General features: G+C 43.6%; 2 protein-coding genes across 2 annotated transcripts; one reads left to right on the forward strand and one right to left on the reverse strand.

Annotated features, from left to right (window-relative positions):
- The first annotated feature begins 47,358 nt into the window (after positions 1-47,358).
- Positions 47,359-473,597, forward strand: ANO4 (anoctamin 4). The gene is made up of 28 exons (XM_044277391.1): positions 47,359-47,587; positions 117,314-117,394; positions 119,406-119,660; positions 273,515-273,715; positions 281,226-281,362; positions 286,195-286,359; positions 291,885-291,985; positions 308,012-308,056; positions 309,879-310,010; positions 315,300-315,406; positions 353,629-353,684; positions 358,101-358,222; positions 367,721-367,855; positions 371,178-371,274; positions 385,147-385,207; positions 385,326-385,408; positions 389,727-389,867; positions 393,341-393,505; positions 422,476-422,512; positions 425,317-425,428; positions 428,427-428,484; positions 452,898-452,995; positions 453,338-453,480; positions 455,120-455,272; positions 456,437-456,584; positions 469,599-469,718; positions 469,965-470,070; positions 473,406-473,597. Exons 1-28 carry the CDS (start codon positions 47,359-47,361, stop codon positions 473,595-473,597), a joined length of 3,480 nt encoding a protein of 1,159 aa, XP_044133326.1.
- Positions 473,598-518,340: 44,743 nt separating this feature from the next.
- LOC122925998 (sodium-coupled monocarboxylate transporter 1-like) lies at positions 518,341-567,721 on the reverse strand. The gene is made up of 15 exons (XM_044277393.1): positions 567,338-567,721; positions 563,464-563,529; positions 561,798-561,849; positions 555,429-555,496; positions 554,035-554,189; positions 548,005-548,145; positions 542,148-542,277; positions 537,990-538,078; positions 536,011-536,120; positions 534,066-534,133; positions 525,026-525,112; positions 523,289-523,497; positions 523,025-523,128; positions 520,014-520,105; positions 518,341-518,907 (listed from the first exon to the last, which is right to left on the reverse strand). The coding sequence occupies exons 1-15, from the start codon at positions 567,683-567,685 to the stop codon at positions 518,806-518,808; spliced, it is 1,821 nt and encodes a 606-aa protein (XP_044133328.1). The 5' UTR covers positions 567,686-567,721; the 3' UTR covers positions 518,341-518,805.
- Between the last annotated feature and the right edge of the window lie 516 nt (positions 567,722-568,237).

Here is a 568,237-nt window from a genome sequence, read left to right on the forward strand (position 1 = left end):
TTTCATATTGCAAATTCTCAGCCGGAAGTGCCTATTTTCTCATAGACAGTGACGTACCGGGTCCCTTGCTATAGAGCGAAGCCTCTTCTTCCGCTTCGCAGGGAGCCCGGTGATGTCACCAACAGCCTCAGTAATTATTCAGATCGCAGGGAGGGACGGTAAACTAGGCTGGAAGATATTGCGCTAAGCCACGCCCCTCCAGCCCGGTGACATCACAATCAGCCTCAGTAATTATGCAGATCGCAGGGAGGGGCGATGACTAGGCTGGAAGACATTGCGCTAAGCCACGCCCCTCCGGTCATCACTGGGCATGGCACTTTTTAATGAATGAAGGAGGCGGGCAGAGTTACGGCGGAGATGATAGTCAGCTGTAACCACGTGATGCCGCTCTGCGCTGGGACCCACAGAGCAGTGCGGCAGGAAGTTAGGCAAAGATAAACATAGATGTAAACAATGTGTGGGGGACGGCCGGAGCCCTGTAGAAGTGGCGAAAATACCTAAAAACATATAGGGGGAACTTAAATCAGCTGTTAATAATGAGTACACTTTAAAAAAAAAAAAAAATTGATCCCGGACAACCCCTTTAAATAGTATAATGCAAAGAGAGAGAGATTCTTTGTAGCTGTTCTGGTTATTTTTTATTTTATTTTTCTTTATTTAATTTTTTTGGTTTATTGTATTTTATTGTATTTATTTATTTTTTGCAGGTTTTAGTTTAGTAATGAATAGCTATGAGAATAGTTATAATAATGCATTTCTTATGTAAAATATAAGAAAGTGAAACTGGATCGCACATCCTCAATACTATGCTTTTATTTAATAACTGCTTCTCGGCATAATTAACATCGGTTCTCAGCACAATTTGTCGTATACCTACCCCTATGTTGCATGCTGTACATGAGGCATTAGTATACAATTTGATCAAAAAGCATAGGCCCACTCACCACAACAAGGTTGCCTCCTTGAGTTGGAACCTACTCTAAATTTGGCACGGCGCTGTGCGGCGACCACCGGCGCTGCAGCACCAGCAGGCAGCAGGACCCAGCAAGAGTCTGCATAAGGCCTCCTGCACACGACTGAAGGTGTCCCGTTGCCGTATTGTGGACCACATTTGCGGATCCTGAATACACGGGTACTGTTCCGTGTGCATTCCGCATCACGGATGTGGACCCATTCACTTGAATGGGTCCGCAAATCCGGAGATGTGGAATGGTATGGAACGGGAGCACGGAACGGAACCCTACGGAAGCATTACGGAGTGTTTCCATGGGGGTTTCATCCCGTACTTCTGTTCCGCAAAAAGATAGAACATGTCCTATCTTTTTGCGGAACGGGCAGATCGCAGACCCATTAAAGTGAATAGGTCCACGATCCGCTGCGGCTGCCCCACGGTCGGTGTTCGTGCAATGCGGGCCGCAATTTGCGGGCCGCAGCACGGCCACAGAGCGCACACGTTCGTGTGCAGGAGGCCTAAGGGTGTATTAATTCCTACCTCCTCTCAGTTAGAGTTCCTGAGAGTATGTGACAAGGTGAGTTTCACACCTGTTCACATATTGCAGTGCTGCGTGGTGGCCATTGCTGCTTTGGTGCTGTGCTGGTGGGTTGGTGTGGCCCAGTGCCAGGGTAGCTTTGGCACTGGGCCACCCTGCTGGTGCAGTGCCGCGGCGCCGGTGGTCGCCGCGCAGCGCTGTGCCAATGTTAGAGTAGGTTCCCATTCAAAGAAGCAACCTTGTCGTGGTGAGTGGGCCTATGCTTTTTGATCAAATTGTATACTAATGCCTTATGTACAGCATGCAACATAGGGGTAAGTATACGTTAAATTGCGCTGAGAAGCATTCATTTCAATGGGTCCGCAAATCCGGAGATGCGGAACGAAAGAATGGAACGGAACACTACGGAAGCACTACGGAGTGCTTTCTGGGGTTCCGTTCCATGCTTCCACACCGCAAAAAGATAGAACTTGCTCCAGTGAATGGGTCTGCGATCCCCATGCGCCTGCCCCACGGACAGTGCCCGTGCATTGCGGACCGCAATTTGCGGTCGACAGCAGGGGCATTGGCTTCACACATTTGTATGAACGAGCCCTAAGTTGGAGTTCCTGAGAGTATGTAATAAGGTGAGTTTCGCACCTGTTCACATAGTGCAGTGCTACGTGGCGGCCATTTCTGCTTTGGTGCTGTGCTGGTGGGTTGATGTGGCCCAGTGCCAGGGTGGCTTTGCCAGACAGTCAGGGCGTTGTTTGCATGCTGGGTCCTGCAGCCTGCTGGTGCGGTGCTGCGGCGCTGTTGGTCGCCACGCAGCGCTGTGCCAAATTTAGAGTAGGTGCCCATTCAAAGAGGCAACCTTGTCGTGGTGAGTGGGCCTATGCTTTTTGATCAAATTGTATACTAATGCCTCATGTACAGCATGCAACATAGGGGTAGGAAGCGATGTTAATTATGCTGAGAAGCAGTTTTCGATAAAAGCATCGTATTGAAGATGTGCGATCCAGTTTTACTCTTGTATACATCTCTTACCTCATAATACATCTCTTACCTCATTAACACTGTATCCTTGTGTTACTGACATCTCTACAGATAGACGTCCATTTGCAGTCTTTGCCCTTGTGCCCTCTTTATTCATGTTCTTCTCCTCTATAAAATATATAGTATAATGAGTCATATTTACTGACCTAGTAATTACACTCTGCACTGAGGTTCAGGCTATTAGCAAAGCAGAGCGAGGGCAGGAGTTCACATAAGACCGCTCTCCTGCTTGTGCCCACTCTTATAAAGCCTGGCATAGCACATCTGTGCCAGGCTGTATCAGAGCAGATCTGGTACAAGCAGGAGGGCCATGTGCTATGGAGCCCCTGGCTGTACAGCGCTCAGAGCGGCCGTACATACAGAGTATGGATTGTGAAGTGCAATAGGAACCTGAACTTCTGTGCCTACAGTATTTCGCTAGGATTTTTTCGCAAATTATTTTCAACATATTTAGAACAGGTTTAATAAAGGTATTATGAATATTTAGGTACACTTTAAGGGAAAGGACAGCACCATACAATATTGAAGGTGTTACCTACAGTCTAAACCAGGGGTGCACAACCTGCGGCCCGGGGGCCACATATGGCCCTTGATACCATTCTCTGCGGCCCCCAACCATCTGGTAACAGACATGTATGTCTGTGTCTTGTGGCTGCTCACATGCATTTTTCATGTATTCTCCCATTAGATGGGAGTCCTGGAGGTATAACTAGACATTTCTCGTACATTCCATTGGGGGACACAGACCATGGGTATAGCTTAGAGGTATTACTAGGAGGGACACTATGCAAAAACGAAGCTCCTCCTCCTCGGGCTATACCCCCAGACACCTCCAGGAGGACTTCAGTCTTTGTTTAGTGTCTGTCCAAGGAGGTGACGCTTACTCTTCTCCTGTTTGTTATTTTTTTCTGTTTTCAGATGGGGACGCAGGTCAGCATTGCGCTTTCCTGGCCCCCGTGGAGTGTCTGCCACCGTCTTTCGACGTGTCCTGGCTACCTCCCATCCCCCCACAGAAGAAAAGTGGATCCAGGCTCAACATGTCAGCTCTGGCATCCCACCAGCTGCTGGGACGCCTGCTGCCTACCCTCCTCCAGAGCACTGTTCTCCTGGATTGGAGTCAGAAGTCTGAAGAGGCGCATCCCTGCTGGTCTGGACATCGAGGGAGCATGCTGAGCAGATAAGTATTGCCCAGTCCCTCCCCCTCCCTCTGTGTCTGTTTGTCTGTGGCTACCTGGGTGAGCTTGAGGAAGGATCCTGAACTGGAGTACTGGCATCTCTCCCCCCTTAAACTGTTCTCTCGTCGGGCCTTGGCTGCTGCGCTCTCTCAGCGCCCGCCGGCAGGCCGCTCCTCCATGGCCTCGTTAACCCCTGCTGCACCACGTGTTTGTTTAAATCGCGCGCGCGCATATTTTGCGCGCGCGCTTATTTCCGCGCATATTTTCGCGTGCGCGCTTATTTTCGCGCATATTTTCGCGCGCGCGCATATTTTCGCGCGCGCGCTTATTTTCGCGCGCGCGCTTGCTTCGCGCGCTTTTTTCGCGCCATAGTGACGTGTTCGGGGGGCGGAGCCTCGGCATGCCGTTCTGACTCTCCTTACACCGGAGACTCTGTTTGCTCACGGCCGTGCAGCTCCTCATCTCTCTACACCGGAGACTTCTGCTAGCGTTGCCTGGGTGGTAGGAGAACAGCTTGCTCTGCTCCTGATCTTTGCAGCAACTGGTAGGAGATCTTTTACTGTGGGGTTCCATCATGCCAAAGCCTGGGGCACTTAAATCTGCCAAGGCCTCCTCTCAGGCTCTTTTGGGGTCATGCAAGGTGTGCCTTCTGCCTTTTTCTGCCTCTGGCACCTGTGACTCGTGCCCTGCTCCTGGACAGGATCAGCCTCCTTCTCTTGCTCAGCCCAGTCCTCCCTCTGCCCCTGCGGAACCGGCGGTACCCGCCTGGGCTTCCGCCATGTCTAGTGCGGCAGCGGATCTGGCCCTAGTTGCCAAGGCAGCCATGTCCTTCATGGAGCGTATGGCAGCTACTACTCCAGTGGCGTCCACCGCTCCATCTCCTCTCAGTGATTCTCACAGGGGGCGTCTGACGTCTAAGAGGCAGCGTGAGCGGCAGCATTCCTCATCGGATGACTCCGCTTCTCCCCCACGCCTTGAGGCATGCCCGGTTGACTCTCCCTCTCGTGGGGAGCGCAAATCCGAAGGGGAATTGTCCGGATCGGACGAGGCCACGGAGCGGGAACCCCTGCCTAAGCTTTCCACCATGGTATCCGAATTGGTGGAGGCTGTCCGTGACACTTTTAATATCCATGGAGATTCCACTCCCTCCACTAGTCGGGAGTTCTCCCTCTTTCCGCCCAAAAGGCCCGAATCCGCGGTGTTCCCCGTTCATGAGGAATTCACAGCGGTCATATCAAAGGCTTGGGACCGACCCAATCAGAAATTTTCGGCCACCAAGCGCATGGATACGCTTTACCCTTTCCCCTCTGACTCGGTGGAAAAGTGGACTTCTTCCCCTAAGGTAGATCCTCCGGTGGCCAGGTTGGCCAAGAACACGGCCCTTCCTGTCCTAGACGGTTCCTCCCTGCAGGATGCGGTGGACAGACGCCGGGATTCACTTTCCAAGTCCATCTTCTCTCTGGCGGGCACTTCCCTGCGACCGGCTTTTGCGTCGGCTTGGGTTGCCAGAGCCCTTACGGCGTGGTTGCGGCGCCACCACCAGGATCTGACGGAACAGGGCGCCCCTGCAGACACTTTGGAATTTATTCTCCAAATGTCTCAGGCTTCTAAATATCTCTGTGAGGCTTCAATGGATATCGGTTCCCTATTTGCCCGTATTTCGGCCCTCTCGGTCATTCAGCGTAGAGAGGTTTGGTTGAAGGTGTGGGATGCTGATGCTTCTTCCAAGCGTTCCCTCGCTAACCTTCCCTTTGAAGGATCTAGACTCTTTGGAGCCCAGTTGGACGAATTCATTTCTGCCGCAACAGGGGGCAAGAGTACTCATCTGCCTCAACCCAGATCCAAACGGCCCTTTCGATCTCGGGCTTCAGGGTTCCGGGGCCAGTCCTTTCGTCGCTTCTCCACAGCCAGGACATCTTCGTCCTCGTCGGCTGGGGGATCCCAGGAATCCCGCAAGAAGCCTTTCTTCAAACCCCAGCCCTCTTGGCGACCACGGGCACAGTCAACCCGTCCCCCTGCTCCCAAGCAGCCCTCCGCATGAAGGGGTGCCCCCACCCCTCGTGGTGGGGGGCCGTTTGCTCTCCTTTCAGCAGGTCTGGAGGGCTCACGTTCAGGACGACTGGGCTCTGGAGATTGTGACGTCCGGTTACAAATTGGAGTTCGCGTCCAGCCCGCCGGAACGCTTTTTCCCGTCTCGCGTTCCGGGGGATCCAGTCAGGGCCTCGGACCTCCTTTTGGCGGTCTCCTCTCTTCTGGACCGGGGTGTCATTTTTCCCGTTCCCCCGGAGGAACAGGGAACAGGTTTTTACTCAAACCTGTTCGTCGTTCCGAAGAAGGAGGGGTCGGTGCGCCCGATACTGGATCTGAAGCTTCTGAACAAGTTTCTAAGGGTGCGGAAGTTTCGCATGGAGTCCCTTCGCTCCGTTATTGCTTCTCTGCTTCCGGGGGAATTTCTCGCGTCTGTGGACATTCAAGACGCCTACTTACACGTCCCGATTGCGAAGTCTCACCATCGCTTTCTGCGTTTTGCCATCTGGGGTCGTCATTACCAGTTTGTCGCCCTGCCTTTTGGGTTGGCGACCGCCCCTCGCGTTTTCACCAAGGTTTTGGCGCCTCTCATGGCGCTTCTTCGCACCAGGGGCATCTCGTTGTTGCCCTACCTGGACGACATCTTGATAAAAGCCCCGTCTCTTCCACAGGCCGAGGACAGCGTCCGAATTACCGTTCAATCTCTAGAACGGTTCGGGTGGCTGATCAATTTACCAAAATCCTCTCTGCACCCTTCCCAGAGACTCTCCTTCCTGGGGATGATTTTGGACACCTCGAGTTCTCGGGTGTTTCTTCCGGATTCCAAGTCCTCTCAGATTCGGAGGGCGGTGTCGCTCCTTCTACAAGCTCCTCGTCCCACCATTCGGGAGTGCATGCGGGTTCTGGGCCTTATGGTCGCCTCCTTCGAGGCGATTCCGTATGCCCAGTTCCACACTCGACCGTTACAACAGTGGATTCTTGCCCTATGGGACAAGACCTCTCGTGGTCTGGACGCTCCCGTCCGCCTGTCCCGGCACGTTCGGTTGTCTCTCCCCTGGTGGCAGGCCTTCCCGAATCTCTCATCAGGGAGGTCCTTCCTTCCGTTCTCCTGGACGATAGTCACCACCGATGCCAGCCTCATCGGTTGGGGAGGCGTTCTCCGGAACCTCACAGTTCAGGGGGTCTGGTCGACGGAGGAATCCCGTCTTCCGATAAACGTTTTGGAACTAAGGGCGATCTTCAACTCCCTCTCCCACTGGACTTCCCTCCTTGCGGCTCGGCCGGTGCGTGTTCAGTCGGACAATGCCACGGCTGTGGCCTACGTCAATCATCAGGGCGGAACGCGCAGTCGGGCAGTGATGCAGGAGGTGGCGAGGATCCTCCTATGGGCGGAGTCTCATGTTCCAGTGTTGTCGGCGGTGTACATTCCGGGCGTCGACAACTGGACGGCAGATTTTCTGAGCCGCACCAAGGTGGATCCGGGAGAGTGGTCCCTACATCCGGAGGTGTTCGAGGACATCTGCCGCCGATGGGGCCGTCCGGACGTGGATTTAATGGCATCCCGGCTAAACAACAAGGTGCCGGTGTTCCTGGCCCGCGCTCGGGACCCAAGGGCGTGCGGAGTGGATGCGCTGGTGTCTCCTTGGCAGCAATTCGACCTCCTCTATGTCTTCCCTCCACTTCCTCTGTTGCCGAAGGTGCTGCGCAAGATCGAGGCGGAGGGGATACTAACCATTCTTATCGCTCCGGATTGGCCTCGCCGCGCCTGGTTCTCCAACGTCGTCCGAATGTTAGCGGACGTTCCGTGGCCTCTTCCCGACAGAGAGGATCTTCTATCTCAGGGACCGCTCTTCCACCAGAATTCACGTCAGTTGCGTTTAACGGCGTGGCTATTGAGACCTACATCCTGAGGAAGAGAGGCTTCTCTGATGCAGTGGTGAGAACCATGATCAGAGCTCGAAAGCCGGCTTCTTCGCGGATCTATTATCGCACCTGGAGGGCCTATCTGACCTTTTGTGAGAAGTCGGGTTTTCCGCCGCTTCGTTTCTCTGTTCCGGTGGTGCTGGCCTTTCTACAGTCCGGCGTTGAGGTGGGGCTGTCGCTCAGTTCTTTGAAGGGTCAGGTTTCGGCCTTGGCGGTCTTTTTTCAACGGTCTATTGCCTTTTTGGGGCCGGTGAGGACCTTCCTGCAGGGGGTGGCGCATTCGGTTCCTCCGTATGTTCCTCCCTTACCCCCCTGGGATCTTAACCTGGTCCTGCGCGCCCTTCAGGGTGCGCCTTTTGAGCCTCTGAGGGAGGTCTCCCTAGTCTTCCTCACCTGGAAGGTGGTTTTTCTGGTGGCCATTACCTCCATCAGGAGGGTTTCGGAGCTGGCCGCGCTTTCCTGTCGGGAGCCTTTTCTGGTCTTCCACCAGGATAAGGTGGTGCTACGGCCGGTTCCTTCTTTTTTGCCCAAGGTGGTTTCCCCGTTCCACCTTAACGAGGATCTTGTCCTGCCCTCTTTTTGTCCTTCTCCGGCGAACCCCAAGGAACGTGCTCTCCACTCCCTGGACGTCGTCAGGGCCCTGAAAATGTATCTGGGGGCCACCGCCTCCTTTCGTCGTTCGGACTCCCTCTTTGTGGTTCCCGAGGGGTCTCGTAAGGGTCTGGCGGCTTCCAAGGTTACTGTGGCGCGGTGGATCCGTTCCGCTATTGCTGCGGCCTATCGCGCTCGTGGTCAGGTTCCCCCGTCGCGGATTACCGCTCACTCCACAAGGGCTGTGGGAGCTTCCTGGGCCAGACGCAATCGCGCCTCCGCCTCCCAGTTGTGTAAGGCTGCCACTTGGTCGTCCTTGCATACGTTCACAAAGTTTTATCAGTTGCACTCACTGGCTTCGGCTGATGCTGTCCTCGGGCGCAGGGTATTGCAGGCCGTGGTGCCCGTTTAACGGTTGGACGTTTTTTCTCCTGGCGGTGTTGGTTTTTCCCACCCCATGGACTGCTTTTGGACGTCCCATGGTCTGTGTCCCCCAATGGAATGTACGAGAAAAGGAGATTTTTGTGAAACTCACCTGTAAAATCTTTTTCTCGTCTTTTCCATTGGGGGACACAGCTCCCGCCCGCTTTTTTTGTTTAGTTGGTGTGTTGGTTTCCATTGTGGTTTTTTCAGTTCTCCTTCTCCTACTGCTTTTGCAACGACTGAAGTCCTCCTGGAGGTGTCTGGGGGTATAGCCCGAGGAGGAGGAGCTTCGTTTTTGCATAGTGTCCCTCCTAGTAATACCTCTAAGCTATACCCATGGTCTGTGTCCCCCAATGGAAAAGACGAGAAAAAGATTTTACAGGTGAGTTTCACAAAAATCTCCTTTTATGATATACAGTATACTGTGTGTACAATACGCCATAAATACAGTATTTCACTTGTTAATACCCCTTTAACTTTTATTTTCGGCCCTTGGGATTCCTTCAGTCTGACAATGTGGCCCCCACCCAGAAAACTTTGTGCACCCCTGGTCTAAACAATACAGGGTATACCTCTGCTTCACCAGGGTACCCCAGGGTGCCCAGCTAACATTTGTACCAGTGTCAAAATATTATAGCATTTGATGTGGCCTCTACTAAAGCATATGCAAAAAGTCTTATCAAAAAAGTCTCACACGTGGCAGAATTTTCCACAACAAAATCCGCAGGTGCGGTTTTTTTTTGTGGCTTATTCTGCAGATTTGGTTGCAGATTTTTCTGCAACGGATTAGGATGAGTATTTTTTTTGTGAATTATTTAGCAGATTTCTGTGCAAATCACATCCCCATTTAAATGAATAGAGACATGCAGTTATAGAGTTTTTTTTGCAAATTTTATTTGCGTCCTTGTTCTGCGGCGGAATATTAATTTCACAGCTATTGACACTTTTCATTCCTATAGGCTTTCATGGGGAACGTCTTTATGCTGCAGATTTTGTTGTGGAAAATTCCACCACGTTTGGTTGTATCCTAACATGACAGAAATCAGGGGCTGTCACTCTACAGAAAGGAATGACACAACATGAGAACAGTCCACACAGAGGTAAAATTCAAAACACAACTTTACTAATACCCGGAAGAGGTGCAGATCTTGGTGGTTACAGTAGAAGACTCACACTCCTTACGGTAATAGTGTCTCGATGGGAGTGTCACTCACAAAGAGGCCCGCATGGTTGGCAGTAACAAGTAGTAATTATATAAGTCTGTATGCCGCAATACACACACTTGGCTGTGCTGCACATGTTGGATCTTTTTGACTGGTCAGCGTAAGGCTACTTTCGAACCAGCGTTTTTGCTGGATCCGTTGTGAATCAGCAAAAACGCTTCCGTCATGATATAACAACCGTCTGCATGGATCTGGTTGTAGTATCTTTAACATAGCCATGACGGAGCTGTCTCTAAAACCATTTTAAGTCAATGAGGGGGGCGGATCCGTTTTCTTTTGTGTCAGAGAAAACAGATCTGTCTCCATTGACTTACATTGTGAGTCATGACGAATCCGTCTTGCTCCTCCTCGTACTCAAAAATGCTGCTTTTGTGTGCATCATGGGAACGCAATGCATTCTGGCGCACTCCGTTCCCTTCAGTTCAGTTTTGTCCCCATTGACAATGATTGGCGACAAAACTGAAGCTCTTTCCTCCGCTATTGAGACCCTATGAAGGATCTCAATAGCAGAAAGGGAAAACTCTGGTGTGAAAGTAGCCTAATACGCACAGATGGCCTTTCTTGAACTTTGTCTTCTCAGGCTCTCCAGCATCCTTTATCAGAGGAAGAATCTTCTCTCTACCCACCAATCTGTCCAGTTGGCTGCAGTCTCTGCCTACTCCTTGAGCACCATCAACATTCAGCATTCAGTCAGCCCCTACTTCTGGGCCAATGCACTGGTATTTATACAAGCATAATGCAGGTAGCACAACTATAATCCTTTACAACTTAAAAGCCCTCTAATGCCCCCCAACAGTAATTTTCAAAACTTTTGCCAACATAAAATAGACAAATGGAAAATGTAAAAAATCCATGTAAAAAAAAAAAATACATTTGGGATTTTGTTTAGACAAAAGCACAAAACATGGCGACCCAAATTTGCTACTAACATAAAGTACAATAGTCACAAAGAAACAATGTCCGAATACTTTAGATATGAAGAAGCGATCCAAAGTTATTACCACATAAAGTGACCAGTGTCAGATTTGCAAAATGGGGGTGCATCTTTAAGGCCAAATATAGGCTTTGTCCTTAAAGGGAACCTGTCACTGGGATTTTGGGTAAAGAGCTGAGGACATGGGCTGCTAGATGGCCGCTAGCACATCCACAATACCCAGTCCCCATAGCTCTGTGTGCTTTTATTGTGTAAAAAAAACAATTTGATACATATGCAAATTAACCTGAGATGAGTCCTGTATGTGAGATGAGTCAGGGACAGGACTCATCTCAGGTTAATTTGCATATGTATCAATTTGGGGTTTTTTACACAATAAAAGCACAGAGAGCTATGGGGACTGGGTATTGCGGACGTGCTAGCGGCCATCTAGCAACCCATGTCCTCAGCTCTATACACAAAATCTCGGTGACAGGTTCCCTTTAAGGAGTTAAGATTTAATTAATATTACTGAAGGAGGCATGTGTGAGCCTGCCTGGGTCTAAAAATCACCTAGTGGTTCTTTTTTTTCCCCCCCTAAAAGTGGGATTTCATTTCCATCTTGTTGACAAACATTCACGTGTCGCTTAGCAGCCTTGTGTATGGGAATGTAATACGAATTCACTAGGAGGATTAGCGTCTTACGCGCCCCACAAGCGCTCATTACAATAACACAAACAACAATCAGACCTTAAAGTGTTTGAAACATTCAATTCGGTACTTGGCCGGTCTTTCAACCAAGACAATAGTTTCCTGTAATACGATCGAACAATTAATAAGTAACAGCCTAGGTCACAACGCTGAAGTTAAGAATACTCTGTATGAGAAAAGTGCTGAACATCAAAACTGTGGAATAATCTATCTATCAAGGCCAAGGATAAATAATGAATTCATATTATATCTCAGTATAGTTCAACTCAATATATTCTCTTAGCCTATTTGAAAGTACTATAAGGCTGTCTATCCACGTTCAGGTCCGCCTTTCCCCGTGCTGCCGGAGAACCTGCTGAATTTACGATAAGGTGTACACCTCGTCATAAATTAAGCTACTTTCACATCTGCAGGAATCATCAAAAACACTTTTACAGTTAGTATAATACAACTGTCTGCATCCATTATGAACGGATCCGGTTGTATTATCTCTAAAATGACAAAGATGGAACCGGCACTAAAATCATTGTAAGTCAATGGGCACTGGATCTGTTTTCTTTTGTGTCTGAGAAAAGGGATTCGTCATCATTGACTTACATTGTGTTTCATGCTTGATCTATATTGATCAGCATCCCATGATGTACCGAAAAACTCAGCTTGCACCACTTTTGTGTCCGGCATTGGATCGCAAGCAAACCGAATGGAATGCATTCTAGTGCATTGCGTTCCGTTCATTTTTGTCCCTATTGACAATGAATGGGGACAAAACTGAAGCATTTTCTTCCGGTTTTGAGATCCTATGACAGATCTCAATACCGGAAGTAAAACGCTGATGTGAAAGTAGCCTTGGGTGCATCCTCCAGCAGTTTGTGAGCGCGGAGTGAAAACTATTCCAGTCCATGACTGAAGTAGTTTTTGGCCAGCATTTACACCTGTTTTCAGGCATAAATGTTAGTGAATTTGTTGGGGCTGATGGCCACAGTACCGACACATGCCACCCCTGCCACTCTCCAGTGGCAAGGATGGTGTAAAAACGCCATGGGCAACAAAATATTGTCACACAGACATTAAAAAGTTGCATAAAGGGATCTGGCGGTAGTAAATGACCTCCATTGTTTTGACAGTGCACAAAAAATATCTGCATGTTGTATCCTTTTTATTATAATTGTAATTTCATTGTAGAAGGGAACAGGAGGAAATGTATGGCCCACAAAGAATGAGTAGGCAAGCAAAAATACAAAAGACAGAGATAAAGAAAACACTGGAGGAGATTTAAGCCAACAAGGAAGCTGGCTTATATTTAGACCGGTGGTGGATACACCAAAGTTATGTAGAGACCGGCGCCTCTATATAACTTCGGCAGATCCACCGCCAATATACGGGGTTATTAAGACAGGCATCTAAGACTCTGTTCTTAATAAATGACTCCCATAGTTTGCAACTTTTTATAGCTACTTTTCAGGCATGAGGAAGATTATAAATTTTGCCCTCTTAAGGCTTGTTCTTTCTCTTTTCTTTTTTTTTGTTGCTTGGAGTAAATAGAAATATACAGTACATACGTGTAGTCTAGAATAGTTTACAAAGCCTTAAGAGGGCAAAATCCCGACATGTTAGGGTGCTTTAATTCATACAGATATCTGACCAACCTCTGTCTAATCAAACCAATATCATTCTAAGAGGATGTTCACACGATTGATTTTACAGTGGAATTTTAGCCCTAAGGACCTAGGGGTACGGCCACATGGTCAGGTTTCTGCATGCAGTTTTGGAGGCCAAAACCAGTATCAAAATAAAAAAAGAGAAGTTATATGTCCTTTCTCTCCTTTCATGATCCACTCCTGATTTGGCTTCCAAAACTGCATGCAGAAACCTAACCGTGTGGCAGTACCCTTAGGGCCTTTTATACAGTCCAATTGAGCAGGCGATCATCAGGAACCAATTTTTATAGGGAGTTCATTCTCCATCAATGCCTGCTCATGAGTTGTGCTTAGATATAGCAATCATTCCTGCTGTATGGATTATGGATGGCTCATCCACACAACTGTATCCGTTTTGTGGTCCGAAAACCACAGATCCACAAAATGCTGTCACTGTCCATATGCATGCCACAATTTCCCTAGAAAATGGATATTCTTATTCGCAAAATGGATAAAGCCTGTATTACACTTGCCGATTTTTCTACAGGAGCTTTACACCCCATCCTAAGTCTATTAGCGTTAATATGGAGTTGGTCCCCTTTTGCAGATTAATCAGTCTTCTTCAAGCGCCCCTTGAAGAAGCTGAGCGAAACGCGCGTCAGGGTGTGCTCGCCAGAGGTCCAAGGTTTTGTCCCCCCCACATTTTATCAGGTATTGACTTGCTAGTTGTTGCTACTGGGCTCCATATAGGTCGTTTGATGCATATGGCTTTCCCATGCAAAAAAATTTTTTTTACCCCTTGTGGCTGCCACAACTTTTGTGATTTTTGCCTGCAATTGTTTACCTGTATTATCGTACCACACTTTCTCCTTTGGCTTGCTGAGGAGGTTTTTGTATCTCCTCATGAATGTTGCTGCTAAGCCATAAGGAGCGGTGCTTGTGGGGGGACAGGCATCTTGTGTAGCTTTGGTGAGCTGCTGATTCGCAGCGTTACTGCATTACTGCTATTTATCATCCATACTAATTATTAATTATTTATATGTTGTCTTTCATGATGTCATCTAATAAAATGTATCATTATCATATATGTGTTTCTGTTTTTTGGTAATATTGAGTATATTCTCACACATAGACTTGTTTCGGTTATAAGAACTCAATACAAACCAGATTGGTATGCATTTTACCTCAGAGGGCCACAGCCATTTCAAATCACCGAACAAGGCTGGACAGAAAACCCATAGGTACCTTTAGATGTGGCACATGTATAGCTTGCCAATATATATACGTCAAACAAAGACCTTTACCAACCACACAACCCAAAAAACATATACCATCAGAGATTTTACAAATTGCAAAACAACCGGAATCGTGTACATGTACATGTTTGCTTTAATATGTAGGAAAAACAAAAAGAGAGCTTAAAGGGAACCTGTCAATTTATTTTTTGGGTACAGGTTCCCTGAGATGAGTCCGGTCCCTGACTCATCTCACATTGAGGACTCATCTCAGGTTAATTTGCATATGTATAAAATAGTTTTTTTTTTGCACAATAAAAGCACACAGAGCTATGGGGACTAGGTATTGTGGATGTGCTAGCGGCCATCTAGCAACCCATGTCCTCAGCTCTATACACAAAATCCCAGTGACAGGTTCTCTTTAAAGGAAGAATAGGGGACCATCTGGGAGACATCAGACACAAAAGGGATACAACAATTTCCAGGCACATACAGGAATTTCATGACAGAGATAGTAAATCGCTAAATTTCTGTGTGATAGAGTTTGTTCGCCTCTCACCACAGGGGGTGACCTGAACAGAAAGATATTACAAAAAGAGGCCGAATGGATTCACAGACTTAAAACGGTTAATCCATTCGGCCTAAATGAGATGCTGTCCATTGCTTGCTTTATTTGATCCTTTAATCTATATATATATATATATATGCCACAGAATATTTAATTGTATACCTCAGACAAATATACAGTATAAGAATAATGATATTATTATGTTAGACAAGTCAGGAATAAGTGTATTAGACCAAAAAAGGTTGAACACTATTATACATCAATAGATGGTGAGGCAATTCATCCAGGGTCTGTTCCGATTCTCTTTTGAACGAACATAAGTTTCATTCCCTCATTATGTCCCCAATTCTTTTGCCTTTTGATCCTAATGTAAAGTACCCAAAAAATAAATTTTCTACAAACAGATATATATCCACAAATATTCTAATAATATTAGCTTCACCCCTTTACCCAAATATGTTATTTAATTATGCCATTCCTGCACATTTGTGGATAAACAAAAACGTAATTACCTAAATATAGGGGACAGTTACAAGATAGAATGATAGACTCTGCACTTGTGCATCAGTTACAAAACAGATTGACAGTTTCTGTGCGTTCGCACAATACCCCCACCCTTTTATCCATCCGTGGGTTGTTTCTTTTAGTAGAGTCGCAATATTTGGGAAGTACTTTGCGTTTGCGCATGGGGACGCTTTTGTCTCTAATGCGCATGCGCAGAGTATCCCCTAGTATTCTGACCCAGGATCTCTATTGCACAGGATCTCTATTTCACAGGAGTGCGCCTGTGCAGGAGTGCGATCCTAGTACGGGAGCGCATATGACGTGGGTGCATCCCTACGTAGGAGTGCATATATTACTGATGTTTTGCGTTCCAATGGGGATGCCAGTGCTTCCTATACAGACAAGATACCTGGCGCAGGCACAGTGGGCTGGAACACACACCATGGATGCATGCAATGAGCAGGTGTCATTTCAAATGATTATTTTGGGTATATTAGGCAGCAGTCTGGATATATCACAAGGACTGCTATACATCCAGTCGGCATATCTTTGCAGCTATCTAGCTTTACTCTATCATCTATATCCCCTGATGAATCTGTCCTCTACCTTGACAGAGTAAACGCATCGGGATGGTATGCTTGGAAAATACTATTGATATTGTTTGGGAGTAACACACCTAGGAAGGGAAAGTTATTGCCAGGGTTAGCCACCAATAAGTGGGGCCGCATCCTTCTGGGGCGATTCCTCCGCTTTTAGGCGGGAGATTCCTCCGCTTTTAGGCAGGGTGTGATAGGGATTTACAGTTGCAAGAAAAAGTATGTGAACCCTTTGGAATGATCTGGATTTCTGCACAAATTGGTCATAAAATGTGATCTGATCTTCATCTAAGTCACAACAATAAACAATCACAGTCTGCTTAAACTAATAACACACAAATAATTAAATGTTACCATGTTTTTATTGAACACACCATGTAAACATTCACAGTGCAGGTGTAAAAAGTATGTGAACCCTTGGATTTAATAACTGGTTCAACGTCCTTTGGCAGCAATAACTTCGACCAAACGTTTCCTGTAGTTGCAGATCAGATGTGCACAACGATCAGGAGTAATTCTTGACCATTCCTATTTACAGTACTGTTTCAGTTCAGCAATATTGGGATGTCTGGTGTGAATCGCTTTCTTGAGGTCATGCCACAGCATCTCAATCGGGTTGAGGTCAGGACTCTGACTGGGCCACTCCAGAAGGCGTATTTTATTCTGTTTAAGCCATTCTGTTGTTGATTTACTTCTATGCTTTGGGTCATTGTCCTGTTGCAACATCCATCTTCTGTTGAGCTTCAGCTGGTGGACAGATGGCCTTAAGTTCTCCTGCAAAATGTCTTGATAAACCTGGGAATTCATTTTTACTTCGATGATAGAAATCTGTCCAGGCCCTGACGTAGCAAAGCAGCCCCAACCCATGATGACCCCACCACCATATTTCACAGTTGGGATGAGGTTTTGATGTTGGTGTGCTGTGCCTCTTTTTCTCCACACATAGTGTTGTGTGTTTCTTCCAAACAACTCAACTTTGGTTTCATCTGTCCACAGAATATTTTGCCAGTACTTCTGTGGAACATCCAGGTGATCTTGTGCAAACTGTAAATGTGCAGCAATATTTTTTTTGGACAGCAGTGGCTTCCTCTGTGGCATCCTCCCATGAAATCTATTTTTGTTTAGTGTTTTACGTATCTTAGATTCGCTAACAGGGATGTTAGCATATGCCAGAGACTTTTGTAAGTCTTTAGCTGACACTCTAGGATTCTTTTTTACCTCATTGAGCAGTCTGCGCTGTGCTCTTGCAGTCATCTTTACATGACGGCCACTCCTAGGGAGAGTAGCAGCAGTGCTGAACTTTCTCCATTTATAGACAATTTGTCTTACCGTGGACTGATGAACAGCAAGGCTTTTGGAGATACTTTTATAACTCTTTCCAGATTTATGCAAGTCAACAATTCTTAATCATAGGTCTTCTGAGAGCTCTTTTGTGCGAGGCATCATTCACATCAGGCAATGCTTCTTGTGAAAAGCAAACCAAGAACTGGTGTGTATTTTTTATAGGGCAGGGCAGCTGTAACCAACACCTCCAATCTCATCTTATCGATTGGACTCCAGTTGGCTGACACCTCACTCGAATTAGCTCTTGGAGATGTCAATAGTCTAGGGGTTTACATACTTTTTTCACCTACACTGTGAGTGTTTACATGGTGTGTTCAATAAAAACATGGTAACATTTAATTCTTTGTGTGTTATTAGTTTAAGCAGACTGTGATTGTCTATTGTTGTGACTTAGATGAAGATCAGATCACATTTTATGACTAATTTGTGCAGAAATTCATATCATTCCAAAGGGTTCACATACTTTTTCTTGCAACTGTATCTCCCACTACCCAGCCAAAAGCTTACATCCCACAAGACAGGAAAGTGACATGTAAAACGTGGAATACCAAGGGGAAAATATCGCTGTACTCTAAAACCGTTGGAACTACCATATTCCACAGCGTTTGATCCAACAATCAAGTGAAGAAAGACAAGGTGAAAACCAGAAATGGGTGATCCACAAAGACGCCTTTTCCCTCCAACTCTAAAGCCCAGAGCCACCACACTATCCTGGATTCAACCAGCATCAAAACCGTGAGTGTCTACAAACGTAGCGTTAATATTGGAATTTGTAATTCATTTAATGCAGTTCTCCCTCCCAATATGATATTCCAGACTACTCTTGTAGTATATTTTTATCAATTAATTTTGTGGGATTTATTTTAAGAAGTAAATATAAAAGTTACGTTTTAAGTAGGTTCATTTTTTCAGTGATTAGAATTGGATACATACCTACATATATATGTATTTAACCGTACCTGTGAAATACTCATCCCTAAGGTGTTCAATCGGGTTGAGGTCAGGGCTTGTACAGGCCTGTCAAGTTCTTCTGCACCAAACTCACCCAACCATGTCTTTATGGACGTTGCTTTGTGCATAGGGGCACAGTCCTGCTGGAACAGAAAATGGCCTCCTCCAAACTATACTCACAAAGTTTGAAGCATGCCATTGTTCAAAATGTCTTGCATGGTGAAGCATTAAGATTTCCCGTCACTGTAAAAAGGGGCTTAGGCAAACCACTGAAAAACAATCCCATAAGATTATCCCTCCCCCTCCAAATTTTACAGCTGTCACTCCACAAAACATGTTTCCAGTGCTCCATAGTCCAGTGACAATGGACTTTACATTACTCCATGTGACACTTGGTGATTTAAGGCTTGAATGCACCAGCGTGGCCTTTTAAAACCATATAATGAAGCTCTCGGTGCAGTTTCTGATTTTAATGCCAAAGGAGGTTTGGAACTGGGCAGTTACTGAGCATTTGTGACTTTTATGAACTATGCACCTCGACGTTCGGCGACCCAGCTCTGTAACTTTACATGGTTTACAAAGTGCAATAACACCACATTTGATCATGAAATATCTAGGAGGGAAGAAATGTTATTACATGAGCTATCTTGTTGCAATAATAGCATATTGATACAGAATCATGCTCTTTTTATAGTTCCATTCTCCTTCTAAAGGCTAAGTGCATCACCAGGTGCTTCATTTTATATATACATACTACAATGGTGCTGGATGAAACACCAGAATTCAGTGATTAAAAGGTGTGTCCCAATATATTTGCCTACATAATATATACCAGGTCATTCAGATGAGTCTTCTCCTGAGAAGTTTAATGCATGCCCATGTACAGTTCTAAACCAAGTACTGTTAAGGTACCCATTAATTTAGGAAACAAGTTTGTCTTGTTGGAAGTCTAGAAATGAAACTTTGATCCTAACCTCCTTGTGAACTAGGAGATATACATCCAAGAGTGCTGAAGAGTCGTTCACGGCAATTTCATAGAGTATTCCAACCAACCAGTTTCCATCCCATTCCACCATACTCTTTTTCTGTTTATGTTGTTTAGTAGAGCTGTGATCTTTCTCAAATGCTTTGTTGATTGATGTGTTATTGTAGTAATAGGAATACTAATGTATTCTGGAATGTGATCTACAGTATAGGAACCCCTGTACTAAATTTTGCGCCATATGGTTATGAAATGAAGAAAATGATTTGTTGTATATATTGCATAATGGCCTATGCTGTGTTACTGACCCATTTGCCCAGATTTACTAATTTGTCTTCACCTAGAATCTGTCAAAACACTTGCACAATTTGGAGAAATTCGGCTCAGGGTTTCTACGCTTTTTTCTTTCCTGTTCAACAAAAGTTGGGACTTGGTGAAAGGGACGGAACTTCAGAGAAATAAGCATGGCCTATGATGTTGCAATTTGCACCAAAATTGTGCCACAATTATAGCGTAAAATTCTGTCTGCAAGTAAGTCAACCAATAGTTGATATAGAGCTCGACAAAAGTGCCTATCCCTGCACCACATTTATCATCCAGTCTAAGCCACTGGTGCGGGGCTAGACAGCATAAGTTTCCACCATCCATAGGATTAATAAATTTAACAAAAAAGAAAAAATGTAGCAGCACTACAAGAATGATGGTTGTTCCTTACTGTGGTGGTGCTCGCTGTGTCAGAAGCCAGTCTTGTGCTTCCCCAAATCCAGATGCAATTGTAATAGAAAACTGCAGCACTCTCCAGCCTTGAACTTTCAAACTTTATTTCGCCAATACAAATGCAACGTTTCGATCTGTGTGATCTTTCTCAAGCAATTTAACTATGTGAACTAAGAACCGGATACATATACCCTACTAAGTTGGTCACATGACCTAATCAATTATGTTAATACACCATTAAAAAAGGACTGTCGGTACCGCCCCTTTCTCTATTTGTCCTACGGCGGGGTTAACTTAATGTGTCATTCTCAAACATCATATACTGTGCATACATATACATAGATACAACTCCATCAACTTACTGCGATGCAAAATGTGAACCGGGGGAAACCGTCACTGAGGTAGACTTCAATGGCATGTGCGGCCGATCGCATCACTTCCCTCGGCGTTCCTCCATATCGAATGCGCCTGCGTGTCTACCTCATGACGTCAGCCTCAGGACGCTCAACTGGTGCCATGGAGACCGGGCGCCTCCCATCCACGTCACCACTGAAACAAAGCACAGCATGCGCACCCAGCCTCAGCGGCGATAGGATCCAGCGCCGAGCCTCCTGTCACTGTATAACGCCCCTATGGCTGCTGCCATGGTAACCTTACATATAGTGTCCTCTTCTGTACAAAGCTTGCAAACAAGGTTTCTATGTTATTATATATATCCTCTATATTCCACCCATAATAAGGGGCAAATCGGTCCATGATCATTGTTAATAGGGGTTGGTTGAACATAGATGTTCACTTAAGAGACCTTTTAACAAGGAGAACATGAATGGCTACGTGAACCAGGTGTCCACTACTCGTCCATATCTTAGGATTAGAGTACCCAGTCACTAGGTTGAGTTTAACCTCATGATAATTAATTCGGGGTCCATAAACTCATATACACAGGGCGGCACTATTCAGTCCAGAGCACAAGAGGTGATCACCACTCCTGTTCTAGAGTGAACCAGCGCCCACCCCCATCTAACAATCGTGATAGTCACAATGGCAACACGTCCCCCCCTATCATGGGGTTGACACATATAGCCTTGGACCACCCCATGCAGTTTTAGGGGGGCATACCCTCCAACCAGGAGGGACGTCGATATGGAGGAACGCCGAGGGAAGTGATGCGATCGGCCGCACATGCCATTGAAGTCTACCTCAATGACGGTTTCCCCCGGTTCACATTTTGCATCGCAGTAAGTTGATGGAGTTGTATCTATGTATATGTATGCACAGTATATGATGTTTGAGAATGACACATTAAGTTAACCCCGCCGTAGGACGAATAGAGAAAGGGGCGGTACTCACAGTCCTTTTTTTATTGGTGTATTAACATTGATTAGGTCATGTGACCAACTTAGTAGGGTATGTATCCGGTTCTTAGTTCACATAGTTAAATTGCTTGAGAAAGATCACACAGATCGAAACGTCGCATTTGTATTGGTTAAATAAAGTTTGGAAAGTTCAAGGCTGGAGAGTGCTGCAGTTTTCTATTACAATTGCATTAATAAATTTGAGGCATTGTATGTAGAAATTTCAAACAATAAATCCAGCTCACCTGCTTCTGTATCCTAGAATTGTTTCTCCTTCATGCACGGAAACCGCAGGTAAGACCTCGATACTTGTAGCAAAAAAAAAATATTGGATCCAGCACCGGAGTATTTTAGAGTTGTTTGTTTCTTTTTTTTTTTTCAGTGAAAAGGTACATGCAGCATCAAAACCATCCTCTGATGTCAACCAAAGTCTACGCGTTTCGAACTGTGCGGTTTTTACTCATGACTTGTAGAACTTTGTATTTCAAGTGTGACTTCAGTAAATCTGGTCTTAAGCAACTCTACCAAGAGCATAAAAGAACAATTTGAAATTTACTATCTTACCACTCATGGCTAGAACAACCATAGATCTCCATTACACTGTTCCCATATAGCAGCAACTCCAGAGTGGCAGAGTACAGTGGCTTTCTGTCACGACCATGGTCATGGTCGTGACTCCTTGAGACCCGCATGCATTTGCCCGCGGTCTGGTATTGTTGTCAACCACAGGTGAGGGCTAGTATCTTGCCTCACGTGTGGTTGCCGCTGGCAACTTGTGGTTGTTAGGCAGTGGAGCAGCCTGAGCTGGTTGCTGGGCGACTCGCTGTCCATGCATGCAGTTGTCTTTGGCAACGTGTGTTTATGTGTGCACTTTCCTTGTCTGGTGTGCACGGGGTTTATTGTGTGTATTCCCCTTTTAGTTGCTGTCTTCCCTTCCCTGGTGTGTGAAGGGTTAATTCCCTTCCTAGTCTGTGAGCACTGGGTGTGTATGCGTGGGTGTGGCTACATGGGCTATTTAATCTCAGTTGAGACCTGAGTTCTGAGGGGTACTCCAGCCTTGTAGTAAGCTGGAGGCACTCTCCTGGTCCCATATATACCATCTGCCAGTGAAGGCCACCCTTGTGGTCATAAATTGTGTTACTATATGTTTATGTGATGTTAAGTTTATGTCTATGTGGTGTCTGTTATTATTGCAGCTATGGTTCTGGGTTCCTGTGTGTTTATGTGTGCTGTGTCCTTTTATGTTTGTGTGTGGACAGCCAGCACTTGTGTCCAGGGATCCAGTCAGTGTGTCTGTGGCAGGTAGAGGTGGAAGTCTTTCACTCTCCTGCCATATCCATAGTCTGTTTATGGTTACATCCCATTGCAGCTCGGCCAGTTTTAGACTCCTGTTTCTCCGCATCCAGGAGGAACAGGTGGTCTACCCAGCTCCTAGTTCAGGGATCGGCGGAGGGTGAGTAGGGATCCGAGTTTCCTGAGCATGGGCCCTCCTACCTTCAAGGTCGGCTCATGCAGCTAGGAGTTAGGGTCGGATTAGGGATGCGTTAGGAGGTGACCTGCTCCCTAATTCTGTTGTCCTGGCCGAGCACCGACTAACATCACGTGGCATCACACGGCTGAGGGTTTTCCCCATCCTCAGCCATGACACTTTCGTAGGGCCCAAAATAGAGATAACTACTAATGTGTGGCATACTCTTTTCCTCCATGAGGAGGAAGTTGTAGGTTATCTTCCTGTAAGGTTACAAATAACTTTGGCCTGTCTGAAGCAATTAAAATTCTTGCTCCTGATAGTAGTGAAGCATGATGTTTCTGGACATTGGTTAATGGGTATCTGGTACCCCAATTGCATTGCTAAGGGACTACTGTATATAGCAAACCAAAGTCAAATATCCACGTCTTTAGTATTTTATCATTGACCTGCACCTAGGAAAAACCTGAGTATAAGGCCTCATGCACACGACCGTTGTGTACATCCGTGTCCGTTGTTCCGTTTTCCGTGATTTTCTGCGGACCCATTGACTTTCAATGGGTCCGTTGAAAACTCGGAAAATGCACCGTTTGTCATCCGTGTCTGTGATCCGTGTTTCCTGTCCGTCAAAAAAATATGACCTGTCCTATTTTTTTGACGGACAACGGCTCGCGGACCCATTCAAGTCAACGGGTCCGTGAAAAAACACGGTGGCACACAAGATTGTCATCCGCGTTCGTGATCCGTGGCCGTTTTTTTCCTATCATTTTCAAGGCAAACTTGACTTAGATTTTTTTTTCACTTTTCTGGTCTGGTGATCCTCCAAAAATCAAGGAAGACACACGGAAGAAAAAACAGGCACGGATCACGGAAAAACTGAACCCCGTTTTGCCGACCATGAAAAAATACTGTCGTGTGCATGAGGCCTAAAAAGCACTATCCTTACTCCTCTATTTTTCCTACTTCACGTCATCCTTACATTTGAATCATGCGTTCATATTTACTATTAAAGGTTTAAATATTAAAAGTTTTAAAAATGAGAAGGAAACACAATAGGATTAGTAAGGCTTAACAAGATTAATGATTCAGTACTGTGAGGACTGCTGCATTAATGTGCAAAGCAATAGTTAAAGCACAATTTGCAGACGTCTGCTTTGTCAAATGCCACACGATGTTTGATAAATTTGATTATATATATAATATTTTAGTTCTACAACCTTGCAATATAACTCATTTTTTTTGCCTTCTCAACCTAAGATTATCAAGTTACCTCACTATGTACAGGGTTAGGTTATTACTGGAGTACTTGAAGCTCCAGACTCCAATCCTATGCTGGCTGAGGGGGACCTCAGGATAGGATCCAGCCTCTACTGATTTTCTGATCCCTTCCGTTTTCTCTAGTGTAGGCTGTTTTAAAACGAATATAATGTCTTTATAGCAAGAGCAGGATCGTGGTGCTAGCAAGTGGGAGTAAGATCTGCAGGCATTACCTGCAGATCTCACTCCTGGCCAGGTTTGTAAAGGTTCTATCTGTGGCTGTGTTAGCCGCTGGCACTGAGGGGGTCAGATAATATTCATAGTCAGGAGAACGGCCAAGGTTGGTGCAGGCTACATACAAACATATCTGAGAGTCAAGTCCGAGGTCAGGGCTGGAGGGTGTGAGTCAGTTGCCAGGCAGGAGTTTGGTACACAGGTAGTCAGACTAAATAACACCTTTGCCACTAAGTAGAGACTACGGTAGGTAACCCAAAGCTCAAGCACCCTCCGACTCGGGAAGGTGCCTTAAGTAACCAGGGACTTCCAGCCATCGGGAGGCCTTAGTAACAAGATGCAGGTCATGTCCTGCAGTACTCACAGTAGATACCAGCGACCTGGATTGCCGCCAAAAAGAAGACAGAGAACAGGGCCAGGCTGCAGATTAGAAGGGGAAGCTGGCTGGGTAAGTAGTGCAGCACCTGTGCCCACCAGGAGTAGTGGGGCAGCAGCAGACATTGGATGCCAGCGCAACACGCTGTATGGTGGTTTGGTCTTGTACTAAAGCTTAAGTATTCTTAGCTTTAAAACAAGACCTGGCTCATATATCTAGCTGTCATACAGCCTGACAGAGTAGGTTGAGGCTGCCTCTTTAGCCATCTATGATCTCAGGCTGTGTTCAGGAGCAAATCAGCCCAGTTTGTGCTGACAGGCTGCATGTATAGAAGAAGAGACATAGATCCTCATCTCCCTGTATAACTGCACATGACCACAGGGGAAAAGGGAACATGAACTTTTGTGCATGCTATCAATCTCCCCATCAATTAGATTATATTAGTTGGGTGGCTCCAGAAAATGGACTGCTTCATACTCTTGGGACCCTTAATCTGACCCTGCTGATGGACCCTGGACATCTCCTGCAGTCACCAACATCAAATGTTAGTACAAGGATGTATACAAACTCTGGATTTTGTATCTGCTCTTTATCTGACTTATATCCGCTAACTACTGTACCTCACACTGAAGAGCCTATTGGGCAGAATATTTTTATACATACATTTGTATTTAGATCAGGTGCACAGAGTACACTTTGTTATCAACACTCTCTTGGGTCCTTTAACCCCTTCAGGACCCTGCCTTTTTCACCTTAAAGGGAACCTGTCATAAACTTTATGCTGACCTCACTGAGGGCAGTATAAAGTAGTGACAGAAATGCTGATTTCAGCGGTGTGTCACTCATGAGCTAAAAGTAAGTGGTTTCCGAGAACCAGCATCATAACCATTGTAGCACAGGCCATGAAAAGAGTCAAATCTACCTGAGAGGAGTCATAGTTATTCATGAAGTCCTGCTCTCCTGCCCACCTGCTGATGATTGTTAGTTCTCTCCTAGACAAAAGGAGAGAAAACTAGGTAGAAGACTGTCAGTCATCAGCAGGTGGCCAGGAGAGCAGGAATCCATGAATAACCATGACTCTTCTCAGGTGGCCGTGACTTTTCCAGGCCCAGTCTGCAATGATTGTGATGTTGGTTCTCGGCAACCACTTACTTCTAACTTATAAATGACAGACCGCTGAAATCATCTCACCTGTCTCTACTTTATTCTGCTGTTAGTATGGGCAGCATAAAGTTGATGATAGGTTCCCTTTAAGGACCAGGCCATTTTTTGCAACTCTGACATGTGTCACTTTATGTGGTAACCTGTAAACGTTTTTACTTATCCAGTCCATTCTGAGAGTGTTTTCTCATCACATATTGTACTTCATGACAGTGGTAATTGTGAGTCAAAATATTTCATTTTTATTTATAAAAAAATACCATATTTACAAAACATTTAGAAAAATTAGCAAATTAGGGCCCTTTCACACTTGCGTTGTCCGGATCCGGCGTGTACTTCACTTGCCGGAATTACACGCCGGATCCGGAAAAACGCAAGTGTACTGAAAGCATTTGAAGACGGATCCATCTTCAAAATGCTTTCAGTGTTACTATGGCACCCAGGACGCTATTAATGTCCTGGTTGCCATAGTAGGAGCGGGGAGCAGGGGAGCGCTATACTTAAAGTCCGTGTGGCTCCCGGGGCGCTCCAGAATGACGTCAGAGCGCCCCATGCGCATGGATGACGTGTTCCATGTGATCACGTGATCCATGCGCTCGGGGCGCCCTGACGTCACTCTGGAGCGCCCGGGGAGCCGCACGGACGGTAAGTATGCTGCTCCCCCGCTCCCCACTACACTTTACCATGGCTGCCAGGACTTTAGCGTCCCGGCAGCCATGGTAACCACTCTAAAAAAGCTAAACGTCGGATCCGGCAATGCGCCGAAACGACGTTTAGCTTAAGGCCGGATCCGGATCAATGCCTTTCAATGGGCATTAATTCCGGATCCGGCCTTGCGGCAAGTCTTCAGGATTTTTGGCCGGAGCAAAAAGCGCAGCATGCTGCGGTATTTTCTCCGGCCAAAAAACGTTCCGTTCCGGAACTGAAGACATCCTGATGCATCCTGAACGGATTTCTCTCCATTCAGAATGCATTAGGATAATCCTGATCAGGATTCTTCCGGCATAGAGCCCCGACGACGGAACTCTATGCCGGATCCGGACAACGCAAGTGTGAAAGGGCCCTTAGCAAATTTCTATTTCTCTACTTTTATAATATATAGTAATACCTCCAAAAATGGTTATTACTTTACATTCCCCATATGTCTACTTCATGTTTGACATTTTATTTTTTAAGAAAATCTCCAAACCCCAATTTTTTAAGGACCAGTTAAGTTATGAAGTCACTTTGTAGGGCTTACATATTAGAACATATTAGAAACCACCCATAAATCACCCCATTTTACAAACTACACACCTCAAGCTACTCACAAATGATTTTACAAACTTTGTTAACCCTTTAGGTGCGCAATGAGAATTATAGGAAAATGGGAATGAAATTTCAAAATGTAAAAAATTTTTTTGCAGATTTTAAATGTTAATCTATTTTTTCTGCAACACATCAAGGGTGAACAGCCAAACAAAACTCAAAATCTATTACCCTGAATCTGGAGTTACAGATACACCCCATATGTGCTCAAAAACTGATGTATGGGCGCACAGCAGGCTTCAGAGTGGAAGCAGCATATGGCTTTTGGAGTGCGGATTTAGCTGGAATGGTAATTGGGAGCTATGTCGCATATGAAGACACCCTGAGGTGGCCCTACAGTGGAAAACCCCAAAAAGTGACCCAATTTTGGAAACTACACCCCTCAAGTAATCTTTCAAGGTGTACTGAGCACTGTGACCTCAAAGGTATTTCCTAGAATTAGAAAACACTTGGCAGTGAAAATGAAGAAAAAAAAAAATCACAAAAGGTTGCTTTACACCCACATTTTTCACTTTCCCAAAGGGTATTAGGAGAAAATTCACCACAAGTTTTGTTCCCCATTTGCCCCCGAATACGGCAACACCCCATATGTGCTCATAAAATGATTTATGGGCGCACAGCAGGGCTCTAGCGTCAAACAGCAAAATATGGATTTTGCTGATCTGAATTGGCAGACATTGATTTTAGGTGCCATGTCACATTTAAAATATTCCTGAGGTCCCCAGAAATTAAAAATCCCAAGAAGTTACCCCATTTTGTAAAAAGAACCCCCGTACAAACATTTTAAGGGCTGGAAAGGGCACTTTTGACCTAACAGGCGTTTCACATAAATAAATAGGTACTGGTTGGTGAAAAGTGGATTTGTAAGCAATGCAGACTAAATCAGAGATATAAGGTGGTAAAACCACAGGGTACATCATGGATGAAATTAAATTAATACTTCATGGATGAGTGATAGATTTTAAAACACTCCTGCATGCACAGGCCAGGTTTTTTTTAGCTTCTTCATCTAGAAGGGTTGACAGCTTAGCCTCACAGCTTAGCCTCACATGTTTCGCAGTGATAAATAGTGTCTTTCCTTATCCCCCTTTTGGAACACACCCTGCATATTTTTGGGGTCCTTCCCTTCCTTGCTGTCTGGGGGACTTGACCTGGAAAATGTTGCTCTGGTACAACACGGGCACCATGACTTCCTGAAGTACTGGGACCCTCCCCAGCCTGGCTTTGAAAAATTAGGGCCTTGATAACCACCTCTTGGAACTGAAGGAAACTTCATGTGTGGCCTGCAGATTGAAATAGCACGTATGCATTGCACATTGCCATCTGTACAATGTGTACAGCCAGCTTTTTGTACCACACTTTTGTTTTTCGTGTGGCACTGTAGAGCTTCAGAAGTTGATCTGAAAGATCCACCCCTCCCATGTGCCTGCTGTAGTCCAGGATACAAACTGGTTTGAGGGTAGTGGTTGTGGTACCTCGTACAGGAGCAGGGGAGCTGGTGTTAGTGTGAATGGTGATCAGTACAAGTACGTCCCTCTTGTCCTTGTACTTAACCACTAGCATGTTCTCATGGAGGATAGCCCTACTTTCACCCATTTTCAGTGGTTCCCTACCAGGGATCTAAGGAGGCCACTCTGATTTTTGCCCACTGTGCCTCAAGCCACAGTACCTCTGGCAGTTAGGGACATGCATAGGGTTATGCTGGTATAATATTTATCCAAATAGAGTTGGTAACCCTTATCCAGCAGGGGGTGCAGTAAGTCCCACATGATCTTCCTACTAACTCCTAGGATGGAGGGGCATTCTGCGTGCTCTATCCATTAATCTTTCCCTTTGTAAATGTGGAACTTGTGGGTGTACCCAGAGCTACTCTCACAAAGTTTGGATATCTTTATGCCATACCTTGCCCGTTTGCTAGGCAGGTACTGGCAGAATCTAATCCTCCCTTTGAAAAGTAATAGGGACTGACATTGATCCACACTGAAATTTTTATTTGGGTTGTACACCTCAGCAAACTTGGTGTTAAAGTGGTCAATGACAGGCCTAACCTTGAACAAACGGTCAAATGTTGGGTTGTTTTGGGGTGGGCACTGTGCATTGTCATTATAGTGTAGGAATTCCCTAATTGACTCAAATCAATTCCAGGTCATTGTCTTCCTGGAAATTGGAGTCGAAAATGTCCAAACTTCAATATTGTCTAACGTTTGGTTTCTTTACAACGCCCATATGCAGCACAAGTCCCAAAAACTTCATCATCTCTGCTGCACTTACTGGGCTCCAACCATGGAGTCTAGCGTATGCCGATGTAGGGTTCTGATCAATGAATTGTTGGTTGTATAAATTGGTTTGGGCCACCATTAAATTTACAAAATCTTCAGAGAAGAAGGTTTTGAAAAAGTCTACTTCAGTGAAGCCCACTCTGTGTTCCAGAGCTGCCCTCAAAATCCGGAATTTGGGGCTGATAATCGTCAGGGGGTGGAGTCCATATGACTCACTGTGGGGGACTGCCTCAGCTGTTGTTCTGGGCCGCCTTCTAGAGAGTCCCTAATCAGCAGATGATGATGATGAGGGAGTAGAGGAAAGTGGCACCCTCTTCTCCCTCACTTGCAGACTCAGTATCGGAGGCAAGCATGGTGTATGCCTCTTCAGCTGTGTATACTCGTTGGGACGGACGGGCCATTTTTATTTTATTGGGGTGTGAAGTGTGAAATGTGTAAACCTTTATTTAGTGTGAGTGGTGTGTATGTTGTGTTTTCACACATGAAGGGGCTTGTAATAAATTTGAAATATAGAGAAAAGGAGTAGAGAAAAAAAGTTTAAAAAAAAGAAAATGGCAGGCTGCACGCATGCACAAAGAGGTTGCATGCTTGCAAAATCTACACTAACACTACCTAACTAAAATTGAATTATATATATATATATATATATATATATATATATAAGTATATTGTAGGAAAGCGCTATTGGTTTTTTAGTGTGGCTGTAAAGCCAATCCAGGCCGGCTCTTACTGGGAGCAGCCAAAGAGCAGGGTGGGTGGCTGTTCCCCATGTTCCAGGCAGGGTTTTGGTTAGGGATATAAAACCCAGCCAGCAGTCTCAGCTGGGTGTGGATTATCCTCCATTTCACAGTGGATCTGTGGAGTCTCTTTGGTTTGAGATCTGCATGATGTGTGCTGTACTAAATGGCTGGAGTCCCCTGCCTGACCTTGGAGGAGACCGGTATTCACCTCCCCATGACCCCCACCCGCTTCGCAGCTTACTTCTGCTTCCGGTGCTGCAATGTGTCGGTCTTCATTGACCGGCCAATCACAGCGCTTGGAGCTGCAGGGGGGCGGAAAGATACCATGCTGCTCTTACCCGGCATGGATGCCTGACTGTAAGAGCAGCCATGGTGCCCCGATTCCCCCGCGATCCTGCCCTAGCACCCGGCGGACCTTGCGCTGTACATGTACACGGCGCTGGTCCTTAAGTCATGTCCAGCTGTGCTGGACATGTATGGCGTGGGTCCTTAGGGGGTTAAGAAGATGGGTATGTGTTTACTGATGACCTCAGTAGGATTTAGGGTTGCCAGACGTCTGTCTTTGGGCTGGACAGTCTGATTTTCTAGCTCCTGGTTCTCCGTCCAGTGCAAGGGACAGACGCCTGGGAGTTCTCCTTATGATATGGGAACAGTAAATCACATTAGGTTACATTTAGGTAGACTGGCTATTAGGCACCAGAGTTTTGTGTAAATAAACCTTAAAGACAATTTTTCACATCCACAATTAAGACAATGTATAGTTTAAGGAAATGGTTGGAAGATCTAGCCATTTTAGCTTTCCTACTGATAATAATGCTAATAATGTGCAAAGATCTGAAAATACATTGCTAAATAAAATGTTAAATATTTAATGTAAAAATGTATAGTTAATAATTTAAGGAACAGAGCCGTTTCAAAATTTCACTGAGTACAGTGTGATAGAGATGAAGGATCTGCAGTTTTAAATCAATGCTGCTGCCCAGTCATCTTCATTCCAGTAAATGTAAGCAAGTTATGCATTTTACTAAACATTGTCGTTAATGCAGAAACACTATTAACTCTGACTTTGCCATACTTATACTGTGTGATGGAGAATCCGCTGAAAGTTCAATAACCAAGTTGAGTCTTTATCACACTTATTTGATTACAAAGTCGTTTTTTTTGAAACAAGGATTATTATATTATCTTTCTAACCTGATTTCTTTTTTTTTTTTTATTAACTATTTAAATACAGTATGGCCCTGATTTATCGTATATTAAAAATGTTGTGACTTTTCTGCACTAGCTTGCACAAAATTTTGTGACTTTTTTCATTTTTACACCTCTCACTCCAGTTTTGTAATTTTGTTGTTAAAGTGGGTGTGGTTAGTTATGTTATTGAGTTTCGCTCCAGATTTGTCATCGCAATCTCACTCCAGGAGAAGGGTAGAGTAGGATAACTGGAGTGGCTTCTGATGAAGGGGTCACTGTTATATCCCTGAAATGCGTATGGGCCGTACCTTGCACTGGCATGCTGGTAAAGAATTTTAGCTGGACATGAACTAAAATTTCTGGAAGAAAGACACAAAAAACTCTGACGACATATGCCCTCAGAGAGCGCATAAACCAACCGCGGGAGCGTAGTCTGGATAAACGCAGCTGATATCCATCATACCACGCACTTATCATGCCCGCATCCACACATCGACCAGACTAAAGGTAACAAGGATATATAGTAACTGTACCTGAGTGGGACGCCACCCGGAGAAGTTACCACATTGTACCTTCTGGTCTTCCGTGTGCTATTTGATTGTATGAGTATTAATTGCTGATTTTTCACTGCTGCGATTTTATGTCACTGGATTTTATACTGAAGTCATTTTAGATAGTGCTGTTATTTTATACATTGCTGTGTTTATTTTCATGAATTTATCTTAAATAAATAATCAAATAGTTTAATATCTCGATTCTGACTGCTTATATAGAGTGCCAGGTCTTTTTTCTTTATTTTCTGATTACCCCTCTCTGGCTGGGTGGGCCACATAGACCTAGAGCACCTGTTCCACATTGTCTAGCTGTAGTGATCCACAGATACCTTATACCTTTGTAATACAGTAGCCTGTGAAATATGCTCTATACATATATACTGTAGTAGATAGATACATACATACAAAATTGAAGTCACGTGGAGCTACAGTGTAGTGTGTGTGCTGTATGATTGTGCCCTACTATATGACTCCCAGCACAAGAATTTGAGGGTTGAATGCTAACCAGTTCTTGGAATCTAGCTGAAAAAGACAATTTGGAGGAGCATTGTGAGCTGCTCTATGCAGCAATTCTTAGTAATACTGATTTCCTGAGAGGTAATGACTAACAGGGCTCTACTTGCAATTGTTGCCTGTGGCAGGGCTCCATAGGAACATGATAAATCTTCCATAGACTGCAGTGGTAATTCACTGCAGTCTATGGGAGAATTGATCTTAGGGTCGCATGTTTAAGTACCCAAGTGGTCAGACAAAAAGTTTTCAAAAATATTAAATAAAAAATTTCAAATGACTCCCTTTCCGCAAACGGTGAAAACAGTAATAGAAGAAAAAAACAATTTTGCTCATTTTTTCGTTGCTTTGAATAATTTAAACATGGCAATGCAAATAAAAAGTACTTTTTTTCCAAGGTTTTTTTTTTTTTTTATTAAAACACATAACAAAAACTATATAAATGTAGGTTTGCTGTAATCGTACTGACCTGAAGAATAGAGTTTACAGGTCAGTTTTACTGCATAGGGCAGTGATCGCAAACCTTTTACAGACCGAGTGCCCAAACTGCAACCCAAAGCCCACTTAATTATCCAAAAGTGACAACTCGGCAATTTTATCTGAATACTAAAGTCCAGTATAGTATATCTTCCGTGTACTTTATCATTCAGCTTTAATAGCCTGCCTACTTTAAATGTGCTTCCTGTGCTGTACATAGTGCGCCCTGTGCTGGTACATAATAGACTTTTTCCAGGGTGCGGGTGCCCACAGAGAGGGCTCTGAATGCTGCCTCTGGCACCCGTGCTATAGGTTCGCCACCACTGGCATAGGGAATACTGTAAAAACAAAACCTATAAAACTGTGGTGAAATTGCAGGTTTTTTATTGTAATATTAAATTGTGCCATTAGAAGGTGCAACTTGTCCCTTAAAAACAAGCCTTAATTTAGCTATGTGAAAAAAAAAAAAATTTAGCTCTGGAAAGGCAGGTAATAAAAAACAAAAATGAAAAAAACAAAAATGGAAAAGCCCTGCTTAAGAAAGGGGTTAAAGTATTGTCACTCACATTGTAAAGAAGAGCTTGCAATCAAAATTTCACAGCAAAAACATTACTCATCCCACTTATCTTCCAGCACTGCCATTCTAGAATTTACAGAGTCTCCATTGGTCTTCACTTTGTGGCCAATCAATGGCTGAGGCAAGTCACTGCTGTTGCCATTGATGGGCTAAGAAGGCATCTTCTGCTATTTCCTGTGTGTCAAACCAGAACCAAGTAGCGAAAACCTCCAAGGACCTAATAAGCATCCGAAAGGCGGGGGGGGGGGGGGGGATTGTTTCTTTTTCTTTTTTTCTTTTTTTTTTTTTACTTATTGTAGCCCATTCACAAAAATAAAATCCAGCCGGACAACCCCTTTAAAGGGTTGCCCTGAATTTTATTTAAAATTCCTTTCCCAAACTGTCACCGTGAATAAATCTACACTTATCTGCTTCCCATTCTTCTGTTCTGGTTCAGTTTCTCCTGAGCTGCCTTCAATGTACTTTTGGTCTCTGCCTATCAACTTCTGCATGGACAGGGTCATGTGCCCTGCTGCAACCAATGACTGGCCTCAGCGTTGACATGTCCCCGAGCGGCACGTTACTGCTGGATCATGTGCCGATTGGTGAGAAATCACGGTTGAGGCCTGTCATTGGCTGAAGTGGCGTACATGACCCCATACAGTATGTGCGGAAATTGACTGGCAGAGATTGGAAGTGCAGAGAAGACTGCCCAGGAGCCACAGAGCAAGAACCGAAACAGCAGGGGTAAGGTAAGTATAGATCTCTTTATAGGTATAAAAAAATCATGAAAAATATCTTTGAGGTCTTTTTCCACGTGATTAAATAACTAATGAGAAAGTACTAATGATATGATTTAGAATTGCTGTAATTATATGGTCAAGTGTTCTTATTTATACACCACAAAGTACGGTAAGTCATTTATCAGTGGATTATTCCAGGTCTGACAGCACAATAGCTTCTGTAGGACGGGAGGTGAGTTCTTTCTCTGCATGCATCCCACACAGTCTGCTATAATAAGCTTAGCCAAGCTCAAGGGATAAAATATATTTGGTCGACTAAAACTTATTTTTACATTCTGAAATGTCTAACTTAAAGAAGTATAGAAAATTCATAGGAGACAAAGGATTTGGATAAAAGCAATGCATTTAAATACCATGAGATGTTAACCCAACAGGCTAACTGAGCACATCTCTGTCTCTTCTGCTCAGTTCCACATAGCAAGGTCCTGTGATACAGCATAGGCTTCGTGATGTAACATATTTGTATTGCATGCAGAGCTATACTGTGTGACATTGTAGATGGCATCTGTGGTGGGAGATCCTAATGGAGCCTCCAGTGCGGATGTGAACAAAACATTAGTCTGCAATACATTTCTGCAACATACCATACTAATGCAAATTGAGCCAAGTGTGAAAACCACAGCATTGCCACATTTTATCAGCATAATATAGTATGCCTTCAATTATAAGATCTCGATCATGTGTGTATGGGATCTTTTTTTTAAAGCCTATTCACTTGCCACTCATTGCTCTATAGTTTGCTGAAGATTTTCAGAGTGAATCCGTATGAAACTTCAAGTTACAAATAAGGCTACTTTCTCATTAGCGTTTTTCTTTTCCAGCATAGAGTTCCATCACAGGGGCTCTATACCGGAAAAGAACTGATCAGTTATATCCCCATGCATTCTGAATGGAGAGTAATCTGTTCAGGATGTCTTCAGTTCAGTCATTTTGACTGATCAGGCAAAAGAGAAAACCGTAGCATGCTACTGTTTTATCTCCGGCGAAAAAAACTGAAGACTTACCTGAATGCCCAATCCGGCATTTCTTTCCATAAGAATGTATTAGTGCCGGATGCAGCATTCAAAATACTGGAATGCCGGATCCGCCCTTCCAGTCTGCGCATGGGCAGAACTTTAAAAATGAGAAAAAAATTAAAATACCGGATCCGTTTTGCCTGATGACACTGGAAAAACGGATTCGGTATTGCAATGCATTTTTCTGACTGATCAGGCATTTTTCAGACTGATCAGTCAGAAAAAATGACATGCGTTTGCATACAGTTTGCCTGATCAGGCAGGCAGTTCAGGCAACGGAACTGCCTGCTGGAATCAAACAACACAAGTGTGAAAGTACCCTTAGTAGTTTAATCTTATTGTTACATTTAGGGATACTGTAAAGGTTGCATTAATCAGTATTGCCACATAGATTTGTACCACCAACCTGATGCCCATAGCCTTGAATGGGCTGTGTATGATCTTGATGTGATAGATCTCATCTTCATCTCTCTTGGTAAAATTCTCTGTCTTCTACTGTCCAGAGACTGTGTGCATTTTTCCTGGTTGCTGATAAGGAGTTGGTTCTGTCCGTCTATTATAAGGGATGTGTCATCCATGTCACCTCTGGAAAAGATGATTCTGGGCAATGACAAACAAATTTCAGCCATTACATAGAGCAATGATAGTGTTACATGGAAGACTGAGGAACAACTGAGATCAGCAGAGCACTAAGAAAACAATTAAGCAGACCTGTCAGTCTGCATAAGGTTGTATGTGAGTTGTGGTGGTAACCTGGTAGCATTGTTTAACAGTATGCTAACCCCTAAATTACCATTTTCAGGATATGTCTTGTTGCTACAGTGCAATAGTATGCTCCGGTTATTTATTAGTGATACATGGTTTCAAAATTGTACAAAATGTGCAAGCAGGGGTCAAGCAAGATATAGGTACATTTTCATTGTTCACGTTTTTAAGCTGTAGAGGATTTTCATATAAAATAAATTCTGAAAGTCTTCAGACCTTTCACTTTTTCACATTTTGTTATGTTGCAGCCTTAGGCCTCATGCACACGACCGTTGTGTGCATCCGTGGCCGTTGTGCCGTTTTCCGTTTTTTTTCGCGGACTCATTGACTTTCAATGGGTCCGTGGAAAAATCTGAAAATGCACCGTTTTGCAGCCGCATATAGAAACATAGAAACATAGAATGTGTCGGCAGATAAGAACCATTTGGCCCATCTAGTCTGCCCAATATATCTGAATCCTATGAATAGTCCCTGGCCCTATCCTATATGAAGGATAGCTTTATGCCTATCCCATGCATGCTTAAACTCCTTCACTGTATTTGCAGCTACCACTTCTGCAGGAAGGCTATTCCATGCATCCACTACTCTCTCAGTAAAGTAATACTTCCGTGATCCGTGTATCCTGTCCGTCAAAAAAATATGACCTGTCCTATTTTTTTGACAGACAACGGTTCACGGACCCATTCAAGTCAATGGGTCCGTGAAAAAACACGGATGCACACAAGATTGGCATCCATGTCCGTGATCCGTGGCCGTAGGTTACTTTCATACAGACGGATCCGAAGATACGTCTGCATAAAAGCTTTTTCAGATCTAAGTTTTCACTTCGTGAAAACTCATATCCAACAGTATATTCTAAGACAGAGGCGTTCCCATGGTGATGGGGACGCTTCGAGTTAGAATACACTACGAATTGTGTACATGACTGCCCCCTGCTGCCTGGCAGCACCAGATCTCTTACAGGGGGCTGTGATCCGTACAATTAACCCCTCAGGTGCCACACCTGAAGGGGTTAATTGTGCGTATCATAGCCCCCTATAAGCCATGAGGAGGGAATAACTGCCGGTAGAGCTGAGAGACAGTATTATGTGGCGGCACAGATCTAGAGAAAGGTACAACCAATTTGTGTTGCACTAAAATTTTACCAGTGGCTTCTATCATTCTTAGGGTACTTTCACACTAGTGTTTTTCTTTTCTGGCATAGAGTGCAGTCACAGGGGCTCTATACTGGAAAATAACTGATCAGGCATATCCCCATGCATTCTGAATGGAGAGTAATCCGTTCAGGAGGCATCAGGATGTCTTCAGTTCAGTCATTTTGACTGATCAGGCAAAAGAGAAAACCGTAGCATGCTACGGTTTTATCTCCGGCGAAAAAAACTGAAGACTTGCCTGAATACCGGATCCGGCATTTTTACCAATAGAAATATATTAGTGCCGGTAAAAAATTGAAAAAAAGATACAAGACGTGGTGAAAAACTCAGTCGCAGATCATGGGATACCATAGGGTGACCATACTTACATTAAGATAAAACTCGCCTGTAGGATGGTAAACCCCTTTGTCCTTACGAATGATGAACTGGAGGACCTCCAGAATAGACTTCAAAAGGAAACTTTAATGGTAAATTGAACCCAATCGAACATCTTTGGAGAAACCTGAAAATGGCAGTCCACCAACAGCCCCCATCCAACCTGACAAGGCTTGAGTGGGTCTGCAGAGAAGGATGGCAAAAAAATTCCCAGGTGTGCAAACCTTGTGGCATCATACGCAAGAAGACGGGATGCTGTAATTGCTGGTAAAGGTGCTCCAACTAAGTACTTAGTAAAGGGTCTGAATACTTATGTCAATGCAATATTAAACATTTTCCTTTTCAATAAATTAGCAAAGATTTAGAAAATTCTGTTTTCACTTTGTCTTTCTGGGTTATTGAATGCAGAATGATAGGGAAACCTTTCAACGCAACATAACAAAAGGTGAAAAAAAGTGAAAGGGTCCAAAGACTCTCCGAATGCACTGTATCTACCCAATGATTTATTTCACAAATTTGAATATATAGTTCAAACTTTATAATGAAAAAATCTTCCATAATTTTCTTTTATGTTTCATAGACAGTTCAGAAGGCCCAAAAATTACGATCGAACCTCCCACCTGTCATTACAAGTTGTGTTGCTTGTTTGCTTCTTTCACTCCTATATCTTGTAGTGGGGAGCAATTATATGTCCTTTAGGTTATGTTCTCATTTGTCAGATTTCACACAGATTTCTGTGCCAAAATGTGTCTCAAATCTGACCACAATCAGCCTCTTCTGAATGTGAATTAGATATGTATAACCCTATCCACATTTAGCATCATCGTTTCCACCAAAACAATTTGTAAAATTTCTGCATCAAAATGTGCGGCATCTATAAAAGGCACACACCTCTTAACATATCTGGCACTTATATAGGTTTTCCTAAAGACAGAAAATGAAATCTACACCTGTGTACATTTATACTGCTCATTTCCCCCTTTTCTGTTTTAGAATGTATATATTCAGTGGGATATTTCTGGTTACATCGCCCTTCTGAATAACCATAACAGGCTGACATGGCAGCTATGCATAATTCCCTACAGATTTTCTACTGCTTATTTTAATGCTACTGCAAATGCTTCCAGCAATGCATTGAAAGATTCATGCGCTACATTGCAGCCCCAGATAAATGAAATATTGAGAGGAAAGGGTAGGCATTATGCTTTTCTGGAAGTCTGGGTTACTCTATGACTAAATAATTGGCTTCAGAGTTTCTAAAACATGGCTGTTCTCAGCTACTTCCTAAGCACTGCTACAAGAAGAAGTTGAGGATCAGGAGCATATCTGAGTATAGCACACAGCAATAGAACTAGAAAGGTTTTCACGTTTTGGCAGTTTTTATTTTTGAGCAAAGATGTACCTATACTTCAAGTTCCCTAATTTTTCCATTGCTTATAAAATCCTATCATGGTATTGACTCCAACTCAGTCAGAAACCAACACTGTTATAAATGCATTTCATGATTTTAGAGCCAAGTTTATTATTATAGTTATGAAACACAGAGGGAAGCTTTTTAATGTACTTTATTGATCTAGCTTCCTCAGATTTGTGCGTCAGAAATAAAGAGATGTTCCAGAACTGTAGCATGAAAAATTGAAGTTCGTGTTTTTATTCAACTGACCCAAACTGAAGGGGTAACTGCTTTCAATTAGTTTTTTGGATCTGCTTGAATTTTAGTATTCACTAGCTTTTTTATGGGTTATTTTAAGTCCTATATAAGTCAGTGGGATATTTTTTCCTCAAATTGTAGCTAAATGGTAAAGCACTGGGATTCTGAATTTGAACTCCGTCTGCTTGGAGTTTGCATGTTCTACCAGCGTTTATGTGGGTTTCCTCTGGCCACTCTGGTGTCCTCCCAAACTCCTAAAAACATGATAAGCGGTTAATTAGCCGTCTATAAAAAAAAAATGACCCTAGTAGATGATGGCAGCCACTGACTCACCTGTTTCATGTAATGTACTTACCTGTCTGTGCTCTGGTGGCGAGCCCAGCCTCTCTGTTGCATTACAGCTGAGGTCGTTCCATTGCTATGGCAGCCAGCTCCTCTGACGGGCTGGTCGGCCTCTCCGGGAGCAGGGACACACATGCTTCCTGTAAGTGGGAGATTTAAACAGGCAGCTGCTGGTAACAGGTACCTGTGATTAGTTTTCTTAGCCTCACTAACCTGTATTGTAGTTGTGTATTGTCCCTGGCCTTGCTCCTGACTGCTGATTATTCCTCTTGACATTATGTTCTGGCACTGACCCATCTGGTATTTGACTCTGTGTTTGTATCTTGTGTTGGTTCTGACATCTCTCTCTGGTTTGGACTCTGGCCTGATTTTGACTTAGCTTTTGGATTCTGATCTGGTCCTGGTTTTACCTGACTGGTTTTGACCTCTTTCTGTACAACTACTCTTTTACCCAAGTAGGTGTCACCACAAGACATCTGAGAAGCTCTGACAGACGTCCTTCAGAACCTCCTCCTTGAGCTTCCTTTTGTTTTGCTTTCCTTTTCTCATCTCGTTAGCCTCTCTCAGCTGTCATGTAGTTGCACTGATTGCATCCCTTTAAATCCCTTCCCATACTGCATCACTTTGCGGTTTATACAACTTCCTGGAGTGTATGCATGCTGGATGCTACTACTGAGCCTTCTACAGATAAGTTTTGTTCATTCATTTGTGTTTTCCTGTTTCCTGGATCCCAGGTGACCCTGACTCCCTCCGTATCAAGTGTAGGGAGCCGGTGGTCGTGTCCCCTCACTATTATAGGGTGTTCAGGTGTTATACAGTCGAGGTGCGAGGATATGCGATCATCTACCATTGAGATTTTTGCATAGGCTGAGCAGTTAGGGAGAGAGCCAGGTCTGTTGCAGGGCTCTCCCTTTTGTTCCTTAGTTTTGGATCCAGTCAGTCGGATCTTCATTTTGTGTCTTCTAGTCTTCTATACACCTTCCATGACATTATAAACCGCCAAAACCGTCTCAAGCATGGATCCGGTTTCACTTTTGACTGAACACATGCAGGGTCTTTCATTGGAGGTAGCAGATCTCCGTAAGACTGTTTCTCAGTTTCAGGTGACCGGTTCAGCTTGTGTTCATGGAGTTTGTTCTGAGCCTAAGATCTCGCTCCCGGATACGTTCTCCGGGGGTAGTGAGAATTTTGTTTGTTTTAGAGAGGCTTGCAAACTCCATTTTCGCCTACTTCCCCATTCCTCTGGTGATGAGGAGCAGAGGGTGGGGATCATCATCTCGCTGCTCGGGGATAACGCTCAGTCCTGGGCCTTTTCGCTGCCGGTGGGGGCACGGCCCCTCTGTTCAGTGGATGATTTTTTTTTTAGCCCTGGGTCAGATATATGATGATCAGGATACGTCTTTTATGCCAGGGTAAACAGTCCGCAGAGATATACTGTTCAGAATTTCTGAGATGGGCAGCTGATACTAGTTGGAATGATGCTGCACTCCGAAGTCAATTTTGCCATGGTCTTTCAGAGGGATTGAAAGATGCATTTGCCTTTCATGAGAGACCTACCTCCTTGGACTCTGCCATGTCTCGGGCCGTTTGTATTGACAGGCGTCTTAGAGAGAGAGGAGAGATCACTCCTTCCTGTCATACTCAGTCCAAGGACAGTGCGGCGGTCTCATTCAGTGCACAGGGGTCTCAGTCGCTCTCAATCCCTTCTGAGCAGGGGCCCATGCAGCTGGGTTTGCTTGCCTCTGACAATAGAAGATACAGCACTCATGTGGAAGGTTTGTTTCTGTTGTGGAGGTATAAATCATTTGGCAAATGTTTGTCCCTCTAGGAGATTCAGGCAGTTTTTTGAGAGTAATAAAGAAACAAAAAGAAAAAAATCCTCTAAAGACGTTCCATCTGTTACTATTGGCAAGGTTGATGCGGAAATTGAAGGTTTTCCATTTGCTTGTAGTTCCCGTTTTGTCCTACCTGCCAGGGTGGCGCTAGAGAGCAAGAACATCTTTTGAGAGAATTTTGTAGATAGTGGAGCAGCTGTCTAAATTGATAATCAATTTGCTTGCTATAACTCATGGTTTCCAGGTATGCACTTTGGGAAAGGATATACCTGTTTTTGCTATTGATTCCGTTCCACTTTCGCAGAAATCGTTAAAGGGCATAGTTCACAATATCCGTGATTGTGAGTGATACTCATGTTGAGGATGTGTCATGTTTCGTCCTAAGCGGGTTGCCTACTCCTCTAGTGTTGGGGCTACCCTGGCTCACTAAACATAACCCCACCATTGATTGGCAAGCGAGGCAAATAAATGGTTGGAGTGACTTTTGCAGAGAGAATTGCCTCACGACATCTGTTTCAGAGGTTTCTACTAAGACTGTGCCATCTTTTCTCTCTGAATTTTCGGATGTGTTTTCTGAGAGTGGTGTTTAGGAATTGCCCCCTCACAGGGAGTACGATTGCCCTATTATTCTCACCCCAGGCGCCAAGCTGCCTAAATCTCGTTTATACAATCTCTCCCAACCTGAAAGGGTCGCTATGCATGCTTATATCTCTGAGAGTCTGAGAAAGGGACACATACGACCCTCGAAGTCACCTGTTGCCACTGGTTTTTCCTTTGTTAAGAAAAAAGATGGTTCTTTAAGACCATGTCTGGATTTCAGGGAGCTGAACAGTATCACAATTCGTGACCCTTATCCGCTTCCTCTGATCCCGGACCTGTTTAACCAGATTGTTGGGGCTAAAGTTTTTTCCAAGTTGGATCTAAGAGGGGCATACAACCTGGTCAGGGTCAGAGAAGGAGACAAATGGAAGACGGCCTTCAATACCCCTGAGGGCCATTTTGAGAATTTGGTTATGCCTTTTGGTTTGATGAATGTTCCAGCCGTCTTTCAGCATTTTGTGAACAGCATTTTTTATCATTTAATGGGGAAATTTGTATTAGTGTATCTAGATGACATTTTGATTTTTTCTCCTGATTTCAAAACTCATAAGGAACACTTACGTCAGGTCTTGCTCATCCTGCGGGAGAATAAATTGTACGCTAAACTGGAAAAATGTGTGTTTGCGGTTCCAGAAATTCAATTTCTGGGGTTTCTTCTCTCCGCTTCTGGTTTTCGCATGGACCCCGAGAAGGTCCGTGCTGTGCTTGAGTGGGAGCTTACTGAGAATCAGAAGGCGCTGATGCGTTTTTTGGGTTTTGCCAATTATTACAGGAAGTTTATTTTGAATTATTCCTCTGTTGTTAAACCACTCACTGATATGACTAGAAACGGGGTAGATTTTTTCTCCTGGTCGGTAGAGGCACGTAAGGCCTTTTCTAATATCAAGGAGAGTTTTGCTTCCGCTCCCATCTTGGTACAACCTGATATTTCTCTACCCTTCATAGTTGAGGTTGATGCTTCCGAGGTGCGTGTGGGTGCGGTCTTGTCTCAGGGTCCCTCTCCTGCCAAATGGCGACCGTGTGCCTTTTTCTCGAAGAAACTCTCCTCCGCAGAGAGAAATTACGATGTGGGAGATAGGGAGTTGTTGGCCATCAAGTTAGCTTTTGAGGAATGGCGCCATTGGCTAGAGGGAGCCAGACACCCTATTACCATGTTTACTGACCATAAGAATCTGGCCTACTTGGAGTCAGCCAAGCGTCTGAACCCGAGACAGGCCAGATGGTCTTTGTTCTTTTCAAGGTTTAATTTTGTTGTCACGTTCCGCCCTGGGGTTAAGAATGTGAAGGCGGATGCCCTGTCACGTTGTTTTCCGGGAGGTGGCAATTTTGAAGACCCGGGTCCCATTTTGGCTGAAGGTGTGGTGGTCTCTGCTCTTTATCCTGAATTGGAGGCAGAGGTTCAGGTAGCCCAGTCAGAGGCTCCTGATCTTTGTCCTCCTGGGAGGTTGTTTGTGCCTCTCGCTTTAAGACACAAGATTTTTAAGGAGCACCACGATACTGTCCTTGCTGGGCACCCGGGGGTAAGAGCCACAGTGGATCTCATCGCTCGGAGATTCCTGTGGCCGGCGCTTCGTAAGTCGGTTGAGGGTTTTGTGGCAGCCTGCGAGACCTGCGCTCGTGCCAAAGTCCCTCATTCACGGCCATCAGGTCCTCTCCTTCCGTTACCCATTCCTTCCCGTCCTTGGACACATCTGTCCATGGACTTTATTACGGACCTGCCTCGTTCCTCGGGGAAGACTGTGATTCTGGTGGTGGTGGACCGTTTTAGCAAAATGGTGCATTTAATTCCTTTTCCTGGCTTTCCAAATGCTAAGACGCTGGCGCAGGCATTTATTGATCACATTGTCAAATTGCATGGTATTCCTTTAGACATCTCTGTTAGGGGCACAAAGTTTGTTTCCAGATTCTGGAAGGCTTTCTGTTCTCGCTTGGGGGTTCGGTTGTCATTCTCTTCTGCTTTCCACCCGCAGTCGAATGGCCAGACAGAGCGCGTCAATCAGAATCTGGAGACATATCTGCGCTGTTTTGTGGCGGAGAATCAGGAGGATTGGTGTTCTTTTTTGTCCCTTGCTGAGTTTGCTTTAAATAACCGTCGTCAGGAGTCCTCTGATAAGTCACCATTTTTTGGTGCATATGGGTTTCATCCGCAGTTTGGGACATTCTCTGGAGAGGGGTCTTCTGGTTTACCTGATGAGGACAGATTCTCCTCGTCTTTGTCATCTATTTGGCAAAAGATTCAGGATAATCTAAAGAGCATGAGTGAGAGATATAAGCGTTTGGCGGATAAGAGACGTGTGCCTGGTCCGGACCTGAATGTTGGTGATCTGGTGTGGTTGTCTACTAAGAATATCAAATTGAAGGTTCCCTCCTGGAAGTTGGGTCCTAAGTTTATTGGGCCTTACAAAATCTTGTCCGTCATCAATCCTGTTGCCTACCGTCTTGATCTTCCTCAGACTTGGAAGATCCATAATGTTTTTCATAAGTCCTTATTAAAACCTTATGTCCAACCCATTGTACCCTCGTCTTTGCCTCCTCCTCCGATTGTGGTTGATGGTAATCTTGAATTTCAGGTCTCTAGGATTGTGGATTCTTGTGTTGTCCGCGGTTCTCTCCAGTACCTCGTTCATTGGGAGGGTTATGGTCCTGAGGAGAGGATGTGGGTCCCAGTGACGGACATTAAGGCCACTCGTCTCATTAGTGCTTTCCATAGGTCCCATCCTGAGAAGGTGGGCTCTGAGTGTCCGGAGTCCACTCGTAGAAGGAGGGGTACTGTCACCACCAGACATCTGAGAAGCTCTGACAGACGTCCTTCAGAACCTCCTCCTTGAGCTTCCTTTTGTTTTGCTTTCCTTTTCTCATCTCGTTAGCCTCTCTCAGCTGTCATGTAGTTGCACTGATTGCATCCCTTTAAATCCCTTCCCATACTGCATCACTTTGCGGTTTATACAACTTCCTGGAGTGTATGCATGCTGGATGCTACTACTGAGCCTTCTACAGATAAGTTTTGTTCATTCATTTGTGTTTTCCTGTTTCCTGGATCCCAGGTGACCCTGACTCCCTCCGTATCAAGTGTAGGGAGCCGGTGGTCGTGTCCCCTCACTATTATAGGGTGTTCAGGTGTTATACAGTCGAGGTACGAGGATATGCGATCATCTACTATTGAGATTTTTGCATAGGCTGAGCAGTTAGGGAGAGAGCCAGGTCTGTTGCAGGGCTCTCCCTTTTGTTCCTTAGTTTTGTATCCAGTCGGATCTTCATTTTGTCTTCTAGTTTTCTATACACCTTCCGTGACAGTAGGTTTATGCCTCTGCACTTAGCCAAGTTAGGAACCATCACCAAGTTGTGGGCCGCCATTTATATTGTGTAAGTAGGTAGGGACAGTCGTGCAGGTGGAGCACAGGACTGCACTGTTCCCTACCCTACATTAGACACCACAATTCCCCCAGTGCTTTGAGCCCTGGGGTGAAAAAAGTGAGTTACAAATTGTTACTGTTATATTAGCAGTAGGATAAAGATATATAGGAATTGTCTGTTGGATGTATCCCTATACATATGCACTGGCTACTTGATTACCCTAAAGAAACACAACAGAGTATCCCTACAATGAAACTGAGTGGAAAACCTAAAAAGAGGGCCCAATAAAAAAAGTCTTATACAGTAGGTGCACCAGCCTACTGTGAGCCCTAAACTGCCTTTCCTTATGACAGTAAACATGCATGTTTATAGTGGAGTCAGAGCAGATTTTAAAGGGATTATCACAAGAATTTAAAAAATTGAAAAAGTATGGGCCCTATTATTTTAATTATGTGAATACAAAAAAAGCCTGCTCTTCAGTGTAATTTTCATCCATTTAATCTTAATTTTCCTCTGCAGTTCTGGTCCTCATATGCAGAGGCGTAGATATAGAGGAAGCAGGGGAAGTGGCTGCTTTGGGGCCTGAACTCAGAAGGGGCAGACCCAGGAGGAGGACAAAATATTTAATTGTCAGGGCCCCTCAACAGTATTATAAAATGACATTATATACAGAGACACTGTAGGAAATGGAAGAAGAAGATGCCGGGGCGTCGTCTCAGAGTGCATTCTTGACTAGCCACAGGAGGTGGGTTGCACGGGAGGAGGGGGTTGCTGGGGGGGGGGGGTAAAAAAATTATTGTGGGGACCGATCATTTCTAATTACGCCACTGCACAGTGCATTCCCGTCAGCTCTTACTAACCCAGCCCCCCAGGTGCCAAAGCTTTGTTCTCCTGAGAGGCAGAAGGGAGCAGGACCACACTTGTGGGTCCTCCACTGAATGTACAGTAGTAGTAGGTGGACCAGAATTTAAGTGGCAGGAGAAGAGCAGGGGATGTTAATGAAGAGGAAAATCTACATAAAAAACCTAGCAGTAGTTTATTGCATGTGTATTGCAATAATACTTTATTTGAAATGACCCATTAACTGCCTAATGACACTTTTTTTCTAGTAAAACCACTTTTAAGCTACCAACTTTTGGGGGGTATGGCCACTTTGACAAGGGACAGATTTTTCTATCAGGACACCTATTTCATGGTAGCCATTCTGCAGCATTGTAGGAATAGTTTCTAAGATGTTCTAAGTGTTCTAGGGTAAAAACACGGTGTGAACTGTAGACAGACAATATAATCCAGACAAATATACAGATATCTGCATGATCACTGCTATGTTGGCAATCCCTATATAAAGTATATTTGTCTTATTGACAATATAAAGAAAAACTATTGAATCAAATAATGTGGATATGTTTTTCTTTATTTATTTCCAGTAGACGCATGAATGCTAAACCCTTCCCACATGAAGAGTGTTAGCACAGAACACCTCAGCCACGTGAAATAAACACCCTCCTTTTTTTCTCTCTCCACCCAGGACTGTGTTCACCAGCTGGAGAGACAGGGAACTGATGTAGAGTTCTCTAATTACCGCTCAGCATCAGGAATCTGGATCAAATAAGACATTATTTTATCAGAGCTTTTCTGCAGTCAAGGAATCATTAGTCATAGAGAAAAGGGACATTTTGGATGCCAAGGAGAGTCTCATTGTGGGTTTTAGACTGTGAATTTCATAGTCGAGATTAATACTGTGCAAAGGCAGTAAGTAAGCGAAACGTGATCTAGTGCAGAGGGTTTATATCCTGGCAGCGTGTCCTGGCACAAGACGATTTTAGACGGGTGAGGAAGAATAACAGTGTAGCATTCTGCGGACTGGAGGAGCACTTCTGATAACGAATCCCTGTGCCACAGGGGACTTGTCCTGGTAAAGTGTCACTAGGTCAGGCAGCATGTGGCAGTCATGCAGAGATCGTACAAGAGAAAGCTAAGAGCTAAATGCAGCCCACTACATGAGTTCGGTGGAGGGGCTTTGGAGCTCAGACAATACAAGTCCATCGATACAAAGAATGCATTAGCTGATGCCGGGGATATTAATTCCAACTCTTCCTGTCCAGAGACAGCTGTGTCAATGCCTGCCAGCCCTGCAAGGACCTACAGCAGAAGCAGGGGGTCTCCCCTCACTGGATATGGTAAATGTCATTTCATTCCTCTATTTATGATGGAAAAATTGTCTCATGTTATGTTGTGTCATTTCTGCAGCAGAAGGTTTTTAGGTCATTTTAAAGAGATTGGTATTAACATCTTGGGATAACCCTCTGAGGATATAGTACTGTATTAAAGTGACATACTGTGCATACAACTGCAGTTTGTTTTGATCACACCTATACAGCATTCTTCGTGTATGTAAATATGTGTGTTGCAAAATGAGGCAATTCCAATACAGCAATGCAATAACAAGTAAACAAGACTTCTTAAAGTTTTAACCATTTTGTAGACAAGGCTACTATAAAATCACAAACTCATTTTCTGGTATTTGACTGTTTAGTGGATTAAAGGCAGACTGACTACCCAATCATTTATCTACTTTCTGTGAAAATTAATTTGATCAAGTTCCATGTATACATCACTTTTGACTGGGAAGAGGCTTACTGTAGTGTATAGAGATGAGCGAATCGAAGTTGATGAAGTGGAATTCAATTTGAATTTCAGGAAAAATTCGATTTGTATCAAATCCTAATTTCCTAACGTTTCGCGGTAACGAATTGAATTTTTTTCAAAATGTCCGCTGCACGTTTGAGGACATTGAGCAAGGAACTCTGGGAAAGCAGGATCACCCATAATGCCATGCATGCAGCCAATCAGCAGCCAGCCACTCCTGTGATGTCACAGCCCTATAAATAGCCTCAGCCATAATGGATTCTGCCATTTTCCAGTGTACTTAGTGCAGGGAGAGATGTCAGCAGGCGCTAGGGACAGTGCTAGGAAAGACTTCATTGTGCTAAAAAAATAATTTACAAGTTCAGGGAAAGATTATTCAAGATGTAAAGAAAGGATAGGGAGGAATCATTCCACAGCATTTATGTAGAACAGGGTTCAGTAGGGGAGGTTACAGCCTGGGTATTAGGAACAATCCTATTATACCTTGCTGCACTGACTGGGGATCCAAATTGCCATTGTACAGCTCTGTAACTCTAGCAAACCATTCTTGTTATCAGGGTGCAAGTGCTGTTTGATACAGCCATTAACAGGGTTTATTACAAGGAAATAGTTATGCATCTTATTTGCCCTTGTGCGGTGCAGTTATATTTTCTAAAGGGAATCCAAAGCAACTGAAAGAGGTGACTTTTAAAAATACCTTTATTATATCAAAAGGGGTATTGGTATATATGTAGAAGAAAGAGGAAAACGGGGGAGAGGGAACCCTAACAAGGGAAAGATAACTACAAAAAAGTAGAGGGTATCAGCGGTTATCCCAAAGGAGGTGGGTGCCGCCGAGACCCTCCTGATCAACATAAAAAAGTGTCAGTGGTTATCCCAAGCATCCCAACGAGACCCCGACGTGTTTTGCCTAGAACTCGCTAGGCTACCTCCTTTGGGATAATCGCTGATACCCTCTACTTTTTTGTAGTTATCTTTCCCTTGTTAGGGTTCCCTTGATTAGGGATTAACAGGGACTGGATAGTAATAGGTTCGGGGACAGGGAACCTCCACCATCAGGGGGACGCCCTGGGCTGAGCAGTCTAGGGGGCAATTAGGGTGAGACACTCTGCCCTTGCCTGGTCCATAAGACTCTGCCCCTCTCCCCCGTTTTCCTCTTTCTTCTATCCTGTTACTGTGGGTTTCTTGTTGGGGGCAAATATTCCCCTTTAGGAAATTCAAGTACTCACATGTCTCCTTGCACTATAGTGGTACATATATACCAATACCTAATTGCTAATGTTTTCCTATATTTTCTAAAGCATTTTTTGGCTTGCATTAGCAGGAAAAAAAGGGCTTATTAGCCTTTGTGTGGTGAAGTGTGAAAATTACAGCCCTTTTTGCTGTGTATTAGTGGCACAAAAAACATTTTATTTGCCGTTCAGCGGTGCAGTTATATGTTCTAAATCCCCTTTTGTCATGTATTAGTGCAAAAGAAAAATATATTTGCCGTTCATCAGTGCAGTTATCTGTTCTAAAGCCTTTTGTGTCATGTATAAGTGGAAAAAAATAAGGGCCCTTTTTGCCGTTCAGCGGTGCCCTTATATGTTTTAAAGCCCTTTTTGTTGTTTATTAGTGGCAAAAGAAAAATATATTTGTCGTTCAGCGGTGCAGTTATATGTTTCTAAAGCCCTTTTTTGCATGTGTTAGTGGCGCAAAAAAAGTATTTGCTGTTGTGTGGTGAAATTAGAAAATTACAGCCCTTTTTGGTGTGTATTAGTGAAAAAAAAAAGGGCTTATTAGCTGTTGTGTGGTGAAATGAGAAAATTGCAGACTTTTTTGGGGTGTTTTAAATTCCTTTTTATTTATTTTTTAATTTGATCTAACAGTATGTCAGACAGAGAAGTGCCAGGCCCTGCACAGGGGAGTGGCAGAGGCCTAAATGTTTCTGGCACAGGTCGCAGCAGAGTAAGGGGGTGTAGCAGCAGGAGTTGCAGCGAGAGGCCTGAGCTCCCGGTGTCATCTAGCGTTCATGTCTTGACCAGCAACCCAGCGGTTCTTGAATGGTTGACTCGGTCATCCACTTCATCCCAAGTGACATCAGACAACCCCAGCCAAGAGTCGGTGGGTTTGTCAGACACAACCCTTAGTTGTCATGGCCCGGGAGCAGGCCCTGTGCCCTCACCTGTTCTCAACCTGCCTATGTCCTTTTCTGTTCCCTCTGCCAGAGAAGTATTATATGCTGTGGGATCCTCAGCCCCACTATACAGCGAGGACGAGCTACTAGAGGACAGTCAGTAGCTACTGGCCAGCTGAGATGTGGAGGAGACATCCACCGCTTCCTCTGCTAGGTCGGCAAGTAGTGATGAGGAGAGTGGCATGGGAGCTGGTGTTGCGAGCGGTGAGGCTCCTGACCCAGAGACCGTTGAGGAGGACATCAGTGACGTGCAGACAGTGCTCGATGATGATGATGTGGCTGATCGCTGTTGGGAGCCGGGTGAATCATCGGGAGAAGAGGGTGACAGCTTACCCGTGAGGCAGTGGAGGAGCCAGCAAGTCCCTAGGGTGGCCGGAAATTAGCAGGGGGCAGCAGTGGGAGGTTGGTAGCCAAACGTGCCCAGGGTAGACCACCCGCTTTGCAGAAGCCTACCTGACCGGAAAGTAGTTGTGCATGGGTTCGCGAAAGCAGTGGTGGTAGCAGTCAGTCAGTGCGTAGTGTTGGGGATAAAATCACTTACTTGGCGATGGCTCTGATGTGGTGGTCCAGCCTGCATCACCCAGTGGCACGCACCCGTTTCAAGCAGTTAAGGCTCCACCACCTCAGCCGAAGGGAGCTGTTTGTCCTTCCCAACATCAGCTGGTCCTGATGCTCCTGCTCCCCCTCCTTCTTGTCAAGCGATTGCCAAGAGACAACAGTATGCGTGCACTTATCCAATAGCGTGGAAGCGGAATGTGCTTCTGTCCAAATTCCTGGTGCTGCAGTCCCTCCCTTTCCAAGTGGTGGACTTGCCACCTTTCAGAGAACTGATGGCTTGTGCCGAGCCGAGGTGGAGAGTCCCAAACCTCCCAAAAAAAGTCATTTCTTTGCCAAAAAGGCAGTACCAGCTCTGCACACACATGTACAACAGAAGGTGGGCCAGTCCTTGAGCCTGTCGGTGTCTGCCAAAGTGCGCGGCAGCACTGACGTGTGGAGCTGTAACTACGGTCAGGGACAATACATGTCCTTTACGGCCCACTGGGTGACTGTGGTTCCTGCACAGCCACACCAGCAACTTGGCCAGGTGACGCCGCTTCTGCCTCCACGTTCTTAAGCTGTTGGTCCTGCGACAATGTCTGCCTCTGTCTCCTCATCCTCCACTGTGTCCTCAGCCTCCACTGCAGGGACAATTCACAGTGCCCATCCAGCATACCACATGTGCAGGGCACGGCGGTGTCACGCTGTTCTGCACCTCGTTTGCCTGGGCAAACGGAGTCACACAGGGGAGGAACTGCTCTGTGTCCTTCAGCACAAAATCAAATCCTGGCTTTCTCTGCGACAACTCAAAATCGGAAGCATGGTGACCGACAACGGGAAGAACATGGTGTCGGCGCTGCATCAAGGAGGGTTCAATCTGGCCGTCAAGTGATTCCTGAAGTCTTCCACCCATCTGCAAGACATCCTAAAAATGGGCAGGAAACTTTGCATGCACTTCAGCCACTCGTTCACCGGAAAGCACACCCTTCTTGAGCTGCAGCGGCAGAACAGCATTCCCCAACATAGGCTGATATGCAACGTTTTCACCCTTGGAATTCCACCCTCCATATGTTGGACCGACTATACGAATAGAGAAAGGCCATAAACGATTTCTGGACAGGAGTACTCCTCTATGTGACTTCGTCAGCCAGTGGCAGCTCATGGGTGACACCTGCCATTTGCTCAGGCCCTTTGAGGAGGCCACGTTATTTGTCAGTCGCCACGACTACGGGAGGAACAATGTCATTCCACTGCTTCATGTCCTGGAACAGATGCTGGTAAATCTGGTTGGTCAGGGTACTGGAGATGTGGCGCCTAGATCTCACGGCCACATGAGCCCTGTGGGGGCTAAACTGGAGGAGGAGGAGGACATTGAAGCACAAGCAAGGTGTAGCCAAATGGGTGGTTTTTACACACAGGTGACAGGAGAGGAGGAGCAGGAGCAGCCAGAGGAGCTACAAGGCAATGAGTAAGATGAGGCAGAGGACCCAGACACACTGTGGCAGTATGCAGTGAAGATGGAGGCAGGGAGTCCCTCCGAGTCACTTGCACAAATGGCCCGATGCATGCTCACTTGCTTGCGTAGTGACAGCCGAATTGTCACCATTCGGCAGAGAGATGACTTCTGGATCTCCACCTTGTTGGATCCTTGCTCCCGGTCCAAAATGGGGGCATTTTTACACCCGCTGAGAGGGAGGACAAACTGAACTACTATAGACATCCTATGTAGTCCGTTGGCTGCTGCCTATCTGCGCCATCATCCATCCTCTCGCAGGTCTGACCATGGGGGCCCTCTGCGCTCACGTTCCTCTACCATGGCTGCTGTGGCAGGGTGGGGGTGTAGGAGCAGGTCCAGCATCATCAGACAGCAACTTGAGTCTAGAGTCGCTGATGAGCATCTTTCTTCACCCGCCTAGAGCAGCAGCTAGACCTGAAGCAGGACCTAAACCAGCAGGTGGTGACATACTTGGACAGTACCCTGCCACCCCACATTGAAGATCTGCTGTACTACTGGGCAGCTAAATTGGACTAGCAGAGCTTGCCCTGGAAATGCTGTCCTGCCCGGCCAGTAGTGTGGCATCAGTGCGGGTGTTTACTGTGGCAGGGGCCATAGTTACCCCAAGAAGAACTCACCTGTCCACCCTCACTATATCACCTTGCCACTCTGTGGTCTACTGATGCTTCTGCCAGCTCCCCAATCTGTCACCAGGTCACTCTGTGGTTTCCTGATGCTGCTGCCACCTCCACACTATGTCACCTTGCCACTCTGTGGTCTCCTGATGCTTTTGTCACCTCCACACTATGTCACCTTGCTACTCTGTGGTCTCCTGATTTTGCTGTCACCTCCACACTATGTCACCTTGCCACTCTGTGGTCTCCGGATTTTGCTGTCACCTCCACACTATGTCAACTTGCTACTCTGTGGTCTCCTGATGCTGCTACCACCTCCACACTATGTTACCTTGCCCCTCTGTGGCCTCCTGATGCTGATGTCACCTCCACACTATGTCACCTTGCCACTTTGTGGTCTCCTGATTTTACTGTCACCTCCACACTGTCACCTTGCCACTCTGTGGTCTCCTGATGCTGCTGTCACCTCCACACTATGTCACCTTGCCACTCTGTGGTCTCCTGATGCTGCTGCTGCCACCTCCACACTGTCATTGTGCCACTCTGTGGCCTTCTCCTGATGCTGCTGTTGCCACCTCCACAATCTATCATTGTGCCACTCGGTAGCCTCCTGATGCTGCCGACACCTCCACACTCTGTCATTGTGCCACTCTGTGACCTGATGCTGCCACAACCTCCACACTGTCATTGTACAAAACAAAAAGGGGGGGGGGGGGGGGGGGTAGGTCAGCACATCCCAATATGCAGGTGCACGTTGCTATGGCTGAAAATACATATCAAACACATAGTGCAACAGCACTCTACAAACCAAATAAAGTACAAAGGTATATTATATTGCCAATGCTATGCTAATAACTTTGAGATGCTTTGCAAATACTTTTTGTACAAAATTATTTTAGCCCGTCTGCCACACGCCAAGGCGATCTCTAATCAGATGGGTCCTAACACTACAAAAAGTATTTACAAAGCATCTCTAAGTTACTAGCAGAACATTGGCAATATAATATACCTTTGTACTTTATTTGGTTTGTAGACCAATGTGTTTGATATGTATTTTCAGCCATAGCAACGTGCACCTGCATATTGGGATGTGCTGACTCCCCCCCCCCCCTTTTTTTTGTTTTGTAGTTTGTATGGGAGTTGTGGCTGACTCCTATTTGGTCGTGCACTCCTGTAGCCTGTGTTGCGCCTTGGGCTGATTTTAATTAGCATGAGTACTTAGTTTGCTCAGCATGCATGCTGGTATTTATAGTCCCTGGATTTAATGGAGGCCATTTTGTCACCATAATGAACCAAAAGGGGTCCAGCATGCATGTGGGACCTACCCTTCCTGAATTTCATGGTCGCTGTTATGACACACTGTCATTGTGCCACTCTGTGGCCTCCTCCTGATGCTGCCCCACCTCCACACTTTCATTGTGCCACTATGTAGCCTCCTCCTGATGCTGCCGCCACCTCCAGACACCGTCATTGGGCCACTCTGTGGTCTCCTCATGCTTCTTCCACTTTACCACTATGTCATAGGGCCACTCTGTGGACTTCTGATGCTGTTCCCACACTCCCCACTTTATGACTGGGCCACTATTTTGCCTTTCGGCATGGCTGACATCATCATTTATTTGACCCTTCTTCTGATCTGTCAGAAGGAAGGAAAAATGAGACGCACAACGGATCCTGTCTGTATAGCAGCTGTAAGGCCTGTATGGTCCCATCAGAATTGGCTTGTGATTTGGTAGCCAAAAGTAGTAGTGGGTACAAAACACAGAAGATATGCAAATATTCCTTTCACGTGTCATCTCTGTTTTTGATCCACTCCTGTTTTTTTGGCATTAGCAATACTGATGGATTACTGACCAAATGCTGATCAAGTGAAGGCGGATGCTCAACAGACAGGATCCATTTTTTGGGGGTCGACAGATCAGAGGAAGTGCAAAATAATCAGTGACGTCAACACAAACTTACTGCTGACACCCTATCCACACTGTCGGGGGGCCCTACTTGTATAAGCGTTTAACAGAACAGGTTCTGTAGACATCTATGTGGAATCAGCTGGCGACGGTGTAAAAGGAGTGCTCTTCTTCTAGGGGCTAACATTGACCTGTAAGGCTGAGTTCATACTTGGGTTATTTGGTCAGTTTTGGCCCCATGACGGCCCAAATAAGTGAAGTGTGCAGTGATTCTAAGAGTGACGCCTGTCATCTGCATGTCATACTGAACTCACAGTATTATTTCACTACCAAAGCAGACTCCCTATGCGTATTACTGCAAGGCACCGTGTCCTACACCACTATAAAGGCTCTCTGCAGCCAGGAAATCTCTAGTAGTGTACTTCAATTGGTTTTCTGTCAAAAAAGTAACAATGTTCCTCTCGTATAAATTTGTATTTGCTGTATTTATTGTTTATTATAGAGACACTATTTAAAAATAATCATATGCTGTACTTTTATAGCTCTACTTATACTATGCTTTTATACTTTACTTTTATATATTGTATTTACTGTTCAATACTAGGTCCATATGATTATATCCCCATTAGATCCCTATCGCTATCAAATACCAGACATGAGTAAACATATTCTGCTATGATTCATGGTTATATGGGTTATGTAGATCAGGACAGACATTAAAAATATACTGCAGCTTATAACAATACTTGAGCTTGAATCTGACATTGTAGTATAGTCTGTCTCTGTAACTTGCTTATTTGCAAATTTTGAAGCTCACAGGGCATTTATGATATGATAATTTTTGACAAGTCATCCTTAGGTTTCTAATATGGGATTTACAAATTACTGTTCTATAAAGGGGTTGATCTACACAGTTTTTAATATCCCTGGTAATTCTTGACAATTTACATAAAAACGTAATAATCATTATCTGCTAAGCTGGTGTCACTTTGTATGTTGATCTTTGTTTTCCTGTGTTCGGGTATCTAGCATCTGTATGTTCTGCCATTATGTTTATGAGTCTACTCATACCTCCCAACTTTTGAAAAACACAAAGAGGGACGTGCAACAATTTTTTCATACTGGGCCATGACTCTAACTTTGCCCAAAACATAACTATACACACCCAGTCCCATTAAAGGGGTTTTCTGGGATTTTGGAACTGATGACCTATTCTCGGGATAGGTCATAGGTATCTGATTGGTGGTGTTCTGACACCCAGGACCCCCGCCAATCAGCTATGCCCAGATATGCCCTCTTCACAGTAGCTTTGCTCAGATGTGCCCCATTCACAGTTGCTATGCACAGATATGCCCCCTTCACAGTAGTTATGCCCAGATGTCCCTCTTTACAGTAGTTATGCCCAGATGTCCCCCTTCACAGTAGTTATGCCCAGATGTCCCCCTTCACAGTAGTTACAGACGTGGACAAAATTGTTGGTACCCTTTGGTCAATGAAAGAAAAAGTCACAATGGTCACAGAAATAACTTTAATCTGACAAAAGTAATAATAAATTAAAATTCTATAAATGTTAACCAATGAAAGTCAGACATTGTTTTTCAACCATGCTTCAACAGAATTATGTAAAAAAATAAACTCATGAAACAGGCATGGACAAAAATGATGGTACCCCTAACTTAATATTTTGTTGCGCAACCTTTTGAGGCAATCACTGCAATCAAACGCTTCCTGTAACTGTCAATGAGACATCTGCACCTCTCAGCAGGTATTTTGGCCCACTCCTCATGAGCAAACTGCTCCAGTTGTGTCCGGTTTGAAGGGTGCCTTTTCCAGACTGCATGTTTCAGCTCCTTCCAAAGATGCTCAATAGGATTGAGGTCAGGGCTCATAGAAGGCCACTTTAGAATAGTCCAATTTTTTCCTCTTAGCCATTCTTGGGTGTTTTTAGCGGTGTGTTTTGGGTCATTGTCCTGTTGCAAGACCCATGACCTGCGACTGAGACCAAGCTTTCTGACACTGGCTAGTACATTTCTCTCTAGAATTCCTTGATAGTCTTGAGATTTCATTGTACCCTGCACAGATTCAAGACACCCTGTGCCAGACGCAGCAAAGCAGCCCCAGAACATAACAGAGCCTCCTCCATGTTTCACAGTAGGGACAGTGTTCTTTTCTTGATATGCTTCATTTTTTCGTCTGTGAACATACAGCTGATGTGCCTTGGCAAAAACTTCGATTTTTGTCTCATCTGTCCACAGGACATTCTCCCAGAAGCTTTGTGGCTTGTCAACATGTAGTTTGGCATATTCCAGTCTTGCTTTTTTATGATTCGTTTTCAACAATGGTGTCCTCCTTGGTCGTCTCCCATGTAGTCCACTTTGGCTCAAACAACGACGGATGGTGCGATCTGACACTGATGTTCCTTGAGCATGAAGTTCACCTTGAATCTCTTTAGAAGTCTTTCTAGGCTCTTTTGTTACCATTCGGATTATCCGTCTCTTAGATTTGTCATCAATTTTCCTCCTGCGGCCACGTCCAGGGAGGTTGGCTACAGTCCCATGGATCTTAAACTTATGAATAATATGTGCAACTGTACTCACAGGAACATCTAGTTGCTTGGAGATGGTCTTATAGCCTTTACCTTTAACATGCTTGTCTATAATTTTCTTTCTGATCTCTTGAGACAGCTCTTTCCTTTGCTTCCTCTGGTCCATGTCGAGTGTGGTACACACCATATCACCAAACAACACAGTGATTACCTGGAGCCATATATATAGGCCCAATGGCTGATTACAAGGTTGTAGACACCTGTGATGCTAATTAGTGGACACACCTTGAATTAACATGTCCCTTTGGTCACATTATGTTCTGTGTTTTCTAGGGGTACCATCATTTTTGTCCATGCCTGTTTCATGAGTTTATTTTTTTACATAATTCTGTTGAAGCATGGTTGAAAAACAATGTCTGACTTTCATTGGTTAACATTTATAGAATTTTAATTTATTATTACTTTTGTCAGATTAAAGTTATTTCTGTGACCATTGTGACTTTTTCTTTCATTGACCAAAGGGTACCAACAATTTTGTCCACGTCTGTATGCCCATATGTGTCCCTTCACAGTAGTTATGCCTACATTATGCTCCCTTCACAGTAATAATGCCTACATTGTGTCCCCATCATAGTAGTTATACCCACAGTGTCTCCTTCACAGTAGTTATGCACAGTTATGTGCACCCTTCACAGTAGTTATGCCCACATTGCGCACCCTTCACAGTAGTTATGTCCATATGTCCCCCCCTTCACAGTAGTCATGCCCACATGTTCCCCTCACAGTAACTATTTCCAGATGTGCCCCCTTCACAGTAGCTAAGCCAAGATGTGCCCTCTTCACAGTAACTATGCCCAGATATGCCCCCTTCACAGTAGTTATGGGCAAATATGTGCTCCTTCACAGTAGTTATTCCAGATATGTGCCCCCTCACAGTAGGTATGGACAGATATGTGCCCCCTTCAGATGAAATAAAAGAATAAATAAATTAAAAAACTGACCTAGTTCTCCGGTGATCACAGCTCGGCTGCTGGCGCTCCCCAGCAGTAGCAGGATACTGTCACACATTGCACTGCCGTTTAAGAAGAGGAGGAGCAGAAGCTGATTCCACTGCTCCTCTTACACAATCCAGCCGCGCAATGTGTGACAGTATATCGTGCTGCTGCTTGGGAGCGCCGGCAGCTACTTGATGAATTGGGGAACGGATGGCTTCCTGCTTCACTAATACAATCAGCTATCCTTGCGTCCTATGGACACAGAGACAGCTGACAGCAGGATATACTTCAGCCGTTCCGGAACCACGGGACAGACTCTGAAATCTGGGACTGTGCCCCCGAATCCGGAACGGTTGGGAGGCTTGTAACTGCACCACCAAGTGCACAGTCATAACGTTTAGTTGTCTTGCTATCACATAATTCCCATCCCATGTAGTGTATGTTTGTGTGCATATTTTGCGTATACTCAAGACAGGGGAAATATGATAGACAGAGAGAGAGAGATCTGAAAAACCTCCTGCCTCTATATAAATAACAGCTAATGAATAAATCACATCTCAGTATATTAGGTGTTATCTTACTTCAAGCTTTTGTCATTTGCTGTAAGTTGTTATTGTTTGCAATGCCCCCCACCAGTAGCCATCATTTTTCTTTAAAAGCAGCTGGTTATGCTTATGACAAAATGGGTCTGCTATTGGTTTCATGACAGCTTAAAGATATACTCCATCTATACAATGGGTATTTACTGCATTCCAAAGCTTTAAGGGGAATGATATAAAATGGCTGCCAGCAACCTGTCCTAGAATGTGAACAGGATTGGTTGCCTCCACTTGCAGACCTGGTTACGGTGATGAGGCCTCACTACACTCTACACTCTGGCACTTGCATATACTACATATTGGTGAGTTTTCCTGTCAGGCTGCTCAGCCATGATGGCTTATCATAGGCAGGATGGCATAATTACTGCGTAGTAGTGAGGCCCTGCCCCCCCCCAAGACAGCTCTGTAATGAGTAGCAACCAGTCCTGCTTACATTCTAGGACAGGGTCTCTGTCCCTAGTTCATGCTATCTTGGGATAAAGTAGCAACCTGGTAACAGCTTCTTTTTAAAGGGGTTCTGCGGGAATGATTCAAAATGGCTGCGAACAACCTGTCCTAGAATGTAAGCAGGACTGGTTACCTCCACTGCAGAGCTGCCTAGGGGGGTGAGGGGGCGGTGCCATACTACACACTGTACTGCTGTACCAGGGGCGTAGATAAAAGCTCCTGGGCCCTAGTGCAAGAGTTCAGCTTGGGCCCCCCTTCCCTCAGTGCTTGTTGGAAAGGGGCAGGGGAGCACGTAGCCTTCCTGCTGCCTGAGGCAAACATTGAAAGGGCACCCCCTCATGCCAAATTCTTGACCTAACCCCTTCCCTCCAGCTAGAGGTGTAAATTGACCAGCATGCACTTTCTATAATGCCAGTGTCTTTTATGGGTCTTTGGGCCCCTCAGGCTCCTGGGCCCGGTAGTGACTGCTACCTCTGCACCCCCTATAGCTACGCTCCTGTGCTGTACAGTAGATGATAATGATCTTGCCTATGATATGTCATCATGGCTGAGCCTGACAGGAACTCTCACAAATGTGCAGCATGTGCAAGTGCCAGAGCATAGTGTGTAGTTAGGTCTCACCACCATATCCAGCTCTGCATTCCCAGAGAACCCCTTTAAGATGGTTTTCTGTGATTTCAAAATGTTATAAGTTCAGCTCAAAATTTAGAAATAATAAACTTTGCAATACACTTTCCTTTGGCCTTTGCTGCCACTGTTTTCCCTCTGTGAGTACTAAATAGGACGTCCATAGTGATGACTTTTTAGGTTTATTTCTTATTGTCAATTGTAGAAAACTGTGCAATGCTCCTATAATGTCTGCCATGCCTACAAAACAACTTGGTATGCTTCGGACAGAACAGCTGCCACTGTAGTTTCATGAAGGCTTAAAGGAAATCTCCAGTCCACGCTATTTACACATTCCAATTCCAAAAATCAATGGAGTTTATCCATTTTAGCTCAAAAATGAAAAATAGCCATCTTTGTTGCTACTGTTATCCATCCATCCTTGCTTAGGGGACATCTGATGACAATCAAGGTTATGCAATGGCAAACTGCTGGTCACAGCACTTATGTTCTGCCAATAGTTGTTTAATCAATGTGGCCAATGACTAACTGTCATGGTCACCTGACATGTTAGTAGGAGCATCATGCTGAGGGACAACAGGAGAGGCAGGGGTTGTACAAAACAAACAGCACGGAACTAGAGAAGAATAAGTTAAAAGGGTCTTCCAGCACTTACGTATCGATGACCTACATTTAGGTCACTGATATCAGATCAGTAGCGATCAGCCGTTTTCACAAGCCCTGGCTCCATAACCAGGCATGAAAAGTATACAGCTCTGTACACTATTTAGTGGCCGTTCCTGGTTACTTTAGTGCTGCTCCCATTCAGCACCGCAGTAATCCGGCACGGCCAGTACATACTGGACAGAGCTACACTCACCTAAAGAATTATTAGGAACACCTGTTCTATTTCTCATTAATGCGATTATCTAGTCAACCAATCACATGGCAGTTGCTTCAATCCATGTAGGGTTGTGGTCCTGGTCAAAACAATCTCCTGAACTCCAAACTGAATGTCAGAATGGGAAAGAAAGGCGATTTAAGCAATTTTTAGCGTGACATGGTTGTTGGTGCCAGATGGGCCGGTCTGAGTATTTCACAATCGGCTCAGTTACTAGGATTTTTACGCACAACCATTTCTAGGGTTTACAAAGAATGGTGTGAAAAGGGAAAAACATCCAGTATGCGGCAGTCCTGTGGGCGAAAATGCCTTGTTGATGCTAGAGGTCAGAGGAGAATGGGCCGACTGATTCAAGCTGATAGAAGAGCAACGTTGACTGAAATAACCACTCGTTACAACTGAGGTATGCAGCAAAGCATTTGTGAAGCCACAACACGCACAACCTTGAGGCGGATGGGCTACAACAGCAGAAGACCCCACCGGGTACCACTCATCTCCACTACAAAAAGGAAAAAGAGGTTAAAATTTGCACGAGCTCACCAAAATTGGACTTTTGAAGACTGGAAAAATGTTGCCTGGTCTGATGAGTCTTGATTTCTGTTGAGACATTCAAATGGTAGAGTCCGAATTTGGCGTAAACAGAATGAGAACATGTATCCATCATGCCTTGTTACCACTGTGCAGGCTGGTGGTGGTGGTGTAATGGTGTGGGGGATGTTTTCTGGGCACACTTTAGGCCCCTTAGTGCCAATTGGCCATCGTTTAAATGCCACGGGCTACCTGAGCATTGTTTCTGACCATGTCCATCGCTTCATGACCACCATGTACCCATCCTCTGATGGCTACTTCCAGCAGGATAATGCACCATGTCACAAAGCTCGAATCATTTCAAATTGGTTTCTTGAACATGACAATGAGTTCACTGTACTAAAATGGCCCCCACAGTCACCAGATCTCAACCCAATACAGCATCTTTGGGATGTGGTGGAACGGGAGCTTCGTGCCCTGGATGTGCATCCCTCAAATCTCCATCAACTGCAAGATGCTATCCTATCAATATGGGCCAACATTTCTAAAGAATGCTATCAGCACCTTGTTGAATCAATGCCACGTAGAATTAAGGCAGTTCTGAAGGCAAAAGGGGGTCCAACACCATATTAGTATGGTGTTCCTAATAATTCTTTAGGTGAGTGTATATTGTTCTGGTGCCTGGTCTGGTTCCAGAACTTGTGAAAACAGCTGATCAGCAGGGGTGCCAGAAATTGGACTCCGACCGATCTAATACTAATGACCTCTCCTTAGGATAGGTCATCAATAAGTCCCAGAAATCCCCTTTATGGTAAGTTTACTAATAAACATGTTATTTTACATTTATTATTACAGTAATGTATTTTTTATTTCTCAATTTGGGTCACAAATTAATACATAAATACCTTAGGAGCACAAATGAAGTGTCCAAATACATATTCAAAAGATGTTAACAGAATATGAAGTTTCACTTGAACTCATGAATGTCTTAAACTCATTACCAGATACCATGTGGACCATCTTAAAGACCTTTTACATGGGCAGATGTTTGGGCCAATTTTTGGGAATGAGTGTTCATACAAGCCTGCATTCCCAGCCTGAGGGGCCCAAAGACCCTGCTGCCGCATAAGAAGACACCAGTATTATAGAAAGTGTATTCTGGTCAAGTTACACCTCTGGATGGAGGTAGGGGTAAGGTCAAGAATTTGGCATGGGGAGGAGGGCCATTTCAATTTTTGCCTCAGGCAACATGAAGGCTACAATATGTGCTTCCCTGTCCCTGGCAACAAAGCTCTGAGGAAAGGGGGCCCAAGCTAAACTCTTGCACCAGGGCCCATGAACCTTTAGCTATGCCCCTGGGCTGGTACGATTGTTTATGCAGCACAAAATATTGTTTGTAATAGGTATATTGGAATGGCTCACCCTCCAAATTGCAGGGAATGGGTGCTCCCCCTAAAAAAGGCAACCCCGACATTTAAAGGAATTATATTATACAGAAAGATAAGGGGGCACACCTACATCTGGGTTCACATAAAACACTAGCCAATATATTATACTAGTTTATTTAACAATTAGAACAAATAAGGTACCTGATTAATCACACTAAAATAACATAACATAAAACACAGTGGTTAAAATGATATCACACAAAGCCACACTGTGGAATTAGTTGGTGGTTGGATCGCAAGCCTCAGTCTCAAATTCAATGTCTGGATCCAAGAATTTAAGCTTCAACCAACAAAATAGCAAGTGCAGTTTTCAATGGTCTGCGGTAATCCTGCGGTTTATTCGATATAAAGAATTACTAAATAAGACAGTCTCTTGGTTTGCGGTATATAGTTCCTCACCACTTTTAACAGTTATAACCTTGCTGTGATAAATTGCAACAAGTTACTTACTGTTTGTCAGCAATGGAGTGTTCGTGCTTAACGTGGCATCCCACGTATTGTCAGCACATGTGATCTTACCTCCAATCAGCTTTAAAACTGTTTTTATGCTAGGAAATAGTCCGCTTTAACGCCGGGGTCAATATGTGATTAGACCCGCTTTAAAATCCGGTGGACCTTTGTGTCTTTTTGTGTAAGACAAAACAAGACTTTCGTTTCTTTTGCTGTAGATGTTTGGATATTGTTGCAAATCCCAAGACGGTGCGCAGAAGGTATGCTGCATTTTTTCTTCTTAGTTTAGAGACTTGTGTACACCAGACGCGTTTCAGAGTTAACAGGACTCCTTCCTCAGTGACCACAGCAAGCTTATAACTGTTAAAAGTGGTGAGGAACTATATACCGCAAACCAAGAGACTGTCTTATTCAGTAATTCTTTATATCGAATAAACCGCAGGTTTACCGCAGACCATTGAAAACTGCACTTGCTATTTTGTTGGTTGAAACTTAAATTCTTGGATCCAGACATTGAATTTGAGACTGAGGCTTGCGATCCAACCACCAACTAATTCCACAGTGTGGCTTTGTGTGATATCATTTTAACCACTGTGTTTTATGTTATGTTATTTTAGTGTGATTAATCAGGTACCTTATTTGCTCTAATTGTTAAATAAACTATTTTAATATATTGGCTAGTGTTTTATGTGAACCCAGATGTAGGTGTGCCCCCTTATCTTTCTGTATAACAAAATATTGTTTGTTGGCGGCACATTGCTGCCGACAAATGAAGGGCCCTTTTATGTGGAGAAATGTTAATTTCCAATCAGTATCCACTCATTAGCTGCAATGATCGCTACTGTATTGGGGGAATTAGTTGTGACTACAATCCTTCATTCCCATGCAGTTTCATTGTCATCAGCAAATACTTGTTTACGCAAGGCAATGTGCTGCCAACAAAAAAGGACTTTTGATTTCACATGAAAGATGTGAACACTGGACAAAAAGCGTTTGCCCATTTGTCGGGTGATTGGTCATTTCCACAGGCCAATTATCAGCCACAAATGCTTTATACCAATGAGTGTTCTGATAATTGGCCTGATATATGGCCCATGTAAAATAGTTCTGCAGGCACGCACATTCTTGGTAGCACTTTTTGCAGTATGCATTTTCAATACTGTAGACATATGCCAGGGCTGGCCAACCTGCGGCTCTCCAGCTGTTGTAAAACTACAATTCCCACCATGCCCTGCTGTAGGCTGATAGCTGTAGGCTGTCTTTGCATGCTGGGATTTGTAGTTTTGCAACAGCTGGAGAGCCGCAGGTTGGCCAGCCCTGACATATGCACTTTAGCAGCAGTTTCAAGAGATGAGTCATAATCAGTTGGTTTTAAAAACCCTCAGCATCACCACCTAGGAAAAACATTACACACTGGCCATTTAAGTTAATGGACTGCCTATGTAATGCTCATACTGTCAAGTCCTCCACAGAGAAAGAGATGCTCTTTCCTGCTGCTCTTCGTTCTGGCTAAAAGATGGTGGCCCTCTGTTTATTGATAACCTCTCCTTATGATAGACCATCAATATCAGATTGGTTGGGGTGTGACATCCGGTATCTCTTAAGATCAACTGTTGGAAGGGGCCACAGTGCTTAGTCAAGCACTGCAACCTCTTCCTTGGACTAGATTGGGACATCCATTGGTCACAAGACCTTTTCAAGTGAATGGGACTGAGCTGCAATACCAAGCAAAGCCTCTATACAATCTATGGTGTTGTGCTTGTTATCAGGGTCAGACTGGTCCATCAGAGTATTAAAGGATCCTCTTGTGGGCCCAGTCTCTGAAGCCATAGTATGCCCCAAAGGTCCAACAGAAAAATCCCATTTGGAGCTCTTTGAAGCTAAACATTTGCCGCTATGGTCTATGGGTCTGATTTATCATTTAGTTTCGCAAGTTTCAAACTATGTGTTTGCGAATTTCTAAATGACACTTGTGCAAAACATTTTCACCCAAGTAGTGTTTCAATGTCAGCTACGCCAGTGGTCCCCAACCTTTTTTTGCACCAAGGACCAGTTTCACGGACAACAATTTTCCCAGGGAGCGGGTGGGGTGGGGGTTTATGGGGCGGGGCATAGTGGGTGGGCAGGGCTTAGGGATGCTGGTCAGCCCATTATTTTTTGAGGTGCTTGGGGCCACTTACTTTAAATGTGAGGTACATGGGGGTACTAATCTAATAGCACCATGTACCTCAGATTAATAATATGTGACCTTATGGCAGGGCTTGACAAATTTTCTTGGAATCTAGGCGCCAACTAAAAAAGTTAGGAGTAATTTTTTTTTACTTTATAAAGCCTTATTTTCAGCTACAAAAATAACACGTGACACTGTGATGTCACTGTATGTCTAATCCCTGCGCTGTGACGTCACTGTATGTATAATCCCTGCGCTGTGACGTCACTGTATGTATAATCCCTGCGCTGTGACGTCACTGAGGAGAATATATCTCAGTACGGGAATGTCACGGCTGAGGATGGGGAAAACCCTCAGCCGTGCAATGCCAGAAGATGGTAATCACGACTCAGGAATACAGAATTAGGGAGCAGGTCATCTCCTAAAGCAGTGATGGTGAACCTTTTAGAGACCGAGTGCCCAAACTTCAACCCAAAGCCCACTTATTTAGCGCAAAGTGCCAACACGGTAATTTAACCTGAATTCTAGAGTCAAACATAGTGTATCTTCCATGTACTTTATCATTTAGCTATAATAGCCTGCTACAGTGCGCTGCCTGTGCTGTTCATAGCGAGCCCTGCGCTGATGAAGGGCAGGAAAAGTCTAAGTCATATTAGTGTGCCATAGACTTTTTCCAGGGTGCGGGTGCCCACAGATAGGGCTCCGAGTACCGCCTCTGGCACCCGTGCCATAGGTTCGCCAACACTGTCCTAAAGCTTCCCTAATCTGACCCTAACTCCTAGCGGCATGAGCCGACCTTGAAGGTAGGAGGACTCATGCTCCGGAACCTCGGGTCCCTACTAACCCTCCGCAGGTCCCTAAGCTAGGAGCTGGGTAGACTACCTGTTCCTCCTGGACACGGAAAAACAGGAGTCTAAAGTGGCCAAGCTACAAGGAAAAGGGAGACACGAACAACTTATGGCAATGGCAGGTAAATGCAAAGTATAGCACCTACCTGCCAAAGACACAAAGCCTGGAACCCATGCAGACGCGCTGCTGTCCAAAGAACACACACAGCACACAGCACACAAGACACGGGAAACCAGGAAACCATAAGGTGCAATAAATAAGCAAATCACATACACATCTACATAACATCATGACATGAATCTTATGACCACAAGGGTGGCCCCCACTGGCAGATGGTAAATACCAGGAGGATGTCTCTAGCAAGCATGGCTGAAGAACCCCCTCTGACTACTGCTTAAAGCAGAGACTAAATAGGCCCAAGTAGCCACACCCACACAGACACACCCAGTGTTCAGACACACAAGGAAGGAAGTTAACCCTTCCAACACAGGGAGTGTAGTGAAACCACATAAAGGGGAATACACACAAACTCTCACTGCAGCTGTTACTGTCGACAATGACATGCGTGGCAAACGTGTCCTGGGAGCCGGCCAAAAGGCCGAGACACTGCCACCACATGTACACAACACCACACGTCGCCACGGGCAGCCACAAGCGAAGGGAAGTGTCACAGTGCACACACCTAAACCTCGTGCACACCAAACACATAAAAGGCACACCTAACAAAGACAGGTTGCCAGGTGCAACTGCATGCCTATTGCAGCAAGCTGCCTAGCACCGCTCAGGCTGCTCTGCTGCCACATACACAATGTTGCCAGCGGCAACCACAGGTGAGGCAACATACTATAGCCCTCACCTGTGATTGACAACAAAACCAAGACCGCAGGCAATTGCATGCGGTTAAAAGGGGAAAGTGCACACATAACAAAACCCTGTGCACACCAAACATACAAAAGACTCACCTAACAGACATGCACATGCACATTGCAGAAAGCTGCCTAGCACCAGCTCAGACTGCTATACTGCGACAATACAAAACAACTTGTTGCCCGCGGCAACCACAAGTGAGGCAACAACTAGCGGCCCTCACCTGTGGTTGAACAACCAAACCAAACCACAGGCAACAGCATGCGGTTCAGGAGTCACGACCATGACCATGGCCGTGACAGGGAACATATAGAGAAGTCATAAGATGATTTGGCCATTCAGTAGTCTTAGTTCTTATAGGAGCTGCAACCCGGCTTTCCAAGACTCCTGAATGGGTAAATCATATGATAACGTATCTAAATGTTCCTATACTGAGATATATTCTCTTCAGGAGACCAGGAAAGCTGGGTGACAGACAGCCTGTATACCACACAGCTCTCCTAGGAGCTGCCACCCAGCTTTCTGTGTGGTATACAGGCTGTCACCCAGCTTTCCTAGAAAGGGACAGAACTAAGAAGTGGCCGAATGGTAACTGCAGGGATGGAGCACTGCAGGGATGGAGCACGGTGCAGGAATGGCCACCAATTGTGGCTAGCAGGAGCTCCGGCCTAATGATGGCAGCAGGTATGCAGCTCCCCGCTGGGTTTATGGCCTTGCTCGAGGCCAACATGGCTGCAGCAGGCAGACATTACAAACTTTGCAGAGCGCATCATTTACCGCCACAGAGCGCATCATTTACCACCGCAGAGGACCTGGCAGCACTTGGTGCCCCAGGATGTTATACTGCCCGCAGCCCCATCATGTCCCCAGCTGTGTACAGCAGGAGGATGATGGGCTGATTGTCCTCCCTCCACTTGTCAGCGAGTGCAGCGCCGCTACCTGTGCTCCCGATCTGCCTCCCCTGCACTAACTCCTCTCCCCCCGCCGAGGCTCTCTCACCGGGACACGTGCTCTGATGTCTGCTGGACAATTAGCATATAAGTACCGGCCGGGCTCTGGTAAAGACCTCCACATGTGTCGACTCGACACTATCACCATGCCGGCTGCTCGCACATATCCCCATCCCCCGTGTAATGATGGATCACAGATGTGAGGCGCGACATTGGCAGGGCAGATCACGGAACGACACTCAGTGATGCACAGGAGATAGGAACCTGTTATGTGTCACCCTCGCCGTCTGCCCCCTGTCCAACTCACCATAGTCTGACTGGTTACCTGCTGCCTGTAGCCGCCTCATACTCCCGCTGAGGGCACCAGACAGAGCTCTTTGAATTTTACCGGAACATGAGCCCTAAGTCTGCGCGCTCTCTGGTACCAGCCAGTCCACCAGGGCTACGGTCTCTAGGGCCGCCCCTGGCAACAGTGTGTCATAGAACATTAACCTATCACGGACGTCTCCGCTCCTCTGTACTGCCGCGGCCCGGAAAACAATCTTTCAGGGCCCGGTCCTGGGCCGTGGCCCGGCGGTTGGGGACCGCTGAACTACGCTACTCTCCCGAAAAGTGGGTGTGGCGAGGGTTTGGGAGTCCCAGTGAGCCTGCCACATATATCATCTTTTACACGAGTTTTATGTCATAAAAGAACACTGAAATCTACGCCAGCCAGAGCCTGGTATACCGTAGATACCAGCATAGGTGCACAGACTGGTAGGCACAGTCTATGGCAGCGCACGGGATTATCATAGACCAGCATAAGCAGCAGTCTATAATAAATCAGACCTTTGTCTTTGATTCAAAATCTCTTAGGCCTCTTTCACACGGGCGTCTTATTTTTGGCCCGGATAAGAGGCGGGTGCGTTGCGGGAAAATGCACGATTTTTCCACGCGAGTGCAAAACATTGTAATACGTTTTGCACTCGCGTGAGAGTAAAATAAGGGAAAATAATAGCATTCTGAATACAGAATGCATAGTATAATAGTGCTGGAGGGGTTAAAAAAAATTATAAAAAAAGTTAACTCACCTTCTCCTCTTGATCGCGTAGTTCCCGATCTCTTTACTTCTTGAATGATGAGCTGTGGGCTATATGACCTGTGGTGATGTCAGATCACATGCTCCAATCACATGGTCCATCACCGTGGTGATGGAGCATGTGATCTGACATCACCACAGGTCCTTTAGCCCACAGCTCATCATTCAAGAAGTAAAGAGACCGGAAACTACGCGATCAAGAGGAGAAGGTGAGTTAACTTTTTTTATTTTATTTTTACCCCTCCAGCACTATTATACTATGCATTCTGTATTCAGAATGCTATTATTTTCCCTTATAACCATGTTATAAGGGGAAATAATACAGTGAATAGACTGTCTCCTAGCAACCATGCGTGAAAATCAAACCACATCCGCACTTGCTTGCGGTTGATATGCGATTTTCACGCACCCCATTCACTTCTATGGGGCCTGCATCGCGTGAAAATCGCACAATATAGAGCATGCTGCGATTTTCACTCAACGCACAAGTGATGTGTGAAAATCACAGCTCATGTGCACAGCCCCATAGAAATGAATGGGTCAGGATTCAGTGCGGGTGCAATACGTTCACCTCACGCATTGCACCCGCACGGAAAACTTGCCCGTGTGAAAGGGGCCTTAGGCTTTCTTGATGATATAGGGGTTGGGCCCTGAGAATAACTTCCTCCGGTGGGCGCAAGGAACCTCAGTCCAGCACTGTTTAGTACAGACCACAGTGTTTTTCTGAGTGCTACAGTCCTTTCAAACAGCTGATCAACAAGCATACCAAAAGTTGATGACTTATCCTAAGGATAGATTGTCAATATTTAAGTTTCAGAAAACCCCTTTAATTTTTTCTCTAATAGGGTATTAAAAATAGGTTTTGTAAGCTAGATAATCCCTTTAACCTAAAAATGCTAACATATGATAATAATAATACATTTTAGCATACCCTAAAAAATATTTAAGTGAACCCCCTAGGGCTCCCCTTTATTGACAGGATTACTCAATGACTAAACCAGAAATCAGCTTCCAAAACAAGTTATCAAACAATGAAACTTTCCATATACATCATCACTGTCCCTACAATATCTTACCATTGCTTGTCAAAGTTGCTAGCCTTGTTGTTTTTATCATGCTTTAATATTTGACATGTTTGTTATATAAATAAATCAACCTTCATACATTAGATTTATTTTTCTGACAGTACATTATGAAAAAAATTATCTTTCCTCTTTCCAAGGCCAATAAGATAATGGATTGCATCAAAAAGGGCAAAGATGCCCGTGATGAGAACATAGTCCTGCCACTTTACAAATCACTAGTCAGACCACACATGGAGTACTGTGTACAGTTCTGGGCTCCTGTGAACAAAGCAGACATAGCAGAGCTGGAGAGGGTTCAGAGGAGGGCAACTAAGTAATAACTGGAATGAGGGAACTACAGTACCCTGAAAGATGATCAACATTAGGGTTATTCACTTTATAAAAAATACGATTGAGGGAAGATCTAATTACTATGTATAAATATATCAGGGGTCAGTACAGAGATCTCTCCCATCATCTATTCATTCCCAGGACTGTGACTGTGACGAGGGGACATCCTCTGCGCCTGGAGGAAAGAAGGTTTGTACACAAACATAGAAGAGGATTCTTTACGGTAAGAGCAGTGAGACTATGGAACTCTCTGCCTGAGGAGGTGACAATGGTGAATTCACTACTAGAGATGGGTTGTTGATCAAGGGAGTTATTCTGATTGGAGGAAAGATTTTTTCCCCCTAAAATGAGGAAAATTGGCTTCTACCTCTCAGTTGTTTTTTTACCTTCCTCTGAATCAACTTGCAGGATAACAGGCTGAACTGGATGGATAGATGTCTTTTTCCAGCCTTATGAACTATGTTACTATGCTATTGTATTTTCCTGCAAGCTGGTATGGGGTAGAGATAGGGTCTGGAAGAAGTTTTGCTTCTTTTTTTTTGTTCTCTATATAAAACTCAATGACAATTATCTGATTAAAAATATATTTTAAATTTCACTGATGGAGGAACTCTCTACCTTTCTAAATAATTTACTTACGAATACTGATGATAAGCATCAAGAGGGAGAATTCAAGTAACAATGGGCAGTAGGAGTACAAGCTGATTATAGTGAGGGCAGCAGGGGAATTCGATTTGCTGCTGCTGACTACCAATTCATAACCAAACGCTTGCATTTGTAAAGGGAGCATTTAAGGTAGATATATATTAGGGTACTGTATGCATTTCTCTGAAGATTTCAGTGCATATTCCACAACAAAGTCTGCTCTCCATTGTTTTCAAAGGGGATCTGAATTGCTATTTATATGGACAGATGAAAGCAATCATTTCTTGATGCTGATTCTGCATGGAAACCATGGCAGAATGGGACTAATCCACATGCGGACCCATGGCAGTTGTTCTTGCAGATCTGATGGTCAGCCCCCGATTTCTACAATGGATTCCAATTTTAATTGTGTCTTTTATCAGATATAAGTACTGGCTTCTGGACAAAATAATAAGGAACTATATACAGTATTATAAAGTTATATACATTATTGTATTGAGAATGACCAGTTCTACCAACAGGTTAATGGGTATGGAGGGGGAGGGTGTCCTGTCTCTTTCCTGAGAGATGATTTCACGGAACAGGAGAATTAGGCAAATTGAATATTTTTGCCTGATCCTTTTGTTCTCCCAGGAGATAAGTCACTGCTCCTCTCTTCCCATTGATTAGACATACACATTTGGCTAAACGAACATGTACTGTGTGTGTATGGAAGAGTCGAGAAACAGCTGTTGGCCAACCAGTCGATCAGCTGACAGCTATTGAAGGTGTATAGCAGAATATTTTGTGTGAAGTAGAGAGACAACAGTGACATTCTAGAATTGATTAAATGCACTTGGCATTTGTCTTTATTTAGGGTACTCACTGCTGTTTCTGTAGTGCCAGTGACAACTGTGCCTTTCATGCCCATTCTGCTGTGCATTAGTGTTAGGAGACAGTAATGTGCACTGTTTGCTCTAATTGTTTCTAAAGCCCGATCTCTGTGGATACAGTTACAGATAAGAAAGTAATTGGATCATTTGGGACGCCTCTAAAGGGCGAATCTTTATAGAGAGTTTAATGGAGAGTTTTCTAGTGATATTTTGCAGTATAAACATTTCACATGTCAGGCATGTACTGTTGGTACATTTTCATGGCATTTGTGTATACTGCACATAGTATAGAGCACGCAGCATTAATATTGTATAGATATAGTTGTACATAAACTCAGTTCTGTTACTATTTGTATATGTGGCTGGTATAATCAGGCCGCAACAGCCCCTGAACTGGAACACATTTATCTGTTTTTGAAGAAAGGGAATAGATCATTGTAGTCAATATTGCAGTGCCGGTAGCACAGTGGACTGTAGACAAGGCCATAGATGTTTATTCATCATAAACATCATCATAAACATTATACATGGTAGGATCAAAATGGTAAAAATGCATTACTTATTACAATGCTTCTAGTTTTAGATTTTTATTGTGCTTTAGATACAATACCTCAGATCACATCTCTCCTTTAACCGCTAGGAGGTTGTTGCCTTCAACAGCCACACGTTCAGATTTTTTTAAATGGTTTTACAAGTCACAATCACGCGTAGATCATAAAAGAAGAGAAAGTATTAAAGGGGTTTTCCGAGACTTTAATATTGGTGACCTATCCTCTGGATAGGTCATCAGTAGAGATGAGACAATTTAAAAAAATTAGATTTGTCTGGTTCGCCAAATTTTATATATTTTTAATTCTTTTCGATCTGAATTTATTTGCGGTGAATCGCATTAAGAAACGGCTATTTCCTGGCTGCAGAGAGCTTTTATAGGGGTGTAGAACACTGTGAAGTAACACACATAGGGAGTCTCCTGTGGTAGTGAAATAATACTGTGAGTCAGTATGACATGCATATGACAGGAGTCGCTCTTAGAATCACTGCACACTTATTTGGCCAGTCACGGGGCCAAAACTGACCAAATATTGTAACTCAAGTATGAACTCAGCCTTACAGGTAGATGTTAGCACCAAGAAGAAGCGCACTCCTTTTACACCGTCATCAGCTTATTCCACATAGATGTCTACAGAACCTGTTCTATTAAACGCTTATACAAATAGAGCCCCCCAACAGAGTGGAGAGGGTGTTAGCAGTAAGTTAGTGTTGACATCACTGATTATTTTGCCCTTCCTCTGATCCGTCAGAACAATAACCCCCAAAAAATGGATCCTGTCTGTAGAGCATCCACCTTCACTCGGTCAGCATTTCTCACTTCACCACACAACGGAAAATAAGCCCTTTTTTCCCCCCACTAATACACACAAAAAATGGCTTCAGATTATATAACTGCACCGCTGAGCGGCAAATAGGCCCTTATTTTTTTCCACTTATACATACCACAGAAGGCTTTAGAACATATAACTGCACCGCTGAACAGCAAATATATTTTACTTTTGCCACTAATACACCACAAAAAGGGCTTTAGAACATATAACTGCACTGCTGAACAGCAAATATATTTTACTTTTGCCACTAATACACAACAAAAAGGGCTTTAGAACATATAACTGCACTGCTGAACAGCAAATATATTTTTATTTTGCCACTATTACAGGACAAAAAGGGCTTTAGAACATATAACTTCACCACTGAACGGCAAATATATTTTACTTTTGACACTAATACACCACAAAAAGGGCTTTAGAACATATAACTGCACTGCTGAACGGCAAATATATTTTACTTTTGCCACTAATGCACGGCAAAATCGGCTTTAAGACATATAACTGCACCACTAAACGACAAATATATATATTTTTGCCACTTTTACAGGACAAAAAGGGCTTTAGAACATATAACTTCACCACTGAACAGCAAATATATTTTTATTTTGCCAATAATACACGCCAAAAAGGGCTTTAGAACATATAACTGCACCGCTGAACGGCAAATATATTTTACTTTTGCCACTAATACACGCCAAAAAGGGCTTTAGAACATATAACTGCACCACTAAATGACAAATATATTTTTATTTTGCCACTATTACACAACAAAAAGGGCTTTAGAACATATAACTGCACCGCTGAACAACAAATAGGCACTTATTATTTTCTACTTATACACGCCACAGGCTTTAGAACATACAACTGCAAAGCTGAACGGCAAACATATTTTACTTTTGTTACTAATACACAACAAAAAGGGTTTTAGAACATATAACTGCACCGCTGAACAGCAAATATATTTTTCTTCTGCCATTATTACACGGCAAAAAGGGCTTTAGAACATATAACTGCTCCGCTGAACGGCAAATATATTTTTATGTTGCCACTATTACATGAGAAAAAGGGCTTTAGAACATAAACCTTAACTGCTGAACGGCAAATATATTTTACTTTTGCCACTAATACACCACAAAAAGGGCTTTAGAACATATAACTTCACTGCTGAACGGCAAATATATTTTACTTTTGCCACTAATACACCACAAAAAGGGCTTTAGAACATATAACTGCACCAGTGAACAGCAAATAGGCCCTAATTTTTTTCTACTTATACATGCCACAAAAGGTTTTAGAACATATAACTGCACCGCTTAATGGCAAATATATTTTTCTTTTGCCACTAATACATGTTAAAAAGGGCTTCAGAACATAACACTGCACCGCAGAATGGCAGATATATTTTACTTTTGCCACTAATGCACAACAAAAGGGCTTTAGAACATATAACTGCACAGCTGAACGGCAAATATATTTTTCTTTTGCCACTAATACATGACAAAAAGGGCTGTAATTTTCGCATTCCACCACACAACAGCTAATAAGCCCTTTTTTCCCCACTAATACAAGCCAAAAAATGCTTAAGAACATATAAATGCACCGCACACGGGCAAATAAGACGTAGAAATATTTCCTTGTAATAAAACCTGTATCAAACAGCACTTGCACCCTAATAAGAACGGTTTTCTGGAATTACAGAGCTGTATAATGGCAATTTGGATCCCCAGTCAGTGCAGCAAGATGTAATAGGATTGTTCCTATTACCCAGGCTGTAACCTCCCCTACTGAACCCTGTTCTACATAAATGCTGTGGAAGGATTCCTCCCTATCCTTTCCCTAAACCTTGAATAATCTTTCCCTGAACTTGTTAATCGTTTTTTGAGCATAATTAAGTTTTTTCGAGCACTGTCCCTAGCGCCTGCTGTTGTCTCTCCCTGCACTAAGTACACCGGAAAATGGCAGAATCCAAGATGGCTGAGGCTATTTATAGGGCTGTGACATCACAAGGCTGGCTGGCTGCTGATTGGCTGCATGCATTGGATTATGGATGATCCCACCTTCCCAGAGTTCCTTGCTACATGTCCTTACACGTGTAGCAGCCATTATAGAAAAAAATCTGATTCGTTACCACAAAGCGTGAGGAAATTCGGATTTGGTGCAAATCGAATTTTTATGAAATTCGGATCGAATTCCACTTTGTTAACTTCGATTCGCTCATCTATAGCCATCAGTATCTGATCGGTGGGGGTAGGACACCAAGACCCCCACGATCAGTTATTTCAGAAGGCACTGATGCTCCTGTGAGCGCCACTGCCTTCTCTGTGCTCAAGCACAGTGCCGTACATTGTATTGTGGCTATGCTTGGTATCGCGTTAAGCCCATTCACTTGAACGGGGTTGAGTTGTGCCTAGGCCATTTGACCAGTGAATGTGTCGTCCCTCGGCCTGGAAAAAGCTGTAGAAAGTTGCGGTGCTACTGTGAGCGCCGCTGCCTTCTTAAACAGCTGATCGGCCGGGTGTCGGACCCCCACCAATCACATTCTGATGACCTTTCTGAAGTATAGCTCATCTGTATTAAAGTAACATATTAATTAGAAGACGATTTCTCCACCTCGGAACTCATAGGTGTTATTAAGGACCTTAAAAATGGGAAGAGTCTGGGTCCGGATGGCCTAACCCCACGTTTCTATAAACTTCTCACGGAAGAATTATCTCCTACCCTTCTCCAGACTTTTAACTCCATTTCACCTGATGTTCCATTTCCGCCTCAATCCCTACAGGCACATATAGCAGTCATACCCAAACCCGATAAAGACCTTTCCCATTGTGCCAACTATAGGCCAATATCCCTTCTGAATGTGGATTTAAAAATATATGCCAAGCTAATTGCCCTACGGTTACATCCCCATATACCGAAGTGTATCCACCAAGAACAAGTAGGTTTTGTCCCCGGTAGGGAAGCACGTGACAGTACCCTGAAGTCCATGGGCATTATAGCCAGAGAGAGGTCTACCAGGTCTCCTCTTTGTCTGCTTTCTGTGGACGCAGAGAAGGCTTTTGACAAAGTCAATTAGAGCTTTTTGGCCCAAACCCTAGAGTGTGTAGGACTGGGCTCTAGAATGATTACTCGCATCATGGCTCTGTAATCTTCTCCTTCAGCTCAGGTCCAAGTTAATGGCCTCCTTTCAACGCCTTTCACTATAAAAAATGGATTGTGCCAAGGTTGCCCCCTCTCCCCCTTCCTTTACATCCTAACCATGGAGTCCCTGGCTAATGCCCTACGGAGCAACCAATCTATAAAAGGGGTTACTGTTGGGGCCAAGGAACACAAATTATCCCTTTTTGCAGACGACCTGCTTCTATATCTCTCCTCCCCTAGAATAGGGCTCCCTTCGGTCCTTCAGGAATTTGAGAAATTCGTCCAGCTTAGCAATTTCAAAATAAATATTCAGAAATCCGAAATTTTGAATATATCACTTGCTCATCAGGAAGTTACCCACATTAAAGAAACGTTATCATTTAAAATAGCCACGGATTCGATTCGCCATTTGGGCATTAATCTCCCTGCTAACCCTAATCATCTTTTTAAACTAAACTAGAAACCATTGCTTAGAGCCATTGAATCTAACCTCCAGAAATGGTCCCCCCTTCAGATTTCTTGGTTTGGTAGAATCAACACCCTAAAGATGGACATTTTTCCCAAAATCCTCTACCTGTTCCAGACAATCCCATGCAATATCCCTAACAGATTCTTTATCCAGCTTCGGTCAATAGCCTCTCGATTTATTTGGAATGGCTCCAAAGCTAGAATAAGCTATAAAATTCTATCTAGAGTGAAAAGTCTGGGGGTAGCAGGTCTCCCTGATATTCTGGCATACTATGGAGCCTCCATTGCAAACTGTGTGTTGGACCTAATTCATTTTCATACCTCGAAACTCTGGGTAGACATAGAACATACCCTTGCCCTGCGCCTTGTGCCAGGGATCTTCTGGCTTCCCGGCGCCACACATAATAATGTCCTCCAGACTGTTCACTCTCCATTACTCCAAATACTGACAAAGTCTTGGGGAAGATTTGCCTCCAAAATTAACCTAATCTCTGCACCAGGCCCGTTGACTCATCCTGATCTACTTTCCTCTGTTAGAAACATGCCATCATTCCGGGCTTCTCCTCCTCCCCAGATCCTAATAAAAGACATATATAAAGAATCAGGTCTTCTACCCCTTAGTGATCTATCACACATCTTCCTCAACTCTCCAAGTCGTTGGTTTCATTACCTCCAACTCCACAGCTTTATAGGATCTCTGGCTCCTGGACCACAATTTTCCGCCCCTCTGACAAATTCTGAAAAACTTTGTGTAGCTAGCATGGGTCCCTGTCTTTGATTTATGGTCTGCTTGGTGGCGGGGAGATGGGGAATGGCTCATTAACTGACCAGTTAAGAAATGTTGGATTTGTCTCTGGTTGGGAGAGTGAATTGGCGGTTTCTTTGTCTACTGAGCAATGGAACCGTTCCCTCTTATTTACCCATAAACTGACTGCATCCTGTCGCTTGCAAGAATTGAATTATAAAATTCTCAAACGTTGGTATAGGACTCCGGTCAAGCTGCACCAATTCTATCCATCGGTCCCCAACACTTGCTGGCGATGCCAAGCGGCAGATGGATCTATGCTCCACATCTGGTGGGACTGTCCGGGGGTCGCCCCCCTGTGGCAGAATATCTTTTCTCTTTACAATGCTCTATACCGGACTGCTATATCACCATCCCCCCTGATAGCTTTGCTTTCTGTTTACTCGGGTAGATTTCAGCATGTCAAAAAAGGGGCTCTTAAAACGTTTGTTCAATCTATGAGGCAGATTATACTGCGCCAGTGGAAATCATCAGACAGCCATCGGAGAGTCACATGGGTACATGCTTTGGATGCCTTGGTTCGAATGGAGGAATTAGGGTCTGAAGCCCATAATTAAATGCAAATTTACACACAGACCTGGGAGCCTTGGCTACAATTTAGGAGCTCTCCACAATTTCAAATTTGGTTAGATACGGGTGGTTACACCTGGTGACATTTCTGATAACTTTTCTCATTCCCCCTTCCCCTCTCCTGTCCACCCCCCCCCCCTCTTCCCTCCCCTGGTCTATTGTCTGTCTTTTGCCTTGTTTTAGTTTTTTGTTATCTCTGAGTTATGATTTCATAAGCACAACACTTGCTTTATTATTAATATGTAAAGCAGGCATTAGACACGAGTGCTTGCTACATTATTCTTTAACATATTTGGCTCATATATTGTGCATTTTATGTCTCTTTTATATCTAATAAAAACTGATTGAACAATAAAGTAACATATTAATATAGGTTGTAAGGCTGAAAAAAGACATCTGTCCATCCAGTTCAGCCTGTTATCCTTCAAGTTGATCCAGAGGAAGGCCAAAGAACCCTGTGAGTTAGAGACCAATTTTCCTCACTTTAGGGAAAAAAAATATTTCCCGACTCCAATCAAGCATTCAGAATAACTCCCTTCTCCATAAATATAATAACTATAACCTGTAATATTATTACACCCCAGAAATACATCCAGGCCCCTCTTGAGCTCTTTTAGTGAGTTCACCATCACCATCGTCACCTGCAAAAAAAAATATTTTACTGTGCAAGCCTTCTACAAGATCATTCATAAATATATTGAAGAGAATAGGGCCCAGTACTGACCCCTGAGGTATACATAAAGAAAATTATGTGTTACAATCAAAATAGAATCATATAAAATCTAAGCCAAATATTAATATAAAACCAAAGCCAAATTGTTAGTGACTCACTTCACCCAGGAGGGTAATGTGGGATAAAGCTCAAGACACCCACACCACACCTCCTGTGCCTGGGTCGCTTGTAGAGATGTCAGAAAAGGACAGCAAACACTCAACAGTATATCTTGAACTTTTTATTTTATTTCTAATGCCAGGGTGGGGGAGAGGAGGAAGCTCAACGCATTTCGGGGCCTATTAGTGGGTCCCCTTCATCAGGAACAGATATGAGTGCAATAAACAAAAAGGTGGTATTTAAATAGACATGAAAAAAAAAAAAAGGCTTCTAGCGACGTAACTTCCGGTTTACGCATGTGCTCCGCGCTGGAATGCACTGTAAATAACGCACCACAAGTTGTCGACCCATATAGTTAAAATTGGAATAATACACAAACAGCTAACACATGGATAAGAATAAACGGACTCTGAGCCGCTGCTCTATAACAACGCAACGATCTTCAGATATCTAGTACGGTGACATGCCACCTCTGGTGCGCTCCACAGTGGAACGCACCCCGGAACTTCTGGTGCGCTCCATCGTGGAACGCATATCCGAACCGGAAGCCACACATCGCGCACACCAGAAGAATAATAAACCATATATGTCTTGTCATAATATTCGAATATGTGGGGCACTACGAGGCGGGGTCAGGTGGCAGCAGGCCCTGATAAGTATGGTCAACAGTGACTTAGACCAGGCCGTGGGTACACGTGACCTCACCAAAGATAAAGGGAGGAAAGCTACGGACTTCCGGTTTCAGGGGAACGAAAGGAATGTAGTGTTCGATGGTTAGGTCACATGATCGGGTACCGAGTCATGTGAACGGGTGCCTGTGTCACCGGTCGTCACTTGGCACGCACCGGTGAAACGCAGGGGCCCAGAGTACATATACTAGAAGGAAAGAATTATAATTATAATCGTAAACAGCCTGCCCACCCATGTTTCACTAAGAAATATATTTGTATAATATAATTTTTTCTTATTTTATTTTTTATATATTGCTTTTTTTTTTTTGCGTTCTCTTTGGCGCCCTGTTAAGTTATTCCCGGGACCCTCAGTAGTAAGATGCGGGATGTTTCGTCAAAGTGACAGGTACCACGCCCCTTTTACACGCCCCCTTTTTATATAGCTTGATATCAATTTGATATCAAACTATAGTAGCTTGATATCAATTTGATATTAAAATATTAAAATTTATAGGGCTCGCTATTAAAATTTATAGGGTTTGCTATTATTTATAGGGCTAGCAATTAAAATATTAAAATTTATAGGACTCGCTATTAAAATTTATAGGGCTCGCTATTATTTATAGGTCTAGCTATTAAAATATTAAAATTTATAGGGCTCGCTATTAAAATTCGCTATTAAAATTTATAGGGCTCGCTATTAAAATTTATAGGGCTCGCTATTATTTATAGGTCAAGCCATTAAAATATTAAAAGATTATAGGACTCGCTATTAAAATTTATAGGTCTCGCTATCGCTATTAAAATTTATAGGACTCGCTATTAAAATTTATCGTGTTTGATATTAAAATGTATAATGCATGATATTTTAATATAATAGTATTAAAATCAAAACGATGACAAATATAATTTGGTTAAAAAGCTTTATTCATTTTCCTTATTTACAACAGCCCCGTAGGGACAGACACGTTTGACTGTAATTATAGCATCGTATACATAACCGTTTCATGCGTTTTGCTACAAATGATCGCACAATACGGTCATTTTTTCTAAAATCGTTAGTGAACATTTTTAACACATTTTCAAAAGAGCTCCCTTTAGCGAGGCATTGCAAGATATAGATACAGTAATGGCCGCAGACCGTACTAACGGCGTCTTGTATTTGTCTGTTTTGGTACCTTATAGTCCTAGAATTTTTATATAAAAACTGCATAAACTCGCCCGGAAATATTTCATTTTCGGGGGATAAACCATAACTATCAAAAAAAATAGATATATCATTCGGGTATAATATAATTAAAATCCAATGCTTCCCCCGCTGATACGAATTATCCGTATTTACAATGTAGGCCGCGGGCCTGTCGATGATCTTACCCCCCGGTAATAAATCACACGGGAATACACCTTTAAATATGCGCCTGGCGTTAATATCAGCTTTAATAACACATGCAATTTCATAATTATTCATGTCTATTGAAAATCATATAATACCTCACGACGATTATTTATTTCAATAATATTTTCATGAACTGAATATACAATCATATTAATTGTGTTCGCAATCGGCTCGGCAAATCTAATTTCAGCTCTCAGATTGCCAGTTTTTACTAGAGAGAAATGACCGCCGGGCTCCTGATCCGGCGATAAATCAAAAGCGAACAAAGTGTAACCGTTCAAAAACTCGTGTCGATCGACTGATAAAGCGTTGTCGGCCTTGTGTTTCCCCGAAATATGTACTAGTGACATATATTCACGAACAGCTGACTCGTCTTGGAAGTTAGGTTGAAAAGGTTTTGCAGGTATCTGTTGACCATCCAAATATAAGGCTGCATAATTCACATTATAGTGGTTGAAGCACAAAGGGTTTCTTTGGTAACTCCCGGAAAATGATTCGTTATCCACAAACGCTAGTATTACTGTTTTTGGTAGGTTGCCGAGGAAAAGATTCTCGTGGTTACATATGCGAGTACCGGCGGGGACGCTATACACTTTAAGCGACGCCCGATCGATCGAGTACTTTGCGTTAGCGGTTAACAGAGCACGACTGTGACCGATTCTTACAGCGGGCGATACTTGTACTCTTTTGACAAACAGGGAAGCGTGCTGTATCTGTACTTTAAAATGTGCCGCCTCGGCCGACATAAGGCAGAAAGTATCTTTGTTTCTTGTCAATTTTATCTTTAGATCTAAACCGTTCAGTATTAACTTTGGTTGATTAAATATATCGGCGTAAATGGGGCCCATTAATTCAACACTCCTAGAGCGGGCTGAATACTTTGCTCTCTTGCTGAAGCCGTCATTACGCCCGTCGAGAACCCGGTCATCATGATGTCCCGCTGTGTCTTTATAGAATAAACCGGCTGTAAACTGGGACGCTAAAGTTTGTGAATTATAATTTATTAGGGACTCTATATACGCTCTATACGTATAAAGGTTGTCGCTTCTTGAAATCAACGTGTCGCCGAGCGTTATATCCAGCTGATTAAAAAGACTCGCTATAGGGTAGTTAATAAGTGCAACGCGGGATCCTTCCGGTATGGGGGTGTTGTCAGGACTAACGATTTTGCAAACGACGTGTAACAATGTGTTATTAAGGTCGTAATAATATTCACCGCTGCCCGTGATGTAGAATTCCAAAGGTGCATTGTCAGTTATTGCAGCGATTGGCTGCACCTCTACATAAAGCGATTTTTCAATGCTTGTTTGGGTAGGTGGTATTTGAAAGATATCCAACTCTGATTTGGCGTACTCGGCGGAGGCGTCATGCACGAAAGCCATAGCGTCTAACTAGAAGATGTCACTCGGTGAGCGACTTCTTGTTTTCTGGCGGCGACGTCTCTTAGGTTGTGCTACTTTATTCATAAAAGATGGTAAGACAAAGGCCGCTCGTTCACGTTTTCTTTTACGCGTTTTTTTACGTATTTGAACGACACCAGAGCCCTCCTGGTTCTGCGCCGACCTATTTACACGATCCATAAAGGCGGTCGAAGCCGTAGTAACAACGTCTTTAGCGATGTTACGGGCGGCTGTTTTCACATGTGGTTTTGCAAGCTCCAAACCTCTCTTAAATAGGGGAACGACACGGCGGAACAGACCCCGAAATAACCCGGCGAGTCCAGAACCATGCATGAATTCAGTACCGTGGAAGCCGTCCAAGCCATGACCGGCTTGCGTTATGTAATAATGCGTATAAGCGTCCGGGTCACCGTACACTCTCTGGGACAACATTTTAGTGCGTCGTCACCGCGCGCGGTCTAAAGTGTAATCGCACAATAGTCTTACCGTATTTGAATTTAACAGGTTTAGCCTGATCCGTCAGTATCGATATTGTAACTGTGTCAAAATGATGTTTACAAACAGGTATATAGTCCGGCCGGTGATACTTTTGCGTGACGATATCACCATTCTTGCCGCCTAACTCGACAGTTCTTAAAAGTTGTACGTAACTATCCCCAACAAGTTGATGTTGGACGATATCGGTACATACAAACAATGTATAAAAACCGGCTTTAATATCGGCATTCATTTTTTTCTCTTTTGATGAAACTAGAGCAAGCCCCTTTATACCACCAACATGATGTTCTAAAACAGGTAATCCGGGTCCTTTGTAGCGGAGAGTGATGTGCTCGGTGTCGACATTCTTGAGCGGCGGAGCTTTCGAATACCCCGTAAGCCCCAAAATATTCCCCAACTTCACACAAGGCATGAACTTGTATGCTGGTGAATTCAGTACATAAACGGTTCTGTCAATATCATCGTATCTTAGACGCAATTGATCGGGAGGTATTTTTATAGATTCAAGCTTGCTATTAATGGCTTTGATGAGATCTTGCATATTGGAGTAATAACCCGATTTAACAAAAAGTTCGCTGATCGTCTCGTCGCGCTGGGCGACGTAGAATACACCATCTCCGGGGCCAAAGGTTTCCCACGTATGTGGATACTGTATCTCCACTAAAGCTACTTCGTAAGGGCCGCGAAGATGCACCGCTTTTGCTAACTTAGTGGTGTACTTGGCGATGCTGTTTTCGGGATAAAGTTTGGCGGAGGCGTTGCAAGGCAGCGTGATAAAAAACGATCCGTCCTCCATAGTTTACAGGCGCATCAACTGTTTTTCAGGCACCCAAGAGTTAAACTTGTCAGGGTAACCTATCCACTTTACAAAACACAACGTTTTACCCCGAACTTTATTCTTTTTCAGTATTTTTTCTATCCTGTAAACGCGTCGCTTGTCGAGAGTTACTTTTTGGACTTCTTCCGGGTAGAACGAGCCTTCAATGAGCTCATCGGACAGGTCTTTCAGCTTATAAAGGGGTCTGAGGCCCCTAGTGTTTACAGCATGAATTTTAAATATCTCGTCCGTATAGGTTTGTTCATACCCCTTTGTAAAAACACCCTTATAACGAACAATTCTGACATGGTCACCTATTTTTAATACCTGTTTAACTTTTTTAATAGTATCGTAACACCCGTAGATATTTTTCCAAACGGTTAAAGAGTTCTCTTTTGACACATCGACGGGGCGCCGCCTTATAGTTCTGTGGTATGTGTGGTTATAACTATACACCAAGTCTTGCAACTTGTCGATGTACCTGTACGTGTTTTGTTCTCTAAGATAGCGCCACATTTTAGTTTTCAGCGTTCTATTAAAACGCTCGACCAACGCTGCCTTAACAGCGTTTGTAGTTAAAAAATGATGTATTTTATAGGTTTCACAAAGATGCCGCATAGGTTTGTTTATAAACTCACGGCCCCGATCAGTCTGTAGCTTTTGGGGGGTTCGGCCGCTTAACTTAAATATCTGCTCAAAAGCGGTAGCCACGGTCGCCCCGGACTTATTTGAAAGGCCCGACACCCAGGCATATTTAGATAGAATATCAACGACCGTCAGCAGGTATTTTACACCATTATTTTCTTTAGAAAAATCCATCATCGACACAAGATCTGCCTGCCATTGCGCATCTATGTCAGACACCATAACCTTGTTTCTTGTAAAGGTTTTTTTAACAGGTTTGTGTAATGTGTAAGTATCCTCGTTACACAACCAGTTTTTGACAGAGTCTTTTCTTATTCCAAATTTCTGTACTTCTCTGAATAAGGCGTCAACGCCCCCATAAGAGCCGACAGCTTTTGGCATGTAGTACTGTTTTCGCAATATTCTGCTTTTTGCAGGCATTTTAGCGGTGTTTTAAACAGCGTCTACTCAACAACACGTCCTAACTGTTTATACAATTTTAAATAATCAAGCTATTATATTTATTGTAAAAAGAAAAAACTGAAGACATTTTTATTTTAAACAGTTTATGTATAGTAAATAAACATTATAAGACATTACACACAAATACATTTTATACAGGCACAGTAAAAATTTCTGTAAAACAAATAAAAGTATTATAACATGTTTAATACAAACAAAATTTATATACAATCGCCAAAGTAAGAAAATTTACAACGTTAACCAAGCAGCTTGCAACAAGGGCGGTGGCCTCTTTTTAGGTAGTAATGACCCACGCGGCGATACAGTAGGAGCACTTAATAACCCCGGGGGTGTAAAAGGGCTTCGAGCCACGTCAAAGGGCTCACTCAGCGACCGCTTTTTCAAATTATCGAAAAGTTCTCTTGTTCTTGTGTTACCGATAACCGTTGACGGGGCGTTCAGCTGTGCGATAGTCTCCATAAAATAGTCCCAACCGTGAGGTTTTATATTAGGCATGCCGTGACTCTGGGTAGCCGTTCGAAGCAGGTCAATAATGTTGGATCCGGGTACCGTTTGTTCTTTGTAAATGAACTCACCCATAGCGTTCCAGCACGGCTTATTACCAGAGCGGTACAGTTTACTTAACAATAGTTCGGCATTTTTTCTATAACGTGTGTTAATACTGTCAAGTATCTCGTTATTATCTGTGCTGCTTGAGGCTGCATTTGACAATTGTTGTTGATCGGTTTGCGGCTGTGTAATCAGGGTTATACCAGACATTTCTTTACCGGACTGTTTGTTGAGCATTAAGTACCTCTGTAACACAACTGTGTAGCTCTTAATTTTTTCATCATCTGAAAGGTCATTTCTGTGTAGTATTTCGCTAATCTCAGCATCTAAGCGCCGTATGGCTGTTTGGCGTATATCTGTTGCATCTACGGAGGTATTTTTAAGCCGGTCCATTTCATTTTTGGAAACCAGGAACATTTTCTCTGCATACTGCATTATGAACCACCGGCGGTATTAGCTATCAGGCTAGTGATTAAAGGTATGGCAAAGCCGAGCAAAGCTCCTATAAAACCGCTGCTCTGGCTCACAATGCGTTTCTTTCCTTTAATGGAGTACTTTTTATCGCTTAATTTCTTTATAGCCCTACGCCATTTTTTCAATATATTTTTTTGGCGCTCTTTAAGGGGGATCTTTCCTTTAAGAATGTTGAGAGCTATCTCGCCAATAGCCGATATCAAATCATTACTGGCGTTACGTAATATTGATTTTCGGGCCTTCAGATTTGTTTTGACTAATGCTTTTAAAAGGTCCCAATTACGCCGGATCCTGATCGACATCCTTACAGCACCAGCGCATCTAACAAAAATAACCGTAAAGATGTGCGCTACCTCATTTTAGAGCTTCTGTTTGCACACATAAGCTACAGGCAGATCTGGTGGGAACAGACCGGTTCTGAGTCGCAGGTCCTCAGGCGTGTCAGATCTTAAATCTACAAGTAAATAGCCGTAAGGCTTGTGTGTAGCATCTTCAAAAGCTTCTAAAAAGAAACGTGTTTTACCGGGGTACATCTGCCGAGCCAACGTAATAACCTGTAATTTATCACGGGGGTTCTTAAAAAGGACCATGTATTTAGTGTTTAAATTTATGGTTCGGCTTTTCTTACCCTGACAAAAAACGTTTTGAACGAGGTACATAATGCTCAAATTTCTGTGGTGCACGTATTTGGTGAATGCGTTTTGTATTTCAAGATTTTCACAAGCCGCCTCCATAAGATCATCAACAACCGCCAAATTTACCTTGTCCGTTGGAAATAGATCCGCGTCTGTAAAATTTTGCGGGACCCCCTCGATAAACCTGATATTTGTAAACAAACGGGTTAGTTCATCATACAATTTCTGCCAACAGGCGTAAAACCAAATGACATTATCAGGTTTGTGCGACATTAACGTATCATTGTGCATTAATACATTTTTAACAAAAAAACTCTTCCCGGAATTTGAGGGTCCTGCTAGAATACATGAAAAAGGGTGTTGAAATTGTGCAGTCATATTTAATAGCCAAAAGGCAGCGTTGTAAAGTCAACCGTCAGCTGTCTCTTTGTGTAGACGCACTTTTGCGTTTTACGTAACGGTCTTGTCTCTATGGTCAAGCGCTTCCTATTTCTGATAATTCCGTCTTGCTCGATGCCTATTGTTTTCTGCGTCTCGGGGTCGCTGTTGTGTGAGTAATCCAACACAAGGTCTTTTAAACTGTCAAAATTAACAAGCCTTGTGTTAGCGACATTGAGTGTTATACCCTTAACCTTCAATACGGTTTTGCCGTTGTTAAGTTTGTAGCCGTAAGTCTTTGGGCCTGCGGACACAAACTCGGTAATGTGGGCATCGTCGGGTATTTCACTAGTTAGTTCACCGAGAAAATCACCCAGGGGTGGTGTCCATTCAGTCCCCTTACTCACGAATATGACTGAGTCTGTGTCATGATAAAGGCAACGTTCCTGTAGCCTGTCTAGCAGCGTGTATAATTCGAGTCTGGCATAGGCAGGTTGTAAAACAGGCTATAAAAATGTTTGTGTTTTTGTTGTGGGTGTAGCGCTCTTTTACATATCGCCAATTGACTAAGGCCGTATCGTCATCGATGAAATTAACCTCGGAGAGGTCGTAGTACGGCACAAAAGCTAATTTGAAAAGCTCGTCAGGGTCCGTGACTATGCTGGTACGTGACAAGTTAGAACGCTGGCCAAACTTACCCCACAAAGAGTTTAGGAACAGTTTTGAAATTTGTCTTTTTGCGGGGTTTACAGCTATCTTATCAGAGCGCAGGCAGACATCTTCTTTTTTTAAAAATGCCTCTATGTAAGCGGCTTTTTCAGAATCCGTTTTACACCAACTGGGATAACCGGAAGCCTCCTGTTTATCTCTGAGGTGTAATTTGATGTACGGGGCGAACAAATTGTCTGTTGTATTCGGAAAATGCCAGATCTCGTAGATCTCGGCAATCCTGTAACCTTTTTCAACAGCTAAAACTAGCTCTATGGTGCACCATGTACCGGTTAGGGACCGCTCATCGTCTGTGTGACTGCAAATGTCTTTCTGACAACCCAAGGCACATGTGTAACATAGCGGAAACATTAGTTTTTTATTTAGCTTTACAGGGAGGACCGGAAAAAATAAGTCTCTTGGCGGGTACACTTTAACTCGTGCAATGCCAAAGTATTTTTTGATGTATCCAAAATGATCATAAATGATTTTTGGGTGCCCCGCAGGGTATGTCTTAGTTTTATTAACAAAAGGGTACAGACTGGTGAAATCGTAATAATGCAATGTTTCATCGGCCTGCACCTTGTGGTAAAGTTTAATGGCATTAGTTCGCCCTCCGTAAAGCGCGTCACGAGGATCCAAAGGAGCTGGGAATTTCATTTTAATCAGAAAGTCTTTGACCCCCGAATCGTTTGCAATCATTTCCCGCCACTCGTGTTCCCACAGGACGCGGACCGTAAAGCCTTGTCGCTGTAGTCGACTTTTCCTGACTAGGTAAGATTGGTATAGCTGCCCGTAGGACGATTTAGTAAGCTCGTTGCTGTCCTGCTCGTTATAACACACAGGACACCCATGATAAAAACAGCCCTGAAATTCAAAAGCGGTGTGTTTACCGTTAACAAAAGCATACCCGTCCAAAAAATATTTATCAACCTTTTTTTCACCGCCCTTTAACGCGTGTTGTATAGAAATGCCTTCAGCATGTTCAAGGTACATGAGCCAATGTATAGCGGGTGTTGAAAAGCGTTTCTGGGTCTTGTGGTAATTATCTGCAGGGACAATCGCTATGGTATTTTTGGGTAGAAATTTAAACCGATACATGGCCATGCACACGGATGCCAATGTGATAAGCTGGAGTGGATCAATACATTTAGTGACCGTTCTGTATTTGTTTTCACTTTTAATGTATTGCAACACTTTTTGCTCCGTCATGGCCATAATCCTGTCCCTGTAACACTCACAAGCCCTTCTCAAAACCTTAACATCCTGCTTACAGTAAGCTTTTAACTCTTTTTGAAAATTGAAGGTATCATTTTTATGTTTCTCATACCAATCTATGAATTCTTTTTTATCACCGGGCATCATGTATTCGACACCATAATACATAGCGGCCGGTAGGGAGCCTATGTAGTTTTGATTTTCAGCCGTGTTGAAAAAATGCGGGAAGTGCCCCTTGGCACCTGAAAAACCCATAGCCTCGGGCATCTTGCTGAGTTTCATAGGCATGAAATTCAGAGAGTCTATGAACCTAATTTTTAAGTCCCTAAGGGTAACGCACATTAACCGACCACCTTGATTTATAATATCAATTTTAAATTTTTCATTAATCAACGCCTGTAAAACAAAATAAGCGTCGTAGCGGCCTGCATTGTGCGCTATGAACGTGTAACCCGAAAACTTACCGTCGGCAAAAAATCGCACAAAGTCAAACGTACAGGTTTTTCCGCTAAACTGCCAGGAGTCGGGTCCGTATAGTGTGGTTGCGTAAATGAAATTGGGTACATGCACGCCTGTTTCTTGCATGCATTCAAAATCGTAAAAGATGTACTTGTCAGTCATTTTTTTGGGGGTGTATGGCTGCATGTAACAAACATGGTCGTCAAATTTGTCAACCTGGCCGCCGCAGATGGGGCATTTTAAACCGTTACATTTGTGCTCATCGCCGTTGTCTATATATTTGTAACAAAATCCGCAAAAAGTTTTTTTCTTACAAAGAGCTTTATCACTAAGTGACAGGTTTCTATGTGTTTCAAAACATGCCGCTGAACGGCAATACGTCCTACATATCGGGCAACGTGTATTATAAGACTGCTCAGCACAATTCGGGCTCTGGCACGCTTTACAAAACTGCATGCACCCGTGTCGGTATTTATGACTGTATACAGTGCAACAAACATCGCAAAAATAATCGCCGCCGATAAAGGCTTTTAGATTTTTTATGCCATAATAATGCTTTTCATGGTGCAATATATAGACGGTCTTTTCTTTAGCTGTGCGGGCTGTGTGATAATAACGCCACTGACCCCTATTGTGGTACAAAATTTTAATTGTGATGTTTAATTTTTTTTCAAATTCAGCAACGTCTGTAAAAGACACCAAATACCCCTCAGGTATTTGTAAGTCTCTATGCAGTTGTCGAGCTTTCTCTAACAAAGCAACATCGCCCAAAGCAGCACCCTCCAAAATAGCGTAAACACTAGCGGCCAGACAGACGTTATTATCGTAATTATTGAAATCGTATAAATGTTGTTTTTTACGATCAATAATACGACTATACGCGACACCGCCCAAACGTCTTCGGGCCCCACCACGGCGGCACCTGACAATGATGACAACTAGTTTAAGTGTATTACCGGCTATGCACTCCGCGTTACTCTGTAAAGCGTTAGCGATATTGTTCAAAAATGTTTCGGTGCTAAATTCATCTCTAGAATACCTATTAGAAAAAATCGAATCAAACGTTTCACCGCCGTCTAAACGCAATTGTATGAAATCACCCTGCTCGGCGTCCCGTAAAATCCTATCTAGCAATGTCTGTACAGCAACGTGTATTGCATCAAGAGCGTCAACAAATGAACTAATGGCTTCGAGGTTAGCGAATCTGAAGTGTTCCGTGTACATGGTACTGTTAAAATTCACTAAGTCACGCTGTTGCTGATATACACGTTCTAGATAAACAGATCTAACATTTTGTGTTTCAGGGGGGTCGTCTGTAATAGCCGTGTTATATGGCCCGTCGCCTGAATGACGGCGCTTTGATTGTGTGTTAGAAGGTCTATTAGCGGGCTCGCTGTTTGGCCGACTGTGCTCCGCTTGCGCGGGCTGCGGTTGCCGATGTGTTTGTCCAGCGTTCAGACTAGCTGCAGCACCAGTCTTGTTACGACACTCCTGTCTTTTTTTGCTAACTTTGTTCGGACGCGCCGGCGGCCCATTGTTACGCCGGCTACGCCTTTTTTCTCTAGCTCTTTTAGAGCGTTTAACTGAAAAACTGATTTTTATAGCCTTTTTTAACTTTCTAACCCTAGCACTTACAGTTGTTTTTGTGCTTTTAAAAGGGGGTCCACCACCCCCACCAGTCATGACTAGTCAGTCTCGGCGTAGCAGCTCTTTTTCAAGAGCGTCAAGATGCGTAATCAGTCGTCTGCATTTGTCACGCGTAGCGTGTATTTGTCCCTCAGTATTTTTGCTGGGACTGTTAAACGCTAGAGACGTAGAGTCTTTAACGTAACATTTTAAATGCAACGCCACGCGTGCCATTTTGTCATTACATTTCGCGATATCCCTCAACGCGTCGTACGTCTTTCCACCCCGACAATAACAGGAATGGACAAGAGGCGCGTCTCGCTGTTGGGGTTCGCTTATCTGCTGTACGTTGCTGCATGTGTCTGGCGTATCAAATGTGATGCGCTTTTTACAAGGTACTACATCCTGTGTATTGGGTGCTGGTGTTATGTCGCATAAAGCTGTAATATCATTTATTACGCTAGTTGGCTCACCACTCTGTAGACCCGGCAGCGGCGTTGTTAGAACTCCCGCTATCGACGAATACTGCACCTGATGCTGTTTAGTGGTCGAGCGTTGTCTCTCTTTAGCGATTCGGGCTTTGTTGTTTTGTTTTCTTTTGGCTGAAAATTAAAGACAAACATTAAGATATAGTATTAAGAATTTTAAAGCGCTATAATTAAAGTGCTATTATAAAAATATTGAAAAATGCTAGAATTTACATAGTTGTGTTATTTAGATGTATAGCGACATAGCTAGATAAATGGGTATATCGATAGATAGATAGCTAGACTGATAACTATATATGTCATTATGACTTTTATTAAAAATTTAAAGACAAGCAGCCAGCTGTATGCCTTAAGAACATAAAGCGGTGTAATATTAACTTACGGGCATCAGGACAACGGATGACCGACATTGCTGTATTTTCCGCAAGCCAACTGTCGCGGGCGTTAGTGATCGCCTCTGGTGGTTCGGTAAATGAAACTGTTCTGTTGGTACGTGCGCTACTACCCGGCAGGCGTCCGTTGGTGCTCGCCTCTGGTGGTTCGGGGAATGAAACAGTTCTGTTGGTACGTGCGCTGCTACCCGGCAGCTGAAAAACTTTAAATTACAAGGTTTGATTAAACATCATTGTTTTATACCGGTTTAAAAGTTATAGACATTGTTTTTTGAGCCGCTGTAGCTGGATCATTACCCTTTGTGTTAGCTTTCTTTGTTTCCGTTTTGGAGCCGCCAGTCGTGGCCATTTTTCTTTTCAACGCTGCATTTAAAGAAAGTATTAGACTTATAGCCATTGTTTAAAATATATTACAGCCTCAATGCATTTTGCTCCTTACGCTGTTTGCCCCGCTTGCGCTGCTTTTGTAGGGCCTCCTCGGATTGTGTCGCGATGTCATCAATTGTATAGACTTTTCTTTCCAGCGCTGTGTTTTTAAAAAGTGTATTAGAAATATAGATAATGTTTAAAACAGCCAACATCAAAGAAGTCGATCGAGCCTTACGGGTTCTGGCTAGCCTGGTCGTCTGTTTCATTTCAGGGCGCCCTGGGGTTGTGAGATCGATAACTCGCGACGGATCGTTCTCCTTTAGCTCGGCAGAATTGTTGTTGCTAGTAACTTCAATGTTTGAATGTACTGTATTTTCAGTATCAACGTCTCTGGTCGCGAATCCTAAAATGTCGCGGATTTGCGTGTCTGTAATAAATGTACATGAAATATAGCGATCTCTAAAAATACATATGTAATAAAAGCATAAGCTGGTTATACTTACCGGGTAGGCAAGGTGATGTCGGATTGTAATCGGGTTCGCTTGAAATATACGTATGAACTAGCCCCATACTGGGCGAATCGTCTGAAAACAATTGCGCACCACCACCGCTAATGTACGACTCATAGTAATCATCGACCGCCATAAGCAGCTGCGCATCGGGCATGTTGTCATCCCCCCATAAATCTTGGCACGAATCCATCTAAACGAAAATGTATATTGTTAGTTAAATTACAACTATATAGCTGACACGTTCGAAAGATTAATTGTAGTTGCGATTGATAGAATTTAGATAGTTGGGGGGTCTTTGGCGGTGTGTACACATAGATAAAATGGATAGATAGATAGCTATATAGACGTTACATAGATTCAGATAACCTAAGACATATAGAATAGATAGATACATAGATAGATGTATAGATATATAGATAGATGGATTGATAGAATTTAGATAGTCGGGGGTCTTTGGCGGCATGTACACATAGCTAAAATAAGACATATTGAATAAATAGTGAAAGATATTGCTAGTTAAAATATAGTCTAGTTTGCATGTGGTAAAAGAAAAAAGACAGTTATATTTGTCTGTATGTATACATAGATGGCTAGCTAGGTACATAGCTAACAGAGAGATGTAAAGCTAGATAGTTAGCTATTTAGATAGATAGATGGATTGATAGAATTTAGATAGTTGGGGGTCTTTGGCGGTGTGTACACATAGATAAAATGGATAGATAGATAGATATATAGACGTTACATAGATTCAGATAACCTAAGACATATAGAATAGATAGATACATAGATAGATGTATAGATGTATAGATAGCTGGATTGATAGAATTTAGATAGTTGGGGGGTCTTTGGCGGCATGTACACATAGCTAAAATAAGACATATTGAATAAATAGTGAAAGATATTACTAGTTAAAATACAGTCTAATTTGTATGTGGTAAAAGAAAAAAAGCCAGTTAGTAAAGCATTACGAATATAAATAAGCAACGTTACATAGCGGCAGCTAAAATAATGCATATTCAAAATAGTGAAAGCTTTAAAAGCACAAGTGCCAATAAATCTTACCTTAAATGTATTATGACTTGCTGGTCTCTGCGTCTATGTGTCCAAGTCTCTCTGTGATAGCCATGCAGAGACTGGACCCCTGTTTATATAGGCGGTCCGTGTTGTAACACTTGTCAGGTGGTAGCGATTAGCATATTGCATAGTTGCAAAAAAATAAAAATAAAATAAAATAAAAAAATAAAAATCAAGCTATATAAAAGGATATAAAGAGATATCAATGTGTTTAGCCTTTATATCAATGTTATAAAATTACAAAAAATATTATTTATAATACCTAATTAAATTATAGTAGTTAAATTATGTTTTATAAGAATTTATATGTTTATTATAGGTCTTTTTATGCATTAATCTTAATTTTATATCAATAGCTTCTGGGAGTGCTATAAAAGGACTTGTGTTTAGCCTTTTGCTTTTATTTAAAATGAAAGTTATAAAATGTATAAAATGATATAATGTGTTTTTGATGTCCCTGACAGGGGGCTATGGCCTTGTAGAGCAACACGATGACAGGGTCTGGGGGCAATCTTGAATTGAGCAATGTGTTTGTAGATAAGCCATTTAGGCCCGTATCGATTGAAAATGTGCTTTGCAAGCGGGCGTGTCGATGACAGTGTCTGGGTCACTCATGAATTGGACAATGTGTCTTGCAAACATTTGTGATCAGCATTTTGAAGCAAAATAAACTTGATATCAACCTATTTGAAAAAATTTGTGATCAGCAGTTTCAATATTGAAAATGTGCTTTGCAAGCGGGCGTGTCGATGACAGTGTCTGGGGCACTCATGAATTGGACAATGTGTCTTGCAAACATTTGTGATCAGCATTTTGAAGCAAAATAAACTTGATATCAACCTATTTGAAAAAATTTGTGATCAGCAGTTTCAATATTATCAAATTGATATCAAGCTATATAAAAAGGGGGCGTGTAAAAGGGGCGTGGTACCTGTCACTTTGACGAAACATCCCGCATCTTACTACTACCCTCTACTTGAAGGTCCAGTGACTAACACTCTTCTTTTCTTTTCCCGCCCCTGACATACTCCACAGGTGACAGTGACCCAATCTGAGTGTGTACCATTAATAACCACCCTCTGTTTTCTATTACCGAGCCAGTTAGTTACCCACATACAGACATTTTCTCCCAGTCCAAGCATTCTCATTTTATATACTAACCTTTTATGCGGTAAAGTGTCAAATGCTTTGGAGAAGTCCAGATATACGACATCCATTGATTTGCCGCTGTCAAGTCTAGAACTTACCTCCTCATAGAAACTGATTAAATTAGTTTGACATGACCGATCCCTCATGAAGCCATGCTGATATGGCCTTATTTGCTTATTTTCATTGAGGTACTTCAAGATAGCATCTCTTAGAAGACCTTCAGTTTACACACTGCAGATTTTAAGCTTACTGGCCTATAGTTTCCAGGCTCTGTTTTTGACCCCTTTTTGAATATTAGCACTAGATTTGCTATGCTCCAATCCTGTGGAACACTCCCTGTCAATATGGAGTCCTTAAATATCAGAAATAAGGGTCTGGCTATGACATTACTTAATTCTCTTAGGATATGGGGGTGTATGCCATCAGGTCCGGGCGATTTGTCTATTTTCATCTTTTTAAGACGCTGTTGCACGTCTTCCTTGGTGAGACAGGACATTTTTAATGCAGAATTTACTTTCACACTCTTTTCCTTAGTGAATACTGTGGAGAAAAAAAGTTTGCCTTCTCTTCATCGCTCTCTACAGCTCCTCCCTCATCACTCTGTAAAGGGCCAACACCTTCAGATTTATACTTTTTTTTAACCATTTTATATAAATGAAGAACATTTTAGTGTTAGTTTTACTCTCTTTGGCAATTAATCTCTCTGTCTCTAGTTTGGCTGCTTTTATTTGTCTTTTACATATACATTTTTTTTTTACTTTATAGTTTTTCAATGCTTCCTTGCTACCCTCCTGTTTTAGTAATTTAAATGCCTTCTTTTTGTCATGTATTGCTTTCCTTGCATTTCTATTAAACCACGTTGTTTTTTTCTTGTTCCTTCACCTGTTATTCCCATAAGTTAGGTACCTCTCACAATTAGAGTTTAGGACGGTTAAAAAATATCCCATTTTGTCACTGTATTTTTATTTTTGAGGACTTTGTCCTAGTTACTTACGCCAATGGCCTCTCTTAGTTGGCTCAATTTAGCTTTTTTTAAGTTTGGTATTTTTGTGCCTCCCTGAAGAAACACTCTTTTGAATGACAATTGGAAGGGTATTATTTTATAGTCACTATTTCCCAGATGTCCCCCCAACCTGCGCATCTGTTGTTCTGTCAGGTTTATTGGTTATTACAAAGTCCAGTGTGGCCGTCCCTCTAGTCGGATCCTAAACCAGTTGGGAAAGGTAACTGTCTTTGGTTATTGCCAAGAACCTGATTCCTTTATGAGATGTACAGGTTTCAGTTTCCCAGTCTAAATCTGGGTAGTTGAAGTCCGCCATAATAATAACAACCTCATTATCATTTGTCACCTCATCTATTTAGTTTAGTAGTAGATTTTCTGTGGACTCTGGTATAAGGTGGTTTATTATAAACTCCTTTTTAGTATTTTATTATTGGTTTTGGCTCTATGCATTTCTACCCACAGTGACTCCACATGTTCTTTTCCCTCACTTATATCTTCCCGGAGTGTGGGCTTTAGACAGGACTTTACATAAAGGCAAACCCCTTCCCTCTGCGGTATTGATGATCCTTTCTAAACAGACTGTAACCCTGTACTGCCCAGTTCATCCAGTCATGTCTCAGTTATTCCCACTATGGCATAGTCCTCCTCACACATCACTAATTCCAGTTCACCAGTTTTTTTTTAGGGTTTTGCCATTGGTGTACATACAATTGAGAGGTTTATGTATATTTTTTACCCTACACCTTTTCTTATAAACTGTTCTAGTCCCTCTTTCAATTTCTTTCCACAGTTCTATTACCTGGCCCCAGGTCTCTATCTGCACTATATTCCCCTTCTTTATTGTAATTACACTCCTTCCCAGTCCCTAGTTTAAACACTCTAGCCTCAACCTTCTAGCCATCTTCTCTCCCAAAACAGCTCCACCTTCCCCATTGAGGTGCAGCCAAGTCCTACGATAGACCCTCTAACCAACAGAGAAGTCTGCCTAGTTCTTCATGAACCCCAAACCCTCCTTCCTACACAAATTCTTGGGCCACTTATTAAACTCCCTAATCTCCTGCTGCCTTTCTGGTGTGGCTTGAATGGTTTGTTTAATTTTTTCTTGTCCAGACATTTTTCTATCTCCATTATCTTCCAGCAGAATTTGTCTGTTCAATTGTCCAATTTTTTTTTTTCTCTATCAGTTTTTCTTTATCATATCCCTTGGAATTTTTTCTGCATATATTTCTCTTCTTGTTTTGTATTCTATCTGGGTACAATTCCTTCTAATGTGTAAAAACTGACTTCTTGGTATGTTTTCGAGCCATCGTGGAAGATGACAACTTTCTTTAGAAATAAAGCTATTAACGTCAGTTGGTTTATTAAACCTTTTGGTACATATTTTATCCTCCTCAACATCAATAGTTAAATATAAAAAAAATATTTCTTTAGTGCTAAAACTAGGTTTAAATTCTAGATAAAATTTTTATTTACACTTTTTAAAAACTCTAACGCTTCTTCGCCCGCTTCCCATATGAAAATCAAATTGTCAATAAAATGCCGCCAGAGGATGAGGCCTACACGGAGCTCGCCATTAGGATGTATAAAATATTCTTCCCACCATCCCACATATAAATTGGCGAACCCCGGTGCAAAGCTCATCGCGGTCCCCCATGTCTGGAGGTAAAAATCTTCTTTAACCCCTTAAGGACGCAGGGCGTATCGGTACGCCCTATTTCCCGAGTCCTTAAGGACTCAGGGCGTACCGGTACGTCCTAACTTTAAATCGGTATTCCGGCGCCGCGGGGGTTAATCGGAACGGGATGCCGGCTGAAATCATTCAGCCGGCATCCCGTAACAACGCAGGGGGGGGTCATTTGACCCCCCCGTATCGGCGATCGCAGAAAACCGCAGGTCAATTCAGCCCTGCGGTTTTCTGCGTTTCCGGTCCATTCGGGTGTCCTGTGACCCGATGAACCGGAAAAAGACTGCGATCGGTGGCGTAATTATACACCACCAATCGCAGTCCGAGGATTTGAGGAGGCGGTGCTGGCCCTGGTGCTGAACACTGCTGTCCAGGGTGCTGATTGGTGCAGGGGAGAGAGGCGCGAGATTCAAACTTCCTGCGCTCCTCTCTCCCCTCCTCTTCCTGTTCTGCACGAGCACCCGGCAGCATCGTCCAGCACCAGCTCCTGTGTCCCCCTAATCGCCATCCATCACCCTCCTGCACCCATCGCCACCCAGGTAGGTTAGGGTCAGTGAGGGAGAGGCACCGTTAGGCAGGGAAAGAAGGGAAAAGTTAGAAAAAAAAAAAAAACTTTTATTCCTAACTTTTTTGATCCATCTATCAGACCCCAGCCTCCCCCCTGCCACTTGCCCCCCCCTACCAGCCCCCCACCACCACCAGCCCCCCCACCCCCACCAGCCACCCCCCCCCCCACCAGCCCCTTCCCCCCCCCCCCCACTTCACCACCAGCCCCCTTTTTTTTTTTCTGCGTGCACTGACTGGTCGGCACTTTTTAGTGTCCGTCCACTGTTAGCGCCCGCCACCCCACTGTTAGCGCCCCACCACCCCACCGCTGATCAGCCTTGTACCGCTGATCAGCAAGTTTTAACTTTTTTTCCTAACACTTGCCCTTTTTTTCTTGCCTTTTTTAGTACGCGAACACCCGTTGCCCCCACACACACGCACATATAATAAAGTTTGCCACACACGCACACCTACACGCACACACACCCATGGCCCGCCGGGTGTTCTCGGCCGAGGAGGCATATGCCCAGATTGCCTCCGACTCTGAGAGCCCCAGTGAGGATGAGGATGACCCCACATTCCTTTTATCATCCGCATCCTCCTCATCATCATCGGATGACGATGAGCCACCAAGGCGGCGGAGACGCCGCCAGGCGGAGCCAGGGGCCCCACATGCTAGGGATCCTGTGGCCCACCCTAGTACGAGCCGCCCTGGGGTTCGTACTGGTTTCCCGGCCCACCAAATAAGTTCACCGGAGCCCCCTGCCGATGAACTTAGCTGGTGTCCCCCAGTGGACTTTGAGCCTGAGATTCCGGATTTTGCTGGCAATCCTGGAATCCAGATTCCCACAGTGGGGTTTACTGAAATAGACTATTTTAGTTTTTTTTTCAGTAACCCACTGGTGAATCTGATGGTGGAGCAGACGAATCTGTACGCCCAACAGTTCGTCGCTCAAAACCCAGGCTCATTTTTGTCTAGACCCGGTGGCTGGACGCCGGTCAGTGCAGCCGAAATGAGGACATTTTGGGGCCTCGTGCTGCATATGGGTCTAGTCCAAAAACCCAGTGTCAGGCAATACTGGAGTGGGGACGTCCTATACCAGACCCCACTGTACAGTATGGTCATGACACGTCCCCGGTTTGAGGCCATCCGGAAATGTCTGCATTATTCCGATAATGCAGCATGTCCACCCCGAGGTGATCCTGCCTATGACCGGCTGTATAAGATACGGCCGGTCATCGATCACTTTGGGGCCACATTTCAGCAGGCCTACGTACCTGGAAGGGAGGTCGCGGTTGATGAGTCTCTCGTTGCGTTCAAGGGGAGACTCAGTTTCCGCCAATATATTCCCACAAAGCGGGCGAGGTATGGCGTGAAGCTATACAAAATTTGTGAGAGTACCTCAGGGTACACTTACAAATTTCGTGTGTACGAGGGGCGAGATTCCCGTATTCAACCCCCAGAATGTCCCCCCACTCTGGGTGTTAGCGGGAAACTCGTGTGGGACCTTATGTACCCACTGCTGGATAAGGGTTACCACTTGTACGTGGATAACTTTTATACCAGCATTCCCTTGTTCAGGTCCCTTGCCGCCAGATCCACGTTCGCTTGTGGGACCGTGCGGAAAAATCAACGCGGCCTCCCTGCCTACCCCCTCCAGGTACCTATCCCCAGGGGTGAGACCCGTGCACTTACCAGTGGAAACCTGTTGCTGGTCAGGTATAAGGACAAGAGGGATGTCCTTATGCTGTCCACAATCCACGGTAACGGCACCACCCCAGTCTCTGTGCGAGGTACCACGGCAACGGTCCTCAAGCCCGATTGTATCGTCGACTACAATCGGTATATGGGAGGAGTTGATCTCTCTGATCAAGTCCTCACGCCATATAACGCCATGCGCAAAACCCGGGCATGGTACAAAAAAGTTGCGGTCTACTTGGTGCAGGTTGCCATGTACAACTCTTTTGTACTATCCCGAAGCGCTGGCAGCACAGGGACATTCCTCCAGTTCTATGAGGCAGTCCTCAAGGACCTGATCTTTTCGGACCGGGAAAGAGCAGGCCGGAGTACCTCGGGAACTGGAGGCGCCCGGATCGTCCCTGGCCAACACTTTCCAGGTGTGGTCCCCCATACTGGAAAGAAGGGACGAACCCAAAAAAAGTGCAGAGTGTGTCGCAGGAGGGGGATACGGAAGGACACCACCACTCAGTGCGACACGTGCCCCGATCATCCGGGCCTCTGCGTTATCGATTGCTTCAGGGAGTATCACACTTCCATGGAGTACTAAATTTTTATAATCCCCAACAGTCCACTAGAGAACATAAAAAACTATGGCTCTCAGCCTTTGGAGACACGAAAACATTTTTTTTTTCCCCAAAAAATATTAGTTTTAGTGCAGGCATCCTCAAACTGCGGCCCTCCAGATGTTGTAAAACTATAACTCCCAGCATGCCCAGAAAAACCTACAGCCATCAGCAGGGCATGGTGGGAATTGCAGTTTTACAACATCTGGTGGGCCGCAGTTTTAGGATGCCTGCTTAGTGTCTCCAAAGTCTGAGAGCCATACATATTGGGCATCGTCGCGTGCGTAAAAGTCGTCGCTATAAAAATAACTTTTGACCAAACGCCTCGGATGAACGGTGTTAAAAATATAAAAAAAAAACGGTGCCAAAACAACAATTTTTGGGCAAAATTTCCATTTGAATCCTTTTTGCCGGTAATAAAGCAAGGGTTAACAGCCAAACAAAACTCAATATTTATTGCCCCGATTCTGTAGTTTGCAGAAACACCCCATATGTGGTCGTAAATGGCTATATAGCCGCACGGCAGGGCATAGAACGAAGGGAACTCCATACGGTTTCTGGAAGGCAGATTTTGATGGACAGTTTTTTTTTTGACACCATGTCCCATTAGAAGCCCCCCCTGATGTAGCCTAGACTAGAAACTCCAAAAAAGTGACCCCATCTAAGAAACTACACCCCTCAAGGTATTCAAAAGTTACTTTACAAACTATGTTAACCCTTTAGGTGTTCCACAAACTAAATAGCGAATGTAGAAACAATTTTAGAATTTTTTTGTTACATTGCCTCAAAAAAGAGTAATATAGAGCAACCAAAAATCATATTTACCCCTAAAATAGTCCCAAAACAACAACCCCCTTATCCCGTAGTTTCCTAGATGGGGTCACTTTTATGGAGTTTCTACTCTAGGGGTGCATCAGGGGGCTTGAAAGGGTACATGGTGTAAGTAAACCAGTCCAGCAAAATCTGCCTTCCAAAAACCGTTCCCCTTCTTCTATGTCCTGCCGTTCGGCCAAACCGTAGTTTACGACCACATATGGGGTGTTTCTGCAAACTACAGAATCAGGGCAACTCATTTTGAGTTTTGTTTGGCTGTTAACCCATTTTTTCCAGTAATAAAGTAAGGGTTAAATTGGAAAATTTTCCAAAAAATAGAAATTTCAAAATTGTTTCTCCATCTGCCATTAACTCTTGTGGAACACCTAAAGGGTTAACAAAGTTTGTAAACCCAGTTTTGAATACCTTGAGGGGTGTACTTTCTTAGATGGAGTCACTTTTTTGAAATTTCTATTTTAGGGGTGCAACAGGGGGCTTCAAATGGGACATGGTATAAACAAAACCAGTCCTGCAAAATCTGCCTTCCAAAACCCATATGGTGTTCCCCTCCTTCTATGTGCTCCTGTTCGGCCAAACAGTAGTTTACAACCACATATGGGGTGTTTCTGCAAACTACAGAATCAGGGCAACCCATTTTGAGTTTTGTTTGGCAGTTAACCCTTGTTTTACTCCTGGAAAAAATTGATTATATTGGAAAATTTTCCAAAAAATAGACATTTCAAAATTGTTTCTCCATCTGCCATTAACTCTTGTGAAACACCTAAAGGGTTAACAAAGTTTGTAAACCCAGTTTTGAATACCTTGAGGGGTGTACTTTCTTAGATGGAGTCACTTTTTTGAAATTTCTATTCTAGGGGTGCAACAGGGGGCTTGAAATGGGACATGGTATAAACAAAACCAGTCCTGCAAAATCTGCCTTCCAAAACCCATATGGTGTTCCCCTCCTTCTATGTGCTCCTGTTCGGCCAAACAGTAGTTTACAACCACATATGGGGTGTTTCTGCAAACAACAGAATCAGGGGAACCCATTTTGAGTTTTGTTTGGCAGTTAACCCTTGTTTTACTCCTGGAAAAAATTGATTATATTGGAAAATTTTCCAAAAAATAGACATTTCAAAATTGTTTCTCCATCTGCCATTAACTCTTGTGGAACACCTAAAGGGTTAACAAAGTTTCTAAACCCAGTTTTGAATACCTTGAGGGGTGTACTTTCTTAGATGGAGTCACTTTTTTGAAATTTCTATTCTAGGGGTGCAACAGGGGGCTTGAAATGGGACATGGTATAAACAAAACCAGTCCTGCAAAATCTGCCTTCCAAAACCCATATGGTGTTCCCCTCCTTCTATGTGCTCCCGTTCGGCCAAACAGTAGTTTACGACCACATATGGGGTGTTTCTGCAAACTACAGAATCAGGGCAACCCATTTTGAGTTTTGTTTGGCAGTTAACCCTTGTTTTACTCCTGGAAAAAATTGATTATATTGGAAAATTTTCCAAAAAATAGAAATTTCGAAATTGTTTCTCCATCTGCCATTAACTCTTGTGGAACACCTAAAGGGTTAATAAAGTTTGAAAAAACAGTTTTGAATACCTTGAGGGGTGTAGTTTCTAGAATGGGGTCATTTTTGGGAGGTTGCTATTATCTAAGCCCCACAATATGACTTCAAACCTGAACTGGTCTATAAAAAGTGGGATTTTGAAGATTTCTGAAAAATTTCAAAATTTGCTTCTAAACTTCTAAGCCTTGTAACATCCCCAAAAAATAAAATATCATTCCCAAAATTCTACAAACATGAAGTAGTCATATGGGGAATGTAAAATCATCGCAATTTTTGGGGGTATTACTATGTATTACAGAAGTATAGAAACTGAAACTTTGAAATTTGCTAATTTTTCGAAATTTTTGGTAAAAATTGTATTTTTTTATGCAAAAAAATTCACTTTTTTGACCCAATTTTAGCAGTGTTATGAAGTACAATATGTGACGAAAAAACAATCTCAGAACGGCCTGGGTAAGTCAAAGCGTTTTAAAGTTATGAGCACTTAAATTGACACTGGTCAGATTTGCAAAAAATGGCCAAGTCCTTAAGGTGAAATAGGGCTGAGTCCTTAAGGGGTTAAAAATAAAATAATTCCTCTGCAAAATAAACATAATGCATTCCCCTATATATTCAATTAGCATTTTTGGCACCTCACCTTATTTAAGGTGCATCACATGTCTTTTTATTTTCAATAACTACATATAGTGATTTAACATCTAATGTACTTATTATATACCCTGCTTTCCCCCTTATATCACTCAAGATTTGCAGCACATGCTTAGTGTCTTTTAATTAAGTGGGGAGCGATTGGGCACACGGTTGCAAATGTTGATCCACATATTTAGATGGGGAGCTGGTCAAGCAATTTATTCCAGACACTATAGGCCTTCCTGGGGGTTTCTCAATATTTTTATGTATTTTAGGATTATGATTAAAGGCTGCTCTTCTAGGGTATTGATTCTCGATAAACACTGACTCTTTTTTTAAAATGTAAAATACCTAGTCTCTTCCCTTTTTGAACTAGTATTTTTAGTTCTTTTTTATAATTTTCTGTAGGGTCACTTTTTAGTCACTTATGTGTTTTCTCATCCCCTAGTATATTTTGTGCCTCTATGTCAGTCCTTTCTATTCATAATAACTGCGCCCCTCCCTTATCTGCTGGATGGATGATGATCTTTTTATTCTCTTGCATGGAGGTAATAGCTTCTCTTTCCTTTCTTGTGATATTAGTCATATATTTAGGATTTTTGGGCTTTTTTATTTTCCTTAGCTCCTTCGTTACTAAATTCATGAAGGTATTAAATGCAGGTAAATATTCCTGTAGGAGTGATATTTAGATTTCAGCATTAGGCACGTATGTTTGAAAATGTCACAAGGTTTAATACTTTCTCCTTTTTCTTTTATTATGCTTCTTTTTTTTCTTTTTTCATGAAGTATTTTTTCAAGGCCAATTTTCTCATGAACTTTCTTACTCCAAATTAGTCAGATTTATTAAGGAATGTGGTTGGGGCAAATTGTAATCCTTTCTGGAGGATCTGATATTCCTCCTTCGTTAATGTTGACTTAGATTATACATTTTTTGCCCCAAAACCCCCTCTTCACTTTCTTTTCTTATTGTTTGTTGTTGTTTCTTATTTTTGGTGAGTTTCCCCCCCTCCACATCCCATTTTATATTTCCATTTTTCAAACCTGGAAAAATCATGTTTTACTCTTTTCTTAATAGCAGGTTTCCTTTTCTTCTCGCTCGTATTTACATTTGGACTCTTTCTTTTCTATTTTAATTTCTATTATCACCTCCTGTTTTATTTTGGACATTCTTATTATTTTGTCCTATTTTTTTCCACGAGCCCCCTTCTTCTTCCTCCTGTTCAATATGTGACACAGTGAGAGGAAAACAGGTATTTTCCTCCCAGCAGGTGCTGCTGGACTGATTTACAGTCAGGTGAGGTCGAATACCGGACCGGATTTTGGCAGCAACTAGCTGTCCTTAAATAGGCAACTGGGTTTAGAAACGAGGTCTCTGTGTTGGGATCTGGGAGTCTTGTGTCTGGATGAAGGCTTACTACCTGTTTGGCATGAAAACAGGTTGGTGCTGCTATGTTCAAGGACTCTTTGAGGCAGAATTGCTGCATGGTGTGAATTACCACCAACACTACAAGGTGACTTTTTGCTTGTTTATGACTGCTTGTTTTGTCACTTGCCTAAAGTGTAAATAAAACACTGAACTGTTTGATCTAAAGAACTTGTTGTTGCCTCTATACTGCGTCCGCTAATCCTGTCTACCAGAACGAAACCCCACAAATACTATCCTGTAATAGGGGATCGTACCGATTAGACATATGGATGGTTGCACCCTAGTCTTTTCCGTAACAACAGGGGATAATGGGACATTGGAATCTGTATTTACTGTCTCTTCATCAGTGTGTGTAGTAAATACAGACGTTTGGTCCTCATAATCATTATTATCACTCACCCCGGTAGATATTCATCTACTGTCTCTAATGAATTTAAGTTTTCCAATTCTTCGTTTTCTTCATCATTAATAATATTCACCGGAATGGAGTCTCTATTGAATTAAAAAAAATAATATTCTTTATCTCCCCTTCTTTTAGATAGATTCTTCTCTTTATACTATATACTATCAACCAGTGGCTTTATGTTGGGGTGGTCTTTCCAAGGTCTTAATTTCTTAAGCAATTCCTGAATTTCTCTGTTAATATTCATTTGTCTCTGTCTCCTTTTATTAATGATAAAGCTCATTGCTTTCCTAGAGAAATCATGAGCATCGAGTCCATTCTTCAAGGATCTCTCTATTTCCTATGTCTCCCGATAATATTTTCTCTATTCTCAACCCCTTCGGTATTATGTCCCATTCTAGGTATTTTTCCAGGGATGTTATTTCCCACAAATTTTTCATCTCTATAATTAATAGGTGTTCCAACTGTTGTAATGTATTCTTAATAAAGGGGAGAACTGGCCGAACTGGATGGACAAATGTCTTTTTTCAGCCTTATATACTATGTTACTAGATGTTGATTACTCTCCTTGTCACGAGTTGGAGGTCCCAGGAGAGACCTCCGCGTCGTCAAGCAAAAAACTAACGGAACTCAGGTACAGACACACAACAGTTTATTGCACAAACAGAATCAAAGAAAAAAAACACAGGCAAATTGAGAGCTCTATGTACCGTCCGCACAGTGGGAGGAAAACCCCCACTACGCCACTGTCTAGTAATACTCCAGAGGGGCGTGACTAAGCAACTCCTGGTATTCACTAGGGCCCCAGATGGTAGGGTTAGGCTTTGCCGCAGGGAGTTGCCAGGGTCCACTCTGGAGCGTGAACTAGACAGTGACAACAGGAGCAAACGGACAACAGGTACCAGAAGGTACCGACGGTACATAGGCAAACATAACAAACAGGCAAATACAAGCAGGCAACTAAAAACACAAGCAGGAGTTCATAGCAAGGAAACAGGCGTGACAATGAGCAGAGAAGGACTTGCTCCACCAGTAGTAAACTGCATGGCCTTGCCCATGGCACTCTGCTGCAAAGAAAGGTGCAGCAAGGGCTTGCTGAACAGAGACATATGAATACAAACTAGGTGACTAAAACATAACTGGCAGAACAGATAACAAAACACAGGAAAGAGGATGGGAATGAACAAGTAGGAAACCCACAGAGCACAGACAGACAGACACGGATCCCATGGGTCAGCAGCATGGGAGAGTGAGGAGCAGGACAAGACAAACTAGGAGCAGGACAAGACAACACACACCAGGAGAGCCGACACAGAACTGAGGAAACCTCAGCCTTATATACAGATTCCATGGGTGCAGCAGAGAGGCCACACCCATGGAGCAGACAGAGAATTAACTCCTAATAGGCACACAGGGGAGTTAACCCATAAAGAACCACAAACAACTCACAGGAACGGAGACAGAAGGTCACAGCCAGAAGTAATGACTGTGACACTCCTCTTGTGTATTTATTCTATATTTTTTTTTGTGATCTGAACAATTATTTAACCCTTTGAATACATTTTTTCCTATCCCACCATAGTTCTGTCATCTTTCTTCTTTTTTGTATGATAAACCTGAGCAACTAGCTGCATTTTGTGGATTGCGGTGTAAACAATAGGATACCTTATACTAACACTATTTCACTGGCGCTTGCACTCCTTATCTGTCTCTGCTGCAGTATCACAGCAGTACCGCACTCCCTGCTGGTTAAAGAAAAAACTGCACAGTATAAATAGTATATGGGATATGGCACACCTCCTCTCCGATAAACACACTGATTCCCCCACTATAGGCAGCCACTAACACATGTCAATCCAAACCCAAGATTACCTTGCTGTTGATACTGTATCCGTGGCTAGTATTCTCTTTATCCCTCTCTGTGGGTTTTAATTCAGGGGATATCGATCAGGTATCTATAACATGGAGCGCTCCCCGGCCGGTAGCGCCATGTCATATAGTTCAAAAGCCCATGCTCACGTGGAGCAACTAGTGACGTCACTATTAGAGCTACAGATAGTCGTGGGTCAGGAGGTGGCTGATAGATCGACACACCATTCAGGGTATGCTCATTATCTTTTTTTAATCACCAAGTCTTTTTATCCTCATATTTGCCTCCATTGTAGCATTGTTTGGGGCTTATTATTCTGAGGTGTCTTGGTGTTTACCATCTTGTATTCTTTTCCCTGCTTGTTGGTGTGCTGACCTCTCAGCCCCCCCTTGGGTCCTGTTCCTCATCTTTGTGTTCCACCTTTGTGCTGCCTTTTATCATCATGTATGTATTTGTTATGTGTTAGCAATAAAGCTTATCGATTTTCACTTTGTGAGGATTATGGTTCAATTTTTTGGCGACAGATAATCGTAGGTGCCAAATTTCGCTTTCGAACAGTGTGCTGTTCTTCATTAGGGAATCAATCTGGCTCCCATAGATACCTTACTTTTATACTCCATCAGACTTCCTGTCTTAACCCTTCTCTCTCCGTCTCGAATGATCACATATTTAAAAGCAACAACAATCTTATTCTCCATTTATAACAGCTCCATTTCTACATCTTGCTGCGGTTTTCATGCTCTCACTCTAATCAAACGTAAATAGCTCTATTTCAGCATTCAAACCCATAGGTACTAATGTGTTCATATTAAAGATCCATTTTGTTTCTGCTCTTGACATACTTTTAATATAATCCCCTCCTCATTTACCCATTTTAACTATCTCCAAGCCACAAAATGTGGACTCTCCAAATTTACCCTTGTGTTTCTCTACATAGTGCCTTGATAGTGGGTGCCCCTCAAATTTTCTCTGAATGTTATAGATATGTTCTCCTATTCTTTTCTTTAGTTGCCTCTTTGTACTGCCAACATAGATTTTTCCACATGGACATGTGATCGCATATATTACCCCTCGGCTATGGCAAGTGATATGTTGTCTAATCTCATATTTATATGATCCATCTTTATTTTCTATTCTAATTATTTTTTTATTACTTTGGGATTTTTTACACCCTATGCATCTTTTATATGGAAAGAAGCCTTTTCCAGCGCATTTATTTTCCATCTTTTTACTATCCATAGCTATACATGCCCCTGTGAAAGCAGGGCCCTCTTTAATATTGAATGGACCCTGGGCAAGAATTTACTTGGGCCCCCTGGATCCTGCCCTCCCACACCCTAGCATGCAATAACACCCACCACCACAACACACAAACAAAAAAATCCACACACCTCGTAAAGTAGTAAACTTTAATAATGATGAGTGGCCACTAGAGGTTTTCCATGGCAGTAATGTAAATACTGCTTTTTTTTCTGAAAGCTTGAAGAAACATGCTATAGACACCAGAAGTACTACTTTTAGCTGTTGTGGTTCTAGTGACTATAATGTCCCTTAATATAAAGGGAAGAAAAAGAATCAGCACAAAAGGATCAAATAAAATGGCTGTATCATTATTCTAAAAAAATAAAAATAAACTTCTCACACAAATATATAGTATTTGGCAGATTACTTTTTTTTTTACAATGTGCAGATAGTACTGTACTATTAACCCCTCTATACACCCCTACATACAGGGTAATACAGCGCCACATACCTCTTACATCCTGTGACGTCTCTTTGATGTAGATGTTCTCTTTCCTCATCTACTCCTTTCAGACCTTCAGACCAGACCACCATTTTTCAGCCATTTCTCATCTCTGCAGTTTGACAAACAAAATCTTAGTTTACTACTTTCCATCATCCTCCCATCTTCTGGTCAAATCATCCTACCACCCCAATCCTGTGCCGCAGTGCTCCCCAATACTATACTGCAGAAACAGATAAACCCCCTGATAATAGTAGTACCATGCAGATAGTGCCCTTCAATAATTATTGGCACACAGTGCCCTAAAATAACTGCGCCCAGCAAATAGTGCCCCTGACACTAATAGTGTAAACATAATGTCCCCCAAAAATAATTGTGGTAAGCTGATACTGTGCCATGGTGCCCCCACAGTAATCGTGCTCCCAAAAGACCAATAGGAATAAATCTCTGCTAGAGCACACATGGTAGTAATAATTTTCCTTATAATGTGCCAGTGCAAAAAATACCCTCTTTTAATGCCCCAGTTGAGCTAATGTCCCCATAGTGCGCCCATAATGTGCCAGTATAATATACCCCTATATAGTGCTCCCAGTAAATACCCCCATAGTGCTTCTCTCCCCCCTTATTCATAGCGCCCCCCATAATGTACCAGAATAAAATGCCCCAGATATAGTGCCTCAGTAGATGCCCTCAGTGTCCCCCATAATTTGAAAATATAAAATACCCCTTCTTAGTGCCCTCCATAGATGAGCCCATAGTACTCCTCTCTCCCCTTCCACATAGTACCCACCATAATGTGCCCCAGTATAAAATTCCCCTATACAGAGACCCCCATATAAAATACCACTTCTTTGTGGCCTCAGTAGATGCACCCATAGTGCCACCCAATAATGTGCCAGTAAAAAGTGCCACCAATAATGTGCCAGTAACAAGTGCCCCCGTAGATGCCCCAATCATGTGCCAGTAACAAGTGCCCCCATAGATGCTCCCAATCATGTGCCAGTAACAAGTGCCCCCATAGATGATCCCCCAATCATGTTTCAGTAACAAGTGCCCCCATAGATGTCCCCCAATCATGTGCCAGTAACAAGTGCCCCCATAGATGCCCCCTATCATGTGCCAGTAACAGATGCCCCCATATATGCCCCCCAATCATGTGCCAGTAACAGGTGCCCTCATAGATGCCCCCCAATCATGTGCCAGTAGTAGTACCATAAAAAAAAAAAAATCAACACTTAGGCTTACCTCCATCAGGCTGGCAGCGATGCGATGCAGGTCTCTTCCGGCCTGTCTCCCGTGCTGTACGGGTCAGGCTGCACTGGTCTCTGATAGGAATGGGGAAGGGAGACGCCTCTCCCTGCCCTGCCCCGCGGCAGCACTTCCATCTGTATCCCTGTCCTGAGGACGGCGATACAGATAACTATGGAGATGAGCACTTCCGCAATGGAAGAGCTCATCTCCCTGTGCCCTGCCGCCGCCCCCCAGTGGCCAGCGGGGCTCAAGAGGCAGCTGCCTTGGGCCCCCCAGGAGCATCTGGGCCCGCGTTAAAGACGGCCCTGTGTGGATGCTATCATATTACCTATGCTTTTTGCCTTTCGATACACAAATCTCGGAGTATCTCGATTGGGACGATGTTTGCACCAGGGTTCGCCAATTTATATGTGGAATGGTGGAAAGAACATTTTATACATCCTAATGGCGAGCTGTGTGCGGGGTGCCTCATCCTCTGGTGGCATTTTATTGACGATGTGATTTTCATATGGGAAAGGGGCAAAGAAGCGTTATTAGAGTTTTTTAAAGTATAAATAAAAGTGATTTTTATCGAGAATTTACACCTAGTGTTAGCACTAAAGAAATACATTTTTTAGATTTAACTATTAATGCTGAGGGGGATAAAATATGTACCAAAACGTTTAATAAACCAACTGACCCTAATAGCTTTATTTCTAAAGAAAGTTGTCATCTTCTACAATGGCTCAAAAACATACCAAGAAGTTTTTACGCATTAGAAGGAATTTTACCCAGATAGAAGAATACAAAAACGAAGCAGAATATATGCAGAAAATTTTTTAGTCCAAGGGATATGAAAAGAAAAATTGATAGGGCAAAAAATTAAAATAGAACAATTGAACAGACAAATTCTGTTGGAAGATAAAGGAGATACAAAAATGTCTGGACAAGAAAAAATAAAAGAAACCATTCCACCTATTATTATACCCTATAATGGTCAAACAAAACATTTTATATAGATATTGGGGCACTCTGAAAGAACATAAAATAATTGGAACTTATATTCCTGATACTCCGAGATTTGTGTATCGGAAGGCAAAAAACATAGGTAATATGATAGCATCCACAGGGGCATGTGTAGCTATGGAAAGGGGTAATATATGCGATCACATGTCCATGTGGAAAAATCTATATTGGCGGTACAAAGAGGCAACTAAAGAAAAGAATAGGAGAACATATCTATAACATTCAGAGAAAATTTGAGGGGCACCCACTATCAAGGCACTATGTAGAGAAACACAAGGGTAAATTTGGAGGGTCCACATTTTGTGGCTTGGAGATAGTTAAAATGGATAAACGAGGAGGGGATTATATTAAAAGTATGTCAAGAGCAGAAACAAAATGGATCTTTAATATGAACACATTAGTACCTATGGGTTTGAATGCTGAAATAGAGCTATTTGCATTTGATTAGAGTGAGAGCATGAAAACCGCAGCAAGATGTAGAAATGGAGCTGTTATAAATGGAGAATAAGATTGTTGTTGGTTTTAAAGACATTCGAGACGGAGAGAGAAGGGTTAAGAAAGGAAGTCTGATGGAGTATAAAAGTAAGGTATCTATGGGAGCCAGATTGATTCCTTAATGAAGAACAGCACACTGTTCGAAATGCGTTGAAAATTTGGCGCCTACGACTATCTGTAGCTCCAATAGTGATGTCACTAGTTGCTCCACGTGAGCACAGGCTTTTGAACTATATGACATGGCGCTACCGGCCGGGGCGTGCTTCATGTTATAGATACCTGATCGATATGCCCTGAATTAAAACCCACAGAGAAGGATAAAGAGAATACTAGCCACGGATACAGTATCAACAGCAAGGTAATCTTGGGTTTGGATTGACATGTGTTAGTGGCTGCCTATAGTGGGGGAATCAGTGTGTTTATCGGAGAGGAAGGTGCGCGGTATCCCATATACTATTTATACTGTGAAGTCTTTTTTACATGTAGATGGACCTAATAATGTTAACAGACCAAAGGGTAATATTTTGTATGGTCCACAGGAGTATTTTTATTTTGTTTAAACAAAAGCCCCACCTTTATAGCCAGCAATGCTTTCTACTTCCCCTGTTTACTACTCTTTTCCTATAGTCACATCTCATCAGGGGTCAGGTTAGACAACTGATTGCATCACGCCAGTATTGTTACAAGTGGTGCATGGCGCTCTGATTCCCAGGGTTTAAATAGGCTAGGGGTCTGCCCATATGTTGAACGCCCACCATCCTCAGGCCAATAGGAGACAGAAACATCTCCATTACTTTGCACATACAAATGGACCCAAGGAAACCAATGAACTGGAAGGACCTTCTCTATCCCAGTTGCTAGATGCTTGCTGATGCTCCATCAGCTTTGGTGATAGGACAAGTATCAAAAGCAGTTGATACAGATAACTGTAAGTAAAGATCAAGAGGCAGGGTGCATAAACAGTATAATCAATCATTCCAAATAGTAAAGATGACCCCTAAATGGTAATGGAGAAGTCCCAGATTCTACAGTGAGTCATATAGCAGAAATAGAACAGGGGGAGGGCTCAGAGCATCTAATATAATCCGTCCAAAGCCAAAAACAATTGCTTTCCTTTCTAATTCAGCATGCAAAGAACATCCAGATATAATTATTATTTTAGCTCAATAAAACATGCAAATAGCATATGGGACATGGGATAGGAGCAAGAAAGCTATCATCCCGTATTTCCCTGACTGATTCACTCTAGCCACAGGCTCATGTTGCTGAGGAAGGTCATCTAAGACTGAAACATTCCTGTTCATGAGTGGCTACATACCATTATCATATTAAATATTCTGAACCTCACTGGATTGTTTGTAAGATAAAGCAATCCTATTGACACAAGCTTCCATTAAGTGCCATGGTCTCCTCTATTTTGAATATCAGAGGGAACTCAAGCAAATTTTTGATAAAGGCAAGGAGACTGGGGTCATTGACCTAAATTAATATAAATATATGTATTTGGAGAATACACAGTTGGAGCGTTTTCTGTTATCCTTTCCCAAAGATATTTAAAGGGGTTCTCCGGGAATTAAGAAAATAAAACTACATAAATATTACTTTATTATAAATACGGTATATTCCCAAATACCTTTCATTGGTTATAATGACTCGTTTTGTCTGTGAAGCAATTGTCAGGGGAAATAAAATGGCCGCCGTCTATTAGTACACATAGAACCTGTCCTAATCACACAGGAGGACAAGTTACTTCACAACCCTGAGCTAAAGATCTTCAGCTGAATCTCTGTAGGAATAAGGGTCATGAGGAGACATAAAGTACAGAGAGGAGGGATAGGACAGACTGTGATAATGGAGACTGCATTCAAATGCTGCTGCTCATTACCCCCCCACCCTCCATGAACTCCATTTCTACAGAGATTCAGCTGAAGATCTTATCAGCTGTATTCAGGATCATAATTCCCGACAAGCAGAGCAGAGAGGAGGATGAGGCAGCTCTTTGACTGAGTGTTGTGAAGTAAACTGTCCTGTGTCATTAGGACAGGTTTTGTGTGCACTAATAGGGCGGTGGCCATTTTATTTCTCCTGATGATTGCTTCCCTGACAAAATGAGTCATTATAACTAATGAAAAGTATTTGGGAATATATTTATAATAAAGTAATATATGTTTTTTTTTCATTTTCTTAATTCCTGGAGAACCCCTTTAAGGACTACCCACCTCTGAAAGGGCAGCTTATAGTGTCAGGAATAAATTATATGACTTAAAACGCCAGTTATTACCTGAACCAGATTCTCAAGGTATTTGTGGTGTCCCTCACTTGTGAGGGACACCATGGATCTTATGCAGAAACTGGAGGGCCTTATCCTGCAGGAGAACACATTTCTAGCTAGTCCTTTGTCCTTATCCAGTTAGCAATACCAGAAGTGGTTCCTTGTCTCCGCAAACATGGCCTTGCTTTAGTCACATGAAGAATCTTTGGACATCAGTGGTTCCATCTATGAGTGGTGTCACTCTTAGACATGAGTTCGTTTTTTTGTGTGTGTCTAATCGATGACAGCTTTTTTTCTGCAGTGGTGGGCTTATTTGAATTGCCAGGGTGGGCCATAGTGTACCACTTCCGGATATCATTACAATAACAGTAGTTGATGGATCCACATTTGTGTCTGCTCGCTCACGTTGCACCATTTTTACACTGCAGTTAAGAGGGAAGGGTGAGACCCTCCTCGGTCATCTGAAGTGTGAATCTATGTATTGGGACAATGGATGTCACGATATTGAGCTTCTGATCACCCGATAGTGGCCTGTTAGGTGACAGTTGAGCTCATTGGTGTCGCGTTGTCACCGTGAAGGCTTCCGCCGCGTCATAATACATGCCACCCTAGTTTCCTATATCACATTGTGCCTAGTATGATTGATCCTTCACCCCGAAGGAAAGAAAAGCCATTGTTTTTGGCGTTGTACCGATTAGATGGTCTGAGCCCTCCCTTTGATACAATTCTGGGCTGTTTTATACTATATGTTCTATTTCTGCTATATGACTCTGTCTAGAATCTTGGACTTCTCCATTACCATTTGTGGATCATATGTACTGTTTGGAATGAATGATCCTCCTGTTTATGTGCCATCTAGAGTCTAGCAACTGGGAAAGGGAAGATCCTCCCAGTGCAACGGTTTTCTTGGGCAAGTTCGGATGTGCAGCGTAATGGAGACACTTCTGTCTCCTATTGGGCTAAGGATGGGTGGACCCCCAGCCTATTTAAACTCTGGGAATCAGAGCATAGTGCTTTGTCTGTAACATTGCTGGCATAATGCTGTTAATCTGAAATATGAATTATAGTTGTCTAACCTGACCCCTGATGAGATTTGACTATAGAATATGCTTAGGGACATTGTAAGATGCATATACGTGTGCTAAGGAAAAGTGCAGGAGGTAGAAAATAAATGCTGTAAGTGCACTGCTGCTTGAGCAAGTGTCTCTAAACCAGTTAAAACCGATCTGGGTGCTCTGGTGCTCTACCTGCATGTTTAAGGTAGTTGGGCTGTTATATGTTATATGCTTGCTTGTATGCAGGGGCGGATTGGGAATTTAAAGTCGCCCATAGAAAAAAAAAAGTTCTATGTTGTAGGCGGGTGCTTTTGGTCCCTTAACAAGTGGGAGGCACATATGCAAACTGTTGTAATTCCTACACCGTTCACCTGATTTTAGATGTATTTAGATAATAACCTCAAATTAAAGCTGACAGTCTGCAGTTAAAGCACATCTTGTTCATTTCATTTCAAATCCATTGTAGTGGTGTATAGAGCCAAAAATGTTAGAATTGTGTTGATGTCCCAATATTTATGGACCTGATATGTAGAGATAGCGGTCAATCACTGATAGGAACCAGCTCCTTGACTTCAAAGCCCAGACTGAGGAGGAATTTAAATGAACGAAATACAAGTTATAATGAATCTTTTTCCATACTTTAAAACTATACATCAACCTGCTCAGCTCTTCCTGCTCTATAATTTGCTGCCTTCAGCTCAGACACCATATTCAACATGACAGATTCTCTTTAAGGTCCCTTTGCACAGGCCGACTGAGCAGGCTATTACTGGGAACCCAATAATTCCCAATAACTGCCTGTTAGAGGAAGTGAGGGCTGCATTACATCCCCTTTACACAGCATGATCTGCTGTCCAGGAGGTATCATTTTGGATGTCACATTAATGATGCTTCCGGCCAATGACAAGTCCTTGCTCTTTCATCAGGTGATCAGTGACACACTAACACAAGCCAAATATTGGGAAAGAGCCTTTGTATGAACATTTGTTCTCATCAATCAGTCCAATAATCGGCCACTGTAAAAGGCCTTTAGGGCTTGTTCTCATCAGTATTGTCACAAATGTAAAAAAGAAAAACAGATCCATTTTAATCCCCATTTCTTTGAATGAGTTACTTTGAGCAACAGTTGTGCCATCTGCTATATTTTTGTGTTTTCACCCCCCACAAAAAATAGCAGAAACATGACTGAAAGGAGCCTTTTTTTACCATTGAGGTCAATGAATGAAACAGAAACTGGTGTTCTATTTGTATCTGTCATTCAGTGGGGAGATTTATCAAACTGGTGTAAAGCAAAACTGGCTTAGACACCCATAGGAACCAATCAGACTCCGCCTTTCGTTTTTCACAGCAACTTTGAAAAATGAAAAGTGGAATCTAATTGGTTGCTATGGGCAACTAAATCAGTTCTACTTTAAACCAATTTGATAAATCTCCTCAAGTATCTTGAACTGATATGATTTTTTTTTTCAGTTTTCCTATTTCTCCCATGGAACAGAAATACAGAAATCAAAAAGCGATGTAAATGCCTAATAGTGTAATATTGCAGGATGTGATAGTGCAGATGTTATTTGATTAAAGGATGCCATCTATACACGAAACTTTGGAAGGCAAGATGGAAGGCAGAAGATCAGGGGTTACTGGAGAAGTGTCAAAACATATAAACGATTTCTGTGTAGCGTAAGGGAACCCCATTGCCATCCACTGGGAAACCAATTTCATTTTATATAAAACATTTCTGTTCATGATGTTGTTTGTACTCTAACAGAAAAGTACTGACCTTCCAGTTGCGAGTCATGCTGGTTGGACATGTCATGCTGATGAGATTTATGCCTGCTTTCTTGTGATGGTTTATTGTAGAGCAGATGACTCCCTGGAGATGGCAGAATCATAAAATTATTTTGCTAGCTTTATCTTTCAGTTTCTCATGATATTTTTCATATTTTTCAGAGACAGATCCGAATAGTGGCAGCTACAATAATCTGTCCAGTGGGACGAGCTACTACAGTTGTGTCAGTCAGATCACTATAGGTAAGAAACAAAGAGTCAACATAAAAAATATAAGTACATTCTTAAAGGGGCTTCCAGATCACTGTTGGCTGCACAAAACTACTTCAATTGCACACAGTACACACCTTTACCAGGTTTTCAGCATGGACTATGGATGCAATATCACTTCCACTGCGGATGGGCCAGGACTATCCGTTGTTCTAGTGCATGTGCAGATGAGGTGGATTCAGTAGTACGTGCATGTGCCAAGGAGAGGAATAGTTCTGGCCCTGTCCACAGTGGAAGTGACATCATGTCCATAGCCCAGGAAACCTGGTAAAGGATGTGACATCAGCTGAGGCTGGATTTCCAGAAGAAGAGCATAACATGACTGGGTTCTTAGGAGGCCAATCCATGCAACCTTGAACTGGTAAAGTATATTAGTCAGCATTATTTTGACACCAAAACAGCACATTGACGTGTTAGGCTAGTCAAAATAGCAGTGTCTATAACTGTACATGTGTGTACTGTGTGGTTAAGGTAGCTTTGATGGAACCGCTGGGTGTCAGAAAACCCCTTTAACAATACATTTTGAGACAATAATATATTAGGAAACTACTGAAGTTTTGCAGTAGCATATGTATGTACTTTTTTAACAGATTGGGATGCTTTTGGGCAATAAAAGACATGATTAAAATAGAAAGTTAAGAGAAGTGAAGAGCCAGTAAAATGCCATAATGTATGTATTCTATCCCTCCACCTAGGTTTTTTTCCAGAGCATGACAGTAAGTAATAGTACGGTATGCATTTAATTCCACTGTGTACTATTGGATTTTAGCTGGGGAGTTGTGTTATGTTCTCATTTTCCCACTGCAGTGGCTACTTGCTGAGATTAACTTTTGGAGCACCAAATTTTGTAAGTATTTGCTGGTCACTTTAATCCATTCATACATTGTAAAAATAAAGCTTAATCCTATTGCCATATATAACCTCTCCCACATTCACTAAGAGGTGAACAGCTGAAAGGAAATTTGTATCAGTTTCTTTACAATGTCATATCTTCTGACATGCCCAAAGACACCAAAAATATAATTGATTGGGGAAACAGAGTGCATGGACCCTCAATAAACACTACAAAGGACTGTGCACTTCTTCTAAATATAATGCTTGTTTAAAGGGGCACACTGTAGCTTTACACTCCTGGGGCCCAATGCAAACAGGAACCCATCTACCATGTGCCATTTATAATGGTAATTCACTCTTACATAAAGATGAACACAACTAACAAAGGCACAACAAGGGCAAAATTATGATGTTGATTGACTATAAGCTTCTGCATTCACACCTCTATACTTGCAAAAATGTATAGAAAATGGGGGGGGGGGACGACAAAACTTAACATCAAATTGTATATGAAGTTCTTTCACAATAATGTAAAGCACTGAGCAATAAACCAGAGAAAAGAATGAAATACAAAACTGCACATTAGTAACTGGTCCATGTAAAGGGCCAAATCATAACTGTGGTAAAAGGAAGTTCCAGCATGGACAAAGTCATGTCCTTCACAACCTCAGCCTTTAGTCAAAATTAGATTTAAAAAAAACAATATGAGAGAACATCTCGCTGAGCATGAATAGAGTTTTGTGGTCTGCTGTGCATCTATAGATATACACGTTACAATTCAAAAACTGAAAAGAAGACCACAAATAAAGGAGAAAATGATTTTAGCAGCCTAGACAGAAGCTCTTGAGCGTCATAAACCCAGCAATGTGCTGTCATACCATGTGCCAGTTTAGTGGTTAACCTGATTACAGACTTCAAAAAGCAAAAACCAACCTATAAAAAACATAAAATAATAAAATATATGACAATACATATCCATGTAATTATTGGAGTCTTTCTACAATACCAATAACATGATTCAATCCAAGTAAAATACTGCTAAGACTGTAAAATTGTTTCCTAAGGGACATAAATGATCATAATTCTGACATAGATCTCAACTGCACTTGCCAAAATGCAGAATTCTAATAATTTGCTTCCTAAATTCTAGGTTTTGAAGTTAATGGACCAGTTGCAATAGGAATCTCACATTGGAAACCTCCATATGTTCACAATGAAACATACCATCCATTTGAACAATCCCAACATGATCCCGAAGTCCCAGCAGCTCCAATGTCTTGCTCCTTTCTTACACAGATGGATTTATCAGCATCTTTGTCATGTCCAACCTCCCTGTCCATTATTCCTGCAGTCCCTTGCAGCAGCAGCCAAGATACTCTAAGTCAAGACTCAGAAGCTAATCGGGGTAAGGCTTTATATTTCTTCATAGACCTGGACTATGGTACTCTGATATGAGTAGTGTTGGTTACTCATGTATGGAACTGCTATTGAGAAAAAATGGAGGGGTTGCCCACATTTAGGTGTTACCCCTGAAGCAGTTTTCATACACTAGACCTACCATCTTTGTACTTGATTCATTTTAAAGCTAATACTAACAATTGTGACAACAACTGTATTTACATGCCGTCTCAGTCACAAACAAAATTAAACGTTTCACTGACATTAAAGGGAATGCATCATCAGAAAATGACCTATTATTTAAATCAAGCTTTTCTGTTAACCAGTTCCCGACCACTCATAGACTATATACTTCCAGGTGGTCGGACTCTGCACGGATGTTTTAAAATATCTGTACAGAGATCACAGTTACACGCTAATTGTGCAGCTGCTGGAGGGGGGAGCCCGCTGTCAGTGACAGGAAGGCTCCCCATAGAGAAGGCATACGCAGTTTTTCACCGTCCCTGACTTCCATATCCCTCTATACACAGCGCACAATAAGCACTGTGTATAGAGATAGAATGCAATGCCACTTCCTGATCTGGTCCCAGGGGCTAGAATTCTGCCACTTCCATGTGACTGCCAGGGGCCAGGAGTCTGCACAGGGAAATCAGCAATAAAAAAAAGTAATGTTAAATGCCCCCCAAAAGTCTTGTATGGGGGACACAAAGTGTAAAATAAAAAAAAGTTTTTTTAATAAAAAAATAAAAGTTTCAAGTGGAAAAAAAATCTTTCCCTTCATCTAAGCATTTATTATTAAAAAAAATTGAAAAAATGAAAATATTGAGATATTAGGTATCGCCGCTTCCATAACGACCAGCTTAATTAAAAAATCACATGATATCCCCTGTCAGGTGAACGCCATAAAAAAATAAATAAAGTTGTATGTACCCCAAAATGGTACCAATGAAAATGTCTCCTTATCCTGCAAAAAAACAAGCCCCCCCACACACAAGACAATTACCATAAAGATATGACTTTTTGAAAAAGGAGACACAAAAACATGATTTTATTTTTCAAAAATGCTTTTATTGTGTAAAAATAGCAAAACAAACAAAAAATTTAATACAATTAGCATCTTTGTAATCGCACTGACAAGCACAATAAAGATAACATGTTGTTTTTCCCCCACAGTGCACAGTGTACCCCAAAAGCAGTGCTGCCTTTTCTTTATCCTCCTTCCCAAAAAGCAAAATAAAAAAAAATCATCACATAGCTCTATCAAGAGAAAAATAAAAAACATATGCTTCAGGCAGAATTTGCCCTCCAAAAACCATTTGGAGCTCATTTCCTTCTGAGCCCTGCGGTGTGCCCACACAGCAGTTTATGGGGTATTTTTGAAACCTGGATAATCATGGTAATAAATATTGAGGTTTGTTTTGCTGTTAACCCTTGATGTGCTACATGAAAAGTAGATTAAGATGGAAAATCCTGTGGAACACCTAAAGGGTTAACAAAGTTTCTAAAATCAGTTCTAAACATAGTTTTAAGGAGTGTACTTTTTAAAATGTCATTTATCAGTGGTTTCTATTAAGTTAGCCCTCAAAGTCACTTCAAAACTAAATTGGTCCTTAAAAGTCAGTTTGGGAAATTTTCTTTAAAATTAGAAAAATAACTTTCTGAGCCTTCTAATGTCCTAATAAAATTATCTTTACAAGGTCTGACTGTCTTAAAAGAGTTGTCTCATCATAGACAATGGGGGGCATATCGCTAAGATATTGCCTCATTGTCTTATAGGTGCGGGTCCCACAGCCTATATCGAGAATGGAGCCCCACAAGTTGGTGGCTGGAGGGGCTCCGTTCTCGATATAGGTGTGGGACCCACACCAATATGACAATGGGGGCATATATTCTAGCGATATGCCCCTAGTGTCCATGATGAGACAACCCCTTTAAATTCTGAAAAATTCTAACTTAGAAAATAGGTAATTTTTGCTAATTTTCTGTATATTTTGGATTTTTTAAAATAAATAAAGGTAAAACCCAAATTTACCACTAGCATGAAGTATGATGTGTCACGAGAAAACAGTCTCAGAATCACTTGGATATGTAAAAGCATTACAAAGTTATTACTACATAAAGCAAAACATGTCAGATTTGCAAAATTGGTCAGGAAGAGGAAAACTGTCCCGATCTGGAAGTGGTGATATTATATTTAATTTTCCATGTCACAATATTTAAAGGATAACTGTCATATTTTCATCCCCCAATTATTATTTTTTTTAGCATATGTTACTGCTGCAGCAGCATTATGCATAAAGCGATCTTTAGTTTCTTGACTTACCACTGTTTTCCTTGCGTTTTCCCCTTAGTTACGGCTGTTTTGAATCCTACATTATGAGGATCTTCTCAAGATGGCTCCTCTGTCAGTTCTCTGAGGCCAAAACTGCATTCCCTCAGGTCACATACAAACTTGCTGTAGCCAGCAGCTTCCTGCCAGCCAATCAGATTGGATTACTTAGAGACACGCCTCCTCACTCTGAAGCCTAAAGCAGGCATGCAGTGTGAAGGACCGCCCCTCTGTTTTCCTAGCCAGAGACAGACAAGCCATAGCAACGGTCTTTTAAGGAAGCAGTGGAAAGGGACAGGGGACATTAATGAAATCTGTTATTATAAGGTAATTACATATCTTTTGGCAATCATTGACAGACTCAGGTATATATGCCTAGCTCTAATAAACTAGCAAATAAAAAATAAAAATGACAGTTATCCTTTAAAAAATGCTAAAATCCTGCAGTTTTCGTGCTGACCACTAAGTCTAATATAGGTGCCTCTATCATTACAGACAGGATTAGAATGAAAGAAAACACCTCCATATAGATAACACAGGATCAACCATTCAAATGTCCACAATTCAAATGTCACAGCTTACCTACTCCCTCTTGACTCTCCAATAGAAATCAATGAGGTCCCCTCCTGTTCATGGTTGCTGCTGTAAAGCATATGTCTAATTGCTGTTAACAATAGCTCAGGCTCATGTTCAGGAAATAGAATAACAACATTTCTAATCATAAAATAAAAAGAGATTATAAAAGAGGATATGTGTAACAATTTGGTTTTCACTGGCAGAAAGGGAACCTGTCAGCTCTAGTATGCTGCTGTCACTGAGGGCAGCATAGTATAGTGACAGACCCATTAATTTCAGCTGGCTGTCACTTCTGTTCTAAAATTCTGTACTGACAGGGCGAACCTCACAACTCGTGACAGCACTATGGGGGTAGATGAGTCCGATGAGACTTGTGGCCCGCCTTACCCTGTATCCTGCCAATGGCAGGTTTCTTTCATGACAGCCATGGGCAGGAGGTGGGGAGGGCAGGACCATGAGTCTCATCGGACTCATCTCCTCTCACAGCGCTGGCGCACTGCGATATTCACCCTGTCAGTGTTAATAGAGTACTGAAGTCCAAAAGTGAAAGCCCGCTGAAATCAGTGGGTCTGTCACTATGCTATGCTACCTGTTGTGAGGGGGCATCTCAGGTGCATCTCAATAGATTAGAATATCAGTGCAAAGTTCATTTATTTCAGTAATTCAGTTCAAAAAGTGAAACTCATACATTATATAGATTCACTGCACACAGTGATCTAGTATTTATTTATTTTAATGTTGATGATTATTGCTTACAGCTAATGAAAACCCAAAAGTCAGTATCTCAGAAAATTAGATTATTGTGGTGGGGATGACGTGATGGCGTAGGAGGAGCTGCGCCTCTCTCCCTACCAGCCACACAAAGCTCCGTTGTTTCCATGTGATAGAGCTGCCTGTGTTGGAGTGCCAGAGGTGTTGCTCCGGGCTGGATGGATAAACTGTCAGGGTGCCGCCATGTGGCTTGGATGGTGTTCCTTGGGCTGGAGCGGTCCTGGGCGTCTATGTGTTCCCTATGTTCCTCCTTACCCCGCTCCCTGCAAGCCCTGAAGGTCCGGACCTGAGTCTCTCCTGTCCACCCCTGCTTCCATGCTTCTCCCTGGCTTAATCCACCTTCGTTGTGACCTCCGCCCCTCTCCTTCTCCTCTCTGCTGGTAAGAGCTGTATGTATGTCAGCACTTCATTACAGCTTGCCCTGGATCTAAACCTTTATTTTTTTTCCCTGTTACCTAATTTGTGCTGGGATTGATCGAGACAAACTATTGCGGACCTTTTTGTTTACTATGAGAAGAGAGTGTAGACCTGTTTAAGCGGGTCTGGTTTGATTCTGTTGTTTTTAGACTCTTTTCTGTTGTCTCTTTCCACTCCCTAATACCAACGGAGGAGTGAGTTATATAGAGGAGAACTCTTCCGAATAATTTAATAAAAATAAATGAAAAAAAAAGAAAAGGGGGAAGGAAAGGGAAAAAGGAAAAAAAGAGAAAAGGGGAGAATAAAAAAAAAGAAAAGAAAAAGGAAAAAATATATACATACATAGGGGAAGGGAAGGAGAGAAGGAAAAGAGAAATGGTCTCTAAGCAAAACAGGCGCTCTAAGGAGCATTCATCTTCAAAAATGGTACAGAAGCCATTGGTATCGCCTAAAATCGATCCGTTTTTAAAATCTCCAAATGTAATCACAAGGGCAGGACAAAAAAGGAATGTCTGATTTAAATACCCCAAAAAATGCTGGATCCAGATTGGAAGAAGTACTGGACTACGATCGGCTTGGGATGATTCCGATAGATGTGTCCCTAATAACAGATGATTTTACTAAAATATGAGATAGAGTTATAACTATAGAAAAATCTGTTGGGGTCTTGGAGAATGAAGCTAAAACGTCTAAAACTGAAATCTCCATTGTTGAGGACAGATGTAAACACTCTTAAAAAAAGGTGGTGGATTTGGAGGACAGGTCGAGGAGATGCAATGTAAGAATTTCGGGCGTACCTGACAGTGCTGAGGGAAAACATGCAGTTGAAATGATACAGACTTTAATTATGAAGAAGTTTGGAAAATAATATTTTTCTTCACTATTTATGTTGGAAAGGGTGCACTGGGTCCCCAGGGGCAAACCAATTCCTGGAAGGCAGCCACGGATACTACTTGCGAAGATTCTTGTTTCATGAGACAGAAATATGATTCTGAGGAGGGCAAGACAGTGTCCCCCATTCTATACAATGGAATTTTTACTTGGAATGTTCAGGGCCTTGGTGATAAGATAAAAAGACTGGCGGTCCTCAAACCTGGTTCAGAGACATCTACCAGCAATTGTTTGGTGGAGACTCACTTCACTAAGGAGTCGGCTCTGCGGTTCGGTAGAGGATGGGCTGTGCAGACTTTTCACTCCACCTTTACTAGCTACTCTAGAGGAGTTACAGTTTTAATTCATAGAGGGATTGATTTTGTCTGTGAGGCATCCTCTATCGATAAGCATGGGAGATTTGTTTTTCTTTATGGAAAGCATCTTGGAAGATTATGGATTTTGGCTTTTTTTTTTACATTCCTCCCCCCTTTTCTTTATATGTACGCAATTGTTTATTAACATTTATGGATCCATAGCCTGACTGCTTCTCGTTAGTTATCGGGGACTTTAATAGCAATATTAATCCAGAGACGGAGAGGATATCTATGGGTGGAGATATACATATCCCCGCCCAAGGATCTCCTTTAGCACGCTTCTGTCAGGAATTGGGCTTTGTGGATATATAGGGATCTTTGGGAAAGGGGAAAAGAGTATATTCTTGTATAAGCAAGGTTGGAAATTCCATGTCCAGGATAGACTTGGCCCTGATATACAAAAACTATTTGAAACATATTAGACAGATGAAATATGAGGCCAGGTCTTTATTGGACCATGTACCCCTTTCTCTAGAATTGATTATGAGGACAATAACTATGGGGAAAGAGCCCTATTTAGGTTAAACCCCCATTGGATCTCTATAATGGACAATCACGAATTGTTGAAACAGGAGATGGTGTGTTTTTGGGATAATACTTACAACTATGTGAAAATCCAACTGGTATGGGATGCATTAAAGGCCTATATGAGGGGAGTATTTTTTTTTAGTAATATCAATTAATGTAAGAAAGGGATATGGTAGGAAAGAGAGAGATTTAAAAGAAGCAGCTTTAGTTTCTATGAATGAATTCTCTAGGAATAAAACAACTGTAAATAGAGACATTATGCAGAATACAAGTCAGGTGTATTCTGACTTTCTTCTGGAAAAGGCCCAGCAGAAACTTTTCTTTAAGGGAAAAAAATACTTCTCAGAATCGGATAGACTAGGGAAACTCCTGGTGAGAGTGATTTCTAACCAGTAGCAAAGAAAAGTCAGTATTTGTTCACCAGAGGGTATAATTATTGAAGATCAGGAATGTATTAAGGAAACGTTTTTGAAGCACTTTTTGGAATTATATAAGTCAGATAGGGTCATCCTAGATGAATAGATGGACTCCTATTTGGATTCTATCTCTCTCCCAACCCTAACAGAAACCCAAAGTGAATTCCTTGACTCAGATCTTTCCCTAGAGTAGTTACAGGCAGCACTGAAGGCATGTTCTGGAAACTTCTCCCCTGGGTCCAATGGATTCCTATATTAATTTTATCGTAAATATTGAGAGGTTATTTTTCCTTATCTTTTGAAGGTGTTCATCGGATCACTGGAGGAGGGTACTCTTCCAGAATCAATGAGAGAAGCTATACTAATATTAATATTGAAAAAGGGAAGGACCCCTTAGATATGGGGTCATATAGGCCAATTTCCTTACTGAACACCGATATGAAGCTCTTCTCAAGGATTTTGACGACACACTTATCCAAGGTTATTTTATCAATTATACACCTGGATCAGAATAGGTTAATTCCCAATAAAGGTATTCACTTTAACCTACATGGGTTGTATGTGAATATACAATCCTCCGTGGGCCCCCCCGCTCCATTCTGTCTTTAGACAGGGTGGAGTGAGGGTTCCTATGGAAGGTCCTAGGGAAAATGGGATTTGGCACTAGATTCATAAATATGATTAAGCTTTTGTATAAGTCCCCTATTGTGAGATTGAACATCAATGGGAGTCTGACAAGGAGTTTTTCCTTGAATAGAGGAACCCATCAAGGATGTCCATTCTCCCCATTATTTTTGATATTTATATTGAGCCTCTTGCTGCTAGGGTTAGGCAAGACACTAGGATTGAAGGGTTTGGGGCATTAGGAGTAGAGGATCGTATTTCCTTATACGCAGATGATGTCCTGTTTTTTATAAACCATACTAATATTGTTCTTCCAGAACTTATCTGAATAGTTAACTCTTTTGGTGCAGTCTCGGGTCTATACATTAACTCTTATGCCTGTAGATAGACCTAAATATTCTATTGATGGTCCTCTGAGTATGTTAAAGATTGCAGATTTATTTGAATACTTGGGCATGATGATATCTCCCAGGGTTGGAGATTTCATATCGCTCAATTTGATTCCTTTGATTAGTAAATTGAGGTTCAAAATTATGGTATGGCTTCGACTTCCTTTATCTAGAGCTGACAGAATATCCCTAGTGAAGATGGTGATACTACCCCAAGTCCTTTATGTCCTTAGGAACTCTCCAATATGGATTGAGAATAAATTCTTCAGATTAATTGAGAGAATCATTAAAGGGATTCTGTCACCTCCCCAACCCAAAATCAGATTTTAAAGCAGTCATGCAGCACAGCTTACCTTGAATAGGCTGTGCTCTTCTATCTTGTAATCCGCCCAGCAGTTTATGTGAAAATCGACTTTTATGCTTATGCAAAATAGCCCTGAAGGTGCCCAGAGGGGTGTTTTGTTCCCCTTAGTGAGCCCAGTAACGCCCCTCTTACAGTGCCCAGCCCGCCTTCCTTGCGACTGTCAAACCGCCCCCAGCCTCCCACCGCCTCTCATCCCTCTCCTCCCCCTCCCTCACGGCCGAACGAACTCTCTCACAGGCGCAGTACCCACTGAGGGCTGCGCCAGTGCTATCTGCAGGAGACTGAGGGCAGGAGTTTCATCCTCGTCACTGGGCATGCGCCGAGCCCAGTGACGTCCGATGCTTGCTCTTCCCTCAGTCGTGCAAAAAAGGTTGGGGACCACTGCTGTAGAGAATTGATATAATTTTGGAGGGCAATGAACAACTATATTGCCCAAAAACTGAAAGTAATGATTCCGTTTACAATACAATGTTGGATACTTGGTGATCTTTCCCAGGTTAATTGCCACAAGTGTAAAAAGATCCTCTTAATCAAAATAATGTTTTTGGTGAGACTCCTGATTACAAAAGTCTGGTACTCACGAAATACACCTAGTGTACATACATGGTTAAATCTGGTCGATAAGATCAAGAGATATGAAAATATTTTATATAAGCAAAGTAAAGCTGAAGAGAAATGGAATAGGATATGGGGGAGTTGGAAGTTTTAGGTTTCCTTGCTTCCTCCTAACCCGTATCCCTTCTCCGTCTGTTGATGGGGGGTTAGGAGATGCATCGCAATTGGGAGGGAGGGTTGGGGAAAGGAAGGGGGTTAGAGCAAACTGGGTGAAAAAGAAGAAAACAAATAATGTTAATGGATTTTTGTAAGGTACGGTAGTTTGCGTATTTGTATTTGTCTTTTTTTTTCGAATAAAAATTATGCCCAAAAAAAAAATGAAAGTTAGATTATTATATAAGGCCAATTAAAAATGATTTTTAATACAGAATGATGTTTAATCCGATCATTGTATGACTTAATTCCACAATAATTAAGTTACTGTAATGAGAAGAAAAGAGTGACTTGTAATTCAATACCCAGCTCTACAGGTCACACGTGCTTTGTTTCTATGCCCAGTATCAGATGTACTTTCTCTTCCGCTGTTGTCTCTCTCTCTCTCTCTGCTCAGCAATTAACAGTCTATTTACGAGCTATTCATAAACTAAAGCGGACATTTCAATGAGGAGACATGACTCGGGACTCAGTTGACCTTCTCATTTTCCTTTTGTTTCATATAATAGTTTATTTTATTAATCATGCCGGAGAGAGGTGTGCTGGTTTGTAGTTAGCAATATAGTTGACAAGCATGACATCATTTGATGACCACTGTTGCATGAAAACTCACTGATGGACATTAAAGGCTATGTGCATCCATCTAAAACCATCTAAAATAAATAAAAATAAAAAACTTTGCAAATAGTCTTAACCCCTTAAACCCCGGGCCTGTTTTCACCTTCCTGCCCAGGCCATTTTTGCAAATCTGACATGTGTCACTTTATGTGGTAATAAGTTTAAAACACTTTTACTTATACAGGCCATTCTGAGATTGTTTTCTTGTCACATATCGTACTTCATGACAGTGGTAAAATTTATTTAAAAAATAAATTTTTATTTATAAAAAAATACCAAATTTACCAAAAATTTTGAAAAAATACCAAATTTCCAAATTTTAATTTCTCTACTTTTATAATAGATAGTAATTCCTCCAAAAATATTATTTACTTTACATTCCCCATATGTCTACTTCATGTTTAGATCATTTTGAAAATTACATTTTATTTTTTGGGGACGTTAGAAGGCTTAGAAGTTTGGAAGCAAATCTTGACATTTTTCGGAAAATTTCCAAAACCCACTTTTTAAGGACCAGTTCAGGTCTGAAGTCACTTTGTGAGGCTTACATAATAGAAACCACCCAAAAATAACCACATTTTAGAAACCCCTCAAGGTATACAAAACTGAATTTACAAACTTAAGGTGTTCCACAAGAATTAATGGAAAATGGAGATGAAATTTCAGAATTTTACTTTTTAATAAATTTTTACCAGTAGCAGAGCAAGGGTTAACAGCCAAATAAAACTCAATATTGATTACCCTGATTCTGCAGTTTACAGAAACACCCCACATGTGATCGTAAAACTGCTGTACGGGCACACAGCAGGGCGCAGTAGGAAAGGAACGCCATATGGTTTTTGGAAGGCAGATTTAGCTGAATTGGTTTTTAAATGCCATGTCCCATTTGAAGCCCCCGTGATGCACCCCTACAGTGGAAACTCAAAAAAGTGACCACATTTTGGAAACTACGGGATAAGGTGCCAGTTTTATTGGTACTATTTTGGGGTACATATGATTTTTAATTGCTCTATATTGCATTTTTTGTGAGGCAAGGTAACCAAAAAATTTATGTTTTAGCATCATTTTTATTATTTTTAACAACATTCATCTGACAGATTAGATCATGCGCTATTTTTATAGAGCAGGTTGTTACAGACGCAATGATATCAAATATGTCTACTTTCGATGATGTTTGTTTCAGTTTTACATAGTAAAGCATTTTTAAAACAAAAATTAGGTTATTGTATCTCCATTTTCTGAACGCCATATTTTTTTTATTTTTCTGCCGATCGTCTTGTGCAGGGGCTCGTTTTTTTCAGGAAGAGTTGACGTTTTTATCGGTACAATTTTTGGGTACGTATTCATTATTACACTTTAGGCTACTTTCACACTAGCGTTCGTCGGTCCGCTCGTGAGCTCCGTTTGAAAGAGCTCACGAGCGGACCCGAACGCCTCCGTCCAGCCCTGATGCAGTCTGAATGGAGAGGATCCGCTCAGACTGCATCAGTCTGGTGGCGTTCAGCCTCCGCTCCGCTCGCCTCCGCACGGACAGGCGGACAGCTGAACGCTGCTTGCAGCGTTCAGCTGTCCGCCTGGCCGTGCGGAGGCGTGCGGATCCGTTCAGACTTACAATGTAAGTCAATGGGAACGGATCCGCTTGAAGATGTCACCATATGGCTCAATCTTCAAGCGGATTCGTCCCCCATTGACTTTACATTGAAAGTCTGAACGGATCCGCTCAGGCTACTTTCACACTTAGAATTTTTTCTAAGTTATTAATGCAGACCGATCCGTACTGAACTGAGTCTCCGTCTGCATTAATATGATCGGATCCGATCGAACGCTAGTGTGAAAGTAGCCTTATGGGAAAAGGTGACCCAAAAATTGGTTGTTTTGGCGCAGTTTTTATTTATTTATTTTTACAGCATTTACCTAAGAGATTAGGTCATGTGACTTTTTTTTATAGAGCAGATCGTTACAGACTTGGAAATACCTAATATGTTTACTTTTTCTTATTTATTTAAGTTTACACAATAATAGCATTTTTGAAGCTGAAATAATGATATATTAGTGTATCCATAGTCTGAGAGCCATAGCTTTTTTATTTTTAGCTAGGGTCTCATTTTTTGTGGAATGAGGTGATGGTCTGATTGGTACTATTTTGGGGGGCATACACCTTTTTGATCACTTGCTGTTGCAATTTTTGTGATGTAATGTGACAAAAAATTTTGTTTTTTTACACTGTTTTTTTTTGTTTTGTTTTTACGGTGGGTGAGGGGTTAGGTCATGTGATATTTTTATAGAGCTGGTTGTTACGGACGTGGCGATACCTAATATGTATATTTTTTATGTATTTATGCACAATAATAGCAGTTTTGAAACAAAAAAAAAAAAGTTTTAGTGTCTCCATGGTCTGAGAGCTATAGCTTTTTTTTTTTTCTTATCAATTTTTCTTAGGTAAGGTCTCATTTTTTGCAGGATAAGGTGACTGTTTTATTGATACCATAGTAGTACATCATGTGTCTATGAAACTGGCTGATCTCTTGCATATGAGCTTGGCTGGTGAGGAAAAACAAAGTTTTAAATATGCAAATGTGCCGTTAGGAGCAACGGGGCATTGCTGTTACACCTAGAAGCACTGCTCTCTGCCACTGCTTTGCCTTCTCCACTTTGATTGACAGGGACAGGTGTGATGACGTTTTCACTCCTTGACTCTGTCAATCAAAGTGCAGAGGGTGCAGCAGTTGCAGTAAGAGCTGAGCCTCTAGAAGTAATGGAAATGTCCCATTGCTCCTAGAGTCTCATATGCATATATTAAAACTTAATTTTTCTCAGTAATGCCAGCACATATGATGCCCTTTTATTAAAAGTAATTGGCCATTTTGTGTCTACTGCTCCCATGAACATCTACAATGTATTCAGAAAGTCTTAAGAACCTATCACTTTTTTCACACTTTGTTATGTTGCGCCCTTGTGCTAAATTTTAAAAAAATCAAGTCTTCCTTAATCATTCCACCCTCAATATCCCATAATGCAAAGTAAAAACAGACCGTTAGAAGGCTTTGCTAATAAAATAAAAAAATATGAAAAACTAAATTGTATTGATGTAAGTATTCAAACCCTTTTCTCAGTCCTAAGTCTAAGAACCTTTGGCAGTGATTACAACCTCCGGTCTTCTTGGTTATGATGCCACAAGGTTTGCACACATGGATTTGGGGATTTTCTTCCATCCTTCTCTGCAGATCCTCTCAAGCTTTGCTAGGTTGGATGGGGACTGTTGGTGGACAATTGTATTCAGGTTGCTCCAGAGATATTTGATTCAAGTCAGGGCTCTGGTCACTCAAGGATATTCACAGAGTTGTCCCTAAGCCACTCGTGTTGTTTTGGCTGTGTGCTTAGGGTCATTGTCTTGTTTAAAGGTGACATTTGGCCCAGTCTAAGGTCCAGAGCACTCTTTATCATGTTTTCATTAAGAATATCTCTGTACTTTGCTCCATTCATCTTTTCCTCAACCCTAAACAGCCTTCCTGTCCGAGCCACTGAAAACCATCCCCACAGGATGATGCTGCCATCACCACGCTTCATTGTAGGGATGGTATTGGGCAGGTGATATGCAGTGCCTAATTTTCTCCAGACATGAAACTTCGAATTGAGCCCAAAAAGTTCAATCTTGGTTTGATTAGACCAGAGAATCTTGTCTCTCACAGTATGAGAGTCCTTTTGGTCAGTGGTCCCCAACCTTTTTTGCACCAAGGACCAGTTTCATGCAAGTCAATTTTCCAGGGATCGGGTGGGGTGGGTAGGTTCTGGGGCGGGGATTAGGGGGTGGGCGGGGTTTATGGGGCTGCTGGTCGGCATTGACTGATTCATGCACATGACAAAACACAAGATGCATGTTAAAATATATAACACTATGTAACGATTACACTTATTATTTGAAGGTGACTCAACTCACCATAATGCAGAATCAGTGGGAGCATTGGGCTTGCTTCCGTGCAACGAGAAAGTTCCATCTAGGGGTGATGGGCGACAATGACACCTGAAGTGTGTTCCTTATGTCCAGTCTACTCCGTAATCTTGTTTTGGTTTCTGTTACTGCAGAAAACCCTGCTTCACAAAGATAGGATGTTGGAAATGGCAGAAGAGTCTTCAGTGCTTTTGTGGAGATCTCAGGATGTTCTGCCTTGACTTTAATCCAGAATGTTGCAAGATTTGACGTCTCAAACATACTTTTCAGGCCGCCATCATTTGCAATCTCAAGCAGTTGGTCTTCTTCTAGCATGGATAAGATTGCCTTACCAGACTTATTCACAAATGGGTCACGGATCCATTCCTTCCTGGTTCGAGGGTCTTGTGTGGTTGGAAAATAAAGCTCAAACTCTTAAATCTGAGATAGGTGAGCGTGCAGCAGCTGGGAGAATGAATGTACAGGCTCGGTCTCTTCCAAAATCCCTGCTAATGTTTGAAACATGTCAAATATCCCTATTTTCACTCGCCGTCCCCACAATTCCAGTTTCGCTTTGAATGCAGCCACTTCAGTTTCGCTTTGAATGCAGCCACTTTATCTGCCAACTTGAAGACAGTTGTCATTCTCCCCTGAAGTGACAGATTGAGGTTATTGAGCAAGTTGAATATGTCACACAAGTAAGCAAGTTTTAAAACCCATTCTTTACTACTGAAATGTGCAGCAAGTGGTGATACTTTTTCTAAAAGTAATCTATGAAGCGGCTCTCGTAACTCAAAAACTTTTGCCAGAGATCTACCACTAGAAAGCCACCTCACTTCTGTATGTAACAAAAGACGTTTGTGCTCAGTGTCCATCTCCTGACAGAGCTGCTCGAACAGACGAGAGTTAAGGGCATGTCCTTTGATGTAATTTATTACTTTAATCACATCTTTCAAAACGCTGTCAAGTTTGGGTGACATTTTTTCGGCTAGCCAGCATTTCTCTATGGATGACACAGTGCGTAGACTCACATTCAGGCGCAACCGCTTTGACCCGAGTAGTTAAGCCAGAAAGCCGTTCAGTCATGGCAGCGGCTCCGTCTGTGCATACACCAACACAAAATGACCAGTTTAGTTTTCCTGTTATGTAATCATCCAAAGACTTGAATAGCTGTGGTGTTGGTTGTCAACATATCCTCATGTACATCCTCCTGAAAATAATATCGCAGAAAGACAAGCATTATTGCCTTCTTGTCAACGTCAGTAGACTCATCAACTTGGATTGCGTACCACGGTGACTCATTAACCCCTTAAGGACTCAGCCCTATTTCACCTTAAGGACGACCATTTTTTGCAAATCTGACCAGTGTCACTTTAAGTGCTGATAACTTTAAAATGCTTTGACTTATCCAGGCCATTCTGAGATAGTTTTTTTTGTCACATAGTGTACTTCATGACACTGGTAAAATGAAGTGAAAAAGTCATTTTTATTTATAAAAAAATACCAAATTTACCAAAAATATGTAAAAGTTTCAATTTCTCTACTTCTATAATACATAGTAATACCTCCAAAAATAGTTATTACTTTACATTCCCCATATGTCTACTTCATGTTTGGATCATTTTGGGAATGATATTTTATTTTTTGGGGATGTTACAAGGCTTAGACGTTTAGAAGCAAATCTTGAAATATTTCAGAAATTTTCAAAAAAACTATTTTTAGGGACCAGTTCAGGTCTGAAGTCACTTTGCGAGGCTTACATAATAGAAACCACCCAAAAATTACCCCATTCTATAAACTACACCCCTCAAGGTATTCAAAACTGATTTTACAAATTTTGTGTTCAGGTGTTCCACAAGAGTTAATGGCAAATGGTGTTAAAATTTCAGAATTTAGATATTTGGGAAAATTTTCCATTCCATTCTCAGTGGCCACAACTGAGCAGACGGGGAAGGTCTGGGGGCTGCAAAGGCACAGCAGCCCCCCGATCGGAGAGGGAGGGAGCTCCCTGACCCTGACTGTTAACTTTTTCCATACAGCTGTCCGTACGGACCGCGGTATGGAAAGGGTTAAACGGCTGACATCTGCACAGATGTCAGCCGTTTATACCAGAGTGTCAGCAATGTGCTGACACTCTGGTATACCCACTGGCCACCAATGAATATTCAAGAGGAGGCGGGCGGGGGATCGCGATCCCGCCTGCCGCACCGCCCGCCTCCCGCACCGCCTGTAACACCCTCCCTGCACCACCTTGCCGGCATCAAATCATTCAGGGGTGCAGGGGGGGGGGGGGGTGAAATATCTATAGTTTCCGCACATTAAAGTTTCTGATCCCCGCGGATCAGAAACTGCAGAAAACGCAGCAAACCGCAGGTTTGAATTGACCTGCGGTTTGCGGCGATCGCTGATACGGGGGAGTCACATGAATGATTTCAGCCAGCATCCTGTTCGGATTAACCCCCGCGGTGCTGCCATCGCGATTTAAACTTAGGATGTACCGGTACGCCCTGAGTCCTTACGGATTTGGGAAATAGGGCTTACCAGTACGCCCTAAGTCCTTAAGGGGTTAATCCTCTCTAACAATTGTACCTCAGTGTCCTCTGCTATTTCATCAATTCGTCTAGTTATGGTGCTAGCCGAAAGAGGAACCTGTGCTATCTTTTTAACTGCAGCCTCTCCTAAAAGCTCACGGAAGATGTCCTTAGCGGCCGGCAGGATCAACTCTTCACCAATAGTAAAGGGCTTCTTAGCCTTGGCAATGCGGTTAGCCACTAAGAATGATGCTTTCAGTGCATACACATTTGATGATGAGGTGGTCTTCAGTGATTGCTTCTGTCCTTCATATTCATGTTTTTTTCTTTCAAAAAACTCCAAAGGCTTGTCTTTTGATGCAGGGTGCTTGGTTTCTAAGTGGCGTAGCAGTTTTGAAGGCTTCATGGCCTCCTTGGATAGTCGTTCGCCACATATTACACACAGCGGGTTTGGGGCATGTAAATCACCTGTTGCGATAAACCCATAATTTAAGTAGGATTCTTGGTATTTTCTTTTAAATGCAGGTTTCTTTTATTTTATTTTTTTGTCCATTTGTTACAGTTCCTCCCCTGAATATAACTCTGTTTCTTTTTCGCGCCTAGTATGTATTCACTTGACTTATACACAGGTTCAACTGCACTATTCTTGTTTTTCTATTTGGCGCATGGCCCTAATAAATCCTGCAATTAAGAATGAATTTTATTGGAGAACCACCACATATGGATATTCACATATTGCTGTAATGTTTTCGGCAACAGTGAATACGCCCTTTGTCAAGCTGTGATTGGCATGTAAGGTAGTATAGGTATAGGCAGCGCCGTATATTGAAAAATCTGTAATTCTAGGTTCAGGGAGGAAGAGGCTTCATCCCTTTTCAGTGGATGTTGTATTTGCTCTAGCTTGAGACGCCGTACAATTGCTGCGGACCTTTTCACAGCAAGGGAGAAGATGAGCTGTTCTTGCGAGACTAGGTCATTCTTGCAAGAACAGCTCATCCTCTCCCTGGCTTTGAAGAGGTCCGCAGCAATTGTACAGTGTCTCGGCTAGAGCGAATACAACGTCCACTGAACAGGGATGAAGTCTTCTCTAAGAGCATATGCTGTGAAGATACGAGATGTGCAGCACCTGAAACTATGGATACTGGAAGCCTGTGCTAGCATTTCTCCTGCGGTGTTGCTATCAGTGTGTGAAGAGTGGGAGAAGAGGGTTGCATTGACAATCCAACACAATGGGCAGCACATTGAACACATTTTAGAAGTGGTCAGAAACTTGTAAATAACTCATAAAAGAATAAAGTTACGTTAAAACAAGCACACCATTGTTTTTCTTGTGAAATTACCAATAACTTTGATGTGTCACAGGACCCTCTTCCTATTGAAAAAACAAAAGTTGGATTCAAAATGGCCGACTTCAAAATGGCCACCGTGGTCACCAACTATCTTGAAAAGTTTGCCCCCTCACATATACTAATGTGCCACAAACGGAAAGTTAATATCACCAACCATTCCCATTTTATTAAGGTGTATCCATATAAATGGCCCACCCTGTATATTAACCCTGTGACTGCCTTACTCCACCAGGGATGCAGACAATAAGCTTCCCTTATCCTGTTTAATGCAGTTTGGCTGGATGCTGGATGTTCTGTGGCCCTTTGTATCTATCTATTATTGGAGCACCATATATTATTATCTAGTTTCTAAGGTCCCTAACTGCTCTGTTCGCTGGCTACAAAGGCTCCCTTAGGGGCTACTTTTACACTAGCGGCACGGACCTCAAGCGGGTGAACAGCCTGCCGGATCTGTCCTGCCGCTAGTGACCGCAGGAATTTTCCCTAAGGCTACTTTCACACTAGCGGCACAGACCTCCAGCAGGCTGTTATGACAGACATGTCGTAGTTTTATTCCGGCAGCCTTATGCCGTGCGCTGCCATGCCTTGCGGGAACTCCACCCCCATTATAGTGCCTCTGGACTGCCGCTCCATCCCCATTGACTATAATGGGGGTGTTGTTCCGGCAAGGCATGGCAGCGCACGGCATAAGGCTGCCGGAATAAAACTACGACATGTCTGTCGTAACAGCCTGCCGGAGGTCCGTGCCGCTAGTGTGAAAGTAGCCTTAGTGAAAATTGCTGGCAATCAAACAACCTCAGTATCATCTTGTCACAATGTCTGCTCTGAAGGTCTCATTTGTGGAAGGTTATTTCGTCCTTTCCTAATATACCTGCAGTGCAATATTACAGCATGAAATGTGTATTTGTAGTTTTGCACATGGATTTTATTCCCTGAACGTCTCACTCAGGACACAGACAGTTTTTTTGTACTTTACATTTTAGGGAGCAGCAGTTGGCCATGATGACACCACCACCCTCACCTAACTTAGCAGGCACGCAGGACTGCACGCAGTATCTTCAGGCAGGCTCTTCTTGTTTCCTCTGCCTCCCCAGAAGGGACTACTCCTTCTCCTGTCCTGGCTCACGTCTCTGCCTCCGCTCCAGCTCCCCCACCCTATGTACAATAAACGGGCGGGGGACGGGTGCGGCCAGCGTTAGGGCAGAGAAATAGGCAAATTGCAAAACTATTCTCGTGGTATGTGGGCAACGTCAGGAGGAGGAGGCTGCCGTTCGCCGAGCACAAGCTTAGACGGTGCAGCGGTAAGCCCTCCCACGTCCCTCCTCCTACTTTAATATTAGACATATTCATTGGTGGCAGTGGTGCGGCGCCTCAGAGCCAGCTCATTGTATTGGGCTCTGCGGCGGCCGCGTCATGTGAGGGAGGTATTCCGTCCCTCCCTCCTTCTCCACTGACTTGAAAAAACAGGGGACCGCTGCTTTAGGTGTTTGTTTGCAAACTCCAGGCAGGCTTTTTATGTGTCTTTTACTGCAGAGAGTCTTATTTCTGGCCATAAAGCACAGATTGGTGGAATGCAGGGATGGTTGATGTTCTGGGAGTTTCCCCCATCTACACACAGTATCTTTGAAGCTCAGACAAAGTGACCATTGGGTTCTTGGTCACATTTCTTGAAAAGGTCCTTTTCTCCCAATTACTTAGTTTGGTGGGATGGCCAACTCTAGGAAGAGTCCTGGTTGTTGCAAACTTCTTCAATTTAAGAATTCTGGAGGCTACTGTGCTCTTGGGAACTTTTAGTGAAGCAGACATTTTTTGGCATCCTTCTCCAGATTTATGCCTGTACTCAATCCTGTCTCTGAGCTCTTCAGGAAGTTGTTTTGTCCTCATGGCTTGGGTTTTGCTTTGATATGCATTATGGTATATTGAGTGCAGATTGATAGGGGAAATCTTCAATTTTTTATTTTAGCACAAGGCCTCCACAAATATAGCAGTAGGATATAATGCATGTGTGGGACCCTATCCCGAACACCTAAATTGATAATGCCACACATTTCCAAGTATAAAATTGATCTTTATTATTCAATCCAAAACAGACATACTGTACATGACAAAAATGAATAACAATGATAAAATTACCATACAAGAAGTGCTGTGATGTAGAGAAAGCCCCCCCCCCCCCCCCGATGATAGGTCCAATAAGTAAGTTTACAGCTCCAATTCCCAGCAATAACTCAAACGAATTCAATGAGGAGGAAAAGAGCAGTAATGTGGTAAGAGTAAAAATGATCTCCAATGAGAACTCTTAATGGTACAGATACCACACTCTACAAACCCCCGCACACATGCATGTAATAGTGTTACCACAAACAAGGCACATGCGATAATAAAGCATAAAATACTGACCAAACTGGGGAGGGCAAGAGCCCGACATACGTTGCGCAGACGCGCCTCCCGAAGAATAAAATTTCAATTCAGCTCTATGGGAATGACTAAGAAGCTTTTCCAGACATAAAAAAACAAGTCTTCAGACATAAACAACAGAGCTAAACCAGATAATCAGAAGGTAAGTTTCATTTTTTTTTTCTTCCTGCTTCTTTAAAACTTAAGTAGAAAGTCATAAAGTGTATTTGTATTAGCTTGCTGTACATTAACCCTTTCCACAGTGCAATGCAAATACAGTGCAATAATACTGCAAATAAACTGGATATATTACAATAAACATATAAAATACAGTTTAACAATAAAAAACTGTATAAGTGCGCATAGCATAAATCACAGAGCAAGTTAACCCTTCAAAGTGCAATAAAGTTGTGAATTGATGGCATTGCATAGTAGCAATAGGGGCAAATGTCCACAAAAACTATACTCCAAAGTACACTTGCTCCAGTGCCCTATATTTCTCCTTGTGGAAACTATCAAGTTGCCATAGGGAGTCCTAGATGTTAGAAATGTAACTAAGCTCTTATCTAGGAGAAAGGCCAGACTTATGGGGTGGCACTCGAAAGAGAACTTTTGTCCTCTTGGATAAGGGTTTATGCACATGGTTTAAAGGGGCTTTCCAGAAAATATCTACAATGGCAACAATCAACCAATGCTCCACTCCTGACTGCAGCTAAGAAAACAAAATGCTTCGTATATTAAATTCCATAAATGTATCACAATTTTTAGCATTGCCTTACGGTCATATTTTTTTGAACTTGTGTGAGACAGATAAAAAGTCTAAGAGAGCATAAGCGAGCCAAGTTGAAAACATATTAACAAACTGCAAATTTATCAAAGTGGCTTTGCTGGCAGGTGACCAAATGCCTTATGTATCCCATTGCGTTAATTGCAAGAAATATTTTTCTGTTTATACAATTTTGGGAATCTTTAATGTTTCCAACTGTTCCTGTGTCAGTGCTTTTCAATTCTAGTCAGCAGATAGTGATGCTCTTTTCCTCAGCAGATGATAATATTGTTGCAGTCGTCATTATTTCCTTTCCTGAGCCAACAGCTAGTGAAGCCATTTTTTCCTAGTTCTAGTTACTCTGAGTCATCATTGTTGGTTATGAATACTGCACCTACATCAGTTTTCTCAAAAGCCCCGAGACAATAAAAGTGAGAAATATTTAACATAAAATTCACAATACAATGCTCTTCTCTCTGTAAAATATGCATCGCTAGCTCTTCTTTTCAATGTGAGTGACAACACTTTAACCCCTTCCTGATACAGCAATTTTCCATTTCATTTTTTTAATTACCTGCCTTCCCAAAGCCATAACTTTGTTATTTTTCCAGTCATTCCTTTCTAATGACACCATTTAATGTTGCACATAATGTAGCTGGAAAAAAAATCTTAATGGGGTGAAATAGGAAAAAATGCTAAATTCTGGGTTCCCTGTGCAGTAAAACTGATTTGTTAACTTCATTCTGTGGGTCAGTACGATTACAGCGATACCATATTTTTCATCTGTTTCACCTTTTTTTTTTAAACAAATGAAAACTTAAAACATATAGATATTTGTTCTTTGCATTGACATTGTATTCTGATAACATTTATATATTTACATCTACAGAGCTGTGTGAGGGTTCATTTTTTTGCAGAGCAATCTGTAGTTTTTATGACTTTTTTTCTGATGAAGTGACCAAAAAATGTCTGCAAAGTGACTCCCTGCAGTCACCTCTTAAGGGAGCATGGGAGTCTATTGCATACTATGTTATTAGAAGGTCAATCTATAGCGGTATGCTCCTAAGTTCCCTCTAGCTGCAGCTGCAAATAGTAAGCTTTTTTTATTAATTTTTTATTTATTTATGCCTATGTAAGGGATTTGGTGCCTTGCATTAGAAAATATGGAGTTTCAACTGCTATATAATTGTGATCTTATTTAAAATAAAAGAAATAAAAGAAAACAACATCAATAATAAATTAATATTGGCCATTCAATTTAAGCATGTTACAGTATCTTAAAAAGCAAGCGGGTGTAGGAAGACCCCTAATACAGAAGAATTTAAGGGCTGTTAATATGAATGCCATAGCTTCCTATTTTTTACAGGACTCATGATAGATATGATAGATTAGTCATAATCAGCTATGATCAGTTGTTTCCACCTCTGACTTACAATGGATTTATTAGGTTTTATTTTTTTATTAGAAAAGTGCCCCATGCAACTCTATTCCTACCATCAAAGAGCCACAAAACCTTATAGAGAAGACATTATGTAATTGTGAACAGAGTAATCAGAGTTTTACTACATAAAGTGTAGCTACACTTTCAGATAACTTTGCAGAATAAACTTCCATGTGTGTATACATGAGTGACGGCACTATATCTGGCCTTTATATTACATGTATATTGCATTTTGGCAGTTTTTAGCATTTTTCCCTCTCCACGCTCTATCTCTAATTGTGAAAAAAGCACTTGGGTGAGAAATAAAAACACATTATTTTCCTCTCCAGCCTCCTTGTCTGTGAGACTCTGCTTCTTTCTCTCTCTGCTGCTCGCTTCTCCTCCATCTTCCCTTTTCCCTATACAGTACTTCTATGAGAGCATTTAGTCTGATTCTTTAGTGAGCTGACTGTCCATCTTGTCCTCAAGACAGAAATAAAAGAAAATTATGGGAGAATAAAAAGCTAAATACTTCTGTATCTCCATTTTCTACATATTCACGTACATGAATCCTTCATACAGCAGAGGGACCAGGAGGGTCAGAGGCACTATCTGAAGAACAAGGCAGAGAAGAAGAAAGTTTATGCATGTTTAGGCCTCATGCACACGACTGTTGCAATATGCGGGTACCGGCCCTGTGCTCCCTGCATCAGGAATGCGGACCCATTCACTTGAATGGGTCCGCAATCCTGAGGTGCGGTGCGGAGCGGAGGCACGGAACCCCACGGAAGCACTACAGAGTGTTTCCGTGGTGTTTCTGTCCGTGCCTCCGCACAGCAAAAAAATACATGTTCTATTTTTCTACGGTGCAGATAGATCACGGACCCATTCAAGTTGAATGGGTCTTAATGGGTCTTGATCTGTCCCGGCCGCCACACAGATGCTGCCCGTGCATTGTGGACCGCAAATTTCGGTCCCCAATGCTGAAAATGGCCGCATAACGACCATGTGCATGAGGCCTTACATTCCGTTGAAATTGGAGGTACAGTGGAACGATTTTTGACTAGCAAATGTATATACTGTAGTAAGATTTGTTTCTCATCATTGCTTCTTATTTAGTGGCTGATCACATCTACTATCAGGCAGTAAAATGATAGTTTATCGGTAGCACATCTGCCGTGTAAACAGGAGGAGATGTGCTGCTGAAACACTGGAAATGGATGACGACACTGACAATCATGTATTATGAATGATTGTTCCTTTGTATGTTGAATCCCATCAGTTGCTTAATGTATAAGCTACTTGTAGCAAGCACTGATCAATTTGCAGTGTCATCTACCTGCGTAAAAGGACCCATAAGTTTTCCCTTTTTTTTTTATTTACTAGGTAAGGCTACATACACATCTGCATTCCTAATTCCAGTATTCTTTTCCAGCATATGAACAGGACATCAGAATTGCTGTATCTGGCCATGCCGGTCAGTCCCCTCAGGTCACATTCACTGCCAGTCCCCTCAGGTCACATTCACTATAATGCATTAGGACAGGGGTGCACAGCCTTTTCTGTTTGGGGGCCACATTTTCACACTGAAGGGATCCCAAGGGCTGAAAATTAAAGTTAAAGGGTATTACCAGCTGAAATACTGTATTTATGGTGTATTATACATACATTATATAATATATATGTCTGAATACACCTGCAGGAGTCCCATCTAATAGGGAAATACATGAAAAATGTATGAGAACAGCCACAAGACATAGATATACACAGGGGTGGGATTCAAATTTTTAACAACAGGTTCCCTACTCAGCGGTGGATACGCAGCGCGTCACGAGTCATGACACATATATACATACACCATATATATGCAACACAGTCACGACATATTTACATACACCATATATACACTACACACAAATACACTATATATACACTACACACATACCACTCAACTTTTAAAAAGCCTTAGGCCCCCTCTTTGTTATTACTGTAATGGCCCCCTCTTTATTATTATTATAATGGCCCACTCTTTATTATTAATATAATGACCCCCTCTTTTTATTAATATAATGGCCCCCTCTTTATTATTAATATAATGGCCCCCTCTTTATTATTAATATAATGGCCCCCTCTTTGTTATTACTGTAACGGCCCCCTCTTTGTTATTACTGTAACGGCCCCCTCTTTGTTATTACTGTAACGGCCCCCTCTTTATTATTATTATAATGGCCCACTCTTTATTTTTAATGTAATGGCCCCCACTTTATTATTAATATAATGGCCCCCACTTTATTATTAATATAATGGCCCCCACTTTATTATTAATATAATGGCCCCCTCTTTATTATTAATATAATGGCCCCCACTTTATTATTAATATAATGGCCCCCACTTTATTATTAATATAATGGCCCCCTCTTTATTATTAATATAATGGCCCCCTCTTTATTATTAATATAATGGCCCCCACTTTAATAACAAAGAGGGGGCCATTACATTAATAACAAAGAGGGAGCCATTACATTAATAATAAAGAGGGGGCCATTATATTAATAATAAAGAGGGGGCCATTACATTAATAACAAAGAGGGGGCCATTACATTAATAATAAAGAGGGGGCCATTATATTAATAATAAAGAGGGGGCCATTACATAGTGGAGTACCGCTTAAAAAAGCTGCTCTTACTCTGTGGGCAAAATAGATGTGTTTCCCTGTGTGTGGCCACCTTAAATATTGTCATCAACCCCATCCATAACTCTTGTTTGGCTAAAAGAATCTAAACATTGGGTCAGGATGAGGGGAAGGTGGAGTAGGCACCTGCTTAGGAGAAATAATTAATACTTACCTCTCTCTCCTTCACAGCTTGTGGCATCCTGGTACAGGCGGTCACCAATGCCTCGCTCACTGTGCCTTCCCGCGCCGCGTCATCGCGTCATCTCGCGAGATCCGCCGCAGGAGGTCACAGTGAGGTACGTGACTAAGTCCTGCGTCGCACCTCAACTGAAGCCGCTCCCCCGGCCCCTCCTCACTTCGCCTGCCCAGCTGCCCTGCACAGTGCGCGTCACACAGGGCCTCTCCTCTCGGCTTCCGCTCCGCCCCCACCCCTATAGCTACGCCACTGGTGCAGGCGCAGCTGCAGGACCGGGTCGGGATCCCTGCTTCACACCGGTCCTGCGAACCGCCTGTAATTTTAACAAACGGTTCGGCAGAACCGGAGAGAACCGGCTGGATCCCATGCCTGGATATACATGCCGACAGGAAGAAGAACGGGGCATTTCTTGAAGGTAGAAGATGCCGTGGCGAGGGGGCGGAACTGTTTGCTGGGGCTGTGGGAGGTTATTTCAGGATCAGAAGGCGTTCTTGGGCTTCAAATTAAGGGGGCGTTACTGGGCCCCAGAGAGGGAAAAAAAACGCCCCTCTGGGCACCTTGGAGCTTCATTAGCATATCAGAAAAAGATTCAAAATGACAAAACGAAATAAAGTAAGACGACCACTGCAGGAAATAAGGTACTTTATTGAACATGGCGATGTTGAAAGCTTAAAATGCTAAAAGCAGGTGACAGATTCCCTTTAAAACAGTTTCAGCAAACACCAGGGCTGTGTAAATAATCCCATATGTTAAACATGTCACTAAAGAAGACCAATGAACAGACGCTCACAGGCTTATTCACAAAAGGGTGAAGAGTTTGGAGAAGGGAACAATCTAAGACAACATAACTGAATAGGGAAGTGAGCTGAATTGGAGAATTTTTTTCAAATCAGCTATGTTGTCCTATATTGTTCACTTCTCCTGACGTCTCCAAACTCTTCACCCTTTTGTGAAATAACCCTGTGGGTGTTGTTGGTGTGTGCAACTAAGGCCTCATGCACACGACGGTTCAGTTTTTTTGCAGTCTGCAAATTGCGGATCCGCAAAACACGGAAGCCGCCCGTATGCCTTCCGCAATTTGCGGAATGGAACGGGCGGACCATTGTAGAAATGCCTATTCTTGTCTGCAAAACAGACAGGTTATATTTTTTTTTTGCGGGGCTATGTAGCGGAGCAACCGATGCGGACAGCACACGGAGTGCTGTCCGCATCTTTTGCAGCCCCATTGAAGTGAATGGGTCCGCACCCAAGCCGCAAAAACTGCGGCTCAGATGCGGACCAGAACAACGGTCGTGTGCATGAGGCCTAATACTACTTATTCTGCTTGTAACTCAGATTGCGGCAGTCAGGGGTAAGTGTAATGCAGAGTGCAGCGGTCAGGGGTGCGTGTAACTCAGGATGCGCTGGTCAGGGGTGCTTGTAACGCAACGTGCTCTAGTCAGGGATGCATGTAACTCAGGGTGCGCTAGTCAGTGGTGCATGTAACGCAGGGGGCGCTGGTCAGGAGTGCATCGCAGATAGAAAAGATACTTACAATTCTGGTGTGCTGTGTCCTTGTGCCTTCTTCCTCTAGTCGTGGTAGCAGGGGGAGGGGCGCGCAACGATGTTTCCTGATGTTAAATCCCCAAGCCACATTCTTTTCTGCCTCTGCAGGCCCTGCTAGGCTGAAATACCTAGGCAGCCAATCGCAGTGCTGCCCTCTCCCTCCCAGTCAATAGCAGCTGAGGTTGGCGGGGGAAGATTCACTTGGCTGCCGACTGCCGAAAATGCCGCAGTGAAGCAGGCAGCATGGGCAGTACTTTCAGTTTAGCAAAACTGATAGATCGCCGCTGTACTTAGGGCTGTCTTTAATATTTATTGGACCCTGGGCAAGAATTTACTTCGGCCCCCTGGATCCCGCCTTCCCACACCCTAGCGTGCAATCACGCACTCCACTACAACACACACACAAAAATCCACACACCTCGTGGAGTAGTAAACTTTAATCATGATGAGTGGCCACTAGAGGTGTTCCTTGGCAGTAATGTAAATACTGCCTTTTCTGAAAAGGCAGTGTTTACATTAAAAAGCTTGCAGAGACATGCTATAGACACCAGAACTACTACATTTAGCTGTTGTTGTTCTGGTGACTATAGTGTCTCTTAATATAGATAAAATAAAATAAAAATATCAGCACAGAAGGATCAAATAAAATGGCTGTATCATTATTCAAAAAATTAAAAAAGCACACCTACTGACACAAATATATAGTATTTTGCCGATTACTTTTTTTTTTTTTTACAATGTGCAGATAATACTGTACTACTAACGCCTCCATCCATTCCTACATACAGGGTAAGTTATACAGCGCCACATACCTCTTACATCCAGTGATGTCTCCTTTGATGTAGATGTTCTTTCCTCATCTTCTCCTTTCAGACTTTCAGACCAGACCACCATTTTTCAGCCATTTCTCGTCTCTGCAGTTTGACAAACAAAATCTTAGTTTACTACTTTTCCATCATCCTCCCATCTTCTGGACAAATCATCCTACCAGCCCCAATACTGTGCTGCTGTGTTCCCCAATACGATACTGCAGAAACATATAACCCCCCTGACCATGCAGATAGTGCCCTTCAATAATTATTGGCACACAGTGCCTTAAAATAACTGCGCCCAGCAAATAGTGCCCCTGACACTAATAGTGTAGACATAACGTCCCCCAAAAATAATTGTGGTAAGCTGATACTGTGCTAAGGTGCCCCCACAGTAATAGTGCTTGCAAAAGTCCTACCAATAGGAATAAATCTCTGCTAGAGCACACATGGTAGTAATAGTGCTCCTCAAGTGCCCCTAACATGTCCCCACTGTGCCCTAGAAGTAATAATGCTCCCATAATGCCCATACTAGTAATAATGTTCCCCACAGACCCCCAGTAGTAATAAAGCCCATCATAATGCCCCCCCAGTAGTAGTAATTCTCTTTATAATGTGCCAATGCAAAAAAATACCCTCTTTTAATGCCCCCAGTTGAGCTAATGTCCCCATAGTGCCCCCATAATGTGCCAGTATAAAATACCCCTATATAGTGCCCCCAGTAAATGCCCCATAATGCTCCTCTCCCCCCTTCTTCCTAGTGCCCCATAATGTACCAGTATAAAATGCCCTATATATAGTGCCCCAGTAGATGCCCTCAGTGTCCCCCATAATTAGCAAGTATAAAATACCTCCTCCCAGTCCCTCCCATCGCAGCCTGCCATGCTGGAGCATGGCAGGCTGCGATGTCAAAAGGTGGCGGAACGCCGTTCCGGTGCGTTCCGCCAGAAAAAAAGCCCTGTGTAGGACTACAAGTCCCATCTGTACAATGGCACTGCTGATACACACAGGATCTCCCCCCTGCCTGTTCTTGTGCAATGATCTGCAGAACTCCGCCAGTCTGTCAGCTCTGTGTCTGTAGGATGAGGAGGGAAGACCCTGTGTCTCTTCACTGCCTACAGCTACTCAGTAAAGCCTCCAGCCCTGACTGTGTGCTACAGAAGGGGTTAAAGTTTCCTGAAGAATCCATGAAGAAAAGGTAGACAGCAGCAGTCGGCAGTGCAGGGGGCCGTGGCCAGCACAGTTACATCTGGTATACAGACACATATCTGCTCCCTCAGGCTTGTGCACAAAACCTCATCAGAGCAGGGAGAGAAGCTGACATCACAAGTCACGTGAGCCTCTGTGAAATCTGAGAAAGGAGCCACTGCAGATAAATAGAGATGGCCCGAACTATTCGCCGGCGAACATTTCCGGCGAATATCGCATGTTCGCGTTCGCCGTGGCGGGCGAACATATGCGATGTTCGGTCCGCCTCCTATACGTCATCATTGAGAAAACTTTGACCCTGTACCTCACAGTCAGCAGACACATTCCAGCCAATCAGCATACCCTCCCTCCCAGACCCTCCCACCTCCTATCAAAAAGCAAGGACAGCATCCATCTTAGATTATTTCTGAAGCTGCAGTGTCACAAAGTTCTAATCGCAATGCGATTAATACAGGTTATATTAATCTATCAATAATGGTTATATTGATAGAATATAACGAAGATTGAGAATATAGTGCTATATTCGTTGTCAATTCTAGCAATACAACCATTGGGAACGCAGATCTAAGTTGTAATCGCAATGCGAATAATGCAGGTTATATTAATCGCATTGCGAATTCAAGCTAGCGAATGCAAGCTAAGTTCCTAATGGTTGTATTGTTAGAATTGACGAATATAACGAATGTAGCACTATATTCTCAATCTTCGTTATATTCTAGCAATACAACCATTAGGAACCCAGCAGCTCTAAGCTGAATTTGCAATGCGATTAATATAACCTGCATTAATCGCATTGTGATTACAACTTTCTCAAATCCTACAGTACATTCTAGCATGGAGCCGTTCCCATGGTGATGGGGACGCTCCATGAGCACGGAAGTCGGCAGAAGCTCTAAGTCGAAATCGCAATGCGATTAATTCAACAATTAATGCTGACTTCCGTGCTCATGGAGTGTCCCCATCACCATGGGAACGACTGCATGCTAGAATGTACTGTCGGATTTGAGAAAGTTGAAATCGCAATGTGATTAATTCAAGTTCTATAAATCGCATTGCGATTTCAACTTACCACACTCTGCGTCAACTACGTAATTTTCCATGGGAGTTTTGCCATGGATCCCCCTCCGGCATGCCACAGTCAAGGTGTTAGTCCCCTTGAAACAACTTTTCCATCACTATTGTGGCCACAAAGAGTACCTGTGGGTTTTCAAATTCGCCTTCCTATTGAAGTCTATTGTGGTTCGCACGTTCGCGAACATTTGCGGAACTTCGCGTTTTATGTTCGCGACATCACTGCAAATAAAGAAAGTGCATGGTAAAGCCTTTACATTTGCCTAGTTGGAAACAAAATAACTCGGTCAACCCCTTTAAAGAGGCCCTGTCAGTCAGCAAGATCAACTCCATTAAACCAGGAATAGCACCAGTAGGGTTGATCCTGCTAAATAAAATGATACCTGGATGGTGAAAATCTGTTTCAAATAAAACTGAGTTTTCTTTTATATGTAAATAAGGCCTTCAATGCAGTGAGGGCTGGGACCTAGCACCTTGGTGCATCTCAGTTCCTCCATTTTCCACACCTCATCCCCTTGACTGACAGGACCAGCCATCAATGGTCTCTCACCTGGCCCTGTACTAGCTGGCGCCACAATTGTGGTGCATGTACAGTAACTATCTGTTCAGTTAACAGATGCTTATTGCCCATGTGCAAAAATGGTGGTGCATGGTGCTGGGACGCTATTACGGGGCCAGGAAATAGGATGTGATGCCTGTCTGTGACAGTCAAAGCATGGAAAATGAACGAACTGAGGAGCCATGGCTGAAGTCCTAATTAATTTTAGAAAAAAAATGGATTTTTGCCATCCAGGTATCCTTTTAATCAGCTGGATCAGCCTTACCAAGCACTATTCCAGGATTACCAGGGTGGAGCTTGCTGACAGGGCATTTTGAATGTTTTAAAACTGACCAAAATGGAAAATGCTTACATTTCTTGTCATAATATAGTACACAGAACAAACAGTAACTAACTCCTGTGGAAAATTTTAGCAGCTCCTAAACTAAAAATATAATAAATTGCAATTAATATTGCTTCACGGACCTGTAAAACAGTGCAGTGGCAGGTGTTCTCCAATCTTTTACATTTTCTACCTGTTCTTGCTTGGAGAATCCACTAGAGGGGGCTATTGCCTAAACGAAGGGATTCAGCTGAAATTCTTTCCGCTTCAGGAAATGGTAGTTATTTGGTGATGGGCAAGTGTTAAGTGCTAGAAATATATTTTATAATTTAAGATGGATCACAAATACCCTGGTAGTGCATATAAGGCATCTATTTACTGTGCTTAAACCAGTTCTACCTTTTACTTCTGGAAATTGCTCATATCAAGCATTAATGGTGCATAGAAAGGAACACATGATAAACATCTCCAAATTTAAGTTATCAGCTTTTGAGTTTCATTTATTACCATTTTCGGGTACGTGTTACTTGATAACTTCATATTACATTTTTTGGGATGCGGGATGCACAAAAAGAGCAGTTTTTGTGTTGCATTTGATCTGCTTTTCTATGGCATTTATCATGCAGGTTAAAGGGTCACTGAGTTTGGTAAAACTTTTGATATCTCATAGAGACATATAAAAATGTTGATCATGTGCAGAGGTCCCCACCTACCCCTAGAACCAGGAGAGAGTAAGAAGCACTCACATATCATGTTATCTCTTTACTGTAGGAGACAGTCTATGGGCCCACCTTGATTCTGTCCTCTGCAGCGAGGCGAGAAAGTGTGACATGCGGGTCGGGCTCTCCTCTCATTCTAGAGATCTGTGGGAGTCTCAGTGCTCAGACCCTCACCAATGAAACATTTTCCTATGCCTTTAGATGAAGCATGCTCAACCTACAGCCCTCCAGCTGTTGTAAAACTACAACTCCCACAATGCCCTGCTGTAGGCTGATAGCTGTAGGCTGTTCGGGCATGCTGGGAGTTGTAGTTTTGCAAAAGCTGGAGGGCTGCAGGTTGAGCATGCCTGCTTTAGATGATCATTTTATAGTTTGGGTTGTTAACGATGCAGCAATGTCAATTATGTGTAGTTTTTTCTTTAGATTTTTGCTATACACTTGTCAGTGGGAAAGGCTTTTTGTGTTTTTTGTCTTTTGTATTTTTTTGAATTTTTTTTCAAAATATTTTATTAATATTATTTACAGCCTTTTTTTGAGGGTCTTCACCATGCTATTGCCTGATGCTATTGTATTGTATTATGCCTGTAAGCATAACTCAAATCATTTTAGGCCTTGGCCCTGGTGTGGTAAGATGGCAGACCTGAGGGTGATTGTTAGGCCGCCAGGTTATGACAACCTATCAGCACCCCTTGATCACATTCCATGGCAACCAGCCTTGCAGTAGAGTGTCAGGTTTATGTTACAGCTGACACATGCGGCTGCTGATGGCCAGGTCCACCGAGCCTTTCTGCTGCATGAGGTGAAAACTGAAACAACGCTCCACCTCCCCAATGCCAATTTATTAACCTAACCCCTCCCCTTCAGCCCATGGCCCTAACCTGGTGCTGCCTGAGGCGATCAACTGGCCTCATTCATGATGCACCCCTGCTGATGGCACAGGCTCCTATTAGTGATGGCCTTGCGGTTCGCCCGACGGTCGGTTCGCGTGGCGAACTTTGCGCGTTTGCAATCCGCCGAACATGCAAACAAATGCCGATGTCCACACACGGCATATTCTTTTGCATTGTGCCGAACTTTGACCCATGACACATCCATCAGGTGGGAAAGGACAGCCAATTTAGACGTTTCACACATGGACACCCCCCCAACCCTATAACAGAACCTGACAGCCTTTTTACATTATGTGTTTTGCCAGTGTAGGGAGAGGTTGCATTTTAGAGCAGGGACAGGCTGTTAGGAACTTAGGGATACCAAACTCTAGCTAATAGGGCCACAAAAGTCCTTTTAAGGACGGGTAACGTTGTGTTATCGATAGATGTGATACACAGAGGGGTGTGATATACTTATAATATACTTTCTAACATATAAAGTATATTATAGTGCATTTGCATGCTTCCAGAAAATACTGATTGAGGGCTGCCATATAGCACCTCAAAAAGTGATTGAGGTTTTCCATATACCTGCGTCCACAAAATTACTGCTTGAGGGTGATATACCAGCTTCAGCTAACAACTGATTGAGGCCTGCCATATATAAGCTTCAACAAAATAGTGATAAAGGTTTTCCATATACCTGTGTCCACAAAATGACTGCTTGAGGGTGATATACCAGCTTCAACTAACAACTGATTGAGGCCTGCCATATATCAGCTTCCACAAAATAGTGGTAGAGGTTTTCCTTTTACCTGCGTCCACAAAATGACTGCTTGAGGGTGATATACCAGCTTCAACTAACAACTGATTGAGGCCTGCCATATATAAGCTTCCACAAAATAGTGATAGAAGTTTTCCATATACCTGCGATCACAAAATTACTGCTTGAAGGCGATATACCAGCTTCAACTAACAACTGAATGAGGGCTTCCACATTTCAGCTTCCACAAAATAGTGATAGAGGTTTTCCATATACCTGCATCCACAAAATACAGATTGCGGGTTTTTATATACCTGCTTTAAATAACAACTGATTGAGGCCTGCCATATATCAGCTTCCACAAAATAATGATAGAGGTTTTCCATATACTTGCGTCCACAAAATTTCTGCTTGAGGGTGATATACCAGCTTCAACTAACAACTGATTGAGGCCTGCCATATATAAGCTTCCACAAAATAGTGATAGAGGTTTTCCATACACCTGCGTCCACACAATTACTGCTTGAGGGTGATATACCAGCTTCAACTAACAACGGATTTAGGCCTGCTATATATCAGATTCCACAAACTAGTGATAGAGGTTTTCCATATACCTGCATCCACAAAATTATGGCTTGAGGGTGATATACCAGCTTCAACAAACAACTGATTGAGGCCTTCCATATATCAGCTTCCACAAAATTGTGATAGAGGTTTTCCATATAACTGCATCCACAACATTACTGCTTGAGGGTGATATACCAGCTTCAATTTACAACTGATTGAGGCTTGCAATATATCAGCTTTCACAAATACTAATTGTGACGAACTGCGACCGCCGCGGCCACAATGCGTCACGAAACCGTCACAGCGCCCCTAGTGGTCAATCCGCAAACAGGCCCCCCAGCCACTTCCAGCACACCGACAGTCTAACTTGAGTCCGTACAGTCGATAGGCTGAAAGCGCAGGGAGTGGACCTCCGATTGACCGCAAGTAAGCGTGCGACGAACTGCGACCGGAACTACACACAGGGTAGTTTAACTGCCACCACCTTGCAATTTATGGGAGCAAGGACCCCACTATCTAGATAACACAACCGAGTAGCTTTCCCTTCGGAGAGGCTAGGGTAAGTTTTTGCAGTGTTTGAAAACAGGCATATGGCTAGAGAAATGACTTGGAGGTCATTTATTATATATCTATATACAATACAAATTATCACGATGCACAGTAATTATTAACACAATAATCAAGAAAAGTATAGTCCAATAAACAAAAGGGAGAAAAGAAAGAAAATACTTAGTTTCCGCAGAAAAGATGTCTGTTGGTGAAATCGTCCGTTGCAGGGATAAAGTCCAAGAAGCCTTTGTCCAGTGTAATATGCCTTCAGCCCACGGGTTCTCTGGCTGAGGCCCTTTCCAGGTGTTGTTAAAGTGGAGAACTCCTTTAGCAGATTCTAGATGTGTTATAAAGGGTCTCAGAATCAAGGCGGGGAATTGAGAGTCCGCCTGCTGGGGCCGGCTGTATTCCTGAGGTGAATGTCAGTTCTGAAATATGGCATGTGCCATATCGTGGGATGTCTCCGCTGTACACAAGTAACAAGCACATATTCACATTCCCTACAAAATATGGAGTTCAGGGATACCAAATATTACTATTATAACTGGTTCTATGATGGGGTAACACCATAACTTTACCTGGGCACATCTTAGAGTTATGTTTGTCCTATGTAAACGTCCAGTGAATTCTGAGTGACACGATGATGTAATTTTTACGTCCGTAAGATGCATGGTCTCTCTTGAAAAGGTAAAAATCATATCTCAGATTCATGTTGCAGTCTGGGAAACCTTGGTGCCGGCTTGTCTGCAGCAAGCCAGCTTACAGACCCTGATAGCAGCGACACCAATCGGCTCCCCCCAGGTGCCGTCTTCACACCTAGCTGTGACATCTCTTCAGGAAGAGAAGTTCTTTTGTCAACCATAGGAAGCCAGCTGTAATTGCGTTATCTGCTAGGCATCTATTGACTGACTTGAACAAAAGGACTATGTTGTTCTCTGGGTACAACAGAAGAAGACGCTCTGAATAATCAAATTGTAGGTTCTGGGGCCTAGGGAAATAATTACTGTTTAATAAGGCAGAGTAATATTGATAATATTGGGAGGACAGTTTAATATTCTCGCGGCTCATCCGTGACACTAATCTTCTCTAAGGACTTTGGCACAGGGTGATTTTGAAAATGACAGGCAGAGGAAGAGGCAGGCCATTCCGCAGGGGTGGTAGGAGTCGGGCATGTGCACCAGGCCGGACACTAAGTGGGAAGTTGGAGAAGGTGCGTGCGATTATGTCAAAGGACGCACCAGAGTTGGTTGAGTGGCTCACTCAGCCTTCCGCTTCTGCACCCTCCTCATCCTCTGTATCTGCACGCTCCTCACTCTCTGCTGTGTCCACCCCCAAAGACACCACCACCATCATAGCCCCTCCACTCGAGTCAAAGGAATTATTTTCCCATCCATTCCCAGACCTTGCTGATGCACAACATTCTTGGCATCGGATGAGGAAGAGGAGGTAGCAACGGCCGCTACCCATTGGTCTGATAACAGTACCCAGATCAGCCCAAGGAGGGTGGTCCTCGCTGTTGCTGCCTAATCCGAGATCTCTAATGTCAGTGGTGGTGAAGGGGACGATGATGACATGTTGATGGACGTCACGTGGGTGCCCACAAGAGAGGAAGAGGAGGGAAGTTCAGACGGAGAGACAGAGCAGCAGATAGGGAGGAGAAGCAGGCAGAACTCGCAGTGCACAGGAGGCAAAAAGCAGACTGCAAATGTATCTGGAGCGAGCCATCCACCATGCATAGTCACATCTTTAGCTCCCAGGACGCCGGCACATGGTTCCGCAGTGTGGGCTTTTTTAACGTGTTAGCTGCTGACAATAGTGTTGCCATCTGCAGCCTGTGCTGACAACGCATAAGTTGCGGTAAGCCCAACACTCACCTCGGGACGACCGCCTTAAGAAGGCACCTGGCCTCCCTTCACCGAGCCTAGTGGGAGCAATGCCGTCTGAACCCACAAAGCCACACTCCCGGCGCTCCACATCCTGCCTCTTCTCCTTCTCCTCTCTCCTCCCATTTGTCCTCCACTCCACTTTCCACCGTGCCGTCGTCGCGTTCATCTGGCATAAGGCAGGCTTCCGTGGCCCAAATGTTCGAGCATAAAAAAATGATGATGCCAGATAATCCTCTTGCCCAATGGTTAACCGCCAGCTTGTCGGAGCTGCTAGCCCGCCAACTACTGCCATATAAATTGGTGGACTCGGAGGCCTTTAGAAGATTTGTGGCCATAAGCACACCGCAATTGAAGGTCCCCGGAAGGAAATATTTCTCCCAGAAGGGCATCCCTGAACTATATGGCCACGTTCAGCGGCAAGTTAATATATCTCTGGCACACAGTGTTGGTGCCAAGATACATCTCACCACAGACTCGTGGTCTAGCAAACACGGGCAGGGAAGGTACATAACATTTACTGCCCACGTAACACGTGGCACCCGTGTGGAATTGATGTTACCGCCACGGATTGCATGCAGGCCGACCTCTTCTTCTCCACCGCCTACTCCTTCCTCCGTCTCCTCAGCTGACTCCTCCTTTTCCACTGCTACAGCCTCTTGCGCTGCACCACCCAAGCTCCCCAGAACCTATTGTCACAACCAGACATCTGAGAAGCTCTGACAGATGCCTTTCAGAACCTTTTCCTTGAGCTTTCTTTGTTTTGGTTTTCAGTTCCTCATCTCGTTAGCCTCTCTCAGCTGTCTTGTAGTTGGACTGATTGCATCGCTTTAAATTCCTCCCCATAATGCATTAGTGTGCGGTTTATACAACTTCCTGGAGTGTGTGTGCATGCTGATCCTATTTCCCAGTCTTCTACAAGATAAGTGTTGTACATTCATTTGTGATTTTATGTTTGCTGGATCCCAGGTGACCCTGACTCCCTCCGTGTCTAGTGTAGGGAGCCGGTGGTCGTGTCCCCTCACTATTTTATGGTGTTCAGGTGTTATATAGTCGAGGTACGAGGATATGCGATCATCCACCATTGGGGTGTTCGCATAGGCTGAGCAGAGTCAGGGAGAGTGCCAGGTCTTATGCAGGGGTCTCCCTTTTGTTCCTTAGTTTTGGATCCAGTGAGTCATATATTCATTTTGCATTGTCTTGTTTCCTGTACACCTTCCGTGACATTATAAACCGCCAAAACCGTCTCAAGCATGGATCCGGTTTCACTTTTGACTGAACCCTTCCAGGGTCTTTCATTGGAGGTAGATGATCTCCGTAAGACTTTCTCAGTTTCTAGTGACCGGTTCAGCTTGCGTTCATGGAGTTTGCTCTGAGCCTAAGATCTCGCTCCTGGATACGTTCTCCGGGGGTAGTGAGAATTTTGTGCGTTTCAGAGAGGCTTGCAAACTCAATTTTCGCCTTCTTCCCCATTCCTCTGGTGATGAGGAACGGAGGGTGGGGATCATTATATCGCTGCTCAGGGGTAACGCTCAGTCGTGGGCCTTTTCGCTGCCGGTGGGGGCACGGCCCCTCCGTTCAGTGGATGAATTCTTTCTAGCCCTGGGTCAGATATATGATGATCCGGATCGTGTTGCTTTGGCTGAGTCTAGACTACGTCTGTTATGCCAGGGTAAACAATCCACAGAGATATACTGCTCAGAATTTCGGAGATGGGCAGCTGATACTGGTTGGAATGATGCTGCACTCCGAAGTAAATTTTTGCCAGTAAATTTTGCCATGGTCTTTCAGAGGGATTGAAAGATGCATTTGCCTTTCATGAGAGGCCTATCTCCTTGGACGCTGCTATGTCTCAGGCCGTTCGTATTGACAGGCGTCTTAGAGAGGAGAGATCTCTCCTTCCTGTCATACTCAGTCCCAGGACAGTGCAGCGGTCTCATTCTGTGCGCAGGGGTCTCAGTCGCTGTCAGCCCCTTCTGAGCAGGGGCCCATGCAGCTGGGGTTGATTGCCTCTGACAATAGAAGATTCAGCCCATATGAGAAGGTTTGTTTTTGTTGTGGAGGTATAAATCAGTTGGCAAATGTTTGTCTCTCTAGGAGATTCAGGCAGTTTTCTGGGAGTAATAAAGAAACAAAAAGGAAAAAATCTTTTAAAAATGTTCCGTCTATTACTATTGGCAGGGTTGAGGCGGAAATTGAAGGTTTTCCGTTTGCTTGTAGTTCCCGTTTTGTCCTGCCTGCCAGGGTGGCGCTAGAGAGCAAGAACATTTTTTGTGAGATTTTTGTAGATAGTGGAGCAGCTGTCAATCTCATTGATAGTCATTTTGCGATAACTCATGGTTTCCAGGTATGCACTTTGGGAAAGGATATTCCTGTTTTTGCTATTGATTCCGCTCCACTTTCTCAGAAATCATTAAAGGGCATAGTTCACAATATTCGTTTAATTGTGAGTGATGCTCATGTTGAGGATGTGTCATGTTTCGTCCTTAGCGGATTACCTACTCCTCTTGTGTTGGGGCTACCCTGGCTCACTAAACATAACCCCACCATTGATTGGCAAGCGAGGCAAATAAATGGTTGGAGTGACTTTTGCAGAGAGAATTGCCTCACAACATCTGTTTCTGAGGTTTCTACTAAGACTGTACCACCTTTTCTCTCTGAATTTTCGGATGTCTTCTCTGAGAGTGGAGTTCAGGATTTGCCCCCGCACAGGGAGTACGATTGCCCTATTAATCTCATCCCAGGCGCCAAGCTGCCTAAATCTCGTTTATACAATCTTTCCCAACCTGAAAGGGTCGCTATGCGTGCTTATATCTCTGAGAGTCTGAGAAAAGGACACATACGACCCTCGAAGTCACCTGTTGCCGCTGGTTTTTTCTTTGTTAAGAAAAAAGATGGTTCTTTAAGACCTTGTCTGGATTTCAGGGAGCAGAGAAGGAGACGAATGGAAGACGGCCTTCAATACCCCTGAGGGCCATTTTGAGAATTTGGTTATGCCGTTTGGTTTGATGAATGCCCCAGCCGTTTTTCAGCATTTCGTGAACAGCATTTTTTATCATTTAATGGGAAAATTTGTATTCGTGTATTTGGATGACATTTAGATTTTTTCTCCTGATTTCAAAACTCATAAGGAACACTTACGTCAGGTCTGGCTCATCCTGCGGGAGAATAAATTATACACGAAACTGGAAAAATGTGTGTTTGCGGTTCCAGAAATTCAATTTCTGGGGTTTTTTCTCTCCGCTTCTGGTTTTCGCATGGACCCCGAGAAGGTCCGCGCTGTGCTTGAGTGGAAGCTTCCTGAGAATCAGAAGGCACTGATGCGTTTTTTGGGCTTTGCCAATTATTACAGGAAGTTTATTTTGAATTATTCCTCTATTGTTAAACCACTCACTGATATGACCAGAAAGGGGGTAGATTTTTCTTCCTGGTCGGTAGAGGCGCATAAGGCCTTTTCTAATATCAAGGAGAGTTTTGCTTCCGCTCCCATCTTGGTACCACCTGATATTTCTCTACCCTTCATAGTTGAGGTTGATGCTTCTGAGGTGGGTGTGGGTGCGGTCTTGTCTCAGGGTTCCTCTCCTGCCAAATGGCGACCGTGTGCCTTCTTCTCGAAGAAACTCTCCTCCGCAGAGAGAAATTACGATGTGGGAGATAGGGAATTGTTGGCCATCAAGTTGGCTTTTGAGGAATGGCGCCATTGGCTAGAGGGAGCCAGACACCCTATTACCGTGTTTACTGACCATAAAAATCTGGCCTACTTGGAGTCAGCCAAGCGTCTGAACCCGAGACAGGCCAGATGGTCTTTGTTCTTTTCAAGGTTTAATTTTGTTGTCACGTTCCGCCCTGGGGTTAAGAATGTGAAGGCAGATGCCCTGTCACGTTGTTTTCCTGGAGGTGGGAATTTTGAAGACCCGGGTTCCATTTTGGCTGAAGGTGTGGTAGTCTCTGCTCTTTTTCCTGAATTGGAGGCAGAGTTGCAGGCAGCCCAGTCAGAGGCTCCTGATCTTTGTCCTCCTGGGAGGTTGTTTGTGCCTCTCGCTTTAAGACACAAGATTTTTAAGGAACACCACGATACGGTCCTTGCTGGGCACCCGGGGGCAAGAGCCACAGTTGATCTCATCGCTCGGAGATTCTGGTGGCCTGCGCTTCGTAAGTCGGTTGAGGGTTTTGTGGCAGCCTGCGAGACTTGCGCTCGTGCCAAAGTCCCTTATTCACGGCCATCAGGTCCTCTCCTTCCCTTACCCATTCCTTCCCGTCCTTGGACACATCTGTCCATGGACTTTATTACGGACCTGCCTCGTTCCTCGGGGAAGACTGTGATTCTGGTGGTGGTGGACCATTTTAGCAAAATGGTGCATTTCATCCCTTTTCCTGGTTTGCCCAATGCCAAGATGCTGGCGCAGGCATTTATTGATCACATTGTCAAATTGCATGGTATTCCTTCAGACATAGTCTCTGATAGGGGCACGCAGTTTGTTTCCAGATTCTGGAAGGCTTTCTGTTCTCGCTTGGGGGTTCGGTTGTCATTCTCTTCTGCTTTCCACCCGCAGTCGAATGGCCAGACAGAACGCGTCAATCAGAATCTGGAGACCTATCTGCGCTGTTTTGTGGCGGAGAATCAGGAGGATTGGTGTTCTTTTTTTGTCCCTTGCCGAGTTTGCTTTAAATAACCGTCGTCAGGAGTCCTCTGATAAGTTACCATTTTTTGGTGCATATGGGTTTCATCCGCAGTTTGGGACATTCTCGGGAGAGCGGTCTTCTGGTTTACCTGATGAGGACAGATTCTCCTCATCTTTGTCATTGATTTGGCAAAAGATTCAGGATAATCTAAAGAGCATGAGTGAGAGATATAAGCGTGTGGCAGATAAGAGATGTGTGCCTGGTCCGGACCTGAATGTTGGTGATCTGGTGTGGTTGTCTACCAAGAATATCAAATTGAAGGTTCCATCCTGGAAGTTGGGTCCTAAGTTTATTGGGCCTTACAAAATCCTGTCTGTCATCAATCCTGTTGCCTACCGTCTTGATCTTCCTCAGACTTGGAAGATCCATAATGTTTTTCATAAGTCTTTATTGTACCCTCGCCTTTGCCTCCTCCTCCGATTATGGTTGATGGGAATCTTGAATTTCAGGTCTCTAGGATTGTGGATTCTCGTGTTGTCCGCGGTTCTCTTCAGTACCTCGTTCATTGGGAGAGTTATGGTCCTGAGGAGAGGATGTGGGTCCCAGTGACGGACATTAAGGCCACTCGTCTCATCAGGGCTTTCCATAGGTCCCATCCTGAGAAGGTGGGCTCTGAGTGTCCGGAGTCCACTCGTAGAGGGAGGGGTACTGTCACAACCAGACATCTGAGAAGCTCTGACAGATGCCTTTCAGAACCTTCTCCTTGAGCTTTCTTTGTTTTGGTTTTCAGTTCCTCATCTCGTTAGCCTCTCTCAGCTGTCTTGTAGTTGGACTGATTGCATCCCTTTAAATTCCTCCCCATAATGCATTAGTGTGCGGTTTATACAACTTCCTGGAGTGTGTGTGCATGCTGATCCTATTTCCCAGTCTTCTACAAGATAAGTGTTGTACATTCATTTGTGATTTAATGTTTGCTGGATCCCAGGTGACCCTGACTCCCTCCGTGTCTAGTGTAGGGAGCCGGTGGTCGTGTCCCCTCACTATTGTAGGGTGTTCAGGTGTTATATATTCGAGGTATGAGGATATGCGATCATCCACCATTGGGGTGTTCGCATAGGCTGAGCAGAGTCAGGGAGAGTGCCAGGTCTTATGCAGGGGTCTCCCTTTTGTTCCTTAGTTTTGGATCCAGTGAGTCATATATTCATTTTGCATTGTCTTGTTTCCTGTACACCTTCCGTGACACCTATTCGACGTGCCAGGTGAGACGTTGCCATGCTGCGGTGCGGCTGTTGTGCCTCGAAGCCAAGAGCCACATCGGTCCTGCACTGCTTTCAGCTTTGCGGTCACAGGCCAATCAGTGGCTAACCCCACTCAATTTGACAGTTGGTAAAGTGGTGTGCGACAACGGTGCTAATCTGCTGAGAGCGCAGAAACAGGGCAAAATGACACACGTGCCGTGCATGGCACATATCCTTAACTTAGTAGTGCAGAGATTCATTGCCAAATACCCAGGTCCAGGATTTCTTGCGGCAGGCCAGAAAAATTTCTGGCCATTTTAGAGACGGCCATGGCTCGCCTTGCTGACATTCAGCGGCGACACCACTTGCCCATCAGACGTCTGATTTGTGACTGCCCGATGTGCTGGAACAACACCTTGTATATGCTTGACAGGCTTCTCCAGCAGAAACGTGCCGTTAGCGACTACCTGTACGAACTCTGCGGCAGGACAGGTTCTGGGGAGCTTGGTTTCTTTTCACTGCGCCAGTTGCTGCTCATGCGCGATGCATGCAGACTTCTGCGGCCATTTAATGAGCTCACCAAACTGGTCAGTCGCAGCCAGGCTGCCATCAGTGACATCGTACCTTACGTCTTCTTTATGGAGCATGCATTGCGTTATATTATTGGTCAAGCCATCGAGGAGCAGGAGCTGGAAGATGAGGAAGTCGCAATGCTGACTGAATTTCCAGGGGAGGCTACTCCATCTGAGACAAGTCAGCAGGAGTCTGAAGATGAGTGAGAGGAGGATGGTAGCTGGGAGGAGGAGGAGCAAGAGGAGCAGGCTTTAAACTTTTCAGGGATCCCTGGTGTTGTCCGTGGCTGGGGGCTGGGGGTAGGAGACCGAGGACAACATTTTCCTGGGCGATGAGCAGGAGCCAGGGCTCTCCACCGCTTCTTATTTAGTGCAAATGGAGGCCTTCATGCTCCAGTGATTGAAGAGGGACCCACGTATAAAAAGCATAAAGGTCAAGGACCTGCACTGGGTGGTAACGTACTTTGACCCCCGTACAAACACAAAATGCAGTATGCCAGACCAACAGGGGAATTATGTGTCAGGTCACGGTGTGAGCATTAGATTAGCCGAGGTAAATACAGTTCTGGTTACTCACAGGTATATCGTCCTTGGGCAGGCCTGCACAAGTGATAAGGAGAACGGCACAGGAATTCTCTGGGGCACACTCTGGTGTAAGGGACACAGGCCAGATGGTGCTTCAAGGTGCCTTTGATGGTCTGTATTAATGTGCTTATGGCAAGGTCCCTTGTAGTCGTGACGCTAGTACCTTTTATGGTGGTACAACCATTTACTGTAGTGTTAACTGAGGAATTGGAGACTGAGACAAGGATGCTTATAACTTTTACTAAATGTTGCTCCTGGTAACAGTTAGATCCTAGTGTAAAACAGTCTCTAGTACATCCAGATATGAAATACAGTCTCTCATGCATACGAGTGTTAGGTATTGTAAGTCCTCAGATAAAACAGGCTCTTTGTTTTTTATATATATGAAAGCTACTGCTTCAGACTAGGCTTTTAAAGTATCAAAGCCTTAGGCTGGTATTAAATCTCGCCTTATTCTAACCTGAATTAAAGGTGGTTTTCCGAATCCTTGAACCTCTATTTCCAGTGCTTTTCTGACAGTTGGCCTAACTGCCCTCAGGATTTAAACTAGAGGTGTGGATGCCGGAAGCTGTGTCCTACAGCTAATTGCAAAGGTGCTTGGGAAGCCTTTGAGTATGGCCGTTTGCTATCCTTTGACTTGAATAAAATATACTAGTCCCCTTGAATACTTGCTGTTTGCAGCTTGTCAGTGGTCACCCCCGAGGAGCGAGCTATTGAAGTAGTTTTCCCACCTGTAGGCTGAATCTTGTAGGCTTTAACCCTAGACTGTGGAGCCAACAGTGAGAGAGCAGAGAGGCAGGAGGCCTCCCTCCAGCAGGCAGCTACATCATAGCTGATAACTGACTAGACTTTGCGGAGAGACTGCCTAACTAGGCCTGAGCTAAGCTATATATACCCTGTAACACTGAACTATCTAGTAGAGAAACTAGTTTAGTGCACACTAACTAAGCCTGTGTAAAGGATCTTACACATAAAGAATCTAATAGTGACATGGGAGAATATGACATGAGATGAAGTACAGCATACAGGCATAATTTATGACAATAAAACACAATCAAACTAGTTTTCGGTGCCCATGATCACTATTGGGACACTGCATACCCCTTTTGTATAACATGTGTCGCCCCCGACACATCCAGGACAGGAAGCTGGTCATCTGCAAGACACCAAAACATATGCCATATGCAATCACCTCCAAAAAGAGCAACTATAAATGTGGACTTTGCAATGTACTATAAATACATTCTAGGCAAATACATCACATATAATATATATATATATATATATATATATATATATATCTAGTCTGGGTGAATATTGGGCATTGACACTTTTCGGTGCTTGACAAGGAAACATGGGCGACGATCATAAGTAAGGGCAATAAAGTCCATGGCAAGTAATAAAGAGTGGAAATAAATAGAAGGTGAGTGAGCACTCACAACATTGGCACCATAATGGAAATATTTATTCGAAGGTTACAGATGCAATAAAATATTACACATAAAATACATACAATATAAATACACAAAAATGGCCTAAAATTGTAAAATCATTCAATTGATCCCGAGGAATGATTTGATAAAGTGTAGTATAGAACACTCTACTCCCCACAATATTTATACCGAGAGTCACTGCTATAACTGCAGATATCTCTGTAGGGAACTAACTCCCTGGCCTAGAATAGGAGGTTCGGGTTAATAAGTCAATGGTATCTCAGTCCACCAGGCTTTGTGTGTAAATGCCTCAGTATACAAAATGACTGAAAACCGATACTCTGTTTCTTTTGCAGGTCACGTTTAGCTGTTCCGCCAGTGACTATTGTGAGTACTCGGCAGTAGATGGAAATTGATATACATGGATAATTTAAAATTATCAACTGTGGCCTCTATTCCACTGCCGTAGTCGCGTCAAAAGTCAGTTCTCTGGGACAGGTGATTTCATCCTTCTGTCCACATTTGTCAGTGACTGTAAGTCATTCAATGCTAAGTTATTAACTGTGATGGTTCTCAAGTTCCTACCTGACTCTTGTTGTGACGTTCGCGGTCTTGTAACACGAGGGGCGAGCGGTGCAGGAAAACAATCAGGCGTCTCGCGTCGTACACCTCGGACTGGTAGCGTCACAGTATCGCGGGATTACGCGGTCAGGTGTTGTACCTTATCGGAGGCGGGTACTCCTTAGGCAGATTCGAATGTTCCGATGACTTGAATTACAGTTGCTTTTTCATGGCCATGCAATAATAAAACAATGATGTTAGTGGAGGTCTTGTTTGTTCGATGGGTGCTTCTCCTGTATTAATGTGCCTATGGCGAGGTCCCTTGTAGTCGTGATGCCAGTACCTTTTATGGTGGCACAACCATTTACTGTAGTGTTAACTTTTTAACTGAGGAATTGGAGACTGAGACAAGGATGGTGCAATCCAGCTTATAACTTTTACTGAATGTTGCTCCTGGTTAACGGTTACATCCGTATAAACAGTCTCTAGTACATCCAGATATGAAATACAGTCTCTCATGCATACGAGGGTAGGGTATTGTAAGTCCTCAGATAAAACAGGCTCTTTGTCTTTTATATATATGAAAGCTACTGCTTCAGACTATGCTTTTAAAGTATAGAAGCCTCAGGCTGGTATTAACTCTTGTCTTATTCTAACCTGAATTAAAGGTGGTTTTCAGAATCCTTGAACCTCTATTTCCAGTGCTTTTCTGACAGTTGGCCTAACTGCCCTCAGGATTTAAACTGGAGGTGTGGATTCCGGAAGCTGTGTCCTACATCTAATTGCAAAGGTGTCTGGGAAGCCTCTGAGTATGGCCGTTTGCTATCCTTTGACTTGAATAAAATATATTAGTCCCCTTGAATACTATCTGTTTGCAGCTTGTCAGTGGTCACCCCCGAGGAGCAAGCTATAGAAGTAGATTTCTCACCTCTAGGCTGAATCTTGTAGGCTTTAACCCTAGACTGTGGAGCCAACAGGGAGAGAGCAGAGAGGCAGGAGGCCTCCCTCCAGCAGGCAGCTACATCATGGCTGCTCACTGACTCAGGGAGAGACTGCCTAACTAGGCCTGAGCTAAGCTATATATACACTGTAACACTGCCCCATCTAGTGGAGAAACTAGTGTAGTGCACACTAACTAGGCCTGTGTAAAGGATCTTATATAGAATCATATAGTGACATGGGAGAATATGACACGAGATGAAGTACAGCATGCAGACATAATATATGACAATAAAACACAATCAAGCTAGTTTGCAGTGCCCATGATCACTAGTGGGACACTGCATACCCCTCTTGTATAACATGTGTCGCCCGACACATCCAGGACAGGAAGCTGGTCACCTGCAAGACACCAAAACATATGCCATATGCAAACCAGCATCACAGAGGGCTGTCAGAAATTTCCAGTCACAGCGAAACAGGTGTGGGTACCGATCCTACCGTGCCTGCAAAAAGAGGGTGGTTTGAAGATGTGTTGGTCACTTTGTATATGAGATAATTCTTGCAGCCAACCCATCGATAGCCGCCCTCCGGATCCAGCCTTAGGGAACGCCTAGACTGACAGGTGTCCGACTACATCGGGTTAACAGCCAATGTGGACGCTCTGAGAAGCGAGGAACCCCTTGACTACTGGGTGTTCAAGCTTGACCTGTGGCCAGAGCTGGCACAATTTCCCATGGAACTCTTGGCTTGCCCCTTGTCGAGTGTCCTGTCCGAAAGGACGTTCACCGCAGCAGGGGGATCGTGACCGATAAGCGCACTCGCCTAGCTTACGACAGCGTGGACTACCTCGCATTTTTAAAAATGAATGAGGCATGGATGTCAGAGAAATTCAACACCTTTGATGACCACGTGTAATTGAATTTCCTCATGCCAGCCCACACATATCCGCCACGACCCTGAACAAAGAATGGTCCTTGCCTTATGTATATACAGCGGCATAAAAGGCCTTTTATGTCAGGTGAATGCCTAATTTATGGTGCCTGTACTGGCCGACAGTTACATAATTATCCTGTGACCGCCTAATGTACCTCCAGTCACAGAATCCAAAGTTCTTTGCTGTCAGGTGAATGCCTATTGCCTAATTTTTGGGGCCTATACTGGCCGACAGTTACATATTTATCCTGTGACCGCCTAATGCACCTCCAGCCACAGAATCCAAAGTTCTTTGCTGTCAGGTGAATGCCTGTTGCCTAATTTTTAGGGCCTATACTGGCCGACAGTTACATTTTTTATCTCTATCCACATAATCCCACCCTGATCTCACTCCTCTGCCTCTCATTATGGTGGCGTATGAACCGCATTCACCATAAGGACCTTCTAATGTCACAGAGTCATGTGACTGTGCCCCCCACCCCGTACTGTGCCCCCCACCCCGTACTGTGCCCCTCACCCCGTACTGTGCCCCCTTATACCATGCATTGTGCCCTCTTACCACACCCTGTGCAGTGCCCCTAGTCATTCCCTGTACTGTGCCCTCTTATACCCTTTAATCTGGTCACGGTATGACGGTGTTATCTGGTCACTGTACAGAGGTGTTATCCGGGCAATGTGGTATCCAATAACTGGATGGCCATAACTGTATCCCTTTCCCTGCCCACCCCATCCTTTTTTAGATCTGGCATAAGCGGGAAAAATATGCAGATTGCGGTGCTAAGGACCTTTGCACCACAGTCTGTGTCAGGAATACGCCTAACATAGACGTATTTCTATATAATAAATGACCCCCTAATTGTATTATTATTCGGGGGTAGGGCTAATATCTTTATATTATATAGATTCTAGTGTATTATACTGTTCCCTGTATTTCCCAGTAGAAAATGATTCTTGGGAAACACAGTCCTCTTTCCTGACCACCAGGACCAGGTAGCGCTCTGTCAGTACATGGCGGCCTCCACTCTCCGCCACGCTGCTCCGCTTTGTACTGGTGCTTAGGGTCCATTCAAACATCCGTACTGCACATTGCCGGCACTAATAAAATATGCCTATTTTTGTCCGCTATTGCGGACAAGAATAGGACATGTTCTATTTTTTTCAGAATTGGAATTGTGGACAATTCCATTCCGCAAAATGCAGAGCGGAATTGCGGATGTGTGAATGGACCCTTATTCTGACACTAGGGCTGGGTTCACATCCTATTTTTGCCATCCATTTAATGCATACCAAAAATGTATGCGTTAACAGATGCCTCAGACTGATGCCGTAAAGTGGTGTCTGTTCACCGTACAGTTCCATGGTAGAAAAAAGAATTACGTTAACGTATGCATTTTTTTAATGGACTCTGCAGGATACGAAAACGTGGAGTGCTGCACATTTGTATACATCAAACCGATAGGAAATAAAAAATTTCTAGGCTCCAGCAGGGCACATTTTTTTTTTAGTTTCCCTTTAAGACGCATAAAAATGGCCCCTGAGTAAAATACATATTTTCTGTGGGAATTTTTGCCAATGATCCCCCTCTGGTATATCACTGTCCATGTTGTGGGACTGTTTGTGTACTTTTAGTAAATGTTTGCTGGCTGCAATGACGACCTGAAGGTTTTTCAGGTTCACTTGCCACTAAAGTGAATGGGGCCTGCCGCGAATCGTCCCGGCTGATGTTCGTCCATCACTAGCTCCGATCATGTGCAGCGGTTTGTGGAAAGTTCTTCCCGACAATGCAATATATATAGGGTAAAGGTCAGCAAGGGATTAAAGTAATCCCCCATGCTATTCCAGACAAGTGACCTGTAGGTAAACAGGAAGAGAACTTGTATATTTATGTTGTTCGTCATATAAAGAATACTAATAAATATGCATCTAAGTACAAATGGATTTAAATAACAGAGAATTTTCAGATTTATTTTTAACGATCCATTCACTGGGCCACCTCAGGAAGAAGCCTCATGCACACGGCCGTTGTGCGGCCGTTCTGTGCATTGGAGACCGCAATTTGCAGTCTCCAATGCATGGGCAGAGTCCGTGCGGCGGCCGGGACGGATCGAGACCCATTCAACTTGAATGGGTTCGTGATCCGTCCGCACCGCAAAAAAATAGAACATCTGAATGAGTTTTCATCCGTGATGCCGGGAGCACATGGCCGGTGCCCGCATATTGCGGACCCGCTGTTTGGCGGGCCGCTATACGGCCACTGCTCGGCAACGGCCATTTACATGAGGCGAGATTCTGGACATTTTCATTTATTTTTATAATATAGCAGCAATGTTCCAGACTATGGAAAAAGCAATCTACACAGGAGATTAAATTCATTTTATTTAAATACGGGAAAATAATGAAAATTGTAGAGCTTTGGGATGATTGAAGAAGCATATTTGACTGAGCAATCCCATTGTAAGGATTCTTTTTCCTGGTAGTGTAGAATCGATGCAGCGTCTGAAAATAGCACTTTGTGCCAGTAATGTGGGTTATTAAAAGAGAGCTGCAGTCATCTTATACCTAAGTATTATCTGGAGTTTTCTTTAGCTAATGGTCATACTGTATTCAAAATATTTTTCAGTGATCTGGGTGCTAGAGAACCACAATGTTATCCTTTCTGAGGCTCTAATAGGTTGCATGCTTTTGTTGTGGCAGTCGGCACTGATAACTGACTGTATGTTCAGGTAAAGCCCCTTTCTGTTCCATGCTGGGTCAACGATTAGTGCCCATGCTTTAAATATTCCAAGCTTAGGCTACTTTCCCACTAGCGTTTTGGCTGGATCCGGCAGGGTTCAGCAAAAACGCTTCCGTTACTGATAATACAACTATCTGCATCCGTTATGAACGGATCTGGTTGTATTATGGCTAACATACCCAAGACGGATCCGTCATAAACGCCATTGAAAGTCAATGGGGAAAGATCTGTTTTCTATTGTATTCTCTTGCTCCGCATCCCAGGACGGAAAGCAAACCGCAGCATGCTGAGGTTTGCTCTCTGGTATGAGAACAGAACGGAATGCATTTTGGGGCATTCCGTTCTGTTCAGTTACGTTTTGTCCACATTGACAATGAATGGGGACAAAACAGAAGCGTTTTTTTTCCGGTATTGAGACCCTATGACGGATCTCAATACGGGAAAATATTAACGCTAGTGTGAAAGTAGCCTTATCTTACCCCATTTTTTTAAATTGTAAGATTTCAAATAAAATCTAGTGGGGTCATTTATCAAACTGGTGTAAAGTAGAACTGGCTTAGTTGCCCATAGCAACCAATCAGATTCTACCTTTCATTTTTGACAGCTCCTTTGGAAAATGAAAGGAGGAATCTGATGCTGGTTGCTATGGGCAACTAAGTCAGTTCTACTTTACATGAGTTTGATAAATGACCCCATAGATATGCCACTGACTATACTAGCTAGTCATGCAAGCAGATATTAAAAGCTGAGGCTTTTGCCAATATATTACTGTCAGGAACATATCGGAGCCCAAGTCACGGTCTCTCAGCATGGCAAGGGTCCTACCACTACGCTAACTATAGCAGGACAACTAATGCAATGTGAACAAAGCAAGACTGTAAGCCACACCCATATCAGACCATGTGATGGAGGCTACCAGGTGCAAAAGAATGTTTAAATGCCAGGTAAAGGCACATTCAATACATATAAAAAAAATCACAGAAATATAGTGGTAAATATGGGGGAACTGCTCAAACCCCAAACACTGTAGTGTGTTTTTCATTGGGGGAGCAGTCCCACCACATGTGGACCACAGAAAACGACCATCCCCAGCAAAAAATGCGTACAATGGAGGATGCCGGTGCGGTCCACATGCACCACAAAGGCATCCTACAGAAAAAAACGGAGCATTGTGCGGATGAAAATATAATTATATAAATCACAAAAAAAAATGCACCAAACAGATATGCCACTGACTATACTAGCTAGTAGAGTTGAGCGAACACCTGGATGTTCGGGTTCGAGAAGTTCGGCCGAACATCCCGGAAATGTTCGGGTTCGGGATCCGAACCCGATCCGAACTTCGCCCCGAACCCGAACCCCATTGAAGTCAATGGGGACCCGAACTTTTCGGCACTAAAAAGGCTGTAAAACAGCCCAGGAAAGAGCTAGAGGGCTGCAAAAGGCAGCAACATGTAGGTAAATCCCCTGCAAACAAATGTGGATAGGGAAATGAATTAAAATAAAAATTAAATAAATAAAAATTAACCAAAATCAATTGGAGAGAGGTCCCATAGCAGAGAATCTGGCTTCACGTCACCCACCACTGTAAGAGTCCATTTTCATAAATTTAGGCCCAGCACCCAGGCAGAGGAGAGAGGTCCCGTAACAGAGAATCTGTCTTCATGTCAGCAGAGAATCAGTCTGCATGTCATAGCAGAGAATGAGGCTTCACGTCAGCCACCACTGCAACAGTCCATTGGCATATATTTAGGCCCAGCACCCAGGCAGAGGAGGGAGGTCCCGTAACAGAGAATCTGTCTTCATGTCAGCAGAGAATCAGTCTGCATGTCATAGCAGAGAATGAGGCTTCACGTCAGCCACCACTGCAACAGTCCATTGGCATATATTTAGGCCCAGCACACACACAGGCAGAGGAGAGAGGTCCCGTAACAGAGAATCTGTCTTCATGTCAGCAGAGAATCAGTCTGCATGTCATAGCAGAGAATGAGGCTTCACGTCAGCCACCACTGCAACAGTCCATTGGCATATATTTAGGCCCAGCACCCAGGCAGAGGAGGGAGGTCCCGTAACAGAGAATCTGGCTTCATGTCAGCAGAGAATCAGTCTGCATGTCATAGCAGAGAATGAGGCTTCACGTCAGCCACCACTGCAACAGTCCATTGGCATATATTTAGGCCCAGCACCCAGGCAGAGGAGGGAGGTCCCGTAACAGAGAATCTGGCTTCATGTCAGCAGAGAATCAGTCTGCATGTCATAGCAGAGAATGAGGCTTCACGTCAGCCACCACTGCAACAGTCCATTGGCATATATTTAGGCCCAGCACCCAGGCAGAGGAGGGAGGTCCCGTAACAGAGAATCTGGCTTCATGTCAGCAGAGAATCAGTCTGCATGTCATAGCAGAGAATGAGGCTTCACGTCAGCCACCACTGCAACAGTCCATTGGCATATATTTAGGCCCAGCACCCAGGCAGAGGAGGGAGGTCCCGTAACAGAGAATCTGGCTTCATGTCAGCAGAGAATCAGTCTGCATGTCATAGCAGAGAATGAGGCTTCACGTCAGCCACCACTGCAACAGTCCATTGGCATATATTTAGGCCCAGCACACAGGCAGAGGAGAGAGGTCCCGTAACAGAGAATCTGTCTTCATGTCAGCAGAGAATTAGTCTGCATGTCATAGCAGAGAATGAGGCTTCACGTCAGCCACCACTGCAACAGTCCATTGGCATATATTTAGGCCCAGCACCCAGGCAGAGGAGGGAGGTCCCGTAACAGAGAATCTGGCTTCATGTCAGCAGAGAATCAGTCTGCATGTCATAGCAGAGAATGAGGCTTCACGTCACCCAACATTGGAACAGTCCATTGGCATATATTTAGGCCCCGGCACCCAGACACAGGAGAGGTTCATTCAACTTTGGGTAGCCTCGCAATATAATGGTAAAATGAAAATAAAAATAGGATTGAATGAGGAAGTGCCCTGGAGTCCAATAATATATGGTTAAGGGGAGGTAGTTAATGTCTACTCTGGACAAGGGACGGACAGATCCTGTGGGATCCATGCCTGGTTCATTTTTATGAACGTCAGCTTGTCCACATTGGCTGTAGACAGGCGGCTGCGTTTGTCTGTAATGACGCCCCCTGCCGTGCTGAATACACGTTCAGACAAAACGCTGGCCGCCGGGCAGGCCAGCACCTCCAAGGCATAAAAGGCTAGCTCTGGCCACGTGGACAATTTAGAGACCCAGAAGTTGAATGGGGCCGAACCATCAGTCAGTACGTGGAGGGGTGTGCACACGTACTGTTCCACCATGTTAGTGAAATGTTGCCTCCTGCTAACACGTTGCGTATCAGGTGGTGGTGCAGTTAGCTGTGGCGTGTTGACAAAAGTTTTCCACATCTCTGCCATGCTAACCCTGCCCTCAAAGGAGCTGGCATTGACACAGCTGCCTTGGCGACCTCTTGCTCCTCCTCTGCCTTGGCCTTGGGCTTCCACTTGTTCCCCTGTGACATTTGGGAATGCTCTCAGTAGCGCGTCTACCAACGTGCGCTTGTACTCGCGCATCTTCCTATCACGCTCCAGTGCAGGAAGTAAGGTGGGCACATTGTCTTTGTAGCGTGGATCCAGCAGGGTGGCAACCCAGTAGTCCGCACAGGTTAAAATGTGGGCAACTCTGCTGTCGTTGCGCAGGCACTGCAGCATGTAGTCGCTCATGTGTGCCAGGCTGCCCAGGGGTAAGGACAAGCTGTCCTCTGTGGGAGGCGTATCGTCATCGTCCTGCCTTTCCCCCCCAGCCACGCACCAGTGATGGACCCGAGCTGCGTTGGGTGCCACCCCGCTGTGACCATGCTTCATCCTCATCCTCCTCCACCTCCTCCTCATCCTCGTCCTCCTCGTCCTCCAGTAGTGGGCCCTGTCTGGCCACATTTGTACCTGGCCTCTGCTGTTGCCAAAAACCTCCCTCTGAGTCACTTTGAAGAGACTGGCCTGAAAGTGCTAAAAATGACCCCTCTTCCTCCTCCTCCTCCTCCTCCTCCTCCTCCTGGGCCACCTCCTCTTGCATCATCGCCCTAAGTGTTTTCTCAAGGAGACATAGAAGTGGTATTGTAACGCTGATAACGGCGTCATCGCCACTGGCCATGTTGGTGGAGTACTCGAAACAGCGCAACAGGGCACACAGGTCTCGCATGGAGGCCCAGTCATTGGTGGTGAAGTGGTGCTGTTCTGTAGTGCGACTGACCCGTGCGTGCTGCAGCTGAAACTCCACTATGGCCTGCTGCTGCTCGCACAGTCTGTCCAGCATGTGCAAGGTGGAGTTCCACCTGGTGGGCACGTCGCACATGAGGCGGTGAGCGGGAAGGCCGAAGTTACGCTGTAGCGCAGACAGGCGAGCAGCAGCAGGATGTGAACGCCGGAAGCGCGAACAGACGGCCCGCACTTTATGCAGCAGCTCTGACATGTCGGGGTAGTTGTGAATGAACTTCTGCACCACCAAATTCAGCACATGCGCCAAGCAAGGGATGTGCGTCAAATTGGCTAGTCCCAGAGCTGCAACGAGATTTCGCCCATTATCACACACCACCAGGCCGGGCTTGAGGCTCACCGGCAGCAACCACTCGTCGGTCTGTTGTTCTATACCCCGCCACAACTCCTGTGCGGTGTGGGGCCTGTCCCCCAAACATATGAGTTTCAGAATGGCCTGCTGACGTTTACCCCGGGCTGTGCTGAAGTTGGTGGTGAAGGTGTGTGGCTGACTGGATGAGCAGGTGGAAGAAGAGGAGGAGGAAGCCGAGAAGGAGGAGGTGGCAACAGGAGGCAAAGAATGTTGCCCTGCGATCCTTGGCGGCGGAAGGACGTGCGCCAAACAGCTCTCCGCCTGGGGCCCAGCTGCCACTACATTTACCCAGTGTGCAGTTAGGGAGATATAGCGTCCCTGGCCGTGCTTACTGGTCCACGTATCTGTGGTTAGGTGGACCTTGCCACAGATGGCGTTGCGCAGTGCACACTTGATTTTATCGGATACTTGGTTGTGCAGGGAAGGCACGGCTCTCTTGGAGAAGTAGTGGCGGCTGGGAACAACATACTGTGGGACAGCAAGCGACATGAGCTGTTTGAAGCTGTCTGTGTCTACCAGCCTAAATGACAGCATTTCATAGGCCAGTAGTTTAGAAATGCTGGCATTCAGGGCCAGGGATCGAGGGTGGCTAGGTGGGAATTTACGCTTTCTCTCAAATGTTTGTGAGATGGAGAGCTGAACGCTGCCGTGTGACATGGTTGAGACGCTTGGTGACGGAGGTGGTGGTGGTGGTGTTGGTGGTACATCCCCTGTTTGCTGGGCGGCAGGTGCCAACGTTCCTCCAGAGGCGGAGGAAGAGGCCGAGGCGGCAGCAGCAGAAGAGGCCGAGGCGGCAGCAGCAGAAGAGGTAGCAGGGGGAGCCTGAGTGACTTCCTTGGTTTTAAGGTGTTTACTCCACTGCAGTTCATGCTTTGCATGCAGGTGCCTGGTCATGCAGGTTGTGCTCAGGTTCAGAACGTTAATGCCTCGCTTAAGGCTCTGATGGCACAGCGTGCAAACCACTCGGGTCTTGTCGTCAGCACATTGTTTGAAGAAGTGCCATGCCAGGGAACTCCTTGAAGCTGCCTTTGGGGTGCTCGGTCCCAGATGGCGGCGGGCAGTAGCAGGCGGAGTCTCTTGGCGGCGGGTGTTCTGCTTTTGCCCACTGCTCCCTCTTTTGCTACGCTGTTGGCTCGGTCTCACCACTGCCTCTTCCTCCGAACTGTGAAAGTCAGTGGCACGACCTTCATTCCATGTGGGGTCTAGGACCTCATCATCCCCTGCATCGTCTTCCACCCAGTCTTGATCCCTGACCTCCTGTTCAGTCTGCACACTGCAGAAAGACGCAGCAGTTGGCACCTGTGTTTCGTCATCATCAGAGACATGCTGAGGTGGTATTCCCATGTCCTCATCATCAGGAAACATAAGTGGTTGTGCGTCAGTGCATTCTATATCTTTCACCGCTGGGGAAGGGCTAGGTGGATGCCCTTGGGAAACCCTGCCAGCGGAGTCTTCAAACAGCATAAGAGACTGCTGCATAACTTGAGGCTGAGACAGTTTCCCTGGTATGCATGGGGGTGATGTGACAGACTGATGGGGTTGGTTTTCAGGCGCCATCTGTGCGCTTTCTGCAGAAGACTGGGTGGGAGATAATGTGAACGTGCTGGATCCACTGTCGGCCACCCAATTGACTAATGCCTGTACCTGCTCAGGCCTTACCATCCTTAGAACGGCATTGGGCCCCACCATATATCGCTGTAAATTCTGGCGGCTACTGGGACCTGAGGTAGTTGGTACACTAGGACGTGTGGATGTGGCAGAACGGCCACGTCCTCTCCCAGCACCAGAGGGTCCACTAACACCACCACGACCATGTCCACGTCCGCGTCCCTTACTAGATGTTTTTCTCATTGTTATGGTTCACCACAACAACAAAAATATTATTTGGCCCAATGTATTGTATTCAAATTCAGCGGGATATAAATTTGAGGCCTAGTATTTAGGCGCTGGGTGACCGGTATGGATTTACTAACAGAATTAGACTTGGAAATGCACAGTAGCGTGTGTGTGAAGTTATTCTGAATGACCCTATGTGCACCTTGAATATTATATACCCTTTTAGGGATAGATTTCAAATAGCTCTGATATAGCAGAAACCACTAAATTATGAAATTGCTAAATTGGGAATTGTATTTCAACCCAGAACAAAAAATGTGCTTTGACGGACACTAAATAACTTTCCCAGCCACAACAGGACAGCGGTAACGAGAGATTTAGCGGGATATAAATTTGAGGCCTAGTATTTAGGCGCTGGGTGACCGGTATGGATTTAGCGACAGAATTAGACTTGGAAATGCACAGTAGCGTGTGTGTGAAGTTATTCTGAATGACCCTATGTGCACCTTGAATATTATATACCCTTTTAGGGATAGATTTCAAATAGCTCTGATATAGCAGGAACCACTAAATTATGAAATTGCTAAATTGGGAATTGTACTTCAACCCAGAACAAAAAATGTGCTTTGACGGACACTAAATAACTTTCCCAGCCACAACAGGACAGCGGTAACGAGAGATTTAGCGGGATATAAATTTGAGGCCTAGTATTTAGGCGCTGGGTGACCGGTATGGATTTAGCGACAGAATTAGACTTGGAAATGCACAGTAGCGTGTGTGTGAAGTTATTCTGAATGACCCTATGTGCACCTTGAATATTATATACCCTTTTAGGGATAGATTTCAAATAGCTCTGATATAGCAGGAACCACTAAATTATGAAATTGCTAAATTGGGAATTGTACTTCAACCCAGAACAAAAAATGTGCTTTGACGGACACTAAATAACTTTCCCAGCCACAACAGTACAGCGGTAACGAGAGATTTAGCGGGATATAAATTTGAGGCCTAGTATTTAGGCGCTGGGTGACCGGTATGGATTTAGCGACAGAATTAGACTTGGAAATGCACAGTAGCGTGTGTGTGAAGTTATTCTGAATGACCCTATGTGCACCTTGAATATTATATACCCTTTTAGGGATAGATTTCAAATAGCTCTGATATAGCAGGAACCACTAAATTATGAAATTGCTAAATTGGGAATTGTACTTCAACCCAGAACAAAAAATGTGCTTTGACGGACACTAAATAACTTTCCCAGCCACAACAGGACAGCGGTAACGAGAGATTTAGCGGGATATAAATTTGAGGCCTAGTATTTAGGCGCTGGGTGACCGGTATGGATTTAGCGACAGAATTAGACTTGGAAATGCACAGTAGCGTGTGTGTGAAGTTATTCTGAATGACCCTATGTGCACCTTGAATATTATATACCCTTTTAGGGATAGATTTCAAATAGCTCTGATATAGCAGGAACCACTAAATTATGAAATTGCTAAATTGGGAATTGTACTTCAACCCAGAACAAAAAATGTGCTTTGACGGACACTAAATAACTTTCCCAGCCACAACAGGACAGCGGTAACGAGAGATTTAGCGGGATATAAATTTGAGGCCTAGTATTTAGGCGCTGGGTGACCGGTATGGATTTAGTGACAGAATTAGACTTGGAAATGCACAGTAGCGTGTGTGTGAAGTTATTCTGAATGACCCTATGTGCACCTTGAATATTATATACCCTTTTAGGGATAGATTTCAAATAGCTCTGATATAGCAGAAACCACTAAATTATGAAATTGCTAAATTGGGAATTGTATTTCAACCCAGAACAAAAAATGTGCTTTGACGGACACTAAATAACTTTCCCAGCCACAACAGGACAGCGGTAACGAGAGATTTAGCGGGATATAAATTTGAGGCCTAGTATTTAGGCGCTGGGTGACCGGTATGGATTTAGCGACAGAATTAGACTTGGAAATGCACAGTAGCGTGTGTGTGAAGTTATTCTGAATGACCCTATGTGCACCTTGAATATTATATACCCTTTTAGGGATAGATTTCAAATAGCTCTGATATAGCAGGAACCACTAAATTATGAAATTGCTAAATTGGGAATTGTACTTCAACCCAGAACAAAAAATGTGCTTTGACGGACACTAAATAACTTTCCCAGCCACAACAGGACAGCGGTAACGAGAGATTTAGCGGGATATAAATTTGAGGCCTAGTATTTAGGCGCTGGGTGACCGGTATGGATTTAGTGACAGAATTAGACTGGGATATGGCCAAAAAATAACCACACTATTGCTGGTTAAATGCACTTGGTGACGGGCGCAGCTTGCCCCTGATGTAGTATATGGCCAAAAAATGAACAGACTATTGCTGGTTAAATGCACTTGGTGTCACAGCTTGACGAACCACACTACTGAGGGTTAAATGCACTTGGTGACGGGCGCAGCTTGCCCCTGATGTAGTATATGGCCAAAAAATGAACAGACTATTGCTGGTTAAATGCACTTGGTGACGGGCGCAGCTTGCCCCTGATTTAGTATATGGCCAAAAAATGAACAGACTATTGCTGGTTAAATGCACTTGGTGTGATAGCTTGACCAACCACACTACTGAGGGTTAAATGCACTTGGTGACGGGCGCAGCTTGCCCCTGATGTAGTATATGGCCAAAAAATGAACAGACTATTGCTGGTTAAATGCACTTGGTGTCACAGCTTGACGAACCACACTACTGAGGGTTAAATGCACTTGGTGACGGGCGCAGCTTGCCCCTGATGTAGTATATGGCCAAAAAATAAACAGACTATTGCTGGTTAAATGCACTTGGTGTGACAGCTTCACCCTGATGTAGGCTTTAGCCAAAAAACAACCACACCATTGAGGGTTAAATGCACTTGGTGACAGGCGCAGCTTGCCCCTGATTTAGTATATGGCCAAAAAATGAACAGACTATTGCTGGTTAAATGCACTTGGTGTGACAGCTTCACCCTGATGTAGGCTTTAGCCAAAAAACAACCACACCATTGAGGGTTAAATGCACTTGGTCGCAGCTTGGATGCACTTGGTCGCAGCACCGCACAAGACACAAAATGGCCGCCGATCACCCCAGAAAAAAGTGACTGACAAACGGTCTGGGCAGCCTAAAAACAGTGAGTGAGCATTTGAATTTCAGCAGCTCAATGATGCACAGCTGCAGATCGATCGATTAATCAAGTGAAGTCCTTTGGAGGAGTTAATCTGCCTAATCTCGCCCTACTGTCGCATCCGCAACCTCTCCCTACGCTAATCAGAGCAGAGTGACGGGCGGCGCTATGTGACTCCAGCTTAAATAGAGGCTGGGTCACATGGTGCTCTGGCCAATCACAGCCATGCCAATAGTAGGCATGGCTGTGACGGCCTCTTGGGGCAAGTAGTATGACGCTTGTTGATTGGCTGCTTTGCAGCCTTTCAAAAAGCGCCAAGAAAGCGTCACAAAAGCGCCAAGAAAGCGACGAACACCGAACCCGAACCCGGACTTTTACGAAAATGTCCGGGTTCGGGTCCGTGTCACGGACACCCCAAAATTCGGTACGAACCCGAACTATACAGTTCGAGTTCGCTCATCCCTACTAGCTAGTCATACAAGCAAATATTAAAAGCTGAGACTTTTGCCAATATATTTCTGTCAGCAACATATCGGAGCCCATCAGCCTACTCAGAAATCTGGTGTAATGGAAAGATTTGCACTAGTATTGAACGAGTGCCAAAGTGCTCGGGTGCTCGAGTAGAACACTTTGGGATGCTCGGTGCTCTACAGAGCACCCAAGCACAATAGAAGTCAATAGGAGAACCCGAGCATTAAACCAGGCACCCCTTCTCTGAAGAGGGGAGGGTGTCTGGTCAGGGACGGTGCAAGGATTTTTGTCAACACAAGCAAAGCTACATTTTGGTGCCCCCCCTCCCCCAGAACTCCCCCTAACACCAGAATCCCATGGATATATATATATATATATATATATATATACATATATAGGATATATATATATATATATATATATATACAGAGGGCAAAATGGGATATATACAGAGGGGGCAAAATGGATATATATACAGGGGCAAAATGGAATATATACAGAGGGGGCAAAATGGATATATACAGGGGCCCTGTATATTTCCATTTTGCCCCCTCTGTATATATTCCACGATCATTTGTCCCCTGTGTATATATTCCATGTTTTTATTTTTTTGTTTAGTTTACTTATTGCCAGTGCCATATATTTTTGCCCCGTATAGTGCCATGCCAGGCCTGTGTGAATTATGAAGCCAGGCAGCCAGGCAGCGATGAGCACATTTAAAAAAATATACTTCGCTTTGAGAGTGAGACTGCTCCGCTCCCGCCGTCTTGCTCTCGCTCGCAGCCTCCCACAATCCCATCTTTTGGCGTACGTTGCGTGATCCCGCGAGACCCGGCCCAAGATCACAGCAAGAAAGCAGAGCCTGGCTCGGATGGGCGGAGGCCAGGCGGGCCCGGATGGGTGGAGGCGGGGTCGGGGGTGGTGGGGCGGCGTGACTGCTGACAGAGGTCGGGCGGCGCAAGTGATTTATGCAAAAAAAAAAGTTTCATTTTTCCGCTCCCCTGTCTCTGCGCCCTAAGGCAGCCACTTGGTCTGCCTTATTATAGCGCCGGGCCTGTGTCTGATTCACAGGAAACATTCAGAAATTGATGGAAACACCACTGAAATGGTTCGGGAACAGCATGGGGAGGATGTCTGGATGCATCTTGGACTCCCAGGTCGCTGCTGGGAACAATGTTGTCCGAGTAGTACGCCAATTTAACAGACTGACAATAATACACACAAAATCGGAAGATAAAATCGATTTTAGAGGAAACATTTTAAGGAAACGGGGGAATCCTTTCCTGTATATTTACTGGTATATAAAGTGCAAGTGCTGCCAAAAATCACAGGGAAGAGGCACTCCGATACAACCTGTATATAAAGGAGGGCCTCATTCACATTGTGGTACAATTGTTCAGGTAGTGGGACTTTTACACTCATAAAGCTTATGCACTAAGTGAAAGGGCTGCTAAAAATTACAAGGAACGGCACTCCAATACACCCTTTATTATACATAAAGGAGGGCATCATACACATCATTGAAAAATTATGATTGATGGCCTGCTTTGCTGACACTCTAAAACATTAAGGGTGAGGGCCTGCTGCTGAGCTGACCATCTAAAACATTATGGGTGAGGGCCTGCTCGTGACCCTCTAAAACATTAGGGGTGAGGGTCTCCTGCTTAGCTGACCCTCTAAAACATTAGGGGCGAGGGCCTGCTGCTGAGCTGACCATCTAAAACATTATGGGTGAGGGCCTGCTGGTGACCCTCTAAAACATTAGGGGTGAGGGTCTGCTGCTAAGCTGACCATCTAAAACATTAGGGGTGAGGGCCTGCTACTGAGCTGACCATCTAAAACATTAGGGGCAAGAGCCTGCTGCTGAGCTGACCATCTAAAACATAATGGGCGAGGGCCTGCTGCTGACCCTCTAAAACATTAGGGGTGAGGGTCTGCTGCTGAGCTGACCCTCTAAAACACATTAGGGGCGAGGGCCTGCTGCTGAGCTGACCCTCTAAAACATTAGGGGCAAGAGCCTGCTGCTGAGCTGACCCTCTAAAACAGGGGTGGCCAACCTGAGGCTCTCCAGCTGTTGCAAACTATCTATCTGTCTACAGCTATCAGCCTACAGCAGGGCATGGTGGGAGTTGTAGTTTCACAACAGCTGGAGAGCCGCAGGTTGGCCATGCCTGCTCTAAAACATTAGGGGGGGCTGCTGCTGAGCTGAACCCCAAAAACATTAGTAGCGAGGGCAGCCTAATAAGCTTGTTGCTATTATGGAGGAGGAGGACGACGAGAAAAGGAAGATTGAACAATATACCCTTTTTTTGTGGTGGAAGGGGTGCATTGGAATACAGTGTAAAACACCATAAAAGCCACATTAAAAGTGCGTTTATGTTCAGCCGCTTTCCTCTTTTCGAGTAGAGAAGTCAGGGGCAATTCAGGCCTTGTTAATTTTGATAAGAGTCAACCTGTCAGCATTTTCAGTTGACAGTCGGATGTGCTTATCAGTTATTATGCCCCCAGCAGCACTAAATACCTGCTTTGACAAAACGTTGGCGGCAGGGCAGCACCTCCAAGGCATAGAGCTCCAGTTTGAGCCACATGTCCAGCTTGGACACCCAATAGTTGTAAGGCACAGAGGGATCATTGAGGACGCTGTCTGCTACGGACTCCTTCACCATCTTCCAAAAATGTTCTCTCCTTGTGACACTAGGCCGCGCATCAGGGTGAGGGTGCTGGCCGGGTGTCATGCAACTGTCTCAGGCCTTGCCTCTGTTGGTACTGCTGTGTGTTCCCCTCGTCTCCCCTCCTCGGTTGCCCAAGGAACTACGTACTCTGCCGCCAGCGTTGTCAGCTGGAGATGTTTGGAGCAATTTTTCCACAAGGACCTTCTGGTATTGCACCATTTTGCTAGTCCTCTCCACCGCAGGAATGAGAGATGAGAAGTTCTCTTTATAGCAGGGGTCGAGAAGGGTGAACAACCAGTAATCGGTGTTGGCCGACATGCGTATAACGCGAGGGTCACGGGAAAGGCAGCATGACATTAAGTCAGCCATGTGTGCCAGAGTCTCAACAGACAAAACTTTGCTGTCCTCATCAGGAGGATGACTCTTAATCTTCTCATCCTCTTCGACCCATCCACGTTGAACAAATGGAATAAACCTGCTATGGGTATTACCCTCTGCAGAGGAGGCAACCGTCTCCTGCTCCTCCTCCTTCTCATCATCATCCAATTCGCGTTGAGAAGACGAACTGAGGGTCATCTGGCTATCACCTTGTGTACTGTCTTCCCCCATTTCCACCTCTTCCACATGCAAAGCATCCGCCTTATTGTGAGCAGCGAGCATTTCAGTAGACACAGAAGTGGGATGGTTACCCTGATAATAGCGGCATCGCCGCTCACATCTGTGTTGATTCCTCAAAGTTGCGTAAAACCTCACAGAGGTCAGACATCCATGCCCACTCGTCACTTGTGAAGAGCGGAAGCTGACGACCATGTTGCAGCTGGTATTCCACTACTGCCCTCTGCTGCTCACAGCTCAGTCTGGTCCCTTATACGCTGCCACAGCTCTGTGGCGGTGTGCTGTTTGTCACCTAAGCAAATTAGTTTAAGCGTGGCCTGTTGCCGTTTCCCCACTGCAGTTCTACACTGCTTCCAGCTACTGACTGATGGGTGACTGGTGCTGCAAGATGAGAATTCATAGGTGGAAGTGGAGGAGGAGAAGGGAGGGTTGCAGCCACTAATGTAGGTGGTGGTGGAAATCCTGATGGAAGTAGAGCCCGCAATCCTTGGCATCGGTAGCACCTGTGCCACCCCAGGGTACCACTCGCTCCCGGCCTCCACAACGTTCACCCAGTGTGCCGTCAGGGAAATGTAGCATCCCTGGCCAAAAGCACTTGTCCATGTGTCAATCGTTAAGTGGACCTTCCCAGTAACTGCGTTGGTCAGGGAACAGGTGATGTTACGGGACGCATGCTGGTGTAAGGCAGGGACGGCACACCATGTAAAATAGTGGCGGCTGGGGACTAAATAACGAGGGACGGCTGCCGCCATCAGGAGGCGGAAAGCCTCAGTGTCCACAAGCCTAAATAACAACATTTCCACTGCAAGCAGTTTGGAAACGCATTTAGTGCTATTGCCTGTGGGTGGGTATTTGCGCTTTCGTTCAAAGGCCTGGGGTATGGAGATCTGTACACTGTGCTGGGACATAGAAGTGGATGTGCTAGCTGTGCTTGCAAAGGTCCGGGTGCAGGGCCAGAGGCATCCAGGCCTGTGTCTTGGACAGGGGATTGGCCAGCAGGTAACACAGGGGAAGAGGAGGCAGTGGTGTGATCCGCAGACACTGTGGACCCAGGCGTTCGGCCCGCCTATCAAGGTGCTTTGAAGCCATGTGGCGGATCATGCTGGTGGTGGTGAAGTTGCTAGTGTTCACGCCCCTGATTATTTTGGTATGGCACAGGTTGCAAATGACAATTTTTTTTATCGTCCGCACTTTCTTCAAAAAAGCATCAGAATGCGAAACACCTGGACCTTGGCAAGGGAGATTGCTGCAAGGGGGTGCTCCGGGAAACAGTTGCGGGCATGTTTCATGTAGCCCGCCTTCTCCCTTTTGCCACCCCACTGCCTCTTCCAGCCTGTTGCGGTGCTGCAGATCCCTCCCCTTCTGTACTGCTGTCCTCGCTCGGCTTGCCACCTTCCCAGGTTGGGTCAGTGATTTCATCGTCCACCACCTCCTCTTCCACTTCCTCACTCTGGTCATCCTCCTGACTTATTGACCTAATAAGAACCTCATTTATTGACAACTGTGTCTCATCCTCATCATCAACCTCTTGAGACACTAATTGCCGTTGACTTATTGGAAACTGTCTCATCATCATCATCCACCTCGTGAAACACTAATTGCTGTTCCCCACAGTCATCTTCTTTTGACTGTGGATGCTCAAGAGTTTGGGAATCAGTGCACAAGATCTCCTCATGTCCATCTTCAAGCAGGCTTGGCGAGAGCCCCAAATCAAGGAATAGCGATGAAAAGAACTCCTCGGAATATCCTATTGTGGGATCACTTGTTTGGCAAGACTCTCCATGGTAGGAGGAAGGAGGATCAGGGTGAGGATTCTGTTGACCAGACTCTTGGCTACTGAGACTGGACTTTGTGGAAGACAGGGTGGTGCTAAACTGACTGGAAGCATTATCTGCTACAATCCAACCAACCACCTGGTTGCACTAGTCTGATTTCGACAGTAGTGTCCTGCGCCGCCCTGCAAACTGGGACATGAAGCTAGGTATTGTGGATGAGTGTGTTTCTTGTGCACTGGAAGCAGGCACAGTTTCACCGCGCCCTGGGCCATGACCTCTGCGTGCACCATCAGCAGCATGGACACTTCCCTGTCCCTTACTGCTCGTCTTGAGCATATTAAATGGTATATATATTCTTGCAAGTATGTCACACGTAAAGTAGTACAGGTTTTGTAAGTGTATGAGCAAATAAATTAGACTGAATGTCACAGATATTTAGGATGTGCAAACGTTATACAGGAGATGTAACGCAGGTAATGTCGCTGTCACCAGCGGCAAAAAAATTGGGCAGAATGTCACAGATATTTAGGATGCGCAAACGTTACACAGAAGTAGCCATGGATGAACATCCGCCGGGAAGCTTCGCGAATGTGCGTTTGCGATCAAATGTTCTCGAACTGCGCGTTCGTGGCGGGCCCTATTCACTTTAATGGTAGGCGAACATAAAAAAACCTTCAGGTCATATTTGCAGCCAGAAAACACACTACAAGTACACAAATAGTCCGAAAACATGGACAGTGATATACCAGAGGGGGATCATTGGCAAAAATTCTCACAGAAAATATGTATTTTAATCAGGGGCCATTTTTATGCAGCTTAAAGGGAAACTCAAAAAAATGTGCCCTGCTGGAGCCTAGAAGAATTGTATTTCCTATCGGTTTGATGTATACAAATGTGCAGTACTCCACGTTTTTGTATCCATAAGTGAGTCCATAAAAAAAAAAATGCGTTAACGTAATTTTTTTCCCTACCATGGAGCTGTATGGTGAACGGATGCCACTGTAAGGCATCAGTCTGAGTCATCTGTTAACACATACATTTTTGGTATGCATTAAATGGATGGCAAAAATAGGATGTGAACCCAGCCCTAGTGTCAGAATAAGCACCAGTACACAGCGGAACAGAGTGGCGGAGAAATACAGGGCATAGTATAATGCACTAGAATCTATATAATATTAAGATATTAGCCCTACCCCAGATAATAATACAATTAGGTGGTCATTTATTATATGGAAATACGTCTATGGCTAGTTTCACACTAGCGTTCGGCTGTCCGCTCGTGAGCTCCGTTTGAAGGGGCTCACGAGCGGACCCGAACACTTCCGTCCAGCCCTGATGCAGTCTGAATGGATGCGGATCCGCTCAGACTGCATCAGTCTGGCGGCGTTCAGCCTCCGCTCCGCTCAGCAGGCGGACACCTGAACGCTGCTTGCAGCGTTCGGGTCTCCGCCTGGCCGTGCGGAGGCGTGCGGATCCGTCCAGACTTACAATGTAAGTCAATGGGGACGGATCCGTTTGAAGATGCCACAATATGGCTCAATCTTCAAGCGGATCCGTCCCCCATTGACTTTACATTGAAAGTCTGGACGGATCCGTCTGAGGCTATTTTCGCACTTAGCTTTTATATGCCAATATAATGCAGACGGATCCGTTCTGAACGGAGCCTCCGTCTGCATTAATATGATCGGATCCGTTCAGAACGGATCCGATCGAACGCTAGTGTGAAAGTAGCCTTAGTTAGGCGGATTTCTGACACAGATTGTGGCGCAAAGGTCCTTAGCACCGCAGTCTGCATATTTTTCACGTCAGGTCTAAAATAGGATGGCGTAGGCAGGGATACAGTTATGGCCATCCAGTTATTGCATACCACTGCCTTACATTGACCGGATAACACCTCTGTACAGTGACCAGATAACACTGCCATACCGTGACCGGATAAAAGGGTATAAGAGGGCACAGTACAGGGAATAACTAGGGGCACTGCACAGGGTTTGGTAAGAGGGCACAATGCAGGGTATAAGGGGGAACAGTACGGAGAGGGGGGCACAGTCACATGACCGTGTGACATTAGAAGGTCCTTATGGTGAATGCGGTTCATACGACCATAATGAGAGGCAGAGGGGTGAGACAAGGGTGTGATTATGTGGCTATAGAAAAAAAATGTAACTGTCGGCCAGTACAGGCTCCAAAAATTAGGCAATAGGCATTCACCTAACAGCATGGAACTTTGAATTCTGTGGCTGGAGGTACATTAGGCGGTCAAAGGATAAATATGTAACTGTCGGCCAGTACAGGCCCCATAAATTAGGCATTTACCTGACATAAAAGGCCTTTTATGCCACTGTATATACATACGGCAAGGACCATTCTTTGTTCTGGGTCGTGGCAGATATGTGTGGGCTGGCATGAGGAAATTCAATTACACGTGGTCATCACAGGTGTTGAATTCCTCCGAGATCCATGCCTCATTCATTTTTTAAAATGTGAGTTAGTCCAAACTGTCGTGAGCTAGGCGAGTGCGCTTATCGGTCACGATCCCCCTTGCTGCGCTGAATGTCCTTTCGGATAGGACACTCAACGAGGGGCAAGCCAAGAGTTCCATGGCAAATTGTGCCAGCTGTGGCCACAGGTCAAGCCTGCACACCCAGTAGTCAAGGGGTTCCTTGCTTCTCAGAACGTCCACATCGGCCGTTAATACAATGTAGTCGGACGCCTGTCGGTCTAGGCGTTCCCTGAGGTTGGGACAGTACGGCGGCTGTCGATGGGTTGGTTGCAAGAATGATCTCATATCCAAAGTGAACAAAACATCTTCAAACCACCCTCTTTTTGCAGGCACGGTAGGAATGGTATCCGCACCTGTTTCGCTGTGGGTGGAAATTCCTCTGCCAGTGCCCGCAAAAGCATAATACAACATCTCTCACAGCAAGGCCTGGAAATGCTGCATTCTGACAGCCCTCTGTGTTACTGGTAACATCTCCGCCATTTTGTGTTTGTACAGGGGGTCTAAGTACATTGCCACCCAGTACAGGTCCTTGACCTTTATGCTTTTTATGCGGCGGTCCCTCTTCAAACACTGGAGCATGAAGGCCCCCATTTGCACTAAATTGGAAGCGGTGGAGCGCCCTGGCTCCTGTTTATCGCCTAGGAGAATGTCGTCCTCGGTCTCCTCCCCCCAGCCACAGCCAACACCAGGGATTCCCGAAAAGTTTAAAGCCTGCTCTTCTTGCTCCTCCTCCTCCTCCTTCCCCCAGCCACCATCCTCCTCTGACTCCTCTTCAGACTCCTGCTGACTTGTCTCAGAAGGAGTAGCCCCCCCTGGAAATTCAGTCAGCATTGCGACTTCCTCATCTTCCAGCTCCTGCTCCTCAACAGCTTGATCAATGACACGAAGCAATGTACGCCCCAGAAAGAAGGCGTAGGGTATGATTTCACTGATGGCGCCCTGGCTGCGACTGACCAGTTTGGTGATCTCATCAAATGGCTGCAGAAGTCTGCATGCGTCGCACATGAGCAGCCACTGGTGCTGTGAAAAGAAACCAAGCTCCCCAGAACCTGTCCTGCCGAAGAGTTCGTATAGGTAGTCGTTAACGGCACATTTTTACTGGAGCAGCCGATCAAGCATATACAAGATGGAGTACCAGCGCGTCGGGCAGTCACAAATCAGACGTCTGACAGGCAAGTGGTGTCACCACTGAACGTCAGCAAGGCGATCCATGGCCGTTTAAGACCTTCTAAAATGGCCAGAGTTATTTGGCAACGAATAGCTGCAAGGCTAAGTTCAGGACGTGTGCCATGCACGGCACGTGTGTCATTTTGCCCTGTTTCAGTGCGCTCAACAGATTGGCACCGTTGTCGCACACCATTTTACCAACTGTCAAATTAAGCGGGGTTAGCCACTAATCGGCCTGTAAAGGCAGAGCTGAAAGCAGTGCAGTACTGATGTGGCTCTTGGCTTTCAGGCACAACAGCCGCAGCACAGCATGGCAACGTCTCAGCTGGCACGTCAAATAGGTTCTGGGGAGCTTGGGGGTGCAGCGGAAGAGGCGGTAGCAGTGGAAAATGAGTCAGACGAAAAGGAGACGGAGGATGGAGTAGGAGGATGAGAAGAGGCAGGCCTAAATGCAATCCATGCCAGTAACACCAAATCCACACGGATCAATCAGTTGTTAGTTGAAACAGGTATATTAAAACCCGCAATCTGTATTTTGTGGAAGCAGGTACATGGAAGGCAGTTGTTAGCTGAAGCTGGTATATCACCCTCAAGCAGTAATTTTGTAGACGCAGGTATATGGAAAACCTCTCACTATTTTGTGGAAGCTGATATATGGCACGCCTCAATCAGTTGTTAGTTGAAGCTGGTATATCACCCTGAGGCTCCATTCACACGTCCGTGATGTGTTGCGGACCTGCAAATTGCGGGTCCGCAACACACCAGCCCGGCACCCCCATAGAAATGCCTATTCTTGTCCGCAAGCTGCGGACAAGAATAGGACATGTTCTATCTTTTGCGGAGCTGCGGACCCGAAGATCGGGGACGTGCTCCGCAATTGTGGATGCAGACAGCACACTGTGTGCTATCCGCATCCATTCCGTCCCCATAGAGAATGAATGGGTCCGCACCCGTTCCGCAAAATTGCGGAACGGATGCGGACACATTCTGCGGATGTGTGAATGGAGCCTGAAGCAGTAATTTTGTGGACGCAGGTAATGGAAAACCTCTATCACTATTTTGTGGAAGCTGATATATGGCAGGCCTCAATCAGTTGTTAGTTGAAGCTGGTATATCACCCTCAAGCAGTAATTTTGTGGACGCAGGTAATGGAAAACCTCTATCACTATTTTGTGGAAGCTGATATATGGCAGGCATCAATCAGTTGTTAGTTCAAACAGGTATATCAAAACCCGCAATCTGTATTTTGTGGATGCACAAATATGGAAAACCTCTATCACTATTTTGTGGAAGCTGATATATGGAAGGCCTCTTTCAGTTGTTAGTTGAAGCTAGTATATCATCCGTAAGCAGTAATTTTTGGGACACAGGTATATGGAAAACCTCTATTACTATTTTTTGGAAGCTGATATATGGCACGCCTCAATCAGTTGTTAATTGAGGCTGGTATATCACCCTCAAGCAGCAATTATGTGGACACAGGTATATGGAAAACCTCTATCACTATTTTGTGGAAGCTGATATATCGCAGGCCTCAATCAGTTGTTAGTTGAAGCTGGTATATCACCCTCAAGCAGTAATTTTGTGGACGCAGGTATATGGAAAACCTCTATCAATATTTTGTAAAAGCTGATATATGGCAGGCCTCAATCAGTTATTAGTTGAAGCAGGTACAGTACAGACCAAAAGTTTGGACACACCTTCTCATTCAAAGAGTTTTCTTTATTTTCATGACTATGAAAATTGTAGATTCACACTGAAGGCATCAAAACTATGAATTAACACATGTGGAATTATATACATAACAAAAAAGTGTGAAACAACTGAAAATATGTCATATTCTAGGTTATTCAAAGTAGCCACCTTTCGCTTTGATTACTGCTTTGTACACTCTTGGCATTCTCTTGATGAGCTTCAAGAGGTAGTCACCTGAAATGGTCTTCCAACAGTATTTAAGGAGTTCCCAGAGATGCTTAGCACTTGTTGGCCATTTTGCCTTCACTCTGCGGTCCAGCTCACCCCCAAACCATCTCGATTGGGTTCAGTTCTGGTGACTGTGGAGGCAAGGTCATCTGGCTCAGCACCCCATCACTCTCCTTCATGGTCAAAGAGCCATTACACAGCCTGGAGCTGTGTTTGGGGTCATTGTCCTGTTGAAAAATAAATGATGGTCCAACTAAACACAAACCGGATGGAATAACATGCCGCTGCAAGATGCTGTGGTAGCCATGCTGGTTCAGTATGCCTTCAATTTTCCCAACAGTGTCACCAGCAAAGCACCCCCACACCATCACACCTCCTCCTCCATGCTTCACGTTGGGAACCAGGCATGTAGAGTCCATCTGTTCACCTTTTCTGCGTCGCACAAAGACACGGTGGTTGGAAGATGTCAAATTTGGACTCATCAGACCAAAGCACAGATTTCAACTGGTCTAATGTCCATTCCTTGTGTTCTTTAGCCCAAACAAGTCTCTTCTGCTTGTTGCCTGTCCTTAGCAGTGGTTCCCTAGCAGATATTCTACCATGAAGGCCTGATTCACACAGTCTCCTCTTAACAATTGTTCTAGAGATGTGTCTGCTGCTAGAACTCTGTGTGGCATTGACCTGGTCTCTAATCTGAGCTACTGTTAACCTGCGATTTCTGAGGCTGGTGACTCGGATGAACTTATCCTCCACAGCAGAGGTGACTCTTGGTCTTCCTTTCCTGAGGCGGTCCGCATGTGAGCCAGTTTCTTTGTAGCGCTTGATGGTTTTTGTGACTGCACTTGGGGACACTTTCAAAGTTTTCCCAATTTTTCGGACTGACTGACCTTCATTTCTTAAAGTAATGATGGCCACTAGTTTTTCTTTACTTAGCTGCTTTTTTCTTGCCATAATACAAATTCTAACATTCTATTCAGTAGGACTATGAGCTGTGTATCCACCTGACTTCTCCACAACGCAACTGATGGTCCCAACCCCATTTATAAGGTAAGAAATCCCACTTATTAAACCTGACAGGGCACACCTGTCAAGTGAAAACCATTTCAGGTGACTACCTCTTGAAGCTCATCGAGAGAATGCCAAGAGTGTGCAAAGCAGTAATCAAAGCAAAAGGTGGCTACTTTGAAGAACCTAGAATATGACATATTTTCAGTCGTTTCACAGTTTTTGTTATGTATATCATTCCACATGTGTTAATTCATAGTTTTGATGCCTTCAGTGTCAATATACAATTTTCATAGTCATGAAAATAAAGAAAACTCTTTGAATGAGAAGGTGTGTCCAAACTTTTGGTCTGTACTGTATTTCAAAACCCGCAATCTGTATTTTGTGGAAGCAGGTACATGGAAGGCCTCAATCAGTTGTTAGTTGAAGCTGGTATAGCACCCTCAAGCAGTAATTTTGTAGATGCAGGTATATGGAAAACCTCTATCACTATTTTGTGGAAGCTGATATATGGCAGGCCTCAATCAGTTCTTAGTTGAAGCAGGTATATCAAAACCCGCAATCTGTATTTTGCGGAATCAAATATATGTAAGGCCTCAATCAGTTGTTAGTTGAAGCAGGTATTTCAAAACCCACAATCTGTATTTTGTGGATGCAGGTATATGGAAATCCTCTATTACTATTTTGTGGAAGCTGATACAGTGGGATGCGAGAGTTTGGGCAACCTTGTTAATTGTCATGATTTTCCTGTATAAATCGTTGGTTGTTACGATAAAAAATGACAGTTAAATATATCATATAGGAGACACGCACAGTGATATTTGAGAAGTGAAATGAAGTTTATTGGATTTACAGAAAGTGTGCTATAATTGTTTAAACAAAATTAGACAGGTGCACAAATGTGGGCACTGTTGTCATTTTATTGATTCCAAAACCTTTAGAACTAATTATTGGAACTCAAATTGGCATGGTAAGCTCAGTGACCCCTGACCTACATACACAGGTGAATCCAATTATGGTCAATTACAAGTTTCCCTCTTCTTTTAATTTTCTCTGAAGAGTAGCAACATGGGGGTCTCAAAACAACTCTCAAATGACCTGAAGACAAAGATTGTTCACCATCATGGTTTAGGGGAAGGATATGTAGTGTCCCACTAGGTAGGGGTGGGCATTACACGGGGGTCAATTGGGTCACGTGTTGCTCCTACTCCTGAGGGACAGTGGTATTATGTTTATCCATGCATTCTAATGTATTGTCAATGTGCTTTTACATGTGTTGTTTCCCCTGTTACATGCATAGCAGGCCTATTGGGGTGTAGTTAGACATCCTAGACACTAGAGGGAGATAGGGAGCCCCTTGTATAAATGTCCAGGCCCAGACAGGGAGGGGTTAGGTCATAGTCAGGAGTCTGTGGAGACAGCAGTGAGAAGGCACCAGCCCGAGATATGCTGAGGGCCTCCTCCTGACATGCAGCTGGATAGTCCAGGCTTTTAGTTGCCACCAAGAGGCTAGTGAAGGAGTACAGCCTGCCTGGAGACCATTAATCCAACAACCACAGAAGAAGTAACCCCAGTAGTAGGGATGAACCTCCTGGGAGAAACCTGCATCATCCCTCACAACAGGAACAGTACAACCAGCTCATAGAAGTAAGCTAATGGGCAGAGGTACTACAAAATAGAGGCAAGTGTCAATACGGGAGGAAGATTTATTACCAAGGATTAAAGCCAGCATTTAGGCATCCGGGCCTTGGGATCCAGCCAGCTAGAATAGCTGTGGGGATAGAGCAGCCTTGTCTGCGAAGCATTAATTGTTTACCCTCCAAGTATCTTGCATGATTATTACCTGCCATATAGTGAAGTAAGCCTGCTGTGGCATCTATGATATAAGGGACTGCATAATCAACTGTCTGTACAAAGTTGGACTGTTTTCCAAGTAAAGCAACGTTTGGTTCACCATACCATCTGTGTACCTCAATTACTACGCCTATAAATCGGTGTCTACCTCTCCTTCACTGCCGCATGCCTGCCCAGGGTTCTCCTCCAAACAGTGAGTAACACTCGATTGCCCATAACCGTGACCTCACTTCGCAATACCCTGCAGGTCTGGCATGCTGCAGATACAAAAAGCTGTCTCAGAGATTTCAGCTGTCTGTTTCCACAGTTAGAAACATATTGAGGAAATGGAAGACCACAGGCTCAGTTCAAGTTAAGGCTCGAAGTGGCAGACTAAGAAAAATCTCGGAGTCAACCTCCAGACCAGCACCAAAGACCTACAACATCATCTTGCTGCAGATGGAGTCACTGTGCATCGTTCAACCATTCAGCGCACAAGGAGATGCTGTATGCAAGAGTGATGCAGAGGAAGCCTTTTCTCAGCCCACAGCGCAAAAAGTGCCGCTTGATTCATTTTGGAATAAGGTGCTGTGGACTGATGAAACTAAAATTGAGTTATTTGGCCATAACAAGGGGCGTTATGCATGGAGGAAAAAAGAACACAGCTACCTACAGTAAAATATGGTGGTGGTTCCATCATGCTGTGGGGCTGTGTGGCCAGTGAAGGGACTGGGAATCTTGTCAAAGTTGAGGGACGCATGGATTCCACTCAGTATCAGCAGATTCTGGAGACCAATGTCCAGGAATCAGTGACAAAGCTGAAGCTGCGTCGGGGCTGGATCTTTCAACAGCGACCCTAAACACTGCTTAGAATCCACTAAGGCATTTATGCAGAGGAACAAGTACAACGTTCTGGAATGGCCATCTCAGTCCCCAGACCTGAATATAATAGAAAATCTGTGGTGTGACTTAAAGAGAGCTGTCCATGCTCGGAAGCCATCAAACCTGAATGAACTAAAGATGTTTTGTAAAGAGGAATGGTCCAAAATACCTTCAACCAGAATCCATACTCTCATTGGAACCTACAGGAAGCGTTTAGAGGCTGTAATTTCTGCAAAAGGAGGATCTACTAAATATTGATTTCATTTCTTTTTTGTGGTGCCAAAATGTATGCACCTGCCTAATTTTGTTTAAACAATTATAGTACACTTTCTGTAAATCCAATAAACTTAATTTCACTTCTAAAATATCACTGTGTGTGTCTCCTATATGATATATTTAACTGACATTTTGTATCGTAACAAGCAACGATTTATACAGGAAAATCAGGACGATTAACAAGGTTGCCCAAACTTTCGCATCCCACTGTATATGGCAAGCCTCAATCAGTTGTTAGTTGAAGCTGGTATATCACCCTGAGGCTCCATTCACACGTCCGTGATGTGTTGCGGACCTGCAAATTGCGGGTCCGCAACACACCAGCCCGGCACCCCCATAGAAATGCCTATTCTTGTCCGCAAGCTGCGGACAAGAATAGGACATGTTCTATCTTTTGCGGAGCTGCGGACCCGAAGATCGGGGACGTGCTCCACAATTGTGGATGCAGACAGCACACTGTGTGCTATTCGCATCCATTCCGTCCCCATAGAAAATGAATGGGTCCGCACCCGTTCCGCAAAATTGCGGAACGGATGCGGACACATTCTGCGGATGTGTGAATGGAGCCTGAAGCAGTAATTTTGTGGACGCAGGTAATGGAAAACCTCTATCACTATTTTGTGGAAGCTGATATATGGCAGGCCTCAATCAGTTGTTAGTTGAAGCTGGTATATCACCCTCAAGCAGTAATTTTGTCGATGCAGGTATATGGAAAACCTCTATCACTATTTTGTGGAAGCTGATCGATCGCAGCTCTCAATCAGTATTTTCTGGAAGCATACAAATGCACTATTATATACTTTCTATGTTGGAAAGTATATTATAAGTATTAACGATTGCACAGCGTTACCAATCCTAGAAAGGACTATTGTGTCCCTATTAGCTAGCGTTTGATGTACCTAAGTTCCTAACGGCCTGTCCCTGCTCCAAAATGCAACCTCTCCCTACACTGGCAAAACACATAATGTAAAATGGCCAGATCGGGTTCTCTTATAAGGTTGGGGTGTATCCATGTGCTGAAAGGTCTCAATTAGCTGTCCTGTCCCACCTGATGGAGGTGTCATGGGTTTAAAGTTCAGCGCAATGCAAAAGAATATGGAGCATGCGGACATTGCCATATGTTTGCATGTTTGGCGGATCAAGTGATTAAGATATTTATGTCCATTATTTAGAGATATTTATGGACTGATTGATTTTCATTACATACATCAGTGATCTGTAAACTGATTTTCCAGTACATGACCAAGTAGGCAATAGCAAACTGGGCCAACCCATTAATGTGTTGGATATGTTTGTTTATGTTATTTCTGCAGCATGAGGCATTGTGCCTTCTCTTGGGCCATAAATGGGATAGAATACATTGGAATAACATTTGTACATAGGCCTGGAGTCCCTGGAAGATGTGTATGTTTTTTGGTTGACATCAGAATGCAATTAAGCTGGGAAATTTCCAAAAGGAAAGATTACATTCTATACAGGGACTCTGCTGTTTGGTCTTGCAAACTTGGTAAAGTGGTCCATAATAACTAGCGAATATGTGTAACCTTGTAGGAATTCTACCATCAGATAATCTAACGCCAGCTGTTTGCATTTGAAGACCTAGATGCTCGCTATTGGGGCTTGCTGCTCTCATACCCTGGCCAGGTTACAACTGCGCCAGCTTCTGCCGACCGCTAACGCTGCTCTCAGTAGTTGGGTGAGGTAATAAAACTGCTGTAGCCAGGCAAACATTTTCACAGGTCCAAAGTGTCCCTTCTTATTGTTCATATAATAGTCCACACCTGTCAACTTACTCTTTGGAAGCAGAAATTAAAAGTTGCCTTTTAGCTTTGGTGTTACTCATAGATTGTAAGCGCTTTTGAGCAAAGCTCTCACTCCTGTTGTTTGACTTGTTGATGGTAGGTCTGTGCTGCCTTTTCAACAATCAGCATAAAGATAGGGGTCTCAATCTCCTTCAGCTCTTCATCAGTAGGACCAATGGGCAGAACTACTGCTGTAGCAGCTGAAGAGGATGCTGTGGGGCCTGCTACTGTTTGTATGTGTAGACAGATACCAGGCAGACGATAACTGGGTCATACTACATGATAGACACAGCAGACGGACTAGGGTCTGAAATTTGAGACTAAGTCCGACTGTTGTGTCTGTCATCTATTACGACTGGACCAAATTCCCCAGTCTGTGTTCTCCCCAGCAGCAGGCACAATGCAGTGATGTAATTGCGCCTGCTGGGCTGAGTAGGAGAGCGCATAGACTTGTAATAATATTCTTTATTTATATTCAAGTGCCTGTACTTAATGAAGAACCGCAAACTCCTATACATATTTTCACCAACACAATGGATGATGCCCACAGCCTCTAGCTCTGTCTAAAGATGCTGCTAGTCAGTATTTGTTTCAGCATTGCTGTTCTGCCCAGCAGGGTTTAAAAATTATTCTAGTTCATTCTGCCAGAGTCATGGTATTCCTGAAGTGGTTAGTGTGGTTAAGTTGTATTACACTTTGTTTTTCTGTTACAAAGACTACTGCATTATGGGAGTGGAAAGCACCCTGGGAAAGAGAAGCCTCCAGTCCCCAAGACACATCAGCAGAGCTGTACTTTTGCATATCTCCTTCTTAAACTTCACCTTCCTTGTAAAATCATATCTGTGAGAGATCTACCTTGTTTCTGGGATATTGTGTTATGCAGAGCTGTTAAGCTAGTTGTAATTGTTACTCAGAGACTTGTTATTACTGTTAGCTAGACATGTAATCTTATGTACAGGCAGCAATTTTACCATGTGCTTCAGTGTTAATGCAAATGTTATAGTACATGCTATGCTATGCTTTATACTTATACATGATATTTGTATTCTTGTAGTTTTACCAGACTTGTACAATCTCTCAATCATGTGCATCGTGCAGAGAGTACAACCTGTTGACCAATACACAAGTTAGACTACAAAGAACAGTCCTCTTATTTGGAAGACAGGAATGGTTTATGCTGAATGTCAGACTGTACACTGTGTGAACGTGTATGAAGACAGAACAATTGCCTAGTATTCTAGGTAGAGTTCTGGAGGAATGCAATAGCTCTTATGAACAGGTCTGCCCGCCCTAATTGGTATCTTATATTCTAGGGCAGTGTTGGCGAACCTATGGCACGGGTGCCAGAGGCGGCACTCAGAGCCCTCTCTGTGGGCACCTGCACTGTGAAAAAAGTCTATGGTGTACCAATATGCCTTAGACTTTTCCTGCCATTCATCAGCGCAGGGCGCACTATGAGCAGCACAGGCAGGGCACTGAATGTAGGCAGGCTTTAATAGCTAAATGATAAAGTACATGGAATATATACTATATTGAACAATAGTATTTATGTTAAATTGCTGTGTTGGCACTTTACGATAAATAAGGGGGTTTTGGGTTGCAGTTTGGGCACTCGGCCTCTAAAAGGTTCGACATCACTGTTCTAGGGTCTAAGTGTCATGATGCAACCTTTGGAGTTTAGCCACCTGATTCATTTCACCAGCAAATTTCCCCTTTCCAACTGTGCCTCCTTTAGTTCTTCCCCCATAGTTTTGTTGGCCTAAAGCTGACTTGGCATATGAGTGTAGTGACACCTTTATCTACAGACTCAATTTGCTAGTGTGATTCATGGGTAACTTTGTCATCTCCTATGGGGAACACATCTATTATCAGCTCTTAAGGCACAAGGGTTATGTTTTGCTGGTAATATTCACCATTACAAGTAAAAACTTTCTGGCATTGACAGTGTACAGGGTTTGGGCCATAGCTTCCCCTTATTGCAGCTCTATCAGAATTGTGGCTCCTTTCAGTCCTTGGCCAGAGCCAACTGCAAGGACAGCAACTTTTCATGGCCATTTAGGACTCCTGTTGGCCTGGAGGAAGGTACTTGATACCCAGTTATCACTTCCTTCACATAACAAAGAGGGACAATGAGTTTTAAAGACTGACTTAGCCATGGATGTAACTTGGGACTCGGCGTCCATTAGACAGTTGTACTCTGTTACTGTCACGCTGGACAGGATACAAGATAAAACCGAAATCCACAAACAAGTGTCTAGGCCAGAAGCTGGGGATAAAGGTCACCTCCTTACAAATCCCTACCAGCTCTTCCTAGACTTCTGTGCCCACGTTCAGACCCTAGATGTGGGAATAAATGTGCCCCCATGCCTAAGGCTGAAGATTCCCTAAAATCCCTAAGATGGTGACGGGGGAAAGAGACAGTCTAGAGAGAACACACACAAGAAAACAAAACCAACTTATCTTGTCACAGAGCAGATACAGTAAATCCTTCTTTCCTTCCTTCCTTCTTTCCACTGAGCAAGATAGACGCTATAACCCACACAGGACACTGGGAAGGGGCATAATTTAAACTCATACAAATGACCCCACCCAGTGCACCTGAAGGGAGGTGGATACAGCTCAACTCCAAAATAAGAACAAAAAACTACACACGTGCTGACCTCTGCACATAACCTGAGCAGGGCATGACAGTTACACTTGGCTGCCACCTCCAGACAGTCTCTCACCAAGTCCTTGTCTTTTTTGCAGAGGGCATAATTCATCATCTTCCCCTGCAGTTTTCCCCTCAACCAACATCTAGTCTGTGGCTGGTGGTAACAGGGTAGCATAGCTGCCGCAGGTGAAATGTCCTTCTTGATCACACTCTCAACACTTTCTTCTACTTGACTCGACTTTTCCTCCAGTTTTCCATCCAGTAGCTTGATGTCTTTAAAGGGTTTCTGTTTCTGCAGGATTTGTGGGGCGAGGAGACAGAGGACGTCAATCACCGTTTGGCACGCTCTTGTAAAGGTGATTGACATCTTCTGTCTCCTCGCCCCGCAAATCCCGCACCTGCTCCGTCCATTTTAGTATAAGGCGTGGTAAGTGAAGGACACTCACTAGCTGCCGTCCTTCACTCACTGTGCCTAATACTAAAATGGACAGCGCAGGTGCGGGATTTGCGGGGCGAGGAGACAGAGGATGTCAATCACCTTTACAAGGGTGTGCCAAATGGTGAAAGGCTCCCTCTAGGTGTTGCAGCATCACCCCACTAGCACCTAGAGGCTAATTTGCATATCATAAAAGTCATTATTTAGGGGGAACGGCGGCAGGCAGGGAGATATAAGTCATATAGTTATGTTCTGCTGACATTAGCACATCGCTAATGTCAGCCAGCTACATAACAATTTTTCTGATGACAGAAACCCTTTAAGTGTTTGATTTCTTGGGTACAACATCATCAGTCTCAAGTGCCAGAGGTTCCTTCAGCTCTTTCATTATCCCCTCCAGGGACACTATTTAGGCTTCTATGCTTTTGTCTCTTCTGAAACCAGCCCTGCTTGCTGGACCAACTTGCTCCTCCTTTTCTAAGATTATTACTTCCTTTAGAGCCTAGTGCCTAGTCAGTTCAGATTCTGGTCTCAGTTGATCTCTAGGCCTAGCACAAACTGGTCCTGCTGCATAGCTTCAGTATAAGTTAGGCCTCTTTCAGACGGGCGTTGCGGGAAAATGTGCTGGTGCGTTGCGGGAGCACCCGTGATTTTTCCCCGCGAGTGCAAAACATTGTAATGCGTTTTGCACGCACGTGAGAAAAATCGCGCATGTTTGGTACCCAAACCCGAACGTCTTCACAGAAGTTCGGACTTGGGATTGATGTTCTGAAGATTGCATTATTTTCCCTTATAACATGGTTAGCATTCTGAATACAGAATGCATAGTAAAATAGCGCTGGAGGGGGTTAATTTTTTTTTACAAATAATTTAACTCACCTTAATCCACTTGCTTGCGTAGCCGGCATCTCCTTCTGTCTTGATCTTAGCTGTCTGCAGCAACAGGACCTTTGGTGACGTCACTCCGGTCATCACATAATCCATCACCATGGTAAAAGATCATGTGATGGATCATGTGATGACTGGGATGTCATCAAAGGAGATGCCAGGCTGCGCGAGCAAGTGGATTAAGGTGAGTTAAATTTTTTACATTTTTATTTTTAACCCCTCCAGCGCTATTGTACTATGCATTCTGTATTCAGAATGCTATTATTTTCCCTTATAACCATGTTATAATGGAAAATAATAATGATCGGGTCTCCATCCCGATTGTCTCCTAGCAACCGTGCGTGAAAATCGCACCACATCCGCACTTGCTTGCGGATGCTTGCGATTTTCACGCAACCCCATTCACTTCTATGGGGCCTGCGTTGCGTGAAAAACGCACAAAGAGGAGCATGCTGCGATTTTCACGCAACGCACAAGTGATGCGTGAAAATCACCGCTCATGTGAACAGCCCCATAGAAATGAATGGGTCGGTATTCAGTGCGGGTGCAATGCGTTCAACTCACGTATCGCATCCGTGCGGAATACTCGCTCGTGTGAAAGGGGCCTAAAGGACACATCCAATTAATCTTTCCATTGTAACATGTCATCAATTCTTGTAAGGCCATTTGCAAACTGGGGCAGTGTCCCAACCTCTTTCTGATGCCACTCAAAAAATCTCTTTCCATGTTTTCAGATAATGTATCTGCTTACATGTCCTCCAGGATGCGGGAAATCTACTCAAATGTCTGCCTATTTCTAACAGATTTTAACAACACTTTTCTTCTTTCCAATGTGCTTAAAGCAAGTTCTGCTTTTAGGTGTTTGGCCATATTACAGAATCGGACTTCCGCCTCTGGCTTCTCTCACCAGTTCTCTAACTACAAATTGAATCTGTTGAACATAATGATTCAAAAGAGCTCCCAAAGGTACCATGTAAAGTGCTATGGGGTGATGCTGCATCTTCAGTCACAATATTAACCCTTTTTTTTTTGCGTTTTCGTCTTTTACTTCCTGCTTTTCCAAAGCCATAACTATTTTTTTCCCCATTCACATGGATGTATAAGGGCTTGTTTTTTGGCGGAACAAGTTGTACTTTCTAATGGCACTATTTACTATTGCATATGATGTAGTGGGAAGCTGGAAAGAAATTCCAAATGGGGTAAAATTGGAAAAAATACTTGCAACTGTGCCATAGATTAATACGTTTTGTTTTATAGTGTTCCCCATACAGTAAAACTGACCTGGTTCCTTCATTCTCTGGGTCAGTACTATTAGAGTGATACAATTTTTTTTTTAAAATTTTCTTTTTTTTTAATACTGAAAAAAAAAAAAAATTTAAATAGTTTTTTCTTTGCATCGTCATATTCTGACCCCCATAACTTTTCTATATTTCTATCTACAGACCTGTGTGAGGGCTAAATTTTTGCAGGGCAATCTGTAGTTTTGATACCATTTTAGAGTGTGTATGACTTTTTGATCACTTTTTATTCATTTTTTTTTGGGCAGGTGAAGTGACGAATAAAACAGCAAATCGGTCATTTAGATTTTTTTGTTACACTTTTCACTGTATGGGATAAATATGTTCAGTGTCTAAAATCAGCATTATTGCAGTAAGGGGTTAATATGTTCCAAAATGCCAAGTTGTAAGGTTCAGGCAGCAAACAGACTGCTTTGCTATTAACTCTTGTGATAAACTGATTTAACAGTTACTGGTTAGGTTCATACTTGTAAATACATATTCAACAGTTTTAATATGGCTCACAAAAGCAATCAGGATAATGTGCTGTTTCTGACAATGTGTTACCAATATTCTGCACTAGGACCATAAAGCTGTAACTTTTTCTCTCATAATGTAGTACCCCAGAGGGCTACTGAAAATGGTAAATTTGCTACTTAATGGCTAAATGTCCCATTGTTAATGAACTTTTTCTGTGATATTTGTAATCCAAGAGCTGATTACTTATGTTTTCCTGCTCAATAGGAGGAGGTGGGCCCTTCTCCTCTGTGTCAGGAGCTTGGTAGTGTAGCTGAAGCCGTCTAAGAGACATGCAGATGCCCTATCTGCATGTGCCTGTGCAGAAGTGAGACCGCCTTGCAAAGAACCCATATCTGACACCCCAAAAATGTAAAAAATAAAAACCTTCTTTGATTGCCATATCTTTTTAACATTTCCAAATGTGACGGCTCATTTTTTGCATGGCGAGCTGTAGTTTTTATTGGTACCCTGGATACGAGCAGTATTCATTTTGATCACTTTCCATTTAAAAAAATAATAATTTTGTGGTGGGGGGGGCAACAAATCTGCCTTTTTGTTTTTCCTTTACTGTTAGGATGTTCACTGCACATGATAAATATTTTTAGATTTTAATAGTTTTAATATTTTTGACACAGTGGTATTGATGTTTCTTTTTCTTCTTTTCTTTTTTTTTAAACTTTTTTTCAATAAAATTTTAGTCCCACTAGGGGTCTAGCACATGTGATCTTTAAATGCTATTGTAGTCTATGTGATTTTGACAGACACGGCTTAACAAGTAGTCTTGCTATAGTAGGAGTGGGAGCCTTCACAAGGCCCCACACAGCCATAGCAACTAATTGGGGTCTCACTATTTTGCTTCTGTCCTCCCATCACCTCAGATGCTATTGGAAATGGCATATGAGTAGGGATGAGCGAACTTCAGTTTTTGAAGTTCGGGTATATGGTGAATTGCGTTATGGATTCCGTTACCACGGACCATGACGGAATACATAACGGAATGCCTTTAGATGCATTTTGTTATGCATTCTGTCATAATAGAAGTCTATGGCCAGCATAATGGATCCGTCTGGTTAACCGATCCGTTATGCATGCCATAGACTTCTATTGTGCCGGAATGCAGAATGGAATGCATCTAAAGGCATTCCGTTATGCATTCTGTCATGGAATTGCATTATGGTCCGTGGTAACGGAATCCATAACGCAATTCAATGTAAACTCGAACCTGAACCCAAACTTCAAAAACTGAACTTTGCTCATCCCTACATACGAGGCATTAAATGACTGAGATCAAAGATTCCTTATTGTACTGGGTCACTGCCAGCAGATGTCTGCAGTGTTATAGTCAGCAACCGTCAGCTAGTGAACCTGCTCTAACGTACATGTACATGATTTTAGAAAAGGTAAAAAACAAGGACAGCTCACTTGAATATGATATAGATATAAAATAATGAAAACAAAGATATGCCAACTCTGTTCACCAATCTGATGCCAACAGACAAAATAATAGAAATAGTGAGATCCTCCAGGCATGTATTGTTTGCAGTATATTTAATACCAATAAATCAGAACAATATCATAAATAAAACCAAATTTACAAATAATAAATATAATCCCAATTCAGAACAATAAGCTGTGGGCCCAGCAGCTATCAAACTAATGGATCCATTTCAGATCAGATAAAAATGTACGGTAACAGTCCACTGAAACATAGTAGTTTCTATATGCCTCTTATGGAAACAGTGTTACCAACATTGTTGTTAATATTTGCTGCAAAATGGTGCATCAGGTCACAGTTAGTAAGTTAGTATCAGTGATATATGTAGTTCACTGCCTCCCTGGCCACCATACTTGTGCTCCTCTTTGCATATACTTAGATCATTATGTGATAGTCTTTAAAGGAAATGTTATCTGCCAGTTAAAACCAGATAGTGACACATACGGTATTCTTTTTTTCAGTTTTTATTTTCTGATTGTAGATTTTTTTATTTTATTTGCTGAACATGATTATGGGGGAGGCCATCTTGTCTGAGCTGTCCTTAACAACATTTACAAAGCATTAAACAAATTATTAATTTATAGCAGCCCGATGTGCCATAGACACAATAGCCATTGACTTCTATTGGAGAGTTTTCTAGGTATGCTGTGTGACCTGTGCAGAAGTCATTGTACAAGGAAAGATTAGATAAGCTCTGACAATCACTTATTGTGAATGGTGGATCCTGTCTTATCTATACACAGAGGTGATAGCATTACAGGCAGGAGTAGAATGAGTTAAAGAGGACCTGTCATCAATAAATGCAATGCAATCTGACAGGACTATGTTATAGAGCAGGAGAAGCTGAGCAGATTGATATATATATTTTTGTGGAAAGAGATTCAGTAAAACTTGTACTTTATATATTTATATCTCAGTTTTTTCATCTCCTATGAATACCTATCAGTACAGGCAGGGCCGGTTTTAGGCCCCTTTCACACGGGCGAGTTTTCCGTGCGGGTGCGATGCGTGCGGTGAACGCATTGCACCCGCACTGAATCCTGACCCATTCATTTCTATGGGGCTGTGCACACGAGCGGTGATTTTCACGCATCACTTGTGCGTTGCGTGAAAATCGCAGCATGCTCCTCTTTGTGCGTTTTTCACGTAACGCAGGCCCTATAGAAATGAATGGGGTTGCGTGAAAATCGCATGCATCCGCAAGCAAGTGCGGATGCGGTGCGATTTTCACGCATGGGTTCTAGGTGACAGTCTATTCACTGTATTATTTTCCCTTATAACATGGTTATAAGGGAAAATAATAGCATTCTGACTACAGAATGCTTAGTATAATAGTGCTGGAAGGGTTAAAAATAATAAAAAAGTTAACTCACCTTCTCCTCTTGTTCGCGTAGAGGCCGGTCTGTTCTTTAGCTGTGGCTGAAGGACCTTTGATGACGTCAGATCACATGCTCCATCACCATGGTGATGGACCATGTGATTGGAGCATGTGATCTGACATCACCTCAGGTCATTCAGTCCACAGCTAAAGAACAGACCGGGATCTACGCTAACAAGAGGAGAAGGTGAGTTAACTTTTTTATTATTTTTAACCCTTCCAGCACTATTATACTAAGCATTCTGTAGTCAGAATGCTATTATTTTCCCTTATAACCATGTTATAAGGGAAAATAATACAATCTTCAGAACATCAATCCCAAGCCCGAACTTCTGTGAAGAAGTTCGGGTCTGGGTACCAAACATGCGTGATTTTTCTCACGCGAGTGCAAAACGCATGACAATGTTTTGCACTCGCGCGGAAAAATCGCGCATTTTCCCGCAACGCACCCGCCTCTTATCCGGGCAAAAAACATGACGCCCGTGTGAAAGAGGCCTTAGACAAAATGTGTCCCTGGGTGAAATTAAAAGCGGGTCCCAAAATTCTGAAGTACTGTATCAACAGTCACATTTATTCACTTGACGCAAGGGAAGAAGTCACCGCCATGGCTTACGGCAGCAGCGTCAAAATGGATGATGACATCCAGGCACCTGAGCAGAGGTCGGAGAGCACCGGAGCCGAGAGCCAGTGTCAGGAAGCAGGCAAGGCCCAGTCCACACTTCAGTTATTTGGTCAGTTATTTCCATCAGTTATTGTGAGCCCAAACCAGTATTGAAGCCTTCACAGAGAGAAGTTATAATGGAGATATTTTCACCTGTTCTGTGTTTTTGACCTGCATCTGGTTTTGGCTCACAATAACTGCTGGAAATAACTGAAGTGTGAACTCAGCCTAAGGGCTCATGCAGGTGACCATTGCTCGTCTGCAATTTGCAGGCACCGACCACAGTGCCCCCCCTATCATGGATACGGATCCATTCACTTGAATGGGTCCACAGTCCAAAAGAAGCAGTGTAGAACAGAGGCACGGAAGCAAATGGAAGCACTATGGAGTACTTCCTTGGGGTTTTCTCTTCGTGCCTCTGCGCCACAAAAAAAGAACATGTTCAAATTGAATGGGTCTGTTTTTGTCTGCGGCCATCACACAGATGGTGCGTGAAAATCGCAGCATGCTCTATATTGTGCGTTTTCCACGCAACGCAGGCCCCATAGAAGTGAATGGGGCAGCGTGAAAATCGCAAGCATCCATAAGCAAGTGCGGATGCGGTGCGATTTTCACACACGGTTGCTAGGTGATGATCGGGATGGGGACCCGATCTTTATTATTTTCCCTTATAACATGGTTATAAGGGAAAATAATAGCATTCTGAATACAGAATGCTTAGTACAATAGCGCTGAAGGAGTTAAAAATAATAAAACAAATTTTTAACTCGTTTTAATCCACTTGCTCGCGCAGCCCGCTGCACACAGCACAGAAGACAGACAGAAGAGATGCCGGCTGCGCGATCAAGTGGATTAAGGTGAGTTAATTTTTTTATTTTTTTTAACCCCTTCAGCGCTATTGTACTAAGCATTCTGTATTTAGAATGCTATTATTTTCCTTTATAACCTGGTCACAGGTCCTCTTCAACTGCAGTAAAATAATCTGTACAAACCAAGAAGTGGCGCCAATTATTGGACATACTGGCCAGTGCAAAACTGCAGGATTTTTGGTTTTAGTTTAAATGTAAAAAGTGAATGGAAAATGAAAAATAACATCATCAAAAATTATTAAAAAATATGTTAAACATCAAAAAGTGATTAAAACAGCAGGTTATTTTCTGGTGACACATTCCCTTTAACTTACCGCTCCAGATGCAGCATTGGTAGAGACCTGTAGCAGTGTGAGAGCGCTTGGTTGATAGCAAAACGGAGCGCATGCGCCCTCGGTTGAGTCAAGTAGTGCCAATGCTCCGATGTTTGGCTTGCAGCATACTTTGAAGGCAGTGAGTATGGAACTTCTCACATACAGATTAGTATGTTCTTCTTAATTCCTGTATATCTTTTGAACCTTTGCAATGCTGGACAAAAATGCAATATATATATATATATATATATGTAATGGCATATATTCCAGTTGACCCTATCATGTCTCCAAAATGTTGGTGTCTTGCTGGGTAGCCAAATATTGGGCTAGGCTAGATGCGTTTGGGGCCTCCTGGCCTCCTATTCAGTAACCATAGATATAAAAATCATGGCCAGGGAGGCAGTAAACTACATATATCACTGATACAAACTGTGGCCTTATGTACCCTTTTGCATCAAATACTAAAATCAGTATTGGTAACACTGTTTACATAAGAGGCACATAGACACTACTACATTTAAAGGGGTTGGCCACCCTAAGTATCAAAAATCCAAAGTGCCCTAGACAGTAGCCAAAACCATGAAGTGTTTATATCATGTGACATGTACTGGCTATATATCATTTTTATAACCTGTTCACCATGACATGCCTCCCTGGAGGAGCTTCCTCAGACAGGAGGTGTGGGCGGAGCAGCTGTAAAGTGAAAGCAAAAATCCCAGCGTGAATTGCAGCGAGCATGTTCTGAGGAGAAGTCACATGACATCCTCGCCCACCTGTCTTCCATAGAGACAAAAGCCCCTCAGATAATATCAATAACTCATCAGTGAATACCTACTGTACAGACATAGCAATAGGAAGTGCGCCCCAGTCCCAGCAGCACACGGGAAAATAATGCTAATGTATCATACATATGTTACTGGGGGGAGGGAGGGTGCACTGTTCATAAACTTGCTGTAGGGCCTAGTCATTTTTAGTTGCACCATTGGATTTAACCTCTTACGGACACAGGGCGTACAGGTACGCCCTGATGTCTGAGTCCTTAACAACACATGTCCCATTTGAAGCCCCCCTAATGCACCCCTAGAGTAGAAACTCCAAAAAAGTGACCCCGCTTTGGAAACTACATCCTTCAAGGTATTCAAAAATAGGGGTGTAGGTTCTAAAATGGTGTAATTTTTGGGTGGTTTCTATTATGTAAACCTCACAAAGTGACTTCAGACATGAACTAGTCCTGAAAAAGTGGGTTTTGGAAAATTTCTGAAACATTTCAAGATTTGCCTTGTAACGTCCCCAAAAATTAAAATGGCATTCCCAAAATGATCCAAACATGAAGTAGACACATGGGGAATGTAAATTAATACCTATTTTTGAGGTATTACAATGTATTATAGAAGTAGAGAAATTGAAACTTGGCAATTTGTAAATTTTTTCAAATTTTTGGTAAATGTGGTATTTTTTTATAAAGAAAAATCTTATTTTTTTTTACTCCATTTTACCAGTGTCATGAAGTACAATATGTGATGAAAAAACTATCTCAGAATGGCCTGGATAAGTAAAAGCGTTTTAAAGTTATTCACACATAAAGTGACACTGGTCAGATTTGCAACAAAAAAAAAAGTGAATGGGGCCGGAGTGGACTTCCGGCAGCACTCATGGGCTACTGTTAGCATGGATCACTGTATACAGTGTACAGGGAGTCACGGATCTCTAAATGCAGTGATGGCAGTCACATATGAGTATATACATTGTACAGGGGGTCACGGATCTCTATATGCAGTGATGGGGGTCACAGATCTCTACATCCAATGGTGGGGGTCACATATGAGTATATACATTGTACAGGGGGTCACGGATCTCTATATGCAGTGATGGGGGTCACGGATCTCTACATCCAATAGTGGGGGTCACATATGAGTATATACAGTGTACAGGGGGTCACGGATCTCTATATGCAGTGATGGGGTCACACATCATTATATACAGTGTACAGGGTGTCACAGATCTCTATATGCAGTGGTGGGGGTCACATATCACCATATACAGAGTGCAGGAACGAGAGGGCACACATTTATAGATGGTGAGACCAGTGACTGCTGCTGATATCGCTGACCTGAGCCATACTGACAGCTCACAAGGGGTTAAAGCTCCTGAACTGTTGGTCTGGCTGTAATATCATGTCTGTGATAAGAACACAGTGCAGAGGGGCCATAAACAGGACAGACACTGGGATTGCTCACAGTTTGTGGTCCACAGCGCTTCCCTGGCTCTGCTACATCCTCACATGTTGGCAGCATCCTATCAGTACAGGGGAAACAGAGGGGGCAGAGCCTGCAGTCAGATCAGACATCACAGCTTTTCCTCAGTCTCCCTTCCTCCTGCAAAAGTTTCTTTATTTTCGCTTTTAACAAGTGTCCCTGCTAAGCCCCTGCCAGCCCGGCACAGCCAGGAGTGCCAGTTACAGAAAGAAGTGTGGTGAGAGCAGGACAGGAGGGGGCGTGGTGAGAGCAGGACAGGAGGGGGCGTGGTGAGAGCAGGACAGGAGGGGGAGTGGCGAGAGCAGGACAGGAGGGGGCGTGGCGAGAGCAGGACAGGAGGGGGCGTGGCGAGAGCAGGACAGGAGGGGGCATGGCGAGAGCAGGACAGGAGGGGGCGTGGTGAGAGCAGGACAGGAGGGGGCGTGGTGAGAGCAGGACAGGAGGGGGCGTGGTGACAGCAGGACAGGAGGGGGCGTGGTGAGAGCTGGATAAGAGGGTCGTGGTGAGAGCAGAACAGGAGGGGGCATGGCGAGAGCAGGACAGGAGGGGGCGTGGTGAGAGCAGGACAGGTGGGGGCGTGGCTTCCAATAGCAGTAAAACCCGGCAGATCTGCTTAAGAAGATACATTAGTAAGTGTAATATCTCCCTACTTTCTTTGTAGTTTTAATAAGTGCTAACAGAGTGGCGACCCCTTTCAGTTGACTCTTGCCATACATCTTTATCTTTTTTTATCTGATCTGCAATGGATCCATTAGTTTATAGCTGCTGGGCCCACAGCTTATTGTTCTGGATTGGGATTGTAGTTCTTATTATTTATTGTTTGTATATTTGGTTTTATTTATGCTATTTTTCTGATATATCAGTATTGAATTTAATATACCGACTGATTTTCAGATTTTTAACAAGAATAGTTTTATTAATTAAATCAAAAATATTTCAACTGAGTAATGACTAGGCAGATTTTTCTTGCTTCCAAATTTTCTGTGGAGGTACACTCTACATTCGTAGTATGTTTTTAACTCAACTCTGACTGAAAATGCAATAGCAATGAATGGTATTTGTCACAATATGAACAAGTTGCGAGGATTTTCATTGGAAAAGTAGACACTGGCCACTCTTCTCAATAAAGTGAAGGTACACCCAGTCTGCATGAGAATTACCGGTCTATAAAGGCAGACCATAGGAGTCAAAGTTTCTCATAGCTTAAAATGACCAACACCCTTGTCAAGGGTCACCCATTTGTCATAACTGAAGCTCAACTTGGTTTTCTAACCTATTCTACATCACAGATGCCATAGACATGAGACAGATGATGCACACCTTTTGTGTCAGGCAGCTATTTCTATGTCCATCTTTCAACCTGCTTGGCCAAGCGCTCATGTTTACATCAGTGGGTATAGGGGAATAAGCAGCTACCAGACAACATGCCTGATTGTTCTTTCCACTGATATCCTCCATCATAGGCCTTAATTGACTGATTCCCACGAAATTGACCGATTTGGATGACCTTCATGCACAGTATATGGGCAGCTTTAGTGTTGATATCCATTAAAGTCATTTCAACAATTTTGTTTACTGCACCTGTGTTAATATTAATAAACCGACCTAGATTCTGTGCTTTCGGAAGACTCAGCACCAGCACATTTTGTTCGGGAAGAAGAGTTATCAGAGCAGAAACCTTCTATGTGGCTCTTTCTGAGGTGAGAAGGTATCTGGACAACTTTCTAGCTGTAGAGTGTGACCTCTGCTGTCCACACAACGCTCAGGTGGTTTTTCCACAGCTACCTTAGAGGCAGTTTCTGCAGCCTTCAGTGATAAGCAGCCCATGCATGCAGATGCTGGGATCGCTCCAGCCAGAGACTTGTGATGACAATGCAGGAGCTGATGTCATTGATGTACTGCCAGGATGATTGTGTGCACAGGGAAGACGCTTGTGTTCCTATCACAGGCAGTGCAAGGTAAAGCAGCTGCTCTGCAGTCAGTGTGTTTTTTCTGGTCCAGCCTCATGCTGACACTGCTCACTTCTTCTTGATTGGATGTTTCCAGGGACTGACTAAGAATACTGATGGTATCTTCCAGAGTAGCTCAGCCACATGGATGAGGATTCCTCTATGTACCAGTCTAGCTTATGCTATAGGATGATCCTCTCCTGCTTCACTCTGGCATCAGCAAAGTAACTATTGCAGGGGAAGATTTTCAGTCTCTGTGAGCCAAGTCATCCTGGATGTTCCTGACATGACTGCAGATGCTATTTGTCCAGGAGAACTAGAGGGGAGATGTCCTGTGTGCCTGTGTGGGGATTCTCTGCTCCTATGGTGAGTGCTGGAATGCTATGATGTAGGCTTAGCTTCACTGCAGTACATTATTTCTCCTCCTTGTCTCTTTGACCTTCATTCATTAGCTCTTAAGGAAAACGTGATGTAGACGTGGAATAAAGCTTTAGATCAGATGAATAGAGAATCCCTGCTCATCATGCCTGGATTTAGCTGTGTGCAATTATTGTAAGGTAGCATTATTGTAGAGCATTATAAAGTGCTCCATATGGCTGTTGTCAGGGCTTCACATTGATGTCTGCCTGCCAATATACCTTTACCTTTATGTGTATACTTGTGAGTATATATGTGGTGTAGGTGCTTTTATATATATATATATATATATATATATATATATATATACACACACACACACACACACATATATGTGGTGTATGTGTCTTGTATACACACACACATATGTGCTTGTGTGTTTACCATATTGTGTCACTTTACTTACTTTATATGTAGTATAGTAACAGATGATGATAACATTAACAATGTACAATCACTGTCAATGTTATAAGTTACTCTATGATGTAATAACACAATACATTTCAGAAATGCATTGTCACATTATAGTAAATCCCATTGGATTGTAATGAATTCAGCAGTCTGCTGTTCTAAATACTCAGCAGTCGGGCTTTTTCATGACATTAATCTGTCGTGGCCGGTTACACACATGGAACTGTTTTCATGTGACGCAGACCGAGCAAATTACATCATTGCAGTTTACTGGAGAGATGAGGGAAGTTAGTGCTGATGTATTTATTCTTCCTTGTTCACTGCTCTACAACCATCATGTGTGATTTCAATATAGTAACATAGTAACATAGTTTATAAGGCCAAAAAAAAGACATCTGTCCATCCAGTTCGGCCTGTTATCCTGCAAGTTGATCCAGAGGAAGGCAAAAGAAAACACTGTGAGTTAATAGCCAATTTTCCCCACTTAAGGGGAAAAAAATTCCTTCCCGACTCCAATCAGAGTAACTCCCTAGATTAACGACCCCTCTCTAGTAGCTATAGCCTGTAATATTATTACACTCCAGAAATACATCCAGGCCCCTCTTGAACCCTTTTAGTGAACTCACCATCACCACCTCCTCAAGCAGAGAGTTCCATAGTCTCACTGCTCTTACCGTAAAGAATTCTCTTCTATGTTTGTGTACAAACCTTCTTTCCTCCAGACACAGAGGATGTCCCCTCGTCACAGTCACAGTTCTGGGGATAAATAGATGATGGGAGAGATCTCTGTACTGACCCCTGATGTATTTATACATAGTAATTAGATCTCCCCTCAGTCGTCTTTTTTCTAAACTGAATAACCCACATTTTGATAATCTTTCAGGGTACTGTAGTTCCCTTCACTCCAGTTATTACTTTAGTTACCTTCCTCTGAACCCTCTCCAGCTCTGCTATGTCTGCCTTGTTCACAGGAGACAAGAACTGTACACAGTATTCCATGTGTGGTCTGACTAATGATTTGTAAAGTGGTAGAACTACAGTCAGGTCCATAAATATTGGGACATCGACACAATTCTAAAAGTTTTGGCTCTATACACCACCACAATGGATTTGAAATGAAACAAACAAGATGCACTTTAACTGCAGACTGTCAGCTTTAAATTGAGGGTATTTTTATCCAAATCAGGTGAACGGTGTAGGAATTACAACAGTTTTAATATGTGACTCACACTTGTTGAGGAACCAAAAGTAATGGGACATAATAATAATCATAAATCAAACTTTCACTTTTTAATACTTGGTTGCAAATCCTTTGCAGTCAATTACAGCCTGAAGTCTGGAACGCATAGACATCACCAGATGCTGGGTTTAATCTCTGGTGATGTTCTGCCAGGCCTCTACTGCAACTGTCTTCAGTTCCTGCTTGTTCTTGGGGCATTTTCCCTTCAGTTTTGTATTCAGCAAGTGAAATGCATGCTCAATCGGACTCAGGTCAGGTGATTGACTTGACCATTGCATAACATTCCACTTTTTTCCTTTAAAAAATTCTTTGTTTGCTTTTGCAGTATGCTTTGGGTCATTGTCCAGCTGCACTGTGAAGCACCGTCCAATGAGTTCTGAAGCATTTGGCTGAATATGAGCAGATAATATTGCCTGAAACACTTCAGAATTCATCCTGCTGCTTTTTTCAGCAGTCACATAATCAATAAATACAAGAGAACCAGTTCCATTGGCAGCCATACATGCCCACGTCATGACACTACCACCACCATGCTTCACTGATGAGGTGGTATGCTTAGGATCATGAGCAGTTAATTTCCTTCTCCATACTCTTCTCTTACCATGACTCTGGTACAAGTTGATCTTGGTCTCATCTGTCCATGGGATGTTGTTCCAGAACTATGAAGGCTTTTTTAGATGTCGTTTGGCAAACTCTAATCTGGCCTTCCTGTTTTTGAGGCTCACCAATGGTTTACATCTTGTGGTGAACCGTCTGTATTCACTCTAGTGAAGACTTCTCTTGATTGTTGACTTTGACACACATACACCTACCTCTGGCCAACTGTTGTGAAGGGTGTTTTCTTCACCACGGAAATAATTATTCGGTCATCCACCACAGTTGTTTTCCGTGGTCTTCCGGGTCTTTTGGTGTTCCTGAGCTCACCGGTGCGTTCCTTCTTTTTAAGAATGTTCCAAACAGTTGTTTTGGCCACGCCTAATGTTTTTGCTATCTCTCTGATGGGTTTGATTGTTTTTTTCAGCCTAATGATGGCTTGCTTCACTGATAGTGACAGCTCTTTGGATCTCATCTTAACAGTTGACAGCAACAGAGTCCAAATGCAAATAGCACACTTTAAATGAACTCTGGACTTTTTATCTGCTCATTGTAATTGAGATAATGAGGGAATAATACACACCTGGCCCTGGAACAACTGAGAAGCCAATTGCCCCATTACTTTTGGTCCCTTAACAAGTGGGAGGCACATATGCAAACTGTTTTAATTCCTACACCGTTCACCTAATTTGGATGTAAATACCCTCAAATTAAAGCTGACAGTCTGCAGTTAAAGCACATCTTGTTCTTTCATTCCAAATCCATTGTGATGGTGTATAGAGCCACAAATGTTAGAATTGTGTTGATGTCCTAATATTTATGGACCTGACTGTATGTTCTCATCACATGCATCTATGCCCCTTTTGATACAACCCATTATGTTATTGGCCTTGGCAGCAGCTGCCTGACATTGGTTTCTACAGCTTAGTTTGCTGTTCACTAACATTCCTAGGTCCTTTTCCATGTCAGTATTGCCCAGTGTTTTTAACATTTCGTATATACTGGTGACTTGCATTATTCCTTCCCGTGTGCATAACCATACATTTGTCAGCGTTAAACCTCATCTGCCACTTCTCTGCCCAAGCCTCCAATCTATCCAGATCCCTCTGTAGCAGTATACTGTCCTCTTCTGTGTTAATTACTTTGCACAGTTTAGTGTCATCTGCAAAAAAAAAATATTTTACTGTGCAAGCCTTCTACAAAATCATTAATAAATATATTGAAGAGAATAGGGCCCAATACTCACCTCTGAGGTACCCCACTAGAGACAATGAGCCAATCTGAGTGTGTACTGTTAATAACCACCCTCTTTTTTCTATCACTGAGCCAGTTACTTACCCACATAAAGACATTTTCTCCCAGTCCAAACAGTCTCATTTTATATACTAACCTTCTGGAGAAGTCCAGATATATGACATCCATTGATTCGCCACGGTCAAGTCTAGAACTTACCTCCTCATAGAAACTGATTAAATGAGTTTGACATGACCGATCCCTCATGAAGCCATGCTGATATGGGGTTATTTGCTTATTTTCATTGAGGTACTCCAAGATATCATCTCCTAGAAAACCTTCAAACAGTTTACCCACAACAGATGTTACACTTACTGGCCTATATATTCCGGGCAGTTTTTGGACCCTTTTTGAATCTTGGCACTAGATTTTCTATGCTCCAATCCTGTGGAACACTCCCTGTCAATACAGAGTCCGTAAATATCAGAAATAAGGGTCTGGCTATGACATTACTTAATTCTCTTAGGATACGGGGGTGTATGCCATCTGGTCCTGGTGATTTGTCTTTTTTTTATCTTTTTAAGACACCACTGTACTATTTCCTGGGTCAGACAGGGCACTTTTAATGGGGAATTTACTTTTACATTCAGCATTTCATCTGACAGTTTACTTTCCTCAGTGAATACAGTGTAGAAAAAAATAATTAATAGCTTTGCTTTCTCCTCATCACTCTCTGCAACTCCCCCCTCATTACTCTGTAGGGGGCCGACACCTTCAGATTTATACTTTTTACCATTTATATAATTGAAGCACATTTTAGGGTTAGTTTTGCTCTCTTTGGCAATTAATCTTTCGGTCTCTAGTTTGTCTGCTTTTATTTCTTTTTTACATATTCAATTTTTTTCCTTATAGCTTTTCAGTGCTTCCTCGCTAGCCTCCTGTTTTACTGATTTAAATGTTATATGCAAGAAATATTATTTTTTCTTGTAATTGTCAAGGACCCCGGTATTATTTCCGCCATTAACGGATGTCATTCAGCTAAACACAAACCCCAAATGGCAATCTGCTAAGGTGTGCGCAACCCCATCCCCCAAATGACTGCAAATTTTGAGATTTATCATTCCAGAATCTGGCAAAGTTCACTGACAACCCTTATAGCAGGTGTAATAAATGTCATTAGTGGTTGTCATAAAATAAATAAATAAATAAACTGAAAGCATAGAAAAATGGTCTTTATTAATATTAACAAAATAATAGCAAAGACAGGTGCACTCTGCGGTCTTACTAAACCCTCAAACTGATTTTAAAATTGAGAGATTAGTCAACATGTCCTACGGTGTAGGACATGTCTAAGCCCGGGCAATCTTTATTAATGTTCCATCTTTTTTAATGCATTTGTGGGTAATATTAGGATTACAGAAATATTTTACTGTACATAATCTACTTTATAGATTCATCAGACGTAATCTGTAACATGTTTTTAATTATGTAATCAAAGTAAACAGTCAAGTCTTCTGGATACATGGAAACAGTCATGTTGGTCCACAATTTTTTTTCACTCCTATTGATTTTAATGGCAAGACCATGCATGCTTGGATGCTTTATCACTGGTAATGGGTATCCCCACTCTATCCTCCTGTGGATAGGTTTGCCATGGAACAACCTCTCATTCTACAAGGCATGTCCACATGGCTGGATATGCTGTGGATTTCCTTCTTTAGATTTGCATGCAGCAAATCCCCATTGTATGCCAGTACCAGCAAAATGGATAAGTTTTCAAAAAAATCTCTTCCATGCACAGTGACCTACAGAGTAAAATGACATGCGGTACAAATTTATAATCTGCAGCAGGTCAATTTATGTTGCGGTTATCCATCACAGATTTCATCCTTTGCAATGCAAGTTCATTTCATTGTTTTCAGGTGTCATCACCTCCAGTTCAAAATATGGCACACGTCACTGGCTATGTGGACTCAAAAAAACTCATAGATCCTAAATCATATAATGATCCTTAAAGGGGTTTTCCGAGATTATCTTACTGATGACCTATACTCTGGATAGGTCATCAGTATCTGAAAGGTTGGGGTCCATTACCTGGGATCCCCACTGATCAGCTGTTTGAGAAGGAAGCAGTGCTCCTGTGAGCTCCGCCACCTTCTCTCTGCTTTTGCTAGTCCGAGTGACAACACGTTCATATGTCACGTGGCCTAAGGGCAGCTGAGCCCCATTCAAGTGATTGGGGCTGAGTGCAAGCACAACCACTATACAGTGTACGACGCTGTGCTTGGTAAGCACAGAAAAGGCTGTGGTGCTCACAGGAACACTGCTGCCTTCTCAAAACAGCTGATCAGCGGGGGTCCCAGGTATCAAACAACCTCTGATTGTGGTCATTTTACCTTCTCTATTTATCGTTGTTTCTCCCACTATGCTATGCGGTTTATAGCTTCTGTTGTACTTGTGGTTAGCTTGTGTTTGGTTCTTGGCTGAGTTCCTTGTGCTACCAAAGCTTCATTAAAGATAAGTGTTTCCTTTCCCTTTTGTATATATGTATATATATAATGTGGGTGTGTCTTGCCTTTCCCTGTCGTTTGTCATTAGGCCTGAGGGAGACTCCTGTTCGTCCTTCCCATTGGAGGAAAAGGAAGACTCAGTCCTGACATTAGTTCCAGGGTCCTATAGGGTGAGATAGGATTCTAGAAATCCGGTGTATGAACTTGCATACCTTTGGGGTCTGTTCATACTAGTAGTCTGTCAGGACTGGAGTTTTCTCTAGGAGGTGTCCATTTTCCTTTCTTAATTTCCAGGCCTTATTCTGGTATTCCCTTTTCCCTCCTATGCTCAGTGTGGTGTTTTCCTCCCACACACGAGCTTGACATTATAAACCGCCAAAACCGTCATTTTGCTTGTTTCAGTACAACCATGGATCCTATTGCTGCACTGGCCGTAGCTGACCTCCGCGCAACTGTCTAGCAGATCCAGAGACCGCAGGCTGCTGGTCCTAGTGGTGGTGGTGGTTACTAGGCCTGTCTCGAGCCTAAAGTTGCCCTACCAAACACATTCTATGGGGGAAGTGATAATTTTATTTTGTTTAGAGAGGCGTGCAAATTGTATTTTATGCTACTTGCTACACTCATCCTCGGATGAGAATCAAAGAGTTGGTGTGGTTATTTTGTTGCTTACGGGGGACGCTCAGTCATGGGCTTTTTCTCTGCCGACCGTATCGCAGTCTCTCCGGTCAGTGGATGAATTTTTCAAAGCTATGATAACCCAGATCAGACCATCCTGGCCGAGACCGAGCTACGTGGCCTTCGTCAGGGAGAGTGTTGTGCTGAGATCTATTGAGTTTAGGAGGTGGGCTACAGATACTGAGTGGAACCATCCGGCTCTCCGTAGTCAGTTTTGTCAGGGATTATCAGAGAGGCTGAAAGACGTTTTGGTCTTTCATGAGAATCCTGAGTCTCTGGAAGCCGCTATGTCTCTTGCAGTACGCATTGATTGACGCCTGAGAGAGAGATCTAGGGGCCCCAAATCTCAGGACGTACTATCACATAACATATTGTCTTCCTCTGACACGTTGGATGAAGATACTCCTGGGTTTATGTCTGGGGACGAACCCATACAGTTAAGGGGAGCTACTCCCAGATCCAATTTTAAGCATTCTGGTCGTAGGAAGGAAGTGTGTTTTTTCTGTGGACAGAAACATTTTATCGATGTATGTCCATGCATTCAGCCTCAAAAAGAAAAAAAAGGGACTGTTAATTCCCATCTGACTCCTGGAGGGGTGGGATGAGAGTAAGAAAATGTGCATTTGTCTTTGCCTGGTAGTACTTGATCTCTCCTGGCTGCTGAGGTGGCTCTAGAGTCCAAGACTGTGGGGATTGAGGTGTTTATCGACAGTGGGGCAGGGTGAACCTGATTGATGCTCAGTTCGTCCGTATGCATGGGTTGTCTCCAAGTGCATTAGAGAAAAACATTTCCAGTTTTGCTATTGATTTTGCACCTCTAACTCAGAAGTATTTATCTCAGATGGTGCATGACATCCGATTAAGAGTGGGTGACTTTCATCAGGAATTCATCTCGTGTTGGTACTGTGTTTACCGTGGTTAAGCAGGCACAATCCAACCATCGATTGGCAAACTAGACAGATTCTGGATTAGAGGGATTATTGCATTGAAAATTGTCTGAATACATCTTTTCATGCTTAAACCACTAAAACATTACCTTCTTTTATATCTGATTTTGCTGATGTATTTTCTGAAAGTGTATTGCCAGGATTTACCTCCGGATTGGGAATATGATTGTCCTATCAACCATATTCCAGGAGCTAAATTGCCCAAATCAAAGTTGTATAGCCTTTCTGGACCTGAAAGAACGGCCATGGGAGAGTATATTACTGAGAGTTTGGCTAATGGACACATACAACCTTCCAAAACTCCAGTGGCAGCAAGGTTTTCCTTCATTAAAAAAAAGACGGAACTCTTAGGCCATGTCTGTAAGCTCAATCATATTACTGTCCATGATCCTTACCCCCTTCCTTTGATTCCTGATTTGGTTAATCAGATTGTTGATGCCAAGGTGTTCTCCAAGTTGGACTTAAGGAAGGGGGGCATATAATCTGCTCAGGATCAAAGAAGGGGATGAATGGAAGACGGCTTTTAATACTCCAGTGGGTCACTATGAGAACCTAGTCATGCCTTTTGGGTTGACCAATGCTCCTGCGGTTTTCCAGCATTTTGTGAATGACATTTTTCATCACCTGGTGGGGAGGTTTGTTGTCGTGTATTTGGATGACATACTAATTTATTCTCCAGATGTGGTGACTCATCAGGATCATGTTAGACAGGTGTTACAGATCCTAAGAGATAATAAATTGTATGCATAATTTGAGAAGTGTTTTTTTGCTGTACACGAGGTGCAATTCTTGGGCTACCTGCTGTCATCTTCATGTTTTCAAATGGATCCTGAGAAAGTCTGTGCTGTATTGGACTGGGATCGACCCGAAAATCTGAAGGCTCTTATGCTGTTTTTTGGAGTTCACCAAATATTTTAAAAAAAATGGATTCAGAACAATTTAACAGTGGTGAAACCCTTAACTGACATGACTAAGAAAGGGACGGATGTCTGTGTGGTTTGATTCGGCGTTGCAAGCCTTTTCTGTGGTTAAGGAGTGCTTCTCTTCTGCCCCTATATTGGTGCTGCCGGATGTATCAAAATCTTTCATTGTGGAAGTTGACGCATCCGAGGTGGGGGTAAGAGCAGTTTTATCGCAGGGACCTTCACCTGGTAAATGGCGTCCATGTGCCTTCTTCTCTAAAAAACTCTCTGCCGCAGAGAGAAATTACGATGTGGGTAACAGAGAGTTGCTTGCCATTAAGTTGGCTTTTGAGGAGTGGCGTCATTGATTGGAAGGGGCGATTCAGCCGATCACGGTGTTCACAGATCACAAAAATCTGGTTTACTTGGAGTCGGCTAAACGACTGAACCCAAGGCAACCAGATAGTCTTTGTTTTTCACCAGATTCAATTTAATTGTCACTTATCGTCCTGGGGTTAGTTTTTCTGGAGGTGGTAATTTTGCGAATCTGAGTCCGATGCTGTCTGAAGGGGTGGTGATATCCGCTCTATGCCCTGACCTAGAGGTGAAGCTGTTAGAGGCTCAGGAAGACACACTGGAGTATTGGAAATTGTTTGTACCATCAGAATTGCGTCATAAGGTGATTGAGGAACATCGCTGTACGGTTCTTACGGGACACCCTTGGAGTAGATCCACTGCTGACCTAATCTCTCATAGATTCTGGTGGCCGGGGTTGCGTAAGTGTGTTGAGGACTATGTGTCAGCCTGTAGTATCTGTGCACACCCTAAGGTGACACATACTCGTCTTTCTGGATCTCTACTTCCGTTGCCCATTCCGTCCAGACCATGGACTTACTTGTCTATGGATTTTATTATTGATCGGCTGGAAAGACAGTTGATCGAACTGGAAAGACAGTTATTCTAGTGGTAGTTGATAGTTTTAGTAAAATGGTGCACTTTATAGCATTGCCTGGCCAACCTAATTCTAAAACACTTGCGCAAGTGTTTGTTAACAACATTGTGAAACTTCATGGCATTCCCTCTGACGTGGTCTCAGATTGTGGGACTCAGTTTGTGTCCAGATTCTGGAAGGCATTCTGTACTTGGCTGGGGGTACAACTGTCTTTTCTTCTGCTTTTCATCCTCAGAAGAATGGACAGACAGAGCGCACTAATCAGAGTCTGGAGACTTACTTAAGATGTTTTGTCTCTGAGAACCAGGAGGAATGGTCCTTGTTTTTGCCTTTGGCAGAGTTTGCCATAAACAATGGTAGACAGGAGTCCACTGGTAAGTCTCTGTTTTTTGGGGCATATGGGTTTCACCCGCAATTTGGCACATTCTCTGGTTCGGATACTTCCGGTATCCCTGAGGAGAAACATTTTTTGTCATCATTGTCTTCTATATGGTAGAAAATAACTTGATGAATATGGGCAACAAGTATAAACGTGTGGATGACAGGAAATGTATGAATGGTCCGGACCTAAGAGTGGGTGAAACAAGAAATATTAAGTTGAAGGTTACTTCTTGGAAGTTGGGTCCAAGGTTTATTGGTCCATTTAATCCTGTAGCTTTTCATCTTGAACTTCCTCTGGTGCAGAAAATGTATAATGTGTTTCACAAATCTTTGTTGAAGAGATATGTTGAACCTTTGGAGTCATCCGCTTTGCCACCTGAACCTGTCATGGTGGATGGCAGTTTTGAATTCTAGATCACCAATATTATTGACTCTTGAGTTTTCCGTAGATCTCTTCAGTATCTTGTTCACTGGAAGGGTTATGGACCTGAGGAGAGGATGTGGATACCAGCATCTGACGTGAATGCCAGTCATTTGGTGAAAACCTGTCACAGGTCTCACCCTGATAAGGTTGGTCCTGGGTGCCCGAAGGTTACCCGTAGAAGGGGGGGGGGGTACTGTCACTGACGTACCGAGACATACAGATGTTCCCGCAAGAGGTAGTAGTAGATCTGTTAGACTGGCAACACGTAGTTTGATCTGACATGTTTTCCTTTTGGATCAAAGGACGTCTGTGTTGTTTCTGATGCCTGACACACCTTCTTTCCCCAGATGTGGCTATTGTGGTCATTTTACCTTCTCTATTTATTGTAGTTTCTCCCACTATGCTATGCGGTTTATAGCTTCTGTTGTACTTGTGGTTAGCTTGTGTTTGGTTCTTGGCTGAGTTCCTTGTGTTACCAAAGCTTTATTGAAGATAAGTATTTCCTTTCCCTTTTGTATTTTATGTGTGTCTTGCTGTAACAGAAGCCCTCTGTTTGTCTGTTGGAATATTGTGGATTTTGGGGTACTTTTTAATGTGTATAAAAAAAAATGTGTTTTACTGTCTGGAGATGATTGGGTTACCTACAGTGTCTAACCTGATTATCTCCCAGTCAGGGGGGAGACATTGTAAGTCCTGTGTGGGAGTCTTTATACACAATGTGGTTTTACTGTCTAGAGAGGATAAGGTTACCTACTGTACAGTGTATAACCTGTTTATCTCCCAGGCAGAGGGGAGACATTGTGTGGGACTGTCCCGGATTGTGTGATTATTTCCATTGGTCTGTGTGTTTGTCATGCAGTTCTCCATCAGGTCCACAGGGGAGGTCCCCTTCCATGGAGACTGGTATATAAGGCCAAGGGTGGCACCAATAAATGTTGCTCTTCTTATCCCCAACTCGCAGCCTCGTCTCGTGTTGTAGCGAACAGCTATATCACTACTAGCTCTTGTAAGAGCTATGCAGCTACTGGAAATCGCAACTTGGCTTGGAAGTCTCAGGAGCAGCTCTACAGTGCCACGCTGACCAGGGGAGAGGGACATCGCCAACGGTTGATACTGTTACATTTGGTGGCAAGCAGTGGGATGGTCCTTCTACCCCAGGAGATGTGCAGGTTGAATGGAAAGCTGATATGAGCAGCTAAAACGGACGACCCTCAAGGATCTACTGGAAAGCCGTGGAGGGAGTGCCAGCAACTGACCTAAGAGGGTAGCTGATTGCGGAGTTACAGCAGCTGGATCGGAATTCTGCCATGGCTGAAACCCCTACCCCATCTGGAGACGAAACGGCTTGCATAGTGAGGGAGCAGTTGGCGATCTATGGGCCAAACCCCTCTGAGGAACGGATTGCACAGATTTTCGCCCAGGTAGCAGCGGAAGCTCGAGGACAGAGGGCTTCTGGTACATGATACGAGCTGCAACAAATTATTGCCCAGCGACCTTCAGAGCCACCCCCAGTCACCCTTACTCCAGCCATCACAGAAAAGCAGAAGGTACAGTTTTCTGCATTTAAACAGTTCCGGGAGGCAGAGGGGGAGATCGACAGCTATTCGGCGGACTTTGAAAGGCAGTGTGTACTTCACCAGGTACCCCCAGAGGAATGGGTTATCATTCTATCTGGCCAGCTATCCGGGAGAGCAGCGGAAGTCTTCAGGGCCATCCCAGAGGACGAGGTAAAACAATACCACCGTGTCAAAGACACCTTACTTAAACGGTATGCCCTAACTCCTGAGGGATGTGACACCCACATGGAATGGGCTAAAAAACTGCACCGCACCACTACCCATTGGATTAATTGATGCCAGGCCGTATTTGCCGAGGAGGTGCTACAATTTTTTCTCTTCGAGCATTTCTTCGATAATCTACAGCCGGACCTAGGCAACTGGGTAAGAGACCGATGTCCCCACACCTTCACAGTAGCGGCCCACCTGGCCGTTGAGTATGCGGATTCCAGACGACTGGACCCAGCGTTATCCCGACCTAATGTTCGATGCCAAGTCCCCATTGTATCTAGACCCTCTCCACGACCAGCGTTTAGGGCCCGTGTTCCGCCTGGCCCCCCTCATTTTGCTGGTCCTTCCAGGAATAGTTCAGAGTAGTCCAAGGTGAAATGTCACCGATGCCACGAACCAGGACACCTAGTGGCCAATTGCCCATTTGGCTCCCCCCGATCTTCCAGGAACAACTAGCCCCCTGTGTCAACCCCTGCTGCATCCCGTACCCAGGCTGTCCACTGCATTGACATGGACACTCACCCTGAGGAATATTTGGTGGTATTTTACACGGTCAATCCCATTCAGGCTGATTCCGGGGACAATAGACAGCAGAACCGACAAGAAGTCAAACTCGATGGACAGGTCTTCCAAGGATTACGGGACACTGAGGCTACCATTACACTAGTACAGGGGCACTTGGTTCCAGCCCATAAGTGTACGGGCCAAACTGTAGCTGTTCGAGTGGCTGGAGGAGCAGTATTTCGCCTGCCTACTGCTCGTGTTCACCTAGAATGGGGAGTCGGATCCAGTGTAGTAAAAGTTGGCATAATGGATATCTTACCTGCAAAAGTCCTTCTGGGTAATGATTTGGGCCCCCTCACTTCTGCCTACGTTTCCACCTCTACAGCAGCTGCCCACCCTGTGATGACCAGGGCCCAAGCTAGAACGGAATGGACCAGTTCACCAGCTCCGGAGACCCAGATGCTTCAATGTTTGGACTGGTGCCAGTTCTGAGCCAGGTGGGAGAAGATGGAGGAGAGCACCCTGTTGTCTACCTTAGTAGAAAGCTTCTTCCCCAAGAGGTCAGCTACGCGGCGATGGAAAGGGAGTGCTTAGCCCTGGTGTGGGCCTTAAAGAAATTGACTCCATATTTATATGGACAGGAGTTCATACTTGTTACAGACCATAATCTGCTTGTATGGCTAAACCGTGTTGCAGGGGACAATGGCCGGCTACTGAGAAAGAGTCTGACACTCCAACCCTACAACTTTACCATCCAGTACCGGCCCGGAAAACAGAATGGCAATGCAGATGGATTATCCTGGCAGACTGATCTCAACCCCGCATAACAGAGACTGGACAGCCCCAAGTTGCCCTAAAAAAGGGTCAAACCGGGTCTGCCAGCATGTTCCACTGAGAAGGAGCCATGTAACAGAAGCCCTCTGTCTGTTGGAATATTGTGGATTTTGGGGTACTTTTTAATGCGTATAAATAAAATTTGGTTTTACTGTCTGGAGATGATTGGGTTACCTACAGTGTCTAACCTGATTATCTCCCAGTCAGGGGGGAGACATTGTATGTCCTGTATGGGAGTCTTTATACACAATGTGGTTTTACTGTCTGGAGATGATTAGGTTACCTACAGAATCTAACCTGATTATCTCCCAGGCAGAAGGGAGACATTGTGTGGGACTGTCCCGGATTGTGTGATTATTTCCATTGGTCTGTGTGTTTGTCACGCAGTTCTCCATCAGGTCCACAGGGGAGGTCCTCTTCGATGGAGACTGGTATACAAGGCCAAGGGTGGCCCAATAAATGTTGTTCTTCTTACCCTCAACTCGCAGCCTCGTCTCGTGTTGTAGGGAACAGCTATATCACTACTAGCTCTTGTAAGAGCTGCACAGCTACTGGAAATCACAACTCGGCTTGGAAGTCTCGGGAGCAGCTGACCAGGGGAGAGGGACCGTTACAGTTGCCTTTCCCGTTTGTTTGTCATTAGGCCTGAGGGTGACTCCTGTTCGCCCTGTCCTTTGGAGGAACAGGTAGACTCAGGCCTGATATTAGTTCCAGGGTCCTATAGGGTAAGATAGGATTGTAGGTATCCGGTGTATGAACTTGCCTGCCTTTGGGGCCTGTTCATACAAGTACTGGAGTTAGGGTTTTCTCTAGGAGGTGTCCATTTTCCTTCCCTGATTTCAAGGCCTTATTCCTGTATCCCCTTTTCCCTTCTATGCTCGGTGTGGTGTTTTCTTCCCACACAAGAGCATGGCAATAATCATCAGTAAAAAAAAATCCTGGAAAACCCTTTTAAGCTAAATTCAAAACTTCCGCAGGTAAATCCAGTAATCTGTTCCAACAGAGGAACAGACTACCAGAGATACCATATCTCTCATAGCTGGACACTACTGGGAACCACTAGATCACTATAATGGAATCCAAAGTGGATCCGGTGGGCTTCTTTCATAAATGCAATTTATGACGGAAACTCACTGGATCCGGCTATGCTGTTTGTGGTAAATTTGGTAGTCTGTTTCCATACTATCAAATTTACCTGATGGAGGTGTGAACCTACCCTTAGTTCGTGTTCATCACATTTTTTGAAGGACAATCCATCCAGAAAGGAACATTTCTGTGACTTTTAAGCTAGATTGGTTTGAATGATTTTAAAGGGGATATCTGAGATCTATAATGCCCCCCTATGTCCAGGCCCTTCACATAGGTTGTACTTACCAGGCTCCCCTACATCGGCTTCGCTGCATCTGGCGTTGGGGGGCAGCCAATAGCAGGCCGCGACGGGGACAAGCCTCCCTAGTATCACCTGTGCAGCAGCGGCCGGGGTATGAGAAGCAATGTGGGAGCCGAGGAGGCCTGGGCATATGGGGGGCACTATAGATCTCAGATAACCCCTTTAAGCTTGAAAAAACAAATGGACATATTGCATGGGTCTAGCAGTGCCTGAATCACATTTCCTACAATGCCAGTTTCCACAGAAAATATTACATCAACAGCTAGAGTGTTAAAAAGTGCTTTAAAAAGTGCTATCTTGGTTATTACTTCTTTATTGTAACAGCACAGAGGTACAGTTCCAGAAGTAAGTCTGTGAGGAAGCATTTTCTTTTTCTTGTCCCATGGTTACATAATAAGTACACTTAAAACCATCACGTTGAACCAAGGGATAAGATGAAGTGGATGAAGAGAAGGGCAGTGGTAAACAAAAATTGATAATTACTAATAGTAGTGGCTCTACTATCTGGGTAGATGGTAGGGTGCTCAGATCAAAGATGACAACCTCCAGTCATAAAAAATGTGAATCCATATAGATGAAATGATCGGCACTCACAATACTTAGTGGTCACGCTGGAAGTAATTTATTGTTAGAAGATATAGACACCAGTTTAGCGGTCGCTATTAATCCCCACATAAAATGATTAAAAAGATAAAAATACTATATATAATAGTATCTTGCACACTGTCGTGATGTCCGTATAAAATGGCAGATATGGCACTAGATGATGAATATGCTAGGAATAACACTGGATAAAATTGACAATGCCCTGTAATAAGTCCACTCGTGCAGTAGTGCAACCCAGTATCCACTGTTAGATACAGTCAAGTCCATAAATATTGGGACATCAACACAATTCTACCATTTTTGGCTCTATACACCACCACAATGGATTTGAAATGAAATAAACAAGATGTGCTTTAACTGCAGACTGTCAGCTTTAATTTGAGGGTATTTACATCCAAATCAGGTGAACCGTGTAGGAATTACAACAGTTTGCATATGTGCCTCCCACTTGTTAAGGGACCAAAACTAATGGGGCAGAATAATCATAAATCAAACTTTCACTTTTTAATACTTGGTTGCAAATCCTTTGCTGTCAATTACAGCCTGAAGTCTGGAATTCATATACATCACCAGACACTGGATTTCTTCCGTGGCGATGCTCTGCCAGGCCGCTACTGCAACTGTCTTCAGTTCCTGCTTGTTCTTGGGGCATTTTCCCTTCAGTTTTGCCTTCAGCAAGTGAAATGCATGCTCAATCGAATTCAGGTCAGGTGATTGACTTGGTCACTGCATAGCATTCCACTTCTTTCCCTTAAAAAACTCTTTGGTTGCTTTTGCAGTATGCTTTGGGTCATTGTCCATCTGCACTGTGAAGCGCTGTCCAATGAGTTCGGAAGCATTTGGCTGAATATGAGCACATAATATTGCCCGAAACACTTCAGAATTCATCCTGCTGCTTTTGTCAGCAGCCACATCATCAATAAATGCAAAAGAACCAGTTCCATTGGCAGCCATACATGCCCAAGCCTTGACACTACCACCACCACCATGCTTCACTGATAAGGTGGTATGCTTAGGATCATGAGCAGTTCCTTTCCTTCTCCATAGATTTCTCTTCCAATCACTCTAGTACAAGTTGATCTTGGTCTCATCTGTCTATAGGATGTTGTTCCAGAACTATGAAGGCTTTTTTAGATGTTGTTTGGCAAACACTAATCTGGTCTTCCTGTTTTTGAGGCTCACCAATGGTTTACATCTTGTGGTGAACCCTCTGTATTCACTCTGGTGAAGTCTTCTCTTGATTGTTGACTTTGACACACATACACCTACTAGAGTGTTCTGGTCAACTGTTGTGAAGGGTGTTTTATTCATCAGGGAAGTAATTCTTCGGTCATCCACCACAGTCCACCACAGTTGTTTTCCGTGGTCTTCCGGGTCTTTTGTTGCTGAGCCCACCGGTGCGTTCCTTCTTTTTAAGAATGTTCCAAACTGTTGTTTTGGCCACGCCTAATGTTTTTGCAATCTCTCTGATGGGTTTGCTTTGTTTTTTTTAGCCTAACGATGGCTTGCTTCACTGATAGTGACAGCTCTTTGGATCTCATCTTAAGAGTTAACAGCAACAGATTTCAAATGCAAATAGCACACTTGAAATGAACTCTGGACCTTGTATCTGCTCATTGTAATTGGGATAATGAGGGGATAACACACACCTGGCCATGGAACAGCTGAGAAGCCAATTGTCCCATTACTTTTGGTCCCTTAACAAGTGGGAGGCACATATGCAAACTGTTGTAATTCCTACACCGTTCTCCTGATTTGGATGTAAATACCCTCAAATTAAAGCCGACGGTCTGAAGTTAAAGCATATCTTATTTGTTTCATTTCAAATCCATTGTGTTGGTGTATAGAGCCAAAAATGTTAGAATTGTGTCGATGTCCCAATATTTATGGACCTGACTGTAGGTTTAGTGACCTTGAGTACTTTTGGGCTGTTATCTACTAGCACATATTGCACTTGTATCCATATAATCTTTTGCAGTCTATATATACTAAAGGCAGTCATCAGAACTTGAGAAACCTTCTCTCCAACATATAGGAGAACAAGAGACCAAGCTGTACCACTTAATAACAGTCTTCTATTTAGTCCATCACGGAGTAAAAACACCAGCAGTAGTACTCACGTTTCTCTGGGAGTCAGTGTATGCCGTGTGGCTTCCCACATGCAGCAAGTCAGCTACCGCTTACCTCCAGGATCTCGTTGTTAGTTCACGTGAATTTTCCTGCTCACCTCCTTCAGGTGTCAACTTTGTGACTGCTGGGTCCTAATGCTTCATCAGTAGTTCTTCTGCTGTATTGGGATATAGTGATCGGTTCAGGTTTATGCTTCCCACAAAATCTATGCCGGCATAATAGTGGAGTCTTCTGAAGAAGGAGCCAGTTGTATATTGCTCCGAAATGTGTCTGGTTTGATACTCAGTACCCTGGAGTTATACATTTGAAGACTCCACTCTTATGCCTTACATTTAGACCCTTTTCTACACTTGATTGACCCGGCCCGTCCCCTTCTCCACCCATATCAGTCCTACTTTTTTAGACCTGGCAGGAGCGCCGAGAAGTCACAGATTGCTGCTCAAATTTAGGCATATTTCTGTTTCATAGATGACCCTCTAAGTGTACATTTACATACTGCAGGACATTTTTCTCATTTAATGTTTTATTAAAGTTTTTAACATAACATTTTATTTTCTGTGTCATTTGGTATAAACAAGCAAACATGCATTAGGAGGGAGCAACCAAAACATTTAGTGCTCGACATAGTAGTCCACGTAACAGAGTAGAAAAATAGACCATTAAATCAAAACAGAAACAACTGTTAAAGAGAAGACACATAAAAGAGGACATAAGACAGTGGAAGGGGGGCGGGAAAAGGGGGGGAGGGTAGGAAGGTGACAGTGTCTAGATATGTGGAATTTTCAGTTGTATGTTCCGTAAAGTTTCTGAGGAACGTAACGTGTCCCATGGGCCCCACGTGTTCGAGTATCGTGAGGTATCTAAGGGCATTACAGTAATAAGGTCCTCCATTCTCTGGTATAGGGCAATCTCCTCAAACCACTCCTCCGGTGACGGGGGAGAAATGGATTTCCAATGACGTGGTATTACTGTTTTTGCTGTCTGGAGCACATATTTCAAAAGGGAGTTTTTGTATGCAAGTATAAACAATAGAAGAGCTTCTGGGGAATTCTGGATGGGGATGCCCGTTACTTCTCTGATAACCCTGTGTACAAGATTCCAAAAAGGACGTAGAATAGTACAATGCCACCAGATATGGATCATCGTGCCCTCCCCTGTGTGACATCTCCAGCAGCGATCTGACACCGTGGGGAACCATTTATGGACCAAAGCAGTACTCTGTACCATCTGGATATAATTTTGGAACTCGTTTCTTGGTCTTTAGTAGAGATCAGTGCTTTGTTAGATAGAAGAAAACTTCTATTCCATTGGACTGGGGTGAAAGGAATACCCAAGTCCTGTTCGCAGGCCTGACAGAATGAAGGAGGGCACGAGGAGCATTAATGTATCAGCAGCTTATTTATGGTTGATATGTTTCTAAAAACAGCTGAGGGGGAGATGCACATCTGCTCAAATGTGAGGTTTTGAGTCAATGTATGGTATTTACACATGGATGAGTGGAAGTGCTTTAAAGGGATTCTGTCACCAGGTTTCACCCCTGTCAGATAAAAATATGCTGATGTTCAGGGTGTCTTCACGATTCCTAATGTGGATTTATAAATGTCATCTGTAGGCTCATTTTGCTAAAAAACAGCTATTACTAACCTGTCAGTCAAAAAAATAAGGTGCCCAAGGGGATGTCAATGGATGCAAGGTGCCGGCCGCACCCGCCGCCGTTCGTGCCCAGCGCCGCCTTTCTTGACCTCTGCGCCGCCTCATAATCCTCTGTGCCGCCTCTCACTCTCCCTCCCTCCCCCTCCTTCTGCTGTAACATCTCGCGCTTGCGCACAGGGCTCTGCCTGATGCGCCCGTGCGGACTTCTCCATTTGGATTCATACAGCGAAGTGCGCATGCGCCGGCACTTCGCTCAACCCCTGTATGCGCGAGATCTTACAGCAGGAGGAGGGAGGGAGGGAGAGCGAGAGGCGGCACAGAGGATTAGGAGGCGGCGCAGAAGTCTGGAAAGGTGGTGCTGGGCACAAACGGCGGCGGGTGCGGCCGGCACCTTTTTTGTTTGACTGACAGGTTAGTAATAGCTGTTTTTTAGCTAAATAAGCCTACAGATGACATTTATAAGCCCACATTAGGAATCGTGAAGACACCCTGAACATCAGCATATTTTTATCTGACAGGGGTCAAACCTGGTGACAGAATCCCTTTAACTGTAAATATTCAAAAGTGTTGCGGGTTGATGGGGTGGGGATTCCAAGTAGTTGAGGTAGAGGTTTCAGTGAGGATCCCAAGAGGACATGGCAAAATCTGATCGGGCTAGTCTTTGTGGCCCGTAGGAAGGGCCGAGACTAGCGTCCCAGAGGGAAGCGAGGATGGTCCGTTATCGGAACCAGAGGACCTTTAGGGTCAATTAGTGAGGTGTGGCGACTTATGGATGTTAACGTTGCAAATGTATGATGAGCTGTAAAGGATAACTTAGAGAGAGTGGGACGCGTAGTGCCTGTTAGTCATGGTAGGATCGGTATAGAGCAGGGGGAGGAGTAATCAGTGTGGATCATGTCTAAAAGCCGGGCATAGGCAGTAGTGTGGTAATATAGTTGGCAATCCGGGAGATCTACCACCCCCGTCCCCTTAGAACGGGTCATTATTTCCCATTTAATTCGTGGCTTACCCGGTGACCACACAAATTGCGTGAAGCATCTGCGTATGTGAGACCAGAATATGGATGGAATACAGCGGGGAATGGTCTGCAGGAGATAGAGTAGTTTTGGTAACATAGTCATTTTCAGGATGCTAATCCTGCCGAACCAGGAAAAATCCCTTTTGGCACCAGGCTACAAGGTCCTTCTGGAATTGTTGGAGGAGAGGGGTGAAGTTTAGTCTTAAAAGCCGCGCGTTAGGTCAGCGGTTAATTTTTTACCTAGATATGTAATTCCGTTTGGTGGCCAGGAAACGGGAAAGGAGGTTTTGAAGGAAGAATCCAGTGCACTGGGTAGGGAGACATCCAAGGCCTCTGCTTTGACATGTTAATTTTGAAGTTGGTCCACTCACCGAAACTAGAGATCTTACGGAGCAAAGATGGCAGAGAAATGCGGGGATTAGTTACGGTATATAGAGCAGGAGATCATCTGCAAAAGCCGCACATTTGTATTCACTTTCTTCATCTTTGTTCCCGAGATGTCCGGATTGGTGCATATGGAGGACATAAGATGCTTCATAACCAGAATGTAAAGCAGAGGAGACAGCGGATAACCCTGGCGCGTCCCGTTGTGAATAGGGAACGAAGGGGAAACAGTGCCATTGATCTTAACTCGCGCTGAGGGTTGTTGGTACAGACTGAAAACCTTCGACAGGAAACCCGGGCCAGGAGATCCGGTCAAAGGCCTTCTCAGCATTTAGGGATAAGATCATGAGGGGAATTTTTCTTGCTTTTGCATAATGGATGAGGTCTACAGTTTTAAGTTTTTAGGACTCCCGCCCTAGCACGAACCCCACCTGGTCAGGGTGGATAATTTAGGGTAAGAGTGCATTTAACCTATTGGCCATCAATTTGGCAAATATTTTGAGATCTACATTCAGGAGAGAGATAGGATCATAGCTAGCACATAAGTGTGGGACCTTACCAGATTTTGGGATGACCGCAATATGGGCCTCAGTGTAGAACCTAGCTGTGAGCCCGTCAGGGCCTGGGCTCTTACCCCCTGGCAACGATTTGAGAACCATTTGGAGTTCTACTTCCGTGAATGGCATCTCCAAACAGATTCTAGTGCAGATAATTTGGGAAGCTGAGAGAAGGGTTCAGATGCGTAATCTGCCTGTGTTGAGGAAGCTCTGGGCCGGTTGTAGAGCTCTGAATAAAAGTAATGGAAAGAAGACGCAATATCTGTGGTGGTGTGTACCATGCTATCCACAGGGTTTTTGATCTCAGGGATATGTGAAACAGCCAGTTTTCCCCTAAGAGCCCTTGCCAACATGCGCCCACTCTTATTTTGATATTTGCAGAATTTGCTACAACATATTTGTATCATACGTTTGTAGGACTCTTCTAACAAGCGTTTGGCATCCAAACGTGCGCTTTGAAGATCACGGAGAGTCAGCAAGGAGAGTGCTTGCTTGTGGGCAAGTTCGAAGGAGGCGACCTTTTGTAATACAAGTTTGAGGGAGTGTGCTTTCTCCTTCTTGAGATGGGAGCCATGTTTAATAAAGACTCTGCGCAAGACACACTTCAAGGCTTCCCATTTCATTGGAAGAGGAGTGGCGTCCGCACTCTGATCTGACAGGAAGTCTGACACCGTGCTGGATAGATCAGCAGCGCACACCGAGTCGAGAAGGAGAGGTTCGTTCAGGCGCCAAGTCCATTCATTTTTAGTAAGGAAAGGTAGGTTCAGGGAGCAGAATGTTAGGGCATGGTCTGACCACAGGATATTGCCTATTTGTGTGGAGTCCAACCACGATAGAGCCTGCTGTTGGAGGACAATATAGTCTATGCGGCTGTAAGAGGAGTGTGTCTTGGCTGAGGATGGGGAAAATCCTCAGCCGTGCGATGCCAGAAGATGTTAAGCGCTGCTTGGCCAGGACGACAGAATTAGGGAGCAGGTCACCTCCTATCGCGTCCCTAACCTGACCCTGACTCCTAACCATATGAACCAACCCTGAAGGTGGGAGGGCTCATACACCGGATGCCTTGGGGTCCCAGCTAGCCCTCAGGATTGCCCTGGAACAAGGAGCAGGGTAAGACGACATGTTCTTCCTAGGCACGGAGGAACAGGAGTCTCACTAGCCAAGCTGCAAAGGTAAAAGAACATAAACGGCCTATGGATATGGCAGGAGGATGAAAAGCACTTCCACACCTACCTGCCACAGACACACAGATTGGATCCCGTGCAATACAAGCAAGTGTCCACACCCAAACACCAATGGACACAGCACACACACAAACACACAGGAACCCAGATCCATAGGTGCATAACATAACAAAGGAAAACATCAAGTGGACATCAACATAAACCTAAGACTCACAGTTTGTTTATGACCACAAGGGTGGCCCCCACTGGCAGATTGAAATATAAGGAGGGTGTCTCCAGCAAAGCATGGCTGAAGCACCCCTCAGCTTCTGATCTCCTACAAGGCTATATAGCCCAAAGTGGCCACACCCACGCGGACACACCCAGTGCTCACAGCCTAGGAAGGGAATTAACCCTTCACACACCAGACAAGGGAAAACAGCAGCTTAAAGGGGAAGTGAACACACAAACAACCCCGTGCACACCAAACATGGGAAGTGCACACCAATCACACAAGTTGCCAAGTGCAACCGCACGCACAACACAGCAAGCTGCCATGACACAGCTCAGGCTGCCATGCTGCCACATAAATACTGTTGCCAGCGGCAACCACAGGTGAGGCAAATACCTCAGCCCTCACCTGTGATTGACAACCAACCAAACCGCTGACAACCGCATGCGGTTCAGGAGTCACGGTCATGGCCATGGCCGTGACAGAGTGAGAGGCATAATAAAAAGTATAGTCTTTGTCTGCTGGGTGCTGGAGGTGCCATGGCTCGCAGAGTTGTAATTGGAGGAATGCTCTTTTAACTTTTTTAATAGTGGAGTAGGGAAGGGAGGCATGTCTGGTTGAATTATCGAGTGGGGGTCAAGAGTAAGGTTAAAGTCGCCACAGAAATCGACCAGTCCTCGGATCAGGGGAAGGGCTTTATCAACTAGGTCCAGAATAAAGGAGGCCTGGTTTTGGTTGGGGGCATAGGCGTTAAGAAAAGTGAATTCACGTCCACCAATTAGTAATGAAAGAATCAAGTACAGTATCTGGCTTCGGGATCAGCAGTGCAGCCTAGCACCTGGTGAGGCAAAGATTTATGGATCGCTATGGCGACACCTTTTGTCTTGTTCACCAGGTTATTTGCAAAGTGCCACGTTGTATAGTGCCGATGCTGTATTCCAGGGGCACAACCCTCTTTAAAGTGCATTTCCTGGAAACAAACAATGTGTACCTTCTGACGATGGAGATGGTAGAGTACCTGAGTTCATTTTTCAGGGGTGTTGAGGCCCTTTACATTTACACCCCAAAACACTTTGTCCTACTTCTCCTGAGTACGGCGATACCACATGTGTGACACTTTTTGCAGCCTAGGTGCGCAAAGGGGCCCAAATTCCATTTAGGAGGGCATTTTTAGACATTTAGATTCCAGACTTCTTCTCACGCTTTAGGGCCCCTAAAATGCCAGGGCAGTATAAATACCCCACAAGTGACCTCCATGTGTTTTGGGGTGTATTTTTACATATACCCAAGCGGGGTAAGATAAATATCTCTGTAAAAGACAACTTTTCCTATTTTTTATACAAAGTTGTCATTTTACAGAGATATTTCTCTCATCCAGCATGGGTATATGTAAAAATACACCCCAAAACACATTGCCCTACATCTCCTGAGTACGATGATGCCACATGTGTCACACTTTTTTGAAGCCTAGGTGCGTAAAGGGGCCGAAAGTCCAACGATTACCTTTAGGCTTTACAGGGTTGCTCACAATTTAGCCCCGCCCAAAATGCCAGAACAGTAAACACACCCCACAAATGACCCCATTTCGGAAAGTAGACACCCCAAGGTAATCGCTGAGGGGCATATTGAGTCCATGAAAGATTAAAATTTTTGTCACAAGTTAGCGGAAAGGGAGACTGTGAGAAAAAACTAAAAAAAAAAAATTTCCTCTAACTTGTGCCAAAAAAAAAAAACTTCTATGAACTCACCATGCCCCTCACGGAATACCTTGGGGTGTCTTCTTTCCAAAATGGGGTCATATGTGGGGTATTTATACTGCCCTGGCATTTTAGGGGCCCTAAAGCGTGAGAAGAAGTCTGGAATCCAAATGCCTAAAAATGCCCTCCTAAAAGGTACTCATTGGAATTTGGGCCCCTTTGCGCATCTTGGCTGCAAAAAAGTGTCACATATGTGGTATCGCTGTACTCAGGAGAAGTAGGGCAATGGGTTTTGGGGTGTATTTTTACATATACCCATGCTGGGTGAGAGAAATATCTCTGTAAAATGACAACTTTGTATAAAAAAAAAGAGAAAAGTTGTCTTTTACAGAGATATTTCTCTCACCCAGCATGGGTATATGTAAAAATACACCCCAAAACACATTGCGCTACTTCTTCTGAGTACGGCGATACCACATGCGTGACACTTTTTTGCAGCCTAGGTGCGCAAAGGGGCCCAAATTCCAATGAGTATCTTTACGATTTCACAGGACATTTTTTACGCATTTGGATTCCAAACTACTTCTCATGATTTAGGTCCTCTAAAATGCCAGGGCAGTATAAATACCCCACAAGTGACCCCATTTTGGAAAGAAGACACCCCAAGGTATTCCGTGAGGGGTATGGTGAGTTCATGTAAAAAAAAAAAAAAAAAATTGTCACAAGTTTGTGGAATATGAGACTTTGTAATAATAAAAAAAAATATTTCAAATAGCATTTTCCGCTAACTTGTGACAAAAAATAAAAACTTCTATGAACTCGCCATGCCCCTCACGGAATACCTTGGGGTGTCTTCTTTCCAAAATGGGGTCATATGTGGGGTATTTATACTGCCCTGGCATTTTAGGGGCCCTAAAGCGTGAGAAGAAGTCTGGAATCCAAATGCCTAAAAATGCCCTCCTAAAAGGTACTCATTGGAATTTGGGCCCCTTTGCGCATCTTGGCTGCAAAAAGTGTCACACATGTGGTATCGCTGTACTCAGGAGAAGTAGGGCAATGTGTTTTGGGTTGTATTTTTACATATACCCATGCTGGGTGAGAGAAATATCTCTGTAAAATGACAACCTTGTATAAAAAAAAGGGAAAAGTTGTCTTTTACAGAGATATTTCTCTCACCCAGCATGGGTATATGTAAAATACACCCCAAAACACATTGCCCTACTTCTTCTGATACAGCGATACCACATGTTTGACACATTTTTGCAGCCTAGGTGCGCAAAGGGGCCCAAATTCCAATGAGTATCTTTACGATTTCACAGGGCATTTTTTACGCATTTGGATTCCAAACTACTTCTCATGATTTAGGTCCCCTAAAATGCCAGGGCAGTATAAATACCCCACAAGTAACCCCATTTTGGAAAGAAGACACCCCAAGGTATTCCGTGAGGGGTATGGTGAGTTCATGTAAAAAAACATTTTTTGTCACAAGTTTGTGGAATATGAGACTTTGTAATAAAAAAAAAAGTAAAATATCATTTTCCGCTAACTTGTGACAAAAAATAAAAACTTCCATGAACTCACTATGCCCATTAGCGAATACCTTAGGGTGTCTACTTTCCGAAATGGGGTCATTTGTGTGGTGTTTCTACTGTCCAGGCATTGTAGAACCTCAGGAAACATGACAGGTGCTCAGAAAGTCAAAAAAAGTGTAGTGCAGAATTGTAAAAAGTGGTCTGGTCATTAAGGGGGTTTAACCGCCTTCGGACCGCCTAACGCAGGATCACAGTCCGGAGGCGGCAGCTCTGCGCACAGTCACGCGTCTACGCATCATCTCGCGAGACGCGTGACTTCCTGTGAACGCGCGCACACAGGCGCGCGCGTTCACAGGATCAGCCGGTAAGAGACAGGATCTACAGCCTGCCAGCGGCGATTGTTCGCTGGCAGGCTGTAGATGCGATTTTTTTAACCCCTAACAGGTATATTAGACGCTGTTTTGATAACATCGTCTAATATACCTGCTACCTGGTCCTCTGGTGGTCCCTTTTGTTTGGATCGACCAACAGAGGACACAGGTAGCTCTGTAAAGTAGCACCAAACACCACTACACTACACCCCCCTGTCACTTATTAACCCCTTATGAACCCCTGATCACCCCATATAGACTCCCTGATCACCCCCCTGTCATTGATCACCCCCTGTAAGGCTCCATTCAGACGTCCGTATGTGTTTTACGGATCCACGCATCCATGGATCGGATCCGCAAAACACATATGACCGTCTGAATGGAGCCTTACAGGGGGGTGATCAATGACAGGGGGGTGATCACCCCATATACACTCCCTGATCACCCCCCTGTCATTGATCACCCCCCTGTAAGGCTCCATTCAGACATCCATATGATTTTTACGGATCCACGGATACATGGATCGGATCCGCAAAACACATAAGGACGTCTGAATAGAGCCTTACAGGGGTGTGATCAATGACAGGGGGGTGATCACCCATATAGACTCCCTGATCACCCCCCTGTCATTGATCACCCCGCTGTAAGGCTCCATTCAGACGTCTGTATGTGTTTTACGGATCCACGCATCTATGGATCGGATCCGCAAAACACATACGGACATCTGAATGGAGCCTTACAGGGGGGTGATCAGTGTCAGTGGGGTGATCAGCCCATATAGACTCCCTGATCACTTCCCTGTCATTGATCACCCCCCTGTCATTGATCACCCCCCTGTAAGGCTCCATTCAGATGCCTGTATGTGTTTTACGGATCCACGCATCCATGGATCGTATCCGCAAAACACATACGGACGTCTGAATGGAGCCTTACAGGGGGGTGATCAATGACAGGGGGGTGATCACCCCATATACACTCCCTGATCACTCCCTGATCACCCCCTGTCATTGATCACCCCCTGTCATTGATCACACCCCTGTCATTGATCACCCCCCTGTAAGGCTCCATTCAGACGCCCGTATGTGTTTTACGGATCCACGCATCCATGGATCGGATCCGCAAAACACATACGGACGTCTGAATGGAGCCTTACAGGGGGGTGATCAATGACGGGGGGGATTACCCCATATCCACTCCCTGATCACCCCCTGTCATTGATCACCCCCCTGTCATAGATCACCCCCCTGTAAGGCTCCATTCAGACGTTTGTATGTGTTTTACGGATCCACGCATCCATGGATCGGATCCGCAAAGCACATACGGACGTCTGAATGGAGCTTTACAGGGGGGTGATCAATGACAGGGGGGTGATCACCCCATATAGACTCCCTGATCACCACCCTGTCATTGATCACCCCCCCTGTAAGGCTCCATTCAGACATTTTTTTGGCACAAGTTAGCTTTTAGTTAGTTAGTTTTTTTTGTTTTTGTTTTTTTCTTACAAAGTCTCATATTCCACTAACTTGTGTCAAAAAATAAAATCTCACATGAACTCACCATACCCCTCACGGAATCCAAATGCGTAAATTTTTTTAGACATTTATATTCCAGTCTTCTTCTCACGTTTTAGGGCCCCTAAAATGCCAGGGCAGTATAAATACCCGACATGTGACCCCATTTCGGAAAGAAGACACCCCAATGTATTCCGTAAGGGGCATATTGAGTCCATGAAAGATTGAAATTTTTGTCCCAAGTTAGCGGAAAGGGAGACTTTGTGAGAAAAAACTAAAAAAAAATCAATTTCCGCTAACTTGTGCCAAAAATTAATAATTTCTATGAACTCGCCATGCCCGTCATTAAATACCTTGGGGTGTCTTCTTTCCAAAATGGGGTCACATGTGGGGTATTTATACTTCCCTGGCATTTTATGGGCCCGAAAGCGTGAGAAGAAGTCTGGGATCCAAATGTCTAAAAATTCCCTCCTAAAAGGAATTTGGGCCCCTTTGCGCATCTAGGCTGCAAAAAAGTGTCCCACATGTGGTATCGACGTACTCAGGAGAAGTTGGGCAATGTGTTTTGGGGTGTCATTTTACATATACCCATGCTGGGTGAGATAAATATCTTGGTCAAATGCCAACTTTGTATAAAAAAATGGGAAAAGTTGTCTTTTGCCGAGATATTTCTCTCACCCAACATAGGTATATGTAAAAAGACACCCCAAAACACATTCCCCAACTTCTCCTGAGTACGGCGATACCACATGTGTGTCACTTTTTTGCAGCCTAGGTGGGCAAAGGGGCCCACATTCCAAAGAGCACCTTTCGGATTTCACAGGGCATTTTTTACAGATTTTGATTTCAAACTACTTCTCACGCATTTGGGCCCCTTAAAAGCCAGGGCAGTATATTTACCCCACAAGTGACCCCATTTTAGAAAGAAGACACCCCAAGGTAATCCGTGAGGGGCATGGTGAGTTCCTAGAATTTTTTATTTTTTGTCACAAGTTAGCAGAAAATGATGATATTTATTTTTTCTTATAAAGTCTCATATTCCACTAACTTGTGACAAAAAATAAAACTTCCATGAACTCACTATGCCCATCACAAAATACCTTGGGGTGTCTTCTTTCCAAAATGGGGTCACTTGTGGGGTAGTTATACTGCCCCTGCATTTTTGGGGCCCAAATGCGTGCAAAGTAGTTTGAAATCAAAATCTGTAGAAAATGGCCGGTGAAATCCGAAAGGTGCTCTTTGGAATGTGGGCCCCTTTGCCCACCTAGGCTGCAAAAAAGTGTCACACATGTGGTATTTCCGTACTCAGGAGAAGTTGGGGAATGTGTTTTGGGGTGTCATTTTACATATACCCATGCTGGGTGAGAGAAATATCTCGGCAAAAGACAACATTCCCATTTTTTTATGCAAAGTTGGCATTTGACCAAGATATTTATCTCACCCAGCATGGGTATATGTAAAATGACACCCCAAAACACATTCCCAAACTTCTCCTGAGTATGGCGATACCACGTGTGTGACACTTTTTTGCAGCCTAGGTGGGCAAAGGGGCCCACATTCCAAAGAGCACCTTTCGGATTTCATCGGCCATTTTTTACAGATTTTGATTTCAAACTACTTTGCACGCATTTGGGCCCCTAAAATGCCAGGGCAGTATAACTACCCCACAAGTGACCCCATTTTGCAAGAAGACACCCCAAGGTATTTCATGATGGGCATAGTGAGTTCATGGAAGTTTTTATTTTTTGTCACAAGTTAGTGGAATATGAGACTTTGTACGGAAATTAAAAAAAATAAAAAATTCATCATTTTCCGCTAACTTGTGACAAAAAATAAAAAGTTCTATGAACTCACTATGCCCATCAGCAAATACCTTAGGGTGTCTTCTTTACGAAATGGGGTCATTTGTGGGGGGTTTCTACTGTCTGGGCATTGTAGAACCTCAGAAAACATGACAGGTGCTCAGAAATTGAGAGCTGCTTCAAAAAGCGGAAATTCACATTTTTGTACCATATTTTGTAAACGCTATAACTTTTACCCAAACCATTTATTTTTATTTTTTTACCCAAACATTTTTTTTAATCAAAGACATGTAAAACAATAAATTTAGGGAAAAATTTATATATAGATGTCATTTTTTTTAGAACAATTTTACAACTGAAAGTGAAAAATGTCATTTTTTGGCAAAAATTTAGTTAAATTTCGATTAATAACAAAAAAGGTAAAAATGTGAGCAGCAATGAAATACCACCAAATGAAAGCTCTATTAGTGAGAAGAAAAGGAGGTAAAATTCATTTGGGTGGTAAGTTGCATGACCGAGCAATAAACGGTGAAAGTAGTGTAGTGCAGAAGTGTAAAAAGTGGCCTGGTCATTAAGGGTGTTTCAGCTAGGGGGGTTGAAGTGGTTAAAGGGCTTCTGTCACCCCACTAAACCGTTTTTTTCTTTTGTTTACTTACAATCCCTATACTGCGATTTATGCCTACATAATCAAATTAATCATTTTGGTCCAGTTGATTGTGTTAAAACCGTGCTTTTAAAATATGCAAATTACCTTGCTACCAGCAAGTAGGGCGGCTACTTGCTGGTAGCAGCCGCATCCTCCGATCCTAAAGACGCCCCCTCTGCATGTTGATTGACAGGGCCAGGGAACAGGATCGTCCTCTGCTGGCCCTGTCTGCTATCAAGATCTCGCGCCTGCGCTGTAACGGTATTCAATCGGCGCAGGCGCACTGAGAGGCGGCCGCTCGCTCGGCCGCTCCATCCTCAATGCGCCTGCGCCGATGACGTCACATCTACACCCGGCGCAGGCGCATTGAGGATGGAGAGGCCACCTCTCAGTGCGCCTGCGCCGATTGAAGACAGGTACGGCGCAGGCGCGAGATTTTGAATGCAAACAGGGCCAGCAGAGAACGATCCCGTTCCCTGGCGCTGTCAATCAACATGAGGAGGGGGCGTCTTTAGGATCGGAGGATGCGGCTGCTACCAGCAAGTAGCCGCCCTACTTGCTGGTAGCAAGGTAATTTGCATATTTTAAAAGCACGTTTTTAACACAATCTACTGGACCAAAATGATTAGATTATGTAGGCATAAATCGCAGTATAGGGATTGTAAGTAAACAAAAAAAACTAACGGTTTAGTGGGGTGACAGAAGCCGTTTAAGCTAGGGGAGCTGAGTTGGTTAAATATGATACCTGGTGCTTATTTGGTTCATTTGTATTCTTTACCTAGCTATAGTCTTACATTTTCTTAACTTTTCATTTAGTAAGTATTTACAGATACTAGTGATATTGCACATTTCCATGATTATGTTTTCCCCAATGCTTAGTGATATTGCACATCTACACGATTACAGTGTTTTTCCATGTGTATTTTCACTGCAGTTTTATAATGGTAAAACATATGTTTTTAGGGCCTGAGAGGGTGGTGTGTTAAGTGTTCTTTCATCTTGTATCAAACCTTTAAGCCCTGCACTAGGCATGGACTAATGCAGCCCAGGTCTAGAATTATTTTTCAGTCACTCAAACACTTATTTATCAAGAGCTAGAAAATATAAGAACATTTTCTAACTTTTATGTCAGCGTTTTACTAGGTAACTGGTATAGGCTTCACTGCAAATGTATTCACTCTAATCGTTTAAGTGGCACAATGATAATTGGTATGATCATTTTACATTTCTACATACAGTATGTCATTATGGAGAGATAATTCTTCTACAATGCTATCCTGTGGTTTAGTCTGTCCCAGCTGTCACCTTCTCTTCATCATTAACATAACTGTTATCTAAGTGTTTAGTTTTAGCTGTTCAGAACTGATCCAATAATCATGTTCATTTCAACATTTTTTTAATGGAAATTTGACAGATAGCTGAGTTTACCATTGTCATTTATTTCCTGAAGGAATAAGTTCAGACAGTACTGCTGTGACTACAGGCATAAGTAGGAGGCTGCTGCTGTGACTACTGGGGAGCATACAACTGTAATTACTGGGTACAGGGTAATGCCTTGAAAACTGGGAACTGCTATATCTTCTATGGAAATAAAGATGAAAGTCTGACTGTGACTACTGTATGTTAGGAAAGGGGAAAGGACCTGCTGTTAGTCAGCAACTGGAGGGAAAGGGGATGTACTGCTATAAATGCTTTAATTGCTGTTTGGTTAGGGTGGAATCAAGGTGGAATCAAGGACATAAGTATAAGGGGTCCTAAGGTCGATGTTGCAGATAAGCCCTGTGTCCTGTAGAGGCCCAAAAGACCCCACTGTGCCATATGAGAACAATATTGTTAAAAAAAAAGATGCTCTATAGGGCCCTGTTAAAGAAAGCATTGATTACTTTTGAGGGGGAAAACAGTTTTGATTTTTCATTTTGAGTTATTTTATGCAAATGTAAAAGGGAGCAAATTATATGCCGGTCTTAATCCCCCTTCACTGCCAGTGGACGCGCCAAAGTTATGTAGAGGCTCAGACTTCGGGGGTTAAAACGGGTGCTTTAGTTTTTCAACCCAAAGCACAATATAGGCCATCCAAGTTAGGACGGGTTATCACCAGTGTTATAAATTCCGTTATAGGGTTCTGTTGTAACAGAGTTATAAAGGAATATAACAGAATTTTAGAACGGAATGCAAAACGGAAATCTTTGGGAGGCATTCGGTTTTGCTCTGTCCTAATATATGTCTATGGGCCCAAATAACAGTTATGTTTTGTTCCATTATACCTGAAAAGAATAGTCCTGTCGACAGGACTTTTTTTTACCGTCATGTGTAACGGAACAAAACGGTTTAAAACCAGATGCTAAACATGGTGGACGGAATAAACATGGGTGCTGGATAATTGCAGAAACACTGTCCCTAGTGCTTGCCAGATTTCTCCCTATGCTCAGGTCATAGGACAGTGGCAGAGACCACGTGAGATGAGGCTTTTATAGGGCTGTGACATCATAGGGGATGGATGGCTGCATGGCATTATGGGTGATCTCGTGTTCCCGGGCTTCTTACTTTCACTTTGTAACGTGTGCAGCCGCCATTTTAGGAAAAACTGATTCATTACCAAAAAGCGTTTTCCTAAACTATGGATCAAATTCTGCTTCTCTTTGCTCAACACTAATTACAGGACTGTAAAACATATCACCATCTCTAAATCTAAGGGTTAGAATCCCCCATTCAGATTAGACAGTTACCATCTGAAGTATGAATTCATGAGTATCTCATGCTGGCATTAACAAGTGGTTTGTGCATATCTAGTGGGCTATGTGACGGTCATGTGCCTGTGTATTTTTATGAATTAAGTAAGACAAGATGCCTTTTAATGACTTTAATGGATAGTTGATTATTGTTTTAGTGGTTTGTAGTGGATTATACATAAAGTTAGACAAGCCTTTTAGAGGAATACTAGGTAAAACTAGAGGGCTGTGATTACCGCAGGACCTGTTGATGGTTGTGTATATCACAGGCACCCAAATGGCCTACACTAGGCTCAACACAATGCCCCAAATCATATAAATGGTGTAAGCTTAGGCTGGCTGTCTATCCCTGCACCAGATTTGTCATAGGGTTCAGGCTGGATGATAAATGTGGTAAAGGGATAGACATTTTTCTTTGATTACTGGTTGGCTGACTTTGAGACAGAATTTTATTTTACCGCAGAATTGTGGCACAATTTTGGTGAAAATGGTGCATCTGTGGCTACTATTCCAGTGAGGTTCCACCCCTTTCCACTTGCTTCAAATAAACTCTAAGGCATATACAATATGATTGATTCACCGAAAATCTGTCTAAAAACTGGTGTAATTTGACACATCTAGGGTTCGTACACTTTTTCTGACATGCTCAGATGGAGCATGTTGGAAAAAGTGTACGAACCCTAGATGCGTCAAATTACGCCAGTTTTTAGACAGATTTTCGGCGCATCAGTACATCTGGGTCAATGTAGTCTTCGCGGAGTGTTTCTTTACTATCCTATATGCAGAGGCCATTCTCCCTGAAGATCCACATTCAGTACCGAGCCACTTTTCACCCTAAAACTTGATTTTTGCAAAACTGACAAATTGTGACTGCGGCACAGCTAGGGTTAATGCACAGGAGTATACAGCAGAGGCCCAGCTATTAGTGACTGCTGGTCCCCTGCTGATTGGGCAGTCACAGCTCATGCACCCTCCAGATCAGCCCGCTGTAGCTGTACAGAACTAGGATTTAAGGCACAGTTTCCAGTACCGTACATCTACAGCGCTGGTATCCTACGGGTTAGGGCACAATCCCTGACTCTGTATAGTTAGTAGTTCATTTTGATTCAGCAAATAATACCTGTGCAGGGTTTGGCTTTGCATATAATTTTATTTTTACTTCCACTAAAGAAAAAGTAAAATAAAGAAATTCAACATGTTAAAGCATTTGAGCCATTAGATTAATTGTTAATATTGGGAGCATGGACAGACTGGCCATAGACCCTACAGGGAAATTTCTTGGTCGGCTGTTGCCCAGAGGGCCCCCTAATCCGTCCTCTTGGCAGCCAGCAAGATACATAAAGATCTGATGCCTGTGTGGTTCTGCTGAAGTAGTATTTTGTGCTGCATTGTGGTATTTGGTTCTGATGGGGTGGTATTTTTTTCTGCACTACGGTGTTGGTGCACCGCCTACTTCTGTTGACCCCTCTTCTGTCAATTTGGGCCCACCTACAACATGGGGCCACTTTTAGTTTTTTTTCCAGGGCCACTTAAGTCCCAGATCCCTGATTGAGATATAGTTACATAGTTAATATGGTTGAAAATAGACATAAGTCCATTAACTACGGTACTTCTTTTTAGTTTATGATGTATCTTAGGTTTTCAGAAAATGTATCAGCACTATCCATCTCTAAGTTTTACTTAGGGGCTGAAATTGATGATTTTCCCGAAAAGCACAGGTAGGATAGAAGCTATTTCATTTTGTCTGAATTAGGTCTTGGATGTAAGAGAACCAACTTCATGCCGTAATTTCCCAAGGGATTAGAAGTTTTTTCAGTACTGGAGTTTTGCTAAACTTGTAAGCACATTTGGTATTAATGGTACACTAATGGATCAGCAGAGTTGGTATAGTTATAAATATTGTATATGCCTTAGAGTTGATTTGAAGCAAGAGGGGGGCGAGTAGCAGGTGGTTATTAATGATATATACAGTCAGGTTCATAAATATTGGGACATCGACACAATTCTAACATTTTTGGCTCTATACACCACCACAATGGATTTGAAATGAAACGAACAAGATGTGCTTTACCTGCAGACTGTCATCTTTAATTTGAGGGTATTTACATCCAAATCAGGTGAACGGTGTAGGAATTACAACAGTTTGCATATGTGCCTCCCACTTGTTAAGGAACCAAAAGTAATGGGACAGAATAATAATCATAAATCAAACTTGGTTGCAAATCCTTTACAGTCAATTACAGCCTGAAGTCTGGAACGCATAGACATCGCCAGGCGCTGGGTTTCATCCCTGGTGATGCTCTGCCAGGCCTCTACTGCAACTGTCTTCAGTTCCTGCTTATTCTTGTGGAATTTTCCCTTCAGTTTTGCCTTCAGCACGTAAAATGCATGCTCAATCGGATTCAGGTCAGGTGATTGACTTGGCCATTGAATAACATTCCACTTCTTTCCCTTAAAATACTCTCTGGTTGCTTTTGCAGTATGCTTTGGGTCATTGTTCATCTGCACTGTGAAGCGCCGTCCAATTAGTTCTGAAGCATTTGGCTGAATATTAGCAGATAATATTGCCCGAAACACTTCAGAATTCATCCTGCTGCTTTTGTCAGCAGTCACATCATCAATAAATACAAGAGAACCAGTTCCATTGGCAGCCATACATGCCCACGCCATGACACTACCACCACCATGCTTCACTGATGAGGTGGTATGCTTAGGATCATGAGCAGCTCCTTTCCTTCTCCATACTCTTCTCTTCCCATCACTCTGGTACAAGTTGATCTTGGTCTCATCTGTCAATAGGATGTTGTTCCAGAACTGTGAAGGCTTTTTTAGATGTCGTTTGGCAAACTTTTCCTATTTTTGAGGCTCAGCAATGGTTTACATCTTGTGGTGACACACATACATCTTGTGTTGACACACATACACCTACCTCCTGGAGAGTCTTCTTGATCTGGCCAACTGTTGTGAAGGGGTTTTCTTCACCAGGGAAAGAATTCTTCGGTCATCCACCACAGTTGTTTTCCGTGGTCTTCCGGCTATTTTGGTGTTGCTGAGCTCACCGGTGCGTTCCTTCTTTTTAGGAATGTTCTAAACCAGGCATCCTCAAACTGCGGCCCTCCAGCTGTTGCAAAACTACAACTCCCAGCATGCCCAAACAGCCTACAGGTATCAGCCTACAGCAGGGCATTGTGGGAGTTGTAGTTTTACAACAGCTGGAGGGTCGCAGTTTGAGGATGCCTATTCTAAACAGTTGTTTTGGCCACGCCTAATGTTTTTGCTATCTCTCTGATGGGTTTGTTTTGTTTTTTCAGCCTAATGATGGCTTGCTTCACTGATAGTGACAGCTCTTTGGATCTCATCTTGAGAGTTGACAGCAACAGATTCCAAATGCAAATAACAAACTTGAAATGAACTCTGGACCTTTTATCTGCTCATTGTAATTGGGATAATGAGGGAATAACACACACCTGGCCATGGAACAGCTGAGAAGGCAATTGTCCTATTACGTTTGGTCCCTTAACAAGTGGGAGACACATACGCAAACTGTTGTAACTCCTACACCGTTCTCCTGATTTGGATGTAAATACCCTCAAATTAAAGCTGACAGTCTGCAGTTAAAGCGCATCTTGTTCGTTTCATTTCAAATCCATTGTGGTGGTGTATGGAGCCAAAAATGTTAGAATTGTGTCGATGTTCCAATATTTATGGACCTCACTGTGTGTGTGTGTGTATATATATATATATATATATATATATATATACTACGGTATATATCTCCATGTCATGTTACTTTTAAAGGGATTTTCCAGGCCTCAGGATAGGTCATCAATATCAGATCGGAGGGGGTCTAACACCAAATTTTGTGAGGGAGGGTTCCCACAGCTCTGGACGCTCCCTCTGCCACTTGATTATAGCACTGCACATCTCACAAGACCATGATAATCTCGCGCATGCACCCTTACTTTGAGTACAGGCGCATGCTGGGATGATCTACGTGTAAACCCACATCAGTGAATTTGCGCCATTAAACGAATTTTTGTGGTGTGTGCACACTTGCTGATTCATATTTGCAGGGAGATCATCCACATACAGTACAGACCAAAAGTTTGGACACATCTTCTCATTCAAAGAGTTTTCTTTATTTTCATGACTATGAAGGCATCAAAACTATGAATTAACACATGTGGAATTATATACATAACAAACAAGTGTGAAACAACTGAGAATATGTCATATTATAGGTTCTTCAAAGTAGCCACCTTTTGCTTTGATTACTGCTTTCCACACTCTTGGCATTCTCTTGATGTGCTTCAAGAGGTAGTCCCCTGAAATGGTCTTCCAACAGTCTTGAAGGAGTTTCCAGAGATGCTTAGCACTTGTCGGCCCTTTTGCCTTCACTCTGCGGTCCAGCTCACCCCAAACCATCTCGATTGGGCTCAGGTCCGGTGACTGTGGAGGCCAGGTCTTCTGGCGCAGCACCCCATCACTCTCCTTCATGGTCAAATAGCCCTTACTTTCAAAGTTTTCCCAATTTTTCGGCTGACTGACTGACCTTCATTTCTTAAAGTAATGATGGCCACTCGTTTTTCTTTACTTAGCTGCTTTTTTCTTGCCATAATACAAATTCTAACAGTCTATTCAGTAGGACTATCAGCTGTGTATCCACCTGACTTCTCCTCAACGCCACTGATGGTCCCAACCCCATCTATAAGGCAAGAAATCCCACTTATTAAACCTGATAGGCCACACCTGTGAAGTGAAAACCATTTCAGGGGACTACCTCTTGAAGCTCATCAAGAGAATGCCAAGAGTGTGGAAAGCAGTAATCAAAGCAAAAGGTGGCTACTATGAAGAACCTAGAATATGACATATTTTCAGTTGTTTCACACTTGTTTGTTATGTATATAATTCCACATGTGTTAATACATAGTTTTGATGCCTTCAGTGTGAATCTACAATTTTCATAGTCATAAAAATAAAGAAAACTCTTTGAATGAGAAGGTGTGTCCAAACTTTTGGTCTGTACTGTATGTGGTGCTATTCACAGTAATGACGTATGCATGAACTTTCCTTGGTCTAGCAAAATCTGTGGCCATGGCAATCTGCCGCCAAGATATGGAATCATCTGTAGAGGGAGGGCCCCTTACAGATTGAGAAGTCATTCAGATGAAAAAATCGATGTACACAAATTGATTCGCTCATGCCTAGTTCAGAAATGCCTGCAGCACCAACAATGTGGTATAATTGGCAGTAGTTGTCAAATGTTATTACTCATATTACTTATGCTAGGTGTTTTTAAATATTTTATATATGCAACATATAATATACGTCAAAATCACAAGAGGACCTTGTCCAGGAAGGGTTTTTTAATATTTGCAAAACACTACTGCCTAACTGGCTACTAACCACTCTTGTCCCAGGCAATAAAACTTAACGTTTACTTATTTTATTAAAACAATTGAGAAGAGTAAACCTATGTGAGCTACCTAAAGAGTTAAAACTAGCTATACCTCACTGGATGCTATTCCAGAGTGATATACCGTACATCATAGGAATACAGGCGGGGGTGAACTAACCCGCACTGCTTTCCTTAGCTTCCTGCTATAATGGCTAAAGTATTACTCTATGCCTAGTTATTCCTAACCCCCACGATTTGAGGCGTATGTTGACAGGTGAGCGTGCGGGGTGACCTGGAGTGAGCGGGGAAGGGGCAGGCTGGCAGGCCCATCTCATGTACCATTTTGTACGCCTGGTTTAGACGTAGAAAATGGTCTAATTGTAAGACAGCTATGAAGCTATCTGACATTTATAAGCGGTGGTGGACCGTCCCCGGCGGTGGACCGTCTAAAATTCCTGTCTTAATAAATGACCCGCATAGTTTTTATTAAATCAAATAAAAATGAAATAAAAAAAAAAAGAGTCCCACAAAAACTAAAACTATCAGTTAACTGTGAGAATAGTTGTGAGTGGAAAGAGTGGTTCTCTGACTAAAATGAATAGCCTAACCCTCTCGACACCGATACTGCGGCTTTGTCAGGGAGGGTTATGCTATTCATTTTAGGCAAAGAACTGCTGTACACATGGAAGCTAGGCTAGCTGCAGTTATTAAGTAAGGACGCATTCAGATGACAGTAGTGTTTTGCGGATCCACAAAAAAATGACAGTAGTGTTTTGCGGATCCACAAAACACGGATACTGGCCATGTGCATTTCACAATTTGCGGACCGCACATGGCCACAACCATAATTGAAAATGCCTATTCTTTTCCGCAATTGTCGATAAGAATAGGACATGCTCTATCCTCTCTATGGAGCCGCAGAACAGAACCACTGATGCGGACAGCATACCGGTGCTATTTAGCTCTGCTAAATTAAAAGGCGGATGTAGCTTCTGTCCTTCTATTCCCTGTGGTTTACTCCACAATACTGCTATCTACTATATATACTCAAAACCATTGTTGCGGTTAACTGCTAGTTTTACTGTTTGTGAGACTCTTTTTTCATTGTAATTTTTATTTGATTTAATAAAAGTTGTTTTTAATCTCAGTAGGGGGACCTAATAAAGGGACTATTTCAGCTCTACTAGCCCCTTTTTTCAGTGTATGTTATTCATTGCATTTATACATTTAAACCTCTGCTCTTTCTATACTTAAAGGGGTTATCCAACCCCTATAATGCCCCCCAAAATGCCCTGAGCCCCTCATACTGGTCATACTTACCCCACTCCCCGACACCCGTGTAATTTCTGATGCCAGCATGGCCGCCGCTGCATCTCCCTATTGCATGGATCAAAACATCCAGCGATGGGGGGATAGCCAATAGCAGGCCACAATGGGAACGAGCCTCCCTAGCATCACCTGCGATGCTAGGGAGGCTCATCTCAGTTGTGGCCTGCTACTGTCAGTGACTGACAGCTATCTATGTATACACCCTTACACATAGAATGGTATCAATCACTGATAACACCTCCCTGTGTACAACTATCAGTGACTGACAGCTATCTATGTATGCACACTTACACAGAGAATGCTATCAATCACTGATAATACCTCCTGTGGCGAAACCAACCTCGCCACTGGGTGGTGGAGAAGCCTGGTTGCCAGCCTCTTGCCCCAGGATTATGGGCCCTCTCATCAGCCCATGCTAAACTTAAACCCCATGGCGATTTGACTGTGTTTGTGGCATCTGAGCGCTGTTTGGATATATTGGGTGCTCAGATCCATGCCATCTGGGGATATGTTAAATGTCTATGTTTACTGTAATGGTTGGGACATTGTATATTTGAGTAGTGATGTCTGTCCTATTGTCTCCACGTGTGTATTGGCGATTTCCTTTTGTCCTGAGAGATAATTGAATTACTCCTCGATTGTCTCCAGGACAGAAGACATTGTGTATTCTCCTGCCTGTGATAATTGCATCAACCCATTGTGTAAGGTAATTGTATCACAGGCAGAGGGGAGGATTTTGTGTGGGAGTGTTTTACTGAATTGTACGTGTTTATTGGTTGTTTTTACAAAACCCTGTGGGTGGTACAAGTGTATAACAATGTTATATAAGAATAATAAACACACAGCTATGGCTGTCCACTGCTTTACCCGCAACACTGAGCTTGGTCTCGTTCTTGGTGTGATTCACTGTATGCTGTTAGAGACTGATTGCTAGGCGTGTAAGCCGCTTGGGTGCGTTTTCTATTCGTCTGCTAGCAACTATTTGTGAGGTTCCGTTGGGAGTTTGGAGCATTTCCTTGTATGCCGTAACAATTGGTGGCAAGCGGCGGGATCGTTCCCACAGCCAGAAGGACAGCTACAGGAGACACCATTTTAATGGATTTTACAATTTGAGGGCAACGCATGTCCTAATACAGCGACCCTGACAGCACCAGAATGAAACCAGCAGTGGCATACAATGAGGAAGACCTGGATGGCCGGGATGCATTAAGAAAAGGCATCTGGTACCAGGCCCTGGATAATGTACAATACCAGCGAGGCGAGAGTCTCCCCAGTGAAGAGCAGCGATTGCAGAAGCAAGTGGCCCTGCGGATGCCCTTCCTGGGAGAGCAGCCCCTGGAGGAATGGGTGAAGGAACTAGAGCACCGGGTATGGCAGGAGCTATGGCTGGAGGATGCCTACCAGGCGCTCTGGTGGTATATGGCACAGTATATACCCTGGACAGCTGAGCATGACAAGCCAGAGGGAGAGGAGTTTGATGGTCCTGGCTTGTTATGGGAGTCCTTTGCAGAGCCTGACTTTTGGAGCCCTGCATAGTCCAGACTTCAGGACATTTTCTATGAGAGGGAGGCTAGGCAAGATTGGGATGCCCCCCATGAGGTAGAGAAAGACCTGCCTCACCTATCAACCCTGGAGTGGGAACTGGAGCAGGACTACCAAGATCTCTTCCACTCTATTGGGAAGGCTCAGCAGGACAGCAAGATGACATACCCAAATCTAGACCCATTCAGCTGGGCAGATATTGTGGAGATTTACTGGGAAGAACCCCAGGTGGTCAGTGGAGGTGGGACCGAGGTCTCTCCACCAGTCCTGCAGGGAATTGGGAGCCCAGTCTCCATTCCCCAGCGGCAGGCTGAGTTAGAGGGGGCAGAGACAGTCGGACCTGTCCCCCAGCGGCAGCGTGTCCTACAGGGACTAGAGAGCCCAGTCGCCTTTCCCCAGCAACAGGACACTGTATTGGGAGCGGAGATAGTTGGTCTCCCTCCCCAGAGGCTGGAAGTATGTATGGGAGAGGAGCTTGCTACCCCCTCTCCCAAGTGGCAATGTGATTTATTGGGAATTGGGAGCCCAGTCTCCATTCCCCAGCAGCAGGCTGAGTTACAGGGGGCAGAGACAGTCAGTCCTATTCCCCAGCGGCAATGTGATCTATTGGGAATTGGGAGCCCAGTCTCCATCCCACAGCAACAGAAGTATTTGTTGGGAATTGGGAGCCCAGTCTCCATTCCCCAGCGGCAGCTTAACGTACCAGGGGGAGACAGTAAGCCCCACAACCGTGCAGATGGTACAGTGGTCTCTGCACTCACAGCACAGGGGGTAGGGACAGTTGGTCCTGTCCCCCAGCAACAGGGCTGTTTAGCCAAAGGGGAGATAGTCGGTCTCCCCCCACAGCAGCATGGTGGTTTATCTAAAAGCGAGACAGTCCGTCTCCCCCTCCAACAACCAGGCTAAAACCAGGCTTCTTCCGTGGTAGCGCTGGCACGAGGGCAAAGTATCGCTGGTCTCTGCCCACTCAGCAACCCACCAAGGCAGTCTACCAGTCCCCCACACAGTCCGTAGTGAGGCACATGGACATGGACAAGTTTATCCCTTGCTCAGGTGTAGTAACCATTTATTGTTGGTGGGCTGTACTGCTGGTTCTATTTTGTGGGTGGGCTGCTGGACTAACAAGGGCACTGACCGGCAGAAGGTCAGATACCCTGTTAGTCTGTTTGGAAAAGGGGAGAAATGTGGCGAAACCAACCTCGCCACTGGGTAATGGAGAAGCATGGTTGCCAGTCGCTTGCCCCAGGATTATGGGCCCTCTCATCAGCCCATGCTAAACTTAAACCCCATGGTGATTTGACTGTGTTTGTAGCATCTGAGCGCTGTTTGGATATATTGAGCGCTAAGATCCAAGCCATCTGGGCATATTTTAAATGTCTATGTTTGTACAAGGGTAATAGTGGCTCTCCCAAAATATTCCCTGGAATGGTGCCCTTGTCGGAGGTGGTTCACCTGCCCACTAATAAGTATGTAATTGATAAAGGTAAGAAAAGTCGACAGGCACTCTATATCTGGTTTTTAAGGATATTTATTGATTGATATTGTACAAAGTTTTTGTTAAAAATGTTACTTTTTATTCTTATTCATTAAAATTTGAAAATTATTAAAATATTGAAATTATTTAATTGTTGTTGTGGTGGGGATGGGTGGTGTGTTCTGGGTATCAAAGGTGTAACCTGAAAATATTGTCCGAATAAGGGGAGGGGTTGATGTGGTCACCCGGGTGGTGGGGGATTAAATTCTAATAGTTGAAACAAAAAATATAAAAAATATAAAAAATGAAAAAATATGATCGAGAGTGAAAAAAAGTGAATTACAAATGGATCTAATACAAAATGATCAAAAAATATTCGATATAAAAATAGTCGAGATAGAATAAAAAGTCGTTTTGAAAGTGTTATTGAAAATATAAAGGGATCCGATAATGTTCAGAATATGTCCAAGGTATGTCCAAAGGTTTAGGATAAAATATATAAAAAAGGTATATATGTATATTTGACTTAATAAGTAGAAAATAGAAAAAATAGATAGTAATAAAATAGCTGAGAAATAGTCTCTGCAGGTATGTTCACATGTGATGTTATTGGCAGAATTTTTCTTCAGTTCAAACCAAGAGTTGGTGGTATAATATTCGCTTATAGTTTGTTGCTGGTGGCGTCCCACATAGCAATTGTTTGTACTCACCCTTTGGTCTGAGTTAGGTACCTGTTTGATAGAGCTCTAGTTGATGCGCACTGTGTATGCCTCGCTTTCTCTCGCTGGATCGGCGTCTGGGTAAGCAGTAGTTGGTGCGCTTTTTCTGATGGTTTATCCGTGCACATGGTGTGTTGCGCGCCTTGTGCGTCTCATGTGATATGGTTGTTCGCCGTTCAGTAAGATTCCGATCTTCTTAAGTTCTTCTTAGCTAAGGCGTGGGTTTTGGTGGGTAGTCGCAAAAAATAATGCTAAGTTGCTAGTTGCCATACGCGTTTCGAGGTGTTCCTACCTCTTCATCAGTGGCCATATTGGATTCATTAGACTGCCCACTTTTTATACCCACTTCTTTATTGTCCCACCAAAAGCCCGGCCTGGATATTGCTAATTGGAGTTGGGTTTGTAGTTTGGTATTGTCAATTATCATGTTTTAGAGAAGGAGGTTTAGTTTATTTGTGTTTTTTTCTCTTGCGTTTGATTATAAATCTGTATTGGTCTTATTTGGTGGTATTCCTTTCTCTATATTATTTTTTAAAATATTGTATTTAGTTTTTTTCTCGTTTTGTTGCCTGAGATAGGATGTTTATATGTTTGTGAATTAAATGCTGTAAAAAACGCAGGTGCGGTTTTGATGCTTTGGGGGTATCTGCGTTTTTAGTCTGATTGTGTTATTTTGACTATTTTTTATGCATCCAGTGTTTTTGTTTGTTTCCTGGGGTGTTGGAATTCAAGATATTGGTGGTTATCATGGATAATAAGGTTATTTTTGATCTAGAATCTTTATTTCTTGTATTCCATGTATTTATTTGACCTTACTTTATATTGTCTGTATATATCTTATTTGGCTGGATCTGAACGTTTTCCTCTTTTTTTGTTTCTTTTGGATCCTACTTGATTGGTATAATATGATGTTGTTAATTCTTGGGAGTAATTGTGTTTGTTTAACACATAAAACGCATGTGCGGTTTCGGTGCGTTTTTTGGGGGGGTATGTGCGTTTTATTGTTTGTTTGTTCGTTAGTGTTATTTTTAGTTCTTTTTGGTTTTCTAAGGTATGAAGGGTTGGGGGCTTTCATAATTAATAGAGTTTTTCATAATTAGTAAATTCTTAGTTGTTTTACTGATTGATAAAGGTTCATTGTGTTGTATTTGGCTTGGAGGTTTTTGTTGTGTTTGTTCCATGAGAGAAATGTATGAATATTCTGTAAATATTCTGTGAGTTTAAGGGGTTGTGAATAATGATCGTGGACGGATTACCCATATTAAGGGACGGACGAGGTGCTGGTACACAGCCGGACGCTCGTCTGTCTGTCAAAGTGGGTGGTTGCCCAGATGTGATACTAAGATTTATAGGAACCCAAATAGTTCCAGTTCTGCGTTTAGCCCATCTGGTATTATAGTTTCAAAGTCGTAGATTCTTCGCGATTCCTGTCTTGACATTTTGGATATTGGTCGCCCCCTCTCCAACTGATTTCAACTTTTTCAAAGGCAGCAAATCTCATTTGGCTTGCATCTTTGTTGTGATGAATCTTGTAATGATTTGATAATGTATGTTTTTTATAACCGTTTTTGATATTGTTTCTATGTTCAGATATCGTTTTTTTCAATGATCTTTTGGTTCTTCCTATGTACTGTTTATTGCAGGGACATTCAATTATGTAGATTACATTCGATGTGTCACAGGATAGGAATTCATTTATTTGATATGAGAATTTGTTTGTTTTCGAAGTAATTTCTACAGTTTTTTGGGGGAATTTGGTGTTTCTGCAATTATTGCATCGTCCACATCTGTAGAAACCTTTTAGGTTGAACCAATTGTGGGGAGTATCTTTGTTTTGTGTTTTTTTATGTTTTTTTTACGGTTGGCGCTACCTTTAATGCTAAGTTGGGGGCTTTGGTGTAAACGATCTGAGGTATGCTTGTTAAGAGAGGACCAATTATCTTGTCTTTCAAAATGTAATGCCAATGTTTTTTGATGATGGTTTCAACTTTTTTTTGTTGGGTGTTATATGGGAGTATTATTCTTATTAGGTCGTTGGATTGTTTCTTTTTATCTGTTTCTCTGGTGGGTGGTTCGAAGAAATCCTTTCTCTCCATGTTTCTTACTTTGGATAGTGATGTGTCCAAAAGGTGTGGTGGATATTTCTTAATTAAAAATTGATCTTTCATTTTTGGGCCTCTTCTTCAAATGTTGTACTTGTTGTACAATTTATTTTTATACGTTTAAATTGTCCAGTTGGGATATTGAGTAACCATCTCGGTAGGTGGCAACTTGAGTATAATATGTAATTGTTTTTTGATACTTCTTTTTGATATGTGGGGCATTCTAAGTGATTGGGTTTGATTTTTATTGTTAGGTCCAAAAAGGTTATTTATTTTTTACTGGTATTGGAAGTGAATTTTAAATTATTGTCATTTTGATTTATCTGTTCCAAAAAAAGTTCTAGGTCTTTATCTGTTTTGTTCCATATGAATATGACATCATTTAATTCACAAACATATAAACATCCTATCTCAGGCAACAAAACGAGAAAAAAACGAAATACAATATTTTAAAAGATAATATAGAGAAAGGAATACCACCAAATAAGACCAATACAGACTTATAATCAAACGCAAGAGAAAAAAACACAAATAAACTAAACCTCCTTCTCTAAAACATGATAATTGACAATACCAAACTACAAACCCAACTCCAATTAGCAATATCCAGGCCGGGCTTTTGGTGGGACAATAAAGAAGTGGGTATAAAAAGTGGGCAGTCTAATGAATCCAATATGGCCACTGATGAAGAGGTAGGAACACCTCGAAACGCGTATGGCAACTGGCAACTTCGCATTATTTTTTGCGACTACCCACCAGAACCCACGCCTTAGCTAAGAAGAACTTAAGAAGATCGGAATCTCATAAGGAACTTTTTTGCGACTTATATAAAGAAAAAGTCACTTACTGAACGGCGAACAACCATATCACGTGAGACGCCGACCTAGCGGGAAAAGGATAAACCATCAGAAAAAGCGCACCAACTACTGCTTACCCAGACGCCGATCCAGCGAGAGAAAGCGAGGCATACACAGTGTGCATCAACTAGAGCTCTATCAAACAGGTACCTAACTCAGACCAAAGGGTGAGTACAAACAATTGCTATGTGGGACGCCACCAGCAACAAACTATAAGCGAATATTATACCACCAACTCTTGGTTTGAACTGAAGACAAATTCCGCCTATATCATCGCATGTGAACATACCTGCAGAGACTATTTCTCAGCTATTTTATTACTGTCTATTTTTTCTATTTTCTACTTATTAAGTCAAATATACATATATACCTTTTTTTATATATTTTATCCTAAACCTTTGGACATACCTTGGACATATTCTGAACATTATCGGATCCCTTTATATTTTCAATAACACTTTCAAAACGACTTTTTACTCTATCTCGACTATTTTTATATTGAATATTTTTATATCGAATATTTTTTGATCATTTTGTATGAGATCCATGTAATTCACTTTTTTTCACTCTCGATCATATTTTTTCAATTTTTATATTTTTTGTTTCAACTATTAGAATTTAATCCCCCACCACCCGGGTGACCACATCAACCCCTCCCCTTATTCGGACAATATTTTCAGGTTACACCTTTGATACCCAGAACACACCACCCATCCCCCACCACAGCAACAAATAAATAATTTCAATATTTTAATAATTTTCAAATTTTAATGAATAAGAATAAAAAGTAACATTTTTAACAAAAACTTTGTACAATATCAACCAATAAATATCCTTAAAAAACAGATATAGAGTGCCTGTCGACTTTTCTTACTTTTATCAAATGTCTATGTTTACTGCATTGGTTGGGACATTGTAAATTTGAGTAGTGATGTCTGTCCTATTGTCTCCACGTGCGTATTGGCGATTTCCTTTTGTCCTGAGAGATAATTGATAATCACTGCCTGTGATAATTACATCAACCCATTGTGTAAGGTAATTGTATCACAGGCAGAGGGGAGGATTTTGTGTAGGAGTGTTTTACTGTATTGTACGTCTTTATTGGTTGTTTTTACAAAACCCTGTGGGTGGTACTAGTGTGTAACAATGTTATATAAGAACAATAAACACACAGCTCTGGCTGTCCACTGCTTTACCCTCAACATGGAGCTTGGTCTTGGTCTTGTTCTTGGGGGGGGGGGGGGGGGGATTTACTGTATGCTGTTAGAGACTGATTGCTAGGAGTGTAAGCCGCTTGGGTGCGTTTCCTATTCGTCTGCTAGCAGCTATTCGTGAGATTCCGTTTGGAGTTTGCCGCATTTCCTTGTATGCCGTAACACCTCCCCTGTGTACACTATTAGTAACTGACCGCTATCTATGTATACACACTTACACAGGGAATGCTATCAATCACTGATAATACATCCCACATGTACAACTATCAATGGCTGAGAGCTATCTATGTATGCACACTTACACAGAGAATTCTATCAATCACTGATAACACCTTCCCTACGTACAACTATCAGTAACTGACAGCTATCTATGTATATACTGTAGGAAGGCGCAAGGGTCCATCGTTGACGGAAGATATGTATCACCGAGGTTCCTGGATTCGGTGAAGTAAGAGCCGGTATTTTCAAGTGTCAGCGGCAGCTAGTGCTGGTTGACACGTTGCTATATTAGTATGGCGGTAAGCTGATCCGGGCCGGCTCTTACTGGGAGTAGCCAAAGTGCTGGGTGGCTTCTCCCCACGCTCCAGGTTGGGTCTTTACTGGCCTATATCAAACCCAGCCAGCAGTCTCAGCTGGGTGTGGATTACTCCTCTCTGACAGTGGAGCGCTGTCAGTCCCTGGGTGTTTTGGGATCTGAAAACTTATGCGTGTGAATAGGGCTAGGAGCCGCATGCTGAGAAACAGGCCCCTAAAGCCTGCTGTGGACCACAGGTGGAGAAACTGCAAACCAGGTGAAGGTTTTAGTTCTGTGGACTTTTCATGGTGTGAACAAACCCCTAGACTGCAAAATGTCACTTTTTATTTTTCCTTATGTGTGAATAAAACACTGAACTGTTTAAGTTAAAGACTTTGTGGTTGCCTCTATACTGCGTCCGCTAGCCTGTCTACCAGAGAAAATCCCCACAATTGGTGTCGGATGCGGGCAAACAGAGTGAGGCAGGCCTGAAGGCCGAAATGTTTTTGTTTTTCCCGGGCACGAGTGTATGTCCTATATTAAGCCGGCAAGGTTACGACCCATGTCCCCTGACAAAATGGAAGCGGTCGTGAAAGACATTGTGGAGGCTAACTTGCAGCAGCGGGAGGCTAACAAGCAGCAGCAGGAAACTAACCAGCTGCTATTACAACATGTGATGGCATTGCAAGCAGCAGGAGCGTTCCAGAACGTCCACGATGCCCAGAAAGCTGTACGTGCGGCGATCCATAAGATGACCCCTTGGATGACGTTGAGACATATCTGGCGGTGTTCGAAAATGTGGCCGTGAGGGAGAGGTTACCCCGAGACCAGTGGGCTGAGGTCATTGCTCCGTTCCTGGCGTCTGGAACAAACACCTAGACTGCAAAATGTCACTTTTTGGTTTTCCTTATGTGTGAATAAAACACTGAACTGTTTAAGTTAAAGACTTTGTGGTTTCTTCTATACTGCATTCGCTAGCCTGTCTACCAGAGCAAATCCGCACATTACACTTAGAGAATACTATCACTGATAAGACAGTGGTGGCAGATATGTGTGGGCTGGCATGAGGAAATTCAATTACACGTGGTCATCATAGTGTCACGCCCTGCCCTGTGGGTGTTCTGAGGAGATCTGTCAGAGTTGCTGCACGTGACTCGATCTGACAGTTTGTTTTGTTGTGGGTGTGAACAGAATCCCACCTCCTCCCAGGTGTTTTTCTTTAGGTAATTGGTGAGGCTATTTATTCCTCCCTATAGCCTTTGCGGGTTATAGTTCTACCTTATGTGAGCTCTGGAAGTTTGGTGGATCATCTGCTCCAACACATCTCTAGATAAGTCCTTTTCCCTTTTTCCTTCTGTGTCTATTTTTACTAGGCCTCTAGGGTAACGCTAGCTCCTTCAGTTGTTGAAGGAGCTGGGTGTCTCTTTCCCTCTTCCCTACAACTGAGGGTTTGGTTCAGTGTGTTATAGTCTTAGGTACGTGGGCATGTGCATATCTACCATTGAGATATTCACATGGGCATAGCAGCTTAGGGAAAGTGTTTTAGGGATTGCTAGGAGGTGACCCCTTTGTTCCCTAGCATTTGGGGCCTAGTTAGTTGTTTTGTTTGCTTTGCTGTGTTCTGTTTCCTTCCCTTATCTTACCTACCGTGACATTATAACCTGCCATACCGTAATTTTTTTCCCCTTGCTGTTTGCAAAATGTAAACTATTGATGCTTTGGTTGATCGCATGCAGGGATTGTCTTTGGCGGTAGCTGACCTCCGCAATACGGTTGCACGGTGTCAGAGTACTTTGGCGTCTGGCGCCGCTGGGGAAAACCAGGTCTGCCTGGAACCTAAGGTCGCTCTCCCTGATAGGTTTTCCGGGGGAAGTGATAACTTTGTCTGGTTCAGGGAGCCCTGTAAATTGTATTTTCGTCTGCGTCCTATTTCATCTGGAGACGAAAACCAAAGAGTAGGGATTATTATTTCTCTGCTAAAAGGTGATTCTCAGTCTTGGGCTTTTTCTCTGCCGACCGGTTCACAGTCCCTGCGGTTGCTGGATGAATTTTTCGGAACCCTGGGCCTGATTTATGATGACCCAGACCGGGTCCCTATGGTTAAATCTAAGCAACACAGCTTGTGCCAGGACGAACGTACTGCTGAGTCGCATCGTGCTGAATTTAGAAGATGGGCGACTGACTCGGAGTGGAATGATCCTGCACTCCGTAGTCAGTTCTGTCAGGGGCTAGCTGAGAGATTACAAGATGCCCTTGCATTTCATGAAAAACCAGATTCTTTGGAGGCGGCCATGTCTTTGGCCGTACGGATTGATAGACATCTTAGGGAGAGGTGCAAGGTTCGCACCCTCGGGCAGGGGGTGCTGTCTAGTGGGGAATCTGTCCCCCCTGTCCCTCAGGGTACTATGACAATTAAATTAGGGGCTGGAGAGGAGCCTATGCAATTGGGTCAGGTTACTTCTTGCTCTGGTAATAGGAATTTTAGGAAGCTGAATAGACTGTGTTACTTCTGTGGTAAAGAAGGTCATTTCGTTAATGTGTGCCCTTTTATTAAACCTCGAAGTGGTAATGAAAAACAAATAGGGGATTCCTTCAAAGGAAAAAAAAGCTCCCTTACCCTGCTTTCACACCTGAGCGTTTCTCAAACGCGCGTTTTACGCGCGTTTTTGTCGCGCGTTTTTATGCGCGTTCTTTGTAATAGTAAACGCGCGTTTGACGCGCGTTTGTGTGATTGACTGCAGTGTCCTATGGCCACAAACGCGCGTCAAAACGCCCCAAAGAAGCTCAAGTACTTGTTTGAGCGTTGGGCGTTTTACAGCGCGTTCGTACGCGCTGTAAAACGCCCAGGTGTGAACCATTCCCATAGGGAAGCATTGGTTTTCATGTCTTGAGCGTTTTACAGCGCGTTTGAACGCGCTGTAAAACGCTCAGGTGTGAACTTAGGGTTACACCACTTGGTAGTTTGAATGGGGAGTCAGAGCAGGCATATTCATATCCTACCTTGAGTACCTGATTCCTCCTGCCTGCCATGGTGGCACTAGACTCTGGAAATTGTGAGTTAAAGGTATTTGTTGACAGTGGCGCAGGGGTTAATCTTATTGATTTTCAATTTCTTCAGAGTCATGGTTTTAAAACTAGCGCATTAAGCAAAGAGATACCAGTGTTTGCTATAGATTCCGCCCCCCTCATATTCATTTGAGGGTGGGTGATTCTCATGTTGAGTTAATTTCTTGTTTTGTTATGAAAGGTTTGCCTGCTCCGATGGTTCTGGGTTTTCCATGGTTGATAAAACATAACCCTACCATTGACTGGCAAACAAGACAAATCAGTAATTGGAATGAATTTTATACGAACAACTATTTTAGTGCCTCTTTTTCGGGGGTGTCCACTAAGGTTTTACCTCAGTTTCTTTCCGATTTTTCGGACGTATTCTCGTAGGGTGGAGCTCAGGAGTTGCCTCCTCGCCGAGAGTATGATTGTCCGGTCAATCTTATCCCCGGAGCAAAATTGCCAAAATCTCGGTTATATAATCTTTCTCAACCCGAAAGAGTAGCAATGCGGGAGTATATTTCCGAGAGTTTGGCAAAGAGACATATTAGACCATCTAAGTCTCCTATGGCCGCTGGCTTCTTTTTCGTAAAGAAGAAGGACGGATCCCTTAGACCCTGCCTAGATTTCCGGGAACTGAAATCATTACTGTCCGTGATCCTTATGGCCTTCCCTTGATTCCGGATCTATTTGATCAGATTGTTGGTGCCAAGGTGTTTTCTAAGTTGGATTTAAGAGGAGCTTATAATCTGATCAGAATCAGTGAAGGAGATGAATGGAAAACAGCTTTCAATACCCCCGAGGGTCACTTCGAGAACCTAATCATGCCCTTTGGTTTAACTAATGCTCCAGCAGCCTTTCAGCGCTTTATCAATGACATTTTTAATCATTTGGTGGGGAGGTTCGTTGTTATTTACCTCAATAACATACTAATCTACTCACCCGATATGAAGACTCATCAGGATCATTTGAGACAAGTGTTATTGATCCTTCGGAGAATAAATTGTATGCTAAGTTGGAAAAATGTGTATTTGCTGTTCAGGGGCTGCCATTTTTGGGGTACTTGCTTTCTGCTTTTGGTTTTCGTATGGATCCTGAAAAGGTCCGTGCGGTACTGGAATGGGACCGGCTGGAGAATCAGAAAGCCCTGATGCGGTTTTTAGGATTTACTAATTACTACAGAAAATTCATCCTGAATTATTCCACCATTGTCAAACCTTTGACAGATATGACTAGGAAGGGCACTGACTTCTCTGTCTGGTCGGATGAGGCATTACAGGCTTTTTCTGCTATTAAGAAATGTTTTGCTTTCTGATGCAACCTGATGTGTCTCAACCCTTCATTGTAGAGGTTTATGCATCAGAAGTGGAAGTCGGGGCAGTCTTGTCGCAGGGTCCCTCTCCTAGCAAATGGCACCCGTGTGCTTTTTTCTCCAAGAAACTCTTGGCTGCCAAAAGAAATTGTGATGATCCCGCTCCGATTTTGATGGGGTGGTGGTTTCCGTTCTTTACCCTGATCTGGAGACGGAAGTGTTGGGGGCTCAAGAGGAGGCATCTGATTCTTGTCCTCCAGGCAAGTTGTTTGTTCCTTCTGAACTGCGATACAAGGACATCCTGGAAGTAGATCCACTGTAGATCTTATTTCCCGGAGATTCTGGTGGCCAGGGTTGCGTAAAAGTGTTGAGGGTTATGTAGCAGCTTGTGAGACCTGTGCACGTGCGAAAGTGTCTCACACTCAGGTCATCAGGATCTCTTCTTCCTTTGTCCATCCCATCTCGTCCTTGGACGCATTTGTCCATGAACTTCATTACTGATTTGCCGCGTTCCTCTGGGAAAACTGTGATTTTGGTGGTAGTGAACCTCTTCAGCAAGATGGCTCTCTTTGTACCATTATCAGCTTTGCCCAATGCGAAAACTTTCGCTCAGGTTTTTATTGATAACGTGAAATTACATGGCATTCCCTCTGATGTGGTTTCTGATAGGGGGACGCAATTTGTTTCCAGGTTTTGGAGGGCGTTTTGTTCTCGTCTGGGTATTCAGTTGTCTTTCTCTTGGACTTTTCATCCTCAGTCGAATGGTCAAACTGAGCGCACTAACCAAAACCTGGAGACCTATTTGAGGTGTTTTGTAACTGAGAATCAGGATGAGTGGTCTTCGTTCTTGTAATTAGCTGAGTTTGCCTTGAATACCCGTAGGCAGGAGTCAACTGATAAGGCACCATTTTTGTGGCGCATATGGTTTTCACCCTCAGTTTGGTACTTTTTCTGGGACCGAATCTTCTGGGATACCGGAAGAGGAGAGATTCTCTTCCTCTTTGTCATCTATCAGGCGGAAGATTTAAGTTAATTTTTAAAAAATGGGTGAAAGATATAAACGGATGGCTGACAAGAGACGTATGACTGGTCCGGACCTGTGTGTGGGTGATTTGGTGTGGTTGTCCACTAAAAACATTAACCCTTTTGAAAATTGGGTCCAAGATTTATTGGCCCTTACAAAATCTCGGACATTGTCAATCCAGTGGCGTTTCGTCTAGAACTTCTGCAGGCCTGGAAGATCCATAATGTGTTTCAAGGGTCCTTGTTGAAGAAATATGTGAAACCTGCAGAACATCTCCTTTGCCTCCTCCTCCTGTTTTGTTTGATGGTAATCTGGAGTTTCAGATCTCTAGAATTCTCAACTCATGTGTTCTTCGGGGTTCCCTTCAGTACCTGGTGCATTGGAGGGGATACGGTCCCAAGGAAAGAATGTGGGTTCCGGCTACCAATGTTAATGCTAGCCGCCTTGTAAATGCCTTTCACAGGACACACCCGGATAAAGTTGGGCCTGGTTGACCAGATGCCACCCGTAGAGGGGAGGGGGGGTAGCATCATGCCCTTCCCTGTGGGTGTTCTGAGGAGATCTGTCAGAGTTGCTGCACATGACTCGATCTGACAGTTTGTTTTGTTGTGAGTGTGAACAGAATCCCACCTCCTCCCAGGTGTTTTTCTTTAGGTAATTGGTGAGGCTATTTATTCCTCCCTCTCCCTATAGCCTTTGCGGGTTTTAGTTCTGCATTGTGTGAGCTCTGGAAGTTTGGTGGATCATCTGCTCCAACACATCTCTAGATAAGTCCTTTTCCCTTTCTCCATCTGTGTCTGTTTTTACTAGGCCTCTAGGGTGACCCTAGCTCCTTCGGTTGTTGAAGGAGCTGGGTGTCTTTTTCCCATTTTCCTACAGCTGAGGGTTTGGTTTAGTGTGTTATAGTCTTAGATACGTGGGCATGTGCATATCTACGGATGAAGTAGTGTTAACACTCCTGTTTTCAGAGATTTCTGAGTTATGTTATCTAATCTAAGCAAACACCTTCAATTGCTTTTCAATGGCTTTTGTCTCAAGATAACGCGATGAGTTAAGAAATTTGAGTTAAGAGCTGGAATGCTAACCCTGCTCAATCTGTACTATCGAGATATGCATATGGGCATAGCAGCTTAGGGAAAGTGTTTTAGGGATTGCTAGGCGGTGACCCCTTTGTTACCTAGCATTTGGGGCCTAGTCAGTTGTTTTTGTTTGCTTTGCTGTGTTCTGTTTCTGTCACGGAAGGTGTACAGGAAACAAGACAATGCAAAATGAATATATGACTCACTGGATCCAAAACTAAGGAACAAAAGGGAGACCCCTGCATAAGACCTGGCACTCTCCCTGACTCTGCTCAGCCTATGCGAACACCCCAATGGTGGATGATCGCATATCCACGTACCTCGACTATATAACACCTGAACACCCTACAATAGTGAGGGGACACGACCACCGGCTCCCTACACTAGACACGGAGGGAGTCAGGGTCACCTGGGATCCAGCAAACATAAAATCACAAATGAATGTACAACACTTATCTTGTATAAGACTGGGAAATAGGATCAGCATGCACACACACTCCAGGAAGTTGTATAAACCGCACACTAATGCATTATGGGGAGGAATTTAAAGGGATGCAATTAGTCCAACTACAAGACAGCTGAGAGAGACTAACGAGATAAGGAACTGAAAACCAAAACAAAGAAAATCTCAAGAAGGAGGTTCTGAAAGGCATCTGTCAGAGCTTCTCAGATGTCTGGTTGTGACAGTTTCCTTCCCTTATCTTACCTACCGTGACACACAGGTGGTGAATTCCTCCGAGATCCATGCCTCATTAATATTTTCTTAAATGTCAGGTAGTCCACACTTTCGTGAGCTAGGCGAGTGCGCTTATCGGTCATGATCCCCCCCCGCTGCGCTGAACGTCCTTTCGGACAGGAAATTCGATGAGGGGCAAGCCAAGAGTTCCATGGAAAATTGTGCCAGCTCTGGCCACAGGTCGAGCCTCCACACCCAGTAGTCAAGGGGGTTCCTCGCTTCTCAGACTGTCCACATCGGCCATTAACCTGATGTAGTCGGACACCTGTCGGTCTAGGCGTTCCCTGAGGCTGGATCCGGAGGGCGGCTCAAACCAACACTTGCTCAAACCACCCTCTTTTTGCAGGCGCAGTAGGATTGGTTTCGCTGTGGGTGTAAATTCATCTGCCAGTGCCCGCAACAGCAGAATGCAGCATCTCTTACAGCAAGGCCTGGAAATGCTGCATTCTGACAGTCCTCTGTGATGCTGGTATTGCAGGTATATGGCACCCCTCAATCAGTATTTGGTGGAAACAGGTATATTGTACCCCATAATCAGTATTTGTCGGAAACAGGTATATGGCACCCCTCAATCAGTATTTTGTGGAAGCAGGTGTATTGCAGCCCTCAATCAGTATTTGATGGAGGAAGGTATATAGCAATAGCACCGCTCAATCAGTATTTAGTGGAAGAAGGTATATGGCACCCCTCAATAAGTATTTAGCGGAAACAAGTATATAGCACCCCTCAATCAGTATTTGGCGGAAACAGGTATATGGCATCCCTCAATCAGTATTTTGTGGATGAAGTAGTATCGCAGCCTTCAACAGTATTTGGTGGAAGAAGGTATATAGCAATAGCACCCCTCAATCAGTATTTTTTAGAGGAAGGTATACAGCATCCCTCAATCAGTATTTGGCAGAAACAGGTATATAGCACCCCTCAATCAGGATTTTGTGGAAGAAGGTATATGGCACCCCTCAATCAGTATTTTGTGGAAGCAGGTGTATCGCAGCCCTCAATCAGTATTTGGTGGAAGAAGGTATATATCAATAGCACCCCCTCAATCAGTATTTAGGGAAAGAAGGTGTATGGCACCCCTCAATCAGTATTTGGCAGAAACAGGTATATAACACCCCTCTATCAGTATTTGGCGGAAACTGCTATATGGCGCCTCTCAATCAGTAGTTGGTGTAAACAGGTATATGGCACCCCTAAATCAGTATTTTGTGGAAGCAGGTGTATCACAGTCCTCAATCAGTATTTGGTGGAAGAAGGTATATAGCAATAGCACCCCTCAATCAGTATTTGGCGGAAACAGGTATATAGCACTCCTCAATCAGTATTTTGTGGAAGAAGGTATATGGCACCCCTTAATCAGTATTTTGGCAGAAACTGGTACATAGAACCCCTCAATCAGTATTTGGCAGAAACGGTTATATAGCACTCCTCAATCAGTATTTTGTGGAAGAAGGTATATAGCACCCCTCAATCAGTATTTTGGCATAAACTGGTATATAACACCCCTCAATCAGTATTTGGCGGAAACAGGTATATAGCACTGCTCAATCAGGATTTTGTGGAAGAAGGTATATGGCACCCCTTAATCAGTATTTGGCAGAAACAGGTATATGGCACCCCTCAGTCAGTATTTTGCAGCCCTCAATCAGTATTTGGTGGAAGAAGGTATATTTCCCCCCCAATCAGTATTTGGCATAAACAGGTATATAGCACCCCTCAATCAGTATTTGTCGGAAACAGGTATATAGCACACCTTAATCAGTATTTTGTGGAAGCGGGTATATCGCAGCCCCCAATCAGTATGTGTTGGATGAAGGTAGATACAAACCTGATTCCAAAAAAGTTGGAACACTATACAAATCGTGAATAAAAACTGAATGCAATGATGTGGAGGTGCCAACTTCTAATATTTTATTCAGAATAGAACATAAATCACGGAACAAAAGTTTACACTGAGAAAATGTACCATTTTAAGGGAAAAATATGGGAAATTAGAATTTCATGGTGTCAACAAATCCCCAAAAAGTTGGGACAAGGCCATTTTCACCACTGTGTGGCATCTCCGCTTCTTCTTACAACACTCAACAGACGCCTGGGGACCGAGGAGACCAGTTTCTCAAGTTTAGAAATAGGAATGCTCTACCATTCTTGTCTAATACAGGCCTCTAACTGTTCAATCGTCTTGGGCCTTCTTTGTTGCACCTTCCTCTTTATGATGCGCCAAATGTTCTCTATAGGTGAAAGATCTGGACTGCAGACTGGCCATTTCAGTACCCGGATCCTTCTCCTACGCAGCCATGATGTTGTGATTGATGCAGAATGTGGTCTGGCATTATCTTGTTGAAAAATGCAGGGTCTTCCCTGAAAGAGATGACGTCTGGATGGGAGCATATGTTGTTCTAGAACCTGAATATATTTTTCTGCATTGATGGTGCCTTTCCAGACATGCAAGCTGCCCATGCCACACGCACTCATGCAACCCCATACCATCAGAGATGCAGGCTTCTGAACTGAGCGTTGATAACAACTTGGGTTGTCCTTGTCCTCTTTGGTCCGGATGACATGGCGTCCCAGATTTCCAAAAAGAACTTTGAATCGTGACTCGTCTGACCACAGAACAGTCTTCCATTTTGCCACACTCCATTTTAAATGATCCCTGGCCCAGTCAAAACGCCTGAGCTTGTGGATCTTGCTTAGAAATTGCTTCTTCTTTGCACTGTAGAGTTTCAGCTGGCAACGGCGGATGGCACGGTGGATTGTGTTCACTGACAATGGTTTCTGGAAGTATTCCTGAGCCCATTCTGTGATTTCCTTTACAGTAGCATTCCTGTTTGTGGTGCAGTGTCGTTTAAGGGCCCGGAGATCACGGGCATCCAGTATGGTTTTACGGCCTTGACCCTTACGCACAGAGATTGTTCCAGATTCTCTGAATCTTCGGATGATGTTATGCACAGTTGATGATGATAGATGCAAAGTCTTTGCAATTTTTCGCTGGGTAACACCTTTCTGATATTGCTCCACTATCTTTCTGCGCAACATTGTGGGAATTGGTGATCCTCTACCCATCTTGGCTGCCACTCTGAGAGACACTGCCACTCTGAGAAGCTTTTTCTATACCCAATCATGTTGCCAATTGACCTAATTAGTGTTAATTGGTCTTTCAGCTCTTCGTTATGCTCAAATCTACTTTTTCCAGCCTCTTATTGCTACTTGTCCCAACTTTTTTGGGATTTGTTGACACCGTGAAAATTTGAATCAACGTATTGTTCCTTTAAAATGATACATTTATTCGGATTAAATGTTTGATCTGTCATCTACGTTCTATTACAAATAAAATATTGACATTTGCCATCTCCACATCATTGCATTCAGTTTTTATTCACAATTTGTTTAGTGTCCCAACCGGTTTGTAGCAATAGCACCCCTCAATCAGCATTTTTTGGAAGACGGTATATGGCACCCCTCAATCAGTATTTTGTGGAAGCAGGTGTATCGCAAGCCTCAATCAGTATTTGGTGGAAGAAGGTATATATCACCCCTCAATCAGATATAGCACCCCTCAATCAGGATTTTGTGGAAGAAGGTATATGGCACCCCATAATCAGTATTTTTGCAGAAACTGGAATATAGCACCCCTTATTCAGTATTTGGCGGAAACAGGTATATAGCACTCCTCGATCAGGATTTTGAGGAAGAATGTATATGGCACCCCTTAATCAGTATTTGGGCAGAAATAGGTATATAACACTCCTCAATCAGGATTTTGTGGAAGAAGGTATATGGCACCCCATAATCAGTATTTTTGCAGAAACTGGTATATAGCACCCCTCATTCAGTATTTGGCGGAAACAGGCATATAGCACCCCTCAATCAGGATTTTGTGGAAGAAGGTATATCGCAGCCCTCAAGCTGTTTTTTTGGGGGGGCAACAGGTATATCACACCCATTGCAATTAGTTACTCCAATAGCGTTTGTCCTACACACAACTGCTGCACAATACAAATCCACTATAATATAATTTCTATGTTGGAAAGTATATTATAAGTATATCACTCCCCTCTATATCACACCTATCGATAGCACACCTATACCAGTTGTTAAAAGGACTTTTGTGGCCCTATTAGCTCGCGTTTGGTGTCCCTAACTGTCCCTGCTCCAAAATGCAACCTCTCCCTACACTGGCAAAACACATAATGTAAAATGGCTGCCAGATCGGGTTCTGTTATAGGGTTGGGGGTGTGTCCATGTGCTGAATCGTCTCAATTGGCTGTCCTGTCCCACCTGATGGATGTGTCATGGGTCAAAGTTTGGCGCTATGCAAAAAAATATGGCACGTGTGAATATCGCCATATCCTCGCAGGTTTGGCGAATCACTAATGAGCAAAGTTCGCCACGAAACGACCGCTGGGCGAACCGCAAGGACATCTCTAGTCAGGACCATAAAAATTGCTGAAAATGTGAAGTGCTACATGAAATTGCTACTAAAGGAATGTCATGGTGTGATTTGAGCAAATCAGGAAAACCTTAGATTTAGAGGAATTAGTTCATCTGGTATTGCTTAAAACTAGCATATGATGTACAAAAAGACATGAGGTTAAAGGAAGTCTGTCACCTGTTTTTCACCACTATATCTAAAAGCACTGTACCACAGAAGATTGCATACACATTCCAGACATACCTGTGTGTACTTTGTGTCTTGTATTCCATGTCCATGAAAAGCACTTTTAGGGGCCATTCACACATTCGTGTGTGTTTTGCGGATCCACGGATCTGCAAAACACGGACACCGGCAATGTGCTAACCGCATTTTGCGGACTGCACATCTCCAGCACTAATAGAATAGGACATGTTCTATTTTTTTCGGGATCGGAATTGCAGACCCAGAAGTGAATAGAAATGAATGGGTCTGCAATTCCGTTCCGCAAATGCGGAACGGAATTGCGGATGTGTGAATGGAGCTTTATTCTGCTGGAAAACAGCTCCGAAGTGCCCAGCTCTGAAGATGGGAGGGCTGCTTTAGCTACTCATATCTTAGGATTCGTACTAGCTAGAAATATAGGCCTGACCTGGCATTCCAACCAGGGGCGTAGCTAAAAGCTCATGGGCCCTGGTGCAAGAGTTCAGCTTGGGCCCCCCTTCCCTCAGTGCTTGTTGGAAAGGGGCAGGGGAGCACGTAGCCTTCCTGCTGCCTGAGTCAAACAGTGAAAGGGCACCACCTCATGCCAAATTCTTGACCTAACCCCTTCCCTCCAGCCAGAGGTGTAAATTGACCTGCATGCACTTTCTATAATGCCAGTGTTTTATGTGGCACAAGGGTCTTTGGGCCCCTCAGGCTCCTGGGCCCGATAGCGACGGCTACAACCTTTAAAATGATTCCAGAATGACAGCATTATATCCACTATATCAGAAGATATGGCTGTTAGAAATCAAGTCAGGAGTGAAAGCTGTTTTTACTTTCACTTTGGGCACTTGGGACCTGTTTTCCAGCAGAATAAAAGTGCTTTTCTTGGCCATGGAATAGAGACACATGGTACACACGGGTATGCTTGGAAAGGGTTTGCAATCTTCTGTGGGGCAGTGCTGTTAGTTAGATTGGTGAAAATTAGGTGACAGACAGATTGCCTTTAAATAGTTGCACACAACATACTCTATATGACCACCAAAAATGTGGACATCTCTCATTTTTGAATGTTATCCAAACAGATGCATAAAATCAAGCACACAGTCGTGCAATGTCCAAGCATGTTGTGCCACACGTTACTTTGTAAACATTTCTGATTTGCTAGACCACAGTGCACAATGGGAAATGTCACTGGGTTTGGTGTAAAGAGCAAATCAGAGATTGGCAGATTCTCGGAGAATGGTACCTACTGTGAGGCCTCATGCATGCGACCTAGTCTTGGTCCGCGTTCGATCTGCATTTTTTGAAGTTCGCACCCAGACTAATTCATTTCTATAGGTCTGTAAAAAATGCTGTCTGCTTCTGTATGTTCCACAAATGATAGAATACCCAGTTCTAGTAGAAAATTGTGGCATGCACACAGCCGTTATCTAATTGTGTACAGTCATGTGCATGAGGTCAAATGCATACTGCCTACTGTAAAATTTTCTTGAGTCAGAATGATGATATTGGGTTGTTTTTCAGGGTTTAGTCTAATGGTACAGCCGCATAGTCAGCTTCCTGCATGTAGTTATGGAAGCCGAAACCAGGAGTAAATGAAAAATAAATAAGTTTTAGGGTCCATTCACACTTCGGCAAATGGGTCCGCATCCGTTCCGCAATTTTGCGGAATGGGTGCGGACCCATTGATTTTCTATGGGGATGGAATAGATGCGGACAGCACAGTGTGCTGTCCGCATCCGCATTTGCGGAGCGCGGCCCCGATCTTCCGGTCTGCAGCTCGCATGAGATAGAACATGTCCTATTCTTGTCTGCAGCTGCGGACAAGAATAGGCATTTCTATAGGAGTTCCGGACGGATGTGTTGCGGATCTGCAATTTGCAGGTCCGCAACACACCATGTACGTGTGAATGGACCCTTATCTGTACTTTATACTTTCTTTTCTTTTACGATCCAGTCCTGATTTTGGCTTCCAAAACTGCATGCAGAAACCTGACCATGTAGCCGTACCCTAAGATCCTTCCTTCAGTGAAGGGTAGTCTTAATGCTTCAGCATACCAATACATTTTGGACAATTGTACGCTTCCACTTTTGTGGGAACAGATCGTTTTCTGTTCCAACATGCACAAAGCAAGATCCATAAAGGCATGGTTTGATGATTTCAGTATCGAGGATCCTGACTGTCCCACACAGAGTTATTCATCTAGACTTATAAATAACATAGTTAACATAGTCAAACAAACTTAATTCATACAGAAAAAGGAACCTTAAAACCTCAATCTTTATTAAAGTCACTTAAAAAACCTAGGAAAATAGGTCCAGATACTGTATATATATATTGTGACACAGTGAGGGGTTGTGTATGGCAAGGCAGGTATTTTCCTCATAGCATGTGCGGCTGGGCTGGTTTCCAGCCAGGTGAGGTCAAATACCGACCAGAGTTTAAGTGCCGGTCTGAGTTTTGGCAGCACCTGGCTGTCCTTAAATAGGCAGCTGGGCTTAGCAGAGATGTCTCTGTTTTGGGGAGGGATCTGAGACTTTGTGCTGTGAGGGCTGAGAGCCGCATGCTGGGGAAACAGGCCCCCTAAAGCCTGCTGTGGACTACTGGAGGCAGAACTGCCAGCAAGGTGACTTGTGTTATATGTGTGTGAATTAACACCAAGACTGCAAAGTTACATGCTATTTTGTAAAATTGCCTCAAGTGTGAATAAACACTGTTGTTTTGAGTTAAGAACTTATATTTTACCTCTGTACTGCACCCGCTTACCCTATCTACCAGAGTGAAACCCCACAATATCTATATTTACCCTGATCAGAAAATAAGCCCAAATCACCAAGAAGATAAAAAAAATAATTAGAGCCACAAGGTGGGCAATAAAAGGGGGAGAACTACTCACAAGGGGATTTCTTTCCCTAATGAGACCATATCTAGCTCTCTGCCCAGAGGTGTCTCCTGATGGTGAAGACCTTCCGTCCTCATTCCTACCCTAATACACCCTGATATACTTTAATAGATAAAAATTATTTCCTTATACCCCGACGTGTTTCCCCCAAGCGGAGTTCTTCAGGGGGTCGTATGGGAAGACAAAAAAGAGCCCAAATAGGCTAAATTGAATAATACAAGCAGGGTGACAAAAAATTATGATACAATGGGAGAAGCTGGCCACATTGATATATAATAGAGGGAATAAAAATACATCACATGAAGTTCCAGTATGTCCAGATGACCAGGTTCCTCCTATAACAAAAAGTTCAAAGGAAGTCTTGGTCAAAAGAATATAAAAAGTACCAAAAACAAAGTACAGTGGCATTAGATAGCAATGATAGAAGCCATTACTTACATGGACTGTCCCTCATATTAAACTGTCCCACACAGAGCCCTGACCTCAACTCCATCGAACTCCTTTGACAAGTTAGGCGGTAGGCTCTCTCATTCCAGTTCAGTGTCTGACTACACAAATAGCCTTTTGGCAGAATGGGCCCTTATGAAATAAAATTGGGACCTGTTGCACAACTGACACAAACTCTACAGGAAATGCATGAACCTACTAGAATGGAATACATACAGTAGATTTCTGTACAGTTTGCTATTATTTGACATTGTTCTTTCGTAATTTTGCTACAAGTGTATATTTTTATTTTCAGGAATAAGTATATCCATTCATGGGTCTAAAAATCAACTGCAGATTCATCAGAGGAAAAGTGTGGCAAATAATTCTGTGCCGAACGATCACATAGTGGTTAGACATTCTTCTCTTCCTCCCCTCAGAAGGGCAATAAGGATGGAGGCTTCATCTTCTGGCAAGTGTGCGCTCTCAAATGGAAACACAGAGATTCATTATCCAGGTAGACAATCTTTCTGATACTTGGAATAGATATTAACTGCTGATAAAGTACTTAAACTTTGGAATAGGGTTGTCACAATACCAAAATTTTCATTCAATTTCGATACCATAAAAAAGTATTGCGATACTTCATACCATTCGATACCACGCAAAAAAATTAAAACACTAAAAAAGCAGTGTGCATTCCGCATTTTATGGAACATCCAGCCCATAATCGAACAGTCAGATTGTATTTTTGGGGGGACAAGATGACCAAAAAATGGCGAATCACACGTTTTTTTTCCCCCCTGTTACGGCATTTTCACTGCATAGCAGATTTTTAAAATATTTTTATAGTTTGCACTTTTTCGGGCGTGGCGATATGTAATATGTTTATTTATTGTTTATATATTTTATATATAAAATTGGGAAAGGGGGTGATTTAAACTTTTATATTTTGGTGTTTGGTTTTAAAATTTTATTTTATTTTTTTACTTTTTATTTAATAACTATTAGCCCCTTAGGGGCTAGAACCTGGGATATTCACCCTAATAGAGCTCTATTAGGGTGAATAGGACTTTACACTCCCTGCTGCCCTGTGCTTTGTGCACACAGCAGCAGGGAGCTTACCATGGCAGCCAGGGCTTCAGTAGCATCCTGGCTGCCATTGTAACTAACCGCGATTACACTGCTGGGGCTCCGATCGGAACTGCCACTGCACAACCAATGAGGAGGATGCTAGGGGACCCTGTGGCCACTGCCACCAATGATTATAATACTGGGGGGCACACTGCGCCACCAATGAAGATAAGTAACCTTTTAATACAAATACAGGAAGCGGGTGCTGGGGGCAGAAACACATAGTCGGCAATCGACCTCTATGACACGGTGCTGTGATCTGCGTCAGTTAACCCCTCAGGTGCCAACTTCTGCGGATCGCAGCGCCCTGCCATAAAGGCCGGGTGCCGGCTATGTGATTCTGCCACCAGCACCCGCCTCCTGTATTTGTAATAATGGGTTAGTTATCAGCATTGGTGGTGCAGTGGCCACAGCCCCTCCGCTCCTCCTCCTGTCTCTCTTCTTATTGGCAGCAACGTTACAGGGAGGAGAGAGGGAGAGACTCCTTCTCCCCTGTGCTGCTGAGGAGAACATGGAGCACGCTGAGAGCAATGTGCGCCATGTTCTCTAATACTAGGCTGCCCAGTAGCACTACTGCACAGCCTAGTATCGGTAAATGTCAAATCCCGGAATCCAATCAATACCGGTACAAAAATATTGATTGGGTATCAATAATTCGATACCCGGTGCAACCCTACTTTGAAATATACTTTATTAAAAACTAATCTAACTGCCCTAAAATTAATGTTTGTAATATATTTAATTATTATTATTTTTTTACATATTCCCCCACTGCAAGTGTTAATATGGTTGTATTTTATGCACTGTATGCCTCACAGACTGTTTATGGAAAAAGTTAATATTGATAGTCAGGGCTGGCACCACCCATTTCTCTAAAGGAAGTTAGGTTAGTCCAAAGCAAACAGGAAAAGAAGCAGCAGCACGTTGCAGGACAGAGCAGCATCTCCAGGGAAAATGTTTACCCTTTGGGTTACAAGAAAACAGCATATGTGCCGGCTCTTCAGGGGAGACATTAGTGGTTTCTACAGAGAGTATAACAATTCTACAAGTGGAAGTGCAAAGCATTTTTTCAGAGAAGGTAAATGCTGCACCTTGTCTACAGACTTTCCTGCAGGTGATGGGGTCCAATAAGCTTCATGTTTCCCATCATTCTAAAAGAACAGCCTGATCGTGTCATGGAACCATGAACCAGACGTACAACAAGAGATAAGTGGAAAATAAGAAGGTTTTATTGAAGAGCAAGCCGTAAGCAAAGTCCGAACGGATGGCTAAACCGAAGCAGGGTCTTGCGGAGACAGAGGTCAGGAACCAGAAGGGTAGTCAGACGAAGCCAGGAACAGGAACCAACGGGGTAGTCAGACGAAGCCGGAATCAGGAACCAACGGGGTAGTCAGACGAAGCCGGAATCAGGAACCAACGGGGTAGTCAGACGAAGCCGGAATCAGGAACCAACGGGGTAGTCAGACGAGGCCAGGATCAGGAACCAGAAGCAGCAGCAGTCTTGGAAGCATGTGAACACAGGAGGACCAAGCAAGGAACTGAAGCCACAGACCTCCTATATATATGAGCTGGGCATCCAGCTCCTCCCAGTGGGAAGGAGGAGCCGCAGGGTGGGAGGCTACAAGAAAACCCAGAAACCAAGATGGCCGCCAGCACATGTCAAACGAAGGGAACAGCAAGGAGGTAAGACCATGACAGTACCTCCCCCTCAAGGGCCCCTCCTCCGCGGAGTAAGGAACGGTTTCTGAGGGAAGCGTGCGTGGAAGGCTCGGAGCAAAGCAGGAGCATGGACATCTGCGGAGGGAACCCAGGAACGCTCCTCTGGACCATAACCACGCCAATGGACCAAAAACTGCACCCGGCCGCGGACCAGGCGTGAGTCCAGGATATTGCTCACCTCATACTCCTCACGATTGCCCACTTGGACCGGACGAGGCCGAGGAATCGAGGAAGTGAAACGATTACACACCAGTGGCTTCAACAGGGAGACATGAAACACGTTGGAGATCCGCATGCCAGGAGGAAGCGCAAGGGCATAGGCTACCGGGTTTACCCTGCGAAGCACTCGGAAGGGACCAACAAAGCGAGGCGCCAGCTTGGGAGTGGGCACTCGAAGGTTGAGGTTGCGGGTGGACAACCATACGCGGTCTCCGACCTGGTAGGAAGGAGCGGGCGCTCGTCTGCGATCAGCCTGGAGTTTCTGGCGCTGCGCAGAGACCTCAAGGGACCTCTGGATCTGTACCCAAGAAGCACGTAGGACGGAAAGGTGATCCTCCACAGCCGGAATATCCTGGGGAGAGAATACCTCCGGTAACACGGCAGGTTGGAACCCATAATTGGCCATGAAGGGAGACGTCCCAGAGGAAGAGTTCACCGCCGTGTTCCTGGCAAACTCAGCCCAAGGCAGGAGGTCAACCCAATTGTCTTGGTGATCGGAGACATAGCAACGAAGGAATTGCTCCAAGGCCTGATTGGATCGTTCTGCGGCCCCATTGGACTGAGGGTGGTAGGCCGAGGAGAAAGAGAGATGAATCCCCAACTGGGAGCAAAAGGCGCGCCAGAACCTGGACACAAACTGACTCCCCCGATCCGACACAATCTCCTTGGGCAAACCGTGCAACCGGAAGACCTCCCTGGCAAAAATCGAGGCCAACTCTTGTGCAGAGGGTAACTTCTTGAGAGGAACACAGTGGCACATTTTGGAAAACCGATCCACAATCATGAGAATGACCGTATGGCCTCGGGATGCAGGGAGGTCCACAATGAAATCCATCCCCAGGTGTGACCATGGACGCTCCCCGGTGGCTATGGGTTGCAAAAGGCCCAACGGAAGGTGCCGAGGGGACTTACTCTGGGCACAAACGGAGCATGCCGCTACATATGCGACAGAATCGGAGCCGACACAAAGGCGGACTTTAGAGCCTCAAAAGCTCGGATGGCCTCGAGCGGCCAGACCTGAGGATTACTGCCCTTCCTGGTCAGATCCGTGAGAGGCTTGGCTAGCATGGAAAAGTCCCTGATGAACTTCCGATAATAATTGGCGAAGCCCAAAAAGCGCTGCAGGGCACGAAGCCCACTGGGCTGGGGCCACTGTAAGACAGCCGAAACCTTCTCAGGATCCATGGAGAACCCCTCAGCGGAAATGATGTAACCTAAGAAGGTTACCTGGGATCGGTGAAATTCGCATTTCTCAAGCTTACCGAACAGCTTGTTCTCTCGTAAGCGTTGCAACACTCGTCTGACATCCAGAATGTGGGCCTCCATGGATGCAGAATATACCAAGATGTCATCCAAATAGACCACCACACACTGCTGCAACAGGTCACGGAAAACATCGTTGATGAATTCCTGGAAGACTGCGGGCGCATTGCACAACCCAAAGGGCATAACCAAGGATTCATAATGACCGGTCCTGGTGTTAAACGCGGTCTTCCACTCATCGCCCGCCTTGATCCTTACCAGGTTATATGCCGCCCTCAGGTCGAGTTTGGTAAAGACCGTGGCCCCTTTGAGGCGATCGAACAGCTCGGAAATCAAGGGTATCGGGTAAGCGTTCTTGATCGTGATGCGATTGAGACCCCTGTAATCGATGCAAGGCCTCAACTCGCCGCCCTTCTTTTTCACAAAGAAAAATCCAGCCCCTGCCGGGGACGAGGATTTGCGAATGTGTCCGCGTGAAAGCGCCTCCCTCACGTACTCCTCCATGGCCTCATTCTCCGCTACCGACAGTGGATAGACTTTGCCACGAGGAGGAACGGCACCGGATTGTAACTCTATGGCACAATCGTATGGGCGGTGCGGAGGTAGGGCAACCGCGCGCACCTTATCGAATACATCCCGGTACTCTTCGTATTCAGGAGGCAACAGAGAGTCCGAGGAAGTACACAGCAACTTGACAGGCCCATGGATGCAACTAGCCCCACACTGCGGTGACCACGAGAGGATCTCGACCGATCTCCAATCGAAAGTCGGATTATGCTTCTGGAGCCAGGGGTACCCCAAGACCACCGAGTAGTGTGGAGACGAAATAACCTGGAGACAGACCGACTCTCTGTGAACGGCACCAATGGCTATCCCCACTGGAAGGGTCTCATGAGTCACGTGTGGCGGCAGAAGGGGTCTGCCGTCTATCGCCTCAAGAGCCAGTGGGGAACCTCGAGGCTGCAGAGGAATGGAATTGGCGGCAACGAACACTCTATCAATGAACAAACCACCAGCACCAGAGTCCACCAACGCCTGGGTCGTCACCGAGCCCCCGACCCAGGAGAGGACAACCGTGATCAGTGGTTTGTCAACACGGGAAACCGGGGACGAGGAGACTCCACCCAAGATCTGCCCCCGACAGGACCTCAGGTGCGAGCGTTCTCCCGGACGGTTCGGACATGCCAACCGAAAATGCCCACCGAGACCACAGTACATGCATCGGCCCTCGCGTCTCCGGAGTACCCTCTCCCCCTCAGACAGGCGAGCAAACCCCCGCTGCATGGGTTCACCCCCAGACAAGTCATCCCCAGGAGGCGTGGGAGGAGAGGGAGGCACGGGTGGGACAGCAAACGTAGGCGCCAATCTGTTAGGAGACCTCCGCAGGCTCTCCTTAAAGGAAGGTCTCTCCCTGAGTCTGGTGTCAATCAAAATCAGGAAAGAAATAAGAGACTCGAGCTCCACTGGTAGGTCCTTAGCTGCAACCTCATCCTTCAAGGCATCCGAGAGACCATGAGAGAAAGCAGCGACCAGAGCCTCATTATTCCAGCCCACCTCTGCTGCCAGGGTACGAAACTCAATGGCGTATTCAGCTACGGATCGTGAACCCTGTCTGATGGACATAAGGAGCTTCGCAGCAGAGGCAGCACGAGCCGGCACATCGAATACCTTCCGAAGAGAAGCAACAAAACCGGAAAACTCGGCAACCACCGGATTGTTGTTCTCCCATAAAGGGCTGGCCCAGGCCAAGGCCTTGTCCGAGAGCAGCGAGATCAAGAAGCCCACCCTTGATCTCTCAGTAGGAAAGGCATGTGGCAGCAACTCGAAGTAAATGCCCACCTGGTTAAGGAAACCTCGGCACTGAGTTGGCTCTCCCCCAAAGCGCTGTGGAAGGGGGGCAGAACCGGTCATACCCTGAAACACCACAGGCGCAGCAACAGGTGTCAGGGTAGACTCTGGCGCAACAACCGGAGCGGCAGTAGGAGCGGGCCCAGGAGCGACAACCGACCCATCGGCAACGGAAGCTAAATGAGCCGTGCGTTCAAGCAGGGTTTGCAACGCCACAGCGAACCGACCCAACAGGTGATCCTGCTGATCAAGTCTGGCAACCAGCGTAGGTAGCGAGGGTGGCCCTGTACCGTCAGAATTCATGGCTTGGTCCTAATGTCATGGAACCATGAACCAGACGTACAACAAGAGATAAGTGGAAAATAAGAAGGTTTTATTGAAGAGCAAGCCGTAAGCAAAGTCCGAACGGATGGCTAAACCGAAGCAGGGTCTTGCGGAGACAGAGGTCAGGAACCAGAAGGGTAGTCAGACGAAGCCAGGAACAGGAACCAACGGGGTAGTCAGACGAAGCCGGAATCAGGAACCAACGGGGTAGTCAGACGAAGCCGGAATCAGGAACCAACGGGGTAGTCAGACGAAGCCGGAATCAGGAACCAACGGGGTAGTCAGACGAGGCCAGGATCAGGAACCAGAAGCAGCAGCAGTCTTGGAAGCATGTGAACACAGGAGGACCAAGCAAGGAACTGAAGCCACAGACCTCCTATATATATGAGCTGGGCATCCAGCTCCTCCCAGTGGGAAGGAGGAGCCGCAGGGTGGGAGGCTACAAGAAAACCCAGAAACCAAGATGGCCGCCAGCACATGTCAAACGAAGGGAACAGCAAGGAGGTAAGACCATGACAGATCGCCTGTTTAGAGACTTTGCTATGTTTAGGAGATATAAATATAGTGACAGAATCAAGTTCCATCCCCTTAGCTGAGCTGGAAACAGTTTGTGGACTGCAAAACACTTACAGTCATGTGAATAGGCCTTTATACTGTATTACACATGCACTTCATACAGTGTATTACCCTCTACATGCGCCCCTTATACAGTATAATGCCCCGTACATGTACTTCTCATACAGTATAAATGATACTATATGAGAGGCACATGTAGCGGTCATTATACTGTATTATATACCACTCATACTGTATAATACCCCCTCATACTGTATAATGCACCTTCTATGCCCCCACATGGGGTATACTTACCTAGCCCACATTCCCACAATAAATGGGGCAAATCTCTTTGCAGATCTGACCCAGTCTGTATGGTAGATAGGTGCAGCAGTCATAATGACTTCATTTCTTCACACTTGCCTGTGTCAGACCACTGGTCACTGAGTAATTGGTGAACACGTAGATGTCATTGAAATAGGGGGCAGAAGGGGACCCTCCTGCACTTTTGGGCTCAATGCAGTTGTGTAGTGGCCACTGTATCATGCAAATGAACTATTTCCTACAAGAATGGTGCAGTGGACCAGGAGACATCATTTACATGTAAAGAAAAGGTGGTTCTTCATCATTACAGTAAAGAGGTATTTGCAGTAAAGCAGAGTCATAAGACTGGAAAGGTAGAGCTCAGTATTAATGAGAATGTATTTTTATTGACTTGACAATTTAACCTGCAAAATACATTCTACAAATAAGCACAGGTCATTAGTGTAATAGAAGTATTGATTTACAAGACCCAGTGTGCAGTACATGACCAAGTGCTGTATCTGCTAATATGATTTAAAGACCTACAATTGGTCTGAGAACAAGGGCTAATGTTCTTTCTGTATGAGGGTATGGGGGGGTTGACAATTTCTATTATGTTATACTGTATGTATATAATACAATAGCTGTGCATTACTTTCTAGGTGTTAAAGATATAAATATATTCTTTGATGACTTAGAAGCTGCAAACAGTCCCTCCAAAGATGATGACTCCCTGCTGCATGCTGCTAATTTGACAAGTATGTCAGATGAAGTAAGCAGATTAGATGCGGAAGGAAAGGTAAGACATTTTTTAATAAAATTATTTTAAATAGCTGTTATAAAAGGTCAGAGACACACATGGATGTGAGAGAATACAGTGTGTTTACAGGCTTGAGGATCTGGCACATCAGTACATTACACAGGGCAACTTCAAAGAACAGCTCTTATTCTGGAGGACCTGGCACATCAGTACATTAAACTGGTCATCCACAAAGAGCATAAACTGGTCATCCACAAAGAGCAGCTCCTATTCTGGAGGTCCATTAAACTTGTCATCCACAAAGAGCAGCTCCTATTCTGGAGGTCCATTAAACTGGTCATCCACGAAGAGCAGCTCCTATTCTGGATATCCCGGCAGATCAGTACATTACATGGGGCAGCTACAAAGAGCAGGTCTTATTCTGGGGGATCTGGCACATCAGTGCATTACAAGTGGCAGCTACAAAGAGCAGCTCTTATTCTGGGGCCCAGCATGTCAGTACATTACATGGGGAAGCTACAAAGAGTAGGTCTAATTCTGGAGGACCTGACAAATCAGTACATTACATGGGGAAACTACAAAGGGAAACTCTTATTCTGGAGGACCTGGCACATCAGTACATTACCCAGGGCAGCATAAAGAGCAGCTCCTATTCTGGAGGTCCATTAAACTGGTCATCCACAAAAAGCAGCTCCTATTCTGGAGGTCCATTAAACTGGTCATCCACAAAGAGCAGCTCCTATTCTGGATATCCCGGCAGATCAGTACATTACATGGGGCAGCTACAAAGAGCAGGTCTTATTCTGGGGCCAAGCATGTCAGTACATTACATGGGGAAGCTACAAAGAGTAGGTCTTATTCTGGAGGACCCGGCAAATCAGTACATTACATGGGGAAGCTACAAAGGGAAACTCTTAATCTGGAGGACCTGGCACATCAGTACATTACCCAGGGCAGCATAAAGAGCAGCTCTTATTCTGGAGGACCTGGTACATCAGTACATTAAACAGGGCAGCACAAAGAGCAGCTCTTATTCTGGAGCACCCGGCGCATGAGTACATTACATGGTGCAGCTACAAAGAGCAGCTGTCATTCTGGAGGACTTAACACATCAGTACATTGCACAAACAGCCCATTGATTCTAAGGAAAAATGTGTAATGTTTTGCTGCTTAGGTGTCATGCCCTGCTCTGACTATGTGCGGAGGTCGGCCAGAATAGCAGCATGTGTTTAGTATTTTGTTTTGGAACCGTGCTGGATCCGCCTCCCATCAGGTGCACTGGGTGGGGTCATTAGTTTAAATAGCACTCCATCCCAGTGCTCTGAGCGGGTGATAGAAATCATTCTGGCCTTGGAAGCAAGGAAGGAAGATTGTCTGTTCCAGCTCTGCAGAGATAAGTGTGGTTTCAGTTTTTTGTTGTTTGCTTTCTTTGTTGTGTTGGTGTCATCTCTCCCATCCAGGTTCTGTGCAAGCAGGCTGCTCCTATTCCCCTTTTCCACCATCTCAGGGAATCTAGGGTGTTTTAGCCCAGGCACGAGGATACTTCATTCCTACCATCTAGGTCTGAATGTGGGCTGAACAGAGCAGGGAGAGAAGTCAGGGATTTGCTAGGAGGTGACCCTTTCCCCTGCTTCTCGCCTAGAGCCTGGTTTGCGGGTTTATCTGTATGTCTGTTATCCCGTCCGGCGTGACATTAGGTCCAGCATAGTTTATATTTGATGCTGGAGTCTAGGCAGTGTTATATCATCAATTTTTAATAGTAACTTTGCTAGGACCACATAGTATGCGTAGCAGGCAAATTATAGGGTTGTCCTGTCTTTACTACTGATGGCCGATCCTTGGGATAGGCCATCACTACCTGATCAGCTGGGGTCCTACACCCCACAGCCTGGCCAATCAGCTGTTCGTTTGTAGCTCCATTGCTGGAAGTCAGTGCTGGAACTATAGAGCTCTGTTAACTTTGTAGTGAAAGCCATCACTTAATGATGGCTAGTCAACCCTTTTAAAATATCTGTTAAAGTTGTGGGCGAACGAGTGCATAGGTTTCTTAGAGTTGGGGTCCAGCAGTGGAGATAGTTTGAGGCTCTTACTACCGCATCACTGGATCCCAACTCTGAAACACCCCTCACTACACTGGGAGTAAGATGTAAACGGACAACAGTAAATAGAGCAGGAAGTTACCACAAGAAGTCCAGAGATGGTGGAAGGTAACCAGGCACTGAGGAAGGGCAGGCTTGAAAGAGCACATGCTGTGATTCCCTATCAACCAGTAAAAGAGAGCAGTGAGCAGCATTTTTCTTTTTCTTTATGGCACTGGCACGAACGCCCATGTGAAACAAATAATGCCCATTAAGAAACACTGTTCTGAAGAGCTGGTCTTCTCAAAGAAAATTGCAATGTATACATTGTATATGATTTGACTGAAATCTGTTGTGAGAAATCTGGCCTTGATAAAGGGGTGTCTTCTCAGTGGTGGTCATTTGAAGAGATTTCACTATACTTACTAAAACATACATATCAGGAGAGCTACAGATCTTCTTTAACTTGTGCTCAATATTTTATTAAAGGGGTTCTCAGAGAGTTAAAAATATTGATGATCAGCTGTTGGAAAGGGCCGTGGTGAGCGCTGCATCCACTTCCTTGGCCAGTGACATCACCTCCATCGGTCATATGGCCTTTCTGCAGCTCAGTGCCATTCAAAATAACTGCAATAACAAGCAAAACCTTGATACAATGTATGGCTCTGTGCTTGGTATACAGTGAAGAGGCTGCTGTGCTTGTCCTAACTCAATGACCCATTCAAACAGTTGATCAGTGAAGGCACCAGGATTCTGACCCCAATGATCAGATATTGATGTCTTATCCCGTGGAGAGGTCATCAGTATTTAACACTAGGAAAATCCCTTTAAAATGCACTCATTCACTTAGCACTCTCCTGAATGATAAGGTCTAGCAGAGTTTACACTGTACCTGTCATGCATCGGTATCATAATACTCTTCATTCGCATCTTTGCAATATTTTCTAGGAAGCTTACAAGTTACCCTAAGGCTGTATTAACAGTACATTGTCAAGAATGAGATATGTTCAAGGCAGGAACCTTTAGAGCTGTTTCATTTTAGCTCTTTCGGAGGCGAGTAAAGTGACACATCCACAACGTGATCCTTCCTTTACCAACCATTATAAGAAAACCTGAGGTACACAGTGATCTTTTTGCTGGCTTCCTCAGACTCTGCTCATTATATTCACATCACTTTGAGCTTCAGCATTTTTTTTCGCAGTTATTTTAAAGAATCTGCCAGCTTAAACTTTTTGTTGAACATTTTAAAGGTATTGAACAGATGAAAAGTGCAAATACTTTCAGAAAGGTGAACTTTGAAGCACATTGAAGATCTATTGTACATTAGATATTGGTCAGGTCATGCTGTAAGAAGATCCTTAGCTGTTGTATGTGATACGTTTACTTATATGTCCAGGGCTGTTGAGTCAGACACTGATATTGAAGTGGATGGAAATTTCTATTGAAAATCAAAGCAGTATTATGTCAGCCATATTATAACAAGTCTCATAAACCGTGGTTGTGTAACATATTGTTCAGTTAAAGAGAACCTGTCATCAATGAAAATGCTGTGAAATCTGCATGTTATGGAGCAGGAGGAGCTGAGCAGATTAATATATAGTTGTATAGGAAAATATTCAATTACATTTTTAATCTACTTATTTTAAACCACTGCTTTTTCTATGCTGAGGAGTCATGTGGGCGATCCTACTTACTGATGGACATTAACGTTTGAGTGCTCTCCTTACTCACCAAGCACAGTGCCGTACATTGTATAATGGCTGTGCTTGGTATCTTGCTCAGCCCTATTCACTTCAATGGGGCTGAGTGTGATACCAACCACAGCCGCTATACAATGTATGGCACTGTGCTTGGTAAGCTGTGAGAAGGAGATGGCACTCAAACTGCTGATCGGCAGGGGTTCTTGGTGTCTGATCCCCACGATCAGATACTGATGACCTATACTAATGACAGGATAGGTCATCAGTATCAAAATCTCACATAGCCCCTTATTAAAGGAATTCTGTTATAAACTATTTTTCACTGTACAGACAGTTTAACTTCATTAGTTACTCTTTCTCCCATTCCTCCTTTATTAGTTTTTTTATTTTTGCAAATTTACTTAATTTGCAGTTTTCTCCTATCCCCCATGCTGGAATCCTACTTTTTGGTTTGTCATGTGTTTGCTGTCCTTTCATGCCTTAGGCAGTTATATGTGTCCTTATCTCAGCAGTACATGTGACACTAACCACGGCCCCCATTCTTACCAGTAACGCTTTTTACAAAACTCCAATGCTGGACATAACCAACAGCAACTGAATATCAAAAACAGTTTTTCCACAGGGTGCAATGGTAGGCTAACAATTTTAGAATACGGCAGTTTTAAATGGTGGTATTTTGGAAATTGATGTAACAGATATCTGTTGGATGGGATACGTTTATACACAACCCTTTAAGACGATAGAGGCTGACATCCTTTGCCATTTGCTGTTGACTCAGAATAGCTATCTTTATTGTTTAAAAATTTTCCTCCAAATAAATATGGCCCAGGAGAACAAGAATTTATTCATAAAGTTGACTGAATAGTTTAAAACTTTGTAAAAAAATGTTGGGCTCACCATGATGTTGGAGAGTGATGACTACTAAAATTTTACAGAAACTTTCTTCATGTGGCATCTTTGAACTCAGGATATGACTTGTGTTTTACTAACCATCCAGAATACCTTAATCAGTATATTGCATATCCTAACTTTAACATTTTAAATGACAAAATAAAACACTGTCTTCAGATCATTCATTCTGGTTCTTTTTCAGATTCCCAGCTTTCCAGAGAAGAACAGGACAAGTGGGCTGTTTTTAACGGATGGGAAATGTCGTATTGACTACATACTGGTCTACAGAAAATCAAGCCCCCACTCAGAGAAAAGAGAGATTTTTGAGAGGAATATTAGGGCAGAAGGATTGCAGATGGAGAAAGAGGTAACTTTGGTGTAATCCATGTTAATTATTTATAGCTTTATTCTTAATGATATCATTCCGGATGACCTCTTTTATGTTTGTGAATACCTGTATCTATAGGGAGCGCAGATATTATGGTCGCAGCTAGTTCCTGGAGCCGGAAGGGGCCAAAAAGATTTCTGCCCCAGACCAATACTATAAATGATGCCAGATAGTCAGTGGCTCTGTTGCAGATTTTGCATTAAGGCCCAGGAGCTTCAAGTAACACTTTTGATGAATTGTATCAGAAAATCAAATTTTAAATGGGTTGTCCAAGATTTTTACATTGTGTCCTGCAAGTAAATTTGTTCTTCAAAAATAAAAATAGAAAAAGGATTGCGCTGCAGGAGAAGAATCTTCTCTGTATATTTCAGTTCTCTTTGTTTTAACTTCGAAAAAAGTCTTCAACTAATGGGACCACATGCACACATCAAATCTCAACAGTGGTATGGAAACCTGTAATGTGATGAAAAAACGCACTATGGTGTAGTGAGCTCCAAACACCTATTCGCGCCTTGTGAATAAGGTATACTCACAAAACTCCACTTGTGAACGCGTGGATAGGGTCTTAATGATGTCTTCTATCGAAACTCTGTAGCAAAGAAGAGCACTATGGTGTAGTATGTTACAACACCTAACACGCCTTGTGAACAAATTATACTCACAAGACTCCACTTGTAAAGCGCGAGGATAGAGATCTCATTGGTGTCTTCTAAAAAGGGCTCAGTCGATGAAGCAAGCATAAGTCTGGAGCCGTCAGTTCAGGCGATCTTAATCCAAAAACCGGTCTAACAGGTCAGAAGCCGCTTAAACAGGATAACACCGGACTCCTACTTCCAAGGATCTCAAAGGAAGGAGGTCGCAAGAATGGTGAAGTACGTACCAATAAGTCAGATACAATCTGTACAGATTGTTTTTAATACGTTTTATACCTGTACTTTTGTGAGTATATTAAAAAAATGTTATCTGACTTATTGGTACGTACTTCACCATGTGGTCCCATTAGTTGAAGACTTTTTTCGAAGTTAAAACAAAGAGAACTGAAATATACAGAGAAGATTATTCTCCTGCAGCGCAATCCTTTTTCTATTTTTATATTTGGCTGACTTTTTTACCCACATTGTCTTTGGATTTGCAGCGCTCGAGGGGACAAGTATCTTACACAGAGACTCTATTTTTCTCTTGAAATTTGTTCCTCAGATGTTTTTGTATGAGGAGAAAATTTGCTAAAGTCTCATCTGTTTTGCTGGTATTGGAATATACTGTGAATTTACTGTAGCTCTTGCAAATACACAACAGCAAATCCACAGCGTATCCATGCTGTGCATTCATACATTTCTTAAAGCTATCGATATAAATTAACATCACGTTGCTTTCAATACTTTACTCATTGAACTTCCATAACAGATTGTTATGTATTGTATTGAAAAGGAATCATGATAAAAATGATTAAGACTGAAACACATTGGAATCAGTCTGAATCTCATAGAAATCAACAGGCTCCACCATTAGGGTCCTTCCTTACACAACTGAATTTAGCTTTTACATTTCTTTTTACCAAAAAGGCAGAAAAAGTGCAAAGCTTTTTTTGCCACTTGGGTATTTTTTGTGGCTCTTTACTGACCTTTTTTTTTGCAAACAGTTCATCTTACCAAGAGGGCTTTCTTCATGGCGTTTTTCCTTATAGAAGCAAGAAAGACAAAAAACACCACCTAATGGATAAAAACACCATATATTTTATATTGCCCATAGACTTTTAGCTAACATGTGGAGCTGGCATTTTTACTGCAAAAAAGTTCCAAACATGTAGGTGCAAAAATAAACAATGCAAAAGTGCAGAAAAATACCACCAAAAAAAATGGTGTATGACAGCACCTTAATCTTTTTGCAGATATTTCTGGTGCAGATCTGATGTCTGTTTTATAACAGAAAATAATACAGTTGTTACATTGTAATAAAAGTGTGTTATTCTGAGCTATACAACACTATTAATAAAAATAGCTTAAATGAATGACATCGATTACATAGCAGGAGAATATGTCTAAGCACTGTTATTAATAAATCTGCCCCACATGAAATATAGGATCACTTTAGCTTCGGCTCGCTTTGTGAGAAGCTGTGTATCAGATAATGACTTGTCACTTTACTGATTTAGCCGGCAAGCACAATGTGCATATCATGTCTTATATGTTCTGCGCTGTCAGTTTGGTACATGAATGTTATCTAAGAAGTGTTTTAATAGGAGATGATCTTTGAATAGAAAAACGAAAAAGGAAAATCCAGCATCCCATGAAATAAAATGCTTTAGGGCACTTTCACGCGCTGTGAGGATCCGGCAGGCAGTTCTGTTGCTGGAACTGCCTGCCGGATTCTGGAAATCCGTATGCAAACAGATATCATTTGTAGATGGATCCAGATGCGGATCCGTCTGACAAATGCATTGAAATTCCGGATACTCTCCGGTGTCATCTGGAAAAACGGATCCGGTATTTATTTTCTTGCATTTTTAAATGTCTGCACATGCGCAGACCGGGAGACCGGGTCCAGTTTTCCGGAACACTTGGTACCGGATCCGGCATTAATATATTTTTTTATAGAAATTATGCCGGATCCGGCATTCCGGCTGTATTTTATCTGGCCAAATACTGTAAGAGGGACTGAACGGAAGACATCCTGATGCATACTGAATGGATTGCTTTCCATTCAGAATGCATTAGGATAAAACTGAAGCGTTTTTTTCCGGTTTTGAGCCGCTGTGACGGAACTCAGTACTGGAAAAGACTAACGCTAGTGTGAAAGTACCCTTAGACTTTATTAGAAATCCTTATAAAATCCGTAAGTGACAAGAAGGGACTATTGGTTACGCATTTCAGGCCTCTCTATGACCTTAGTCATAGCTTATAAATACTTCTATAAACCAATTTAAAATACATACACAGACATATACAATTGAAATCGTTACATCATAATGTTGACACATTAACCCTCTACAGCCAACTAGAGAGAACATAAAGCAACAGGAATTTATAATGAAAAATAAAGTCTTGACGCCTGTTCATACCTTTTGGTACACACGTGTTCAGAATAAAAATCCAAAATGCTTTCCTGCTCATGAGCTTGCAGCAATGATGAGATAAGAGAAGAATACATTCCACCTAGTGATGAACAACTCGATTCCTAAAAATCGAGTGAATTTTCACTTTTTTAGGAGTGTCCCCGCAGCTCACTACGCTCTCTGACGGCTGATTAATATGGCCAAACATCTCGCACAGCCTTACGTGCATGTGCATTTACTGCGAGTGATCGGCCTATGCATTATGATATTTAAGCAAATCGATTCAATGAATTTGCAAGCATGCATGCATGAATTTTACAACGCGTGTACAATCTCTGATTCATTTGACTAGTCAGATCATTTCTTTCTTATTATTATAATTATAATTATTATTATTTATTATTAAAGTGCCATTCATTCCATAGCGCTGTACATATGAGAAGAGGTATGCATACAGTACATAATACAGACAATTGCACTAATCATAAACAAGACAAGTTACAAACTGGTACAGAAGGAGAGAGGGCCCTGCCCGTGAGGGCTTACAATCTACATGGTATGGGAGAAGGACACGGTAGGTGAGGGTAAAGCTAGCTGGTCATGGCGGTATAGAGGCAGCAGGGTCACTGGTTGTAGGCTTGTCTGAAGAGGTGGGTTTTCAGGTTTCTTTTGAAGGATTCCACTGTAGGTGAGAGTCTGATATGTTGGGGTATCGAGTTCCAGAGTATGGGGGATGTGTGGGAGAAATCTTGGAGGCGATTGTGGGAAGATGTGATAAGAGGAGAGGAGAGAAGGAGGTCTTGTGAGGATCGGAGAGTGCGTGTGGGGATGTATCGGGAAAGTAGCTCAGAAATGTAGGGAGGGGACAGGTTATGGACGGCCTTGTATGTGTTTGTTAGTACTTTGAAGTGAATTTGCTGGGCAATGGGGAGCCAGTGAAGGGACTGGCAGAGGGGAGAGGCAGAGGAGTAATAGGGTGAGAGGTGGATTAGTTGGGCAGCGGAGTTGAGGATAGATTGGAGGGGTGCGAGAGTGCTAGATGGAAGGCCACAGAGGAGAGTGTTGCAGTAGTATAGGCGGGAGATGATGAGGGCATGTACAAGCATTTTCGCAGATTCAATGTTAAGGAAAGCGCAGATGCGGGAGATGTTTTTGAGTTGGAGGAGGCAGGTGGTGGAAAGGGCTTGGATGTGTGGTCGGAAGGAAAGGGCAGAATCCAAGGTCACTCCAATGCAGCGGACTTGGCCGGGGATAGTGTGCAGCCATTGATCGTGATAGATAGGTATGTTGGGGGGGATTGAGCAAGATGGGGGAAAGATGATGAATTCTTTTTTATCCATGTTAAGTTTTAGAAAGCGAAAGGCGAAGAAGGATGATATAGAAGATAGACATTGTGGGATTCTTGATAGTAAGGTGGTGATGTCTGGACCAGAGAGGTAGATTTGTATGTCGTCAGCATAAGAGTGATACTGAAAGCCATGGGACTCTATGAGCTGTCTCAGGCCAAAAGTGTAGATAGAGAAGAGCAGGGGTCCTAGGACAGAGCCTTGTGGGATACCAACAGAGAGGGAATGAGACGAGGAGGTGGTGTGGGAGTGGGAGACACAAAATGTCTATTCTGTGAGGTATGACGTGGCATTCTTTGTGCACTGCTACTCACAGTAACAACACATGCACGAGATTATCGTTCCACCAACTGCAAACATTTTCTAATAGCAGTAGCAGCCAACATATTGCATGCACCACACATGATCAAATAAACCACAAAGTTTGGGGGTCATTTACGAACAGATATACACCACTTTTTGGCATATATCTGTTGCAGATTGTGGCACAGTGGTTATTTGCGGCTCACTCTGTGACTTTTCCCCCTTTTTCGACAATCACAGCAGGTCTATAAAAGGAGGTGTGGCATGGACGTGGAAAAGGGGGGCTGGCCCCTCTCATTTATCATTTTCTATGTCTCTTTTAGACGTAGAAAATTGTCTAAATCTATGACAGCAAGGAAGCTGGCTTAGATTTAGACAAGTGTAAAGTCTGCCTAAATTATATAGAGGCTGGCACCTCTACATAACTTAGGCAGATGTACCGCCAGCACACAAGGGGCGAAGACCAGAGTCTAAATTACCCGTCTTCATAAATGTCCCACTTTGTGTTAGAGGTAATTTATTTTACAAAGTTTTAAGATTTATTAGTAATCACGGATTGGGATGACAAGACAACTCAACAACATGTGGATAATCTTTGAATACACACAAAATACAAGCTGATATATGTACAGTAATATAAATGTAACCATAAAAATATGGGTTTAAATAAAGCATGATAAGATACAAATATGGATTTGTGTTTAATATAGCAGAAGTGCAATGACTAATGTAGCAGAAAAAATCATTTTCATGTATTTTGGGGACTTCACGCATTCATAATTCCTGCTGTTGTCTCATTACAGTCATCTATAACCAACAGCGACATCATGTTTGTAAAACTTCACGCACCATGGGAGGTTCTAGGAAGATATGCTGAGCTTATGAATGTTAGGATGCCATTCAGGTAGGTACCCATAAGTACATGTTGTAACATTGTGAGTCAATGACCTTCTCAGTAGACGGAGATTGTCAGACATGAAAGAATCAGACAGCTTGGCTGTTTAGAAGATGCACGTTCAGCAAGTTTTGCTTTGGTTAAATACATCTAACTTGTGAAGATAAAGATGCTTGCCCTCATTGCATTTTCTGGATGTGTTCCCAGAACAGACCTCTCTAGTTTTCAGAAATTGCACGTCTAGCTGGAAAGTCTCACAGTAAAATTGCCACATCATTGTCCATAGTCTGCTATTAATTAATGGCCTGCTATGGTATTAAACATCCAATTGTTATTAAAGGTTATCCCATAATGTAAAAAATGAAATCCAGTATCATATAACACAGGACAGCCTCTTTTTAACAAACTTAGAACGAGCTCAGTACCTCACATGGATTCAGATATCTGTCCATTCATTGCTGTAATTACTGTGCTAGATTTATTTCAAGATGGCAGCTCAGGGTGTGTGTCCTTTCTGCTGCAGCTGGTGGCAGTCGAAGGATGGAACTGTGCATGTATGTTAAACTCAGTGAGCTGGAGAATTTAGAAAAAGAGCAAATGGCAGATGGTGATATACATTTTATTGAATAGCTCAATGGCTATACTAAATTTTTAATTACATGCAATTAGAAAAGTATTCAGATACAGGTGCTGGTTGTAAAAATTTAGAATATTCTTCGTGGGATAACCCCTTTAAGTGTGCATATTGTAAATCTGAAAGTAGATTTTTCTTTACATTGGTAGAATATACACATCTATGCTGAGACCAGAAAGCATATATGGTGACAGGGCACAAAATAGATTGACCAAGGGTGAACACTGTCTTGTAAAATAAAAATTAATATACAGTTTATCTCCCAGACCAGCAAATAAGTAAAAACATAGGTCCATTCCCTAAAAAATGTAATTGTTTTAGGAGATGAAATGATGTCCATGATCTCTCTGTAGTAACTCTATAGTATACTTTGTAGCATCCTCGTAATTACTGTATGTTATATTCTTGCTCTGACATGAATTTCCCCATGCATTTAGATGAAAAACCAGCAGTGAATAAAACAGAAAATTGCCAGGAGCAGTCTCTCTGCCTCGGTCTATCTCTCACAGCCCATTCACTTTTTCTTTACCCTCCCCTCTCCATAGACATATATCTATATGAATATAATCTAATCTAATCCTTTAATGAGCAGGCAACCTGTCTGGATATGAACAGCTCTGTCGCTTCCCTAGTCCGCTGCTGCTCTCCACTGCCTGGTCTCTCTCTACATAGGTCACTGCTGTGGCCAGTGATAAGTTGTGTCAAGGGGGACCAGTAAGTAGACACCTGTGAAGGACCCAGAAAGCATCAGAATGAGAATGGAGGGGATTGATGAGGAGAGCGTGACTTTTTAAAAATGTCTTAAAGCATTTTAAGTCTTCAAAAATTATATTGTACTGGTTGGAAACCCCTTTAAAGTGAGCTCACTTTTTATTCTTGAAAACCATAAATAAGAAACAAGATATCAGAAAGAAGAAGTCATCTGGATAGTAGGCTGCTTAAGATTTCCTGTTCTATTTTGTACTGTTTATAACTACACAAAACCATGAAGTAGTTCTTCACTTGCTGAGGTGAGTTCAGGGAAAAGGAGTAGATTGCTTTAGAGGTTTCGGACTAGGGGTGTCAATTGCTTAATAGTTGCAGTTGTCATCATGCTAAAGTCGGATAATGAACTAGCATCCTGACTATCAGCAGCAGGCTGCACGTCTTATCCACAAACACATAGTCATGCTTCTAGAGGAATCTTTAAATGGCTCACTAGAGGTTACTGAGGACAAGTACACATAAATTATGTATACATAATTTATAATTCATGTCGTAGTTTATTGGAAAGCTACAGTAAAGAAGTATTAGCAGATTTACATGAAAAGCATTGCAGCATTGAGCCAATCTTATATGCTACATGCGCCATAATATTATATTGTGGGATGAGCACAAAAGCCTTGAATCAGAAACCTGCTCATCTAGATGAATGTACTGTGCATTCCTGATTATTTCTTAAAGGTAACCCGTCACCATAAAATCCTGTGCAATCTGCAGGCAGCGTCCTATAGAGCAGGAGGAACTGAGAAAGTTGAGATATATAGCTAAATAGGAAGAGAATCAGTAAAAGGTGTAATTTAAACACCTATATATTTCTTGATATATTTTTCTAATTACAAATAATAAATATACCATAACAATTTTATTAGATTCAATCCATATCTTTATTAATCATAATACTGACACAGCATAGGCCCTTATATATACTAAGTCAGAATATTAAAGTGCAAGTATATCTAGTGATCACCAGTCAGTGTGGTTTACTGTAAGTACAGTTTACTGAGAGAGTAGTGGATGCATGGAATAGCCTTCCTGCAGAAGTGGTAGCTGCAAATACCACACAAAAACAAACGTTTTAGATTTTAGAAAAACAGACTTTTCTAAAATTAGATTAGTGGTATACGAGTCCCTATAAGATTGGAACAGTTTAATTGGAGTCCAGGAGAAATGGGACTACTTAAAAGTGGCACTATTGAAGGCAACAACAGAAAATTGCATTAGGCTTGTCAGTAAAAGCAAAAAAAGGAAGAGACCACTGTGGCACTCAGCAGAAGTGGCCAAAATCATTAAAAACAAAAAGCTAGCATTTAGGAATAATATATATAAAAAAAACGAGGATGACAGGCAAAATAAGATTAGGCAGAGAGAGGCCAAACAAGTTATAAGAGCTTCTAAAGCACAGGCAGAAGAGAAATTAGCTCAGTCAGGGAAAAAGGCGATAAGGCATTCTTCAGATACATAAATGAAAAAAGGAAACTAAAACAAGGAATTACCAAATGAAAAACAAAAGAAGGAAGGTATATGGAAGAAGATAAAGAACTAGCTGACTGCCTCAATGAATACTTCTGTTCAGTTTTTACAAAGGAAAATGAAGGAAAAGGACCTCAGTTAGGAAAGAAGACTAATGAATCTTTTGATGCATGTGTCTTTACAGAGGAAGAGGTTCTAAGTCAGCTGTCTAAAATAATACAAATAAGTCACAGGGGCCTGATGGGATACACCCAAAGATATTAAAAGAGCTCAGCGGTGAATTAGCAAAACCATAAACAGATTTATTTAACCAATCACTGGCAACAGAGGTCGTTCCAGAAGATTAGAAATTGGCAAATGTTGTGCCCATTAACAAGAAAGGTAGTAGGGAAGAATCGGGCAACTATAGGCCAGTAAGCCTGACATCAATAGTGGGGAAATTAATGGAAACCATACTTAAGGAGAGGATTGTGGAACATCTAAAATCCCATGGATTAAAAGGTGAAAAACAGCATGGGTTTACTTCAGGGAGATCATGTCAAACTAATCTTATTGATTTTTTTGATTGGGTGACTAAAATAATAGATGGAGGAGGTACAGTAGACATCGCTTATCTAGACTTTAGTAAGGCTTTTGATACTGTCCCACGTAGAAGGCTTATCAATAAATTGCAGTCTTTGGGCTTGGACTCCCATATTGTTGAATGGATTAGGCAGTGGCTGAGGGACAGACAACAGAGGGTTGTAGTCAATGGAGTATATTCAGACCAAGGTCTTGTTACCAGTGGGGTACCTCAGGGATCTGTTCTGGGACCCATATTGTTTAATAACTTTATCAGCGAAATTGCAGAAGGCCTCGATAGTAAGGTGTGTCTTTTTGGTCATTATTTCAGAAGACTTAAAGGTAGGCAGTAGGGATGAGCGAACTCGAACTGTATAGTTCGGGTTCGTACCGAATTTTGGGGTGTCCGTGACACGGACCCGAACCCGGACATTTTCGTAAAAGTCCGGGTTCGGGTTCGGTGTTCGTCGCTTTCTTCGCGCTTTTGTGACGCTTTCTTGGCGCTTTTTGAAAGGCTGCAAAGCAGCCAATCAACAAGCGTCATACTACTTGCCCCAAGAGGCCATCACAGCCATGCCTACTATTGGCATGGCTGTGATTGGCCAGAGCACCATGTGACCCAGCCTCTATTTAAGCTGGAGTCACATAGCGCCGCCCGTCACTCTGCTCTGATTAGCGTAGGGAGAGGTTGCGGCTGCGACAGTAGGGCGAGATTAGGCAGATTAACTCCTCCAAAGGACTTGATTAACTGATCGATCTGCAGCTGTGGATCATTGAGCTGCTGATCCTCAATTGCTCACTGTTTTTAGGCTGCACAGACCGTTTGTCAGTCTCATTTTTCTGGGGTGATCGGCGGCCATTTTGTGTCTTGTGGTGCGCCAGCACAAGCTGCGACCAAGTGCATTTAACCCTCAATGGTGTGGTTGTTTTTTGGCTAAAGCCTACATCAGGGTGAAGCTGTCACACCAAGTGCATTTAACCAGCAATAGTCTGTTCATTTTTTGGCCATATACAAAATCAGGGGCAAGCTGCGCCTGTCACCAAGTGCATTTAACCCTCAATGGTGTGGTTGTTTTTTGGCTAAAGCCTACATCAGGGTGAAGCTGTGACACCAAGTGCATTTAACCAGCAATAGTCTGTTCATTTTTTGGCCATATACAAAATCAGGGGCAAGCTGCGCCTGTCACCAAGTGCATTTAACCCTCAATGGTGTGGTTGTTTTTTGGCTAAAGCCTACATCAGGGTGAAGCTGTCACACCAAGTGCATTTAACCAGCAATAGTCTGTTCATTTTTTGGCCATATACAAAATCAGGGGCAAGCTGCGCCTGTCACCAAGTGCATTTAACCCTCAATGGTGTGGTTGTTTTTGGCTAAAGCCTACATCAGGGTGAAGCTGTCACACCAAGTGCATTTAACCAGCAATAGTCTGTTTATTTTTTGGCCATATCCCAGTCTAATTCTGTCACTAAATCCATACCGGTCACCCAGCGCCTAAATACTAGGCCTCAAATTTATATCCAGCTAAATCTGTCCCTAGTGCTGTAGCTGGGCGAGTTATTTAGTGTCCGTTCAAGCACATTTCTTGTTCTGGGTTGAAATACAATTCCCAATTTAGCAATTTCATAATTTAGTGGTTCCTGCTATATCAGAGCTATTTGAAATCTATCCCAAAAAGGGTATATAATATTGAAGGTGCACATTGGGTCATTCAGAATAACTTCACACACACCCGCTACTGTGTATTTCCAAGTCTAATTCTGTCACTAAACCCATACCTGTCACCCAGCGCCTAAATACTAGGCCTCAAATTTAAATCCCTCTAAATCTCTCGTTACCGCTGTACTGTTGTTGCTGGGCAAGATATTTAGTGTCCGTCAAAGCACATTTTTTGTTCTGGGTTGAAGTACAATTCCCAATTTAGCAATTTCATAATTTAGTGGTTTCTGCTATATCAGAGCTATTTGAAATCTATCCCTAAAAGGGTATATAATATTGAAGGTGCACATTGGGTCATTCAGAATAACTTCACACACACCCGCTACTGTGTATTTCCAAGTCTAATTCTGTCACTAAATCCATACCGGTGACCCAGCGCCTAAATACTAGGCCTCAAATTTAAATCCCTCTAAATCTCTCGTTACCCACCGCTGTACTGTTGTTGCTGGGCAAGATATTTAGTGTCCGTCAAAGCACATTTTTTGTTCTGGGTTGAAGTACAATTCCCAATTTAGCAATTTCATAATTTAGTGGTTTCTGCTATATCAGAGCTATTTGAAATCTATCCCTAAAAGGGTATATAATATTGAAGGTGCACATAGGGTCATTCAGAATAACTTCACACACACGCTTCTGTGCATTTCCAAGTCTAATTCTGTCACTAAATCCATACCGGTGACCCAGCGCCTAAATACTAGGCCTCAAATTTAAATCCCTCTAAATCTCTCGTTACCCACCGCTGTACTGTTGTTGCTGGGCAAGATATTTAGTGTCCGTCAAAGCACATTTTTTGTTCTGGGTTGAAGTACAATTCCCAATTTAGCAATTTCATAATTTAGTGGTTTCTGCTATATCAGAGCTATTTGAAATCTATCCCTAAAAGGGTATATAATATTGAAGGTGCACATAGGGTCATTCAGAATAACTTCACACACACGCTTCTGTGCATTTCCAAGTCTAATTCTGTCACTAAATCCATACCGGTGACCCAGCGCCTAAATACTAGGCCTCAAATTTAAATCCCTCTAAATCTCTCGTTACCCACCGCTGTACTGTTGTTGCTGGGCAAGATATTTAGTGTCCGTCAAAGCACATTTTTTGTTCTGGGTTGAAGTACAATTCCCAATTTAGCAATTTCATAATTTAGTGGTTTCTGCTATATCAGAGCTATTTGAAATCTATCCCTAAAAGGGTATATAATATTGAAGGTGCACATAGGGTCATTCAGAATAACTTCACACACACGCTTCTGTGCATTTCCAAGTCTAATTCTGTCACTAAATCCATACCGGTGACCCAGCGCCTAAATACTAGGCCTCAAATTTAAATCCCTCTAAATCTCTCGTTACCCACCGCTGTACTGTTGTTGCTGGGCAAGATATTTAGTGTCCGTCAAAGCACATTTTTTGTTCTGGGTTGAAGTACAATTCCCAATTTAGCAATTTCATAATTTAGTGGTTTCTGCTATATCAGAGCTATTTGAAATCTATCCCTAAAAGGGTATATAATATTGAAGGTGCACATAGGGTCATTCAGAATAACTTCACACACACGCTTCTGTGCATTTCCAAGTCTAATTCTGTCACTAAATCCATACCGGTGACCCAGCGCCTAAATACTAGGCCTCAAATTTATATCCCGCTAAATCTCTCGTTACCGCTGTACTGTTGTTGCTGGGCAAGATATTTAGTGTCCGTCAAAGCACATTTTTTGTTCTGGGTTGAAGTACAATTCCCAATTTAGCAATTTCATAATTTAGTGGTTCCTGCTATATCAGAGCTATTTGAAATCTATCCCAAAAAGGGTATATAATATTGAAGGTGCACATTGGGTCATTCAGAATAACTTCACACACACCCGCTACTGTGTATTTCCAAGTCTAATTCTGTCACTAAACCCATACCTGTCACCCAGCGCCTAAATACTAGGCCTCAAATTTAAATCCCTCTAAATCTCTCGTTACCGCTGTCCTGTTGTAGCTGGGAAAGTTATTTAGTGCCCGTCAAAGCACATTTTTTGTTCTGGGTTGAAGTACAATTCCCAATTTAGCAATTTCATAATTTAGTGGTTCCTGCTATATCAGAGCTATTTGAAATCTATCCCAAAAAGGGTATATAATATTCAAGGTGCACATTGGGTCATTCAGAATAACTTCACACACACGCTTCTGTGCATTTCCAAGTCTAATTCTGTCACTAAATCCATACCGGTCACCCAGCGCCTAAATACTAGGCCTCAAATTTATATCCCGCTGAATTTGAATACAATACATTGGGCCAAATAATATATTTGTTGTTGTGGTGAACCATAACAATGAGAAAAACATCTAGTAAGGGACGCGGACGTGGACATGGTCATGGTGGTGTTAGTGGACCCTCTGGTGCTGGGAGAGGACGTGGCCGTTCTGCCACATCCACACGTCCTAGTGTACCAACTACCTCAGGTCCCAGTAGCCGCCAGAATTTACAGCGATATATGGTGGGGCCCAATGCCGTTCTAAGGATGGTAAGGCCTGAGCAGGTACAGGCATTAGTCAATTGGGTGGCCGACAGTGGATCCAGCACGTTCACATTATCTCCCACCCAGTCTTCTGCAGAAAGCGCACAGATGGCGCCTGAAAACCAACCCCATCAGTCTGTCACATCACCCCCATGCATACCAGGGAAACTGTCTCAGCCTCAAGTTATGCAGCAGTCTCTTATGCTGTTTGAAGACTCCGCTGGCAGGGTTTCCCAAGGGCATCCACCTAGCCCTTCCCCAGCGGTGAAAGACATAGAATGCACTGACGCACAACCACTTATGTTTCCTGATGATGAGGACATGGGAATACCACCTCAGCATGTCTCTGATGATGACGAAACACAGGTGCCAACTGCTGCGTCTTTCTGCAGTGTGCAGACTGAACAGGAGGTCAGGGATCAAGACTGGGTGGAAGACGATGCAGGGGACGATGAGGTCCTAGACCCCACATGGAATGAAGGTCGTGCCACTGACTTTCACAGTTCGGAGGAAGAGGCAGTGGTGAGACCGAGCCAACAGCGTAGCAAAAGAGGGAGCAGTGGGCAAAAGCAGAACACCCGCCGCCAAGAGACTCCGCCTGCTACTGACCGCCGCCATCTGGGACCGAGCACCCCAAAGGCAGCTTCAAGGAGTTCCCTGGCATGGCACTTCTTCAAACAATGTGCTGACGACAAGACCCGAGTGGTTTGCACGCTGTGCCATCAGAGCCTGAAGCGAGGCATTAACGTTCTGAACCTGAGCACAACCTGCATGACCAGGCACCTGCATGCAAAGCATGAACTGCAGTGGAGTAAACACCTTAAAACCAAGGAAGTCACTCAGGCTCCCCCTGCTACCTCTTCTGCTGCTGCCGCCTCGGCCTATTCTGCTGCTGCCGCCTCGGCCTCTTCCTCCGCCTCTGGAGGAACGTTGGCACCTGCCGCCCAGCAAACAGGGGATGTACCACCAACACCACCACCACCACCTCCGTCACCAAGCGTCTCAACCATGTCACACGCCAGCGTTCAGCTCTCCATCTCACAAACATTTGATAGAAAGCGTAAATTCCCACCTAGCCACCCTCGATCCCTGGCCCTGAATGCCAGCATTTCTAAACTACTGGCCTATGAAATGCTGTCATTTAGGCTGGTGGACACAGACAGCTTCAAACAGCTCATGTCGCTTGCTGTCCCACAGTATGTTGTTCCCAGCCGGCACTACTTCTCCAAGAGAGCCGTGCCTTCCCTGCACAACCAAGTATCCGATAAAATCAAGTGTGCACTGCGCAACGCCATCTGTAGCAAGGTCCACCTAACCACAGATACGTGGACCAGTAAGCACGGCCAGGGACGCTATATCTCCCTAACTGCACACTGGGTAAATGTAGTGGCAGCTGGGCCCCAGGCGGAGAGCTGTTTGGCGCACGTCCTGCCGCCGCCAAGGATCGCAGGGCAACATTCTTTGCCTCCTGTTGCCACCTCCTCCTTCTCGGCTTCCTCCTCCTCTTCTTCCACCTGCTCATCCAGTCAGCCACACACCTTCACCACCAACTTCAGCACAGCCCGGGGTAAACGTCAGCAGGCCATTCTGAAACTCATATGTTTGGGGGACAGGCCCCACACCGCACAGGAGTTGTGGCGGGGTATTGAACAACAGACCGACGAGTGGTTGCTGCCGGTGAGCCTCAAGCCCGGCCTGGTGGTGTGTGATAATGGGCGAAATCTCGTTGCAGCTCTGGGACTAGCCAATTTGACGCACATCCCTTGCTTGGCGCATGTGCTGAATTTGGTGGTGCAGAAGTTCATTCACAACTACCCCGACATGTCAGAGCTGCTGCATAAAGTGCGGGCCGTCTGTTCGCGCTTCCGGCGTTCACATCCTGCCGCTGCTCGCCTGTCTGCGCTACAGCGTAACTTCGGCCTTCCCGCTCACCGCCTCATATGCGACGTGCCCACCAGGTGGAACTCCACCTTGCACATGCTGGACAGACTGTGCGAGCAGCAGCAGGCCATAGTGGAGTTTCAGCTGCAGCACGCACGGGTCAGTCGCACTACAGAACAGCACCACTTCACCACCAATGACTGGGCCTCCATGCGAGACCTGTGTGCCCTGTTGCGCTGTTTCGAGTACTCCACCAACATGGCCAGTGGCGATGACACCGTTATCAGCGTTACAATACCACTTCTATGTCTCCTTGAGAAAACACTTAGGGCGATGATGGAACAGGAGGTGGCCCAGGAGGAGGAGGAGGAGGATGAGGAAGAGGGGTCATTTTTAGCACTTTCAGGCCAGTCTCTTCGAAGTGACTCAGAGGGAGGTTTTTTGCAACAGCAGAGGCCAGGTACAAATGTGGCCAGCCAGGGCCCACTACTGGAGGACGAGGAGGACGAGGATGAGGAGGAGGTGGAGGAGGATGAGGATGAAGCATGGTCACAGCGGGGTGGCACCCAACGCAGCTCGGGTCCATCACTGGTGCGTGGCTGGGGGGAAAGGCAGGACGATGACGATACGCCTCCCACAGAGGACAGCTTGTCCTTACCCCTGGGCAGCCTGGCACACATGAGCGACTACATGCTGCAGTGCCTGCGCAACGACAGCAGAGTTGCCCACATTTTAACCTGTGCGGACTACTGGGTTGCCACCCTGCTGGATCCACGCTACAAAGACAATGTGCCCACCTTACTTCCTGCACTGGAGCGTGATAGGAAGATGCGCGAGTACAAGCGCACGTTGGTAGACGCGCTACTGAGAGCATTCCCAAATGTCACAGGGGAACAAGTGGAAGCCCAAGGCCAAGGCAGAGGAGGAGCAAGAGGTCGCCAAGGCAGCTGTGTCACGGCCAGCTCCTCTGAGGGCAGGGTTAGCATGGCAGAGATGTGGAAAACTTTTGTCAACACGCCACAGCTAACTGCACCACCACCTGATACGCAACGTGTTAGCAGGAGGCAACATTTCACTAACATGGTGGAACAGTACGTGTGCACACCCCTCCACGTACTGACTGATGGTTCGGCCCCATTCAACTTCTGGGTCTCTAAATTGTCCACGTGGCCAGAGCTAGCCTTTTATGCCTTGGAGGTGCTGGCCTGCCCGGCAGCCAGCGTTTTGTCTGAACGTGTATTCAGCACGGCAGGGGGCGTCATTACAGACAAACGCAGCCGCCTGTCTACAGCCAATGTGGACAAGCTGACGTTCATAAAAATGAACCAGGCATGGATCCCACAGGACCTGTCCGTCCCTTGTCCAGATTAGACATTAACTACCTCCCCATAACCATATATTATTGGACTCCAGGGCACTTCCTCATTCAATCCTATTTTTATTTTCATTTTACCATTATATTGCGATGCTACCCAAAGTTGAATGAACCTCTCCTCTGCCTGTGTGCTAGGCCTAAATATATGCCAATGGACTGTTGCAGTGGTGGCTGACATGAAGCCTGATTCTCTGCTATGACATGCAGACTAATTCTCTGCTGACATGAAGCCAGATTGTCTGTTACGGGACCTCTCTCCTCTGCCTGGGTGCTGGGCCTAAATTTATGACAATGGACTGTTGCAGTGGTGGCTGACGTGAAGCCTGATTCTCTGCTATGACATGCAGACTGATTTTCTGCTGACATGAAGCCAGATCCTCTGTTACGGGACCTCTCTCCTCTGCCTGGGTGCTGGGCCTAAATTTATGACAATGGACTGTTGCAGTGGTGGCTGACGTGAAGCCTGATTCTCTGCTATGACATGCAGACTGATTCTCTGCTGACATGAAGCCAGATCCTCTTTTACGGGACCTCTCTCCTCTGCCTGGGTGCTGGGCCTAAATTTATGACAATGGACTGTTGCAGTGGTGGCTGACGTGAAGCCTGATTCTCTGCTATGACATGCAGACTGATTCTCTGCTGTCATGAAGCCAGATTGTCTGTTACGGGACCTTTCTCCTCTACCTGGGTTCTGGGCCTAAATTTATGAAAATTGACTCTTACAGTGGTGGGTGACGTGAAGCCTGATTCTATGCTATGATATGAAGACTGATTCTCTGCTGACATGAAGCCAGATTGTCTGTTACGGGACCTTTCTCCTCTGCCTGGGTTCTGGGCCTAAATTTATGAAAATTGACTCTTACAGTGGTGGGTGACGTGAAGCCTGATTCTCTGCTATGATATGAAGACTGATTCTCTGCTGACATGAAGCCAGATTGTCTGTTACGGGACCTTTCTCCTCTGCCTGGGTTCTGGGCCTAAATTTATGAAAATTGACTCTTACAGTGGTGGGTGACGTGAAGCCTGATTCTCTGCTATGATATGAAGACTGATTCTCTGCTGACATGAAGCCAGATTGTCTGTTACGGGACCTTTCTCCTCTGCCTGGGTTCTGGGCCTAAATTTATGAAAATTGACTCTTACAGTGGTGGGTGACGTGAAGCCTGATTCTCTGCTATGATATGAAGACTGATTCTCTGCTGACATGAAGCCAGATTGTCTGTTACGGGACCTTTCTCCTCTGCCTGGGTTCTGGGCCTAAATTTATGAAAATTGACTCTTACAGTGGTGGGTGACGTGAAGCCTGATTCTCTGCTATGATATGAAGACTGATTCTCTGCTGACATGAAGCCAGATTGTCTGTTACGGGACCTTTCTCCTCTGCCTGGGTTCTGGGCCTAAATTTATGAAAATTGACTCTTACAGTGGTGGGTGACGTGAAGCCTGATTCTCTGCTATGATATGAAGACTGATTCTCTGCTGACATGAAGCCAGATTCTCTGTTACGGGACCTCTCTCCTCTGCCTGGGTGCTGGGCCTAAATTTATGACAATGGACTGTTGCAGTGGTGGCTGACGTGAAGCCTGATTCTCTGCTATGACATGCAGACTGATTCTCTGCTGACATGAAGCCAGATTCTCTGTTACGGGACCTCTCTCCTCTGCCTGTGTGTGTGCTGGGCCTAAATATATGCCAATGGACTGTTGCAGTGGTGGCTGACGTGAAGCCTCATTCTCTGCTATGACATGCAGACTAATTCTCTGCTGACATGAAGACAGATTCTCTGTTACGGGACCTCTCTCCTCTGCCTGGGTGCCGGGGCCTAAATATCTGAGAATGGACTGTTCCAGTGGTGGGTGACGGGAAGCCAGATTCTCTGCTATGGAACCTCTCTCCAATTGATTTTGGTTAATTTTTATTTATTTAATTTTTATTTTAATTCATTTCCCTATCCACATTTGTTTGCAGGGGATTTACCTACATGTTGCTGCCTTTTGCAGCCCTCTAGCTCTTTCCTGGGCTGTTTTACAGCCTTTTTAGTGCCGAAAAGTTTGGGTCCCCATTGACTTCAATGGGGTTCGGGTTCGGGACGAAGTTCGGATCGGGTTCGGATCCCGAACCCGAACATTTCCGGGATGTTCGGCCGAACTTCTCGAACCCGAACATCCAGGTGTTCGCTCAACTCTAGTAGGCAGACAATGTCATAGAGCAGCAGGAAATGCTAGCAGAATTCTTAGGTGTATAGGGAGAGGCATTACCAGTAGAAAGAGGGAGGTGCTCATGCCGCTCTACAGAGCACTAGTGAGACCTCATTTGGAGTATTGTGCTCAGTACCGGAGACCATATCTCCAGAAGGATATTGATACTTTGGAGAGAGGTCAGAGAAGAGCTACTAAACTGGTACATGGATTGCAGGATAAAACTTACCAGGAAAGATCAAAGAACCTTAACATGTATAGCTTGGAAGAAAGACGAGACAGAGGGGATATGATAGCAACTTTTAAATACATAAAGGGAGTCAACAAGGTAAAAGAGGAGAGAATATTTAAAAGAAGAAAAACTGCTACAAGAGGACATAGTTTTAAATTAGAGGAACAAAGGTTTAAAAGTAATATCAGGAAGTATTACTTTACTGAGAGAGTAGTGGATGCATGGAATAGCCTTCCTGCAGAAGTGGTATCTGCAAATACAGTGGAGGAGTTTAAGCATGCATGGGATAGGCATAAGGCCATCCTTCATATAAGATAGGGCCAGGGGCTATCCATAGTATTTAGTATATGGGCAGACTAGATGGGCCAAATGGTTCTTATCTGCCGACACATTCTATGTTTCTATATAATTATAGTGCAATATATATTCTAAATTAGTATTAATTATACCCTTTCAGCTACGATAAATAATCAATATATTAAATAAATAACATATCAGTATTGTATATACCTTTGTATATATGGTAAAGATATTAATGCTACATTATATAATAAGTATGAAGACTAGTCTGGAAAATATGTCAGTATCTTAAACAAAATATATAAAGTGCAAGTGCAGAGGCTTCCTCATACCTCCAGCGTAATCATGTTAGCAAAACGTGTTACTACTGAATAGACATTGTAATAGTTCCTCCGCTTATGCTTTTAAATAGTTTTTTGGCGATAGGTTTAATTGTGTTAGAATTATGATTAATACAGATATGGTTTGAATATAATACATTTGTGGTGGTATATTTATTATTTTTGAATTATAACTTATGGAAAACTCTATAACATGCTGTCTGTAGATTGCTTATATTTTCATGATGACAGGTTCCCTTTAACCGTACCAGCGTGTATTTTGTCATTAAAAGCCTACTTAATGTAAGAATTGTATACTGAGAGAAGAATTGACTTGGGGCTACTCCTAAGAGCAACCCTATTGTCTTCACCTTTTCAACACTGTACAGCGATCTGGACTCTACTGTAGGGAAACCACCAGGCCTCAATCTCATGGAGTAGTCTCTCTTCACTGATGACCCACAAAGGTCAAGAGACAGTGGTGATCAGCACCAAGAGATCAGGCAAATTTGTAGTCAGGGACAAAGCAGAGGGCAGGCAAGTCAGGGCAGGAAACAGTTCATACAGTCTGGTTAACAAGCCAAAGGTCAGGGCAGGCAGCACAAGGTCAAAATAGGCAGGGGGAAGATAGCTAGCTAGAATACCCTTTGCTCAGATGCTCCCTCACAAGAGAAGGTGCCTTAAACACCCTGGTTTAGTTAAGCCATTGACTGAACAGACTAAGATGCACATGCTGGACCTTTAGGAGCTGGAGGGGGTGCACATGCCCTACATACAGAGAGAGGCACTGCAGGCAAGGGACAGGCCTCAGCCAGTATGGTATGAGCAGAGTAGCACTACTCTAATGACCGTCCTCACCAGGAAGAAGCTGAGAGATGCCGGTGTGCAGGGACCATTGGCAGGAAAGAGCAGGAGGGCAGGTGAGCATTCTGGCAGCGAACAACTTTCTAAAACTTCAGACTGAAACCAAAAATTTATAAAAAATATCTGAATAAAAAAATCTGACACAGTATGTGAAAATACTAAGAAATTGTAGAACTGTAGGCAGTCATGGATAGGCGATGATAGAAACTACATTTGGATGTGTTCCATCGTCAGGAATAGAGACACAAATGTTGACTTAGGCTTGATTAGTGCCATGGTTAGTACGGCTGACGAAAGGTCACCTAGTTTAACTTATCAGCCTGCAATGTTGGTCCAGAAGAGGGGAGATTTTTTCATATGAAAGAGCATGAACTACAAAGACACCTGACAGTACAGCAGCAGATAGAAGTAGAAAACCTGTCATAGCTACATAGGTTAACATTAGAGCTATGTTACAAATTCTTACCACGTTTTATGTGCATAAAGGCCTTCAAATCCAATCTGTTCTGCTTGATATAACGTCTGTCCTGTAACCATACTGGATGCCCCTTGTCATGGTTACAGGCCTAGGTACAAAAGGTCATTAGACAGATCTCTGTATTGGATTTTGCTTTATCTGTACATAGTAATTGAGTCATAGGCCCTGAGCTGTCTTTTGTCATCTGCCTCTGAACCTGCTTTAGTGCACATTTTCTAAACACTCATACAGCATTCCTAGTGTGGTCTGACTAATGATTTATAAAAGGGTATGACTATATTCATCTCAGCATAGCCACCATTTGATTGTATTGGTCTGGCCAATAGCTGCCTGGCATTGATTGCTAAAGTTATTTTACAAACCACTTATACCAGCAATGGCTTTTTCATGTCTGCTTTGGCAATTGTTTTGCCTTTTAATGTTCGGTGGTATCATAGCACCTTTCTGTATTACACATTTACAGTAAACAATACAAAATGTTTAGTTCTGTAAGATGAAAGACTTCCATTTATTTTGGTAAATGTTAATTCAAGATATTCTGTATCTGAAGTATAGGTGCCCTTAAAGAGAGGTTGAATGATTGACACAGTAGTCTCTTTTGACTCTTGTGTATGTTAATCTCTCTAGTCTTCCTCCACCTCTTACAGGCTTCTGTCTTCAATCTCCTTTGCTTTCTTGGTAGTTGATACTGTAACTGACGATGGGTTTTCTTCTCGACTGGCTTCATTTTTGCTGTTCTTCCAGGAGAAAAATCTATTACCTGCACCGACGATACAAGTTCATGAGCAGGTCAGTAAAATAACAAGCCATTCTCCTCTGTGTTACCTGTAAATAAATTGACATGCCTTAACTAATTATATATTCACTCCTCAACAATGAAATTGCAACATCAAGAAGGACAAGCCTTAAAGTATCACAAATCAAGGAAGTAGTAGATGTCGCTCTCTGCAGATGACATTTTTAAGCACCACGTTCCAATCTTTGACCTGTGGGAGGGGCAAAAAAAGCCAGATTGAAAACGATTTTTTAGCTACATGAAACCTAAAGTCAAGTTGTGTGGGATAATTATGCAATGCCTCCTGTTTGTCGATGTGCCAGTTATCACCGCTTGTCACAAACTGAGAAGGACATAATCCTTGAACTAAGAGACCTTGTTTACTACATAAGATCACTACATGCCTAGACTGAGAAGTCAGCACTTTTCAATGTTTTGCGTGTCCTGGTGTTAGGAAAACAATGACAAACTGGAACAGATTGTCTGATCAGAGGAATGGCTCATAGTGATCCATTCCTTACTACAAGTGAAAGTGGATATCACATCCCAAGCCTAGGGAGGCAAACAGTGTCTCTACACAAACCATCAGAAGGTGTTGGCACAACATTAGGCTACAGGTGTGTTCATTTCACCCCACCACTTTCAAAAGCTGTCATGGTGCACAGAAAGATAACAATTCAGGCTATCCTCTTCAGCCTCCTTTGCTCTCAGATGCAATGATAGCTGGAGATTGGTCTCAAGGCAACATGGGCAACACCATAAAGAGGCCTTCACAGGGGAGCATTACTCTAGTACTATTCCTGGGATTATAATGTGGGTTGTCATTATAGTTTTTTCAAGTACAACTTGGTGTTACACTGATTTGGATGTCCCAGGAGCCTTTTCATCAATAGGACAGCAGCAGGCCACATGTTGCTCAATGCAGCCTGCATGGCCTAAACATGCCACCATGGTCTGCAACATGTCCGGACTTGTCTCCTATCGAGCCCATCTGGGACGTCATTGGTTGGCAGTTGCAAAGGGAGCTGTCAGCAGCGGATATTGATGATTTGTGGCACGCATTGGTATTCAGCCCCCTGTACTCTGATACAGCAAAATAAAATCCAGTGTGACCAATTGCCTTCAGAAGTCACCTAATTAGTAAATAGAGTATACCTGTATGTACTTTTTTCTCAGTATAATTAGAGCTGTTCTGTGAAGGCCTCAGAGGTTTGTTAGTGAACAAACAGCATCATGGAAACCAAGGAACACATTCCAACCACTCGGATAATATGATGAATTTAATCCACAATTGAAGTTGTGCTGCTGATCTATTGATGACATCATCTGACTACGACCAGCACCCACTCTGATATATGATAGAAGCAAGGTTACTTAAACAGTTGGATCATATACTATGTACATCAATTCCAGAAATGCTTATTTGATAATGGTTCATCAGAATCTGGGAATTGTATCTATAATTTATCTATGTACATCTGTAGGCAATTCAGGCTCTCCCAAATAATTCTAGGAAATTCTGTTTTTACCCAAAACTGAAAAGTGCACCAACCTGTACTTTAGCAGCTTTGTTCTAATCAGTGGTAGTGGTCTCAGGGCCTGCACTACATCTATGGAAGCTTCTGACAGGTCTCCATGACATATCAGTAGTTTTCTGCAATATATATTTTCTGCTACTTGTACTTACACAGTGCATTAACAACATGCTCAATTGTATTAAAAATATTTCCTCGGAATGTAAGCATATTATAAAGTAAATATAGAAAGAAATGGATAATGTTTCCCTGATATTAATGCAACATTTTAGTCACTTGCTATCATTGATATTATTTGTAGGATGGAGAAGCAGCTAAGCAGGTTCCGAGGATGGTTACCGAAAAAACCTATGAGACTGGACAAGGAAACCATACCAGACTTGGAAGAGAATGACTGTTACACTGCTCCATTCAGCCAGCAAAGGATTCACCAGTAAGTAAGGTCAATAAGTGTAAAGGATTTTAGTGGATATGACGATTGGAAGGACAAGTGATACTTTAATGAATTACTTCTCATTTTAACCTCCTAACAGCCACATTAAAATTTGAAAAACCCTCCCAAAATTTCACTTTTTCTTATTGTAGATTTTTAATGTGTGTCTGCAGTAAATCTTTAGCGCACAACACAGGGGACACAATTGCATTTTTACCTCTTAGTCGGATAAATAATTTAAGCCTTAATGACCAATTAATATTATCCCCACCCAATTTTTTATTTTATTCCCCAAAAATTATTTTATTAGATTTTGCGGTATATATAGTGGGGGGAGAAAAACCTGCAATTTTAACATCATTTTGTGGAATGTATTTATGGCGTTCACTGTGTGGTAAAAATAATAAAATTTTATTATGTGGGTCAGTACAATGATGATACTGCCACATTTCTATATTCTTAGCTGAGCTCCTAAAAGGTAGTAGGTAGATTGTTTTTCAGATTTCTTTTAGAGCCTGGTGTAAAGACCACCTTTCCCAGAAATCTAATCTGTACAGTGAGCTATCCATATTCTCATCCAGCCTTAAAGGCTAGGAGATTTTATTTCTCAATAGTCCAGACTGTTACTTAGGATCAGTACAAGAAAAGTATGTTCTCATCTTGTAGAATAATTATAGAAGACAGTTTAAGAGTGGACATTTTCTGGTTTATCACTGGTTTCTAGTTATTGTATTTTCGCTCAATAAGATGCATCGTGCAATAAGACGCACCTAGGATACAGAGGAGAAAACAAGAAAAAATAAAAAGTAAGACGTCAAATCAGACCCCCAAGTTCCATCAGACCTCACATAAGACCCCATCAGACCTCTGTATCAGACTACAGATCAGACCCTCATTCTTCCTCAGGCCTCAGATCAGACCCCCATTCCTCCTCAGACCTCAGGTCAGACCTCATCAGATCTCCAAGCTCCATAGGACCTCAGGTTATACCCCCATCATACTCCCATTAATCCTGAGACCTCTGTATCAGACCTCATCAGACCCCCCTTCCTTGTCAGACCTCAGATCAGACCCCCTATTCTTCCTCAGATCAGACCCCCAAGCTTCATCAAACATAAAAAAGAAGAACTTACTGTACTTACTGTGTCCTAGGCGCTTCTAAGCCCCATTCACTTTAGTGGGGCTTAGCTGCTCCCAGGCCAGTGATACTAGTTGTGACGTCACTGGGCCTGTGGGAAGCAGGGAGAAGGCCACAGCACTACTGCCAGCGCAGCTGCCTTCTCAAACAGCTGATCAGCAGGGGTCCTGGGTGTCGGACCACGCCAATCAGATGCTGATGATTTATCCAGAGGATAGATCATCAGTAAGAAAGAGCTGCAGAACCTCTTTAAGGACATGTGTTACTTCCAAAGCTGTATTAAGGGGGTATTCTGGTTAGAAAAAGTTATCCTCTATCCCAGGGGTGTTGCTAGAGTCTCAAAGATCAGGGGCCAAAGCCCCAATAAATATGGCCCAATTCTCTAAGTCGCCCCTCCCACCGCACACCGCATTATATTTGCTGTACAGCAGCACATACAGATCACTGAAAATGATATCAAAGACAGTTGCAATAACAGAAAATATATCAATGAGGGCAACTTCCTATTGTATCGGACAAGTTATAGGGCTGCATAGGGATAGGTCAGACCTCATCAGATCTCCAAGCTCCATAGGACCTCAGGTTATACCCCCATCATACCCCCATTAATCCTGAGACCTCTGTATCAGACCTCATCAGACCCCCCTTCCTTGTCAGACCTCAGATCAGACCCCCAAGCTTCATCAAACATAAAAAAGAAGAACTTACTGTACTTACTGTGTCCTGGGCGCCGCTAAGCCCCATTCACTTTAGTGGGGCTTAGCCGCTCCCAGGCCAGTGATACTAGTTGTGACATCACTGGGCCTGTGGGAAGCAGGGAGAAGGCCACAGCACTACTGCCAGTGCAGTTGCCTTCTCAAACAGCTGATCAGCAGGGGTCCTGGGTGTCGGACCACGCCAATCAGATGCTGATGATTTATCCAGAGGATAGATCATCAGTAAGAAAGAGCTGCAGAACCTCTTTAAGGACATGTGTTACTTCCAAAGCTGTATTAAGGGGGTATTCTGGTTAGAAAAAGTTATCCTCTATCCCAGGGGTGTTGCTAGAGTCTCAAAGATCAGGGGCCAAAGCCCCAATAAATATGGCCCAATTCTCTAAGTCGCCCCTCCCACCGCACACCGCATTATATTTGCTGTACAGCAGCACATACAGATCACTGAAAATGATATCAAAGACAGTTGCAATAACAGAAAATATATCAATGAGGGCAACTTCCTATTGTATCGGACAAGTTATAGGGCTGCATAGGGATAGGTCAGCCGAGGCACGTATTACTGCCCCCAACAGTGATAATGCTCCCCAAGAGTGCCTCCATTAGTAGAAGACCCCTCAGTTGTAATAAGGCCCCCCATAGTGTCCCTAGTAGAAATAAGGCAGATCTATAATTCACTCCTATAGAGCCACCAGTAGTAACAAAAACGCCTAATTCCCCATGAATTCCCCTACAGTTCCCCCAGTATTTATTTTCCCTCCTACTGTTATAATGCTTGCCGTGAATTCCCCCCATTATTTATAATGCCCCCTGTAGTTATAGTCATGCCTTTAGTGTCCTCAGAAATTATAATTCCTCAGCCCCTCCACCTTACAGTCCCATGTAAATAGCATTATTTCCCTCTCTCCGCAGGAGAGTCCCATGTAAATATCATCACACCATCTCTTCAGCCCCCTCCAATATATGCCTACAGCAATACAGTTTTATTTATCTGGCAGGCAGTACATTTGGGGCCTGGGACAAGACATCCGGGGTCCAGGCCCCAAATGTTTTAACCTAGCAATGCCCCTGCTCTATCCACAGGATAGGGGATAACTATTAGTCCCGGCAGTAGGACCCCACTGATCATGAGAAAATGGGACCCATACCCCATGGAGCCCCTCTAAATTATAGATGAGCAAAGTTCTGTAAAATTTTATTCTGCTGTTTTGCCAAATTTAGCAAAAAAATTTGCTTTGTGATGTAATACTTCGGCACAAAGCGCATTTCTTTGTAAATAGCAGGTGCAATGACAGGCAATGGCGATTGTGCCGCCCCCAATCATTGAACCCCTCACAGTATTTGACTGAGCTCCATGTTAAAGCATTTTACTGTTTGCAAATTATTATTTTTTTAAATCATACTTACTTTAACCATTTGATCGCAAAGAGGAGCCACAGCCATCTTGCTTGAAGATCCAGTGCGAAATCTCGTGTGGAACGTGATGACGTCATCACGTTGGCTGCCGTGGTGACATCATAAGATCCGTTACCACGAAGAACAAAGAAATTTGGCTTTGCGGCGAATTGAATTTTTCCTAAAAGTCGTTTGCTCAACACTAATGGCCATAAATAATGGCATAATGCATGCCGCCATTTAAAAAAAAAACTTCTGTAGAAATCTCATCTGCAAAACAGACATCATTAGGACATGTTCTATTGTTTTGCGGGGCTGCGGAACGGACATGAAGATGTGTGCATGAGCCCTAAGACAACGTGGGGCATTGTGTAATATACAGATCATGCATTTTTGTCTTATATAATGAATATTTTTGCTCTGCTCACATTTTATAATGCTTGAGAGATAATAATAAGTGTTGAATTTGCTTATTCTTTCATTAATTTTACAATGTCACAAGGCATTGGTATAAAGGCTAGATTATGAGCGCTAATGGTTGTTTGTTTACTGCATTGCAAATAATGAGTTACTTAGCAATTACCAAAATAGCAATAGAAAATAATTGAATCAGTAACGAGGAGAAATGACGTGTTCTGGTTTAATAGTGCTTGTTAGATGCCTTCTATGCCCACTCTGTGGTTTTATATCAATAATTATAACTTCTCTGTATGATAGTGTCCTCCTACAGTTTCCTCCTACAACAGTTGTTTAACATCAAACACAGTAATTATACAAATTCAAATATAAAATGGAGATGCTTGCTATGTCTATTGGAAAATTAGGGTATGTTCACAAAATGAACAAATTGCAAAGGGTGAAATCTGTGAAAATCTGCAACATATATTAACATGGCACAGATTTAAAATTTTTGGTTTGCTCCTGCAGTAACATACTGAGGATTTTCTGTCACACTGATTCCTGTAAATCCAATCCGAGCTCAGCTTTAAGTTCCTACAGGGCTCTGAAAAAAATGAAAGCTGAGCTCTGATTGGTTGCTATGGACAACTAAGACAGATTTACTATTAGGCAGTTTGATTTTGAGATATTAGAGGTGGGCTACTTTTCTGTGGGACACCCTGTATAATACACACAGTTTACATTTTACATTATTTAAGTTTAGGTCTTAAAACTACACTGGCCCATTTTAGTTAAGACCGGAAAAAGGCCCAAGGAGGGCTGTAATATACGGTACACACTAGATGACACAGTACAGTAAATCCTAACCTAATCCCAATCTAATTATGGCAAGGAAACCCCCTGAAAAATGTTCCTACTCTTGTGGAACCCCTAATTGATGTAGGGACAGGTAAAGCATTCTGTAATTTATTTTCTAGAATTCGGCTAAACTTTGTTTACTGCATTGCTAAGTATCATTGAGCAGGCTGAAACCCTGGTAGAAAAACATAGTATATGGCATGTACAGCATAAGATGTCCAGTAGGCTTTTAAGTTCATAGTGTTTGGATTTGGAAAGCCAGACCAGAATACTGTCTCGAGATACGTGAAAAACATGTTGGTAATATGGTATCATTTGTCCATTAATGTGTCTTTTTTGATGAGGATCACCCAGCAGTCTTGAAATTTCAGGAGTTGTTCTTGCATTTTTAGGGTTTCAGTTCAGAACTTCAAATTAGTCTAGAACTTTGAAGCTCAGGTTAGGAGTTCAAGTGGTAGAAGCAAATAGTTTGAGTTTTGTACAGTGATCCTCAATTGAGCTGTCCAAGGTACTAGACAATTTCTCAGTTAAAAATGCAAGTCTTTCTGTGTTTCTTACTGTAACTGAAGCAAAAATCAAATATAGAGCTTCAAGAATTTTGATTTAGTAAAGCATCTCACATATAATATGAATAAAAATATCATAAAAATCAGTATTTGCAGATAATAGTTTACAGGCTTTCTGTAGGTTCCCTAGAATCTCCAAATAAGTAGGAAATATAAGTGGGGTGGTGTTGAATATTATAATGTATGTTATAATTAACCTACATTTTTGCTATTTTTGCAGTTTTATCATAAACAACAAAGATACCTTTTTTAACAATGCCACAAGAAGTCGGATTGTACATCATATTTTACAAAGAGTTAAGTATGAAGAGGGCAAGAATAAAATAGGTAAGTACGGTAATCTCCTGCAATTTAGTGCCAACAATACTTTATGTTATTTTGAGAGCACCTTACAATGATGCAGTAAAATAGTGATCTAAGTCTAGATCATTACAACCATGGGAGATCTAGGCATTGCAGCCACAATACAGAAGCTGAAATGTGCCTGTAGTATGGCCATGTGAAAACGAACAAATGTTAGAGGAGTTCATCCAGGAACATATAAATAGTACTAATAGTGTACTAGACTAGTTTAACTCCTTGGTGACCAGCCTGTTTTGCACCTTAAAGACCAACATCGCAAGTTGCGACTTCTCCCTGCTCACGCCAGGTCTAAAATTGTGGCCATGGTGTAAATGGGGAAGGGGACAGGCCAGAAGACCCATCTAATTTTCCATTTTCTACTCCTGTTTTAAGCGTAGAAAAAGGTCCAAATGTAAGACAACAAGGAAGCTGTCTTAAATTTAGAACTGGTGGAGGACCCGCCGGCCTCTTTGTAACTTCGGCGGAACCCCCACCAGCTTAGGGCTTTATTAAAATATCGGTCTTAATAAATGTGCCCCCAAGTGATTTATTTTTCATTTTTGTCATCGTTGTATGCCAACAGAATAATTTTTCCACCGATATAGTCGTATGAAAGCTTGTTTTTTTAGACAAATTTTAATTTTTAATGGCACCATCTTAAAGTACACAGAACTTACTGACTAACTTTTATTAACTCTTCCTTGGGAGGATGAGAAAAAAATACCACTTCCACTGAGTTTTTACGTTAAATTTTGCAGCATTTATTTTTCGTTCTACGAAGCTGTGTGAGCTTGATTTTTGTGGGACAACTTTTAGTTTTTATGGGGTACATAACACTTTTTGATTGCTTTTTATTTTATTTTGTTGGATGTAAGCTAAATAATAATTCTCTCCCATCTCTCGCCTCATTAGTAACAGTGCCCCCAATAGTAATAATGCTCCCCAACAATGTCCCCATTGGTAGCAATGCCCTTCATATTGTGCCCAATAATAATAATGCCCCCTAGTATTTATATTGCAACCAACAGTTATACCTCTTTATTATAATGCCCTCTGTAGTGCCAGCATGTATAATGCCTCTTGTAGTGCCAGTATGTATGATGCCCCCTGTAGTGCTCCCCGTATTATAATCTGCCTGTAGTGCCAGTATGTATAATGTCCCTGTAGTGCCAATATATAATGCTCCCCAGCCTGTAGTTCCAGTATATAATGCTCCCCAACCCTGTAGTGCCAGTATATAATGTTCCCCTCCCCAGTAGTGCCACTATATAATGCTCCCTCACTGTCACGATCAGTGTGGGGGGGAAACTCCACACTGAAGACAGGAGGGAAGGGGAACAGTAACTGGGCCTGGACCCTAGGGAAGAAACAGTTCACCTCCTAGACAACCCTAATCCGGGGCCTAAATATCTATCGATATGAATAGACCCTGAACGTAGTACTATTCATATGCAGTATACCTAGGCCTTTATATCCCTATAAGGCTCTGGAAAAGGTTAGGACCAGAAACAAATCATTCCACCCCAGATGGACGAATGGAAGTCTCTGTCTCAGGCCCAGATACCCGGGCACCCAGGATTGACCTTATCAGGATGGGCTCTGTGACAGGCCTTCACCAGACGATTCGCATTAACATCGGCCGCTGGAACCCACATCCTCTCCTCTGATCCGTAATTCTTCCAGTGGATGAGATACTGAAGGGATCTGCGGAGAACTCAGGAATCCACAGTCCTGCTGATTTGAAATTCTAAATTACCGTTGACCATGACAGGAATGGTTGGCAAATAGGACGGCTCAACAGGTTCGACACATTTCTTCAACGACTTATGAAATACGTTGCGAATTTTCAAAGCCTGAGGAAATTCAAGACAGAAGGCTACAGGGTAAACAATGGCAGTGATCTTATATGGACCAATAAATCTTGGGCCCAACTTCTAAGAAGGTACCTTAAGTTTAATGTTTCTTGTGGAAAGCCACACAGAATCATCCACTCTTAGGTCCGGCCATTATAGGTTTCCTGTCAGCCACACGCTTATATCTGTTGCCCATCTTTTTCAGGTTATTTAGAATTTTCCGCCAAATCGAAGACAAAGAAGAGGAAAATCGTTCCTCCTCAGGAATACCAGAACTTTGAGAACCAGAAAATGTGCCAAATTGCGGATGGAATCCATATGCCCCAAAAAACAGTGACTTATCAGTGGACTCTTGTCTGCGGTTATTAATGGCAAACTCAGCTAACGACAAGAATGAAGACCACTCCTCCTGGTTCTCTAAAACAAAACATCTCAAGTAAGTCTCCAGATTCTGATTGGTGCGCTCCGTCTGTGCGTTCGACTGAGGATGAAAAGCCGAAGAAAAGGACAATTGTACCCCCAGTCGAGTACAGAATGCTTATTCAGAATCTGGAAACAAAATGAGTCCTCCGATCAAATACCACATCAGAGGGAATGCCATGTAGTTTCACAATGTTATCGACAAAAACCTGTGCAAGAATCTTGGCATTAGGTAGAGCCGGCAATGCTATAAATTGCACAATTTTGCTAAACCAATCAACTAACACCAGGATCACGTTTTTTCCCGAAGAATTCTGCAAATCCGTGATAAAGTCCATGGACAAATGCATCCAAGCTCTGGAAGGTATGGGTAACGGAAGAAGAGATCCAGAAGGCCGAGTATGTGTCACCTTAGTGCGAGAACAGGTACAACAGGCTGACACATAATCCTCAACACACTTACGCAGCCCCGGCCACCAAAATCTGGCGAGATGAGATCGACAGTGGATCTACTCCCAGGGTGTCTAACCAAGACAGTACAGTGATGTTCCTCAAATACCTTATGACGTAAGTCTGAAGGAACAAACTATTTCCCTGCAGGACAAGAGTCCATTGCATCCTCTTGGGCCTCCAACACCTTAGCCTCAAGATCAGGATATAGGGCAGATATGATTACCTCTTCAGACAAAATAGGACTAGGATCTTTAGAATCTACTCCCCCCCCCTCCCCTTCCCAGGAAAGCTGCACAACAAAGCATCCGCCTTGACGTTCTTAATCCCAGGGCAGTAAGTGACAATGAAGTTAAATCTGTTGAAAAACAGCGACCATCTGGCCTGCCTTGGATTCAGTCATTTAGCTGACTCAAGGTAAGCCAGATTTTTGTGATTAGTAAATACCGTAATAAGATGAATTGCTCCTTCCAACCAATGGAGCCATTCTTCAAAAGCCAACTTAATGGTCAGCAATTCCCTATTACCCACGTCATAATTTCTTTCAGCAGGCCTGAGTTTTTTAGAGAAAAAAGCACATGGGTGCCATTTACTAGATAAAGGACCTTGCGACAAAACTGCTCCCACCCTTACCTCGGATGCATCAACTTCTACAATGATTGGCTTAGACACGTCCGATTGCACCAGAATAGGGGCTGAAGCAAAACATTCCTTCACAGCAGAAAAGGCTTGTAATGCCGCCTCAGACCAAACAGAGAAATCGACCCCCTTCCTCGTCATGTCTGTTAAAGTTTTAATCACAGTTGAATAGTTCAATATGAATTTGTAGTAGTTGGTGAATCCCAAAAACCGCATAAGCTCTTTCAGATTTTCGGGTCCATCCCAGTCCAACACCGCACAGACTTTCTCGGGATCCATACGAAAACCTGACGGTGAGAGCAGGTAACCCAGGAATTGCACTTCCTGAACAGCAAAAACAAATTTTTCCATCTTCTCATACAATTTATTCTCTCTTAGGATCTGTAACACCTGTCTCACATGATCCTTATGAGTTTCCATATCTGGAGAATAAATTAGTATGTCATCCAGATATACAACAACAAATCTCCCCACCAGATGATGAAAGATGTCATTGATAAAGTGTTGAAAAACCGCTGGAGCGTTGTTTAACACAAAAGGCATGACCAGGTTTTTAAAATGACCCTCAGGAGTATTAAATGCAGTCTTCCACTCATCCCCTCCCTGATTCTCACCAGATTATATGCCCCCCTCAGATCCGACAATCTGACAAAACAAATCCGGAATCAAAGGAACGGGTTAAGCATCACGGCCGTTAATACGGTTGAGCTCACGGAAGTCCAAACATGGTCTAGGGATTTGGATGGTCTGATATGACCCTTCACCAAGGTCTCGTTGATATACTCTCGCAGTAGCCTTTCTTTCGGGCTCCAAAAGATTATACAACAGAGATTTAGGTAGTTTAGCACCAGGAATAAGATTGACGGGACTATCATACTCCCGATGCAAACGAGGGTAGTTTTAGTGGTGACCACAGAGAAAGACGCATTAAGACAGTTGTCCATGCAAAAATGACTCCAATTGAGAATCTGTTTCGCTTGCCAGTTGATGGTAGGATTGTGTTTGCTTAACCATGGTAAGCCCAAAACCATCAGAGCAGGCAGGCCCTCCAACACATAACACGAGACAGATTCCTGATGGAAATCACCCACCCACAATGGATGTAATTTACCACTTGCGACAGGCATTTTTGGGTAAGGGGTGCAGAATCAATTGCAAAGACAGAAATGCTTTTCTCTAATGCACTAGTAGTCAATCCATGAATACGAACAAACTGTCCATCAATCAGGTTAACCAAAGCCCCGCTGTTGATAAATACCTTGATTTCCACAGTTTTGGGCTCTAGCGCCACTTCGGCAGACAGGAGAAATCGGGTACTACCAGTAAATGACAAAAGTAAGTAATTTGGGGAATAAGCATTTTTTTTTTGGTTTTGTTTACACCTTGACGCTGAATGTACGGACAAATATTCATGAAATTTCCCTTCTTTCCACAACAAAACCAGACTCCCTTCATATGACCAGAACTCTTACCAGCAGTCCCAGGAGTAGCTCCCCCCAACTGCATAGGCTCCTCCCAAGGCGTAACCACAGGTGTCTCTTTACCATAAGTGTCAAAGGAAGCCGCCACCTTATTTGACAGTATGTCCTGAGGGTGAGGACCCTTAGATCTCCCCCTCAAGCGTCTATCCAGACGTACAGCAAGGGACATAGCTGCTTCCAATGACTCAGGTTTTTCATGAAAGTCCAACGTGTCCTGCAGCCTCTCAGATAGACCCTGACAGAACTGGCTATGGAGAGCAGGATCATTCCACTCTGTATCCGTAGCCCATCTCTTAAATTCAGAGCAATAGATTTCCGCGGAGCGTTCTCCCTGCCGTAAACCACGCAACTTGGTCTTAGCCTGAAAGATTCGGTCCAGGTCATCATAAATAAATAAAACAATAAAAGACCCAAGCTCTAAAACATTCATCTACCGACTTGAGGGATGGTGATCCGGTTGGCAGAGAAAAAGCCCAAGACATCATCCTTAAGCAAAGAAAGGATCATACCCACACGTTGACACTCATCCCCAGAAGAGTATGGACGCAGCTTAAAGTACAACTTACATGATTCCCTGAATCAAATTAAATTGTTACTACCCCCAGAAAATCTGTCCGGGAGTGCAACCTTAGGTTCAGGGCATGCCTAGTACCCACCATCGAACCAGCCGCCTGTGGTCTCTGAATCCATAAGACTGTCACGTGGAGGTCAGCTACCTCCAAAGACAGTCCCTGCAGCTGTTCGACCAGTACAGACATAGGATCTATAGCTGCACTGACCTGAACGAAATGGCGGTTTATAGGGCAGTAGATAATGTCACGATCAGTGTGGGGGGAAACTCCACACTGAACACAGGAGGGAAGGGAAACAGTAACTGGGCCTGGAAACTAGGGAAGAAACTGGTCACCTCCTAGACAACCATAATCCAGGACCTAACTATCTATGAATATGAATAGACCCCGAAGGTAGGAATATTCATATGCAGGATACCTAGGCCTTTATATCCCTATAAGGCCCTAGAAAAGGTTAGGACCAGAGACAACCCATTCCTCCCCAGATGGACGAATGGAACTCTCTGTCTCAGGCTAAGATACAAACAACAGGGACTATAACAAACACAAACAAACGCGACACTTAACTTCTGTAGAGACGGACGAGCAGGAACACCAGAGACAAACTCACACCAGCTCAGCCAAACCCAAATTAAGCTATCTACCGCATAGTCAAAAGGGTGGGGTCCAGACTATAAAGGGTAGAAGTGATGACCACAGAGCAAAAGCTGACAAAAAGGAAGTGGTCATTAACCAATGTGGGGATTCGCTCTGGTAGGCAGGGTAAGCGGACGCAGTACAAAGGCAAAAACAAGGTTGTAAATCAAAGTTCAGTGTTTATTCACACATAGCAAGAAAACAAGCCAAAAGTAAGTGTTCAGTTTTGGTGCCTGTTCACACCACACAAAGTTCACAGTGCAAAAAGACTACACCTGGTCAGCAGATGATTTTCACCCACAGTCCGCAGCAGGCTTTAGTGGCCTGTTTCCCCAGCCTATAGCTCTCACAAATAGATGCCTCAGTGTCTCAAACCACAGACTCCTCAGCTCCTCTGTCATGGAGGATAATCCACACCATCTGAACGTGCTGGCTGGGTTTTTATATTCCAGCTAAAACCTGGCCTGGAACCGTGGGGAACAGCCACCCACCCTGCTCTTTGGCTGCTCCCAATAAGAACCGGCCCGGATTGGCTTTACAGCCATTCTAACAGTTGAAGTGTCAGACTGCACTACAGAGCTGACACTTCAGGAAAAAATCCGGTTCTGACGTATCTTTCATCAATGACGGCTCCTTGTTCCTTCTTACACCCTATAAACACTGAATCAAGATAAATCAAGGAGGCTGTTAGATTCTTACATGCTCAGCCAATCTACTTGATTTCCTGACATCAGTCACCTGAGGCACCATGACACTCACTCCTTGAGTGCCTGTATTTGTAGCGCCCCCACCCCTATAGTCCCTTTATATAAAGCTTTCCCCTGTAGTGCCTGCATGTAATGCCTTCTTACCCTGTAGTACCGTTATATAATGCTCCCCTGTAGTACGAGTATATAGTCTCCCCTGTAGTGCCAGTATATAATGTTCCTTCCCCTGTAGTGCCAGTATATAATGCTGTCTTCCCTGTAGTGCCAGTATATAATGCTCTCTTCCCTTGTAGTGCCAGCATATATTGCTCTCCCCTATAGTGCCAGTATATAATTCTCCCTCTTCCCACCCCCATAGTGCCAGTATATAATGCTTCATGTGAGGGATACCACCCCTCGTGCCCGCTTGACATCAACTACGTCAAGCTCACGAGATGCGGTATGGTCACTGGTTACCAAGACGTGATGTTACGCCCTCCCGCAGGAGCATGTAAGGTCAGCTTGGTACAGTTTACACCGACTCCTTCTGTCCACACGGGCACAGAGAGGCAACAAGCTGAGGGAGCCTGGTCACTGCCCCAGTGAAACAGTGCTTCCTCAGACTGGGAAATCTGCCACCAGCTTTTCATTTGATATAAGCCCGGTCCGCTAACGGGATTATATTAGGTGAGAAACCAACCCGCGGAAGCTTATAACTAGGCCAAAACACGGACGTGGGGATTTGTGACCCGAGATACAAGACTGCACAAGACTAAATTATATATTTAATCGCCTTAAGGGCACACTAGATAACACACTATACACAAAGAATATATACAGTGGTCTGAGGTTACGAATACAGGTAGTATGGTACAAACAGGATACACAAAGTACAACTCAGTTACCGGGTAGATGAATGTTCCTTTGAGTTATGGTGGTGTAATAGTCCTTTGCTGCGGTCACGTGGGGGCAGTGATGTCAGCAGTTTCCAGGTCTCTCCAAACACATGGCACGATGTGAACCCATTTCAGAGAAAGACACGCCCACTTGCTGGCACAAGCCTTTTAACTTGTAGCTGCCCCCTCTGCTGGACTGGCAGCAAATGACCTACAAAACCATTAGGGTTCTTAGCTCCAGACCAGAAGGTCACAGGGAGATGGTTCTGGTACCAACGGATCCGCCTGGGTTCTGGCTATCAGTAGAGTCCAAGCATGGTACCGTTATTTAATTTCTGTGGGGAGACATGTATATCTCCCTTCCCTGGCCTCCCACCACCACACTAAGACCACGGGCCTGTTTATCGTGGCCACAGGGACACAAATATGTATCCGGTTTGTGCCTGTGATGGCCGGCCAATTCATAATACCTTATAAATCGCCGGTTCCATGCTGTCTGCTAGATTTGATTGAACTGGGGAATGGACTAGACTTCATGCTGAGAGATTCTTCCTGTCAAATCATCTTGGTTCCTGGCTGACTGGTTGAGGTGTGAATGTGCACGCATGTGGCCTCCTTGAAGCCAGAAACCCTGTGGGGTTTACTACCTCCGCTATCTGACAAGCAGAGTGTTGAAATGAGAACTTATTTTGCAGGTACACTGACAAAGGTGAATCAAATGAATATCATGGCTTCCATTAAATAATGTTCCATATTCCTCACACTTCCCCATTCCTGTAGTGCCAGTATATAATGCTCAGTCCCCTGTAGTGCCAGTATATAATGTTCCCTTCCCCTTTAGTGACGATATATAATTCTTCCCATCCCTGTAGTGCCAGTATATAATGTTCCTTTCCCCTTTAGTGACAATATATAATTCTTCCCACCCCTGTAGTGCCAGTATATAATGCTCCCTTTCCCTGTAGTTCTAATATATAATCCTCCCTCTTCCCTTTCCCTGCAGCGCCAGTAAATAATGCCCCCCCACCTCTGTAGTGCAGTATATAATGCTCCCCCCTATAGTGCCATTATGTAGTGCTCCCTTCCCCTGTAGTACCAGTATATAATGCTTCCCCGAATCCCCCCGTAGTACCAGTATATATTCTTCCATCCCCTGTAGTGCCAATATATAATGCTCCCTTCCCCTACAGTGCCAGCATATAATGCTCCCCTCTGTAGTGTCAGTATATATTGGTCCCCCCTGTAGTGCCAGTATGTAATGCTCCCTTTTCCCCTCCCATAGTGCCAGTATATAATGCCCCCTCCCCTGTAATGCCAGTATATAATGCTTCCCTCCCCTGTAGTTCAGGTATATATTGCTTCTGCCTGTAGTTCCATTATATAACGCTCCCTTCCCATGTAGTGCTAGTATATAATTTCCCCCTCTGTATTGCCAGTATATAATGCTTCCTTTCCCTGTAGTTCTAGTATATAATCCTCCCTCTTCCCTTCCCCTGCAGTGCCAGTATATAATGCTACCCCACCCCTGTAGTGCGGTATATAATGCTCCCCCCTGTAGTGCCAGTATGTTCTGTTCCCTTCCCCTGTACTACCGGTATATAATGCTTCCCCTCGTGGTACCAGTATATATTCTTCCCTCCCGTGTAGTGCCAGTATATAATGCTCCCTTCCCCTATAGTGCCAGCATATAATGCCTCCCTGTAGTGTCAGTATATCGTGCTCCGTTCCCCTGTAGTGCCTGTATATAACACCCCCTCCTGTAGTGCCAGTATATAATGCTGCCCCTTGTAGTGCCAGTATGTAATGCTCCCTCTTCCCCTCCCACAGTGCCAATATATAATGCTCTCCCACCCCTGTAGTGCCAGTATATAATGCCCCCTTCCCTGTAGTGCCTGTATATAATGCTTCTCTCCCCTGTAGTTCAGGTATATATTGCTTCTGTCTGTAGTTCCAGTATATAATGCTCCCTTCCCATGTAGTGCTAGTATATAATATCCCCCTCTGTAGTGCCAGTATATAATGCACCCCTTCCCCTGTAGTGGCAGTATATAATGCTCCCTTTCCCTATAGTGCCAGTATATATTACTCTCTGCTGTACTGCCAGTATATAATGCTCCATTTCCCTGTAGTGCCAGTGTATAATGCTCCCTCTTCCCCTCCTGTAGTGCCAGTATATAATGGTCCCCACCCCTGTAATGCCAGTATATGTTGCACCCCCAACCTTGTAGTACCAGTATATAATGCTCTCCTCCCCTGTAGTGCCAGTATATATTGCTCACCCTTGTAGTGTCTACCACATCAAAAACCTGCTTGGCAGTAAATAAATCTAAGGGAAGAATAATTGAATATATACTGGAACACCTTCCAAATTAAAATATACCTTTTAATAATATTCTATTAAAATCTGGCCTACAGCCGGACTACACACACAAGGAAGGTCGACAAACAATGTCCTATAATGGCAACGAGGTATATTGAAAATGGCTACAGTTACACCTATATAAAAGGTAAATATACAGGACTGGTGAGCAATCCTGGGGATTTTGCTTACCCCCACACGAGGTACTCTAAGTGTGGGGCACAGCTGAGGACCAAGAAAAATTGTTAGGGAAACCAATATATTGTAGTTCACTGATGACCTTATTTGCATGATACACATTCCGTGATTGTTCACTGTTAGCTGAAATACTAAATATGTATATCGTGAATATTCACACATTGTTGAACCACAAAAAAGGTTAATTGGTTACTCACGGTTTGCTGAAATACCAGGAAAGATGGAATAAGATGGTTAGCTCAGTTGTCAATGGGTGTAGTGCTCCATAACTAGATGGAGATCTAGTGCTGGTGGAAGAAGCGTTAGGATGATTATTTAGCACTAGTGATGACTATGGTAGTCTGTAGGTCATAATAGCAGTAATACAGCTCACAACTGTGATATCCAATAGTAGGAGAGATAATCCTATCCTATGAACGTCCCTTCGTGACCCTAAACAGACTCAGCCCAGGGACACCCCTTGGAGGTAGAGGTTCCCTGTCCTCGTGCCTAAACTAGCTCTCCCTCTATCTCCCTATCCTAATTGACCAAAAACTAGTTGATATTGAATGGAGGGGAGTGCCAGTATATAATGCTACCCTCTCCTGTATATGTATAATACAGCTATATAATGTACTACATTGTACTTGGTGAGCATGGAGAAGGCCGCAATGCTCACAGGAGTGCTTGCGCCTTCTCAAATAGCTGATCGGCGGGGGTCCCGGGTGTTTGACCCCCACCAATCAGATACCGATGACCTATCCAGAAATGTGCATTTTGTACATTTTAATTGACCCACTTTGAATAAAGAAACCTTGTTAAAATGTAGCGATCCCTGTGGATCTGCCATTGCTGACAGCCTGAGGCATTCCAGATGGAGGTCTGAAAGGTACATTAGTGCTGCTTTCATATTTGTATGTTTTACTATCCAGAGATAGGTCATCAAGATAGGTCATCAGTATTTAAATCTCGGACAGCATTTTTAAGTACTCTGCTTTTTCTGTTTAACAACACAAATATCATGTGGCATATGCTTAACTCCTTTAACCCCTTAAGGACTCAGCCCTATTTCACCTTAAGGACTGGGCCATTTTTTGCAAATCTGACCAGTGTCACTTTAAGTGCTGATAACTTTAAAACGCTTTGACTTACCCAGGTTGTTCTGAGATTGTTTTTTTCGTCACATATTGTACTTCATGACACTGCTAAAATTGGGTAAAAAAGTTAATTTTTTTGCATAAAAAATACCATATTTACCAAAATTTAGAAAAATTTAGCAAATTTCAAAGTTTCAGTTTCTCTACTTCTGTAATACATAGTAATACCCCCCAAAATGGTGATGACTTTACATTCCCCATATGTCTACTTCATGTTTGTAGAATTTGGGGGTATTACAAGGCTTAGAAGTTTAGAAGCAAATTTTCCAATTTTTCAGAAATCTTCAAAATCCCACTTTTTATGGACCAGTTCAGGTTTGAAGACACTTTGTGAGGCTTACATAATATAAACCACCCTATTCTAGAAACTACACCCCTCAAGGTTTTCAAAACAGTTTTTACAAACTTTGTTAACCCTTTAGGTCTTCCACAAGACTTCATGGCAAATGGACATAAATTTTATGAATTTTGATTTTTTGAAACATTTTCCAATATAATCAATTTTTTCCAGGAGTAAAACAAGGGTTAACTGCCAAACAAAACTCAATATGGGTTGCCCTGATTCTGTAGTTTGCAAAAACACCCCATATGTGGTTGTAAACTACTGTTTGGCCAGATGGGAGGACATAGAAGGAAGGGAACACCATATGGGTTTTGGAAGGCAGATTTTGCAGGACTGGTTTTGTTTATACCATGTCCCATTTGAAGCCCCCTGTTGCACCCCTAGAATAGAAATTTCAAAAAAGTTACTCCATCTAAGAAAGTACACCCCTCAAGGTATTCAAAACTGGGTTTACAAACTTTGTTAACCCTTTAGGTGTTCCACAAGAGTTAATGGCAGATGGAGAAACAATTTCGAAATTTCTATTTTTTTTAAAATTTTTCATTTTAACCCTTACTTTATTACTGGAAAAAATGGGTTAACAGCCAAACAAAACTCACAATGGGTTGCCCTGATTCTGTAGTTTGCAGAAACACCCCATATGTGGTCGTAAACTACTATTTGGCTAAATGGCAGGACATAGAAGAAGGGGAACGTCATATGGTTTTTGGAAGGCAGATTTAGCTGGACTGGTTTATTTTATTTTTTTGAATCAAATCATTTTTATTGATCACTTATAGTAAGCATTTTCTGTATTCTGATCAACATTACACTATAGTGCAAAACACAGTAATGTAAAGTTACATAGTGCATCTACAGGCATAAGACCATTGCGACAATGGACAACGTACATAATCCAGAATAACTGCAATGGTATACAAATTACATTTCCAAAACCTGACATGGTAAAAAAATATTAAAAGGCACAAACCAAATCAAGTCAAAGCCTCATTACCTCATGAGATTCCCAATTCCTAAGTCCTGACAAAGACAAGAATTCTGACAATAGATTATTGTTCCATATTGGGGAAAGCTCTCCGACTCCACCCACACCTCTAAGCTGCTTCACCTTTGCCCATACCTTCTTCATGAGTTCAACAAGTAGGACCTTCTTTCTCCCCGCATGCATTCCCGCCCCCTCCAGTATACACATTAGATCACGACTGCCCAACCAGTGCTGCAATATCCTGCCTGTCACATCCGACGACTGAAACTCAATCCAGCCCTTAAAGTGCTGACACTGAGAAGCCAAGAAGTAAATCCAGGCATTCGGGACCTGCCAAACCACCTTCTGCCTTAGGATATTGCAGCGTCTCCAGTTTGATCCTCACTTGGCCTTATTTCCAAATGAGGTCCCTGAATATAGAATGTATTCTCCTGAACCTATCTAGAGGGATCCACACAGGAGCATTATTAAGTACATATAGCAGTTGAGGCATCATTACCATTTTTAAAAGGTTCACTCTACCCACTACAGATAGGAAGAGCCTACACCAAGTCCTTACCTTAATTCTGAAAGTAACAAGCAAGGGGGTCAAATTTTAGTTCTTCAAAATCCAGCAATCTAGGCGTTATGTACAACCCCAAATACTTAAACTTTCCCACCCAGGGAATCCTACTATCAACTCGCTCAGCTGACAAGGCCTGCCCATCCACCGGCATCAGAGCAGACTTCTCCCAATTAATCTTAAGTCCACAGAAATACCCAAACCTATCTATCAGTGACATGGCTGCATCCAGAGATGACCCAGTGTCGCCCAAAAAAAGCAGGGTATCATCAGCGTACATAGCCACCTTGTTCTGTACCGCACCATAACTAAACCCCACAATATGAGGTGACAGGCGTATTAGAGCTGCAAGCGGCTCGATGGCCAGAGCAAATAATAAAGGCGACAATGGGCATCCCTGCCTGGTGCCCCTAGCTAAAGTAAAGTTGTCTGACAGCCCCCCATTGGCTCTAATGCGGGCCCTAGGACTCGAATACAACACCTGCACCCACTGTATAAATCGAGCACCAAAACCCATAGCTTTCAAGACTCCCCACAAGTAATTCCACTCTACACTATCAAATGCCTTAGCGGCATCAAGGGCAAGTAGGGCCCTGTCTCCACAATTATCTGCCGGAATATTCAAACTAGCATATAGTCTGCGGATGTTTATAGCAGTCGACTTCCCAGGCATAAAGCCTGTCTGATCTGAGTGTACAATAGTCAGAATCACCCTGGACAACCTGTTCGCCAGCACCTTAGCTAGGAGCTTTACATTTAGCTGTTAGAAGCGAAATCGGCCTATAAGAGTCAGGTAATTTGGGATCAGGGCCGTCTTTACCAAGGGGCAAAAGGGGCAGCTGCCCAGGGCCCAGTTGCTCCTGGGGGGCCCAAGACAGCTGCCTCTTAAGCCCTGCTAGCTACTGCCCCGGGTGTCAAGCTGGCACTGAGTCCAGGCATCACGATCGTACTGTGTTAAAGTTTTGATCTAGGACCTTAATGACATCATCACCATGTGACCAGTAACCTAGCAATTACTGGTCACATGGCTATGAGGTCATCACAGGTCCTGTGGAGTGTTGCAGAAGTTAACTGTGGAGCTTTTTTGTGTGAAGATTACATCAGAAAAAGGTGACAGGGGCTGTTATGTTAATATACCTTAAACTACTGTATATTGGGGTTCTGTATACTGTGTGGGGGCCTGTATACTGTGGGGGGCTGTATATTGTGTGGGGCTGTATATTGTGTGGAGCTGTATACTATGTGGGACTGTATACTGTGTTGGGGCTGTATACTCTGTGGTGGGCTGTATACTGTGGGGTGGGCTGTATACTGTGGGGGGCCTGTATAGTGTGGGTGGGGCCTGCATAGTGTGGGGGGGGGGCCTGTATAGTGGGGGGGGCTGTATAGTGGGGGGGCCTGTATAGTGTGGGGGGCTATACTGCTGTACTGTATACTGTGGGGGTCTGTATACTGTATACTGTGGGTGCGGTATAGTGTGAAGTGCTATACTGCTGTACTGTATAGTGTGGGGGGCTGTATTGTGTATAGTTTGGGGTGCTGTATACAGTGAGGTGTTGTATTCTGTGAGGTGTATACTGTGGGGTGCTGTATACTGTGGGCTGCTATACTGCTCTACTATATACTGTGCGGTACTGTATAGTGTGGGGTGCTAAACTGCATACTGTGTGGTGCTGTATACTATAGGGTGCTATACTGCATACTGTGGGTTGCTGTATACTATAGGGTGCTATACTGCATACTGTGGGGTGCTGGGGTGCACTGTAACACTAGGGTGAGCCGAGCCCTGGTCTACTTCCTGCAGAGCGGTGCCCACTTCCAGCCTGAGCCCGGCTGCCCAGAGCACTGATCCTGAGCCACTGGAGTCTTCAGAACTGGAAGTATTTACAGTCATTCACTGTACTCTACCAGGGGTGTGGATCTTTTGTGTGTGTGTTGTGGTGGAGGGCATGATTGCCTGCTAAGGTGTGGGAAGGCGGGATCCAGGGGGCCCAAGTAAATTTTTGCCCAGGGTCCAATCAATATTAAAGACGGCCCTGTTTGGGATCCTTCCCAGGTTTGGGAATAACTACAATTATAGCCTCCTGCATAGAGTGTGGTAGCGAACCCGTTTCCAGTGAGTGTTCCGGCACCTTAAGCAATTCAGGGAGAAGGACCCCCTGCAATTTCTTGTAAACCTCCACAGGTAAGCCATCTGCCCCCGGAGCCTTAACATTTGCCATACCCCCAAGTGCAGCTTCCAGTTCCTCAAGTGATATCTGTTCTTCCAGTCTCTCCCTATCCTCATCTGACAACACCGATAACTGCGCCCCCTCTAAAAATTCAGTCAGAGCATCCCCAGAACAAGGGACAGTGGACTCATATAGTGACACATAAAAACCTTTAAGTATGTCCAATATTCCTTTTGTGTCTTGCCTACTGTTCCCAGTTATATCCCTCAGTTCCTGTATACAAGAGGATCCCCGTTGAGCCTGAGAGACGACAGACAACAGGTGACCTACCTTCTCTCCCTCCTCAAACGATCTTTGGCGGTAGAAACTACGCTTCCGCTCCACAGCCTGCATTAAGTGACATCTCAACTGTTCCTGAGCAACCGCCAACGCCTCACTATTTACCAGGGAAGGCACCCTGCCAAACACCCGTTCAGCCTCCGCCACATGTAGATGCGCCTTAACATCCGCCTCTCTAGACTTGGATTTGTGCTTACTAATTTCTTTTATCAATACTCCCCTCAAAAATGCTTTCATAGCATCCCAGACCCCATGAATTGAAGCCGTCCCGACATTGATAGTAAAGTATTCCCTGACCGCCATTGAAATCTCAGATAGATCACCCAGAACATTAAGCCAATGCGGGTTATATTTCCACAACCTCGGTCCCTGCCTGAGCACCCCCAAGCACAAGTCAATCTGCACCAAGAAATGGCCAGACAACGACCGAGGGTGATAGACAGCACCCCCAACCAGAGGCAACATAGAGTCATTTACAAGCGCCAAATCTATGCGCGACAGTGAGTCATGCATAGCGGATCTGCACGAATATTCGCGCCTCTTAGGGTTGCGTACTCTCCACACATCTTACAGACCAGTTTCAGTCATAATATTCCTCAAAGCACACTTCCTGGCGATCCACCCGATCCTTCCACCTGACATCTATCCAAAGAGTCATCCGGCGTGCAGTTGAAATCCCCCACTAGTAGCCATGGTAACCCAGGGAAGTCCGCCACAAAGGACATAATTGCACGCACCAAAGGAGAAGCAAATGGCGGGGACACATAGACTGACACTAACACCACCTGGATCCCATCAATCTTACACACAATACATACATACCTGCCCTCAGCATCCACACACTGCTGCATTTGTTCAAATCTAATCACCTGTGTCATGGTAAAATACATTGACATACCTGCATCTCACCCCCCCCCCCCTCAAAACTTATCCATATAGAGTTCTCACCCCAAACCCACCTCCTACCTAGCCCCATTCCCTCCCCCCCATCCCTCCCCCCCATTAGCAGAATACCACAAATGAGAACAGCTCTAACACCCCTCAACTCTAAACCCACAAACCAGGCACTCTATGAGCAACTTGCCCACTAATGAACAAAAACCATCATTGATGCTATCAATACACTCTCTCAGGCAGAGAGTCCTCTCCACACTTGGGAAACACATTATTGTCCCCTAACCGCCTACTCCCACCTCAGAATCTAACATGTGGTAGCATTGTAAAGTACGCTTCTTAACTGGTGCAACATTATAGTGACATCAATTGCAAACATATATGGACATTAAGCTAAACTACATATCTGCCTCCTTCAAGTGTCCAGGGCCCCATTTCTCAATTGACGTTCGTGGACGTCTAGCCACTGAGCCGCCTCCTCTGGATCTTCAAAGAATCTAGTGGATCCCAATGCCACCACACGTAATTTAGCTGGGAACAACATGGAATATGGAACCTGCAACCCTCTAAGCCTCTTCTTGACATCCATAAAACGGCTCCTCCGCCGCTGCACCTCATTCGAGTAATCCGGAAAAATGGACACATTAACCCCGTTCAGGACCATTTCTTCATTGTCTCTGGACTGGCGTAGAATAGTGTCCCGATCCTTAAAATGCGATATTTTCGCAAGAATAGGGCGCGGGAGTCTGCCTGTGTGTCCGCTCCTACCGCATACAGGGAGGACAGACCTTTCTCATGAAACAAGTGGTACAGCCACTTCTCCACAAATTCAGTGGCATTAGCCCCCTCTGTCTTTTCCGGCATTCCTACAATTCGCAGATTGTTCCTTCTCGATCTGTTCTCTAAATCATCCGTCTTGGCATATAAGGCAGCAATATCCCTCAGGGACGTCTTGGACGCCATTTGCAAAGGCTGAACTGCATCCTCCAATAATGACACCCTCTTTTCCAACTCAGAGGTACGTTCAGATATCTTGTGCAGATCGTGTCTTATTATGAAGACATCAGAACGCCGACTTGTACTGTGAGCATTTTAAGTGTGCTATTACAACTTGCCACCGCCACCATTATGTCCTTCGGAGTGGGCTCCTCTGTAGACACGGCCCGACGGCCCCCAGTCTCATTTGCAGGGACTACAGGAGCTAGCAGAGGCTGATCAGCCACATCCAGGCCGTCGCCATCTATGGAACTGTCCTCTTGATCAGAAGAGGTAAGTATATCAGTCCCTTTATCAGCGGCCCAGTCTCCCACACTGCTATCTAGACGGGTGAACTTGCTGAGCTTTGCAGCCGCACTCTGGCTCACCACCTCCTGCAGCACCGTCACCTCACCGCCATCGGCGCCATATTGGCCCGCCTCCATCCTGTCTTGTTTAGTGGCTTTACTCGATTTCCTCGGCATGTTCAGGCTTCCAGCTTCAACACAGCAGCCACCGGACACTCTCCTCCCACCAGGTAAGGTTTTTTCAAGAAACCGGAGTGTGCTACCGACAGTTTAGTACAGGATACCGGCAGGAGCAGTGAACGGTGCGTCTCACTCCATGCCTCACAGGCCACGCCCCCTAGACTGGTTTATTTACACCATGTACCCTTTAAAGCCCCCTGATGCACCCCTAGAGTAGAAACTCCATAAAAGTGACCCCATCTAGGAAACTACGGGATAAGGTGGTTGTTGTTTTGGGACTATTTTAGGGGTAAATATGATTTTTGGTTGCTCTATATTACTCTTTTTTGAGGCAAGGTAACAAAAAATGTCAATTCTAAAATTGTTTCTACATTCGCTATTTAGTTTTGTGGAACACCTAAAGGGTTAACATAGTTTGTAAAGTAACTTTTGAATACCTTGAGGGGTGTAGTTTCTTAGATGGGGTCACTTTTTTTGAGTTTCTAGTCTAGGCTACATCAGGGGGGGCTTCTAATGGGACATGGTGTAAAAAAAAACAGTCCATCAAAATCTGCCTTCCAGAAACCGTATGGAGTTCCCTACGTTCTATGCCCTGCCGTGCGGCTATATAGCCATTTACGACCACATATGGGGTGTTTCTGCAAACTACAGAATCAGGGCAATAAATATTTAGTTTTGTTTGGCTGTTAACCCTTGCTTTATTACCGGAAAAAAGGATTTAAATGGAAATTTTGCCCAAAAATTTTGTTTTGGCACCGTTTTTATTTTATATTTTTAACACTGATCATCCAAGGGGTTTGATCAAAAGTTATTTTTATAGCAACGACTTTTACGCACGCGACGATGCCCAATATGTATGGCTCTCAGACTTTGGAGACACTAAGCAGGCATCCTAAAACTGCGGCCCTCCAGATGTAGATTATAGATAAAACTACAATTCCCACCATGCCCTGCTGATGGCTGTAGGTTGTCTGGGCATGCTGGGAGTTATAGTTTTACAACATCTGGAGGGCCACAGTTTGAGGATGCCTGCACTAAAACAAATATTTTTTGGGGAAAAATCTTTTGTTTCCGTGTCTCCAAAGTCTGAGAGCCATAGTTTTTTATGTTCTCTAGTGGACTGTTGGGGATTATAAAAATGTAGTACTCCATGGAAGTGTGATACTCCTTGAAGCAATCGATAACGCAGAGGCCCGGATGATCGGGGCACGTGTCGCACTGAGTGGTGGTGTCCTTCCGTATCCCCCTCCTGCGACACACTCTGCACTTTTTTGGGGTTCGTCCGTTCTTTCCAGTATGGGGGACCACACCTGGAAAGTGTTGGCCAGGGACGATCCGGGGGCCTCCAGTTCCCGAGGTACTCCGGCCTGCTCTTTCCCAGTCCGAAAAGATCAGGGCCTTGAGGACTGCCTCATAGAACTGGAGGAATGTCCCTGTGCTGCCAGCGCTTCGGGATAGTACAAAAGAGTTGTACATGGCAACCTGTACCAAGTAGACCGCAACTTTTTTGTACCATGCCCGGGTTTTGCGCATGGCGTTATATGGCTTGAGGACTTGATCAGAAAGATCAACTCCTCCCATATACCGTTTGTAGTCGACGATACAATCGGGCTTGAGGACCGTTGCCGTGGTACCTCGCACAGAGACGGGGGTGGTGCTGTTACAGTGGATTGTGGACAGCATAAGGACATCCCTCTTGTCCTTATACCTGACCAGCAACAGGTTTTCACTGGTAAGGGCACGGGTCTCACCCCTGGGGATAGGTACCTGGAGGGGGTGGCAGGGAGGCCGCGTTGATGTTTCCGCACGGTCCCACAAGCAAACGTGGATCTGGCGGCAAGGGACCTGAACAAGGGAATGCTGGTATAAAAGTTATCCACGTACAAGTGGTAACCGTTATCCAGCAGTGGGTACATAAGGTCCCACACGAGTTTCCCGCTAACACCCAGAGTGGGGGGACATTCTGGGGGTTGAATACGGGAATCTCGCCCCTCATACACACGAAATTTGTAAGTGTACAATGAGGTACTCTCACAAATTTTGTATAGCTTCACGCCATACCTCGCCCGTTTTGTGGGAATATATTGGCGGAAACGGAGTCTCCCCTTGAACGCAACGAGAGACTCATCAACCGCGACCTCCCTTCCAGGTACGTAGGCCTCCATGAATTTGGCCCCAAAGTGATCGATGACTGACTGTATCTTATACAGACGGTCATGGGCAAGATCACCTTGGGGGGAACATGCTGCATTATCGGAATAATGCAGACATTTTCGGATGGCATGTCATGACCATACTGTACAGTGGGGTCTGGTATAGGACGTCCCCACTCCAGTATTGCCTGACACTGGGTTTTTGGACCAGACCCATATGCAGCACGAGGCCCCAAAATGTCCTCATCTCGGCTGCACTGACCGGCGTCCAGCCACCGGGTCTAGCCAAAAATGAGCCCGGGTTTTGAGCGACGAACTGTTGGGTGTACAGATTTGTCTGCTCCACCATCAGATTCACCTGGGGAGGTGGGGGGGGGGGGCTAGTGGTGGTGGTGGGGGGCTGGTGGTGGGGGCAAGTGGCAGGGGGGTCTGGGGTCTGAAAGATGGAACACAGAAAGTTTTAGATCAAAGTTTTTTTTTTTTTTCCTAACTAACTTTTCCCTTCTTTCCCTGCCTAACGGTGCCTCTCCCTCACTGACCCTAACTTACCTGGATGGCGATGGGTGCAGGAGGGTGATGGATAGCGATTAGGGAGACGCAGGAGCTGGTGCTGGACGGTGCTGCCGGGTGCTCGTGCAGAACAGGAAGAGGAGGGGAGAGAGGAGCGCAGGAAGTTTGAATCTCGCGCCTCTCTCCCCTGCACCAATCAGCACCCTAGACAGCGGCGTTCAGCACCAGGGCCAGCACCGCCTCTTCAAATGCAAGGACTGTGATTGGTGGTGTGTAATCATGCCACGATCACAGTCTTTTTCCGGTTCATCGGGTCACCGGAGACCCGAATAGACCGGAAACGCAGAAAACCGCAGGTCTGAATTGACCTGCGGTTTTCTGCGATCGCCGATACGGGGGGGTCAAATGACCACCCGCCTGCGTTGTTACAGGATGCCGGCTGAATGATTTCTGCCGGCATCCCGTTCCGATTAACCCCCGCGGCGCCGGAATCCCGATTTAAAGTTAGGACGTACCGGTATGCCCTGAGTCCTTAAGGACTATATAATATTCTATATTCTGTGTTTTTCATGCAATGCAGGCCCCATAGAAATGAATGGGTCTGCAGTGAAAATTGCAAGCATCCACAAGCAAGTGCTGATGTTGTGCGATTTTCAGGCATGGTTGCTAGGAGATGATGTAAGTAAATTGATAATAGTCAATTTACTGTATTATTTTCCCTTATAACATGGTTATAAGCTAAAATAATAGCATGCTCAATATAGAATGCTTACTAAAATGTGGCTTTAGGGGTGAAAAAATTAAAATAAATGAACTCACCTCATCCACTTGTTCTCGCAGCCGGCATCATCTTATTTCTTCTTCTTTCAGGACCTGCAAAAGGACCTTTCATGATGTTAGCGCAGGATTTTTATCTTCATTCAGCATGACCTGCGCTGACATAATCTAAAGGTCCTTCTGCAGGTCCTGAAAGAAGATGATGCCGGCTGCGCGAACAACAGGACAAGGTGGATTTGTTTATTTATTTATTTATCTTAATCCCTAAAGCCACATTTTTGTAAGCATTCTGTATTAAGAATGCTATTATTTTCCCATATAACCAGGTTATAAGGGAAAATAATAAAATATACAGAACAACCTAACCTAAACCCGAACTTCAGTGAACTTCAAAGCTGACTGCAATTGTGTACCTACTCGCATGATTTTCCCTGATCGCAGATGCAACGCATCCGGACCTTATCTGAACACGCTCGTCTGCAAGGGAGGGGCCTTAGTGTTTCTCATGAACAAAATATATTAGAAACACAATCTTGATTCTCACAGAATAATCTACTGGCTCTTCCTGGCTCGGTACAGACCCTTTACTCATTGTCTTCTCCTTTAAATAAATTAAAAAATGCTTTCATTTCCAATGTGACACTGTTGCAATATACCAGTGTTTTATTTTATTTTGAACAAATTGTGTAAATGACATACTTGTAAATTTTATTACCCAGCTCTGTTTTATGATGTTATTTTATAGCATGACTAGTAAGGCAATTTCAGTGTATGGCATAAATAATACAGATTAGAAAAGCTCTTTCATATAAACTGTGTAGGAAATGGATTCTTCCTGCAGAGAAATTACAGTTAAAGTGGTAATTGCAAGGATTATAGAATCCTGAGTTTGAATGCATTAATATGTGGAGTAGAAAATTGAATTACTGACTCCTTGGTCCTTAGAGAGGAAAAATTCATTGACAGTAGGGTAGGTGTTCTGGATCATTTTCTGAGTTATTACCTTACTGAAGAAATATTTTGTTGTACTTTAGTCTTTTACTTCCATGTCCCTATTAGAGATGTTGCGAACATAAAATTTTCCGTTCGCGAACGGCGAACGCAAATTTTTGCGAATATTCACAAACGGGCGAACCGGGCGAACCGCCATTGACTTCAATAGGCAGGCGAATTTTAAAACCCACAGGGACTCTTTCTAGCCACAGTATGATGGAAAAGTTGTTTCAAGGGGACTAACACCTGGACTGTGGCATGCCAGAGGGGGATCCATGGCAAAACTCCCATGGAAAATTACATAGTTGACGCAGAGTTGGGTTTTATTCCATAAAGAGCATAAATCACCTAACAATCCAAATTTTTTTTTTGAACAACATGGTTTAAAACATCCAGTGTGTGTATACGATCAGGTATGATGTTGTATCGATCAGGTAGTGTAAGGGTTACGCCCGCTTCAGACATTGACAGACCAAACTCCTCTTTTAATGCACCGCAAACAACCGCAAACAGTCCATTTGCCCAACTGCAAACATGGTTGGATACCAAGTTAGCCATGTCCGTTGATGTAATTGAAGGTTTCTTCCTCCACCCAGCCACGTACAACACCAAGGGTCCCGGAAAGGTGAATTGAATTGATTTTTCGAACGGGGAGATGGTTAAAAAACGCTGGCTCCCTCCCCTTTGTTTTAATCCACGGTCACTGCGTCTGCGCAGTGCAATTTACTGTCACACCCGATATGAGTGGTATTTTCTGTAGTTCTCTTCTCATCAGTTTAATCCCTGTTACGTCCCCAATCTGGGGTCCATTTATTGAATTGAATTTTGGAACGGGGAGATGGTTAAAAAAACGCTGGCTCCCTCCCCTTTGCTTTAATCCACGGTCACTGCGTCTACGCCGTGCAATTTACTGTCACACCCGATATGAGTGGTATTTTCTGTAGTACTATTCTCATCAGTTTAATCCCTGTTACGTCCCATATCAGGGATTGCCTTTTGTGAAAAAAAATTTAGGCCAGGTACCTTCGACTGCCTTCAAAGTGACAGACCAAACTGAATTGATTTTAGGAACCGGGAGATGGAAAAAGCAGTTTGGTCGGTCCTCTTACTCCCAAGTTAGGGCACTGCGTGTGTACGGAGCAATGTGCTGTGACACCCTATATGAGTGGTGTCTTAACTAGTACTATTCCTATCAGTTTAATCCCTGTTACGTCCCCTATCCGGGGACGTGTGTCAAATTGATTAACCATTGTCGAATTAACAAACCATTACGACATCCTGAAATAATTTAGTTCTGAGCTCTGTACTTGCTTTGTATTGGAATTGATGGGGATTTTTTTAATTGTCTATTATTATTTCTAATAAACTATTAAGAGACTTTACTATGATTTTTTTATTTTATGTATTAAAAACCCATACAACTTAAAAAAAAAAAAATAATAATAATTAATGTTTTTTCTATGAAGAATTATCCAGCCGATTGCTTTTGGTCTGATCATAATGAAGCAACTTATCATCTGGGGTGTGGCAACATTGCCAACACACTCATAGAGGTGATGAATGTTCGCTTCATTGTGATACGCAAGCTCCTTCACCACAACAAGGTAACAATCATGAAGCGGAATTGACACTTGTATGTGCCTTTTTTTTTTTGCAGCCACAGTGCAGCACCAGAGGCCAGAAAAATTAGGCATGTACACATGCCTGAAAAATAATTGCATTGTTGCAGCCGCTGTTGTAGCAGCGGCCTGGAAAAATAGATGTTTTCCAGGCAGAAAGGTGACTAAAACATTGCGGCTTGAACCCTAGTTGGTGGCGGAGAATTCACAGAAGTCTTCCGGTATGCAGACATTAAATACAGCAGCGTGGGGTCCATTTTGAGGCCAAGGCATGTCATCAGGCCTTTTGTTAGTCAAACGTATCCCCCACTGTCAGTCCCTTCGGGATCCATGCCTCATTCATCTTAATGAAGGTGAGGTAATCAACACTTTTTTGACCGAGGCGACTTCTTTTGTTAGTGACAATGGCTCCTGCTGCACTGAAGGTCCTTTCTGACAGGACACTTGAAGCGGGGCAGGCCAGAAGTTCAATCGCAAACTGGGATAGCTCAGGCCACAGGTCAAGACTGCACACCCAGTAGTCAAGGGGTTCATCGCTCCTCAGAGTGTCGATATCTGCAGTTAAGGCGAGGTAGTCTGCTACCTGTCGGTCGAGTCGTTCTCTAAGGCTGGATCCCGAAGGGCTGTGGCTATGTGTAGGACTGAAAAAGCTCTGCATGTCCTCCATCAACAACACATCTGTAAAGCGTCCTGTCCTTGCTGCCGTGGTCGTGGTAGGAGGAGTATTTCTTTCACCTCTTCCCCAGTTAGATTCTCGTTGTGCTGTGACATCCCCCTTATAAGCTGTGTAAAGCATATTTGGTTTTGAACTGCTGCATCCTTTCTTACTTTCGGTAATTTGATAACATTTCCGCCACTTTCTGCTTATACCGGGGGTCTAGTAGCATGGCCACCCAGTACAGGTCGTTCTCCTTCATCCTTTTAATACGAGGGTCCCTCAACAGACATGACAGCATGAAAGACCCCATTTGCACAAGGTTGGATGCCGAACTACTCATTTCCCGTTCCTCGTCCTCACTGATGTCATTGACGGTCTGTTCTTCCCCCCCAGCCACGTACAACACCATGGGTCCCAGATAGGTGACAACAACGAGCATCCTGGGATGCCTGCTGTGGTTGGTCTTCCTCCTCCTCAAAGCCACATTCCTCCTCTGACTCCTCTTCCTCATACTCCTCTTCCAGCGTTGCCGCATGTCCGGCAAGCGATGATGACAAGGCTGTTTCTGGTGGTGATGGTGACCACAACTCTTCCTCTTCCTCTTCACGCTCATCTACAGCCTGAGCCAGCACTCTTCGCAGGGCACGCTCCAGGAAGAAAACAAATGGGATGAGGTCGCTGATGGTGCCTTCGGTGCGACTGACTAGGTTTGTCACCTCCTCAAAAGGACGCATGAGCCTACAGGCATTGAGCATGAGCGTCCAGTAACGTGGCAAAAAAATTCCAGCTCCGCAGAGGCTGTCCCAGCACCCCGGTCATACAAATACTCGTTGACGGCTTTTTCTTGTTGAAGCAGGCGGTCGAACATTAGGAGTGTTGAATTCCAACATGTCGGGCTGTCGCAAATCAAGCGCCTCACTGGCATGTTGTTTCGGCGCTGAATGTCTGAAAAGTGCTCCATGGCCGTGTAGGAACGCCTGAAATGGCCACACACCTTCCTGGCCTGCTTGAGGACGTCCTGTAAGCCTAGGTACTTAGACACAAAGCGTTGTACGATGAGATTCAACACATGTGCCATGCACGGCACATGTGACAACTTGCCCAAATTCAATGCCGCCAAGAAATCGCTTCCATTGTCACACACCACTTTGCCGATATCCAGTTGGTGCGGGGTCCGCCACTGATCCACCTGTGCGTTCAGGGCGGACAGGAGTGCTGGTCCGGTGTGGCTCTCTGCTTTCAGTCAAGTCAACCCCAACACAGCGTGACACTGTCGTATCCGGGATGTGGAATAGCCCCTGGGGAGCTGGGGGGATTCAGTTTATATGCAGCCAGATGCCGCAGCAGAAGAGGACTCAGCCGAGGAGGTTATCGAAGAGGATGGAGTAGAGGAGGTGGCAGTAGGCCTGCCTGCAAGTCGTGGCGGTGTCACCAACTCCGCTGTAGAGCCACGCATTCCATGCTTGGCAGCCGTCAGCAGGTTGACCCAATGCGCAGTGTGCATGATATACCTGCCCTGACTGTGCTTTGCAGACCAGGTATCAGTGGTCAGATGGACCCTTTCCTCAACACTGTATGCCAGAGGTGCCATGACTTCCTTTTCAATAACTGAGTAGAGGTTTGGGATTGCCTTTTTTTGAAAAAAAATTGTCCGGGTACCTTCCACTGTGGTGTCCCAATAGCGACAAATTTTTTGAAGGCCTCAGACTCCACCAGCTGGTATGGTAAAAGCTGGCAGGCTAAGAGTTCTTTCAAGCCAGCTGTCAGACGCCGGGCAAGGGGGTGACTCTGTGACATTGGCTTCTTACGCTCAAACATTTCCTCGACAGACACCTGACTGTGGGCAGATGAGATGGAACTGCTGAAGGTGAGAGGCGGAGTGGCGGGTGGTTGAGAGGGGGCGAGGAGGACAGCAGTGGTTGACGTGGCTGAAGATGCTGGACCAGGAGAAGGATGGTGGCTTTGAGTTTGTGTGCTGCTTGTACTCATGTGTTGATCCCATTGGCGTTTGTGATGTGAGATCATGTGCCTTCGCAAAGCAGTTGTACCGAGGTGGGTGTTGGACTTCCCACGACTCTTTTGGCACAGGTTGCAAATGGCATTGCTGTTATCAGAGGTAGACACACAAAAAAAATGCCACACTGCTGAGCTTTGCAATGACGGCATTCTGGTCGTGGCAACATGCGTTGATTGGCGTGCTGTCTGGCTGACCCGGGTGCCGATACATGCTGTCTGACTGTGCCACTAGCTCCTTGCGACGACCTCCCCCTGCTTCCAACTTGTCTCCTCCTTCTCTCTGTCTCCCCTTCTGAACTTTCCCCCTCTTCTTCTTCTTTTCGAGCAGGCACCCACGGGGCATTCACGGACACATCGTCATCATCAACCGCTTCACTTGTATCTGACACCTCAGCAAAGGAAGCAGCAGCGGGTACAACATCATCATCATCATCACACTGTACGTCCATGTGTGTAATGCTGCCTGACTGAGACATATCCCTGTTATCTACATCCTCTGGCAATAATTGTTGCACATCACTAATTTCATCCAACCGATGTGTAAATAACTCCTCTGACGGATCAAGTGAAGCGGCTGTGGTGGCTGTGGTGGTAGTGGTGGTGGTGGCGGCGGGCGGGAGAGTGGTAACTTGAGAGCAGGTGACAAAAGCTGAGCTGGAGGAGGATGGTGCGTCAAGGTTCTTAGCGGAAGCTGTTGAAGATTGGGTGTCCTGTGTAAGCCAGTCAACTATGTTCTCCGAATTTTTCGGGTTCAGGGTACGTGGCCTCTGAACACTGGGCATTATTCCAGGGCCAGTGGAAATCACAGCACCACGACCACGACGGCCCCTGCGGGGTGGCCTGCCTCTGCCTGTCATTTTTTTTTTTTATAAATGGTACTATGCATGCAAGGTACTGAGCCACCCTATATAAGTGGTGGGCAGTGGGCACAGTACAGTCTGTGTGGGCCTGACACACACTGGCTTGCAACTGCGATTATATCACAGTGAGAAAATAATTAGACTTTTTTTTATCTGCAAAGGTATTGTGAGTGACACCCTGTAACAGTATGAGTGGTGGCCTGGCCAGTAGGCACAGTACAGTCTGTGGGCCAGACACTCACTGGCTTGCAACTGCGATTATATCACAGATAAATAATAAATTGATTTTTTTTATCTGCAAGGTATTGTCTGTGACACCCTGTATGAATGGTGTGCACACAGTACAGTCTGTGGGCCAGACAGTCACTCACTGGCTGGCAACTGCGATTATATCACAGATAATAATAAATTGAATTTTTTTATCTGCAAGGTATTGGGATTTGAGAGTGACACCCTGTAATGGTATGAGTGGTGGCCTAGCCAGTGGCCACAGTACAGTCTTTGGGCCAGTCACTAACTGGCTTGCAACTGCGATTATATCACAGATAAATAATAAATAGCATTTTTTTTATCTGCAAGGTATTGGGATTTGTGAGTGACACCCTGTAATGGTATGAGTGGTGGCCTAGCCAGTGGCCACAGTACAGTCTGTGGGCCAGACACTCACTGGCTTGCAACTGCGATTATATCACAGATAATTAATAACTAGACTTTATTTTTAACTGCAAGGTACTGTCTGTGACACCCTGTATGAATGGTGTGCACACAGTACAGTTTGTGGGCGTGCAGCCTCTCACACACGGGCAGGCAACTGCAATATTTATATATATATATATATATTTAAAAAAAAGCTGACTGATGTACCAGAACACTGCCCTAGCTAACGCATTCCCTATTAGATCAGCAGCAGCAGCACTGTCCCTACTCTCACTAAGAATGCAGCTTCCGAATGAATCTAAAATGGATGCTGTCCAGGAGGTGGGAGGGTCTGCTGCTGATTGGCTGAAATGTGTCTGCTGACTGTGACGTACAGGGTCAAAGTTTGCTCAATGATGATGTATAGGAGGCGGACAGAACATCGCACATGTTCGCCCGCCGCGGCGAACGCAAACAAGCCATGTTCGCCGTGAACTGTTCGCCGGCAAATAGTTCGGGACATCACTAGTCCCTATATAGTTGAATGGGTTTTCTGAGTGTTTTATACAAATGACCAAATCTCAGGATAGGTCATTAGTATTTGTTTGGTAGGGGTCTGACTCCTCGCACTCCCACCAATCAGCTGTTTAAAGAGGCTGTGACCAGTGGTGGACTATAATATGGACGTTCGGGTCCGCAGCCCCCAACGCTGACCTTAATGCCCACATTCTGCGGCGGGGCACAGGAGCACCTAGTTCCCTATCCCGCTGCCTATCACCATCATAGGCTTTAAAGCCTAGTAGGCCTGAGGCCTATGTGCTGGTAAAAGCCTGAGCGGTGTGCATGGTGACGTCATCTATAGGCGCGCGCAGGGCCTTGATGTACGCGCAGCCTGCCTCACCATTCCAGACACAGGTAAGTAATAGCCTTTATTTTTATTTATTTTTGTGTGTGCCAACTTTGGGGGGCAGGGGAGGACATATTATTACAGGGACAGTGGGGGCAAATGTTTGCATGGGGGAAAATTACTTAATTGGGGTCAGTGTGGGTCAAATTACTTAATTGGGGGCAGTGTGGGGGCAAATTACTTAATGAAGGGCAGTATGGGGGCAAATTACTTAATGGATGACAATGTGAGTGCAAATTACTTAATGGATGGCAGTGTTAGGGCAAATCACTTAATGGGGGGCAGTGTGGAGGGTTATTACTTGATGGGGGCAGTGTGGGAGGCAAATTACTTTGTGGGGGAAAACTACCACATGGGGAACAGTGTGGAGGAATTACTACATGGGATGCAGTGCGGAAGAAATTACTGTATGGAGCAGTGGGGGGGGGGGGGGATTACTATATGGGGGAAGTGTGGGGGAAATTACTATATGGGGCAGTGTGGGGGAAAATAACTATTTGGGGGGCAGTGTGGTGGAAATGACTATATGGGGCAGTGTGGGGGAAATTACTATATGGGGCAGTGTGGTAGAAATTACTATATGGGGCAGTGTGGGGGAAAGTACTATATGGGGCAGTGTGGGAGAAATTACTATATGGGGGTAGTGTGGGGGAAATTACTATATGGGGTAGTGTGGGGGAAATTAATTACTATATGGAGTAGTGTGGGGGAAAATACTATATGGGGGAAATTACTATATGGGGTAGTGTGGGGGAAATTACTATATGGGGTAGTGTGGGGGAAATTACTATATGGAGCAGTGTGGGAGAAATTACTATATGGGACTAGTGTGGGGGAAATTACTATATGGGGCAGTGTGAGGAAAATTACTATATGGGGTAGTGTGGGGGAAATTGCTATATGGGGGTAGTGTAGGGGGAATTAATTACTATATGGGGCATTGTGGGGGAAATTACTATATGGGGCAGTGTGGGGGCATTTCTATTAGGGGATATTATTTTTGGGGACACTATACAGGCATTATTACCTGGAGCACAATTTAGGGTGTTATAATTACTGGGGGCACTCTAGGGGACATTTTAATTGCTGTAGACACTTTAGGGACCTTTGAGGTAATTTATCAAACTGGCGTAAAGTAGAAATGGGTTAGGTACCCATAGCAACAGATTTAACCTCTCATTTTTGACAGCTCTTTTGGAAAATGAAAGATGGAATCTGGTTGGTATGGGCACCTAAGCCAGTTCTATTTTACACCAGTTTGATAAATGACCCCAATTATGAGAAATCTAACGTGTCTGTGTAACATACTCTGTAGAGACGAGATGCGGCTGAAATAATTAGTCATGGCGTTCTGGGTCAAACGGAGGAGAAGAGGAAAGACAAGATCTACATTACAGGAGATGTCACTGGATGTAACAGGTATGTGGTGCTGTATTCCCCTATCATGTAGAGCTAACTCACTACTGTGACCTGCGTCTCATCTTCACATCCAATTCTTTTTTATCATAATCATATATATTTTAAATTTGGCAAATAAAATTTAAATTTGTCACCTGCAGTCCTAGGTAACAGTCCAGATAACAGTGATAACTTTCTGTGTGCAGATAATGTAGTTAATGTTCCATGCAGTCCTATGTAACACACCACATAACACAGTAGTTCACTGTGTTATGTGGGGTGTTACATAGGACTGCAGGTAACATCTATGACATCTGTACTCAGAGAGTTACGAGATGGTGGGAGTCAGACTCCTGGTACCCCCGTCAATCAGCTGTTTGAGGAAACCGCGATGTCCCAGTGAGCGCCGCAGCCTCTTTGCTCCTTACCAAGCACAGCGCTGTCCATTTGATAGCACTGTGCTTGGTATTACAGCTCAGTCCCGGTCACTCAGATGGGACAGAGCTCTACCTAGACCATGTGAACGATGTCATATAGCCTAGGAAGAGACTGTGGTGCTTACGAAGCACCGCAGCCTCTTCATACAGAAAAATAACTAAAACTAAAATGGAGGGGGCCTGAATTGGGTAGACAGCCCTGGGCCTATCATGCACCTGATCCGCCCCTGGCTGTGACGCCCTGCCAAGTGCCTCACCTCCTCGCAGCTTATCAAGTACAACGTCTTCCATTCTATAGCTGTCACCGCCAGATATCTGAGAAGCTCTGACAGATGTTCTTCAGAACCTCCTGATTGAGGTTCTTTTGTTTTGCTTTCGTTTTGTCATCTCGTTTCCCTCTTTCAGCTGTCATCTAGTGGCACTGATTGCATCCCTTTAAATCCCCTCCCATACTGCATCACTTTGCAGTTTATACAACTGGATTGTGCGCATGCTGGATGCTGCAACTGATGCTTCTACAAATAAGTCTGTTCCTTTATTTGTGTTTTCCTATTGGCTTGATCCTAGGTGACCCTGACTCCCTCTGTATTAAGTGTAGGGAGCCGGTGGTCGTGTCCCCTCACTATTATAGGGTGTTCAGGTGTCATACAGTCGAGGCACAAGGGAATGCAATTATATATCATATAAATATTTCCATGGGCTGAGAAGTCAGGGAGAGCGCTAGGGCTTTTACAGGGCTCACCCTTATGTTCCTTAGTTTTGGATCAAGTCAGTCGGATCTTCATTTGTTGTCTTCTAGTTTTCTGCAACACCATCCGTGACAATAGCGCTGGGCTTGGTATTGCAGATCAGCCCCTTTCACTTGAATGGGGCTGAGTTGTGCCAAGGCCATATGATCAATGAATGTGACATCACTGGCCTAGGCCAAACTGCAGAGGAGGCTGTGGCCCTCACTGCAGAGCCTCAATCTCCTCAAGCAGCTGTTCGGTGGGGGTAACGGGAGTCAGACCCCTACTATTCAAATACTAATGACCTATCCTGAAGATATAAAACACATACACCGGAGTGTTGCTACAAATATTTATTTTATATTAAGATTGTCTCGTACGAATATAGAACTGTATCCACTTAGATTGTCTGGTAAGGCCTAGCGCACCAGCCAATTTGCTTTCAACAAGACTTCAAGGAATTCACTACTAGCGTCTTATACAGTGGATATAAAAAGTCTACACACACCTGTTAAAATGCCATGTTTCTGTGCTGTAAATCATTTCAGAACATTTTCCACCTTTAATGTGACCTATAAACTGTACCACTCAATTGAAAAACAAACTGAAATCTTTTAGGTGGAGGGAAGAAAAAAAAAAACTAAAATAATGTGGTTGCATAAGTGTGCACACCCTCTCATAATTGGGGTTGTAGCTGGGTTCAGAATTAAGCAATCACATTCAAAATCATGTTAAATAGGAGTCAGCATATACCTACCATTATTTAAAGTGCCGCTGATTAATCCCAAATAAAGTTCAGCTGCTCTAGTTTGTCTTTCCTGAAATTTTCTTAGTCGCATCCCACAGAAAAAGCCATGGTCCACAGAGAGCTTCCAAAGCATCAGAGGGATCTCATTGTTAAAAGGTATCAGTCAGGAGAAGGGTACAAAAGAATTTCCAAGGCATTAGATATACCATAGAACACAGTGAAGTGGAGAAAATATGGCACAACAGTGACATTACCAAGAACTGGACATCCCTCCAAAATTGATGAAAAGACGAGAAGAAAACTTGTCTGGGAGGCTACCAAGAGGCCTACAGCAACATTAAAGGGGCTGCAGGAATATTTGGCTGTGTACTGGCTGTATACTGGCTGTGTACTGGCTGTGTGGTAAATGTGACAACAATTTCCCGTATTGTTCATATGTCTGGGCTATGGGATACAATGGCAAGACGAAAGCCTTTTCTTACAAAGAAAAACATCCAAGCCAGGCTACATTTTGCAAAAACACATCTGAAGTCTCCCAAAAGCATGTGGAAAAAGGTGTTATGGTCTGATTAAACCAAGGTTGAACTTTTTGGCCATAATTCCAAAAGATATGTTTGGCCCAAAAACAACACTGCACATCACCAAAAGAACACCATACCCACAGTGAAGCATGGTGGTGGCAGCATCATGCTTTGGGGCTGTTTTTCTTCAGCTGGAACTCGGGGCCTTAGTTAAAGAGGACCTTTCATCGGTTCAAACATTGTGAACTAAGTATCATGACATATACAGCGGTGCCCAGGGATCTCACTGCACTTACTATTATCCCTGGGCGCCGCTCCGTTCTCCCGTTATGTCCGCCGGTATGTTCGGGGACTTGGTTATAGTAGGAGGAGACTGCCCTTGTTCTGCTGGGTGTCTCCTTCTCCTAGGCTGTAGCACTGGCCAATCGCATCGCAGATCTCACAGCCTGGGAGAAAAAAACTCCCAGGCTGTGAGCTCTGCGCTGCAATTGGCCAGCGCTACAGCCTAGGAGAAGGAGACGCCCAGCAGAACAAGGGCAGACTCTGTCTACTATAACCAAGTCCCCTAAGTCTCCACCTACTATAACCAAGTCCCCGAACATACCGTGAGAACGGAGCGGCGCCCAGGGATAATAGTAAGTACAGTGAGATCCCTGGGTGCCGCTGTATATGTCATGATACTTAGTTCACAATGTTTGACCGATGAAAGGTCCTCTTTAAGCTAGAGGGAAATATGAACAGTTCCAAATACCAGTCAATATTGGCACAGAACCCTCAGGCTTCTGCTAGAAAGCTGAACATGAAGAGGAACTTCATCTTTCAGCATGACAATGACCCAAAGAATATATCCAAATCAACAAAGGAATTGCTTCACCAGAAGAAGATAAACGTTTTGGAATGGCCCAGCCAGAGCCCAGATCTGAATCCGATTGAAAATCTGTGGAGTGATCTGAAGAGGGGTGTGCACAGGAGATGCCCTCGCAATCTGACAGATTTGGGGTGTTTTTGCAAAGAAGAGTGGGCAAATCTTGCCAAGTCAAAATGTGCCATGCTGATAGACTCATACCCAAAAAGACTGAGTGCTGTAATAAAATCAAAAGGGGCTTCAACAAAGTATTAGTTTAAGGATATGCACACTTATGCAACCATAATATTTTATGTTTATATTGTTTCTTCCATCTACCTAAAAGATTTCATTTTGTTTTTCAATCGAGCTGTACAGTTTATAGGTCACATTAAAGTTCTGAAATTATTTATCTTTGTCTAATTTTTTTACAGCACAGAAACCTGACATTTTAACAGGGGTCTGTATACTTTTTATATCCACTGTATATAGTTATACTGCCCTGTCTGACTACCAGTACATTGTGAGCAGTGAGTGCTGACAGTGTTCGTGTGATCTGTATGCCTGGCCCGCTTGCCAACTATCTAGCCACTGAGAGATACAGGAGTTCACTGCCGGCTCTTCTGCATCTCCCAGCGCTCATTACTCAGCACATCGGGCATACAGATCACATGGACACTATCAGCGCTCATTGCTGAAAGTGTACCGATGTGACACAGGGCAGTATATAGACATATACAGTTAGTGTCAGACTGGGGTACTTAGGACCCACCAGTGTAACTGATTCTGGGGGCCCACCTTAGGGCTCCTGCACATAAACTTTTTTTTTTTCCATGTCTGTTCACTTCAATGGGGCCACAAAAAAAAATAAAAAATTACTCCATGTGCATTCCGTGTCTGTATGTCTGCATGGCCGTTCTGCCACTAGAATACGTCCTATTATTGTCGGCATTACAGACTGGCTGTTCTGTTCCACATAATGTGGAATGCACACACCCGGTATCCATGTTTTGCGGATAAATATTAAAGATGAAGTATGATGGCAGACATTCACAGCAAAATGTACAAACATATATATGGCAGAATTTACACATATATGGATATCCTGCACTTAAGTTAGTCAGAAACAAGACACATGCAGCGCACACCATCACCATTAGTCATTGGACAGATGTGGGACACAAGACACTTATACATGGCTCACATGTCACTGATGCATATGTCACATGCTGCACATACACCACTGATACATACACTTAGCAAAAATATAAACGCAACACTTTCGGTTTTGCTTCCATTTTGCATGAGCTAAACTCAAAGATCTGAAACTCCCCGGTGGGCTAGTCTGAGCATGTATACAGTATATAGTATTGGAAGTTGTTTAATAAGAGTAAAATAAATGAATGTAACAGCAGGAAACATTATAAGATAACTAACCAGCCATTGGTCACCTGCCAATTCTAGTAGTGATGCTCAGCATTCATGTGTATGTACATCAAGTCATTATTGCATCAATGTCAAAGTACAAGAGCTAGAAGGCATGTTATACATACAGTAGGTAGTAAATGCAAATGAAAGTCTAGCACTTTTTGATGTGTCTTTCACTTCTACTTAAAGAGAGGTGACTTTCCCAGTTGTGTACTCTCTTCATCCCAACAAATGTCTAATTTGTCCTTTAGCCCTGCACAAGTGATTATCATTGTGGCCATCTTTTATGCATCTTGATTTTATAATGGTAATAAAGGTGTTATGTACTGTTGATGCAGCATGACTTGTGGTTGGGATAATGAATGTGTTTCCATCTGACTGAACAGAGTTTGGCAATCAGCATGTAAATTAAGAAATTATAACCCACACGATAGCCATTCAGAATATGTCAAGCAGAAATGTATTCAAATCAGACAGAAGAAACTAAACTGTGGAAATTAAACTAAATATAAATTTAGAAATTAGAAATTAAAATAAATAGTGTTGATAGCGAATATTCTAATCGTGAATTTTTATCTTGAATATTCGCTCTTCCATACCCATGATCCCTCACTGCTTCTTACTTGTGGGCCAATGAGAAGGCTGCAATATCTTTGACTTTAGGAGTACTGTTGATTTTTGCAATCAAGAAAATAATGACGAAATCACGAATTATCAAATTTGCAAAAATATGACGAATGTTCGCCAAAATATTTGCGAAATATCGCAAATTCGAATATTGCTCCTGCCGCTATATTGCTCATAAACACATTTTATGGTTCCAACCAACAGCACCATTTGCCTACTGGAAAATTAAACTGACGCCATGATGCTGCGGGGCTTCTTAATAACGATTTAAATGTTCTGTTTATATTTTAAATTTTACGCATAGCATGCACCATTTTATAACTTCTTTATCTCCTTCATAGTAGAGTGGAGGATTTAGGCCATGTGCAACAGATGGGGTACTACCAGGGGTCCCTTAAAGTTTTGTCGTGACGCCAGTTGCATTTCAGCAACGAGGGACGGAGTCCCCCTAAGTAGGGGCTATTGGAGTTACCTAGGTGTTGGAATGCCAGAATGGTGTGAGGGTAGCCTATGGTGCCCCTTTAGGTGCTCCTACCTAGATATTCTGGAACCCCAGGTGTTGTCGTCCAAAGCAGTGTAATCAGGGGGAAATGGTTGAGGGATTTGTAGAAATGATTGAGTCCAGACTTTGTATTAACGTTGAAAACAGCTTTACTTGAATAAACTTGCATCAGAATAAAATCTTCCAACTTTATCTTGGTCACCAGCAAGCTTTGGCATAAGTTTTGGCAGACAAACATATTCGGCCTGCTACAGCTGAATCTTTTTAGGTCTGGTGTGCTGTCAGATTAAATAGAAATGTTTCCTTTCTGCTGTACTTAGCTTATTAGTCTTTATCTTGATCTGTATCTTTATTTTTATCCAGGGAACTTCTCCTCCTGGCTTCTGGAAGCTTTCAGCTGTAGGCCTCTATGCCCAGCAGAGCTTAGTGGTGCTCTCCAGGCTTGCACACACCCTCCCCCTTACAGGGGGTCAGCTAGACTGACCTTCAATAACTAAAACTCCTCCCTCTCTAGAGAGGGCTTGAATGGATAGAAGGTTCCATTCCAGGCAAACTAGCTCTGCCAATACTGCCACCATCTGCTGATGAACCAAGTACATTACACTTTAAGAGTTACAAAACCAGAAATACAGATTCACAATATGCAGGACCTAGCAATAAATACACAGGATGACACAGAATCAACCGTAGGTGATAGTAGAGGGCCGTAGAGGTGGTAATGCCTCTCTGGGGTGTTACACATGTTTAGAATGTTATTAACTGTACTGTAGCATCATGGTGTCGGTGTAATCACCAAAACTCTGGTGACAAGTTCCATTTAAGGCTCTATGTGTAAGGCTCTTTCATCTGTGGGATCATACTATACATCCATATGCCTCTGATTTCATACTGAAGTAGGCAGTTATTTCTGTTATATGGATATGGATATGGCCATATCAGAGGCCATATTAAGGAATTTTTTTCTCCTAGAGAAGCACCATAAGACAGTACACAGAATGTCTGTGGTTTCATAGATTGTAGCCATTGGGACTTAAAGTGGTTGTGCAAAAATGGGGCATGTACTGCATGACAAATGGTCACATGAAGCAAGGGTTCCGGTCACCACTACGGCCAGTGATTCAAAGAGAAAAATCTTCCCTTTGCACCCCTGCCAAGTGTGTGTTTGTGTGGGGTTGCCACCCCCCTCCTCCCCCCCCCCCCCAGTTCTTGCACAACCCCTTGAAGAGCTCATGCACATTGGAGAGACGCATGTGTGGTGCACAGGATCCTGATGTGTACATAAGCAAGGGGGTTGTGCCACTAATAACACTTATTACCTATCCACAGAATAGCTGGGACCTACATGGATCAAGAGAACAGGGGAACGCAAGTGCCGCTGAACTGACCCATGAGAATGCAGCGCTGCTACGTCCACGACTCCATTCTCTTCTATGGGGTTTCCAGGTACAGCACTCTCGGAAATCACATACAAGTGAATGGAGCAGTGGACTTAACAACGCTGCATTCTCATGGGGAAATTCGGTGGAACTTACGGTCCCCAGTTCTCATGATCACTGGGGGTACCATCGGTTGAACAGCCAGCGGTCAAACACTTATTCCCCATCTTGTGGACAGGGAATAAGTATTATTAGTAGCACAATCCCTCTAAGGGGGTTCTCCCGGAATTAACAAAATACAATTTTTCGGGATGACCTCTAAACTTTAGATGGTTATTGACAACACTACATTTTCTGCTAAAAGGACTTTTTTTTTCTTTTCTCAGGACTGAACCGCTTGCTTTCTAACTGCACTTACGAAGCTGCATTCCCTTTACATGAGGTATAATCTGACGTGCAATCTGTGATTCTTGTTAATTCAGTCCATTTTTAATTTATATATAGTGATGTCGTAAACATTGTTACCCAGCAACATAGATGTTATAAGATTTCTAGGGTAAGTTCATGCAGATTTATTGCAGAACATGTGCAGACATGTACAGTAAGTTAATTTTGTAGAAATCTATGCACAAACGTTAGGAAAAACTGCACATTTTTCTTCCTAAAAAGCTATTTTTGAAACCACCCTGCAGTTTTTTAAGCTTTTTTGGAGCTAAAGCCAGAAGTGGATGCAGCAGGAAAGAGTCTCAAGTCGTTGTGTAACGGACCGTTTCAGCAGACAAGGGGTTAAAATCCGTTTAGGCGATATGCCCCTTTCTGAGAGACAGGCACAGCTACTGCAGAACACCAACCTCCCGAACTGGATACAAAATAGCACTCCAAACTGGAACCTCGCGAATAGCTGCTGGCAGACGAACAGGAAAAGCGTACAGTCAGCTTACACTCCTGGCAATCAGTCTCTAACAGCATATAGGGAATCCCCCCAATAACGAGACAAGGCTCCGTCTTGAGGGTCAGCAGTGGTCTGATGTGCTGGCACACCCAGCCTGGTTTTTATTACAGTTTTGCAAATACAGAACAGATACAACACATCCCCACAATGCATCATGGTTTCCTCCTCTCTGTCCCAGAGACAACCGAGGGCAATCCAATTATCTCTCAGGACAAAGGGAGATCACCAATACACATGTGGAGACAACAGGACATACATCACCATTTAAACACACAATGGCACACCCCCACAGCAAACACAGTCATTTAACATATCCCCAGATAGCTCAAGTCTGAGTGCATATCATTAGGTGAATGGCACTCAGAATACACGAATACAATAGTATTAGCTATCTGGGTGCCCTCACATAACATAACATACAATTTAACCGAACGCATAATAACATAAAATACAATTCTACAGACAGATTTAAGCTGTGCGGCCGGTCTGTTTTCTCCTTTAAAGTTACTATGGGCCATAATCCTGAGGCAAGAGGCTTTTAAACAGCCCTCTCCAAAACCCAGTGGCGAGGTTGGTTTCGCCACACATCTCCCCCCCCCAGGGAAGACTAACCAGATACCTGACCTCACGCCGGTCGGTACCTGAGTTAGTCTGGCAGCCCACCCACAACCCAATACTGGACCTGTTGAATTTTGGGGCCTGGCTCTGTTCTGTAGGTCCCCAGCTGTTGAGTGTGCATCTGCTACTCCTTGCTTTGTGGTTCTCCAGCTTGGAGCTGTAGCTACTTGGTGGGCAGAGGCCGACTGTTCTCTGCCCAGATGCCAGCTCTTCCGCTGGGTTGAGGGGGGTACAAGCCAGTCCTGTAACAAGGGGGTTGGTGGAGCAGAGGCTAGCGGCTCTCTGCCCTGATGCCAGCTCTTCCGCTGGGAAGGGATCAGTGGGTATTGCAGGCTCATCCCCTGCCCCCGGAACTCGGTTGGGAAGTAGCTGGGAAGGGGAGGGCTCGCTTACCTCCTCCTCCTGGTATCCCTGCGGAGATGGCTGGAGATCTGGTTGTTTGAGGGGGAGACCGACTGTCTCCTCTTTGGCTAAACAGCCCTGTTGCTGGGGGACAAGACCGACGGTCCCTACCCCCTGTGCTGTGAGTGCAGAGACCACGGTCCCATCTGCACAGTTGTGGGGCTTACTGTCTCCCCCTGGTGCGTTAAGCTGCCGCTGGGGAATGGAGACTAGGCTCCCAGTTCCCAACAAATCCTGCTGCTGCTGGAGGACAGGACCGACTGTCTCTGCCCCCTGTAACTCAGCCTGCCACTGGGGAATGGAGACTCGGCTCCCAATTCCCTGTACATCACACGGCCGCTGGGGAATGGAGACTAGGCTCCCAATTCCCAAAAAATCATGCTGCTGCTGGGGGGCAGGAACAACTACCTCTGCCCCCTGTAACTCAGCCTGCCGCTGGGGAGGGAGGCCGCTGCTCTCCCCTCCCTGCACTTCACACTGCCGCTGGGGAATGGAGACTAGGCTCCCAATTCCCAAAAAATCATGCTGCTGCTGGGGGGCAGGAACAACTACCTCTGCCCCCTGTAACTCAGCCTGCTGCTGGGGAGGGAGGCCGCTGTTCTCCCCTCCCTGCACTTCACACTGCCGCTGGGGAATGGAGACTAGGCTCCCAATTCCCAAAAAATCATGCTGCTGCTGGGGGGCAGGAACAACTACCTCTGCCCCCTGTAACTCAGCCTGCCGCTGGGGAGGGAGGCCGCTGCTCTCCCCTCCCTGCACTTCACACTGCCGCTGGGGAATGGAGACTGGGCTCCCACTGTCCCGCAACTGTAACTTCCGATGGAGGTCCACCCAACGTGGCAGCTGACCGTCACCTTCTGCCCGGTATAGTAGGGTCTTGAACACTAGACTCCTCACGAACTTCACATATTTCTCAGCTGGATTGGGTCCGAAGAAGTTTAGCCGCAACCACATCATACGGTCAAATTCCTCCACAGAGTATCTGTACTCCACTGCTGGTTCCATCCTGGTGCTTTTAGGGTCGCTGTACTGAGACATGCGTTGCCCTTAAATTGTAGAATCCACAGAAATGGTGTCTCCTGTAGCTGTCCTTCTGGCTGTAGGAACGATCCCACTGCTGCCACCAATGTAACGGCACCGTTTCAGCAGACAAGGGGTTAAAATCCGTTTAGGCGATATGCCCCTTTCTGAGAGACAGGCACAGCTACTGCAGAACACCAACCTCCCGAACTGGATACAAAATAGCACTCCAAACTGGAACCTCGCAAATAGCTGCCGGCAGACGAACAGGAAAAGCGTACAGTCGGCTTACACTCCTGGCAATCCGTCTCTAACAGCATATAGGGAATCCCCCCAATAACGAGACAAGGCTCCGTCTTGAGGGTCAGCAGTGGTCTGATGTGCTGGCACACCCAGCCTGGTTTTTATTACAGTTTTGCAAATACAGAACAGATACAACACATCCCCACAATGCATCATGGTTTCCTCCTCTCTGTCCCAGAGACAACCGAAGGCAATCCAATTATCTCTCAGGACAAAGGGAGATCACCAATACACATGTGGAGACAACAGGACAGACATCACCATTTAAACACACAATGGCACACCCCCACAGCAAACACAGACATTTAACATATCCCCAGATAGCTCAAGTCTGAGTGCATATCATTAGGTGAATGGCACTCAGAATACACGAATACAATAATATTAGCTATCTGGGTGCCCTCACATAACATACAATTTAACCGAACGCATAATAACATAAAATACAATTCTACAGACAGATTTAAGCTGTGCGGCCGGTCTGTTTTCTCCTTTAAAGTTACTATGGGCCATAATCCTGAGGCAAGAGGCTTTTAAACAGCCCTCTCCAAAACCCAGTGGCGAGGTTGGTTTCGCCACAAGTTGGTAAACTTTGAATGGTCCCTTTTGTTAGAAAGGTTCCCCCAAAAATGGGCTCATCACAGATTGCCATGTCGCTGGGATCCCTTGTGTGGCAACACGTATATCATTTTCTTACAGCCTTACTACAGGGAAAATGAAGAATATCATTGTACCCACAGAAATCGACAGGCTGTGTATGCTATTCACGTACATGCAGGGCCCTCCAGGGATAGAGGTGTTCTTTGTAGCCACTCTCCCCTAATACACAGGGGTCCCGCATTAAAGAATCACCTCTAGTAACCTAAATTATAATAATAGCATATCAGAAAATGTATTTTTTTAACAAGAGAACTAATTACATTGATATACTTTTATATTTATATTTCATGATATTCTACAGAAAAGTAAATGACAGGATAATGTAAATGTAGTGCCTGTATACAGTTGCCATTCTGGATACTTGTATTTATTAGTATTCATATAAACATATACAATGCAGGATACAGACTAGATAGCAGTGTACAAATCTCTCACTATTAGGCCTCTTTCACACGGAACGTTGTTCCTTTTTTTTGTTTCTGTTGTGTTTCCGTTTCTATTCCGTTTTTCTGAATGTCATATACAATATACAGTAATTACATAGAAAAAATTGGGCTGGGCAAAACATTTTCAATAGATGGTTCCACAAAAACGGAACGGATACGGAAGACATACGGATGCATTTCCGTATCTGTTCCTTGAATGGAGTCACGGAACGTGATTTGCGGGTTTTAATAGGACATGTTCTATCTTTCATTGGAACGGAATAATGGAAATACGGAAACGGAATGCATACAGAGTACATTTAGTTTTTTTTGCGGAACCATTAAAATGAATGGTTCCGTATACAGACATTATACGGTTCGCAAAAAACGCCCTGTAAACGGAAAAAAAAAAAGCTGTTGTGTGAAAGAGCCTTACATTGTTGAAATTGATGATTTTTTTGTCTTATTTGTATTTAAGGGAGGTTACAGAAGCAAAAACTCAATAAAGACCCATGGAGCAGAAAATCACAGACATCTTCTTTTTGAGTGCTGGGCGTCCTGGGGGGTGTGGTACAAATACCAGCCTCTGGATCTTGTACGGTAATTTGAGTGTCTCATTCTGTGGCAGATGGTATTTAGAACAATTTTCATTTACTTTTCAATTTCATGGTGATGATATCTGACAGGTTATTCAGTCATTTAAAGGGGTTCTACAGTTTGTTTTAACTGATGATCTCTCCTCAGGATAGAGCATCAGCATCTGATCGGCTGGAGTCCAGCAGCACCGCGGCCTTCTTACTGTTTACTGCAGGCCCAGTGACGTCACGACTAGTATCAACTGGCCTGGTCGCGGCTAAGCTCCGTTCACTTGAATGGAGCTTAGCCGCGCCCAGGCCAGTGATACTAGTCGTGACTTCACTGGGCCAGCAGGATGTTCAGTCCGTCACAGACACAACCAGTCCTACTCACATTGTATGGCAGATTCCCAGAGAACCCCCTTTAAACTGCTCTGGAAAAAAGTTTTACTGCTGCACAGTTTTGATAAATGAGGCTTTTAAAAATGCACCAAATTTATCATACAGCACGAGCCGCTGTGATAAATCTGATTATAAACTGTCTACATTTAAGACCATATTAGTAAATCCACCCACTGTTGTGAACTCTTAACATGAACCAGCTAGCCTGCTAATCCACAAATACAGTATGTATGCACTATTAGACTGCCTTTGACCTCTGATGTTCTTTCTATGGTTGTAATCAGTGGCGTAGCGTGGGTTGCCAGCACCCGGGGCAAGCCAAGTATTGCGCCCCCCAACCTGTGACCACGCCCCTTTTTACAAATTATGCATGTAGATGTTACCTGCAGTCCTATGTAACACCACAGATAACACAGGAATAACTCTCGGAGTACATATAATGTAGTGGATGGGTGTGAGGCCCCAGAATTCAGAACACGCACAGTGTGACCTGAAATCTGGGGCTGGGCTTCGGCAGTGTGGCCCAAATTCGATATCCACCCCCACCCCCCAAAACAGATATTTGGATGGACATAACATACATTGCTATGAAATATACAGGAGAATACAGCACCATATTTCTTACATCCAGTGACATCTCCTGTGATATAGACTTTCCTCAGCATCCTCATTCAGAGATAGGCCCATGATAACTTCTTTCAGCCGCATCTCATCTCTGTGGAGTTTCACAGTAAATGTTTTGGATTTCTCACTTTACTATCATCCTCAGATAATAGACCTCCCCTCCCCCGTAGTGCCAAAAACTATAATGCCCTCTGTATACCGTATTTTTCGCCCTATAGGACGCACCGGCCCATAAGACGCACCTAGGTTTTTGGGGAGGAAAATAAGAAAAAAATTATTTTTAACCAAATGCTGTGCTTTTGGTGGGTTTGGAACTAATGGTGGTCTGTGGGTGGCACTATTACTGGGGCTCTGTGAAGGACACTGTTATGGGGGGATCTGTGGATGACAGACACTGTTATGGGGGGGATCTGTGGATGACGGACACTGTTATGGGGGGGATCTGTGGATGACGGACACTGTTATGGGGGGGATCTGTGGATGACGGACACTGTTATGGGGGGGATCTGTGGATGACGGACACTGTTATGGGGGGATCTGTGTATGACGGACACTGTTATGGGGGGATCTGTGGATGACGGACACTGTTATGGGGGGATCTGTGAATGACGGACACTGTTATGGGGGGATCTGTGGATGACGGACACTGTTATGGGGGGATCTGTGGATGACGGACACTGTTATGGGGGGATCTGTGGATGACGGACACTGTTATGGGGGGGATCTGTGGATGACTGACACACTGTTACAGGGGGGGATCTGTGGATGGCACTGTTACGGGGGGGGGGGGGGGATCTGTGGATAGCACTGTTACAGGGGGGATCTGTGGATGGCACTGTTACAGGGGGGATCTGTGGGTGGCACTGTTACATATGTGCCATCCACAGACCCCCCACCCCATAACTGTGCCATCCACAGCCCCCCAGCCCATAACAGTGCCATCCACAGACCCCCCCCCCTTAACTGTGCCATCCACCGATCATCCAATAGCTCCCCCCCCCCCGCCGCCGCCTGTATACTAATATTAAATGTCTTATTCAATTAAATTGTATTAGATATGCCCCCTCACTCCTATATTGCTAATCGAACCTTAAATCCTTTTCCTAGGTGCTGTAATGCAGGCCGGGCGGCCGGCGCGTCACTCGCTGACGTCACTTGCCTGCGCCGCCTGCTTCATTCATAAAGTAGGCGGCGCAGGCACGTGACATCAAGGAGTTACGCTGCCGCCCGCCCAGCCTGCATTACAGCACCTAGGAATAGGATTTAAGGTACGATTAGCAATATAGGAGTGAGGGAGCATATATAATACATTTTAATCGAATAAGACATTTAATATTAGTATACCGGAGCGGCGGGGCGGGGCTATAGTACATTGATTGCACTGCCCCGCCGCTATTCCCGGCCCCCAGCTCCTCCTCCCAGTCCCTCCCCCGGCCCCAGCTCACGCTACATCGCATCCAGCGATGTTAAATTGTCAGCATTCGCCCCATAAGACGCAGGGGCATTTCCCCCCGATTTTTTGGGGGGGGAAAGTGCGTCTTATGGGGCGAAAAATACGGTAATTAAAATATATACTGGCCCCTCTGTATTATTATTATTTCCTCCTCTGTATTATTATTATTATTATTTTTAATAATATTATAAATGCCCCCTCTGTAGTATTATAGTAATAATTATGCCCCCCACTTCAGCCCCTCCAGCATACAGTCCAATGTAAAATACCTCACTCCCCCTGCCTTCAGCCCCTCCAGCATACAGTCCCATGTAAGATACAACCTTCCCCCTGCCTTCAGCCCCTCCAGCATACAGTCCAATGTAAAATGCATCACTCCCCCTGCCTTCAGCTCCTCCAGTATACAGGGAGTGCAGAATTATTAGGCAAGTTGTATGTTTGAGGTTTAATTTTATTATTGAACAACAACCATGTTCTCAATGAACCCAAAAAACTCATTAATATCAAAGCTGAATATTTTTGGAAGTAGTTTTTAGTTTGTTTTTAGTTTTAGCTATTTTAGGGGGATATCTGTGTGTGCAGGTGACTATTACTGTGCATAATTATTAGGCAACTTAACAAAAAACAAATATATACCCATTTCAATTATTTATTTTTACCAGTGAAACCAATATAACATCTCAACATTCACAAATATACATTTCTGACATTCAAAAACAAAACAAAAACAAATCAGTGACCAATATAGCCACCTTTCTTTGCAAGGACACTCAAAAGCCTGCCATCCATGGATTCTGTCAGTGTTTTGATCTGTTCACCATCAACATTGCGTGCAGCAGCAACCACAGCCTCCCAGACACTGTTCAGAGAGGTGTACTGTTTTCCCTCCTTGTAAATCTCACATTTGATGATGGACCACAGGTTCTCAATGGGGTTCAGATCAGGTGAACAAGGAGGCCATGTCATTAGATTTTCTTCTTTTATACCCTTTCTTGCCAGCCACGCTGTGGAGTACTTGGACGTGTGTGATGGAGCATTGTCCTGCAAAATCATATTTTTCTTGAAGGATGCAGACTTCTTCCTGTACCACTGCTTGAAGAAGGTGTCTTCCAGAAACTAGCAGTAGGACTGGGAGTTGAGCTTGACTCCATCCTCAACCCGAAAAGGCCCCACAAGCTCATCTTTGATGATACCAGCCCAAACCAGTACTCCACCTCCACCTTGCTGGCGTCTGAGTCGGACTGGAGCTCTCTGCCCTTTACCAATCCAGCCACGGGCCCATCCATCTGGCCCATCAAGACTCACTCTCATTTCATCAGTCCATAAAACCTTAGAAAAATCAGTCTTGAGATATTTCTTGGCCCAGTCTTGACGTTTCAGCTTGTGTGTCTTGTTCAGTGGTGGTCGTCTTTCAGCCTTTCTTACCTTGGCCATGTCTCTGAGTATTGCACACCTTGTGCTTTTGGGCACTCCAGTGATGTTGCAGCTCTGAAATATGGCCAAACTGGTGGCAAGTGGCATCTTGGCAGCTGCACGCTTGACTTTTCTCAGTTCATGGGCAGTTATTTTGCGCCTTGGTTTTTCCACACGCTTCTTGCGACCCTGTTGACTATTTTGAATGAAACGCTTGATTGTTCGATGATCACGCTTCGGAAGCTTTGCAATTTTAAGAGTGCTGCATCCCTCTGCAAGATATCTCACTATTTTTGACTTTTGTGAGCCTGTCAAGTCCTTCTTTTGACCCATTTTGCCAAAGGAAAGGAAGTTGCCTAATAATTATGCATACCTGATATAGGGTGTTGATGTCATTAGACCACACCCCTTCTCATTACAGAGATGCACATCACCTAATATGCTTAATTGGTAGTAGGCTTTCGAGCCTATACAGCTTGGAGTAAGACAACATGCATAAAGAGGATGATGTGGTCAAAATACTAATTTGCCTAATAATTCTGCACTCCCTGTACAGTCCCATGTAAGATACAACCCCCCTGACTTCAGCCCTTCCAGCAAACAGTCCCATGTAAACACATCACTTCCCTGCCTTAGCCCCTTCAGCATACAGTTATATGTAAAATACATGAATTCCCTGCCTTCAGCCCCTCCAACATACAGTCCCATGTAAAATACAAAACTCCCCCTGTCTTCAGCATACAGTCCCATGTAAAATTCTGTACTCTTCCTGCCTTCAGCTCCTCCAGCATACAATCCCATGTAAATAATATCACCCCCAATACCCTCTCTTCAGACCCCTCTAACATACAGTCTCCAATACAAAGATTAATCCTCCTCCCTTCAGCCCCTGCAAAAAGCCCCCCAAATAAAAATAACAGTCACTATTCTCCTCCACATACTGACCTGCAGACTCTGCTCCTCTCTCCAACATCCTGCTCTGTAGAATCTACAGCTCATCTTTAGGCCCCGCCCCCTGAATGACTAGACTCCGCCTCTTCCCCTGACATCATACCTCCTAAGATCAACTCCATTCTAGACACTGCGGTCGCTCTACTGCCTGTAACGGATCTCCTAGCACCCCGACCGGGTACCCCTGTTAATGGATGCTCCCAGTGCCTCCCGGGGACTCCAAGCACTCTGCTCAACACCGATACCACCACAGGAACCAGGAACAGCTCTTACAAGAGCTAGTAGTAATAGCCAGGAGAGTATACACGTATAGCAATCCCCACACACATGAGCTGAGGCTCTATGTTGAATGTAAAAACAGCAACTCTTTATTGAGGGCTACCCGCCCGTATTTATGCAGGTCCCCATCTGGTTGACACGCCCTAGGGGACCAGAAGGAAGACTGCGACACAGGACAGATACAACACATCCCCACAATGCATCATGGTTTCCTCCTCTCTGTCCTGGAGACAACCGAGGAGCAATCCAATTATTTCTCAGGACAAAGGGAAATCGCCAATACACATGTGGAGACAACAGGACAGACATCACCATTTAAGCACACAATGGCACAATGGGACAATAGAACAATGGGACAATAGAAACACACCCATCATATTCCTCCCCTCTGTCTATCCACTCAACTATCTCCCAAGCTGATAAGTTACACTTATTATAAATTGTTACAACTTTGTGAGTTTACATTGTCCATACATATAACTTACATCAATTTAACCAGTATAACTTGGGGACAAACCTATCCAAAATTCACTTGAATAGGTTCAGGGGTTTATAAGTTAGCAAAAGTATCTCAAAGGGCCGTAATCCTGGGGCAGGAGGCTGGCAAACGGCCCCCTCCAAAACACTGTGGCGTGGTTGGTTTCGTCACACATCTCCCCCTCCCAGGGAAGACTAACCAGATACCTGACCTCACGCCGGATGGTACCTGAGTTAGTCTGGCATCCCACCCACAACCACATACTGGACCTGTTGAATTTAGTAGCCTGTCTCTGTTCAGTGAATCCACCAAGGTTATATGGGTAGCTGGTACTCCCGGTCTCTGATTTGCTCCCTGGCTTGGAGTGGAGGTTGCTTTGTGGGCAGGGATCAGTGGGACTCTGCCCTGGTGCCAGCGCTACCACGGAAGAAGCCTGGTTGGAGTCTGGTTGTTGGAGGGGGAGACCAACTGTCTCCCCTTTGGCTAAACAGCCCTGTCGCTGGGGGACAGGACCGACTGTCCCTACCCCCTGTGCTGTAAGTGCAGAGACCATGGTCCCATCTGCACTGTTGTGGGGCTTACTATCTCCCCCTGGTGCGTTAAGCTGCCGCTGGGGAGAGGGTGTAGCGAGCTCCTCTCCCATACATACTTCCAGCCACTGGGGAGGGCGACCAACTGTTTCCACTCCCAATACAGTGTCCTGTTGCTGGGGAAAGGAGACTGGGCTCTATGTTCCTTGTAGGACACTCTGCCGCTGGGGGACAGGACTGACTGTCTCTGCCCCCTGTAACTAAGCCTGCCGCTGGGGAATGGAGACTGGGCTCCCAATTCCCTGCAGGAGCAGTGGAGAGACCTCGGTTCCATCTCCACCGGCCACCTGGGGTTTTTCCCAGTAAACTTACACAATATCCTCCCAGCTGAAGGGCTCTGGACCTGGGTCTGACACTCTGCTCTCCTGCTGAGCCTTCTCACTGGAGTGGAACAGCTGCTGGTAGCCCTGTTCCAGCTCCATCTCCCAGGTCACCAGGTGGACCAGGTCCTGCTCAATCTCATGAGTGTTGTCCCAGTCATACCTGCTCTCCCTCCATTCCAAGAGATCACGGAACCGGGCTTGTGTAGGGCTCCCAAACTCCAGCTCTGAAAAAGTCTCCCATAACAAGCCAGGACCATCAAACTCCTCTCCCTCTGGCTTGTCATGCTCAGCTGTCCTGGGTAGGTACTGTGCCCCATACCACCAGAGCGCCTGGTAGGCATCTTCCAGCCACAGCTCCTGCCATGCTAGGAGTTCCAATTCCTTTACCCATTCCTCCCGGGGCTGCTCTTCCAGGAAGGGCATCCACAGGGCTACTCGCTTCAGCAACTGCTGGTCTTCCGTGGGGAGTCTCTCGTCCTGCATATACTCCACAATACCCAGTACCTGGTACCAGATGCCTTTGCAGACTGCATCTCAGTCATCCATGACACCCTCATCGTACTCCACTGCTGTTTCCATTCTGGTGCTGTCAGGGTCGCTGTACTAGGACATGCGTTGCCCTCAAATTGTAAAATCCATGGAATGGTGTCTCCTGTAGCTGTCCTTCTGGCTGTGGGAACGATCCCACCGCTTGCCACCAATGTAACAGATCTCCTAGCACCCCGACCGGGTACCTCCGTTAATGGATGCTCCCGGGGACTCCAAGCACTCCGCTCGACTCCGATACCACCACAGGAACCAGGAACAGCTCTTACAAGAGCTAGTAGTAATAGCCAGGAGAGTATACACGTATAGCAATCCCCACACACATGAGACGAGGCTCTATGTTGAATGTAAAAACAGCAACTCTTTATTGAGGGCTACCCGCCCGTATTTATGCAGGTCCCCATCTGGTTGACACGCCCCTAGGGGACCAGAAGGAAGACTGCGACACATGACAGATACAACACATCCCCACAATGCATCATGGTTTCCTCCTCTCTGTCCTGGAGACAACCGAGGGGCAATCCAATTATCTCTCAGGACAAAAGGAAATCGCCAATACACATGTGGAGACAACAGGACAGACATCACCATTTAAGCACACAATGGCACAATGGGACAATAGAACAATGGGACAATAGAAACACACCCAGCATATTCCTCCCCTCTGCCTATCCACTCAACTATCTCCCAAGCTGACAAGTTACACTTATTATAAATTGTTACAACTTTGTGAGTTTACATTGTCCATACATATAACTTACATCAATTTAACCAGTATAACTTGGGGACAAACCTATCCAAAATTCACTTGAATAGGTACAGGGGTTTAAAAGTTAGCAAAAGTATCTCAAAGGGCCGTAATCCTGGGGCAGGAGGCTGGCAAACAGCCCCCTCCAAAACACCATGGCGAGGTTGGTTTCATCACACTGCCTCATAGGCTTCAGGCCACTAGCCTAAAGCATACGAGGAAGAACGGAGGGGACGGGAGCCACAGGCTCTCATGGCCCTCATTGAAATTTCAGCTGCCTGGCGCCCCCTGTAATTTTGCGCCCTGGGCAACGACCCCCTTGTCCCCCCCCCCCACGTTACACCCCTGGTTGTAATCTAAACAAAAAAAATCTGCATGTTTAACGCTAGCCTAATATAGGGTTGTTTTGACCAGCTACTTCCTAGAAATAGTACTGAAAAATAGAACAAATTTTGTACAGTTGTTTTACAAAAGTTACTTCTAATTTAATGATTAGATTTATTTTTGTCTTTAGTCGGTGACTCAGTATATTTGTACAGTAGATACATATGAATTATGTGCAGCTGTTACTCAATAGAAATTTAATGGAAACTTGAATTTAGTTATTTTTCCTCACTGGTAGTTTATTAGGCCATACTTTATCATCCTTCTGTTTCTCTTCTGTTATAAATCTGCTCCATGCACTGACTTCCAGGTGAGCGTGTGCTAGACTTGTGTTAATACACAGCAGCCAATTTGCAGGAGCTTACCAGCTTATCCAGAGCTGAGCTGATGGCCCCAATCAATATACTTTAATAGCACTCACAGCGCTGGAGAGGAAAAAATGCTAGTGTTGCAGTAGTGCAGAACATATTTCTAGGTATGCTTTTCTTTTTGCATTATTTTCTGGGAACCACATTATTTTCTTCAAGATTATATTAAGAGCTTGTTTCTATCTGCTTTGGAGACTGCATTTGGGACCTCCATCACAGATTCAGTGAAAAAGACTGGACAAAAAAGTCCTGCATGCAGGACTTTTTGGTCCGGTAACAAAACACGTTCCCAAATGGAAACTGTAGTTACTCCATTGTAGTCAATAGAATATTTTCAGCTCTGTTCATCTCAGTTATGTGCTGAATCCAGCACTTCCATCATTTCTGTTGTTCTGCTCCTCTAACTGAGGAACCCTAACAGGCTATTTAAGGTCTGAGACCTTGGTCAAAGTTATCTGAGTGCTCAAATCTCCTTGGGTTCCCATACTTTTGGAGGGTACTCCTTACCTTTTTTCTCTCAACAATTGTGCAAAACCAAAATAATACACTGATATTGCAAAATGTTGAAAAGGGTGTTTCATTTTATGCCTTTTGGAGACCATTTAATCTTCAACTTGTATAACTGTTCACAGTAACAGTAAGTTTTGTGCCTGTATTGCAGCCCACAAACAGTGAATCTGTAATACAGTATATGGGCACCGGCCGTGTGAATGCCATATTATGTATGCAGACCCATTGACTTGAATGGTTCCGCAATTTGGAAAATATGGTGTTGTGTGGAAGGGAGGCACAGATCGGAAGCCCAAGGAAGATTTCGCAGTGCTTTCATGGGTTTTCGGGTTCATGGCTCAGCATGGCAAAAAGGTAGTCTGCAGCGTAGGTACGGACACCACACATTTGTGTACATGAGGCCTTATATGTAGAAATTCTAATTTATTAATTGCTTATGTTGGTTTTCTTACAGGCGGTATTTTGGAGAGAAGATCGGTCTGTATTTTGCTTGGTTGGGTTGGTATACTGGAATGCTATTCCCAGCAGCAGTTATCGGACTATTTGTATTCCTATACGGAATGTTTACATTGGATAGCTGCCAAGTCAGGTAATACTTTCCTTATTATTTGTCATCTGCAAAATTCTGATTTACCCCGAGTTCTTAGTATTTTACATCTAGCACAATTTGCTTTGCACTGATATACACTGGATGGCCTGCCTGGACACATAGGGGGTCATTTAGGCTCCTTTCACACTAGCGTTCGTCGGTCCGCTCGTGAGCTCCGTTTGAAGGAGCTCACGAGCGGACCCGAACGCCTCCGTCCAGCCCTGATGCAGTCTGAATGGAGCGGATTCGCTCAGACTGCATCAGTCTGGCGGCGTTCAGCCTCCGCTCCGCTCGCCTCCGCACGGCCAGGCGGACAGCTGAACGCTGCTTGCAGCGTTCAGCTGTCCGCCTGGCCGTGCGGAGGCGAGCGAATCCTTTCAGACTTACAATGTAAGTCAATGGGAACGGATCCGCTTGAAGATGACACCATATGGCTCAATCTTCAAGCGGATCCGTCCCCCATTGACTTTACATTGAAAGTCTGAACGGATCCGCTCAGGCATCTTGCGCACTTAGAAATTATTAATGCAGTTATTAATGCAGACGGATCCGTACTGAACGGAGCCTCCGTCTGCATTAATATGATCGGATCCGTTCAGAACGGATCCGATCAAGCGCAAGTGTGAAAGTAGCCTTACAATGCTGAAATATGCCTACAATAGGCATATTTCATGCACAGATAGCAACGGTTAGTTGCACCGCTATCTGCAACTTCTCCCCGCTCACAGCTGGTCTAAAATTGTGAGGGGACGGGGTGGGTCGGCAGGCCAATCTCATTCACCATTTTCTACGCCTGAAAGGTCTAAATGTAAGACCACTCATAAGCTGTCTTACATTTAGAACTGGCGTTGGATGTGCAGAAGTTATGGAGAGTCCTGCGCCTCTCCATAACCTCAGCGGATCCACCGCCAGTTTAGGGCTTTATTAAGACCCATAGGGTGCCTTGACATTGGTTATATGGCTGGCCTTGTTTTAGTGGCGGCACAGCCTTTTTATTTCAATATGCCACAATCCTGCTGGGCAAATATAAAAGTCATACACATGGTTTCACTCACCACCCTTGATTCAGTCAGATAAAATCTATCACACAGATGTCTCTAGGTCTGCATTCCTTCGTTCTCCAATATCTTGTATAATACGTGAGGTTGGCATCATCAATATTTATTGATATGAAGTGGATGAGATGCCGTCATCTCTGTGGTGGCTTGTACTGTATATTTGCTCAGCGTATAGACCTTGATGGTTTTACTTGGATTATTCCAGGATTGTGGCATATTTTTGTTTTAGAGGGTGCGGACTCTTGGCTCTGATGAAAGACAAATTTATGCTGCCCAATACTGGGGTTAATTTATCATGCATGGTGTGCACTCCTTCAATTTGGGTTCATTCTGGAGATAGGAGCAGGTCCCAGAGGTGGGGCCCCCACCTATCTGAAGTTGATATGCCATCAATGTCTGAGATGGGAATATCCCTTTAGGCCATAAATATGCCCAGACACACAATGCTTGCTTACCTAAACTTTTTTGTGGTCCATTTACTACCACTGTACTAGATAACATCTACTTATGGTATATTAGGTAGCTTGCAGAAACTATTGGCTGGTGGTATTAGTGGCATTCAGTTATTTTGTGAGGCAAATTATGCATCACCATTTTCCTTGTGCCCTAATCTTTCATGTAAACTTCCAACTATACCCCCCATTTAATTTGCATCTCAGATACAAATCCTTCAAAGTAACAGGCATTTAATAACTTATCTTTTATCATACAATCCTGGAGACACATAGACTCATCTATGGACACTGCAGCAGGCTTGTACCAGTAGCTTGTCATTGTACATAACCTGCATTTATGGTGTCTGATCTCCAGGCAGCATGTTATAGAGCAGGAGCTGAGCGGATTGATATATAGTATAACATGTATTTTTGTATTCATTTGCATCCCTGCTCTTTCTACAGGGTGGGACATTTATATGGATACACCTTAATAAAATGGGAATGGTTGATATCAACTTCCTGTTTTTGTGGCACATTAGTATATGTTAGGGGGGAAACTTTTCAAGATGGGTGGTGACCATGGCGGCCATTTTGAAGTCGGACATTTTGAATCCAACTTTTGTTTTTTCAATAGGAAGAGGGTCATGTGACACATCAAACTTATTGGGAATTTCACAAGAAAAACAATGGTGTGCTTGGTTTTAACGTAACTTTATTCTTTCATTAGTTATTTACAAGTTTCTGACCACTTATAAAATGTGTTCAATGTGCTGCCCATTGTGTTGGATTGTCAATGCAACCCTCTTCTCCCACTCTTCACACACTGATAGCAACACCGCAAAATAAATGCTAGCACAGGCTTCCAGTATCCGTAGTTTCAGGTGCTGCACATCTCGTATCTTCACAGCATATGGCCGTTGGATTCAAAATGGCCGCCATGGTCACCACCTATGTTGAAAAGTTTTCCCCCTCACATATACTAATGTGCCACAAACACGAAGTTAATATCACCAACCATTCCCATTTTATTAAGGTGTATCCATATAAATGGCCCATCCTGTATAATAAAAAGTCCAGTGGGCAGTCCTATTCAGTGAGTGACAGCCTTCCCAGTATGAATTTGTTATCAGAGATGGCTGTCACTAAGTAGGACTGCCTATTAGACCTCTAAGCATAGAAAGAGCAGAGGTGTAATGATAGAATGATTAAACACGCTAGTTATATTGAACCTTTTCACACAAACAATGTATCATACTGCTCAGTTCCTTCTGCCCTACAACATGCTGCACACAGACAGGACTGCAGGCACCAAGTAACAGGTTCAAGGACTGCATGTACAAGGCGACAACCTCAAGCTTCTCAGGCTCAGCTACTCCAGCTTTATAACACTTTGCCTGCCGATTGCTCTGCATTTCCATGATGACGGGTTCCCTTTAAACACCTATTTTATCTACACCTTGAAAAAATAACTTGAGCTTTAGACATACTAAGAACAAAGGCTCCAAGTGTCCTTTTGATAAGGTATTATTTGATCCACTCACTTTCCCAGCTAGGCAAGCACCATCTGTATGATCTCTCTTTTTATTTTATATAAAAGACGGAACATGGAAAATCAGTGTTCTTCATTCTGTTCAAATTACTTCATGCAGAAAGAAAAAATAAGACAACTATTAAATACCAATTAGCTCATTTGACTATATGCTGCTGGGATAACTGTGACAATGCAGTGTAGTACAGCTTCATATACTTGGAGAGCAGTTTAAGGCCATAATTGATCAGTCCAGTGGAAGAAATATGTAAAAACTGTCTCATTCTTATTTTTTATAGCAAAGAAATCTGCCAAGCCACAAATGTAACCATGTGTCCACTGTGTGATAAATACTGTCCCTATATGAAGCTATCGGACAGCTGCATCTATGCCAAGGTAATCCAAAACTCAACACAGTACGGTGCATGTAATGACAAAAGAGCAATACATGTAGGTAGAGAGAAGGACAGCATATGTAGAACTGGTGGAGAGAAGTACAATACATGAAGATCTGGGAGATAGTAGTACAGTACACATACAGATAGAGAGAAGTACAATACATGAAGATCTGGGAGATAGTAGTACAGTACACATACAGATAGAGAGAAGTACAATACATGAAGATCTGGGAGATAGTAGTACAGTATACATACAGGTAGAGAGAAGTACAGCATATGTAGAACTGGTGGAGAGAAGTACAATACATGAAGATCTGGGAGATAGTAGTACAGTACACATACAGATAGAGAGAAGGACAGCATAAGTAGAACTGGTGGACAGAAGTACAATACATGGGGATCTGGTAGATAGTAGTACAGTACACATACAGATAGAGAGAAGGACAGCATATGTAGAACTGGTGGAGATAAGTACAATACATGAAGATCTGGGAGATAGTAGTACAGTACACATACAGATAGAGAGAAGTACAATACATGAAGATCTGGGAGATAGTAGTACAGTATACATACAGGTAGAGAGAAGTACAGCATATGTAGAACTGGTGGAGAGAAGTACAATACATGAAGATCTGGTAGATAGTAGTACAGTACACATGCAGATAGAGAGAAGGACGGCATAAGTAGAACTGGTGGAGAGAAGTACAATACATGGGGATCTGGTAGATAGTAGTACAGTACACATACAGATAGAGAGAAGGATGGCATAAGTAGAACTGGTGGAGAGAAGTACAATACATGGGGATCTGGTAGATAGTAGTACAGTACACATACAGATAGAGAGAAGTACAGCATATGTAAAACTGGTGGAGAGAAGTACAATACATGGGGATCTGGTAGATAGTAGTACAGTACAATACATGGGTGTCACGAACTATGGATCCGATCGCTCCGGATCCCACAGCTGTGACGTAGTGGTCTGTGACGGAGTCTGCGCACACACAGAGACCTCACGTGACCGGGGTATTACCATTCGGCTAACACCCCCCACTACACTTCAGTAACTGCCACCACGTGGGTTCCCGGTCCACGAGCCGACTATCCGGGTCATTCACTATCACACAGATCAGTGGATGAACCGGATATCACTTACTGACCAACCGCAGTCAATCACCCCCAGCTACAATTCCAGAATGCAATTTAACTAACTACCTAGTAACGTCTCTTCAAAAGCAAGGTACGTTGTTCAGCAGCTTAGAATATGGAAGACTTGGCTATTTAGATTTTATAATCTTTAATAAAAGGTAAAAAGCAGTGCATACAAATCTAATGAAAATGACTATAAATCTACAGAATAATAATAACAATATAAATAATCACGACAGTTCAAATGAAAGGGAAAAAGATGAAAGAATACTTAGTTTCTCTGGAGGGTTTCAGATGGTCGTTCATATGTCCTTTTTGAATCCTTGCAAACCCCTTTTCAGTATGTATCAGGGGAGACCCTCAAAGTTCTTCTGATACAGGGATATGCCGTCAATGTCCAATTAAGTGTCTGGTGATGTTCCATGGGTCTCTCTCCTCTGTCCTCGTGCACAGATTTTTATGAACTCTCCCATGGGCAGGAGACTTACTCCTGTCAGCCAATGGCAGCAGAGTGACTGTGAAGCCTAGGGATTGGCCCCCAAGTGTTTTATGACCCCATCAAAGTTCAGTTCCTACAATGAGGATTATACTTAAGCTCGTATCTCCCTGATACATCGGCATATTTTTATACAGAATACATATTTGCGATCCTTATTTATTTACATACAGAATGAGACCACACACGGTAATGCTGGGACCTGTAGTTCTTCTACCACCCATAGGTCAGTTACAGAATCACATCCTCTAATCATATTTGATACCCAATTAACCACAATACTCTGTAGAGCCTGGATCTGGTGTCAGAAAGGGCATAAGTTGATTCATAAATGAAATATGAAAGTAGACTGGTTTTATGCCCAGAGCTAATTAAGGGGCTATTAGCTCTCCTCAAACCAGACCTGGAAATTAATGACGTCACGCTCCAGCCAGGCTTGACAGCGAGCTGATCTTATCTTAAAGAACAGGATGAGCTGGGCCTGGTGTAGCCTTTATGACCTTTTATAGCCGGCCTCACAGAGTAGTGGTAATAAAAGTGTCCATCTATATCATAGGTGACCCAGGCTTCAGGAAGATGAGAGTTCACTGTTTTTTTTACATAGGCCAGAAGCATATAAGATGGCTACCCAGAGGAATTATGTATGTATGCCGGCACAATGGGGATCTGGTAGATAGTAGTACAGTACAATACATGAAGATCTGGGAGATAGTAGTACAGTACACATACAGGTAGAGAGAAGTACAGCATAAGTAGAACTGGTGGAGAGAAGTACAATACATGGGGATCTGTTAGATAGTAGCACAGTACACATACAGATAGAGAGAAGGACAGCATAAGTAGAACTGGTGGAGAGAAGTACGATACATGGGGATCTGGTAGATAGTAGTACAGTAAAATACATGGGGATCTGGTAGATAGTAGTACAGTACACATACAGATAGAGAGAAGGACAGCATAAGTAGAACTGGTGGAGAGAAGTACAATACATGAAGATCTGGGAGATAGTAGTACAGTACACATACAGGTAGAGAGAAGGACAGCATAAGTAGAACTGGTGGAGAGAAGTACAATACATGAAGATCTGGGAGATAGTAGTACAGTGCACATACAGATAGAGAGAAGGACAGCATATGTAGAACTAGGGGAGAGAAGTACAATACATGAAGATCTGGGAGATAGTAGTACAGTACACATACAGGTAGAGAGAAGGACAGCATATGTAGAACTGGTGGAGAGAAGTACAATACATGAAGATCTGGGAGATAGTAGTACAGTGCACATACAGATAGAGAGAAGGACAGCATAAGTAGAACTGGTGGAGAGAAGTACAATACATGAAGATCTGGGAGATAGTAGTACAGTACACATACAGATAGAGAGAAGGACAGCATATGTAGAACTGGTGGAGAGAAGTACAATACATGGGGATCTGGTAGATAGTAGTACAGTGCACATACAGATAGAGAGAAGGACAGCATAAGTAGAACTGGTGGAGAGAAGTACAATACATGGGGATCTGGTAGATAGTAGTACAGTGCACATACAGATAGAGAGAAGGACAGCATAAGTAGAACTGGTGGAGAGAAGTACAATACATGAAGATCTGGGAGATAGTAGTACAGTGCACATACAGATAGAGAGAAGGACAGCATAAGTAGAACTGGTGGAGAGAAGTATAATACATGAAGATCTGGTAGATAGTAGTACAGTACACATACAGATAGAGAGAAGGACAGCATAAGTAGAACTGGTGGAGAGAAGTACAATACATGAAGATCTGGGAGATAGTAGTACAGTGCACATACAGATAGAGAGAAGGACAGCATAAGTAGAACTGGTGGAGAGAAGTACAATACATGAAGATCTGGGAGATAGTAGTACAGTGCACATACAGATAGAGAGAAGGACAGCATAAGTAGAACTGGTGGAGAGAAGCATAATACATGAAGATCTGGTAGATAGTAGTACAGTACACATACAGATAGAGAGAAGGACAGCATAAGTAGAACTGGTGGAGAGAAGTACAATACATGAAGATCTGGGAGATAGTAGTACAGTGCACATACAGATAGAGAGAAGGACAGCATAAGTAGAACTGGTGGAGAGAAGTACAATACATGAAGATCTGGGAGATAGTAGTACAGTACACATACAGATAGAGAGAAGGACAGCATAAGTAGAACTGGTGGAGAGAAGTACAATACATGAAGATCTGGGAGATAGTAGTACAGTACACATACAGATAGAGAGAAGGACAGCATATGTAGAACTGGTGGAGAGAAGTACAATACATGGGGATCTGGTAGATAGTAGTACAGTACACAAACAGATAGAGAGAAGTACAGCATATGTAGAACTGGTGGAGAGAAGTACAATACATGGGGATCTGGTAGATAGTAGTACAGTACACATACAGATAGAGAGAAGGACGGCATAAGTAGAACTGGTGGAGAGAAGTACAATACATGAAGATCTGGGAGATAGTAGTACAGTACACATACAGATAGAGAGAAGGACGGCATAAGTAGAACTGGTGGAGAGAAGTACAATACATGGGGATCTGGTAGATAGTAGTACAGTACACAAACAGATAGAGAGAAGTACAATACATGGGGATCTGGTAGATAGTAATACAGTACACATACAAGTAGAGAGAAGTACAGTCCATGTAGCAGAGGCGTAACTAGAAACGCCTGGGTCCTATAGCTAGGGGTGCACCTATCCTTTCTTCTGCCTAAGGGGAAAATTGAAATGTCCCCCCTACCTGTGCCAAATCCCCCCTCCCCAACCCTACTGTTAAAGACATGTGTGAATCGACATTACATACGATGCTTTGAAACACACATGGTTAAAAATCACCAAATATCTATTGCATCCAGTGATGTCTCCTATGATGTAGATGTTCTCTTACCTCATATTTCTCCATTTGGACCAGACTTCTTTGACAACTTCTTTCAGCTGTGTCTCATTTCTGCAGAGTTAGACAAGCAGACATTTTAATTTCTTCATCCCTCCCCTCCTGGTGCCCCATCATTGTTACCCTGCTGCTACCTGATACTACGCACTCAATGCCCACAAATACTACACTGCAGAAATAACAATGAAATGCAGATTGTCTCCCCATTGTAATAGAGCTCCCAGACTGCCCTCAATAGTAATTATGCCCCCCACAGTACCCTCAATAGCAAGAATGCTCCTCAAGATTGTCCCCATTAGTAGTAATGGCCTCCATATTGTGCCAAATAATAATAATGCCCCCACAGTACCCTGAGTATTAATAATGCCACATAGGGCCTCTGGTAGAAATAGGTCCCCCTATAGTGTCCCCAGCAGTAAAAAGGCTGAGATATAAGGCACCCTTATAGAGCCCACAGTAGTAACAAGTGTCCACAGTAGTTATAATGCCCCCTATAGTAGACACATTTTATAATGCCTCCTGTAGTATCTCAAAATATTTATAATGTCCATTGTATTGAATGCTCCGCTTCAGTGCCCCCTATAGATATAATGAACCCTGTAGTGCTCCTTGTATTATAATGTCCCCTGTAGTGTCAGTACATATAATGCTCTCACCCCCAACCCCTGTAGTGGTGGCATATATAATGTTCTAGCCTCGTAATATTATTCCCCCTGTAGCAGTAGCATGTATAATCCTCTCATACCCTGTAGTATAATGCCGCCCTGTAGTGGTAGTATATATAATGCTGTCTCCCCTGTAGTGGTAGCAGATATAATGCTCTCACCACATCCCCCATAGTCCCCTGTAGTATAATGTAGTAAGTATATATAATGCTCCTCCCCTCTCCCCTGTAGTCCCCCTGTAGTGGTAGTATATATAATACTCATCTCGCCTCATGGCAGATATGGCCCTGCTCATTGCAAATTCTTAAACAGGGGCTTCTCCCATGGGACTTTTCCCCACACTCCACCCTCTCCTGCGGGTATTCAATACTGCCCAGGTTCACCATACAGCCCTCTTAGTTCCCCTTTCACAGTAGTTATGCCCCATTTAGTGCTCCAACACAGTAAGCATGCTCTCTTAGTGCCGTTTTCACACTAGTTATGTCCTTTTAGTGCCCAAATACAGTAGACTGATCCCTTAGTTCCTCCACACACTAAAATGACATTAGTGCCCCCACACAGTAGTTATGCCCCCTTCATGCCTGCATGCAGTAATTATTCCCCCTTAGTGCCCCCACCACAGTAGTTATGCCCCCTTAGTCCCCCACACAGTAGTTAGGCCTCCTTTGTCCACACACTGTAGTTATGCCTTCTTTTTGCCCCCACACAATAATAATGCCTCCTTTGTGCCACCACACAGTAGTTATGCCCCCTTTATGCCCCCAAATAGTTATGTCCCCTTAGTGCCTCACATACTAACCATGTTCCCTTACTGCCCCCAAACAGTAAAATGCCATTAGTGTCCCTACACAGTAATTATGCCCCTTTAGTGCCTGCACACAGTAATTATGCCCCCTTAATGCCCGACAAAGTAGTTATGCCCCCTTTGTGTGCCTACACAGTACAATGCCCCATTAGTTTCCTTTCACAGTAGTTATGCTCCTACACAGTAGTTATACCTCCGTTGTGCCCCCACAAAGCGTTTATGGTGGAAATATGGTGAAAATTAATAAGGTAGGGAAAGGATCTTCGAGGAGGGAGGAGACCCACCGGCCATGACAGTCAAAATGGATCTTATTATTCCCAACTAAACTGCTGGATCACAGTTCTGGCTTATGCAGAACCATCTTTCCTTAATCTCCCTCCTAATTCTAGTAAATACCACTCGGTTAACGTGAAGGAAGCCATCAATTGAGTTATTTCTTAGTCCGAACAGTATAATAGGACAAATATCCTCTGCTTTCTAAAGAAATGAGAAGTCATTCAGTTTCCAATCTCTCAATATGAAAACGTCTTTTTCATTGGTCTGCCACTGAATGTATTGTGGGAACCTTGTTATATAACCATTGTTGTAGGAAACAACTTTTTGCTAGTAAACAGAATGAAAAAGAAGGGGTAGATTTCCTCTTTTAACATTATCTGCACCCCTTCCCTTCTCCTCAATAGACAATGAGAAGTAGCATGGAGCTTCAAAGGGTTGGTCAGGCTCCATAACATAGTTATGATTTGATTAACTACTGACTAAGAAATCTGGGTGCCAAATATAGCTCTATGCATAGTTATAAAATTGGTATCCCTCCAAGTTTCATTTAAGATCATACTTCTTACGTCACACCATCCTTCAAGTATTTTATCACCTGTATCTGCCCTCCTTAAATGATGAGTCTAGATTTGGAATAAATGAAAATACGAGATCCGCAATAAAACATCAGAGTATTATTAAGGGAGGTAAAACTCAAGCATGAGACCCGCCAATGACATGGGGCCACTTTTAGGTTTTTTTCCAGGGCCACTTTCACAGTCTGCACCTGCCTCTCTGAATAACCAGTGCTTTTTTAGTCTCAGGTGAAAAGCCATTAAAATGTTCTTTGATTTCCACTCCCTGAATAGTGTGCTTTTTTCCTGGGAGCAAAGCCCGGGAAGTACCAGAGAGGGAGATATTTTGATAATCTCAATGAAAGTCCAAATCTCCTGCAAATGGCCTTCCAGGCTGCGATAGTATCCTTAAGGAAAGCTGTGTTTCCAATTTCAAATGGTATGACCCCCAAAGGAGCATGAAGAAGGTTACCAATTATCCATGGGTGGCAGAAACCCAATTCCAATACATAGTCATAGAAGCTAAAGCCCTTCACCCAGTCCACAATATTCCTGGCTAAGCAAGCCAGATTGAAACTTTGTATGTTTGGAATTTTTTTCCCTCTCAGCTCCCTAGTTGCCATTAATTTATGGAGTTGAATACGAGGAATTCTTTCCCTCCACAAGAACTGTGAGAAAAGCCCTGTTGAGGATTAATATGTCACTGTCAAATCAATAAGGGGCAATATGTATGGGATAGAGCAGTTTTGTCATGCTCATAATCTTGAGGAGATGATTTTTACTAGAAGTGACAGCGGGAGATTCTTCCAATCACGTAGCTCGCAAAGTATTTTGGAAATAAAAGAGTAAATCAGCTTACAGATGGGATCAGAGGTCCCATCTACCTTGATCCCCAGATATTTAATACATTGAATGGCTATTGTGATGCCATTATCATTCCCTAGATTTTTCTGGGCCACTGGTTTCCAGGAATTAGATCTCACATTTAGATATACTCAAACAAAAACTGGAAAAACAACCAAAATAATTTATACATGACAACACGTAGTGGAAGTCAGAGACAGGGTCTTTCATAAAAATTATGATGTCCACAGAAAGGACTGCCCTAAGCTGGTGTTTGTGGCAGGCACAGCACTATGAAGGGCCTTTTGCACTGTGGCATTAGAAGAATTTTTATATCTCTGACTTTTAATCTAACCAGACTGTTTGTTGCTCTGTAATTTCTCTGGCGCCGTTCTATGAAAGCAGTAGGTTTAAAAAGCACACCAAATGCTTGAAATAACTTCTTTATTAACTTCAACTTTTCTTCTTATATAACACTGCCGCCTCTGCAGCAGATAGTTTATGTACATAATACATGTTGAAAAGATATCACAAGATGGTGGTATGCATAAGATGGTGGTTCAACTGTTCAATCTTGTCATTCAACATAAAATGGTGGATATATTTCTCTCTTGAGTATCTGTACTCTCACTTTAAGTTATTTAAGCACTTTATGACCTCTCTGAGAGGTATATCTGAGGTCTAACTAATAGTTCTACTTACTGAATTTGGTCGCAGTTAGCAGTAACTATTTGCAGATTGGTTGAGTATGATCTGGTATGGTGGTATGCAATTTGGATTGCAATATGGAATTTGAATTTGCAATTGTAAACTTTGTAGTTTGCAATCGAATTTGGTGGAACTGTAAGTAAACACACATATAACTGGTTCAGTATACAGTTCTAATCACTATATTAACAGTAGGAACATTATATAACAGTTTTAAATACCTATTTTGGCCTATCTACTTCCATAAAACACAGCTCTTAGTGGAGTGTGTGTCTGTTCAGCTCCTTTCTCTGGTGAATAATGATTTCAAGCTGTGTGTGAGGCTGGCTAGGATTGGTCAAGACTCCTGCCCAGCAACAACAGTTTAACTCTCTGCTTTCTGTTGTTTCTGCTGTGTCATTGAGCTTACCGTACATTATATAATGAATCTTAAAGGCATATTATCTTTTCTGCTTCTGTGAACACAATATATAACTGTTACATTACATCTAAACATAAAGTCACTGTAAATAACTCTCCCCTTGTCTTTAACACACAAACATAGGAACTGTATTAAGGTTATTGGCAGGTCTAGCTGTATAAACACGCAAACTATATTAGCAACCTAGGACAGGTTTTAGCTGGCCAGCTACACTCCCACCAAAATCACCTATAATTCTATGTTCTTAGTGGTAGAACTTAAACATGAATTTTATGAATTTTCCATCAGGTTATCAACTTTCAAGTGTCTTTTATCACTCTCAAGTAGAACAATTAACTTCTGTATAGGACGTTCCAACTTGAGTGGAGTAGTGAGAAGTTTTCCTTTTTTGTCAAGTTTTGAGTCTCATATTTGTAACAACACTCTTCTTACTAGTTAGTCTTCATCCTTTTAAACATCTAGAACTTTGCCCAATTTCCATTGACTTCTAGGTGAATCTTCTTTTACTAACACTATGAGACCAACTTGGACTTTTCTTCTAGGTGTTTGCCATTTACTTCTTAGCATAAGATTGGCTAAGTACTCTTTCCTCCATAATTTCCAAAACTGTTCTAATAGATATTGAACTCTTCGCCATCTCCTTTTAGCATATAAATCCTCTTTGGTGAACTTGCCAGGTGGTGGCTGTATGTAATCAGACTTAAGGTGAAGTAGATGGTTGGTATTTAAAGGGTCTAAACTTGTTGGATCGTTGATATTATCAACTGTAAGTGGACGACATGTTGTCACGGCCTTTGTTGTACGCTGTGACACTGTTGCCCGCGGCAATGTGTTGCTGTTAGAGCATGCGGTGGCAGTGTCTCAGCCTTCTGGGTGATTGCCGTGACATGGTTGCCACGCATGCTGTTGCTGGTGGTAACGTGTGGCTTAGTTGGCTGGTGTGTGCACTTCCCCTTTAAGTGGCTTCTTTCCCCTGTCTGGTGATGTAAGGGTTAACTACCTTGCAGGGTGTGGTCACGTGTGCTTCTTATACCTGTGGCTTTAGGTCAGGAGGCAGTTGTACTCCAGCCTTGGTGTGTGCTGGAGTTAAGCTCCTTATCTGGTATTTCCATTATCACTGTGTCTCCTTCCCTTCCTGTTCTTATTTGTATGGAGTGGGTTATAGTCAGAGTGTTGGTATGTTTAGTTTGGTGTCCGGCAAATGTCTGGCTGTGTTTGGTGTCCAGCATGTTTGGCTAGACATTCACCTGTCTTATGTTTATTGTAGCTATGGGTGTCCTGGGTCCCTGTGTGGTTTGTGGTATGTGCTGTGTCCTTATGTTAGTGTGGACAGCAGCACTAGTGCACGGGTTCCAGTCAGTGTGTCTGTAGCAGGTAAGTTTGTTATAGGTCTCGCTTACCTGCCATCTCTATAGCTGTATGTGTTCCCCTCTCCTTGCATCCTGGCCTCAGATAGAGACTCCTGTTCCTCCATGACTGGGATGAACAGGTTGTCTCTCCCCTGCTCCTAAGTGAGGGATTACCAGGGCGACTTAGGGTTTCTAGGAATCCTGAGTATGAGTCGTCCGACCATCGGGGTCTGCGCATACAGTGAGGAGTCAGGGAGAGTATTAGGGACGCGGTAGAAGGTGACCTGCTCCCTTATTACTCCTTTTGGCCAGGCTGATCCCCCTTTACCCTTTGATACTGCACGGTGGGGGATTTCCCCCACTCCCCGCCGTGACACATGTTAACAATAGACATTACTTCATAGAACAGGGTCCTAAGTGAAGCATCATCCATTCTTCCGGCGTTCTTTTTCAACACTGAACTTAACACATTTCTTACAGTTCTGATTTGTCTTTCCCATAACCAGGGAACAGTGTATCTTTTCTTCTCCTATCACTTTGATGTAGGAGCACTGACCATAACCATAACTACTGGCATATGATAAAGTGATGAAGTTCTATTTTCTTGTACTTTCCGAAATCATGAGTTAGAAAACATCTGGGTATCCGAGCCTCTCTCAAGTTTTGCAGGTCTCTTATCCAACTCTGCCACCTTGTCCTCAAATTTTCAGGCATGGGCTCATCCCATTCCAACTTCTAGCTGCATAATTCTTGTAGTATTTATTTTTCTCTGAGGATTACTGGGGCCAAGGATCCCAAAAGATCAAATATAGAAGCCACTGTGGAAAGAATGGTACGTCTAGTTGCAATTTCCTCTTCAATAGATACTTCAAAGAAGAACTTGTCATTCTCTGCATTCTATCCCAATCCAAGTGCGTTCTGAACTGTAAGATAATCATAATTGAGATCTACATTCTTCATTGTTGATACACGTTTAGGGTCACTAATGGATTCCAGTACCTCTCTGTTGTTTGAAATGAATTTGTGAAGGCGCAGGTTTCCGCTTGCACATAAATCTTGGCTTTCTTTCACTAGTTTGATTGCAGATTCTGTGGACTCTAGACTTATAAGACTATCATCTACAAAAAAGTTTTTCTTCAGAAAATTTGCTGCTGATGGGCAGTCCTTTTCATTCTCATTGGCCAGGTACTTCATACCATAATTGTCACAACCTGGAGATGATGCTGCGCCTAACAAGTGTACTTTCATTTTGTATTCTGCTGGCTCTGAATCTGTATCTCCGTCCTCCCACCATAGAAACCTCAGGAAAACTCTATCTTCATTCTTCACATGAAACTGGTGGAACATCTTTTCAACGTCACACATGACAGCTATTGGATACTTTCTGAATCTACAGAGTACTCTAGGCAGAGTGTTTGTAAGATCTGGTCCTTTTAGCATATGATCATTCAATGCAACACCATTGTGCTGAGCAATCAAATACTACTCTAATCTTGGTAAACACCTTGGTTATTAACTTTCTCTGCATGTCCTTCTTTGAGGATGCCTTTCATGAATTTCAAATAATCATTCTTGAGTTTGGGATCTCTTCCCATCCTTTTTTCAAACATTGCTAGGGCAAACATTGCTAGGGCAAGATTTCTGTTATTTGGCAGATGAGGTCGTTCTCTGAAAGGTAAGGGCATTTCAAGATGACCTTGTTGTTTCTGCTGAATACTTTCTTCTAGAGTTAGTACAAACTAGTCTTCTTGGGATACACTCTTTAGAACTTATATCTGCAAAGTCAGATTTAAGGACCTTGATTACTTTTGCTGGACTTACAGTTGGTAACTCTTGGACAGATATTCGATGACACAATCCTGTCACCTGTCTTGAGTTTGCGATCTGCTGTTTTCCTCCAACACCACCCCATCCTAGATCAGTTTGAACAGTGTAGGGTTTACCCTTTTGTCCTATGATTACCTTTCATGGTACCAAGGCTTCATGACAATCGTAACCTATCAACAGTCCAACACCAAACTCCTTTTGTGGGGACATTTCATGAGATATGACAGATAGGTGCTCCCATTTATTGGCTGTTTCACAGGTAGGTATGTGATCTCGATCTAGAGGTATATCGTCTTTTGTATAAGCTGGAGGTAGATCTAATATGAAGTTTGAATGAAGTCCTCTAACTCTCAGTCTTTTCACCATTTGACTGTTCACTAATGTGTCTCTCCCTGTCATTGTGGTGAGTTTGAGCTTCACTGGTTCTGTAGCCACTTGTAATTTCTTGCAGATTTCTTGATCAATGAAGGTGACGTCAGTCTGGGCTTCCAGTAGCAGATAGGCGTATACCTTCTTGTTACTCCTTTTAGGATTTGAAATGCACACTGGTAAAACCATTGATGTGCCATTGCTTTCTCCTTCCCTCACTCTGCAAGAGAATACCGATACTTTCTTTCCTTCCTCAGTATCTTTAGGTATTGAGGATTTATCTTTCTTTGGACGTTCTTCATGTAGTGGTGTAGGATGGCGTCCTTTGCAAACGCTGCATGTGGCCTTTTTCTTACATTCCTTAGTAACATGGCCTTTTCTTAGACAACCGAAACACAGTTCGTTCTCAAGTACAAACCTTTTCTTTTCATCTGGGGGCTTCTCCTTCAATTGTTGGCACTTTTGTATGGAGTGGTTCTCTCCACAGAACATACACTTGAAGGTAGTCTGAAGATTTTTCAGTTCTGTCTCTCTACTGAACCCAGTAGTGACTTTGAACTTGCTCTCGTAGGTATCTTGCCTTTGCTGCATTGGTTGCAAAACTAGTTGCTCTTGCACGTCTTATCTCTCTTGCAGGCCTTGCTTCTAAGGATTTTAAGACATAAGATGATGTTACTGGATTACATGCTATCGGTGCTTCCCTATTGGCGAACTCAGAGAACTTTTTAAAACTTGAGAAGTTCTTACCTAGAACTAACTGTTTAGTCACATAGCGATTCCATCTAGAAGCCACTTTTTTAGGTAGCTTAGTTAGCATCCTGTGGTTTTCTAGATAGTCGTTCAGTACTTCTAGACCTTGAACATGTGGGATGGCATTGCTGCATGCTTGCAGGAATTCACAAACATAGGAACTGTATTAAGTTTTTGGCAGGTCTACATGTATAAAAACACAAGCTATATTAGCAACCTAGGACAGGCTTTAGCTGGCCAGCTACAGTGTTGGCTAATTTGTAGCCCCAATAAATAAATTAGAATCCAATGTTTTAGAGGGGGAGAGCAGGCACCCTTGTTTAGTACTTTGTATTAAGAGAAAAAGAGCAGAAAGGAAGACCGGCCTATGTACCCTTAAATGGGGATATCTGTAGAATATCTGTGGATATGTTTGGAAGTTGCAGGTGAAACCCATAACATATAAGACCTGGTTCATCCATCTCCATTGCAAGTTATCAAAGGCCTTCTCTGCATCGAATGTGACCAGGTCCTGCTGCAACTTTTCGTGTGTACATTTACCTTACGTGTCTAATGCCAGCAAAACTGTTAGACTTACATATTTTATAAACAACTGCATTCATTTTCTTTTGAAGCAGCAGAACGATTATGATTCTGTAATGCTTCAGTATGGCAGAATTTACAGACATACAGTATGCTTACTATTGGAAAATATATTTGTCACTAATTTGTCACTATTTTATTTGATACTTGCCTGTTTAGGTTACCCATCTCTTTGACAATGGAGCAACTGTGTTTTTTGCCGTTTTCATGGCAGTTTGGGGTAAGTGAATTATGGAATCCTCTAACTAGACATTCCTAACTTCTTCATAAGTAATATGTTTGAAAATGTAGCTGTAAAGATCAAGTTACAAATAAAACAATATTTCCAATATTTTTAGCTACTGTTTTTCTGGAGTTTTGGAAACGAAGACGAGCTGTGATTGCCTACGACTGGGATTTAATAGACTGGGAAGAAGAGGAGGTAACATGAAGAATGCACCTATTTAAAAAAAAATCTGCCATCTCCAAAACACAAACTACAAATTGGCATGGTATTAAAAATCAGGAAGTGCTCAACCCCATATGCAGTGGTGCATCTATATTGGGGGGGGCAGATCCTGCACTTGTGGCCCGTTGCTAATGGCAATCCCCAGCAAAAATGCATACAATGGAGGATGCCTGCAGCGGACCACAAGTACCACAATGGACATCCTACACAGGATAGCAATTGTGTTGATGTGATAAGCAGTCAAAATAACATAACAAAAACAAAGACTAGTAAGACTGCATAGTGCACCTGTCTTTGTTTTTGTTATGTTATTTCATCTCCAAAACACCCTCCAAACTACAGTAAGCGGGGTATGATGTAAGTGACACTAAGTCTGATTGTTATCTTCATACTCACTTGCATTCAGATGTTGTGCTCCCACAAACCAGCAGTAAAATGCATTGACAGGACTCCACTTTGAGTCCTCTCCATTATGTGCGTGAGCAAGGGAGTCCTCTCATGGATTTTACTGCTGGTTTGAGGGAGCACGCTGCCAGTACGTGAGTATGAAGATAAAAATTACATAACCAAACTCGGCGTCACTTACACTGCTTACTAGTTTGGGGGATGTTTTGAAGCTGACAGATTCCCTTTAATAGTGTAGTGTAGGTAAACACAATAATATAGAGTAGGCTCTGGTGCTATATCCTTAAAATGTGAGATATAGTTTAATGTATTAATCTATATTTGCAGAAATATTTACCTTTGCTAAAGCTAAAAACGTGTCTTTATGTGAAATATGGGAGGAAATTGTCTAAATTAAAGGGATTAACCCATTAGAAAGTATAACACTGCAATGGATATGGCATTTCAATTAAAGTATTATTGCAATATACATGTAAATAAAAATATCCTTAGGTATTTTATATGCATTACATTTTCCTCTCTGGTAGTGCCCCCAACTATTTATCCTTTGCCATAGTGCTATTTATTAATGGAATCACTGGGGCTGTGTGTATGGGACTATTTCCTATGTAATCTTACCAACATTTAAAAAGTAAAAATCGGGACATCGTTTGGAAGGCCCCAAAAATGTCCCAAATCACCCACAAAACAACCACTTTGGGTGGGCCTTGAATAACCCCCAACTTTTCATTGCCAGAGTCTCAGGATTGTCCTGGCAAAATCGGGACTGTTGGCAAGTATGTGGATGGGAGGAACACAGAGAAGGGGGTTAGCAAGCACTGATAACAATGCTCTCCTGGGAGATGCAGGTGCTTGATTGTTACATTTGATTAACTGCTGCCCGCCTACTGGAGATCATCTTTTTTTGTTCAACTAATGGTATGCATTATCCAGATATTTTATGTTTTTCATTTGTGGGATAATCCCTTTTAAATGGAATTTGTCATCAGAAAATGAACTGCTGTTTTTTTTATTTTCCATATATTCCGTATATTTTAATAAAAACCATAAAATCCCCAAATTTTCACACTGGCCACTATGTCTAATAATTGGCGCCACATCTTGGTCTGTACAGATCACTTTACTGCAGTTAATTCATTCTAATCCTGCCTGTAATGATATCACCTCTTTGCATGGATAAGACAGAATCCACCATTCAGAATAGGTGATTGTCAGAGATTAGCTATTCTTTCTTGTACAATGACCTCTGCACAGGTCACAATGTATGCCTAGAAAACTCTCCCATAGAAGTCAATGAGGTCCCCTCCTGTATATTGTGTCTATGGCCCATGCGGCTGCCGTAAAATAATTTTCTTAATGCTTTCTAAATGCTGTTAAGAATAGCTCAGGCAAGATGGCCGTCCCCATAATGATCATCGGGAAATACAATAAATAAATCTGTAATCATAAAATAAAAACAGATTAGGACAAAAGGAGATTTGTTACTATCTGGTTTTAACAGGCAGATAAACTTTTTGGTGACACATTTCCTTTAAAGGCTATGTACACCTTCGGAGACAATTTCTGTTTATGATTGCATGTTACTCATTTTTGGCAGCAAATCATATTTTCAAATGGCCTTTATTAAAAATACTGAGCTATTCTGACACAAAGGATTAACTGTTTTTCTAACTGTGTCACTGGTACTTTCACTTTCACTTTGTGCTGGTCAACTAATAACCCTTATCTAAACTACTGATAGGTCATAAACACTACTGAGAGGTCATTATTTAAGCCACATTCTTATCAGTAAGATAAGAACTGAGCTATTGTCATGGTGCGATGTGAGTAGTAAATCCCACACTGAACACAGTAAGGAAGGGAAAAGGTACTAGGCCTAGAAGTTAGGGAAAGGGAAAAGGTCACCACCTAGTGAATTCCTAGACCAAGCCATGACTACTATAAGTATGAACAGGCCTCGATGGTAGGAATGTTCATACGCTGGAACCTAGAGCCTTATCTGACCCTGAAGGGACCTAGAGATAGTGTCAGGACAAAATATCACATGTTCCTTCCCGTTGAAGGAACAGGAGACTTCCTCAGGCCTAATACTAAGAGATAGGGGAATACAACAAACTAGAAAATAGGAAAGGACACTAAACTACGAAGTATGCGGACGAGCGGGAACTCAGTGGAGAACCAAACACCAGCACTTCCAAAACCAGAAAGGAGCTATCAACCGCATAGCATGATGGGTGAGACCAGACTAAATAGAGGAGTTGGAATGACCAATTAAGCTACACCTGAGAAAAGAATTGTGGTCATAACCAGCAACAACACAGAAGCAAGTGAAACAAAATAGGGTGTCAGATCACATCACGTGCAGCCAGTGTCTTAGATCTGACCCCTGTCATAGGAGAGACCGTGACAGCTATAATGAGTGTGTATAAGGGCAGTGAGAGATAAGGAGTCCATCTGTTCCAGGTCTGATGGAAAAGACAGAAAATCCAAATGGTGCTACTAGAGAATGTCAACTCTGTACAGAAAAAAGAAACCCATATTTTTAATAAAGACCAATTGTAAAAATAATTTTAGCTCAAAATAATTACAATGCAATAATTCAAAAAAATGTCCCCAAAGGTGTACATAGCCTTTAAAGGGGTATTCCCATCTTCAGTTTTCATACTTACCTTCGTCCAGCGTTCACTTCCTGGATTCGGCGGTATTTGATTGACGTCTTCTCCCGGCCAGACCGCACTTGCGCAGAAGACTGAAGTTTTTCTCCCAGCCATGGTGACTTATTCCTGGCCTGTATAGTACAGAGCTGGCATGCGCGTTCGCGGCTCTGTACTATACTGGCCAGGAATAAGTCATCATGGCGCATGCGCGGCGGCGCGCGCGCTCAGGACATTGTGCGGCCCAGCCAGGAGAGAATCTTCAGTATTTTGCGCAAGCTCGGCCTGGCGGGATTCAACAGGAGAGGTGGCCGTAACCAGGGGAGACGAAAGACAACAATCAGGTAAGAGGGGACTTATTTTCTCAAAAAGGGTGGGAATTGGGTAATAAAATGTATTTAGAAAAATGATCACTGTCAAATCATTAAGAGATTTAACAGTGATCATTGTGATGGGAATACCCCTTAAAATTCTCCTCCTCTAGATCTGTAATATTGGTGCATCTGTATTTTGAACATGCACATTTTGCAAAAGCAGAAGAGATTAAGACTGTGCATGCTGCATAATTCAAATGCTTGCCTAGTTAAAAGCCCTGTAGATTAACATTTCTGTTTTGTGATCATTTGAAGTGTTGTAAGCCATCTTGTGCCACATGTTAAGAAACCGATGTTAATTTTAACTAAATTGATGAGCCTATACCTAGACTTTATTGCCACACAAAAAAAATTTGCTGTGCCATAGCTCTGAAATCGCTGTACATAGGAAATGTATTGGCTAGCTTTAAAATTGCTTCCAAATCCCTGTGACCAAGTATTCATGGAGAGACTTAATCACTAGCAATAAAATCACCGTGAAATTGCTGGAGACAAGTGTGTAGCCAGTGATTTTTTAAAACCTGTACATGATGGGATTTCCAAGCTACTTTTTCATCTATAGAGTAACATGAAAATATATTTTCAATGAACTCACTGCATAATTTCTAGTAATTAAATAGCTGCAGCTACTCACTTGGCTGCAACGATTTTGAAGTGAGTTTTAATCTAGTTCAGTGTATTCTCTATGGATGCAATTTCATTGTGATTATTTGTCGTGTGACAAAGAAGTCTAGGTGTAGCCTCAGTCTTAGATCACTTTCACACAGCTGTATTGTAGTAAGAATTTTGCATCTGTATTGTTAGCCAATAACAGAATATATTTGTCATAAGATTTTAAAATTATTGTTTTTAATTTAGGAAGAAATCCGTCCTCAATTTGAAGCCAAATACTCAAAAAAAGAACGGCTGAACCCAATATCAGGAAAGCCGGAGCCTTACCAAGCCTTTACCGATAAATGCAGCAGACTTATAGTATCTGCTTCTGGAATATTTTTTATGGTTTGTTATATTATTATGAAAGTAATGCTATAAACGTCATTCATACTTTCTTTGTAATAGGATTGTACTTCAGGTTTCTTGAATCTGTTCCTTGGAAACTCTTCTCAGGGAATTTTATTTAGTCAAATGGTATGGATTGAAGGACAAAATCTATACTAACACTAGACTAGAAGAGTTTATTAGGGTGTGTTTTATGTTACTAAGGGATCTTTTACACTGGAGGACTGGGTCAATTATTGGATTCATTTTCAGTTGCATCTTTCGTTTAGCATCTTAGGAGGTATGTGCTGCAGACAATACACAAAGTTAATTGGGCACTAATAATCGTAATAAAGGTTGTTGATCCCAGTTTTCATTTTCTATGGGCCAATGGAAAAGTCCTTTAAATGAGAGTTGACTGAGTAGTATATTTTTGTCCCTTACTTGACATTCGCCTGGCATCGTGCCACGTGAGAGGATCCTTAGTCTAGAGCTACTGCGTGCCTTTAGGTTGCTCGGAAGTTGTGCTAAAAATGTTCAGTTATAAGTGGTAGGCAACTTACAAAGATCCGAAGAATTCTGACCATCATGCAACCCTAACAATAAAACTGTGTGAGAGTCTTGGTAAAGCAGAGATTTTGCCATGATGCGAGAGCAACCCAAAGCTGCACTGGAGCCCAAGCCTAAAGCTTAGTTATTGGGATTTATCAACTTTCTGATCTATATTTATCTTCAATTCCGTACCTTTACAATATCTCTGTGTACTGGCAATGATTTAGTACATTCTTCAGTTCTGGTCTATTGTTTCTCATAGTTCAGAGTTTGCCACTGTTGTATCCAGCCTTTTATTTGCAAAATTAAAATAAGGTATTTGTTAAATATGTATATTAGCATAATGCATATGTATATTGGCATAATCTATAATTCGTTCATTGATAAATCCGAATTCTAGTTCCCTTATCCCATCTCTTTACATTGTCAAGATTGTTGAGAAGATTATTTTGTTTATTCAGAGACAAGAGCAGCAAGATAGCATTGAAAACATATAAAAATCAGGCAGATTATGGCATATGAGGTAGATAGAAGTGTAAAGCAGCAGTGTACTCAAGTCCATAAACATCAATGTGTTTCCACATTACTTCATTAATATTCATTTCTATGACCACATTAGAACATCACCATATGTAAGAAACACCTCCTCCTCCTGTACACTTTTCAATTATTGACTGGTTAAAAGTTCTTGTTATGTGACAACCTCTAAACATCAGTATGCATAAGGAAGACTTATGACTCCTTATACTTCATGATAGTTAATTGGTAAAAAATTTCTAACACGTATGAGAAATAATATCTAATATACTGTATTTTTAACCTTTGATCCATCGTCTGATTCCATTATCCTTGAAAGTGTTTGTTTGCCATAAACTAAAGAAGCTGACAAGTGTCTGATAACCAAGTATCTAAAACAACCTATGGAGTACATAAATATGTTACTAAGACTCCATATTTAACCAAGTATCTAAAACAACCTATGGAGTACATAAATATGTTACTAAGACTCCATACTTGTCCAATAACCAAGTATCTAAAAGAACCTATGGAGTACAGTACATAAATATGTCACTAAGACTCCATGATCTCATACCTTGCTAGTCCTAATAAGAAAACATAGTTTTTTATTAATCCCCTAAGGACCTCTATTTTCTTAGCAAAGTACATTGTAATTATTTAATAATAATCTAACTGTTTCTTCACATTAACTCTTTGCTAAACTTTTAGGTAGTAATATAAGATGCCTGACTAAAACAACATGGTGGACCCACAGATGATATCTTACAAAAATAAGCAGTGCTGTTTGGATTCTGGTATTCAATGTGTGATGTCACAGATCTAGGAACAGCAGCAAGAGTAGAACATGACCCATAAGCAATCATCCCCCTTCTGATTTCAATCGTAATTTAGGCCCCTCATTCACCTCCCCACAGTGTCATGCTATACCATTCTGGCAGATGTACTGCTTTGATGATCCGACCTGCACGTTTCCATACACAAAAACTTTTCTTGGTCCTTACAAAAGGAATGTAAGTAGTTACTAAAACAAACTTGTCAGGAGAGATGACAGGTCCTGTTTAACCACCTAAGGCTACTTTCACAATAGCGTTTTCAATTCCGCTATTGAGACCCGTCATAGGATCTCAATAGCGGAAAAAAACGCTTCCGTTTTGTCCCCATTCATTGTCAATGGGGACAAAAATGAACTGAATGAAATGGATTGCACCAAAATGCATTCCGTTCCATTTGGTTGCGTCCCCATCGTGCACAGAAAAACGCTGCAAGCAAGATAGATCTGTCCTGGCACACAATGTAAGTCACAATCTGGCACAATAGAAAACAATCTGGCACAATAGAAAACAGATCCGTCCCCCATTGACTCTTAATAGTGTTCAAGACGGATCCGTCATGGCTATAGAAGACATAATACAACCGGATCCGTTCATTACGGATGCATGCGGTTGTATTATTGTAACGGAAGCGTTTTTGCAGATTCATGACGGATCTGCAAAAAACGCTAATGTGAAAGTAGCCTTACTGTTTTGCCTCAGTCCAGCAGTGGGAGAATTAGATAACTGCTTTAGATGGTGCCATCTCCTGAATGGTAGCAGCTAGAAACATGCAACTGTTCTTGTTTGAAAGCTTTCAGACAATACCAGAACGACAGCAGCACAGGGGAAGATATCACTGCCAGAAATCGGGATGCTTTGAATGCAGCTGAAAGTGAAAGTAAAGTGAATAGTAAAAGCAGGTTTTACTCGCGATTATTTCCGACTCAATTTCTCCTCTGTTGCTTGGACTTTAGCTGTCATTTTGGTATGAAAGCCTGGAATGTGAGTTTTCAAACAAGATCAGTTGCATGTTTTTAGCTGCTACCATTCAGGAGATAGCAGCATCTAAAGCAGCCCCCCCCCTCCCCCACTCCAGTTAGCTACTTTTCCAACTGCCCAAGTTGGACTCGGGCAAAACAGGTGGTTAAAGGGGTTGTCTCATCTGAGATAATGGGGGCATATCGCATAGAAGTGAATGGGAGCGCACGACGCATGACCGACCACCGCTCCCATTCATTTCTATGAGCCCAACGGAAATAGCCGAGCCAGCACTTGGCTATTTTCAGCCGCCCCGTAGAATTGAATGGAAGAAGGCTGTGATGCGCAGTGCGGCCTCCACCACTTGCTGGGCTCTGTTATGGATATAGGCGCGGGTCCCAGTGGAGGGACCTGCACCTATCAGGCAATGGGGGCATATCCTAGCAATATGCCCCCATTGTCTGAGATGAGACAATCCCTTTAAGCCATATGGGTATAATAGGAATGCTTCTGTGTCTCATGAGAAGCACCATAATAATCGTGTTATTATATAATAATATATTATAAAACCATAATAGTAACTGAAAGCATGATTCTGTTTCTAACACGAGCTTGTCTTCTTTCCGTCTTTAGATATGTGTGGTAATTGCTGCTGTGTTCGGCATTGTTATATATCGTGTTGTGACTGTCAGTACATTTGCTGCCTTTAAATGGGCCTTAATCAGGAATAATTCTCAGGTTGCTACCACAGGGACTGCAGTATGCATCAACTTCTGTATCATTATGCTTCTGAATGTGGTAAGATGAGATGTTCACATACTCAATAATTGTCTTTTGGTTTTCTAAGTTTATGTTAAGAGCTTGCCGTGAAACAAATTAAATTACAAATTTTTGAGCCTGGTTTGGCAGATTTCTATAATAACTGATGAGCTGCAAACAGAAGGGGTTGTGCAAGATTAGAAAAACATGTCTGCTTTCTAGCAAAAACAGTCCCACACCTGCCTATGGGTTATGTCTGGTATTGCAACTCTGTTGCATTTACTTCCACGGAGCTGTATTGAAATACTTTCTAGCAAAAACAGTCCCACACCTGCCTATGGGTTATGTCTGGTATTGCAACTCTGTTGCATTTACTTCCACGGAGCTGTATTGAAATACCACTCAAAGCCCATGGACAGTTGCCAAGCTGTTTTTCAAAGAAATCAGCCATGTTTAAATCTGTACCACCCCTTTAAGGATATCATTGTGCCCTGTCACTACTGAACCCAATCCTAAATCACAGACTATGTCCAGTACATTTTGTCAGCTTCACTGATTCCTTTCACTACCTAACTTTACCAACACAGACTCACATGTCCCTTCTAGGTCGGCTGTGCTCATAGAAGCCAATTTATCATGCATAATTCCCTATTCTGGTATCAGTTACGGTAAAAAATATATTACTTTAAAGCTACAGTTTATAGTTTCCTTTAGAAATAATGATAACATGTCCACTTAAAGCATTAAAACTATCCTAGAATATACAATGCCTTGCAAAAGTATTCACCCCCCTTGACTTTTTTCGTATTTTGGTGCCTCACAACCTGGAATTAACATGGATTGTTTGAGGATTTGCATCATTTAATTTACAGAACATGCCGACAACTTTGAAGATGTTTTTTATTTTTATATATTTTTTATTGTGAAGCAAACAACAAATAGGACAAAATAACAGAAAAGGTCAATGTGCCTAACTATTCACCCCCCTAAAGTCAATACTTTGTAGAGTCACCTTTTGGGCAATCACAGCTCCAAGTCGCTTTGGATAAGTCTCTATGAGCTTGCCACATCTTACCACTGGGATTTCTGCTCATTCCTCCTTACAAAACTGCTCTAGCTCCTTCAAGTTGGATGATTTGCGCTTGTGCCAGCAATCTTTAAGTCTGGCCACAGATTTTCTATTGGATTGAGATCTGGGCTTTGACTAGGCCATTCCAACACATTTACCTGTTTCCCCTTAAACCACTCAAGTGTTGCTTTAGCAGTGTGTTTGGGGTCATTGTCCTGCTGGAAGGTGAACCCCCGCCCTAGCCTCAAATCACGCACAGAGTGTTACAGGCTTTGCTCAAGAATATCCCTGTATTTAGCACCATCCATCTTTTCCTTGAGTCTGACCAGTTTCCCAGTCTCGGCTGCTGAAAAACATCCCCACAGCATGATGTTGCCACCACCATGTTTCATTGTGGGGATGGTGTTCTTTGGGTGATGTGATATGTTGTGTTTGCACCAGACATAGTGTTTTCTTTGGTGGCCGAAAAGTTAAATTTTAGTCTCATCAGACCAGAGCACCTTCCTCCATACATTTTGGGAGTCTCCCACATGCCTTTTCGCAAACTCACAACGTGCCTTTTTGTTTTTAGCCGAAAGTAATGGCTTTCTTCTGGTCACTCTGCCATAAAGCCCAACTCTATGGAGCATATGGCTTATTGTCATCCTATGTACAGATACTTCAGTCTCTGCTGTGGAACTCTGCAGCTCTTCCAGGGTTAACTTAGGTCTCTGTGCTGATTCTCTGATTAATACCCTCCTTAACCGGTCTGTGAGTTTTGGTGGACGTCCATCTCTTGGCAGGTTTGCTGTTGTGCCATGTTCTTTCCATTTGTCTATGATAGATTTGATGGTGCTCCTGGGAATCATCAAAGATTTGGATATCTTTTTATAACCTAACCCTGACTTGTACTTCTCAACAACATTGTCCCTTACTTGTTTGGAGAGTTCCTTGGTCTTCATGGCAGTGTTTGGTTAGTGATGCCTCTTGCTTAGGTGTTGCAGCATCTGGGACCTTTCAAAAAAGGTGTGCATATCTAATGACAGATCATGTGACACTTAGATTGCACACAGGTGGACATCATTTCACTAATTATGTGACTTCTGAAGATAATTGGTTGCACCAGAGCTTTTTATGGGCTTCCTTACAAAAGGGGTAAATACATATGCACATGCCAATTTTCTGTTTTCTATTTCTAAACAATAGTTTTATTTATCTATTTTTCTAATTTCACTTCACCAACTTAGACTATTGTGTTCTCATCCATCACATAAAATTCAGATTAACAAAACATTAAACTTAAGGCTGCAATTTAACAAAATACGAAAACAATCAAGGGGTAAATACTTTTGCAAGGCACTGTAAGTGCTGAGAATGCTACTCTGGCTAGGGCTCTCTGTCTATGATTTTTGCCAGACAGTGATCTATGGGACCACCAATGGTGTAGTCTTGCCATGTCTGTAATGCTTCAAGGTGGGGGAGGAGCACGCCCACCTTAAGAGTGCCATTCTGCCGCTCCAATATGGTACGTCAACAGAAGATACCTGCCTCTTTCATCAAATTAACTTTAATAAACTAAAGTGATGATATCTGGTTACTAGATGGTGATGTTGTACAACAAATAAAGACACTACACCGTTCTATAATAAAAAGCAAGCAGGGGAATATGTCAGCCTTCTTTGATTTAACTGCTAATATCAAGTGGAGGAGGGACTCTGTATATAAGGACTGGGGCAGCCATCTTAGTGGCATTTGAAGCTCAAATATTGTCCATGCACTCCCTTGCTAAGGGTAAGCCTAAAAAGTCCTGCTACAACTGGCTTCAACCATAAGGGAGCAGGCACATGATAAAGGGCTACCTTCATGATAGTGGCACAGAAGTGCCATGAGCTACACATTCTCCAGCCAGGGGTCTGCTGAAGACAAGGCTGTAGATGCATCATTGAAGGTGAAATGTTCTGTAAGAAACAGCTGCAGAGGATTACACTACGAGCTAGAGATATGTCATTGATGATGCAGTGATGCATAGACTACCCAAGTGGCAGGTGAGAAGAGCTGTAGAGATAAAAGCAGAAAGACTTGGTGCCTCTGGACTGAAGCGGAGCCAATGCTTTTATTCATGTGTCAGTCCCTGAAGACACATGACCCCGAGAGTATAAGTAGAGTAAGGTGACTTCTTCCAACAATGGTCCAGGGGACAGAGTGTGATGGCTTTACATAAGTGGAGACCCCAAGCTGGTCACCTGGTGACCTAAAGGCCTACTTTTGCCCCTGTAGCAAAAAGGATTCCATTGGACTACTAATATTTATGACCTGCACATATGGAATGTATATAGTTAAAGAGACAGTGCCTCTCTGTAAGAGCCACCAAGCATATAAGGCTCTTAGTGAATGAAACCTCCAAAAATACTGTACCTTTATGGGACTGTAAATTTGTGTTATGAATTTGATGCAATGTGGAGTGATATGATCTCCTGTGGAGCACCAACATGTAAATTATATGTGCAGTAAAAGTTGTGCTGCTGCAAAAAATTAATGTGCCATCACAGAATGGAATGGTGGTTCACTCAAGTGTGTCTAGTGCCAAATATGACATCAGGGCTCTACTGGGACTAACTGCTCTTAATTCCACATGGTGTTCTAAACCCTCCACACCTCATACTAAGGGTCCATTCACACGTCCGCAAAATGGGTCCGCATGCGTTCCGCAATTTTGCAGAAAGGGTGCGGACCCATCTGCACTTACGTTCCGCGGCCCCGCAAAAAATAGAACATGTCCTATTCTTGTCCGCAGCCACGGACAAGAAAAGACATTTCTATTATAGTGCCGGCCATGTGCGGTCTGCAAAATAAGGAGCGCACATGGCCAGTGTCTGTGTTTTGTGGATCCGCAATTTGCCTATTCTTGTCCACGGAATGGAGCAATGGATGCGGACAGCACACGGAGTGCTGTCCTCATCTTTTTCGGCCCCTTTGAAGTTAATGGGTCCGCATCCGAGCCGCCAAAACTTGGCTCGGATGCGGACCAAAACAACGGCCATGTGCATGAGGCCTTACAGGTGAAATTAATGTGACCTTCTCTAAACTTTTGAATGCACGTGTCACACTGTTCAATGTTTCAATACTTTTTGCACAACTTGCTGTTCTCTAACAAGGAGCTTAACAGCAAATTTCACAACAGTTATTTGATCCATGAATCTTCCAATACATTTCCTGGTTCAAGTAGAATTGGTATTTAAACAGTCCTCCTCATCGTGCTGTTAAAATTTTGACATTATGAGAACAAGACGACACCTAACAATTAATCAACAGTACATCACCATTATGAGGCTTCAAGCAGGATGTTCTCAGACGGAAGTGGCCACTGAGCTTAAAGTGTCACAGAGTGTCATCAGCAGGTTGCAAAAGAGAGAGAGACTGGAAGAGTCACAGAAAGGTAAAGAACGCTTCATTGTGAACAATGCCCTGCGGAACCGGATGATGAATGCCACACAACTCCAGGCATATTTAAGGGAGGTGAGTGGCACCCAAGTGTCACGTCAGACCATTATAAACCATTTACATCAGTGTGGTCTGCATACTAGACAATCTGCAAGGCTACCTGGCCTGTAGTCGTCATTGTCTTGCATGGCCCAGGGAGCAACTACACTGATGAGGGACAAGTAGGCCTCAGTGCTGTTCACTGATGAAAGTCCATTCACACTGAGCAGAAATGATAGCCACCAAAGATGTTGGAGACGTCAAGGAGACCGCTATGCATCAGCCACTGTTGTCACCAGATGAGTCTTTGGTGGTAGTGGTGTTACAGTGTGGGCAGGTGTGTCTAGTCAATACAGAACTGCCCTACACTTTGTGAATGGTACAGTGACAAGCCCATACTATTTGAATAACATCATTAATACAGTCATTGTGCCTCTGCATGAACAACACAGGTCTAATTTCATCTTCATGGACGACAATGAGCCAGCTCATCAAGGTTGCATCATTAGTGAATGTCTGCTGGAGGCTAGGGAACCTCAAATGGAGTGGCCTGCACTTTCTCCAGATCTGAATCCCATTGAAAACCTATGGGATCAGCTGAGTCTCCATGTAGAGCCTCATAACTCTGTACCCCAGAACCTCACTGACCTGAGGACAGCTCTTCAAGAAGAGTGGGATGCCATGCCTCAGCAGACAATAGGTTGACATTGTTGTCAAGCTGTAATTGATGCTCAAGGCCACATGACAAGTTATTGAGACATTGACATTAGTAGTATAGGGAGACAGTTCTCATCAAACTCAAAATGACAGGTGGCCAGTCCGGACAAGCCTTAATATGGTATATTCTGACTACAACTCAATTAAATTTTAAAAATAGCTTGACTTTCTGCGACCTTCACAGACATGACCGGACACGTCCCTATCCATCTATCTTATAATATCTATCCATCTATCTACTCCCTTATTTTTGCCTGCAGCGTCCATTTTGTGAAATACGACCAGCCCATTTTGCGTAAGTACCCAGCTTTCCCGAGTATGGATGCTTTACATCGCCAATGGGTCCTTCCTGGATTGAATCCGCTTACTAACGACACATAGCTGAATAAATATTATCGACATACACTCACCTAAAGAATTATTAGGAAAACCTGTTCTATTTCTCATTAATGCGATTATCTAGTCAACCAATCACATGGCAGTTGCTTCAATGCATGTAGGGTTGTGGTCCTGGTCAAGACAATCTCCAGAACTCCAAACTGAATGTCAGAATGGGAAAGAAAGGTGATTTAAGCAATTTTGAGCGTGGCATGGTTGTTGGTGCCAGATGGGCCGGTCTGAGTACTTCACAATCTGCTCAGTTACTGGGATTTTCACGCACAACCATTTCTAGGGTTTACAAAGAATGGTGTGAAAAGGGAAAAACATCCAGTATGCGGTAGTCCTGTGGGCGAAAATGCCTTGTTGATGCTAGAGGTCAGAGGAGAATGGGCCGACTGATTCAAGCTGATAGAAGAGCAACGTTGACTGAAATAACCATTTGTTACAACCGAGGTATGCAGCAAAGCATTTGTGAAGCCACAACACGCACAACCTTGAGGCGGATGGGCTACAACAGCAGAAGACCCCACCGGGTACCGCTCATCTCCACTACAAATAGGAAAATGAGGCTACAATTTGCACAAACTCACCAAAATTGGACTGTTGAAGACTGGAAAAATGGTTTCTTGAACATGACAATGAGTTCACTGTACTAAAATGGCCCCCACAGTCACCAGATCTCAACCCAATAGAGCATCTTTGGGATGTGGTGGAACGGGAGCTTCGTGCCCCGGATGTGCATCCCTCAAATCTCCATCAACTGCAAGGTGCTATCCTATCAATATGGGCCAACATTTCTAAAGAATGCTATCAGCACCTTGTTGAATCAATGCCACGTAGAATTAAGGCAGTTCTGAAGGCAAAAGGGAGTCCAACTACGTATTAGTATGGTGTTCCTAATAATTCTTTAGGTGAGTGTATAGCAACTACATATTACTAACAACATATATTGAATAAAAATTACAGCCATCTATATACTTTCACACTGGCATTTTGGCTTTCCGTTTGTGAGATCCATTCAGGGATCTCACAAGTGGTCCAAAACGGATCAGTTTTGCCCTAATGCATTCTGAATGGAAAAGGATCCACTCAGAATGCATCAGTTTGCCTCAGTTTGCCTCCGTTCCATCTCCATTCCCTGCTTGCAGCGTTTTGGTGTCTGTCTGATGAAACTGAGCCAAACGCATCCATTCTGGCACACAATGTAAGTCGATGGGGACGGATCCGTTGTGTATGACACAATCTGGCGCAATAGAAAACGTATCCGTCCTCCTTTGACTTTCAATGGTGTTCAAGACGGATCCGTCTTGGCTATGTTAAAGATAATACAAACTGATCAGTTTTGAACGGATGCAGACGGTTGTATTATCTGAACAGATCCGTCTGTGCAGATCCATGACGGATCCGCACCAAAACGCACCAACAAGAGTGTAAAAGTAGCCTTAGGCTGAATGGGATTTTGATTTGCTTAATTAAAGTACAACCTTCAGAAATCCTGGGACATCTGTTATGACAGGCATCCTCAAACTGCGGCCCTCCAGCTGTTGCAAAACTACAACTCCCAGCATGCCCGCACAGCCTACAGGTATCAGCCTACAGCAGGGCATTGTGGGAGTTGTAGTTTTACAACAGCTGGAGAGCCGTAGTTTGAGGATGCCTGTGTTATGAGATCTCAAAAGCCCTCAACTATAGCCTGCCTACTGTATAAACAGACCACCCATGCTGTTTGGACATTTATTTTATTAGGTGTTTTATTAGGAATTAATTTGCTATTTGTTTAATAAAAATCGAAGGCATACGTGATTTAAGCAAGATGTCTTTATTTACGATGCATCACGGTACATTTTTCAATAACTCAGTAGGGTAGACACGTTTGTGCGTAATTACAGCAATGTATACATAATTATTTCATGCACTTTGTTACAAAGTAGAAATTTTTTCTAAAATCACTCGTAAATATTTTAAATAAATTTTCAAAAGACATTCCTTTATCTATACAATGCAAGATATAGATGCAGTAATGTCCGCAGACGATCTAGCAGCGTCCTGTATTTGTCTGTTTTTATATCTTATAGTCTTAGAATTTTTAGATAAAAATGTAATAAATTCGCCAGGAAATATTTCATTCGTGGGCGATAATCAATAATTATTTGAAAAATTGATACGTCATTTGGATATAATATAATTAAAATCCAATGCTTTCCCCGCTGATACGAATTGTCCGTATTTACAATATAGGCCGCTGTTCTATGGGCATGTTCCAGTGGTCAGTAGGAAAGCAGCGCCATATGGATTTTGGAGGTAGATTTTGCTAGAATGGTTTTTAGGCGCCATTTAGTATTTGAAGGCACCCTGAGGTACCCCTTCAGTGTAAACCCCCAAGTGACCCCATTCCGGAAACTAGACACCTCAAAGAGTATTTCAAGGTGTTTAGTGCGCACTTTAACCCATCAGGCATTTCCCAGAATAAGGAAATACTTGGCTTTTTCCAGAAAAAGTTGCCGGACAAAATGCACCCCACATTTTGTTACCCATTTCCCCCTGAATACGGCAACACCCCACATGTGCTCAAAAACTGATTTTTGAGCGCATGGCAGGGTTCAAAAGGGGAGGAGCACCAGAGGGCTTTTGGAGGACAGATTTTGCAGCATTGGCTTTTTGGAGCTATGTCGCATATGAAGACACCCTGAGGTACCACTACAGTGAAACCCCCCCAAAAGTGACCCGATTCCGGAAACTAGACCCCTCAAGAAGTATTTCAAGGTGTGTAGTGATCACATTGACCCATCAGGCGTTTCACAGAATTAGGAAATACTGTAAAAATGAAAAATAATTTCACTTTCACAAGGGGTAACCGGACAAAATGCACTCCACATTTTGTTACCCATTTCCCCCTGAATACCGCAACACCCCACATGTGCTTGTAGCCTGCCGTATGGGCACACAGCAGGGCTCTAGAGGCAAAGTGAAAAATATGGATTTTGCAGGCTTGAATAAACAGACATGGATTTTAGGTGACATGTCGCATGTTAAATAATTCCTGATGTCACCAGAAATGAAAAAACCCAAGAAGTGACCCCATTTTGGAAAGAGCACCCCGTACAAACATTTTAAGTGGTGGAAAGGGCACCTTTGACCAAACAGGTGTATTGCAGAAATTAATATGTAGTGGTTGGTGAAAAGTGGATATGTAAGCTCTGTGGACAAATATAAGGTGGTATAAATATAAGGTGGTAAAATTACAGGGTACATCAAGGATGAAATTATTCCATGGATGAGTGATAGATTCTGAAACAATCCTTGATGCACAGGCCAGGTTTTTCAGGGCAGGTTTCGCAATGGTAAATGGTGTCTTTTCTCACCCTGCATCTTTTTTGAGTCCCTTCCATTCTCGCTGTAGGGAACTTCACCAGGGAAATGTTGCCCTGGTACAACTCGGGCACGGTAACTTACAGAAGTACTGGGACCCTACATTGCTTTGAAAAAATGAGGGCCTTTATCACCACCTTGGATGTTCTTGGATGGCCTCTAGATCTAAATAGCACGAATGCATTTTACAGCACCATCTGTACAATGTGTAAAGCCAGCTTTCTATACTACACTTTTATTTTTCGTGTGGCATTGTAGGGGCTTGTAATAAATTGGAAATTCAATTTAGGAGAAAAAGAGTAGAAGAAGAAAAGGAGAAAAAAAAATAGCAAAAAAAAAAGTATCTTCTGCACAAAAAAAAGTGTTGAAGAATGAGCAAACGCAATCAGTAATGGACACTATTGATCGGTGCTCAGTGGTTTCAAAATGCACGCATGCAGATGGTGGGTTCGTGCAAAATGCTAAACTGACTCTAAACTAGCACTAACTGAAATAGATTTATATATATATATATATATATGTATATATAGTATATAAAATCTGGCAGCACTCACTTTAGAGGTTATCAGGTGCAAGCGTCTCGCCTTTGACCATAGGCTTGTGTATTCAAGGAAAAAACAACGCAGCACTCTTCTTGTAAAAAAACGCAGTGTCTTTATTCACACATGTGACACAAAAATAGGCAACATTTCAATCCCCTTCCAGGATCCTTCTCAAGCCAAGTGACAAGTGCCAACTGCGTTGATTTTTCCTTGAATATATATATAACTAACTACCTACAACTAACTGCAGGTCTTTTTTCAGCAAAAAAAAAAGAAAAAAACACAAAAATGTGCAGATGTAAATGAGTACACTAGTTATTGGTTACAGATTGTGCGTGTGTGCAAAAACTAGTATAAAAATTCACTACAGTGGGTAAAAAGTGAACACTGGCTAAAAATGAGAAATACAGAGCTCTATATATATTTATATAAACCCCTAACTACACTTTATTATTTTTTAACCAAAAAGAAAAAATGGCAAAAAAACACAGATGTGGAAAGAAAAAAAAAAGTTAAAAAATTATCCCCCGGTGCTGATCAGGCAGGTATGTACTGAACAGCACTTGGCGGTCACAGCTCACATGCAGAAAAAGCTGTGCAGAGCTGGAAAATTGTAAAAAAATAAAATAAATAAAATGGGGGGATGGGGAAGGAGAGGAGGGGATGGGAAAGAGTGGAGGGGATGGGAAGGGAGAGGAGGGGGTGGGAAGGGACAGGGACGGAAGGTGGTTTAGGGATCTGGACCTTCTGCAAATGGAAAAAAAAATCACTGCAGCAGTTCCAGATCTTCTTCTTTTTTCTTTCTTCTTTCTTCTTCTTTCAGCAGGTAAGAGACACAGGTCCACTCTGCATGCAGTCACCAGCTAGAATGACTGCATGCAGGGAGGATCTGCCCTTTCCTGTGCAGCTGTAGCGCTGCCATTGGCTGGAGCGTTGTTCCAGCCAATAGCAGCTCTGGCAGGAGACGCCAAACACTGGTGTCCCCTGCCTGACCCAGTGTGGACAGGTGCTGACAAGTTCAGCACCAGTCACCCCTGTACAAACCTTGTTCCACCCCCCTGCAGCTTCCTGGATGAATGAAAAATCATCCAAAACTGCGATTGGCTGGTGTGCAGAAATCAGCCAATTGCAGCGATCGATGCCTCAGGGGAGGGCAGAAAAACCTCCCTCTGCCCCTTGGGAAGATGGCTGCCTGCTGTCCTGAGCAGCCATCATCACCCGGTCAACGAGCGATTTCGCTCAGGGACCGGGTGAACACAGTGCCATAGCTGGTATTTTGAACCCGGTTCCCAGCGTTGTACGGGTTAATAGTGTTTACCACAGTCTCTGCAAATCTAATTTCAGTTCTGAGATTTCCAGTTTTTACTGATGATGATGTATAGTCTTGTGTACACGCAGTCTTACCCTTCGGGCCTCGATGCGCTTAGCTGACTAATTCAACAGGGAGGAAAAAAAGGAGGCATGACACTTTGCCATGGGCCACAAAGGCCACTAAGGCACCTATTCCAGAGACCAATTTCCTAGCACTTATCAAATGGAGAGTCAATAAAAAGGGGAGGAAGGTAGGGGGATCTCAAGGTTCAAAGGGTTCGGACGAGATATAGAGAATGCAAAGAAAACAATTTAATAAACGTGGGGAAAAAGTATCTTTAAAATAAAAGAACATTACCAACCGTGAATTTATAGACTAAGATTTAAGAAAACCCCCAAAATTATATAAACCAAATAAGTGTTATATAGGAAGATCAAACGCCTATTTGAAAAGTAAGGTTTTCATTGCACGTCTGAATGAGAGAAGACTGGGAATCATTTTCAGGGCCAGAGGTAGGTGGTTCCAAAATCTGGCCCCTTGAGCAGAAAAGGATCTACCTCCACATCTGATCTTGTTAACTTGCGGGATGTTAAAATTCACAGTTTCTTGACCTCAATGTCCTCAACCTGGTGAATTTACGTTGCAGGTACAAGGGCCTCACACCATGGAATACCCTATGCATGAAGCATCCAATCTTGAACATCACCCGTTGTTGGACGGGGAGCCAGTGCAAGGCATTTCTTGATCCGGCTATAAATCAAAAGCGAACAAAGTGTAACCGTTCAAAAATTCTGGCTAAAGCGTTGTTGGCCTTCCCTGAAATGTGTACAAGCAACATATATTCAAGAACAGCCGATCCGTATAGAATTTTTTCTGGTACCCAAGAGTTAATCTTTTCAGTGTAACCGACCCACTTTACAAAATGCAGCGTATTCCCCTAACCTTCTTCTTTTTCATGATTTTTTCTATCCGGTAAACGCGTCGCTTATCGAGGGGTACTTTTTGGACTTCTTTTGCGTTCTATTAAAACGCTCTACCAACGACGCTTTAACCGTATTCAAAGTAAAAAAATGATGTATTTTAAAGGCTTCACAAAGTTTTCTCATAGGTTTGTTTATAAACTCTCGACCCCGATCCGACTGAAGTTTCCTGGGGGACTGCCCGCTTAATGTACATATCTGTTCAAAAGCAGCGGCCACCATCATGGAACGTTTTTAAGTACCTGCTACCGCCGACGCTCCCACGCGGTTTATGCAATTTTAACTAATCAAGATAGTGTATTAATTGTAAAAAGAAAAGACAAATTACATTTTTATTTAGTCATTTTATGTAAATACATTGAGATATTGCACGCAAATACATTTTATATACCGTCAAAGTGAAATTTATAACGATAACCAAGCCGTTCGTAACAAAGTTATGTAGAACAAATAAAAACATTATCAGCCTCTACGTACAAATACATTTTTATATATATTCAAAGTAAAAATTACAACGTCTGTAACAAAGTTGGCGTTCTCCTTTTAGGTAATAAAGAGCCTCGCGTTAACTCAGGGGTTGTTGTTACGATTGGCTGCTGCCTGAAAGGGGTACGAACCGCTTCAAAAGGTTCGTGGGGCGACCCCCTTTTTAAATTATAACAAAGTTCTCTTGTTCTTGTTTTACTGATCACAGTTGATGGTACGTTCAGTTCGGCGATGGTTTCCATTATGAAGTCCCACCCGCGAGGCGTTTTAGCCTTAAGCAACCCGTGACGCGCGTGAATCACATCGATGATGTTGGATCCTGGAATGGCTTGATTTTTGTAATTTTGTAATTAATTCAACCCTAGTGTTCCAAAACGGCTTGTTACCAGATCGTCTAAGTTTGTTCAACAAAAGTTCAGCATTTTTCCTATACCTTATATTTACAGTGTCAAGTATCTCTTTAACATCGTCTCCGCTAGAAGAGTCATTTGTCAATCGTTGTTGATCTGGTTGCAGTTGCATCAGAGTTAGGGTTTACATTTCTTTATCGGCCTGTTTGTTGAGCGTCAAGTATCTCTGTAACATGTTAGTGTATCTTTAAAAAAATTTCATCATCATTTTTGTGTAGTATTTAGCTAATTTCGACAACAGTTTTTTATAACCGGTCCAACTTGTGTTTGGAAACCAGGAACATTTTCTCTGCATACTCCATTATGAGCCGCCGACTCTATTAGCTATAAAGCTAGTGATTAAAGGTATCGCAAAGCTGAGCAGCGAACCTATAAAACCGCCTCAATGGTTCACAATCACAATGTGCTTCTTGTCTTTAATGGGGCAGCTTTTATCGCTTAATTTCTTTATAGCCTTGCGCCATCTTTTCCGTATATTTTTTTGTCGCTCTCTAAGAGGTATCTTTCCTTTAAGGATTTTGAGAGCGATCTCGCCAATAGCTGATATCAAATCATTACTGGCGCTGCGTAATATTGATTTTCGGACCGTCGGTTTTGTTTTGCTCAATGCTGTTAAAAGATCCCAATTACACCGGATTCTGTTCGACGTCTTTACAGGCGCGGCGATACTACCAAGAATGACCGTTGAGATGAGAAATATCAAATTTTAGAGCTTCTTTTTGCACACATAAACCACTGGAACATCTGGCAGGAACAAACCGGTTCTTAGCCGTAGTTCCTCTGGTGTGTCGGATCTTAAATCTACGAGTAAATAACTGTAAGGCGCGTGTGTAGCATCTTCAAAAGGTTATAAAAATAAAAGTGTTTTACTGGGGTAAATTTGCCAAGCCAACGTAATAACTAGAGATGAATGAATAAAAATAAAAAAAATCGATTCACCGTTTTGCCAATTATATTTGCGGCAAATTACGTTAAAAACTGCAATTTCCTGGCTGCTGAGAGCCTTTATAGTGATGTAGAACACTGTGGCTTTTAGTAACACGCATAGGGAGTCTGCTTTGGTAGTGAAATAATACTGAGAGTCCGTAGGACATGTAGATGACAGGCGTCGCTCTTAGAATCACTGTACACTTCACTTATTAGGGCAGTCACGGGGGCCAAAACTGACCAAATAACTCAAGTATGAACTCAGCCTTACAGGTCGATGTTAGTGCCAAGAAGAAGCGCACTCCTTTTACTCCTCTGGTCCGTCAGAACAATAACCCACAAAAAAAATATCCTGTCTGTCGAGCATAAGCCTTCACTCGGTCAGCATTTGCTCAATAATCTATCACTATTGCTAATGCCAAAAAAAAAAACAGGAGTGGATCTAAAACAGAGATGACACGTGAATGGAATATTTGCATGTCTTCTTTGATTTGTACCCACTCCTGCTTTTGGCTACCAAATCATAAGCACATTTTTTCTAATGGGACCATACAGGCCATACAGCTGCTACACAGACAGGATCTGTTGTGCGTCTCATTTTTCCTTCCTTCTGACAGATAATAAGAAAGGTCAAATAAATCACGATGTCAGCCAGGCCGAAAGGCAAAATAGTGGCCCAGTCATGACCAAGTGTGGAGATGGCAGTAGCAGCAGCAGCATCAGGATACCACAAAGTGGCAAGGTGACATAGTGTGGTGATGGCAGTAGCAGCAGCATCAGGATACCACAGAGTGGCAAGGTGACATAGTGTGGAGATGGGAGTAGCAGCAGCAGCATCCGGAGGATACCACAGAGTGGCAAGGTGACATAGTGTGGAGATGGCAGTAGCAGCAGCAGCATCAGGAAACCACATATGGGGACGCTGCATATGTTGACGCAGGGCTGTGGTGCCAACATTGGCACCCTGGCCACGCTTCACCTTCTGCCCACATATTCTACATATGGCCATGTTAACCTCCTCCGGCAGCTTAATAGAAAACTGCCACACCACTGAGTAGGTGATTTTCCCCCCAACAGTCCGCACTGACTGACTGCTACCGCCGCTGCTTCCGTGAACCCCTGCACCATTACTTTCCGGGCAGGTAGGCTGCTGTAAAGCAGGTAGTCTACCCCGAGCACGTTTGGCTCCCGACCTCCCACTGCTGCCACCCTGCTGACTCCCAGCTATGCTTTCAACACATATAACCACAGACGCGAACTGAGAATATATTTTTCTTTTTGTACTGAAATAGGCCACTAAACGCTTCCAAGACATATAACCGCCGACGTGAACTGAGAATATACAGTACACACACCTTCTCATTCAAATAGTTTTCTTTATTTTCATGACTATGAAAATTGTAGATTCACACTGAAGGCATCAAAACTATGAATTAACACATGTGGAGTTATATACATAACAAAAAAGTGTGAAACAATTGAAAATATGTCATATTCTAGGTTCTTCAAAGAAGCCACCTTTTGCTTTGATTACTGCTTTGCACACTCTTGGCATTCTCTTGATGAGCTTCAAGAGGTAGTCACCTGAAATGGTCTTCTAAAAGTCTTGAAGGAGTTCCCAGAGATGTTTAACACTTGTTGGCCCTTTTGCCTTCACTCTGCAGTCCAACTCACTCCAAACCATCTCAATTGGGTTCAGGTCCGGTGACTGTGGAGGCCAGGTCATCTGGCGCAGCACCCCATCACTCTCCTTCATGGTCAAATAGCCCTTACACAGCCTGGAGGTGTGTTTGGGGTCCTGTTGAAAAATAAATGATGGTCCAACTAAACGCAAACCGGATGGAATAACATGCCGCTGCAAGATGCTGTGGTAGCCATGCTGGTTCAGTATGCCTTCAATTTTGAATAAATCCCCAACAGTGTCACCAGCAAAGCACCATCACACCTCCTCCTCCATGTTTCACGGTGGGAACCAGGCATGTAGAGTCCATCTGTTCACCTTTTCTGCGTCGCACAAAGACACGGTGGTTGGAACCAAAGATCTCAAATTTGGACTCATCAGATCAAAGCACAGATTTCCACTGGTCTAATGTCCATTCCTTGTGTTCTTTAGTCCAAACAAGTCTCTTCTGCTTGTTGCCTGTCCTTAGCAGTGGTTTCCTAGCAGATATTCTACCATGAAGACCTGATTCACACAGTCTCCTCTTAACAGTTGTTCTAGAGATGTGTCTGCTGCTAGAACTCTGTGTGGCATTGACCTGGTCTCTAATCTGAGATGCTGTTAACCTGCGATTTCTGAGGCTGGTGACTCGGATTAACTTATCCTCCGCAGCAGATGTGACTCTTGGTCTTCCTTTCCTGGGGCGGTCCGCATGTGAGCCAGTTTCTTTGTAGCGCTTGATGGTTTTTGTGACTGCAATTGGGGACACTTTCAAAGTTTTCCCAATTTTTCGGACCTTAATTTCTTAAAGTAATGATTGCCACTCGTTTTTCTTTACTTAGCTGCATTTTTCTTGCCATAATACAAATTCTAGTCTATTCAGTAGGACTATCAGCTGTGTATCCACCTGACTTCTCAACAACGCAACTGATGGACCCAAACCCATTTATAAAGCTATGACATATTTTCAGTTGTTTCACACTTTTTTGTTATGTAAATAATTCCACATGTGTTAATTCATAGTTTTGATACCCTCAGTGTGAATCTACAATTTTCATAGTCATGAAAATAAAGAAAACTCTTTGAATGAGAAGGTATGTCCAAACTTTTGGTCTGTACTGTATGTTTGTTTTTGTACTGAAATAGGCCACTAAATGCTTTCAACACCTATAACTGCCGACGTGAACAGAGAATATATTTTTCTTTTTGTACTGAAATGGGCCACTAAATGCTTTTGCCACATATAAGTGCAACAGTGAAGTGCGTATATTTTTTTTCATTTTTGTACTGAAATAGGACACTGAACGCTTTCACCACATATAACTGCAGTAGTGAAATGTGTATATATTTTTCCTTTTTGTACTGAAATAGGCCACTAAACTCTTTTACCACAAATAAATGTTACAGTGAAGTGCATATATTTTTTTCCTTTTGTACTGAGCTAGGACACTGAACACTTTCACCACATATAACTGCAGAAGTGAAATGTGTATATATTTTTCCTTTTGTACTAAAATTGGCCACTAAACTCTTTCACCACACATAAGTGCAACAGTGAAGTGCTTATATTTTTCTCCTTTTTGTACTGAAATAGAACACTGAACGCTTTCACCACATATAACTGCAGAAGTGAATAATGTTGAATAAGCCACGGCACTCCAGAGGGATTCCAATCAATTTCTTTATTACACCTTGTGTAGCAACGTTTCAACCTAATGGTCTTTGTCAAGTGAATGCGTATATATTTTTCCTTTTTGTACTGAAATAGGCCACTAAACTCTTTCAACACAAATAACTGCAGAAGTGAAATGCGTATATATTTATCTTTTTCCACAGATATAAGCCACTAAAGGTTTTTCAACATAGCACTTGCACCCCAATAACAAGAACAAATTGCTGGAATGCCAAAAGAGCTGTATAATGGCTATTTGGTTCCCCAAATAATGTTTCCCTGCACTTGTAAATCGCTTTTTTCTTCACAATGTTTTTTTTTTAGAACTATCCCTAGCGACTTCAGACGTCTCTCCCTGCACTAAAATGCTGTGAAATGATTCCTCCTTATCGTTTCCCTGCACTTCTAAATCACTTTTCTGGCACTGTCTCTAGCGCCTCCTGACGTCTCTCCCTGCACTAAGATGCTGTGAAATGATTCCTCCCTATCCTTTCCCTAAACTCATAAATAATTTTTTCTGTTTTTTTTTCACAATTAGGTTTTTCCTATTGCTGTCCCTAGTGCCTTCTCATGTTTGTCCCTGCAGTCAGAACACTGGAAAATATCTGACTCTAAGATGGCCGCCGTATTTATAGGGCTGTGACATCACAGGGCTGGCTGGCTGCTGATTGGCTGCATGCATGGCATTATGGGTCAGCCCACCTTCCTAGAGTTCCTTGCACCATGTCCTCACATTTGTAGATGGCATTTTAGGGAAAATTGTGATTCAATACTACAAAGCGCGAGAAAATTCGCATTTGTTGCGAATCAAACTTTTCCTGAAATTCGGATCGAATTCCACTTCGTCATCTCTAGTAATAACCTGTAATTTATCACGTGGGTTCTTTAGTGTTTAATGTTTAAATTTATGGTCCAGCTTTTCTTACCCTGACAAAAAACTTTTTGAACAAGATACATGATGCTCAAATTTCTGTGGTGCATGTATTTGGTGAAAGCGTTTTGTATTTCAAGATTTTCTCAAGCCGCCTCCATGAGATCATCAACGACCGCCAAATTTACCTTGTCCGGCGGGAATAGTTTGTCATTTGTAAAATTTGTGTTAATTTTTAACGTTAATTTATTTTAGTCCTAACAGCAGCACAAGTGGGAAGTTCTCCCCTGTGAAACTAATAGGACAGGTGGAATTTTTTATGACAATTTTTTTTCCTACCAAGCACTAATTAAATAATTAGTAGAAAACCCACCTCTATAAAGGGCAGACTGGCCCATAATTCAGTGCTTTATATCAAGTAGAACCAAAACAAGGGTGGGAAATTTGTGTGCTGCTGTTAGGACTAAGGGAAAACAAATTTATGTTAAAAATTAACGCTTCCCTTACGTCCTAACCAGCAGCACAAGTGGGGACCTAGCAAGCAACACAAACAAATTGGGAGGGCCTCTTTACTGGTACATAATACCGTCCCCTTTCTTTTTTTTTCTTTTTTTATTATGAGACGGCAGCAGACAGAATGGTGCGTCCGAATGCTACCCCCTCCGAGCGCCTAGAGTCTAGGCGATAATGTCTAACGAAAGTGCTGTGGGAGCTCCAGGAAGCCACAGCACAAATCTGTTCAAGTGGAACTAGATTCTTTTCCGCAAAGGAAGTTGATATTGCCCTCGTGGAGTGGGCGGTGACAAAGGATGGAGGAGCCAAGCCTTGGGATAAAAAGGCTTCCTGGATTGCCTCCTTTACCCATCTACTTAGAGAGGGTTTGGAGGCTTTTAGACCTTTGCTTTTACCGGAGAAGGAGAGCAGCAGGTGTTCTGATTTCCAAAAGTTTGCAGTCCTGTTCAGGTAGATTTTTTGTTTCCTGGAAATGTCCAAGGAGTGAAGGGCTTCCTCTTCAGGAGATAATGGAGTAGGACATAGGACTGGCAAGGAGATGGTTTGATTTTGGTTACCGAATGAGGGAACCTTAGGAGCAAAGGTCGGTAGAAATCTCAACAGCACAGAGTCATGGAGAAAGAGGGTATAGGGCTCAGCGGCCGCTAGGGCCTGTAACTCTCCAATTCTTTTGGCCGATGTTATGGCCAGTAAAAATGTGACCTTTAAGTACAGAAACCTAAGGTCTACATTCTCGAAGGGTTCAAAAGGGGGAGAGGATAGCCCCTTTAGATCAATGGATAAATCCCATTCAGGCATAGGTCTCAGGATTCTAGTTTTTAATCTTTCGGCTCCCTTGAGGAAACTCCTGAGTAGGGGGTCTTGAGATAATGGTCTACCTAAAGAGGCAGAGAGAGCACTGATGTGGACTCTGAGAGTAGACGGGCTTAGACCCTTGTCCAGGCCGTCCTGCAGGAATTGTAAAATAGCTGAAAAAGGAGGATCTGAGGGTACTACCTCTTTAACAGCACACCACTGAAGAAAGATCTTGTGAATTCTTGAGTATGCCTTGTTTGTAGACTCCGCACGGGAGTGTGAAATAGTTCTCAAGTCCTCTGCAGAAAGCCCTCTAGCTTCTAGTAGGGGCCGGTCAATCTCCAGGCTGTCAGATTGAGTTTCCTCAGATCTAGGCAGGGGCCTGTGTCCTGATACACAAGGTCCTGCATTAGGGGAAGTCTCCAATATGTGCCCTGACTCATCTTCTTGAGCTGGGTGAACCAAGACCTCTTCGGCCAGAATGGTATTATTGCAATGACCGGGGTCTGGTCTTGTCTGATTTTCGTCAATATTCCTTGGTATCATGGAAAGTGGAGGGAATATGTACGCCAGCCTGAACCTCCATGGAATGGACAGAGCGTCTATCGCCAGAGGATTGTCCTCCTTGTAGAGGGAGCAAAACTTGTCCACCTTCGCGTTCAACCGGGTCGCCATCAAGTCGATCTCCGGAGTGCCCCAACGTAGAGTGATCTGGGAGAAGATGTCTCTGTTCAGTGACCATTCGTCTGGAACTGGTAGACCCCGACTGAGTCGATCCGCAAATATGTTGAGATCTCCCCTGATGTGAACCGCGGAAAGGTGTGATAGACTGAGCTCTGCCCAAGAGAGAATTAGACCAACTTCTTGGAGAAGAGGTTGAGATCTCGTACCTCCCTGTCTGTTGATGTAAGCGACCACAGTCGTGCTGTCCGAACGGACTCTCACCGCCTTTCCGCGGATGAGAGGAGCAAAATAATAAAGAGCCAGACGTACGACTCTTAGTTCTCTCATATTGGGTGAGAGAAGCCTCTCCTGTGGAGTCCAGATACCTTGTACTGGACTGTCTTCCAGATGGGCTCCCCAACCTAGAAGGGAGGCGTCTGTGGTCAACGTGATCCAACGAGGTTGAATCAAGGATCTCCCATCTGATAGGTTCCTCCACCATTTGAGTGAGGACCGGACTTTGACAGACAGGGAGTGAGTCTTGTCCAACCCCTTGGGGATGTGGTTCCAGACTGCTAACACTTCTTCTTGAAGTGGACGGAGGTGCCAAAGGGCCCAAGGAACTGCTTCTGCAGATGCTGACATGTGGCCCAACATCTTCATAAGTGTTCTGATGGACACCTGACGAGGTGCCATGAGAAACTGTGCGGCTCTTATGACCCGATCTTTCCTCTCTGGAGATAGAGAGAGAGTCATTGCTTGAGAATCCACTATAAACCCCAGGAATACCCGGGAAGTGGAAGGCAGGATCTGCGACTTTTCCCAATTTATTAACCAGCCTAACCGCTGGAGAGCCTGAAGAGCCAGATGAAGATGGGTTTGAAGAATGTCTAGAGAGGCGGCTTTTAAAAGCCAGTCGTCTAGCTATGGCACGATTTCTAGCCCTTGAAGCCTGAGTTTGGCAACAACCGGAGCCACAACCTTGGTAAAGGTGTGGGGGGCGGAAGAGATGCCAAAGGGTAGAACAGCAAACTGGTAATGCTTTACCACACCCTGGAGACCGCAACTCTTACGAACTTTCGGTGAGTTGGATGAATAGGGACATGAAGATAAGCGTCCTTTAGATCTATGGTGACCATGAGGTCTCCGGGATTTAAAATATTGATTAAAGAGCGGATATTCTCCATTCTGAAGCGCTTCTGCCTTATGAAGTGGTTTAGGTAGCGTAGATCTATTATCATGCGCCAGTCTCTGGAAGGCTTTGGGACTAGAAATATGGGGGAATACACCCCTCGCCCTCGTTCGTGGGAGGGAACCTCCTCTAGGGCTTTTTTGTTATGGTAAAGGAGGACCGCGTCCTCCAGGATCTTTTGTGTGATTTGGGGTAAAGGCCAGGTTAACACAAATTGCTCCTGAGGGGGAGACACGAAATCTATCGTGTAGCCGGACAAAATGATATTTAGGACCCACTGGTCCGGAATTTCTTGCAGCCAGGACTGCTGAAAAAAACTTAAACGACCTCCGACCGGAGGAACATTTGGAAGTTGTGCATCGCACGGAGGGTCTGGAGGGGAAGGGGGAAGGTAAGCAGGAGAATCATAGGTCCGCCTTGCGATCCCTGCCCCGAGCACGACCGCTTCCGCGTCTGGAGGACCCCTGAGGTCTTTGGAATCTAGAAAGGCCCTGGGATCTTGTGTTTATGGACCTACTGCGCCCCCGAATGGACTGTTGAGGGAGATTTTTCCCTTTTTTGTCTGCCAAGCTTTCCATGAGCTTATCTAGCTCAGAACCAAATAGCCTTCCTGGCTCATAGGGCAGGCCGCATAAGTTGAACTTAGAGATGTTATCAGCGACCCACGGTGGTAACCAAAGGGGCCTGCGGCTGGCAGAAGATAGCACCATACTTTTCGCAGCCAGCTTTAAATGCTGCGTAGAGGCGTCGCATAGAAAATGTGCTCCTAACAGGAGGGTCTTAAATTGATCCAGAATGTCCGTTCTTGCCACTCCGGCCTCTAGGTCAGCCTGAATTCTTAGGATGCGGGAACGTACAAAGTCCACGGTCTCAGAGGAGGCAACAGCTGCTGACGCGGAAGCTGCTGCAGCGGAGTAATTGCGCCTTAGGGTACATTCAACCCTTCGGTGTAATGGATCCTGGAGATTACTACCGTCATCTGATGGGACTAGGGTCCTTTTGGACAATTTGGATATCGCCATGTCGACCTTTGGAGGCGGTACCCAAAGGTCAGACTCCGATTCCTGGAGGGGGAACATGAGTTTAGACCTCTTAATGAGAACTGGACCCTTCTACGGATGTTTCTATTCGGTAAGCATGAAACGCTTAAGGTTTTCGTCCACTTTGAAGGTTCTTAACCCCCTAGAGGTGGACGGCGGAGCTTCCCCTTCCTCAACATCACGATCCCTTCACCGGATGGAGCATAAAAGCCTTTGGGTTTTTTCGGCTGGAAACAGGAACAGTGAGTCTCGCAGGAAGCGCAGACTAGATGTCTCTGCTTGTGGGAGGATTTCCCGTGCTGATCACCATTAGGGGACGCCATCTAGAAAGAAACTTTAAGTTTAGTAGTAGTAGTAGCCACAGAAACTGTAGCCTTAGCTTTCTGCTCAGAAGTAGTAGTAGCAGCCACAGAACTGTAGCCTTAGCTCTCTGCTCAGAAGAGGTAGTACTCCTCTTGATGTGGGCTTATATAGGTGGACTAGCTCCACCTCTGACCTTAGCTCGCCCCCCCCCCCCCGCCCCCGATAACTCCGCCTCACCTAACTTTTCCTGAACCCTCAGGAATATTAGTTTTGGATAATATATATATTCTATATCTCTTTAAATCTTGTAGCCCCCTGAGCTCATATTGCAGAAATACACCTGCATGTAGTACAACAAACCCGGCCCCCTGCAGCCTGGACTGACGCTACCTCCGGAGCAGCAGACGGCGGATCGCGGACAACAATACCGTCGGCGGAGGGACCGAGGACGACTTGAGGCCAGCAGGAGCTAGAACCACCATTAAGTGGTAGGAAAATCTCTGTATCAAAAAGAAAAGAAAAACGAATCTTTTAAGGTATCAGGCCGTAGCCTGACCCGTCCTACTGTCCACAGGGACAGAGAATAAAAGCACTGAATTATTGTCAGTCTGCCCTTTATAGGGGTGGGTTTTCCACTAATTATTTAATTAGTGCTTGGTAGGAAAAATCCTTGTCATCAAAAATTCCACCTGTCCTACTAGTTTCACAGGAGAGAACTCCCAACTTGTGCTGCTGGTTAGGACGTAAGGGAAAGCTGTATTCCCTCGGTAAACCTGATATTTGTAGACAAATGGGTTAACAGTTTCTGCCAACACGCATAAAACCAAATGACATTGTCGGATTTGTGTGACAATAACGTATCCGCGTATATTAACAGTCGTTTTACAAAAAAAACTCTTTCCGGAATTTGAGGGTCCTGCTGCAACACAAATGCAATGTACGATTTTCGGTAACATCTCTTATACACAAGGCAGAAGTCAATGTATCATCAGAAACATTGCGCATCTAAATTGTGCAGAAGAAGAATAGATCACCTATTGCATCCAGCATCACTAACATAGTTGAACAGTTTTATCATATGCAAAAGAAGAAAGATCAACCTTTGCTGGTATGAGCCAGTCAAACCAGCCCGCCTCTTCATTATTTAACAAAACACGAGATGAAGTACAAAGATGTATAACCAGGATATGCATAGAGGTGATTGAACAACAGGTGAGAGAGAAGAGACATCATCCGTATCTGAGAATGGTTGCTCAGGCGGTTCGACCCACAGACCTAAATTTCTTCCATGGTCCCCATACAACGTCAAATTTATGCGGAGTAGCTGCGACCCAGTAAGCCATTTGTTCCAGGAGGCATATCTGGTCACATTTAAGCAACCATTGACCGATTGGAGGCGGATTTGGGGATTCCCACATCGCCATTATAGTCTCACCGCAGCTAGCAACTGGGAGTCAAGCTTACATTTATGTACCGTTATCCGGGTTCCCTGTTCATAGCCCAATAGACAGAACTGCGGAGAGGGTGCAATGGTTCTTCCGTGTACTTTAGATAGTACCTCGCAAACCGAGGAACAAAATGGCATGATGAAGGAGCAAGACCACCATATGTGCTTGTATGTGCCCATCCCCCCGCATCCCCTTTAGCACATGGGTGAGGAGGAGGGATACATAGTGTGCTTTTATAGGCTTTTAATAGGAATTTATTAGGATTTTATTAGGATTTTAATAGCTTGATAGTTTTTTTTAATAGGATTTGAATAGGAATTTATTAGTTTTTTAGGATTTAAAGAGCTTAATAGGTTTTAGATAGATAGATAGATAGATAGATAATAGATAGATATATGGATAACAGATAGATGTATAGATAGAATAGATAGATAAATAGATAGAAAGATAAATAGAATAGATAGATAATAAAGAGATAGATAATTGATAGATAGATAGATAGATAGATAGATAGAAAGCTAAATAGATAGATAGATAATTGATAGATAGTAGATAGATAGATAAATAAATGACTAGATAGATTGATAGAAAGATTGATAGAAAGATAGATAGATAGATAGATAGATAGATAATAGATAGATAAATAGTCTGATAAAAGAGCTTGATATACCCTGAATATCATTTTATTTAAAACGTGATTGAAGTGTGTTCTGGCTTGATAGATCCTGACATACAGTATGTTAAAGCATCTTGTGGGGCATTCTGAGGGTGTTTTTGGTGCCAAATGAAGGTCACACTTTAATTATACCATTAGAACTATTATTGTAGCTCTTTTTATGAACTGTTTTGCTTTATTTAATTCCTGACGCCTAATAACAAATGTCCAAAGAGCTTGGGTTGGTCTGTTTATACAGTAGGCAGGCTCTAGATGAGGGCTTTAGACACATTGTAACAACTTTACAAACAGCGTGGGGATGGTCTGTATATACAGTATTCTAGCTATAGCTGCGGTCTTTGGAGATCTTATAACAGATGTCCCAGGACTTCTGAAGGTCGTACTTTAATTAAGCAAATCAAAATCCCATTCAGCCTAATTTAGATGGCTGTAATTTTTATTTAATATATGTTAGTATTGAATCACCCGTGGGCAATGAGTGGCAAGAGAGCGCTGGATAACACAGTCAAAACAATTAAACCTCTAGAGTGAGTACTTATTCTGTTAATCTGTGCTTTGTAGCATAGAGCGACTGGTGCACAGAGGTTTTTACGGTATTGAGAGAAGGTAATGTCGGAGTTAGTCTCGAGAATGTCAAAATTATTGACAGTAGTAATGTTAGTAATTCCTTGGTTTACCTTATCTTCTGATCCACAGTGGTTCCTGGATTGTTGGTCCGCTTAGGATATGGTTATTTGATGGGAAGTTGCTGATGTTGTTCTTGCGGCGTCTTCCTAGCTCACCTCTCAGCAGCCGTGCGGCTCCGGCCGGAAGCACGCGCAGCGCGAGGGAGCTTGTGTATGTGTTGCCCGGGAGACCGATGATGGTGACGTCACCAAGCAAAGTACGAGGGCCTCTGTTGGACAAAAGTTAACCAACGCGTTTCGGAGCCTATCGGGCTCCTTCGTCAGGGTTAATCCGTTCGTTGTACCTGGGTTGTTTATGTAGCTCCTCCGGTTCCCATGGCAACAGGTAAACAAAGTTCTTACAGCCACAGAAATGTCAGTATGTTTCCCTATATTAAATCTTTTTTATTATTAGTTGTTACTGAAATGCAAACAATTCTATTTCCTGATTTAAAAAAATAATTTTTTAAAAAAGGATAACACCATGTCAGGTGACCAAATTGATTTTATAGATGAGTGTATCAAATTCATATTAGATCATAATTATTTTAAATATGGATCCGACTTTTACCTCCAGACGTGGGGGACCGCGATGGGGACCAGATTCGCACCGAGTTTCGCAAACCTATACATGGGCAGATGGGAGGAGCTCACCATCTTTCCCCAGGGGGAGCTCGGTGCGGGTCTGGTCCTCTGGAAGCGATTCATAGATGATATTATCTTCATCTGGCAAGGGGATACCTCATCCCTTGACAGTTTTTTAATTAATTTAAATAAAAATGAATTTTATCTGGAATTTACGCCCCATCACGATAAAGAACATATCACCTTCCTGGATTTGAGTATATTCATCGAGAATGGAAAATTATACACAAAAACGTACCATAAACCTACAGATGCAAATGGATTCATCCCCCTGGACAGCTGTCATCTGCCAATATGGCTCAAAAACATACCCTACAGTCAGTACATACGTGCACGAAGAAACTGTACCACTGAAACTCACTACGAAGAGGAAGCCGAGATATTAAATGCTAAATTTACTGAAAAGGGCTATGAACTAAAATCACTCATTCCCATTATCAGAACAGTAAAAAATCTGGATCGAAACACCCTATTAAAGGATAAAACACTAAATAAAAGTAGCAAAAGAGACCCGGAGGACCCTAAAGTGATTAAAGTCCCAATTATCACCACCTACAGTATAGGGGTGAACAATTTTAGAAGGATCATATACAAACATTGGGACATCCTAAAATATGACAAGATCATTGGTGACAGGATCCCTAATAACCCGACGTTTATCTTTAAAAAAGCCCCAAACCTGGCTAATTTGGTGGCCCCGTCCATCAAAAAAGATGTAGCGAATGACAAGACATACAATAAAAAGGGTTTCTTCCCCTGCAGATTATGTAATAACTGCAAAACCGTGAAGCATCAAATCAAACCCACATTCCAAATGGACACACAACAGGGCAAATATACAATCAAGGACTTCATCACGTGCCAGACGAAGGGAGTCATTTATTATATCAAATGTCCATGCAACAAAATATATATTGGACGTACTAAAAGAGAACTGAGGGTCAGGATAAGGGAACACATTAATAATATTAACAAAAAATCATATAATCACCCATTATCACGGCACTACTCAGAGTTCCACCAAGGCAAATTCCTAGGATCCCAGTTTGGGGGCATTGAAAGGGTTAAGGAAGACAAGAGGGGAGGGGACTATATCAAAGCGATGTCTAGAATAGAAAGTAAATGGATATTCAAATGCAACAGCTTGGCCCCGGTGGGATTAAATCAGGAAATAGAATTGTTTGCATTTCAGTAACAACTAATAATAAAAAAGATTTAATATAGGGAAACATACTGACATTTCTGTGGCTGTAAGAACTTTGTTTACCTGTTGCCATGGGAACCGGAGGAGCTACATAAACAACCCAGGTACAACGAACGGATTAACCCTGACGAAGGAGCCCGATAGGCTCCGAAACGCGTTGGTTAACTTTTGTCCAACAGAGGCCCTCGTACTTTGCTTGGTGACGTCACCATCATCGGTCTCCCGGGCAACACATACACAAGCTCCCTCGCGCTGCGCGTGCTTCCGGCCGGAGCCGCACGGCTGCTGAGAGGTGAGCTAGGAAGACGCCGCAAGAACAACATCAGCAACTTCCCATCAAATAACCATATCCTAAGCGGACCAACAATCCAGGAACCACTGTGGATCAGAAGATAAGGTAAACCAAGGAATTACTAACATTACTACTGTCAATAATTTTGACATTCTCGAGACTAACTCCGACATTACCTTCTCTCAATACCGTAAAAACCTCTGTGCACCAGTCGCTCTATGCTACAAAGCACAGATTAACAGAATAAGTACTCACTCTAGAGGTTTAATTGTTTTGACTGTGTTATCCAGCGCTCTCTTGCCACTCATTGCCCACGGGTGATTCAATACTAACGTTTACATTTACCTAAGGAGAACAATAGCTCCTTATCGGCTAGTCAGCAGCAGGAGCTGCTTTATCAGGCAGATCTACACAGCCTCAACAACAGGAGCGCAGGGGGGGCTCTATATAATTCTTTTATTTAATATATGTTGTTAGTAATATGCAGTTGCTATATGTCGATAATATTTATTCAGCTATGTGTCGTTAGTAAGCGGATTCAATCCAGGAAGGACCCATTGGCGATGTAAAGCATCCATACTCGGGAAATCTGGGTACTTACACAAAATGGACTGGTCGTATTTCACTAAATGGACGCCGCAGGCAAAAATAGGAGCTTAGATAGATGGATAGATATTAGGAGATAGATGGATAAGGACGTGTCCGGTAATATCTGTGAAGGTTGCAGAAAGTCAAGCTATTTTTAAAACTTAATTGAGTTGTAGTCTGAATATACCATATTAGGGCTTGTCCGGACTGGCTGGAAAAGGGGCGTGGCCACCTGTCACTTTGAGTTTGACGAGAACTGTCTCCCTATACTACTGACAATATTTGTGGTGGTATATCCACCACTGTTGTTGGCTTTTGTTTCAATAAATTGTTTGAGATGAGGAAATCACCATTGCATGCTTCTACTTAAAAGTCCTACTTTCATAATATATCATTGTAGCGTGAACTTTTTACGTTTTCAATAAATGTCACCCGAAAGCCAATTTTCCCTAATTTATTGTGAGTAGTGTATATTACAAGGTTTTTATTTGCCTGTACTACTTCTGCAAAGTTGTATGAAACGTTAGTGACCATGTACAGTAACTATAAGGCTTCTTTCACACTGCTGGCAGGCGATCTGGCAGGCTGTTCCAGCAATGAGCAGCCTACCACAGCTATCTGGATCCTTGCTGGATGTTAACAGAATGTTTACCGACCCCATTGACCATACTGGGGTCTGGCAGAGATCTGGCTGCTACCTGGAAAATATGCGTGCAGCTGTATTCGACTGGTCGAATCCTGGCATATTTGCTGGCTAGCGGCCGAATCTCTGCCAGACCCCATTATAGTCAGTGAGCCATCCTGCATTGTCGGTAATATCTGGTAATGCTAGATCCAAATAGCTCCGGCAAGCTGTCCTCTGCCGGAACTATGCCAGCCATGTAAAACAGGCCTAATACAGACTTTAAATGGAAATCAGGACAAGATATGTAAAATGTATTTGTGATATGAAAGATGTATTTGCAAACATACTTAGTTTTTGTATAGAATTTGTGTACATTTTAAATGATAGAAATACGATATACAATAATATCATTATCTATATACTTGGCAGAAACAAGTAACATTGTTACATGCATAAGTGATGACATGGCATGTGTACATTAAGCATTATTTGTTATCTTTTGCAGCTTTATGAAAAAGTAGCACTTTTTCTCACTAACCTCGGTAAGAATTACAAGTTATTAAATAACGTGTAACTTTTATTTTTGCTTATAACTGTGCTATCAGCTTGAAGACCTGGGTAAACGACGAAAAATAAACTAATATGAACCATGTCAATAGTTAAAAGGGTTTTCCAAATTTTTTTACTGGTGACATATCCTCTGGATAGGTCATCAGTATCTGATTGGTGGGGGTCCAACACCTGGGATCCTCTTGCTGTTTGACATGAAATACAGCTATCAGTAAAGCCAGTAAGCTCACAATGGCCATTCCTGCAAAAGTGAGTCTGACTCTATAACATGGAGCCTTGATATAGTGAGTTAGGAAATGGGTATATTGGTCATCAGTGATGGCAAGTTCGCAGTGTTTGTCAACAAACACATGCAGGCTGCCATTTTGATTCACAAGTCTGGCGATGCCTGTGTCTTGAGCCGGTCTGAAACAAATGCGGTCACCGGGAGCAGGCAGTTCCGAGTGGCTGTTCTCGGAACTGCCTGCTCCCGGTGAACGCATTTGATTTCAGACCGGCTTACGACACAGGCACAGGTAAGCACTTACCCGTGCATCGCCGGACTTGTGAATCAAGATGGTAGCCCGCATGTGCTAGTTAGCGAACACTGCGAACTGGCCATCACTGTTGGTCATCATGACAGTCCAGTGCCCTGTTATTATATACTGTCGAGTTATATTATTATGTTGACCACCAGCTAATATCCAGAGTAACCTCCATTTGCGGCATGGACAGCAGCTAGACGGACTGGGAGGAGCACAGTAAGGTCCTGTTAGGTTGTCACAGGTATCTGGGACCACGCTCACTGCAGTGCATCCCACAGCTGCTGGAGGATGCATGGGGAAGGATAGTCATTCTTTTCCAACAAATGTTGGATATTTCTAGGTGTGTGACATGTTGCATTGTCTGGCTGGAAGATTCCATCAACCCCAGGGAACACAACCAGGATGGATACATACTCAAATTGGTTGAGAGTGCCTTTCACATGGCTGATTGGGTCTAGAGAAGGTCACGAAAACATTCACCAGACCGTTTTGCTGCTGCCACTACTAGCTTGTGTTCTTTCAGCAATGGTTGCAGGGTGTTTATTGTCTGATGTTTCTCCTCTGACATGCCAAAGTCTATCTATCTGATGAAGCAGAAAACATGACTTATCAGAGAAGGCAAGTCTTTGCCAATCATCAGAGGTCCAAATCCAATACTGCTTAAAAAATTGAAGCATTTTCTGCTCACGCAAGTTTGTTAGCAGAGGTGCAGCAACCTTCCGTCTGCTTCGAAACCCAATATGCTGTAGGGTTTGCTGAACTGTTTATGACACACTTCTGGTAGCCCCCTGGTTCATTTTGGTGTTGAGCTGCTCCACTCTAGTGTGCACCTTTGTAATCAACGTTCACTTCTCGTGTCAATGGGACATGGTTCACCGTGGTTTTCATGTCGCTTATTGGCCATGGTGCCATTTGTCTACTCATGATACACTTTCACCACAAGAGCACGTAAACAGTTGACAAACTGCGCAGTTTCATAAATAATGCCACCCTTGTTCCAAAGGCCAATAAACACTGCCACTGCATCTCCTCATCACACAGATCAAAACATCGGTCGATGGAATGGGAAGGGATGCAGTAAATAGCAGGCCACGATGGTGATGAGCCTTCCTAGCATCGCGGGTGACACTAGGGAGGCTCGTCCCCATCGCGCCCTGCTATTGCAGTTAGATGTGTACTAATTACTTATCTATTGTCAAACTTAAAGAGAACCTGCTGCAAAATACAGTGCAATCTGCAGGTAGCATGTTGTAGAGCAGGAGGAGACTAATATACAGTATTGTGGGAAAAAGTTCTGCATAACTTAAAATTTATACATTTATATCTCTGCCCTTATTAAGCTAAGTAGCCAATTGGGCTGTCTTAGCAGTAACTGATAACCTTTCCTACATGAGTGTGTGCAAAGAAATAGCTGTCAGTCACTGATAAGACTGCCTACTTGGCGACTGAACTCTGAAAGAGCAGAAATTTGTCAAATCTGCTCAGCTTGTTCTGCTCTATAACATGCTGTCTGCATTTTGGACTGCATTTCATGGTGACAGGCTCTCTTTAAATGTAAGTGTAAAGGTTTCTTATAAAGGTAATAGATATTTAAAGGTTTCCTGCAAAATAGTTATAGATAATATTTTTTCTTATCTTTCGCTGATTGACAGATTGCAGAAGCTTTACTAATCCTGTCTCATTTTCATATAGCGTAAATTTAGACTACATAAGACTTAAAATACACCACAATTATCAGTGGTTGATAATGGGTGATAAATATGGCACACCGTTAAAACGTCTAGTCTACATAAGTTCATGCTACCTATTAGTTGGTGTACTTTACGCCAGAATTTTGCATCAAAATGTTGGTGCATATTTGCACACTGTTGCATCTTAAGCTATGTCCCTTTCTGATAGGGCACATCCCTCTCCTGCTAAGACACACCTCCTTGTCAACCTAGTTAAAGAAAGTGCATAAAGCCCAAATGTGGTGCAAAGCACCTATACCAGGGATCAACAACCTCCGGCACTCCAGCATGCTCTATTCACTTCTATGGGAGACACAAGAACTGCCAAGCAAGTGCCCATGCTGGGAGTAGTTTCACAGCAGTTGGAGTGCCGAAGGTTGCTGACCCTTGACCTATGCTGTTTTTTGGTGCAAATGAGAACGAGCATTCCGGTGCATTTTTATTAGTAAATCTCCAGCTATCTCTGTGTTTGAGTGTAAAATCTGTTTCAAAATCTACATCTGTGCACGTTTCTACCCACAGAACAGCCACGTACTGAATCAGAGTGGGAGAACAGCTTCACTTTGAAAATGTTTCTTTTTCAGTTTGTCAATCTGAACAGTTCGACCTTTTACATAGCATTCTTTCTTGGGAGGTAAGTGCATTTTCCTTATTAACTGAACTTCAGGAAGTAGAAGACCTTTTACACCTTGGGGACCAGTAACTCACAGAATTTAGAAATAATCTCCCAGTAGGGGACATAAACAATATATCACTGAAAAAATAGCCCCTAAAATGTAACCTTTACTAGATATATTTTAAAACGGAATACACAGAACCCCCAAAACAGAAAATAAGACATTTGTGTAAACAATACATCAACAACAAATATATCTTGTGCCCACACAAATGTATAATGATATAGTGTATGCACAATTACTCAGAACTCAGCAAGGGCAATATGATGAAACTTATCTGCATAATATATATAACATTATAATGCAGAAAACCATGGTTGTGACCAGGGGCGTTGCTAGAGTCTGAAAAGATCCGGGGCACGAGCCCACGTGTAGCCATGCCCCCACCCCATGAAGCCACGCCCTCATCACCACCGGGGGGGGGGGGGCCTTCACAGTAGTTATTAAGCCCTTTCAGCAGTCCCCCATTCAGTCAATGGGGAACTGCTGAATGGGGTTAATAACTACAGTGAAGGGTCTAGCCATCTGGGCAACCCCACAGATCATCCATAACAGTGCCATCCACAGATCCCCATAAGTGTCATCCACATATCCTCCATGAATGTCATCCACAGATCCCCCATAAATGTCATCCACAGATCCCCCATAAATGACATCCACAGATCCCCATCAGTGTCATCCACAGATCCCCCATAAATGTCATCCACAGATCCCCCATAAGTGTCATCCACAGATCCCCATAAGTGTCATCCACAGATCCCCATAAGTGTCATCCACAGATCCCCATAAGTGTCATCCACAGATCCCCCATAAGTGTCATCCACAGATCCCCCATAAGTGTCATCAACAGATCCCCCATAAGTGTCATCAACAGATCCCCCATAAGTGTCATCAACAGATCCCCCATAAGTGTCATCCACAGATCCCCCATAAGTGTCATCCACAGATCCCCCATAAGTGTCATCCACAGATCCCCCATAAGTGTCATCCACCACAGATCCCCATAAGTGTCATCCACAGATCCCCCATAAATGTCATCCACAGATTCCCCCATAAGTGTCATCCACCACATAACCCTTATAAATGTCTTCCACAGATCCCCCTAAGTGTCATCCACAGATCCCGTCCCCGCCCAGCGCCACCTCCTAGCTAATTTATTCACTTCACTTGCCTCTGTGTAATTGCAGAGAAGCGCCTTAATCTCACACAGGCGCACTGACAGAGGCATCGTCGAACGAGGTGCGCTGGAAGACGGCGCATGTGCACTTCGCTCGACGATGCCTCTGCCAGTGCGCCTGTGCGAGATTACACAGAGGCAAGTGAAGTGAATAAATTAGCTAGGAGGCGGCACCGTGAGCAAGAGTGCGCTCTACACGGTGGCGTACCTTGCTTATGGGTGGCGCCGGCTCTGGCCCCCGTTGGCCCTGCATTCGGGGCACTGGACAAAACATCCGGGGCTCCAGCCCCCGAATGTTTTGACCGAACGACGCCCCTGGTTGTGACCATAACTCACAGTTACTTGATACCAGTAACTGGGTGCCAGGCACTCTTCACTGGATAGCTGTAGGGTCACCTTAGGGATATAACATCTTCCCCACCCCATTTGTTGGTTGCTACCCCTGAAGACTGCCTGGCACCCATTGACTGGTATCAAGTAATCGTGAGTTATGGTCAGAACCATGGTTTTCTGCATTATAATGTTATATATATTATGCAGATAAGTTTCATCATATTGCCCTTGCTGAGTTCTGAGTAATTGTGCGTACACTATATCATTGTACATTTGTGTGGGCACAAGATATATTTGTTGTTGATGTATTGTGTACACAAATGTGTTATTTTCTGTTTTGGGGTTCTGTGCATTCCCTTTTTAAATATATCTAGTAAAGGTTAAATTTTAGGGGCTATTTTTTCAGTGATATATTTTGGGCACCAGAAGCCCAATATCAACTGTACCATAATTCACAACATCCTCCTAGATATGTGCTGCTATTGTCGAAATGATTCCAGCAATTTGACTGTAAGGCTGGAATCGCACATGCAGTTTTTAGTACAGTTTTGATGCAACTTTATGTGTCAAAGAAAGAAGTGGGTGGAAAAGGAAGGAGAAGTATAAATCCTTCCTTTTTAATTCCCATTCCTGTTGAATCTGCTACTGGCTTAGGCTCAGAAAACTTCACAAAAACTGCATGTGTGATTGCAGCCTAGTACAGGTTTAGGCTCCAGAAATATTTCACTGGCATTCCACTGTGGGTCTGTTGTATCTAGGACATGAGTCACATGGTAGGGAAATCTCTTTTGTAATAAAAATTTTAGGAGATCAATCATCCATGAATTGTAGGACACTCAACCTATGACAAAAATAGCCTTGCATAAAGAATGTATTTATTCAGTAGATGATTCCTGCATATTTTGCATTGTATTTAGTTAGATGAAGATGGCTTCACTGTTCTTGAAAAGGAGCCACTACTTGCCACTTATGACCCATCAGAAGAACAGAAAAAAAAAAAAAGCATTCGTTATGCTTTTTTTAAGCATCCATTATGCTCAGTTATGCACATTTTGCACCCGTTATTTTAGATAGAATAAAAGTCCTGTATGTGGCCTTTCATGAAACCTGTGTGTAGCCTCTAAGTTCAGATAGGAAATCTGTTTATCAGCTTCTCTCCTGCTGCAGCAGTTACGCAGTGCCATTGTATTATTTATATAGGCTTCTTTTTTAATTAAATGGGCATTTGTTGTTTTGGTGCAGATTAGCTATGGCAGACATCCATGTAAGCCACTACAGGCTGTAAAGTTGTTCACTAAATCCAGCACATTTGCCAGGTTAACTCTTGCAGGTTCAGCTGTATGAACTAGAGTAAGGCACATTTATAGATGCCATATCATAGGTTCGCCTCTGAACTATTGATCCAGTGTGATTCAGATATTCATCTAACATTTTTATAATTGCAGGTTTACCGGAAGACCGGGTGCTTATTTAAGGCTTATAAATAGATGGCGACTGGAAGAGGTTGGTGTACGACGCGTATCTATCTATCTATCTATCTATCTATCTACCTATCTCATATCTGTCTATTGTAAGAGGGTACCTGGAATCATCGTGGATGGAAGGTATGTGTCACCGAGGTTCCTGGCCTTGGTGAAGTAAGAGCCAGTATTTTGTGTCAGCAGCAGCTATTGCTAATTTACACCTTGAGATTTAGCATGGCTGTCATAGCTGGTCTGGGACGGCTCTTACTGGGAGTAGTCAAAGTGCTGGATGGGTGACTACTCCCCATGTTCCAGGTTGGGTTTTGCCAGGCATAAATACCAGCCAGTACTGCCAGGTGGGGTGGATTTACCTCCCTCTGACAGTGGACCTCAGGAGTCTGTGTGCTGTGAACTGAGGGCTGTGCTGGGATTTGAGGTTTGAGCCGGGCTGGAGGACTCAGGCCCCTCTAAAGGAGAACAGGCCGCCTATGGACTTGATGAGGCTGAACTACTAACAGGGTGTGAATTAACACCCAGGAGAAAAGGTGACTTTTATTGTTTATGGACTTTCCTTGTGTGTGAACAAACACCAAGCCACCTGCGTTTTGTGATACACCTTATCTGCATTTTGTTATACACCAATGTGCGAATAAACACCGCTGTATGATTCAAGAACTGTACTTTGCCTCTATACTGCATCCACTAGTCCAAACTACCAGAGCGAATCCCCACAACTGGTGGAGGATGTGGGCAAGGGCAGTAAGGCTGGCGTGAACGCCGATATATTTTTCGGTTTGCATTTTTGGGCACAGTTATATGTCGTACATCAAACCAGCTGTATTTCAACCTGTGCCCCACGACAAGATGGAGGCTGTTGTGAAGGCCCTCATGGAGGCTAATTTGCAGCAGCGAAATACCAACCTGCACCAACGGGAGGCTAATAAGCAGCAGCAAGAGACCAACCAGTTGCTGTAACAACACGTAATGGCTTTGCAGACAGCAGTAGCAACCCCAAGTGTTCACGGTACCCGGAAAGCAGTCCGTGCAGCAATCCCTAGGATGACACCCGCAGACGACATTGAAACCTACCTGGCGATGTACAAGAAAGTGGCCATCAGGGAGAAGCTATCCCGAGACCAGTGGGCTGAGGTCGTCGCTCCATTCGTGGCATCCGATTCCCAGCGGGTGTATTTCGACTTGCCGGATGATCAAGCAGCAGACTACGAAAAGTAAAGGGTGAGTTTTTTGCAAGACTGGGGTTAAATGTCTTGGTCCGGGCCGAGCGGGTACATCAGTGGGGGTTTAAGCCCGCTGAACCTGGGAGACCCCAGTATTATGAATTACTCCACGTTTTGCAAAAGTGGCTACAACTAGGGATGAGCGAACTCGAACTGTATAGTTCGGGTTCGTACCGAATTTTGGGGTGTCCGTGACACGGACCCGAACCCGGACATTTTCGTAAAAGTCCGGGTTCGGGTTCGGTGTTCGTCGCTTTCTTCGCGCTTTTGTGACGCTTTCTTGGCGCTTTTTGAAAGGCTGCAAAGCAGCCAATCAACAAGCGTCATACTACTTGCCCCAAGAGGCCATCACAGCCATGCCTACTATTGGCATGGCTGTGATTGGCCAGAGCACCATGTGACCCAGCCTCTATTTAAGCTGGAGTCACATAGCGCCGCCCGTCACTCTGCTCTGATTAGCGTAGGGAGAGGTTGCGGCTGCGACAGTAGGGCGAGATTAGGCAGATTAACTCCTCCAAAGGACTTGATTAACTGATCGATCTGCAGCTGTGGATCATTGAGCTGCTGATCCTCAATTGCTCACTGTTTTTAGGCTGCACAGACCGTTTGTCAGTCTCATTTTTCTGGGGTGATCGGCGGCCATTTTGTGTCTTGTGGTGCGCCAGCACAAGCTGCGACCAAGTGCATTTAACCCTCAATGGTGTGGTTGTTTTTTGGCTAAAGCCTACATCAGGGTGAAGCTGTGACACCAAGTGCATTTAACCAGCAATAGTCTGTTCATTTTTTGGCCATATACAAAATCAGGGGCAAGCTGCGCCTGTCACCAAGTGCATTTAACCCTCAATGGTGTGGTTGTTTTTTGGCTAAAGCCTACATCAGGGTGAAGCTGTCACACCAAGTGCATTTAACCAGCAATAGTCTGTTCATTTTTTGGCCATATACAAAATCAGGGGCAAGCTGCGCCTGTCACCAAGTGCATTTAACCCTCAATGGTGTGGTTGTTTTTTGGCTAAAGCCTACATCAGGGTGAAGCTGTCACACCAAGTGCATTTAACCAGCAATAGTCTGTTCATTTTTTGGCCATATACAAAATCAGGGGCAAGCTGCGCCTGTCACCAAGTGCATTTAACCCTCAATGGTGTGGTTGTTTTTTGGCTAAAGCCTACATCAGGGTGAAGCTGTCACACCAAGTGCATTTAACCAGCAATAGTCTGTTCATTTTTTGGCCATATCCCAGTCTAATTCTGTCACTAAATCCATACCGGTCACCCAGCGCCTAAATACTAGGCCTCAAATTTATATCCAGCTAAATCTGTCCCTAGTGCTGTAGCTGGGCGAGTTATTTAGTGTCCGTTCAAGCACATTTCTTGTTCTGGGTTGAAATACAATTCCCAATTTAGCAATTTCATAATTTAGTGGTTCCTGCTATATCAGAGCTCTTTGAAATCTATCCCAAAAAGGGTATATAATATTGAAGGTGCACATAGGGTCATTCAGAGTAACTTCACACACACCCGCTACTGTGTATTTCCAAGTCTAATTCTGTCACTAAATCCATACCGGTGACCCAGCGCCTAAATACTAGGCCTCAAATTTAATTCCCTCTAAATCTCTCGTTACCCACCGCTGTACTGTTGTTGCTGGGCAAGATATTTAGTGTCCGTCAAAGCACATTTTTTGTTCTGGGTTGAAGTACAATTCCCAATTTAGCAATTTCATAATTTAGTGGTTTCTGCTATATCAGAGCTATTTGAAATCTATCCCAAAAGGGTATATAATATTGAAGGTGCACATAGGGTCATTCAGAATAACTTCACACACACCCGCTACTGTGTATTTCCAAGTCTAATTCTGTCACTAAACCCATACCTGTCACCCAGCGCCTAAATACTAGGCCTCAAATTTAAATCCCTCTAAATCTCTCGTTACCGTTGTCCTGTTGTAGCTGGGAAAGTTATTTAGTGCCCGTCAAAGCACATTTTTTGTTCTGGGTTGAAGTACAATTCCCAATTTAGCAATTTCATAATTTAGTGGTTCCTGCTATATCAGAGCTATTTGAAATCTATCCCAAAAAGGGTATATAATATTGAAGGTGCACATAGGGTCATTCAGAATAACTTCACACACACCCGCTACTGTGTATTTCCAAGTCTAATTCTGTCACTAAATCCATACCGGTGACCCAGCGCCTAAATACTAGGCCTCAAATTTAATTCCCTCTAAATCTCTCGTTACCCACCGGTGTACTGTTGTTGCTGGGCAAGATATTTAGTGTCCGTCAAAGCACATTTTTTGTTCTGGGTTGAAGTACAATTCCCAATTTAGCAATTTCATAATTTAGTGGTTTCTGCTATATCAGAGCTATTTGAAATCTATCCCAAAAGGGTATATAATATTGAAGGTGCACATAGGGTCATTCAGAATAACTTCACACACACCCGCTACTGTGTATTTCCAAGTCTAATTCTGTCACTAAACCCATACCTGTCACCCAGCGCCTAAATACTAGGCCTCAAATTTAAATCCCTCTAAATCTCTCGTTACCGTTGTCCTGTTGTAGCTGGGAAAGTTATTTAGTGCCCGTCAAAGCACATTTTTTGTTCTGGGTTGAAGTACAATTCCCAATTTAGCAATTTCATAATTTAGTGGTTCCTGCTATATCAGAGCTATTTGAAATCTATCCCAAAAAGGGTATATAATATTGAAGGTGCACATAGGGTCATTCAGAATAACTTCACACACACCCGCTACTGTGTATTTCCAAGTCTAATTCTGTCACTAAATCCATACCGGTGACCCAGCGCCTAAATACTAGGCCTCAAATTTAATTCCCTCTAAATCTCTCGTTACCCACCGGTGTACTGTTGTTGCTGGGCAAGATATTTAGTGTCCGTCAAAGCACATTTTTTGTTCTGGGTTGAAGTACAATTCCCAATTTAGCAATTTCATAATTTAGTGGTTTCTGCTATATCAGAGCTATTTGAAATCTATCCCAAAAAGGGTATATAATATTGAAGGTGCACATAGGGTCATTCAGAATAACTTCACACACACCCGCTACTGTGTATTTCCAAGTCTAATTCTGTCACTAAACCCATACCTGTCACCCAGCGCCTAAATACTAGGCCTCAAATTTAAATCCCTCTAAATCTCTCGTTACCGTTGTCCTGTTGTAGCTGGGAAAGTTATTTAGTGCCCGTCAAAGCACATTTTTTGTTCTGGGTTGAAGTACAATTCCCAATTTAGCAATTTCATAATTTAGTGGTTTCTGCTATATCAGAGCTATTTGAAATCTATCCCTAAAAGGGTATATAATATTGAAGGTGCACATAGGGTCATTCAGAATAACTTCACACACACCCGCTACTGTGTATTTCCAAGTCTAATTCTGTCACTAAATCCATACCGGTGACCCAGCGCCTAAATACTAGGCCTCAAATTTAATTCCCTCTAAATCTCTCGTTACCCACCGTTGTACTGTTGTTGCTGGGCAAGATATTTAGTGTCCGTCAAAGCACATTTTTTGTTCTGGGTTGAAGTACAATTCCCAATTTAGCAATTTCATAATTTAGTGGTTTCTGCTATATCAGAGCTATTTGAAATCTATCCCTAAAAGGGTATATAATATTCAAGGTGCACATTGGGTCATTCAGAATAACTTCACACACACACGCTTCTGTGCATTTCCAAGTCTAATTCTGTCACTAAATCCATACCGGTCACCCAGCGCCTAAATACTAGGCCTCAAATTTATATCCCGCTGAATTTGAATACAATACATTGGGCCAAATAATATATTTGTTGTTGTGGTGAACCATAACAATGAGAAAAACATCTAGTAAGGGACGCGGACGTGGACATGGTCGTGGTGGTGTTAGTGGACCCTCTGGTGCTGGGAGAGGACGTGGCCGTTCTGCCACATCCACACGTCCTAGTGTACCAACTACTTCAGGTCCCAGTAGCCGCCAGAATTTACAGCGATATATGGTGGGGCCCAATGCCGTTCTAAGGATGGTAAGGCCTGAGCAGGTACAGGCATTAGTCAATTGGGTGGCCGACAGTGGATCCAGCACGTTCACATTATCTCCCACCCAGTCTTCTGCAGAAAGCGCACAGATGGCGCCTGAAAACCAACCCCATCAGTCTGTCACATCACCCCCATGCATACCAGGGAAACTGTCTCAGCCTCAAGTTATGCAGCAGTCTCTTATGCTGTTTGAAGACTCCGCTGGCAGGGTTTCCCAAGGGCATCCACCTAGCCCTTCCCCAGCGGTGAAAGACATAGAATGCACTGACGCACAACCACTTATGTTTCCTGATGATGAGGACATGGGAATACCACCTCAGCATGTCTCTGATGATGACGAAACACAGGTGCCAACTGCTGCGTCTTTCTGCAGTGTGCAGACTGAACAGGAGGTCAGGGATCAAGACTGGGTGGAAGACGATGCAGGGGACGATGAGGTCCTAGACCCCACATGGAATGAAGGTCGTGCCACTGACTTTCACAGTTCGGAGGAAGAGGCAGTGGTGAGACCGAGCCAACAGCGTAGCAAAAGAGGGAGCAGTGGGCAAAAGCAGAACACCCGCCGCCAAGAGACTCCGCCTGCTACTGACCGCCGCCATCTGGGACCGAGCACCCCAAAGGCAGCTTCAAGGAGTTCCCTGGCATGGCACTTCTTCAAACAATGTGCTGACGACAAGACCCGAGTGGTTTGCACGCTGTGCCATCAGAGCCTGAAGCGAGGCATTAACGTTCTGAACCTGAGCACAACCTGCATGACCAGGCACCTGCATGCAAAGCATGAACTGCAGTGGAGTAAACACCTTAAAACCAAGGAAGTCACTCAGGCTCCCCCTGCTACCTCTTCTGCTGCTGCCGCCTCGGCCTATTCTGCTGCTGCCGCCTCGGCCTCTTCCTCCGCCTCTGGAGGAACGTTGGCACCTGCCGCCCAGCAAACAGGGGATGTACCACCAACACCACCACCACCACCTCCGTCACCAAGCGTCTCAACCATGTCACACGCCAGCGTTCAGCTCTCCATCTCACAAACATTTGATAGAAAGCGTAAATTCCCACCTAGCCACCCTCGATCCCTGGCCCTGAATGCCAGCATTTCTAAACTACTGGCCTATGAAATGCTGTCATTTAGGCTGGTGGACACAGACAGCTTCAAACAGCTCATGTCGCTTGCTGTCCCACAGTATGTTGTTCCCAGCCGGCACTACTTCTCCAAGAGAGCCGTGCCTTCCCTGCACAACCAAGTATCCGATAAAATCAAGTGTGCACTGCGCAACGCCATCTGTAGCAAGGTCCACCTAACCACAGATACGTGGACCAGTAAGCACGGCCAGGGACGCTATATCTCCCTAACTGCACACTGGGTAAATGTAGTGGCAGCTGGGCCCCAGGCGGAGAGCTGTTTGGCGCACGTCCTTCCGCCGCCAAGGATCGCAGGGCAACATTCTTTGCCTCCTGTTGCCACCTCCTCCTTCTCGGCTTCCTCCTCCTCTTCTTCCACCTGCTCATCCAGTCAGCCACACACCTTCACCACCAACTTCAGCACAGCCCGGGGTAAACGTCAGCAGGCCATTCTGAAACTCATATGTTTGGGGGACAGGCCCCACACCGCACAGGAGTTGTGGCGGGGTATAGAACAACAGACCGACGAGTGGTTGCTGCCGGTGAGCCTCAAGCCCGGCCTGGTGGTGTGTGATAATGGGCGAAATCTCGTTGCAGCTCTGGGACTAGCCAATTTGACGCACATCCCTTGCTTGGCGCATGTGCTGAATTTGGTGGTGCAGAAGTTCATTCACAACTACCCCGACATGTCAGAGCTGCTGCATAAAGTGCGGGCCGTCTGTTCGCGCTTCCGGCGTTCACATCCTGCTGCTGCTCGCCTGTCTGCGCTACAGCGTAACTTCGGCCTTCCCGCTCACCGCCTCATATGCGACGTGCCCACCAGGTGGAACTCCACCTTGCACATGCTGGACAGACTGTGCGAGCAGCAGCAGGCCATAGTGGAGTTTCAGCTGCAGCACGCACGGGTCAGTCGCACTACAGAACAGCACCACTTCACCACCAATGACTGGGCCTCCATGCGAGACCTGTGTGCCCTGTTGCGCTGTTTCGAGTACTCCACCAACATGGCCAGTGGCGATGACACCGTTATCAGCGTTACAATACCACTTCTATGTCTCCTTGAGAAAACACTTAGGGCGATGATGGAACAGGAGGTGGCCCAGGAGGAGGAGGAGGAGGATGAGGAAGAGGGGTCATTTTTAGCACTTTCAGGCCAGTCTCTTCGAAGTGACTCAGAGGGAGGTTTTTTGCAACAGCAGAGGCCAGGTACAAATGTGGCCAGCCAGGGCCCACTACTGGAGGACGAGGAGGACGAGGATGAGGAGGAGGTGGAGGAGGATGAGGATGAAGCATGGTCACAGCGGGGTGGCACCCAACGCAGCTCGGGTCCATCACTGGTGCGTGGCTGGGGGGAAAGGCAGGACGATGACGATACGCCTCCCACAGAGGACAGCTTGTCCTTACCCCTGGGCAGCCTGGCACACATGAGCGACTACATGCTGCAGTGCCTGCGCAACGACAGCAGAGTTGCCCACATTTTAACCTGTGCGGACTACTGGGTTGCCACCCTGCTGGATCCACGCTACAAAGACAATGTGCCCACCTTACTTCCTGCACTGGAGCGTGATAGGAAGATGCGCGAGTACAAGCGCACGTTGGTAGACGCGCTACTGAGAGCATTCCCAAATGTCACAGGGGAACAAGTGGAAGCCCAAGGCCAAGGCAGAGGAGGAGCAAGAGGTCGCCAAGGCAGCTGTGTCACGGCCAGCTCCTCTGAGGGCAGGGTTAGCATGGCAGAGATGTGGAAAACTTTTGTCAACACGCCACAGCTAACTGCACCACCACCTGATACGCAACGTGTTAGCAGGAGGCAACATTTTACTAACATGGTGGAACAGTACGTGTGCACACCCCTCCACGTACTGACTGATGGTTCGGCCCCATTCAACTTCTGGGTCTCTAAATTGTCCACGTGGCCAGAGCTAGCCTTTTATGCCTTGGAGGTGCTGGCCTGCCCGGCAGCCAGCGTTTTGTCTGAACGTGTATTCAGCACGGCAGGGGGCGTCATTACAGACAAACGCAGCCGCCTGTCTACAGCCAATGTGGACAAGCTGACGTTCATAAAAATGAACCAGGCATGGATCCCACAGGACCTGTCCGTCCCTTGTCCAGATTAGACATTAACTACCTCCCCATAACCATATATTATTGGACTCCAGGGCACTTCCTCATTCAATCCTATTTTTATTTTCATTTTACCATTATATTGCGATGCTACCCAAAGTTGAATGAACCTCTCCTCTGCCTGTGTGCTAGGCCTAAATATATGCCAATGGACTGTTGCAGTGGTGGCTGACATGAAGCCTGATTCTCTGCTATGACATGCAGACTAATTCTCTGCTGACATGAAGCCAGATTGTCTGTTACGGGACCTCTCTCCTCTGCCTGGGTGCTGGGCCTAAATTTATGACAATGGACTGTTGCAGTGGTGGCTGACGTGAAGCCTGATTCTCTGCTATGACATGCAGACTGATTCTCTGCTGTCATGAAGCCAGATTGTCTGTTACGGGACCTTTCTCCTCTACCTGGGTTCTGGGCCTAAATTTATGAAAATTGACTCTTACAGTGGTGGGTGACGTGAAGCCTGATTCTCTGCTATGATATGAAGACTGATTCTCTGCTGACATGAAGCCAGATTGTCTGTTACGGGACCTTTCTCCTCTGCCTGGGTTCTGGGCCTAAATTTATGAAAATTGACTCTTACAGTGGTGGGTGACGTGAAGCCTGATTCTCTGCTATGATATGAAGACTGATTCTCTGCTGACATGAAGCCAGATTGTCTGTTACGGGACCTTTCTCCTCTGCCTGGGTTCTGGGCCTAAATTTATGAAAATTGACTCTTACAGTGGTGGGTGACGTGAAGCCTGATTCTCTGCTATGATATGAAGACTGATTCTCTGCTGACATGAAGCCAGATTGTCTGTTACGGGACCTTTCTCCTCTGCCTGGGTTCTGGGCCTAAATTTATGAAAATTGACTCTTACAGTGGTGGGTGACGTGAAGCCTGATTCTCTGCTATGATATGAAGACTGATTCTCTGCTGACATGAAGCCAGATTGTCTGTTACGGGACCTTTCTCCTCTGCCTGGGTTCTGGGCCTAAATTTATGAAAATTGACTCTTACAGTGGTGGGTGACGTGAAGCCTGATTCTCTGCTATGATATGAAGACTGATTCTCTGCTGACATGAAGCCAGATTGTCTGTTACGGGACCTTTCTCCTCTGCCTGGGTTCTGGGCCTAAATTTATGAAAATTGACTCTTACAGTGGTGGGTGACGTGAAGCCTGATTCTCTGCTATGATATGAAGACTGATTCTCTGCTGACATGAAGCCAGATTGTCTGTTACGGGACCTCTCTCCTCTGCCTGGGTGCTGGGCCTAAATATATGCCAATGGACTGTTGCAGTGGTGGCTGACGTGAAGCCTCATTCTCTGCTATGACATGCAGACTAATTCTCTGCTGACATGAAGACAGATTCTCTGTTACGGGACCTCTCTCCTCTGCCTGGGTGCCGGGGCCTAAATATCTGAGAATGGACTGTTCCAGTGGTGGCTGACGTGAAGCCTCATTCTCTGCTATGACATGCAGACTAATTCTCTGCTGACATGAAGACAGATTCTCTGTTACGGGACCTCCCTCCTCTGCCTGGGTGCTGGGCCTAAATATATGCCAATGGACTGTTGCAGTGGTGGCTGACGTGAAGCCTCATTCTCTGCTATGACATGCAGACTAATTCTCTGCTGACATGAAGACAGATTCTCTGTTACGGGACCTCCCTCCTCTGCCTGGGTGCTGGGCCTAAATATATGCCAATGGACTGTTGCAGTGGTGGCTGACGTGAAGCCTCATTCTCTGCTATGACATGCAGACTGATTCTCTGCTGACATGAAGCCAGATTCTCTGTTACGGGACCTCTCTCCTCTGCCTGTGTGTGTGCTGGGCCTAAATATATGCCAATGGACTGTTGCAGTGGTGGCTGACGTGAAGCCTCATTCTCTGCTATGACATGCAGACTGATTCTCTGCTGACATGAAGCCAGATTCTCTGTTACGGGACCTCTCTCCTCTGCCTGTGTGTGTGCTGGGCCTAAATATATGCCAATGGACTGTTGCAGTGGTGGCTGACGTGAAGCCTCATTCTCTGCTATGACATGCAGACTAATTCTCTGCTGACATGAAGACAGATTCTCTGTTACGGGACCTCCCTCCTCTGCCTGGGTGCTGGGCCTAAATATATGCCAATGGACTGTTGCAGTGGTGGCTGACGTGAAGCCTCATTCTCTGCTATGACATGCAGACTGATTCTCTGCTGACATGAAGCCAGATTCTCTGTTACGGGACCTCTCTCCTCTGCCTGTGTGTGTGCTGGGCCTAAATATATGCCAATGGACTGTTGCAGTGGTGGCTGACGTGAAGCCTCATTCTCTGCTATGACATGCAGACTGATTCTCTGCTGACATGAAGCCAGATTCTCTGTTACGGGACCTCTCTCCTCTGCCTGTGTGTGTGCTGGGCCTAAATATATGCCAATGGACTGTTGCAGTGGTGGCTGACGTGAAGCCTCATTCTCTGCTATGACATGCAGACTAATTCTCTGCTGACATGAAGACAGATTCTCTGTTACGGGACCTCCCTCCTCTGCCTGGGTGCTGGGCCTAAATATATGCCAATGGACTGTTGCAGTGGTGGCTGACGTGAAGCCTCATTCTCTGCTATGACATGCAGACTCAATCTCTGCTGACATGAAGACAGATTCTCTGTTACGGGACCTCTCTCCTCTGCCTGGGTGCCGGGGCCTAAATATCTGAGAATGGACTGTTCCAGTGGTGGGTGACGGGAAGCCAGATTCTCTGCTATGGAACCTCTCTCCAATTGATTTTGGTTAATTTTTATTTATTTAATTTTTATTTTAATTCATTTCCCTATCCACATTTGTTTGCAGGGGATTTACCTACATGTTGCTGCCTTTTGCAGCCCTCTAGCTCTTTCCTGGGCTGTTTTACAGCCTTTTTAGTGCCGAAAAGTTCGGGTCCCCATTGACTTCAATGGGGTTCGGGTTCGGGACGAAGTTCGGATCGGGTTCGGATCCCGAACCCGAACATTTCCGGGATGTTCGGCCGAACTTCTCGAACCCGAACATCCAGGTGTTCGCTCAACTCTAGCTACAACCTGATGTGCTCAGTCCGACGACTATGCTGGGTAGACTATTGGCTGACATATTCTGGAGGGCACTGCCACCCCCTCTCCAGCACTGGATCGGCCAGGTATCTCCTGGAAATGCCTTGGAAATGGTGGACCTAGTGGAACGCTATGAGGCCACCAAGAATCTCAAGGGGGGTTCTTTTGGGAGGAGAGCAGGCAAACTCCAGAACTTTCCATCCCAGGCCCACCGGTATGAGCCAATGAAAGCCCCCCAGGAGGTTCCCCGTATGGGCCAGACCCAGTTAATCTGCTGGCAGTGTCAGGAACCTGGCCACACCAGGGCTGAGTGTCCTCATCGGGTTGATTCCATGGACAGTAATTGTTGTTACCGAAAATCGCTATATGCTAGGAAATCGTGTGCCACAGGTACCCCAGATTCTCTAGACCACTTGTGCTAGGGGGAAGTGGGAGACACTCAAGCTGAGGCGCTGATGGACTTAGGGAGCTTGGTGACCCTGGTAAGGGCTACCCTGGTGCGGTCCGCTGAGTATACTGGCCAGAAAGTTGGGGTGATGTGCATTCATGGAGACTTGAAAGACTACCCCACTGAGCTGGTGTCTCTTATCACGGTGGCCGGCAGGTAGATCCACGAAGTGGCAGTCACCACAAATCTCATAAATAAATTCAGAGAGACTTTCCAGGTTTCCCTGCCCTATGGCCGGTTGTGAGAGTTAAGGATAATGATGAGACAGGAATTAGCCCAGGAGATTGGCCTTGTTCAGGGGGCCAGAACCCTTGGAACCTGAGGCCAAAGGGCAAGCAGAAGGGGTGACCGCCACTTCGGTGGATGAGGGGGTGACAACCCGCATAGGATAATAGTGGGAGACGTGGAGGAGTTGCCACCGGGTCCTGGGTTGGCAGACCTCAACGTCTCCGGGGAGAATTCCGGTACAGCCCAACGCCGAGATGTAACCCTATCCCAGGCCTGGGGGAATGTGGTAAGACTTGATGGTGTACCCCAACAACCTGGGGCCGAGTTGAAGTTTCCCCGTTTTGTGGTCCACCAGAATATGCTATATCGGGTAAACCAGCTGCGGGGTGAACCTGTTGAACAGTTGGTGGTGCCCGGGGTCCATCGAAAATTTGTGTTAGAGTTAGCCCACCAACATGTTCTCGGGGGCCATCTGGGACTGCAGAAGACACAGGACTGAATACTACAACGGTTTTACTGGCCCAGTGTCTTTAGAGAGGTGGATGACTTTTGTAAGTCTTGCCCGACCTGCCAAACCACTAGCCCCCAGCACCTGTTCCACAGACCCTTAGTGCCCCTCCCGATTATCAAGGTACCATTTGAAGAAAATCTCTATGGATCCCGTAGGCCCAGTACCGAAGTCTGCTAGGGGGCACCAACACATCTTGGTCGTCCTGGACTACGCCACTCCGTGCCCAGAGGCGGTGCCACTGTGACATACATCAGCCAAACTCATAGCAAAAGAGATAATGGAGATGTCTGTAAAGGTTCTCATTTATCCAGGTCATGGTATATATGTAAAGAATAAATCAAGGCAACTGGACTTACTGTAGATTTCTTTAAAACGTTTCACTCTTTCTTCCAATGAGCTTTCTCAATTCTGAGAAAGTTTGTTGGAAAAACAAGTGAAACGTTTTCAAGAAATCTACAGTAAGTCCAGTTGCCTTGATTTATTCTTTACAGATAGTTAATAGAGATGTTTTCCCGAGTGGGGATACCCAAAGAGGCAGGCCCGTCGCTAACAGACAGGCAAAACAAGCAATTGCTTGGGGCCCCGAGCTGGCCCAGGGCCCCAAGCCCCAGTGCTTGCTTTGCTTCCTTTAAGGCTGCAGCCGCCTGAGCGCTCTATAGAGAGCCTCAGGCGGCTGCAGCACACCTGGTTACCACGGCGGCCGGCGGCGAGCTGCGTCTGCCCGGAGAGAGAGGACAGACTCGGGCCACTGGATGTTACCATTGGACAGCCGGCTCCCTATCATTGGGCTTCCCCCCAGTAAGTGTCATCCCGCCGCCACTCTCTGCTCTGTTATTGCTGTGTACATAGCGCCGGGCACTGCCTGAGCTAAGCTGCCGCAGTCCACTGTGTGCACGGGCTGAGAGCGGAGCCGGGCTCCGGTACCTGTGCTCTCCATCCCGGTCTCCGGGGAACGGCACCTTTTATAATAGGTGCTGTTGCAGCCAGTTTAACGGGCAACCCCCCCCCCCCCTTCTTCATCTCTGCCGGCAGCGGAGGGGTTAATATCCACTTGTCTTCCCCCAGCTCGCAAGCACATTGGACGAGGCGCTGCTACTGGGGACATGACGTCACCTGCCCGGCGCTTCTCAATGAATTGTCTTGTATTGATAGGTTCTAGTGGGATGAGGTCTGCACTGCAGGTAGGTGGCCCGGCGTGTGCAGGGGCAACAGAGCCCGGAGGGAACGGTAGGTGAAGGGATGAGGGACTGACCGGGGCACGGACAGGAGCGCTGTGTTTACAGTTACAACAGGCGTATTGTGACGTCACCTGATTGACAGGTCGCCCTGCCAGAGGGAAAAGTCGCTAGCGGCTGTCAGCGGGAGGGGGGGGGCCTCCATGTCTATTTTGCTTGGGGCCCCCAAATTCCTTTAAACGGCCCTGCAAAGAGGTTCTGACTGACCAGGGGACTTCTTTTATGTCCAAGGTCATGCGGGAGCTCTGTAAGTTGCTGAATATCAAACAGATACAGACATCCGTCTATCACCCGCAAAATGGGCCCTCCTTCTGCCCTATCTTATGTTCGCAGTGTGAAAAGTGCCCCAGGCCTCTACTGGGTTCTCGCCCTTTGAACTACTATATGGCAGACATCCACATGGTCTTTTGGACATAGCCAAAGAGTGGGAGCAACAACCCACACCATAAAAAAAAGTGTTGTTGAATACGTCACCCAGATGCAGGAACGTATGGAAACGGTGTTGCCGCTGGTAAAGGAACATATGGAGGCAGCTCAGCGAGCTCAAAGTCGGGTGTATAATCGGCAAGCTCGGGTCCAGATCTTTAACCTGGGAAATCAGGTTTTGGTTCTGGTACCGAAAGTGGACAGTAAGTTATTGGCTAGGTGGCAGGGACCCTACGAGGTACTCGAAAAGGTTGGAGAAGTAAATTACAAGGTACACCAGCCAGGGCAATTTACTCAAACCATGGAAGGATAGGGAGACCAGTACTGATGATAGCCTGCGGCCGAGTTTTCTAGGGGGAGAGGTTCCGGCCCCTAAGTCTGATGTAAGGGAAGCGGTTGCCACAATGAAGATTGCTGACAGCCTCTCCTCTAAACAGACTCAGAAGGCCTGGGAGTTCGTCAGCAGGAACACGGATGTGTTCTCAAACCTCCCTGGACGCACTTCCATAATGCACTTCCAGCATGACATTGTCACTGAGCCTCATGCCAAAATACGTTTGAAACCATAACGGGTACCCGATGCTCGGCGACAGGCCATCTCTGAGGAAGAACAACTAATGCTGCAACTAGATGTCATCGAGGAGTCTAGAAGTGAGTGGGCCAGCCCTATAGTACTGATAGCCAAACCGGACGAGACATTGCGGTTTTGTACCGATTTTCGAAAATTGAACGAGGTATCTAAGTTTGACGCGTATCCCATGCCCCGGGTAGACGAGCTGATTGAGAGGTTAGGACAAGCCTGGTATTTTTCTGTTTTGGACCTCACCAAAGGGTACTGGCAGGTACCCATAATGGAGACTGCAAAAGAGAAAACGTCCTTCATCACACTAGAGGGGCTGTACCAGTATAAGGTGTTACCCTTTGGTCTGCATGGCGCCCGCGCCACTTTCCAAAGGCTAATGGACACTACGGCGCTAGGTATTTAATCAGGTATTTAATCAGCAGGTTCAATGGACAAATAAAGTTAAAGGATTTAGGTGAACAGATAACATCTTTATTATTCAAACCCAAGAATGATCAATCTATTACGGCAAATAGAACCTTGTGAGTATTACACACACAAGGGGAACTTATCAACAGGAGACACAAGGACAGTGAAAAGTAATATATGGAAAATAATAATAATTTGTCCATTGAACCTGCTGATTAAATACCTAGGTAGCGCCGTCTGTGACCCCATAGATAGTGACGCACCTTGCCTGGCTAATATTGCCATTGTCTATGGTTGATTGGGGTATTTGAGCCAGCCCATCTCTTTAATTCCCCACTCCCATACCTCCGCCCCTTTACACTGCCCGACTTACCCTTTTCTAAAGTAGGAAAGGGACATAGGGCAATACCGACACACCTTCAGTGTGAGTCCCGATCATGTTACTTCTTTCAGTGACGCGGGTAACTCGTGACCAGTGATGTCACGACCCGCGTGACCGATCATGTGATCCTGGGGGCAGACTTATTCAAGCCTGCGCTGCTTTAAAAGAACACTAACACGGGCACTCGCTGCCATCACTGCCATACGCAGGAGAGGAGCGGACCATGAATTGGTGCACTTGGAAAGCTAAGTATTAGTTCTATTTGCAATACTGCTTATTCCTGGCTGGCTCCAGCATACCTGGAAGCGCCGTGATTTGGACTTTTGTCCATTGTGCACATTTGTGTATCCTGTTGTATATATTGGTCCCCTGATGACCTGGCTGACTGCCAGTGAAAAGCGTCGGAACGGTTTCAATTGTTTACGATCTGAATGTCCTTTGGTGAGTGATACCTTTGTATTCCGACGAAGCTGGGCAGTCACTATCACTGCTTGCAAGGGACACCAAGGGACAAAACAGTGAGGGTTGTATTTTGAGTTAGAACATAGGGATAGACTAGGGGAAGAGACCCAGCATCTGTCTCCCTCATTATTTGTATCCCTATGTTTCATAAACTCACCCTCTTTGCAAGTGTTCACACCACATACTTGCCCCTATCCTCTACCATTTTCATTTTGGTGGTGTATTACTACTGATGTATGTAATTTATAGTCAAATTGTTGGGCCTATCATTTTAAACCATTGACTAAGAAAAGTTATTTTTAAAGGTAACCCCACTCATCAGATATATTTACAATACGTATGGGTGCCATATTTTGATCACTGTGATGACTGGCTATCACTCCAGTCTAATTATCAATCTGTACTAGAAATGATAGGCTATTACATGAGATTTGTTCCCCACTTTGCCACTATAGCCGCGCCCTTGACAGAGCTCTTGAAAGGACGAAAATCAATGATGGTTCGCTGGGATGAGCGGGCGAAAGAGGCTTTTTCCACTTTGAAGTCGGTCCTGTGCGGTTCACCGGTTTTGGTGATGCCCGACTTCAATAGAGACTTTTTGGTACAGACAGATGCCTCCGAAGTAGGCCTCGGTGCTGTACTCTCTCAGAAAGTCAACGGGGAGGAGCATCCCATTGTCTTTTTAAGCCGCAAGCTCACCCCAGCCGAAAACAGGTATAGTATAGTGGAGAGAGAGTGCCTGGCTATCAAGTGTGCACTTGAGTCTCTCCGCTACTATTTGTTGGGGAGAAAGTTCCGCCTGGTGACCTGCCACTCCACTCTAAAGTGGATAAGCCAGGCCAAAGAGAGAAATGCCTGAGTCACCAGGTGGTTCCTGTCCATACAGAACTTTAAGTTCTCTGTGAAACACAGGGCAGGCTGGTTGCAGGGAAACGTAGATGCCCTGTCCCGGGTATACTATATGTAAGGTGGGATGTAAGAAGGTACCTGGAATCATCGTGGATGGAAGATATGTGTCACTGAGGTTCCTGGCCTCGGTGAAGTAAGAGCCGGTATTTTATGTGTCAGCAGCAGCTATTGCTAATTGACACCTTGAGATTTAGCATGGCTGTCATAGCTGATCTGGGACTGCTCTTACTGGGAGTAGTCAAAGTGCTGGGTGGGTGACTACTCCCCATGTTCCATGCCAGGCAAAAAAAACAACCAGCACTGCCAGTTGGGGTGGATTTACCTCCCTCTGACAGTGGACCTCAGGAGTCTGTGTGCTGTGAACTGAGGGCAGTGCTGGGATTTGAGGTTTGAGCCGGGCTGGAGGATTCAGGCCCCTCTAAAGGAGAACAGGCCGCCTATGGACTTGATGAGGCTGAACTGCTAACAGGGTGTGAATTAACACCCAGGAGAAAAGGTGACTTTTATTGTTTATGGGCCACCTGCGTTTTGTGATACACCTTATCTGTATTGTTATACACCAATGTGCGAATAAATACTGCTGTTTGATTCAAGAACTGTGTACTTTGCCTCTATACTGCATCCGCTAGTCCTAACTACCAGAGCGAATCCCCACACTATCTATCTATCTCATATCTATCTATCTCTCTATCTCATATCTATCTATCTCTCTTATGTCTATCTATCTATTTATCTATCTCATATCTATATAAATCAAATCAGCTTTATTGGCAGGACTAAATACATTTTAGCATTGCCGAAGCAAGTGGGAAATAATTGGGTAAGGTTGGGGGATGGGGACACGTCCAGGGTGGGGGTATAGGAGTCCATGGTATATCAGGCTCCTCTCAGTCTATGGCAGGCAGTAATATATTGTGCTGCTGTGGCGGCTGTGTTCTCCTCTTCCCCCAGCAGTATGGAGAGTCTCTCTTCCTCCTCCATGGAGTTGAAGTCTGGGCAGAGATCAGACAGTCTCCACGGTCTGCTGGTCGCACTGCTGGCACAGTCTGCTCTCCCTGGGCATGTACCTCTGTCGGTGACGCCCGGATTCAATGAGCAGGCTGTGGATGCTCAGTCTGTACCGGCTCAGGATCTGTTGGTCTTTTGGATTGGGGAGTTTCTCCAGATATGGGGCCAGTTTATACTCCCTATGCAGGCTCTGGTATACTGTCAGCTTCTGGAATGTTCTTATGTCGTTCCTCCAGACGCTAATATACTCCTCTTTGTACTTGTGTATTGTCCTCTGGATTTTGCCCTTTGTCAGGCTATATTGGTTGGTGGCTTGGGCAGGCTGGGTTTGGGTGACTTGTTGCAGGGTGCTTTGTTTTTCTGGGGCTTCTTGGTGTAGCAAGGCTTTGTGATGGTAGGAGCTGGGACTGCTGCTATGAAGATGGGCTCTGAATGATAGCACCCTCTTCTAGACAGCAAAGTAGAGTGGGAATCTGCCCAGTTCTGCTCGACAGGCGCTGTTTGAGGTGCCCCTGTGGACCTGGAGAAAGTGTTTGCAGAGTTATAGGTGGAATAGTTCTGTTGGCCCAGAGTCCCACTTTGCCCGGTCTGGGTATATGTCTGGGCCCCAGACTTCGCTGCCATCATACAGGAGGATATATATCTCATATCATTTATCTCATATCTATCTATCTCATATCTATTTATCTCAAATCTATCTATTTATCTCAAATCTATCTATCTATCTCATATCTATTTGTCTGTCTATCTATCTCATATCTATCTTTCATCTATCTATCTGTCTTTCATCTATCTATCTATCAATCAATAAAGCTTTATTGGCAGGTCTAAAATTATACATCAGTATTGCTAAAGCATGTGGGAAATAGGATCTTGAGGAATGGGGACACACCCGGGATCAGTATATAGGAGTCCGTGGTGTATCATGATGGGGGGGGGGGGGGGAAGGGGTTCGGACCCACCCCGGGTCAGGGTATAGGAGTCCATGGCATATCACGCTCAGTCCGTGGCAGGCACTGATATATTGTGCTGCTATATCCACATTGTTCTCTTCTTCTGCCAGGATGGGCAGTTTCTCTTCCTCCTCCATGGAGCTGAAGTCTGGGAGTAAATCAGAGAGTCTCCTAAAGTGGATGTCCCTCACTGCTGAGTATTTGTGACAGTATATCAGGAAGTTGGCCTCATCCTACACCGCCTCCAGGTGGCACTGCTTTCTCTAGGCATGTAGCTCTGTCGATGCCGTCTGGATTCGATGGCGAGGCTGTGGGCGCTCAGTCTGTAGCGGCTCTGGATTTTCCGGTCTCTGGGGTTCCCTAGTTTCTCCAGATATGAGGCTAGTTTGTAATCTCTCTGCAGGTTCTGGTACACCGTCAGCTTCTGGGATGCTCTGACCTCCTTACTCCATTCACTGACGTATTCCTTCTGTCTCTTGTTTACTGTGTTCCTGATCCTGGCTTTTGTGAGCAGGTGTGGGGTGATTTTCTGGTGGGGTGAGTTACAGTAAGTTGATTTTGGGGTTTTGCCTTGCCTCGGATCCCTTGGTGTAGCAAGACTTTATGGTGATGGGAACCTTCACTACTACCATGTAGATGGCCCCAGAATGATGGCAACCTCTTCTGGATTGTAAAGTGTAGAGGGAATCTGCCCAGGTACCCTCGACAGGTACTGTTAGAGGTGCTCCAATGGACCTGGAGGAGATGCCTACAGAATTCCAGGTGGAATATTTCTGTTAGGCTGGAATACCATCTTGACCAGTCGGGGTACGTGTGAGGGCCCCAGACTTCACTGCCATACAGGAGGATTGGTGCAATGATGGAGTCAAAGATTTTAAGCCAGACCCTCATGGGTGCCTTGAGGTGGTACAGTCATCTTCTGATGTTGTAGAAGGTCTTGCATGCTTTGTCGTTCAGCTCCTCAATGGCTGATTTGAAGCTCCCAGTCTGCTCAGGCCCAGGTAGGTGTACCTGTTGGTGGCTGTAAGAGGGCAGTTGTGTAGCGTGAAGGTAGGGGGCCTGGCTGACTTAGTTTTCCTTCTCTGGAACACCACAGGAAGGGCCCATGTGGTGCTGAATTTCTCCAGAATGACTAGCTGGTCTTCGAGACCTTTCTCAGTTGGTTATAGTAGAAGAAGGTCATCCGCATACAGGAGAAATTTCACCTCAGACTCATGGAGGATGAGACCTGGTGTTGAGGAGGACTCCAGAGCCGCTGCCAGCTTGTTAATGTAAATTTAAAGAGAGTTGGACTGAGGCTTTAGCCCTGTCTGACTCCTCTGCTTTGCTGGAAGTAATCTGTTCTTTTCCCATTTACCTTCACGCTGCATCGGTTCTCGGTGTAGGAGCTTTTGATGACGTGGTATAGTTTTCCTCCTATTCTGCTCTTCTCCAATAGTTTCACGAGCAATCCAGGGTGCCACACGAAAGCTTTTTTGAAGTCCACGAAACCTGCTTTGTGTCCACACATGGCTCTGGATAAGGCGGTGCAGGGTGTAGATGTGATCTGTGGTGCGGTGGTTTGGCATGAACCCTGTTTGGCTTTTACTGAGTACATTGTGCTGGGTGAGATTGATTGATTGATAGATAGATAGATAGATAGATAGATATGAGATAGATAGATAGATAGATATCTACCTCATATCTATCTATCTCATATCTCTCTCTATCTATCTCATATCTTTCTATCTATCTATCTATCTATCTATATCACATATCTGTCTATCTATCTCATATCTCTCTCTCTCTCTCTCTATCTATATATCTCCTATCTATTTATCTATCTATCTATGTATCTATCCATCTATCTATTTATCTGTCACGTACGTACCCGCGTCCGGGTCTGCCAGGGGCCAGACTACCTCCAAGCTCTCACTCCACGCACACCACACCCTCAGACCGCAGTGAGTGTAGCTCACCCCCAAACACGCACAGACCCAACACCCCAAACATCACCTGCTACCACCGACTTTGAAGTAAGTCAGAAACATTGCACCATACACGTATATACGTTTTGCTCACAAACAATCACACAGTCACACGTTTAGGCTATGGATTCTTTAACATACACGAACAGTAAAAGTAAAATAATTGGGTAAAAACAGTAATAAGAACTTCCCCCGGGAAAAGGGGAAGAAATGGCTACCCGCCATCTCGGCTGTGACTTCCACGCGGTGTAACAAATAAAATATGTACATGCACCATTTTTATAGAACTAAGATTGGTTTCCAGTTTCCGGTCGGCCTAGTCATTGACCTAACCAAATCCCAGTTCTTCCATTGGGGGGCAATTAATAAGGGGAGTGAAGGGCATTGAATAGTGAAATCACTTTGTTTTAAAGTTTTCAAATCTTCCTCCAAAATGAGTCCCCTTCCTCCGGTATCTGGTTTAGGCCTCTTGCACACGACTGTATGTATTTTGTGGTCCGCAAAAAACGGATCCGCTAAAAATACGGATGACATCCGTGTGCATTCTGTATTTTGCAGAAAGGAACCGCTAGCCCCTAATAGAACAGTACTATCCTTGTCCGTAATGCGCACATTAATAGGACGATTTTGCGGAACGGAAATACGAAAACGGAATGCACATGGAGTACCTTCTGTTTTTTGTGCAGACCCATTGAAATGACTGGTTGCGTATACGGTCCGCCAAAAAACCGGAACGGAACGGGAATGAAAATACGGTCATGTGCAAGAGGCCTTAGCAGGGGGGTGCAGATGCTTCCTTGAAGTTAGTACCTGGCAGCCAGAGGTGTTAGATACGACGGGATGATGAGGAGAAATGTCCATTTGCTCATCTTGTAGCTGGCAGAGGCCCAGCCTGCCCGACTCCACCCTGATGCGATAGAATGGAGGCTTCAGAAAAGTCAGCCATTTGGTGAATGACCCTTCTATCCAGCAAAAATCATACCTTATACAACAGAGACACAACACATATAATTCTATAATAGCTACCACTAGTATCCACCCCCACATCATATTTATGGCTCTATCTATCTACTGTATCTATCTATCTATCTCATATCTATCTATATATCTCATATCTATCTATCTATCTACAAACCAGATTCCCAAAAAGTTGGGACACTAAACAAATTGTGAATAAAAACTGAATGCAATGATGTGGAGATGGCAAATGTCAATATTTTATTTGTAATAGAACATAGATGACAGATCAAACGTTTAATCCGAGTAAATCAGATTGATGATAAAGTATCATTTTAAAAGAAAAATACATTGATTCAAATTTTCACGGTGTCAACAAATCCCCAAAAAGTTGGGACAAGTAGCAATAAGAGGCTGGAAAAAGTAAATTTGAGCATAATGAAGAGCTGGAAGACCAATTAACACTAATTAGGTCAATTGGCAACATGATTGGGTATAAAAAGAGCTTCTCAGAGTGGCAGTGTCTATCAGAAGCTAAGATGGGTAGAGGATCACCAATTCCCACAATGTTGCGCAGAAAGATAGTGGAGCAATATCAGAAAGGTGTTACCCAGCGAAAAATTGCAAAGACTTTGCATCTATCATCATCAACTGTGCATAACATCATCCGAAGATTCAGAGAATCTGGAACAATCTCTGTGCGTAAGGGTCAAGGCCGTAAAACCATACTGGATGCCCGTGATCTCCGGGCACTTAAACAACACTGCACCACAAACAGGAATGCTACTGTAAAGGAAATCACAGAATGGGCTCAGGAATACTTCCAGAAACCATTGTCAGTGAACACAATCCACCATGCCATCCGCCGTTGCCAGCTGAAACTCTACAGTGCAAAGAAGAAGCCATTTCTAAGCAAGATCCACAAGCTCAGGCGTTTTCACTGGGCCAGGGATCATTTAAAATGGAGTGTGGCAAAATGGAAGACTGTTCTGTGGTTCGAAGTTCTTTTTGGAAATCTGGGACGCCATGTCATCTGGACCAAAGAGGACAAGGACAACCCAAGTTGTTATCAACACTCAGTTCAGAAGCCTGCATCTCTGATGGTATGGGGTTGCATGAGTGCGTGTGGCATGGGCAGCTTGCATGTCTGGAAAGGCACCATCAATGCAGAAAAATATATTCAGGTTCTAGAACAACATCTGCTCCCATCCACACGTCATCTCTTTCAGAGAAGACCCTGCATTTTTCAACAAGATAATGCCAGACCACATTCTGCATCAATCACAACATCATGGCTGCGTAGGAGAAGGATCCGGGTACTGAAATAGCCAGTCTGCAGTCCAGATCTTTCACCTATAGAGAACATTTGGCGCATCATAAAGAGGAAGGTGCAACAAAGAAGGCCCAAGTCGATTGAACAGTTAGAGGCCTGTATTAGACAAGAATGGGAGAGCATTCCTATTTCTAAACTTGAGAAACTGGTCTCCTCGGTCCCCAGACGTCTGTTGAGTGTTGTAAGAAGAAGGGGAGATGCCACACAGTGGTGAAAATGGCCTTGTCCCAACTTTTTGGGGATTTGTTGACACCATGAAATTCTGATTCAACATATTTTTCCCTTAAAATTGTACATTTTCTCAGTTTAAACTTTTGTTCCGTGATTTATGTTCTATTCTGAATAAAATATTAGAAGTTGGCACCTCCCCATCATTGCATTCAGTTTTTATTCACGATTTGTATAGTGTCCCAACTTTTTTGGAATCCGGTTTGTATATTATATCTATCTATCTATCTATCTATCTATCTATCTATCTATCTATCTCATATCTATCTTTCTATCATCTATCTATCTATGTATCTCCTATCCCATATCTATATATCCCATATCTATCTATCAAACCAGTATCACTATATATATATATATATATATCCATAACAAAAGGTCAGGCAGCACTCCTTAATATGCAGCTGAAGCTGTAGCGGTGCCCGCAGTGATCCCTCGATCCAGGACCAGCAATATAACACAGAAAAAACTGCGGCACTCCTTCTTAAAGAGAGTTATGGAGAGAAATATCGGGAGAGGCGTCTTCTCTTGTATGGAGGCTCGCGCCACTGTTCCGCGTCTGCTACTCCCTCACATGCGCAGTGGGGAGTAGCAGACGCGGAACAGTGGCGCGAGCCTCCATACAAGAGAAGACGCCTCTCCCGATATATATATATATATATATATATTTATTAGGTTAAAGGGAGCACCACTTTTATACAGAACAATTCCAATAAAAAGGCTGTATATGGGAATTGCTATTTAACCAGGACCATAAAATATTCTATAAAATGGCACCGAGCCAGAGCTTTGCTTTCTGTAAAAACAAGGTGTGATATAAATAATTAAAGTGATTTATTTTTTATTTCATTTTCAGTGTCACCCCAGTGGATGCCTTATTGACTTATGCATGCAGATGGGCATAATAATGGTACTGAAGCAAACATTGAATAACTTCATGGAGCTTGGCTATCCGTAAGTCACAGTTCACATATGAAACACACAATGCATAAGACTTTTTACTGCATGTATCATATACTGCAGCAGCTAGACAAAATGCTTTAGTTACTAGGGCATTTTAATCATATATTTTTACATGTTAATGTGCATTGTATATCATGTAAATTTTTGCTCAAATTTCATTAAGCAAAGAAAAATGTTGAATTCTAAATTTAATTGTATAGCTAATATGTATAGCAGTTGCTCTAGGAATATCTTTCATTAGGTGATCCATGAATTAATGTTCAACACAAGCATTATTTCAAAAAATGTTGTAAAAAAAAAAATCATATTTCCATTTCTTTGATTGCGATTTAGGTTAATCCAGAATTGGTGGACACGTAGAAAATTAAGGCAAGAACATGGTGCACATGGGACAGCTAGTTTTTCCCAGTGGGAGAAAGACTATAATTTGCAGCCCATTAATGCGTATGGATTATTTGAAGAATACCTTGAAATGAGTAAGCTCAGTTCCTTTGTCATTGGAGGTTGGAATAGAAAAATGGACAAGGATACTGTCTGAAGAGTGCTCCAAATAGAAATAGAGTGTTGTCTACGTTGTAGGGTCCCCAAGATTGTCTGGTATGGCCTACTTCAATAAAAATATTTTGGGAACCAAACGCTTTGCACTACATAAAAGAGGTCCTCTAATACTCTACAACCAGTCCACTTAAAAAGAAACACACAGATCCAGTTTAACTTGCTTTTCAAAATGTTATATTATCTTCAATCACATATCGTCTTCCACATGACAAAAGGCAACATTACTCTTAACAATTCTCATAGGAGCGATCTGGATAATATCAAGTGCAAAATCCCATTGTAAAGTTCCAAAAGGTGCAATGTCCATATAAAATATACTTATCAACCATAATGTTCAGAGATTATTAACATGGAGGTAGAGGGTCTGTGTGAAGACATAGACCACCATATCAGAAGGCTCACCAGTCACCATCACATAACTAATTAGTATTGACATATTATCTGAACTCTTGACAGCTCATAAACACTCATTATAACTGAATTTTATCAGATAGGAATTGAGCTATATTGTGTTTATGACCTGCCAAGAGTTCAAGTGCTACATACTGTATCCTGCTGGCAGAGCAATTCCTTATTGGGATGGAGGGTACACAGAAACTGAAATCTGTACAGGGAAAACTGTTAAAAAATGTGTCAGACCAATTGAAAAAAATGATTTTTAGCACAAAATAAGTAGAATGCCATAATAAAAAAATGTCCACAAGGGTGTCCATAACCTCTAATTAATTTATTCTTTGTGGTCTGGAGCGTGTAAAGTACAAACATAGAGTAATTAGGTCAGGTCAGTAAAAATGTACATGCACAATTTATGGGCTACTATATGGTGCTACCTTGAGGTGCTATGGTGTGTTCTCCAAAAAAAAGCTATGTTTCTAGGGAAACAATATGTAATAGAGCTTGGCACAATGGTTCATTTTGTGTTTTCTTCTGAAACATGTGAGTAAGGCTACTTTCACATCTGCGCTTTTTCTTTCAGCTATTGAGATCTGTCATAGGATCTCAATAGCGGAGGAAACGCTTCTGTTTTGTCCCCATTCATTGTCAATGGGGACAAAACTAAATGAAACTGAATGCACCAGAATGAATTTTGTTCTGTTTGGCTGCGTCCCCGTCGCGGACAGAATAACGCTGCAAGCAGCGATGTGGTGCGGAGCAAGACGGATCAGTCATGAAACACAATGTAAGTCAATGGTGGCGGATCCGTTTTCTCGGACACAAAAAATCCGTCATGGCTATTTTAGACATAATGCAACGAGATCCGTTCAGTACAGATGCAGACAGTTATAATATTATGACGGAAGCTATTCTGCTGATCCATGACGGATCCAGCAAAAACACTGGAGTGAAAGTAGCCTAAAAATCTCTGCCTCTTTATGAAATTTGGTGTATGCTATTGAATTATATAGGTCCAGGTTCCAGTCCTATACCACAGGCATCCATGATATGACCATACTTATGAGGACTAATTAGAAGGATTATTAGAAAGAGAGCACTGAGGTATAATCTTGATAGCAGGTGGTACATTTCTATTAATATTAGCTTACTTATGTTTGACAGTTCTTCAGTTTGGCTTCACAACTATCTTTGTGGCTGCTTTTCCCCTTGCACCACTCCTTGCCTTACTTAACAACATCATTGAAATCCGTCTTGATGCTTACAAATTTATCAGTCAGTGGAGGAGACCATTAGCTTCACGAGCCAAGGACATAGGTAAGTGAGATTGAATGTTTCATCAATGTGCGGTCTAGTATTATTATGCAAAACAATAATGTGAATTGCTCTTATTCAATACCTACACAGAGAAAATGCCATGTCAGGGGTTTTGCTGCCTTTAATGGGTTGTGTTTGCATTGACTTGTTTAAGTATGTACCTTCCAGATCTCCCACATGGCAGTTCAATCAATGGCTTTGGAATTTATGGCCATCTGCAGCTTGTTTCAACACTATAATTTCTACCACCACTGATAATCATACTTCTTCTATAGTAATGGGGAACATAAAATGGGTTTTCTGGATAGGTCATCAGTATCTAATTGGTGGGGGTCCGACACCTGAGACTCCGCTGACCAACTGTTTGAGAAGGCACTGGCCTCTCAGCTCACCAAGCATAGCACCGTACATGATTGTGCTTGATATCACAGCTCAGCCCCAATCACTTTGGAGTTTAATACACTCTAGCCTATGCCACGTGACTGATGAACATGACGTCATATGTCCTAGGCAAAGCTGCGAGAAGGCCACGGCGCTACTGCGAACAGCTGATCGTCCGGAGTCCCGGGTGGGAGTCCCTTAGAACCCCAAAGATCAAATTCTGGTGACCTATCCATAGGATATCTCGGAAAACTGCTTTAAATAAGATTGGTGTTTTACATGCCAGTCTGGATCTATCCCCCACTGGCATCAGATGCGCCACAATTATTAAAAGTCGACACCTCAATAATTTTGGCGCATCTGTGTAGTTCTGTACGTCAAAATGGGACTCTATGCTGAAAGCGGTTTGGATTTCCACTATAAATTGATGCCATTTTCCTGGCATAGACTATAATAAATGTGCCATGATGGGTATTGCTGCCCCTGCACCACCACCCCAACTTTTTGGGAAAGTGAGGCTCTAAACCACAGAAGAGTTGCAACATTTTGCATAACCATGGTGTGCAACTTTTTGATGGTAGTTTTCTGGTGTACAGGGGATGAGGAATGACGCCCATGTTTTTTTTATATTTGCCTTATTTAGAATTTAGTAGATAAACAGTATGGTGGTATATACTGTAGCTGGCAAAAGTGTCAAAGGAGTAGTCAAACAGTAAGTGTAAAGTAACGCCTAATGGAGAACCATTAATATCATCTCTTTTTGATGAATTCTTCTTCTCTCAGGTATCTGGTATGGGATTCTAGAAGGCATTGGGATTTTATCAGTTATCACCAATGCATTTGTCATCGCTATTACCTCAGACTTCATTCCTCGACTGGTGTACGCGTATAAGTATGGACCATGTGCTGGTCAAGGACAAGCTGGAGAAAAGTATGTTTTCTCATATTTTCCATGATTGTGTATTAATACCTTGAAGAGCAATGCAGTTTACATTCTTACAGTACAATGTAATTCGTGCAGTAAAAGTAATTGACATTGAGATACAATGGCTCTGAGCAGCGGTAGGGACTCTATTTTTTTTTTTAACAAATCTTTATTTAAAGAGGACCTTTCACTACTCTACAAATGAAAAACTAACTATACCTGTGGGCAGAGCGGCGCCCAGGGGTCCCCCTGCACTTACTAGTAAGTCTGGGCGCCGCTCCGTTCGCCCGGTATAGGCTCCGGTGTCTGCGCTCCCTCTGACTGTTTTCTTGTAGGAGGCGTGTCCCTTGCTGCACTGCTGGCCAATCGCAGCGCACAGCTCATAGCCTGGCTATGAGCTGTGCGCTGCGATTGGCCAGCAGTGCAGCAAGGGACACGCCTCCTACAAGAAAACAGTCAGAGGGAGCGCAGACACCGGAGCCTATACCGGGCGAACAGAGCGGCGCCCAGACTTGCTAGTAAGTGCAGGGGGACCCCTGGGCGCTGCTCTGCCCACAGGTATAGTTAGTTTTTCGTTTGTAGAGTAGTGAAAGGTCCTCTTTAAGATCATCATCATTGTGCAAACATAAAGATAAGGTGCATGTCATTTTTAAGAAACAATAACAAAAACAAAAACATACAAATAAAAATAAAGGTACATCCATAGTCTGATACATATCAGCTAAAGACGGTGGAGAGCATTCACCACGACGCAAAATGATGTATAGTGACGAGCACATTTTTGCATATAAATTGCCATATTGCCAATTCACTAACCGGGTCTCTGATAGATGCGAAAATATATAAAAGATCTATTTAGACCACTTTCGACCAGAGTCACAACTTCCAATCAATTGATAGGTAATCACCCATCTTTCACCCATTTCATTACAACATATTAAAGACCTTCAAATGATACATGTCCCAATACTCAATCGTGTAACAGTTTCGTTCCCTAACATTAGGCCTAACCACTAACTTGGGAGCTAATGCATTTTTGACTGTTAGCGTACCATGTCAGCCATGGAGGCCATATCTGTAGGTGTTTATCATGAGACAGGGATTCCCAGCTGGACATCTCTTCTAATAAACGTATCTCTTGAACCTTGTTGATCCAATCCGTGGACTCTGGAGTTTTATCGGAAAGCCAATTAGTTGGTATCAGGAGTTTTGCCGCTGCTACTAGGGATGATAATAGAGAATGCCTAGTGAGAGTAAATTTTCCATTGGGGATATTTAGTAGGACCACAAAGGGGGTTAGTGGGGATGAGGAGGGGACAATTTCCAATATATTCTTGGAAATCATATCCCAGTATGATTTTATTAAGGGGCAAGCCCACCAGATGTGAAACAAAGTACCTATAGATCCCTTGCATCTCCAGCACTGCTCCGGATGCGAGGGGTCTATGGCATGTAATTTTGCTGGCGTATTGTACCATCTAGTTACCAACTTGTAAGCATTTTCTTGAATCCTAATACACTGAGAATATCCGTGAGAATGACAAAGGATCCTATTTACCGTATTATCATCAAATGTGGTGTTAAGATCTTTTTCCCATTGGGAAATGAACCAAGGTTTGCCAGGATCTGCTTCTTCCATTAGTTTATTATATACCCTAGATATGGATCCTTTCTTGTTCGCCTGCTTGAGTAGACACGTGTCATACCAAGTAGGGTCTAGTTTACTAGGGGTGCAAGCCAGATATAAAGTGCACACTTTTAAAAACTGTGAATATTGAGTGGGTGACCATGGGATTCGAGGGAAACTCGCTGTCATGCTCTCAATTGAGGGTATTGACCTTTTTTCTAGGATATCTCCCATTGCCACCTCACCCAACGCCTTCCAGAGTCCCAAATCATCTTGAAATCCCTGAATAACTAAGTACGGAATATAACAAATGGGAGTGAATGGAGATATGCATGAGGGATTCCGTAGGAGAGGTGATATTTTTGACCAGGTGTTTAAAACTCCCTGAAGAGGATTTAGACCCCTCTTACCCATATTACGATTCATTGCCAATTTAGGGTCCCAAAGAGCCGCCACACCCCTAGGGCCCAATATATTTCTAGCTACTTTGCAGCCGAGTTTTGTATTCATAGGATTACAAATTTCAGAATGCAGTCTGAGTTGGATAGCTCTGTAATATGCTGCAACATCTGGAAGGCCAAATCCTCCTCTAAATCTGGGTTTAGTGAGAAGTTTGTATGCCAGTCTGGGTCTAGAACCACTCCATACAAAAGAAGAAAAGAGTCTACGGACTTTTGCTAGAAAGGATTGAGGAAGGGGTATAGGTAGAGTCTGCAGAATGTATAACATCCTAGGCAAGATGTAAGTCTTTAACAGGTTTTTTCTCCCTAACCAGGATAGAAAGGGTATTTTTATATCAGCTAATTGTTGTTTAATGCTATCAAATAATGGCAGATAATTTTGGTGGAATAGCAAGCTAGGGTCTTTAGTTACATTAACTCCTAAATATTTAATATGGGAATTAGTCCACTCAAACGGGAAGTCCTTTTCTAATTTCGTGACAGATGAAAGGGAAATATTCATACCCATCGCCGTACATTTAGAGAGATTTATCCTAAAGTTAGACAGGGAGCCATACACATCCAATTGTTTTAAAAGAGCTGGAAATGCCTGCTCAGGGTTGGTCAAAAAAAGGAGCATGTCATCCGCGAATGCAGCGACAGTGTGTGAGTCCCTGCCTATTGCAATCCCCTGAATTTCAGGATCTTGCCAAGCATAGGATGAACAGTGTGGGCGAGAGCGGGCAGCCCTGGCGCGTCCCGTTTGAGATCTTAAAGGGGGGTGAAAGGATACCATTCACTTGTACTTGTGCGGAGGGGTTAGAGTACAGAGACAGCATCGCCCCCACGAATTGAGGGGGGAGGCCGAACTTATGTAATGTGGATTCCATGTAATCCCAAGATACTCTATCAAATGCCTTTTCGGCATCGGTGCTAAGAAACACAAGTTTCTTCCCTTGTTTTAAAGCAAATTGCTGAGCTTGTAGAACCCTGAAGGTGCTGTCTCTGCACTCCCTGCCCCCCACAAAGCCTGATTGTTCAGGGGATATGATCCCCGGTAGTAAGGGAGAAAGCCTATTGGCCAAGACTTTAGCCCATAGTTTCACGTCTGCATTTAGCAGAGAGATCGGCCTATAGCTAGAAGGAACCTCAACATCTTTGCCTGGCTTAGGCAAAACAACTATGTGTGCCCCTAGAGCTTGGCTAGTTATGGGGGTTCCGCCTAGAAGAGCGTTAAAGAATTTTACTAGCTGTGGGCCTAAAACCGGGAAAAACTTTTTATAATATGCCACCGTAAAGCCGTCAGGACCTGGGCTCTTACCTGATGGGGTTGTATTCAAGACTTTTTTCACTTCCGCTAGAGTAATAGGGGCCAGCAGTGATGTTCTGGAGGAATCGCTAAGGACAGGAAGGTTCAATGTCTTTAGGAAATGTTCAATCTCCCTTTTGCGTTCTATCCTCACTTCTTCTCGTTCTTCCTCTCTAAGTTTATACAAATTATGGTAGTAATCTCTAAAATTTTTTGATATTTCCCGTGTATCAGTCGTAGCAGACCCTGCTTGTGATTTCATGCGCCTAATAAAAGCCTGGTCATCTCGTTTTTTAATGAGTGCAGACATTATTTTCCCGCCTCTATTCCCATGAGCATAATGTTTGTGTTTAACCTTTAGATAGGCCTTAGATGCTTTAATGTTTAGCAGCTCCTGTAATTCTCGTCTCGCAGCTATTAACTCCTCAAGATCCCTGAGGGCGCATGATCGTTTATGTGATGACTCTAAACAAGCTATGCGGGACAGAAGTTCCGACAATTTCCGTGATCTCGTTTTACTGATATAAGAGCCTAGTGCGATAAATTCCCCCCTAATTACCGCCTTATGCGCGTCCCATACTATTGCTGGTGACATATCAGGCGTGGCATTAGTAGTGAAGTACATCTGTAGTTTTTGCGAGATGGAATCTACTTGAGTTTGCGATTCCAGAAGGGTGTGATTCAGCCTCCAGGTCCACTCTCTACCACACAATTCTGGAAGTCCAATGACAAGGGAGACCGGCGCATGGTCAGAGACTGTAATATTGTGGATAGTGGAGGATTTGACCGCTGGTAAGTATTTATCCTGCACAAAGAGGTAATCCAGCCTCTGATATGACTTGTGAGGATTAGAATAGAACGTGTAGTCACGTCTGTCACCATGCGCCGACCTACAAACATCACTAAGGTGTAAAGCTCTAAGGCGCGTTTGGACTGTTCTGATAGCACGGAATGAGACAGCTGATTTCTGGGCTGAGGAGTCAAGCAAAGGGTTTAGGGTAAAATTAAGATCCCCCCCTATTACCAATATCCCAGCAGTAAATGAACCAATCTTGTCCAGTACCTCTGTCAGCCAGTTAACTGGCTTCACATTTGGCGCATAGAGATTGCATATCGTGACAGTGACATGTCCTATCTCCCCTTTTAATAAGAGGAATCTCCCCTCCGGATCCTTCACTTCAGAGCGTAACGTAAAAGGGGTGCCTCGTTTGAAGCCTATACTGACTCCCCTAGCCGCAGAACTACTGGAAGTAGCATGATACCACATATTAAAGGAGCTATGTTCTAAATTAGGAACATGTAGATGGGAGAAGTGGGTCTCTTGGAGCATTATTATATCCGCACCAATTCTCCTGAGAACTTGGAAAACCCTACTACGTTTTCTAGGGCCATTACAACCATGAACATTGAGGGTGGAGAAACATAGAGTTAATGGAGCCATCTTAGTAAATTGACAATCTGCAAGCTAAGGTCGTGTGTCCTACCAGACAGTGTGGATGTACTAAACAAATCATTGAACCTTATAAAACAGTGACTATAACTTAAAGTCGGTAACAAGTATACGTGGAATTTTGGACCGGGGGAAGGAAAAAAGATCACACATGTTGACACCATGTGCATCCCAACCAGCCCAGAACCCCACTACTAAGCCTCAGCTAATTAAAGGGGTTGTCCCACTTCATAAAATAGGTTTTATCTAATCTATTTACCCCCACACAACATATCTTCCTATCCATGTTATTATCCAAAAGCTACCTTTCATTCAAAAAATCATGTAAAGCGATTCCTTTGTTGTTTTCTGTATCCCATGGATACGGCCTCTTTCGTCCGGCCGCATCGCTGTGCCGCGCCTGCGCACAACGGCTGAACAAGTACTCGGGCCGCCTCTCCATTCCTACAAGTACGCGCACGCCCGCGCATGCGCAAATACAGCAGGCGGGTGCCGGAATCAAATAGCCGGCACCCGACCTCTATGACAGGGAGCGGGACCTTAGGGGTTAACTGCCGCTGATCGCAGCCCCCTATCATAGAGGTCGGGTGCCGGCTATTTCACTCCGGCACCCACCTCCTGCATTTGTATTAACATTGGTGGCGCAGTGCGCCCCCCCCCCCCAGTATAATATACATTCAGTGCGGCCACCCCCCCCCCCCCAGTATAATATACATTCAGTGCGGCCACCCCCCCCCCCCCAGTATAATATACATTCAGTGCGGCCACCCCCCCCCCCCAGTATAATATACATTCAGTGCGGCCACCCCCCCCAGTATAATATACATTCAGTGCGGCCACCCCCCCCCCAGTATAATATACATTCAGTGCGGACCCCCCCAGTATAATATACATTGGTGGCGCAGTGGGAAGTGCCAATGAGGGTTAAAAAAATAAATAAAAAATTAACTCACCTCCTCCAATTGTTCGCGCAGCTGCCGGTCTCCTGTTCTATCTTTAGGACCTGTGAAAGGACCTTTGGTGACGTCACTGAGCTAATCACATGGTCCATTACCATGGTGATGGATCATATGATGTACCATGTGATGACCACAGTGATGTCACCAAAGGTCCTTTCACAGGTCCTAAAGATAGAACAGGAGACCGGCAGCTGCGCGAACAATTGGAGGAGGTGAGTTAATTTTTTATTTATTTTTTTAACCCTCATTGGCACTTCCCACTGCGCCACCAATGTATATTATACTGGGGGGGTCCGCACTGAATGTATATTATACTGGGGGGGGGGTGGCCGCACTGAATGTATATTATACTGGGGGGGGTGGCCGCACTGAATGTATATTATACTGGGGGGGGGGGTGGCCGCACTGAATGTATATTATACTGGGGGGGGGGTGGCCGCACTGAATGTATATTATACTGGGGGGGGGGTGGCCGCACTGAATGTATATTATACTGGGGGGGGGGCGGCCGCACTGAATGTATATTATACTGGGGGGGGGGGGCGCACTAAATGTATATTATACTGGGGGGGGGGGGCCGCACTCAATGTTTATTATACTGGGGGGGGGCGGGACCTCACATACGGCTCCATGTGGATGACCTCATACACATGAACGAGCACGCAGGGTGAGTCATGAGGAGGCGTGGCCTTCACTCAACTGCCTGAGAACCAGGAAGTTATCAGGACATCTACTGCTGATAAGATTAAAAAAGCAAAGTGGGACAACCCCTTTAAATCAGTGTTTAGAGATAAACTATCCCAACCAGTAGTTTTGCTGAGAGAGGAGAAATACATTGCAAACAGTAAGATAAAGCATAATTATAGGTAACCCAGTCATACAACATGATGCGGGTGTAACACCTAATGAGAAGGTAACAAATGTACGGCATACATATTAGGACATCGTCAGACATCATCCACAACTCCATCCTCCGTCAGGCAAAACTCCATCAGCCCTGAGACATCAGACAAAACTCCGTCCTCCGTCAGGCAAAACTCCATCAGACAAAACTCCGTCCTCCGTCAGACAAAACTCCATCAGCCCTCAGACATCAGACAAAACTCCGTCCTCCGTCAGACAAAACTCCATCAGACCTCAGACATCAGACAAAACTCTGTCCTCCATCAGGCAAAACTCCATCAGGCAAAACTCCATCAGACCTCAGACATCAGACAAAACTCTGTCCTCCGTCACCCAAAACTCCATCAGACATCAGACAAAACTCCGTCCTCCGTCAGACAAAACTCCATCAGCCCTCAGACATCAGACAAAACTCCGTCCTCCGTCACCCAAAACTCCATCAGACCTCAGACATCAGACAAAACTCCGTCCTCCATCAGGCAAAACTCCATCAGACCTCAGACATCAGACAAAACTCTGTCCTCCGTCACCCAAAACTCCATCAGACCTCAGACATCAGACAAAACTCCGTCCTCCGTCACCCAAAACTCCATCAGACCTCAGACATCAGACAAAACTCCGTCCTCCGTCACCCAAAACTCCATCAGACCTCAGACATCAGACAAAACTCCGTCCTCCGTCAGGCAAAACTCCATCAGACATCAGACAAAACTCCGTCCTCCGTCAGGTAAAACTCCATCAGACCTCAGACATCAGACAAAACTCCGTCCTCCATCAGGCATCAGCCAAAACTCCGTCCTCCCTAACTCAAAATACGCCCTACTACACACACTCTTCACCTGACGGAGCTGCTAGCTGCTGGAGAGGCAAAGGACCTGTGATGACGTCATGACCATGTGACGAGTCACGTGTGTGGGAGGGGTCAGATGTGCACAGCAGCTGGTAGAGTGTACAGAACAGTAGCCATCAAATAGAGCTCTGTACTAGAGATGTGTGTGTAACCTGCATGTAGCAGAGCTGTGTACTGTGTTACAGAGATGTATGTGTAACCTGCAGGTAGCAGAGCTGTGTACTGTGTAGCAGATCTGTATGTGTAACCTGCAGGTAGCAGAGCTGTGTACTGTGTAGCAGATCTGTATGTGTAACCTGCATGTAGCAGAGCTGTGTACTGTGTAGCAGAGCTGTATGTGTAACCTGCATGTAGCAGAGCTGTGTACTGTGTATCAGTGCTGTATGTGTAACCTGCATGTAGCAGTGCTGTGTACTGTGTAGCAGAGCTGTATGTGTAACCTGCATGTAGCAGTGCTGTGTACTGTGTAGCAGAGCTGTATGTGTAACCTGCATGTAGCAGAGCTGTGTACTGTGTTACAGAGATGTATGTGTAACCTGCAGGTAGCAGAGCTGTGTACTGTGTAGCAGATCTGTATGTGTAACCTGCATGTAGCAGAGCTGTGTACTGTGTAGCAGAGCTGTATGTGTAACCTGCATGTAGCACAGCTGTGTACTGTGTAGCAGTGCTGTATGTGTAACCTGCATGTAGCAGAGCTGTGTACTGTGTAGCAGAGCTGTATGTGTAACCTGCATGTAGCAGAGCTATGTACTGTGTAGCAGAGCTGTATGTGTAACCTGCATGTAGCAGTGCTGTATACTGTGTAGCAGAGCTGTATTTGTAACCTGAATGTAGCAGAGCTGTGTACTGTGTAGCAGAGCTGTATGTGTAATCTGCATGTATCAGAGCTGTGTGCTGTGTAGCGGAGCTGTATGTGTAACCTGCATGTAGCAGGCTGTGTACTATGTTACAGGGATGTATGTGCAACCTGCATGTAGCAGTGCTGTGTACTGTGTTACAGAGATGTGTGTGTAACCGCATGTAGCAGAGCTTTTTACTGTGTAACAGAGATGTGTGTGTAACCTGGGAACTATAAAAAAGTGTAAAATAAAACATAAATATTCAGATCACCCCCCTTTTCCCAAAATGAAAATAAAAGAACTAAAAAAATACACATCATGGGTGTCGCAATGTGTAAAAACACCCATTGTATAAAAATATATTCCCCATACGGCAAACGGCAAAACAGAAGAAAAAAAAGAGTCCAAATGTCCGATTCGCCGTTTTTGGTCGCTTCATTTGCTACAAAAATGTAAATAAAAAGTGATCAAAAAGTCTTAAACACCCCAGAATGGTATCAGTGAAAAGTTCAGATTGCCCCGCAAAAAATGAGCCCCCACCCAGCTCCGTACACATAATTACAAAAAAGTTATAGAGCTCAAAATATGACGACAAAAAAAAAAAATCTGATTCTGTAAATCTCCTGTCACTCCGAGTTACTCAGAATTGGTAGCCCTAATTAATAAATACATGCAACATAAATGCATATATGCCGCTTCACACAGATCACACATGTTAGGCCTCTTGGACATGAACGTTGTTGGTCCATTCCGTGCATTGGGGACAGCAATTTGCAGTCCCAATGCACGGACAACGTGCGTGCAGCGGCCGGGACAGATCCAGACCCATTCAACTTGAATAGGTCCGTGAATATGTTCTACTTTTTTGCTGTGCGGAGGCATGGCCAGAAACACCACGGAAGCACTCTGTAGTGCTTCTGTGGGGATCCGATCCGTGTTTCTGTTCCGTTCAAGTGAATGGGTCGACATCACGGATGCGGGATGCACACGGCTGGTGCCCTGTGTATTGCGGAACCGCCGTATGTGGTCCACAATACAACCACAGGCACACAGCGACCATGTGCAAGAGGCCTTACAAAGATGGGATTTAAGGTGCACATCCTCTTATGCTTCCCATATTCCACAGATTTAGATCACACAGCTACTTACAGTTGTGCTGATAAGTTTACATACCCTTGCAGAATTTATGATTTCTTAAAGGGGTATTCTCATCTTCCCTTTTTCATACTTACCTTCCTTGAGCGTGATGTTCACTTCCTGTATTCTTCTCCCGGCCGGGCCGCGCTTGCGCAGAAGACTGAAGATTCTCTCCCGGCCGGGCCGCGCAATGTCCTGAACGCGCACAGCGCCGCGCATGTGCCATGGTGACTTATTCCTGGCCTGTATAGTACAGAGTCGGCGTGCACATTCGCGGCTCTGTACTATACTGGCCAGGAAGAAGTCATCATGGCGCATGCGCAGCGGCATGCGCGTTCAGGACATTGCGCGGCCCAGCCGGGAGAGAATTTTCCGTCTTCTGCGCAAGCGTGGCCCGGCTGGATTCGACAGGAGAGGTGGCCGTGACCAGGGGAGACCAAAGACAACATCAGGTAAGAGGGGACTTATTTTCTAAAAAAGGATGGGAATTGGGTAATAAAATGTATTTAGAAAAATTATCACTGTCAAATCATTAACAGATTTAACCGTGATCATTAAGATGAGAATACCCCTTTAACCATTGTTCAGAGAATATGATTGATACCACGGACACTTCTCTCTCGCTCGTGGTTAGTGGTCGGCTGACGCCATTTATGTCAAACAACGGTGTTTACTCTTTATAAATCATAATCACAACACAAACTCCCCAAATGACCCTGATCAGAAGCTTACACACCCCAGTTCTTAATACCATGTATTGCCCCCTTTAACATCAATGACAGCTTGAAGTCTTTTGTGGTAGTTGTGGATGAGGCTCTTTATTTTCTCAGATGGTAAAACTGCCCATTCTTCCTGTTGAAAAAAAAAAGCAATTCCACCACAGTTTTACGTGATTTTTATTTACGACATTCGATGTGCGATAAAACTGACTGGTACTTTTATTCTACAGGTCAGATCGAATCCGGCAATACCTTATATGTATAGTTTTTCTTGCGTTTTAATAGTGATAAAACAAAAAAAATATCAGATTTTTTTTGTCGCCATATTTTGAGCCCCATAACTTTTTTGTAATTATGTGTACAGACCTGGATGGGGGCTCATTTTTTGCGGGGCAATCTAAACTTTTTACTGATACCATTATGGGGTGTTTAAGACTTTTTGATCACTTTTTATTTACATTTTTGTAGCAAATGAAGTGACCAAAAACTGCGAATCGGACATTTGGACTCTTTTTTTTTTCTATTTTGCTGTTTGCCGTATGGGGAATATATTTTTATACAATGGGCGTTTTTACACATTGCGAAACCCATGATGTGTCTTTTATTTTAATTTTGGGAAAAGGGGGGTGATCTGAATATTTATGTTTTTTTTTACACTTTTTTATAGTTCCCAGGTTACACACACATCTCTGTAACACAGTACACAGCTCTGCTACCTGCAGGTTGCACATACATCCCTGTAACACAGTACACAGCCTGCTACATGCAGGTTACACATACATCTCTGTAACACAGTACACAGCTCTGCTACATGCAGGTTACACATACATCTCTGTAACACAGTACACAGCTCTGCTACATGCAGGTTACACATACAGCTCTGCTACACAGTACACAGCACTTCTACATGCAGGTTACACACACATCTCTGTAACACAGTACACAGCTCTGCTACATGCTGTTACACACACTGCTCTATATACACAGTACACAGCTCTGCTACATGCAGGCTACACACACATCTCTGTAACACAGTACACATCTCTGCTACACAGTACACAACACTGCTACCTGCAGGTTGCACATACATCCCTGTAACACAGTACACAGCTCTGCTACATGCAGGTTACACATACAGATCTGCTACACAGTACACAGCTCTGCTACCTGCAGGTTGCACATACATCTCTGTAACACAGTACACAGCTCTGCTACATGCAGGTTACACATACAGCTCTGCTACACAGTACACAGCACTGCTACATGCAGGTTACACATACAGCTCTGCTACACAGTTCACAGCTCTGCTACATGCAGGTTACACATACAGCTCTGCTACACAGTACACAGCTCTGCTACATGCAGGTTACACATACAGATCTGCTACACAGTACACAGCTCTGCTACCTGCAGGTTACACGTACATCTCTGTAACACAGTACACAGCTCTGCTACATGCAGGTTACACATACATCTCTGTAACACAGTACACAGCTCTGCTACATGCAGGTTACACACACATCTCTAGTACAGAGCTCTATTTGATGGCTACTGTTCTGTACACTCTACCAGCTGCTGTGCACATCTGACCCCTCCCACACACGTGACTCGTCACATGGTCATGACGTCATCACAGGTCCTTTGCCTCTCCAGCAGCTAGCAGCTCCGTCAGGTGAAGAGTGTGTGTAGTAGGGCGTATTTTGAGTTAGGGAGGACGGAGTTTTGGCTGATGTCTGAGGTCTGACGGAGTTTTAGCTGATGTCTGAGGTCTGATGGAGTTTTGCCTGACGGAGGACGGAGTTTTGTCTGATGTCTGAGGTCTGATGGAGTTTTGCCTGACGGAGGACGGAGTTTTGTCTGATGTCTGAGGTCTGATGGAGTTTTGCCTGACGGAGGACGGAGTTTTGTCTGATGTCTGAGGTCTGATGGAGTTTTGGGTGACGGAGGACAGAGTTTTGTCTGATGTCTGAGGTCTGATGGAGTTTTGGGTGACGGAGGACGGAGTTTTGTCTGATGTCTGAGGTCTGATGGAGTTTTGCCTGATGGAGGACGGAGTTTTGTCTGATGTCTGAGGTCTGATGGAGTTTTGGGTGACGGAGGACAGAGTTTTGTCTGATGTCTGAGGTCTGATGGAGTTTTGGGTGACGGAGGACAGAGTTTTGTCTGATGTCTGAGGGCTGATGGAGTTTTGTCTGACGGAGGACGGAGTTTTGTCTGATGTCTGATGGAGTTTTGCCTGACGGAGGACAGAGTTTTGTCTGATGTCTCAGGGCTGATGGAGTTTTGCCTGACGGAGGATGGAGTTGTGGATGATGTCTGACGATGTCCTAATATGTATGCCGTAGTAAAGTGATCTGTACAGACCAAGAAGTGATTAGTGGCCAGTGCGAAAACTGCAAGATTTTCATTTTTTTCTCTAAATATAGACATAAGAATAATGACATGGAAAATTATAAATAAAATTACAAAAAATTCTTTAAAAATATGTTAAACATAAAAACTTGATTTAAACAATAGGTCATTTCGGAATCTACTCTGCTCCCTGACTCAGCTTTTCTGCCATACTTCTAGAGACTGCCCACTTCCAGGAAGTGACATCATTCAGGATTCTTCTTATTTCAGTATGTAAAAGTGATTGCCACGTTTGGCCAGTAGGTGGCAGCAGAGCAACAGTAATTACATTAGTATGCAAAAAGCAGGGGGGAAATTGCTATCATTCAACTTATACCCCTTACAATCATGTGACAGTGATTATCTTTTCTCTTTTTTTCTTTTTTTTTTGCTAAGGTGTATGGTTGGCTATGTAAATGCCAGCCTTTCTGTCTTCCAAGTCAGTGATTTTGAAAATCGATCAGATTCGGAATTTCATGTAAGAAGATTTAATGGCGCTCCTGTAAAATACTGCCGGTAAGACAAACATTCCCACATGAATACTAAACCATTTATGGAAAGCTTAACAACCAGTCACAGCACAGCTTTTATCTTTCAAGAGCCAAATACCAAATAAAAGCTGTGCTATGATTTGGTTGCATTGGGTAACAAAGACAGTTTTTCTTTTAGACGTTTATCATAAATCTCCCCCAAATGTATTATTTTTTGTTTCCTTGTTTTTGTATATGTCTTATATAGTAAATCATTTTCTGTATTCTGAAGGTACCGGGACTACAGAGATTCACCTCATGCTTCTGAGCCCTATGCTTACAATCTACAGTTTTGGCATGTTCTTGCTGCACGCTTAGCTTTTATAATTGTATTCGAGGTAAGATGTTATAACCCATGATTGCTTAAAGGGCTACTAAACCCTGAACAAAAAATAAAATAAAGCATAAACTCTTTGGAAAGTTTGTCTATAGTCCTTTCTTCATGGGACATCTGCCAGCAGCTGCAGAAAGCAGTTAAACAGAGATCCTGCAGTCAGTGACGGGTCTCATTGCTCCCTCTTCGGCTGGCAGAGCTCACAAGCAGACAGGAAGTTTGGCTCGGGGGCGGGGTAACGCTGCGTTCACTTTAACAGACTGTCAGACACTGTGAGAGAGTATGGTAGCTGCAAAACTTCATCAGCTTCTCACAAAACCTCCAACTTACTCCACTGTAGCCAATTTCATTTGAACCCATGTATTGAGATTTCAGCAGTGCAGAGCAGTGGTAAGGACCTTTGTGATGTCACCATGTGCGCGGAGCTCCTGTACTGTGTGTTTGTGACAAGTTGCTTGAATCCCTCAATAAGTTCTCAAATACTAAGAGTTGTCGTTCTTTCCTTCTCACTCCCTGTAATATCCTCTGATAGCCCATAATAATATCCCAGAAATGCTGGGAGTTGTAGTTTTCTTTTATATCCTTCTCAATGGAATGACCACTGATGCTCCATAATAATATTCTGGACACGCTGGGAGTTGTAGTTCTCTCTGGATTATATTTGTATATATTTCAGTGAGGAGGGGTAGTTATCTTGGTCGAGTGTATATTACAGCTCCACATGGTGGTAACCCAGCTTTCCCAGGACCCTGAAAGGCAAACCTGCCTGGTTGTGGCATTATTTAGGAATGGGGAGTGGGATTTATCTTGGTAGATTTAGTATTATGTAGTGTATTACAGCTCCATATGGTGGTAACCTAGCTTTCCTAGGACCCTATAAGGCAAATCTGCCTCGCTATGGCATAATTTAGGAATGGGGAGTGGGATTTGTCTTGGTAGATTTAGTATTATTTAGTGTATTACAGCTCCATATGGTGGTAACCTAGCTTTCCTAGGATCCTGAAAGGCAAATCTGCCTCGCTATGGCATAATTTAGGAATGGGGAGTGGGATTTGTCTTGGTAGATTTAGTATTATGTAGTCTATTACAGCTCCTTGTGGTTATAACAATTCTATTTTGTACTAATACTAAGGCCTCTTGCACACAAACGTGTGCCCGTGGCCATATTGCATAGGGTGTGTCCGCAATACACGGGCACCGGCATGTGTGCACTTGAATGGGTCTGCAATCACGGAGATGCAGAACGGAAGCACGGATCAGAACCCCATGGAAGCACTGCGTAGTGCTTCCGTGGTATTCTGTCCGTGCTTCCGCACCGCAAAAAAATAGAACTTGTTCAATTTTTTGCGGTGTGGACGGATCTCGGACCCATTCAAGTTGAATGCGTCTCAATTCGTCCCGGCCGCCACGCTGACGTTGCCCGTGCATTGGGGACCGCAAATTTCGGTCCCCAATACACGGAACTGATGCACAACGTTCATGTGCAAAAGACCTAACTAGGAGATTCTTTCCAGCAATAGCCACATCCCCTGTAGAGACATAGATTTTCCACATTAAACCCCTCCTGAACTGCTTTTCGATTGTATTTTTCATTGTCTGCAGTTGTGGTATCTGACGAAACAAGAGCAGATCACGAAGACACATAAGACATTTTGTTGTTTTTTTGTGCTTAGATTCTGGCTTTTGTTCCCCTTTCATTATTTCTACCTGCTGTTGCCATTATTGTTGGAACTTGTCACACTCGTTTTTGCATCAATTTATATTTGTAAACTAGGGAGACAAAACAAAGTGACACAAATCTACCATTACTGTAAGTATGACCAAAAAGTAATATGATCCTGCCCCCTACTGGTCCCGTTTTACAAAAGTATTTCTAATGCAAATAAATAAATATGTTTATATATAATATTTCTAATATTATAAACTGACAACCCCAAATATATTTTCATGTGCAAACATTGCATTTAAGCATACAGATTTAGAGCAGTAACAGTGATCCGAAAGACTTACAGGGGCATTCCCATCTTAGGCATTTATGGTATATTCAAAAGTCCCACCTCACTTTTTCCATTGAACACCAGCACCTGTTTTACCCCTGTCAATGGATAGGTGGTCATGCTTCTACACCTTTCTACATGCATCTACATTTTTCTCTCTATTACAGAAAGATCAGCACAAGTTGGATTTTTTTCCTTAACTCTAGTAGACTGCAGTGAAAAGAGCCACTCACAACGTGACCACCTCTTCTGGTCTCCACTGTAAATCAGTGTCCTGGGGTTGCAGGATCTCCATTCTCCTAGTAGGCGAGGGTCCTATATATGGGACCCAAACGGCATTCATGGCATGTCCTGCGGCTTTGCCATAAATGCCTATGAGTGTATAATGGGAATACTCCATTAAAGCTTTTACTCCACTATTCTAGAATCTGTTACCGATAAAATACGTAGCCACGTGCTGCTTTGCATCTTAAATCTTCTACATCTTCTGATGCTTCATTTTCATTGACTTCTTTATTTACTGACCACTGTGTCTATACATAAATAAATAGTTTGTAGTCACTGCACATATGACTACCTGTAAATGGGTTTTCAGAGGTACAATATTGATGGCCTATGCTCAGGATAGCTCATCAAAATCTGATCAGCTCCCAGCACTCCAAACAGCTGTATGAAGAGGCTGCAGTGCTCCGTTGAGCACTGTGACCTCCTCACAATGTACCAAGTATTACACAGTATTGTATATTGTATAGCGGCTATGCTTGGTATTGCAGCTCAGGCCCATTCACTTGAATGGGACTGAGCTGCGCATAGGCCATGTGACCTATAAATGTGATGTCACTGGCCTCTTCAGACAGCTGATTGGTACTAAGAGCTGGACGCCCACCAATCAAATATTGATGACCTATCCTGAGGATATGTTATCAATATTTTACAAAAAACAACAACTTTAAGGCGTTATTCTGTCCGCGATGGGGACACAACCAAACAGAACGGAATCCATTCTGGTGCATTCTGTTTAGTTCAGTTCAGTTTTGTCCCCATTGACTGAATGGGGACAAAACGGAAGTGTTCTCCCCTTCTATTGAGGGAAAGCGGAAAGGGAAAGCACAAGTGTGAAAGTAGGCTTACTCAGGCAGGAAGTAGCAGACAGTTCCTAATATGGACACAAGCCATTGTTTTTGGCTCTGCTGCAAAACTTTGAAATAACACATTTCCTCTTAGGCTTTTTGCCACTTCTGTTTCTCTAAATTTCCCTGACAGATTTAGAAGATAGACAAGACAATGTTTTACTATGTATTCGACACTATATAAATTACATTACAAATTTTGCCTCTTGCAGCATCTTGTTTTTTGCATAAAGAATTTGATTTCCTACCTGATACCAGACCTTCCAAAAGACCTGCGAGATCGAATGCGGAGGGAAAAATATCTTATACAAGAAATGATGTATGAAGCTGAACTTGAAAGAGTGCAGAAAGAAAAGAAAGAAAGGAAAAGAAATGGAAAATGTCAACATAATGAATGGCCCTAATTTTGAATAAAGTAAGAAAATGTTTATGAATGGATTGTTCTTGATAACCACTATACACCAGAGGGATAGTGAATATGCCAAACATTCCAGTTTATTTAATTCGATTTTGCGTTTAGGTTATAGTAAAGTGGTTGTCTGGTTTAGAAACACATTTTTAAATTCCATGTTAGGGCATTCTGAGTAAATAGCGGAAAACCATTATGTCTGTGTATTATATGGCAATCCATTGATTTCAGTGGGCTCCATGTAATGCTTTACACCCCTCTGTGGTGGTACTGCAGATTGCAGTTGAGGTTGGGGCAAAGGGATACCCCCTTCACTGGCATTTCTGAGGGGTCTGTCTAATAAAACAACATTGTCCGAAGACCATTAAATTACCAGACACGTCACCATTTTAGAATAACACATATCACTTCACTAGAGCACTCTGACCATCTATTGCAGGGGTGGCCAACACGTGGCTCTTGAGCCACATGCGGCTCTTTGCTTCTTTAAGTGCGGCTCTAGCTGTGGAGCCAGGAAGCAGTCACTCTCTACCCCATGCTCAGGTCTCTTTTCCTGATTGGGCACTGTTAGTACTTTGCAGCTGCAGCTCACTCTCCACTACGTCCTGATGCACACAGTGTGAGAACGTAGTACGTGGAGACACGCACTATGACCTGACGTTGTGCTCATCAGGTCACAGTGGAGAGACCTACAGAGTAGCAGGTGCCCGAGCAGGAGCCCAGTGTCTGATCAGGAGAGGGAAGAGATTTTTTTTAAATTATAGAACTGAGCATGGGGGTTTGATCTAAGCATGGGAGGTTCTGATCTGAGCATGAGGATGGGGTCCTGATCTGGGCAATGGGGGTCTGATTATGGGGGGGTGGTCCTGATCTGAGTAATGGGGGTCTGATCTGAGCATGGGGGTCTGATCTGAGCATGGGGGCCGAGATCTGAGCATGGGGGTCGAGATCTGAGCATGGGGTGAAGATCTGAGCATGGGGTTTCAGATTTGAGTATGTGGGGCAGATATGAGCATGGGTTGGTCAGGTCTGAGCATGGAGATCAGATCTGAGAAGGGGGAGATCTCAGCAAGGGGGTCAGATCTGAGCATAGGGGGGAAGATCTAAGCATGGGGGTCTTGTTTGAGCATGGGTTGGTCAGGTCTGAGCATGGGGGGTCAGATCTGAGAAGGGGGGAGATCTGAGCATTGGGGGGGAGGGATCTGAGCACTGAGGGTCTAACATTTGGAGTCTGATTTGTGTTGTCTGATCCGAGCATTGGGGGGTCTTATTTGGAGTTCTGATGAGGATTGGGGATCTGATTTAGGAGTCTGATCTAAGGTCTGATGAAAAATATATATTTTTTCTTTTTTTCTCTGCTAATGAAAAACCTAGGTGCATCTTGTAAGGCGAAAAATACGGTGACTCGTGTATAAATGTATAGCTTGTGGCTCCTGGTAGTCATACGTTTTTGTTTTTCTTTTTGTCTTTGTAAGGTTGGCCACCCCTAATCTATTGGTATAAGACATCAGATTTAGTCCAGTATAATATGTGGAAGGCCCCAATTTCTATTCCCAGATGACATGTAATAAAAAACAACACATATAGGTAATATCATGCCTTTTAGTGCAGCCACATTTTGGGCAAATCAGTTCAACAAATGTCAGAACACAATCAATAATTGCTGAAAACGGCACATTCTTGATTGATTGGTATTCCATTGCCAAAGAGTGTATCCCAGTCTAAGATCACGATGCTCAATAGCAGATGAAGTGGTGTAAAGCTCCACAATAGATCATTATAGCTTTTATTATTATTGTTATTATTATTATTATATTATATTATTAGAGATGCGCAAAGTTATGAAAAAGTCGATTCAGCTGCTTCACTGAATTTCAGAAATAAATTTGATTTGTGACTAATTACCGTACTCTGTCAGGAATTGCATTTCTTTGTTTGTAACCATATAAAATGAGAAAAATCAAAACTGCATACAAAGGCTGCACATCTCAATGTTAAAATCTATAATTTATTTAGCAACACAAAGCAAAGGTTAAAACATTGTATACAATTACAACCATGTGTTAGGACAAAGCAATATGTCCAATACACATACTTACGATCACAAATAAAAAATATATATACTCACCTCATGCATTTGCTCGCGTAGAGGACGTCACGGCCATCTTGATTGAAGACACCACGCAAAATCTCACGCGGTAATGTGGTGACGCTGTGATGAGATTTTGCTCGGTTTCTACAGTCAAGATCGCTGCAACTGCCTCTTCGTGCTCAAATGGTATGAGGTATGTTGTTTTTTTTACCGCCATTTCAGGGAAAATTGATTCGTTACCATGAAGTGCGAGATAATTTGGCTTTATGACGAAGTGCATGAAGTCAATTATCTGTCTTCTGGTCTCTCAGATGGAATGCTTAGAAATAAAGGTCATTAATGATGTAGTGATGTAGTTGGATTCTCCTCCTACTTAGATATAGAAATCAATATGACTGACACCATCGGGGGTAATTACATCGAGAGGCATCATATGGGATTTTTATATTTCATTTTAAACAGTTTGGAAAGATGCATTTACTAATTACAGCTCTTTGCTTTTAATTACAGAGAGCAATTATCGGCACCGTTGCATTATTTCACCTCCTCTTGCATGGAATCAAGATAGAAGGCTGCAGATCAGCAGAAGTACCCAGCAAATGATCTACTGTGAAACTATTTTGCAATGTGAAATTGCAACTCTGCTTTATACAGCGAGCATGTGGTCAGTGGAAGGCATACTGTGCTTTTTAACGTGTGTCTCTAAAAATGGATGCAGTCAGACATTTTTTCATCCTTTTTCTACCATTAGCTGCTTTTATTTTTTTTTTGCTTCATTTTTGTTTAACAAAAATGCAAAGATCTATTTCATAGTTTGACTTGGAGGACATCTCTTCCACTGAATCACCAAACTCGTAACTGCAAACCTGTTTACAGTGCAACACTTTTTTTGTATTTCAGATCTTTCTGAGGAAAGTTTCTATATTATTGTACATCTTATATAAATGTAAATAAGTGTACATAGTTCCAGGAGCTTCATTATTTGTACATAGCCAAAACTACAGAGAATGTTCAATTTTCAAACTTTAAATGAAGGTTCTTGGGGGCAAAGCTACAGTTTATGCTTGGATAATGTGATGCAATAAACTGGAATATGCACAACTGCTTAGCATTTATATTCATGTAATTTCTAATGTTCTTACTCTCACAGCATGAGTGTGCGGCAGCTCCCGTCCTGACCTCCCAGCACTGATGGGGTCACATAGCATTATATTGATTTATGATGCTATGTAACCCTTCCAGTTCTGGAATGTATTGGATAACACTGACAGCATTATGTCAGTGTTATCCAGTACATTCAAGACCTCTAAGGGTTACATAGCATCATAAATTAATATAATGCTTTGCAACCCCATCAGTGCTGGGAGGTCAGGACGGGAACTGCGAGTCTGGAGTGTGAAACTCACTCGTCTGAAAGGGGAATATAAATATGCTCAGTGAGTAGTCAAGCCCTGTGTGGTCTCAAAGTTGTGCTTTGTGCTCTGACCAGTCAGCCTTCTCTCTTCTTAAGGTGGATTTACACGTGAAAAGGAGAAGCTGATTATCGGGAAAGAAGTGTACCTTCCCGACAACTGGCTGCTTGTTTAGTGGGGATGAAGCACTGCACAGTATCCGGAGTCCTCATACAACTGCATTGTTTTGACACCACAATCTGCTGCCCAGAAACGATAATTCACTTGTCTGCATAAACAACAGTTTCACCCGATGAATAATCGTTTTGCTTGTTCATCGGGTGATCTGCTGCACCTTTAGACGGCAGATTGTCGGGAACAAGGGTTCGCAGGAATGTTCTCCCCCGATAATGCGCCCTAATATCGAGCCATGTAAATCCACCTTTACTGGCTTCCTCTCCCACAGTCTCACAGAGAGGATGTAACATGATTCCCTTTCCCCTCTCACAGCATTACACAGGCTGAGGCAGGGACACTGTAACATAATCTGTCCTCCCTTTTCACATCCTGCTCTGTCTGCTGTAGTTCCCCCCCCCCCCCTTCTTTATCTGGTACTTTTACTGTTATACTAGACAGATTTTAGCAGATTGAATGCTTAGGCCACCTTCACATGAGTGTGGGGGAACGCACATAAGATCTGCATGGATCTACAACATATCTGCACCAAAGTCCGCACTAACAGCATTTTGTGGTGCAGATTAGATGCAGTTTTGCTGCAGATCTCACCCTTCCATTGAAAAAGGTGGAATCCGCAGCTAAAGCCGCAAACATAATTGGCATGCTGTGCATTTAGAAATCCGCAATGCAAGTCAATTTCCGCACAGAAACTATCCGCAAGTTTACATGAGATTTGTGTAATCTCATACACTTTGCTGGTACTATACTATACTGCGCGTATTCTGCAAGGTGTGCAGGTGGCCTTAAAGGGAAACTTTTCCACTTTCTCCTAATCATGTATATTAAACACTTCGTATATTTATATTTACTACTAACTAGAAGTGCAAAAAAATCACAATGGGTACCTCTAATATGCATTAAGGTGATTAATTACACTGTAGACAAACCTTGTGACACATATAATGTCCCTCCTGTGTGTCCGCCAGCTAAGTCGTCCATCTCACACAAGAACTCTAAGGATAATTCCAGTGAAGCCAGTAATACATTTTTATGGGTCCTTTATTTTTTTGAGTGTGGAAGAAAAACAACACAAGTAGTTGGCAGGATAACACCAATGCGTTAGAGTTTTTGCCAACAGCCTTATAGCCCCAGAAATACAAGGCAGCAATTCTAATCCCTAGGGTACATATGTAGCCAACCAGCTCACTGCAAGACTTCTTAGATGCACATAATAATACGTTGATGGTTAATGCTGCCCAGCCAAAGGAATTTAACATGAAATTCTCCTAGGGCCTACACTAGAGACATGACAGATTATTTTATAGGGTTTCCCACTGGGGAGGTTTAGTCAATTTATATTCTAAAGGAGAACTGAAAAAGCCTTCTCTCTACCTAAGGCCAAAGTCTTTGCAGATAAATAAAGCTGTGGTTTACTGTTGTAATTTTGAAGTAGAGACTAAAGGCTGTATTACACCTGCCAATTTTTCAGCAGATCGCTATTGAGCATTCGTTAATGATCATCTTGCAGTGTAAGGGTCCATTCACACATCCGTGGTGTGTTGCGGATCCGCAACACACCCGGCCGGCACCCCCTATAGAAATGGCCATTATTGTCTGCAGCTGCGGACAAGAATAGGACATGTTCTATCTTTTGCGGAGCAGCAGACCGGAGGATCGGGACCGTGCTCCACAAATGCGGATGCGGGCAGCACACTGTGTGCTGTCCGCATCCATTCCGTCCCCATAGAGAATGAATGGGTCTGCACCCGTTCCGCAAAATTGCGGAACCGATGCGGACCCATTTGTGGACGTGTGAATGGAGCCTAATACTGCTGCCGATTGCCTGATAAACGAGCACGCTTAAAAATGGTTTGCAGCCGGCAGATCGTGCTGTCTAATTACAATCTGCCGCCAGCACACCACTATGGGGACAGCATGGGGAAGAGCAATCGCATAATGATCACTCCTTTTAAATAACCACGGATAGATCAAGTAATAGGATGCTCCGGCACTCCTCCACATTCAAAAAGGAACATTTCTTGTGGTGATGGCTTAGCGGCTTATACCAGTCCAAGAAACATGCAAATATAAAGATAAGAGGCGGCACTCACCGATTCGGTCCAGTTTTTTCATTATTCCTTCACAGAAGCATAAAAAAGGTGGAGAGAGGTAGGGGCGCAGGACGGCACACAGGCACCATGAGGCGATGGACGTTTCGCGTGAAACACAATATCCCGGGCCTCCTGGCGTTGTGACTTCTTTTTTTTTTTTCTTTTATCTTTTATATAACCTTTATTATTTTCTTTTTTAAGACATAAAATCTTTCATCACATCAATAACATAATAGAACATATTCCATATTACTACTATAAAAAATATTATGAAATATCACCCAAACACCCACTTACCACCCCAGGGGAGAGAGGGGGAGAGAGAGGAAAGACAAAAAAAAAACAAAAAACTCCACCTAGTATGGCCATTTGTTCCAAATCTCGTCAAGTCCCGCTGGATTTTTAGTGTGGCACCCAGAAAGCCGGTGGATTTTAATAAGATTTTCTACTGCTGCTCGCCACTGTCCCACTGTGGGCGGATCTTCTTTTATCCATTTCCTAAGTATAAGAAGTCTAGCCTGAAATAGTACTTTACCCAAAACCAGTCGTGCTTCCTTCTTTAATTTCAGATGTTCCATTGCTCCCAATATACATACAACTGGATCTTCAATCACCTGGACCTCCAGGAATACTGCAACAGTCTCTGCAATCTCCTTCCAGTATCTAAAAAGTCTGGGACATCTCCAGAAACAGTGAATTAAATCTGCCTCCCTTTCCCCACATTTTGGGCAATTATCCGACATTCTGACCCCCATTCTCTTTAAGCTCTTAGGAGAACGATGTAATCTATGTAAAGAACTGTGATATTTTGTGTGAACCCCTATCTGACACCGTTGGATAATTTCTTAGGGCATCTTGCCATTTCTCATCAGAAAAAAAAGGTTGGAGTTCTTCTTCCCATTTTTTTGGGCCAATATTATAATCCGTTCTTTCTTTCCTTCCATCAATATCCTATATCTTTTTTTTGTTATACCACTTTTTTCTCCACTCTCAGTAAATTTATCCATTCGATCTGATTGTTCCTTTCTATATTTGTCCAAATTTACCCCTGTCCTTAAAGCGTTCCTAAACTGGAAATATTTATAAAAATCCTTTTGAGGGATCCCAAACTCCCTAACCAGTGTATTAAAATCCTTCAGTTTATCATCTTCAATTACTTGAGCTAAGTATTTTATCCCCTTTTTTCCCCAATCAATGTAACTCCTAATCGTTTGTAACTCTTTCAAATTTAAATTTTTCCAAATAGGTGTATATTGAAGAAAACCTTTTATCCCAAGTAGTTTTTTAATCTGCCCCCAAATGTGATCCATTGTGTTCATAATACTATTTCCTATATTATTTTTGTCAAGTGTACCCGATTCCATTATCTCTAAGTGATTTAATTCCCCTCCCCAACCCATTTTATTTAATAGGTGTCTTCCCACTAAACTATTCAAACTATCTATTATCTGACTATATTGTGTTATCAAATAATACATAAACCAGTTAGGAACCGCCAACCCACCCTCTCTCACTGGGAGCTGGAGCACTTCCTTTTTTATCCTGGGGATAGAGCCCTTCCATATGAATTCCCCCTTTAGGCGGTCCAGTAACTTAAATATCTTCTGCGGGAGTCTTATTGGGGCATTTTGTAACACATACAGTACCTTTGGTAAAAAGATCATTTTTATTAGATTTACCCGACCTTGAATAGAGAGTGGGAGTCTTTTCCAGATATGTATTTTAGTTCTAAGTTCTTTTATTACAGGGAGTACGTTTAATTTTTCATAGTCATCTATATTACCGGAGAATTGTATACCCAAATATTTAAAACTCTCGTATTTCTCAAGTACTTGAACTCTTAAATCTCTCCCTAGCTGCCCCTCCCCCAATACCATCATGTGGGATTTCGCCCAATTAATATTTAATCCAGAAAAAGAGCCAAACTTGTCTATTTTATCTAATACTCTACTAAAATGATCCCCTGTGTTATGCATAAATAACAAAATATCATCGGCATACATTAATAGTTTTTCATCACCTCCCGAATATTGAAAACCTTTTATCTCCCTATCATTTCTTATTATGTTTGCGAGAGGCTCGATTGCTATAGCGAATAATAATGGGGAAAGAGGGCATCCCTGCCTGGTGCCCCGGTAAAGGGCAAGAGGCAGGGACAAACTCCCATCCACCATCACTCTGGCCCTTGGGTTGGAATATAATAGCTGAATCAATTTTATAAATCCATCCCCTATACCAACCCTTTTTAAGACTGCCCATAAGTACTCCCACTCGATACAGTCAAAAGCCTTTTGGGCATCCAATGAAAGTATTGCTTTGTCGCCTGGTTCTGTTCGATTAGCCTCAATATTCAAATACAACCTTCTTATATTTGAATATATTGTTCTACCTGGTATAAAACCGGTCTGATCTTCATGAATTACGCCTTTAATCACCTTGGAGAGCCTCCCTGCCAAGACCTTTGCCAGAATTTTAACATCTGCGTTCAGCAGAGATATTGATCTATAGGAACCAGGGTCTAATGGTTCTTTACCTTTTTTTGGGATCAATGTAATAATTGCCTCTTTCATGGAGTCTGGTAACTCCCCTATCCTTTGCGCCTCCTTCAGTGTTGTTATTAATTCCGGTATTAAAACCCGGGCAAAGGTCTTATATATTTCAAAAGGAAGGCCATCACACCCTGGTGTTTTTGCGGGTTTTACATTGCCCAAGACATCGTAAATTTCAACAACTGATATTTCTCTATCCAAATATTCCTTTTGGGCCTGGGATATCTTTCTCCAGGCAACCTGGTCTAGATATGAATCCAGATCTGGTCTTGAATATCGGACCCTAGTTGCATATAGTTCCTGGAAATACTCCTTAAAAACCTTTTTAACGCCTTCCGGGGAAGTAGTTATTCTGTCGTTGTTATCTCTAATCGCCCCTATCCAAGATTTACCTCTTTGGTTTTTTACGATTCCTGCCAAAAATTTTCCTACTTTTTCTTCCTCTGATGCCAATCTAAACCCTTGGAAGAACAGTTCTTTCCTACTTTTCTTGAGTTGGTATATTTTTAGTTTTTCCTGTTCTTCCTCCCATTCCTTCCTTTTTTGTTCAGTGGAGTTAATCATATATGCCCTTCTTACTTCTTGTACTTTATTTTCCATTAGATTAAAACTTTCCTTATTACACTTTTTCCAATAATTTACCTTTTTGAACAGAAGTCCTCTCAGGACTGCCTTGGCTGTGTCCCAAACTATTAGTCTACTGGAAGAATTGTTGTTCTCCTGGAAAAAAAGAATTATTTCCTCCATTATACTGTCTGTATCTGGAATAAATGACAACCAATGGGCGTTGAACTTAAACAAGGGAAAATTGTTCTTTCTACTCAGCTCTAGTTCCATTACCACTGCACTGTGATCTGAAAGAACCATAGGTACGTATTTTATCTTGATCCTATTATGAAGCATTACATTTTTATTCCCCAACACCATATCTATTCTTGACCAGGATTGGTGGGTTTTAGAATAGCAGGAATACATAGATTCCTCCGGGTTCTGCTGGCGCCACACATCTATCCAGTTAAATTCCGAGGCCAATTTAAACAAATCCACATTCTGTATTCTTCCCCCTCTGCTAGAGAGCCTATCCCTTAGTGGGTCCATTACCGCGGTGTAATCTCCTATCGCTACCATTATACATTCTTGTCTGTTCACCATAAATCTGTGTAGTTCATACAAAACATCTGGCTTATATGGTGGTGGAATATATATATTTGCAATGACTATTTTAACCCCTTCTATATTGCACTGCAGAAAGAGGTACCTGCCGCAGCCGTCCGCCTCGTATGAAACACACTCAAATCTAATCCCGCGATGTACCAAGATTGAGACCCCTCTAGAAAAGGTGGTATGTACCGAATGGTACCCAAAGACTATCCATCTTTTCTCTAACCACCTTAACGATTCTTTATCTAAATGTGTTTCTTGGAGGCACACGACAGCTGGCAAGAACCTCTTCATCCACTCAAGGATAGCATATCTCTTTACTCTATCTCTTAAGCCTCTCACATTCAATGAAAGAATCCTAACCATCTAGCAGAGAGGGAAGAAAAAAATAAATAAATCCCTTAGCGTTGTGACTTCAGTGCGTCACCTTTATGCACCAACGCCGCCAGGACTGACATGCGCACAAGCAACCCCGGCGGTAACATCAAATACATAAAAACATATATCTATTAATTAGGTGCAATACTCTTTAGATGCCTATAGAAAAACACTTAAATCATTTCTATCATTTAGACCTAGAGAGACCATAGCATTGGCCGTTTCGCGGTCTAGAACTAGTACCCTATTTACCAACATGGGGTGATAGACATACCCAATTATTGCGAAAGGAGGCTAGTTGGATTATCAAAGCCAATGCTATGGGCCTTCTAGGTCTAAACAATAGAAATTATATGTGTTTTTCTATAGGCATCTAAAGAGTATTGCACCTAATTAATAGATTTATGTTTTTATGTATTTGATATGTCACCGCCGGGGCTGCTCGTGCGCATGTCAGCCCTGGCGGCATTGGTGCATAAAGGTGACGCATTGACATCACAACGCTAAGAGGCCTAAGGAAGCGTGTTTCACGCGAAACAGCCGTCGCCTCATGGTGCCTGTGTGGCGTCTTGCGCCCCTACCGTTCTCCCCCCTTTTTTATGCTTGTGTGAAGCAATAAAGAAATAATTGGACCAAATCGCCTTTTATCTTCATATTTGCATAACGATCACTTCTCCCCATGCTGCGGAGGAGATTGCTGCATGTAATAGCAGCGGTCTCCTCTGCTAGCTAGCAAGCGATTGCTGGGAGGGGAATGCTTCCCTCCCGACAGTCGCTTGTTCAATCGGCCTGTGTAATACAGGCTTAAAACTGTTAGCAACTAGATTGTGGACTGCCCATAAGTCTTTGATCTGCGCAATGCCGATACCTCCAGACATACAATGTCTGTCTCACCTTCACATCCTTTTATCTGTTTCCCATATCATGTCCCTTGTCCTCCCTTTTCTTCCATGAAGAAAGAAATCAATTGCCAGCAGACTTGAGATCTTGCTACTTTACAATGGCATTTTTACCCCAGCATTGCATCCTATTTTAAGAAGATTGTCACATTTTACACACTATTTGGGTCTTTTATCAAACTGGTGCAAAATAGAACTGGCTTAGTTGCCCAGAGCAACAAATCAGATTCCATCTTTCATTTTCCAAAGGAGCTGTGAAAAATGAAAGTCCAATGGCTATAGCACCAACCCAATTAAAGAAAACAAAAGGCAACCAGCAAAGAAACAGCACCCAGGGCTAAGCACTTACACTTTCATGTACAAGTTTGTAATGAAGGAAGCAAATATAGTAGATGGCGGCTCACCCTACACAACTAGTGGGCCTAGGTGCTCTTGTGCCAGGACTAGAGTTGAGCGGACACCTGGATGTTCGGGTTCGAGAAGTTCGGCCGAACTTCCCGAAAATGTTCGGGTTCGGGATCCGAACCCGATCCGAACTTCGTCCCAAACCCGAACCCCATTGAAGTCAATGGGGACCCGAACTTTTCGGCACTAAAAAGGCTGTAAAACAGCCCAGGAAAGGGCTAGAGGGCTGCAAAATGCAGCAACATGTAGGTAAATCCCCTGCAAACAAATGTGGATAGGGAAATGAATTAAAAAAAAAATTAAATAAATAAAAATTAACCAAAATCAATTGGAGAGAGGTCCCATAGCAGAGAATCTGGCTTCACGTCACCCACCACTGGAACAGTCCATTCTCAGATATTTAGGCCCCGGCACCCAGGCAGAGGAGAGAGGTCCCGTGACAGAGAATCTGGCTTCATGTCAGCAGAGAATCAGTCTTCATGTCATAGCAGAGAATCAGGCTTCACGTCAGCCACCAATGCAACAGTCCATTGTCAGATATTTAGGCCCAGCGCCCAGGCAGAGGAGAGAGTTCCCGTAACAGACAATCTAGCTTCATGTCAGCAGAGAATCAGTCTTCATGTCATAGCAGAGAATCAGGCTTCACGTCACCCACCACTGCAACAGTCCATTTTCATAAATTTAGGCCCAGCACCCAGGCAGAGGAGAGAGGTCCCGTAACAGACAATCTGGCTTCATGTCAGCAGAGAATCAGTCTTCATATCATAGCAGAGAATCAGGCTTCACGTCACCCACCACTGCAACAGTCCATTTTCATAAATTTAGGCCCAGCACCCAGGCAGAGGAGAGAGGTCCCGTAACAGACAATCTAGCTTCATGTCAGCAGAGAATCAGTCTTCATGTCATAGCAGAGAATCAGGCTTCACGTCACCCACCACTGCAACAGTCCATTTTCATAATTTTAGGCCCAGCACCCAGGCAGAGGAGAGAGGTCCCATAACAGACAATCTGGCTTCATGTCAGCAGAGAATCAGTCTTCATGTCATAGCAGAGAATCAGGCTTCACGTCACCCACCACTGTAACAGTCCATTTTCATAAATTTAGGCCCAGCACCCAGGCAGAGGAGAGAGGTCCCGTAACAGACAATCTGGCTTCATGTCAGCAGAGAATCAGTCTTCATGTCATAGCAGAGAATCAGGCTTCACGTCACCCACCACTGCAACAGTCCATTTTCATAAATTTAGGCCCAGCACCCAGGCAGAGGAGAGAGGTCCCGTAACAGACAATCTGGCTTCATGTCAGCAGAGAATCAGTCTTCATATCATAGCAGAGAATCAGGCTTCACGTCAGCCACCAATGGAACAGTCCATTTTCATAAATTTAGGCCCAGCACCCAGGCAGAGGAGAGAGGTCCCGTAACAGACAATCTGGCTTCATGTCAGCAGAGAATCAGTCTTCATATCATAGCAGAGAATCAGGCTTCACGTCAGCCACCAATGCAACAGTCCATTGTCAGATATTTAGGCCCAGCACCCAGGCAGAGGAGAGAAGTCCCGTAACAGACAATCTGGCTTTATGTCAGCAGAGAATCAGTCTTCATATCATAGCAGAGAATCAGGCTTCACGTCACCCACCACTGCAACAGTCCATTTTCATAAATTTAGGCCCAGCACCCAGGCAGAGGAGAGAGGTCCCGTAACAGACAATCTGGCTTCATGTCAGCAGAGAATCAGTCTTCATGTCATAGCAGAGAATCAGGCTTCACGTCACCCACCACTGCAACAGTCCATTTTCATAAATTTAGGCCCAGCACCCAGGCAGAGGAGAGAGGTCCTGTAACAGACAATCTGGCTTCATGTCAGCAGAGAATCAGGTCTTCATGTCATAGCAGAGAATCAGGCTTCACGTCAGCCACCAATGCAACAGTCCATTGTCAGATATTTAGGCCCAGCACCCAGGCAGAGGAGAGAGGTCCCGTAACAGACAATCTGGCTTCATGTCAGCAGAGAATCAGTCTTCATGTCATAGCAGAGAATCAGGCTTCACGTCACCCACCATTGCAACAGTCCATTTTCATAAATTTAGGCCCAGCACCCAGGCAGAGGAGAGAGGTCCCGTAACAGACAATCTGGCTTCATGTCAGCAGAGAATCAGTCTTCATATCATAGCAGAGAATCAGGCTTCACGTCAGCCACCAATGCAACAGTCCATTGTCAGATATTTAGGCCCAGCACCCAGGCAGAGGAGAGAGGTCCCGTAACAGAGGATCTGGCTTCATGTCAGCAGAGAATTAGTCTGCATGTCATAGCAGAAAATCAGGCTTCACGTCAGCCACCACTGCAACAGTCCATTGTCAGATAATTAGGCCCAGCACCCAGGCAGAGGAGAGAGGTCCCGTAACAGAGGATCTGGCTTCATGTCAGCAGAGAATTAGTCTGCATGTCATAGCAGAGAATCAGGCTTCACGTCACCCAACATTGGAACAGTCCATTGGCATATATTTAGGCCCCGGCACCCAGACAGAGGAGAGGTTCATTCAACTTTGGGTAGCCTCGCAATATAATGGTAAAATGAAAATAAAAATAGGATTGAATGAGGAAGTGACCTGGAGTACAATAATATATGGTTAAGGGGAGGTAGTTAATGTCTAATCTGGACAAGGGACGGACAGGTCCTATGGGATCCATGCCTGGTTCATTTTTATGAACGTCAGCTTGTCCACATTGGCTGTAGACAGGCGGCTGCATTTGTCTGTAATGACGCCCCCTGCCGTGCTGAATACACGTTCAGACAAAACGCTGGCCGCCGGGCAGGCCAGCACCTCCAAGGCATAAAAGGCTAGCTCTGGCCACGTGGACAATTTAGAGACCCAGAAGTTGAATGGGGCCGAACCATCAGTACGTGGAGGGGTGTGCACACGTACTGTTCCACCATGTTAGTGAAATGTTGCCTCCTGCTAACACGTTGCGTATCAGGTGGTGGTGCAGTTAGCTGTGGCGTGTTGACAAAACTTTTCCACATCTCTGCCATGCTAACCCTGCCCTCAGAGGAGCTGGCCGTGACACAGCTGCCTTGGCGACCTCTTGCTCCTCCTCTGCCTTGGCCTTGGGCTTCCACTTGTTCCCCTGTGACATTTGGGAATGCTCTAAGTAGCGCGTCTACCAACGTGCGCTTGTACTCGCGCATCTTCCTATCACGCTCCAGTGCAGGAAGTAAGGTGGGCACATTGTCTTTGTAGCGTGGATCCAGCAGGGTGGCAACCCAGTAGTCCGCACACGTTAAAATGTGGGCAACTCTGCTGTCGTTGCGCAGGCACTGCAGCATATAGTCGCTCATGTGTGCCAGGCTGCCCAGGGGTAAGGACAAGCTGTCCTCTGTGGGAGGCGTATCGTCATCGTCCTGCCTTTCCCCCCAGCCACGCACCAGTGATGGGCCCGAGCTGCGTTGGGTGCCACCCCGCTGTGACCATGCTTCATCCTCATCCTCCTCCACCTCCTCCTCATCCTCGTCCTCCTCGTCCTCCAGTAGTGGGCCCCTGGCTGGCCACATTTGTACCTGGCCTCTGCTGTTGCAAAAAACCTCCCTCTGAGTCACTTCGAAGAGACTGGCCTGAAAGTGCTAAAAATGACCCCTCTTCCTCCTCCTCCTCCTGGGCCACCTCCTCTTCCATCATCGCCCTAAGTGTTTTCTCAAGGAGACATAGAAGTGGTATTGTAACGCTGATAACGGCGTCATCGCCACTGGCCATGTTGGTGGAGTACTCGAAACAGCGCAACAGGGCACACAGGTCTCGCATGGAGGCCCAGTCAAGTGGTGCTGTTCCACAGTGCGACTGACCCGTGCGTGCTGCAGCTGAAACTCCACTATGGCCTGCTGCTGCTCGCACAGTCTGTCCAGCATGTGCAAGGTGGAGTTCCACCTGGTGGGCACGTCGCATATGAGGCGGTAAACGGGAAGGCCGAAGTTACGCTGTAGCGCAGACAGGCGAGCAGCGGCAGGATGTGAACGCCGGAAGCGCGAACAGACGGCCCGCACTTTATGCAGCAGCTCTGACATGTCGGGGTAGTTGTGAATGAACTTCTGCACCACCAAATTCAGCAAATGCGCCAGGCAAGGGATGTGCGTCAAACCGGCTAGTCCCAGAGCTGCAACGAGATTTCGCCCATTATCGCACACCACCAGGCCGGGCTTGAGGCTCACCGGCAGCAACCACTCGTCGGTCTGTTGTTCTATACCCCGCCACAACTCCTGTGCGGTGTGGGGCCTGTCCCCCAAACATATGAGTTTCAGAATGGCCTGCTGACGTTTACCCCGGGCTGTGCTGAATTTAGTGGTGAAGGTGTGTGGCTGACTGGATGAGCAGGTGGAAGAAGAGGAGGAGGAAGCCGAGAAGGAGGAGGTGGCAACAGGAGGCAAAGAATGTTGCCCTGCGATCCTTGGCGGCGGAAGGACGTGCGCCAAACAGCTCTCCGCCTGGGGCCCAGCTGCCACTACATTTACCCAGTGTGCAGTTAGGGAGATATAGCGTCCCTGGCCGTGCTTACTGGTCCACGTATATGTGGTTAGGTGGACCTTGCTACAGATGGCGTTGCGCAGTGCACACTTGATTTTATCGGATACTTGGTTGTGCAGGGAAGGCACGGCTCTCTTGGAGAAGTAGTGGCGGCTGGGAACAACATACTGTGGGACAGCAAGCGACATGAGCTGTTTGAAGCTGTCTGTGTCCACCAGCCTAAATGACAGCATTTCATAGGCCAGTAGTTTAGAAATGCTGGCATTCAGGGCCAGGGATCGAGGGTGGCTAGGTGGGAATTTACGCTTTCTCTCAAATGTTTGTGAGATGGAGAGCTGAACACTGCCGTGTGACATGGTTGAGACGCTTGGTGACGGAGGTGGTGGTGGTGTTGGTGGTACATCCCCTGTTTGCTGGGCGGCAGGTGCCAACGTTCCTCCAGAGGCGGAGGAAGAGGCCGAGGCGGCAGCAGCAGAAGAGGCCGAGGCGGCAGCAGCAGAAGAGGCCAAGGCGGCAGCAGCAGAAGAGGTAGCAGGGGGAGCCTGAGTGACTTCCTTGGTTTTAAGGTGTTTACTCCACTGCAGTTCATGCTTTGCATGCAGGTGCCTGGTCATGCAGGTTGTGCTCAGGTTCAGAACGTTAATGCCTCGCTTCAGGCTCTGATGGCACAGCGTGCAAACCACTCGGGTCTTGTCGTCAGAACATTTTTTGAAGAAGTGCCATGCCAGGGAACTCCTTGAAGCTGCCTTTGGGGTGCTCGGTCCCAGATGGCGGCGGTCAGTAGCAGGCGGAGTCTCTTGGCGGCGGGTGTTCTGCTTTTGCCCACTGCTCCCTCTTTTGCTACGCTGTTGGCTCAGTCTCACCACTGCCTCTTCCTCCGAACTGTGAAAGTCAGTGGCACGACCTTCATTCCATGTGGGGTCTAGGACCTCATCGTCCCCTGCATCGTCTTCCACCCAGTCTTGATCCCTGACCTCCTGTTCAGTCTGCACACTGCAGAAAGACGCAGCAGTTGGCACCTGTGTTTCGTCATCATCAGAGACATGCTGAGGTGGTATTCCCATGTCCTCATCATCAGGAAACATAAGTGGTTGTGCGTCAGTGCAGTCTATGTCTTCCACCGCTGGGGAAGGGCTAGGTGGATGCCCTTGGGAAACCCTGCCAGCAGAGTCTTCAAACAGCATAAGAGACTGCTGCATAACTTGAGGCTCAGACAGTTTCCCTGATATGCATGGGGGTGATGTGACAGACTGATGGGGTTGGTTTTCAGGCGCCATCTGTGCGCTTTCTGCAGAAGACTGGGTGGGAGATAATGTGAACGTGCTGGATCCACTGTCGGCCACCCAATTGACTAATGCCTGTACCTGCTCAGGCCTTACCATCCTTAGAACGGCATTGGGCCCCACCATATATCGCTGTAAATTCTGGCTGCTACTGGGACCTGAGGTAGTTGGTACACTAGGACGTGTGGATGTGGCAGAACGGCCACGTCCTCTCCCAGCACCAGAGGGTCCACTAACACCACCACGACCATGTCCACGTCCGCGTCCCTTACTAGATGTTTTCCTCATTGTTATCGTTCACCACAACAACAAAAATATTATTTGGCCCAATGTATTGTATTCAAATTCAGCTGAATATAAATTTGAGGCCTAGTATTTAGGCGCTGGGTGACCGGTATAGATTTACTGACAGAATTAGACTTGGAAATGCACAGTAGCGTGTGTGTGAAGTTATTCTGAATGACCCTATGTGCACCTTGAATATTATATACCCTTTTAGGGATAGATTTCAAATAGCTCTGATATAGCAGAAACCACTAAATTATGAAATTGCTAAATTGGGAATTGTATTTCAACCCAGAACAAAAAATGTGCTTTGACGGACACTAAATAACTTGCCCAGCCAGAACAGTACAGCGGTAACGACAGATTTAGCGGGATATAAATTTGAGGCCTAGTATTTAGGCGCTGGGTGACCGGTATGGATTTACTGACAGAATTAGACTGGGATATGGCCAAAAAATAACCACACTATTGCTGGTTAAATGCACTTGGTGTGACAGCTTGACCAACCACACTACTGAGGGTTAAATGCACTTGGTGACAGGCGCAGCTTGCCCCTGATGTAGTATATGGCCAAAAAATGAACAGACTATTGCTGGTTAAATGCACTTGGTGTGACAGCTTGACCAACCACACTACTGAGGGTTAAATGCACTTGGTGACGGGCGCAGCTTGCCCCTGATGTAGTATATGGCCAAAAAATGAACAGACTATTGCTGGTTAAATGCACTTGGTGTGACAGCTTGACCAACCACACTACTGAGGGTTAAATGCACTTGGTGACGGGCGCAGCTTGCCCCTGATGTAGTTTATGGCCAAAAAATAAACAGACTATTGCTGGTTAAATGCACTTGGTGTGACAGCTTCACCCTGATGTAGGCTTTAGCAAAAAAACAACCACACCATTGAGGGATAAATGCGCTTGGTGACAGGCGCAGCTTGCCCCTGATGTAGTATATGGCCAAAAAATAAACAGACTATTGCTGGTTAAATGCACTTGGTGTGACAGCTTCACCCTGATGTAGGCTTTAGCCAAAAAACAACCACACCATTGAGGGTTAAATGCACTTGGTGACAGGCGCAGCTTGCCCCTGATGTAGTATATGGCCAAAAAATAAACAGACTATTGCTGGTTAAATGCACTTGGTGTGACAGCTTCACCCTGATGTAGGCTTTAGCCAAAAAACAACCACACCATTGAGGGTTAAATGCACTTGGTGACAGGCGCAGCTTGCCCCTGATGTAGTATATGGCCAAAAAATAAACAGACTATTGCTGGTTAAATGCACTTGGTGTGACAGCTTCACCCTGATGTAGGCTTTAGCCAAAAAACAACCACACCATTGAGGGTTAAATGCACTTGGTCGCAGCTTGTGCTGGCGCACCACAAGACACAAAATGGCCGCCGATCACCCCAGAAAAAAGTGACTGACAAACGGTCTGGGCAGCCTAAAAACAGTGAACAATTGAGTATCAGCAGCTCAATGACCCACAGCTGCAGATCTATCAATAATCAAGTCCTTTGGAGGAGTTAATCTGCCTAATCTCGCCCTACTGTCGCAGCCGCAACCTCTCCCTACGATAATCAGAGCAGAGTGACGGGCGGCGCTATGTGACTCCAGCTTAAATAGAGGCTGGGTCACATGGTGCTCTGGCCAATCACAGCCATGCCAATAGTAGGCATGGCTGTGATGGCCTCTTGGGGCAAGTAGTATGACGCTTGTTGATTGGCTGCTTTGCAGCCTTTCAAAAAGCGCCAAGAAAGCGTCACAAAAGCGCCAAGAAAGCGACGAACACCGAACCCGAACCCGGACTTTTACGAAAATGTCCGGGTTCGGGTCCGTGTCACGGACACCACAAAATTCGGTACGAACCCGAACTATACAGTTCGAGTTCGCTCACCCTAGCCAGGACTGCCCCACAGTCCTTTAAAGAAATAGATCAGGTGAGTATATAAGGTGAAACAGGCACTCTATCACCTGAAGCTGCAAAGAGGTATTTCTATAGGTGAGTATGGTGTTTGGATATAGTGTACACTGAGACAGTATATCGTATGAAAAATATTTATTTATTTCATTTAAAACATCCAGCTCATATAGTCGCTCAAATTTGAGCTAAAAGATAGATAAAATGGTAGATAAAAAGGTGGGTATAAAATGGTGTGAGGTGATCAAATGAATGATGATCAAAAATGATGTTGATCAGAAATGTAACAAGGTCCTGAAAAGATGTAATAAAGTCCTAAAATGTAGTTCATGCAGAGAGGTAGTAAAATCTCTACCAAAAAAAAAAAGGAGGAGAAAGGCGTCTGCCAGGACATAGGAGCTCCGCCCAACATCCATACCCACTTAGCTCGTATGCCCTGGCAAACCAGATTTCTCCATTCACATCAATCGATGTGGATGAATAAATCATTGCCGGGATTTTTTATATTTTTTTTTACATACAAAGTGTTTGCCAAAGCATAGGAACGCCGCCTCCTCCTCAGCTCGTATGCCTCGGCACACGTAACTGTTACTGCAGAGTAGAAATCTCGTCTTGCAGCGCCGCATACTCCGACTTGCGTGTAATCTGACAGCAGCGCAATGCTTCTGTCAGAATGCACATCAGTGCTGCAGCTGGTTCATCGGGAAGGTAAAAAAAGAAAAAAAAAAAAAATGAGAAAACCAGGCTGCAACGCAATATTTTATTAACTTTGGAACAGAACATATAAACTTTAACTTTTTGAACTAAACATTAACCTGTTTGCTTACTGGTGTTTTTTTTTTTTTTTTTACCTTTATAGAACAAACCTCTCCTTCCCCATGGGTCAATGTGCAAAGCGCAAATCGCCCAAAGATGTGGCGAAGTGCGTTATGCACTTTGTCCCAGGTGAAAGGAGATGTTTGCAGCAGCTGTGTGAGTGAATGGGCCCTAATAGCCCTGTGTGCCTGTCCTGGTGAGATGATCCCTATGCTAGGTGTACCTGTGTGTGGTACTTCCGGAAACACTCCCCTAAGCATAGGGCAGGGTGGTCAGGACAGTCAGGACAGAAATAGCGGGTGTCACGCCTTATTCCACTCCTGCTACAGACACGACATCTTTTTCGGGGTGACGGTTGGGTTGAGGTACCAGCAACGACATTGGGGAAATGTCGCTCGTGTAGACGGCTAACTACACTGGTGGATGGGGCCACGGAACCTCCTGGGTACAGGAGGTTCTCGATGATCTCTTCCTGAAATTTGAGGAAGGATCCAGTTCTCCCAGCCTTACTGTAGAGAACAAAACTATTATACAGAGCCAATTGAATTAAATATACAGACACCTTCTTATACCAGCGTCTGGTTCTGCGGGAAACTAAATACGGAGACAACATCTGGTCATTGAAGTCCACCCCTCCCATGTGAAGGTTATAGTCGTGGACTGAGAGGGGCTTTTCAATGACACGGGTTGCTTGCTCAATTAGTATTGTCGTGTCTGCGTGAATGGAGGAGGGCATGTAAACGTCACGCTTGTCTCTCCATTTCACCGCGAGCAGTTCTTCGTTACACAGTGCGGCCCTCTGCCCCCTTGCAAGACGGGTGGTAACGAGCCATTGGGGGAAGCCCGCGCGACTAGTTCGCGCGGTACCACAGGCGCCAATCCGTTCTAGAAACAAATGCCTAAAGAGGGCCACACTTGTGTAGAAATTGTCCACATAAAGATGGTACCCCTTGCCAAATAAGGGTGACACCAAGTCCCAGACTATCTTCCCAATGCTCCCCAGGTAGTCAGGGCAACCGACCGGCTCCAGGGTCTGATCTTTTCCCTCATAGACACGAAATTTGTGGGTATAGCCTGTGGTCCTTTCACAGAGCTTATACAATTTGACCCCATACCAGGCGCGCTTGCTTGGGATGTATTGTTTGAAGCCAAGGCGCCCGGTAAAATGTATTAGGGACTCGTCTACGCAGATGTTTTGCTCTGGGGTATACAAATCTGCAAATTTCAGGTTGGAATGGTCTATGAGGGGCCGAATTTTGTGGAGCCGGTCAAAAGCAGGGTGGCCTCTGGGACGGGAGGTTCTGTTATCACTAAAGTGCAGGAAACGCAGGATGGTCTCAAATCGTGTCCTGGACTTGGCAGCAGAGAACATGGGCATGTGATGAATTGGGTTCGTGGACCAATATGACCGCAATTCATGCTTTTTAGTTAGACCCATGTTGAGGAGAAGGCCCAAAAAAGTTTTAATTTCGGAAACTTGGACTGGTTTCCACCGGAAAGGCTGGGCATAAAAGCTTCCCGGGTTAGCGGTAATAAATTGTGTGGCATACCGGTTTGTCTCTGCCACAACTAAGTCTAAGAGCTCCGCAGTCAAGAACAGCTCAAAAAATCCCAGGGCCGAACCGATCTGAGCTGTCTCAACCCGAACTCCAGACTGGGCGGTGAAAGGGGGAACTACAGGTGCGGCTGAAGTTGGGGACTGCCAATCAGGGTTTGCCAGCACCTCAGGGATTCTAGGGGCTCTACGGGCACGTCTTTGCGGTGGCTGCGACGGGGTCACTACTGCACGTGCCACCGTACCAGCTTCAACTGCCCTTCTGGTGCTTGCTACTTCACCATGTTCTACGGCAGTGCTGGTACTAGGTCCAGGAAGGGCTGGGCTGCTGGTGTATGCCTCACCACGTAATCCGACAGCACCAGCCCGACTCTGCTGCTCTTGAAGCGGATCCTGCGCAACCTGCGGTCTAGCGACACAGGGCCGGGTACGCCTGGTGCTATCAGGGACCTCAGCCTCCTCGTCCGAACTTTGGGTCAGAGAGCCACTGCTTTCTACAGGTTCGTATTCTGACCCGCTAGATTCATCAGATGAGGGTTCCCATTCCTCATCCGACTGGGTCAGAAGCCTGTAGGCCTCTTCAGAAGAATACCCCCTGTTTGACATTTGGGCTACTAAATTTAGGGGTATTCCCTGAGACTACCCAAGAAAAAAAAGCAAGCCTGTCTTACAAATGGGAGGCTAGCGAAGTACCGGAGGCCGCTGCGGTTGATAAAAAATATCAAAACTGATTTTTTTATCGCCGCAGCGCGTGTAAAGTGAATGCGCAGTGATCAAAAAAAATAATTTTTTGTCACTGCGGTGGGGCGGGCGTGGGTGAACACACGTGTGGGCGACCGATCAGGCCTGATCGGGCAAACACTGCGTTTTGGGTGGAGGGCGAACCTAAAGTGACACTAATACAATTATAGATCTGACCGTGATCAGTTTTGATCACTTCCAGATACTATAAAAGTACAAATGCTGATTAGCGATACGCTAATCAGCGAATCAGTGACTGCGGTGCGGTGTGGTGGGCTGGGCGCTAACTGATCCCTAAACTACCTAACCAAGGGGCCTAAACTATACCTAAAACCTAACGGTCAATACCAGTGGAAAAAAAAAGTGACAGTTTGCACTGATCACTTTTTTCCTTTCACTTGACAGGGGCGAACAAAGGGGTGATCAAAGGGTTAATAGGGGTTCAGGGGGGTGATCTGGGGCTAGTATGAGGTGTTTGGTGTACTCACTGTGTAGCCTGCTCCTCTGCTGGATCCAACCGACGAAAAGAACCAGCAGAGGAGCAGGCCAGCCATATAACAGATCATATTTACAAATATGATCTGATATATGGCCTCTGATTGTTTTTTTTAAAAATCAGCAACCTGCCAGCCGCGATCATTGGCCGGCAGGTTGCTGACTAAATACTTCTCGACGAAATGCCGGCCCGCGATGCGCATGCGCGGGTCGGCTGTGACGAAATCTCGCGTCTCGCGAGATGACGCGCCGATGCGTCCAGGAGGAGTAAATCAACCACCTCCCGGACGCATCGGCGCGTTAGGCGGTCGGGAGGTGGTTAAGTAAAAACTATTTAATGAGTTATCACTATCTGCCTTTAATATGTAGAAATTCAAATTTAGAAAATTCTATTTTTTCAAAATTTTCGGTAAATTTGGGATTTTTTATAATATAAAGGTAAAAGTTATCAACCCAGATTTACCCCTAACATCAAGTACAAGAAATCAATCTCAGAATAGCCTGGATAAATAAAAGCATTCCAAAGTTACTAGCACATAAAGTGACACATGTCAGATTTGCAAAATGAAGCCGGGTCACGAAGGTGAATAATGGCGTGGTCAAATGTAAAACATATTGACTCAAATTTATCACTAACATGAAATACAAAGTGTCACGAGAAAACAGTCTCAAAATGGCTTGGATAAGAAAAAGCTTTCCAAAGTAATTACCACAAAAAGTGACACATGTCAGATTTGCAAACATCGGCCTGGGATTTAAGGTGAAAAGTGGCTTGGTACTTAAGGGGTAAAGCAAAATGAAAAATTATTTTCACCTGTTACATTTTCACAATAACAAAAAAGGAAAAAGACTCGAAACAAAACTTTGGGCACCCTGCATGGTTAGTACCTAGTAGCACCCCCTTTGGCACAGCTTGCAAATGCTTTCAGTGCATTCAGTGCTCTTTTGAGGTCTATCCACAGATTTTCAATGATGTTCAGATCAGGCGACTATGAAGGCCATGGTAAAACTTCCAGCTTGCGCCTTTTGAAGTAGTTTAATGTTGCCATTTCCTCAGTTTGAAATGTAATTAAGAAATGGCAGTTAACAAGAACAGTGGAGGTCAAGAGAAGGTCTGGAACATTTCAGAGACAGCTACTTGTAGCATTGCTAGAAAGGCAAATCAGAAAACCCACTAGCAGAAGAGTTAACAGAATCTGGAGTTGTGATACATTGTTCCACTGTTCAGCAACACCTGCCTAAATAAGGCACTCATCAGAAGAAAACCTCTCCTGCGTCCTCACCATAACCATAACCAACGTTATACCTTTTGGAGATCATTTCATCTTCAACTTGCCAAGCTGTTTACAGTAAGAGTAATTGCGACCAGGTACCCAAACTTTTGTATGCCACTGTATATAGTATATATGGTTTATGGTGCCTAGATATTAAAAGCATTCATCTGTATGCTGAATAAAACTATTTATCAAGACATTGTGTGCTACGGTGTATCCAGGAGCTGTATACACCTTCTTACACTAAATGATCAATTTACTTACACTAAATGATGACTGTACTTTCAAACAACTTTGCTTAACCAATCATTTTACAGGTTAATATAAAGATTTTTGTTTATATCTTATCAGAGACAATGTATTTTCAAGAGTTATTAGCTATGTGCACCTCCCCCTTTCTATTCTCTCTGAAATTTAAGAGAAGTCCAACAGTGAGACCAAGATGGGCTGCCCTCTCACTGAAATATTGGATAACATCATCCTTCAGAATTACATGCAGAGGGGGAGGAGTATGGGATGAAGGAAGTACACTGGGAGAAGCAGAGACAGACACAACACAGGAATGAATTCAGCAGATTCAGTGGCTAATAGAAAACATAATATCTCACCCCAACATACTCACACCTCAGTTCTCTATATGGTGTTTCTGGATGATTCTCATACATTCTCAGTGAGTACGAGAGGAAGCAGAATCTCTGTCTCTATGCGCACTCTATGGGAGACACCATTACAGATAGTCTCCACCCATAAACTCAGAGACAACTGACAATTATAGATGTATCCCACAGAGGAGTAAACTGCTTAAAGGGGTTCTCTGGGAATTAAGAAAATATTACTTTATTATAATTATATTCTCAAATACCTTTCATTATTTATAACGGCTCGTTTTGTCTGGGGAGCGATCAACAGGGGAAACAAAATGGCCGCTGTCCCATTAGTTCACTCAAAACCTGTCCTGATCACACATGAGGACAAATTACTGTACAACACTGAGGTAAAGAGCTGATTCATCCTCCTCCTCCTCTCTACTTGTGTAACGGAGTGCCGAAGGCGCACTCGGTCTCCCATCAGCCGCAGACCTGCTGCTTAGCTTCGGGAGCGAGTGTGTTTGCCCTCGTTCTCAGGGTGGCTTTGCTAGCTGGGAGGCTAGCTCCTAGGTCTGCCTTGAGCGCCGAGCTGATCAGCCGGTGCTCGACTGGTCGGTCTGACGGTCATGTGACGCTGGCCACGTCACATGACCCTCACTCCCCACTATAAATACAGGCAGCCTGCTGGCCACAGGTTTCCTGTTAATTTAGGTTCCTGGCGTTTGTTGGATACCTGTATACTTAACCTGATCCTGTTCCCTGACGATCCTTTGCCTGCTCCTCCTGTACTGCGCAGCCCTCCTGGTATTTTGACCTCGGCTTCCACCTGACTATTCTTTGCGGACTCCTTTGGTACTTCTCGAGTCTCCTGGTATTTATGATCCCGGCTTCTCCTGACCATTCTTTGCTTATCCCTCTGTACTGCGTTGTCCTCTTGGCTTTGAACCGGTCCGTTCACTATCCGTTATTTGTCTTGTCTGTCCTTCCCGCACGTATCCTAGGTTAGGGACTGCCATCCAGTTGTCCCCTGTCATCAGGACTCGTGAGGCAAGTAGGCAGGGACAGGGGTGAGGGTGGAGCTCAGTGGTCACTATCCTCCCTCCTGTATGTGTGTGTGTGTACGTGACCGTTACAGATTAACAGGCCCAATAACCACTGTATAATGAATCCTCTGGTGACCCTGACTGACCATGTCTTTAATCTGACACAGATGGTGCAGGAGCTAGGGGAAAAACTCTGTTCTTTTGAGTTAGGGCAAGGTTCTTCCACTCCTCAGGCCTCCAGTCCGCATTTTGAGATTAAGCTCCCAGAACCCTTTTCTGGAGACCGGAAGAAGTTTCTCTCTTTTAAGGAGAGTTGCAGACGTTACTTCCGTTTGCACCCTGTGTCCTCTGGCCCCGAGAGTCAATGCGTGGGCATTATCATTTCCCGACTACAGGGTGATCCCCAGGACTGGGCATTCTCTTTACCTGCTGGCGCCAGTTGTTTAACTTCTGTAGAGGGGTTCTTTCAGGCCCTGGGTACCCTCTATGATGAACCAGACAGGGCTCTGGTAGCCGAGACGGCTCTAAAGGCACTGGTTCAGGGCAATCTACCTGCGGAGGATTATTGCACCCAATTCAGAAGGTGGTGTGTCCCCTCAGGATGGAACGAACCAGCCCTAAAAAGTCAGTTCAGGTCAGGTCTGTCTGATAATTTAAAGGATCTTCTGGTTAGTTATAAACTTCCAGAGACCTTAGAGGAGATGATGACCCTTGTTGTCCGACTTGACCAACGGGTTAGAGAGAGATGACAGGAACGACAGTTCTCTTCCCAGAGACAGAGGCCTATCCCAGAGACAACGCTGAGGTCTCCACCGAGGAACCTACGCAGGTTGGCATGACCCGAGGGAATCTTCGCCGCAGACGTGGAGAATGCTTTTACTGTGGAGATCCTGACCATTGGCTCAACCAGTGTCCTAAGAAGATCCTCTCTGTCAAGTCTCCTAAGGCAAGGCAACCTGAAGACCAGGTACACCCTGATTTTTCTAAATGTGAGCTTTTGGTACCCATAAGGCCTTTATTGATTCTGTCTCAGCGGCCAGCTTTATTGACTGTGAGTACTCTGTAAGATTGGGTATTCCAATGTTTGCTTTACCAACTTCTATCCATGTCATGGCTAGTGATGCTACTCCTCTTATTGGTGGTACGGTGAGCTCATGTACCTCAGAGATTTCTCTAACCGTGGGTGTGTGCCACTCAAAGAGATGTTCCCTTTTAGTCCTGGAGAACCTACCGGTTGAAGTGGTACTAGGGTTGCCTTCGCTCCGACTACATAACCCCACTATAGATTGGTCCAAGGGGGAGTTGGTGAGATGGGGGCCTAAGTGTGACTCGTGCTTGTCCGTGGTACAGGCTGGGGTCTCAGTAAAGTCTGATACTTTACCCACTGTTGTTAGGGAATATTCTGATGTATTCTCATCACCAACCCCGGAGGTTCTACCCCCCCCCCCCCCCCCCCATAGACCTTATGATTGTACTATAGAGCTAGTAGAGGGGGCCAAGTTTCCTAAGGGGCGAATTTATAATCTTTCTAAGCCCGAACGCAAGGCCATGGAAGATTATATTAAGGAGAGCCTTGGTAAAGGGCATATTAGACCTTCTGTCTCTCCTATGGGGCAGGATTTTTCTTTGTTAAGAAAAAAGATGGTGGTCTTAGGCCATGTATCGATTACCGGAGATTAAATAAAATCACTGTCCAGAATATATACTCCCTCCCATTGATTCCGGATTTATTTAGCCAGGTTCTGGGGGCAACCTGGTTTTCAAAGATTGACCTGAAAGGGGCATACAATCTAATCCGAATCAAGGAGGGAGACGAATGGAAGATGGCGTTCAATACTCCGGCAGGACACTTTGAATATCAGGTGATGCATTTTGGACTCAGCAATGCCCTAGCTGTGTTCCAAAACTTTATGAATGACATTCTTAGGGAGTTCTTAGGTAACTTTGTTATTGTCTATCTTGACGACATTTTGATATTCTCTCCTGACTTCGAATCCCATGTGTCTCATGTTAAACAAGTATTAGAGGTGTTGAGGGAGAATCAGCTATCCGCTAAGCAAGAGAAATGTGTCTTTGGTGTACAGGAGATTCTGTTTCTAGGGCATGTTCCGACTCCTCACGCCTTCAAGATGGCTCCTGGTAAGGTACTAGCAATTAAGGAATGGGTAAGACCTTCATCCTTAAAGACCTTATAACGGTTCTTAGGTTTCGCCAATTACTATCGTAAATGTATTATGAATTTTTCTGTAATTGCTAAACCGTTGACCTACCTTACTAAGAAAGGGGCGGATTTGGAGAATTGGTCTACTGAGGCCATTTCTTCATTTGAAAAATAAAAAAAAGCATTCAGTAGCGCTCCCATTCTGATCCAGTCTGATTAGGAGAGACCTTTTATTGTGGAGGTGGATGCATCCGAGGACGGCGCAGGAGCTGTCCTTTCACAAGGTCCTGCTAGCCTCACTAACCTGAGACTGTGTGCCTTCTTCAGGTAATTCTCTCTCACGGAGAGAAACTACAAAATAGGGAATAGGGAGCTGCTGGCCATTACATGGGCATTTGAGGAGTGGAGGCATTTTCTGGAGGGGGCAAGGCATTGTGTAACTGTTGTCACTGACCATAAAAACCTTATGTTTCTCGAGTCTGCTAAGAGGTTGAATCCCCGTCAAATTTTCCATTACGTTCAGGCCGGGAAGTAAAAATGTGAAGGTGGACGCATTATCTTGGAGCTTCCATGCTTTTCAACCTACTGAGGTACCACCTGAATCCATCCTACCAGCAAAAATCTTCATAGCAGCTCTAACCCAGGATATCTCGGCTCGCATTAGGTCTGAACAACATCTGGCACCGGTATCCACCCCAACAGATAAGTTGTTTGTTCCCGTACAATTTCGTCTCCAGCTGTTGGGTGAGTGTCACGATTCTGCCTTTTGTGGACATCTGAGTGTTGAGGGCACTAAGGATCTGATTTCTAGATCTTATTGGTGGCCCACTCTAACTAGGGATGTCAAGTCCTGTGAGGTTTGTGCCAGGTCCAAGACACCTAGGACTCGCCCTGCTGGTAACCTACGACCCCTACCCATTCCCGACCCCTACCCCTTCCCATTTTTCCTCTGCCTACCACCCTGAGAGTAATGGGTAGACTGAATGCCTTAATCAGATTGTGGAACAATTCTTGAGGTTGTATGTTGCTGATGACCAGCAATTATGGGTTCAATTTCTTCCATTGGCTGAATTTGCTTTGAATAACCGTGTCAATTCTTATGCTGGGGTTTCACCTTTCTTTTGTAACCATGGTTTCCATCTCCGTTTTCATTCTGGGTCATCCGTCTCCTCCTCTAACCCTGAGGCGGGTGGGCTCTCCTCTGAACTGTGCACAGTTTGGGCCCGGGTTCAATCGAACTTAGAAAAGGCTCAAAGTTCTCAGAAACTCAAGGCCGATAGGAGACGTTCAAGGGGGGTGAATTTTCAGGTTGGGGATAAGGTATGGTTGTCCTCCAAGAATCTCTCTCTTAGGCCTCATGCACACGACAGTATTTTTTTGCGTCCCGCAAAACGTGGTTCCGTTGTTCCGTGATCCGTGGCCGTTTTTGCTTCCGTTGCGCTTCCGTGTGTCCGTGTTACCGTTTTTTTTTGCGTCCCGTCAAAAATCCAAGAATGGTGAAAAAAATGGCATTTTACTATCTCCACCCAGGATACTGGTATAAATCAGGGGCACCTGAGTATGCATTTGTGGCCATTTTCTGTAGTCTTTCCAGAGTACAGAGGTTATTTTGGCTGCTCTCTTTGCTGTTTCACCATGTCTGATTCAGAGGAAGAGGTCTTAGTGCATTGGCTCGTTTCTCGGCAATGGGGTCCGCGCCCTCCTTTGTTGAATGATGAACCGACTAGAAGGCGACGTTTTTGGGTCCATCCGATTGTTTCCAAACGCTACCGGAAAGGACACTTCCATACCCTTTACCAAGATCTGCGGCTGCATCCAGAGAAGTTCTTTGCCTTCTGTCGGATGTCAGTGGGTACCTTTGACCGATTGCTGTCGTCTCTACGTACTGTCCTTACCTTTATGGACACCAATATGAGGCGCAGCATTTCACCTGAGGAAAGGCTCATCGTCACGTTGAGGTAAGCAGTATAGTACTTGTTAAGTTTCACCAGTAATGTGCACTGCTTGTGTCAGGGGGAACATGTGCTAGAAAATGGCTGCTGTGAAACATGTGCTACTGTTTCCTGAAGTCCCCTTCTTTTTAAATCCTATTTTTCTTGGGGGTGTTTTTGTTTAGATTTAACCTCTTGAAAACCTGCGACATATGATTCTTTTTTTTGGGGTTAGGTTTATTTTAGCAGCTTTAAAACGTGTGTTCATCTATAAAGGGCTCCAGACACTCCATGATTCGTCGCCATTCGCCTGTAGTTTGTTTCAAATTGTGTTTTTAGTCAGTCACTCAGCCATGTTACTGCAGGCTGTTACATGCCTTTTTTGGCTTCTAGACAATTTTCCACAAATACAGGTGTATTCGTTTGTGTTTAGGAGTGTGTGAACGAATTGGGTCACTCTGTCAGGTTCTCTAGTGGCGTGTACCACCTATTAGAAGTCTATATCCCAGTCTGTTCACTTTTATAGGGGATTGTGCTGCTGCCAACCCCTCAGATTTAATGTTCACATAATGGCTATTGCTCGCAGATTTCTTACCTTGCACATGACTATCTGCATTTTTTCCAAAGGGTAGAACCAGTGTTTATGTTAAAATTTCGTGTTAGTACTGCCCTTACCCCAAATGATGCTCCGGTATGGTTTGTATTCCCCATTGCCAATATAATTTAGTTTAAGCATCCATGGACATGTTGCAGAGTTGGCAAGCCGTTTTCAGACAGAGGTGCGACTGGTCATCCATCATTTGGCTACTTTACTGCCAAAAGCACACCAGACAATTTTGCAGGAATACTGTGGTACAATATGGTTGGGGCTTTTGGTTTTTAACCATTTGCTAGACAATGCATGAATTAATTCCATGCTGCCTGTCGCTTGAATTGTGTGCTTTCGGCAGATCAATGCTATGTAAAGTCTAGGGTGTATATTTGTTAACCCTCAAATTTACAATGGTTGTGGGCGCACACAGAGAGACCCTTCCCATAGGTTACGCTCCACTAGACATAGTGTGGTTTTAAATAATGTAGTGTATAGAACGTTGCTAAGGAATCCAGACTCTGTTGTTCCGTTACTTATTTTTTTTATTTTTCTCACAACAGATTCCTTGCCACTGGGAACTCGTTTGCATCCCTGCATTTCGAGTTTCTATTAGGAACCTCCACGATCTCGAGAATTGTTCGACACACTTGCCAGGTCATCTGGCAGCAGCTCCGAGAGACGGTGATGCCGCAACCCAAGGTGGACGATTGGCTTCGGATCGCTGAGGGCTTTCAAAATTCAGCGCAGTTCCCAAACTGCATCGGGGCAATGGATGGCAAGCACATCCGTGTGAAGAAGCCGCCACACTCAGGGAGCCGTTTCTTCAATTATAAACAGTTTTTCTCGGTAGTGCTGATGGCTGTTGCTGACAGTAACTACCGGTTTATAATGGTAGATATTGGGTCCTATGGAAGCACTGCGGATGCTCGCATCTTTAGTGCTTCTAGAATGGGTGAGCGGCTTCTTGCCAACCAGCTAGCCCTGCCCGAGTCCAGAACACTGCCCGGATATGCCCGTCCGCCGGCTCCATTTGTCATCGTGGCGGATGAAGGGTTTGCATTGACTCCACATGTTATGCGGCCCTTCCCAAAGCGTGGTTTGGATGTCAGGAGGCGTATCTTCAACTACCGGTTGACTCGTGCCCGTCGGTATGTGGAGTGCGCTTTCGGGATACTCTCTAGCAAGTGGAGGGTGTTCTTGTCATCCATACAGATGGATCCGGAGAATGCTACCCTGGTGATTCAAGCTTGTGTTGTTCTGCACAACTTCACCAGGATTCACGAGGCTTCCTCTTCTGTAGACTTGGAAGATCTTCCAACGTCTTCAGATTTGGGCTTGGAAAGGACCCTGCATAGACGACCAGGGACTGCAGGCATTGCAGTTCGTGAACTCTTTGCAGACTACTTTCACAGCCCAGAGGGGTCCTTGCCATGGCAGAGGGACGCTATTCGTGGCAGTTTTTGAAATCTTCTGGGCTCGTTAGTTTTTTGTTATTTTCTAGATAGATTACTTGAATTTATTGTATTAGTGGAGTGTAGGGACTCGCAAGGTAATGAGGACCCTTGACGTGGGCTTGCGGGCTGAGATTTTGTGGACATCGCATATTTTATTTAATCTACACATTTAATTTAAATGATGCTTTGGTCTAAATTTATTTAGACTATTTCATCATTAAACTTCGAGTATTTGGTCCATAAAATTTTCTAATACCTCATGTTGAAAGTTAATAAATTTAAAGGTGCGGTGCATCTTAATAAAGTGTTGCATGTGTAGATACTGTGTGTGTGTTTTTGGGCAATATACACCAAATGATAAGGTTAATGGTTTGTGGAATGTTAGAAAATAAAACCAGACACATTTTTAGTGCACAAAATAACTTTTTTCAAAAATATTCAGCACCAAAACAGGTTAGAATCAATATTTTTGACAAATAAACACAACCAAACAAATTGAAACAGAAAAACCACCCCCCAAAAAAGAAAATCATAACTCAAAGAGGTCCTGGGTGAAAGACCCTGCCGGAAAGGAGGACCGTGGCCTTCCTTGAGCCTGCTGTTGTGGGACAGTGGGCAAACTGCCCTGGAAAATGGGCTGTGATGCCCCTTGCAAATGGCCATGGGGTGGCCCGTACTGGGGGTGTGGGGCAAAAGAAGGCGCCTGAGTTGGTTGCCTTTCCCGTCCAAATTGGCCGGCCACTTGGGGTTGCCCCTCATTTTCAAGATCCACCATCCATCTGTTCAAATGGCCCAGGATGTCCCCATGATTTGGGATGGCGAACATCTTCATGACCACCGCTATAGAAGCCACGCATGCGTTGTGGTCCGGTTCCGGCACTTTTTTCAGAAGGGGCGCCAATCCGCGAAGCATCTTCTCCTCCACTCCGTCACTCCGCCTCTGTGCCAGAAAATCAATGACGCGTGCGTCAATAACCTCCCGACTCTCTGGCACAGAGGTGGAGGGAGGGACTTGGCGGGGGCGTCTTCGGTGCGGCTGCCTGACACGGGGTGGACTGGGCTGTTGGTGCTGGCCCTGTGACGACTCCTCCGGCTCCTCTGCTGGCGTCGGTTCCGGACTAATTGCAGGGGAGAAAACAGCTGGGGTTTCACTTCCATCTGTCGACGACTCCCCAGAGGGTTCCAGACTGTCCACAGTACTGTTTTTCAAAGACATGTAAAAACTCAATTAGATATCTCTTTTTAAATTTAACAGAAAATAAACAGTGATATTAGGTGTGATCAGCTGTATACAGACACTATACATATGGAGTGGCTCGAAACAACATAATGTAAGAGAATATGCAATAAACACATGCATCTATGTGAACAGTGCAATTCCAAATGTATTTACAATATATAGGGCAAGATGGGTCACAACTGGTAAAGCGCAAATGGTAATGTAATGGTAAAACATGGTTTGATGGTTGAAGCAGTCCAGCGAAAGAAGAGGAATATTCATTCCAGGCACCAAACCAGTGCGGATATTGACGCCATCTCACCAGTATGTGGCCTGCTTCAACCATACCAACATACAAGAGGTAGGGTCTAACTGGTCGAACTTATTTTCCAGCAAAATAATAACATGTACTGGGCCACAAATGTGCATGATGAGAGCAGTCATTCAGAGACGGGTGGTCAAGCCTAGAAGGAACATCATTGGATTCTGGTTTTTTTTTCATTGAACACAAACAAACCAAGGAATCAATGTTGGTCCTGGTGCCATACATTGAAAGCAATGTGAATGACGTGGCCAATACCAAATGGTGATCAAATTCCGACATGTCAGTAAAAAAAAGGAATCTATATGGGAACTATAAAAGCACCCGCTAATGTCAAAACTGATATACTAATCTGGACTTGCATTAAAATGGGAGACATGCACCTTTTGAGGTATAAATGACCTATCCCTATGCAAAGTTCCAAAGATTATTGTGGTATAAGACCAACAGGAGGCAAACACGCAGAACATCTGTATGATGAGATAATGCGTGCGGAGCGCACGTGGCTTGTCGTTTGTGAAATCCTTTCATTATTAAAAACATCTATGTTCTGGGACCTGCCCAAAATTGATGCAGCAGGAACCAAACAGAGAGGGGGGGTGCTATATGCGCACTACACGTGTCGTCTCATCATACAGCTCAGCAGCGGGTTTGAATGGGGGCAACCTTTCACATAAAGTGATGGACACAACCAACCCCAGGCATGTGCAAACTGATGCCCACCATCTGATGCACAACGACAACTCCAAGCAGGACTGGTTAACTTACAGGTATTCAGGCATGCTTGGCGTGTGCCTTCAAAAAATGTGGGATTGTGACATTTTGTACATGGCTGCCCCACAGAAAGTAGATGCCTTCAATAGTACAACAGAAATGAAGCCATTACTTTCGTGTACACATTAGCTGAGGCATACACAATTGAAAGATTAAGCACAATGAGAAATGGATCAACAAATCATAATTTACTTACGGCCTCAAGTCCATTACGGGTCTGAGAAACTGCAACTGGGCAGTATATATGTATGGCCTCTTCCGGGAGGGACCCTCTCCACTACGCCCCTTGCTGGAGACCTCTCGCCGAAATTGGTCCCGGCAACTGGCCCAGCGAGTTTTGGTTTGTTTCACTGTTCATAATGAAGCAAAAAAACAAAAAAAATATTACAAAGGATCCAAAGAAACCAGCATAAAATGACATTTTACAAAAAAGGGAGCAAATCGGGAATAACAAGGTACCAAAAAAAAAGGACCAAATAAACAGCACATGGTACAGTCCAGCAGGTGTCTGGATACTAATGCAGACGAACAAGATGGAGGATACTAGTCGTGTAAGCCTTGTGGCCCTAACTTTAAAAATTAAAGTGTCGGTCACAACTCTAAGATGCTCAAATACAAGGACATGTGTCTGGGACAAAAAGGGCACAAACATGTGATATAAACATGAGAACTGTATGCTGGAGCAAAGGGAGGGACAGCCATTTACACTTAGAAATGGTGTTGTATGGAATGTAATAGACGTCACTTTAACAAAGCATGTGCGGCCCTTTATGGCAAATGAAGCTGAACTGCACAAAAAACACTATTGGGAACTCAGGGTTAAAAACAAAATCTGGTTGCCATCCAGTGGGCACGCACAGCACAACTACATTGCTCTCACTTACCTAAGTCAGCACGGCCTCTGCTATCAGCTTTGGCCCAATCATTCTTTCGGAGGCTACGGGCCACCTGCTCCCACGCAGCATCCTTTCTGGTCCGATCCAGATATATATTGCTGCGCGTATCCCAAATTTCTGGCCTCTCCTGGACCAGGGTGATGAGCTTTTCCACATTCCACCTCGGCATTTTCTTCTCAGTGAAAAATTTATGGCTGCCTCACCACACAGAGAAGCTTCCAGACACAGGTGGCTAGAAATTAGCATAATCTGTGACCCTAAACTTCCTGTACATTTTTTTTTTTCAAATTTTATTGCCACAACTTTTGCCAGACAGAGTGCCCATGGCAAATGAAATAAATAAAACGGGCGCGGACGCGGGTGTCAAACGGGTGTGCAAACGTGTTTTTAACGGCCCCATTGACTTCAATGGGGCCGCGATCCGTTAGCCGTGAAAAAAATAGGACAGGTTATATTTTTTTCACGGCCTCGAAACACGGGTCACGGGCGCGGTGTAAAAACGGTGCACAAGCCGAGTTTTCAACGGCCCCATTGAAAGTCAATGGAGCCGCAGAAAAAAACGGCTAACGGCACAACGGCCACGGGTGCACACAACGGTCGTGTGCATGAGGCCTTAAGGTAGATTCTAAAAAGTTTGCTTCTCGTTTTATTGGACCATATAAGATCACGGAGGTGATTAACCCGGTATCATTTAGGTTGGAGCTGCCTGAGTCATTCCACATTCATAATGTGTTCCATAAATCTGTACTTAAAAAATATTTTGAACCGGTAGTACCATCGAAAGCCTCGCCTCTGCCGGTTCTTGTTAATGATGCTGTCGAGTATGTGGTGTCTAAAATAGTGGATGTCAGGAAGGTGCGCAATTCCTTGCAGTACCTAATTCACTGGAAGAGAGATCTTGGGTACCTGCCAGGGAGGTTCATGCTCCTAGACTTGTTCGAAAATTTCATTTAGAACACCCTGAAAGGCCATTGCCTGAAGTCTTGGGTCCGGTGACCCCTCGTAAAAGGGGGGGTACTGTAACGGGGTTCCGAAGGCGCACCCCTGCTGCTTAGCTTCAGGAGCGAGGATCTGTGTTTGACCTCATTTCCAGGGCGGCTTTGCTAGCTGGGAGGCTCCCGGCTCCTAGGTCTGCCTTGAGCGCCGAGCTGATCACTCGATGTTCGACTGGTTGGTCTGTCGGTCATGTGACGCTGGCCACATCACATGACCTTCACTCCCCACTATAAATACAGGCAGCCTTCTGCCCACAGGTTGCCTGTTAATTTAGGTTCCTGGCGTTTGTTGGATACCTGTATACTTACCTGATTCTGTTCCCTGACGATCCTTTGCCTGCTCCTCCTGTACTGAACATCCCTCCTGGTATTTTGACCTCGGCTTCCACCTGACTATTCTTTGTGGACTCCTTTGGTACTTCTCGACTCTCCTGGTATTGATGACCCCGGCTTCTCCTGACCATTCTTTGCTTATCCCTCTGTACTGTGTTGTCCTCTTGGTTTTGACCCGGTCCGTTCACTATCCGTTATTTGTCTTGTCTGTCCTTCACGCACGTATCCTAAGTTAGGGACTGCCATCCAGTTGTCCCCTGTCATCAGGACTCGTGAGGCAAGTAGGCAGGGCCAGGGGTGAAGGTGGAGCGCAGTGGTCACTATCCTTCCCCCTGTGTGTGTGTGCACATGACCGTTACAACTTGTCAGGGATTATGATTCTGAATACAGATGATAAGAACTTTGGCTGAATCTCTGTGGAATTTAGTTCATGAGGAGACAGAAAGGACGGACAGGACAGACTGTGGTAATGTGTTGCTGTGGTAATGGTAATGGAGGCTGCATACAAGAACTGCTACTCACCGTCCTCTCATGTCTCCTCATCTTCTCCATTCCCACAGAGATTCACCAGTATTCAGGATCATGATTCCTGACAAGCAGAGCAGAGAGGAGGATGAGGCAGCTCTTTTCCTCAGTGTTCTGAAGTAACTTGTCCGGCTATGTGATTAGGACAGGTTTTGTGTGTACTAATAGGACGGCGGCAATTTTATTTCTCCTAATGATTGCTCCCCAGACAAAACAAGCCATTCTAAGTAATGAAAGGTATTTGTGAATATATTTATTATAAAATAATATTTAGGTATTTTCATTTTTTTTTTTATTCCTGGAGAACCCCTTTAAATATAGCAGATACAAGTCATACAATGGTCAGATATAGTGCTATATCTGACCATTCTGTAAAGTTAGCTAAAAGTATAGGTATGCTTTAAGCACAATACTGCAATATTTATCAGATGCAGTCTTTGGATTGTTTTTCTTAGGGAATATTGCCCAGGTCCCAAAATGCTCCACTCAATAGCTGCATAGAAGGAACACTGATGCAGACTACAAACTAGTGTTATGTACAGGACCATGTTTAATGACTTATATGCAAGTTCTGCCTGTGACTATATTATATTTTTAATAGAGAATTAGAGCATTCTGAGTTAATACAGGGTAGTAGCTCATTTGCTATCAAAGTAAATTCATATTTGCACATGGAGATCCACATCTCAAAACTGTGATCTTCAGATAATTCTTTAGCCTAATTCCTACTAGATGTTTTGAGTCAATAGCCACCAGTCTGCAATATAGGTTCATAGGTTCAAATGGTGTTACCAGTTGCAAATTCTGAAACAATCAAATAAGCATTGCTATTGTCAGGCTGTGCAGGGACATACTCCCTACTGGGAACACCCAGCAGGACCTTCATTGCAGACTGCTGGCAAATCATTAACTGCAGTCTGTCTCATCCTCCGTTCCACTGTAATATATACATATATATATATATATTTATATATATATATATATATATATATATACATACACATACAGCATGATGTATTTACATACATAAGATATGGCGGATCTTTACTCCACTCTTTACACACCCCATGGTTATCATGATTTTTAAGAGGCCAAATGGAGAACCCACAATGAATGTAATACACATTTACACTGAAAATCATGCAGATATTTAAAGGGGTGTTCCCATCACATACAATGGGGGCATATTTCTAGGATATGCCCTCATTGTCTGATAGGTGCGGGTCCCACCACTGGGACCCACACCTACAATTAGAACCGAGCAGGGAGACCTGTGGCTGGAAGACCTCAGACTTCCTGGGGTCCGTCTACCACCAAGCGCTGCTCCCCACTGCTCCCATAGAAGTGAATGGGAGTGCACCTCGCACGCGCGGTCCCCACTCCCATTTATTTCTATGGGGCAGACGGAATGGATTGGATTGGTTGCCTTGGATTTTTGCTGCAGATTCTGTAGCAAATACATGTTAGATGTTTCTGATGTCTAAAAATACCCTAAAGGTGGATTTATCAAGTCACCTTTAGTTAGTAGTAACATGATGTACAATCCTAATCCCAAAAGAGTTGAAATCTTGTGTAAAATGTCAATAAGTGTAAATAAAAACTTCCCAGACATTTACAGACTACTCAAATAAGAGGGGATGCTACACAATGGTAGACATGGCCTGTTCCTTAAATTTCAGAGATGTGTTGCTTTCATCAAGTTCCAAAAGAGTTAATGTTTTCATGAAATGATAAAATGTCTTACTTTCAACATCTGATACGTGGTCTATGGTCTATTGTGAATATAATATGGGTTTATGAGATTTGTAAATCATTGCATTCTGTTGTTTTTTATGTGTATGTACATTTTACACAGCCTCCCAACTTTTTGGGAATTTGGGTTGTAAAAATCTAACAAACTGATATAAATTAGCACCTAAAGAAATGTATATGTAAGAACTCCTGTTTATTATTTATATCATTACATTATTCACACAATAGAATATGTGCAGTAATTGTAATAACCAGAAATGCATCTAATATACTGTTGACAAATGTGTACATCAATAGGTTGAAAATCTACTATTACATCAGAAGGTGGTCACTCTGGTAATGCTTAAAGGGCTGAGCAGGAGGCTTACTTTGATTTATTTATGCCTGGTTGCCCATTCAAAGGGATATATTTTTTTAAACTCAATAGTCATAGTCAATTTTTAAACAATATTTAGCTTTTGTTCTCTATTTCATTTTGGCAGTACTATACCACTAAATATTAAATATAAAATATGATAAAATACCAATACAGATAGATATTCTATTGTTTCGTTTACTACTGCTGTGAAAGGAAAATGTTCTGTTAGCGAAATAGTACATAGGTAGAATTAGGATGGCAGTATCTATAAGGATGACAGCTCTATTCTCTAGATAGGTCTAGATCAGTGATGGCTAACCTCCGACACTCCAGCTGTGGTGAAACTACGACTCCCAGCATGCTCCATTTATTTCTACGGCGTTCTGAGAACAGCCAAGCAAGGGGGTGTCTTGGGAGTTGTAGTTTTACCACAGCTGGAGGGCCGGAGGTTAGCCAGCACGGGCCTAGATAAAGATATCCACAGAAGAGCACTTATCAGTGTAATGTGTTATGTTCTGATTAAGTCACTCATCCCGCTTCCCCCTCCTGACTGAGAAAGTTAAGTGAGGCTTTTTGCTGAGCTAAAAGTTGAAACAAAGGAGATGAGGCTGTTTGCTGTGCTAAAAGTAAAAAAAAAAAATAAAATGTTTTATTTAATGCACTTATATAGTGCCGACATATTCCACAGTGCTTTACTTACATTAGCATCAGGCTGTCCCCAATGGGGCTCACAATCTAAGTTTTCTATCAGTATGTCTTTGGAGTGTGGGAGGAAATTGGAGTACCCAGAGGAAACGCACGCAAACACAGAGAGGACATACAAACTCCATGCAGATGTTGTCCTTGGTCGGATTCAAAATCAGGACCCCAGCTATGCGTTGTAGGGCACCAGTGCTAACCACTGAGACACCATGCTGCCCAAAAATGAGTAATTTAAAGAGCCAGGACAGGAACTAAAATACGTTGAGTGGCAAAAAAAAAAAAATAATATCTAGAAAACCATCCACCTATTTTTTTCTGTAATTTTCACAAATGGGTTTCTAATTTGTGATTTAAAAAAATGTTGATGATAGTGTCCCTTTAAAATGTCACCTCTGAGCAGTCTGAGGGCAGCATAGAATAGAGTGTTATATTTTGGATATGTAATTTTCATGTAAATACTTTTAAATGCTACCAGGATGCATAGGGAAAGCATTTGAGTCCGGAAATAAAAAATGCCAATATTATATATGCCCTTATATGGTGTTTAAACATTTTTATATGGCGTTTTAAGACCTGATGTTTTTTTGTCAGGCATTTACTTCAAATTGCAGTATGCTTTGATTATGGTGTTTTTTCCAGGTGTTTTTTCATAGACTTTTCCATGGGAAAAAAACATCTGGAGAAAAAAGCAACAAAAACCTTGGTGTACCAAAAAAAGACAGCAAAAAGCTTAAAAAAATGCATTACTTCCATGGTGTTTTTAGACGCCAAAAAATGATGGGAAGAAACGTGTGGCAGCAGCCTAAAGTAAATCTATTTTTACATCCCCTTAATAATAACTATGTATCCCTGTTTGAAAGCCTTTAAATAGATTTTCCAGCCATATGAAATCCTTTACAGATGACTATGCTATAAAATAACAAAAATGTATAATACCTTACCAGTCCCCTGCCACTCCCATGCCAATTCTCCCCCACTGGTCTTTATTTACCCTGCCCCAGCTATGAAATGGCATATCTACACATGACCATTTCAACTAATGACTAGCGGTGGTGATGATGTGTTGTATGCCACTGACGTCACCACCAGTTATTGGCGGCAGCGACCACATGTCAAAATGACACAACCTGACTGGAGCTGGGCTAAATCAAGGGAGACCAAAGAAGTGTTGATTGGTAAGGTAAGAATGACTTCCCTTGTTATTTTCTACCATTAAAGATACAGTGGCTCAACCACACTGAACAATATAGTCAAGGTGCTCTCGCTATGGCTCACCCACTGCCGATTGTAAGTATTGAAGAATGTTATAGTTTGGAGGGCACTCAATAAACTGGTTTCACATGGAAAAAACGTGGCTTAAGTGATTCTAATATTTCATTTATTGAATAAAAATAGATTAATAAAAACAATAAAAATTAGATCCAAACATATATATACAGTATTACAATCGATTACAAAAACATGATTATTTGTAATTGATATATTGTATATGTAAAAGAAACAAAAATGTATATAATAAAAAGAATAAAAATCAATATACCAAGATTGTTGGATGGATTGGTAGATCATAGTAAAATGATTTGTGATATTTATTACATAATTGATAATTATTTTATTTTTATTGATAATTAATGATTGAATAGTAAATTATGGTTATCAATAAATATTATAAATCACTTAATAAGCCACTGAATTATACCAAAGGAATGTATTATAAATCTAAGGTATGAGAGTGTAAAGATTTATAAAAAGCTGCAGAAAAAACAATCACCCTTACATACACTATAATCATATAAACTTATAGCAGTAGTCTTTCGTTGGTGTGACAGATGATAATTATATACCCAATCTGAGTCTAAATAGTTCACTCTTCTTCTTGTATTAAAGTTCCTATTGGGTCAATACATATTAAATACAAAATTAATAAAAACATGAGAAATAAAATAAAATATTTTCCGTTTATTTAATTAAATACTGGTAAAAAATAAGAATGGGGGAACCACACTAGCCAACTTTTAACAACGTGACATAATCCATCTATTATATACATTCAACTCAGAAGTGGCCACTTCCCGATTTTTTACAGGACTTTCGATCAGTTGTGATTAATTTTTCAATCAAGCGGCGCACATTAATAGGTGGAGGCGAACCACGTGGGACGCCGAGAACATGAGGGATGCTGAAATTTGCCGAGAACCACAATTCAGTCGCACTCTGCAGGACAAGGCAGTACGGGACAGCTCCATGGACAACTGGGAGCGGTAACGAACATCAAATACTGTTACTGTGGATTACTGTAATACAGGAGAGCGTTTTATCGAGAATCTGTCAGGATTGAACCTTTGTACCAGTAACTTACCCCCATAAGGAACAAACACTCCATAAGGGTGATTTAAGTGCAAATCCCATGTTTTGATACCACACTCTACACGTGCTGCTGTATACAAGTTCTTTATTAACTTATGAGTGACCAACTCTATATTAATTTATAAGTGACCATCTCATTCCAGCCCCATTATAGGCAGTTTTGAACAGATATACGGCTTATGTCCAATTGTTAGAGCCATACAGTTATCCTTATAGATCACTATATGTTTATATGTTTATATATTATCAACCTAAGGCAGGGCCGTAGATAATTTTTTTTCTGGGGGGGGGGGGGGGGGTCAGCTTTCTCAAATTATAAGACTTTAGCTAGCAGACACACCAGGGCTTGAAAAAAATATACCAGCCATATAATTCCTAAACCAATCCTTTACCTTGAGCAATACCGACTTAGTTGTTTGACACCATATGGAAAAAACATGTTTTAAAAAGACTCGTAATTGGTACCTACCCACTCCAGTCTGGAGTGACAGTCTATGGCACGCATGATACATCACATGCTAGCTTACTCTTGTAATTTCCATAAGAAATTGCGTTTCTTTATTGTTGAGGAGACTAGAGTGTGAGAGACGAGAAAAAAGACATCAAACCATGCAGCCGGCACAATAAGTGATGTGGACCAGCATGGTGGTGGCCAGTTCCCTCAATTCATAAGAGTCTGGGGGCTGGACTAAATATATGAATTGACACTGTCTGTAGCCTGGTGTGGGGGTGGGCTTTGAATCTTCTTGATTTTCTTTTTTAGCTATTACTTTTACTTACACTAGTGCTCCAGAGTCTCTGTCTGTCTCTATCTCTCTCTCTCTCAAACTACTTATTTTTCTTTCTTCTCTCTCTCTTCTAATCTTCTGAGATCTCCAGGCTCTGTGCTCTGTCAGACGCCGCCCAGGAGTAGCAGGCACGCGCAGGCAGGAAGCTGGCCGGGGTCCAGACGTACGACAGGCAGAGGCGGAGCCTGAAGGCAGCGTGCATGCCATGTGATCATCAGCGTCATCCCTGCCTGGCTGCCCTGTGTATTTCTGTGAGTCACTTGTGCCGCCGTACCTGCCCCCTGCGCTGCCTGGCCCCGCCCTGCAGCCTCCATCACCTCTCTGTGTGCCGCACTGCCCGCGCCGCTATTGCAGGCAGCGGCACGCCCAGGCCGTTCTCTGTCAGGTTAAGAGGACAGACACTCTGGGGGGTTTTGAACCCCCCTATCCCCCCCCCTAATCTACACCCCTGACCTAAGGTGATCACCTATTTTTTATTCCCTCTTTTCTATTTTCCCAAGTGATTTGGGCTTTTACCGGAAAGCAGTTGGACACTATTTTAGAAGGTTTTTTCTTATTTTTTACCAGTATTTAATCGAATTAAACGGAAAATATTTTATTTTATTTCTCGTGTTTATTCATTTTAGATTTTATAACTATTGTATTCTAATCCATATCATACCAAATTTGAGTGCCCTCCACCCTTTTATTATTTCATATATTGCATGCGCTTGGGCGACGGGTACGCCCTGGAGTGATCACCTACTCCAAGGTCTGAAATAGGTGAGCCACAGATAACTCTAGTACATATTAAATACATGGGATACCGAGATTTCCCAGCCAGGGCAACCCAGCAAGTACATTGTGGCAACTGAACCTTATAGCCGGATCGGTTTGGAGACATAGAGGAAGTGGTAAAGTAACCAAGTTACAACATACGAAGCTACATTGTATTTAATATGTATTGAACCAATAGGAACTTTGATGCAACAAGAAGAGTGAACTATTTAGACTCAGATTGGGTATATAATTATCATCTGTCACACCAACGAAAGACTACTGCTATAAGTTTATATGATTATAATTTATGTAAGGGTGATAGTTTTTCTACAGCTTTGAATATATATCTTTACAGTCTCATACCTTATATTTATAATACATTCCTTTGGTATAATCAATTGGCTTAAAAAGTGATTTTTTATATTTATTGATAACCATAATTCTATTCAATCATTAATTATCAATTAAAATAAAAAATAAAAATCATAATTATCAACTATGTAATAAATATCACAAATCATTTTTACTATGATCTTCTGATATGAAATGTGAATTATGGTAGATATCAATCCTACAATCTTGGTATATTGATTTTTATTATTATATTTTTTATTATATTTTTTATTATATACATTTTTGTCTCTTTTACATATACAATATATCAATTACAAATATTCACGTTGTCATAATCGATTAGGGATACTGTATATATGTTGGATCTAATTTTTATTGTTTTTATTAATCTATTTTTATTCAATAAATGGAATATTAGAATCGCTTAAGGCTACTTTCACACTAGCGTTGTTTGAATCTGGCGGGCAATTCTGTCGCCAGAACTGCCCGCCGGATCCGGAAAAATGCGTGAAAACGGATTACATTTGAATCCTGATCAGGATTCTGATCAGAATGAAAAAATGCATTGGAAAAAACGGATCCGCCATTTATGGACTTTAACTTTTTTTGCAAATTTTTCGGGTTTAACATGCAAAAGCCAGATACAGTTTGACGGAACACACGGCGCCGGATCCGGCATTAATGCAAGTCAATGGGAAAAAAGTCGGATCCGGCGTTCAGTCAAAGTGTTCCGGAAGGTAAAAATACAACATGCTATGGTTTTCTGAAAAGCCTGATCAGTAAAAAAAGACTGAACTGAAGACATCCTGATGCATCCTGAACAGATTGCTCTCCATTCAGAATGCATGGGGATAAAACTGATCAGTTCTTTTCCGGATTTGAGCGTCTAGGACAGAATTCAGCGCAGGGGAAAAGAAAAACACTAGTGTGAAAGTACCTTTAGCCGCATTTTTTCCATATGACACCAGTTGATTGAGTGCCCTCCAAACTATAAAGTTCTTCTATATTTTCTACCATTCTCAGCTGTTTGTAGAAGATTTCATGGGGACAACCCAAAAGTTGTTATTTGTGTTATTATTAGACAGTATATACAAGACTTATCTAGTCCCTAGGCACCAAATGAGCAAAAAAATAAATAAAAAATCTTCAATGTTACAGAGGATGTCAAGAGGATTAACCCTTTTTAGTGTCAGTTCAAATAACTAATATACACAAATATGACAGTCCTCCAGGCATTGCTCCTCATTTAACTTGAGATAAACTAATATCATCCTGTGAAAAAGTGGGATTGTCGTGTCCTTCACTGGGATGTGACTTCCATTCTAAAACTTCAATATTTTCTTTCTATAAAATAAAGAAATAACAAATATTTTTATGTATGACAACTACATGAAATTACATTTAAAATTTTTTACTGGATTATAGAGAGATGAGGGAATCTGAAAATTTGCTACACTAGGGTTTCAGCAACAGCAAATTTACTTTTATGGAGATATATAAGACAATTTGGTTTAAATAGGGGTCTGTATTAAAGTAGGAACTCCAAATTGTATAGATTTGCTCATCGCTTCTTAGATATGTTAAGGATTTATGAATAAACACTTTCACTTAAAGGCGTTGTCCCCTGGCGACTAAGACATTTCTTCATTTGCACATGTAACTTAATGAAACTTACTATAATATACAATAAGTATTGTAGTTGTCATTTTTGATACGTTGTTACCATATTAAAGGTAATGTTGTGTCATCATAAAATGACCTAAAATCATGCAGTATTTACACTGGCCTCTAGGCCTAATAATACATTGAGACTTCCTGTTCTGTACAGGTAACTTTTTAGCCATTGCATTGACATGCCAGGCAGAATTACAATGACAGATAACACTTCTATGTAGATAACACAGGATCCACCACTCACAATAGGTGATATCACAGCTTATCTACTCCCTCCTGATCTCAGCACAGGTCACAGAGCATGCCTAGAAACTCTCCGATAGAAGTCAATAGGGTCTACTATCAGTTATGTCTATGGCCCATGTGGCAGTTCTCAAAGAACAGGAAATCTTAACATATTTTAGGTCTAGTGGCCAGTGTGAAAATTCCAGGGTTTTAGGATTAAAAATATATATATATAGATAGGGACATGAAAAATGTTAAAAGGCATCAAAAAGTCTAGAAAAAATATGTTTAGCATAAAAACATGTTTTGAATTAATAGGTCATTTTCTGATGACCTACTAGGAATTGAGTACATACATTGGCTTAGGGCATCAGTATGCTCAACCTATCCCAATGTCATAAAATTTGGATTGATAGCATTGAATTTTAAGCATTGAAGATCTATTTTTGAGTATTTTTGGCTATGTATTCTCCTTTATTAGGAAAGGTATTACGGGTGTATAACTGTAGATAGCTCTTAAATAAAAACATATTTTATTTTATTCTTCTTACCTTGTTGGTCTTAAAGCAGCGGAGCATGTCTACAAGTACACAATCTTGTCTTCCAAAGAGATAGTCACGATTTATGTTTTGTTTCCATCCGCCTGTAACATATACACACAGATTTCAGGGCACTTGCCCAAAATAATAAATTCAATATTGTATGGGCATCATTAGACACTTAGATCCTGTGCTGACCAGCACCAAATGATTGAACCAACTTTATTTATTAATGTGTGCTTATGCATACAAGTCCTGTTGCCTGACTCGGCCATGTTTGGAGCAGAATCATGTTCTCCTACTTGACTTGCTAACTCTGAGTCCTTTCCGGTGCCAAGTGTCTCAGCGACACTGACTTATTGGAGTAGTCAGTGTGAAATCGTGAGCAGACCTCTGCTGACAGGCAGGAACTCACTTTTTATGTTTTTTTTTTATCTATATTCACCAGCAATCACTGAATAAAGCAGTTGTGGCAGGGCAATGGGGGAGCAAGTGGCTCTCATTGAATTGAGATACAGGCAGTTACATTGTGTACATAGATTTATTAGGCTACTTTCACACTCGCGTTTTGGCCAGATCCGTCATGGATCTGCAAAAACGGATCAGTTACAATAATACAACCGCATGCATCCATCATGAACGGATCAGTTTGTATTATCTGTAACATAGCCAAGAGGGATCCGTCATGAACTCCATTGAGATTCAATGGGAGACGGATCCGTTTCTTATTGTGCCAGAGAAAACGTTGTCTAAGTTTCGTCAAGCGGACAGCAAAACGCTGCAGGCAGCGTTTTGGTGTTCGCCTCCAGAGCGGAATGGAGAATGATCGGAGGCAAACTGATGCCTTCTGAACGGATCATTTTTTATTGAGAATGCATTATTGCAAAACTGATCCATTTTAGACCGCTTGTGAGAGCCCTGAACGGATCTCCCAAACGGAAAGCCAAAACGCGAGTTCAAAAGTAGCCTTACTTGCACCAGAAGAATGGCCCACACAGCAATTTATAAGTAGCTATCCTATAACTCAATGTTCGATCTTTTAAACATGCCTAGTGACATGACTTGGATAATAATTAAGCCTGCATCTCATCTGCAGACAGGTGTTTTGGGATGATTGCCCCTAATTAGTTTCCTAAGTTATGTCACAAGGCCTATTTAAAAGGTCTAACATTGACTTATAGGATAGCTACCTTACATTTGGTAGCATTCGAGGCAGAGATTGTTAAGAGATCATTTTCATACCCTTTTCCCAGAGTTCTAGAGCAGCATTGCCTGGTGTATAAGACTCCTCAAGCCACTTAGGTGCTCTCCATAAGGAGATATATTATTCCTAGAACTCCAATAGTGTTGAATGGAGAAGCAGCATGTGCGATGTCCTCTCCATTCACTGTTACTGGATTTCCAAAAATAACTGATCGCTGGCTTGGCTATTTTCAGAAGTCTCATAGTGTTGAATGGAGAGGTAGCATGCTTAATGTCCTCTCCATTCACTGCTATAGGACTTCCAAAGATAGCCAAGTGCACTTACCATACATACACTGCGTGCTATTCATTCATGGCAGGTCCTCATTTTTAAGATAGAGGCAGGTCCCAGAAGTATGACTGACAGGTATTGGACATTTATAGCATATCCTATCGATATTCCATAAATGTCCAGATGGGACAACCCCTTTAAGTAATAAAACCGGATGGGATAGAGCTAATATACATGTTCTGATCACACTTGTGTTTGTTTTTTCCATCAGAAAAACCTATGGAACCCATTATACATTAGTAGCGGAGAACAATGGATCATAATATCACTCTTATGGATCCTGTAAAGATACGGAACTCATGATATGAACAGAGCTTAAATTATCTATATAATACAGCATATGCCAGATATGGACATGTAAAAAAGTAACCATTAAAGAGGTTTACCAGATCAGAAAGATTGGACCACGAGTATGAATGCCATAAAATAATATTTACTTACCTGATTAATCCCTCACCATGCCAGCTCTCCTGTACTGGCCACCAGTGTCTGTTTACTATGGTGCACTGTTGACACTCAACTACCCCATGACCAATTTTATACTGGAGACCTATTAGGCCAGGTTTATTTGTTTTCCAGTTGCTGCATGTGGCCAAAACCCTGCCCACCATGGCTTTACCTTAAAAATCATATGGGCATTGTCCTGCATGGGTAGGTGAGGTTTCAGATACATGCATCAGTTGTAACATGTAAACCTGGCCTTAATTTATGTATGAAATTATCACTTGTGGCAATCTTTTTTTCTCTTAACCTCACTGTGGGTAAAAATTGCGAAGGGCAGATACCAAACATATACCATACTTGAGTCCTGGGAAAACAAATGAGGTCAGACCTTTGGCCTGCCCTTTAATTATAATAAATTGATTAACAGACACTAATTAATTTATTGGCAACAGAATCTCTACTCTGCTGAATGAAATTGCCTGCTACTCTCCCACTTTATTATATGAATTACTCACACCCACTTAAGGAGCATTTTCAATAATAGATACAGTAGTTTCTTATTAGGAAACTACTAAGATGATGCAACTGTGCCAACTAGCTTCAGAAACCTCTACGCTATTTTTTCTAATATCTCTAAATAACAAAGAAGGAAGGAAATGCAAGTCTGAGCTCCTGCTCCTACAGAGAGAACAATCAACATTTTCACTCAAGTGAATCCTTGAGAAGACAAACAGTAAAGTTAACAGCTACATTCAGCTTTTCAAGACACTGCTGTAAGGTTAGGGACTACAGTTAAGACATCCATTACCAGATTACCAGTAGTAAAAATTCTGACCTCATTCTTCAATACTACATTACTACTGCATTGATCCCCAGGGAGCCTGAGGGAGTACACCATGACACAACACTTCATCAGGCCCAGCACAACTCCCATCCTCTGCACCAGCTAGGGGGGGGGTCGCTGCAATTTTATAACTAATATTGCATGTGTTTTGCTTTGTATTTAGTATTTGAGTTTTATAAAAATGTACCAATTCATACATACCTGACAGAAGACTAACAACTGCACCAACAATGAAAACCACAAGGGTCCCCAAGATGCTGAAGTATAAGTACGATAAAGAATACCAATAATCAGCAAGCACTGGCCTAATAAGATACAAGAATATGAACACGTGACTTACATGGATAAGACAATTGTATTACTGATAAATAATTTTCCAGCAAACTGTTACATAGAAACAAGGTCATTAATAAATAGAATTACAAAAATCAAACCACAACCATCAAACCAATGTTACTGACTCACCTCTCACTGGTTTCAGCTTGTACCGCTGTGACAAATGTTGTTACTGTCATTTCCGTAACAGATGTGATGTTAACTGTGTCACTGAAATCACAACCAACAGTCGAAAGTGGTAGAGGTCTGCTACTCTCAGGTAGTGGGGGGTAGATCTGAGCTCCTATTCCAGCCCATAAAGACATAGAAAACCCAACAAGCAGTCCCACAATAGCTCCCTGTAGATTGTGGGGGAAAATTGTATGTTAAATTTGATTATTGTTCCTTGGCAAAAAAGCTTTTGTATTTAATAGAAGTCTGTCAGCAGTTTTGACCATGCTAAACTGCTGACAGCACTAGGTGAGGGATGAGGAGAGCAGCAGAAAACATATCTTTTGTGTAGCTTTTACCATTAGGAATAGTGTGAATATGAACTTTTATTCAGCCAGATTTTGGTCCAATACTCTCTGCATTGAGCTGCTTCATAGCCCCTCCCCTTTGTTCTGCGTGACAGATGTAGCATTCAACCAGACCAGTATAACTGTCACTCAGAACAGAGGGGAGGTACTGTGATGCAGTTCAATGCAGAAAACAGACAGCATTTCACCGCAAAGCCTAGCCTCCAAAGCACTTGCAAAAGGAAAATCTAGCAGAATAAAAGTTCATATTCACACTACTCCTGATGATAAAAACTCCACAAAAATATTTTTGTACTTTTCTCCGCAGCCCCTACTTACTGCTGTCAGCAGTTTAGCATGGTTAAAACTGCTGACAGATTTCCTTTAAGATGACATCTACTATAGACCCTTTTCTACCTAAATTAAGTACATAAAGTATGTATTAAACAGCAGATATAACTATGGAGCCACTTTAATATATCAATTTGTATGATGGGCAATTACATACATCTACTCTGTATATGATTCCTTTTATTAGTGGAAGTCAAAAGCATATGTTCACTAGAAAAAGACCACGTGGCTACTGGGGGACTTAATCCCTCTTACAGTTATTGAGTGACAAGTACCTTTGCAGGACTCCCCTGTCCTGAGAAACTGCATTGTTATTATTGCCTCATACGCACGACTGTATCCATTGTATCTAACCCGTGTGCATGCCGTATTTTTTCAAACTCCTGTAGGAATGTGCTATGCAAGAATAAGACACATCCAATCTTTTTTTGTGGGGCTGTGGAACAGACATATGGGTGTGAATACTACGTGTTGTGCTGTCCATCTTCTTTTGCAGGATTGAAATGAATGGGTCTGCATCTGACATGCAAAAAATGTGAATCGGATGAGGACCAAAAAAACAGGAATGTGAATAAGGCCTAAACAAGGAAGGGGAATATGTCCATAGAATGGATGCGGAAGGGGAAACAAACCACCAGAAACTTTCATTCTGGGTGCCACAACTCAGCTCCAATATGGGTGGCCCCTAACTTCTATGAGCCTGTATTTTGTCAATTGAGAGAGAAAATTGTTTATTAGGATACCTGATATTCCATAGTCACAGCTCATGTACTATAATTCTTCATCCACAGAATACAACACCATAAACAATTCCTGTATTTTTCTAATAGATTTTGAAAATCAGCTTTTGGGAATTTGATTTCCCAGAAGCTGCTGTTTTACCATATAGAATAATCCACCTCCACCCTTTAAAATCTCATTCGCTTTGCAGCTACTATAAATGCTGTGAATTGTCCACCTGAAATTCCACAGCATATCCATCCCATCTTCATATACCCTTAGAAAACAGAATACTCACCAAAGAATTGCAGAACGGTAAAAACATTCCTAAAGCAAACAATCCAAGAAGGGGCCCTCCAACCATAGAAAATATGGACAATGCAGCCTGGGGTTACAAAGAAAACACAATGATTTTCACTCCACATGTTACTGAAACACGGTATTGATATTACCATACAGCGGTTTGTGCATAAACTGACTATACTATATATACTATATATGTGTGTATATATATATATATAAACCCATGTTCTTAGCCCTGTTATTTAACTGCATGAATTTCAACATTATGCATTTTGTGCAGAATATTTTAAGGGGTTGTCTCACTTCATCAAATGGCATTTGTCACGTAGAGAAAGTTAATACACGTCACTTACTAATATATTGTTGTTGTCCATATTGCCTGCTTTGCTGGCTAGATTTATTTTTCCATCAAATTATACACTGCTTGTTTCCATGGTTACTACCACCTTGTAATCCATCAGCGGTGGCCATGATTTCACACTATAGGAAAAAATGCTACGTCCTCTCTGGTGGCCATGAACGTGGGAGCTCATATAGGCTGGTGCTATTTTTTTATAGTATTCAAGCATGGCCACGCTGATGGATTGCAGGGTGGCCGTAACCATGGAAACGAGCAGTGTATAATGTGACGTAAAAATGAATCCAGCCAGCAAAGAAAGCAACTTGAACACTCTGAGTGATTGGGCATCAACTTGGCAAATGAGGTTCAATGTGGACAAATGTAAAGTTGCGCATCTTGGTTGTAATAATCTCTGTACTTCATATGTCCTAGGTGATGTAACACTGGCAGAGTCACTTATAGAGAAGGATTTGGGTGTCCTTGTGGATGGTAGATTAAATTATAGTATACAATGTCAATCAGCTGCTTCTAAGGCCAGGATATTGTCCTGCATTAAACGAGGCATGGACTCGCGGGGCAGGGATGTAATACTACCACTTTACAAAGCGTTGGTGCGCCTCATCTGGAATATGCAGTTCAGTTCTGGGCACCAGTCCAAAGAAAAGGGTGCTCTGCAGCTGGAAAAAGTACAGAGGAGAGCGACTAAACTGATAAGGGGCATGGAGGGTTTTACTTTTGAAGAAAGATTAAAATAATTAAATTGATTTACTCTTGAGAAGAGGCGACTAAGGGGGGGACATGATTAACCTATACAAATATATAAATGGCCATACAAAATATTACGCGAAAAAGCTGTTCCATGTAAAATGTGCTCAAAAGACAAGGGGTCTCTGTCTCCGACTGGAGAGGAAAAAGTTCAGTCTCCAAAGCTTCTTTACTGTGAGAACGGTAAATCTGTGGTCACAGCAGGAACAGTGGACAGTTTCAAAAAGGGTTTAGACGAATTCTTAAAAGTAAATGACATTAATGCTTATGAAAACATGTAGAAATCCTGAGTCTCACTTCCTTCTGGGATTCACGTCCCCACCTATTCCTTGGTTGAACTTGATGGACGGATGTCTTTTTTCAACCGTATTATGTATGTGAACTATGTAACATGGATAATAACAATACATTAGTAAGTGCCTTGTATTAACTTTCTCTACGTGATAAATGCCACTTGCTGAAGTGACACAACCCCTTTAAACAACAATCTAAACAAACACGCATAGTAGTGGGGTGCTTCTTAAGATTCTCTCCACTTTATGATAAATTAAATGCAATTGAAGATATTTCACAAAAAACAAGCCCTCAAGCTGATCTGTGAATGAAAACATAAAAAGTCATTTTCTCAAAGGTCTTTATTCTAAAAGGAGCCTGGACAGCACCTTTAAAAAAGCTGTGGCTCTTGGAAGGTGGGGGGAGGGGAAATAGGAAATAAAAATGCAAAAACAAAAATTGGCACGATCCTTAGATCCAACAGGGAACAAATATATTAAGCCTTATTTTATGCTTTTCTTCCTTGTTGGATGTCATGCTGCATTAAGCGCTTTGTGCTGCAACTGCAATCTGTGACCGTCGCCTTATATACAGTAACTTAAAAAGCTGCCAAGTATTTCGCTATTTGAATACAGCTGGATACATTTGGTATATAGGAAATATATTTGCAAAAGAATCCTGCGTTTCATGGCATACAATGCACAGTGTTTTTCCCTGTCTCTGATATTGTGTACTACACATACATACATCTATACATACTCATTAAAGGGAACCTGTCACCCGATTTTATACCATCTACCGTAATACATGAGTAGTACTGCACATACAAAGTCCAGATTGCTATGTTTTATTTCCCCACTGCCAGCGCTCAGAGCTGCATTAAAATACATTGTCAGGACTGCTGTGCATGCGCACATGAGTCCTCTCCATTAGGTTAGAACAGAATAGCAGTCTGGTCTTTTAGTGCGGCCTTGAGAGCTGAGAGTGGGGAAATTGGGCAGTTTTTATCTATCAACTTCAAGGAAAATTAATGGTATTATGCTATTCTGCCTTAGGACGGCAAATTATAGGAACAGGTCCATGACGCTATTATTCAAACTAGCTCAAAGAATAATAAGGACTGATACTGAGTCCGTGGTATTCACGGAAAAAGCACTGCCACTTCCTCTGCGCTGTCAGCCGTGATTGATGTCTGCAGTGTATACATGCAGATACATAGTTAGCTTCCAATCACCAGTGATAGGGGTGGAGGAGGCGGTGGGAGCCCTATTCTCATGAATACAGCTGACTTATGACTGCAATGTCATTGGGCACTAATTACGGTATTATTATTACTATTGTTACTAGAAACAGAATATACCTTAGTGCTCATTTAGCCTGCATTTATGGGCTAGGGGCCTACATTATATTCAGCATCGCATACATTCTTAGCTTCTTAGCTTCAAATGCAATGCTAACCACTTCTATATGGCACACAATGAGGACATATAGGTTTTTGTTTAATACATGGCAAACTGTTATTGGATAACCTGTAACCATAGATTGTAAGGAGCAAATCCCAGAGCTTTTACAATAAAATAAAAGACGTTACTGGGAGTTGGTAAGAAGAGGCTTTATATGCCACACTACATAGAGTGTCTCCCGTCTTAGGCTGGATTCACACATTGGTTGCTATGACGCCGTGCGCTCCCTGTTGCCGCCGCAGTACAGTATTACTGATATAGATCATACGAGTGTATTACTGTACTACGACGGCAGCAGGAAGCACACGGCGTCATAGCAACCAATGACACCGTGCGCCAGGGGCGTCGCTAGGTTAAAACATTCGGGGCCTGGGCCCCGGATGTTTTGTCCCATGCCCCGAATGTCCTGCCTGCCTGCTAGATGCAACTGTATTGCCGTACACAGAACGGCAAATACAATTGAATCTTATACTGGGAACAGGCGAAGGACCTTTGGTGACATCACAGGCCATGTGATCAGCAAAACAGGCTGTGATAGGATGACCTGGATGATGTCACCATCCAGGTCATCCTATCACAGCCTGTTTTGCTGATCACATGGCCTGTGATGTCACCAAAGGTCTTTCGCCTCTTCCCAGTTCAGGATTGGACCGGAGTCAAGAGGAGAAGGAGCCTAATAGTGATGTCTGTACAGGCGAGGTAAGTGAAGGGAGAGGTAGAGAAATGCTGGGAGTTGTAGTTATTTAACTGGGATGTATTTTAGGGCTGAAGGGAGAGATGTGATTGACATGGAACTGTGTGCTTGAGGTGGCTGGGGGAGGGAGGGATGTTATTTACATGGGACTGTATGTTGAAAGTGGATGGTGGGGGGGAATGATGTTTATGTACATGGGACTTAATGTTTAGGGTCCGTTCACACTTGAGTTTGGTGATCCGCTTGTGAGATCCGTTTCAGGTCTCTCACAAGCAGCCCCAAATGCATCAGTTTAACCCCAATGCATTCTGAATGGATGCGGATCCATTCAGAATGCATTCGTTCGGCTCCGTGCGGTCCCCCGTTCCATTTTGGAGGCGGACCTCAAAATGCTGCAAGCAGCGGTTTTTGTGTCCGCATGGCCTTGCGGAGCCAAACGCATCCGTCCTGACAATGTAAGTCAATGGGGACGGATCCCTTTGCATTGACACAAAATGGTGCAATTGTAAACGGATCCGTCCCCCATTGACTTTCAATGTAAGTCAGGACGGATCCGTATTGGGACTTAGAAATTAAAATCTAATACAAACAAATTGGTCCTGAACGGATGCATTCGTTTGTATTATATCGGTGCGGATCCGTCCTGTACAAGTACATGAACGCAAGTGTGAAAGTAGCCTTAGGGGGTGATGTTTACATGGGATTGTGCGTTGGAGGCGGCTGGGGAAGAGGTGATGTTATTTACATGGGACTGTATGGTGGAGGGAGGATTATAACTGCAGGGGGCACTGCAGCTCCAGGGGACATTATAGGCGTTCTTATTACTACTGGGGGCTCTATAGGAGGGTCTTGTAGATCTGCCTTATTTCTACTAAGCGCACTATGGTGGCCTTATTACTACTGTGGGGTCTGTAGGGAGCTTTATTACCACTGGGGGAACAATAGGGGGCCTTATTTCTACTAGGGACTCTGTGAGGGTATTATTAATATGGGAGGGCATTGTTGAGGAGCATTATCACGGTTGGGGCAGTGTTACTAATAAGGGCATTCTAGAAGGGAATTACTATTGGTGGGACTATGAGGAGCACTATTACTATGGGGGGCAGTAATGTTTCTTTAGGATAGTATTTGGGGGTATGAGGGGGGGGGGGTTGAGGTTTTGGCATAGAAAGCAGCAGGATAACACTGTGGGGACTCCAGTTGGGGGATAATGATAGAATGTGAGGAAGCTAAGATGTCTGTGTGTCACACTCTGCAGAGACGAGGCGGCTGAGAGAAGTTGTCCAGACCGAGAAGATGATGACAGAGAGGAGACGTCACCTGGAGGCCCTGGATGTGACAGGTAAGTGCCGCTGTATAGCAAGTACAGCATAGTGCGGGGGGGGGGGGCATATTTATTGGGGCTTGTGCCCCGGATCTTTTGAGACCCTAGCAACGCCCCTGCCGTGCGCTCCTTCACTCAGAAGAAATCCAGGCCGGTATCACACGGAGGCAATTTCAAGATTTGGAGAATCACAATGGTAAGGTACCTTTGATTAGGGACCATACTTAAATTCTACCATGTCACTCATGCAAACCAGTTGTTTCGTCACTATAAGGGCTCATGCACACAACGGATCCGCAAAAAATACGGATGATGTCCATGAGCATTCTGTATTCTGTGAAACGGAACAGCTGGCCACTAATAGAACAGTCCTATCCTTGTCCGTAATGCTGGCAATAATAGGACATGTTCTATTTTTTTGCATAAAGGAAATACGGAATGCACACGGAGTAACTTCTGTTTTTTCTGCGAACCCGGGGATCAGGGGTGCAACTGGGACCATACAGAGCACAGCTGTCCATGGCAGTCAGTCTTCTCTCTCCTCAGTCTCCACCTCTCTTGCATGCACAATCGGAGTGCTAGAGTCCTGTGCGGCGCCATGCTTGCCAGTGAAGTGGTAAAGCTGCAGACACTCTAACAGATAAGTAGATTTATCAAAGGCCAGTGTTTCAAGCCTTTTGGCGTCAGTGCACCACAATAAAATCTATGGCAGCTGCAAGCTACCGTAGACCTCTATCTTAATTTGCACCAGAAAACTGGCATAAATGAAGATACATTTTGTGGGGCCTGCTAGCCCTGCACCCTCCCTTGCCATGCCCCTTTTTTAGGAAAGTGGAGAGGGCGGAATAAAAATTCCATTTCTGACAAAATTTGTTGCTAGTGATGTTTAAAAATTTGCAAACACAGTGTTTGTGACCTTAATATGCAACAAAATTGGAATGGAGGAAACGATTAATTCACTCGACTGTGTTACATTGGCACAAACAACATTATGGTGAATAATTCCTAATTGGGGCACATTATGTTAGGGGTTAGCTATTGCCCTGCCTAGCTAATATTTCTTTACATGGATTTACAAAGCATGTCTTTATTCTCAATCTATGCAAAAGCATTGTATATTTTAATTAGGCCACTATAGATTCTTAAAGGGCAATACATTTTAAGTACGCATGATAAAAGTGGACTGATGACCACTGGCAGCACTTACTCTAGCCTATGGACAAACCAGCAGGAGTGCTTACAATAGACTGTTGAATGACTCGTAGCAGTATTTAAGCTAGACTATAGACTTACTGGCTGCAGCATTTACGCTACACTGTGAACTGACTGGCAGCAGCGTTAACACTAGACTGTAGACTGATCAGCATTTACACTAGACTGGGAACTGACTGGTGACAGTGTTTACACCAGACTATGAACTGACTGGCAGTAGTGTTTACACTAGATTGTGGACTGATTCTCAGCAACATTTACACTAGACTATGGACTAACCGGCAGCAGCGTTTACACTCAACTGTGGACTAACCGGTGGAGGTGTTTACACTAGACTGTGGGCTGACTGGTAGAAGTGTCTATACTAGACTATGGACTAACCGGCAGCAGCGTTTACACTCAACTGTGGACTAACCGGTGGCAACACTAAGAATATGGCCACATGGTCTAGTGATAAGCGATAGTGTTTACACTAGACTATGGACTAACTGGCAGCAGAATTTACACTACAATGTGGACTGACCAAAAGCAGTGTTTTTACTAGACAGTGGACTGACTGACCACAATATTTACACTACCCTCAGGACTGACTGATGGAGGTGTTTATACTAGACTGTGGACTGACTGGTGGAGGTGTTTACACTAGTCCGTGGACTAACTGGTAAGGGTGTTTACACAAGACCGTGGACTGACTGGTGGCAACATTTACACTAGACTAGGACCTAACTAAAAAGAATGTTTACAGTAGATATTAATATATTTCGTGAATTAAATAATGAATATAATTAGGACCTGACCTGGGTAAGGTAATTGTACTAGTTTATTTACAAATGCCTATCCAGGCAATAGAACCTGTCTTGACCCAGGTATAAATTAATACTTCACTTTTATTTGAATACAAGTAAAACCTAAATGCTAAGTGTGTGTGAGGTGCACTCTTTAATTAAACTTAAACAGAACCAAAAAATTAAGGGGTGTTAAAAACACAGTACACCACTTCACTGGTAGGTGTATTGCTTTGACTTACCACTGTAAGGGCAGAACACTACCGTACCACCGTCCGCGGTGACTCTGCCAGCTGAGAATGGTTGTAATAACAGCCATATAGAGTGGTGGGAGAAATGGAAATATCAACCCACTATGTGAATGGCGCATAAAACGTCTCAGTTGATCTCAGACTGGGATTAGTGGCAACTAACACCGCAACACGGACTCGGTGCACAGTAGCCAAAACCACAACTAACTTGATTGCTAAACCAAACCAAGCAACGTCGGCCAGCCTGACCGCTAGTTGCTGGTTAACAGTGGAGAGGTGCACAGCGATTAAAAACTAACACTGCCCCCGACATGTTTCGCCAGTATTCTGGCTTCTTCAGGGGTTAATGGGCAGCCCATGCACATCTCTTCACCCTGCCTAATTGTCAAAGCAATACACCTACCAGTGAAGTGGTCTACTGTGTTTTTAACACCCCTTAATTTTTTGGTTCTGTTTAAGTTCAATTAAAGAGCGCACCTCGCACACACTTAGCATTTAGGTTTTACTTGTAATCAAATAAAAGTGAAGTATTAATTTATACCTGGGTCAAGACAGGTTCTATTGCCTGGATAGGCATTTGTAAATAAACTAGTGAATTAAATAATGTATCCTTTTAGTCAGTCCTCAAAATACTCTAAAAAATGATGTTTACATCATTAACACCTGTTTTGGGGAGGAAGCATATATATTTTTTAATAATGCACAGGAGAGGCCCAGTTCAAAGCTTGCTCTGAGGCCCAGAACACTCTAGTAATGTCGCTGGCAGCATCTCAGACTACCTCACAGTCCTGCAGGAACTACCTCACAGTTCTGCCCTTATGGAGCCAAGCTAAAAAGCAGCCATCATGTTGAGCTTCTGGCTGAAGGGTCTCTTTAAAGACAATTTTTTCTAATCTGTTTTTATTTTCTGATTGTAGATTTTTTATTCTATTTTCTGAACATGATTATGGGGGCTGTCATCTTGCCTGAGCTGTCCTTAACAACATTTAGAAAGCATTAAGAAAACTGCTTTATGGCAGTCCCATGGTCCATAGACGCAATGGACAGGAGGAGACATCATTGACTTCTATGGGAGAGGTTTCTAGGCATGCTCTGTGACCTGTACAAGGAAAGATTAGATAAGCTCTGACAATCACCTATGGTGAATGGAGGATCCTGATTTATCTGTACACAGAGGTGATGTCATTATAGGCAGGAGTAGAATGATAGATAACTGCAGTAAAGAGATCTGTACAGACCAAGAATCAACACCTATTATTAGGCTTAGTGACCAGTGCAAGAACTGCAGGATTTTGTCGTTTTTGTTTAAATATAGACATTGACACGGAAAATTAAAAATAACATAATCAAATATGTTTAAAAATATGTTAAACTTATATGTTAAATATGTTAAACTGAGTGACCTATACAGCCTAATAGGGAATATAGTCACTGAGAGGAATAATGGATACTAATAGGGTCCTCCAACCCTAAAGCACAAGACAGAAATGCATGTAGCCGATATCACAATAATATTAACATTAGTAAACATAACCTAGGGGGTTTATATTCAATTTTTTTGCACCATATGAGTTTATGCAATGACAATAAATTATCCTGTTCAGAATGCGTAAGTGTTTTATGTACTTTTAATTCATAGTATTTTTTTTTTATTTTGTCTATAATAAAACCTATACTTTATTTGAATTGAGCTGTACCATACATTTTTCTGTATATTTGTTACTGGAGACATTGTGAAGCCCAACACCCCAACAGATGGCATATGGTCTTGGATAGATAATAGACAGGGGGTGAATACTTCTATATATTTTATAGTCTTTAGTGGCAGAATACACTTTTAGGTAAGTTTAGTTTCAGAAAATTACTGTTTCCAGATGTAAACTGTTTAACAGTGTGAACATATTCCTTTAGGATGACAGAATATTTACCTGGATCACACCTCCCATTTTAGATGCAAGGGCTGACATCGCGATACACAGTACTCCATAAAAGGCATCTAGAGAAAATGTAAGAACAAACCGAAATAACTTTGGAGAAACAAGACATGTTTCACTATTACGCCCAAATAGTTTATATCAGTGATGGGGGTTAATGAAAAAGCAATCCTCAGTATAGACAGAATTCTCACTAGAGGGATCTTAGGGGCTTACTGTATAAAGTTTTCACATGTATTGAACAAAAAAAGAAAAATCAACAAAGAATTTCAGACAAGACTAGAAACATTTATAATCACAGTCTTATCATTTTATTCTATGTACAAACCATATGCAAATAACTCCTATGCTCCCTCTAGTGGTGACTGCAGTTATTCCGAATTTTATAATTTAACTGTCTATACAGGGGATTTATTGCCCTCTATCAAACAAACTGCAACTACTGGGAATGTCTTCTTCAAAGGTTTTTTCTAGTAAGCAACTAGAAACAGATCAAGCAATGTTAAAAGTAACAACCCCTTGAAATCTTTACATAAAAGATTGTATTGTTCCTGCAAACTTTTAGAATCAGATAAAGCTAGAGTTGTACATGAAATGACCATGGGATTATTCATATAGTGTGGTCAAGTCGTGTTTTTTTTTTTTTTTTTACAACATTAACCCTTTCCCGGCCGCCTAATGTAAATATATGTCGGCAGTCAAGTATTTAAAGATGGTGCCCGCTCATGAGCCCAGCAGGCACCACATAGCAGCCAAGTGCCTGGGGCTAATAACGTTGATCACACAAATTTAACCCCTGATTTGACCACAGCATCTGAGAGCTCAAAATTGAATAAAAAGGTGAACAAAAAGTAATACACACCCCAAAATGGTATCAATGAAAAGTACACATTGACCTGCAAAAAATTAACCCCCACACAATTCCATACACAAAGCTACAAAAAAGTTGTAGGAGTCAGAATATGGTGAAGAAAATATATTTAAAAAAATAGTTTCAAGTTGTTTTTTTTTCTGTTCTAAAAAGCATGAAAAACTATACAAATGTTGTATTGCCATAAATGTACTGAGCCATCCACATAGTGAACATCATAAAAACAAAACCCAGAAAACTTGACAGAAGTGCATTTTGTTTCCCCAATGCCACCTTATTTGGAATTTTTCCTTGTTTCTCAGTACATTGTATGCAATATTAAATGATGACATTAGAAAGTAAAACTTGTCCCAAAAAAAAACTGGTGTTCATACGGCTGTGTGAATGGAAAAATAAAAATGTTATGGTTCTGGGAAGGCTGGGAGTGAAAAATAGCCTGACCCTGAAGGGGCTAAACATGAAACTGTGTCAAAATACTGCAATTTTTGAAGCAACCCAGCTTTCCTTGATTATTTTATCTCATCAGTCTAAGAATGCTGGACAAGATATACACAGTTCCAGTACTTTTCCAGACACCGTGGTGCCCCACATACAAATAAGTTAACAAAAATGGACACCCTCTTCCACTATCACATCAGCTAATGACTTTTAAATGTCCAGAACACTTTATAAAGAGCATAAGAAAAGTGATTCCTACTATAAATATACATAAATCCACTATATTGTACAATAAAACAGCCTAAGGGCTTGTTCACACGTCCGTTGCCCCTCCGTGCCCGTGCTGTGGACTGCCGTGGGCCAGCCGCATGCGGATCGCGGATCCCATCAGTTCCACAAAAAGATAGAGCAAGTTCTATCTTTTTGTGGTGCAGAGGAACGGAACGGAACCCCAGGAAGCACTCCGTAGTGCTTCCGTGGGGTTCCGTTCCGTGCTTTCGTTCCGCAGGGCATCTCCAGATTTGCTGACCCATGGTCGGTGCCTGTGCACTGCGGACCGCAATTTGCAGTCCACAGCACGGGCATGGAGGGGCAACGGTCGTGTGAACAAGCCCTAATGTAGATACTCACTCATTCCTTTTGACAGCCATGACAGCTTTCTTTCAGAGAGGTTGGTGTATGGTTTTATCAGGTCTTCTACAGTTACTGTAGCCAGTGCATTGATACTTGATGACACTGTGCTAAAAAAGCGAAATGTCATAGGTTAGATTAGAGGAAAAAAAGCATAGACATGAAAAGTAATGTGTGATAATTTGTTATGATATTGTTCTGAAAGGGGTTTTCTGTGAGTTAGATATTGAGGAGCTATCTCAGGACCAATCAAGATATGCATCAATATAAGACTGATGGGAAATTGTTTTCTTTTTAAACTAAATATATATATATACTTAAACTAAAATAATATGCTGCCGTGCTGTTGGTATCCCTGTTCATCTTTCAGTGCTAACCTCAGGATTGTAAAACTGCTAGGTAGTGAATGTAGTGGAGGAAGTATAAAAATGTCACCTAGTATGCTTGCTTGAGATAGTACTATGGATTAGAGAAGATGTGTTATCAAAAGTATTTTATTTCCATGCCTGATCTCCTGCATGAAGCGAGGGGTACTGTCAATGTACTGTTATTATGATGCTCTTTATAAATAAAGAATTGTTAAAAAAAATATAAGACTGATGGGGATCAGACTCCGAGCACTCCTACATTCATCTGTTAGAAGTGGCGTATCACTCATCACAGGTGTCTTTGACTTCACTTCTGACATCATATGGCTTTTGTGCAGCTCATTCCCATTCAAATGACTGCACCTGAATGCAATACTACACATAGACACTATGTAGGGCGCAGTGCTTGGTATGCCCTGCAGCAGCTGTGGCACTCAGATCCCAACCAATAGGAAATCGATGACCTTTCCTAAAGGAAATACCTTTAAAATATTTTTTTTTTTAATAAAAACCTATACTTTTTATAAAAACCTAGACTGTATTTGAAGCTTTGTACTTTGTTTTTCAATTTTAAAGGGAATCTGTCATCCAATCCATCCTTTTAAAACCAGCTTACATGTCCGATGAGCCCTTGCCAGCTGATTCTAATGTTCTTGCTCCCATGTCTCTCTCTGGCCTTATTGCAGAGAAAAAAGCTTTTTAATAATATGTAAATTAGTCCTTGGGTGCAACGAGAGTGGCACTCTTGCACCTTGTTGCACCGCTCACTTTCTACAGGCCGTGTCCCCACCTCTTTGACTGACAGGACCAGGCGTGTAGACTTATTCACCCCTGGTCCTGAAGTCTCTCGGCAGCAGGGTTGCCAACCGTCCAGAAATTTCTGGACAGTCAGTAAAAATAGCCGACTTTTTTCCTGTGTCCATGAAAAAAATAGATGCATCCGTGATTTTTTTAGGCTGGGGGTACTTGACTAGATTATTTTGGCGGTAATTATCATAATTTTTTTCAGCTCACAGTAAATGCTGGTAATGAGTCCTTATCAGTATACTGAGCTGTAGACATGTATTCCTTGTCAACTTTATCCTCCATTATGGTTTTCCAATTTGTCCATAAAAAATGTTGGCTCTCTGTGATTTTGGGAGAAGTTGTCCAGGAAAATTCGGGTTGGCAGCACAATGGCAACTGTGTTTGGTGCATGCGCAGTACATGGGATGAAGCGCAGTGGGCATTAAACTGACAGTATTACAATAGAGTGGATATTTTTAAGATGAGAAAAAGCTGTCAAACTGATTTATTATTGTTATGGGACAAATGCAGAAAATTCTGCAATATTATTTGCAATCCTTATGCTGCCAGTTTGACAGGCATGTCTACATGTTGTAGTGTAGGAAAACAAATTTGAGAAGTGAAATCCCAGTGCAATCCCACAGCATCCCATGTTGTATGTATGATGATTCGCATAATGAATGCACCATTTCTGAACTTTTATTTTCCCTTAGTTCCTTTCAACTTTTGCATTTTCCATATACAATGTAATAATATATTGAATTTATGAAAAGGTACCATAATAGAAAGAACATAATACCTGAAAGTACTGTATGACTTGCTCACCTCAAAGTGCCACTATATGCACAGGCCACAAAGAGTCCAGGTACTCCAGGATAGTTCTCAAGAATGTCAAGCACTAAATATGGCATGAGCTGCAATAATAAAACCCATAGAAAGATATTATAACAGAAGCCTGACAAGGCCTTCACACGGTTGCCTTCAATTTGATCATAAAGTGAACCAACAGGTTTTACTGTGAAAGAATACAACCACCTGTAAGGATTAACTATGAGTCACACAAGCGTCCTCCCCTCTAAGCCAGAACATAAAATAAGTTTCTGTTGGACAGAAAATGCTGAATGGGTGCCAAGTTAAACTTAAAACTGGCTGTTGAGTAATCTTTAACAAAGCAACAATCACTTTAGTCATAAAACTAAGTGACTAAAAATGAATAAAATTAATAAATGACAGTTCATTTTTTTTTCACTGCTCTTCCTGAGACAGAGTTTCCACATACAGTGGGGAAAATAAGTATTTCATACACTGGCGATTTAACAAGTTTTCCCAGCTACAAAGAATGGAGAGATCTATAAATGTTATCGTAGGTACACTTCAACTGTGAGAGACAGAATCAAAAAAAAAAATACAGAAAATCACATTGTATGATTTTTAAATAATGAATTTGCATTTCATTGCATGAAATAAGTATTTGATCATCTACCGACTGGCAAGAATTCTGACTCTCACAGACCTGTTATTTTGTCTTTAAGAAGCCCTCTTACCCTGCACTCATTGCCTGTATTATTTGCACCTGTTTGAAATCCTTACCTATATAAAAGACACCTGTCCTCACACTTAATGAATCACACTCCAACCTCTCCACCATGGCCATGACTAAAGAGCTGTCTAAGGACATCAAGGAGAAAACTGTAGACTCCCACAAGGCTGGGACAATAGGCCAGCAGCTTAGTGAGAAGGCAATTTATTAGAAAATGGAAGAAACACAAGATGACCGTCAATCTTCCTCAGTCTGGAGCTCCATGCAAGATCTCACCTCGTAGGGTAAGGATGATTCTGAGAATGGTCACTGACCTGAAGAGAGCTGGGACCACAGTCTCAAAGATTACCATTAGTAACACACTACATTGTCATGGATTAAAATCCTGCAGGGCATGCAAGGTCCCCTTGCTCACACCAGCACATGTCCAGGCCCTTTGAAGTTCGGCAATGACCATCTGGATGATCCAGAGGAGGTATGGGAGAAGGTCATGTGGTCAGATGAGACCATAATAGCACTTTTCAGTATCAACTTCACTCCCCGTGTTTGGAGGAAGAAGAAGGATAAAGAGTACAACCCCAAGAACACTGTCCCAACCGTAAAGCATGGGGGTGTAAACATCATACTTTGAGGGTGCTTTTCTGCAAAGGGGACAGAATGACTGCACCGTATTTAATGGAGGATGGATGGGGCCATGTCTCGCAAAATTGTGGCCAACAACCTCCTTCCCTCAGTAACGGCATTGAAGATGGGTCGTGGATGGGTCTTCCAGCATGACAATGACAAATAGACCTGCTGTGTGGATTTCAAAATCCATTTAATGTATTTTGTTTTGCAATGAGAAGGGTGTAATTCAAATTCATCTCTGCTATCTGTGCACACTGACTCACTGACTCTATGTTTCTGAACACACCAACTTCAGCAGCTAAACAGTCCTTGATGGTCCCTTTATGTGGGACTATTATCGAGCTGATTTTCGGGAACAAAGATTCATACAAACACTCATGTAAAGGTGTTGCCTATTACTCGTTCATCAGGTGAATTCATTGTTTATGCTGACACATACAGTAAATCATTGTTTCTGGGCAGCAGATTGTGCCATGTAAACAATGATCTGCTGCTCAGAAACAATGAATCTGTATGAGGTGAGCGATTTCAGTAGCAATTGCTCATCCCAATAAAGTGGAGGTGATTGCTGCATGTGAATGCAGCTCTGACCTCCTCTGATGAGAGGCAAGTATTGGAAAGGCAACAGTCCCTTTCTGATAATTGCCTGCTCAGTCAATGTGTGTAAATACACGATACTGAATTATATGGCAAATTAAGAAACCCTTCCTAATTGCTACTTGCCTGAGCAAACAGGGTTGTCACTTTATGTAGTGTTTGGATTGCTCTTTTTTTAATTCTGCTGACTGCCTATGAACTTATCTCCTTTGATTATTGAATGAACTCTGACAGCCCTGACCTTCTGCTTGATCAATTTCTGATTTTGCTTCAACAAATTGGTTTCTATTCCTGTTAGCTGTTGTCCGTGGATTCCACACCATAGGACCAGATCTCTATCTGTGGCAAGCCAGAAGATGTAGTATCCGGGCAAACCTTGTGCCTGACCCTTTCTTTAAATTAATGCCAAGAGCCACATCCCGCACAATTCTTGGTTATACACAAGTTAGTACACGTATTCTGTACAGTTTCCTAGTATGAAGCCACACCATCTCTGTGTACTACTGTACACACTCCATTAGCTGGAATGACTGACATATTGAACAGTAGAAAAAATGTGGAAACATACGTCTGTATACATATATGGATAATCCACTGAATCATGCTACTAAAATCTCTATATGAAATTGCAGGCTAGAGGAATTACAACAGAGGATCATCTATGGGAGTCAAGTTCGTTAAAATATCTGTGTCCATGATGCCAAACTCCTTTGAGACCTCCAATGTGAATCACAGAATTGTTCTAAGCTGAGACCAACACATTAGTGGGGGGAAAAAAGGAGAATGTACATAACAGGAGCCATTACAGTGGTCAACTGAACATAAGTCCTATTGTCTCCCCTTTGTTCGAAGCTATTTTCCTTTTAATGAATCCATAAGAGTTTTTATATGATTGGTGCATAAAGGTATAAACATGAAAACAATTTGCTTCCTTATACTTACTCCTTAGCTAACTGGAATAAACATCCCCTAAAATCTTAGATTAAGCTTCTTTTCTGTACTACAGGATTATATCTGGAATTGTTTTACTAAACCCTACTTTTTAATGGACTGTTTGAGTGTTGGACAAGAGCGGACTGGGAACTTAAAGTGGCCTTGGAACAAAAACTAAAAGTAGCCCCATGTTGTAGGCAGGTTCAAATAGACAGAAGGCAAGCCAACATAAGCAGGCAGGGATAACAGAAGTAGAAGGGGCAGCAATACAATAGTGCAGCACAAGATACTACCCCCGCGGAACCAAATACCACAGAGCAGCACGATATACTGCCTCAGTAGAATCAAATGTCACTGTCATGCTCTGCTCAGTTTATGTGCGGAGGTCTGCCAGGTTAGCAGTACGTGTGTAGTTTTTTGTTTGTTTTGGGTTTGGGTTGAGCTGTATCGGCCTTCCTTCAGGTGCACTGGGTGGGGTCGTTTGTGTGAGTTTAAATTACGCCCCTTCCCAGTGTCCTGTGCGGGTTATAGCTTCTATCTTGCTCTGAGCAAAGGTGGACTTGCTTTTTCTGCTCCTCTAAAATATAAGTTGGTTTTGGTTTTTCTTTTGTGTTCTGTCTAGGCTGTTAGAGAGACACCTGCTCCTCCAGGAACTGAGGAAGCAGGCTTCCTCTTTCCCCCTTTCCACAATCTCAGGGACTTTAGGGAATCTTCAGCCTTAGGCACGGGGGCACGTTGATTCCCACCTTTTGAGTCTGAACGTGGGCACAGAAGTCCAGGGAGAGCTGGTATGGAATTGTCAGGAGGTGGCCTTTATCCCCAGCTTCTGGCCTAGACGCTTGTTTTGAGGTTTTCTGTGTGTTTATTGTATCTTGTATCCTACCCACCATGAGAGTCACATAGCAACACATAATACTGCTGCCCTTGCTGCAGTATTCAACTGTATCACCATCCTGAGGATGGCGATAAAGTTGAATTCAGGAGGGCACCTGCGGACGCTGGCCAGGGGCATAAGTACCTGATGCTCCTAGCATCAATTTGTTATGTACCCAGCTGGCAGCCATGAGGAAGAATTGGGCAGCCCCATGGGAATCATCCCACTGGGAAATTTCCCTGTAGGCTCTATGGTCAGTCTACCCCTGGTGTTGAAACCATTTTCATTACACAACTTTTCTGTGTATCTGGCATCCCTCCACACCTCTTCACATACATATTATCAAGCAGGATTATCCATAGTCTGTTAAGAAGCCAGTTGAAAACCCCATTACCACAGGATTAGGAAATACCTGGTCAGGAGCAGATACACGATCTGAGGTCCATGGGTCACAGTCCTTATATATTGAGAAAAGAATAAGGCCTGACAGCACAGCACAAGCAAGAATTGCCCATAATCCTATCAGATTCATGTAAAGAGCCCTAGAAGATTCAAATAAGAAAGAGATTAGGATAATTTACAAAATAGCAATGGGGACCATGGGGTATGCTTAAAATTTGATTAAAAACATCATACTACTCTTTTAACATGATGCCAACAATGTTAGATTTATATGTGACTAAAATGTCAAGAATATCAACATGAGGAATGTCTAAAATTGTCCCGGACATCTAGAATGAAACATGCCAGTGTATCGTAGTAATAAAGTAATTTGCCCTTCCCTTTGGCAACAGCAAAACATTCCCCCATTTTGCTCTGATAGAGAGGGTCTAAAAGCATAGCTATTAAGTAATCATCAGAATACTTGATGGTAAGGATGCGCCTGTCATTGCATAAGCAAGCAATCAGACAGCTTGCCATTCTCACCAGCATATGAGTGGACCCAGTTCTATCATCATTATCATCAGCCTTATCCTCCTGCACAAGCGACTCCTCCTGCACCTCCATCTTCAGTGGCAGCTCCTCATCCTATTCCTCCAGTTCCTTTTCCATGGGACTTTTTTCTGTGTGGGTCCCCAACAGCTACAGGGTAGTTAGTAAGATGCATAATCTGTTATTCTGCCCTCACTTGTTCGCATCTGCATTCATATAAATATCATGGGGATGACATAAATGATGCTGTAGTTGTCTATACTGACAAATCTGCTGGCTATTTCAAAGGGTCTGAGTACGCAACAGGCATCTCTGATGAGCTCCCACTGCCTGATCTTGAAACAACACTTGGTCCCTGCTGAGGTGGTCTGGTGCATGATAAAATCATTCACCACTTTATGCTTCTCATACAGACGAGGTAGCATAAGCACGGCGCAATTCCAGCAAGTTGGAACATCACGGATCAAGTGGGGCAATGGCAGACTGCTCTATTGCTGCAACTCCAGCATGGCCACAATGTTTCAGCCATTGTTGCTGACCACCTTGCACAGTCGGAGTTGGTGGGGAGGCAGGCAGCAGGATGTTTACTGCATTTTAGCAATTGATGGGTTGTGGCTACTCTCCCCCAGGCAGATCAGCTCTAGCACCACATTGGAAACGCTTTATTTTGCACATATGATAGGAGGGAGGGGGAATGGGAGCAACATCCTGCCCTGCTTCTGTTGAGGACTTGAGGATGTCCATGGAGGAGGAAGTGGAGGAAGCGGATAAGTGGCTGGAGAGGGAACCAGACTGACACAAACATGGAGGTGTCAATAGGACCTGGTCTTTTGCTGAAGTGCTGCCTTGCTGCAAAAAAACTATTGACTTAGTAGGCCTTAAAAGTCCGTAACAGCTGCTCCAAGTGTTCACGGTGGCAGGCACCTTTTTGCACAGAGAGAATTGCAAGGAGCAGCCCACGTTTACCGTCATGTGACAATGCAAGTCAGGGTGTTTTTTTGGAGAAAAAAATGGCAGCTAGGTATCTTTCAATGAGCCAGAGTGCACTCCATCAGATCCTCAAATGGAGCAGAATCCACTAAGTGGTACTGAACAGAAGAAGTAACTGATGATGATGATGAGGACACTGCGCTGCATATGGACGCTGCAAAGTAGACTGGGAGAAGGAGGAAACTCTTATTGTGCTAGCTGGTAGTCAGTTCTATTTTCCCAATGGATTAGGTGATGCCACTTTATGTACTACAATAGAGCTGAGGTGCCAATGTATGTGTTAGGAAAGCTGTGACCTTTGGCTGCAAGGCATGGTCAAAGCTTCTGAAGTGACATCCACATCATCCTGCTGTGACTGAGAAGAGGAGTAAGCCATCCAGTCCACAATTTCATCCTCTTTGTCTTCAATAGTGTTGAGAGCGAATATTTTAATTGCGAATTTTAATCGCAAATATCGCCACTTTGAGAATTCCCGAATATTTAGAATATAGTGCTATATATTCGTATTCGCGAATAGTGTTGATCATGAATATTCTAATTGTGAATTTATCGTGAATTTATAGCAAATATCAGCACTTAGCAACATCCCTAGCAACCAGTAGGAAAGTTGCCAACCCCTTAGTGTTGATCGCGAATATTCTAATCATGAATTTTAATGCGAATGTATTACATTGCCGATTTTCGCAATCAAGTAAATAATGACTGGAGATCACGAATTCTCGAATTTGCTAAATTATGGCGAATATTGAGCCCAAAATTTGCTAAATATCTCGAATTATAATATTGCCTATGCCGCTCATCACTAGTCTTTAATAATAATGTGGTGCCTACGGAAAGCTAGAGAGAAATGTAGGCTACTACTACCACCAGTACTACTGGCCGAATGGCTGGTGCTGCTACTGCTGCTACTACCCATATTCTGACTTTTAGATGACGAGGCCTGGATCTTTTGTTTTGCAGTCATCTGTTTTCCAGACATGAGGCTTATAAATGGAAAGTCTACAGATTATTAAATGGTATTATTTTTTTCTGTATTTTAAAGAAAGTTAAATGTCCATCCCCTTCTACAAATACACTGCACACTGGTATAGAGAATTTACTTTTGTAATAATGCAAATTTTGCTGTAAAGGTGTGAACTACGGAGTCTGTTGCAGTAATGTGTTCAATAACAGGGGTATAACAATGAAAGGTTTGCCGTAAAATGTCTTTGAGCTATGCGTTCATTAACACAGGTATAACAATGCAATATTTGCGCTGAAATACGGTAACTTTAAACTACATGTTCTGATGCAGTAATCCGTTCACTAACATGACTATATTGCTCCAATATCAATCTGACCCTCTCGACACAGAACACGCCAACCCTGGCACACACCTGAAAAACGTTTTCTACAACACTGCTCCAGGTGTGCAGAACGCTTATGGAGAAAATCGTGAATATCAGCAGACTTCCTCCATTATAAATTTATGCTCAAAACATATAATTTGGCTATCAACATTGCCAAACAAAAGTACTTCACCTCTCTCATCTCCCGACTTTCAAATAACCCAAAACGACTCTGACGCTTTTCATTCCCTTCTAAGCCTTAAAGTTCCAGAACCTGTCACTGACCTCTGCGCTGATGGCATGGCCACTTACTTCAGAGACAAGATTGGCAGTATCTGGCAGGAAATAATCTCCCAGTCCCCAAAAAAATTCAATTCTCCTCCCTCCCATTCCTCCACATGCTCTCTCTCTTCTTTTGACCCTATATCAAAGGAAAAAGTCTCCAGGCTTCTCCCTTCTTCTCGACTTACAACCTATAGCAGTAATCCTATTCCATCACACCTCCTCCAGTCCCTCTCCCTGGCTGTCATCACTCACCTGTCACCTGACCCGACCTGTGCTGCTAACTCCAGACCTGTTTCTAACCTCTCCTTCATCTCTAAACTTCTTGCACGTCTTGTCTACTCTCGCTTAATAAGCTATCTCTTTGCAAACTCTCTTCTTGACCCCTTACAATCTGCCTTTCGCTCTCTTCACTCTACAGAAACTGCCCTTACTAAAGTGTCTAACAGCAAAAAGAAATGATGACTATTCGCTACTGATTCTGCTGGATCTCTCTGCAGCATTTGATACTGTAGACCATAAACTCCTCCTCGCCATGCTCCACTCAATTGGCCTTAAGGACACTGCTCTCTCTTGGTTCTCTTCCTATCTCTCTGGCCGCTCTTTTAGTGTATCATTCGCTGGCTCTTCTTTTCCTCTTCCTCTTGATGTCGGCGTTCCTCAGGGCTCAGTACTAGGTTCTCTACTCTTCTCCCTATATACAACCCCCATCGGACAGACTATCAGTAGATTTGGCTTTCAATACCATCTCTATGCTGATGACACCCAACTATACACTTCACCCCCTGACATCACGCTTGCTTTACTCCCAAACACCAGTAATTGTCTGGCAGCTGTCTCTAACAACATGTCCTCTCTGTATCTAAAATTGAAAGTCTCAAAAACTGAACTTTTTGTCTTTCCCCATCTACTAACTCACCTTAACTTGATATTTCAATTTCGGTCTGCAGCACTATCATAACTCCTGTGCAACATCCCCGCTGTCTTGGGGTCATATTTGACTCTGATCTTTCCTTTGTTCCCCATATTCAATCACTCACACGCTCTTGTCGTCTGCACCTCAAGAATATAACCAGAATCCGCCCTTTTCTTAAGGTGGAAACGGCAAAAACTCTTGTTGTTGCCTTGATTAATACTCGTCTTGACTACCGCAATGCATTACTAATAAGTAGGGGTGCAGTTAAAGGGGGTGCAGAGGTAGCAGTCGCTACCGGGCCCAGGAGCCTGAGGGGGCCCCAAAGACCCAGTATTATAGAAAGTGCATGCTGGTCAAGTTACACCTCTGGCTGGAGGGAAGGGGTTAGGTCAAGAATTTGACATGGGGGGGGTGCCGTTTCAATTTTTGCTTTAGGCAGCATGAAGGCTATGTGCTTCCCTGTCCCTGGCCACAAAGCACTGAGAGAAGGAGGCCCCAGCTGAACTCTTGCATCAGGGCCCATGAGCCTTTAGCTACGCTAATAATAGGTCAATTCACAACTTCTCCACCTTCAAACGTGCTTTAAAAACACATATTTTCAGGCAGGCTTATCAAGCTACTTAAAATTACTTTTCCCAGACTAAACCTTTTCCCAACCAACTCCTATGGCCTAAACTCGATCCTCTAGTAGTCCCAAACCTGAAGCAGATCAGCCGGCACCACTCGTGTCAGTTCAATAATGGCTCAAATCCTACTTATCACAATCAACTACGTTATGTGTCACCCCCCAATTCCTCATAGATTTTAAGCTCTTGCGAGCAGGGCCCTGACTGACTCCTAGTGTTTCAGTTGTATATTAGCCAGTTACTTTTGTTTCGTACATGAATCCTATGAATTTGTAAAGTGCTGCGGAATATGGTGGCGCTATATAATTTTTTAAATTATTATTATAATAAAAATGTAATGTTTGCCGTAAAATATGTTTGAACTATATGTTCAATAACATATAGAAATGTTTTGATTGCAGTAATGCTTTTGCTGCAACTACCCATTATCTTGCAGTAATATGCAATGCATTTAATAACACAGGAAAAATAATGGCGTTATTGCCGTAAAATGTTTTTGCTATAACTGAACGTTTCTTGTAATAATATGCAATGCATTTAATAACACGGCTATAATAATGGCTTAATTGCTGTGCAATGTTTTTTTCTATAAGTAAAAGTTATCTTGCAATACCGTGCAACAACTGTATTAAATACACAACTGGGTGACTAGTCCCTCACTCCTTCAAGTAAAGCTTTCCCTGATCAAATTCCCTAATATCTACCCAATTATATGTCCCTATTCTTTCCCTATAGTGTCCTTAGTACAGCTAGATTACTGGCTTGTGTCTGCAATTGCTTTTTGTCAGACACTGCCACAAGACACCCTTCCGGGTCAGAAGCTGAACACAGAATTTGTTCTGTGATGTTCTCAGCAAATGACCTTCATGAATTCTGGCCCAGAGTGGCTGATTAGGCTGTCTGTCAGCCTCTGAGCCAATCAGGGCAAGCCCTCCCTCCCCCCCACTTCATCCCAGTGTCACATGATCCTCCAACTTCTTTCTCCCTCATGGTATCCCCCTCCAATATTGACAGTAAAATGGCACTGAAAATAAGAAAAACTTCAGATTTGTTTGGCGGACAGTTTTTGTGACATTCGTAGCTAATCCAATTTGTTTAGAATCTATTTGTTCATCTCTAAATAGTCCCCTTATGTGCATGTGCATAATCTGGGAACTAAAGTCCACCTGGAAACTAAAGATAAAAATAACTCACAATTTTGCTTGAAATTTGCTCTTACAAGCAATGTATCTTTGCACTTGAGTCTGATTAACCCCATAAACTCCAGTCCACAAAAAAGTTCCACCAATTACAATTGTCCAAAATGTGTGCCTCCGAAGTGGATGTGGATCAAAGCTGTGAAAAACAGAAAAGAACACATAAAGGATTGAGTAATATTAAAGTGAGTTGCAAAATCTTATACATTCTCTTCCTTAGCAGCCTCAGAAGTAAGTTTAAAGTCTGCTTCAGTTCTACTGCTTTCTGCTGGTATCTGAGATGTCCATTGATGCTGATATTAAAGGGAACCTGTCACGTTGAAAATGATGTCTGAGCTGCAAGCTGCGTGTTATGGAGCAGATTGATATATCGTTTTTGAGAAAAGATTCAGTTAAACTTGTAATTTATACATCTAAATTCCAGCTTATTCTGGGCTTTGAAGTCAAGGAGACGATCGTCTCAGTAACTGACATCTATCTCTGTATACACAGTCATTGAGGGAAGACTAGCAATCAATGATAGGACCGGCGCCTTCACTTCAGAGCCCAGAATAAGCAGGAATTGACATGTATAAATGACAAGTTTTCGTGAACCATTTCCTCCAAAACTATAGCTCCTCCTGCTCATGCTTATGGCCAAAGCTTTGCATTTTCATGGTGACAAGTTTCTTTTAATAAGTATGTTCTGGCCACAGGAGCTGAAGTATGCTTATTGTCTTCTGAACATGTGATCTGCTCTACCAGATGCACAATTCTAGAAATTACTATAGTGAAAGATACAGGGGAATGCATTCAATTTCTATACCAGAAAAAGTATAAAAGTTTTGGTGAAACTGCCATTTTGCACCAAAATTTTTGACTTTTTGACATTTTCCACAACCCTAGCCACTTGATACAAAAAGTGGGTGGTGCATGGGCAGAAGGGAGTGCCGCACACATTTGCATGACACACATTTACATTACTTTTATATGACAAATAAAACACACCAAAATACCATGATGGGAATATATTAAACCCTGTACTAAAGATTGCTGGCTTCAAAAAGTCACAAAAAATATAGGGGGTTATTTATCAAACTGGTGTAAAGTAGAACTGGCTTAGTTCCCCATAGCAACCAATCAGATTCTACCTTTCATTTTGGACAGCTCCTTTGGAAAATTAAAAAAGAGGAATCTGATTAGTTGCTATTGACAACTAAGCCATCTCTACTTTACACTAGTTTGATAAATGACCCCCATACAGTTTTGTGACATCTTGGGCTTAATTGCAGCAAAGTTTTAGACATTTCCCATTTTTACACTCAGTTTTGGAAAGTTGTTAGGAAAGTGGGCATGGCTACCTGCGGTACTTAGATTTACTCTAGTCTAGATTTATCACTGTGACTTTTTAGCTTTTTCCAACTCTCTTAAAACTCTCCCCAAAAACATGGGCAGAGCATGGGTTGGAGGAGATGGTTTGCAGGTTGGACCTCTGCAGTGAAATTCTAACAACCTAACAACATGTGTGCACATTACACCAGAAATCTACTCCAGCTTCTAAGGCCACCTGCACACGTTGCAGAATACTTGCAGTTTTTCCAAGTGGATTCCCGTATGGAAAAACCGCAGCATAGTACATTTCCAGCAAAGTGTATGAGATTACACAAATATCATGTGCATTTTTTTTATTATTTTTAATGGAAATTGACCTGCTGTACGGATTTTCAAATTTCCTGATTTTCCAATAAAGGGTGAGATCTGCTGCAAAACCAAATATCCGGACCAAAATCCACAATTAGAAATTATGGATTTTGGGGCAGATATATTGCAGAAACGCACATAAATCCATACGGAAATTTGTGCTGATCTCATGTGCATTCGCCAGCACTTGTGTGCAGGCTTCCTAAAGATGCAACACATTTATTAACAGGTGTGCGCTGCTTAATAAATTGATCAGATCGTGCTCCAGCATGTTTTTTTTTCTTCTAAAACTGGAATGGGAAATGTCAGTTTTTAATAAATGACCCCTACTTACTCTAGTAGGGGGACAATGTAAAAAACTGTAATGGCATTTCTAGATAAAACTGTTAAAGATGCAGTAAATTTAACAAACAGAATGCCCTGTTCAACAAAACTGAGATAAATTCCCCTCTATGTGTGGCAGCACTTTACCTATGTGAAAAATTCAATGGATGGGCACGCGCATGTGTTATGGGGGGTCAGTGTCCATGAATGGTCCTTTTTTGGTTTGTTTTTTGTCCTCCGTGTCTCATACATATTCCACTGCTAAGCTGAAAAGGGGATTTCCAGAGCATCTCTTACCAATAGCCAGTGAAAACCACTGACATAACATGGATTCCATCCGTGTTCTGTCAGTGGTTTTCATGGACACATAGGGGCACATTCATCAAGCTCGTCTGTTTTTAGGCTTTTAGTTAGACAGGCACATTTGTTTTGTCTGTCAGTCTTTTGCCGACTATTTATCAAGCACTTCATGAATTAGACTAGATGTATTGTTATTAGTCTGACCTTCAGTGGTTCTTTATCTTTACGACAGGTTCATATTCACTAAAGCCTGTATTAGACAGACAGATCAGCAAGCCATTGTCGGGAGGGAAGCGTTCCCTCCCGGCAAGCTCCTGCTAGCTAGCGGAGGAGACTTGCTATTACATGGGGAGGAACGATCGCTATGCCAAAGCTCGTCCCCATACTGTCTAGTGGTTTGCTGGAGGCAGATCGCTATTAGATAGCATGATCTGCCACCAGCAGGCACTGATTTTTAAGCATGCTTAAAATTCAGAATTGCAATCGGTGGCAGTATTACACTGCAAGATGATCATTACGAGCTTTCATGCGAACGCTCGTTAGCTTATTATTGGCCAAAATATTGGCCAGTGTAATACAGCCTAAGGCCCCATGCACACGGCCGTGTTTCACATAGCAACCAGTGACGCCGTGCACTCCTGCTCTCAGGAGGGATCCAGGCCGCGGTTCCACGGCCCGCACACGGCTGTGAAACACGGCCGTGTGCATGGGGCCTTAGGCTGAGTTCAGACCTGAACGTTTTACAGCACGTTCCTACGCGCTGTAAAACGCTCAACAGGCAAGAACCAATGATTCCCTATGGGAATGGTTCTCACCTGAGCGTTTTACAGCGCGTACGATCGCGCTGTAAAGCGCCCGACGCCCCAAGAAGTACAGGAGCTTCTTTGGGGCGTCTTGTCGCGCGTTCCCGTACATAGACTTCAGCGGGAACGCGCGACAATGGGCGTTCGCTTGTCTCTGTATGCGCGATTGCAAACGCCCGTACAATCGCGCATACAGAGCGTACGTTCAGTACGCTCAGGTCTGAACCCAGCCTTAAAGGGAACCTGTCACCAGTTTTAAGGTGTCCTAACTAAGGGCAACATAAATAAGTGACTGATTCGCTTATTAAAATGCTGGGTCACTTTCTTTAATTGACCCAGTCAATCTGCCAAGATCTTTTATTGAAAACCTCCAGCTGATAATGATGAGTCATGAATATTCATGAGCTCCTGACTCTCCCCGCCCACCTGCTGCTGAATGACAGTTTGTTTCCATAGGAATCAGCAGCAGGTGGGCAGGGGAGTGGCTATAGCTCTGAATTAAATATACACTCAATGACATCACGCTGGACTCGATGACATCACGCTGGACTCCAATCAGCTCATAAGCATGCGGCATCTTTGTGTGTATATTATGAGGTAACCATCTGTCACACCAGTAAGTGAGTACATCTAAGGCACTTTTTAGTAGTTCATGATTGTATATAATTAGTTAGATTATAATCAAATATCCACATGACAGGTTCCCTTTAAGGCTGGTAAATTAGTATGTGCATGAAAATGTGGCACAAGTGAGCTGAAATTAGGCACACTATGGTGCAACACACCACTCAAAACAGATGCAGTATGTGGTAGTAGAAAAATAAAGAAACCCTGGAGTGAAGTAGAAATTAGACTGTTTTTACGATGAAATCAGGCGCAAAATAAGGCGCACCTACATAAATAGGTCAGAAAAAAGACACAAAAGTGAATTACTCTAAAAAATCTAATGCATCCAAAACAGGCGCATTTTCAATAGTAAATGAAACAAACAAAAAAACAGCCTAAAACAGCATTGTTACGCATAAAAACAGGCACAAACACTATAGTAAATGTGCCCCATATAATTTAATGGGTGTATTTTGTCCAGGGACCAATGTAGAGCTTGCTTCTGTAGGATATGTGGATAAATGTGTTTTTTTGCTAGCATTTTTTGCTGTTTTTTTGGTAAAAAAAACATGAGCTTGAAATGTTGCAAGGAAGTTTATGAAAAATATTAAATACAGTGCCATTTTTTCACATTTGAGGTGCTTTATTAGGTCAGTAGTGTTCATTTGAAATTGCAGCATGCTGTAGGTCTCTTAGACGTTTTTCCTTTATTGTCTGGTGTTAAAAAAAAATGCATGTGCAATATGTGGTGGTGCTTTTTAATGGCATTTTGCATGGTGGTTTTTGCATGCCAGAAACTAGTAGAAAGTCATGATAAATCAGGCCCAAAGTGTATTAGAAAATGTGTCGCATGGCATGTGTGCCGTAATTTTGGCTTAATTTGAGCCAGAATTCTGGTATATTTTCATTAGCAACTACAAAAACAACTACAACAAGAAAATCTGTAAACCCACCAAAGTAGAAAATATCTCAGTTTTTTTGAATAAAGACTTAGGGTGGGTTCACACTAACATTAGGGATTCCGTTATGGCTTTCCTTTATAACATGGTTATAACGGAAAATAACGGAATGCTCAGACAGAATGCAAAACGGAAGCCTTTAAAAAGGCATTACATTTGCTTTCCGTCCTTATAAAAGTCTATGGGAAAGCATAACGGATCCGTCTGGGTCCCGTTATGCAAGCCAGAAAACAAAGTCCTGTCGACTCAGAGCGTTATTATAACAGAGCACCCGTCCTGAACTTCTAGCACTGCAGGGTCACATAGCGTTATATTGATTTATGATGCTATGTAACCCTTAGGGCTCTTTCACACGAGCGGAAGCCGTGCGGGCAATCCGCTGCGTGTAAGAGAACCAAGCCCCGTTCCAGCAGAGACACAGAGCAGTAACATGACTGATAATGCTCTGTGCCTCTCTGATCTTTTTACTACAAAATCACAGTGAGATAAAGTTATCACCGTGATTTTGTAGTAAAACGATCACAGAGAGGCACGGAGTCCGGAACGGAGCTTGGTTCTCTTTCACGCAGCGGATTACCCCCACGGCATCCGCTCGTGTGAAAGAGCCCTTACAGTTCTGGAATGTGTTTGATAACAGTGACAGCATTATGTCAGTGTTATCTAATACAGGGAATGCTCAACGTGCGGCCCTCCAGTTGTTGCAAAACTACAACTCCCAGCATGCTGTAGTAGCTGTAGGCTGACCAGGCATGCTGGGAGTTGTAGTTTTGCAACAGCTGGAGGACCGCAGGTTGGGCATCCCTGATCTAATGCATTCCAGACGTATAAGGGCTCTTTCACACAAGCGGATGCCGTGCGTGGAATCCAGTGCATGAATGACAGCCAAGCCCCGTTCCGGACAGCAGAGACACGGAGCAGTAACATGATTGATAATGCTCTTTGCCTCTCTGTGATCTTTGTACTACAAAATCACGGTGACAACTTTATCTCACTGTAATTTTGTAGTAAAAAGATCAGAGAGAGGCACAGAGCATTATCAGTCATGTTACTGCTTCATGTCTCTGCTGTCCGGTGCGGGGTTTGGCACTCTTTTATGCAGCGGATTACTCGTACGGCATCCGCTCATGTGAAAGAGCCCTAAGGGTTACATAGCATCATAAATCAATATAATGCTATGTGACCCTGCAGTGCTAGGAGATCAGGACGGGTGCTCTATTACACTCCGGACATGGAGCGTGAGTATACAACTCGTTCGTGTGAAAGCAGCCTTAAGGTATGTTATAACTGGTATTACCCAACCTGTAGTATCTTTAGTCTATACTGGACTTACATCTATTATAAAGAAGCATTACTTACTCCCAGAAGTTCAGCCTCCCACCGTAGTAGGAATCATTGATGATTGTCTGGATTCCACCTTGCACTACTACACCTCTGATGATGACAGCTATAAAACCGGCCAACATAATGATGATCTGGAAGGCATCTGTCCAGATTACAGCCTTTAGACCACCCTAGACAGAATAAAATTATATAGTTAGGCTTTTACTATTACTTCACTCCAACAGCTCTCTTTTCTTACTAATAAAGGGATCCTAAGGCTGGGTTCACACGGGCGAGATTTCCGCGCGGGTGCAATGCGTGAGGTGAACGCATTGCACCCGCACTGAATCCGGACCCATTTACTTCTATGGGGCTGTGCACATGAGCGGTGATTTTCACGCATCACTTGTGCGTTGTGTGAAAATCGCAGCATGCTCTACTTTGTGTGTTTTTCACGTAACGCAGGCACCATAGAAATGAATGGGGCTGCGTGAAAATCGCAAGCATCCGCAAGCAAGTGCGGATGCGGTGCAATTTTCACACACGGTTGCTAGGAGACGATCGCACCACATCCGCACTTGCTTGCGATATTCACGCAGCTGGGGCCTCCGTTGCCTATAAAACGCAAAATCTGCCCTCTATTACACGGGCGTCACATTTTGGCTCTGGATGCGTCCCGGGTGCATTGCGGCAAACCCGCCTGAGTAGGTACGCAATTGCAGACCTTACCTCACGCATTCCACCCGCGCAGAAATCTCGCCCGTCTGAAAGAGACCTAAGACTGATATTCTGGCTTATATTCAAAAGCCCTAATAAATAATTTCAGCATAAAAAGTGCTTAGGGATGTCTAAAAATGTGGTCATTTTCTCCCCAGAAACAGTGCCACTCTTGTCCATGCTCATGTTTAGTATGTTCACACGGCAAAATCAGCAGCTCATTTTGTCTCGTAAAATGCCGGTTTTATGTGGCCTATGCTGCTAATATGCTGTCTATGAGAAATGTGCCGCAGCGTTCACATGGTTGCATATTTTTTATTTGAAATAAACTTCTAGAGGTGACAAGCACTATTTTGAAGGTCATTTAGTCTAAATATACTTCTAATACACTTGTTTGCTCTTTGGTATGTATTTTGAGATCTTTATGCTGCTGACAATGCTGCTATAAACAGGAATACAGCAACAAATCCCTTGGATCTCAGAAGCTGCTTCACCTCAAAATCAGCTCCGTATCAGCTTCAAAATACTGCCATGTGAATATAGCCTAAGCACAATCTCAGAAAATATAAAATGCTAAGCATTGTATATATGTCAGTATTTTATGAGCATTATAAATAAACATAGTAGACTATATAATCTAATAATCTAATTTTTCACTGTTGTGCTTAATACATAAATTTTGATAAAAAAAATAATCAATAATAATGTCATACCAGTGTGCAGTAGAAAGTACACACTAATCCAGTTGCAATCATTGCTCCCCAAAGATTAAATCCTGATACTGAAAAAAAATAAAAATACAAGTTGGTAACCCTGTATGTACCATTATATTTGAATAGAGAGTATAAATATTTAGCTGGCAGTCACCTGGTATTCACAATTTTACCCTTATACTGGGATCTGGACTTCGCTATAAGGGAGCCACCAGGCTGCTACCTCCTAGAGTAGTCCTAGTGTGGTTGACAGCTGACCCACAGGGGTCAAAGAAAACGATGCGGGGCACTAAGGGATTAGGCAAAACTCATAGGCAGTCAGATGAAACATCCGAAGTTGATTCGCATAAAACTTTGTTAGAATACTGTACGGAGCTAGCACTCCGATGAGCTGAAGTTATTACTTTGCGAAGTCTCACGAGACTTCGAGTAATAATTTCAGAAATTAATTTCTACTGTAAAAAACTTTTTACCGAACTTGTGTTTGGTTCTAAGGTACCACAAGGTTTTTAACAGTAGAAATTAATTAATAAGTAATAACTTCGGCTCATCGGAGCCAATACATTCTAATACAGTACGGAGCGCTCGCTCCGTACAGCATTCTAACGAAATTTGATGCAAATCGTCTTCGAAAGTTTCATCCGAAGTTGATTCACTCTTCCATAGCAGTAACAGAATGAGGTGCAGGCAGGCAGAGTTTATGCCACTCCACGAAACAAGTCAGAGGTCAGGACAAGCAGCAAATGGTCTATACAGTAATCAAGCATGTCAGGTCAGGCAGCAGATGGTCAGAGTCAGGAATTGGGAAGAGTTTAGTACGTTGGCACGCTAGAACACCTATTGCTTAGTCACCCTTCTCTAGGGGAAGGTGCCTTTAAAAGGGACCTGTCACCAGTTTTATGGTGTCCTAACTAAGGGTAACATAAATAAGTGACTGATTCTGGGTCACTTTCTTTAATTGACCCAGTCAATCTGCCAACATCTTGTATTGAAAAGCTCCAGCTCATAATGATGAGTCCTGAATATTTATGAGCTTCTGACTCTCCCCGCCTACCTGCTGCTGATTGACAGTTATTTTCCATATGAATCAGCAGAAGGTAGGCAGGGGAGTGGCTATAGCTCTGAATTAAAAAAACGCTGGACTCACTGACATCACGCTGGACTCAAATCAGCTGATTAGCATGCGTCATGTGACATATTTGTGTGTATATTATGAGGTAACCATCTGTCACACTAGTAAGTGAATACATCTAAGGCACTTTTTAGTAGTTAATGATTGTATATAATTAGTTAGATTATAAACAAATATCCACATGACAGGTTCTCTTTAAGTATCCCAGGGTTTCCTGCATACAGGCCAGCAGGGGGAAGCACCAGACAAGCAGAGGCCATAGCCTGCAGCAGAAGACAGGGGCACACAACTTTGGTGCCACAGAAGAACAACAGCAGTAGCAGCGGCAAGATAATTAAAGTGGTGCCTGCCCAGAGGAGTGAGACAGCAAGGGCCACCAACGTAATATAGACATAGCGTTGAACAAGTGCAGATAAGCTTTACTCTAAAGATGTCATATGAGTTAGGCCTCTTTCACACGGGCGTTGCGGGAAAATGTGCAGGTGAGTTGCAGGAATGCGCGATCTTCCCGAGCGAGTGCAAAACATTATAATGCATTTTGGTACCCAAACCTTGGGATCGGTGTTCTGTAGATTGTATTATTTTCCCTTATAACACGGTTATAAGGGAATATAATAGCATTGTGAATACAGAATGCATACTACGATAGCGCTGGAGGGGTTAAAAAAAAACAAAAACATTTTTACTCACCTTAGTTCACTTGATCGCGAAGCCGGCATCTCCTTCTGTCTTGATCTTAGCTGTGTGGAGGAACAGGTCCTGTGGGAACATCACTCCGGTCATCACATGATCCATCACATGATCTTTTACCATGGCGATGGATCATGTGATGACTGGAGTGACGTCACCACAGGTCCTGTTCCTCCACACAGCACAGACAACAGACAGAAGAGATGCCAGGCTTCGCGATCAAGTGGATTAAGGTGAGTTAAATTTTTATTTTATTTTTTAGCCCCTCCAGCCCTATTGTACTAGGCATTCTGTATTCAGAATGCTATTATTTTCCCTTATAACCATGTTATAAGGGAAAATAATAATGATCGGGTCTCCATCCCGATCGTCTCCTAGCAACCGTGTGTGAAAATCGCACCGCATCCGCACTTGCTTGCGGATGCTTGCGATTTTCACACAACCTCATTCATTTCTATGGGGCCTGTCTTACGTGAAAAACGTACAAAATAGAGCATGCTGCGATTTTCACACAACGCATAAGTGATGCGTGAAAATCACCACTCATGTGACCAGCCCCATAGAAATGAATGGGTCGGGATTCAGTGCGGGTGCAATGCGATCAACTCACGCATCGCATCCGCGCGGAATACTCGCCCGTGTGAAAGGGGCCTAATAGTTACATAAAATGCTACAATAATGCTCAATGCTTGGTGGTTAACAACTGGTACTTCAGGGTGGCTCAATATTTGATGGTTAACAGTTTGAGGGCACAATACCTGAATTAAATGTTACCAACACAGATGGCAGCCGGTGCGTGCTGAAGGAGACTAGAAGTGGGCTGATTGCTCAGCTGATCTATTCTGTGTTCTGACTAATGGAGTGCTAAGTCATGACCTATCAAGTTCTGATCCTGGAACCCAGTGCCCTATTTAAACCCCTTCCTGGTCTTATACCAGTACCAGTGATATTCTGTGACTCCCTAGCTGTGCTCCCGTTCTGCCTGTGCATTTGGATTGCTCATAGTATTGACCTTGGCTTGCTTTTGAACACTCTCTGCCTCGTGTTTTTGCCACTGTGTCTCCAGTCTGGTTCTGATCTCGGCTTGTCTATTTTAACTCTGTCTCTTAATTTGGTACTGTATCGTCCTCCTGGTTTGGACTCATTCCTGTACAACTCGGCTTTTGTGTGGTTTCATCTCTGTGTCTCATTGTCCATGTTTTACCTACTGACTGCTGTAATAGATCTGTTGTACTGCCAATCCATGGAGCTACCACTAACCACTCACAGAGCACTGCACAGTTCCTTCTATTGGAACAGCATGGAAAGAGTTATCCACCTAAATTAGAACAGCATGAAATAAAACATATGCCTCCTCTAGCAGTCATCGTAAAAGGCAAAGAAATGCAGTAAAGGTAGCATATTCTAAATATGGTAAATGTAACACAGACAGCACATCAATCTATGCAGTGAGTTCTGCCATACCTTTACACTAAAGCATTAGCAAAAGTCTCATTGGCCCTCATCAAAAAGTGTAACAGAGATTCTCCGCAAGGCTTCAATTTTAGAGCCCACTTATAACGTTCAGCTGTTTTATCTAAGCCATTATAGCTAGTCAGTGGAGCAGTTTGGGACTTGAGCACTTTTCCCTTTAGTGTACAGGACCTTAGTATTTAGCTATAAAGAAGGCAGATACAGGGCCATCTAACATCTATTCAAATTAAACAACATCCAGGTCTAGTGCAGTAAAGATTACTGTTTACATCCCTAGTGATCTAGGGCAGTGAGGAAACTAATGTCTATGCCCGCTAAAGTGTTAGTGTCAGCATCTCTGGTAATCTAGGACAGTCAAAAGGTTAATGCCAATGATGGAGGTCTAGGGAAGTAAAAGGCTTAATATTGGCATATTTCATCACCTTGGACAGTGAGGGGTTGATGTATGGATTGTTGGTAGTCTAACCCATACACTGCCTTAATGTCAGGTTTCTGGTGGTCTAGGGCAAGGAATGGGGGTTTGTCAGTATGCCTGTTGGTATAGAATAGTGAGGGACATTATCCCAGTATCTCTGTGGTCTAATACAGCTCTGGGATTAATTTCAGTGTATCCAGTCGTCTAGGGCAGTGGATGGGTTAATGTTGCATACCTGGGGGTTCTTAGTTACTCACTTCTCCAGGATATTTCTCCTCCCTTTACTGATCATAGAGATGACTGGGAGGGCAGTGGCAAAGCTATATGGGTCACAGCGGTCGCAATTGCGACTGGGCACCAAAGCCAGGGGGGTCCACATGGTCCTATCTTCCATTATTGAAGTGCTCACTAGTATGCAGGAGTCGGGGGATGTGAAGGTCTGCAAGTGCTGTACTCGCCCTCCTCCGTCTTCTTCAGGTCAACACTGCATTGTCCTGACTGCATACAGCGTCAGGCCGTAGGCACGCACTATGACCATGCCTGGAGAAGAACAGCAAGCAAGGACTAAAGGAGAGAACACCTGACCTGCGGAGGGGTGGCAGAGCACGAAAGGTAAGTTTATTTATTTATTTTGGGTCTGATCTGAGGTCTGATATGGGGGTCTGAGAATCTGATATGGGGGTCTGAGGATCTGATCTGAGGTCTTAAGATATGATATGGGGGTCTGAGGATCTAATAATGGGTCTGAGGAACTAATAATGGGTCTGAGTATCTGATATGGGGATGTGAGGATCTCATAGGGGGGTCTGAGAATCGGATATAGGGGTCTGATCTGAGGTCTGATATGGGGGCCAGATCTGAGGTCTGATATGGGGGCCAGATCTGAGGTCTGATATGGGGGCCAGATCTGAGGTCTGATATGGGGGCCAGATCTGAGGTCTGATATGGGGGCCAGATCTGAGGTCTGATATGGGGGCCAGATCTGAGGTCTGATATGGGGGCCAGATCTGAGGTCTGATATGGGGGCCAGATCTGAGGTCTGATATGGGGGCCAGATCTGAGGTCTGATATGGGGGCGATCTGATATGGGGGCCAGATCTGAGATCGGATATGGGGGCCTGATCTGAGATCTGATATGGGGGTCTGATCTGAGGTCTGATATTGGGCTCTGATCTGAGGTCTGATATGGGGGTCTGATTTGTGGTATAATATGTAGGTCTGATGTAAAAGGTAAAGGGGTTCATAAGGGGGTATTTTTGTACTGGCACACATTATAAGATGGTATTTTTTGTACTGGCACACATTATAAATAGAATTATTACTACTGCGGGTCTACAGGGAATATAATTACTAGTAATTAATAGCAATAGGGGAATTATTTTTATTGGGGACCTTGTGTACTCTGGCAGATATTTATTTCAATTGGTGGGACTTTGGGAAGCACTATTACTGTGGGGGGCATTAGCTTAGCACAATTATTTTTGGGGGACATTTTGTTTACACTATTAGTGTCAGGTACACTATTTGCTAGGCACAGATATTTTTAGGGCACTGTGTGCCAATAATTATTGAAGGGGGCACTTTTCCTGTGGTTCTAGTAGTTTCAGATAGATTATCTATTTCTGCCATACAGTGTTGTAGAGCACAGTGTGCACAGTATTGGGGTATACAGAAGGTGGGAGGAGGATGGAAAAGTATTAAAATAAAATGTCTGCTTGTCAAACTGCAGAGACGAGACATGGCTAAAATAAATCATTGCAGTCTGTTAATAATGGAAAAGATGAGGAAAGTGAACGTCTACATCAGAGGAGACATCACTGGATGTAAGAGGTACATATGTGGCGCTGTATTACCCTGTATGTTCTGTAGCTCTGTATGTAATGTTTTCCAAGTATGTCTTTAATAGTAAGGCCTCAGGCATGCACAAATTGCAGTCTCCAATGCAGGGGCAACATCCGTGTGGCGGCCGGGACGGATCGAGACCCATTCAACTTGAATAGGTCCATGATCCATCCGCACCGTAAAAAATAGAACATGTTCAATTTTTTTTTGTGGTGTGGAGGCACGGACAGAAACACCATGGAAGCACTCTGTAGTGCTTCCGTGGAGTACCGATCCGTGCTGCCATTCCGCACTGCACCCCATCTCCCGGATTGAGGACCCATTCAAGTGAATAGGTCCTCATCCGTGATGCGGGATGCACATGGCCGGTACCCGTGTATTGCGGACCCGCCATAGGCGGGCCGCAATACGGCCATGGCTGGGTAATGGCCGTGTGCATGAGGCCTAAGGCTGGAGGAAAGGTTTTAGGTTGAGTATTTGGCATGGGAGGGTGCCGTTTCAATTTTTGCCTCAGGCAGCAGAAAGACTATGTGCACCCCTGCCCCTTGCCACAAAACACTGAGGGAGGGGGTGCTGAAGCTGAACACTTGCATCAGGGCCCATGAGCCTTTAGCTTTGGTGTGTGTGGCGGGGGGGGGGGGGGGGGCTTGCAAAGACTGTACAACTGAAACTCTAGGGCTGCAGGAACCTCAAAACCTGATATCACGTCAAGGCATCATCTGTTTTGTCACATAATAGAAGACCATCAGGCAGCACCAGTGGAGTTCTTGCAGTAGTGCCAGGATTGTCAATAAGATTTAAGGCATGTTACACTAACCTTGATTCAATGCCAGAGCAGGTGCATATATAACAATGCCTGTATATAATATCTGAAATGAAAAACAATTCTGTTACATCGCTTGTTTACCTTTTCTTGTGATTATTACTGGTAGCTAAACTAAAAATGGTTGGAATGTTAACCCAGTTGCTAAAGTTGAAAATTTCTGTTTAAATTATTTTATTCATAGAAATAAAATTTGAGGGTGTTAGGGGAATTTGTAGCTCTGTATCAGGAAAAAATAGACTTTGACCACTATAAAGATACTGTATAAAAGAACCTTTACATGGGCAGATGATGGGAAAATGAACATTGTGTAAAGATCCTGCTAATGAGCAAAGAGAAGAGAAAATTGATGAACTAAATGTAGGTTTGCTGAATATTTGCCCTCACAACCATATAGCCATTTGCTTGGCCACTTCTGCATTATAGAATATTGCGTGGCGATTGGACTGCATTTTCATGTTGACAGGTTTGCTTTAAGAGTACGACCACACGTTCAGGTTTCATTCACTCCTGATTTTGGGTCCCAAAACTGACTAGAAGTGCACTAGAGAAGAAGGGCAGGCAGAAAATAAAATACAAACCTATAATACTAACAACCTTTATTCTATAGTACTAGCAACCATTACTAATTCAGCTATAGTATAGACTTGTGACATGGCCATATAGGGAACAAACAGCCATGATGTATATCTCTCTGACCATATTATTAGATCAAGTAATACATTCAGGACTCAATGGGAGTCATTTATGTAGCACATAGCACGTGTTGTAGGCATAAGGCTATTTAAAGACTCTTTCACACGAGCGTGATGGATTAGTTCAGGATGCTGTTCAAAACACGCACCAACACGCACCATTTTGCAAGCAAATTCAGTCAGTTTTGTCTGCGATTGCGTTCAGTTTTTTCCTGCGTGGGTACAATGCGTTTTGATGTGTTTTTCACGCGCGTGATAAAAAAACTGAAGGTTAGCAACCATCAGTAAAAAAGCATTGCATCCGGACTTGCCTAATAGAGCTAAAAAGGAGCTGTCAGATCTCCTGACATGTCTGTTTTACAAAAAAAAAAATTGTATCCCCATCATATAACAAAAACTTCTGCATCAACTTTTTTCAGAACTCGGGGTAATGTTGTTTCTCAGTTAGGCCCTTTTCACACGAGCGTGACGGATTAGGTCCGGATGCATCGTACCCACACTTGCTTGCGGATGCGATGCGTTTTTTCACTGAAGGCCCATTCACTTCGATGGGGCCAGGGCTGTGTGAAAAACGCAGAATATAGAACATGCTGCGATTTTCACGCAACGCAGAAGTGATGCATGAAAATCAACGCTCATGTACACAGGCAAATTGAAAGAAATGGGTCAGGATTCAGTGCGGGTGCTATGTGTTCACGACACGCATTGCACCTGCACGGAAAAATCGCTCGTGTGAAAGGGGCCTTAGGGTTGGTTCACATATAGGATTTTAATTGCTTTTTTGTACACTTTTGCAGATTTAATGGCATTTTTCTGCATTATTGTGCTTTTAGTGGCTTTTTTGAGGCCTCATACAGACATGTCAGGAGAGATACAGTAACGGCTCCTCTTTGAGAGGAACATGATGACAGATTCTGTTACAGTAAATATGTACTATACATATAAAAATCCAATTTAGCACTAACCATTTCTATGATGAAAATGACTGTTCCAAGTATCCGAACAATTCTGTTAAATCGAAGTTCTAAGTACTATAAGAAAAAGTATGTATCAGTCACTTAGAATGCATATGTTAAAGAGAACATTTCAAGATGGTTATGAAAAGACAAATTCTATAGTGCTAGATTTAAATGAAAGCACTTGTCCAACTTATAAGCAAACCTCCTTCCCCCAGTGGCTGGAACGGCTTAGTTATAATTACAGCTGCTCACCGCTGTGGTTGCAACGGTGAGCAGGTAAACACTGAAGAGAAGGCAGCGCTCGTACAAGAGCTGGAGTCTATTCAACAGCTGATCGTTCATCTGATATTGACAACCTATCCTGAAAATAGGTCATCAATATTTAAACAGACAGCCCCTTTAAATAGCATGGCTGTTGTAGGACGTCTGGAATAGACTGAATAAATATACAAGATGTCCTCTACCTCCCACTGAGGCTACAGCAGTGTTGCTGTCGGGATTATATGTGACTTATGTGACTTATGTATATATTGTACAATTCAACAGTCCATAGCAATCCACATGTGAGTAAAGTGACTATAATGCTGAAGATCAATTCTTTTACTGAATTAGGGAATTTTGTCACAAAATTAAAAGACTTTTTATGACTCTAGCTTTAAAGGGAGTTTGTAAGCAGTTTTGACCACATTCCAGCTCTGCAAGTGGTGGCAACCAGTCCTCCTAACATTCCTGGACAAGTGGCTGACCGCCATTTTAAATCATTACCAGAGAACCCCTTTAACTATAAACACAAAAACGTGTAAGAGATTTTTTATGTGATGATTTAGATGCACATCCTGCAAGTATTCAGGTTAATTACAGAACTCTTTATGAATTTGGCAAAACGGATACTATGAAAATTGGATATGGCCACATGTTCAGGTTTAGTTATGCAGTTTTTTAAGCCAAAATCAGTAGTGGATCATACAAGGAGAGAAAGTATACCACTTCTGTTTTTCTATCCATTCTTGGTTATTGCTTCAAAAACTGCATAAAATAATGTGCACGTGTGGCCGTGCCCTACCCAGGTTCTATTTACTTGAAGCCAAAGCCAGGAGTGGATTCAAAAAGAGAAGACTCATGCCCTCAGTTTGTTTTCTATTCCTGGTGTTAGCTTCATAAGCTGCGTAAAAAAAAACAGAAAGTGGTAACCCAGCCTTATAGAGCCAACATTTTCCACAATTTGCTGCATGCAGATTATGAAAATTTATATCAGTTCCCGATAGGCCCATTGGACTATTAGTGTTTAGAAGGGCAGCAAAGTGCATGCAGAAAAAAACTAATATGGGTCACCTGTTGGGACTACTGGAAAAGTTTGCTTCCATCTCAGGATTCAAAGTCAATACTGATAAATCAGAACTGATGTTTATCGGACACCAGGCTACAAAGTCCTAAAAAAGGTCTTTAGGATTTCCCCTACAGGTAGCTAATCGCTAATACTTGGGAATTAACATAGGAAGTACTCCTGACTCCTTATATTCATTAAACTACCCACCATTAATCAAAAAAAATCCTCGCATATTAAGAGGTGGTTGACCCTACCACTGTCTTTGGGAGGGAGAAGTCAACTCTTAAAAATGATGTGTGTGGCCCAACTCTTGTACCCCCTACAGACGATACCAATCCTACTCAAACACAAGGACATAGATGTATTGGAGAAGGCATTTAGATAATTTATCTGGGGGGGGGGGGGAATCTAGAATTTCCCTGGCTAAACTACAATTACCCAATAATTTTGGGGGGTTAAACTTTCCAGACACAAGAGCATACAGCCTGGCAAGCCTCCTAAGACACAGTCTAGACTGGATATTTAGAACACAATACTACACCAATGCCAAATTGGAGGAGCAATTGGTGGCTCCCTGGTCACTGTCAGCTCTGTTACACACTAAATATGGTGCCCTGCCCCCTGAGACAAAAGGAAGTCTTCTGATAAAAGATACAGTGGCGAGCTGGAAAGCAATCCGCAAGTTGTTCTCACTGCCTTTCACTCTATCTAAACACATGAGCATATGGGGCCACCCAGAATTTCCAGCAGGGAGTGAGGCTAAACACTTCCAGAAGTGGAAAGAGTTAGGGATTGGCAATGTCAGAGATATGTGGGATACACAGAAGGGAAGATATCTCAAATATGGAGAGCTCATAGAGAGATTCCCAATTTTACGTAATAAACACCCTATGGCATTCTCACAAGTCAAAGACTTCCTAACTAAGCGGGTCATAAACCTAACAAGGGAAATGGGGATGACAGACTTTGACCTACTCATGGGTCAGGGACTTAGGAAAAAATCTCTCTCAGAACTGTATGGGGGTTTGAGAGATATGAAGCAGAGACGAGTAGCGGATAACCTCTTATCACAATGGAGAAAAGAATTCCCATCAGTGGACATAAAACAAATCATTCTAAAGGGGTGGGAGACAATTAGGAAAGTGATACCAAACGAGGAATGGAGGGAGACGTATTTTAAGATGATGCAGAAAGCTATTTATGGCTTTCGTTTTGCCTCTCGGGGGCCTTATACAGATAGTCACAAATTGTCCAAAATGGCACAGATCTCTATCATGGTGTGTGGTCCTGTCCAGAGTCAATAAAGTTTTGGAAAGCGGTCACTTTCCAAATTAAACGCCACTTAAAAGTGGAAATCCCATTCAGTCCAGAGCTTCTGATAATCCAGGTGGTCCCCGAGGGACAAAAGGTAACCCCACTTGTGCATCTACTGCTACTAGCAGCCAAAAGATGCCTCTTTAGGGAATGGCTTAACCCTACAACACCCTCAATGAGTGATGTTTTTCTACATACTAAGTCATGTTTCTTACTTGAGATGGCGGAGGCAGAGCAGAACAAGGGGAATGGATCAATGTTTTTTTTGGTAGATGGGGAAACATTCATAAAAGTAGCTCTAAGCAGTGTTGAGGTGGGAGAGACAATGAAACCCTTCATATACTCAGAATGGTACTTAAAAATTAGATTGCTGAACACCTTGGGAGTTTTGCAGATTGACTGAACTAGGAAGTAAACTATGTGGTTAAGACATTAGGGAGGAGGTTTAAATATGTAAAAGACCTAACAGTGAAAAAAAACAAAAAAAACAAATATGAGTAGAAAATACGACGTCTACTCAGATATCATATAAACAGGGCTAAATTATAAGAGAATTATTAGAGAGGGGGTATGTATGAAAATTGATGCAGATGAAAAGTGGAGAAGTTGACTACAACCAGTCAAATTCTGCCTCTTTCCCTTTTATCGGTCTAAGGGCTTATTCACACGACCGTGTGAAGCCCGTGCCCATGCTGTGGACCGCAAATTGCAGTCCGTTAAGCACGGGCACCTGCCGTGTGGCAGCCGCATATGGATCGCGGCCCTATTTACTTGAATGGGTCCGTGATCCCTCTGTTCCACAAAAAGATAGAGCAAGCTCTATCTTTTTGCGGTGCAGAAGCACGGAACGTAACCCCAGAAAGCACTCCGTAGTGCTTCCGAAGTGTTCTGTTTCGTGGTTCCGTTCCGCATCTCCGGATTTGCGGATCCATTCAGATTAATGGATCTGCATCCGTTATCTGGAATGGCCACAGAACGGGACCAGTGTATTGCGGATTGGCAAATGCGGTCCGCAATATGGGCACGGGCTTCACACGGTCGTGTGAATAAGCCCTAATGCTGTGATTAGCAACCTGCAGCTCTCCAGCTATAATAAAACTACACCTCCCAGCATGCAGGTTGTGGGTAACTGGTCTAATGTATCTTGTAGACCACCTTTAGTTGTTCTTGCTTACTAATTTTTCACTAATGTTTGTTTGACATTTACCGTACTATAAAAATGATCCAGGCTAGACATACCTCATATGTGCTGGCTATATTAAGTCTATAAAACACAGGAAGGAAGATTTCTGCAGAAATAATCACTACCAGTGCATACGATATCGCAAAGATGCTGTACATTGCTCCATAGCGATAGACATCAGCTGGAGTTCCAAGGATGGTCACTGCAGACATGAAGCTGGCTGTGAGGGAAAGAGCCACAGGTAATGCTGTCATACTTCTTCCTCCTGTCAGGAATTCTTTTGATGTAGTCTTCCCTCTTCCTGTAAAGGCGTAATAGATCCCAATAGCTCCTGAAATCAACAAAACTGCAGCAAACACAACATAATCCCAAGGTGAGAAACGACCAATGTCCGAGGAAGGCATGGTGTCTTCAGAGACTGCTTACTTCTATGTCTTAAATCTCTGTGACTAAAGTACACTGAAAAAAACAGGTTTATACATTACACTAGAGAGGGTAGGCTACGCAACATCTCTGCAGGTGCCAACATTGACAAATGGCCAGAGGGTAACTAATAAGTTTTACGACATAAAATGGGGTGGAACAAATCAGATGTGATGAGTATGCCTTCAATTAAAATGCATTTGCATTAGTTTAAATCACTAACCTCTTACACAATTCATGTGCAATACAATTACATATATTAATGGTGAGCAACATACTTTCAAGATAACACTAGCTGACCTTTGGAAGTAAAAAGTTTACAAAATGAACTTCAGGGTCCTGGCACACAGGGGTCACTGATTTAAGCTGCTGTCATGCTATGGTGTTGGTGGTGGTGGTCTTCAAAAAGTCACAATAGTGCTTTTTTGGGGTTACTTACACAACATTTTTGTGATATTTTGCATTTTTACACCTCACTTCAGTTTTTAAAACGATGGTAGAAAAGTGTGCGGGGTTAGCTATATTAATTAGTT

The sequence above is a fragment of the Bufo gargarizans genome, chromosome 2 (genome assembly GCF_014858855.1).
Source record: "Bufo gargarizans isolate SCDJY-AF-19 chromosome 2, ASM1485885v1, whole genome shotgun sequence".
In the NCBI taxonomy this organism is placed as follows: Eukaryota; Metazoa; Chordata; class Amphibia; order Anura; family Bufonidae; genus Bufo; species Bufo gargarizans.

Coding starts and splice junctions, on each gene's coding strand:
- ANO4 (XM_044277391.1), top strand. CDS start 47,359: ATGCAGAGATCGTACAAGAGAAAGCTAAGAGCTAAATGCAGCCCACTA. Junction 119,661..273,514: donor AGACTCAGAAGCTAATCGGG/GTAAGGCTTTAT, acceptor TTTTATTTTCAG/GAATAAGTATATCCATTCAT. Junction 453,481..455,119: donor TGAAGAATACCTTGAAATGA/GTAAGCTCAGTT, acceptor TATGTTTGACAG/TTCTTCAGTTTGGCTTCACA.
- LOC122925998 (XM_044277393.1), bottom strand. CDS start 567,685: ATGCCTTCCTCGGACATTGGTCGTTTCTCACCTTGGGATTATGTTGTG. Junction 554,190..555,428: donor GTACTTTCTACTGCACACTG/GTATGACATTAT, acceptor TATTCTGTCTAG/GGTGGTCTAAAGGCTGTAAT. Junction 520,106..523,024: donor AGTTGTTAGTCTTCTGTCAG/GTATGTATGAAT, acceptor TATATGTTACAG/GCGGATGGAAACAAAACATA.